This window comes from Schistocerca americana, chromosome 3, assembly GCF_021461395.2.
Source record: "Schistocerca americana isolate TAMUIC-IGC-003095 chromosome 3, iqSchAmer2.1, whole genome shotgun sequence".
NCBI lineage: Eukaryota > Metazoa > Arthropoda > Insecta > Orthoptera > Acrididae > Schistocerca > Schistocerca americana.
In genome coordinates this window covers 846500376-847077091 of record NC_060121.1, presented here as the reverse complement: position 1 = coordinate 847077091, position 576716 = coordinate 846500376, and the positions used below count along the sequence as shown (strand labels likewise).

General features: G+C 43.0%; 2 protein-coding genes, 1 non-coding gene and 1 pseudogene across 3 annotated transcripts; 3 read left to right on the top strand and 1 right to left on the bottom strand.

Moving 5' to 3' along the window:
* The first annotated feature begins 31143 nt into the window (after window positions 1-31143).
* On the top strand, window positions 31144-92692 carry LOC124606718 (probable cytosolic oligopeptidase A). Its single transcript, XM_047138748.1, has 14 exons — window positions 31144-31277; window positions 31363-31529; window positions 47052-47266; window positions 52480-52647; window positions 52731-52822; window positions 63022-63207; window positions 64912-65027; window positions 65114-65240; window positions 68789-68992; window positions 75758-75932; window positions 76022-76134; window positions 87889-88056; window positions 89182-89409; window positions 92358-92692. Exons 1-14 carry the CDS (start codon window positions 31195-31197, stop codon window positions 92503-92505), a joined length of 2190 nt encoding a protein of 729 aa, XP_046994704.1. The 5' UTR covers window positions 31144-31194; the 3' UTR covers window positions 92506-92692.
* Window positions 92693-101273: 8581 nt separating this feature from the next.
* LOC124607175 (netrin-3-like) lies at window positions 101274-548692 on the bottom strand. The gene is made up of 6 exons (XM_047139387.1): window positions 548509-548692; window positions 217303-217452; window positions 213174-213251; window positions 113917-113985; window positions 104501-104675; window positions 101274-103440 (listed from the first exon to the last, which is right to left on the bottom strand). The coding sequence occupies exons 1-6, from the start codon at window positions 548681-548683 to the stop codon at window positions 103299-103301; spliced, it is 789 nt and encodes a 262-aa protein (XP_046995343.1). The 5' UTR covers window positions 548684-548692; the 3' UTR covers window positions 101274-103298.
* On the top strand, window positions 179519-179636 carry LOC124608176 (annotated as a pseudogene).
* Trnat-ugu lies at window positions 315327-315401 on the top strand. The gene has a single exon. It is a non-coding gene; the product is annotated as a tRNA-Thr (tRNA).
* Window positions 548693-576716: the final 28024 nt, after the last annotated feature.

Here is a 576716-nt window from a genome sequence, read left to right as displayed (position 1 = left end):
TTCACCTAATATGTACTTCTCTCCCTTTTCCTACTCTCGAATTCCAGTCACCCATGACTATTAAATTTTCATCTCCCTTCACTACCTGAATAATTTCTTTTATCTCATCATACATTTCTTCATCATCTGCAGCAGAGAAATCTGTCTAAATGTGAGACACAAAGCCAGCAAAAGGATGTAGATAAAATGTGTTGATACCATCAACATTCTGCAGAGCTAGTTGGCATATAAACTTGTACTACTGTAGTAGGCGTGGGCTTCATGTCTATCTTCACCAATGCATTCACTATGCTGTTTGTAGTAGCTTACCCACACTCCTATTTTTTTATTCAGGCAGGTACTGCACCAAGAGAAGTGGGGAGACAGGACCCCATCGGAATACTGGCGACATTTATGCAGCCTGATAGATAGTTACTGTTACATGTTTGGCAACAACAGCTTTCAGCACAAGCAAGTACTGTGCTAGTCATATGCAAGGAAAGACCAGCTGAAAAACTATTACTTGCTGTGACAGAATCTACGAGAGACATGAGCCAACAACAACACTCGCCAGATTCTGTGTATGGTAACCACCATGGTCAGCAAGACGAAACTGGAACCACAATGATAAACTGTGCTGCAGTCACACCACAACATGCAACAAACATTTCAAATGCGATTACAGATTTAAAAGCAACAATAGAGGACCTGAGAACACAACTGTGCATGCAACTGTGATGACAAGTCAGCATTAATCAGAGGAGAAATCTGTCTAGATGTGAGACACAAAGCCAGCAAAAGGATGTAGATAAAATGTGTTGATACCATCAACATTCTGGGAGAGATGCTGCAAGATGCGCATCGCTGTGCTCCTACTCAATGAACCAAGGTACTTACAGTCACAGTACAGTGTTGTCATGTCAGCAACACCAGCTGCCAATACATACATCTAGTTCTGCTTTGAAGAGGTTGTATATATTAGACAGATATATGGGCACAATGCTTTTGGTGGATACCAGGTGAGACATCAGATTGTTACCTGTGAGCCAAGCACCATGCAACAAGGGAGATGTACAGTCATGTTTGAATGCAGTGATAACTGTGTGATTAACATGTATGAACATAAAATATGCAGGATTGATTAGGGTTTCTTCAAATGATTTACATGGTCTTTTGTGATAGCAGATGTATCAGAACCTATACTGGGCACTTGTCACCATTTTCTATCACATTTTGCACTGGTAGTCAACTTACAGGGAGAATGTTTAAATCTGACAAACAACAGTAAAATATGAGGTGCTGAAGGGCATGAAACTTGTGATAAGCTTCAGATCACTGTCAACTCTGTATCTGAGGAGCTAAGTAATAAAGAGGAAAACTAGAAACTTTTGGACGACCAGGCAATAGGAACAATGAACGAGTTGACTAAATAGGTTCACTGCAAAGAAATTAAACATAATATGATACACTTTATCTGTACCATGCAAAGACAACCAGTCTCACAATGAGCATGGAGAATTGTGCCAGAGAAGCTGAAAGAAACAAAGACAATTTTCAAAGAAATGTTACAGTTGGAAGTGATTCGCCAGTCAGATAGCCTTTGGTCTTAGCCCATAACTTGGATGTGAGAGGAGGACAGATAGTGGAGGCCATGTGGGGATTACTTGGCATTAAGCTTGAGGACCATCCCAGATAGAAGCTGTAGTGTGACGTTTCTCAAGGCAAGCCAAGACCATTCATTTCATAGAAGTTCTGAAAGATGGCATTCACTAGTGGTCAGAGCCTTTCACACCCAGAAGCTAACACTACAATCATGTTGCCAACAGACAGCTTGATGTGTCCTGCACACCTTTGGGTACGTTCCTCTATTCCTTGCGTGCACAGTAATGTGGGCTGACATGTACATACTTATACTGGAAATTTTCAAGGTACCTCTGTTAGATTCACATACGTTCATGTGGACGCAGTCAGACCTCTTCCACAGTCGGAGGGTAATAGGTATTTATTTAAGGTCATAGAGAGGTGTACAAGGTGGGCAGAAGAAATTGCAATAGCCAATATGTAAGCCAAAACTACAGCGAAGATATTTCTGTATACATCAGTCACATGTTTTGTATGCCCCTCCATATTGTGACTGATCAAGAATGTCAGTTTGAAACTACACTGTTCTTAGAGAAGGGCAAAATGAGCAGTTTCCAATGCCACCACATGACTAGCTGTCATCCCATCAGTAATGCTATGGTGGAATGGTGGCACAGGACTCTGAAAACCACACTGATGTGTCATCAAGTGAGATGGATGGAAGTGTTGTTAGTGTTATTAGATCTGCGAACAACTCACAAACCCAACATTGGTGCATCACTGACTGTAATGGTTTACGGTGAACCACTATGGAGATCAGCAGACTATTTAGTACCAACTTCACTGTCAAACTCAGAGGACCTCATGCAGTGGGTGCAGCAGCTAAAACATGACTGCATGAATACTGTTGCCCACCAGTTTCCTGTCATGACACTCGTAAGGTGTTGGTACACAAAGACTTACATCCAGAATGAGATTTACACTCTGCAGCGGAGTGTGTGCTGATATGAAACTTCCTGGGCGATTAAAACTGTGTGCCGGACCAAGACTCAAATTCGGGACCTGGTCTGCAGGAGAGCTTCTGTGAAGTTTGGAAGGTAGGTGACGAGGTACTGGCAGAAGTAAAAGTTGTGAGGACAGGGTGTGAGTCGTGCTTGGGTAGCTCAGTTGGTAGAGCACTTGCCCGTGAAAGGCAAAGGTCCTGAGTTCGAGTCTCAGTGCAGCACACAGTTTTAATCTGCCAGGAAGTTTTATATCAGCACACACTCCGCTGCAGAGTGAAAATCTCATTCTGGAAACATTCCCCAGGCTGTGGCTAAGCCATGTCTCCGCAATATCCTTTCTCTCAGGAGTGCTAGGTCTGCAAGGTGTGCAGGAGAGCTTCTGTTAAGTTTGGAAGGTAGGAGATGAGGTACTGGCAGAAGTAAAAGTTGTGAGGATGGGCAGTGAGTTGTACTTGGGTAGCTCAGTTGGTAGAGCACTTGCCCGTGAAAGGCAAAGGTCCCGAGTTCGAGTCTCGGTCCGGCACACAGTTTTAATCTGCCAGGAAGTTTCAAAGACTTACATGATTGCTCTCACATAATGTTATGAACTGATTCAGCCACCCAAAGTCACCATGTATTGTCCCTTTCCGCGCATTGGGTAGAGATAAGCACACCATGGACATATTGTGCAGTGGTGTTTCAATGAAGGTATCATGTCAAGCCAGTATGGGTTTTACACATACCAACCTCAGACGCTACACCTGTGGATCAAGATGCAGAATGAAGTAAAAGGATTCATAGCATGTCATCTGAAACAGCACCACAACTGGTGGATTCTTCACCACCACAAAAAATAGCATCACTACTCCTGACACACCTGATGTGCACAAGAGCAAGCCACTGGATTAAATTCGAGTATCAAAACATCCCAGGGGCTCTGCACTTTAATGGGGAGGGGGCTGTATGGCAGTAATATTTTTTCAAGCTCTTGCACAACGTAATGTCAGTGTGTGCAAGGTGTTTCTTTGGTGGACATTATTTTTCTATCTTTGCTGTCATGTTAAGTGTTTGTTGATTCTAGTTGTCATTAAATAATTTTGACAAGATTCGAACTAACAAAGAGTTTAGTTCATCCATTATATGGTATGTGTATTCTATTTATGTGGTGTAGGTCAATGCCATACTGCATTATCCAATTTGTCAACGTCCCTTAGTCCATTCTAAGGATGTGTGTGAAGGACACGATTATTCTTTACCTGATGCTGCTGGTCCATGGTTCCCTGTATCTAGATATACAGTTCATCTTCTATACTGGCTGTCTCCTGTTCTTCGAGGTCACAATAACCTTCTGAGAATACTTCATTCCACAACTTCTAGCCTCTCACATAATCCTACTCTTACTTGCTTTGGAACCTCAGTTGCGTATAAGGCTTCAAGGTGTATACTGCCTGGTAAGGGGTCAGTTTAAATTGATCAAATGATTCTTCATCTTTTGGATGTACATAGTTATTTTGTATGTTAAATTCATTCTGTTTTTTCGTGCTCTCAGCACTTATTTTTCTGTCAGACGAGTTTCTGTTCATTCTTCTAAGGATTCTTCACCTTTGAGATTTTCCACTCTCTTATTGTCATCTATGTAGAAGTTATGTTGATGTTGGTTACATACTGTGTCTTCTCAACAGAGATCTGTAAGCATGCTTTAGCCATTAGTCACTGTACTTGTGTGGTTTGGTTAACGTCCTTTTCCAATGATTTTGACAAAATCATCTGTGAATGGCAGGCAATATAATCATATTCCTTTTTTCTTGCACCCCAGTCATATTCGACCTTCCCCATTCACTTCTTGTCACCACTCCCCGATCACCTTATCAAACTGCTAATTTAAGGAACAAAGGAGATAGTCTGTCCCCCTGATTAGATTATATTAGATTAGATTTACTTTCATTCCAATTGATCCGCAGTGAGGAGGTCCTCCAAGATGTGGAACATGTCAGAAAAACAACAATACATGACAAATATTTACAACTCAAACAAATAAGCTAATGTACCATTCCACAGGTTCCAAGTGGAATGATCATCATTTTTTAATGTACACTATATGAAAGAATCATTTTACAAATACTAATGCACTGAATTTAAAATAAAAGAAGTTTTTTTACTTATTTATAAGGTAATAAATGTGTAATACAACTACTACAATACTTATTTACAATGAACACATTACTGCACTGAAATGGTGCAGAAGTTAGAGTGTACTTACACACACATACACACACACACACACACACACACACACACACACACACACACACACACACACATTTATTTACACTGAACACATTACTGCACTAAAATTGTGCAGAAGTTATATTGTACTTATATATAGAAATCAGTTGGTTCTACTGAGAAATTCATCAATGGGGTAGAAAGAGTTAGCCAACTATAAATCCTTTAGGCTTCTCTTAAACTGAATTTCATTGGTTGTCAAGCTTTTTATGGCTGCTGGCAAGTTATTGAAAATGTGTGTTCCTGAATAATGCACACCTTTTTGTACAAGACTAAGTGACTTTAAATCCTTGTGAAGATTATTCTTATTTCTAGTATTGATTCCATGAACTGAGCTGTTGGTTTGAAAAAGTGATATATTTTTAATGACAAATTTCATTAAAGAATAAATATATTGGGAAGCAGTAGTTAGTATCCCTAGTTCCCTAAACATGCTTCTGCAGGATGTTCTTGAGTTCACACCACATATAACTCTTACTGCACTTTTTTGTGCCCGAAAAATTTTAGCTTGACTTGATGAATTACCCCAAAAAATAATCCCATATGACATTATGGAATGAAAGTAAGCATAGTATGCCAGCTTTTTCATTTTTATATCTCATATGTTTGTCTGGCCCTGAAGAGGGGCAGCAGCCTTTTCAGTAGTTGCAGGGGCAACAGTCTGGATGATTGACTGATCTGGCCTTGTAACATTAACCAAAATGGCCTTGCTGTGCTGGTACTGCGAACGGCTGAAAGCAAGGGGAAACTACAGCCGTAATTTTTCCCGAGGACATGCAGCTTTACTGTATGATTAAATGATGATGGCGTCCTCTTGGGTAAAATATTCCGGAGGTAAAATAGTCCCCCATTCGGATCTCCGGGCGGGGACTACTCAAGAGGACGTCGTTATCAGGAGAAAGAAAACTGGCATTCTACGGATCGGAGCGTGGAATGTCAGATCCCTTAATCGGGCAGGTAGGTTAGAAAATTTAAAAAGGGAAATGGATAGGTTAAAGTTAGATATAGTGGGAATTAGTGAAGTTCGATGGCAGGAGGAACAAGACTTTTTGTCAGGTGATGACAGGGTTATAAATACAAAATCAAATAGGGGTAATGCAGGAGTAGGTTTAATAATGAATAAAAAAATAGGAGTGCGGGTTAGCTACTACAAACAGCATAGTGAACGCATTATTGTGGCCAAGATAGACACAAGGCCCATGCCTACTACAATAGTACAAGTTTATATGCCAACTAGCTCTGCAGATGATGAAGAAATTGATGAAATGTATGACGAGATAAAAGAAATTATTCAGGTAGTGAAGGGAGACGAAAATTTAATAGTCATGGGTGACTGGAATTCGTCAGTAGGAAAAGGGAGAGAAGGAAATATAGTAGGTGAATATGGATTGGGGGGAAGAAATGAAAGAGGAAGCCGCCTTGTAGAATTTTGCACAGAGCATAACTTAATCATAGCTAACACTTGGTTCAAGAATCATGATAGAAGGTTGTATACCTGGAAGAATCCTGGAGATACTAAAAGGTATCAGATAGATTACATAATGGTAAGACAGAGATTTAGGAACCAGGTTTTAAATTGTAAGACATTTCCAGGGGCAGATGTGGATTCTGACCACAATCTAGTGGTTATGAAATGCAGATTGAAACTGAAGAAACTGCAAAAAAGCGGGAATTTAAGGAGATGGGACCTGGCTAAACTGAAAGAACCAGAGGTTGTAGAGAGTTTTAGGGAGAGCATAAGGGAACAATTGACAGGAATGGGGGAAAGAAATACAGTAGAAGAAGAATGGGTAGCTCTGAGGGATGAAGTAGTGAAGGCAGCAGAGGATCAAGTAGGTAAAAAGACGAGGGCTAATAGAAATCCTTGGGTAACAGAAGAAATATTGAATTTAATTGATGAAAGGAGAAAATATAAAAATGCAATAAATGAAGCAGTCAAAAAGGAATACAAACGTCTCAAAAATGAGATTGACAGGAAGTGCAAAATGGCTAAGCAGGGATGGCTAGAGTACAAATGTAAGGATGTAGAGGCTTGTCTCACTAGGGGTAAGATAGATACTGCCTACAGGAAAATTAGAGAGACCTTTGGAGAGAAGAGAACCACTTGTATGAATATCAAGAGCTCAGATGGCAACCCAGTTCTAAGCAAAGAAGGGAAGGCAGAAAGGTGGAAGGAGTATATAGAGGGTTTATACAAGGGCGATGTACTTGAGGACAATATTATGGAAATGGAAGAGGATGTAGATGAAGATGAAATGGGAGATAAGATACTGCATGAAGAGTTTGACAGAGCACTGAAAGACCTGAGTCGAAACAAGGCCCCGGGAGTAGACAACATTCCATTAGAACTACTGATGGCCTTGGGAGAGCCAGTCATGACAAAACTCTACCATCTGGTGCGCAAGATGAATGAGACAGGCGAAATACCCACAGACTTCAAGAAGAATATAATAATTCCAATCCCAAAGAAAGCAGGTGTTGACAGATGTGAAAATTACCGAACTATCAGTTTAATAAGTCACAGCTGCAAAATACTAACGCGAATTCTTTACAGATGAATGGAAAAACTGGTGGAAGCGGACCTCGGGGAGGATCAGTTTGGATTCCGTAGAAATGTTGGAACACGTGAGGCAATACTAACCTTACGACTTATCTTAGAAGAAAGATTAAGAAAAGGCAAACCTACGTTTCTAGCATTTGTAGACTTAGAGAAAGCTTTTGACAACGTTAACTGGAATACTCTCTTTCAAATTCTGAAGGTGGCAGGGGTAAAATACAGGGACCGAAAGGCTATTTACAATTTGTACAGAAACCAGATGGCAGTTATAAGAGTCGATGGGCATGAAAGGGAAGCAGTGGTTGGGAAAGGAGTGAGACAGGGTTGTAGCCTCTCCCCGATGTTATTCAATCTGTATATTGAGCAAGCAGTAAAGGAAACAAAAGAAAAATTCGGAGTAGGTATTAAAATTCATGGAGAAGAAGTAAAAACTTTGAGGTTTGCCGATGACATTGTAATTCTGTCAGAGACAGCAAAGGACTTGGAAGAGCAGTTGAACGGAATGGACAGTGTCTTGAAAGGAGGATATAAGATGAACATCAACAAAAGCAAAACGAGGATAATGGAATGTAGTCAAATTAAATCGGGTGATGCTGAGGGGATTAGATTAGGAAATGAGAGACTTAAAGTAGTAAAGGAGCTTTGCTATTTGGGGAGCAAAATAACTGATGATGGTCGAAGTAGAGAGGATATAAAATGTAGACTGGCAATGGCAAGGAAAGCGTTTCTGAAGAAGAGAAATTTGTTAACATCGAGTATAGATTTAAGCGTCAGGAAGTCATTTCTGAAAGTTTTTGTATGGAGTGTAGCCATGTATGGAAGTGAAACATGGGCGATAACCAGTTTGGACAAGAAGAGAATAGAAGCTTTCGAAATGTGGTGCTACAGAAGAATGCTGAAGATAAGGTGGGTAGATCACGTAACTAATGAGGAGGTATTGAATAGGATTGGGGAGAAGAGAAGTTTGTGGCACAACTTGACTAGAAGAAGGGATCGGTTGGTAGGACATGTTCTGAGGCATCAAGGGATCACAAATTTAGCATTGGAGGGCAGCGTGGAGGGTAAAAATCGTAGAGGGAGACCAAGAGATCAATACACTAAGCAGATTCAGAAGGATGTAGGTTGCAATAGGTACTGGGAGATGAAGAAGCTTGCACAGGATAGAGTAGCATGGAGAGCTGCATCAAACCAGTCTCAGGACTGAAGACCACAACAACAACAACATCTCATATGTCTGACACAATCCACATTGCAAATAGAGATTTGTTAAGACGCTTCAGCAGTTCTGTGGCGTGCTGTTCCCAGTTGAATTTATTATCGAGCTCTAATCCCAAGAATTTAACACTGTCCACTTCTTCTATCTGCTTGTCATCATATGTTAGGCATATACTCATGGGACACCCCTTACAAGTTATGAACTGCATGTAATGTGTTTTTTCAAAGATTAGTGACAAGGAATTGGTTAGGAACCACTGATTAATGTCCAAAAATATTTTATTAGCTGATCTTTCTAAGAATAAACTTGATTTGCTATTTATTGCAATGTTTGTATCATCAGCAAACAAAACTGAACCTGGCATCTGGTAATGTTACTGATGAAAGGTCATTGGTATACACAAGAAAAAGTAAGGGCCCCAAAATGGAACCTTATGGGACCCCACATGTTATTAGTTCCCAGTTGGATGATGCCTGATAGCTTGGTACATGTCTCTTTCCTAATAACACCCTTTGTTTCCTGCCAGAGATATAAGATTTGAACCATTTTGCAACATTTCCTGTTACACTGTAATATTATAATTTACTTAAAAGGATATTGTGATATATCAGTAAATTGGCTTACTATGCCTACTTTCATTCACTGCTTTCGTATGGCATCATATTCTGGGGTAATTCATCATTGAGTGGAAAAGTATTCATTGCTCAAAAACATGTAATCAGAATAATTGCTGGAGCCCACCCATGGTCATCGTGCAGAGATCTACTTAAGGATCTAGGGATCCTCACAGTAACCTCACAGTATATATATTCACTTATGAAGTTTGTTGTTAATAATCCAACCCAGTTCAAAAGTAATAGCAGTGTGCATAGCTATAACACCAGGAGAAAGGATGATCTTCACTATGCAGGGTTAAATCTGACTTTGACACAGAAAGGGGTAAATTATGCTGCCACAAAAGTCTTTGGTCACCTACCAAACAGCATCAAAAGCCTGACAGATAGCCAACTAACATTTAAAAGTAAATTGAAAGGATTTCTAGATGACAACTCCTTCTACTGATTGGCTGAATTTTTAGATATAAATTAAGGGGGGGGGGGGGGGCGGAAAACAACTTAAACATTAGTGTCATGCAACATTTTGTGTAATGTAATATCTTGTACAGACATCTTTTATTAACCTGACACGTTCCACATCATTACGAAGTGTCGTATTCATGATCAATGGAACAAGTATTAATCTAATCTAAACACAGTCAAATCCCTTTGACAAATCACAAAATATACCAGTTGCCTGCAATTTTTTGTCTAATGAACTAAGCACATTTTCACTGTAAGTGTAGATAGCCTTCTCAATATCAGAACCCTTTAGAAATCCGAACTGTAACTTTGACAGTATGTTATTTGAGATAAGATGGTTATAAAGCCGATTGTACATTACTTTTTCTAAAATTTTTGAGAATGCTGGCAAAAATGAAATTGTATGGAAATTTGATGCTATTTCTTTATCTCCCTTCTTAAACAGTGGCTTAACTTCAGCATATTTTAACCATTCAGGAAATATTCCACTGATAAACGACTGGTTACACAGATAGCTTAATATGTTACTTAACTCAAAATCACATTCTTTAATTAGCTTTGTTGATATTTCATCATACCCACTAGATGTTTTTGATTTTAAAGATTTTATGATGGGCATTATTTCTGCTGGGGTTGTGAGAGTCAAATTCATATTATGGAAGTTACTTGAAATGTCTGGTCTGAGGTATTCCACAGCAGCATCTACAGAACCTGACAACTCCATCTTTTCAGTAACAGTTATGAAATGTTTGTTAAAAAGTTCTGCAACACTATACACATCTGTCACCGATGTATCATTTACTCTTAATGCTATTTGTCCCTCTTCATGTCTGGTTCTACTGCGCTCCTCCTTCACTATATCCCATATTGTCTTTATTTTGTTATCTGATATGACTATCTTTTCCTTGTAATATATTTGCTTTGATTTCCGTATTATAGTCTTTAATATTTTGCAGTAATTATTGTAATGTGCTATAGCATCAACATTGGAACTTTTTCGGATTGACGGATACTGTTTTCTTTTTGTTTTACAAGATACCCTTATTCCTTGAGTAATCCATGGCTTCTTTGTAGACTTTGCTCTAACCTTGGTAAGTTTTGGGGGAAAACAGTGTTCAAACAAGGTAAGCACTTTATTAGCAAAAGTGTTATATTTTTCATTCATGCCATAAGCACTGTAAACATCAGTTCAGTGAATGTCTCTGAGGAGTGTCCTAAAATAATCAATTTTTGGCTTATTGATTACCCTCTTGAGCTCAGATTTAACAGATTTTATGTCCTGTTAAGTGTTAACATTTAACAGCAGGAACTGCAAGTCATGATCTGAGAGGCCATTGAGTATTGGTTTTGTAATATAATTTTGTTCATTGGATTTTTCTATAAAGATATTATCAATGGCTGTTTGAGAGCAATTGGCTACCCTAGTGGGGAACTTTATAGTGGGAATTAAGTTGAATGATAGTGTTACTAACTCAGATAAATTCTTATTGGGAGAGTATTTAAGGAAATCTACATTGAAATCACCAGCAACCACTATTTCTTTGTTTTTGGTTGTTAAATGGGCCAGTACCGCTTTAAGGTGGTTTACGAACAGATTAAAGTTACCTGCAGGTGCTCAATATACACTTAATATTATGAACGATTTTTTGTGAAATTCTCCTTCTGTTGCACATGCTTCCATATGCTGTTCTAGGCAAAATTTATGAATGTCTATGTTCTTAAATTTATGACTGACTCTTGTTTTGATCCTAGAGGTCTCTGAAAGCTTTCCTCTGAACTTGACCTTGTATGTTGTGTTGCTTAAGGTCTGTTTAATATAGTTAATAACTTGAATTTCACTGAGTTTCATTTCGGTATATTCACTGCGGCATACGGCATGCGCAGCTAACAATCGTACGGCACTGCAGAGAGACTTTTTGAACACCCCGTACAATGAATGTTTTAGCTGCCTTTTAGAGCAGATGAATTTGTCACGTTTTTCATTTCTTTGGGGAGTTTATTATATAATTTTATTCCCTGACAGAAAATACTGTCTTGGGCATTTTGTTTGTTTTTCTTTGGTAAATATCCTGGCTCTTGTTCTATGAGTATGTAGAGAACTGTTAGTGGAATAGTTAGCAAATTATCCCTGATATGCACCATAGATTGGTAGCATGTGCTCACTTATGCAGCATGTAACGTAATTTTCTGAATATATAGCTCTTTACAATGAACCTGATTATTACTTCTATTTATTATTCTTCTGGACTTTTTTGCAATTTAAAAATTGTGTTCCTATATCATGCCTTCGATTTCCAGGAAATAATCTCTTACCTAAGATTTGAGTGTAAGCAGGAATAGTTTGCATCACAAGGCACTGGCTGTGTAGGCTGATGATAAAACTCTAAGAGCATAACATGTGTGCTCATTCCACTTTAACTGATAATCAATATTAATCCATAATAACTTTGTATTTGTTACACAATCTGCAGATTTATTGTCCATGCCTATTGTGAGAGAGTTGTTTTTCCTCTTTATGCTTAAGCATACTGTTTGTTTTCTTTATGTTCAATGCCCAACTGTAAATATCCTGGAGGGTTTCATTTGTTTTGTCTAATAGGAGCTCTGGTGTTTTGTAAGTGACTATGATGTTGCTGTCATCAACAAAGAGAACTTTTTCTCTGTATCTTACACTATTTAGAAAGTCACTTAAGAATGGAACTGGATCCAATACAGCACCCCTAAGAACACCTATATTTGTGTGGTTCTCATGTGACAATTGTTTAGATGTGTGGGATATCTCAATCTTTTGCATCCTGTTTTTGAGGTAACACTAGAACCACTTGTTCACTATTCCTTTTGCACTTAGTACTTCTAGCTTGTTTAGCAATATTTTAAGGTCAGCAGTGTCAAAAGCCTTGGATTAGTCTTAGAATGTACCTGAAACAGTCACCCCTGTCAAGAGCTTCAAGTGTAACTTTTGTGAACTCAGTAATGACATCTACCACATTGGTAACCAAACAGTGCTTCATTACATGGATTCTATTTATAAATGTAACTCATTAGTCTGTCCTTCATAATAGATTCAGTTATTTTTGAGAAAGAAGACAGTAGTGAAACTGGCCTGTAATTTTCCATACTTTATGCATTACCTTTCTTCATAAGGGCACAACTTGTGCATGCTTTAGATCTTCTGGAAAATACCTGAACTGAAGGACTCATTTATTATGCTCATTAATGGGGCTTGTATGCTGTCTATGCACTCCTTCAGAGCAGAGACTGGAATCTCATCTAAAGCTGCTGACTCCTTATTTTTTAATTTATGTATTATTTTCCTTACTTTAAGCTCTGTTATGGGAAGCAATATAATTGTGATTGCTATTTAAGTCATTGTGAGTGTTATGTGTGTTTTAGGATGATTTTGCTGCAACTTCTCTGCAGTGCCAGAGAAATAGTCATTCACAAAATTTGCCTATACCTAAAGATTTTCTATTATCCTACCCCCGTCTCTGATTTGTGTGTTATTAAACTTGTGTCAGTCTTTTCCAGTTTCTTGTCTTCTGACATCCCACACTACTTTGTTTTTTTATTTTCTGCCATAAATATTATTCTATGGTTGAATGCTCTTTTTGCAGCAAGCAGTACCCTCTCATACATTTTTAATACCTGTGATAGTAATCTAGGAACTGGCTATTAGTGCAGTGCCTTTTCAAAGAATTGAGAAATTTACATGTTTGGGAGAAGTTTCTAATACCCACAGTTATCCATTTATCTTTCTTAGCTGCTGCTGCTGCAGAAGTGGCTACTTTTGGAAATGTCTCCTCAAAAATTAATTAAAACAATGCACACAATCTAGAGCACTTAGTATCTATATTGATTTCCACACACACTTCATACCAGCTTTGATTTGCCAATGTCCTACAAAAAGTATGTATTTTAACATTCTGAGAAGATCTTTTTGTAGATCTGCAGTTTTGTTTACCAAGGCTAACTTAAGCTTTATTATATGATACTAATGATCACAATGGCTACGATCTATTACCAATTCTTTATATTTTTCTCTGTCAATATCTGTCAAGTATATGGTTTTACACTGATGCTGAACTTTTTAATATCCTAGTGGCAGCGTTTACCATTTGTGCCATTCCGAAAGTGCTCAAAATGTATAGAAAATTATTACTAATTTCCCTCCCAACACATGCATTGATATTCATGTCTCCACATATTATTATGTTAGTTTTGCAGGCTGAGGCTCTTTCTAGGACTTGGGTTAACTTATTAAACAAAATGTCCACATTACTACTAGGCAAGTGATACATGCATACAGAATAATGAACTTCTGTACAAACCCTAATTTCTCTTATCTTCTCCTCATGGTCCTTAAATGAAATGTATGTTGGCAGCAGTCGAACTGTTTTGCAGTCTACTTCAAATCTTGGCTCTCTAAATTTTCTCAACAGTGTTCCTAGAAAAGAACATCGCCTTCCCTCCTGTGATTCCCATTTGAGTTCCTGAAGCATCTTTGTAATACTTGCATGTTGATTGAACATACTGATAACAAATCTAGTGGCCCATCTTTGAATATCTTCGATGTCTTCCTTCAGTCCAACATGGTGGGGAGCCCAAATGCTCAAGCAATATAAAAAATGGGTCACACTAGTGTTCTACATGCTGTCTCCTCCAAAAATGAAACACACTTTCTTAATGTTCTCCCAATAAACCAAAATCAACCATTCACCTCACCTGCTACAATCCTTACATACTCAATCCATTTCATATCTCTTTGCAACATTACACCTCAATATTTAATCAACTGTGTCAAGCAGCACACTGCTAATGCTGTATTAAAATATTATAGGATTGTTCTTACAATTTATGTGCATTACCTTACATTTTTCAACATTTAGAGCTAGCTGTCATTCATCACACAAACTGGAAATGTTGTCTAAGTCATCCTGTATTCTCCACTGTCACTCAACTTATAGGTATATAAATCAACAACTGCCGATTCAAAATGTTTATCCACACTAACTGAGATCAGATCATCCTAGCTTTAAAATATGTATTACTTCTGACATAAACAGATATTCTCCCTCCCTTTACATTAGCTCTAAAGTAACAACTAGTGCATTATATGGTGATAACGCTATATGATGCAGTTCATTATCTCTGCACCAGTGCTATGTAATGCATTCCACCACACCGTTCAAAGACTGTAATTCAACTTCAAATTGATGTACATATTTTTAATGGACTACAGATTTTGATGAATAACAGGTAATTCTGACAAAATTTTTGTGGTGTTTATGCACTCTGATGTAGAACAATCAATATATGGGCACAAGTAAAGACATCCCTACGTTGGTTGAGATATTTACAAGGGAGGGGAGCCTGTTGTCATGTTTTATCCTAAAAACAGGCCTAGTTTCTCATACCCATGGTCACAGGTGTTTGAAAATGTGCTGCCCCACAACCAACTCACTAATTAATACTCACTAATTAATTTGGTCAATCTCCCTGTCTCAGTCCTGGTGAGGTGCAGACTATGCCTAGTGTAGCCCCATCTCCCAACAGTCCCCATTGGGATCAGTGTAATGTGTGCCCAGTCAGCCAGTCTTCAGTGCTATCTGAAGCTCTGCACTGACTCACTGAACAACACTGACAAGACAGGTCTGATCATGTCAGCAGAACAACCCTATCATGCTCACGTTGGTGCCTCCACATCGAAAAGCGCTCTTACTCAGGTCACCTTGTATTTTGTACATCCTGTCGTTATCCAAGCTGTTCCTGCCCCTCCCACTACCACAACCTGATCCTCCTTTATAAAATTCCTACACAGAGACCCTAAACCACCAGTCATCTCATCCAGCCCAGCACTCGGCTCAAAAATGCTGGTGACCTGACACCCTTTCCCTAACTTCTGTAATTGTGGGCCTGAACCTCTGTCATAACTGCTACCTAGCAACAAAACTCTCTTCTTTCTAACATTTGTGTTCTTCCCATACTTCCAACTCACAGACAGTGTGGTGCATATTCCCTTCTCCTACACCATTTTGAGATTCGACAGCCCTCAACTCTGGCAAATGGAACCTGTTGCTGGTAAACACAAGCACAATGTCAGATTACACCCTCCTCCTGCTGGCCTTCCTATTGTGGGGTGGTGGGTTGAATTATTATAGTTAAAGATGGTATTTGTTAAATTTGCTGTCTTTCTCACACGAGCCTGGCAACTGATTTTGTGGTCAGCCAGTAAGCAAAGGAAAACGAACTGACCTTAGTTTCCAGTCTGCACGGCCACATTCTGGTCCAGACTACCTAAAGAAAAGTTTCTATTCTCCTTCTACTTAGCAGGATCAGGCCTATGATTTTAAATAAAAGTATAGAGTTCAAGTTAATACTTGTATTGAGTAAAGTTTCTCACATGAACAACACTTGGAAATACACAATGTTCAATTGAAAGTAAATATTTCTATTCTAACAGCATATTTAGCAGTTCAGAGGTGATCTCTACGGTACATTCCTACCAGATTGTCTATCACCCTGACTAATAATACTCAATTGAATGTTCAACATAAATGTTCAAAATTAATGCTCGCCATAGAAGTGGAAATAATAGTTGCCACTTGCGGTGCAGATTTATAATTCTCACAGACAGCACACAAACAGTCTTTGGTGAATCCTTAGCAATCCAGTAAGGTGTACAGTCCTTGTGAGTTCACTACCCATTTTTACTGCAAATACACGATCTGATACAGTCCAGCTCTGATGTCATCCAAGGCAGAGCATGATCTGACGTTTAACAGACGTGGATCTTACAGTGGTTGAGTGCGAAGTGAACCTTCTTTACTGCCTCTCAGGCTGTATTTATATAGGTGCCAGAGCGGACAGCCGAGGGAACATCTGTTGTCTACGGCTTTCTGCATACTGCAGCAGCCTCCGAACAACTGCTTACTCGGGCACATAATCTGTAATAACATAGTTGTAAATTAATTAAGAAACTTCTTAATTTTTACATGTATTCAGATAAGTTGTTTAAAAGTACAGAAAAAAGTTTCAGCTTGCATGAATGAAAACTTTGCCTTCTAGAATTTTTATACTGTAGATCATTACCTCTGAACTGTAACTTTACTAAAATTTGTATTGTATGTTATTAATACTACAGCTCTCAAATTTGGTGCAACTCTATTATTTGGTAGGTTTTATCATCTGTCTCAACCAAAATTCTCCTCTTAAAATTACAGGTACTTAATCTACTACAATTAGATATATTTTAGTTACAAAATTGATTTTTACTTAATTACTCAAAAACTGTAAGAGGTAGCTTAATGTGGCCTCTAAGTTATGATTTGTAGGGTGAACTGAAGCATAAAACAAATTTTTATGTTTCTAAGTCCAATATAGAGGGCTTTTGATTTTTCCTAAAAACGTGTATTCCGGTCGTAATGATTGCTTTTTGGTTTTGAAACTTGCACCACATATTTATGAGTTCTAAAGGCACATTGTGACCCAGATTCTGGCTTTCTAGCTTTATTATTTAGCACCACTTATTTTTTCTTAAAATGGCCTTTTTATGTAAACTATTAAGTCTAGGTACATAAAACTTGATATTTAGAACATTATTACACAGAGCTATATTTTAACAAAGTTTTAAACATAAATTTTGATCTTTAATTTTATACTTAATTTGGTGCAATACTTGTGCACTACATGCAGGTGCGTTAAGGTGACGTGGCGCTACTAGCAGTGAACTGGGGTAAGTCCCGGCACATTCGCTCGCCTCTGTATCTCACATGATATAGCGCTTGCTTTGCTTCACTATCAACTGTGAGTTCTCAGCCACCCCCTCACCATTACCTTCCTTCATCCTCACTCGCTCTCTCCTAACTTGACGAAAATGTGGCTGAAGTGTACAGATATTCCCTTCCCACTCCTCTGTCAGTCTGTTCCTGCTGCATATTTTGCATTTTCTAGCCAGACCTAAATAATGACTACCTGTATCAGAAAATCTCTGTACAGACTAACATTTAATATAATAACCACAAAAGGTTCTGCTAAAAGTATTAAAAATTAGAAACAGACAAAACTGAACAAGAATACAATCAAAGAATATGATCAAAATTGTGTTCTGATGAGCATTATAATCACACTTGTCATTCATCTGCCTTCTTGCTAAAGATAGGTTCCAAGATTTGTTTATTGATTATAAAACGTGTGCTGATGGGAGGTACATTCTTCATTACTCTCTTGCCTCACTTTCTGCTCAGAAACTGGAATCTTTCTGCTGCAGCACAGCACTTCAGTAATGTCCATACAGTGATGTTCACTTTAATAAAGTTCCTTAAGAACACTACAAAAATTGTGTTTACCATTGACACTTGCACTGAAACTTCCTGGAAGATTAAAACTGTGTGGCAGACCACGACTCGAACTCAGGACTTTTGTCTTTTGTGAGAAGTCCTCTCCTGACTGAGCTTCTCAGGCATAAGTCATGACCCATCCTCACAGCTTTACTTCCACCAGTGCATCATCTCCTACCTTCCTAATTTCACAGAAGCTTTCATGTGAACCTAGCAAGACTAACACTTCTGGAAGAATGGGTATTGTGGAGACATGGCTTAGCCACAGCTTGGAAGATGTTTCCAGAATGAAATTTTCACTCTATAACAGAGTGTGCACTTATGTGAAACTTCCTGAGCTTGAATCTTGGTCCAGCACAGTTTTAATCTGCCAGGAAGGTTCATAACAATGCACACTCTACTGCAGAGTGAGAATTTCATTCTGGAATCATCCCCCTGACTGTGGTTAAGCCATGTATTTGCAATATCCTTTCTTCCGGAGTACTAGTCTTGCTAGCCTGCATGAGAACTTCTGTGGAAGATAGGAGATGAGCTAAGCTGTGAGGAGGGGTCATGAGTTGTGCTTGGGAAGCTCAGTTAGTAGAGCAGTTGTCCATGAAAGGCAAAGGTCCCGAGTTCGAGTCTCGGGTGGTCACACAGTTTTAATCTGTCAGGACGTTTTGTATCAGCACACACTCCACTGAAAACTGAAAATTTCATTCTGGAGACACTTGCACTTTCTACTGTAATAAAGAAGTAGGTGTCAGCCTTTTTATAGCAGTCCGCTTCATCCCTGACATGGGTAGCTGATAATGCAATCAACAAGGACAGCCTTGAAATGTAGCTGAGAGGGTCAGGAACATCCTTACCTGCTGGAGTCAACAATCTTGCCAGTAATGACTCACCTAGTGGACAGGCCTCATTTAATTTAATATTAGTGAAGGGTTTTTGTGCTCACTGGGATGCACGCATCCCCCCACAGTGAGTGCCCAACAAGTTTAAAATACATACTTTGGTGTGCATGACATAGGCATGCCCCATTCTTCATCAGAAGCCAATGGCACCTCACTTTCATACCCACATGTCATTTCTGTAGTTTGGTTACCACATTCATCTACATGTCCTTCTGAGGCCAATATATCCCAATCAACCTTTATAAGTGCAGGAGCAAGAAGTGTAATAAGGGCCATTTTGAACAAAGTGAATATATAAACTAGTCTCTCAATAATTTGTGCTCTATGACGATGATGATGGTAACATACATAATTTTCAAATTCATGTGTCCATTCTTTATTTTCCTTTTTTGGGTTGAATGATCGTCAAAATTTTACATCCCAACAGGGAGACCTCACTACCCTTGAGGCCATTTTCTGGGATGGCTTCACTGTGCCTCTCTTAAAGGATTTTTTGTTCTATTAAAGTAGTAGAACTGTTATCACAATTGTTTGTACAGTGCCTTTCTAATGTCAAAATGTCCACAGCCATTAGGCACTAACATAACAAACTATCCATAGCTCTTCCTAAAAATCGTAGTAGCTCCTCGCAACTTGTTCATCTAAAACCAATATAACTGTTGAACAATTTATTTTTATGTATAGAAATCACCCTTTTACAGGGGTTTAACAATGTTATATTTCAATCTCTCTGGGAAATTGTGCAGAGTCAGTGATGCATTACATATTTTATAAAAGACAGTGTTTATTAAACAGGAACAAGTCTGTAGTACCGTTGGAAACACCATCAAATCCAGATGAGCTTTTATTTTTGAGTGAACATATGTTTTTTGTATTTTCAAAAGGAGAAGTTGGTGGAACATTCATATGATTAAATTTTATGTAAGTTGCTTTCTCAACAGGATGGAACTGTTCTTTCTTCCATCTCTTTTGTGTCTGCATTGCACCTCCTACAGCCAGGTTTCCTTTATCAAGTCAGGTTGCCAGTTCCTTAGCGTAGTTCCTTAGGGTGTAGCGGACAATATTGGAATCTGAGGTCTTCTCGGTAGTTTGTGAAACACTCTGTTGTCTGTTTGAGTGTCAGTAGTTTTTGACATATCTGTGGTAATACTTAGTGTGTTTTTGCTGACAACATTAATTTGAAGCAATATATCATACCATATCACCACTGAACAAAGGAACGTAAAATCATGGATGAAGTTCCAGAATTGCTAGCTGTAGCGAGTGTGTCTGTGTCGGCTCAGTGGAAATGGATGTTCAAGTCTGGTTGACACAGTTTGGCATCCGTTGATTGCAACAGCTCCGATCTGTAACTGTTAAAACAAACTCCTCACTGTGTTTGGTAAGTTTCAGATACTATCAATGTTTGTGACAGCCACAGATCACAATGACTAAGTCCCAGAATTGATTAAGTAACACACAAGTTACTTTCCCCTCACATTTAATATCTGTTCCATTGTCTGGCTAAACAGTAAATGTTCTATCACCTTTCTTCAGAACTTTAACTAATACGTCAAGATGATACTTGAAAAACTTTAAAATTCCAGATCAGTCTGAAACAATCTAATATCAGTCAATAAGCTTGCTTCTATCACAACGTCTGGAAGAGAGCGAATTAACATCTCTATTAAAGTTTTTCATTGTAGTCGCAGCAAACTTACAGCCTGATGCGGCTACAACTCTTTTCTTGGATAAATGTTATCTCTGATAACTTTATCTCGTCTGGGTTTTAACCTTCGTAAAGCATGTATTTTGAATTCTTTATTTAGAGTTTCATGCTTTGTAGATTAAGTGATCATCTGATAGTCTTTCATTTAGTTCTTTCCGTGGAATAGATATTGTTAGTTCCCTAGTATTTCTGTTGGTCAAACTTTCCATAATGTTAATATTTTGTTGCCAGTAGCTACCGTCAAGGTCAGGAGAACTAATTTTTATATCTTTTGCTGTCAAAATGGATGTCATTAGGGGCTCTATATTTGGGGTGTTACATAGCCTAATGTGCAACAGCTCTGTCTGTATTTTCATCTATGCTTATTTCATCCAGTGCATCAAAAACTTCTCCTGTGTTATACTTACGAGAGGTGTCTGCATCAACCCTGTGTTTCCATCTTGTTGTTCCCAATGGCTTCAATGCTAGGACAGATATATGACCACTCAAGACTTCTCGGTGTTGTGTAGGTGTAGAAGAGAAATTCTAAATTTTTCTCAGCAAATAAAAGAAAAAACTGCATATTCTAATGCCTTTGCAGTATTATTCTATTGGTTATAGCTTCAACACTGAGAAAAAAGGGAATGAGGGAAAACTTAAAAGAAGTTACGTACAAAGAAAATAAAATTAATTTAGAGAATATGGCAAGGAGAAGAGCTGTGTAAATGGTATCAATGGTAGATTAAAACGAGAGAGAATGGTGGGGAAAGAATGCCAGGCATCTTTCCATGTGCAAACGCCACTTAATCATAATGTGTGAATTCAAAACACTATGGAACGTGACACACATTGCATAATTTACTTATTCTTTAGTTATTTATTACAAAGTTAATGTACCTTCACTCATGACACACACGATTTCAGAGACTGTGTGTCCATACAGTTCGTAGGGCCACTTACAGAGGCCATCTGATTCAGCCCCCTGGCACACTCAGGTGAGCTACAAAGGAAACAGTATTATTTAAGTGATCACAAACAAATGCTTGGCCTATTCTGTAACATCCAGTCATTGTGTTCAGTGTTATGCCCAACCTTTACTTCATCGTAACTTGCATGTTTCCCTACAAAGTACTACATTCCATTAATTGAGTTTGTCTTTGCTATAGCAAACTTGGCGATGAGTAAGGGTTACGTTTCCTCCACATGTTAGTGTCAGTGTTAAGTCACCCGATGAATGTCTTGATAGAGGAAATACTCTAATGTCTCATTGTCCAGAAGTAAGCTTTTGTGGAACAACAGCAGGCTCTTACCCCTGCTCTAAATCAAGCAGCATCTGCTTGTTCACCGCAGGCTACTCTCCTGTCAGTGCAACCATTGTCCTTTTCAGCGTAAGATGAAGTGGCTGAATATGGGACTCCTACAACATATGGTTATGCCAACATTTCCAGGGTTTTTGTGTGGATAATGCAAACCTGTGTAGGGCTTCCTTTCTCTCCTGACTTCCGCTGTGCATTTGTCAGTTGTTTCCCCAACTTGCGCCTTTGCGAGAAATGGCCATCTTATCATTTGATGAAATGTGCAAACTTCTCTCAACTTATTACGGTGACAGAAACCCTGCCACTGCAATGTGTGTAGAATTTTGCCATTGTCAGAAATGCCCAAATCAAACTTACAAAGCCTGGGCTGCAGAACTACATGGGTCGATATGTCATTTGAAATTTGTCACTAGTGCCCACCACAAACCCTATGCTGATCACACTGTGCATTACATTACTATTTGTCTGGACTTGGATAGGAAAGTCTGCAAAAAAGCACTTCTGCATGAGAGTCCAATGCTTATGGATGTGCTCAATATAGGACAGTCCTTTGAAGTGTCATGGGCCGCAGGCGATCAGGGAGTGTTGCATGGGGTGGAGGTTCCAGAAGTTTCTCAATCAAACACTGTTAGGCATGTTGCAAGTGTTCAGGCATTCACTTTGCTTAAATTGAAGCTCCAATCTGTCCTGTGCCTGGCTACTTTTCAGCTGGGTCAGTACCTCATGTTGGCTACAGATGCCTCTCATCATGGTCTTGGTGTGGTGTTGGCTCACAGATGTGCAGCTGGGTCTGACAGGGAAGCCATTGTAGCAGTTGCAACCTTTGACTCAGCATCATATGGGGCAGTGTTGGTTACGGCCACAGCAGCAACAGGCTGTGCATCACAGAAGTGGTCGTGTGCCCCCTCCCATCTTGTTTTACTGCTTCACTCAACACTAGCGTGCTGCTTGCCCTAAGTGTTGGGTGGTTTGCAACAAGTGTCAAAAGAAAGGTCACATGGCATGGATACGTAACTCCTCTTCAAATGTGGTAGATACAGTAGCACCGACGGACATAAACTGTATCTCTATGTCTTTCCCCGAACAAATTGTTTATGGACCTGTGTATGTTTGATAAACTGCTGAAAATGCAAGTGGACACAGGCGCTGCAGTGACTTGAGTAAATGCACAAACGTATTTGGACTTGGGCTCCCCTCCCCTCACAAAGGTTTCATAGAAGTTGATTAGCGACAATAAACAGCAGATTCTGGTTCTAGGTCAGTTCTCCACTCCTATCTCATACAAATCTGTGATTCGCCCTCTCACCTTCCTTGTAGTGGATCATTCCCATACTGCAGACCTGTTTGGGTTAGCAGTGTTTAACGCTTTCAGTTTCTCCATTGCCAATGAGATAAATTTAGTGTTAGATCAAGTTTCACATCAGCAACTAGAGTTTCTCTGCTCTGAGTTTTTGTCTCAGTTTTCCCCTGGGCTTGGTTGTGCTACCAGTTTTCAGGCCAACATTACCTTGATAGTCTTCCCACCCTTGTTTTTTTTTTCTTTTTTTTTTCTTTTTCCCCAAGCAGCATGCGCCTGTCACATTGCGCGGCTCTGTCAAAGCTAAATTATATGTTGCTTGATGTCATTCAGCCTATTTCCATGACCACTGGTCATTGTTAAGAAGCCAACTGGTAAGCATCGCCTCTGTGGTGACTTCATTGTCACAATTAATGCACAGCCCATGATAGATACATACCCTTTGCCTCGCCCTGAAAAGTTGCTCACAAAATTGTCAGGCAGCCTCTACTTTTCCAAGATTGACTTATCAGAACCATACCTCCACCTTCCTTTGGATGAGGTCGCTAGGTGCCTTCTGGTTGTCAATACATCTTTCAGCATATGCTGATATCGACACTTACCTTTTGGTGTCGCTAGTGCGCCCGTAACTTATCAGCATTTTTTAGAACAGCTGACAGCCTCTGTACCTGGCTGCATCAATTACCTGGACAATCTCGTTGTTTCAGATTCTTCCACTGATGACCACCTTAGTAATCTTCAATTGTTTCCTGATTTGCAGTTTGTGGGTCTCAAATGCAATCTTGCCAAATCTCAATTTTTTCAGCTGTCAATTGAGCACCTAGGAGTTAAGCCATTGCATCACCATATTGACGCAATTGCAGCCTTGGCACGGCCAACTTCTGCTAAAGAATGCAGGTATTTCTAGGTAAAGTTGCATACTACCATAAGTTTTTACCAGATGCATCGACTGCTGCTCAGTCAGTGCACACACTTTTGCATAAAAATCTGCCTTTCCTTTGGTCCCCAGCTTGTGGTGGAGCATTCACTTTGCTTAAATTGAAGCTCCAATCTGTCCTGTGTCTGGCTACTTTTCAGCTGGGTCAGTACCTCATGTTGGCTACAGATGCCTCTCATCATGGTCTTGGTGTGGTGTTGGCTCACAGATGTGCAGCTGGGTCTGAATGACCCAGTGATAACATGTCTAAGACTTTAACTCCCACTCAGCTCGATATTCTCAGATTGAAAAGGTGGCTTTAATAAGTGTGTTCACCCTCGAGAAATTTTATGTCTTCTTGTATGGTTCTAAGTTCCATTTTACCATGGATCACAAGCCATTGGGTGCTCTTTTTAACCCTTCAGCTTCTGTGCCAGACAAGACAGCACACTGTTTGCAGCACTGGGCTCTCTTCCTCTCTTGTTATCATTATCAGATCAATTACTGACCAACAGCGCAACATGCCAAAACCGATGCCTTATCTCACCTTCCGATTGGGCCAGACCTGGTGTTTGATGAGGATGAGTTGCTTTGTTTCTATATAGATATTGAGAATCAGTATGTGATCAATGGTTTTCTCATCACTAGTGCATGACAGCACACTGCAGATCCTGCACTTAGTTGGGTCTTCTCTTTTGTGCAGCACAGTTGGCCAGAAAAACTCCTGGGCCATGCCTCAGATCCCTTGCGTAATTACTTCTCCCTCCAACACCAGCTTTCCATGTTTGCTGGGGTTCTTTTGTTAGCTAAGGAGGACACTGCTCCACGAGTTGTGATTCCCGCTTCCTTATGCTGTAACATACTGTGATTTATGCATGTCAGTCATTGAAGCATCTTTTGCACCAAAGCTTTGGCCCAATGGCATGTCTATTGCTGGTGCATAGATGGGGACATTACACAGCTTATTGTGCTTGCACTCACTCTGTTCAGCAACAGGCGCCCACATGGGCGTCTCTTTCCCCCTGGTCGATGCCGCAGTGCCTGTGGGAGCATCTACATGTTGATTTTGCAGGGCTCTTACTAAATCAGTATTGGCTCATTGTCGTGGATGCCTCTTCTGAGTTTTCCTGGATAGCACATTGTCCATCCACTTCCACGGCTGCCACTATTTTGGCCCTGTTCAAGATTTTTGCAATTGAGGGACTTCCATAAACTATGGTTACTGATAACGGCCCCCAGTTTGTTTCTCAAGAATTTGCATGTTTTTGTCAGGGCAGGGGTGTTCACCATCTCACAGCTCCCCTGTTTCATCCTCAATCTAATGGTGAGGCCATACGCATGGTTCAGACATTTAAAACTCAGATGTCGATCTATGTATCCAACAGGTCTGCTGAAGCTGCTTTAGACTTTTTTTTTGAGCTTGTACCATTTCACTCCAGTGGAGGACAAGAGCCCGGTGGAGCTGCTACATAGATGCCAACCATGGGCTCTCCTTCAACTACTGCATCCAACACCACAGCCATTCCAGCAAAATGTGTCTTTTGGGCTCGTAGTTTTGGCTGCTGGTCGAAATGGGTTCCTGACATCATTCAGCGTCACTAGAGCAGGTGCCTCTGCACTGTCCACACTCCAGACATGAGGACATCTCATTGCTTAGACCAGTTGCAGCGGCACATGGTGGTGTCTGTTCCAGAGGGACCACTGCCTCCCCCACTGCCGATGATTCCTGTGCCACAGACAGTCCAGTTCATGCTGCAACGGGGGTTGCTGCCTGACAGATCACTGTCTGAGATTCCTGCCTCTGCCCCTACCCTTCAACTGCTGTCGCCAGTGCAGCACCCACTGCCCCTGACGCCACAGCCACCTTTGTTGCTGGGTCTCGTCATCTCTGATGGCACCGCTGATGCCTCCAGCATTAACTGCTGATGATGACAAGTACATTACTATGGACATGCCGTCCCCAGTCCTGCCGTATAGCCTCTCATGAGAGGGTGAACAGTTCACCAAATCGTCCCTTCATCACTGCCATCTCTACTGGCTGGTGGCGACAGTAGCAACAGCGTGTTTGTGTCATTGAAAGTGTCTGATTCTATCCACCTGCATTGACCCGTGGCGGGAGTGCTGTGATCACTGTGGCTTGTTGCTTTTGAATTTGTCCATGTTTGTAGATAATAGGTTGTTAGATTTAGTGGCACACTCTGGGTTACATTTAATGGCACACTATGGTCATGGATGATGACACTTGAAGTTGTTCGTGTAATATGTGGTATTGGATTCATTTGTGTCTGAATAATGAGTGTGGTAACATAAATCTGAAAATGTGTGCTTTGTTTCCATTGAGTTATTATAATTTATTGACTGCTGTGGTTTATGTGTTTGGTATTTTTGCTAGGTGTTATTAGTTTCATGATTACCATTTGGAATGAAATTTAATTTTTTTAATGGTTATTCATTAGGGATCGATATGACCGATACATTTACAAGCTATCCTTTACATGCGGCTTTAGGCAAAGACATGTTGTTGACCGTTAAGTTTCTGCAGCCTTTTGGTTGATAGCACAATACGTTACGGAGCGCAGGAACAACAATTGTTTGAATGCTTTCTGTGCATGCTGTATTATTCAATCTTGTCCTCACGGAGTCCTAGGTGAGTGATAAGTAGGAGGTTGTAGTTATCATTTAAAGCTAGTTCTTGAAACTTTGTTGGTAGGTTTTCTCAGGATAGTTTACACCTACCTCCAGGAGTGTGCCAGTTCAGTTTCTTCAGCATCTCAGATACACTCTCCCATAGGTCAAACAAACAATGACCATTCATGCTGCCCTTCTCTGTATATGTTCAATATCCCCTGTTAGTCCTGTTTGATACAGTCCTACACACTTCAGCAATATTCTAGAGTGGATCACACATGTGATTTGTAACCAATCTTCTTTGTAGACTGACTGCACTTCCCCAGTATTCTAACCAATAAAACAGAGTCTGCCACCTATTTTACCCACGACTGCACTCATGTGATCATTCAATTTCATATTCCTCCAAAGTTTACATACAGGCATTTTACGAGTTGGCTGATTCAAATAGTGACTCATTGATATTATAATCATAGGGTATTAAGATTTTTCTTTCGTAAAGGCTTCGCTGCTACTGCTGTAGAGGCTGAGATGCCACTGTTGTTAAGGTAGGCTGAGTTTGTGAGTTCATGAAATGGCTTCTGGTGCAGTACACCGCTAACACAATTTCTCCCTGCCACTATTACACAGCTTTGACCCAGGGTCAGGTAACAGGATAGCAGAACAAAGGTTCTGCAACACTCCAATAAATTAGTAACAAAGTCACACAAATGAATTAAATGACTTACTTCTCTTTATGTCTTGACGAATAAGAAGTCTGCAACCCTACTTGTAGTATTTAACATAAAAAAAGGCCATCAACGGCTAATAGCAAATAATCGTAAAGATACTTCACAGTACATAGCAAATGCAATTTACAACAACTGTCTGTTCAATTCTAAGAGTTCACTAAACGATGTTCCCTCTCTAAGTCAGCCCTGGACGATGATCTATACCCAAGTGGGCGAGAGCAGCTCCTCTATCTTCTGAGTAGGCTTCTGTTGGTTGTCATCCGGTCATTGGCGGATCGTACTCAGCTGGCAAATGGCTGAAGCGAAGTCGATATCTTCATCCTCAGTGACGCCTGTGGTGATGTTCTGTTGCACTTTCACCAGCTCGCATCTTTGCACCCGTGGTGCTATTGCCCTGACTGTGTCTTGTTTGGATGACACAGCACTTTCGTTTTGTGAAGTGCACAGTTTTACATTTCTGAACATTTAAAGTAAGTTGCCAATTTTTGCACCACTGTGAATTCTTTTCAAGATTTGACAGCATATTTATGCATCTTCTTTTAGATACCTGCATCATCTGCAAAAAAGTCTGAAGTTACTACTAATATTGTCCGCAAGGCCATCAATATATGTATATTAACAGCAATGGTCCCAACACACGTCCCTAGAGCATAACTGAAGTTACCTCTACAGCTTACAATAACTCTCCGCCAAGAGTCCCGGCGTTCCAGACTATGGACCTATACATCTGGAGGTGGCCTTGCAATAACATCTGGTGATTGATTCAGTGTGGTACCTGGTCCTGGGCATGCAACATGTGTGGTGTGTGTGTGTGTGTGTGTGTGTGGTGTGTGTGAATGTGCGAGTGAGTGATAGAGAGAGAGAAAAATACAGAGCCAGCCAGACAGACAGAAAACTGTGTTAGATTGGTTTTCATTATGTAGGGAGAGTGTTCCAATTATGTTAAGCATAAGGGGAAGTTGGGTGTGCCGGGGACTGTAGCTGAAATTGATGAGTACCAGTTAAGTAAGAAGTATGGGAGGGGTGATCTGCAGATTGGTTTGTGGGTGGTTATATTTTTGGAGTGGGGGAGGAGGCGGTGGGTATGCTGATTGTGTTTTCAAGGGTTTGCGCACTCGTAGCAAGAGGGAACCTGTGGGGTTTATTGAGGGATATGTTACAGAGGGTAATACTGCAATGTCAGATGCATCTTTGTCCTATAGGATTCTGGAGAAGAGGGGTTATGAACATTTAGTGGGTAACCATAGCATTCAGTTGAAGTATTGCGACACTGGGGCTTGCACTAATACCACAGAGGGGCTTAGTGACAATTAATTCTGTTATAAGGAAGGATATGAACTGCTCTTCCAACTGGCAGAAGAGTGACCCTGCGAATTTTTGGGAGGGCAGTAGGGAGGACTTATAGGTTGAGGATGGTAAGCTGAGGGGGTCGGGTTGGAGTGGGGGAGGCTGTGAGCATGGCTTGTAAGGTTGATGGGACAAGTTATGGGTGGGAGAGGTGATTTTTGAGTTTGTTTTGTTTTGAGAGAACCAGTTTGGTTGGTTTTATTTTATTAAGGTTTGAATGATTTTGGTTTTTGTTTGTTCTTTTTTTGTTGTTTTTGTGTTTGGGATTGGATCTGGTGTGTTGGGGTCAATTTATTGGAAGGATGTTGTGGGGCCTGGGGTGTTCTTACAGGATTCGCTTTTGTGTGTGTGTGTGTGTGTGTGTGTGTGTGTGTGAGAGGAGTGGGGGGTCACAACCTAGTTCTTTTTATCGGAGGCTTTTGTTGCTAAGTAACTTTTTGCTGGTGTTATTTTAATGTAATTTTGGTGCTTCGTCTGTTTTAGTTTTATGGTATTTTGGTTGCACTTTAATTGTTATAGTGGGTTTCTGGGTTTTCCAGTTATGGTTAGGGTTCTGGTATCACTGGTTCCTTGTCAGCTACATAAGTTGTGTGAAGTTTGTGGTACTGGTATTTTTTATTTGTGTTTGGACTGTATGTATTGAGGGCTTTGTTTTAGCTATCTAGGTGAAGGGAATTTTGTGCTTCCACATTTCAGAGTAATGTGTGTTGGTTTTTTTGGTATTGACAGTTTGTTTTGAGTTAAACAGGTGAAGCGAATTGTGGGGTGCCATGTTTTGGAGTCGCATGTGTTGGTATTGGATGCTTCATTTAGCTAAGTAGGTGGAGGGAATTTTGTGATTCCTCGTTTTGGAGTTGCATATGTTGGTATCAGGACCTCTGTTTGAGCTAAATCATAAAAAGAAATGTATGTTTCCAATGGTTTTTGTGTTTGTGTCGTTATATCGTACGACAGGATATTTTATTGTGTTTGATTTTGTGGATATAGGCCTATTTGTTTTGGGACGAAGCTGTTTTTGTATTGATACATATCTAGCTTGTACCCACTGACAACCCTGTACTTCCTGAGATTGTCCCATTGGCTTCATTTTTTTGCTGGAGTGAAATATTCTCATGTTGTTTTCATGTTTGTTTACATATGGAATGATGTTATGGCAGCCATATTGAATAGGCTGAAAATAGGCTAGGCGTTTCCGCCATCCTGATGACGTCATTGGTCAAAGCACGTGGGTGCAGTTGGACGCTTCTTCTTTTTATTTGTGACCTCCTTTTGGTTAAGCTCTGGGGTCATTTGCCTTTCCTTCATTCCGATAGTTGACTTCACCGACAACAGCTTTCACAGATAAATCTGCTATAGACTCATTAGTTTCCCATCACTTCAATTTATTTTTCCGTTTTAGCTGGTGGAGGGGTGAGTATTCACCAAGTTACAAAGTGTTTGAAGAACAGTACATCCTTCATCACCTGCTTGCAGTGTATACAGTGGTCCGATATTGTTCTCAAACATATGGCTACTGCATTTTTTGGGTTCCAAAAACAGGTATAATTATCACAACTGGGACTACAATTGCAATGTTGCAGGAAAGCCCAATACATTTTTCTCAATTATTTTTATGTCAATATGAGGTCCACAAAGATTCCAACATAAACAATTCCTGACACACAAAAAGTACAAAAGTCAACTGAAACATATTATTCATCAGAATTTTCGTATGAAACTTCATTTACATGGATTAATGACATTTTTTATATGCAGTTGTGGATGTGTCCTCTTCACACTTAAACAAACGTTATAACTTTCACTGTGATCAACGGGTGATGAAGCAGAATCACTTACAAAATAAATGTTTGTAAATCAGTTTCCGCAGAATTTAACGCTTTTCGGTTAATGACGAACTTCTAGGCATCCTAGGAACTATAACTATGACACTCAGCAATATAAGTAGGCTAACAAGAATAAAAAAATTAACATACTCCTGGCGAGACGTCAACAACACTCAAGAACCAAAACGTAACAGATAAAAAACTGGACTTAAACACAGCTTGTTGCTATGACAATGCACCAACTGGAAGATCGCAGTTTCTTATACAAAAGAGTGAAATCCTTTGTTTTCGTAAATACGAAGCCTTGTACGCGAACACAGTTTGATGCCAAATTATTTTATAAGCTTAAAAATGGAAAATGTGATTTTCTTACCATTTTGATTTTTGAATCATTTCGACTCTACTTTTAGGTCATAATTTAAAATGTCGAATTATCGACCAGTAAATATGGTCGATGTGGACACAGTTATAATCGATAGTTTCGTCGAGTTATTTTGGTCGAATATAATGTTTGCTGTTAGTAAGTTGATTGTGTTGGTATGGCGGTATCGTTTGGCAGGAGAGTAGCAGTAGCTACAACAAATCAATTAGCCCTAAGTCGGAGATACGGATATTATGTATTGTAAGAAACTCCTCAGTACCGATTGATTTATAACTTGACGATTGGACGTTATTAACCTCCATGATGAATGATTGTAATGCAATAGGTTACCGGAGACTGGACACGGTGAAGATGTTTCAAATAATCCATTGCTGCAGAATGCTGCTACACCAAAATTCAGTGACATCACTGCAGAAAACTGCGTTTCCGCAATCGGTGTCCAGACTATGGACTACGAGACGAAGATAAAGCGTCTGGAGGAAACATTGGCATGTATGAATACCATACTGCATTCCATACAGTACCCGGAAGTCACGATTTGTTGCATTGTGCTGTCAGATATATTCCTAATGAAACATCGTGTGGCACACGTTACTCATTGTGTGACATGTGTAGAAATAACCGCACTGTTGATATTGTGTTAATTTGGGGAGAGAGAGGAAAGGGAATGAAAGCGCTTTCTTATAGTAATCAGTTTGCCCAACAGGTATACATATAATCATGTCATTGCTCTGACAACTTGTATGATATTTTCTGATGTGTCCAGAACATACATTATGTGTTACACTATAACAACATTCTCATAATATGTGAATTACAGCAAACATGGACATCAATGATAATTAGTGGAATATGCCATACATTACACGACTCACGCATGTAGCAATTTTGTGTTTGTAATGCTTGAATGGCCTGGTTTGAAACTTGCGTAATGACAGGGAATTCATACCCATACTAAAATATTAGCTCATTTTGAGTAAAAGGATTTTTTTTATTAGGCCACATCATTATGAAACACTAAAGCAGTTACATTGCTGACACTTCAGTAGTCTTTCCAGTTGCCCTCTTTAGGGCAGTTAACAGTTAGACACTGGTATCTCTTCCTGCCATATACACTTTCTACATCAGTTGCTGGGTGGCTACTGATGCCACATATCTGGAATGCCATTAGACAATTTGATGTGAGGCTGCTATGGAAGGGAACAACTGTACAGTAGCGTATTGCATGGTAGATGACTGGTAGGCAATAGCTTATCAGCAGCTTGTACCTAGGGTTAGTCTTTTCCCACAGTGAAGCACTGAAGTTGCACAGCAGTTCTCTTGTGGCTGCTGTTTATGCTTTTAAGCCTGTGTCAAATGGAGCTGCTGGCTGGTGAACACATGTGGTCCGCTGTAATTAAATTGCTAGCAGCCAGGCAATAGACAACTTATAGCCACCCTCCCTGTTCATTCTGATAGGGCATTTTATTATATCAAGCATCTCTACATGCTCCACGGCTTGAAACACCATCACCTTGACACCAGTCACAAGTATATTTCTTGCTTTATGCACATTATATAGTCAATTGTAAATTTAAATTGTCCATTCCAACATTATCTTGTGATCATGTAATTGACTCTTTTCTTCAACCAATTGTTTTGCACAACCAACTCACTCCTCATACAGAAGTGCAGTAGATATTCTCCTTCCGGGTTTATTTTACTGCAGCCATGCAGTCTCACTGCTTTTTTTAAACCAGTTTTGTTTGTCCCAAGCTGTGCATTCATTTCTGCAGTTATAATTCTCTCTCTGGGTCGACAGAAGCGTCCGATCCAACGCGTCGGCTTTGACCCATGACGTAAGGGTGTTGTCGTGTGTGACGTCATGACGGCGCGGAGTTTGGTTTGAGTGTGGCTGTCTCCAGTTCCGTTTTATCTTATTTTATTTACTTTTCTGATCTGTTCGTTCTATCTCGTGAGATTTTTTTAAAAATTTAAAAACACTTATTACTTATTTTAATTATCTGTTTCCTCGAATTTCTGTTTTAGTTTATTATATTTATCTTTCTGATCTGTTCGTTCTATCCCGTGGGGTTTTTTTTTTTTTTAGAAAGACAAAAAACACTAATCAGCTACTGAAGCATCTTTATCTTCTATGGGTTGCAGGGGTTACGACCCCTGGGGAGGTGGGTGGGTATTCATGCATGCTGTCTTCACTTACACGTTGTAGCTACGCAAGGCATCTAAATTTGTGTATATTTAGTTTGCCCCCCCACCCAAAACACCCCATTTCCCGCGCTTGTCCCGTTAGTGTCATTAGGCTTCTTGTGGAAAGTGTGTGTGTTTGTTTTTGTTTCCGCCATATTTGTGACGTCATGGGTCAAAGAAGACGGGTGGGATCGGACGCTTCTGTATTTCCCTCTCTCTTCAGAGATTATCCTGCCTCGGGCATGGGTGTGTGTGATGTCCTAAGGTTAGTTAGGTTTAAGTAGTTCTAAGTTATAGGGGACTGATGACTTCAGATGTTATGTCCCATAGGGGTCAGTTCAACCAGGGACTCCAGCTCATAGTCTCAGATTTGACTGAAATTCAGTACACTAATTCTAACATGTGTGGAACACTCGTGTACAAAGTATTAGTTTCCCCTGCCAATTAGTTCCAGAATTATGACTTGTGAAAGAAGGTGGTGTGACCCAGAAATTGCAACCCACATCTGGCAATCTATCTTCAGACCCAACTTCAGGTCTTAATAACTTTGGAACTATTCCACACAGTCCAGTGAAATTTTTACAACCCAGTAACATCCACTTAGAGAACACACTCTATGAATCAAAACACCAACAACATATTTCTGAGGGAAAATAAAAAATTCCAAAATGTGATTTAAAAAATGTAATACATTAAAAGGTACATATTGTATCTGCCCTCTATGCCCTCAGTCACAAAAACTGAGTTACATACACACAAAGATACAAAAATTTGAAGAATTACCTGAAAAACATGGATTTTCAAAGTGTGGTAGCACAAAAGGGACAAATGGTATCCAATCCAAATTTCACACACTGCATAAGTAGACCATAATGATATATATCTCAAAATTTCAGCATGTTATTGCAAGGCATTTGTGTACAATGGAAGTTGACAGATGTATTTGGTGATGTGGCCATTGTTCCACAACACAATTTTGTAAAAACATATCGTAAACTATTCTGCCTCTTCTTATCCTCTTCCACAACTGTTTATTCACTAAGCAACAACATATAGACAGATTAACACAACCTATCATTAATTTTTACTGCACCTTAACTGCTAAAATCCAGTCGATTGTTCTTCGAACAGAAGTTCTCCCACACTTTAGCTATTGTACTCTGTACATTGAGTGGGAAATTCTACTGTCTTCCTGACGCTGTGGTAGGAACTGGAACTGTCATAAGAATATGTTCAAAAGGAATCCAACACCTGTCTGCCAAACATGGCTAATGAAATGATCTGGCTGGTCCTGCTGGTGCCATGAAGTTCACAAATGCACCTTCTGCTTCACAGCACTCTGCAACACATCCTAAGAACCATTTGTCATCATAAACAGCAATAACATAGCAACCTGGTTGTATGTTGCTGCCTTTGCTTCTGAACCCTGAGTCAGACACACTGTGAAGACACATGTTGTGCATGAACCTATAGTTGTAACCAGACAGTCTGCTCATCTGCACATTGTCAGAGTCCGCTGGAGAGAAGTGATGTTGGCTCCTTGTGCCTGCAACAGTATTAACGTGTTCTAGTCTACTTTTTAGCAACTCTTCGACTGATTTCGCCTCATCTTTCGAAACATAGAATGATTGTATGCCAGAGATATTTTTCTGTACCAAGGTAAATAATTGAAGAGGTGTTAGAATGTGACCTTCTGTAGGGTGCTGCAGACTAGCTCGTGATGCCATGCCCTTAGTGGTAGCACCAATACCATCACATACATTTTTATCATGACTTGTTGTGAAAAAATTCCATTCTGCGTGAATCTGAAAATCATGGTAATGCATACATAAATTTTTGAGATTTTTACAGTTTTTGTACTGACTAGCTGCCCCATCACTGAAGTATTTCATAAAATGTATGTGAGGCAGCTTGTTTTTCACACATGCCATGACAGTGCGAATGTGGGCATGAACTGCAATGGCATCATGAATTAAACAGTCACTAAAAATGCACAGGTTAATGACAGACACATCACCTGATTCACCTCTATAGTAAAGACCTGAGCCAGGCGACTAGCGCAAGTTTTGGTGTTCTCGTACAGATAAGTTATTTTAGATTATAAAACATACAGTTTAGTACTGATTACGTGGTAAATAGGTGTATCAGTGTGCCTTTTAAGTGAACCATTAAAGGTTTCATTTTTCTTTACCTAACGTAGCAGAAAACGCGAAAAGATCGTACAGTCGTATTTTCTGTTTACGTTTTGCAGCAGCAAATCTATAGAATTTCGTTTAGTTGTTCTTTGCTCTCTCCAGCAATTTAACTTAGCGTACCTCTTCATTATTTAACTAGCATTTCCGGAAAGTAGCGTAAAGTTTAAGTTGTTGTTTCGGAAACTTTGCACTGTTGTTTTTGTTTACACAAAGTTGCGTATAGGCTAAATTTGTGGAACCATATTTTCGTGTTTATCTGTAATTTAACTGACTTATTCTTAATAAACTATTATGTTTATCATGAGTGGAAATTGCTTGACTTGCCGTAGGATTGTTAGGTCGGGGCTTTGGTGTGATGGGTGCTGTAGTTTTTTCCATGTGGGTGACTGTAGTGGCGTGGGAATATGGGAAGTAAATGAGACTCTTCAGTGGTTTTGTAGGATTTGTAGTAGAGATAGGAAGATACTAGAACAGGAGGGGAAATTGCCGCCCTTCAGGCTGAGTTAGACAAGGCCAGGGGAGACATTGACAGGTTAAGGAGGGAAAAGGGTAGAGAGAGGTGGGAAGTGGCAACAGGAGGAACAGGCCTAGAACTTTTTCTGACAGCTTTGTGGTGAATGTGGAAAATAGATTTGACCTGTTGCTTCAGTTAGAAGCTGGTGAACCTCAAGCAGTTGCAGTTGTAGACACGGCACAACAAACTTTCAGCAGCAAATTGAAAAGAAAGAATGTAAGGAAATCAGTAAAGAGAAAGAAAGTGTTGTTGTTAGGTAGTTCCCATGGAAGAGGTGTTGGCCAACTTTTGCAGGATGAACTAGGATCAGAATACTACGTCACCAATTTTTTTAAACCTAGTGTGGGTCTGGAGCAGGTGACAGAGGATTTAGGATCACTTTGCAAATATTTCACTAAGGAAGACACTGTGGTTATAGTGGGTGGGGCAGGTAACAGTATTGACAGAGATCCTGAGTACAGTATAGAGTGTGACCTGGCAAAGATTGCATCAGCATCAAAGCATACTAGTGTTGAGTTTGTATCTGTTCTTGAGCACCATGACTGACCTCATTTGAACTCTTCTGTCAAGAGAGTTAATTTGGAGCTGGAACGGCTGCTTATGTCGGGTGTAAGGTCACACATTGGTGTGGTTCCTGTTGGTTCTCTCAATAGATGGGATTATACTAGGCATGTCCTTCACCTCAACAGGAAGGGGAAGGGTAAATTGGCTGGGAAAATAGCAGGAAAGTTAAAGGGGGGAGGCACTGTCATGAGTGGTAAAATACCAGTGGTTATAGAGTTCAGAAAAGACTCGTTTTTAGGGTAGGGAGGACAGAAAGAAACCAAATTTTAAGAGAGGTTAAAACTGAGACAAACTTTCAGTTTGAGAAAACAGCTATTGGTTAAGAATTTTCAACAGTCAGCAGATATTTTAACTGTACCCAATTTTAACTCAGTCAATGTGAAATGTCTGCTATCTTTATTGCATCAAAATATTCGAGGACTGGGAAATAAAATTAATGAATTAACTATCTGCATAGATGAATTAGAGTCTTCAAACCCAGCTGACATAATCTGCCTCTCTGAACATCATGTGACCACTGGTATAGAACTTTTTAAGTGTTACAGTGTTTAGGTTAGCATCTAACTTTTGTAGATCAGAAATGGAGAAAGGAGTAGTTGACACACTCATCAGGAACTGTCATAAATTTAAGAACATAGACATTCATAAATTTTGCCTAGAACAGCATATGGAGGCATGTGCAACAAAAGTAGAATTTCACAAAAAATCCTTCATAATATTAAGTGTATATTGAGCACCTGCAGGTAACTTTAATCTGTTTGTAAACCACCTTGAAGCTGTGCCAGCCCATTTAACAACCAAAAACAAAGAAATAGTGGTTACTGGTGATTTCAATGTAGATTTCCTTAAAGACTCTCCCAGTAAGAACTTATTTGAGTTAGTAACACTATCATTCAACTTAATTCCCACTATAAAGTTCCCCACTGGGGTAGCCAATTGCACACAAACAGCCATTGATAATATCTTTATAGAAAAGTCCAATGAACAAAATTATATTACAAAACCAATAGTCAATGGCCTCTCAGACTATGACATGCAGTTCTATCTGTTAAATGTTAATACTGAACAGGATATAAAATCTGTTAAATCTGAGCTCAAGAGGGTAATCAATAAGCCAAAAATTGATTATTTTAGGACACTCCTCAGAGACATTCACTGGACTGATGTTTACAGTGCTCATGGCATGAATGAAAAATATAACACTTTTGCTAATAAAATGCTTACAGTCCGCAGCTTGTGGTCGAGCGTGGCATTCTCGCTTCCCACGCCCGGGTTCCCTGGTTCGATTCCCGGCGGGGTCAGAGATTTTCTCTGCCTCGTGATGACTGGGTGTTGTGTGATGTCCTTAGGTTAGTTAGGTTTAAGTAGTTCTAAGTGCTAGGGGACTGATAACCATAGATGCTAAGTCCCATAGTGCTCAGAGCCATTTGAACCAAAATGCTTACATTATTCGAATACTGTTTTCCCTCAAAACTTACCAGGGTTAGAGCAAAGTCTACAAAGAAGCCATGGAGTACTCAAGGAATAGGGGTATCTTGTAAAACAAAAAGAAAACTATGTGTCAATCCGAAACAGTTCCGATGTTGATGCTATAGCACATTACAAGAAATACTACAAAATATTAAAGACTGTAAAATATATTAAAAGAAAAAGATTGTCATATCAGATCACAAAATAAAGACAATATGGGATGTAGTGAAGGAGGAGACTGGTAGAACCAGACATGAAGAGGAACAAATAGCATTAAGAGTAAATGATACATCGGTGACAGATGTGTATAGTGTTGCAGAACTTTGTAACAGACATTTTATAACTGTTACTGAAAAGATGGAGTTGTTAGGTTCGGTAGATGCTGCTATGGAATACCTCGGACCAGACATTCCAAGTAACTTCCATGATATGAATTTGACCCTCTCTACCCCAGCAGAAATAATGTCCATCATAAAATCTTTAAAATCAAAAACATCTAGTGGGTATGATGAAATATCAACAAAGTTAATTAAAGAACCTGATTCTGAGCTAAGTAACATATTAAGCTTTCTGTGTAACCAGTCGTTTATCAGTGGAATATTTCCTGAATGGTTAAAATATGCTGAAGTTAAGCCACTGTTTAAGAAGGGAGACAAAGAAATAGCATCAAATTTCCATCCAATTTCACTGTTGCCAGCATTCTCAAAAATTTTAGAAAATGCAATGTACAATCGGTTTTATAACCATCTTATCTCAAATAACATACTGTCAAAGTCACAGTTTGGATTTCTAAAGGGTTCTTATATTGAGAAGGATATCTATACCTGCAGTGAAAATGTGCTTAATTCATTAGACAAAAAATTGCAGGCAACTGGTATATTTTGTGATTTGTCAAAGGCATTTGACTCTGTAAATCACCATATCCTTTTAAATAAATTAGAATATTATAGTGGAACATGAAATTCTGCAAAATGATTCAAATCTTATATCTCTGGCAGGAAACAAAGGGTGTTATTAGGAAAGAGACATGTATCAAGCTATCAGGCATCATCCAACTGGGAACTAATTACATGTGGGGTCCCACAAGGATCCATTTTGGGGTCCTTACTTTTTCTTGTGTATATCAATGACCTTTCATCAGTAACATTACCAGATGCCAAGTTCGTTTTGTTTGCCGATGATACAAACCTTGCAATAAATAACAAATCAAGTGTAGTCTTAGAAAGATCAGCTAATATAATATTTGTGGACATTAATCACTGGTTCCTAGCCAATTCTTTGTCACTAAACTTTGAAAAAACACACTACATGCAGTTCAGAACTTGTAAGGGGTGTCCCACGAGTATATGCCTAACATACGATGACAAACAGATAGCAGAAGTGGACAGTGTTAAATTCTTGGGATTACGGGTTGATGATAAATTGAGCTGGGAGGAGCACACCACAGAACTGCTGAAGTGACTTAACAAATCTCTATTTTCAATGCGAATTGTGTCAGACATAGGGGATATGAAAATGAAAAAGCTGGCATAGTATGCTTACTTTCATTCCATAATGTCATATGGGATTATTTTTTGGGGTAATTCATCAAGCCAAGCTAAAGTTTTATGGGCACAAAAATGTGCAGTAAGAGTTATATTTGGTGTGAACTCAAGAACATCCTGCAGAAGCCTGTTTAGGGAACTAGGGATACTAACTACTGCTTCCCAATATATTTATTCCTTAATGAAATTTATCATTAAAAATATATCACTTTTTCAAACCAACAGCTCAATTCGTGGAATCAATACTAGAAATAGAATAATCTTCACAAGGATTTAAAGTTACTTAGTCTTGTACAAAAAGGTGTGCATTATTCAGGAACACACATTTTCAATAACTTGTCAGCAGCCATAAAAAGATTAACAACCAATGAAATTCAGTTTAAGAGAAGCCTAAAGGATTTATTGCTGGCCAACTCCTTCTACTCCATTGATGAATTTCTCAGTAAAACCAACTGATTTGTGTATATATATAAGTACACTCTAACTTCTGCACCATTTCAGTGCAGTAATGTGTTCATTGTAAATAAGTATTATAGTAGTTGTATTACAAGTTTATTACCTTGTAAATAAATAAAAAACTTTTTTATTTTAAATTCAGTGCATTAGTATTTGTAAAATGACTCTTTCATATAGTGTTCATTAAAAAATGACGATCATTCCACTTGGGGCCTGTGGAATGGTACATTAGCTTATTTGTTTTAATTGTAAATATTTGTCATGTAGTGTTGTTTTTCTGACATGTTCTACATCCTGAAGGACCTCCTCACTACGGATCAATTGGAATTAAAGTAAATCTAATCTAATCTAAACCTGATTCACCTCCGTAGTAAATCGAAAATGGCTGGAGTGTTTCTTGACTGTTGTCCCAATGATATCCTTGGATGGCATCTTGAACTATAAATGCATAATTTTCAGAAAAGTCTAGTATTACTATAATTTCATCTTGTTTCAAATTATCCTTACAAAACTGGAGATAAGCCAATTGTGCTGTTGCTGTGAAGCTGTGTGTGGTCTGTTTGTCCATTTTTTGACCACGCATTTCAACAAAATATTCCACTGTACTTTGCTTTGTTTCAAGACTTGTGCAATACATGTGTGTCCATTGTTTATAAGAAACATGTTCATCGTCATCCATAAGGAGTTCAACATACAGATTGTTATTCATGTGTTCTGCGAGATTTGCCTTACCAGGAAACATTTCACACCTGTGTACCATGCACTGGTAGGAACTGATGTCCCACACTAGCAGCTTCATTGCCCCCTTTGTAATCCATACCATAATCCTTTATAGCAGCAAACATTAGCTTAGCATTTTGATGGGTCTCACACAAACATTGTGTGTGCCCCTTGCAGTTACAAGCACAACCCATTTTGGCCGAAGATTGAAAAAAGATAATGAACCTACTTTGGTACCTACTTTTCCTTGAATTCTACATATAGTTCTGATATGTTGCATAGCAACAGTCTTATTTGCATCTGTACACATACATTTCCCATTTTCACCGTTACACAGTCTTTTTTTTCCAAGCATTATTCGGCTGTAGTCATTATTTTCATAAAACTCCGACACTAGCACCTTTATTTCTGAACTCAATTGCTTACCCTGAGCCTGCTGAAGTTGTGGGAGCACTCCTTGGGTTGCTTTTATTTTCCTAGCTTGCTTTACCATATATGTAGAAACATTGAATTCGTTTGCAGTGTGGTCAATAGACCAGCTGGAAGGTGCAAGGGTAAGAATAGCTACTTTTTTCTGACGTGTGGATATGGCACATTTTTCTTTCAAATCATGCACAATTTTGTCCAAATCAGAGCATTTCTGGCATGATTTCTGTTCCTTTGGAGCAGATAGTCCTTCCTCTTCCACCATTAGTGTGTCAGCTATTTTTTGTTTTAATTCCATTTGAGCTTCTTGCAGTTTTCTTCTACCATAGCTGGGCCTGTCTCTTTTCCCCAACTTTGTGTGTCTTCATGAGAGACCAACCAAGAGCAGTCACTGAAGTATTTAATTGCTCATCCGCTGTGGTTGTAGGTGGCTGATACTCTTCATCACTGTCATGTAAATTATCAGAATATTCTTCATTTTTTAGCAATGTAACACACCTGGTACATAACTTTTGTCCGGTTTCATGTTAAGTCCCATGCACTGATTCACTTTCAATTCTGATTTTATATCAATTTCACTGAAGCTACACTTCACTGTCTTCTTATGAATCCAAAATGGATCAAAACAACTTCTTTGTAGGAAAGAATACTTATGCAGAAACACTTTCATATGATGATAACAAACACTAAAGTTTCCTGGAACTGTACTTCTTGTGCCCACAGGGTCTATCCCAGATCTCCATAGCAACAAACCTCGGTCTGATTCATCCAGATCAAACAGTACAAAGCAAATGCCACATTTTGTTCCATATGTTGTTTTATGACATTCAGATGCTTGTGCTCTACCAATACTGCAACTTGTTTAAACAAAAGCACCACTAGTACACTCTTCTGCCTCCATACTGACTTTCCACAACATTAATGACCAGTCTGAACTAGAATCTTAAAAACATGAGTAACCTGTAATTATTGCTTGTTTCCTTTGTTGTTCCTGCCTAACAATGACTCATTCTGTCCCTGAAAACTACCATTGTCTAACTTTCTGCTGCCTAATGGTTCCCAACAATTGCTGAAGCTTTATCTGAAACAAGCTGTCTGCATCATCACTATTACTTGCTAAATCGTGTTAAAAGAAACGTAACCAAATAAATCTCTGTCAACTTTTATTGTACACATATGTCTTGCAATAACAAGTTGAAATTTTGCCACATATTATATGATGGTCTACTTATGCAGTGTTTGAAATTTGGCTTGGATATCACTTGCCCCTTTTGTGCTACCACGTATCACTTGTCCCTTTTGTGCTACTACACTTAGAAAATCCATGTTTTTCAGGTAATTTTTCAAATTTTTGTATTTTCATGTGCATGTAACTGTTTGTGTGACTGATATGGGCAAGATGAGTTCTGTGTGTGTTTAGGCCACATTAAGCTTACCACAAAAAAATTTATACCATTTTTGAGGAAATTATATTTGGCATAGAGGGCACCTACAATATGTGCCTTTTAATGTATTACATTTTTTAAATCACATTTTGGAATTTTTTATTTTCCCTCAGAAATATGTTGTTGGTGTTTTGATTCATAGTGTGTGTCCTCTAAGTGGATGCTACTGGGTTGCAAAAATTTCAGTGGACTGTGCAGAATAGTTCCAAAGTTATTAAGACCTGAAATTGGGTCTGAAGATAGATTGCCAGATGCGGGTCACACCACCTTCTTTCACAAGCAGTTATTCTGGAGCTATTTGGCAGGGGAACTTATAATTTTGTGCATGAGTGTTCCACACTTGGTAGCATTGGTGTGCTACATTTCTGCCAAATCTGAGACTATCAGCTAGAACATTTTCTCAAATTGTTTGAATTGACATAGAATGACCCTCATGCAAAGTGTCAGAAATGGACAAAATAGGTATCAGCTTGACCAGGCAGTTTTGCATCAGGGTAATTAAGAACAACTTAATTGGTGATATGAGAGGAAATTGAAACTTTTCATGAACAGTAGCTGGTAGCAATATAATCATTAGATCTAAAAGAAAGAAATAAAAATCAAGATATGAGGTGTGATTTTAGTTTTAAGAACGGATCTGCTACTGTTTACTGGTTTGGCAGGCAGGTACACGGAGAGTGGGAAGTGAGTCATTGCCCTGTCCTTGAACGCCCTCTGACAGGAAACTGCATTTCCTTTATTCATTTTACTGTGGGAGCTGGTTGAGTGCGGGTCTGTTAGGGCTTGTTGCCGGATTCTGTCTGCATGAAAATGGACGTAAAAATAGAGCAACAAGTTTGTGTGAAATTTTGTTTTAAAACTGGGAAATCAGCTTCTGAGACTTACGAACTATTAAAAACAGCTTTTGGAGATAATTGTTTGAGCCAGTCAAATGTTTTTGTCTGCTTCAACAGATTTTAAAATGGCCGTGAATCATTTGAAGATGAACCATGGTCCTGACATCCTTCCACCTCAAAAATGAATGAAAATGGTGTGAAAGTTCCTGACTTTGTGTGCTCTGATCATAGACTTACAATTAGGGAGATGGCTGATGAACTTAATTTAAGTTTCTATGCAGTTCATTCAATTTTAACTGAAGATCTGAACATGCGTCAAGTGTCCGCAAAATTCATTCCAAAGTGTTATCAAGTGACCAGAGACAATGCCGACTTGGAGGAACTGATTAATCAGACTAAAAATGACCCAGATTTGTTTAATAGGGTAATTACAAGTGACAATTCATGAGTATATGGATATGATCTTGGAACCAAAGTGCAGTCTTCGCAGTGGAAGACTCCAGGTTCACCACGACCGAAAGAAGCATGGCAAAGTCGGTTGAAGGTGAAGACAATGTTGGTGATTTTTTTCGATTCTACCGGTATTGTGCAGCATGAATTTACCCCTGGAGGACAGACAGTTGACCAGGAATACCACAAATGTGTCCTTGAGCATTAGCATGAAAAGGTGCGGAAGAAAAGTCCTGCATTGTGGAAAGACAGGAGTTGGGTGCTGCACCATGACAATACTCCGTCTCATCGTGCCTTGTCCATTGTTGAATTTTTGACCGAAGTAAATGACAGTTCTTGTGCTTCCACAACTGCTATATTCCCCTGATTTGGCCCCTGCGGACTTCTACCATCTTCCTACACTGAAATTTTCACTGAAAGGGAAGTGATTTGACTCAATTGAAGACATCTAGACAAATATGGAGAGCGTCCTTAACACACTTCAGGAAAAAATTTCCAGGAATGTTTCCAAAAGTGGAAACACTGTTGGAGTCAGTGTGTTCAGTTAGAAGGGGACTATTTTGAAGGAGATGTATCACAGTAGCATGTAAGTACCACCAGTGTACAATTACAAGCCCATTCTTAAAACGTTCCAGTCAGGCTTCGTATTTCAGGATTTGTAAAACATGGACCTGTTATATACACCTGGAAAACAAATAAGCCAGATACCAAAAGAATGCACTTGGAATGTGTAATTGTAAAATAAACTGATTAAGGTGTATAAAACTTAATTTGGGGGAGGGGGTAAAAGGTACAAAACAAGGTTTCCATGGAATGAATGGTGGCAGATTATTAATAAGCCTGTCTGTACTAAGAGTAATTGTTCATCAAAAATGCAATTGGAAGAAAGATTTATAAATTTCACTAATAATCATGTGATTGTAAACTTTTGGGGAAAAAAAAAAAAAAAAAAAAAAAAAGGCTGTGGTTTAATTACTTAAAAGGCCGACGTACATTAAGGCCAGATTAGCAATAAATTTTTCCTTAAAAAAAATTAAGGCATATCAAAAGCAGGAATATCTGGGAGTTACAGATTCGCATAAACAAAAAATATGGCAGAGGACAATGCAGGCTAAACAAGCAGTCCTTTGGTCAGATAAAATTACAAAAAAGAAAAAAAAAGGTTATGTGAATTAGTAATACAAAGTGTTTGTTCGCACAGAGTCCCGGGAAAAGACAAAACAAGGTGGAAGCTATGTAAATGAATGGTTTGAGAAGTAAGGGTTTCAAGACAGTAGAAGATCCCAAATAAAGAAATCGGGAAATGAATGAAAACTCCTTCATACATCATTGAAGAGGTGGAAAAGCAGTGTTTAAAATTGTGCGGACATATGATGAGACTAAGTGATGAACAGTGACAGAGAAAAGTACCATGTTGGTAACCTCTATACAAGAAAAAAAGAAGATGATCCTGTGCAGCAGTGGAAAAATCATGTGCAGGAGGGAGGATATGCAATGAAGAAATTTGTGAGAAGGCTTATGCAAGGATTGAGAGGCTTGTAAGGTGGGAAACTGTGTAAAGAGTGGTAAACAACTAAAAAAATCTAATGAGTTAAAACATAGTGGCAGTAATGTAAAACATGCAAAAATTACTTTTAATGTGTAAAGTTTCCATTAATGCATATTTTACATGCCTTATTATGCTCTACATTCTGGAGATGCACTGTGAAAACTTATAGAAGACTTTACTTAACATCATGAGGTCATTTAATTAAAGGTAAATAATGATCTGAATATATTTTTAGACACTTAATTTTTTTCTGCCAGCATCATGTGTTTTCACAAAATAGTGCAAAATACGACTATAATGATGTATGCTGTTGCAGTGCAGCAGTCTAATGATGAACTGAAGTTTTTAATTTTTTGTGGGTGACTTGTCTAACTATTGTAAAAAATGTATGAAATATCCCGACAGTGGCTTGCTTTTGATATAGACGATTGCAGTTTAAGCAGTGCCTTTGAAATATTGTTGAGATTAAAAATTACCATATATTATCCTTCTTGGTAACAGTGAATGGGGATTATGACAGCTGTCCAGTGTAGCATACTGCTTATATTGCTCTCATATTAGCCTATGTGGTGCAGACTAAGACAGGGGCCTCGTAACAGGGAGGAAGGGTTTTAAAATCTCCGTATGCCCATTGTGATTTAGACTTCCCCTTTGGCTTTCCAGAAGCACATCATGTGAATGCGGAAAAGGATTTTGTAAAGAACAGCATGGCTGAAAGCTTGATCTTCAGTAACTGTGATGTTCGTGAAATGTTAAACTAAAATCAGTCTTGCTAATTCACAAACAAAAAACTTTGTTTCAGAGTTCAGACTGTTTGTTGATCCACAAAAAAGTTTATGGCTAAAATTTCTGTTGTTATAGAGTTACATAAAAAAACTACTTTGCTTTCCATTAGCAGGGATTATAATTATGCTGAACAATTCAGATAATTTCAGAGATTTCATAACCATATTTGCTCTCTCTGATAAATAACTGTAATGGAACTTGTGCAAATGGTAAAACAACAGGTGGTATCAAGAACAAGTTGTAGTTAGGAAAACATACAGGTGAAAGCATATGTATGTATAAAATTGTTATGTCAGAGAGATTACGATAGACAGAGAGAGCAAAAGCAATTATCAGAAATGTGAATTTGGTGGTAGCAGTGACAGTGTTTCTATGGTTCCATAATTTCTTTTGCCTTCATCTCAAAACACACTTTTTGTGGATATATCATTTTGACTCTAAGACCCCAAATTGTTCATTTGGAAAACAACAACATAATTTTTTTTGCATTTATTGTAGAATGTTAATTGAAATGAAAAAAAAAGTATTAATAATGCTGAAAGATGGGCATAAATCCAGTGGAGTGAGTGAGGCATAAGGCATCACAAAATACAGAAAGAAAAAGAGCATTAATTGTGGGGAAACAGTAAACATGACATTGAGGTAAGGACTTCCATGTCGTACACGAGACATAAATTGTGGAGAATATGTATGAACTTTTCATTATTACTGAACCTCCATGAAAATTTACCATACTATAATACAATAATATATCTGATTTGTTTTCGTATCTTGCACAAAACAGTTGTAAACACATCAGTATGGTTTTAAAACTGATTTGAAGTTAAAGTGAGATCATGTTTGTGGAACTGAAAATTGTTTTTATTTTGCAGCAACTGAAACTTCTACAACAGACATATTTGAAGATGTTCTGGCTCCTATAGAAAAAATTGGTGCACCTCTTGATGCAACTTGGGGCACTATTAAGACTCTTCACATAGCAAATACAAAAGTGGTACCTCGCAAAGCTTACATGGGTATTCATGAACGAGCCAAACATGTTCGTTCATTAAAGTATACCAGTGAACCTATCTATTCTACTTTCAAGGTAGAAGCAGAATTTAATAAGCATCATTTCTGCTTGTTTTACTTAATTTCTTAATTTTAATTCAAATATTATATGATATGTAAAATAAGGGTATCACTGCTGTCACATACAACAACAAATAGATATTATATTGTACATAGCAATATTATGAAAAGGAAACTTGCTACTCACCATATAGCGGAGATACTTACCCGCAAATAGGCACGATAAAGACTGTCACAAATATAGCTTTCGGCCGTAAGGCCTTCATCAAAATTAGATGGCAGAAACACACATACACACACACCAAATGCAACTCACACACACATGACTGCAGTCTCAAGCAACTGAGGCCAACTGTGAGAAGCAGCACCAGTGCATGATGGTAGTGGTGGCTGGATGGGAGTAAGGAGAAGGCTGGTGCGGGCGGGGGGAAGGATAGTAGGGTGGTGATGGTGGACAGTGGCATGCTGTCGGAGAGCGTGCAGGGACGAGGTGGAAAGAGGGTAGCGTAACTACGTGCAGTCGGGAGGTTAGACGGAGGGCTGCAGAGTGGTTGGGAGGAGGGTGGGAGGGGGCGATAGCGGCAAATGGGAGAAGTAAAAAGACTGGGTGCGATGGTGGAGTGAGGGCTGTGTAGTCCTGAAATGGGAACAGAGAAGGTTGAGGCCAGGAGGATTACAGAATGTAGGATATATTGCAGGGAAAGTTGCCACCTGCACAATTCAGAAAATCTGATGTTGGTGGGAAGGATCCATATGGCACAGGCTGTGAAGCAGTCATTGAAATGATGTCATGTTTGCAGCGTGCTCAGCAACCAGGTGGTCCACATGTTTCTTGGACACAGTTTGTTGGTGGCCATTCATGTGGATAGACTGGCAGATAATGTAATTCAGTTGCTCCAGTTCTGGGTGGTACTATTATGAGGGGAATGGTTCTCTGTTGCCGGACAGTGCACTTCGTGAGGTGTTGGGAGGGTGGAAAGATAGGCACGGGAGATTTGTTTTTGTACAAGGTTTGGAGGATAATTACGGTTTGTGAAGGCTTCAGTGACACCCTTGGTATATTCCGAGAGGGACTGGTCGTCACTGCAGATGCGATGACCATGGATGGCTAGGCTCTATGGAAGGGACTTCTTGGTATGGAACAGGTGACAGCTGTGAAAGTGGAGATATTGCTGGTGGTTAGTAGGTTTGAAATGGGCAGAGGTACTGATATTGCTATCTTTGTGGTGGAGGTCAACATCTAGGAAGGTGCCTTGTTGGGTTGAGTAGGACCAGGTGAAGCAAATGGGGGAGAAGTTGTGAGATTCTGGAGGAATGTGGACAGGGTGTCCTCACCCTCAATCCAGATAACAAAAATGTCATCAGTGAATCTGAACTAGGGTACTTTTATGGGCACCAGCATGGCACCATCATGTGCCAATCTATTCATGGGCCATCTAGAGGAATCCGTCCTAAAAACCCAGAATCCCAAACCCCTCACCTGTTTCAGATTCATTATTGACATCTTTGCAATCTGGATCGAGGGTGAGGACACCCTATCCACATTCCTCCAGGACTTCAACAACTTCCCCATTTGTTTCACCTGGTCCTCCTCAGTTGGCTGAGACTGCAGTCATGTGTGTGTGAGTTGCGTTTGCATGTGTGTGTGTATGTATGTCTCTGTCGTCTAATTTTGACGAAGGCTTACTGGCTGAAAGCTATATTTGTGACATTCTTTTTATCGTGGCTATCTGCGACTCAGCATCTCCGCTATATGGTGAGTAGGAAATTTCTTTTTCATAATATTGTTACATTCCATCCTCGATTTTCCATTGTTTTGTATGGTATGTAGCTTAGATTTAAAATGCACGCTATAGGGACTGTAAGTGACATCTATTTAATGTGTATTAATAATGTGATTCTTCAGTTGTCCATGAAGTATGAAACCTATATTTTCTCAAGGCAAAAGGTAACTGTTCAGGCACTGTATGTAAAAGCTTAGAAGACTTCCCGGTGAGCTCCTGTTGGAATTGGTGGGGGATGTCTTCTAGTGGTGTGGCATGTCAGACAACGTTTCTAGTCTGTCATCTTCTAAAACCATTTTGCAGTACACATTTGTAAGAAGTATTACTGGAGAAGCAAATAGAATTAGATTTCTCCAGTGCCCAGCTAACCTAGAAAAATAGACCGAATCTATGAAAGTATAGAGAATATTATGTGAATGGGCATTAATGTATCCTTTTAAAGCTTGCATTGTTTGTTAACCATCATAATTTGGAGATTAACCTATATTTCAATTTCTTTTTTTATCTTTTGATATTGTCTTGTGCTGTTTGCATATTTCTTGAAAATTCTTAATGTGATGTGGCTTAATGGCTCACGTGCCGAGTATTAGATTTTAATTTGATCACCTTTTAGTGCTGTTTTTTCTTTCTGCTGCTTGACATGACTTGCCTCTGGCCATGATTTGCAAATGCGACATTGGTCAAATGCACACTGCTTCGAATTCATTGTTAAATGATAAGTCTCATTAATGACTGGATGAAAAAGTCAGTTCTCAGCTCAAAGGAAGACAAGAATACAACTCTTGGAACAGGATCATTATAATAAAGCATTGTGCTGTCAAAACCAAACTTCAGATTGATGACTGACTAATCACTGACATCTTCTATTCTTGCCTTGCCCACAATTTCTTGTAACAGCAGATGATTGAACCACACTGCAACAGCTCTGTCACCACTACAGTGTTTTTCAGTATCAATATGAACAGCTACACCATCCATTATTGTCTGCTTGTTGTGGGGTACAAAAGCTACTATCTTACATGAGTGTGTTTGCTAGGAGGATTGAACTTACCAATGCTGCCTCTTAGTTTTGACCCCTGACATAATGGTGCTGTGTCATGTGGTACAAGTGAATATAAAACAGAACACTGACAATATTTATTTTAATTTTCATATAATCTTCTAGAGTGTATGTTGCGGTGATAGTGTGGTCTATAGCAAAGTGCAAGATGTAGGTTAAATTGAAAGGAGGCAGTTTGCTTGGGAGCTGATGTAGGTATGAACATGGTGTCATGAGAATAATAATTATTCTTATTAAGGTGTGAACTTTATGCATATTATATTGCACTGCACAAGCCACCTAATGGTGTGTGGCGGAGGGTACTTTCTGTACCACTATCTGATACCTCCAACCCTGTTCCACTCGCGGATAGTGCATGGGAAGAATGATTGTTGGTAAACCTCTGTATTGGCTTTAATTTCCTGAATTTTCTACTCGTGATCAATACATGAGATGTATGTGGGGGGGAAGTAATATGTTTGACTCCTCCTGAAAAGCGCTGTCCAGAAATTTCAGTAGCAAATCTCTCCGTGATGCACAATATTTCTTTTGTAACACCTGCCAGTGGAGTTTGTTTAGCATCTCCATAACACTCTCTCACCAGGTAAATGATCCCGTGACGAAACGTGCCGCTCTTTGTTGGATCTTCTCTATCAGTCCTACTTGATAGGAATCCCAGATAGATGAACAATATTCAAGAATCAGACGAACAAGTGCCTTATAAGCCAATGCTTTTATGGGTGATTTAAATTTCCTTAAGATTCTTCCAATGAATCTGAGTCTGGTGTCTGCTTTTCCCACTATCTGATTTATATGGTCATTTTACTTAAGGTTGCAGTGGATAGTTATGCATAGGTATTTTATGGCAGACGCTGTCTCCAGCTGTTTGTCATCAACAGTGTAGCAGTACAGTAGTGGATTTCTTTTCCTATGTTTGCACAATATGTTACATTTATTTACATTCAGGGTCAGCTGCCAGAGTCTGCACCATTCATCAATTCTCTGCAGGTCATTCTGCAAATTCTTACTATCTTCTGGCATTTTACTTTGGTATAAACAACTGCATCATCTGCAAATAGCCTTAAAGAGCATCCAATGCTTTCTACTAGATCATTTATATATATTGTGAACAGCAAGAGTCCTCTCACACTTCCCTGTGGTACTCAGGATATTACCTTTACATCTGTCGATTTAGTTCCGTTAAGAGCGATGTGTTGAGCTCTATCTGCAAGAAAGTCTTGAATCCAATGGCAGGTCTGCTCCGATACTCTGTAAGCTCGTATTTTTTTCATTAAATAGCAATGCGGTATGGTGTCAAATGCCTTTCTGAATTCAAGGAACACAGCATCAACCTGAGCGCCATTGTCCACTGCGCTGTGGATCTCATGGAGGAACAGAGCGAGCTGAGTTTTGCAGAATTTCTGTTTGCGGAATCCATGTTGATTTTTATAGACGAACTGTTTATTTTCCAAGATAATTCTTGAGCGTAAAACATGTTCCATAATTCTACAACAGATTGACGTCAACAATATAGGCCTGTCTTATGGCCTTTCTTAAAAATGGGCGTGACCTGCGCTTTTTTCCAGTCATTAGGTACTTTTTGTTGCTGAAGCGATCTATGATAAATTACTGCTAGAAGGGGAGCAAGTTCTTTCACATAATCTTTCCACTACTAAGTGATTGTAGCTGCTTTTCAATTTTGCGATTGGTTATCTCAGTATCTGCTATTTCGCCGTTTGCACAACGATTGAAAGGAGGGACAGTGTTACGATCTTCCGCGGTGAAACAACTTCGGAAGACTGAATTCAGTATTTCGGCCTTTTCTCTGTTATCTTCCATTTCGGTGCTGGTGTGGTTGCTGAGAGAATGAATAGATGATTTTGACCCACTTACTGATTTTACATACGATCAAAATTTCTTAGGGTTTTTACTCAGGTCGGTTAACAACGGCTTGCTTTCGAAATCATTGAGCATTTCTCTCATTGCTCTTCTGAAGCTCATTTACGCTTCTGTCAGCTTTTGTTTGTCAGCTAGGTTTTTACTTTTCTTGAATCTGAGATGAAGTGCTCTTTGTTTACGTAGCGCTTTTCTAACACGGCTATTAAACCATGGTGAATCTTTCCCATCCCTTAAAAACTTACTCAGAACATACTTGTCTTGGGCATATTGAATGATGCCTTTGAATTTTTTCCATTTGTTCTCCACATCTTCGTCCTCATCATCGAATATTTGTGACTGCTGAGTTATTGTGAAATTTGTATCCTGTCACCCTTGCTGAGCAAATATATCTTCCTACCTTCCTTAACATTGCTTGTAGGACTTGTCGTCATGGATGCTGTCACAGTTTATATTTGCATCTTTTATGTAATGAAGAATGCTTCAGTAAATGTTTCGTATCTTCCACAGAAATTAAGTGGTTGTGCGAAGACAGAGGAGCAAAAGCGGATAGTCCAAAAATTTTTACTTGAGGGTCGTTTAAATGGCTTAGATTTAGAAAGAAGCAAGAAGGCCAATCTTAACAATATTCTTTTTAAACTGGCAAAAGCGAAGACAGCATATAGAGATAAACTGGAGGTCAGTAATGAAGTTTATATTGAAGTTTTTCATGTTGCAATGTGCAAACCATTTTTAATTTGTTGCACTTATTTTGTCTACAGATTGCCACGAATCAATTTAAACATGTGATTAAAGGTTCATCTATTATGACTGACTTTCCTGAAGATGTTTTGAAGATGATGGCAGCTGACAGGTACATGTTTATTGTTCTCCTTGCAAATGGACAAAGAAAACCATTTATCAATTAATTATGTATGTATTCTGGCTTAATTTTTTGATGATTTTGTGCAGAAAGTTATTCTTTTACTGTATAGTATCTTGATACAGGGTCCAGCAGAATGAATATTAGGATATTAAAAAGACAGACCTTTGAAACAAATTACAAAATTGATTGAGATAGACACTAAAAACAAAGAAAAATATATGATATTGTGTATCATATATGTCCTCTGCTTGATTTTGAATGTGACACAATACAAATGGTTGCCATCACGTTCCGTGCATTCCTCCCAGCAGCAAACAGAAGCTTCCATCACCTGATTTGGCATGTTCAGTGGGATCTCCTCCACAGCTGTATGCAGCCTTTCCTTGATTTCAGCCGTGGTATGAGGATGTGTAGCATACGCTTGACCGTTCAAGTATGCCCACAAGACATTGGGTAGTTATATCAGGTGATTGTGCTGGCCAATGAACTCCAGGCCTGGAAACAAATCAACCTGGAAAATTATGGACTGTTGTAACCATATATCATTGAACCTTGGAAGGACAAAACCATTTTCCACTTGCACATAGTGATCGCTAGTAACTGTTATTGTGTGGCCAAATTCTCAAAAAAATATGGACTGATGGTGCCAAATGAAGCCATGCCACACTGTGCAGTCGCATGTTCACATTACAGGTATTTCTACCACAGATGAAGGGGATGACCTTGGTTATGTGGCACCCAGTTCTGTTTATTTGCATGACTGTTTAGATGCAAATTGGCTTTATCCAACATTGGTATGTTGTCTTGTGTGTGCAGGTCAGCTGCTGCAAGTTCCAGGAACTGCAAGGTGAAGCTTCATTGGTAACTTCATCTTGCTCATTTAATTTCTGTACATCTTGCAATTCATGTGGGTGGAAGTGCAGGTTATCACAGATGATACACTACAGGGACCAATCTGACATAGAACCAAGTCATGTCTGTCAGTAGAATGGTGAGAACTTGAGATAAGTGCCTGACATGACTCCTCCACTTGCTCTACAGTCTGCTGTGATCTTTGTCACCCTGGACTTCTTTGCACAAGATGCAATAGTCATGAATCGTTGCACCGTCCAGTCATCCAGGACTTTATCATATGCTTCAACTCGAAATGGCAACAAAAGAGTCACAGAAATATAATGGGAGACTCATTATTTTTCAGATACACCTTGACAGTGAATGCCCGTAGCTGTGAATTCTTAGTTACAAATGTCGGTCATTCCTCAATGCAGTGCACGCGTATTTATTATACACATGCACAATAGCTACAATGTATTATATGACTCAAATTCTACTATTTATCCTGCTTGAACATGTATAAGGACAAATGTGTTATTTTAGTGGACACTGTTTTTACACTACCTTATGAATCCTATGGACCATTACAAATCTGTACTGTGTATGGTGTACTTTCATTTCAAGTGATCTACACCTTCTTTTGGATCTTTAACTATAAATCAACTGTACCACAACTGTTTTTTTGTCTTTTGAAATTTGAATTTTTGAAGCATACATGTCAATAACTTTCCAATGAAATTAGATAATTTCTGCATCATTTCCTTTTGTATGGAGAACGTTAGTAATTGACTCAAACTAACTATGACATTGTGCTGCTTAAATAGTTGGACCTCTCCAGAGTCCAGCTGCTTCTCTCAGCTGTTGTAGTCTTAGATGTTGTGTAGACAGCTGTCAAAAGTTTGTATTTTTTTAAAGATATTATTTCCAGGTCATTTTCAATATGGAATTGAAGCATGTTGCTAATGACACTCATGACTCAGAAGTCTTTCTATCTGCAGAATACTACTAATCAAAGCAATAGAAAATCTTGAATTGAATGACAACAAAGTGGAAAAATTAGGTTGTAACTCAGGGCATAGAGGAGGCATTGAGTGACAAAAGGTATGATGAAAGATTGCTGGATATTATTCAGCTATTGGACTAAGTCCTTCATTAGATGTGGACAAGAAAAAACTCTGTCACATTTACTCAAGCAAAACTCACACACACTTATGACCACTGTCATCTGTGGGTGCCACTGTTTAATATATGTTGTTGTTGTTGTGGTCTTCAGTCCTGAGACTGGTTTGATGCAGCTCTCCATGCTACTCTATCCTGTGCAAGCTTCTTCATCTCCCAGTACCTACTGCAACCTACATCCTTCTGAATCTGCTTAGTGTATTCATCTCTTGGTCTCCCTCTACGATTTTTACCCTCCACGCTGCCCTCCAATGCTAAATTTGTGATCCCTTGATGCCTCAAAACGTGTCCTACCAACCGTCCCTTCTTCTAGCCAAGTTGTGCCACAAACTTCTCTTCTCCCCAATCCTATTCAATACCTCCTCATTAGTTACGTGATCTACCCACCTTATCTTCAGCATTCTTCTGTAGCACCACATTTCGAAAGCTTCTATTCTCTTCTTGTCCAAACTAGTTATCGTCCATGTTTCACTTCCATACATGGCTACACTCCATACAAATACTTTCAGAAACGACTTCCTGACACTTAAATCTATACTCGATGTTAACAAATTTCTCTTCTTCAGAAACGCTTACCTTGCCATTGCCAGTCTACATTTTATATACTCTCTACTTCAACCATCATCAGTTATTTTACTCCCTAAATAGCAAAACTCCTTTACTACTTTAAGTGTCTCATTTCCTAATCTAATCCCCTCAGCATCACCCGATGTAATTTGACTACATTCCATTATCCTCGTTTTGCTTTTGTTGATGTTCATCTTATATCCTTCTTTCAAGACACTGTCCATTCCGTTCAACTGCTCTTCCAAGTCCTTTGCTGTCTCTGACAGAATAACAATGTCATCGGCGAACCTCAAAGTTTTTACTTCTTCTCCATGAATTTTAATACCTACTCCGAATTTTTCTTTTGTTTCCTTTACTGCTTGCCCAATATACAGATTGAATAACATTGGGGAGAGGCTACAACCCTGTCTCACTCCTTTCCCAACCACTGCTTTCCTTTCATGCCCCTCGACTCTTATAACTGCCATCTGATTTCTGTACAAATTGTAAATAGCCTTTCGCTCCCTGTATTTTACCCCTGCGACCTTCAGAATTTGAAAGAGAGTATTCCAGTTAACATTGTCAAAAGCTTTCTCTAAGTCTACAAATGCTAGAAATGTAGGTTTGCCTTTTCTTAATCTTTCTTCTAAGATAAGTCGTAAGGTTAGTATTGCCTCACGTGTTCCAACATTTCTACGGAATCCAAACTGATCTTCCCCGAGGTCGGCTTCTACCAGTTTTTCCATTCGTCTGTAAAGAATTCGCGTTAGTATTTTGCATCTGTGACTTATTAAACTGATAGTTCGGTGATTTTCACATCTGTCAACACCTGCTTTCTTTGGGATTGGAATTATTATATTCTTCTTGAAGTCTGAGGGTATTTCGCCTGTCTCATACATCTTGCTCACCAGATGGTAGAGTTTTGTCATGACTGGCTCTCCCAAGGCCATCAGTAGTTCTAATGGAATGTTGTCTACTCCCAGGGCCTTGTTTCGACTCAGGTCTTCCAGTGCTCTGTCAAACTCTTCACGCAGTATCTTATCTTCCATTTCGTCTTCATCCACATCCTCTTCCATTTCCATAATATTGTCCTCAAGTACATCGCCGTTGTATAAACCCTCTATATACTCCTTCCACCTTTCTGCCTTCCCTTCTTTGCTTAGAACTGGGTTGCCATCTGAGCTCTTGATATTCATACAAGTGGTTCTCTTCTCTCCAAAGGTCTCTTTAATTTTCCTGTAGGCAGTATCTATCTTACCCCTAGTGAGACAAGCCTCTACATCCTTACATTTGTCCTCTAGCCATCCCTGTTTAGCCATTTTGCACTTCCTGTCGATCTCATTTTTGAGACATTTGTATTCCTTTTTGCCTGCTTCATTTACTGTGTTTTTATATTTTCTCCTTTCATCAATTAAATTCAATATTTCTTCTGTTACCCAAGAATTTCTACTAGCCCTCGTCTTTTTACCTACTTGATCGTCTGCTGCCTTCACTACTTCATCCCTCAGAGCTACCCATTCTTCTTCTACTGTATTTCTTTCCCCCATTCCTGTCAATTGTTCCCTTATGCTCTCCCTGAAACTCTCTACAACCTCTGGTTCTTTCAGTTTATCCAGGTCCCATCTCCTTAAATTCCCACCTTTTTGCAGCTTCTTCAGTTTCAATCTGCAGTTCATAACCAATAGATTGTGGTCAGAATCCACATCTGCCCTTGGAAATGTCTTACAATTTAAAACCTGGTTCCTAAATCTCTGTCTTACCATTATATAATCTATCTGATACCTTTTAGTATCTCCAGGATTCTTCCAGGTATACAACCTTCTTTTATGATTCTTGAACCAAGTGTTAGGTATGATTAAGTTATGCTCTGTGCTAAATTCTACCAGACGGCTTCGTCTTTCATTTCTTTCCCCCAATCCATATTCACCTACTATGTTTCCTTTTCTCCCTTTTCCTACTGACGAATTCCAGTCACCCATGACTATTAAATTTTCGTCTCCCTTCACTACCTGAATAATTTCTTTTATCTTATCATACATTTCATCTATTTCTTCATCATCTGCAGAGCTAGTTGGCATATAAACTTTTACTACTGTAGTAGGCATGGGCTTCGTGTCTATCTTGGCCACAATAATGCGTTCACTATGCTGTTTGTAGTAGCTAACCTGCACTCCTATTTTTTTAATTCTTTATTAAACCTACTCCTGCATTACCCCTATTTGATTTTGTATTTATAACCCTGTAATCACCTGACCAAAAGTCTTGTTCCTCCTGCCACCGAACTTCACTAATTCCCACTATATCTAACTTTAAGCTATCCATTTCCCTTTTTAAATTTTCTAACCTACCTGCCCGATTAAGTGATCTGACATTCCACGCTCCGATCCGTAGAACGCCAGTTTTCTTTCTCCTGATAACGACGTCCTCTTGAGTAGTCCCCACCCGGAGATCCGAATGGGGGACTATTTTACGTCCGGAATATTTTACCCAAGAGGACGCCATCATAATTTAATCAAACAGTAAAGCTGCATGTCCTCAGGAAAAGTTATGGCTGTAGTTTCCCCTTGCTTTCAGCCGTTCGCAGTAGCAGCACAGCAAGGCCGTTTTGGTTAATGTTACAAGGCCAGATCAGTCGATCATCCAGACTGTTGCCCCTGCAACTACTGAAAAGGCTGCTGCCCCTCTTCAGGAACAACATGTTTGTCTGTCATCTCAACAGATACCCCTCTGTTGTGGTTACACCTATGGTACGGCCATCTGTATCGCTGAGGCACGCAAGCCTCCCCACCAACGGCAAGGTCCATGGTTCATGGGGGGATGTATATATATATAAATGTCTGCTTGTGTCTGTGTATGTGCGGATGGGTATGTGTGTGCGTGCGAGTGTATACCTGTCCTTTTTTCCCCCTAAGGTAAGTCTTTCCGCTCCCGGGATTGGAATGACTCCTTACCCTCTCCCTTAAAACCCACATCCTTTCGTCTTTTCTTCTCCTTCCTTCTTTCCTGACGAAGCAACCATTGGTTGCGAAAGCTAGAATTTTGTGTGTATATACACTCCTGGAAATGGAAAAAAGAACACATTGTCACCAGTGTGTCAGACCCACCATACTTGCTCCGGACACTGCGAGAGGGCTGTACAAGCAATGATCACACGCACGGCACAGCGGACACACCAGGAACCGCGGTGTTGGCCGTCGAATGGCGCTAGCTGCGCAGCATTTGTGCACCGCCGCCGTCAGTGTCAGCCAGTTTGCCGTGGCATACGGAGCTCCATCGCAGTCTTTAACACTGGTAGCATGCCGCGACAGCGTGGACGTGAACCGTATGTGCAGTTGACGGACTTTGAGCGAGGGCGTATAGTGGGCATGCGGGAGGCCGGGTGGACGTACCGCCGAATTGCTCAACACGTGGGGCGTGAGGTCTCCACAGTACATCGATGTTGTCGCCAGTGGTCGGCGGAAGGTGCACGCGCCCGTCGACCTGGGACCGGACCGCAGCGACGCACGGATGCACGCCAAGACCGTAGGATCCTACGCAGTGCCTTAGGGGACCGCACCGCCACTTCCCAGCAAATTAGGGACACTGTTGCTCCTGGGGTATCGGCGAGGACCATTCGCAACCGTCTCCATGAAGCTGGGCTACGGTCCCGCACACCGTTAGGCCGTCTTCCGCTCACGCCCCAACATCGTGCAGCCCGCCTCCATTGGTGTCACGACAGGCGTGAATGGAGGGACGAATGGAGACGTGTCGTCTTCAGCGATGAGAGTTGCTTCTGCCTTGGTGCCAATGATGGTCGTATGCGTGTTTGGCGCCGTGCAGGTGAGCGCCACAATCAGGACTGCATACGACCGAGGCACACAGGGCCAATACCCGGCATCATGGTGTGGGGAGCGATCTCCTACACTGGCCGTACACCACTGGTGATCGTCGAAGGGACACTGAATAGTGCACGGTACATCCAAACCGTCATCGAACCCATTGTTCTACCATTCCTAGACCGGCAAGGGAACTTGCTGTTCCAACAGGACAATGCACGTCCGCATGTATCCCGTGCCACCCAACGTGCTCTAGAAGGTGTACGTCAACTACCCTGGCCAGCAAGATCTCCGGATCTGTCCCCCATTGAGCATGTTTGGGACTGGATGAAGCGTCGTCTCACGCGGTCTGTACGTCCAGCACGAACGCTGGTCCAACTGAGGCGCCAGGTGGAAATGGCATGGCAAGCCATTCCACAGGACTACATCCAGCATCTCTATGATCGTCTCCATGGGAGAATAGCAGCCTGCATTGCTGCGAAAGGTGGATATACACTGTACTAGTGCCGACATTGTGCATGCTCTGTTGCCTGTGTCTATGTGCCTGTGGTTCTGTCAGTGTGATCATGTGATGTATCTGACCCTAGGAATGTGTCAATAAAGTTTCCCCTTCCTGGGACAATGAATTCACGGTGTTCTTATTTCAATTTCCAGGAGTGTATGTGTTTCTTTGTGTTTCTATCGACCTGCCAGCGCTTTCGTATGGTAAGTCACATCATCTTTGTTTTTAGATATATTTTTCCTATGTGGAATGTTTCCCTCTATTATAACTATATATATATATATATATATATATATATATATATATATATATATATATATATATATATATATATATATATATATATATATATATATATATATATATATATATCAGTATAGTTTTAGGCAGTTCTTATATCAAAATGGGCAGCTTGCTATTGTCTGTGAAATCAGTTGAAAAGGGAATTGTTTCACATTGCTCTCAACTTCAAAAGGCATAAAGTAGAGCTGAAATGAACAATGAAAATATGTCCTTTATTTGATCTATTATTGTGTTGCCTACTTCTTTTGCTACAGCAAATTGGAAAATCTTTGTTGTTGCAGTTCCGAATTTCGGTGCACCCCAGACATTATACACACTAGTACAATTTTTGAATACAACAATTGCTAAGATATATTGTACGTTTCAACTCCAAAAAAAAACATGAAAGTGCCAAAGACATGTACACTATTAATACAACACCTATCACTTTAACATGACCCACAAACTGCACAGAGGCAGCACAGCCGATGTGTGTGCCTGGGGGCTTGCTACTACAAGGTTCCCCCACCACTGTTCCATGCCAGTTCATAAGCTCTCCTGACTGCACAAGTTGAGCTAGGTGCTAGGCAAGATCGTAGCTGATTTTTAACTGTTTTGTAGAATAGAATACTTGTCAGTTGCAAACCATGTTAGTTTGTGATGATATAGTAATTTTTTAAGAATTATATTACACATACACTCCTGGAAATTGAAATAAGAACACCGTGAATTCATTGTCCCAGGAAGGGGAAACTTTATTGACACATTCCTGGGGTCAGATACATCACATGATCACACTGACAGAACCACAGGCACATAGACACAGGCAACAGAGCATGCACAATGTCGGCACTAGTACAGTGTATATCCACCTTTCGCAGCAATGCAGGTTGCTATTCTCCCATGGAAACGATCGTAGAGATGCTGGATGTAGTCCTGTGGAACGGCTTGCCATGCCATTTCCACCTGGCGCCTCAGTTGGACCAGCGTTCGTGCTGGACGTGCAGACCGCGTGAGACAACGCTTCATCCAGTCCCAAACATGCTCAATGGGGGACAGATCCGGAGATCTTGCTGGCCAGGGTAGTTGACGTACACCTTCTAGAGCACGTTGGGTGGCACGGGATACATGCGTACGTGCATTGTCCTGTTGGAACAGCAAGTTCCCTTGCCGGTCTAGGAATGGTAGAGCGATGGGTTCGATGACGGTTTGGATGTACTGTGCACTATTCAGTGTCCCCTCGACGATCACCAGTGGTGTACGGCCAGTGTAGGAGATCGCTCCCCACACCATGATGCCGGGTGTTGGCCCTGTGTGCCTCGGTCGTATGCAGTCCTGATTGTGGCGCTCACCTGCACGGCGCCAAACACGCATACGACCATCATTGGCACCAAGGCAGAAGCGACTCTCATCGCTGAAGACGACACGTCTCCTTTCGTCCCTCCATTCACGCCTGTCGCGACACCACTGGAGGCGGGCTGCACGATGTTGGGGCGTGAGCGGAAGACGGCCTAACGGTGTGCGGGACCGTAGCCCAGCTTCATGGAGACGGTTGCAAATGGTCCTCGCCGATACCCCAGGAGCAACAGTGTCCCTAATTTGCTGGGAAGTGGCGGTGCGGTCCCCTACGACACTGCGTAGGATCCTACGGTCTTGGCGTGCATCCGTGCGTCGCTGCGGTCCGGTCCCAGGTCGACGGGCACGTGCACCTTCCGCCGATCACTGGCGACAACATCGATGTACTGTGGAGACCTCACGCCCCACGTGTTGAGCAATTCGGCGGTACGTCCACCCGGCCTCCCGCATGCCCACTATACGCCCTCGCTCAAAGTCCGTCAACTGCACATACGGTTCACGTCCACGCTGTCGCGGCATGCTACCAGTGTTAAAGACTGCGATGGAGCTCCGTATGCCACGGCAAACTGGCTGACACTGACGGCGGCGGTGCACAAATGCTGCGCAGCTAGCTCCATTCGACGGCCAACACAGCGGTTCCTGGTGTGTCCGCTGTGCCGTGCGTGTGATCATTGCTTGTACAGCCCTCTCGCAGTGTCCAGAGCAAGTATGGTGGGTCTGACACACCGGTGTCAATCTGTTCTTTTTTCCATTTCCAGGAGTGTATATTGAGGGGTGACTTTGTGGGGGATCATATGTGAATGTGCTCCAAAGAGAAAACTGTTGTTTCTTAGAGGACGTCTTGTGTAATTGTTATCCATTTGGAGGATAATTTTTAATATTTGAATGTATTTACTTTTTGTCATCCATTACATAAATGTGAAGTAAGTTGCTGTAGAACATTGCTCTTAATCCTATAATCACCTATTTTGTGGATTAACAAGACACAGTTTGCTGAGTAGAGGTTCTGCAGCTTTGTTGTTCTTGGTACATTTAAATTTACTTCATGATCTGTACTACATCTTTTCTCTTGGACTTACACAAGGTTTCACTGGTGTTAGTTTTACACTTATTATCACATCCATAAATATACCATCAGCATAGGTAATTACACCTTCCAAATTTGGATTTCCACACAGTGTTTGTATGAGTCTCTTTATGGACACATTCTAGTACCAGAAGGTGACAAGCTAACAGTACAGATGCTAAAATAAAATAATCCATCAATACAGGGAGTATGGAAATGTAGGCTCTGTCTGTAAAGAATGAACCTCACCAAATATTACTGAAAGCATCTGCCATACCATAGTTACCATTACACTAACATATTTTTGTCTCCACTGTGCTTGAGAATGTCTTGTGCACAGAGAATTCAGAAATTGTGAAGGATATTGTCATACTAGTTTTCTTTCTTTTTCAACTCCATGAAGTACATTTCACATTGTGGATTCCCAACTTCAGGTTCTGTGACATTTGCCTAATAATCTTGTGTCAGTGAAAAACCAAGTATAGAACTTGTTTGCACTACTTCAGCACAGGTGCAATGCATGCTCTTCGTAAAATACGTAGCATCATTGGTTAAGAAGTTAGGATAGGTAAATCTAAATCATATATGCAAAATTACTTTGCTACAGAAGCCAACCAGGTCGTGGTCCTTGGACAGTCACATTGCAGCCTGCAGTGGCCACTGGATTTCTAGAGCATTGTGCAGATAGAGATCAGCGCTGGAATGTGTGGCAGGCGAGTGTACGCCGCTGTTCGACACACAATGAGAAATCGTTGGAGAACAGCACAACTGTCCAGGAGATCCGTATACAGAGGTGAGTTAATACCTTAATAATCCACTGCAAATACCTCAAGTTTTACAGAAACAGGGAGTATACGCTGCGGGACAACTGGGAAAAACCTGGGAATTTTTTCATCTGGGCGAAAACTGGGAAAAACCCGGAATTTTTAAGAATTCCAGGAATTTTTCGTTGTTTTAGTTTTCAGCTAAACTTGCTTACTTGTGACTGGTAAGAACTGGTACTCTAACAAGCAATTTTACTTTAGCCTGTTACTGCAATATAATACTGCAGCAGTAAAATGTAAACGAGGAAAAAAATTAATAAATAAAACTTAAGTTGTAAAGGAAATGCGCAATTTACAGAAACAAAACACAGCACACACACAAGCGCCTGCCAACAGCAAAATGTGTCGAAGGCTTTAGGACGAAGACTGCAATTATTCATAACAACAAACTGCTGGGCGTGATGTCACAGCAGTTAACATTAGGTTCGTTTGAGAAGTCGCCAGCGGGCTTATGATTGGCTTACAAAAGCGCATGGCGATCTCGACTTCAATGCTTCGGAAACTAACGTTCTGTGTTTGGTGAAAATCGACTATATAATTTCGTAATATGAAAATATACTGCGTACATATTGCTGCAAATCAAAGATCTTTCCAAAACACATTTCTTTCTGGGGTTTGTTTCCTAAAGTGGCAGGAGGTTGTACACCGGTGTATAAAACCTTAACGTTGAGTTAACCATTCAAAGGATTGATAAGTTTTACAACCCCGAGGGAAAGTATACTGTCACTTACCACAGGAAAAGTGTATTTTCACCCTGGAGAAAGTTTATTTTTTAACCAGGAAAAAGCCGGGAATTTTTTTTTCTTGTTCGCGTATACATCCTGAGAAAGCATTTGAGATATTTATTCCTGCATCTTTTTTCACTTCAGTTCATCCTTTCTATTACACTTTGGACGTCAGCACAACTACATTTTTGAATATGAAGTTTCATTTAAAACTGCCCTTGCAAGTACTGAAAAATTCTGCTATTTTGTGTGTTTTTTAAATTCTATTTTTTATTAAAGTCAATAAATTTTCATGTACTTAATTAATTTTTTTACAGTTACATATATAGTTAAAAATTTCGTTAAGACATCTTGTTACATGAGTGCCTGCACTGAAAGCAAAACATGCTACAGCCCATTATAAATCAATTATCTTCCATATTCATATGTAACTTCTGATTTGATAATAGCTAAGAAATGGAAAGCTGGATTGATATACATTGAACAAGCACATCAACATCCTTTTGTAATATTTCTCTCTATCACAAACCTCTATTGTGGACCATTTAGCGCTCAGCTGGTTGCATTTTATCATGATGTGGTGCTAGTATAATACACACTCTGTTACTGCATGCTGCCACAAGTTGTTTCCAAATGAGAACTCCTAGAGAAATTAATAAGAGTAGTAAATAACCATAGATAAAATATTAAGAACTCTTTTTCGCTGATTTAAATTACTGCATCTGCAGTCATCAATTAAATAACTGTTAATATGTAAATATTTATGATGATGATGATGATGATGACAAACAAGTACATATGATTAATCAACACTACTATGTCGTTATAACCATTCTCTGTTAATAATACTCCACCTATAAAGTTTACACATCATCTTTATTTCTGTATACTTGACTTACTAAATGAATTATGAGATGGAAATGGATCAGACTTCTTTATTTTCTACAGGAGGAATTTAGCAAAGCTCTTGGGATACGACAAGTATGCTGATTTGTCAATGGAAACAAAGATGGCAGGAAGTGTGGAAAATGTTCAAAAGATGTTAAGTCACCTTTTAGACAAAGGTAAACATTCCAGTTTTTTATTTATACAAGTATTATTAGGTACTGAATTAGTAAAATGAAAATAAAATTGTAAAAAATTATTTCAGCACTCCCTGTTCAAGAGGAAGAACTTCTACAACTGGAAACATTTGCAGCAGAACAGGGATTTGAAGGTCCCATGCAAATATGGGATGTACCTTATTGGAAGACAAGGCAGCAGAAACTGGAATTTGGGTATTTCTTTAAGACGAATCATCACTTGGATCAGTATTGGGCTTTAATGCTGTAGTGATGAGTAAATTATTTATTTGATTGCCGTTTGAAGTGAGCATGGAAAACATGATTTTTGCTAGTGTAGTAAAAAAGAGTAAGGCACATTTCCTTATAAAAGAGGGCAGGCAATATGTTAGGAATTTCAAATAATTAGAGCTTGTTTTGAAGAGGAGGGAAAGGGAGAGGGGGTGTTAGTGCTTTGTTTTGTTGAGGGTGTCACGAAGTAAGTTGGGATGTTTTTTTACTTCCCCTCTTGTTTTGCTATCTGCCTCCTTAAATTCATTTTTTCATTTATCATTAACATATGTGAGTGTAATCTGCATTTTCATAAAAGAGAAAGGTTGGCCTGCAGTTTTAAAGAATATAACATAATATCTCATTTTGTGCGTAGTTTTGTGTATGTAATTGATTTTATAATTTATTTTGACTATTCCTAGTTAATATCTTCCATTATAGGGTGAAATCAGTAATTGTTTTGTAACTTAAATTGTATTGTTGACTTACAAACAACTATTAATTGTGTACTAATTATAAACATATGGAGGAACAATTACTAGTATTCTTAAAGGATCTATTTGGCTCTATTCAAAAATATGTTAGCAAAGCCAGCCCTTCATTAATCACAAAGTAATTACCAGTTTTGTCAAAAGTATTGTTTGTGTGACTATACAGTGTGATCCATTGATCATGACCGGGCCAAATATCTCACGAAATAAGCATCAAACGAAAAAACTACAAAGAACGAAACTTGTCTAGCTTGAAGGGGGAAACCAGATGGCGCTATGGTTGGCCCGCTAGATGGCGCTGCCATATGTCAAACGGATATCAACTGCGTTTTTTTTTTTTTTTTTTTAAATAGGAACCCCCATTTTTTTATTACATATTCGTGTAGTACGTAAATAAATATGAATGTTTTAGTTGGATCACTTTTTTGGCTTTGTGATAGATGATAGGTGATATTTCAATGTGTTCAGTTAATTTAATGAGTCAAGTTTTAATTGTAATTTCTATAAATTACACCTCAAACAAAGTGTAGTTTCAGTGCCTATTATTGTGATGATATATAAGGACCCAATTTTTGGTCCCGAGACAGTCAGTCCACGGCCAAGTTTCAGACAAGAAACCTGTGTTAGTTAGAACAACAACAATGCATCAACTTAAACGTGAAATAAGTGTTACACAAATAGGCCATGTGGTAAAGCAATGACAGTGTCTGTTCAGTTTATTTGAAAGACTGTGAAATCTGTGGTGAGGTTTTCACTGCTCATAGATAGTCAACATTAAACTATTGTAGCAGTATGTTAATGTTTACCTGCAAACTATTAATGAGATTTATCGAAAGTTAAACAATAGTGCACTGACGATATAACTTTGTATTATTGGGGGAGGGGGGGTGGGGTTGTGAACAGTGAAAGTAAAGAACTGTGAAACGCAAATGTGCACCAGTCGGCTACATCGTTTAAAGTAGTCAATGTTGAACTTCCACCTCCCATTTTTCAGCCAGTATAGCAACACAGTACATCAACACTGAGGACCATCAACAAAGAAATAAAGCAGGCTAACATCACAAGAGTACAAGCACTTTTGGCATTTTTCAGAAATTAAATATCTTTTCTTATGTTTCATGCTATTTTATTCACAAGATACATTCATATTCTCTGGCTCCATGTCATTTTATTTCCTTGCCCTCTCCTGATGTAAAATGTATTTACTCAAACTGCGTGACTAAAGTAGTTACTGTGCAGGATGTTAATGTTAATAAGAACCATCTCAGTTCTTGATGCATTTATTATGATGTGACCAGTTTCATTTAATGAACTTTATCAGATGACTTTGCAGCTGACCAAAACAACAATGAGCTAAAAACTACTGTATCCTACACATAATAAATGATATGCAACTCACACTGCCACAGTCTTCATAAAAATTCCCACAGAAATATGTGCTGAGATAGTGACTCAAGTCTGGTCGTCTTACATAAAGTTGAAGGCACATCCTGGAACATGTAGATGATTATGTCAAGTCTGGTATAGATTATTCAGGGATTTTGTTTGGTAATGTTGTGGCTTGTCCAGCTTGCAGTTACCAACACCAAAGGTGCAGAAACTGGTTTGAGGTGATGGAAATCAGAGTTGGAGTACCATTAACATCACCTTTAAATGTCTTCTCATTTTGACTCAGAACTATATATTGTGGCTACAGAGGCGTATCCATTGTGTGTTATGCCAAACAAATACCTGGTTACATATCCAAAGGTTTGGCAGGGCGATGATAAGCTGCTTACTCAGCTCGACTGGCCATAGTTGGTGAATGTCCAGACACAACTTTTGAACAAAGTCTGATACCTCAATAAGGTCATTAGGCATATTGCTGAAGAATTCACTGGGCAATCAAACTGATTGGCCATAGACCTGTTCTGATGCTGTGGCATTTCCCAGTAGCACAGTTGGAAGAGTTTCTGTCCAGTGTTGTGATTCATTGCATCTTAGAGCCACTTTTATGTTATGGTGCAACTATTCAACTAAGCCTTCCACTGCTGGATGATAAGCTGTGGTTCGAATATGCTTCATGCCTAATAAAACAGCAAGTCATTTAAATAGACTTGAATCATATTGCCTGCCTTAGTCAGTAGTGATACGTAGGGGCACTCCAAAATAAGCGATCCATCCCTGAAAAAAAAGGTGGTTGCAATGGTTTTAGTGGTGGCATCAGCGATAAGAAAAACTGCAGACCAACTGGCGAAGCGGCCGATGGCAGTTAGACAAGTGTGTCCTTCAGATGGTGTTAAAGGTTCAAGAACAGCTTATATGTGGGGCCAACTTATGGCCCAACTGACAAAAGCTGCCTCTTGGGTTGCCAAGATGAGTGGGGCACCATAAGCGCCAAAACTTAAAATTTCTATGCAGGATGTATCACAAGTAGTAGCAGCCAGTTGTGGTGTGCCAAGCTCCAAAAAAGGGGGGGGGGGGGGGGCAGGAATGCCCAACTGCAAGATTTGTATACAGTGTGTATCACAATTAGTAATGAAAACTGACATGGTTGAAAGTGTATGAGGGAAAGGAGGAGGGAGGAGGGGTGCCAAATAGTAAGTTGCTTGTGAGGATAAATGTTCTCAAACTGGCCGTACATATGTGAAGATATTCAGATTATTGGTTGCATGGAACAAAAATATCAGGAGGTGCACTGATATGGTGGATGATGATATGATGTTGACAGGCCACTTATAATTGTATCTCTATTTGCCAGACTTTCTCACTGAACCTTCAGGATCAGGCAGCAGACTGGGATCAACAGCAGACATGTTGTTAATCATGTGTAGTATCTTGTATAAGATTATTATAAATCTTTTGCTGTTAAGATATGTAGTTATCAACCAAAGACCTAATTTATAAAGTGCATGACATTCAGTGTATATGAAACATAGTTGCTAATTTAGTTCCATATTATAATCTTGATTGTGTTTAGTTTGTACTTCATATATTTAATGGTGTAATCATTTTTCTGTGTAGGTTGGATGAAGATTCCATTCGGGAGTATTTTCCATTACCGAAGGTGCTCTCTGGATTGTTTATGCTTTGTGAATCTCTGATGGGTTTGCAGTTTGTTGAAGAATCTGGAGTAGACAAATGGAATCCTGATGTCCAGTTCTACAACATATTTGAGGTTGGAAGCACAGAACCTGTTGGCAGTTTCTTTATTGATCCTTACATCAGGTAGCTACTTAGCAGGAAAAAATGGTATTAGTAAGAGTAAACAAATTTCAGACATTGGCTGTTACTGATACAGGAGCAGAAAGGAATAATAAAATAAGTTGGGAGTATCTACCAAGTATTTTATAAATTTGCAAAAGTAACAGATTTGATCTTACAAAATATAATTAAAGATGTGCACTGTATCTGTAAATGTCAGCTATGGTGGGAATGTTGTAGAATGGGAAGGGGAAGAGCAACATACCAATCATTTATTGTTGTCCCTTGGAACCATGCATTTGTCCATTGACAGAGACCATTTTTCTTGTATGTTTTGTGCCAAAATACCAAATTCACTAGAAACAAGTACAAACTAGAACTGCATAATTCTGTTATGTATTTTGGTCACAAATGCAGAAATCATAAAGAAAATTTTGATCAAATACGGGAAAGTCATAGGTGGAATACTAATAATGGAAGGAATGAAGGTAACAATTCAACATATAGTTGCGGCCTGGCATGATTGACTTGAAAAAGTTTCTGAGTTATCAGCCAGTGTGTTTCACAGCTAACCAATACAAAATACGAATGCTTTAGATTAAAGGAGACCACTCACCAAAAAGCAGAAGCATTGAGTCATCAGTACACACACACACAAGAGAGAAAACTTGGTATATTTTGGAGTTATCCTTTTGTGAGCAAAACACACACTCAATCACTCAGTCACTCACCCACTCATATGCCTACACACACACACACACACAACACACACACACACACACACACACACACACACACACACACACACTGAATTGAATAAGTCGTCGTCTTGGATACAGCAGATTGGATGAAGAAAGGGGTGAGGGGCGGAATATTGGAGACCGCAGAGAAAATTGTGCAGATGATAATTCTTAAACATATAAACCTAATTGTAGCTGTGTGGAGCAGGAGTCAGAGTCAGATATAGATCAGTGACTTTTGAAGATTGAGGCTAAGTGAATCAGGAAAAAGATGCAATATGCTACTAAATGATAAAATTGGTATTGACCACAGTTTTTCAGTGGCTCATCTGTGATCAGGTCTGCATAAAAACATGCAGTAGTTGCTGCAGAGTATACATGTCACAAGACTATTTACACATGTACTCCTACTTTTGATGTGAGAGATTATATGAGTAATAGGCGATGTGCTGCTAATGGATGGGTAGAAAAAGTCCTACAACTGGGATTTTCACTCAGATATGCTATGTAGGACTGGGATCAAGAATGGGGTAAGGCTAGGAAAATATGCTTTGTAGGTTTAGTGGTTGACAGAATGCTACTTGTGGGAGAAGAGAATGCTTTTGGGGAGGCTGTTTCTCTGCCCAGATGGTAGTCAAAGCTGTGGTAGAGGATGTAGTTTAGCAGTTTGTTTTGGGTGGTCATACATAATGAGAAAGTTTGGTCCTTTGCGAACGGTTTGCAGTTGCAGCTGGGGTATTATGGTCAAGGAAAGTGAGATCTATTTGTGGACCAGATTTGGGGAAAAGAGTAGTGCATGCCTGTTACGGACTCAAGAAGGCTTTCAGCATCCTGGAAAGGGGCTGCTCTCTACTCAAGATGTTCTGTTTTTGGGTAGCATGCATGTACAGAAGAGACTCTGATGTCAAAGAGATGGTAGCCATAAAAATATGTTTACAAGGGCTGTTCAAAAAGTAAGCTGACTTCACAAATTGCACAGGTAACATACATTGGATAATCAATCTATTTTTTTGTTTTGTTGGCACACATGTCTCGAACATATGTTCACAGTTCCAAGTGTACAGCACACTTAATTTGTTTTTACAGATAGAAAGGTTAGATGTTTTTTAGTGTGCTCGGTGATTTTCGATTTTTATAAAAATAGAGCAAAGAATCTGCGTCAAATTTTGTGTGAAAAATGGAATCAAGTGCTCTAAAACACTTGAAATGTTGACAGTGGCATATGGTGAGTCTGCTCTAATTTAAAAAAAAAAAAAAAAAAAAAAATGGTTTAAAGTGGTTCAAGCTCTTCCAAGATGGCCAACGACGAACCTCCCTCTGGACACCCCAGCACATCAACAACAGAAGATAATGTCGAAGCTGTGGAGAAAATTGTTTTGGAAAATCGTCGAATTACTATAAGAGAAGTTGCTGAGAATGTTGGTATATTTGTCAGCTCATGTCATGCAATTTTTAGATGTTTGGGGCACGAGACTTGTGTCAGCGAAGTTTGTTCCAGAACTTCTCAATTTTGATCAGAAGAACTGTCGCATGAGCATCGCTCAGGAGCTCTTAAATGACATCAATGATGATCCTGATTTGCCCAGAAGGGTCATAACTGATGACAAGATATGGATTTACAGTTATGATTTTGAAATCAAAGCCCAATCATCCCAATGGAAGCATCCTAGTGAGCCACGACCGAAAAAAGCACTCCAAGTTCGATCAAATGTCAAAGTTTTGGTCACTGTTTTTATTTTAATTACCATGGCATAGTGCATCATGAATTTTTGCCTCAAGGTCATACAGTCAACAATGAATATGACCTTGATGTTATGTGCTGTTTGCGAGAAGCAGTACACAAAAACATCCGGAATTGTGGAAAACAATTCATGGCTTTTGCATCACGACAATGCACCTGCTCATTCATTGTTGCTTGTGAGAGATTTTTTGGCCAAAAACAACATGACCATCATGCCTCAGCCATCATATTCACTGGATTTGGCTCTCTGTGACTTTTTCCTCTTCCAAAAACTGAAGAGCCCTGTGAAGGACGAAGATTTTCAATGATTGAGGAAATGAAAACTGTATTGCTGGAAGTACTCAAGGCTGTACCAAAAAGTGCTTATGAGAAGTGCTTCAAGGATTGGAAGAAGCATTGGCACAAGTGTATTGTATCTGAGTGGGGATTACTTTGAAGGAGACAATATGAATATTGATGAATAAATAAATATTTTTTCATAAAAATATAAAGTCACCTTACTTTTTGAAGACATCTCATATTGTTGACCATTTTTGGGCTTATATTGCATGAAATGTCTGTGGAGCCATCAGAGAATAGGAAGTCAACTTCCAGAAAGGTGGCTAATTGAGCTGAAGAGGATCAAGTGAAACATGTATTTATAACAAACTTATAACAAACCTATCATGTGTCTCTGTGCCTCCAATTCTGAATGTCATATTGCTCATGTATTATGTTCTTTTCTGTATTATTTTCTTATTAGCTCTTAAAGGTAATAACCATTGCTTATTAAAGTAGCTGTTATACTTTTACAAGCAGTAACAGTTTTGTGTGAATGCTGTTTTTATCTTTCTACTGCGATCAGCAATCTCTTTTCTTTTTGTGATCATAAAATCACTGGAACTCATTTTTTATTTAAAGTATTTGTATGGAGTGCAGCCATGTATGGAAGTGCAACATGGATGATAAATAGTTTGGACAAGAAGAGAATAGAAGCTTTCGAAATGTGGTGCTACAGAAGAACTCTGAAGTTTAAATGGGTTGATCACATAACTAATGAGGAGGTATTGAATAGAATTGTGGACAAGAGAAATTTGTGGCACAACTTGACTAGAAGAAGGGATTGCTTGGTAGGTCATATTCTGAGGCATCAAGGGATCACCAATTTAGTATTGGAGGGCAGCGTGGAGGGTAAAAATTGTAGCGGGAGTCAAAGAGATGAATACACTAAACAGTTTCAGAAGGATGTAGGTTGCAGTAGGTACTGGGAGATGAAGCAGCTTGCACAGGATAGAGTACAATGGAGAGCTGCATCAAACCAGTCTCAGGACTGAAGACCACAACAACAACAAAACCACTGGAATGGGTGGTCTAAAAGTTCTTAGCATATCCAGATTTAGATTTTCTGTAATTTGCATAAATCTTAGCAAACAATTTCCGGGATGGTTCCTCCAGTGAAATCATATCTCGTCCCATCCCTTGTCTTTCAAACGAGTTATCTGCTTTTAGTGGCCTTACTATTGTTGAAACATCAAACTCCAACCTTCTTTCTTTCCTGTCGTTCTGTGAGATAATGTTTGTATGATGTAGTAGTAAAATAGTGTTAGAATCAAAACTTAAGAGTTTCGGAAGACTTAAAATCAAACAAGGCAGAAGATACAGGTAACATTCCATCAGAATTTCTAAAATCATTTGGGAAGTGGCAACAAAACAACTATTCATGTTGGTGTGTAGAAGTATGAGTCTGGTGATATATCATCTGACTTTCAGAAAAATATCATCCACACAATTCCACAGATTGCAACAAGGGTGAGAATTGTCACAGAATCAGCTTAACGCTCATGAATTCAAGTGGCTGACAAGAATAATATGCATCAGAATGGAAAAGCAAATTGAGGATGTGTTAGATGACAATCAGTTTTGCTTTAGGAAAGGTAAAGGCCCAGGTAGGCAGTTCTGACATTGCAGTTGATAATGGAAGCAAGGCTAAAGAAAAATAAGACATATTCATAGGATTTATTGACCAGGAAGAGGCATTGGACAATGTAAAATGTTGCAAGGTGTTTGAAATTCTGAAGTAAGAGTAAGCTATAGGGAGAGATGGCTAATGTACAAGAGCCAAGAGGGAATAATAAGAGTGAAAGACCAAGAACGAAGTGCTCAGATTAAAAAGGGTGTAAGATACGGATGTAGTCTTTCACCACATACTAATCAATTTATACAATGAAAAACAATGATGGAAATAAAAGAAAGGTTCAGGAGTGGAATTAAAATTCAAGGTGGAAGGATATCAATAACAACATTCGCTGATTATATTGCTATCCTCAGTGAAAGTGAAAAAGAATTACAGGTTCTGCTGAATCGAGTGAACAATTGGTTGAGTACAGAATACGAATTTAGAGTAAATCAAAGAAAGGTGAAAGTAATGAGAAGTAGTTGAAATGAGAATAGTAAGAAACTTAACATCGGGATTGGTGGTCACAAAGTAGGTGAAATTAAGGCAGTCTGTTACCTAGGTAGCAAAATAACAGATGGAAGCATTGGATATGTGGTGCTACAGGTGAATATTGAAAATTAGGTGTACTGGTAAGGCAAGGAATGAGGAAGTTCTGCACAGAATCGGAGAGTAAAAGGGATATATGGAAAACACTGTCAAGAAGGAGGGACAGGCTGGTAAGTCATGATACTAGAGGGAGCTGCAGTAGGTAAAAACTGTAGAGGAAGATAGAGATTGTAATACATCCATTACATAATTGAGGACCTAGGTTGCAAGTGCAGTTCCGAGAGTAAGAGGTTGGTACAGGAGAGGCATTCGGTGTGGGTGTATCAAACCAGTCAGAAGACTAATGATTAAAAAATGCTTGATATAAAAAAGAGAATTCAGACAGGCATTTGCAAATATTTAATGGTAAATATGCAGTTAATTTCCTTTGATATCAAAGCTTTTTATCATTACGGGCAAGGAGATGAAAGGAAAAAATAAAAAATAAAATATTTGATATTATTGTTGCAAGTAGATCAATGAAAGGGAGGATGTTGTCATTTGAACTACATGACAGTTCTCTGCAAACTGCAACTCTCTAGCCAGTATAACTTTGACTTCTGCAAGCAAAACAGGAACCTCAATTATAATTGTAACCCACTGCTGAAACTATAATTCAGAGTACTATGTGGATATTAATTTGTGGATTTATGAAACTGTAACTTGGTGAGTAAGTGCTGACTACAGATCTAAAGGTCTGAGGCTCAATTTTCAGTCATATGTAAGATATTTTTCCGTGATTATTACTTCTTTGACCTATTGGCAGTGATGTGGTAATGTGAAAAATGCCAATTTGTGTTGTGGTTTGGAATCGATGTTGGACTGTAGACACACAAATAACTTATTAAAAGACATTTTATCAGAGGCTGTCCTCATATAACTGCATGGGTAATCCATTTCAGAAATTGGAAGAAACATAGCACCTCCAGTAGGACCATGCCTAGTAAAGCACTGTAATACTCAAACCACCCTTCAGTCTCTGACAAAGTTGCTTTTATTTTTGTACTTAATTTATATTTTACTTTCTCTCATGGTGGTCTTCTCTTTTCACTAGTTCAGTATGGCACTGCAAATGATATAGAAAGTGTGGTGTCACCGCCAGACACCACACTTGCTAGGTGGTAGCCTTTAAATCGGCTGCGGTCTGTTAGTATACGTCGGACCCACGTGTCGCCACTATCAGTGATTGCAGACCGAGCGCCGCCACACGGCAGGTCTAGAGAGACTTCCTAGCACTCGCCCCAGTTGTACAGCCGACTTTGCTAGCGATGGTTCACTGACAAAATACGCTCTCATTTGCCAAGACGATAGTTAGCATAGCCTTCAGCTACGGCATTTGCTACAACCTAGCAAGGCGCCACATTCAGTTGCTATTGATATTGTAAATACTGTACAGACAAGAGCTACGTTCAACATTAATGGATTAAAGTTAAGTATTCTACCAGTTACCTCCTTTTTTCTAAGTTCTAATTACCTTATCCTGTTCCAGACCTCACGCCAGCCTACGTGAGCTTAAACGCGTGCCTTTCGGCTTCCTCCAAACTCCGTGGGTTGGCTCCTGCCAATCCACAACAGAAAGCCCTGAATCAGAGAACTTAAAAACCAAAAGATGTCAGTAATAACATTTTCCATTTATCATCACAGTAAACTGGGTATTTTGAATTCTTTGTAATATGAAAAATAAAAAATAGCTCCAAATGTGCTGTGTGTTTCCACATGCCTTAAAATAGCTTTGAAGCAGCATAATGAAATGATTTTATATTGTATAAATTCTAATTTTGTTTTAGGGAAGATGAAAAGTTGCAAATGGATGGAGCCTCTGGTTGGATGATTCCTATGGCAAATAAATGCACAATAATTGGAAGAAAGCCTTTAGCAGCTCTTGTGTTCAATTTTCGGCCGCCTCTTTACGGGAAGCCATCTTTGTTGTCCTTCACTGAGGTGAACCGCCTTTTCAAGACGGTAATGAAATTTCTTATGTTTGAATGAAGTGGTAAATTACACTTTGCACATAAGGAAGCTGCTAATTGTTCAAAATTTTGTTTTTACAGTTTGGTCATGGATTGCAACATCTCCTTTCCAAGGCCTCCTACAGTGAAGTTAGTGGCCTTTCAAATTTGGAATGGGATGCTGCTGAAATAAGCAGCAATGTCTTAGATAACTGGTGAGTTCTGTTCCGTATGTTTGTGAAGATATAATGGTACATAAATAACTTCTTCTTACAAGTGTATCATTACAGTATGAACACCATAGTCTGTGAAAATGTCAGTTAGACAACATGGGTTGTTACATTCAGCGAATAAAGAGAATAATGTTGTAGATGGCAGGGTATCGTATAAGTAACTTGGGAGTAGCTGGAAACATAATTATGGTCCATACAGACTGGAGCACTCAGAAACTAGACTGTGATAGAACAGTGCCTAGTATTAAGATGTTCAGGTAATTAGTGAAGTGTTACCTAACACATCTGCAAAGTATGTGTGAAGTTAGTATGAATAGTAGGGCAGAAGAGTAAGAGATCCTCAGACAGACACCCCTAACTGTGCAATTTAGGATGAGCCACACATACATGTGCACAAGAACGTCCTTGTGAATGCAGTCTGTCAGCACACATGTGCGCAGACTGGCCTCAGCAGCCAGAGACAGTGGTTGTGTGTGTGTTTGTGTGTGTGTGTGTTTTGTTTATTCCCGATGAAGGTCTTTTTGCCAAAATCTTATTTTCCACTTTCTGACAGTCTTTTTTGTTGTGCCTATCTGTGACTCAGCATTCGCACCATATGGTGAGTAGCAACTGTTCTTTTCGTTCTATTGTTGGATTTTCCATTATCTTTTATTCATTAGACAAAAGTGTGCAACTGTATTAAAATACTTCATGGACCACAGCATCAACCTGGAGGAAAATTATCTAAGGCCTTCTGGAGCTCATGAAAATACAGAGTGAGGCGAGTTTTACATAATCACTGTTTGCAGAATCCATATTGATTCCTACAGATGTGGTTTTCAGCCTCCAGGCAGGTCATAATATGTAAGTGTAAAAAATGTGTTCCTTAATTCTGCAACATATTGTGTAAGTAATATAGGTGTATATTTAAGCTCGTAAGTTTAATGACCCTGACTGAAAATTGGAATGACCTAGATCTTTTTGCAGTATCTTTGAATGGATCTTTGCTAAAGTGACCTGTGATAAACTGCTGCTAGAAGAAGCAAATTCCTTCACATAATGTATATAGAATATTGTGAAGTTCTCTTCAGTTCCATTTGCCTTTCTGTGAATGCGTTTAGTTGGTGTACTGTGCTTTTTGATCACTAACCACAATGTAATCATGATGGTAGAATGTTCTGGCACAATATAAATAATTTAGAAGTAAAGAGAGCAACTTACCAAATAATAGAGATGGTGAGTCACCAACAGGCATATAAACGAGACTGAAAACTTGCTAGCTTTGGAATGCATCCATTTTTGAGCTAGAGCGCGCCCCTGTGCCCCCCCCCCCTCCCCCCTCCACACACACACACTCTGCTCATTGATTGGGCTGAGGAATTGTGCCAGGTGTAGTGGGAGGGGGAGAAGGGAGGTGGGAAGTGGAAGGTAGGTTGGGGAAGGGTGGCTGATGGCTAAGAGAGAGGCAGCTGGTGTACAGGATTGGAATCCATGAGCAAGAGGTAGTAGGTGTATGCAATAGGATTGGAGCGGATGATGATGTGCTGGAGTGGATATCGAAGAGTTGACAGAACGAGGAAGGAAGGGGAGACTGTGGAGAAGAGGGTTTGGTTGTAGGTTGAGTGAAGTTGGGTTGCTGGGGCAGAGTGGGGGTTGGCGTGGGATGGGGCTAGTGGAGATTGAGGTCAGGAGGATTTCGGGACTAAAGGATGTGTTGTGAGGACAGTTCCCATCTATGTAATTCCAGTTGTTTGCGGGGAGAGGATTTGGATGGCATGGGTTGTTAAGCTGCCATTGAGAGCTTGTTGTGCTCAGCAATGTGTTCTGCCACATGGTGGTCAACTCTGCTCTTGGCCATCATGTAGTCAGCTCTGCTTGTGTCCACATTTTGGTGGCTATCGTTCATTGTGGTGGACAGTTGGTTGGTTGTCATGCCCACATAGAATGCAGTGTAGAAATTATAGCTAAACTGTTATGACATGGGTGCTTTCACTGATGGCCCAGCTGCTGATGGAATATGGCTTATGCAGTGGTCTGCTTGATAGACTTGAAAGAGAATAGACACATACTTTTTAGTGGTTTATTTATTGTGAGTTTTCTGAATTATTCATCTGCTTATCCATGGAGAGAAACATCATCAATCTAATGTATAAGAGGTGTTCAGTAAGTAATGCAGTACTTTGTTTTCATGTAAGCAGGATGGCGGGAAGTGGGAGGTAGGTTGGGGAAGAGGGCTGATGGCTGGGGGAGAGGCACCATATTATTCTGCACACTTTTGGCCACAAAATCCTATTTTTCAACATAATGTCCATTCTGTCTTTTGCCACCTTACTGGGAGAGCCTGTATACCAATATTTTACCACTCTGCCACTTGACCTTCCCATCTTCCATGTACTGCTTCTTGAGGAATGCATCCTTTATTGGTCCAAACAGATGGAAATTTGAATGTGCAAGATCCGGACTGTAGGGTGGGCAAAGAAGTTCTGTGGGCTCTTCTCAGGTGCACAGACTTGCGTATGGCCATAGTGCAGGGTTATTACAAATGATTGAAGCGATTTCACAGCTCTACAATAACTTTATTATTTGAGATATTTTCACAATGCTTTGCATACACATACAAAAACTCAAAAAGTTTTTTTAGGCATTCACAAATGTTCGACATGTGCCCCTTTAGTGATTCGGCAGACATCAAGCCGATAATCAAGTTCCTCCCACACTCGGCGCAGCATGTCCCCATCAATGAGTTTGAAAGCATCGTTGATGCGAGCTCGCAGTTCTGGCACGTTTCTTGGTAGAGGAGGTTTAAACACTGACTCTTTCACATAACCCCACAGAAAGAAATCGCATGGGGTTAAGTCGGGAGAGCGTAGAGGCCATGACATGAATTGTTGATCATAATCTCCACCACGACCGATCCGTCGGTTTTCCAATCTCCTGTTTAAGAAATGCTTCTGCTTTAGCCTTTTCCGTAAGATTTTCCAAACCGTTGGCTGTGGTACGTTTAGCTCCCTGCTTGCTTTATTCGTCGACTTCCGTGGCTACGCGTGAAACTTGCCTGCAAGCGTTCAACCGTTTCTTCGCTCACTGCAGGCCGACCCGTTGATTTCCTCTTACAGAGGCATCCAGAAGCTTTAAACTGCGCATACCATCGCCGAATGGAGTTAGCAGTTGGTGGATCTTTGTTGAACTTCGTCTGAAGTGTCGTTGCACTGTTATGACTGACTGATGTGAGTGCATTTCAAGCCCGACATACGCTTTCTCGGCTCCTGTCGCCATTTTGTCTCACTGCGCTCTCGAGCGCTCTGGCGGCAGAAACCTGAAGTGTGGCTTCAGCCGAACAAAACTTTATGAGTTTTTCTACGTATCTTTAGTGTGTCGCGACCATATGTCAATGAATGGAGCTACAGTGAATTTATGAAATCGCTTCAATCATTTGTAATAGCCCTGTATGTCACAGAGAAAGAGAAGTTCATTTGCATTTTTGTGGTGATGAATGTGCTGAAATTGTTTCTTCTGTTTTGGGAGGGTAGCACAATACACTTCAGAATTGATTGTTGCACCATAATGGAGGACATCACACAGAGTAATCTCTTCAGTGTCCCAGAAGACCGCTGCCATAACTTTACTTGCTGTGGTTGTGGCTTTCAACTTTTTCTTTCAATTTTAACTCATTGGGTCAACACTTTGCTGAGATTTCGAGCTCTTCAAATTACCCGCCAGCCTTTCTCCCGAAGAAATGTGCAGCAGAAGTGTGAGCTCTTGCTTTCTCCTCAAAATAGCGAAAGCTGTAATACTGTTTTCTCCATGCGGGAACTCCAACACGCACTCTCTTCTTCTTGCTCTTCCGCCCCAGGATCGGATGGTGTCCATGTCCAAATGTTGCTGCATTTATCATACCATAGTCTGCATTACCTCCTTTGCCTTTATAATTGAACTTGGACCAACAGTACTTTTCCCAGAAGATGGTGGGAAGCTATCGTCATTCCTGTTCCGAAACCTGGAAAGGACAAACATCTCCCCTCTAGCTATCGCCCCATTTCTCTCACGAGTAGTGTATGTAAGGTTTTGGAGTGTAGCCTGGTGGCTGGAGTTCTGAAGCCTTTTAACACCTGCCCAATGCGGTTTCCGAAAGCATCGTTCTGCAGTTGACCATCTTGTTGCTCTCTCCACTTATATCATGAACAATTTTCTAAGGAAATGCAAACAGTAGCAATATTTTTTGGTCTGGAGAGAGCATACGATACCTGTTTTGAGGACAGGCATCCTCCGCACACTGTTCTCTTGGGGCTTTCGAGGTAAGCTACCCCTTTTTATTCATGAATTTATGACAGAGCGCACATTTAAAGTGCGAGTGAACACTACTCTCTCCCGTACTTTCTCCCAAAACAACGAGGTGCCCCAGGGCTCCGTGCTAAGTGTTGTACTGTTTGCCATCGCCATAAATCCAATAATGGATTGTCTCCTCCCTGATGTCTCGGGCTCCCTCCTTGTGGAAGATTTTGCGATCTTCTACAGCTCTCAATGGATCAGCCTTCTTGAATGACGTCTTCAAGGATATCTCGATCGCCTCCACTCTTGGAGCATCGAAACCGGCTTCCGCTTTTCTCCCAGTAAGACCATTCGTGTCAATTTTTGGCTTCGTACAGAGTTTCTTCCCACTTCCCTACATCTAGGCCCTGTCAACCTTCCTTTCGCGGACATCGCTAAATTCTTGGGACTTATGTTTGACAGAAAACTGTGCTTGTCTTCCCACGTTTCCTATCTTTCGGCTCACTGTCTGCAATCCGTCAACACCCCCTGTGCTCTGAATGGTACTTCCTGGGGAGTGGACTGAATGGTCCTTCTCTGCCTATATTGCGCGTTAGTGCACTCGATATTGGACTATGGAAGCATAGTTTACTCCTGTGCTCGGCTGTCTATTCTTCAGCGTCTCGACTCTGTCCACACCGTGGATTGTGTTTAGCGTTTGGAGCTTATTACACCAGCCCTGCGGAAAGCCTTTATGCTGAGACTGCTGAACCCCCGCTGTCCAGTCGGCGAGCTGTCCTTCTCAGTCATTATGCTAGCCATCTGTCTTCCATGTCTGCTAATCCGGCACATGACCTTTTTTTTTTCGATATCTCCTTGGATTTAGGGTATGCAGGCTGCCCTTCCTCTCTACCACCACCGGGAGTCTGCTTCCATCAACTACTATGTTGTCTTTCCTTCCACTTTCCTAAAACTTTCTTGACAACTGGGGGTACAGCACCGCCTTGGCTCCGGCCCCGGACCTGCCTGCTCCGTGACCTTTTTCAGCTTCCCAAGGATGGTGCCCCTTCTCTCGTTTATCGTCGGGCATTTGCAAATGGAGGATGCCACATTTATTTGCACTGACGGCTCAAAAATATCATTTGGTGTTGGGAGTGCCTATATTGTCGGCGACACCCCAAATAGATTTCGGCTTCCCAACCAGTGTTCATTTTTTACTGCAGAGCTTTGCGATGTTCTCCAGGCTGTTCAGTACATCTGTCGCCATCAGCGGATACGGTATATTATATGCTCAGATTCACTCAGCCCTCTCCTCAGTCTCCAAGCTCTTTACCCTGTCCACCCTCTGGTCCATTGGATTCAGGACTGCCTCCACTTGCTCCACTTGGGGGGCGTCTCTGTGGCATTCCTCTGGATCCCAGGACACGTTGGTATCCATGGAAACGAGGCGGCCGATATAGCGGCCAATGCTGCAGTCTCTCTTCCTGAGCCTGCTGTTCACTTGATTCCCTTCGCCGATCTGCAGAGTGTTTTCTGTCGTTGTGTTGCTGTTCCCTGGCATGCACATTGGTCTACACGTCCCAAAAATAAATTGTGAGATGTGAAAGCTCTTCCCTGTGCTTAGACCTCCTCCTCCTACTCCTCCTCCCGAACTTGTTGTTGGGAGGAGGTAATTTTAACTAGACTCCGAATAGGGCACTGTCTTTTTAACCAACTACATCTTTTAAGTGGTGATCCTGCCCGCTTTGTCACCACTGCTCTCAACTGTGGATGGTGAGACACCTTTTACTTCAGTGCCCCTATTTTACTCTGCTACGTGCCCGTTTACAGCTGCCGACTGATATATCTTCCATTTTAGTTGATGACACGTTCTCAACCGATCGTGTCCTCGAGTTTATCAGTGTTAGTAAGATGACATCAGTAATTTGAAGCTCTTTTTGGGGAAAACAATCCTCCCTTCTATAGTGGTTTTCTAAGCTTTCCTGTTTTTTTAGTTTCCCCACTTTTTGAGTTTCACTCCCATTGCTGCTTATGTACTTTTTACCCTTCCCTAAGCCACACAATGAGCACTAATGACCATAGCAGTTTTGTGCCCTAAAACCATATAAAAAATAATTTAAAAAATTTTTTTCTTTGGAGGAGAGGCCGTGTGGTGCCATTCCATGGATTGCCATTTTGTTTCCAGTTCAAAGTGATGTTTCATCACCTACGACTATATTCGACAACAAATTGTCATGATCAGCCTCGTAACATGCAAGCAATTCTGCACAGATGGTCCTTCATTGCTCTTTATGCTTTTCTGTTAGGTGAGGACCGCAGCAGGCACACACTTTTGAGTATTCCAACTGGTGGACAAGTTGTCAGCACTACCAACAGAGACATCCAGTTGAGCAACAAGGTGTTTGATTGCAATATGTAAGTCACCTTGAATGAGAGTGTACACACATTCCAACAGTGCAGGAGTCACAGCTGTGTGCAGCCGGCCAGCATGCGGGAAACTTGACAGATTTGCACGACCCTGTTGTGATGATGATGATGCTTCACCTAACGACTTGTCTGTCGGGGCCGGCCGAAGTGGCCGTGCGGTTAAAGGCGCTGCAGTCTGGAACCACAGGACCGCTACGGTCGCAGGTTCGAATCCTGCCTCGGGCATGGATGTTTGTGATGTCCTTAGGTTTAACTAGTTCTAAGTTCTAGGGGACTAATGACCTCAGAAGTTGAGTCCCATAGTGCTCAGAGCCATTTGAACCATTTGTCTGTCGGGTCTCTGTAGACACTTTGCAAGCACCCATGAAGATCTGTGATGCTCTTGTTTTCTGCCTAAAGAAACTCAATGCCAACTCTCTGCTTGGAAGGCTTCTGATTTGCAGATACCATTTTGAAGGCTATATGCAGCACTGCCAAATGTCGGAACTTCATGAAACTATAGGGACTGAAGTAAGACTATTCCACAATGCCCCACAACAAATTCCACAGTTTTTCAACCGGAATTGGCCGAGAAAAAGAAGCGTTCCATTACTTATCTAATGCGCCTTGTAGTTTGAATGTTTTGGTATGTCGTATGGAAAATATGTACAGTTGCTTGGGAATTGAAGAGTGAACAAAGTGCTATAGCGGTTGAAACATTGGGCTTGTATTCAAGAGGAGCTGTTTGTATAACTGGCCAGTGATCTTTAGTTAGTTCTTCCATTGTTTTCATATTGGACTTAACTGTCAACAAGATCATAGTCCATCATCCCCCCCCCCCTCCCCCCACAGCCCTCATTTGTTTAATGATTTCTATGTCAGATATTATTCTAGTAGTCAAACCTTTCTTGAGGGTAGACCATGTTCAAATGTCTTTCAGTACTGGATAAATTTTTAGTTCTGTCTCTTCATCTTGAACAGGGTGGTGCAATGGCTGGTACAGTTGGCTGTCATTCAGGATAGGGGTTCATACAAATGTCTGGCCACCCAAGCATAGAATATTTTGTGATTTCCCCTTTGGGGAGCAAAATAACTGATGATGGTAGAAGTAGAGAGGATATAAAATGTAGGCTGGCAATGGCAAGGAAAGCGTTTCTGAAGAAGAGAAATTTGTTAACATCCAGTATTGATTTAAGTGTCAGGAAGTCATTTCTGAATGTATTCGTATGGAGTGTAGCCATGTATAGAAGTGAAACATGGACGATAAATAGTTTGGACAAGAAGAGAATAGAAGCTTTCGAAATGTGGTGCTACAGAAGAATGCTGAAGATTAGATGGGTAGATCACATAACTAATGAGGAAGTATTGAATAGGATTGGGGAGAAGAGAAGTTTGTGGCACAACTTGACCAGAAGAAGGGATCGGTTGGTAGGACATGTTCTGAGGCATCAAGGGATCACCAATTTAGTATTGGAGGGCAGCGTGGAGGGTAAAAAATCGTAGGGGGAGACCAAGAGATGAATACACTAAGCAGATTCAGAAGGATGTAGGTTGCAGTAGGTACTGGGAGATGAAAAAGCTTGCACAGGATAGAGTAGCATGGAGAGCTGCATCAAACCAGTCTCAGGACTGAAGACCACAACAACAACAACCTAAACCACTTCAGGTGAATGCCAGAATGGTTACTTTGAAAAGGCCATGGCCAGTTTCCTGCTCTATCTTTGTCCTATTTATCTTCATTCTGAATGTTAAGCCCTACTCTTCTCTCCTTATAAATTCTCAGTAGTAGCTGTTTCATATCTGTAGCAATGACTATTTCTGTGAGCCACTTAGCATCCTTTCACCATGTAATTTTCCCTCTACATGTATACCTTCACTTTCTTGAGTGGAACAAACTGTAATAATTGAAATGAAGGTATTTACCTGTTTCTTGTATTGTGAATATTTGTAAGATTTTTTTTTTGGCTTTACTGAAGCACACAGTAAACATATAAAGGTTTGTTTTTATGTCCCTCTTCCACAGTGGCTGTATTAATTTTTTTTCTCAAGTAATTTAAATGTATTTTACACTGCAATGTTTTGTATTTATTTAAAAAACACCATCAGTGGTTGTTCCTGAAATTTTACGCAAAATTCGTAAAGAAAAACTATTTTTAATGTATACAGGAAAAATTAGAAATGTGAAGAGTTTATATTTACAAAAAGTGCGTGATGGATTGTATAGAGTGGAATATCATTCACCTCAGTGGGGTTCATGTCAGGTTGAGCATATTGCTGCAACTTGTGGTGTATGCAGTATGGCATAGTGCTTAGCATTGCTGGCCGATACACTGCAGGTCACCACTTCAAACGCGACTACCAGCAGTTTCTTGGTTATTTAGAATTTATCATTACTGGGAGATACATGGTGACACAGAATACCTGGAATGTTTGAAATGAGCAGTGGCAGCCATGGGCAGGTGGCAGCACTGCGGGTTCTTGACAGTTAGTGAGTAAACAGTCTGCCATTTGAGTAATCATGATCAGTGAAACTGGCAACAGTGTGCATTAGCCATAAAAATGTTTTATAAAAACAATGATTGATTGATTGATTGATAGCGGCACAGAGGTAGTTTAGACATTTTTATAATTTGGGACACCATGATGCTGTTCCGGCGAAACACACGATATAATGTTGGATTAATAACTTTGAAGAGACTGGATCTGCCTTCAAGAAGAAACCATCAGGATGACCAAAAAGTGTGCATTCTCCAGCAAACATTGATGTTGTACACGAGTCTGTCTTAGGGAGCCCATGGAGTTCAATTCATAAGCAAGCAGCAGTGGTTGGAATGTCCCGGGAGAGTGTTCGCAGAATTCATCTTGATTTAAAATTTTATCCATACAAACTACAGATGGTGCAACAATTGAAGGACCATGATTACCGGTTACGATTAAGATTCTATCAACAAATGGTAACAAAAATAAACAATGATGATGAATTACTAAACAAGTTGTGGATGTCAGATGAGGCACATTTTTGCCTCAAAAGTTATGTGAATAAACAGGACTGCCATTACTGGGAAAACACAATTCCTAATGACCTTTACACACTAGTAAAGTGACAGTATGGTGTGGGGTTACATTACATGGGATTATCGGACCGTATTTTTTTTGCAAATGAACAGAGAAACACAATAACTGTCAATACCGATTGTTACACAGAGATGTTATGAACTTTCGTTACATTTGCTTTGAACTTCTTTCCAAACATTCAAGAAGCCTGGTTTCAGCAGGGCGGAGTTATGTCACACACTGCACGGCAATCAATGGCATATGTACGAGAATTGTATGGCAACTGTGTGATCTCCCAATTCAATAACATTCCCTGGCCCCCTAGATTGCTAGATTTATCCATTTGTGATTTTTTTCTTGTGGTGCTACCTCAAGAGCAAAGTCTACATAACTCGACCAAGAACCCTAGATGACTTAAAACAGAGAATTCAGATGCAGTTCACAATATCCCAGCTGAGATGTTGGAGTGGTCAGTGTGGAGTCTCAACAGCAGATTTCACGAATGTATTTGCACAGGACGACGCCATCTAAAGGACGTAATAAAAAAAGATAAATGCTATCAATGTTTTGTAAGTGGAAAGTTGTAAGTTTCAATTACTATGAATGAAATTTCTTTCCTTCATCACTTCTAGTTATATTGGATTGTGGAAATGTTCCCATTTTCTGTGTTACCCTTTACTTGAAATGTCATATGCCTGTATGTTCTAGAATATTTGATGTTTGTATAAATAGCTCCACTCTCCATTGAGGAGGTCGGTTCCGTTCTGGCTATGTGATGATTATCTTAAGAAATGTGATTTCAGTGCTAAATGTTGTAGTTCAATCACAGCTGTGCTTTCGGATTTTGGCCTCAAGTGTGGCTACAACATGCCAGTATTACTGTCAATGTGTTGCTGTCCTGTAGTAGTCATATCTTTTCATTATTCAACCCTCTTTCTGTGTATGCCTTACAGTTCATTGCCCTTTTCTCGGATTTACTCAGTTGTTGTTTGTTCTGTCATTTATCTTCTTTCTCCTCCCTCCTTGCTCTCTTATTCTTCAGTTTTGGAGTTTTTGACTTTTTGAACCTGTTGTAAATTTCTCCCTCCAGTTTTTTTGAAGAGTTTTAGTATATTCTTGCAAGTATGTGGTGGTTGTAGATGATTATGGCAGCTGTCTTCAATGCATGGCCTAAGGAAATCATAGCTCCACCAAATACATTATTTAACATAATCCAGTTCTTTCTCTCATTTCGCAAACTGTTATGCTTTTAGTGTTTCTCTGGTTGTACCATAAGTCTGTCTGAGGATCTAGTCTGGTGATTCATTGTAAGAAATTGAGGTTATGGTGGAGCTGTGTGTTCTCATATTTGAAAATTAAGGTACTTATCAAGGATTTTAGGAAGGGAAAATTATGCACAGTAAGGATGGAAACCATCAGAAAATAAGTATTTTTGATTATTATTGGGGTTTATGGGTAACTAGTGAAGGAAAGTGGATTGACATGAAGATAAATATTCAATTGGTTGTTTCACACACCTCATGCCACATTCATTGACCACCACCTCACCCAATGTCCAGTTTTTTCTCTTTACTATTTCTTATTTCTTATGTTATCTCTCCCAAATATATTTGTCTTTAGTTATCCACTTGCCCTTTCTTGGTATGATACCCAATTATTTAGGTTTTCAAATCTTATTTATCTTGTCTGTTGATGAAATTTCTTTCTTAACTTTCAAGCACCATGACATTTAAGGTTAGGTGAATGAAATGATTTATATGACATTTCCAATGCAAATGTATTATGAAAAATACAAACATGAGGCCACAAGTTAATTTTGTTGTATTGGTCAGTAAGAATTCCTCTCAGAATGTTTGAGAATATGATCAGAGAGATGATTTCATTGTTAAATGTAAATTAACATTTCAAGAACTGTAGCTGAAATATAAAAAGTATTTTAAAATCTTGGTAAAATATGATACAGACACCGTCTATACACTCATAATAGCTTTCAATGTAATGTGAATTTGTTATTGTGAACACTGTCACAGAATTTTTTTCTTTTATTAGGTTGTATCAAAGGAGCTTTCTGGAATCCTTAAGTGGACACTATGAAACTGGAGAACCACTGCCAACTCCAATTGTAGAGCAACTGGTTCAGCTGCGAAACCACATGGCTGGATATGATCTCTGCAGAGAACTCTACCTCTCTGCTCTTGACATTGAATTACACTCTTCGTTAGTATGACAGTCATTCTCATAGATAGAAAAACATAGCTATAAATAAAAGTTATATTAACATTTTTCTGGATTGGACACTGTCTTATGCTGAACAGGTTGTTTTTAACGAAAGTCAGTATCATGAAACATATTTAAACTAATTTCATTCTGTGTGTTTTTACCTGTACATCATTCTTTATAAGTTCTTAAATTCAGGCAGCATTTTTCTTTGAACTGTTGTATATGGAAGTAATGACAAAGTACAAAATCTCCGATCGAAATTACTTCCGAAAATGCGATGAGGTGGACTAGTTGTGAGAGCTGGACATACCACATTGCTGTTGAAAATGTATACTTAAGGCAAACTGTGAAAGTTCTGTCTATTCACCTTGTGTCTTGCATAGTTGTGTCCTCCTCCCAGAAGGTCTCTCTCGGCCATAGCTCTGCTGATCACAACTGCCATGACTGTAATGAGTATCTATGATTATCTGAACTTGGTGAGTGATTTTGTATTTTTCATGGATACCACAGTAATTTTATTGCCATGGTGCAATGTGTACTGCTACACTTTGTGACACTCGGAATGTAATGCGTGCACATAATCCAATTTGAATGAAAGTGCACTGTCACACTATGTATGTGACTGCCCCAGTGCACACACTTAGCTAGTCAAAAGCAAGGAAAGGCAACACTTCTTTATAAGGGTATACTGTTGATAGCTAATAGGAGACTAAATAATGTCATTAACATGATCACAATGCAGCAGTTGTTGCCCAACTGGGTTTAAGCCATATTGTACCACACTGCATTTTCTGTGAGGGCCAATCAGCCACAAATATTACAAAGGCTTAATTAGTTGAAACAACTTTATTGTCTGTTATACAAATACAATGTAAGAATCCTTATCTGAAATAATCTGTAAAGAGACAATCTGTTTGTTGTGGTCTTCATTTAAAGACTAGTTTGATTCAAACCTCCTGCTGGGATCTACTTAATCAACAGTAATTATGTAGAATTTGACTTGAAAGTACCTGATACAAAAATAGTAGCTATGTTTTCTATTGTAATGTGTCCCCCCCCCCCTCCCCCCTCTCCAAGAGAACATAAACAGATGTATCCTGTATTATTCTAATATTGTTACAGAACAGAATTTTGGGTGGATGTGATTGAACGAATGTGGCCACAATATAATGTTCTCCCATTGGACAAAAAGGATTCTCATCCCTGCTCATTTTCAGCCATATTCTCAGATGAATGGGCAGCAGCATATTACAGTCATATTTGGGCTCGTTTAGTGGCTGCAGATGTGTTCAGTGCTTTTCTAGAAGCAGGACTTGAGAACAAAGAGGAATGCCAGGTTGTTGGTAAAAGGTTAGTTGATCATTAATTTTTTATGCTATAAGTTATGATTAGAGGTGCTTCTCAAAGGAGTGGCTGTTGTGCGTTAGTTATGAGTACTTTTACAAATAATTGGAATCTTTGGGATCTTTTATATCGGTGCATTATCATTTTTGTAAAATTTTTTGATCTAATCGCATTCTTCTTGCTAGGACTTTCATCCAGGAACTGGCTGCTCATTGGTTCTTGAGCTGCCATGTCTGTAGTACAGTTAGCAGGAGAAGATCCTTGACAGCTGTCATTGCTACTGCCGTCTTTCAACTGCAGAGAACAAGTGGCTGCGGGTGAAAAACATGCCAACTATACATCTGCAGCATCACTGAGATGTTTACAAAATCGCGTTATGTGATTGGTTGAAACACCTTCAACAAGCCCAATGCAGCTGTCAATGGTCTTCTTTTGCCATCTCTTCTATAACTATCAAAACGGAGGTACTGTTGATGATAAATGTGCTTGCTATGAACAGACATTTTTATGGGGTCATCAGAGAGTTGGAGATCAATGTTCAGGAAGGTGACATGCTGGGCCGAGGAGGAGTAGGTGAGGCAGATGAGAGAGATCATGAGGTTGTGGAGTAATGATGATAGTGTTTCTTGGACTGATAGAATTCATTGTATGTCTTATTGATGATAGTTGCCACGTCATTTTGAAGAGCATTTGCTGCATTATTCAAGAGGTGACAGTTACATGTTGCCATGAGCAAGCTGGGATTTTCTATGTGGAGCTTGATGCACTTTAGGTCGGTACAAAATTTACAGCAACAATATTAGAACAAAAACTGAGGTTATTCTTGAGGAGTAAAGATGCCTTGCTAAGCTCACTTTTGATTCCTGGCAGTCGGATGTTTCACTATCACTGCTGTAAAATGAGAAAAGCTTTGTTCAGAGACCTGACAGCTTTTTCACAAGAAAAATAATATGCTATGAGAGGAAAAGTTTTGAGGTGCCCTTTTTGCTGAGTGCACCAAAGAAAGACAATAATAATGAGTTGCTTAATTGCTTATGGACCTAGCACTGACAAAATAATATTTGTTGCCTTTGTACATGCAAATAAATATTTTTCCAGAGGTTTTTTGAATCGGGAGATAGATCTGAGTATAAATTTGTACAGCAGCCCACAATCAATCTGTCGGACACCATGAAGTGGCTTGTGATGTGTACGTGTAGAACAATGACTGTTTGAGTGAGTGAAACACAAATGCTACTTCTGCAGCTCACACATTTTGCAGGCCTCTACTTTCCTGAGAAAGACCAAAAGAACCTTCATTTGAATTTATAAGGCTGACAGATGAATGGAGTTCGGTATACCGCAGTGTTTTCATGTATTTTATCATCATTTTTGCTTCTTTGAGGCCCACTAAAATGAGTTGGATTACACAGTATAGTGAGCATTATAACTATCTCATCTTTGTTAAACCATGAGTAAATATCACACTATTCATTATCAAACTTGGCTTTCAATTTCAGCTTACATGCTGCCTTTTTGGTGTTATCACTTGTAATCATTAGTTTTGCTCTCTGGCAACGGTGGCGAATATACTTCATGATATGTCAAATTCAAAGTGACAACAAAAAACTGTCTGATAAACTGCTGACTTGCTACTGGTTGTGAGTATGTTTGATGTAACAACTGGTGAGATTTACCAACTTGGCTCTCATCAAACAACAGCCTGAAGTTTTAATTTCAATTTATACCCAGCCACACTTACATTATCAAATGTGTCACCACAATTATAATGGATATGTGGTGGGGAAGGATAAAGAATTTGTAAATTACAGCTGTATTTTCAGCTGCTTACCTGAAGACTGTCAAATATAACTGTTCCAAAATGATCGAATAACATGTTAGCTGTGCTATTTCTCTTTGACGTATAGTGGGGTGCTTGCTTAATCATGTGGGAAGAAGTAGTGGAATGCTGAACTAATGAAACAGTGAGGTAAGTTCCAACCATTGTGGAGGAAGGGAGGTGCTTGTAAAAGTTTTTGAAATGTTGGTTCACAATTATGAAGCAGGATCTCACTTTATTTTTTTACTCACTCCATTATTATTCGCGAACTTTTGGATTCCTTTTCTTGAAATTAAGAGAAGTCAAATGATGCAGAAAGGTGGACCTGATAATTCAGTCTTGGTTAATGAATGAGATGCATAAAATATTGAGATTGAAGGCAGACGAGCAATATCTGAAGAGAAATGATAGCATCAGAAAATGGGAGGGGGAACTGGAAACCTGAAGGGGAATGTCAAAATTGAGAACCTACGGTTAAGCTTCAGGAAATGGCAATGACAGCTGCTGTAAATAGAGCAGTGTAGTTAGTAACATTTACAATAGTATTTTAATACTACCAGGTTATTCGCCAAGGTTTGAACAGGGATGAGGATATGTGACTCAACAACTTCTGTTTTGGTCTTCCTGCCATCTTTATGTAGATTATTGCACATTTTGTCCTTTGTGAATACAATTAAGCTTCAGTAGTAAAAGACTGAAATTTGCATTTTATTATTCTATGTCTCTCTTTATTTTCTGTATTTACTACTTAATGTGGTAAGTTTCCCATTGTATTTTTCACCGATTTTTGCTTCCATTGTTGATACTATTACAGCTCCAACCTCCCCCCGTCAGTGGCAGCTACAGCTGTTATTCGGTTTCGAGTAGATTGCTTGTAATTATTGGAGTGTAAAATGAATGGGCAACTTGCTTGTGTTGCGTAATATGTAGTCAAAATTAGGTTAAACATTTTACAAAGTTAAAGCAACATTAGTTGTTTGAAATCTAAAGATAAATTTAAAAAAGTGTTACTTTAAATGTAATTACATTGACCTAGCAGAAGTTCATGAGTGAGTGCAAGAATAAAAATTACTTGTTGTATTGCTTTGTTACTTCTCTGTGTATTGCAAACTGTAAGTTATGATTGTTTGCACAGGTTTCGTTCCACTTACCTGGCACTTGGTGGAGCTTGTCATCCGGGTGAAGTCTTCAGAAGATTTAGAGGTAGAGATCCTTCTGCCAAAGCACTATTACGATCACTTGGGATTAAACAGCCAAAACTGATGCAGGCTGTCAGTGGATAAAAAGTTTAAATCTCTGTTACTTTCAGTTAAGTCTGTCTGCTGTGGAATTGTGGTGCTGTGGTGAATATCATGCAAAGACTGAAGTTACTTGTTTTGTTTTTGGCTCAGTCACATTGTAATTACTGTGGAATTTACTAGTGGTAGAGCAGTTTATGAATAAAAAGAGATGTAAGTTTTTGTAAAAATCGAACTGACCAGTACTTCTTCCTCCTTCATTATCCTTAACTACATTTATTTGCCAGAACATTATGACTGCTTAACTACTGTCAGTATAAACTCATCCAGGTAATAGCAACATCACCTGGCAAGGAATGACTACTAGTCAGTCACAAGCACGTTGCATGTAGCATCAGTGAGTGAGTGTGCTGTCCGTGTGTAGAATGGGGACAGTGCATGACCTGTCTGAGTTTGACTGAGGGCAGATTATGATGGCCCAGAGGCTCCGGCACGAGCATTTCAGAAACTGCATGACTCTTAGGGTGTTTGAGCAGTGATTTTTCAACAGGTGGCTAAACCAAGGTGAAGCTGTGTCCAGACGTCATGGGGTCGGGTGGCTACCCCTCAAAAGAAATTTCAGATGTTATGGGCTGGGCAGACTGATAAAACAGGACAGGCCACAAACTGTGGTGGAATTAACATCAAACTTTAATGGTAGGCAGGGTACAAGTGTGACTGAATGTACAGTGCACCAAATCCTCTGAATGATGGGCTTCTACAGCCAATGTCCGATGCATGTGTCTTTGATAACACCACGGCATTGACAACTACAGCTGAAATTGGGCAGGTGACTGTTGGCACTGGATGTTGGCACAGTTGCAGAGCATTCCATGCTCTGATGAATCCTGATATCTTCATCATGCTGATGGGAGGGCACGAATCCGTTGTCTTACAGGGGAACAGCCCCTTGACGCCTATGCTGTGGGATGGAGACAAGCTGGTGACAGCTCCTTTATGATCTGGGGGAACATTCACATCGACATCCATAGGTCCAGTGGAGCTTGTGCAGAGCACCATGACAGCCAAGGAGTATCATACAGTGGTTGCAGAGTATGTACACCGCTTCATGACGAACATGTTTCGCAACAGCAGTGACGTTTTTCAGCAAGATACTGTGCCATGTCAGAACATGAGGGGGTGTGATGCAGTGATTTGAGGAACACGGTGGCTAGTCCCAGTTGATGTGCTGGCCCTCCAACTCGCCAGATCTGAATCCCATCAAACACATCAGGGATGTGATTGAACACAATTTCGGAGCTTGTCGCCCCCTCCTCCCCTGAATTTATAGGAATTAGGTGATTTGTGTGCAGATGCAGTGCCAACTCCCTCCAGTGACCTACTGTGGCCTCATTGCATGCCATGATGTGTCGCTGCTGTTATTCATGCCAAAGGTGAACATACCAGCTATAAGGTTGGTGGTCACAACGTTCTGGTTCATGAGTGTATATTCACTTTAGGGAATGAACAGTTGAAAGTTACAAATCCAAACGTTGTATGATAACTCTGTCAAGGGAATACAAGAAAGTTTATTACATTGTACAAACAACAATTGACACAAAGTTGCTAAGATTGTATGGTGCACAAGTGTGACCAACAAGTATGTGTACATCATGGTGGCGTGGAGACTCGAAATTCCTCTAAAGTACACTGACATGGTCAGCCCTGATGTAAAGGTCTGTAATACAGCATTTTATGTTCACAAGTTGAAGAATATGCAGGCTCTTTTTTGCCCCAGGGCATGCTCATACAGTCATCTCAACAGTGAGAAGATGATATGACAGTATGCTTTGACAATACAAACCATCGTTAGGAGCAAACCATATCTTAATATGAATTTACATAGTTTAGACGTGTCATTCGACACAGGTGATTTTCGGGTCAGTTATGACACTATGAAGGTATGGACTACACAATACCCAGCCCCTCAGCAGAGAAATACTCCGACCTGGCCGGGAATCAAACCCTGCTGCAATGACCCCACAGCTACCAAGGCGGACATAATGCTGTTGGTCAACTGTAGCAAAACAGTGGTGTACTCAGTTACAGAATTAGCAGACATGACTTGGGTTTGAACAAGCAAGTTAATTATCCATCTTTGGACCAATGACTACAACATCTGTGGCTTGCATAAGATATTGTTGATGAAATAGAAAAAAAGGTGGACTGTATATGAGTGGTTGTCAGAGAGATGAAAAAGAACTTTTGGGATGGGGGGAGAGATAGTGGCCAAGAATGCAGACTAGTAGAGGTTTATATCATGGGGACTACAGGAACAGAAAGCATGTTGGAAGGACAGCTTCCAACAATGACGTTCAGGGGAAGTGGGAAAGTTATTGTTGTATGCAGCACATTTGGCAACCAGGTAGTTGAGTAGAGTTTGTAGTTATGCAGTGGTTTTCGCATAGCTAAACAGCTAGTCATACATACATTAAATGCTACACAATAGTTTCACATTATTGGTAGATGATGATGTGACTGCTTTCACACATGGCCCTACCTCTTATTGGACTGAAAACACTTGCAACTGGATTGCTATAGGTGGTGGTAGTTGGCACATGGGAAGGTCTCTCATAGGCATTGCCAATAGTTTATTGACATGTGTGGTGCATGATAGGGACCACAGATGGATTAGAGAATGTTGTTCTAGCTCGTGTGTCCGTAATGAGGGGTGCGCAAACAGCTCACGCATGGGCAGTAAGCCAACTGAACAGTAGCCTACATAATCATACTGATGTGGTGAACTGCCTGTGGCCAGGGATGACAAAGTGGCTCGCACACACACAGAATGTGGTGGAACAGGGCTACCTGGATGTAGCCTATATGACATGTACCTGAGTGCTGGCAATTTGATGGGTGCTCACATGTCCCTATGCCTAATGGGATAGAGTTAAAAACTGCCTAGACAAGGATATTGTTTGTTTGGTTGGTTGTTTGAAGAATACTGTTTTTGGGGCCCAGAATAGGATTGTAATATGACATTTATAAAGTCAAAGCGTACCAAGAAGTTGTCAAAGCCCTGATTAAGGATGTAATAGAATTTTGAAGGCCTGAATGATAATGGACATTATGAGCAGTACTGGTCACTGGTTGGTAAACAGTAAAGATGTGTTACCTGGATTACAAAAAGAAAATACTGGACATTGCGGGGGTGGGGGCAGGAGAGCTGAATGTTTGTGTATGGGCTAATTGAGCAGTGTATAGTCTGACTGTAAAAACTGTCAGTGACATAAGCTTATTTCCCACTGCAGGTGTGACATGCATGGCTCAGTAGAAAAGAATTTTTTCAATGCTGCGCTGGTTGTAGTGACCATAGGATTGACAAGGAATGTCCAGATGAAGTTGATTTGAGAATAAGTGCCGAGATTCTGGAGGTGGGTGAGACGGTGACAGCCATGGATGAAGATATGTCGGTGATTATGAGAACAAAATATTGTTTCCCACATTGGGCAGACTATAGGAATGTAGGCCGTACACTTTCTACAGTGATTGTCGAATATGAAGTATTGTACATTATGAATTGATTACACATCTGTCATTTTCCTTTAATTGAATACAGTCTGTTTTCTACTGGTATGAGATGTTTGAGGTGCCTTACAAGAACTCTCCATATTTTAGAAAGATAATGAAATGGTCATTTGAAGCAGAAAAGTTAATCTAGATATGTATCGTATTATGAAAATTCCTGAATTAAAGATATTGGCATTTCATATTTTCATGGTAAAAATTTTACCTGTTAATAAAGAAAACAAACCATAAGTTCATACACCGAGCCCTTGCATTTTTAGAATGGAATGTTGCTATTTTTGCTTTAATGCATGGCCATATAACTACTTTTCCTTCACACTTGTGTCCCCATACAAGAATTCCAACAATGATTCAACAGCATTCTGGAGATCGTAGTTTTCAGCCGAGGACAAAGATGAAAGCAGGGTATCAGAGGCAGTAGGTGAGATATATGGGGTTGACAGAAACAGTCTGAAAAGCAGCACCACAACATCCTGTGCAACACCTTTACAAGATTTTTTTAGACTGTTTTCGACCACTTTGTATGTTATATAATGAAAAAGGAGGGGAGGGGTGGGGTGTTAACAGAGATGAAGTCTAGTAGTAGTATGTTGGGATACAAGGACATGTTGGAGGATATGCTTCCATCTTTGGAGCTCAGGGAAACTGTTACTAGGTGGAAGAAACCAAATAGATCATTTGGTGTAGCAATTACTCAGGCCCCTTCTGTAATTCTGTGGAGCATGCTCAGTGATTGGGTACAGAGCATCACCAAAGCAGACAGTTATCCCATGCCTCTTCATGCACTTAATTTAGTGATGGTCATATCTGTATAAAACACTGTGCAATTGACACAAAGTTAGTTGATGAACATGTTGTTTTGTAAGTTGCTCGACTTACGGTACCGTAGGATTTGCCAGTGGTGGAGCTGGTAGTTGATGGCTGCATGGGGCATGTATTACATGGAGATGACTGCATGAATAGGAACGTTGAGGTACAAATAATGTTTTGGAAATGTCCTAAGGTTTGAGTAGGGTGTTGTGGAGGTTAGAAGGGTGACTGAAAGTGACAATGGTTGGCGTGTAAATGTTACCAGGGAGAGAGGATCTCATTTCAGAGCTCAGCTTGAGAAACTCATAGCCTTTGTGGAGTAAAATTTTTAGGCATTCAAGACATGAGTGGTACTGGGTAATGAGGGTATCACTTCAGAATATTTTGGAAGTGAGAACTGTATTAGTCAGAGGGTGAGAGGAGGACACTTGACTGGCTAACTTGTTTGCGAATAAGATCTGTAGGGTAGTTGTGGGAGATGTGAGTCCTTGTGAGGGGCCTAGTGTTTTAGGGATCTATTGGAGGTTAGCCTGGATGGAAGGAATGGTATCATTGGAACAGTTTTACGTGTTGAGGTTCCCAAGAGCTGATGATGCCCCTCTGCCACATAATTCTCAGGGTCAAGTACTACAGTGGTCGAGTTCTTGTCCGCTGGGAGGATTATTAATGACAGTTGGAATTCTGGGAAACTGTTACTAGGTGGGAGAAACCAAATAGATCATTTGGTGTAGCAATTACTCAGGCTCCTTCTGTAATTCTGTGGAGCAGAATAGCTAGACTCAGTTTGACTCAGATTTAGGGGTTTCACTGGTATTTTTCGGGAAGGACTGAGAGGCAGTGATTGGAGTGAGGAACTCATGAAATATGTTTACAGGATAGTTTGAGAGAAGAGGAGGAGGGACCTATTGGGACTTGGGTCGGAACTGTTCTAGAGAGGGCCTGCTGTTTCAGAGTGAGGATATTAAATAGCTATTTGAGTTGAATGATCGTATTGCATTTCGAGATCTTATATATCTGCATTGACAATGTTTCAGTAGAATCTTTAGAATCCAAGAAGTCAGTCATATGCATTGGAATTACATGGAATGGATTCCTAGCTGACTCAACAATCTTATGTAAATCTTGCAGAACAATGGCTATGCTTAACTTTCTTATTTCTCTATAATTGCAAAATCTCTGTCGCATCTCAAAAACCTGTGCCCACACACCAAAAACTTGTGTGTTGTCTCTTCAAACCACCCCAGGCTAAGTCAAGGAGATGTTGACAAATGGTATTTGGAACCCCAAAGGGAAGCACTGCTCAGAACAACGACCATGCACCATCTAATAATGATTATTTGTTGCATGTCCATAGACTCATTCCAATTGTCAGATCACAGAGAAAATGTTTCAGAGTACTGATAACACAACAGCACTGTAAATACATCTTTGACAAAAATGGCACAGAGAATGCTTCCCATTTCCACTCTTCATGTGATATGAGTACAATGAGGTACATAGTTTTCTTGTCCTGTCTTCCCTTTTCTTCATAACATGTTTTGTTAATAAAGAATCATACCATTTAAATTTTATATTTTACTTAAATACATTTTGTACATAAATTTAGGGGTTTTGAGGGAGATAAATAAACAATTTACAAGAAGAATCCTCTGCACTAAATCAGTATATGGTACAAAGTTACAGAAATCATGCATAAATTTACAGCATTCACTTTATTTTGTATTCACCTACTTTACTACAAACATTTTGGAGGTATTTAAATTACTCCACGTAAACAGGTTTTTAAATTGATAACATTTATATTGTTAGCAACATGCACTTTGTATATGCATAATATACATATTTATATTCTATATACTGCTACAACATGTACCAGTTAGAAGCACAAAATTGAAGTACAAATATCCTCTTATATTAAGCATACCATATTGTTTTTTTGTATCCTCTTACAGAGTGCTATTCAACAGTAATTAGTGCCAAATAACAGAACTTAATCAGCCTTCAGTTTAAATTCATTTGCTCCAGCAGAGTTGAGCTCATAAATTAGAATTTATTAAAAAGTATTATTACCACTATTAAGAATCTTCTAGTGATACAACTTTCATGTGTACATTCTATTACTGTCAATTATAAGCACCTGTGGTCTAAGTACATGGTATCCAAATTGATAACTACATTCAGATGTTGGTGATGATGAGAGAGATGTCATGGGGCTATGTCGGTTGGAAGAAAGGTGCAAAACACACACACACATGCAGGTACACACACACACACACACACACACACACACACACACACATGCACACACCTGAGAGAGGCAGAAAAAATTTATTGAAAAAATTATTCTGTTACCGTAGTTCTCATAACATTGCACAGCGTATGGCACAAGCATAAAATAAGCAACTGTAATGGGATTCATTGCTGTTGCACAGTGAAATAAAACCAACAAATGCAATATCAACAGTAATTAATTGTATACAGCAGTTACTGGACACACTGCTCAATCTTACCAGTACTGAAGTTTGAAACTTAACATAAAGCATGTAGTCATTAATGGGTTAATCTCATTTCATGTTGTGATGAAATGAACCAAAAGTTTATTAAGCCAGTGAACTGGCAAAAAACTTGCCATTTGTTGTTATGTGTAACTTAACTGTGTGTGATTATAGTAATGTGTATCAGTTGCTTGCCACAGTGGAATAAGTTAGCCTAAGCTTCAAAAATGTGTATGTTACAGAATGTTTTACTATTGTCACACTGAACATAATCACTGCAGCTGAAAATAACATACTAGAATTATCAAGGGGACATTACATATTAATAACCTGAAATGAATGCAAGATTTGCATGATTCGCTGTAGTAATGATTTTTCAACAATGAATGTACTTTATTGCAGTTGTGATCCAACAATAATTGGTTTGATTGTAGAGAAGGAAGCCCTTCAAAATTAAACAAAATCTTGTAAATTTCTGTCATTTTGGTTGATTTCTAACAAATCAGGTGACAGATTAGAGACAAACATGTTTCAGGTGCTTCCAATAATGAAATAGACTTTACTGCATAATATTTGATGAGCACCCTCCTAGTCACACTGCCCTTATTTTTCATTCATTACATGTGTGCAGCTCAATATGCAGAGAACAAAAAAGTGCCCCATATAAATTCTTTTTCAATACGATACTCATACAATTAATACTAAATGAGTGTGACGTGCTGCACTTGTGTGTAATACCTCATACATTATTACTTATTCCAGTGTTCCATGTTGTTTAATTGCCTTAACAGAAGTCACACTTCCTGGAAGGTAAGAAATGAGATCAAATATGACATTGAAATATGAAATACACTGTTGGTAAAGATTAGTGTCTTTGTGATTGCAATTATTTGTTGATACAGATTAATAATCACATAAGTAGTGTCCTATTTCTTACAAGGAAAGGTCACAAGCGGTCAACTTCTTGAAACTCTCTCTTAGGTGATGTCAGTTAAGATCCCAGGTATCACATACTGTAGCTATTCAACTTAGTGGGCCCTCGCTTGCGATTAATTGACAAGAAAGAAATTCAGGATTTTATGTTAATCTCAACAGCATTAAAAAAGTTGCATTACATACTGTTGTGTGGTGTGATGATTTTTTTTTTTTTTTTTTTTTGGCCAATTACTTGCAAACGAGGGCGTACGATTGTGAATGACTGCAGTAGGCAATACCTGGGATCTTAACCTAGAACACCGTATAAATAGTTTCAAAAGTCAATCGCATCACTGGGTACCTCTCTTTGTCAGTAACATTGCAAATGAACATAAGAACTATTGGACAATGTGACAAACATTTTTTAAAGTAGCTCATATTAAGTATCTTGTCCACAAAACCATGTGTGTGCAATGTCAACATGTCCCATAATTTTGTAAGACCTGCATCTTCATGCGACATTCTAAGAGATGCAAAATGAACAAATGCAGCACTTTTGTTCATTTATGCCTTTCCATAAGAAACAGTGCAATGTTATAGTGAATGCTGGCTTTCAGTTATTAATTTATTAATTCATTGTGTTCCAACAATGATGCATTTAAGTACTTGAGATAATATTTTAAACAATGGAATGAGTTAAGGGAACCAGTCACTCACTGTCTCAAAGAAGTGTGTGTGCGCGTGCGCACACACACACACACACACACACACACACACACACACACACACACACACACACACACACTCACTTGTATTCACTCATTCCATTGCTTGTGTTCTACTCAGGATTCATTTTAAATTTATTTAATTGTGCAGTTATTGACCAATCAGACTGTGAATGCGAGTGAGAGATATGGTGACAGACAATACTGTGTGATGCCCCTGGTCTGTGAACCAGATTAATGGAATTTAAATGTTTGAAACAGTTTGATATACATGTTCTGCCGATTTTTGACCCGCATTCATGTGAAACTTTCTTGATACCAGAACACAAAAAATTCTGCAATTCAGATTTTAAGATGAAGTGCACAAAAGTACTTAGTTATAGCAACACAATTTTAGGAACTTGCTGACACATACCTACAACACTGTGTTATGGCACATGATAGCTTTACATTAATACTGTACAAGTTGTGCTAGCACATAAAAAAGTTTGTGTAAAATTACAAATATGATATAAATATTTTTATTTAAATAATAGTCAAAAATCATTGGTCTGTGAACTAAGTGCATTGGCAGACTTCACTTTATCAAACCTGTGCAAAACTGACAACTGGGTTTCAGTTAGTGAAGTTCATTTCAAGTAGCTTTTGCTCCATAGTTCTTGTCAGATATATGAACATTGAACACAAGCTAGACAAATGTAAATCTAATGTGGCTGTTCAGTCAGATTGCTTAAAGGCAAAAGAAATTGCAATAAACAAGTTGAATGAACCTATATTTTCCCAAAAGTAAATTTTCTAATTTAATTGCAAAAGAAAGGGTGATCAAATTACAATGTAGCTAAAAGCTCTCTCAAATGTGTTTGCCTTAATTACAAGTTCTTTCTTAAACCACAAAGATCAAGTGGACTTTCTAATAAAGTCATAAAACTTAAACAGTATACTAGAAAATGAAAACCTTGTCTAAAGACTGGAATTTGTCCACAAACTCTGATACATTAAGTAATGATTATTTTTAAAATTTTGTTAAATTGGACACTGAGACTATACAAACAAATTCTGATACAGTTGATTATAGTACTGATTTAGCAGTTCGTAGGACAAGGGCAACTGCCCTTTACACACAGTCCTGAGCACATACCAAATCCATTGCAACAACAGTCAAGGAGATAATCACAAAAATAATGCAGATGATCAAATAGAATTCTAGAAATTAATGTAGTACTCATAACTATCAGCTTGTTTGTTTCTTTTATGGTTTTTGGATGGCATTCTGTTTAAGACTCAACAAGTCACTCATGTAGAAAGCAGTTTTTTTTTTCCTTACTTTGCCGTTTATGACTTCCCTGTATGTATTTCAGAGTGAACCGTAACAGGTTTTCTCTTCCCACAATAAAGCAACTATTCTCACTGTTCTTTGTTTATTTCAAAAAGAATTAAACATGAATTTCTGAAACATCTGCAGATTTGCAGCTACAAGCAGTAAATCACTTCTCACTTTGTCTAAACACTAATTGCATCTTATACAGACCTTGCTCATTATATTATGGGCTTTAACAAAGGAAATTCATTTAATAATAAATTAATAAAAATTATCTAATATGAAAAGTTCTAATATTGTAAATTTGTTCTTAATATACAGTTACTAATGCAAAAGACATTCAATTAAATAATGCCACCATTATCGTGGTTTGGCTAATACTTTTCTGTACAATCATGAACTTGCCACACTCCCCACTTTCTTTTCTGCTTTATTCCTGCAGTCTACAATTCTCACAAGATTCTGGTAACTTTCTTCTTCCACTAACACTTGTTGCACTTGCAGGATTTCACTCGCAGATCTGAGATATGTCATTAGCTTATTAGATTTGGACTTAAGAATCCGGTGAATGATACATCTTGAACTACTAGCTTAACATATATTTTCACTGGTGTTACCAGAGGAAACCTGTTTTACTATGAATAGCCTGATTTTTGAGAATATGTTATTAGTTTTGCTTCTGATGCTGACTTACCATTCAGTTTGATATGTTACAGTTTATATATATATGACAGTCTAATACTGACTTCTTGTACCTCTGTTACATAAAAACGTAATTATGAGAATTCTGGGATTCAGCAGTTGGTAACCAAAAATAGGTAGCACCTTACTCACGATACCTTTCTTAAAATCTTGTAATGTAAAAAGCAATATGGCCATGAGTGAGCAGAAAAACACACAGCAGCTGCTAAGAATATGCTGTAGTGTTATTTCTCTCACATGTTATTATTGCAGAATCTGTAAGTGAATGATCCTTTGTCACAAGATGTGGAGTTGCCTCTACAGGTTTCAGTCACATTTGCGTGCTCGATGCTGGAAGCGTCTCATTCGCCTGTGCCATTCATCTTTCCATTCTATGACAATAGAGCGCCGTCCTATGGTCAGACCAGGTTGGTCACCTTCACGTTCTTTACCAAGAATCAAGTAGGACCTGTAAAGGAACAAAATCCTAAATTTATCCAATATTTGTAATGGGTTATCAAGTTTCTGACTTAGTTTCATACATATTAATCTCCTGAGACTAGAAAGATTGACTGTGTAAGACAGACAGTACAACATCATGATAGCAGTAATGAAAATACCAATTAAGAAAGTCTTCCTCCACATTAGCTCACAGAAAATGATAAAAAAGTCAAAAAGGTTAAAGACAAATGCCCCTTTTTTTCAGAAAACAGGTAATGGTGTGTAAAACTATTCACTGTGTGTGATGGAGTTACGGAGTGTGATTCTGCTGATGGTGATCCACCAGTGACAGAGGAAAGATGTTTAGATCTGCACTTCCCTTGGTGTTGTTTGAGTACGACACGACACGGGATATCATCACCAATGCCACCACTGGCACAAGCCACTGACATAATTACTACTGCTGCTGCTGCTCCTATTATTATTATTATTATTATTAATAGCAGTATAAATATGACCCTACCCCTATGCCCACACATACTAATCACCTTCTATAAACAGTTGTACACAAGATTGTATTGTATGTTAACCAGGGACGTAGAAACGATGGAGAGGCTCTGACCCCAGTGCAGCCACAGTGGTCCACAACCCCACGACGACTACCGCAACCCACTTCACCCTTCCGTCGCCCCACACTGAACCCAGGATTATTATGCAGTTTGGCTCCCGGGGCTGAACCACACAATAACCCTGGGTTCAGTGTGGGGTGATGGTGGGGTGAGTGGATTGCTGTAGCCTGTTGTGGACCACTGAGGGCTACAGCGGGGACAAAGCCTCTCTGTTGTTTCTAGGTCCCCAGTTCCATACAATACAATACAATAGAAGTCATACTTTGCATGTTAAACTTGTTTGGTAATTGTGCTTCATACCTATTTGAGGGACAAAGCAACACTGCTACTTAAATATACATTACTTATTAAAATCCAATGATTCAATGGTCTTAAATTACCTTAATTTATATTACTCTGCTCGCGATGCTCTCAATGCAAGCACATATACATGACAAAATTAAGTTTAAAGAAACCTACTTGTTGGTTTTGACTTTGGGACATTTGCATGCCAGGTCTTTCATGTGAACCCAGAGATAGGTATTGCCTCTACGCAGACGTGACTCCCTTGCACGTTTGTACACAGACTGGATGCTCAGAGAGAACTTCACCCAATCTTCCACTGTCTCACGCTCCAGCACTTTCCCTAGAATAGCTGGAACCAAAGAAAGCAATTACTACCATTGAATTAGTCCAAATGAAATGAATAAAATATTTTATATTACAGTAACTATGCATTTTCTAGGTCAATAGGTGAACAATATGCTATACCTTGATGGCATTTCATTCACAGAGACAGTTTATCTTGGCCATCTTAACAGCAATAGCAACTATATGATTAACTGTTAATATTTACCAGACTAAACTATTTTGGAAAAATCTGTTATATCTACACCTCTGTAGCAAACTACTAAGATAGTGGTTTCAAGCACTTCATGACAATGGACAGATTTTCATCCAATCATTCAAGTGCCTAGTTATTTACACTGAAGAGCCAAAGGAAATGCCTGCCTGATTCATGAGGTCTTCATACACATACATGTCCATTTGCTCAATATAATTTGAAACAAGACTCGTCTGAGCAGGAAACGTTTCCAGTCATCAACAGTCCAATGTTGGTGTTGATGGGCCCAGGCAAGGTATAAAGCTTTGTGTTCTGCAGTCATCAAGGGTACCCGAGTAGGCCTTCAGCTCCAAAAGGCCATATTGATGATGTTTCATTGAATAGTTCACACGCTGACACTTCTAGATGGCCCAGCATTGAAATCTGCAGCAGTTTGTGGAAGGATTGCACTTCTGACATGTTGAATGATTCTCTTCAGTCATCGTCGGTGCCATTCTTGCAGAATTTTTTTCCAGCCGCAGGGATGTCAGAGATTTGATGTTTTACCAGATTCCTGATATTCATGGTATACTGATGAAATGGTCATATGATGAAATGGTCATATGGGGAAAATCCACACTTCATCGCTACCTTGGAGGTGCTGTATCCCATCGCTCATGCGCCGATTTTAACACCATGTTCAAATTCACTTAAATCTTGTTAACCTGCCATTGTAGCAGCAGTAACCAATCTAACAACTGCACCAGTCACTTGTTGTCCTATATAGGCATTGCTGATCGCATTGCTGTATTCTGCCTGTTTCGTATCCCTATATTTGAATACGCATGACTATACCAGTTTCTTTCTGTGCTTCAGTGTATTATTTTTGGCACCTATTGTGCAATACGGTTACATCCTCAGCTGTTATCTTTGTAAACTTTATGATTCTACATATCTCCTTCCCAAGAGAGGCAACCACTATACGAGGGCTGTTCAATAAGCAATGCCCCACATTTTTTTTCTCAGAACTTATTTATTGTTATGAGTCAGAATTTGGTGACAATATACATCATCATGTCTTGTCCATGTCCTAGTTTTCCAAGTAGTTTCCATCAAATTCTATGGCCGTATGCCAATGCTGTGGAAAAGCATGTATTCCCTGCTGGTAAAAGTTCTTATCCTGCAGGCGTAGCCATGTTTCCACTGGATAACTAACACTCTCATCATCTTCAAAGTGTGTTCCCTGTACAGAATCTTTAAGCAAGAAGAATGGCATCCGCACAATTCAGCAGGTCGACAGCAGTGTCTGTGACAGGGCGTCCTGAGTATGGCTGATCATGGTGCTCTTTTTTCTGCATTTCCTGAGACTGTAACTTTCATAACCCATGACCTAACCATACTCCTAGGAATTGCAGCATCACCATATCACCACACACTGCACACAATAATTCAGTAACAGCACACTGCTTGTAACATGAGTCATATGTAGACGCCATTTTGACACTTACTACAGCTGTGCCATCTGCCAGAATGGTTCGAAACTTCACCGGCACACAGAAAAAAAATGGCTCTGAGCACTACGGGACTCAACTGCTGAGGTCATTAGTCCCCTAGAACTTAGAACTAGGTAAACCTAACTAACCTAAGGACATCACAAACATCCATGCCCGAGGCAGGATTCGAACATGCGACCGTAGCGGTCTTGCGGTTCCAGACTGCAGCGCCTTTAACCGCACGGCCACTTCGGCCGGCGGCACACAGAACAAACATCAAATGTGAAGCACCAACGAGGAAATTTGTCTGTGTATTTTAATGGCTTTTTTTTTTTTAAAAAAAATGTGGGACGTAACTTATTGAACGACCCGTAGTTCCAGAGAGAGGAAAATAATGTCTGTTGTTCAATATAAGAACACTTTATTAGCTTTTATCATATACTGCATAGGAAACATGATTACTTTCAGAGGAGATACTAGCAAAAATTAAATTTCATTGATTATTCAGCAATTATCTTTAATCACATTGCTTTAGTGAAGCTCAAAAATTACCTTTTTATGTAACCAGATTCAACAAAGACTTTAAGCAGTGTTTCATAAAATGGGAGTGGCTGAAGAACATTTTTTATGTTAAAACCATGAATTTTCATTTCATAGTTCATGTAAAACAAATGGAGAGCTGTAGAACTGGACTACCTGAAAACATCATGTAGGATATCTTGTCAAGAACATCTAAGAAGTATAACAATAAGAAAAATAAACCAGACTCAAGAAAGCATATCAGACAGAATAGAAGAACAGCAGCTCGCCTTGTATGGACATACAATGCAAACAATGGAAACGACAGATGACCTAAGAAGATCTTGATATACCATCCTCAGGCAAAAAGGAGAAGAGGAAGACCAAAAGTTGCCTGGTTAGGTGGGGGTATAGGAAAGCATGGGGAAATGAGAAATAGAAGAATCTGAGGAAGCCTGTAGAAATCGGTGGTGACAAATATGTGGGATGTGGTGAAACCTGTAGGAATGCCACGAGAGAGAGAAGAGAGAGGAGAGAGAGAGAGAGAGAGAGAGAGAGAGAGAGAGATCACATGCATGTTTGTTATTTGTTATTTGAGTAGTGAATTTTTTGTGTTTGATAAATGCCTCAATTTACATGTCCCATGATGAATCAGTGATTACAATCAGAATGCTACCCCCAGTGAGGAAAGAAAAACAAATAGTTCCTTTGTTGAAATATCTTCCTCAGGATGTGTCTTAAGCAGATTTTTTAAAAATTAAAAAAAAAAAAAAAACAGAAAAAACACACAGCAACAACTAGCTGAAGCTGATACTTCATGAATGCAAGTCTGATACCTTACATTTGCATAATATTGATTAATATTTGGGCTCTTTGAGAGCAAAATGATTCACCAGACTGATGTTACAGCTAGATTTAGAATCAGACCCTCACTATGTCCCTATGAGCATTTTGTTAGTGCACTGCTCATCGTACATTCAGAAAGATATGAACATCAGGGAATATATATGGATTGTGATGCACATGATTTACTTCCAGGTGGATGGGTGAGCATTACTAACACCTCTGTGTTGTTGAAAACAAGTAAATCATAACATTTTTTAAGGTAAAGATGATTCCCTGAGACGACTTCCAGTTAACTTCTGATGTGAAATAGGATTGGCCAATCACTCTTAAAAATGATAACTTTATTTGTTAACAAACACGTGAGCTCACTATACTGTCGACACTCATCATCCCTAGCAGGCCTAGCTTTGTCATATGTATGAACTGAACAACTGCCAGCATTCCAAAGTTCATCTCAACAAACTGGGTTTTCTGACTGCATTCTTTGAGGTTTTGACTCCTAGGCAAAGGAATTTTAAAACATTCAACCATGCCAACATCAGACATGTGGGTTCCTGTTTGAAAATGCTCTGGATCAACAATGTCCTAAAGCAGTTGATATGAATGTACTGGCTCACTGCATTACAGTAGTACATTTCCCATTTTTCCCAAACTAAGAAGAATGCAACTTTTAAAGAAGAATTATATGAAGAAGAAGACCAAGATATAATAACATATGTGAGAACAGACAGTATTCTGACTGTTCGATCTACCTACCATGCTGTGCATTTTTCTTCAGCTAAAAAATCTAAAATGTGTACTGTTGAGCTGCTGTTTTTTATGCTATTTTATTTACACTGTGATTTGCAATCTAGATTAGATATGAATGATTCTTTATGATCAAATAATAATAATAATAATAATAATAATAATAATAATGTCTGAGAAAAGAAAGAATAATAATAATAATAATAATAATCCTTTTGACTTCAACTGCCAAATAAAACTCTCCTGTACATTTTCTGTACATTATGTTCTTTAGCTTTATGCAACCATGTTGTTCTTGCATGCCATCTAGATACCTTCTGTAAAGACATTGTCTCGGTCTTCGCACTGTGATTTCATTTTCACTGCAGTCGTAAATATCTCTTCCACTTCAGTATATTCTTTGGTCCCTTTTTTGTTTCATTTTCTGTCTCTCATTGTAGCTCCCAATATCCATCTCTCCATTCCTCACTGAGTAGTCCACTATAGTTTTAACATTTACAGTCCAGCATCCTCAGTTATTTATTTTATCGCAAAGCTCTGAGCTCATAATTCAACAATAATTTTCAGTAGTCTATTAAAGTTCAATAAAAACTTTTGATGATATTGATTGGATTACTGGCACTCTCTTTGAAATTATGATACTAGCAGGCATAAAATGCAGAGTGTGGGTGGTTGTCTATAACATGTACTGCAACTATACTGCCGTAATAAGAGTCTTAGGATGTAGAGGGGAGGAATTAGTTGAGCAGGGAGTGAAACAGGGTTGTAGCTTATCCCCAGTCTCAAGGAAGTTACTGTATTTGAACTGAGAATGTGTTTAAAGATTCTGCAACAAAGCAAAGTTAGCGATATTGGTTTTTAATTTTGTGGGACCATTCGTTTACCATTCTTACTCACCATCGTCACTTGCACTTTTTACCAGTCACTGGAGACTTTTTGCTGGATTAGAGATTCACGACAAATGTAGGCTAGGTAAGGGACCAATGCTCTAGAGTACTCCTTTTAAGAGCAAGAAGTAAAGGGAACTAAAGACGAATCTGGAAAATAGATTAAAGCTCAAAGAGAAGAGAGTAATGGCATTGTAATTCTGTCAGACATGACAAGGGTTTGGAGGAACAGTGAAACATAGAAGTTTTCTGGGTATGGTACTGCACCATAATGTATAAAACTACTGCTGCTGGAGAAAAACCAACGTTTCGGCCAGAGTTGCAGCGGCCTTCTTCTGGGTCTACTGGTGCATTATAGCTATGCAGTGTTCCCTATATTTCGTTTTTATTGTTCACTGCGCATGCCATTAGGTCATAATTTCAAAAGATACTTTGTTTCATTGGTCACTTAAAGAAGAAGGAGAGGGAACTTTATTTTAATTGGTTATCGCAGAGGAGGGAGAATGTAACCTCCGTTGTCTATTGGCTCTTGTGGTATGTGCCACAATTGGTGGTCACCGTCGAATGAGAAGTCGGTTGCTGTTTACCAAATGCTGGATGTCGGCTGCACGGCAGCAGTTACTCACCGGTAGTGCTCGTGCCTCGTGTTGACAGTGCGGTCTGCTGAGCTCTGATTGCTGGCAGCCAAGATGGGGCAAGCCTGAGTCCATCCTGTCTATTCATGTGATTAGGATGTTTAAGTATTTCGATGGCCTCTCTGATTTTGCACTTTGTCATAACCGCCTGCTTGACCTACACACAGGCTTCGCTGAATTTTATTTCTTTTCTGCAGTCTTGCTGATGTTCTGCCACAGCAAATTTGTTGTGTTGCCCTAGACGAATATAACACTCATGTTCCCGAATGCGGATTGCTATTGGCCTGCCAGTCTCGCCGATGTATGCCTCTCCGCATTCGCATTGTGCCTTGTACATGCCTGCTGTGTGTAAAGCATCCACCTTGTCCTTAGTGGAGCCTAGCACGTCCTGGATCCTGCGACTACTGTAGAAGACAGGCTGCACCCCAACCTGGTGAAGGTAACATTTTTCATGTAAGGTAAGTGCACTGTTGGCTGCAGTTTATCTATTTCTTGCTTATCTCGCTTTCTTGTGTTCGTTGACAAGGCTATGTGGATCGACTTATGGCTGTAACCATTGGCTAGAAACATCATGCGTAGCCTTTTAAGCTCAGGTGTTTTCTTTTGAGCATCACTTAGGCGCTGGGCATGGATTGCCAAAGAATGGATGACAGAGTTCTTGTGCGCTGGGTGGTGGTAGGATTGGAGTGCAGATACCTGTCTGTATGTGTAGGCTTGCGATATACTCTGTACCTCAGTGTGCCCTCCATTGTCCTCACAAATACAGCAAGGGACAATGACTGTCTACAAGCCTACGTATGAGCCCTAATTTCTTGTATCTTATATTTTGTGGCCCTTATGCACAATACATGTTGGTGACAGTAGAATCGTTTGGCAGTTAGCTTCAATTACTGGTTCTCTAAATTTTCTCAATAGCGTTTCTTAAAAAGAATGTCACCTTCCCTCCAGGGATTCCCAGTTGAGTTCCCAAAGCATCTCTAATACTTACATGTTATTTGAACCTAATGGTAACAAATCTAGCAACCTGCCTCTGCATTGCTTCAGTGTCTTCCTTTAATCGAACCAGTACAGATCCCGCACAATTAAGCAGTACTCAAGAATATGTTGCATCAGTGACCTGTATCTGCTCTCCTTTACAGGTGAACCACTCTTTCCTAAAATTATCCCAATAAACTGAAGCATACAATTCGCCTTCCCTACCACAGTTCACACATGTTTGTTCCATTTTGTATCGCTTTGCAACATCATGACCAGATATTCAAACGGCTTGTCTCTGTCAACCATGAAACTAGTAATACTGTATCCTAACATTACAGATTTGTTCTTCCAACTCATCTGCATTAACTTACATTTTTCCACATTTAGAGCTAGCTACCATTCATCACACCAACTAGAAAATTTGTCTAAATCATTTTATCTTCCTACAGTCACTCAATTTCGACACCTTACTGTATACCACAGTGTCATCAGCAAACAACTGTGGATTGCTGCCCACCCTGTCTACCAAATTATTTATGTATATAGAGAACAACAAGGGTCCTATCACACTATCCTGGGGCACTCCTGACGATACTCGTGTCTGATGAATGCTTGCCCTTGAGGACAACTTACGGGGTTCCGTTTCTTAAGAAGTCTTCAAGCCACTCACATGTCTGTGAACTAATACAGTAGTACCTTAATTAACAGCATGCTATGGGGCACAGCGTCAAACATCTTCTCCAAATCTAGAAATATAACATCCGCCTGTCGCTCTTCATCCATAGTTCACAGTATATCATGTGAGAAAAGGGCAAGCTGAGTTTTGCAAAAACAGTGCTTTCTAAAACCAAGTTGATTCGTGGACATGTCTTCAAAGATTCTGCAACAAACCGAAGTTAGGGATATTGGTTTGTAATTTTGCAGGACTGTTCTTTTACCATTCTTATACACCGGAGTCAACTGCACTTTTTGCCAGTCACTTGGGACTTTTTGCTGGATGAGAGGTTCATGATAAATGCAGGCTAGGTAAAGGGCTAATGCCATAGGATACCCTTTGTAAAATCAAATTGGGATTCCACCCAGACCTGGTGAATTATTTGCTTTCAAAACTTTCATTGTTTCTCTACACCAGGGATACTTATTACTACGTTGTCCATACATGATTCTGCCTGATGGTCCAGTGATTGTATGTTTGTACAAGTCTCCTCTGTAAACAATTTCTTGAATGTGAAATTTAAAACTTTGGCTACTGTTTTGCTATCTTCAACTGCCACTCCAAAGCTGATCAACAAGAAACTGAATGGAAGCCTTAGACCCGCTTAGCAATCTTACATAGGACCAGAGTTTTCTCAGTTCTCTGCCAGATATTTTGCTAAGGTGCAACAGTGGTAGGTGTTGTATGCTTTGCACATACAACAGACACACAAATCTCTACTAACCCCAGCTTGTTGTCATTTGTGCATTCTCTTTTGAACGAGAGTGCAACAGTCTCTGTTTCTGCAGCACCTTCCAAATTTCATCATTGAACCATGGTTCTCTTCATTCTTTTATCAACTTACTAAGCACGTAACTCTCCAGACTGCAATTTACAATCTGCTTAAACTTTGTCCATTATTCCTCTACATCTATCTTAGTGTATCTCAGCATAGCACTTGCACCCTGCACCCTCAATTATTTGTTGGATGTATTTCAGTCCTACCTTCCCCCTGCAGTTTTTACCCTCTAGAGTGTGCTCTAGTACCAGGGAGACTAATCCCCAGTGTCTTGAAACTTGTCTTGCCATCCAGCGCCTTCTTCTTGTCAGTGTTTTCTATATGTTCCTTTCTCCATCGATTCTATTGATAACCACTTCATTCCTTATCCTATCAGGTCACCTAATTTTAAACATTCTTCTGTAGCACCACATCTATTATGTTTTTCCACTGTCCACACAATGGTGCGCTCCAACCGCACATTCTCAGAAGTTTCCTCCTCAAATTAAGGCCTATGTTTGATAGCAGCAGGCTTCTGTTCGCCTATGCTAGCCTGCTTTTTACTTCCTCCTTGCTTCATTTCTGCTACTCCTCATTACTTTATTTTTCTTTTTTTTTTCAGTTTACTCTCAGTCTATAAAGTGTGTTCATTAGACTGTTCATTCTATTCACCAGACAATGCTTACGACAATTGCAGAGAATGACAGTTGACAGAAGATAATTGAAGGAAGGAAATCCCCACTTAGGCCCAGAAGACCACATGATAGTTGACCGGCCACTGTGTCATCCTTGTCATTCATCATTGGATGTGATATGAAGGGGAATGCGGTCAGCACAACACACTGATTGACATTTTGACCTTTGAGCCACTACATCTCAATCATGTAGCTCTTGCCACTAGCTTCATGAGGCTGTGTGCACCCCAGTCCAGTCATCCCACCAAGGAAAAGGCCCTGGCAGTACCGTGACTCAAACCTGGATCCCTCGTGTGAGGGTTTGTCACGTTGACCGTTTGGCTACTGAGGTGGATGGCAGAAGATAATGAGGAAAACGTTATATTCTAGCTGACCTAACGAACAACCAAGGTTAAGGTGGATGGAAGATCTAATGGATGATAAAGCAAAATTGAAATCTGTGGAAGCAAGGAGGGACAGTGGGCAACAATGTCCTCTAACAGCTGTAGGGCTGAAGAAGTGATGGCAGAAAGTGCATCAAATGCTCTTGTTCATCCCATGACAGTCATGTAACTATAACTTACTAACTACTACATTTAGATGCTCAAATTGCATCATCGACCATTGTATGATGATGTACATAATTGAATTTATACATCACATTGTCCACTAATTGTATGATGTGTGTAGCTAAATTCGCACATTTTCACTGTGGCTAACTGTAAGCAAAGAAAATGGCAAGTAAGAGGAAGTTATTCCTACTGCAGTGAATATTCCTTGTAAGACAAGCTACAGGCTTAGTGAACTTTTTTTGGTACTTACCATAGTCCCTGCGGCAGTACTTGTTCAGATTGAGCCTCCGTGTCCCTGCACGGCATTTTCCACACTGGTCTGAAACACACAATTGACAGTCCTCACACGTCTATGGTACAGGAAGAGTAACATATAAGTGGGAGTCATTGCTCACATGGGAATAATGTTTTCAGAATTTACAGTACAATGTAAACAATATCCAGTATCTAGACAGGAGGCCTATATCAGTTACAAAAATGAGGAAGTAGGGAATTTGGTCATGCTTTGCCAGAACAACTTGAAATGAGTAATTATTTGAAGAAAATTACATATTTAATATAATGTGCTTTTAAATTGGATTAAACACTATAAAATGATTTCTTGTAGCTGCATACAAATTCTTAACCCCATACATATCATTTTTAAAATATCTGCTTGTGAATTTTTAATAGGTGTGACAATGCTTGTCAGATTTAGAACAAAAAACACAGGATGTATGCAACACATAGTTGATGCATGAATAGTTCACCTCCTAACTATTATCTGTTGCATGTTCTCCATGTTTTTCATCACAAATCTTACAAGTACTGTCATAGCTATTAAAAATTCTCAAGCACAAATTTTCAGGACTGTCAGTATGATATCAGGACTCTGCATGGGATTAGGAGAAATTATTTTATAGTTTTTAGTCTGATATAAAAATGTTTTATATTAAACATTTATTTTTATTTAAATAATTGTTTTCTGCTTTTTAGTATTGTGTGTATGAAATTCCACAATGTATTTTAACATGTTGATGGTATGACATTTGTTCTTAATTAATTATTTACACACACACACACACACACACACACACACACACACACACACACACACACACACACACACTAGCTTTTTGTTGCCGCTTTAGTGATGTACACATCCATGGACATATGCCTGGAATGCGTCCTGATAGTACCCGCACAATATGCTGGTCTGGCAGGAGAGCCAAGATACCAAGTGTTATCAGCCTTCTTCAGATCCTCCCCAGCTCTAGCCAACAGACCGAGAAGTTAGGGTGTTAATATTGCATTATCATCCACGTACAAGCTGTGTTTAAAATATCAGGACTTAAGCTTATCAGGAAGCTGCAAACTTTGTACTGAATGGAGAGACAGACAAGAAAGAGACCTAATAAAAACATGTTAAAAAGACACAGAACTGCTCTCGAAAAACATCTAATTTCGGGAAATTTTTTTAAACTTTTGTTTTCAGTAACAAAGAAATTCAGGGCTAACCTTTTTATTCACTGCTGCTTTAATATAACGATATGGTTAAGCTTCCTCTAAAACAACAGATATTCGAAACACCAAAAAAGTATAATTAAATCAAAGCGCAAAGAACAAAGGAATGTTGGAGGTTTTTATAGCTCGTCGACGACGGTATGATTAAGCTACGCGAATTGCGGCGCGCGAGACGAATTATTGGCGTGATTTCAGGACTGCGACGTCCGACCACTGGGACGGATGACATACACTGATAACAGTTGCCTCTGATCAACTTCCGACGATAGTCTCTACAAACCAAATCAAATCAGGAATACAGTTCAAAGTCAACTGGTCAAAAGAAAAGTCTTGTACATTTTATGTCTGGCGATGTAATATTATAATGTGATAACAGTGAGAGCGGTTCTAGGCGCTTCAGTCTGGAGCCGCGCGACCGCTACGGTCGCAGGTTCGAATCCTGCCTCGGGCATGGATGTGTGTGATGTCCTTAGGTTAGTTAGGTTTAAGTAGTTCTTAGTTCTAGGGGACTGATGGCCTCAGATGTTAAGTCCCATAGTGCTCAGAGGCATTTGAACCATTTTTTGATAACAGCGACGATTTCACTGATTTTATTATCTGGCGCCATTGATTTTATATCGTCCAGTATGATGTTATAAATGCTTCTATGATCCTGATGATCGTTCACAGATTGAAACTGGTTCTTCAATAGAGAAATTTTATCCCCAGCTCTTGGCGGTAAATCATAGCATTCTCCAAATCACACAGGTTTCCAAGGAAACAAACGGAACTTGTTTGTTTCAGTTAAACTTCGCCTGGTCCGTCACTTTTATTGAATACTGCTTCCAGTTAGCTAACGTCACCTCAATTAGACACAGGTCTCTTCCTGACAAGCACGTGTATACCCCCTTAAACAGCATTGTCGTTCACAAAACCGACAAAAGTGCAAGTGCACTGCACAGTCGCTCACTGGAAACGCGCTTGTGTTGCACGCAGTGAAAGAAAAACTTCATGGGTCACGGTACATCGCTAAATCTCCGAACCATAAATCGGTAACACCTTCAAATAAGCACTCCTCTACACTACTCGGTCCGCAGCTCGTGGTCGTGCGGTAGCGTTCTCGTTTCCAGCGCCCGGGTTCCCGGGTTCGATTCCCGGCGGGGTCAGGGATTTTCTCTGCCTCGTGATGACTGGGTGTTGTGTGATGTCCTTAGGTTAGTTAGGTTTAAGTAGTTCTAAGTTCTAGGGGACTGATGACCATAGCTGTTAAGTCCCATAGTGCTCAGAGCCATTTTTTACACTACTCGGCACAGGTAGAACACAGTTTACGACGACTCGCACTGGTGGTGTTGCAGAGACCGGTGGAACAATCAGGCGGTTCCTGTGGTCGGTGATGGTGGAGTTCAAGAAGTGAACAGGTAGCCAGAAGCATGCGGAAAAAAAAATTCCTCGGAGCTATCCGAATCCAAAACAGCGTAAATACAGGCAAGGTACAGTTGAGTGCAAACTAATTGGGACAAGCGCATATATTATAAGAAGTTGAAGTAGGTTAGGAATAATCAGTTTTATCCGCTCAACTGTTGGACCCTTGGCGCACTACTGTTGCCTTGACTATGGACAACCATTGTAGGTACTCTCTAGTTCTCTTGAGTGCTTTTATGTGTGCAGCAGTATGTGTTATTTCCGTGTTCTCAACAGGAAAACTTTATGTTAAAATGGTCATTTCACCTAATAAGCGCGCAAAAATAGTTGCCTTCCACGAACACACATCTGTGGCCATATCTACATCTACATCTACATCTATACTCCGCGAGCCACCTTACGGTGTGTGGCGGAGGGTACTTATTGTACCACTATCTGATCCCCCCTTCCCTGTTCCATTCACGAATTGTGCGTGGAAAGAACGACTGCTTGTAAGTCTCCGTATTTGCTCTAATTTCTCGGATCTTTTCGTTGTGATCATTACGCGAGATATATGTGGGCGGTAGTAATATGTTGCCCATCTCTTCCCGGAATGTGCTCTCTCGTAATTTCGATAATAAACCTCTCCGTATTGCGTAACGCCTTTCTTGAAGTGTCCGCCACTGGAGCTTGTTCAGCATCTCCGTAACGCTCTCGCGCTGACTAAATGTCCCTATGACGAATCGCGCTGCTTTTCGCTGGATCATGTCTATCTCTTCTATTAATCCAACCTGGTAAGGGTCCCATACTGATGAGCAATACTCAAGAATCGGACGAACAAGCGTTTTGTAAGCTACTTCTTTCGTCGATGAGTCACATTTTCTTAGAATTCTTCCTATGAATCTCAACCTGGCGCCTGCTTTTCCCACTATTTGTTTTATGTGATCATTCCACTTCAGATCGCTCCGGATAGTAACTCCTAAGTATTTTACGGTCGTTACCGCTTCCAATGATTTACCACCTATGGCATAATCGTACTGGAATGGATTTCTGCCCCTATGTATGCGCATTATATTACATTTATCTACGTTTAGGGAAAGCTGCCAGCTGTCGCACCATGCATTAATCCTCTGCAGGTCCTCCTGGAGTACGTACGAGTCTTCTGATGTTGCTACTTTCTTGTAGACAACCGTGTCATCTGCAAATAGCCTCACGGAGCTACCGATGTTGTCAACTAAGTCATTTATGTATATTGTAAACAATAAAGGTCCTATCACGCTTCCCTGCGGTACTCCCGAAATTACCTCTACATCTGCAGATTTTGAACCGTTAAGAATGACATGTTGTGTTCTTTCTTCTAGGAAATCCTGAATCCAGTCACAAACCTGGTCCGATATTCCGTAAGCTCGTATTTTTTTCACTAAACGTAAGTGCGGAACCGTATCAAATGCCTTCCTGAAGTCCAGGAATACGGCATCAATCTGCTCGCCAGTGTCTACGGCACTGTGAATTTCTTGGGCAAATAGGGCGAGCTGAGTTTCACATGATCTCTGTTTGCGGAATCCATGTTGGTTATGATGAAGGAGATTTGTATTATCTAAGAACGTCATAATACGAGAACACAAAACATGTTCCATTATTCTACAACAGATTGACGTAAGCGAAATAGGCCTATAATTATTCGCATCTGATTTATGACCTTTCTTGAAAATGGGAACGACCTGCGCTTTCTTCCAGTCGCTAGGTACTTTACGTTCTTCCAGCGATCTACGATAAATTGCTGATAGAAAGGGGGCAAGTTCTTTAGCATAATCACTGTAGAATCTTAAGGGTATCTCGTCTGGTCCGGATGCTTTTCCGCTACTAAGTGATAGCAGTTGTTTTTCAATTCCGATATCGTTTATTTCAATATTTTCCATTTTGGCGTCCGTGCGACGGCTGAAGTCAGGGACCGTGTTACGATTTTCCGCAGTGAAACAGTTTCGGAACACTGAATTCAGTATTTCTGCCTTTCTTCGGTCGTCCTCTGTTTCGGTGCCATCGTGGTCAACGAGTGACTGAATAGGGGATTTAGATCCGCTTACCGATTTTACATATGACCAAAACTTTTTAGGGTTCTTGTTTAGATTGTTTGCCAATGTTTTATGTTCGAATTCGTTGAATGCTTCTCTCATTGCTCTCTTTACGCTCTTTTTCGCTTCGTTCAGCTTTTCCTTATCAGCTATGATTCGACTACTCTTAAACCTATGATGAAGCTTTCTTTGTTTCCGTAGTACCTTTCGTACATGATTGTTATACCACGGTGGATCTTTCCCCTCGCTTTGGACCTTAGTCGGTACGAACTTATCTAAGGCGTACTGGACGATGTTTCTGAATTTTTTCCATTTATGTTCCACATCCTCTTCCTCAGAAATGAACGTTTGATGGTGGTCACTCAGATATTCTGCGATTTGTGCCCTATCACTCTTGTTAAGCAAATATATTTTCCTTCCTTTCTTGGCATTTCTTATTACACTTGTAGTCATTGATGCAACCACTGACTTATGATCACTGATACCCTCTTCTACATTCACGGAGTCGAAAAGTTCCGGTCTATTTGTTGCTATGAGGTCTAAAACGTTAGCTTCACGAGTTGGTTCTCTAACTATCTGCTCGAAGTAATTCTCGGACAAGGCAGTCAGGATAATGTCACAAGAGTCTCTGTCCCTGGCTCCAGTTCTGATTGTGTGACTATCCCATTCTATACCTGGTAGATTGAAGTCTCCCCCTATTACAATAGTATGATCACGAAACTTCTTCACGACGTTCTGCAGGTTCTCTCTGAGGCGCTCAACTACTACGGTTGCTGATGCAGGTGGTCTATAGAAGCATCCGACTATCATATCTGACCCACCTTTGATACTTAACTTAACCCAGATTATTTCACATTCGCATTCGCTAATAACTTCACTGGATATTATTGAATTCTTTACTGCTATAAATACTCCTCCACCATTGGCGTTTATCCTATCCTTGCGGTATATATTCCATTCTGTGTCTAGGATTTCGTTACTGTTCACTTCCGGTTTTAACCAACTTTCCGTTCCTAATACTATATGCGCACTATTTCCTTCAATAAGAGATACTAATTCAGGAACCTTGCCCTGGATACTCCTGCATTTTACCAATATTACGTTAACTTTTCCTGTTTTTGGTCTCCGAGGACGGACATTCTTTATAAACGATGATAATGTCCTCTCTGGTAAGCCGTCAGGTATTTTATCGTTTCGCCCAAGGGGGGGTCCCTCTAACCTAAAAAACCCCCGTGTGCACGCCACACGTACTCTGCTACCCTAGTAGCTGCTTCCGGTGTGTAGTGCACGCCTGACCTGTCTAGGGGGGCCCTACAGTTCTCCACCCAATAACGGAGGTCGATGAATTTGCAACCATTATAGTCGCAGAGTCGTCTGAGCCTCTGGTTTAGACCCTCCACACGGCTCCAAACCAGAGGACCGCGATCGACTCTGGGCACTATGCTGCAGATATTAAGCTCAGCTTGCACTCCGCGTGCGATGCTGGTTGTCTTCACCAAATCAGCCAGCCGCCGGAAGGAACCAAGGATGGCCTCAGAACCCAAGCGGCAGGCGTCATTCGTTCCGACATGTGCTACTATCTGCAGCCGGTCACACCCAGTGCGTTCAATAGCTGCCGGAAGGGCCTCCTCCACATTACGGACGAGACCCCCCGGCAAGCACACCGAGTGCACACTGGCATTCTTCCCCGACCTACCCGCTATTTTCCTGAGGGGCTCCATAACCCGCCTAACGTTGGAGCTCCCTATAACTAATAGGCCCGCCCTCTGTGACTGTCGGGACCTTGCCGGAGAATCGGCCACTGGCCCAACAGGCGAGGCACCCTGTGGTGGCTCGGAAACGATGTCATCACCACTAGGAAGCACCCCGTACCTGTTGGAAAGGGGTAAGGCAGCTGCCACGCGGCCAGATCCCACCTTCGCCTTTCGGCCAGGCACGCGCGAGCCCACCACTGTCCGCCATTCACCCTGGAGTGATGGCTGACCGGTAAGATGCTCACTGCCGGAAGACGCAGCGACATCAGGGGTTCCATGTGATTCCAAGGCCACCGAAGTAGGCATAGGTCTCACCACAGTTGCCCCAACGCCACTACGAGCCGACGCCTGCGCCTCGAGCTCGATGAGCCTAACAGACAAAGCCTCCACCTGCCCCCGAAGAGTGGCCAATTCTCCTTGCGTCCGCTCACAACAACCACAGTCCCTACACATGACTATGTTTACCCTACTCTATACGGTGACAAATTCCCAAGATAATCTTCTGATGAGCTACTCTGATAATCAAGAAACACTCACTGAAATACGAGACGCGAAAACTACGCTAGGTTTTCCCAGAAAAACTATTTAAAAGCTAAGCGCAGCAAATAAGTACAAAAACGCTTTGTACAAACAGTACTCGCTGCTGCTGGTGCTCTCGCTCTGGCTGTCACAAGACAACTGCTGATTCAAGTGACTAGTGTCTAACGGCCGCGAAACAAACAAAAGACGGTTTTAGGGCGCTTTCTGTTCTAAACGATCAAGAAAACACTAAGAAATCTAACACGAAAACTACGTAAAGTTTTATCAAGAACTGTTAGTTACTATGCAGAGCAGATAAACACAAATGGAATCCCTTCCTTAGTGGATGGTCGTAAACAAAATGCAAAATAAACGCTTTATACAAACAGTACTCGCTGCTGCTGGTGCTCTCGCTCTGGCTGTCACAAGACTGATTCAAGTGACTAGTGGCTAACGGCCGCGAAACAAACAAAAGACGGTTTTAGGGCGCTTTCTGTTCTAAACGATCAAGAAAACACTAAGAAATCTAACACGAAAACTACGTAAAGTTTTATCAAGAACTGTTAGTTACTATGCAGAGCAGATAAACACAAATAGAATCCCTTCCTTAGTGGAAGGTCGTAAACAAAATGCAAAATAAACGCTTTATACAAACAGTACTCGCTGCTGCTGGTGCTGTCGCTCTGGCTGTCACAAGACATTGCCTCTGTTGATGGTGTGAGAAAATCTAGTATACCAACACTTACTTGGACATACATTGAAGCGCCAAAGAAACTGGTATAGGCATGTGTATTCAAATACAGATATACGTGGACAGGAGAATACGGCGCTTCGGTCGGTAACGCCTATATAAGACAGGTGCCTGGCGCAGTTGTTAGATCGGTTACTATTGACACAATGGCAGGTTATCAAGATTTAAGTGAGTTTGAACATGGTGTTATAGCCTGCGCGCGAGCGGTGGGACACATCATCTTCGAGGTAGCGATTAAGTGGGGGTTTCACGTACGACCATTTCACTAGTGTACCGTGAATATCAGGAATGCGGTAAAACATCAGTCAGCAGCTCGTGGTCTACTGGCGCCGGCACAGTAGTTCAGCGTGTTCGCTCAGAGAGCTGGCTGGTCTCTGTAACAAAAAAACTGGGCGAAGGGATCAACAACGAACTTCAACGGATATCATGTGACGACTGCTACGGTAAAAAAAAAAAAAAAAAAAAAAAAAAAAAAAAAAAAAAAAAAAAAGTGACTACCGTCGCTGCCTCTGCATCACTGGGTCCTGGGTTTGATTCGGGGCCAGGTTGGGAATTTTCTCTGACCGGGGACTGGGTGTTTGTGTTGTCATCATATCACTTCATCATCGTCATCGTCACCATCATCATCATCATCATTCCTGACAGTGGCTAGATTGGACTGTTCAAAAATTGGACTGTGTAAAATTTGGGACTTCGTACAGGCACTGATGACCGCGCATTTGAGCTCCCCACAAACCAATCATCATCATCATCATCATCATCATCATCATCATCATCATCAACATCATCATCATCATCGCCCGGCAAAACATTAAATCTCCAACATCGCTGCGGCAGGAAGAAGATCCTGCAGGAACGGGACCAACAACGACTGAAGAGAATCTTTCAAGGTGACAGAAGTGCAACCCTTCCGCAAATTGCTGCAGATTTCAATGCTGGGCCATCATTGTGTGTCACCGTACGAACCATTCAACGAAACATCATCGATATGGGCTTTCGTGTACCCTTGATGACTGCAGGACACAAAGCTTTACGTCTCGCCTGGGTGTATCAGCACTGATGTTGGACTGATAATGACTGGGAACTTGTTGCCTGGTCGTACGAGTCACGTTTCAGATGGTATCGAGCGGATGGACCTGTGCAGGTATGGAGACAACCTCACGAATCCATGGACCCTGCATGTCAGAAGGGGACTGTTGAAGATGGTGGAGGCTCTGTAATGGTGTGGGGCGTGTGCAGTTGGAGTGATGTGGGACTCCAGGTACGTCTAGATACGACTCTGACACGTACGTAAGCATCCAGCCTTATCACCTGCATTCATTCATGTCCATTGTGGATTCCAATGGACTTGGGCAATTCCAGCAGGACAATACGATACCCCACACGTCCAAAATTGTTACAGAGTGGCTCCAGGAACACTCTTCCGAGTTTAAACATTTCCGCTGCACACCGAACTCCAGAGACACCGACATCATTGAGCATATCAGGGATGCCTTGCAACGTGCTGTTCAGAAGAGATAGCCACTCACCTCGTACTCTTACGGATTTATGGACAGCCCTGCACGATTCACGGTCGTAGTTCCCTCCAGCACTACTTCAGACATTAGTCGAGTCCACGCCACGTTGTGTTGCGGCATTTCTGCGCGCTCGCGGTGACCCTACACGATATTAGGCGGGTGTACAAGTTTCTTTGGTCTTCAGTGTATAATGATACTGCCTCATTGTCTTCAAAGAGAAAAGGCAGATGTGGGTGGAAACAGAAAGTCATCCCTAGCACTGACAAAAGTCTGCTTAGTAGAATTCATCCTTGCAAGACAAATAAGGACCTTCAGAGAGAGCTATTGGCTTCTAGGGTTGAAACTGTTTGACTCTTCAACATTACAGCGTAGGCTCTTTGATTGTGGGCAGAAGGCCCAAAAGCCAATAAACAAGCAATTGTTAACATCTGCCATGAAGAAAAAAACCGGTTGATGTGAACCAAAATATATAAATCTTGAACATCCAGTGGCTGGAAATGAGTAATTTTCACTGATGAGTCACATTTTATTGTTCATGATTATGATTATAGAGCAAGGGTTGTCAGGCAAAGTAACCATGAGGCAGCGAGAACTGAGCGCCTTGGACGGACTATAAAATAGCCTCCCGAAAAAATGTTCTGGGTTTCTTCATTGCCAGTGGCTCTGGGGCAATAGTTCTAGTTGATGGCACGATAAATTCAACCAAATACATGACAATCCTTAGGCGCAGGGTTGTGTTATTCCTACAGACCTTTGCAGACTGCAGGGGAAAGTTTCAGTGTGAACTGGCCCTGTGTCATACTTCTAAAGCAGTCAAGACGTTCATAGAAGAAAACAACGTTAATCGGCTTCAGTGGCCTGGCAGTCCACCAGATTTAAATCGATTTGAAAATTTTCGGTAGAAAGGCGGCTCGTTAAAATGGGCTGTTCAACAAAAGAATGCATGCTAGTAAATGTGGTAAAAGTGTGGTTTCATGACGACGAACTACGAAAGATTTTCTCTAACCTGATCGAATCTGTGCGATAACGTATTCAAAAACTCATTAACGCAAAAGGAGGGTACATTTGTTGTTAATATTCAGTACGTGCACAGTTAAGTTTGATCGTCTTGTCCCAATTAATTTGCACACTGCTGTATGCTCTACTATCAGTGGCAACTATTGAAGGCTTGAGAGAACAGCAGGACTGCCAGAGGAGTGTGGCGCTGGGGTGCGTGTGGACACTTTCGCGTCAGCAGAAGGGTCCATGTGACCTGCTTGAGTATGTATGGACACTGTCAGTCAGTGGACAGACCCACATGACATGCTGAGGTATGTATCAGTAGATGGGCGCAAGTGACCTGCCTGGGTGTGAATGGACACTGTCACGTCAGTGGATGGGCCCACGTGAAATGCTTGCAATGGCGGCAGTACCCTCCATGGGCGTAAGCTGTGGCTGTAGTATGAAGGCCGAGTATCACTGTCTATTAATCTATCTCGATACTGTGGCTGGTCAGCAAACCTGACTAACTGTCCGCTACTAACAGACCCTCTGCCCCAGAGGGGTGACGACTCCGAAACCCAAGTGAGGCTACCGATTGACAGCTTTGATTGTGCGAGCTCCAATGAACTCCCTGAAAAATGTTTCAATATCCAAACGTTCTTGCGAAGCAGACTAGTAGCCACATGCAAACAATTTCATTGGTCATTTACCACATGTGCTAACAACATGGCACTGGAAAATGGTGCTTCCTGCGAGGGCTTATCAAAAGTTCATTTGATGTTCTGTCAAAACGTGAACATGTAAGGATCGACTGCTGCAGAAGATACTGTGCTCTGGAACGTGCCTGCGCCTGCAATGTACTCTGTCGTCACATCTACCACAAATCGCCGTTTGTGCTGCTTTAGGCAGCGGGCAAGTTTCCACCTTCTATGATGAGGTGTGGATGTCCAACACCTTTTCACCTAGTCGTAGTTTCTCCTTCCTCCAACCACTTTTCATAGATACATGAGACAGTAGGACGCGAACAGCAAATACGTGAGAACTGTGTCCAATGAAATACGAACCCATACAAAAATATGTGAAATTCGTGCCCGTTATTCCTGGAGTTTGGTTTAGTTTTGAAAGCAGGACGTATTTTCTCAGCTGCTGACTTGCTAGATCTAACACAGGCGAGGATTTTCTTCCAGGGTTTTCTCCCCTAGCCTTTGAAGATCCCTCTTCTCCACAAGGCAATGGTGTCGTCTTCTAATTATCCCCAGGGAGGATGGGTTACATCATCCGCCATCTCCACCACTCCGACGGTCTCCTTCTCGTTTCAGCCACCTAGGAAGCATGATCTCGAAAGACAACACCATTAAGCAGAAAATGCTCAGCAGGACATAGAAAGCATCCAGTTTTTACAGTCAAATCAGAAATCTTGTCTGTGTCGATGAAATGCCACGAAAAGCAAAAGCGACCATTTACTACACCTATTTCGTACCAGTCCTAACATATGGCTTAGAAACAAGTACCATACTAAACAAAGACTTCAGCTGAATTCAGGTAACAGAAATGGGATCACTAGAAACGTGAACCAAACAACTAGAAACGACAAAATCAGGAATGAGGTGAACAGAAAAGTAGCTGGTATTGAGGTTCCTGTTACCAGAAACGCAGGTTCAGTGGTATGGACGCATAATGAGAATGAACATCGAAAGACCTGCCAAGAGGTAGTTCAGCCTGAACCCCGTAGGAAGAATGTCACGGGGAAGACCAAGAAAAAGCTGGATAGAGACTGTAAGATGAGATGTAGATGAGAAAGGACGCAAATGGGAAACTGTCCTGGACCAGAAGGTGTAGTGTATGAAGACAGAAGGAGATGGCGAGCGCTTGTACAACACAACCGGGATATTGGAGTTGGTTCAAATGGCTCCAAGCACTATGGGACTTAAGATCTGAGGTCATCAGTCCCCTAGGCTTAGAACTACTTAAACATAACTAACCTAAGGACATCACACACATCCATGCCCGAGGCAGGATTCGAACCTGCGACCGTAGCAGCCGCGTGGTTCCGGACTGAAGCGCCTAGAACCGCTCGACCACAGCGGCCAGCACTGGAGCTGGAAAACGATGATGGTGATTCCTGGAGCCTACATGCTCAATAAATCACGACCTACCTGCATCTTGAAAGACGTCGTCTACCGGAAGGGCTCTGTATGTCCCCACTGAGGCGCTGTGGGCGCCCTGTCAGAGCGGCGTCGATGCCGCCATACAAATGAGCAGCACCTGTCGCGCTACACTAATTTGGGACCGCTCTATCGAATGGACATGTAAAAGTCCCCTTTAAAAATAATTTTGTTCGTAACGAGAAACAAACCTACGCTTTTCTTCAACACTAGGCGTGGCATGAAAGACGTGAAGAGTGGTATTTGTTGGGTCTGAGCCTGTCTACAAATCGCAGGAACAAAATTGTAAATATCTGACGACATCAGAGGAGATGCACATGACGGCTTATGATGAAACAAGCGCTGTATCACTGTGAGAGATACAAAGGTGACCGAGTGTGCGGGGACTTGCTACCAACGCCACGTCGTCACAACGCGCCCGTGCTTAGCATACGAAGTACTGCGCCATAATGTAAGGATGAAATTAGAAATGAAAAATTGAAATAACTTTTCCAAACCTTTTCTGTGTATGCTTCAACATATTAATCTTAGCACTGAGGAGTCTCAGAATAATCTAATGGATATATTTCACTAAATACAGTATTTTAAGAAAAAATAAGTTACGCTACATAAAAAAGCTGAAAATTGTTCAGAGTGTTCAAATATATGTCACAATCAAAAGTTATAATCTCAACTTGATCGGAGCAATATTTTAATCAAAATCGGCGCTTCTTCGAAAAATTTAAGGCTCTAATTAGACTCAGAAAGATGAAAATTTGTATGTAGCCTCAGTTTGATATAAAACCACGAAATATGTAACACCAGTAAGCTACCTCTATTAACTTTCAAATCATTTACTAAAAATAAATTTGGAACGAAAACATCCCTATTCATAACAGTTTAAGTATCGTTTGTATTTGTTACATAAAGTTCTAATTGCAGCCCTCGATTACATTTATGAAACAATACAGCTGTACCAAGTATCAAGACTTTATGATAGGTAACGATTACTACAAGGAATGCTTCGCTACCTGTCGGACATTTTATGTTATTGGACAAATGATCAAAAATTGACTTCTGAGTATTTCTTCAGGGTGCTCAATCTTTTTTTTTGGTCTGGCAGTGTAATTTGGACGTAAAACCTATCAAGTAAAAGGATCATGCAATCTTTTATACAGCTGATTGTAAGGTGATATACACTCCTGGAAATGGAAAAAAGAACACATTGACACCGGTGTGTCAGACCCACCATACTTGCTCCGGACACTGCGAGAGGGTTGTACAAGCAATGATCACACGCACGGCACAGCGGACACACCAGGAACCGCGGTGTTGGCCGTCGAATGGCGCTAGCTGCGCAGCATTTGTGCACCGCCGCCGTCAGTGTCAGCCAGTTTGCCGTGGCATACGGAGCTCCATCGCAGTCTTTAACACTGGTAGCATGCCGCGACAGCGTGGACGTGAACCGTATGTGCAGTTGACGGACTTTGAGCGAGGGCGTATAGTGGGCATGCGGGAGGCCGGGTGGACGTACCGCCGAATTGCTCAACACGAGGGGCGTGAGGTCTCCACAGTACATCGATGTTGTCGCCAGTGGTCGGCGGAAGGTGCACGTGCCCGTCGACCTGGGACCGGACCGCAGCGACGCACGGATGCACGCCAAGACCGTAGGATCCTACGCAGTGCCGTAGGGGACCGCACCGCCACTTCCCAGCAAATTAGGGACACTGTTGCTCCTGGGGTATCGGCGAGGACCATTCGCAACCGTCTCCATGAAGCTGGGCTACGGTCCCGCACACCGTTAGGCCGTCTTCCGCTCACGCCCCAACATCGTGCAGCCCGCCTCCAGTGGTGTCGCGACAGGCGTGAATGGAGGGACGAATGGAGACGTGTCGTCTTCAGCGATGAGAGTCGCTTCTGCCTTGGTGCCAATGATGGTCGTATGCGTGTTTGGCGCCGTGCAGGTGAGCGCCACAATCAGGACTGCATACGACCGAGGCACACAGGGCCAACACCCAGCATCATGGTGTGCGGAGCGATCTCCTACACTGGCCGTACACCACTGGTGATCGTCGAGGGGACACTGAATAGTGCACGGTACATCCAAACTGTCATCGAACCCATCGTTCTACCATTCCTAGACCGGCAAGGGAACTTGCTGTTCCAACAGGACAATGCACGTCCGCATGTATCCCGTGCCACCCAACGTGCTCTAGAAGGTGGCCAGCAAGATCTCCGGATCTGTCCGCCATTGAGCATGTTTGGGACTGGATGAAGCGTCGTCTCACGCGGTCTGCACGTCCAGCACGAACGCTGGTCCAACTGAGCGCCAGGTGGAAATGGCATGGCAAGCCGTTCCACAGGACTACATCCAGCATCTCTACGATCGTCTCCATGGGAGAATATCAGCCTGCATTGCTGCGAAAGGTGGATATACACTGTACTAGTGCCGACATTGTGCATGCTCTGTTGCCTGTGTCTATGTGCCTGTGGTTCTGTCAGTGTGATCATGTGATGTATCTGACCCCAGGAATGTGTCAATAAAGTTTCCCCTTCCTGGGACAATGAATTCACGGTGTTCTTATTTCAATTTCCAGGAGTGTAGTTTAAGAATGCATAAATAAGTGAGGTAAATATAGCGAGATGATAAGATACCGAATTTGATGAGGATGATAAACTTCGTTGACCCCTGTTGGTTTTCGAGAGGAACAGGGGTTGTGTGAGGCTGAAAGTTTTAGTTTCTCTTTCTGTTCATTCCATACTCACCGGTAACAACACACACATCTTCACACTGCAAAACTAATAGTTTCAGTATCCACGCATGCCGTTAAAGCTTTAAAGCGAACATGTTAATTTTAATTTCCTTAGGTATACATAGGTATATTTTCCTATTATATTTCATAGTTCCTCTACTTTTGCTTACCAGGTGACAGGGAAATAAGATTGAAGCTTCTGAAATGAGATTCCTAAGAGTTACGAAAGGATTTACAAAACTAGATAAACAAGTTCGATGCTACAAAGGAGTTAATAGTTAAACAAATGAACGATGTTTTGGGTGAATACAGAGTCTAGTGAAAATACAATGTGAAAAGAACGTCAGAGGGACGATTATCACTACCAGCAATAACATTTGTGCCAAATAGAGAAAGAAGTACTGGAAGCCCCAAGATGTGATGGCGTGAATAAGGCTGACCCACGAAGACGAAACAGGCGTGACGTTCAACCCTTAAAAGTGGAGAAGAGGGAGAAGAGGAAGAAGAAGGTGAAGAAGAAGACGATTATGACTATGATGAAGACGGATCGGGGATTCTTGTTTCTTCATATCACTCTGAATATCAACACGCTGGCGGAATCCGCTCTGTGACATGACAAGCGCTGAGCACAGCAATTAGAGGCAATACATCAAGCGGACGTACATGAAGATAAAAAGAAGCAACCCAATGCCAAAGATGGGGCTCGCTCCAGCGACACATAGATCACCACCGCTACTCATCTTGGAGGTCTTGCCTAACCGGACCTGCACTTCCATTCGGAGTAAAGCAACTTGGCGACATCATACGATTTGACGAAGAGAGGGACAGGGGGAGGGAGGGAAGGAGGGAATGCATCCGGTAATGGGCTTCAAGGCACGCCCAAGTCAAAATAAATGCGGTAACCTGTCTTTGTAACCAATCTCGTTCACAGGCGATGATTGCAACACCAGAACACTGCAACGAGACGCAACAAGAGCTGCAGACGACAAACAATTGGTACAGGGACTGGGAGTTGACTCTGATTAAATAAATGTAGAGGATATAACTAGGCGAAAAGATACGTTGCTGATCGATTGACACTGCAATCAGTAACAAACGTGACACATTGAGGAGTAACCATCAGCGGCTAAAGTGGAATGACCACCTAAAATTAACTATAGAAAAAGCAGGTGCCAGGCTGAGATTAAAAGGAATATTCTTAAGGAAATGTAGCTCCTCCACGAAAAAAGTGGCCTACAAAACACTTTTGAGATCGATTCTTTAGCATCGTTCATCAGTCTGGGACACTTGCCAGGTTGGATTAACAGGAGAGAGAGAGAGAGAGAGAGAGAGAGAGAGAGAGAGAGAGAGAGAGAGAGAGAGATAGAGAGATAGAGAGATAGAGAGATAGAGAGGAGGAGGAAGGGAGGAAGAAAGCGAGAGAGAGAGAGAGAGAGAGAGAGAGAGAGAGAGAGAGAGAGAGAGAAGATCCAACGAAGAGCGGCATGTTTCATCACGGACCATGTAGAAACTGCAAGGGTGTTACAGAGATGGTCAACGAATTCCAATGGCAGACGCTAAAAATAGGCATGCGTTGTGAAACGCGGGGAGTTTTATTACTGGGATTCCGAGAACGTACATTCCAAAAAGGATCGAGCAACACATTACTGCTCCCTATCTACGTCTCACTAAATGACCAAGACTAGGAAATCAGAGAAATTACAGCTTATTAGCAGGTTTACCGAAGGTCGTGTTTCTCAAGCACCATTGGCGAACTGAACGTGGATTATAATGGCACCAAATGCATCCGCCGCTTGCGGAGTACAAATGTAGTAGACACAACATTCACAGAACTTAGGAGAGTTGATGGTGAAAAGTTCCTTATCTTTTATGCGAACAGACATGGTTTCGTCGTCAACCTATGATCACTGCTCATTCTAAAGTATTATTTATTCACCGCTAGAATCACAAAGATAAGTTTTTGAAAATGAACGGTTTCAGTTTTTTTTGCAAAACTTCGTCAGCTATAGGTGGAAATATGAAAATAAAATAGCATTACAATATACGTTAAAACTCAGACACAGAGTAAAAGTATTAGAAGTTTTCGAACAGACTGCTCTTATTTTGGATATCGTTTAGTTTCTGTTTCTCAGATTTATTTATTTTTTGAAACGTTTGTTCATCTCATCGAGACGCCGCGCGATCATGCTACGTATTTCTCCGAAGACTAGCTACAACATGTCTTTCGTGAACCCGGACCAATTTTCTGTATTACTGTGCTATTAAAAACCAACCATAGGAAAGGTCTCCAGCCTGGCTCTGACCGGCAGGACAAGGTAAAATTTTATATGTAAATCGAAGGTAGAGACGGGAAGAAAGGAAAGGAAAGGAAAGGGAGGGGATCACAGCTGTCAGGTGCATCGGGACATTACAAGGAATCAGCGGCGACGAGCGAAAATATGTACCGGACTGGGATTCTAACCCGGGACCTCCTGCTTACTAGGCAGGTGCGGTAACCACTTGCACGGACTATCTCGGCACGCTTCACGGCCTATCCCTTCTTCCATCGAGGGCCACCCATCTGCAGTCCCCGTCCATTTCCTCCAAGTTCGCTACTCCGAGATTCCCACAGGAAGTCGGACGTATTTGTATATCAGCACTGAAGAAGGTGGATCCATTGACCAGCTAGGCGTATCAATTATATGAATGCGTCGTGTCTGTTCTTTCGGACATGTAAGCTTAGGGACCGATGACCTCAGCAGTTTGGTCCCATAAGATCTTGCCACAAATTCCCCATTCCACTGCGATTTATCTAACTACTGACTACATGCAGGGATTACTCCAGCCGGTTCCTAGCAACTTCCGTCGATTATTTCCAATAATATACAAATAAGAATAATAAACTGCCTGAGAAAAAAAGTAAAGCACCAGGAAGATATGGTTGAACGTCACCATAATTTCGTAAACGTACACACAATCGGCACTTAGTGCATTAGTGTTGTTCGTGTTTGGTGTTGTTACCAGGCTTGTTGCGGTATATAAGGAACGTGAACAGCTTCAGATATTGAGTTATCACTGTGAGGGACACGGGGACGCAGCGTACTCGTGTAAGACAGCGTTATCAGTAACCATCAGATTTTGCAAAGGGCCTCAACGTGTTTCCGCATCTGGAAGGCTGGTCGAACCGGGCGTTATACAGATTTGTGGGGGCATTAAGATGTGACAGTGGCCCGATTTTAGACTGCATATTCAACGTCAGTGTTCTAGTCGACCACATCTGACCACGACACAGGAAGAACGCCGTATCGTGCGCTTCCCATCTGCGTCTGCCGTCCGAGAACAAGTAATGGACTCCCTGTAACATTCCGTGTGTCCCACGAGACTAGCAGCGGTCGGACTATGGAATTAGGGTCCGTTGCGTAGGCTGCCGTTAACACAGCACAAAAGATTTTGTTTGGGGTTCTGCCATGACAAATAAGTATGGATCAATCGCCTTTCTTCACTACCCAGCATGACCATCGTTGGTGAGTATGGAGAGAGAGAGAGAGAGAGAGAGAGAGAGAGAGAGAGAGAGAGGAACTCTGTCAGCATAACGCTACGTCACAGACCATCCTGAATACTCTTGTTTTTCCGCACAGGGTACCTCGCAGTCCAGTGCGCTTTGCCACGGTTCGCGTGGCTGCCCCCGTCGGAGGTTCGAGTCCTCCCTTGGGCGTGTGTGTGTGTGTGTGTGTGTGTGTGTGTGTGTGTGTGTGTGTGTTGTCGTTAGATTAAGTAGTGTGTAAGCCTAGGGACCGTTAACCTCAGCAGTTTGGTCCCACAGAACTTACCACATATTGTTTCCTCTTGTATTACCTCTCATGCAAAGTGTCATGGCGCCATTTTCAGCAGGGAAACCCTTGTTCATACACGACACGTATCTCTATCAAGTGTCTGCATGACGCCGAGATACTCCCTTGGCCAGCAAGATCCCCAGAAGAGTCCCCAATAGAACTTGTCTGGCTCCAACTAGGACGAGAACTCTGTCCTAGTGCCAGTACCCAAGATGTCAAGGGCCAGTTACAATATTTTTGGGCCAGCCTGCTCACGCGAGAAGAGAACGGCTTTATGAGAACCTTCCCGTCGAGTCAGTGCATGCAACCACGCCAGAGGAGATGTAATGTCATACTGGTAAGTGGGCTCATCCTACCAGGTTATACGTAAATTTGACAGGCTCTTGTAATCACTGAACTAACATAAAATAAACTCTTCCTCCTCCACTTCTGGGTACTTGACATTTTTTTCTGTCAGGTAATATAGTTCAAAGTCAACCAGTCACAAGGCACACAAAAGCACATCACTTGAAATCTGCATGAGAGGAGAAGTAATTTATTGATTTCAATTAGACTTCGAAAAGGGCCCATGACACGATATGTAATTTCTGCCTACCGAGAACGTGCACAAAAATCTCCTACACTCGCCTAGAGAAGCAGAAATAACTCAAATAAGATAACACCCCCATGACAAATTTTTTAGGCTCTTTGTATTGGAAAAATAAGATTATCAATGAGAAATAATATCGACCGACTTCGTAAATACATTACTGGCCATTAAAATTGCTACACGAAGAAGAAATGCAGATGATAAACGGGTATTCATTGGACAAATATATTATACTAGAACTGACATGTGGTTATATTTTCACCCAATTTAGGTGCATAGATCCTGAGAAATCAGTACACAGAACAACCACCTCTGGCCGCAATAATGGCCTTGATACGCCTGGGCATTGAGTCAAATAGAGCTTGGATGGCGTGTACAGGTACAGCTGCACATGCAGCCTCAACACGATACCACAGTTCATCAAGAGTAGTGACTGGTGGCGTATTGTGACGAGCCAGTTGCTCGGCCACCATTGACCAGACGTTTTCAGTTGGTGAGAGCTCTGGAGAATGTGCTGGCCAGGGCAGCAGTCGAACATTTTCTGTATCCAGAAAGGCCCGTATAGGACCTGCAACACGCGGTCGTGCATTATCCTGCTGAAATGTAGGGTTTCGCAGGGATCGAATGAAGGATAGAGCCACGGGTCGTAACACATATGAAATGTAACGTCCACTGTTCAAAGTGCCGTCAATGCGAACAAGTGGTGACCGAGACGTGTAACCAATGGCACCCCATACCATCACGCCGGGTGATACGCCAGTATGGCGATGACGAATACACGCTTCCAATGCGCGTTCACCGCGATGTCACCAAACACGGATGCGACCATCATGATGCTGTAAACAGAACCTGGATTAATCCGAAAAAATGACGTTTTGCCATTCGTGCACCCAAGGTTCGTCGTTGAGTACGCCATCGCAAGTGCTCCTGTCTGTGATGCAGCGTCAAGGGTAACCGCAGCCACGGTCTCCGAGCTGATAGTCCATGCTGCTGCAAACGTCGTCGAACTGTTCGTGCACATGGTTGTTGTCTTACAAACGTCCATCTGCTGACTCAGGGATCGAGACGTGGCTGCACGATCCGTTACAGCCATGCGGATAAGATGGCAGTCATCTCGACTGCTAGTGCTACGAGGCAGATGGGATCCAGCACGGTATTCCGTATTACCCTCCTGAACCCACCGATTCCATATTCTGCTAACAGTCATTTGATCTCGACCAACGAGAGCAGCAATGTCGCGATACGATAAACTGCAATCGCGATAGGCTGCAATCCGACCTTCATCAAAGTCGGAAACGTGATGGTACGCATTTGTCCTCCTTACACGAGGCATCACAACAACGTTTCACCAGGCAACGCCGGTCAACTGCTGTTTGTGTATGAGAAATCGGTTGGAAACTTTCCTCATGTCAGCACGTTGTAGGTGTCGCCACCGGCGCCAACCTCGTGTGAATGCTCTGAAAAGCTAATCATTTGCATAGCACAGCATCTTCTTCCTGTCGGTTAAATTTCGCGTCTGTAGCACGTCATCTTCGTGGTGTAGCAATTTTAATGGCCAGTAGTGTAGCTGGGTACAATATTCGAGCATTTCTCACGTATACAAGCCGACTTCCGGTATTTACCTTGTGCCGGAAGAAAATCAAGTGTGTTAGATAAACTTGCTTCGAAAACTAGACACTAAAACCATGCAACAAGTTTGACTCAAGATGGGGGATGCAGATATTAGTATCTGTGACAGAAAAAGCTGAAATGGCCAAAACTGAAGCAGGTTCCGGTACTTGACAGAATCTCTATCGAATTCTACAAGGGGCAGACAAATGAATACCGAACACCCACCACAGCGGGACCATGGAGTGGTTCCTTCCAAAAGTAATCACCACACACGGCAAGACATTTATCCCGCTGGGGGCAGAGATGATTAATTCCTGTTTCGTAGAACGCGGTCAGCTGCTGACAGATCCACAACCTCACCCACTCTTTCATTTCCTCATCCGACTGAACTCGTGTCCACACATGTTTTTCCTCAGATCTCCAGAGGTGTGAAGATCACATAGTGACAGATACGGTTTCTACAGAGGACGTTGCAGTGTTTACCAACCAAACCGCTGACGCGTAAGTTTCGTCCGACTGGCAGTGTGAGGGCGGGCGTTATGGAGCAACTGGATGATTCCGTTTGGCAGCATTCCAAGAACCCGAGGGCTAACGGCAAAGTCAACAGTGGAAACATCCCACATCTCTCCAGCCACAGAAGTCCAAGGCTATTTACACAAGTGACCCTCTGCTCGAGTTCCTCGAGCGTGGAACCACAATCAGTGCATAGCGCTACGAAGACACTGCAGAAACTGCGACGCGTCACGAAGTCAAAGCGCCTTGAAATGCTGTGGGACGGAATTGTTCTGTTGTACGGTAGCACCCGCCCTCACACTGCCAATCGCAAGAAGGCTGTGCTCCAGTGATCTGGTTGAGAAACACTGCAACATACGTCGTACAACCCGGATCTTTCACCTCGTGATTTTCACATCTTTGGCGATCTGAAGGAATACATAAGTGGGCGTCGGTTTCAAACGGACGTGGAAATGCAACAGCGGGTGCGGTTGTGGATTCGCCAGCGGCCGACCGCGTTCTACGAAGCGGAAATTGATCGTCCCGTACGCTAGGGGGACAAGTGCCTTATCGCGTGTGGTGATTACTTTTGAATGGAACCATTCCATGGTGCTGTTGTGGCTGGTGTTTCGTTTTCATTTGACTGCCCCTCTTATAGCGAATTTACGCCCGAGTTAGCCCCTCTTTTAAGGGTATTATGCTGTTGAGTCACCGAATAACCCAGTAACTAAGTAAACATCGTGGTTATCGTATTTCAGCATGTACCTTTCAGCGTCTCACTGGGTGAGACATGGTTTTAAATTATGACACCGGCACATTTCTGCCGCTTTGTGACTATTATTTACAAAGACTTTTGGTGAATATTCGCAGTCAGAGGTACGTGTCACATATTACGTGCATGTTTTAGTAACTTTTATCGTAATCTGTTTCTTGCTGAAATGCAAGTCATCTCAGGCAGTTCGTATAGAGAGGAACCGGTCGTGAGTTAATAAACAATCCGAAAATATCAGCTATGGTGGTTTCGTTAACATCCACAGGGGACTCTATTTTGTCAAGGTTCCGTAAATTTTCACATTCGCCTTGATTTCGTCACAGCGCCTATACCACATCCCCGCCAACGAAAAGGCAAAGCTTCTCGTAAACAGGCTGACAACAAAAAAATCCAGGTTGTACAGTGATAGCTAAAGCCACACTATTTCCCGCCGCACTCGGTAATGCTACGGTGGTCATACTGAAACTAAAGAGCAACAGTTTTCAATATTTAAATCCTTATATCTTTTTAGACAATCCGAGTACATCATTTTAATCTCCATACTGTCACTTTTCAACATGTCTCCAGTTCTTTGGACTCATTTTCCCATTATTCTGCAAGTTTGAAAACACCCTTCTCCAAGACACTGACGCACTGCATGCTGGACATCCTCCACTGCTCGCAGCGCTGGTCTCGCATCTGTTCCTATCAGGAACGTAAAGTTGGTAGTCGGGGCAGTAGAGAGGACGCAGGAGAGTTTCCCACCCAGATGGCCTTATCTTCTCCACAGTGACACGTGCAATATGAGGACGTACGTTGTCCTATTGCAGGATGGTGATCTTTCCGGGGCGTTTATCGCGCAAAGCCCGGAGGAGCTTTAAAACTAACTACAGCGGACGGCATTTGTGGTTTGTCCAGGTCTAAGAACATCAACAAGAACTCAACCCTGTGCATCCCAGAAGACAGCACCCGTAACTTTCCCAGCACATTAAACTCTTTTCGCTGTTTTCTTTGATGGTGGATCCAAGCGATACCGTTCCACGCTGTGGCGTTTTGTTTCAGGTTCGTAACGGTGGAACCTGCTTTCATCGCCTGTCACAAAACATTCACTGATAAATTTAGGTGGCTGCAGGTACTCCTCAGGCACACAAATTATCAGCTTGCTTTTTATAATAACGATCTATCTGATAAACTTCTGATAACGTTTATTGACTTCTGATTAACCACAAGGAACTGTACCACTTGACAATCAGCTATCAACAACAGAACGAAAGGTTATAGCACAGAGTTGCCATCAAAAAGGAAAAGGGACATATTGAAAAAAAATTAATTTGAAAGATTTGAACTGCTGCTCTCAACACTCATCAACAATCATAAATTTCATTTTGAAATCTGTGAACAATGTTTTGGTGATGGATCGTCTCCGAAGTTTGTGGTCTTGGGACCCGATGGGCAGCAAGTTTTCAATAACTTAAACTTTGAATCATATCTTGCACAGAACTGTGTCTTGCTGCAAGTTTTTCAGCGATTTGTTTCACTGTACCACCGGTGCCTTCTCCAATGAACTCATCAACTCTTTCCTTGTTCATTTCCACGCAGCCAGCTCGCGGGAGACTGCTTCAAGTCTCATCTTCGATGCTCACGTTACCACCTTTGAAATGTTCTACCCATCTTCTGACACTGCTCATTCCTATGCAGACGTCTCTACAATCCACCTGAAGTCCAAGGTGAATTTCACCGGCACATTTCCCTCCTTAATAAGAAAAAAATGGTTCAAATGGCTCTGAGCACTATGGGACTTAACATCTGAGGTCATCAGTCCCCTATAACTTAGAACTACTTAAACCTAATCAACACATCCATGCCCAAGGCAGGATTCGAACCTGCGACCGCAGCGGTCGCGCGGTTCCAGACTGAAGCGCCTAGAACCGCTCGGTCACACCGGCCCTTAATAAGAAATTCAATGGCAGCACGCGTTGGAACGAAACAGCGATGTCGGCCATTTTGTGAGTACTGCCCTATGGTCAAGTGATATTGGTTTCTCATTACTTTCACTATGGCTCTCGGATTTCTATGGTTATTACGATCGCAGAAATCACGTCTAGAAATGTGTGAGGATTCTGTTGTTGTTGTTGTTGTTGTTGTTGTTGACTTCTGTCGGAAGAATGGATTGACGCAGCTCTCCATGCTACTCTATCCTGTGCAAGCATCTTCGTCTCTACTACTGCTTACTGTATTCATCTCTTGGTCTCCCTCTACGATTTTACCCCCCCCCCCCCACCCCCCCCCCCCACACACACACTTCCCTCCAATCCTATATTGATGATCCCTTGATGTCTCAGAATGTGTCCTACCAACCGATCCCTTCTTCGAGTCAGATTGCACCACCAATTCCTTTTATCCCCAATTCTGTTTAGTACCTCCTCATTAGTTACGTGATCTACCCGTCTAATCTTCAGCATTCTTCTGTAGCACCACATTTTAAAAGCCTCTATTGGCTTCTTGTCTAAGCCGTTTATCGTCCATCTTTCCTTTCCATGTCTGGATACGCTCCATACAAATAAATTCGGTAAAGCCCTCCTAACCCTTACACCTATATTTGATTTTAATAAATTTCTTTCCTTCAGAAACGGTTTTCTTGCCATTGACAACCTACATTTTGTATCCTTTCTACTTAAGCCATTATCAGTTATTTTGATGCCCAAACAACAAAACTCAGTGTCTCGTTCCCTAATCTGATTCTTTCAGCATCATCAGATTCAATTCGACTACATTTCATTACCTCTGTTTTGCTTTTGTTAACGTTCATCTTATACCCTCCTTTCAAGACACACTCCATTCCGTTCAGCTGCTCTTCCAGGACCTTTGTTGTCTCTGACAGAATTACAATGTCATCGCCAAACCTCAAAATTTTTATTTCTTCTCTCTGAACTTTAATTCCTTCTCCAAATTTTTCCCTGGTTTTCTTTACTGTTTGCTCAATATACAGATTGAATAACACTCTCTTCCCAACCACTGCTTCCTTTTCATGTCCCTCGACTCTTATAACTGCCATCTGGTTTCTGTACAAATTGTAAATAGTCTTTCGCCCCCATTATTTCACCCCTGCCACCTTCAGAATTTGAAAGAGAGTATTCCAGTCAACGTTGTGAAAAGCTTTCTTTCTGTCTGCAAGTACTATAAATGTAGGTTTGCCTGTCCTTAACCTACCTTCTAAGATAAGTCGTAGGGTCAGTATGGCCTCGCATGTTCCCATAGTTCTCCAGAATCCAAACTGATCTTCCCTGAGGTCGGGTTCAACCAGTTTTTCCATGACTCTGTAAAGAATTCGTGTTAGTATTTTGCAACCATAACTTATTAAACTGATACTTCGGCAGTCTTCTCATTTGTCAGCACCTACTTTCTTTGGAACTGAAATTCTTGAAGTCTGAGAGCATTTCGCCTGTCTTATCCATCTTGTACACCAAATGGAAGAATTCTGTCATGGCTGGCTCTCCAGGGGTTATAACTAGTTCTGACGGAATATGGTTAACTTCTGGGGACTTGTTTCTAATTAGGTCTTTCACTGCTCTATCGAATTCTCGTATCTTCCATCTCATCTTCATCCAAGTACTCTTTCAATCCTATAACATTGCCTTCAATTTCATCTCCCTTGTACAGATCCTCTACATACTCCTTCAACTTATCAGATTTCCCTGCTTTGCTTAGGAGGGGTTTCCCGTCTGAGCTCTTGATAGTCATACAGATGCTTCTCTTTCATCCGAAGGCCTCCTTAATGGTCCTGTAGGTGGTATCTATCTTTCGCCAAGTGATCAGTGCTTTTAAATCCTTACATTTGTCTTCTAGCCATCCCTACTTAGCCATTTTGCATTTCTTATCAGACTCATTTTTTACATGTATGTATTCCCTTTCGCCTGTTTGATTTGCTGCAGTTTTATACACTGAAGCGCCAAATAAACTGGTATAGGCGTGCGTATTGATATACAGAGATATGTAAACAGGCAGAAAACGGCGCTGCGGTCGGAAAAGCCTATATAAGACAACATGCGTCTGGCGCAGTTGTTAGATCGGTTACTGCTAGTACAATGGCAGGTTATCAAGACTTAAATAAGTTTGAACGTGGTGTTGTAGTCGGCGCACGAGCGATGGGACACAGTACCTCTGCGGTAGCGATGAAATGGGGATTTTCCCGTACGACCATTTCATGAGTGTACAGTATCAGGAATCCGGTAAAACATCAAATCTCCGACATCGCTGCGGCCGGAAAAAGATTCTACAAGAATAAGAGCAACGACGACTGAAGGCAATCGTTCAACGTGAGAGAAGTGCAAATGTTCCGCAAATTGCTGCAGATTTCAGTGCTGGGCCACCAACAAGTGTCAGCGTGTAAACCACTCAATGGACCATCATCGATATAGCCTTTCGGAGCTGAAGGCCTACTTGTGTACCCTTGATGACTGCACAACACAAAGCTTTCCGCCTCGCCTGGGACCATCAACAACGACATTGGACTGTTGATGACTGGAAACACATTTCCTGGTCGGATGAGTCTCGTTTCAAATTGTATCGAGCGGATGGACCTGTACGGGTATAGAGACAACCTCATGAATCTATGGACCCTGCATGCCAGCAGGGGAGTGTTCAAGCTGGTGGAGGCTCTGTAGTGACATGGGAAGTGTGCAGTTGTAGTGATATGGGACCCCTGATACGTCTAGATACGACTCTAACAGTTGACACATACGTAAGCATCCTGCCTCATCACCTGCATCCATTCATGTCCATTGTGGATTCTGACGGACGTGGGCAATTCCAGTAGGACATTACGACACCCCATATGTACAGAATTTGTACAGAGTGGTTGCAGGAACACTCTTCTAAGTTTAAAAATGGTTCAAATGGCTCTGAGCACTATGGGACTCAACTTCTGAGGTCATCAGTCCCCTAGAACTTAGAACTACTTAAACCTAACTAACCGAAGGACATCACACACATCCATGCCCGAGGCAGGATTCGAACCTGCGACCGTAGCGGTCTCGCGGTTAGAGACTGCTGCGCCTAGAACCGCGCGGCCACTTCGGCTGGCTTCTAAGTTTAAACACTTCCGCTGGCCACCAGACTTCTCAGACATGAACATTATTGAGCATATCTGGGATGTCTTGCAACGCGCTGTGCAAAAAAGTTATCCACCCACCTCGTACTCTAACGGATTTATGGACAGGCCTGCAGGATCCATGGAGTCTATTCCCTCCAGCACTACTTCAGACATTAGTCGAGTCCATGCCACGTCGTGTTGCGGCACTTCTGTGTGCTCGCGGGGATCCTACACGATATTAGGGAGGTGTACCAATTTGTTTGACTCTTCAGTGTGTATCTTCTGTGTCATCCAAGGGTTTCGTCTAGCCCTTGTCTTTTTACCTATTTGATCATCTGCTGCCGTCAATATTTCATCTCTCAAAGCTACCTATGCTCCTTCTACTGTATTTATCTCCCCTGTTCTAGTCACCCCAATTCTGCAACGAATAAGGAGTCTGTACCTCAGATTCCAGGAAGGTATAGGTGTCCCCGCTTGATCCGCCTCCGTCATCGGTGCTGGGGCAACACAGCGGCAGGGTTCGGCTTCGGGCGGCAGATGACCCTAAGAGCTGGGCGCGGTGGCTCAGAACACGTGTTCTATCGGGCCGATTACAGCCGGCCCACCTTCCTCCTTTCGGCGCATTATGCACAGTAGGGTGGTCGGGGCGGTCCGACAGGCGTATTAAGTCATTATTCCACCACGGTAGGCCGGGCTGCCAGCCACCCACCGCTCCTCTCTCGCTCCCTTAAGCATGGCGCCGTCGCAAGACCGACCGCCAGTTTCTCTTCATTCATAACCAAACCACCGCCCAGGCGTAGTTACCGCTCGAGGGACGGGATTTCGATATTTCACAGTCTCTCCCTTCCTTTTTTATTCTGAGTACTTCCGTATGTTCTTCTTCCCCGCTGGCATTTATATGCGTCCGTCAGTAATAATAGCAGCCAGCCGGGTGGCCGAGAGGTCTTAGGCGCTTCAGTCTGGAACCGCGCGACCGCTATGGTCGCAGGTTCGAATCTTGCCTCGGGCATGGGTGTGTGTGATGTCCTTAGGTTAGTTAGGTTTAAGTAGTTCTAAGTTCTAGGGCAGGGTTCTCCAAACTTTTTAGTCCGCGGATCACATTGACTCCTCCACGAAGTCATAAGGGCCAAGATCTACCTAGTGGGATTAAAGCACCCTAGCACTCCATGATCACCGTTAATGTAAGGCTAAAGCAACGATGAAATCACAAAAATCTAAGGTTGTGAGAATAGCTAGCACTGAAACGAACTACGATTTTTATTTAATTACATAATTTTGATTGGTGGAAGTACCTGACCGAAATTCTGGCGTATTTTGTTCTGGCGAATTTCACCGACAAAAAAGGATGTCACTGCACATTCTGTATGTATTTTACAACGTAATAAAAAGAAAGTGAAACCTCGCTTAAGAAGCATCTTCCATAATGATTGATTACTAAGGCTAGTCGCAGAAGTGGCGACCATTTGAAAGACTTGCACCAGACTCCTGAGTAGAATAAAATGCAAAGAATTTTTTTACTTAAAATGTTTTCGCCAAACTAGTCTATTAACCGTTTTTTTTTTCACTATCGCACAGAGTATGGTCGTCTGTTTATTGTGGATAGCCACAAGTTTAACCATGACCTTCCGCTTTGTAAAGATAGAGCTCCGACAATGTCGCGATGTATTGGTCGCGTTAGACCTCGAAACTCAATTGTTGGCAGTATAGGTACCACCTCAAAATTTGGCGGGCCTGATACCGGGGATGACCGGCCAGCTAACGCGGGCCGGCTTGCCAGCCCGCGTTCTAGGGGACTGATGACCTCAGATGTTACGTCCCATAGTGCTTAGAGCCATTTGAACCGTTTTTTTGTAATAATAGCGCTATATTTACCATCATGCCACACCGGTAAAGAGAGCGGATTCACCACACGAACCTCGGCAGTGGCGAACGAGAGGGGCGCTGAGGTGAAGAATTTGGGCTCGGAATTAGTTAAAACACGAGTGTGGCCTTCCTGATTCAGGTTATCCATGCTTTCCCTAAACAATGATTGGTGTGCTGACACCAAAGTTTTCAGATAGTCTGCGTAACCAGTTATGTTGGCCACTGATGCGGTATGTATAGGAATCGTTTCAACCCCTTCAGCGTCAACTACAGCCTGAAGATGGCGCATTGAAGCGCCGAAACTGGTAGCTACGAAATAAATAAAATCATAAGAGCGGCTGTAGCCGTTTCATTTTCTCACAATAGTGAACGGCCGTCGTCCCCAAGACCTCCTGTCAAAACTATGGACGTACAATTACTTTTATACTATTTGTGCGTTTAGCGAAAGCCTTTAGTATTGTTGTCTGGAATACAGTCTCCGAATTTCTGAAGGTAGCAGGCGTAGAATACAGGGAGTGAAAAGTTGTCTACATTTTGTACGGAAACCAAATGCCGTTATACACGGTCTAGTCGCATTTCCCTAAGTTACACAAGATTAATGTCAGAAGGACTCGCCAACAACGGCCATGTTAGAACACTACCCTGTACAAATTAGCCGACTGCAGCGATAACGTTCGCGTACGGGGAAAATGGGTTAGCGCTCTGTCTCTAATGACCTCGACGGTACGTTGTTAAAATATCCGAATGACAAAGTTTTACGTCTTACGGTTTTTTTTGTGTTCCCTTGTTGAGAAATGACACTTCAAATCACATCTTTCTTTTTCGAGAAAACGTTTACGCCTTTTGAGGTTCAATGAACAAGTGGTTAACTTCTTATTCCGGGACCACTCCAGCCCTTGCTATACAGAGTGGTTTAAAAAAGTAAAAAAGGTATCCCATAAGGTAAGTGGTGGTCGTCTGGAGCAAAACAAGAAAAAATACCCAGAAAAAAATGTATTCTAAATCGCTTACCTTAAGAGCTATGAGCATTTATTCAGTAGAAGAGATGTGTTTCACAGTATCGAAGATTAACAAATGTTCATGGCTTCAAAATATCCATTTTGGAGCCCACATTTACAGGTCATTTATGTCTTCTTTTGGTCCATACAACATCCTCTCAAGATATGAAATACATTTTTTAATACCTTGTAGATAAATGATCTTCCCCTCTTACTCTGATAAAGCAGAAATAATGCTCTTTTCTAATAATGCAAGCAACATAACCAAGCCGAAGAGAGTTGCAACAACAGCAGGAGCAATAAATGAAGTATTGAGAAGTATTATTGACTGGCTCTCGGTAAACAGTCTATCGCTTAATTAAGAGAAAAATAAAGTCCAAACTCCATAGTAATAATAATAATAATAATAATAATAATATGTATTACAAGTTGGAAAGGCTGGAGATACTAGAAAGAAGTATGTTCCGGAAAATCATAGGTCCAATCCAGGCTGAAACTGACTGTAAACTTCGGAGCAACAGTGAAATCTACAAAAAGAATAAAGTTTCCAACCGATTTCTCATACACAAACAGCAGTTGACCGGCGTTGCCTGGTGAAACGTTGTTGTGATGCCTCGTGTAAGGAGGAGAAATGCCTACCATCACGTTTCCGACATTGATAATGGTCGGATTGTAGCCTATCGCGATTGCAGTTTATCGTATCGCGACATTGCTGCTCTCGTTGGTCGAGATCAAATGACTGTTAGCAGAAGATGGAATCGGTGGGTTCAGGAGGGTAATACGCAACGCCGTGCTGGATCCCAACGGCCTCGTATCACTAGCAGTCAAGATGACAGGCATCTTATCCGCATGGCTGTAACGGATCGTGCAGCCACGTCTCGATCCCTGAGTCAACAGATGGGGACGTTTGCAAGACAACAACCATCTGCACGAACAGTTCGACGACGTTTGCAGCAGCATGGACTATCAGTTCGGAGACCACGGCTGTGGTTACCCTTGACGCTGCATCACAGACAGGAGCGCCTGCGATGGTGTACTCAATGACGAATCTGGGTGCACCAGTGGCAAAACGTAATTTTTTCGGATGGTTGGTTGGTTGGTTGGTTTGGGGAAGGAGACCAGACAGCGTGGTCATCGGTCTCATCGGATTAGGGAAGGATGGGGAAGGAAGTCGGCCGTGCCCTTTCAGAGGAACCATCCCGGCATTTGCCTGGAGTGATTTAGGAAAATCACGGAAAACCTAAATCAGGATGGCCGGACCCGGGATTGAACCGTCGTCCTTCCGAATGCGAGTCCAGTGTCTAACCACTGCGCCACCTCGCTCGGTTTTTTTCGGATGAATCCAGGTTCTGTTTACAGCATCATGATGGTGGCATCCGTGTTTGGGGACATCGCGGTGAACGCACATTGGAAGCGTGTATTCGTCATCGCCATACTGGCGTATCACCCGGTGTGATGGTATGGGGTGCCATTGGTTACACGTCTGGGTCACCTCTTGTTCGCATTGACGGCGCTTTGAACAGTGGACGTTACATTTCAGATGTGTTACGACCCGTGGCTCTACCCTTCATTCGATCCCTGCGGAACCCTACATTTCTGTAGGATATTGCACGACCGCATGTTGCAGGTCCTGTACGGTCGTTTTTGGGTAGAGAAAATGTTCGACTGTTGCCCTGGCCAGCACATTCTCCAGATCTCTCACCGATTGAAAACGTCTGGTCAATGGTGGCCGAGCAACTGGCTCGTCGCAATACGCCAGTCACTACTCTTGATGAACTGTGGTATCGTGTTGAAGCTGCATGGGCAGCTGTACCTGTACACGCCACCCAAGCTCTGTTTGACTCAACGCCCAGGCGTATCAAGGTCGTTATTACGGCCAGAGGTGTTTGTTCTGGGGACTGACGTCACAGGATCTATGCACCCAAATTACGTGAAAATGTAATCACATGTCAGTTTCAATATATTATATTTGTCCAATGAATACCCGTTTATCATCTGAATTTTTTCTTGGTGTAGCAATTTTAATGGCCAGTAGTGTATATCGAATGACCTGACGGGGTTTGACTATCACCCCTCACGCATACTGCCACTGCGACACACTGTACGCCTTCACGCCCGAGGCATGCAATGACAGAATCTGGGATTCCGGCAACGTACGCCACCATCCTGTTTGTTACCCGCGAAGCCAAACTGTCAGGAGATGTTGCCAGACGTCAACAAAAAAATTCTGATAAGCAAACGAGCGCTTATACGCGGATGTTACCGCAGGAATCGGCTGATTTGTGCGGGCAGGCTTGAAGCGTTTGGCTAATAAGCTAACATCATCAGGATCATTTTTTACAGCAGTTGTTAACAATGCCTCTAACGACGTCGCCTGTACACTTAATTATCGTTCATTGCGATTTGTAGCGCATGTTTATTTAGTGTTTGCGATGTATACAGAAAAAAATGTTCCACGGTATGCAATTAAGACTTCTGACGTCAAGTAGCTTATGAATTATGTAACTCGTCAGTGCGTACCTATTACGATCGAGGCCGGCCTTCTGTCTGCATAACTTTCCCTGTAGTTAAACGATTCACTTCAGTATATTATTTGCATTTAAAAGTAAAAGAGAACGACTTACAAGCTCACTGTGAAGTAAATTAATGCACTTCATTAAATATACTTAGTTGTCGCTATGACTTTCCAGCGTCAGTGGATGTACCGATATTACGGATGGACAAGAAGGTGTATTTATTTCTTTATTTGTTCTTCGCACTGCAGCCTGTTATCTAGAAAGCTAACATAGGTCATACAGCCACATTTTTGTGGATAATAATAAATTTATTTCTGGTACTTACAAGTATGTTAGGACACACGTCAAAAAAAAGTCTTGTATCACCTCGGTTCCTAGAGTTCCGGAACCTGTACAGAAAATTGGAATAGAGATCAACATAAACATTATTTCCGCCATTTTGACTGCTCATGAAAACCACACATTGCATGTTGTACCACCATACAGCGAGACCTTCAGAGGTGGTGGTCCAGATTGCTATACACACCGGTATCTCTAATACCAGTAGCACGTCCTCTTGCATTGATGCATGCCTGTATTCGTCGTGACATACTATCCACAAGTTCATCAAGGTACTGTTGGTCTAGATTGTCCCACTCCTCAACGACGACTTGTGGCAGATCCCTCAGAGTGGTTGGTGGGTCACATCGTCCATAAACAGCCCTTTTCAATCTATCCGAGGCATGGTCGATAGGGTTCATGTCTGGAGAACATGCTGGCCACTCTAGTCGAGCGATGTCGTTATCGTGAAGGAAGTTATTCAGAAGATGTGCACGATGGGGGCTCGAATTGTCGTCCATGAAGACGAATGCCTCGCCAATATGCTACCGATATGCTTGCACTGTCGGTCGGAGAATGGCATTCACGTATCGTAGAGCCGTTAAGGCGCCTTCCATGGCAAACCAGCGGCGTACGTCGGCCCCACATAATGCCACCCCAAAACACCAGGAATCCTCCACCTTGCTGCATTCGCTGGACAGTGTGTCTAAGGTCTTCAACCTAACCGGGTTGCCTGCCAACATGTCTCCGACGATTGCCTGGTTGAAGGTATATGCGACACTCATCGGTGAAGAGAACGTGATGCCAGTCCTGAGCGGTCCATTCGGCATGTTGTTGGGCCCATCTGTACCGCGCTGCATGGTGTCGCCGTTGCAAAGATGGACCTCGCCATGGACGTCGGGAGTGAAGCTGCGCATTATGCAGCCTACTGCGCAGAGCTTGAATCGTAACACCACGTCCTATGGGTGCACGAAAAGCATTATTCAAATTGTGGCGTTGCTGTCAGGGCTCCTCCGAGACATAATCCGTAGGTAGCAGTCGTCCACTGCAGTAGTAGCCCTTGGGCGGGCTAAGCGAGTCATGTGATGGACAGTTCCTGTCTCTCTGTATCTCCTCCACGTCCGAACAACATCGCTTTGGTTCACTCCGTCGCTTCCCTTGTTGGGAGCCCTTCCTGGCACAAAGTAACAATGCGGACGCGATCGAACCGCTGGTATTGACCGTCTAGGCATGGTTGAACTACAGGCAACACGAGCCGTGGTACCTCCTTCCCGGTTTAGTGACTGGAACTGATCGGCTGTCGGACGCCCTCCGTCTAATAGGCGCTGCTCATACATGATTTTTACATCTTTGGGCGGGTTTAGTGACATCTCTGAACAGTCAGAGGGACTGTGTCCATGATACAACACCCACAGTCAACGTCTATCTTCAGGAGTTGCGGGAACTGGGGTGATGAAAAACTTTTTTTGATGTATGTATCTAATCAATGTATCAATGTATCAAATGGGAATCATTGGAGGTAAGGCAACATTCTTTTCGAGAAACACTGTTAAGAAAATTTAGAGAGCCGGCATTTGAAGCTGACTGCCACACGATTCTACTGCCCCCAGCATACATTGCGGGTAAGGACCACGAAGATACGAGAAATTAGAGCTCATACAGAGGCATATAGACAGTCGTTTTTTCCACGCTCTATTTGCAAGTGGAACAGGAAAGGAACTAACTAGTAGTGGTAAGGGTATCTCCGCGACACACCCTACAATGGCTTGTGGAGTATCCCTGTGGATGTAGAATATTGTGCCCCTGCTTGGGGAAACAGCGTACATACACCTAAGATACAGATACATCTGAATGAGGCTATGAGAGCCATTACTGTATCACTGTCTAACCACTGTACCATTCGTCAGTTGCCTGTTCTATCCAATATCGCCTCCCACCCTCCGCCACAACCCTCATCCCGTCCCAGGATCGTAGAAGAAAACCTTCCAAGGTGCAAATTTTTAAAGACACAGACGTATATGAACTCATATTTAAGCAGCGCTCCCCAGAATCCACTAGCTGTACGGCCGAAGTCACGAAAGTCATATTGGTACGATCTTTGAGTCACGCAGACGCTTTCGAGGTCACAGACATGTGAAAAGAACGCTGGGCAAACATCCACCTCAGAACGCCAACCTAGTATGAACCCCTTCGTCGATGGTCCAAAGTTTGACCCTCCTCATCGCGGATGGGCGAATATCAACCGTATGGGAACAGGACAACGGAAATGCGGCCACATCTTTTTGAGAAATGAGCTTATTGTGACAGTGCTGTGTGTGACTATGTTGCGTAAGAAGAGACAACATGACATATTGTTTGTGAACTATCCGTTCCACGCTTTTAAATGTGGGTTGGATGAAGTGATGCCGTGCGCTTCAGGGGAGGCGGATGGCATGTGGGCTTCATAAATTCGATTTTTAGATTTTAGCATATTTGAAATGTCTGGTCTTTCCTGCGTGAAACAGTTTTTGGTTTATACAAATACAACAGTTTTTTCGTAAGATGCGATCGTTTTCCTGACGCTCTGTGCAATCTGGGGATGGTGACAGCAAGGCTTATGGCCGGGTATGTGCAGAACAACCCTATAGTCCTAATTTCACAATTTCTAAATTAAAGTGCATTGGGCATGTCCAGAAGAGAATGGGGTCCAGGTTGAGAAGATTATTGAAAGAAAAGTCAAAAATAGTATTGGAAGATGGTAAAAAGATAGGTGGTAAAGGTCGAATGACAAATGTTGAAATAGATAGATTACAGAATTATTATGGCTTGGCCATAAAAAGAAATGTAGGGAATTTAGAAAACATGAAAAAGTTGCATGGGCTATCTTTTTCCATAAGCTTTCCAGAAATGAAAATCCAGTGCACGGTCTTTGCCCGAACGATCCTGACACTTGGTGCAAGTACAGGAGAAGAGCCAGATATGACCACAAACATTATTTACCTGCATCAGTAATGAATGAAATTAAACCCATATTTAGAGACCTTTGCAAAGATACCTTGTTGCGAAAACCCAAAATTTAAATTAATGTGTGAATTCTGTAATTTGGAACCGATTACCGAAAACTGTATTTGTTCATCTTACAAGCCTCAAATTTGGTGTTTATGATGCTATTTTATGCTTCAGTGATGGTGTAATTAGAAAACTGGATGTTTTGGAATTATTGGGCATAAAATATAGTGGAGATACTGCAAAATCCTTGGTGCAAATAGATAAAGAGAGAATCCGCAAAGCAAATACTGATAATTTAAAATGCACAAAAGAAGCCAGACGGAAAAGAAGAGGGACCAAGAGAAGAAAAGAAGATCGGTATGATTCAGATGATGCTCAGTATGGTGCAGGAAAATATTAGTGTTAAGTAATTCTCATCAATAACTATACGAGAACTGCAATATTAAACTTTAAATGGATTTTTATCAAAACTACATTTTTTTTTACTTTCAGGAATCAGTATTTGATAAACTAATGGGGTTAGGAACACGAAATTTGGTCAATTTGTACTGAAGATGGTAATAAGTTATTACAAGTAAATTGAGAACCACCAAACAATCAGAAACTGTTTTATAATAATTAATGTAAAAAAGTTAAATTTTTCTAGTGAAAGAATAAAATTTTTTTCTTTAAAACCATAAGAGGTATTATGTTCATTTTACTTGTAAATTGAGGTGTATATATATATATATATATATATATATATATATATATATATATATATATATATATATATATATATATGTGTGTGTGTGTGTGTGTGTGTGTACTTCTTTTGAAAAGTGTACCTATTCAAAGGGTAAAATAGCATTGGCAGAATAGGGATAAAAATTGCCTTCCATCTCCCCTTCAGTCTAGTTGTCAAATTTAAACATTAACTTGTAAATGCCTTATACACGATAGTAATAATAATATCCTAATCTCCTGGTTGATACAGGCCCAACTTTTCGATTCATAAATTTTTGATGAGTAACTGCCAATAATCTAAGTCGAATAGACAAGCATTTAACAGATTTTTAGTAATACATAAAATGTATTTGCAGTTGCGAATATGGACAGCCATCAACTATATAATGGATTGATGACAATGAAAATTTGTGTCTGACTGGGACTCGAACCCGGATTTACCGCTTATCGCGAGCGGTCGCCTTGCCATTCTTTATTTTATTTTCTTTCTCGATCTCATTTTGTTCGTGACTGTTCGTTCTATTTGTTCGGGGTGGACGTCCCATGGCGCTTGTCCGAGTTCATAGCGTTCCATTAATTCAGTTTTTTTTTTAAATTACAGACGGCGGTTAACCCTCTGACGGAACACGCTAAGCTACCGTGCCGGCTGCCATTAGGCTATCCCTGCAAGACTCACGACCAGACCCGAACTTCCATGTGTTGTAAACCACGCGTCGACAATCCGTACTCGTGCATCCATTATGAATATTCCCGTAGAGGGGAGACATTTTGCTCGAAAGTCGCTTGCCCGGTGTCGGCGAATAAATACGATATTGCAGTGCCTCTGTTGTTACGAATTACGACGAAATGTACCTTCGAACATGGATGCATGCAGACACTGCAGTATCGTATATATCCGCCGACATCGGGGAAGCAACTGTGAAGTAAACTGTCTCCTCTGTACGGGAACATACATACTGGATGTAAAGGTTGTTGACATATGGTTGACGACGAATGGATGTTTGGACCTGGCTGTGAGACCTGTTTGGGTAGAGAAATGGTAAGGTGACCATAGAATGAAGGCTTTCGCGGCAGGTGTTGTGATCACTTAACACTTCCGAGCTGAGATGCCGTGGTCTATACACAGGAATCTCCCCTGACGTTCCGCCTTCGACTGCGGAAGGCATCCTCCGAGGAGAACCGGCGAACTGCGACGAGAGCGGGAGTGAGCGCCGTATATATAAGACATCCAGATGGCGCCGCTGTCAATCACGTGACGTCGGCTGTGCTATGATCTCTGATACTGCCCATCCATATCTTCGCTATGAAGGTCGTCTCACTAAACTTTGTTTCATGATCACCTTCCTGAAACACATGTTCCGCTACAGCCGATTTATCAATATGTCCGAGGCGGCAGTTACTTTTATGTTCACCCAGACGGGTGTTGACGCTTCTTTTTACTGTGCCTATATAGACCTTTCCACAACTGCACGGAATTTGATAGACGCCTGGTGTAACTAGAGGATGTTGTTTATCTTTAGCGGATCTTAAACATTCTTTTATCTTCGTGGTGGATCTGAAGACAGTTTCCACATCGTACTTGCTTAAAATTTTTTCAGTGCGGTCAGTGACCTTACTAAGGAAAGTAAAAACACTTTCCCCTTGGGTTGGTGTCGATCCTCGTCCGTCCTGGTTGTCAGTCTAGGGCGTAGTGCACGATCTGTCTCTCTGTTTGAATACCCATTCTCCTTGAAGGTCGCTCTAAGGTGTTCAATCTCAACATCTAAGTGAACTGGTTCACATATTTTGTGCGCCCTGTCTATTATTGTTTTAATCACCCCTCTTTTATGTCTTGGGTGGTGGTTGGAGTCTTTCTGTAGATAACGATCAGTGTATGTGTCTTTTCTGAAAACCTTATAACCCAATGATCCGTCCTCTCGTTTAATTACGGTCACATCTAAGAAGTTCAGGCGACCATCGATTTCCTTTTCTATAGTGAATTGAATTCGTGGATTAATACTATTCAGATGTAACAGGAAGGCATTCAGTTCCTCTTCCCCATCAATCCATATAACAAATGTGTCGTCTACATAACGATACCATCTGGCTGGTCTTTTTCTAGCTGTCTGCAGCGCCCGTTGTTCAAAGTTCTCCATGAACAAGTTAGCCACAACCGGACTAAGAGGACTTCCCATAGCCACCCCATCAATCTGTTCATAAAAGCATTATTATATTGAAAATAACTTGTTGTAAGGCAATGTCCGAATAATGCCAAAATATCACTAGGAACAATGTCCGCTATACATGTGATCGCTTCATTCACCGGAATCATGGTAAACAACGACACCACATCAAAACTGACCACGATATCATTAGGGCAAACACTAATTTCCTTAATAATATCGATGAAGTGATATGAATTTTTAACATGACTGTCAATTCCACCAACATGAGGTTTCAGCAGTGAGGCAAGATGTCCTCGGAGGATGCCTTCCGCCGTCGAAGGCGAAACGTCAGGGGAGAGTCTTATGCATGGACGACGGCATCTCAGCCCGGAAGTGTTAACTGATGGTAAGGCGACCGTTCGCAATAAGCAGGAAATCCGGGTTCGATCCACACTCCGGTACAAATTTTCATTGTCCTCATTCCATTATACAGCCGATGACTGTCCACATTCACAACTGCGAATGCATCTCATGTATTTCATAATGGCTATAGTCGCCGCAGTGCCTGTTTCTTCGGACACGTATGCATCTCTGAAGGTACATTGCATCGTAATTCTTAACAACACAGGCACTGCAAATTCGATTTTTTGTAATGTTGATGTTTCTTAGGTAACGAGATCATCCCAGTTGATATGCACATATAAAATGCAATGAGATGAAGTGTTCTCCAGGACCAGTCGACTATTTGAAGCCAGAGAAATAGCTTCAGCAGATCTCTGAGATGATTCACTACACGCCCTGTGGATGGCGAACTGCAACTGTAATTTAAACGGGCGATTTACTTGGGTACGATCCGCAGCCAGTCTTTTTTTTTAAATTTTTTGTTACGATTTATTTTCTGTACCATTAACTGGTTTTCAAGCCACTGCAGGCTCGTCTTCAGATGGAGGTGTTATAGAAACGTTAGGTCGTAAATAAAGTGTAGTTAGGCACTGTGTTCGTGGTGCTGGCAAAAATAACGGAAATTTAGTACCGGTAACGAAAAGGTTATGAAACGAAAAGGTTGTTACGTTGTAGGATACAATGCCTCGTGGTAACCACGGCAAATTTATTGTGATAATGTACATTTTGCAGGTAGTACATCCACGCATACACAGTATTGAGCTTCACTTGGTTTCGTACTCAATCACAGCAAGTAAGCATTGAAAGGTAGTACAAAGAATATGAATATGCTAGATATATTACACTTAGCCACATCACGATCGTTGACTTGAGATGCATTGCATTACAGAATAAATGTGTGCAAGCGCGGGTAATGAATACAAGTGAAGATTGCAAGTTGCAGGTGTGTTCAAACAGTGACAATATACATGTAACACGAATCAAAATTTGTACAAAAGATAAACAACTATGATAAAATATTTACTACATAAGTAAAGAGTGAATGAGCTACTAGCATATGTGACAGGTTTGCTTTTATTCGATCTGTTCATCACTTTCACTAGTTTGTCCATATAGCATACAAACCTGTGCCATTACTCACTTGTACAACACTTCTGTTTTATACACTCACATAGTTGTAATATCTGAATATACTACATTATAATATTTATCTGTTGAGAGTCTCTTTAGGTATAACACCATGCTTGTGTTTTGTATCGATATAGTCATAAAATGTCGCATACCTTTCTACAGCTACGAATTCTCGCTGAACTTGCGTGGACTATCTGTTTAGCATTAAGTTATCTGTTATCCGACAATAGCCTAAGAAGCCGACATTCCGGTTCATAACGAACAAATAAATATTATAGGGGAACATTAATACTTCGTATTGAAGTTATTAATATGTCCATGTTCCTCCAAGAACCGACGGAATATTCCGTAAATATTCTCCTTATTTGTCCAATATAAACTGAAGAGTCTAAGAAATTGGTACACCTGCCTAACACCGGGTAGGTCCTTCGCGGGCACGCAGAAGTGTCGCAACAAGACTTGGCATGGACTCGACTAATATCTGAAGTAGTGCTGGAGTGAACTGACACCATGAACCCTGCAGCGCTGCCCATTAATCTGTAAGAGTACACCGGGGCGGAGATCTCTTCTGAGCAGCACGTTGCAAGGTATCCCAGAGATGCTCAATAATGTTCATGTCTGGGGAGTTTGGTGGCCAGCGGAAGTGTTTAAACACAAAAGGGTGTTCCTGGAGCCACCTGCTGTAATTGCCCAAGTCCGTCGGAATGCACAATGGACATAAATGGAATCAGGTGATCAGACAGGATGCTTACGTACGTGTCACCTGTCAGAATCGTATCTAGACGTACCTGGAGTCCCACATCATTCCTACTGCACACGCCCCACACCATTACAGAGCCTCCACCAGCTTGAACAGTACCGTGCTGGCATGCAGGGTCCATGGATTCAAGACGTTGTCTCCATAGCCGTACAGGTCCATCCACTCGATACTATTTGAAACGAGACTCGTCCGACCAGGCAACAACTTTCCAGTCATCAACATTACAATGGTTGAAATGGCTCTGAGCACTATGGGACTCAAATTCTGAGGTCATTAGTCCCCTAGAACTTAGAACTAGTAAAACCTAACTAACCTAAGGACATCACACACATCCATGCCCCAGGCAAGATTCGAACCTGCGACCGTAGCGGTCGCGCGGTTCCACGTGAGATGGTTTCTTCAATAAAGCCACTTTTCCCTGACATTCTCGGTTGACGAGTGCTGTACATTTAGTGATGTTCACGCCTAGAAGGTATTAAACACTAATCTTGCCCTTCTAGTTCCACCCTTGGCCTGGGAAGATACTATGCTCTACCGTAACACGCCGAGAGTAACGGTCTACCGGAAGGCGCGGGACGTGCGTTTGGTGGTGATAGAGCTGGAGGCCAGCTTCCGCCAGCCCACAGCGGCTTAACCCCGGTGACTGGGGCGTGGGTGGCCAATGGCGACGCTTTGGCGGCGGCAGCGGCAGGGGATGACAGCGGCGATCTGGCGCTGATGTACGGCCCGTAATTCGCTTCGTTATCATAATAGAAGCGCTAAGCCGCTCATTTATGGGAGGCGCGCGCACGCCGGAGGTCGACCTGCAGGGCTGTCGATTACGATCGAGAGTCCGCGTGTACCGCTGTCGATTACGATCGCGGAGGCCGAGTAAGAGGCTGTAACGGGCCGGCTGCGGGCGACGTCTGCTGCCGACTGCGGAAGCGCCTCAGAACTACCGCATGCTGCCTCCGATGCTTCGCTCGAACTAGGTTGTAGTACGCACAAGAGGGCTCCCGTCTGCACGGTACCACTGTTTATGGAGCGGAAAACGTGTGACCACACAAAAAAGTGCCCACAGTGTGTCATTAGAAATCGGAAGTGATGACCAACCCAAAGCACTGTGATGACCATGACGTACTGCATTTTTCCCTACGGCAAACGCTTCTGCTTCCATGATCTTCCCCTTTTATGACTAATAATGTAAAATGCCTGGGAATTTACAACTTGGGGCAACTGCCCTCGGTAAATGCACAAAATTCATAAATGCCCAGGCATTTATGCATTTTGAAGATTAATTGATAAGCAGCACCTATAAAAAAATTTTACACTGATATTTTGTACTGGAAAAGGTGTTATACAACACTGCTCCTATAGTGGTAGGGTAACCATGTTGAAAAAGCTGCGCCGGCCGGTGTGGCCGTGCGGTTCTAAGCGCTTCAGTTTGGAACCGCGTGACCGCTACGGTCGCAGGTTCGAATCCTGCCTCGGGCATGGATGTGTGTGATGTCCTTAGGTTAGTTAGGTTTAAGTAGTTCTAAGTTCTAGGGGACTGATGACCTCAGAAGTTGAGTCCCATAGTGCTCAGAGCCATTTGAACCATTCTGAAAAAGCTGCTTGAGATTTAGGGAAGAGTCATTATGGGAAATAAATTGGACTGTAAATGTAACTAGAGATTGTTAATGAGCTCAATTCTTGGAGTAGTGGATAACAAAAATAGGAAACTCAAGTTTAAAAGTAAATCTTGAGTAAAGTATAGTTGATATTAAGTAGGTAGCCTGCAGGTACTATTTTTGCTTATGCTATATTACTGCAAAAATATTAGAGTAAAAAAAGATTATCCACAATAATTTTAATTAGAAATGAGTCCGATTCCACTACTCCAAGAATCAGCGATTCTCTAGGAATGGAATACTCTCGCAATCAAACGATTCCACTGTCTTCGGCATCGATTTTTTGTTATTAAAAATTTTGTATGTTTGTGTTCTCATTTTATCTTCGCAGCAGTAGATAGAGAAATGAGCACAACAGAAAATTAGACTGTCTCATATGTCACTACATCTGACAATAAAGCTCCCCCCCCCCCCCTGAAAGCAATTTAACATTTAAGAATACATTTATTTTCAAGAAACAAATAACAGCTGACGGCCGGTGTGGCCGAGCCATTCTAGGCGCTCCAGTCCGGAACCGCGCGACCGCTACGGTCGCAGATTCGAATCCTGCCTCGGGTATGGATGTGTGTGATGTCCTTAGGTTAGTTAGGTTTAAGTAGTTCTAAGTTCTAGGGGACAGATGACCTCTGATGTTAAGTCCCATAGTGCTCAGAGCCATTTGAACCATTTTTGAACGTACCAGCTGTTTAATACATTCAGTAATAATTTTGCTATCAATAATCATTCCTCAGTAACATTCAGAGACTTGACAGGATTTGTAATGTGTGTTACATTATAAAGCGATGACCTAAGGATAATGTTTCACGCCCGTGCATGAGAGGAAGAAAGATAGGGAAAGGAATAGGGAGAGAAAGGGGGAGGGATGGGGGGAGGGAGGGAGAGTGAGGGGGGGGAGAGAGGGGGAGGGGGAGGGGGAGGGGGAGGGGGAGGGGGAGAGGGATAGGGGCGAGAGGGAGGAGGGAGAGGGATAGGGGCGGGAGGGAGGGAGGGAGGGAGGGAGGGAGGGGGAGGGGGAGGGGGAGGGGGAGGGGGAGGGGGAGGGGGAGGGGGAGGGGGGAGGGGGAGGGGGAGAGAGAGAGAGAGAGAGAGAGAGAGAGAGAGAGAGAGAGAGAGAAGAGAGATTCGTCTCAGAACACAGTGCGTAGCCCTTTCTGTCTCCAGTAATAACGAAACGTTCCTTAAACGTATTTCGGAAACAACACACACTGTTGACGATCCACAGCTGCAAGAAATAATTCGAAATTAATTTGTTGAATGCGAATTCCTTGATATCAGCCATATGGGTGCAGATCTGGGAAGCGTGCAAGGATAGCCGAAGTGGTTAAGATGATCACTCGCGGTACATGGGACAACAGGATCCCTACTCCCGGGCCAGCACAAATTTTCAAGTGTCACTATCGAGTAGTAGACCAATATCTAATACAGCAGACGTCAAGGAATTTGCATTTAGAGAATAAATTTCGAAGTATTTTGTACATCTGTGGACCGTCAGCAACGTCTCTTCTTACATACATACGTGTATTACAAGCCTAGGCGGGAACACGACATAAAAACATTGGCCTCGATTCCTCGTTGTCTCATTCTTCCTGTTGTGGGAATCCAAGTAATGCTACAAACATTAGGAGATGAATTCACCAGACTGCGATGTAAAGACGTAGACAGTGTAACATATGGACTGTTTGGTCGGTCCAGGGAGCGTGTACAGACAGCCGAAATGGTTAAGACGACCGATTTCGCATAGTGGGAAATTGGGTCTTGACTCCCGGTCCGGCAAAAACTTTCATATCTCACCATTGGATAGTAGACGTATACCTGCCGCGCGGGGTAGGCTCGCGGTCTAAGGCGCCTTGTCACGGTCCGCGCGGCTTCCCCACCCCCTCCCTCCCCCATCCCGTTGGAGGTTCGAGTCCTCCCTCGGGAATGGGTGTGTACGTTGTTCTTAGTGTAAGTTAGTTTAAATTAAATTAAGTAGTGCATAAGATTAGGGACCGATGACCTCAGCACTTTGGTCCTATAAGGAAAAAAAAGAAAAAACTTATACCTGCTATAGCTGATGCCAAGAGATTCGCATTAAGTGAATGAGTTTCGAGTGAAACAGTCCACTGACTCTTCCATCAAACGCCACAGCCAACTAGCCACAAGCTCCGAGAGCTAATACGAGGCCTATGCCTTTCGAACACGTGCACAGTCACTAAGCTGCAACTCTCGTCTACGGAAACTGGAAAATCTATTTCGAATTCTAATCCCGCGGATGAGAAACCACTTGTCATTTCTTGTGTTCGGTGGAGTGAAGGTACTAATAGTCATTCAGCATCCTCCCAATGTTTACCATGGCCAGACTCGAGTGTTTGTACACACATTTTCGTCGGAAAGACCCTCACAAATTTACCAATCAGCCTGAATTAACACTATCTTCAGTACGTCCGCATTTCCCATTTCGCGTCCACAAAAGTGGTTGTCTTTCCGTTTCTTTGTACTGAACAAACGATGCTCGCCTTACATATACATATGCGACGAACAACATTCCCGTTTCTATGACAGCAAATATCGCATTATAGTGTTACCTCTTAGATCTACAAGTGCTATGCTTTGAGTTGATGATCGAACTTCGTGCAAGGCAACACTACCACTCCATTGTACTCTGCTGGATAATCGCTTACGTCTGGCTCTATGGCATGAAACGTTTTTACTCTTTACAGGAATAGCCGCTATTTTGAACATTTGTTGCAAGCCAAACATTTTTGCCCAGTTATCTGGCTATCCTGTGCACCCTCTGCCTGATTGTATCAAGAACACAGTAAAAAAGCGCCTCAGACCGAAAATTTCAACTCGCAGCTGGTTCCACACCATATATTCCAAACTCCAATTAACATGATGAAGAAGTGTAAATCATTTCGTGTACCTTCCTGACAAGTGTGCTGGAAAATGAAAGACCTATTTCAACTGCAGTAAACAAAAAAATGGCTCTGAGCACTATGGGACTCAACTGCTGTGGTCATAAGTCCCCTAGAACTTAGAACTACTTAAACCTAACTAACCTAAGGACATCACACACATCCATGCCCGAGGCAGGATTCGAACCTGCGACCGTAGTGGTCGCTCGGTTCCAGACTGTAGCGCCTAGAACCGCAGGGCCACTCCGACCAGCTAATCATAAGAATAAACCTGCTGTAAACATTGCACTATGTATTCTTCCGCGTTTACCGGAACTTAATTGGATTTCCGTTTCACGAGACACTGCAGCCAAGCTGTCTCGAGTACTGTCAAGTACGATAATAAGGGTACGTTTTGTGCTGTGCGTTACGCGCACGTCGACTTAGCGATAATAAGGGACAACAGCTTTATGGGCATAATAAGGGACAACAGCTTTATGGACACATTCAACTTGGACAGCACTGGCCGGTCAGCTGGTACAGCTTAGCCCGCAGAGACGTGGCGAACTGTAGTTCATACGTAAAAAGGGACGAGCGGAGAAACAAAAATGGTTAAAATAACTCTGAGCACTATGGGACTTAACTTCTAAGGTCATCAGTCCCCTAGAACTTAAAAATGGTTCAAATGGCTCTGAGCACTACGGGACTTAACTTCTGAGGTCATCAGTCCCCTAGAACTTAGAACTACTTAAACCTAACTAACCTAAGGACAGCACACACATCCATGCCCTAGGCAAGATTCGAACCTGCGACCGTAATGGTCGCCCGGTTCCACACTGTAGCGCGCGGAGGAACAATACAGCTTCGAATGTCATTTAACTTTTAAGCAGAATCTCCCACAATATGCTCCTTAGACTACTATACGAAAACCTCGTCAAGTTATAGTTTGTAGCTAGCGTACTATTGCAATTAAAAAGAACTATGATGAAAATTCCTGACTTAACCACAGGGTAATTCTTCTACATAAGCTGTGTGTAACGTAAGAGAGAACTGAAGGATTTCACCGTATAGTTAAATATTTAAGCCATTGACGGTATTACTTACAGTCTGTCGTCTGGTAATCTTTTAGCTCCTTCCTTGTCCGAATCAGAGAAATACATTTCAGTTCTGGAAGTGTCACCTGCTACATTGGTGACAAGCCTATCAACAACTGAATCCACGAAGCAACCAGGCGCAGCTTTTCCTCTTCTTCTTTTATGACACGCCGTTCTATATCCCGCCAGCATTCGGCAGTGACGTGTGAAAAAGCTGTATGCGTTAGTTCCAGTACGTCTGGCAGTTTAACAGTCTTGTTACTTCTCGGGCCAAATCCCGCAGCTTGGCTCCAGATCAGTTCTGTTGGGTTCATATTGTAATGATACGATAGCAAATGTAAAAATGCTGCATTTGTATTATGTTCTCGATGCTGTGAAAATGATTGTGTTTCATGTTTCTACGATACTTATCCACGTCTGTGTTATAAAACGATGAACGCAGTCCAAATGAAGAGGATTTGGTTTTCCAGTTTTGCCTTAAAAATTAAATTGTTATGTTTTTTTAATTTAAACAACTTTTATGAACAGTCTTTCATAAAACATCGATAATTAAGAATTTGTATTTGAAATGGAAACAGGAATGTCGCATCCAATATGTAATTAGAAACAAGAAGACGTGCATTATTTATTAAAAAAAAGACCATGAGTTTTATAATTAAGATATTTAGGTATCTCAAATGGAATGAGAAGAGAATGATACTAAGGAGATATGAACCTACGCACGAATAACCAAATTTGGTTCACATTTCATTACGCTACCGACTGCGCGACACGTTTAACCACTGCGTTATATACAAGGGTGGAAAAACTTCAACGCCGATTATCTCCGTAAATTTATGAAAAACATTAAGAATAGCCTATTTTCCCGGCACTTTTTAACCCTGTTTCACTACGAAACGGAAAGCAGCCTCAGCCATTTTTATGCTGAGCATTAACAGCCCGACGTCCGCCCCCGGTAGCACGGTAGCTCAGAGAGCTGGTCGGCCTCTGTAATAAAAGACTGAGTGAAAGGATCAACAACGAACTTGAACGGATGTCATGTTACGTCCGCAACGACCAAACACAACGATCGCCGGCACTGTAGCACAGCGTGCTTGGTCAGAGGGTTAGCTACCCTCTGTAATAAAAAACTAAGGGAACAGACCAACGAAGAACCTGAACGGGTGTCATCGGACGTCCGCCCCGAACAAATTCAACGACCAATATAGAACAAAATGAGATTAAAAAAAAAGTGGTCAGCGCGACAGAATGTCAATCCTAAGGGCCCGGGTTCGATTCTCGGCTGGGTCGGAGATTTTCTCCGCTCAGGGACTGGGTGTTGTGTTGTCCTAATTATCATCATTTCATCCCCATCGACTCGCAAGTCGCCGAAGTGGCGTCAAATCGAAAGACTTGCACCCGGCGGACGGTCTACCCGACGGGAGGCCCTAGTCACAACGACATATACATTTAACAGCGCGACAATCAGATCACAACGCTGCAGAGGCTGTCACTGTACACGACTTTCGAAATAACAACTACGTAGCTAAAGCGTGATTAAGAGAAACGTTGATGGCTGTTACTACATTTGAATATCTTAAAGGTTTCATTTAACGTAATTTATTAATAATATATTTAATACGTAAGTAGGACTTACATTCAAGAGCGTAACAACACCAGTGTACGTGTGCTACAGTTTCTGACCAATCATCGCGTTTGTGTCTGTTTACATAAGGTTTTTTCTTATGCTGAAAGGTTTATAGACGCATGGGACATTCCAGTTCGGAAGCGGTAAGTGACGAAAATACCAATTTTCAGACATTACCTCTCACCACGGACAGCGCAGTGGCCGACGGCCTTCAGTTAACGACCGAGATAAGTGGCATTTGCGTAGATTTATCAGTGCCGACAACCAAGTAATACTGCGTGAAGGCCGGCCAGTGTGGCCGAGCGGTTCTAGGAGCTTCAGTCCGAAACCGCGCGACCGCTACGGCCGCAGGTTCGAATCCTGCCTCGGACATTGATGTGTGTGATGTCCTTAGGCTACTTAGGTTTACGTTGTTCTAAGTTCTAGGGGAGTGATGACCTCAGATGTTAAGTCCCATAGTGCTCAGAGCCATTTGAACCTTTTTTTTTTTTTTACTGCTTGAAATAACCGCACAAACCAATGTGGTATTTACGATGAACATATCCGTTAGGCGAAATTAGCGTTAGTGGGCTGTGGCAATAGGCGACTGATACGAGTGCGTCTGCTAATACCACGACATTGCCTGCAGCGCCTTCCTTGGGTTCATGGCCATATCGGTTGGCCCCTAGACGACTGGGAAACCGTGACCTGGTCGGATGAGTCCCGGTTTCAGTTGGTAGGAGCTGATGGTAGGGTTCGACTGTGGCGCAACATCACGAAGACGGACTCAAGTTGACAACAAGGCACTGTGCAAGTTGGTGGTGGCTCCACAATGACGTGGGCTGTGTTTACAACTGAACCGATCATCCACTGGAAATGCTTACGTTCGGCTACCTGGAGACCATTTGCAGCCATTCGTGGACTTAATTATCCCAAACAACGACGAAATTTTTATGAATGATAATGTGCCGTATCACTGGGCCACAATTTTTCGCGATTACTTTGAAGAACATTCTGGACATTCTAGCGAAAGATCTGCCCACCCAGATCTCCCAGCACGAATGCCATAGAATATTCATGGGACATAATCGATAGGCCAGTTCGTGCACAAAATCCTGCACCGGAAGGCAGCGTGGCTCAGTATTTCTGCAGGGGACTTCCAACGACTTGTTGAGTCCACGCCACGTCGAATTGCTGCACTGCGCCGGGCAAAAGGAGTTCCGACACATTGGGAAGTGTCCCATGACTCTTGCCACCTCAGTGTACCACTACAAAAGCACAAGGAATGGTGAAGAATGTTCTTCAAAGTGTTGTTGAGTGGTTTTTTGCAAATGGTCACGCTGTCAATTTCAGAAAGACACAACATAGTCAGTTCTGCGCATCTAGACTACTACGCTAATGATAACTATAATACAGGGTGATTCAAAAAGAATACCACAACTTTAAAAATGTGTATTTAATGAAAGAAACATAATATAACCTTCTGTTATACATCATTACAAAGAGTATTTAAAAAGGTTTTTTTTCACTCAAAAACAAGTTCAGAGATGTTCAATATGGCCCCTCCAGACACTCGAGCAATATCAACCCGATACTCCAACTCGTTCCACACTCTCTGGAGATGTTAGAGAATTGGCTGTTCCCTCAGCTCGAACAAGAAGCACAACAATTCATATTTCAGCAGGATGGAGCGCCACCACATTGGCACTTATCTGTCCGTAACTACCTGAACGTCAACTACCCGAGGCGATGGATCGGCCGCCAGGCAGCCCGTGACAGAGCACTTCATCACTGGCCTCCAAGAAGCCCTGATCTTACCCGCTGCGATTTTTTCTTATGGGGGTATGTTAAGGATATGGTGTTTCGGCCACCTCTCCCAGCCACCATTGATGATTTGAAACGAGAAATAACAGCAGCTATCCAAACTGTTACGCCTGATATGCTACAGAGAGTGTGGAACGAGTTGGAGTATCGGGTTGATATTGCTCGAGTGTCTGGAGGGGGCCATTTTGAACATCTCTGAACGTGTTTTTGAGTGAAAAAAAACCTTTTTTAATACTCTTTGTAATTATGTATAACAGAAGGTTATATTATGTTTCTTTCATTAAATACACATTTTTAAAGTTGTGGTATTCTTTTTGAATCACCCTGTACGTTGATGGGGAAATAATAACTATGGTCGTATCTTGAAAAAATTTAGGTTCCATACTGATAATAATTTAAACCGGAAAAACATTTTTTAACTCCTAAAACATAATTCAGCCACATTTGCATTTGGAATCACTGAAAATCTTTGGGAGAGTATTTTGCATAATTCGCGTATTTTCATTCAGTAATGTTCAAACGGTTCAAATGGCTCTGAGCACTATACGACTTAACTTCTGAGGTCATCAGTCGCCTAGAACTTACAACTAATTAAACCTAACTAACCTAAGGATATCACACACATCCATGCCCGAGGCAGGATTCGAACCTGCGACCGTAGCGGTCGCTCGGTTCCAGACTGTAGCGCCTAGAGCCGCACGGCCACTCCGGCCGGCGTCATTCAGTAATGTCAAATGGAATTATGTTCTGAGGTAACTCATCTTTACAAAGAATATTCTCCATTGCTCATAAACGTACAGGAAGAATAACACGTTGTATACACCCGCGATCGCCGGCCGGAGTGGCCGAGCGGTTCTAGGCGCTGCAGTCTGGAACCGCGCGACCGCTACGGTCGCAGGTTCGAATCCTGCCTCGGGCTTGGATGTGTGTGATGTCCTTAGGTTAGTTAGGTTTAAGTAGTTCTAAGTTCTAGGGGACTAATGACCTCAGAAGTTGAGTCCCATAGTGCTCAGAGCCATTTGAACCATACACTCGCGATCATCTTGCTAACATCTTTCAAGGGATTACCCATCTGACTATTGCTTCACAGTATATTCTCTCACGAAGTCTGTTGTAAATATTCCAATGCGATTCAAAACGAACAGTGATGTTTATAATTACAATAACAGAAGGAAAAACAACACGGACTTCTCCACAGTAATGTTGTCTTTAGCACAAAAGTGTGTGCACAATGCTACCACCAAAATTTTTGATCAAATGGTTCAAATGGCTCTGAGCACTATGGGACTTAACATCTGAGGTCATCAGTCCCCCAGAAATTAGAACTAATTAAACCTAACTAACCTAAGGACATCACACACGTCCATGCCCAAGGCAGGATTCGAACCTGCGACCGTAGCGGTCACGTGGTTCCAGACTGAAGCGCCTAGAACCGCTCGGCCACACCGGCCGGCATTTTTGATCAAAGGCCCAGTGATATGAAATTTGTGACAGATAGCAAAGTTAAGTTTGAAAACAAACTGAAAAAGTTTCTTGTTCATTATGCATTGTCCCGTGGAAGAATATTTTTGTAACGTGTAAAAGATGGTGGGTAGAAGTTACAAACTCACTTCTGTGTATAAAAGAAAACCTTGTAAATGGCCAGCTTGTAGATGTATTTACGTGTGAATTTGTAATGTGTGTACTGCGAATGTAAATTGATTCCTTCCACAGTGGTACAATTAACTCTAAAACTGATTCATGGAACATGAAACTAACTAACAGCAAACTGTCAACCAGGAAATGATAACAGTAATCTATAGACATTCTGTTCAAATCTCTCTCAGCATCTAAATTTACATTACTTGACACAGCTGAAGCAGGTCTGCAATAAACTGACACGAAACAGTGCTCGTAAGTCTTAAATTGTACTTATTCAACTGCATGTGAGACATACCGTCAATTTTTTTTATGGTAACTGCTTCTTGTGGCTTAGGTCGCGGCCCAGAGCAGGTCTTTCTGTTTTTCGTGTCACCTTCCGTTGCTCGATGCGTCTTGAAAGGCTACGGAGATATCTGATTGATTCTCTGTCGAAACATGCTTCCACACTGAACTCGCTGATCCGTCGGAAACAGCTGAACCGTGTATCGTAACCGCGCAACGGCCATACTAGCGTGACGTCATCCGAACAATACCGAAGGTCAGCCCGTGGACACCCGTGTTAAATCCTGCCTGCCTTTCGGAGGCCGTCCTTGCACAAATTTCGATGCACACGCGCAAACAAGCTGTAGTGCAGTTGATGTTTGCCTGGGAAGCAAGTGCGTTCAGCGGCTCGTCCATTGCACTCAACTATTCCCTGCATTATGTGTGTGTCTGCGAGCTCACCAGTCATATGCCGTTCCATTCTCCTCGCATGGTGGCTAGCGTTCGGATGAGGAAATTCTCACGTCCCCCTCCAGCACTCCACCCAACGACGTGTGACGTTTGCAGCCATGGATTGCTGTGCAATTCTCCATTCTGATGATGGGCCCCAATGAAACATCACATGGGCAGAACCACGTTAACCTTATGTAAATATAACGTCGCACAAACCACTAAAAAGCACAAAAATGTGCACTTATCTATTAAATAACTTCAAATCTAAATAACTTATGTCAGTTTTGTGAAGTGTAATTATTATTCCCCCCCCCTCCCCCCCTTGAACCATGGACCCTGCCGTTGGTGGGGAGGCTTGCGTGCCTCAGCGATACAGATAGCCGTGCCGTAGGTGCAACCACAACGGAGGGGTATCTGTTGAGAGGCCAGAGAAACGTGTGGTTCGTGAAGAGGGGCAGCAGAGTTTTCAGGAACAAGACTTTTGGTCAGATGAATACGGGGTTATAAATACAAAATCAAATAGGGGTAAGACAGGAGTAGGTTTAATAATGAATAAAAAAAATAGGAGTACGGGTAAGCTACTACAAACAGCATAGTGAACGCATTATTGTGGCCAAGATAGACACGAAGCCCACGTCTACTACGGTAGTACAAGTTTATATGCCAACTAGCTCCGCAGATGACGAAAATTGATGAAATGAATGAGGAGATAAAAGAAATTATTCAGGTAGTGAAGGAAGACAAGAATTTAATAGTCATGGGTGACTGGAATTCGAGAGTAGGAAAAGGGAGAGAAGGAAACATAGTAGGTGAATATGGATTGGGGCCAAGAAATGAAAGAGGAAGCCGCCTAGTAGAATTTTGCGCAGAGCATAACTTAATCATAGCTAACACTTGGTTCAAGAATCATGAAAGAAGGTTGTATACATGGAAGAACCCTGGAGATACTAGAAGGTATCAGATAGATTATATAATGGTAAGACAGAGATTTAGGAACCAGGTTTTAAATTGTAAGACATTTCCAGGGGCAGATGAGGACTCTGACCACAATCTATTGGTTATGAACTGTCGAGTAAAACTGAAGAAACTGCAAAAAGGTGGGAATTTAAGGAGATGGGACCCGGATAAACTGAAAAACCAGAGATCGTACAGAGTTTCAGGGAGAGCATAAGGGGACAATTGACAAGAATGGGGGAAAGAAATACAGTAGAAGAAGAATGGGTAACTTTGAGGGATGAAATAGTGAGGGCAGCAGAGGATCAAATAGGTAAAAAGACGAGGGCTAGTAGAAACCCTTGGGTAACAGAAGAAATATTGAATTTAATTGATGAAAGGAGAAAATATAAAAATGCAGTAAATGAAGCAGGCAAAAAGGAATACAAACGTCTCAAAAATGAGATCGACAGGAAGTGCAAAATGGCTAAGCAGGGGTGACTAGAGGACAAATGTAAGGATGTAGAGGCTTATCTCACTAGGGGTAAGATAGGTAACGCCTACAGGAAAATTAGGGAGACCTTTGGAGAAAGGAGAACCACTTGTATGAATATCAAGAGCTCAGATGTAAACCCAGTTCTAAGCAAAGAAGGGAATGCAGAAAGGTGGAAGGAGTATATAGAGGGTCTGTAAAAGGGCAATGTACTTGAGGGCAATATTATGGAAATGGAAGAGGAAGTAGATGAAGATGAAATGGGAGATATGATACTGCGTGAAGAGTTTGACAGAGCAATGAAAGACCTGAGTCGAAACAAGGCCCCCTGAGTAGACAACATTCCATTAGAACTACTTACAGCCTTGGGAGAGCCAGTCCTGACAAAACTCTACCATCTGGTGAGTAAGATGTATGAGACAGGTGAAATACCCTCAGACTTCAAGAAGAATATAATAATTCCAATCCCAAAGAAAGCAGGTGTTGACAGATGTGAAAATTACCGAACTATCAGTTTAATAAGTCACAGATGCAAAATACTAACGCGAATTCTTTACAGACGACTGGAAAAACTGGTAGAAGCGGACCTCGGGGAAGATCAGTTTGGATTCCGTAGAAACACTGGAACACGTGAGGCAATACTGATCCTGCGACTTATCTTAGAAGAAAGACTGAGGAAAGGCAAACTTACTTTTCTAGCATTTGTAAACTTAGAGAAAGCTTTTGACAATGTTGATTGGAATACCCTCTTTCAAATTATAAAGGAGGCAGGGGTAAAATACAGGGAGCGAAAGGCTATTTACAATTTGTAAAGAAAGCAGATGGCAGTTATAAGAATCGAGGGACATGAAAGGGAAGCAGTGGTTGGGAAGGGGGTAAGACAGGGTTGTAGCCTCTCCCCGATGTTATTGAATCTGTATATTGAGCAAGTAATGAAGGAAACAAAAGAAAAGTTATGAGTAGGTATTAAAATCCATGGAGAACAAATAAAAACCTTGAGGTTCGCCGATGACATTGTAAATCTGTCAGAGACAGCAAAGGACTTGGAAGAGCAGTTGAACGGAATGGACAGTGTCTTGAAAGGAGGGTATAAGGTGAACATCAACAAAAGCAAAGTGAGGATAATGGAATGTAGTCGAATTAAGTCGGGTGATGCTGAGGGAATTAGATTAGGAAATGAGGCACTTAAAGTAGTAAAGGAGTTTTGCTGTTTGGGGAGCAAAATAACTGATGGTGGTCGAAGTAGAGAGGATATAAAATGTATAATGGCAATGGCAAGGAAAGCGTTTCTGAAGAAGAAAAATTTGTTAACATGGAGTATAGATTTAAGTGTCAGGAAGCCGTTTCTAAAAGTATTTGTATGGAGTGTAGCCATGTATGGAAGTGAAACGTGGACGATAAATAGTTTAGACAAGAAGAGAGTAGAAGCTTTCAAAATGTGGTGCTACAGAAGAATGCTGAAGATTAGATGGGTAGATCACATAACTAATGAGGAGGTAATGAATAGAATTGGGGAGAAGGGGAACTTGTGGCACAACTTGACTGGAAGAAGGGATCGGTTGGTAGGACATGTTCTGAGACATCGGGGGATCACCAATTTAGTATTGGAGGGTAGCGTGGAGGGTAAAAATCGTAGAGGGAGACCAAGAGATGAATACACTAAGCAGATTCAGAAGGATGTAGGCTGCAGTAGGTACTGGGAGATGATGAAGCTTCCACAGGATGGAGTAGCATGGAGAGCTGCTTCAAACCAGTCTCAGGATTGAAGACCACAACAACAACAACAACAACAATTATTATTTCATAAATAATATTTCAAAGATATAACGGTAGTCAGCTTATGGCTGGATGCGATCGACTGTAATACGCTTTTTTGTTTTGGAAAGCAAGTGACGCCGGCCGGGGTGGCCGAGCGCTTCTAGGCGCTACAGTCTGGAACCGCGCGACCGCTACGGACGCAGGTTCGAATCCTGCCTCGGACATGGATGTGTGTGATGTCCTTAGGTTAGTTAGGTTTAAGTAGTTCTAAGTTCTAGGGGACTGATGACCTCAGAAGTTAAATCCCATAGTGTTTAGAGCCATTTGAGACAAAGCAAGTGACGAGCTTCCCTGCTCGGATATCACACTCTCTCTTGTCTGTTAGCTTTTGTTCTGATAGGACGCACTATAGCTGCGTTCATTGCGTATCAGTAACTTATCATTCTTTTTTGTAGACAAACCAGATGTAAGTGTCATGTATAACTTTAAGACCATTTGCAATTTAATTGATGTAAATCAGTTAAGTCTCATGAGCTCGCATTTTAACAGTTCCCCTGATAGTTATAAGAGGCATGAATATTTTAATGTTTTATTGTTACAGTCAAGGACCAATACGAGCTGAACGGATCGTGGCGTGGAGACGCAATGGCCGAATACAATTAGTATTCTGCCATTTATTCGTTTGTAACTAGCTGCAGGGTCCCTCAGAATAATTGCCAATCATCACGAAGCGTTTTGCAAACGTGAATGCAAGCGCGGAACCTTAAATGATCTGGCCACAGTCTCCAAGCTGTGATTCAATTTCGCCCGTAAATAACAGAAACCGGCCCCGCAGAAGTAATGGTGGTATTAAAACATGTAAACTTCTCTAAATTTTACTAAAATTTAACTAAAAAAAATGCCTCCACCATCAACAATGCCGTCTGCTCCAGTTAATTTCAAGTTTTCTTTCCAGTGAATAATTTCAGTTTCTGCTTAAAACCGAATTTTAGCAATCTTGGGTGAGCAGACGCGTCACCACCCCCTATAGAAGTTCGTCGCAACATTTCCGGGACACCCTGTACGTTCCGTACAAAGCTTAGGTACCCGTAACGATTCACAATCGAGTTGCAGTGTCAAAAAGTTATGAACAAGTGTAATCGGCAAATATTGATTATTACCAATAACATTTCTGTGCAGGCATCCACTGACAACTTTAAGATACTTGGGAGAAACTTCACGATATGCATACGCAGCTGTACTTGCTTTTTTCCCCCCTTTTTTCCATGAGTAGGTGCAGAATAATGGATCAGCCTTCACTGATGTTGACAGATGAACAATCCTTGACAGTGCCTACCACTCATGTTGGTGAAACGACAGAAAAATCATGGAGCAAATGCCGTCCCAAGTGAAAAGCCAACAGGCAATGCGCCAACAAGTAACCACGACAGACTCGACCATTTTGTGAGACGATAACAGAATATCTGCAGCTAACAAAACGCTTGCTTACTTCTGTCGGGCTTAGTCTTAGAACAAAATCTGATCAAAAATATCCGGACACCCCTACGCTATGCAGAATTCACCATTAGACGTCACTAGAGGTGGACCCTCCAGGGTAAGAGGCGGGGCGGGGAGTACTGGTTGTCAGTAATGAAGTAAAAGGTGGGTCAGGAGAGCTTAGTGACTTCGAATGTGGGCTAGTTTACATCTACATCTACATGGATACTCTGCAAATTACACTTATGTGCCTGGTAGAGGGTTCATCGAACCACCTTCACAATAATTCTCTATTATTACACTCTCGAACAGCGCGCGATACGCCTTTGTTTTAATGATGTTCATCCCAAATCCTGTATCACGTCAGTGACAATCTGTTCCCTATTTCTCGATATTACAAAACGTGCCGGTCTTCTTTTAATTTTCTCGATGTACTCTATTAATCCTATCTCGCAAGGACCCGCCACCGCGCAGCAGTACTCCAAAAGAGGACGGACAAGCGTGGTGTAGGTAGCCTCTTAAGTAGATCTATTGCATCTGCTATGTGTTCTGCCTATAAAACCTATTCTTTGATTCGCCTTCCCTACAGCATTTTACCAAGTGGACACCTTGCAAGGAGCCTGGCGGACAATGAGAAGCATGCTGAAAACTGATGGGCACCTGCAGCTACTGGGACGGAGCACAGACACAAAAAACATCAAGAATGCACATGTGGATGCGTGTGAATCTTGTGGATGGCAGGAGCCGTTATTACCTGCCTTAAAAAGCGAGAAAGTGTCGAGAATTCAGGTACCTCACAGGCATTGGGGCAGGGCATAGACAGAATCTGCCAAGCATTGGCACAGGAAGGTGTGCGAGACTGAAGAGCCTGCTTAATTTTTTTTTTTCTGGACAGTAAGGACGTTGCTTGTAAATCACGAACCCAGCCCGCCCGGTTGGCCGTGCCGCCTAACTCACGGCTTTCCGAGCGGGAAGGGGCACCTGGTCCCCGGCACGGATCCGCCCGGCGGATTTGTGTCGTGGTCCGGTGAACCGGCCAGTCTGTGGATGGTTTTTAGGCGGTTTTCCACCTGCCTCGGCGAATGCGGGCTGGTTCCCCTTATTCCGCCTCAGTTACACTATGTCGGCGATTGCTGCGCAAACAAGTTCTCCACGTACGCGTACACCACCATTACGCTATCACGCAAACATAGGGGTTACACTCGTCTGGTATGAGACGTTCCCTGCGGGGGGGTGGGGGTGGGGGGGAGGGGGGGGAGGTCCACCGGAGGCCGAACCGCACAGTAACCCTGGGTTCGGTGTGGGGCGGCGGAGGGGTGAAGTGGACTGCCGTAGTCGTTGTGGGGCTGTGGACCACTGCGGCTGCGGCGGGGACGGAGCCTCTCCGTCGTTTCTAGGCCCCCGGTTAACATACAATACAATACAATACAAATCACGAACCCGGCAGATTATTTGGCGAAGCTCATACATGAGACTGTCTGGGTCTGACGTAGAGATAGCCTTTACAAAGAAGTTTTGTGTGGCTGTTCCCACAGTAACTAAGGAAAGCAGAAAAACTTCAGAACAATACGAGACGAATGTTGGGAGTAGCGTTGACAGTTAAAACGTGAGACAGATTACAATTCTCGAGTCACACACCAGTGCAAAAAGGAAGTAAATTGCCACTGTGCGCTGGGAGGCACGGTCAATGGGCGGCATTGCAAATTTACTCCTCCAATGAAAACGCCGAGCGGAGGAACACTTCGAGGAGTCGCTGAGCTTAGCAAGGTGATGAGAAGGGAAGAAGATCCGTGCTTGCTAAGAAAATTGGATAAGGAATCCCGCCTTACGCAAGACACCTTTGGAGTTTCGTTTTACCCAGACATACCGTCGGCCTGTGAAAACCGCCGTTGAACGCTGTGGGCTATCGAAAAACCATATACCTTCTGTTCTGCGGAAAGTTTAGCGTGTGAAAGGAAGGAATTTCATGGTTACGAATACTGCAGACCCCGCCCGAGTCGGGCACGAACTGAAGGCGAGGAACGAAAACATAGCGAATAACGAAATGTATGACTTGCTCCGCCAAGAATAAGAAACTGGAGGAATACAAAAACTAGAAATCCGGCGTGAACGTAAAGGTAAGAACACAGGCGAGTAACGAAACGGTTCCGTTACTCGGAGCCTGCTGAGGTTAGCGAAATGAAGGATACGGAAAATACGGAATTGGGCACCAACTGCATGCGGGCAAGAACAATTGTCGGTAACGAAACGTTACAGGCGCTAACAAAACGCTACTTCGAGTCTCGAGGAATAGTCATTACTCAGTAACGAATACTTCCGATGTACAACTGTCCTAGAGATTGAGTTATACTAGAGGCAAACATTCCCTCATTGAATGTCTCGGCAGCGCATTATCCGACTGCGGCAAACGAGGTGTCTACGGATACATCTCGTAGAACTGTATCGGACTGTGACATCTGATTCACCGAAATTATTCACATATTTAAATGAGAGGCCGCAAATGGATTTCGCGTAATTGAAACACCCTTTCTTACCACAGAAATGTCCGAGGCTCGTAGTCTTGCGGTAGCGTTCTCGCTACCCGCGCACGGGGTCCCGGGTTCGATTCCCGGCGGGGTCAGGGATTTTCTCTTCCCCGAGATGACTGGGTGGTTATGTGTCTTTCATCATCATTTCATCCTCATTCACTCGCAAGTCGTCGTAGTGGCGTTAGAGAACTTGTGGAGCGGCGGCCGAAACGCCCCGCGAGGCGTCTCCCGGCCACCAATGCCATACGCTCAATAAAGAAACATTAAAAGTAGAGGCAGTATCGTAAACTTTAGATGTATAGCAAATTATTTAATGCATAATTTAAAGTGTTTGTTATTATTTCCACTTATAAATCCGAAAACGGAGGAAAACCATAGAAATTATTGTTTATAAATAAACTATGCCAAATAAAGCAAAACTGATAACAGGACAATATTTCTCGGAAAATTTACATGTGGTTTGATGCATCATAAGCGTGTTAAAGGTTAAAATTAGGAATTTCCGGAATTTTCAAGTTCAGTAGTTTAACTGGGTTCAGTGGTGCTTGACCGAGGTTTCCTGGGTGAAGCATTTGGTATAAACTTCATCAAAACTGAATCCAATGTGTTTTCGAAACTTTTAACTCCCAGACAAAACATTCAAACTCATTGCAAAAAATGGTTCACATGGCTCTGAGCACTGTGATCATCATTCCCCTAGACGTAGAACTACTTAAACCTAACTAACCTAAGAGCATCACACACATCCATGCCCGAGGCAGGATTCGAATCTGCGACCGTAGCGGTCGCGCGGTTCCAGACTGTAGCGCCTAGAACCGGCCGGCTAAACAAATTGTAACATTTCATAATTTAGTTCTCTGCTTGCATTTTTTTACTGCGCTGTCCACTTCTAAATTAGTTTTTTCTTTTGCTTAATGAAAGAAAACGAATTTTTCTATGGAGAAGGTGATAATTTTGTTGAATATTTTATATAGCGTTAATTGGAGGTTGATGGTCCTTGAATTTTTTTGCCTCCTCTCTTTCGTTTGTTGTGAATTAAAACCATTAGACAATTATCTTTGCGACACTGTCTTCAATGGTATATAAACAAATTCCCAATCTGAAATGAAAGATATTGATGTAAATACATAAAACTGCGCTCAGTCACGTATTTTGAAACAGTTATTTATTCATTCCATTCACCGACTTCTGAACCTTTTCAGACTCATCTTCAGATGGCGTACGGGATGTTACACAGTTGTTTCACGCCTAATGTTGGGTTCTGGCTTGCGACAGTATGGGCGAGTTTTGTTTTTAATATCCGTCTATCTGCTTCCTTGCGATGGCCGGATGGTACCGCTGGATGCTGGCAATGTTTCGTTATCAAAGTGTATATGCATACATATCCTGTACAAATGAGGAGTCTTGTGCTACCAAATGGAAGCAGACAGACGGATATTAACAACACAAGCCGCCCATACTGTCGCAAGCCAACATCCAGAATTATGCTTAAAATACTTACGTAACTTTCTGCACACCCTTGACGATGAGCCTGAAAAGGTTCGAAAACAAGTTCATGGACTGAATAAATAACTATTTCAAAAAAGTGTCTGGTTGCAGTTTTATGTATTTACATTGAATAAACAGTCACAGGTTCTTGTTGTTGTTGTTGTTGTGGTCTTCAGTCCTGAGACTGGTTTAATGCAACTCTCCATGCTACTCTATTCTGTGAAAGCTTCTTCATATCCCAGTACCTACTGCAACCTACATCCTTCTGAATCTGCTTAGTGTATTCGTCTCTTGGTCTCCCTCTACGATTTTTACCCTCCACACTGCCCTCCAATGCTAAACTGGTGATCCCTTGATGCCTCAGAACATGTCCTACCAACCGATCCCTTCTTCTACCCTTCTTCTAGTCAAGTTGTGCCACAAACTTCTCCTCTCCCCAATCCTATTCAACACTTCCTCATTAGTTATGTGATCTACCCATCTAATCTTCAGCATTCTTCTACAGCACCACATTTCGAAAGCTTCTATTCTCTTCTTGTCCAAAATATTTATCGTCCATGTTTCACTTCCATACATGGCTACACTCCATACAAATACTTTCAGAAAAGACTTTCTGACACTTAAATCTATACTCGATGTTAACAAATTTCTCTTCTTCAGAAATGCTTTCCTTGCCATTGCCAGTCTACATTTATATCCTCTCCACTTCGACCATCATCAGTTATTTTGCTCCTCAAATAGCAAAACTCCTTTACTGCTTTAAGTGTCTCATTTCCTAATCTAATTCCCTCAGCATCACCTGACTTAATTCGACTACATTCCATTATCCTCGTTTTGCTTTTGTTGATGTTCATCTTATGTCCTCCTTTCAAGACACTATCCATTCCGTTCAACTGCTCTTCCAAGTCCTTTGCTGTCTGACAGAATTACAATGTCATCGGCGAACCTCAAAGTTTTTATTTGTTCTCCATGGATTTTAATACCTACTCCGAGTTTTTTCTTTTGTTTCCTTCACAGCTCGCTCAATATAGAGATTGAATAACATCGGGGAGAGGCTAAAACCCTGTCTCACTCCCTTCCCAACCATTGCCTCCCTTTCATGCCCCTCGACTCTTATAACTGCCATCTGCTTTCTGTACAAATTGTAAATAGCTTTTCGCTCCCTGTGTTTTACCCCTGCCACCTTCAGAATTTGAAAGAGTGTACTCCAGTCAACATTGTCAAAAGGTTTCTCTAAGTCTACAAATGCTAGAAACGTAGGTTTGCCTTCCCTTAATCTAGCTTCTAAGATAAGTCGTAGGGTCAGTATTGCCTCACGCGTTCCGATATTTCTACGGAATCCAAACTGATCTTATTCCAGTTTTTTCATTCGTCTGTAAAGAATTCGCGTTAGTATTTTGCAGCTGTGACTTATTAAACTGATAGTTCGGTAATTTTCACATCTGTCAACACCTGCTTTCTTTGGGATTGGAATTATTATATTCTTCTTGAAGTCTGAGGGTATTTCGCCTGTCTCATACATCTTGCTCACCAGATGGTAGAGTTTTGTCAGGACTGGCTCTCCCAAGGCCGTCAGTAGTTCCAATGGAATGTTGTCTACTCCTGGGGCTTTGTATCGACTCAGGTCTTTCAGTGCTCTGTCGAACTCTTCCCACAGTATCATATCTCCCATTTCATCTTCATCTACATCCTCTTCCATTTCCAAAATATTCTCCTCAAGGACATCGTCCTTGTATAGACCCTCTATATACTCCTTCCACCTTTCTGCTTTCCCTTCTTTGCTTAGAACTGGTTTTCCAAGTGAGCTCTTGATATTCATACAAGTGGTCCTCTTTTCTCCAAAGGTCTCTTTAATTTTCGTGGAGGCAGTATCTATCTGACCCCTAGTGAGGTACGAAAGGAGAAGGGGGAAAAATGGTTCGAATGGCTCTGAACACTATGGGACTTAGCTTCAGAGGTCATTAGTCCCCTAGAACTTAGAACTACTTAAACCTAACTAACCTAAGTACATCACACACATCCATGTCCGAGGCAGGCTTCGAACCTGCGACCGTAGCGGTCGCGCGGTTCCAGATGTAGCGCCTAGAACCGCTCGGCCACCCCGGCCGGTGGAGAAGTGAAAATTGTATTGTTAGTAGACAAACAGTAACAGCCGAATGAGTCGCTCGGGAGAGCTCGTTGGTGTCATTGGAGGTCGTCCGAGTAACAAATCCATCAGGGACATTTCAAGTCCCCCAAATCTGCATAGGTCAATTGTTGGTGACGTGACCAGGCAATGGAAAAAGGGAAGGAAGAGCCACAGGTAAACAAAGACCTGGCAAAGCTTGTGTACTGGCGGACACGGACCCCGTCGAGCACTGAGGAGGGTGGCTGTACAAAATAGCATGAAATCTGCGGAAGGAATTACTGGTGAGTTCCATAGTGCCACTAGCAATCCAAATAGCACAATGACTGTAGGTAGAGAGTTTAATGGAACAGGCTACAATGCCGAGCAGCTCCCCATAAGCCAAAAATTTCTGTAGTTACTGCAAAGATGATGTAAAGAGAGACGCCACTGAACAGTGGATGACTGTAAATGGTACCTGCCATCATATCTTGTGCCAACATAGAAGTAAGGAGGAGGTGGTGTTACGGGGGTGTTTTACGTGTTTAGTACGTGATACCCTTATTGCCCTTGAGAAAATCCTAAATGCGGAAGGATTCCAGCACATTTCACATCATCGTGTACCATGTGAAGTAGAGGGAAAGTTCACAGACGAAGACTGCAGAAGCACGAAAATGCACAGTACTACAATGCAGCACCTGCGATGTAATAGTCTGCGGACATAACATTCCTGAAATGGGCTGGCTATCAAGAAGTTCGACCTGGACTCAATGAAACGTCTTTGGAATGAGTTAAACCGCCGGCCGTAGGGGCCGAGCGCTTCTAGGAGCTACAGTCTGGAACCACGCGACCGCAACGGTCGCAGGTTCGAATCCTGCCTCGGGCATGGACGTGCGTGATCTCCTTAGGTTAGTTAGGTTTAAGTAGCTCTAAGGTCTAGGGGACTGATGACCTCCTCAGTTAAGTCCCATAGTGCTCAGAGCAATTTCAACAATTTTTTGAGTTAAACCGTCGGCTTCACACCAGACCCCAAGTGTCCAACATCACTAACTTCTCTTTTTTCCGTTTCAGCCCTTGAGGAAGAATGGGCTCCCGTTTCTCCACGGACATTCTGACACCAAGAGGATAGTGTTCTCAGCATATTTCAACACATCACAAAAGCGAATGATGGACACAACCCAATTTAATGTCCACTAATAGGTGTCAAGATACAATTGATCAGTTAGTGTATTTCTAAGGAATAAAATAACCATTAATAAAAGCAAACGTGTTGACTGGCTTAACTGAATTACCAGCCCGTCAGACTCGAATGTGGCGAAAGCAATTTGAACCGTCGTAACGAGGTGGAACGAGCATGTGAAAACTGTGGTAGGGAAAGCAAATGGTCGACTTCGACTTGGCAGAATTTTAGGAAACAGCGGTTCACCTGTAAAAGAGAGCCGGCCGGGGTGGCCGAGCGTTTATAGGCGCTACAGTCTGGAAACAGGTTCGAATCCTGCCTCGAGCATGGATGTGTGTTATGTCCTTAGGTTAGCTAGGTTTAAGTAGTTCTAAGTTCTAGGGGACTGATGACCTCAGAAGTTAAGTCCCATGGTGCTTAGAGCCATTTGAACTTTTTTTTTTTTTTTTGTAAAATAGTCAGTACGGTGCGACCTATTCTTGAGTACTGCTCGAGTGTTTGGGGTCCGTACCAGGTCGGATTGAAGGAAGACATCGAAGCAGTTCAGAGCGGGCTGCTAGATTTGTTACTGGTAGTTTCGAACAACACGTTAAGTGTTGCGGAGATGCTTCGTGAACCCAAAAGGGAATCCCTGGAGGGAAGGCGGCGTTCTTTTCAAGAAACACTGTTGAGAAAGTATAAAGAATCGGCATTTGCTGACTGCTGAACAATTCTACTGCCGCCAACATACATCGCGCGTAAGGACCACGAAGATAAGATACGAGAAATCAGGGCTCATACGGAGGTGTACAGACAGTAGACAGGAGGGGAAACGACAGTTAGTGGTACAGGATACCCTCCGCCACACACCTTACTGTGGCTTGCGGAGTATAGATGTAGACGTAGATATTTCTAAAATAAAAAAAGCATGAATTACACTATGGCAACGACCTTGCCGCAGTGGATACACCGGTTCCCGTGAGATCACCGAAGTTAAGCGCTGTCGGGCGTGGTCGGCACTTGGATGGGTGACCATCCAAGCCGCCATGCGCTGTTGCCATTTTTGGGAGTGCACTCAGCCTCGTAATGCCAATTGAGGAGCTACTCGACCGAATAGTAGCAGCTTCGGTCAAGAATACCATCTTACGACCGGGAGAGGGGTGTGCTGACCCCACGTCTCTCCTATCCGCATCCTCCACCGAGGATGACACGGCGGCCGGATGGTCCCGGTAGGCCACTCGTGACCTGAAGACGGAGTGCTTTTTAATGAATTACACTATCAAAAACTTGCCTCATCAAAAGTTATCACTTGCTGAATATGCGATAGTTAATTCCTTGAATAGTATATTTAATGGGTGTGTCTACGCCATGCGGGATATTCTGTATTCCTGGTTAAAGTGTTGATGATGTCAGTGATCGTATGCTGGCACGGCTTCGTCAATGAACTCATTAACGTGGAATCCACCCCGTTAACCCAGTAACGGGAACAGGTGCTAAAGGAGTATTAAAACGCTGTAAGTCATTTGCGGAATGCTGTTAAATACACAGCAGTGTGACGGCTCGTTAGCGCGAGCTTAGCCGAAGAGATCACAGCGGCTTTCGGCCCTCCTTGCAGGAGGCGAGCTGTTGCGTCCAGTGTGGGCCGTGCGTGGTAAACGCCGGCCCAAACTCTTCCTGCTATCTGCGTCGCCGTGTGACAAACTGCTTCACTGGTCCTCGTAAAACAGCTGTGTCCCGGATGAGTAATGCGGCTCATTACCGATTCACTTGGCATCCTAATGGAAAGCTCGCGTTTAATGACCCGGGCCACGCTCCGGCGACTGGTATAATCGTCACACGACTGTTATATACGCGTGTAATTATTTCCATAACTGCAGGAATATATCCCGGCGGCGCGAGAGTAAATCCTGCGGCTCGCATGCTCTCCCTGGAGCGATTCTCGGCAATTGGAATCTCCAGAGTAAGGCAGTTTATGTTCTATTTATGGCGTCACTCCAGACGTTCATTATCCCGCCCAGCCGCAGAGCACTCTTCTTCCTCCTACAGAGCGATACAATTTACTCCGCTATATCTTACTCTCGGTAGCGCAACATTCAGCGACAGAGCAGTAGCGAGGTTACACCGAGACACTGGCAGAAACAACGCCAAAGTTGTCCCCCCCCCCCCTCCCCCCCCCCCCACTCCCCCTATAAAACTACCTCTCTGTAAATATGCTTAGACCTGTAGTTAAGCTCTCTAGGTCACATGAAAAGTCATACAAGAGGTGATGAATGAGTTTATTAACCACAAAGTATGCATGACACGCCGGCCAGGGTAGTCGAGAGCGCTAACGCGCTGCTTCCTGGACTCGGGTAGGCGCACCGGCCCCGGTGCGAATCCGCCCGACGGATTGACGACGACGGCCGGTGTGCCGGTCAGCCTGGATGTGGTTTTTAGGCGGTTTTCCACATCCTCCTAGATGAATACCGGGCTGGTACCCACGCCCCGCCTCAGTTACACGACTCGCAGACATTTGAAACCTTCACACTATTTCACGATTTACACTAGACGCTGACAGCTGGGGTACACTAATTACGTCCCGGGGGTATGAGGTGGCGGCAGGAAGGGCATCCAGCCACCCCTTAAAATTAACCATGCAAACTCCGTTCTTAACCCTGCGCACAATGCGGGATAAAGGCAGTAGCAAAAGAAAGATAGAAGAAAGTATGCATCACACGTTATGGAGTTATTTCCATCTACAGAAATCCAAGTGTGAAGGTGGCAGAAGGACAATAGCATTACCAAATGTGTACATAACATGAGGTGACAAACTATGCATATTACGTATACAACTGGTAACACTCTTCTTCTTGTGCTACTTTTGTACTTGGATTTCTGAATATGGAAATAACTCTGATACGCGTTATGCTTACTTTGTGATCAATAAAGTCATTGTCATTCTTCACAAGCGACCTAGCCAGGTTAATTAACACATTGGTGGTCGCTTTTCCCGCGCGCTATTCGAGAGTGGAATAAGAGAGAATTATTGTGAAGTTGGTTCGATGAACCCTCTGCCAGGCACTTAAGTGCGATTTGTAAAGCGTCCATGCAGATGTAGATGTAGAACACCTTTCTACAATTTTTTCTAGACGGATTTAGCAAATTTTATAATTTTGTGCATGCCATCAAAACTCAGAAACGAGTCCCGGTACGATCAAAGGTGTTACATGGTGCGGGAGTCCACTATCCAGTCTTTACCTGAAGCGCGTACTTTTGAAGATCTAAGGGCTGAGAAGTTTCGCCCTCTAGAAATTTCTAGAACATTCCAGAACATTCGAGAGTATTCGAGGGCATTCTAGAGCATTTCACAACATTCCAGAATGTTCCGGAATATTCCACAACGATCCACGACGTTCTGGAATGTTTGGTAATAGTCTACAACATTCGGGAAGATTCCAGGATCTTCGGTAACATTCAGGAACATTCCAGATAGTTGTGGAATATTCCAGAACATTCTCGAATGTTTTGGAATGCTGTGGAACATCGTGGACTATTCGAAGCCTTTTTGGTATGTTTTAGAATTCGAAGAACAGTTCTCGGTACGTAAAATCTCAAGAGCATATCGACGGGGTGAATTTCTAAAGCAAGCTAAAATTATCTTCTGGGACATATGCACTGTGAGGAAACTCTGCAGTGATGGGCGGAGTTCTACTCGCACTCTCACGATATTCTCGACAAACACTTCCAGTTATCGCCTAGCCAACACCAGCAGATGAGATCAATGCATGCTTAGAAACATCACATCTCTGGCCTCACATACAAACACTATGGCTAACAAAAACATGGGAGTTGAACTATAGAAAGACGAAACAACAGCGCAAAACAACAGTACATTTTGCTCAGGAACTTTTACGAATAGGCAAAGACACATATCCTACTGACCAGACGACAGGCCTCATTAAACTCAACAGTGATTTCTGCAACATAGCCACTGCTGAAAACGAACTCATCGACCAAATTTATTCAAACATTGTTCACAACTACATGAATCCGGACTGGCTATTTTAAACGGCAATTTTGCCAACTAAAAATAATATTGTCGACGATACCAACTTTAATATTCACAAGAAAATTCCCCGGAATGAGATTTTCACTCTGCAGCGGAGTATGCGCTGATATGAAACTTCCTGGCAGATTAAAACTGTGTGCCGGACCGAGACTCGAACTCGGCAGAAGTGAAGCTGTGGGGACGGGGCGTGAGTCGTGCTTGGGTAGCTCAGTTGGTAGAGTACTTGCCCGCGAAAGGCAAAGGTCCCTAAGTTCGAGTCTCGGTCCGGCACACAGTTTTAATCTGCCAGGAAGTTTCAAGAAAATTCCCGTTGAAGAAAGTGTGAGCTTTCCCAGAGAATTTCTAAACTCTTTGCAAATACCCTGTCTTCGACTTAAAACTGAATCTCCGATCATACTACGCAGAAACCTCAACTCACCAAAATTATGCAATGGAACAAGGATGATCGTCAAACAGCTGTCGTATAACATAATCGAAGTCGGACTTATGACTGGAAAGTGCAAAGGACACTCAGTATTTGTCCCCAGAATACTACTGATTTAAAGGACTGCAATTTCCAATCATACTAACCAACAGTTTTATAATTAACAAAGCGCATGGACAAACTTTAAAATATTGCAGCATCAGCCTCAAAGACTCCTGTTTATTTCACAAGTGGGAAATTCGAAAAATTTGTACATATATTTCCCCGGCTAACAAAATTAAAAATGTTGTTTATAAACAAGTATTGTAAATAGGTATAATATGTTTTCAATAAAAATTTTTATCTCTTATACTTTAAAGTTTATCCTTTTATTCCGACTGCCACACAATCTCATATCAACTCCATTAGTAGAGCCGGGTACCCCAGCTAGTGTTAATAAAAAGAAACCATTCTTGAGAATTATTGCTTGAAGGAACTATTGGAGGAAAAATACTGCACACAACAAATTTAAATGTATCATTGTAGTAAATAAATTACAAATTGTGCATCTGCATGTTTTCATGGCGCAGTGACCGATACGTTAAATGGCTAAAAAAATTGCAGGACTTTTTTTTAAACATCTAAATTCCATCCACAGAAAAATTCCGCTTGCAATGGAAATCGAAGAGAAGGGGCGTCTTTCATTTTTGGATGTTTTAATTCGTCGCAAAGGTGGGAGCCCCTTGGCAGACGCATTTTATCGGAAGCCGATTCATACGGACATATTTACGTGCAAAAATCTACCACCATCCTTCCCAGACAATGAGGGTTCTCACAGTTCAATGAGCACATCACAGTACTCAGAATGTAGACGTAATAGCATTGACACAGCAGGAGTAAAGTGCCACTGTGCAGTGGTAACCTGATTGCCTCACTCCCAAGTCATAACTGCGTTGTGGTTTACTGGACAGATACCGAAGCATTAGCAGAATGAACTTCTGCATTTAACTTGAGTTTTTCAAGAAAGTGCGTATTGTACGCAACGGATACGGAAGGCGCTACGGATAAAACCGAATGTGGATATGAGGAACGAAGAGAGAGACGCACAGAGATTTAAATTCATGGCTCTCCTGCCGTATATGGGAAACATGTCGTCCAAAATAAGCTCGGATTCTCACCATGCCCAAAGTTATTTACGTGATCTACCCTTCTTAGCATTCTTTTCTAGCACCACATTTCAAAAGCTTATATTCTCTTCTTGTCTAAACTGTTTACCATCCATGTTTCACTTCCATATCTGGCTACACTCCAAAGAAATACTTTCAGAAATGACTTCCTGACACTTAAATTTATACTCGATATTAACAAATTTCTCTTCTTCATAAACGCTTTTCTTGCTATTGGCAGTCTACATTTGATATCTTCTGTACTTCGACTAGCATCAGTTATTTTGCTGTGCAAATAGCAAAACTCATCTACTACTTTAAGTGTCTCATTTTCTAATTTAATTCCCTCATTATCACCCGATTTAATTGGACTACATTCCATTACCCTCATTTTGCTTTTGTTGGTGTTCTGACGTTCATCATATATCCTCTTTTCAAGACACTGTCCATTCCATTCAACTGCTCTTCCAAGCCCTTTGCTGTCTCTGACAGAATGTCATCAGCAAACCTCAAAGTTTTTTCACAAGCTACGACACTGTCGCGAAGAAATCAGTGACCCTTATATAGCATACATTTCCTTTACTTTATGTCTATGGTCACAAAATCTTATGTCAATAGATTACCGGTTTCGGTCTATAATGAGCATCTTCAGATCTGCAGACAATCTGCTGATGTATTTATTTTCCCATATTTTGCTGCAGAGCTGAAGATGGTAATTATAGACCAAAACCGGTAATCTGTTTACAAAAATTTTTGTGACCACAGACATAAAGTAAAGGAAATTTACTCAAAGTTTTTATTTATTCTCCGTGGGCTTTAATTCCTACTCCAAAATTTTCTTTTGTTTCCTTTACTTCTTGCTCAACATACAGGTTGAATAACATTGGGGACAGGCTACAACCCTGTCTCACTCCCTTCTCAACCACTGCTACCCTTTCGTGCCAATCGAATCTTATAACTGCCATCTGGTTCCTGTACAGATCGCAAATATCCTTTCGCTCCCTGTATTTTACTATCCCAGTCTCCTTCAGAATTTGAAAGAGAGCATTCCAGTCAACAGTGTCAAAAACTTCCTCTTAAGTCTGCAAATTCTATAAATGGAGGTTTGCTTTTCCTTAACCTGTTTTCTAAGATGAGTCGCAGAGTCAGTACTGTCTCGTGTGTTCGTGCATTTCTACAGAATCCAAACTGATCTTTCCCGACGTCGGCTTCGACCAGCTTTTCTATTCGTCTGTAAAGAATTCGTGTTAGTATTTTTCTACCATGACTTATAAAACTGACAGTTCTGTAATTTTCACACTTGTCAGCACCTGCTTTCTTTAGAATTGGAATCATCATTCTTGAAGTCTGAGGGTATCTCACTTGTCTCATACTTGTTACACAGTAGATGGAAGAGTTTTGTCATGGCTGGCTCTCCTAAGGCCTTCAGTGGTTCTAATGGAATGTTGCCTAGTCCCAGGGCCTTGTTTCGACTTAGGTCTGTAAGTGCTCTGTCAAATTCTTCACGCGGCATCGTATATCCCACCTCATCTTCATCTACGTCTTCTTCCATTTCCATAATATTGTTCTCAAGTACATCACTCTTCCATAGACCCTCTATATACACCTTCCACCTTTCTGCTTTCTTCTCTTAGCTTAGTACTGGTTTTCCATCTGAGCTCTTTATACAGTAGAGTGTCGATAGTTCGAGTCTCGATATTTCGCGTCTTGATACTTCGAGTCTTGATACTTCGAGTCTCGATACTTCGAGTCTCGATACTTCGAGTCTCGATACTTCGAGTCTCGATACTTCGAGTCTCGATACTTCGAGTCTCGTTACTTCGAGTCTCGTTACTTCGAGTCTCGATACTTCGAGTCTCGATACTTCGAGTCTCGATACTTCGAGTCTCGATACTTCGAGTCTCGATACTTCGAGTCTCGATACTTCGAGTCTCGATACTTCGAGTCTCGATACTTCGAGTCTCGATACTTCGAGTCAGGATACTTCGAGTCTCGATACTTCGAGTCTCGGTACTGCGCGTCTCGGTACTGCGCGTCTCGATACTGCGCGTCTCGATACTGCGAGTCTCGATACTGCGAGAATCGATACTTAAAGTGCCGATATTTCGAGTGTCGATATTTCGAGTGTCGATATTTCGAGCGTCGATACCTCGAGCGTGTATGTTTCGAGCGTCGATATCTTGAGTGTCGATGTTTATAGTGTCGATATTTAGAAGCACGTATTTCGAGTTACGATATTTCGGGTCTCGATATTTCGGGTCTCGATATTTCGGGTCTCGATATTTCGGGTCTCGATATTTCGGGTCTCGATATTTCGGGTCTCGATATTTCGGGTCTCGATATTTCGGGTCTCGATATTTCGGGTCTCGATATTTCGGGTCTCGATATTTCGGGTCTCGATATTTTTCGGGTCTCGATATTTTTCGGGTCTCGATATTTTTCGGGTCTCGATATTTTTCGGGTCTCGATATTTTTCGGGTCTCGATATTTTTCGGGTCTCGATATTTTTCGGGTCTCGATATTTTTCGGGTCTCGATATTTTTCGGGTCTCGATATTTTTCGGGTCTCGATATTTTTCGGGTCTCGATATTTTTCGGGTCTCGATATTTTTCGGGTCTCGATATTTCGGGTCTCGATATTTCGGGTCTCGATATTTCGGGTCTCGATATTTCGGGTCTCGATATTTCGGGTCTCGATATTTCGGGTCTCGATAGTTCGGGTCCCGATAGTTCGGGTCCCGATAGTTCGGGTCCCGATAGTTCGGGTCCCGATAGTTCGGGTCCCGATAGTTCGGGTCCCGATAGTTCGGGTCCCGATAGTTCGGGTCCCGATAGTTCGGGTCTCGATAGTTCGGGTCTCGATAGTTCGGGTCTCGATAGTTCGGGTCTCGATAGTTCCGGTCTCGATAGTTCCGGTCTCGATAGATCCGGTCTCGATAGTTCGGGTCTCGGTAGTTGGGGTCTCGATAGTTCGGGTCTCGATAGTTCGGGTCTTGATAGGTCGGGTCTCGATAGTTCTTGTCTCGATAGTTCGGTTCTCGATAGTTCGGGTCTCGATAGTTCGGGTCTCGATAGTTCGGGTCTCGATAGTTCGGGTCTCGATAGTTCGAGTCTCTATAGTTCGGGATCGATAGTTCGTGACTCGATGATTCGTGTCTCGAAAGTTCGGGTCTCGATATTTCGCGTCTCGATAGTTCGCGTCTCGATAGTTCGGTTCTCGATAGTTCGGGTCTCGATAGTTCGGGTCCCGATAGTTCGGGTCCCGATAGTTCGGGTCCCGATAGTTCGGGTCCCGATAGTTCGGGTCCCGATAGTTCGGGTCCCGATAGTTCGGGTCCCGATAGTTCGGGTCTCGTTAGTTCGGGTCTCGATAGTGCAAGTTTCGATAGTGCAAGTCCCGATAGTGCGAGTCCCAACAGTTCGGGACTCGACAATTAGGGACTCGACAGTTCAAGTTTCCAGTAATCCGAGCCTCCTTAAATGATAAATAATGAAGAAAAATGGTTCAAATGGCTCTGAGCACTATGGGACTTAACTGCTACGGTCATCAGTCCCCTAGAACTTAGAACTACTTAAACCTAACTAGCCTAAGGACAGCACACAACACCCAGCCATCACGAGGCAGAGAAAATCCCTGACCCCGCCGGGAATCGAACCCGGGAACCCGGGCGTGGGAAGCGAGAACGCTACCGCACGACCACGAGATGCGGGCAAAAATAATGAAGACATCATTGCAAAAGATAGATAGGGAGAGTACAGCTCAGTGACAAAGCAGACAACAATGCAATCAACACCGAAGATTAGCTCGCTGCCCTGTTGCACGAACATCTGTTGTCAGTATGGCACGAAATACCCCGACTGCTGCCGGCTGCTACCGATCAAAACTGGGGAGTTCATACGCTGCTGTAGTTCCCAGTACCTGTACTGTACAGTGTAGTGTGTCGTTTTGTTTGTTGACTGTGTGTTCCGTTATACACCTTACAAAGATGAGTGCTGTAACAAAAAAGAGGAAATTCGTGCGTTTGCATCTAAAATTAGAAGCACTAAGACGACTTCACAAAGGATAAACAATAAAAAAACTTGCTCTCGAATGTGGTGTCGGTGAAGTTACTGTTGGTGACTGGCGAAGAAACCGACTTAAATTGGAACAGTTTTCTTCACAGAAATTCTCTCACGAATCTCTCAGTCGAATAAGTATAAAGAGGTTAGACTTCGAAAAAACAAGTGAAGCACTGTTCATGTTGTTTACCCAACAGTGACAGAAGGGTGCGCCGATTTCTGGCCCAATCTTGCAAGAAAAAGTTTTGTTTTTCAGAATCCAGCTGCAGGAAGGAGATGACAATTTCGCCGCTAGAGTGGGGTGGCTCGACAATTGGAAGAAGAGGTATGGAGCGCGTCAACTAGACGTATGTGGAGAAAAACTCCCTGGTGACGCTCAGGCCGTTTCAAAATTTATCGTCGAGTTTAAAAAAATCATAACTGACGAAAATTTGTCTAATGAAGGAATATATAACTGTGACGAAACTGGGCTAAATTTTAAAATGTTACCAGCGAGAACACTTGTTTCTTGTGAAGAAAAAAGTGCTCCTCGGCACAAAAATAAACAAAGAGCGGCTCACAGTTATGGCAGCTTCAAATGCAACTGGCAACCACAAACTAAAACTAGTTGTGATTGGGAAGTCTGCCAAGCCAATAGCATTCAAGAATGTATCCATCTCAGCTCTTCCGGTTGTCTATACACATCAGAATAATACCTGGATGAATCAGGAAATCTTCAAGAACTGGTTTTTTAACTCATTTGTACCTGACTGCAAGAATTTTTTAAAAGAAAGGGGACCCATGCAAAGCAATTTTGCTCATGGATAATGCGTCCTCACATCCAAGCGCAGGAGAACTGCAGTGCGACGGTATCCACGCCTTGTTTTTCCCACCAAACGTTACCTGTTTCATTCAGCCCATGGATCAGGGCGTTCTGGAATGTCTAAAAAAAAAAAAAAAAGTATCGACGGCGATTTCTACAGTCAATCCTGCATTCCGAAGACAACGAAAGCATTGTAGGAGCTTTGAAGAAAGTGACTTTGAAGGACGTCGTGTACTGGATTAGCGAATCTTGGAGCGAAATAAAGTCAGACACAATTTCTAAGTCATTCTACAGGAAAGTATGCCAGACACAGAAACTGAAGATTTAGCAGATGAGGACGATCAACCTTTGTGTAATTTAATCAGAAGATTGCCAGGGTGTGAAGAGGCAGAAGAGGTGGGAGTAGGCGAGTGGTTAAATTCGGACGAACAGTTGGAAGTGACAGACTCTTCTATAATTGACATGGTTAACATTCCATCGCAGTGTGGGAGTGACGAGGATGACGAGGCAGAGGCTGCACCGATGATGAGTCACACCGATGGCTACGCTGCTCTCGAGGCCGCCATATGCTACGTGGAACAACAGCCTGAGGCGACACCAACTGACCTACTGCTCCTGAGACGGTAGCGTGACATTGCCGCGAGCAAACGTTGCAGCTTCGCCAAACAAAAGACACTTCACTATTACTTGTCTAAATAAATAATTATTGTTAGTCAGCCAATGCAAATGCATGTGTAAATACTTTTATTTTAATAAAGTTCATATTTTGACCTGTATTACTTACAATATCATAATACAGGGCTATTACAAATGATTGAAGCGATTCCATAAATTCACTGTAGCTCCATTCATTGACATACGGTCAAGTGACACACTACAGATACGTAGAAAAACCCAAAGTTTTGCTCGGCTGAAGCCGCACTTCAGGTTTCTGCCGCCAGAGCGCTCGAGAGCGCAGTGAGACAAAATGGCGACAGGAGCCGAGAAAGCGTATGTCGTGTTTGAAATGCACTCACATCAGTCAGTCATAACAGTGCAACGACACTTCAGGACCAAGTTGAACAAAGATCCACCAACTGCTAACTCCATTCGGCGATGGTATGCGCAGTTTAAAGCTTCTGGATGCCTCTGTAAGGGGAAATCAACGGGTCGGCCTGCAGTGAGCGAAGAAACGGTTGAACGCGTGCGGGCAAGTTTCACGCGTAGCCGCGGAAGTCGACGAATGAAGCAAGCAGGGAGCTAAACGTACCACAGCCGACGGTTTGGAAAATCTTACGGAAAAGGCTAAAGCAGAAGCAATTCTTAAACAGGAGATTGGAAAACCGATGGTCGTGGTGGAGATCACGATCAGCAATTCATGTCATGGCCTCCACGCTCTCCCGACTTAACCCCATGCGATTTCTTTCTGTGGAGTTATGTGAAAGATTCAATGTTTAAACCTCCTCTACCAAGAAACGTGCTAGAACTGCGAGCTCGCATCAACGATGCTTTCGAACTCATTGATGGGGACATGCTGCGCCGAGTGTGGGAGGAACTTGATTATCGGCTTGATGTCTGCCGAATCACTAAAGGGGCACATATCGAACATTTGTGAATGCCTAAAAAACTTTTTGAGTTTTTGTATGTGTGTGCTAAGCATTGTGAAAATATCTCAAATAATAAAGTTATTGTAGAGCTGTGAAATCGCTTCAATCATTTGTAATAACCCTGTATTTCTTTTTTCTATTTAAATTTCCGAGTTTTCGATAGTTCGAGGTGGTTCCTATATTTAGTTGCAATGGGTGGTGCAAATACACCTTCCACAACTTCCAAAGGATTAACAACTAGTGATATGTTGTCGACACAAAACATTTCATAAATTAGATCTCTGGGTCGTACAGAAAGCATTTCATTTACACACAGCTCACAAATATTTATTCTCCATCTTGAATTCTTCAAGTATGAATTATTAATCTTAATACAATAATACTGCACACTTATTTTGAAAACACCGTTAAAGAAATTGAAAGGCTCCATATCACTCATTGCTAATACACATAATTCATTCCAAGGTTTCCTTTCTGAATTACGAAACTTTCTTCCAAACATAGAAGCTTCTATTACAATTTCTCGCAACATAGGTACATTTTCTGAGTTGTGAAAAATATAATCTGGTGATAAACGATAACGTGAAACAATATAACGGATTTTTTTCATTTCTAAAATGTAAAATAATATCCTCTTTCAACAGATCCGGAATATTTAAGTCAATTGAATGGAGAGCATTGTCCAGGTGTCCTATTATTACAAATCTGCTCAACTTGTACAAAGCAGAAACCATTTCGTAGTGTACTTACGAAAAATTCACTAAGTGCAGCTACGGCGAGGTCAGAGGTAGACGCAGTGTTCAGTAAGTTGTCAGAAGACATGGTTACTGAGACCCTAACATACCTCTTTATACAGGGTGTTACAAAAAGGTACGGCCAAACTTTCAGGAAACATTCCTCACACACAAATAAAGAAAAGATGTTATGTGGGCATGTGTCCGGAAACGCTTAATTTCCATGTTAGAGCTCATTTTAGTTTCGTCGTCCACCTACGCTCAATGGAGCACGTTATCATGATTTCATACGGGATACTCTACCTGTGCTGCTAGAACATGTGCCTTTGCAAGTACGACACAACATGTGGTTCATGCACGATGGAGCTCCTGCACATTTCAGTCGAAGTGTTCGTACGCTTCTCAACAACAGATTCGGTGACCGGTGGATTGATAGAGGCGGACCAATTCCATGGCCTCCACCCTCTCCTGACCTCGACCCTCTTGACTTTCATTTATGGGGGCATTTGAAAGCTCTTGTCTACGCAACCCACGTACCAAATGTAGAGACTCTTCATGCTCGTATTGTGGACGGCTGTGATACAATATGCTATTCTCCAGCGCTGCATCAGCGCATCAGGGATTCCATGCGAAGGAGGGTGGATGCATGTATCCTCGCTAACGAAGGGCGTTTTGAACATTTCCTGTAACAAAGTGTTTGAAGTCACGCTGATACGTTCTGTTGCTGTGTGTTTCCATTCCATGATTAATGTGATTTGAAGAGAAGTAATAAAATGAGCTCTAACATGGAAAGTAAGCGTTTCCGGACACATGTCCACATAACATATTTTCTTTCTTTGTGTGTGAGGAATGTTTCCTGAAAGTTTGGCCGTACCTTTTTGTAACACCCTGTATAGTGCATGGCGCAAATGGGCGTGACCGATTAAGCGCGATTTCTTTCTGTCGCCAACCTTTTGCTGGCGTGGGTGCTTGCCCAGATAGCCGGTTTGAAAAGCCAACTATCTCAGCACCACAGCCACAGGCGCCATGGCGACCTTGGGACCAGGGGACCAAGGTGGTGGGGCGGGGGATCGAGTGAATGGTCAACGAATCGACGCACATGTGCGGCCGCACGCGCGTCATCATTCACCTCGAACTGTCGAGACTCTACTGTATTCATAAACGTATTTAAGTGTTACGTTGTAACGTTAATTTATTGACACCTTTCTTTCGATGTAGAAATGTCTGGGTGGATGTGCGGGAGCAGCTGATGACCTAATCTTGACGGGATATACAGGGTGAAAAGTATTTAAACCGACAAACTCTGGGAGGTTGGAGAGGTTGTAGGGGACTTAAACAAAAAAAAAAAAAAAAAAAAAAAACTTTTCCCTAATGTCAATTTTTCCTATGAGGATTATTTAAACCGATGGAGGCCGTATTACGCTCTTCCGTTGTTAGAGGCCGTATTACGATCTTCAGTTGTAGGCAACTGCTGTCCACCAGTGTAGTTGTGCATTGTCACTTGTTTACTAATGGAGCGATACGCCTGGAGTGAGTACAATGATATGGTTGGTGCGTACTACGTAGCGCACCACAACGGACGAGCTGCATAGCGGGTTTATCAACAACAATATCCGAATCGCCGTATCCCGCATCATACGACCTTTGCTGTTGTGTAGCAACGACTGCGTGAGACCGGGTCATTTAGCAGATTACCTGGGCACGGACGCCGTTTCACGGTAAGAACGTTGCAATTTGAGGAAGCTGTCTTGCAGCATGTGGAGCGGGATCCTTCAATCAGCACTCGTGCAATTGCGCGTAACATGGGGACGAATCAGACGAACGTAAGAACAGTCCTTCGACTATAATTGTTACGTCCATTTCACTTACAGCATGTCCACAACCTGGAACCAGTTGATTATCCACCCAGAGCACAGTTTTCGCAGTGGTATCTGGAACAGCGTGGAATGCATCCTACATTTCAATCCTCTCTGTTGTTTATCGATGAAGCAACGTTCGTGCGTGATGGAGTCTTCAATATGCACAATTCGCATGTTTGGAGTGAGGATAACCCATATGCCGCAGTTACTAGCGCTCATCAAGTGCAGTTCTTCGTTAATGTGTGGGTCAGTGTTGTTGGGGACTGTTTAATTGGGCCGTATCTGCTACCTAGGCCATTAAATGGCAGGCACTATTACAATTTTCTCGCCAGAGTATTGCCAGAATTGCTGGAAGACGTCCCGCTCCCTACAAGACAACGCATGTGGTTCCAACGTGACAGGGCGCCGGCGCATTTCAGTCGTCGTGTGCGTCGATTCGTGGACCGACGGTTCCCAGAAACGTGGATTGGCAGAGGTGGTCCTGTACCATGGTCTGCTCGGTCCCCAGATATGTCCCCTCTGGACTTTTGTGTGTGGGGAGAGATGCGCAACCCTGTTTACGCAACTCCTATTGCATCAGAAGAGGATCTGGTTGCCTGGATAGTAGCAGCAGCAGGAACAATTCAAGATACTCCTGGGATTTTTGCCCGTGTCAGACAGAACACGATCCGACAATGTAAACTTTGTTTACGTGTCAATGGAGGAATTTCTGAAAATCTACTGTAATTGAAATTGGGATATGTCAACGTGTTGTCGCTTAGTCATAAAAAAATGGAAAAGTATTTGCTGGTTTAATTAATTTGCCGCCAAAGAAATCTTCCTCTACCGGTTTAAATACTCCACATAGGAAAAAATGACACAAGGGAAAAATATTTGTTTTGATGCCCGCTACAACCTCCCAGAGTTTGTCGGTTTAAATGCTTTTCACCCTGTATAAATAAATAAATAAAATAAAATAAATACCATTGTGTGTGGGAAGGTCGTAGTTCAAACTTTCCCTGACAAAGGAGCAAGACAGTGCTGGCACACCGGAGGCTACTGACCCACCAGTTTTAGGACGCTGCGGCAACGGCCCAGAGGCCGGCTGGTGGAATCTCGCCCAGAGGAGCCGTCAGCGGGAGGACCGGCCGGTGGTGGCCACGCGGGAACGATAAACCGATCGCGGGGCGGGGCCGTGCGCAGCCGGTGATCCCACCGCCTCGGGCAGCTCTAGGCTGACAGGCGCGGTGAGACGCGCTTTCCTTTGTTCTTCCCTCCCATCTCGCCCGTCACGGGGGATCTGGCCCCTGATGCTTCTGCTTCCCGCGGACCTTTTTGTGATAGACTTGTGAGACCGAGGAGGCAGTCGCGCGCTCCTCGTCCCGGGTTAAGACCGCGCGCAGATTAACTCGATCGCCCACCCCGAGTGCCACTGCCGCCGCCGCCGCCGCCGCCGCCGCCGCTGCTGCTCCTCCTACTCCTCCTCCTCATTCCCGGGGGCTTTAGCGGGGCTCCCGGCAGGCAATACGCTCTTTCTCTAATGCATTCCACAAACGTCGTGCCCTCGCCAACGCTTTATTTGTTGGCCCGCCGTTTTTATTTGATTATTCGCTCGCCTTGGCAAGCACTCTTGTTGCAGCCCCTGCTCGGGGTGAGGGGAGGACGAGGACAAAGGGATGAGGGATGAAGTGCGCCTCTGCCCTTGTCTTCGGTAGTCCAATCGGTTTGATGGTGTCCTCCTGCTCGGGCTTCCTTCCAAATCTCGACCTTCGGGACGTTTCGCCCGCAGATTGGTTGGTTGTTAGGAGTTTTAGGAGGTTATACGAGAGCTGTTCAATAAAGAACGATAATAATTTTTTTTCTATCATAATAAGTCGAACTATAATTTTATATTATGATATTCTGATACGGCGGAGTGGCCGAGCGGTTCTAGGCGTTACAGTCTGGAACCGCGCGACCGCTACGGTGGACAACAAAACACCCAGTCTACGACCCGAGAAACTCTCTAACCCGGCCGGAAATCGAACCCGGGCCCGCTGCATGAGAGGCAAGCATGTTACCACTCTCTTTTTTTTCATTTTGTTCGGTATTGTTCGTTGCTTTTGGTCTGGGCGGACGTCACAAGACATCCGTTCAAGTTGATCGTTCCGCTACGGTCGCAGGTTCGAATCCTGCCTCGGGCATGGATGTGTGTGATGTCCTTAGGTTAGTTAGGATAGACTAGTTCTAAGTCTAGGGGACTGATGACCTCAGAAGTTAAGTCCCATAGTGCTCAGAGCCATTTGAAACATTTTTTGATAGAGACTCGTGAAATCTAGGACTGGTTCCAGAATCACGAGATTTCGCTTACTGTTTTTTTGTGTGTATTCTAAGGCAAACGGCTCTGGAAATCACACCATTGTTTTTCGAGAAAACGTTTATACCTTTTGAGGTACAATGAGTAAGAGGTTTACTTCATATTTAACTGATATGAAACAAAGGGTCGTGCTTGATGGCTCATGTAGCTCTCTTGACGAATCTGCTTTTGAGAGGTGACAAATTGCTACTGACCATTCCTGGGGTTTTGCTGTGGAGGCACTCCTGCTTTTGCTATACAGGATGTGAAAAAATAACTATTCCATATTTTGAGAGGTGATTATATGGACCAAAATAAGACAAAAGCGTCCATTAAACATGGGCTCTAAAATGCACACCTTAAGAGATATGAGCAGTCATCCATTTTTGCTACTATGAAACACGTCTTCTACTGCAAGCTCTTTGCTATTACGAGTAGTCTACAGACCGCAGTACACGAATGAGGGCACATTTCTCTGTTAATGTCCGTGGATACAGTATGTAGTAAACATCTGTCAGTTTTGTTATTGTAACCTGTATTCACAGCTCTCGCTAAGTGCAGGGCATACATTAGTTATGATTGAACCAGTTTGTATTTTCGTAACTTTACAAAATTCTTGTAGAGTCTAATTTTACCTTCGCACTCGCCAGTGTAATGGAAGCCTATTATTCCACACAGGAAATGGCAGACATGCTCATCTGTTGTAATAAGAGAAGATGATATCCACCATTTCCCATGTGGAATAACTGGCTTTGTGTATGTATGTAAGTGCAATGATAAATCTACAACGAAAAAGCATTTCACAAACTTATCACACCACAAACTGGTTCTAATACAAGTAATGCATGTGTTCCAGTTACCCAGAACTGCGAATACAGGTTATAGAAACAACACTAGCTGTAGGCCATCCGTAATAACAAAGATTTTGCAGTAGAAGACGTGTGTTCCATAGTAGCAAAGACGGATAACTGCTCATAGCTCTGAAGGTATGGATTTTAAGCCCATATTTGCAAGATTTTTTGTCTTGTTTTGGTCCACACTATCGTCCCTCAAAATACGGAGGTAGCTCATGCAGTCGTATAGTACTTTTATGTTTCTGAAATCCTGTTAAATATAGGTAAACAACAGAGCTAAACGTACTGGATGAGAATCATATACCAGTTCAATCAGTTCTTTCGAAAATGGTGAACTGTGAAGAATGTTTTATTTACCAGTATTTACTTTGCACATAGGTACAGGGGTTAGACAAAAATATAGAAACACGACACGAACTGCATATGTGGGCATAAGCACAGATACTAGCCAAACATGCATGTGGCATTGTTGCATCTGATGACGAACTGCATCTGTCGGAATGCCCACAATAAGTTGCAATTGTCAGTTGTGGTCAGAACAGTGTGTAAGGTGGCAGACTGAATGAATGTCAATTTCGAACCTTATATGAGAGATTTTATATGTCGTAATAAGGAGATGAATATATAAGCAGACATACTTCGGCGATAGTGAGAAGATTTACTTATCAAAATGTACAGTATGTAAAGCAAAGGAATGACACTAAATTCGACGGTATTAGCACACCGAACCTAAATCATGAGTCTCAATGAGCAAGAGGTGAAAAAAAGCTGCTGGAGGAAACATTTTAGTTTGGGGGCAGATGCGAGTGCACCGTCACAGCCCGAGTACAATGGAACACCTCTAAAAAGTGGTTGGTGACCTGCAGCACGAGGGACAACGAACGCACCGGGCGCTACAGCGAGGGGAGCAGGTAGCAGCGCAGAGCTGCTTGCTACGGAAAAATAATTTAGAAAAAAACATTGGGGAATTTCCAGATGGATACAAACAGACCAGCGACGCAGTTGATCATGTGAAAGACCCGTAGTACACTCGTGATGTATGCGTGTAACTTTTAGGCGTCAGGAGCAGGCACAACATGTCCGATTGGCTGAAATAAATTTAGAAGGAGAAAAAGGGGCGATGTTGCGATGCAGTTTAAAGTTAGGCCCTTTGCGATTGGCAGAGGTAGTTTCTGCAAGATGAAGGGAATGCTCCCATTGGTCTGAAAAAGCCGTGACGTGAAGCACGAAAGGACACAGATGGAGGATAGTTTGCTACGAAAGACACAAGACCGAAAATTTCGGGGAGTCTCCTCTGAACCAGTGTCAAGTGTAGAACAAGGCGCATCATGCTCTGTATGACGTCCAAAGAAGAATTTTTGTGTGAACACTGTATTCACTTTGGCTTACATTCAGCTAGAAATTAGCTGAAGAGTCGTCGAGCTCCGATAGCAGAGAAACGAAACAGCCACGTAGTTAATTATTCTTGCGAGAACTGAGAGGGCATTGAAGTATACACGCTGCACCATCTATGCACGCGTATATCGTCATATTTTCCAGACTAGGGATGAGTGCATGTTTTCTCGTGTATCGAGAAATATAGGACAGTTTCTGTTCACAAAATCAGTAAAGATTTTGATTAGCTTTTTGTAGGATTTTCAGAGGGCGAGGGCAGCCATGCAGCCAACAGCTCATTGCAGCTAAGGTAAATGCCGCTAGCAGAGGTGGTTCACCAGCTTGCGTCCACTGTGGACTCAAGCAACCTTGAGTAATCATTTGCTCATCTTGTCACAAAAACTAACCATCCTCTGTATTCTTGATTGTCATCCTAAATAGTACCAAACTTAGAACCGGAATCGGATGAATTGTCGTAATATTGGCCAACTTCACTGTATAGAAGTAAGAATAATTTTGTAGAGAACCTTCTATTTAAATTTGATATTCTTGTGTTCAGAGTTTTTCTACTAAACAGGACATAACGCGTTCTATTGACAAGTATCCCGTAAGTGTCGTGTCACAATCTATGTAAATTTGTGTACTTCTTTGACAATAATTCTGAAATTAAACCAATTTTACAGCTAAACACGAATGTGCTCTGTGCTAGAATAAGGGTCCACTCCTAACCCCAGTCACTGATTATAGCGACACTAACGCACTCACAGGGTGATTTTGCTAATATCTGACGAACGTGAAAAGGAGTAGAGTATCAGAAGTGTTCTGTGTAGTTTGGGTTCCTACACCAAACTAGACATGGTAATGTGTTGTGTTTTCTGGTGTTTCTATATTTTTGGCGAACCCCTGTTGAAAACGCCAGAGCCAAGTGACGTCGAGTGCAGGCAGACTGTTCGTGCTCAAATGTTGTATGCTTCTGAATCAAGACAGCCGAAGTGTTTGGTGTTTCAAGACTCATCGTATCAATGATTCATACTGCATGCAGGGATAGGGAAACAACTGGCCAAGTTTATGTCGCGAGACTGAAACATGGTGGGGGTTCAGTAATGATTTAGACAGCCATATCGTGGTATTCCATAGGCCCCTTGGTTACCCTGCATGGTCGCATCACTGCCAGGAATTATGCAACCATTTTGGTTGATCAGGTCTATCCCATGGAAGAATTTCTCTTCCCCAGCGGTGATGCTGTGCCCCCTGTTCATCGTCCAGAACTGGCTTCGTCAGCACGACAAAGAATTGTTGCATCACCACTGGTCAACACAGACACCAGATTTCAGTGTTATTGAGCCTCTGTGGTCTACTTTGGAGAAAAGATTGCGTGATCGCCATCCACCTCCATCAACGTCACCTGAACTTCCTGCCAGTTTGGTTTCCTACACCATATTAGGCATGGTAATATTTTTTGGCGAACCCCTGTAGAAAACGTCAGAGCGCAAGTGAACTTCGCGACCAGAGACCTGGAATCAACTACAGCCTTCGAAGTTCACAAGTTCGTATTTTGGAGTACTGATACTATACTGCAAGGGGACCTATTTAATCTGCACAAGTAAATTCACAATGTCATACTACTCGATTACAAAAGCTGTAGCAGCACTCGCCATTACGGACAGCCCTTGTCGCTTCGGCCATCCTCGGATGACGCGCCACCTCGGCTAGAAGGCTGCGGCCGCGCGATCTGAATTTCAGATGCTATGCAGACTCGCCCGCTCCGCTTTGAATAGTTGTAAGTGCGCCGTGTAGCCTACCTATCGTTCCAGAGAGGGCGCTCCGGCGTTCTGGGAGGCCGGGCCTGTTCGAGCAGAGGCGCGCTGTTGCTCTGTTTGCTCTTCCCCCCCCTCCCCCCCCCCCGACCTGCCACGCCCTTATAACCTTCCGCCCCTCGTCGCTCCATCCTCATCAATATAAACATTACCCGACCTCCGGCGAGTACTATGGCTGCTGTTGACTTGCTATCACCCTCGTCTGATTTACACTGCAGCAAACATCCTACTTTGTCCCTCTCTCTCTCTCTCTCTCTCTCTACACACACACACACACACACACACACACACACACACACACACACATTGAAAAAAGAGCACAGGTAGTCCCAGTCTTCAAGAAGGGTCGTCGAGCAGATGCGCAAAACTATAGACCTATATCTCTGACGTCGATCTGTTGTAGAATTTTAGAACATGTTTTTTGCTCGCGTATCATGTCGTTTCTGGAAATCCAGAATCTACTTTGTAGGAATCAACATGGATTCCGGAAACAGCGATCGTGTGAGACCCAACCCGCTTTATTTGTCCGTGAGACCCAGAAAATATTAGATACAGGCTCCCAGGTAGATGCCATTTTCCTTGACTTCCAGAAGGCGTTCGATACAGTTCCGCACTGTCGCCTGATAAACGAAGTAAGAGCCTACGGAATATCAGACCATCTGTGTGGCTGGATTGAAGAGTTTTTAGCAAACCGAACACAGCATGTTTTTCTCAATGGAGAGACGTCTACAGACGTTAAAGTAACCTCTGGCGTGCCACAGGGGAGTGTTATGGGACCACTGCTTTTCACAATATATATAAATGACCTAGTAGATTGTGTCGGTAGTTCCATGCGGCTTTTCGCGGATGATGCTGTAGTATGCAGAGAAGTTGCAGCATTAGAAAATTGCAGCGAAATGCAGGAAGGATAGGCACTTGGTGCAGGAAGCGGCAACTGGTCCTTAACATAGACAAATGTAATGTATTGCGAATACATAGAAAGAAGGGTCCTTTATTGTATGATTATATGATAGCGGAACAAACACTGGTAGCAGTTACTTCTGTGAAATATCTGGGAGTATGCGTGCGGAACTATTTGAATTGGAATGATCATATAAAATTAATTGTTGGTAAGGCGGGTACCAGGTTGAGAGTCATTGGGAGAATCCTTAGAAAATGTAGTCCATCAACAAAACACTCGTTCGATCTATACTTGAATATTACTCATCAGTGTGGGATCCGTACCAGGTCGTGTTGACGGAGGAGATAGAGAAGATCCAAAGACGAGCGGCGCGTTTCGTCACAGGGTTGTTTGGTAAGCGTGATAGCGTTTCTGATATGTTTAGTAAACTCAAGTGGCAGACTCTGTAAGAAAGGCGCTCTGCATCGCGGTGTAGCTTGCTGTCCAGGTTTCGAGAGGGTGCGTTTCTGGATGAGGTATGGAATATATTGCTTCCCCCTACTTATACCTCCCGAGGAGATCACGAATGTAAAATTAGAGAGATTCGAGCGCACACGGAGGCTTTCCGGCAGTCGTTCTTCCCGCGAACCATACGCGACTGGAACAGGAAACGGAGCTAAAGACAGTGGCACGTGAAGTGCGCTCCGCCACACACCGTTGGGTGGCTTCCGGAGTATAAATGTAGATGTAGATGTAGACACACACACACACACACACACACACACACACACACACACACACAGAGGGAGAGGGAGGAAGAGAGAGAGAGAGAGAGATCCCGGACATCGTAAAAAGGCTATCTTATTGGTAATGAAAACGAACTTTGATTGGTTCCTTTGCAGCTGTCTTTTATCTAGTAACATAAATTCTTGATAAGACACAGCCAAAGGACTCAAAAAATAAATACTGACTCAGAAAAAAACTCCCTGAAGGATTATGTTCTGTGCCGCCTGGGTAAAATATATGCATACTGAGTGATTGTAGTGTTAGTGATTTATTTGGCACGGTCATCAGCGATCAGATGCCACTCAGGAGGCCTGTCTGTTCAGTCGTTTTTGACTTAGGTTAAGACCCCAGGTATCACACATTGCAGCCATTCACAATAGTGAGCCCTTGTTTGCGAGTAAATGAAGAAAAAAAATAGGATTTTTGTGTGACAATAGCATTAAAAACGTTGGTATATACCGTACAATCTAGTTGCGTGATGTAATGGGTAGGATAAAAGCTTCAAATGCAGGAGGTTGTGGGCTCTAATCTTGTCAGGTACATATTTTTTTATTTTTAAATTTTTATTGAAATTACTTCGATCAATATTTTTATTCAGTTAATTGGTTCAAATGTAATTTTTTATTTCTATTCCTTTGTCACATCGTTTTAATCACTGTATAAACTTCATTTGTTTCATTTTTCTTTATATCATTTTTTCCAATCGGAATTTTTGTGAATATGAATTTGATTACATTCGTCTATCATAACATGAATTTATCTGAAAATTCCGGTGTATCAGTTAAAAACAAAAGACGAAATAATCTATTTATGTTTGTGCAATGGTGTGAAAAATGTCTTTTTGTTACCAGATTTGTAATTTTTTTTGCATGGTAATCGACATATAAACGTTTAAAATATAACCTAAATACCTACTGCACTATGGACAATATAATTCAGATGAAAATTTAAATGAAAGACCGGCCTATAAGCAAAACTAAATTCAAACAAAATGAGAAATAGATGTAATGGACGCAATAATGTTGACGAAAAAACAGAGTGATAAAACAAAAGAAATAAAATCGAAATTGATATATAAAATTAATTAAAACACACGAACAAAGATTTCAAGAACGAGGGAAAATAAAGATGTTGATGTTAAGATTAAAATTATGTGAAAAATGAATAGAATTAACAAATTACATTTAAATCAATCAACTGAAGAGAAATAATGATCAAAGTCATTTCGATATAGATTTAAAAATTAAAAAAAAATTCTGTGCCTGGCAAGCTTTGAACCCATAACCTCCAGCATGTGAATCTGTTATTCTATTTATTACACTGCAGAACCAGTCTGTGCAGTGTAATATTTTTAACTGTATTAATTGTCTCACAAAATTCCGAAATTTCTTTTCGTCAATTACTTGCAAACGATGGACCACCAGGGTGAATGGCAGCAGTAAGTGACACATGGGATTGTACCTTACATCACCGTATAGATAGTTTCAAAAAGTTGATTGCACCGCCGTGGACTTCTCCTTGTTAGAGGTGGACAATGTCTGCAGTATTCATTACAAGATACACCATCCCCCACAGAGGCGCACGTAGTCCTGTTGAACAGCTTGGGCCGTTTGAATGGGGTCTGTAGGCAAGAAGCTGGTCGAAAATATCGACGGATTGCTATATATGTTGGGCACTACATATAGCTGGCGTGTCGCTTCTTTCGACAGAGATCTGTGGAACATTCCCACACCCGTAGACTAGGTTCTCTAAGTCCACATAGAACAAGCGCATGTTCAGATTGATGCATTCTACCAGCAGAGGTGGCCGATCGAATGTCATCCAAAGGAGAGATCTGGACACATACTGTGTCACCTGGGACCAATGGGGGACCATCTGCTCGCAGGACGAAGATCATTAGTGCTTCTGTTCAGGCTACCAGTAAAGCCATTACGTCACCAAGCACAGCTGCTCTGATGTCGTGAAAAATTCGACTGAAGAGTGGATGGAGCTCTGTTGTCGTCAGTGATGAGAGTAGGTTCTGTCTGTGCGCGAGTGATGGACGTTCGTGTGTATGGCGTAGTCCTGGTGAGCTGCCTATTCTTACAAGGGAACCTTCCCATCGCACCCCCCTCAGATTTAGTTTTAAGTTGGCACAGTGGATAGGCCTTGAAAAACTGAACACAGATCAATCGAGAAAACAGGAAGAAGTTGTGTGGAACTATGAAAAAAATAAGCAAAATATACAACCTGAGTAGTCTATGCGCAAGATAGGCAACATAAAGGATAGTGTGAGCTCAGGAACGCCGTCATCCCGTGGTTAGCGTGAGCAGCTGCGGCATGAAAGGTCCTTGATTCAAGTCTTCCGTCGAATGAGAAGTTTACTTTCTTTATTTTCGCAAAGTTATGATCTGTCCGTTCGTTTATTGACGTCTCTGTTCACTGTAATAAGTTTAGTGTCTGTGTTTTGCGACCGCACGGCAAAACCGTGCGATTAGCAGACGAAAGGACGTGCCTCTCCAATGGGAACCGAAAACATTTGATCGCACGGTCATAGGTCAACCGATTCCTCCACAGGAAAACACGTCTGATATGTTCTATACGACACTGGTGACGGCATGTGAGTCACATGACAGGAATATGTTGTCGACCCACATAACTTGTACACTTGGCGAATGGGTAAAAAGATTCTTCTACCTTTCCCGATTTAGGTTTTCTTGTGGATGTGATAATCACTCCCAAAAAAGCGATTAAAACATAAGAGTTTGTCACATAAACTGCAACAAATGAATGCAACAGTTTCACAGCCGCACAGTTTTCCCTGTGCTCTGTCAAAACATGTTTTTAACGTTTTCAAATTTTTCCGTGTGTAGACCGCCAAATCCTGCTTATGTCCAAGCAAATCTGAACATGTCCTGGAATTTCGGAGAGCGAAGTTGATTATGTGTGAGTACCTGAACTTTGATAATTGTCTGAAAAATAGAAAATTAAACTTTTCACTCGAGGGAAGACTTGAACCAGCTGCTCACGCTAACCACGAGACCACGGCGCTCCTGGGCTCACAATATCCTTGTTGTTGCCTGTCTTGGGCATGGACTACTCAGTTTGTATATTTTGCTTATTTTTTCATAGTTCCACACAACTTCTTCCTGTTTTCTCTATTGATCTGTGTTCAGTTTTTCAAGGCCTGTCCACTGTGCCAACTTACAACTAAATCTGAGGGGGGTGCGATGGGGAGGTTCCCTTGTTAGTGCATTCTCCCACGATGCACAGGTCCCGTGACTCATGGTATGGGTTACAACTGCCAGTCACATTCGCTGCTTCTGCATAATAAAGTAACCAGCGCCCGCCACATCTCTCAGACTTGTTATTACCGTGCGCCGGCCGGGGTGGCCGAGCGGTTCTAGGCGCTACAGTCTAGAACCGCGCGACCCCTACGGTCGCAGGTTTGAATCCTGCCTCAGGCATGGATGTGTGTGATGTGCTTAGGTTAGTTAGGTTTAAGTAGTTCTAAGTTCTAGGGGACTGATGACCTCAGAAGTTAAGTCCCATAGTGCTCAGAGCCATTTGAACCATTTTATTACCGTGCTACTGTCATTTCTTCGACAGGAAGGTGATGTGCTTGTTCAGCAGGACAATGCACGTCCACATGCTTCTGCTACTACGCAACGTGCTCTTCTTGGTGCACTACAGTTGCTCTCACCAGTAAAATCACCAGATCTCTCGCTAACTGGACACGTATGGAAAATGATGAAGTGGGAACTTACTCGCTCCTCAGGGCCCGCAATAACGACTGCTTAACTGCAACAAACGGTGAAATATGTGTGGAACAATCGATCGCATGATACCATTCGGCATCGTTACGATCGGTTGCATGCGAGGCCGCCCGAGAGGGTTACAGTGTGTGCTGACGCGACTGTTTGGACACGCTTTACTGTGACATGTGTGTTTCATTTGATCTGAATTTTCCTATGTTCCTGCAACGATCAACTATCAGTCACTTACTTGTCACTAAAAAGAGCATGTAGTTGAGTGTGCTGCATTTTTTTCGCCAGTGTATTTACATAGATGAGCAGTATTGTTAATATTTGCAGGTTTTCTTCCTGAGTAGCTGCTTCAGTAATGTTTATTAAGTAGACAAGATTAAATATTTTCCGTCTTTTGCCGCTGAATGTTTATTTTTTCTCAACCCCACTTGTTTAACTTATTCGTATTAGGCGTCAGCAGTGGTTTTAATGTTTGCTATTCTATTTCGTGTGTCCATTTATCTGTATACATGCATTAGATAAACATAATATAAACTGAGGGTTGAATAACACATCGGCGGTTTTTTTTCCTCCTGATTTTTATTTGTATGAACTAGTTTTCGGCTTATTAGGCCATCTTCAGATAACTACTGGCTATTATTTACAAGCAACCTGTGTTCTTACGAACCAAACTTCTGGACTAAGATACAACGTACTTACATACGATATTTAGTTGTGGTATTGTCTTTGGAATTATCAAACGGGTCTTTTGTCTTTTTGTTCTGTAAAACTGTTCTTTAACATAATAAATCACATTTTATGGTTTGTCAGTACCATGTATGACATCAATTAGAATTATTTAGAATACACATTACAAAATTACAAATTTTTTGTATTTGTTGTGAACAGTTGCACTGGACACAAATTGTTGGTTGTACAACAGCTATGTTTTCTTTGGGGGTTACATTTTGTTATTATAAAAATTGTGCATTAATATATACCAAATATTAAATTGTTACAGTTGAGTTACAGTTAGGAATATAAACACATAAGGGATATTACATTATATTTGGGTGTGAATTTGTTTACTATTGGAAGACTTTGTGGTTAGTAGTAGGTTTACTTTATTGTGTAAAGTTTAAGAGTGGTGATGTGTTCAGTTGTAATTGGTAATTTAGAACCAGCTGGGGATTTAGGTCTAAGTGTTTGTTAATTTCAAGTGCTTCTAGAAGGCTGAGTTTTCTGCCTGTGTTGGCTATACATAGCCCTTCTGTGTGTGTTAGATATTTCTGTCCTTCTTTGAGCACATGTTCAGCAAAGATTAAATAAATCAGACTCCACTTTTGCTGAACATAAAGCTCGCCCTCCGAGATGCGTCTTTTCAGTTGACGCCACAATGGGCGACTTGCATGCCGATGATGATGATATGTTGATTAGGAGAACAGAACACCCAATCCCCGAGCGGAGCAAATCTCCGACCCGCCCGAGTTTCGAACTCTGGCCCGCTGGATGGCAGCAAGACTTGCTGACCATTCAGCAAAGGAGGCGGACATTACCGAGACTATGCAGGTATTACATATTATTCGGATTAATGTGAGTACGATCTCATATGGTAAAACAATTTTCCTCCTCCTTTTCCTCTTCATCTGGCAAAGGAATATCACACCTTTTTAGTTGCTGTTAACTGAAGATTTCCGAGTGTCGGTCGTGATTCTCGGGGAGTGTAGAGGTTTTGGAGTTCCGTTGCACGCAGAGAGTGGAGGCGACTTTTCGGTGATTCAGATGACGAGAGATGGGATTCTGAATCTGGAGAGTGTATGTGTGGAGCTTATGGGCGCTTTACGGCGAGGTTACCAGCGCTCTTATACTCATTAAAACAAACTAATGTGGATAAAATCTCATGGACTAGAATTGACCACACAATCACTCTATCGCGCATGCTCTAAAACAACGTAAAATAGTACAAGTGGCTATATATGAGATTAAAACACAAGTAAAAAGAGAAAGTAGCTAAAAGAAAGGCACAAGAAAATGTGACTGGCTGACCACTTACAAAACGTCTTTGGATGAGGCAGTCACCCCGTTAACATGTTAAAACCATCTCGCTAAAAGCTTGGGAGAAACTTTGGATAATTCACAAAATTTTAAAAGTCTAACCACTTTCATTTGAACGTTACTTAAATTAGAGGGGAGATCCGTCGGCCAATGCGACGCGGCCCGTTGGTCGGAAAATAAAACAGTCCACTAAAATATGGCCCACAGTAATTTGTACGTCACAAGCACCACACATTGGAGGTCACTCTCGCAGGAGCTAGAAGCCATGCATGATGGGGCTGTGACCTACGCAGAGGCGAATAAGGAGGACCTCGTCCCGTCGACGTGGCTGGAAGGAGGTACGACGCCACGGCCGCTTTGTGGCCTTCATTAGACGAATTTGCCGTCTGTCATTTCCAGCTACTCATCCTCTCACCGATGAAAGAGTCGCCATCTCAACAGCGAGACTATAGCAACCAGGGGGATGGCACAATGAAATAACTGAGTATTACGATGTGCCTCCTTGGCTGCTAGGTCCGCTCTTTCGTTCCCTGCATTGCCCATGTCCCCTGGCACCCAGCAGTAAGACACCTCCTTTCCCAGCGGTTGTAGTCGGAAGAGGACAGCCTGGATATTCTTGAACTACTCTGTCTACTGGGTACACAAATTGTGTACAGTTAAGGGCACTCAGAGAATAGGAACTGAAAAGAAATTGAGCACAGGAAGAACGTCTCATCTGCCCCAGTTCCCGCAAGATCGTGCGTAATACTGCGTCAAAGACATGAAAGTCTTCAGGCAGTCGGACCTCGGGAACACGATCTGGGGAAACAACAGAGCGACCACCTTAGGCCCGCTGTTTGGGCCCATCCGTAAAGACAGCTACATAGTTGTGGTGCTCAGACAATATGTGAGAAAATATCACATTAAAAACAGAAGCAGGAGTGCCATCTCTCCTGTACTGCATCAAATAAAAAATATTCTGGGCCTCTGCAGTAACCATAGCGGCAGACGGTTAAAATCCTGAATTTGAGGCTGTACTTGCTTCACACCGAGTGAGTGCAGCACACGCTTCACGCAGATCTCAAACTGCTTTGAGGCTCGTAGACGGTTGGAGAAAAGGCTTTCCAGAAGCGGACACCCAACAGTATGGTATGCGGGCGGAGTCGGAGCTGCAAGGAACTTGCGTGCCCGACGCACCATAAGGAGTTGCCGCTGGATGGTGAATGTTAGTTTCTAGGCCTGAACCCTACAGACTGGATGTGGGACTGGTCCTATAAGCATCCGTGGCCAGCCGAATCCCCTCATGGCGGACAGCGTCAGTGATCTGCAGATCAGAAAGCTTTGCCGATCCATTGCAGTACAGGAGAGATTACACTCCTGCTTCTGTTTTTAATGTGCTGTTTTCTCACTTTTTGTCTGAGCACCACAACTATTTAACTGTCTTTACGGATGGGTCTAAACAGGGGGCCTGAGTGGTTGCTGATCCATTGGGTATGGGACTGGACCTATAAGCACCGGTGGCCAGCCGAATCCCCTCATGGCGAACGGCATCAATGATCTGCAGATCAGAATGCCTTGCCGATCCATACACCGTGCACCCGTAATTGAACCGAGAACGCACGAAAGCTCTATAAAACTAGGGCAGACAAGCCCTGTTGTGGCTAAGGCACTTTACGATGTTCAGTGCCTTGGGGGTCTGGCTTTTTGCATCTGGATTTCGGCATGTAATCTGATACCAAAAGTCCTCAAATATGTGGTGCTGGAATGTTAAATACACTATTGGCCATTAAAATTGCTACACCAAGAAGAAATGCGGATGATAAACGGGTATTCATTGGACAAATATATTATACTAGAACTGACATGTGATTACATTTTCACGCAATTTGGGTGCATAGATCCTGAGAAATCAGTACCCAGAATAACCACCGCTGGCCGTAATAACGGCCTTGATACGCCTGGGCATTGAGTCAAACAGAGCTTGGATGGCGTGTACAGGTACAGCTGCCCATGCAGCTTCAACACGATACCACACTTCATCAAGAGTAGTGACTGGCCTATTGTGACGAGCCAGTTGCTCGGCCACCATTGACTTGACGTTTTCAATTGGTGAGAGATCTGGAGAATGTGCTGGCCAGGGCAGCAGTTGAGCATTTTCTGTATCCAGAAAGGCCCGTACAGGATCTGCAACATGCGGTCGTGCATTATCCTGCTGAAATGTAGGGTTTCGCAGGAATCGAATGAAGTGTAGAGCCACGGGTCGTAACATATCTGAAATGTAACGTCCACTGTTCAAAGTGCCGTCAATGCGAACAAGAGGTGACCGAGACGTGTAACCAATGGCACCCCATACCATCACGACGGGTGATACGCCAGTATAGCGATAACGAATACACGCTACCAATGTGCGTTCACCGCGATGTCGCCAAACACTGATGCGACCATCATGATGATGCAAACAGAACCTGGATTCATCCGAAATAATGACGTTTTGCCATTCGTGCACCCAGTTTCGTCGTTGAGTACACCATCGCAGGCGCTCCTGTATGTGATGCAGCGTCAAGGGTAACTGCAACCATGGTCTCCGAGCTGATAATCCATGCTGCTGCAAACGTCGTCTAACTGTTCGTGCAGATGGTTGTTGTGATGCAAACGTCCCCATCTGTTGACTCAGGGATCGAGACTTGGCTGCACGATCCGTTACAGCCATGCGAATAAGATGCCTGTCATCTCGACTGCTAGTGATACGAGGCCGTTGGAATCCAGCACGGCGTTCCGTATTACCCTCCTGAACCCACCGATTCCATATTCTGCTAACAGTCATTGGATCTCGACCAACGCGAGCAGCAATGTCGCGATATGATAAACCGCAATCGCGATAGGCTACAATCTGACCTTTATCAAAGTCGGAAACGAGATGGTACGCATTTGTCCTCCTTACAGGAGGCATCACAAGAACGTTTCACCAGGCAACGCCGGTCAACTGTTGTTAATGTGTATGAGAAATCGGTTGGAAACTTTCTTCTTGTCAGCACGTTGTAGGTGTCGCCACCGGCGCCAATCTTGTGTGAATGCTCTGAAAAGCTGATAACTTTCATATCACAGCATCTTTTTCATGTCTGTTAAATTTAGCGTCTACAGCACGTCATCTTCGTGGTGTAGCAACTTTAATGGCCAGTAGTGTAGTTAATATTGTCTGCATGTTAAGGCTAGACTGGTGCAACTTGGTTACACTTCTTTATAGGCGAAAAAATGTAGGAAGTTTATCTGGGCGAAGTAGCGCGTGTTTCCCATCACCTAGAAAACGCAAAATGCTCTTGCGGAATTTCTTACGATCATCGCGAAAGGAAGAAGAGGCAATACTACAACCCTACCTAGTCAGAGCGTTTAAAACTGCGACCATTTTCTGCTTTTTTTGTTTTGGATTTCTTCTGTCCATTCTCAGAGTAAATAATCACTGTGCACATCTAGAGACCAGTTGTGGCTACGGCAGGTCGACGGTTTAGGTGAAATGGAATTACCACTTCCTGAGAAAACAATTTGTATCCCCCCTTCCCAGCCGCGGCGCCTGAGTAAGGGAGCGGTGAGCAAACAGGGTGCCTGCCCCTCCATCCTCCATAATCCTCGACAATCCCCGATAGACGACCGAGGAAACGGGAATTGCGGGGCCATTTCGGCGCAGCGCCCAGGAGGCAGCAAATTTCCGGCGCAGGAAGCAATTCTAAACACTCATCTCGCGGTGCGCCGGCATTCGGAACCCGGCGTCTCCGCCCCTACCGCCATCGCCCCCGCTTCTTCCGAAATAAACAGGTTATTTGCGCGCTCTTAGCAAACCGCGTTAAACAGCAGCTATAGTGCTGGAGAAGTGCATTCGGGACAAACGATGCGTGCTGGAATTTTATGTCGGACGTCTACAGGATTTAAATAATAAGAAGAGTATTTATCCTTCACTTCATTTCTGCAAAGTAATCGAACATCAGCTGTTTGTTGCGGGGCGATTATTCAATTAATGGCTACCCTTAAGTCACGAACACATATTGGATACGTCCCCGTGTTAGTGAGTGTATTGAATACTTCATTACTTCCCGTACATCTATATCACTGATATTCAAGCCCATTTACCGTATGTGGCGGAGGGTTTTCCTTCAACTATCATTTCCCCCTCTCCTGTTCAGTTCGAAATCATTGCGTGGGGAAACTACTATCTGTAAACCTCCGTATGAAGTCTGATTTCTCTAATTTTCCCCATTATGGCCATTTCGTCAGATGAACGGGGAGCAAGTAATATGGTCGGTGGGGCCGAGCGGTTCTAGGCGCTTCAGTCCGGAACAGCGCGACTGCTACGGTCGCCGGTTCGAATCCTGCCTCGTGCATGGATGTGTGTGATGTCCTTAGGTTAGTTAGCTTTAAGTAATTCTAAGTTATAGGGGACTGATGACCTCAGATGTTAAGTCCCATAGTGCTCAGAGCCATTTGAACCATTTGAACCAGTAATATGGTTGCTGTCTCTTCTAGGAATGTACACTTGTAGTCTCCTTCGTATACCATTTCTTAAAAAGAGACATAACAGCTTGTAATATTAACTACAGTTTTTTTGGAGACTGTGGGAAGCTGTCATTTCACCGTATCCATACAAATGGAACTCTGCAAGGATGGCTACCCTAACTCCAGGCATACACATGAACACACTAGGTCGCATTCACCTGGATTGGTCGAAGTGGCTACGAACTCAATGACACCGAGACCTGCAAATCGCACCTGCGTAACTTTAAGTGCCAGGGTGTCCTCTAGCGTTACGAGAATGAAGCTGACCACTTTCTCCCTTCAGTTGTGACAGGAGACGAAGCATCGGTCTGTGGAATATCGACGCAAAGACTCGCCCCAGAAAAAGAAATTCAAGACGCAGCCCTCAGCTGGAAAAATTCTGGCCACAGTGTTCTGGGGCGCAGATGGTGTTCAAAATGTTCAAATGTGTTTGAAATCTTATGGGACTTAACTGCTAAGGTCATCAGTCCCTAAGCTTACACACTACTTAACCTAAATCATCCTAAGGACAAACACACACACACCTATGCCCGAGGGAGGACTCGAACCTTCGCCGGCACCAGCCGCACAGTCCATGACTGCAGCGCCTGAGACCGCTCGGCTAATCCCGCGGGGCGCAGATGGTGTTATCTATGTTGATTTCCTTGATAGTGGAGCAACAATGAATTCAGAGTGTTACATCACAACGCTACGAACTCTAAAACGACGGCTAACAAGGGGCCGAAGGGAAAAGGGAAAATGTTTTCCTGCAGCATGACAATGCTAATCCCGCGGGGTGCAGATGGTGTTATCTATGTTGATTTCCTTGATAGTGGAGCAACAATGAATTCAGAGTGTTACATCACAACGCTACGAACTCTAAAACGACGGCTAACAAGGGGCCGAAGGGAAAAGGGAAAATGTTTTCCTGCAGCATGACAATGCCAAACCACACACTTCACGTGCCACCACAGCAGAACTTCAGAGATTGAATCTCACCACCGTACGGCATCCTCCATACAGACCAGATTTAGCACCGTCTGACTTGAATCTGTTCGCGATAATGAAAGACGATCTGCGGGCATCATTATGCTTCTGATGAAGACGTTGAGAGAACTGTGAGACTGTGGTTGCGGAGTGTCGACTTCTTCCGTGACTGCTTCACTAAACTTGTTCATTGTTGGCAGAAATTTATCCAATTGGCTGGTGATTATGTGGAAAAGTGAATATTTGGTAATTAAAGATCACATTCTAAGGATTATTTCTACGTTTGATTTATTAAAATATTCCCGTCATAACCCAATTAACGAAGGTGAAGGCATTACTTTTCATTCAACCCTCGTATGTTTGTTTGTTTGTATGTATGTATGTATATACTGTCCGTCCCTGGTAGCTGCGTGGTCAGCGCGACGGAATGTCATATCTAACGGCCCGGGTTCGATTCCCGGCTGGGTCGGAGATTTCCTCCGCTCAGGGACTGGATGTTGTGTTGTCCTTATCATCATCATCATTTCATTCTCATCGATACGTAAGTCATCGAAGTGGCGTCAACTCGAAAGACTTGCACGAGGAGAACGGTCCACCCGACGGGAGGCCCTAGCCACGTGGCATTTCCATTTATATATGTACTCACCTCTTCCGCTGGTGGAGGCACCACCACCACTTTCTTCACTGCCAGTAGAGATCTGCGTGGCGGCCACTCGCGGTATTTCTGAAAAGAAGGACACAGTATTCAAAATCGCCTCTCTCTTTCGCCAAGACAATAAATCATGACGTGCATCTGGAAATTTTATTGCTATATGTCAATATATTAAGAATAAGCCCTTCCTAATTCATTACTTTTTCAAAGATCTGTTCTAGACACAGCCAAAACAGGCAACGTATGATAACTGCAACATTACAAAGGAAACATAAGAAAATTAAGCTCAGGCTACGAAAGAACATAATAAAATTAGGAAAGAGGTAGTATGACTTTGCAGGGGAGCAAGATCCACCGAATAGATACAATTTTTCTTTGAACTTCATTCACAGACAGGTTTTGGATGTATAGTGGACTAAAACAACTTAATATGCCTATTAATTCTACTAAAATAACTTATTCTGGCCCAACATACAGCACTTATAATGAAAATATTAATTTCCGATAGCGGTCTGCGAATGAAGTTGATCTTTGTTGAATCTTCTTCCGTTACAAAATTGGTTTTACAGTTGCGGACTCAGCCTAAGCATCCAGCACACGGAAATACATCAAGATATTTCTACTGTAGAATAACCTCAAGTTTATGCTGCTTGTTCGAAGATACCGCTATTTATCTACTACAGATTGCTCGGTACTTGTCTAACCACACTGACAAATGACAAACAATATCGGTTACATGCATGCTGTGAGAAGAGAAGCGTAATTACGAGGAATACTGCACCATCTGACGACGCTATTAACAGGTGTTTTCATTTCGTTCAGACTAGGCAATGAAAAATTTGGAAATTTGTGCGAAGGTTCTATGGGACCAAACTGCTGAGGTCATCGCCCCCTAGGCTTACACACTAATTAAACTAACTTACGCTAAGAACAACAGACACACCCATGCCCGAGGGAGGACTCGAACCTCCGACGGGGGGAGCCGCGCGGACCGTGACAAGGCGCTTCAGATCGCGCGGCTACCCCGCTCGGCAGACTAAGTAATGATACAGTATATACAAATAGTGAGTAACACATATCTTTAAATGCTTGTCGAATTTGCAGGAACTCACCATTTCTTGCTTTACTTTTCAGAATACAAACTGTAGTCTGGGCAATTGAAATATGCTCTTACAAAGGAATGATGAACATCAGATGCATAGATTGAGGAAAAAAAATAAGAAAATACTGAATCGAATCGAGAAGAAGAGAGTTATGTGAAACAACTTGACTAAAAGAAGGGACAGCTTGACATAACACATCGTGATGCAACAAGGACTCGTCAGTTTTTTAATGGAGGGGAGATTGAGCGGTAAAAATTATAGAGGGGGATCAGGTCTTGACTACAGCAGATAGATTGAAGAGGCTATAGAATTCAGCATTGTTACATAGATGAAGAAATTAGCGTGGAGTGCCACTGCACTGCCAGAAACAACAAATCTGGGAATAAATGGCTTTGAAATTATGTCTGTTTCGTGTATTGATGTTGCGTACAGTGTAACTCCTCTTAAATCGACTTCGTTTGCAAATAATAGAGGCAAGGACTAAATGTGATGGGATGTATTTGGCCTTACCATCACGAAATGGTGGATGCTGAATGCGGACGAGCAGTTGTGTGTTACATTATAACACGAACATAAATTCCACTGACTGCCCATTAGAATTCCATTGTTATTTACATAAAGCTACTAATTCAATATTCACATGTGCCTGTACCTAAGAAACCCTTTATAAATAAGAGCAATATAGATTTTGTAATGAAGAACATAAACTGCAACAATAAAACCGATAAAACAATTGCTAAAATTTTAGTATATTCCACTGGATTAGCAGTGATGATATTGCTGGAGTAATTTATCAAAATATCACCTACGGGTAATTATTACTAAAGGATAACACCATCCGCACCAAAATTGTCCTATGGAACATAGAAATAAAGACCGGTGCCCACTCCACCAGTCGCAAAACAATAGGAAAGGAAGGGAATTGGAAAACTCACAAACCGCAGGTTATAGTGCGCGAACACGTTCAGAAAATCACCAGCACAGTACGGCACATGTTTGGACCAAACCCCTCTCCCCCCAATGTTTCAAGAGCTATTCTAGTGTGTGAGCTACTTTACGAAAGGAATTTCACCATGTAATGTATCGTATGTAACTTAAATTAAAATCTAAAGTGCACCCAATGGATTTTGTTTTCATTTTGTAATGAGGAAAAGAAAAAACGAACAACTGCTACAAGCTTACATCGGCGAAGATCAGTTTGTGTTTCACAGAAATATAGGAGCACGCAAGGCGACACTGTTCACACGACTGTACCTTAGACGACAGATTAAAGAAATGCGGGGTTACAATGTTGATCAGAATACTATCTTTGAAATTATGAAGGTATCAGGGATAAAATATATGGTCCGAGTGGTTATTTGGCACTCTGCACAGGAAACAGACTCGAAATGTAAGGAAAGTAGTTGTTGAGAAAGATGTGACACAAGGTTGTAGCCTACACCCGATGCTATTCAGTCTGTGCATTTAGGAAGCCGTGAGTAAAACCACAGAAAAACTTTGGAGAAGGAATTCAAGTTCAGTGAGAAGGAATAAAACCTTTGAGGTTTACCGATGACATCGTAATTCCGTCAGAGGCAGCGAAGGACTTGGAGGAGCAGTTGAACGGAATGGTCAGTGTCTTGAAAGGAGAATACAAGGTGAACACGAACAAAAGATCACAAGCATAATGGAATGTAGACGAACTACATCAATAGATGCTGAAAAAAATGGTTCAGGAAAAGAGACACTAAAAGTAGTAGACGGGTTTCGTTATTTGAGCAGTAAAATAACTGATTGCCTAAGTAGACAGGATACAAAATGAAGACTGGAAATGGCAAGAAATCGATTCTGAAGAAGAGACGTTTATTGACACGGAGCCGGCCAGCGTGGCCGAGCGGTTCTAGGCGCTTCAGTCTGGAACCACGCGACCGCTACGGTCGCAGGTTCGAATCCTGCCTCGGGCATGGATGTGTGTGATGTCCTTAGGTTAGTTAGGTTTAAGTAGTTCTAAGTTCTAGGGGACTGATGCCCTCAGATGTTAAGTCCCATAGTGCTCAGAGGCATTTTTTTGTTGACACGGAATATAAATTTGCATGTTGAGAAGTATTTTCTGAAGGCGTTTTTCTAGAGCGTAGCCTTGTGCGGAAGTGAAACGTGGACGATTAGCAATTGAGACAAGAAGAGAATAGAAGCTTTGGAAATGTGGCACCACAGAAAAATGCTGAAGGTTAGATGGGTAGACAGCGCAACTAATGGTGAGTTTCACAAGCTGCGACATCGTCGCGAAAAAAAACAGTGACCCGTGTATGTAATAAGTTTCCTTTAATTTAGGTCTATGGTCACAAACATTTTGTTAACAGATTACCGGTTTCGGTCATTAATTACCATCATCAGATCTGTTTCATTAGGACTTTGTTTTTATGAAACAGATCTGATGATGGTAATTAATGACCGAAACCGGTAATCTGTTAACAAAATGTTTGTGACCATAGACCTAAATTAAAGGAAACTTATTAATGATGAGTTACTGAGCAAAATTGGCGAGAAAAATAAGTGGCCCAACGGGGCTAAAACAAAGGATCGGTTAATAAATTCAGTATTGGAAGGAAGTGTGGGGAGAAGAATTTTATAGGAATAGCAAGGGATGAATAAAGTATACCGGTTCAGTAGGAACCACCACCACCACCACCACCACCACCACCACCACCACCAACAACAACAACAACAATGGAATTTTTATGGAATAGAGCAGTTTCTGATCCGTAGGTCAAAATCTTTGCGATGAATTCTCATTACTTTGGTCTACGGCACCATGTAAACAAAATAGGAATGATGAAAAGTATGTGTCTTGGTGGCGGTGCTAGAAGAAGTGAGGACTGTGCTTCTCAAACTAGAAACCAAGATTTAGCAAGAGACATTGCACCAACGGGACACACAATTTCAATGGGAGGCAGGATCGAAGCATGATTTGCTGCTGTGACACACTCGCATGCATTATTGGACGAACATGTAGCAGCAGGATCTGCGAGCAGAGTACTCACTGATGCAGGGCGCGATGTGCGACCGGCTCTGTTGGTAGCCCTTGGCGCAGCGGTTGCAGGTGACGCCGGTCACGCCGTCCTTGCAGGGGCACTGTCCCGTCGTCTGGTTGCACGTCTTGCCCGACGCCCCGATCGGGTGGCAGTCGCACGCTGTGGACAGGAAAAGCACCAGTCAGCCAGCCGTTGGAACACACTCTCCATACACTCTAACTGTTTCTCATGGCTACACCTACAGCTGCACTTCATAAGTCAGTGTACGTTGTACAGTATTATTTTCCGCTCCTTCTTCCAGCCAAAGACGACTCGATACCGAAATTATCTAATTTCGCCGTCGGGCCTATTGAAGTGTAACTGCCTCTTTCTTTCTTTCGCTTACGCCATAGTCCCGCAGTCGGCATGGTTACAACGGATTAGGCAATGTAAGCGTTAGGTATGGCCGGATGCCCTTCCTGCCGCCACCCCGTACCCCCCAGGACGGAATCAGTGTACCCCAACTGTCTGCTTCTAGGGTAAATCGTGAAATAGTGCGGACGTGTTTCAAATATCTGCGACGCGTGTAACTGAGGCGGAACGTTGGGACCAGCCCGGTATTCACCTAGCGGGATGGGGAAAACCGCCAAAAAACCACATCCAGGCTGGCCGGCATACCGGCCCTCGTCGTTAATCCGCCGGGCGGATTCGATCCGTGCCGGCGCGCCTACCCGAGTCCAGGAAGCAGCGGGTTAGCGCGCTCGGCTATCCTGGCGGATTGAAAAGTAACTGCTTCTATTGTATTATAATATAGAGATCGATACCATGAATTAGTACAGCATCCGAAACATGTTCATTTTCCGATTTATGGAGTGTCTCTTCGGGTTTTTGCCATTTTCATATGGTTTTGAGTAGGTAATTAACATTCCTGAATACTATAACGTTTTAGATCATCTGTTGGATACTAAAACACTGAAGTAGGCTGTGTATTGGATACTACAGTACAGTTGTAGGTTATGTATCAGATACTACAATACTGAAGCGGACTGTGGTATGAGTACTTCAGTCAGTTTTGTATACACAAATGTCGGCAGATAAAACTTGAAAATCTAAAAATACATATCACAATACTGTCTTTGGTAATTACACTTACATAAATTAATTATGTTCAATTTCTGGTCTCGCGGACTGACAAAGGCAAGAAAGTTTTCAGACGTACGGTAATCACAACCATCTCTTTGACATCTATATATCTGAAGCTAATATCTTAAGAAGGAATTCAGTTGTGGCTAAAATTTGATTCATTTCGACAACGACCACGTCTTGTGTGGAAATCCAAAAAGTCAACGAACTATTAAAAAATACAAATCGATACATACTCTGATGAAACACCTGACTTCAAAAGTAACATATATATGTTTAGTTATTACATTTCAATAATTTATATCTCATTGAAAAGCTTGGAGGACAGAGTAAACACACTGATTTTTAGATTATGTCAAAGCTGCTGAACTGGGATGAAATTCAAGTATTACATACGTAAAATGAGCCTAAAATGGAAATTCTAACACACACTTAATTCGCACAAACACTGATACGAATGGATGTGTGTGATGTCCTTAGGTTAGTTAGGTTTAAGTAGTTCTAAGTTCTAGGGGACTGATGACTACAGATGTTAAGTCCCATAGCGCTCAGAGCCATTTGAACCATTTTTTTGACCACTCGTTCTTCAACAGCCTTCTTTAGAACGCAGTCCGATACGATGAGGTCTGTCTCTGTAATCCCACTTCTTCATATTTATTGAGTCTGTTGGTTGCTCGAATTCACCTGCGTTCTTGGCACCTTCATTGACTGTCCCCAAAGTCTGGCCGATGTATGCCTTAGCGCATTAGAACAGAATACGGCGGACAGCCCGTTTACGGAGCCTCAAATCATCTTTCATCGTACCTAATAATGCACTCGTTTCCTGGGGTGAAAGGATAACGCATTTACTATTAAGTCGAGCAAAAAAAAAAAAAAAAAAAAAAAAAAAAAAAAAAAAAAAAAAAAAAAAAAAAAAGGCTCTGAGCACTATGCGACTTAACTTCTGAGGTCATCAGTCGCCTAGAACTTAGAACTAATTAAACCTAACTAACCTAAGGACATCACACACATCCCTGCCCGAGGGTATTTCGTCGGCGTTCTATTTGCTGGGCCTATACCTTCTGCCTGGAAGAATTTCGGATTTCTCTCCCACTGTGTCCGTATCCGTTCTTTTGCAATACGTACCGCTTAAACATCTATGCAAAGTGAAAGTTTTTTCTGCAAATAATTTTAAAAAGCAATTGGGTCCTAGCCTGTCATACTAAGTCTCCAAAGGGCGATAGTCCAGCAATGCACACTCACGAGTTCGACTAATAGGGAGACAGTTACTGACTACAGAATGAAAAAAAACTCCTTGCTGATAAATCAGCACCACTATTTGGCCCTCAACAACCTGACAGCATTATCAAACCTCACTGGGAGCGCAGAACGTGGCGTGGAGGTGAGTGTGTTTAAGAGAATTAATCACCAGTCGTAAGATGCGGCGTATAGATGACAGTCCACTTTGCTATGTTTTCCACTGTTATCTGAACTCACCGGACGCCAATACTGGTGTGGTTATTTAAACACGATAACGGTCGATATCTTTTCCCACCGTTAACGCGTTCGAGATCCCATTTCATATCTATTGACGCCACCCTCGATGTGGCGTAAAATATCCAGCTTATTCCGTTGCGATTGAATGGGACGTAACATTGTATCTCTCTCGCTTCATCCTTTCTGGTATACAGCTAAGGTTTGAGTGGGGGGAGAGGGGTAGGCACGTTTTACGATACTAAGAAATATTCGCAGTCCGCAATTCGGCTAATCTCGAATATTTCCTGTAAGGCCCGTGACACTATCTTTATAATCAGCATCCCGGAGGAAGTTCCGAACCCAAAGACAAGAGTTGCGTGTTTTGTGTTTTCTGTCAATACGAAACGCAATTAGAATATTATGCAGAAAACAGGCAAACAGTTTTGCATGTAAAAAAATGGCTCTGAGCACTATGGGACTTAACTTCTGTGGTCATCAGTCCCCTAGAACTTAGAACTACTTAAACCTAACTAGCCTAAGGACATCACACACATCCATACCCGAGGCAGGATTCGAACCTGCGAGCGTAGCGGTGGCGCGGTTCCAAAATGTAGCGCCTAGAACCGCTCGGCCACCTCGGTCGGCAGTTTTGCACGTAGCTCGGGCACTGGTATACTCTGTAATACAGGTCCGCCGTCCCGCGCTTTAGGGGGACCAAAATGTATACGAAGTTAATGTCCGTCTAGCGGCTTAAAATTATCGTCTACGCTTTAATGGCTCACGTGGTGGGTAATATATTGCCCCATGTGTCTCACCTCAACAAGTAACTGCCAGGGAAAGGAGGAATATTTATAGTACACCTTTGTTGGACTGTATCCTACACAAAGAAAATAATGGGCAATCTACCAAATGCTCGATTTAGGAACAGAGGACTGTAGTGACAAGATAAGGTCGTTGTACCTATAGTGTCGCATGGATACGAATAGGCTTGGATAACAGTCAGTTTTTGAAAGAAGGCGAAATAAAGGACAGTGTTTAACGTACCGCCGACGTCTACGTCATTACAGTCGGAGAACTAACTCACGACAACACAGGTAGGAACGGAAACTGTCGTAGCTTCATTGCAGGAACTGTTACAGAATTCGCTTGGAGTGGTTTAGCTGAAATAAGACAAAAACAATCAGGATGCTCGGACAGTGGTATAAACGCCGCTAGTCACAAATGTGAATCCAGTGGCTTATACAATTTATGACTACGCTCGGATTCGAAAAACTCTCTTGTTGTCAGCAATGTGAACTCAACTAGGAACGAAGCTGGCAGCCAAGGTGCAGCCGGTTCAGTAACGAAATTGCAAATTGCACCCTGTGTGTCATTACAAATAAACTATAAGTTGGTACATTAACACACAGCGAGTGCTCCTCCACGGCCGATTTCCCTACTTGTCGGCTGTGACAGAGGACGCGCAGTATGAGAGCGATCACGTAACAAAATTCGCCGACACGCAGGTTCTCGCTGTGGAGAAGAGCTGCTATGCCTGCTTGTTCACAACACAACGTTTAGACTGACTTAACTCTTGATAACCTGCCATTGTAGCAACAGTAACCGATCCAGCAACTGCGCCAGACACCTGTTGTCTCATATAGGCGTTGCCGACCGCAGCGCCGTATTGTGCCTGTTTACATAACTCTGTATCTGAATACGCATTCCTATACTAGTTTCTTTGGCGCTTCAGTGTAACTTTCCTTGATAACTGTGCCAAATTTAGTTACATTGCCTTGAAAACTTCGGACTCTTATAAGGTTTTTTCGAAAGCATTGTAACGCATACGGCCCCCCTTAACAATACCGACCACTCGTGCTGGCGAAACGTCAGGAAAATCGTTTAACAAACGTGTGCCTAGGATCCTGAGTCTTTAGGCAACAGACAATTCGTGACCATGGCACGTGACGGTCTGCAGACGTCCTTGGCGCTTTGTGAGGTGCGAGGCGAGGCGAGGCGAGGCGCAGGCCGCCGACCGCCCGCCGGCAGACACGCGTTCTCTCGCACCACCGCCTGTGCCAGCACGGGCCCTCCGGGAGATTAATCGACGCACCGGAGGCGCCAACCCGAGGCCCGCGTGATGTATGGCCCGGCCGGCCGTTTTAACGAGCGACTCGGCGCCCGCCGATCTCCGGCGATACCTTTCCGCGTCGCTCCACCGAGCGGTAAGCGCTGACGCGAGCCCCTCTGCGTCGCCAGCGGTGCGTTTCTGCGGGTGGATTAGGTAGACATTCCGACTGTGTACGTTCCTAGAACAGTCAGCCGATATATTGCTTCCTTCTACTTACATCTCGCGAGAAGACCACGAAGGTGAGAGCAGGGTGTTTCTGGCTCGTACAGACAATTGTTCTTCCCGTGGGTGGAACAGGTGAATAGGAAACTGACAGTGTGCTAGTTAGGGGTGGGGAAAACCGACCGGTTAAAACCGATTCCAGTATTTCAGTTCCGATCAAGCGGCATTTTTTCGGTATTTATTTGGTCTCGGCTATTATACGTGTATTCTTTTATTTTTTACTAGTAAGCGAGTAAAAAAAACGAAATATCCATTAACCATGGCAGGAGTGCTAAAACTTTCCGTTTTTAAACAAACCATCTTAAAGAAGTAGTTGGGCATGTCATTTCGATTTTTGTAAGATATCGATGTGGATGTCAGGGAGGGAGGGACGGAGGAAGGAAGGGAGAGAGAGAGAGAGAGAGAGAGAGAGAGAGAGAGAGAGAGAGAGAGAGAGAGAGAGAGAGAGAGAGCGAGTTATGTCAGCATTAAACTATCTTTGGTCTTCTTGTGGGACAGTCGTTGTCTCTGCGCAGTCTGATACATTTTTAGTTGAAGTGTAGTGGGTGATGGATGTATTCAGTAATGCTGTGTTGACTTGTGATTGTTTCTGTTAGATGAAGAAAGGTTTATTGTAAAGGACAACAAGGTTGAATATGATTGTGTTGAAAGCCGAAAAGAATGTAAATATTGAATAACGTAATTTTTTTTTTGAACAAAGTAGTATAAGATAATACTGCAGCACTGCGCAGCTGGTTTGTCGGAATGATTATTGTCAGCTAGTTAACTTTGTTCACTTGCTGAGAGCTGTGAAGAAGGACCAGCTCTCTTCCCTGAGCAGCACATTAACATATAAAGTGATCACAGTGTTTGGTTTTTACAGAAATTCACTGTTAACATCGTACCCATTTTAAATCATTGTTCACTTTGTTAAGCATGGTATTGTTAAGACCTATGTTGTATGTGAAGATCACACGAAGTTTACTCTATATTTTTGAATATATACTTCGTTCTAAAATCGTTGTCTTGGAATATCTTTTCATAGGAACAGTTACTCTCCCCACCCTATTGTTTATCATTACGCATTACCACATGCGGTGTGCAACAGTTGGAAATTTTATTTAGAAATAGAAATCTAGCTTAGCCACTGCTGCTTGCTGTATGTTGTTGTACTTTCGAGAAATGTGCAATAATGTTGACAAGACGCGAGGCAAGCGGAAATTTTGATTAGGGCCAGATAACTGTCATATTTCAGCAGCGCATTTAATGTAAAAACAAGTTATATTCAGACCGGTTGCCGTTCAATTCAGGTTAGGTTCTGTGTAGTCAAAGGTTAGCGTACCATTTTAACTTGGGTAACAGTTTTGGGGTACATAGCTTTGGTAATACAAATATTTTCTATAAAGTGGGAGGAAAATTGGGGGTAAATTTCATACAGAATGGTTATAAAATTTCCATTGATTTGAAGTATATCTCATTCTGTAGAAAATGGGGAAAACGATCAGTACTATTCTAATAACAACTCCGGCAGAAAAGGACAACAAACACATTGCATAAGAACTGGTACAGCATTGCTGAGATGATAATCTCTCTGCTGCCGAGTGTCGTGTCTTAAGGTACCGCGTATGTGCAGTGTAAAAGACTTGCTTCCACCTGGTCTATACGGCAGTTTCTCGCTGTCGCCGCCGGACATTCGTTGTACTGCAGAATGGCAACAACCCTAGTTTGGAAATATTTTTACAAAGTGACGTATCAGTGAAGTACAATGCTTCATTTGCTTTAAAAGATTGAAGATTTGTCTGCCATATCTAGGAAATAATAAAATAGAAAGGAATTTATTGGTAACAGTAATATGTCAAAAACTTCACCATAATTCATTCACAGTAAACAATATAAATAAAAATTGTTGATCTGCTGCCTGTGTCTACATAATATGCCATTATCCGATTGTAGCTCTTGGAAACGGAAAAATAACACGGAAAACAGAGTTCTTCAACCTCAGTTTTCACCCTTTAGCACAGACTATCCGCAATGCCAAAAAGTGGTATGATCTCCGATTACAAAGTGAATTTTAAGAAGAGTTTCAAAAAATTAGGATCAATAAGGGAATACCGGTGATATTTTGTAGTATTTAACCACTTACCATTTTTCAAGAAAAGCAGCGAACGGTGGATGGACTAAGTTTTCTTTTATTTACCTATTTCAGTATTTTTATTCTATTATCGTGAAACGGAGGGAGACAAAATATTTCAATCTTTGTTCTATTCCTATGTTTATTACAGGAAATAATAGGCATAAGAAACGTAAAATCAGTTATTTCAGAAACCGCTTATTCTGAGCGGTTTTAAAAGCCAGGTTCAACTGGTGTGGAAAAAACATGATATAACTGAAAACCGATTGTTTCATCTCTAGTGCTACTTACCGTTTAGGTAAACATATAGTGCAACAACACAGTGCTAATAATTTTTCAGTTAATTCTGTAATTTCAAAGTAACATCTTGTGTACGCACGAACTTTATTAATTTTGCCAGTATTCGGAATTTAAAAACTGTAATATACTTATTACGAAAACTAATACTGAAAAATGTGCTAATAACTTTGTAGAAATTCGGGTAATGTCAGGAAAGATCGTGTTCTATAGAAGCCAAAGAATCGCTGGGCGCGAACGCGTGCAGTCAGTACAGGTGAGAAGGGGGGATGGGGTGGGGTGGGGGGAAGGGAGGGGAGGGGAAGGGAAGGGGGCGAGAGAGAGAGACAGAGAGAGAGAGAGAGAGAGAGAGAGAGAGAGAGAGAGAGAGAGAGTTGCTAGTCTTCTGTGGTGAAAGAAGGACGCAAAGTGGCGGTGTTCAAGGGCGTAAAGGAGGGTGGACTCGAAATGGTGTTTAAGCATGGCAAGGGGTTGCGAATGGATGAGGAAGCACATTATGCGGCCACAGTACAATGCACGTAAGAAGTATTGGTATCTGAGGAAGAGTACTCTGTGGCCAAAATGATTAAAAGTTGTTCGTTGTTAAAGAAGAGCCTGTTACCAATAATGGTCGTTACAAAATTCATTACGTCGCACCAGCTGCAACATGCCACAAAGTAAGATGAAGCCATTTATGTTTGTAGCTACGTACGCGACTTGCCAGCGTCGTAGTTTCAGTACCTTGATCATTGTAGTGCTTTTTAGTTGGACTACAAACATTTTGAGTGCTACTGGTTATCCCAATTCATTAACCGTCAGGAGGATCCTATCCCTTCATCATTACTATCGAGAGAATCATTAGTGAAAGAGATAAAGATACCTGAGTGAAGAGAAAAGAATTACGTTTGCAATTAACTTAAATCAAGTAGTTAACGAAACTATATGCAATAGTAATTAAAATTCATTTTGTATTGCAGTGCTTCCATTGCATCCAATTAGTAACTAACAAGGGGAGGCCGCCAATTGTGAAATTCAGATCCGATTCATACTGCGCATAATAAAAGCTCATGGCCAGAGGTGTAATGTGGCAAAGCACCAAGATGCACTTCTCAGCCGTTGTCGAGAAAATCGACAGTTAAAAGAAACCGTTGCGGTGAAATACTCTCTACGATTAATAATTTTCTCCAGCGTCGTGGCGCAGTGGTAAGCGCTCGGGTTCGTAATGCGAAGGTGGCCGGATCGAATCTCGGGCCATGCAATTTTTTTTTTTTAGTATTTGTTTTTTGTAATTCAAATGTGCACACACACACACACACACACACACACACACACACACACACACACACATATATATATATATATATATATATATATATTAAATTCCCGGCAATCAGTTGCAACAACTATGCATATAATAAGTTGTTGAAAGTCGTTTATCTTGGAAAAACTGGCGACTTCAAACATCATTATGTTTTCCGCAAACAAAGTTGCATTTCACAAATGTTATTAATTGTCTTCATAATGTTAGCCACGTATAGTTAACGGAAGACGTAGAAACGATATTCCGAAACGAATAGGTATAGCGTAAGTCAAACGTTCGAATTAGAATAGAGACCCCACGAACACAAATTTGCTGTGGCAGGTATGAAACATAAACTCCGTTACTCGCTCGTTACACTTGAAGGACAGATGCTGAATGGGCCGAAACGAGCCGCCTTATAACAGCGTAGTTGCCTGCTAACTTCGAAAGAAGGTAGATGCGGCCCCTAGCGCAACTTATAACATCGTCGAAAATCAGTGTGGACGTGAGAGCTTTGGTACACCCTGTTAAACAAACGGAAAAATGGAGGCCGTACAATTGGAGAGCGATCCGCCTTCACCAACATGCATAAGCAATTCATTAATAGTATATATATATTTGAATTACAAAAAAATTATAATAAAAAAATTGCATGGCGCGAGATTCGATCCGGCAACCTTCGGATTACGAACCCCAGCGCTTACCGCTGCGCCACGATGCTGTAGAATGTATTTGATCGTAGAGAGTATTTCATCGCAACGGTTTCTTTTAACTGTCGATTTTCTTGACAACGGCTGAGAAGTGCATCTTGGTGTTTTGCCACATTACATCTCTCGCCATGAGTTTTTATTATGCGCGGTATGAATCGAATCTGAATTTCACAATTGGCGGCCTCCCCTTGTAAGTAAAGACGCAGCAAAGTAAAAGTAATGGAAATAACTGACAAAGTGAAGTCCCTATGCTAATTCGACTAAAGTGACAATTATAATATTTATTGTTTATCTGGATATATTGTTTGTTGTTAGTTAATGAAGTCATTAGAACTTTTCTGAGCTAACGTTTATTAAGAAACAGTGATTAGTCGTGGGTATTTGCTCCACAAAACCTGACAACAGATAGCATTGCAGGACTGACGTCATTCAGAACATCTCGCGTGGTATATTGTTAATAAGTAGCCATTATTGCGTTTTGGTAATTGCAGGTAATTTCAATGCATCTCTAAATCTTAACATCATTTTGTCACACGTGGATTTTGCATTCAAAATCGCGTTTGTGCATGTTTGACCCTCTACTACCTTCATTTACAATATTAATTATGAATTAAATTTCAATTCAGTCCTCAAGAAACAGTAACTTTTGCTCTCTTATAATATGGCAACCGTAATTAATTACTCTGAGGCCCAAATTTCATACCGTTTCAGTTACCTATTCCAAATTAAAGTTAACTACAGAGTATTATTAACTTCCATACAACATTTCCTTTTAGATCTTTGTCGGACACTGTAGACAGCTCTGTGACAACGTTCGGTTATAAACACGACTGTATTATTCCGGTTAGTTTTAGTCTTCTGAATTGACGTCTTTCCTATCAAATAAGAAACTTTATGTGATACGGGTCATAAAAAATCATTAATATACCAGAAAGTCCTAGCAGGTTATGAAAGTGTCTTGGGAGAGATCAGATTTACCTCAACTGATTTTTGCGCGTCTGTTACAGTCCAGTAACCGATCGAACTCTGCTACAAAACAATTCCTATTTAAAAAGCTTATACAGGTTGTCAACTACTGAACTATATGAAATAAAATCGTCATAACTTCTGGACTGTTTGCGTTAGGACGTTCAAACTGCACAGTTGGCTGCGGGGCATTTATGGGAATTATTATGTGCATGCGCACGCACCTTGTTGTCGTCGGCCATTTCATTTGGATGGGCTCGTCAATAAGCAAAACTGGCGCATTTGGGGGATTTAGAATCCGCATTTCGCGATCGAGAAATCTCTTCATCTTCAATGGGTGACTGTGTGTTGTGCAGTGTCCAGTCACGGAATAATCGGTGCGATATTCCCTGATGGCTCAGTGACTACCGAACGGTACGTGAAGATTTTGGAAGATGATTTCATCCCCATTATCCAAAGCGACCCCGATTTCAAGAAGATGTGATTCATGCAAGACGGAGCTCGACCCTATCGAAGCAGGAGAGTGTTTGATGTGCTGGATGAGCACTTTGGGGATCGCATTCTAGCTCTGGGGTACCAGGAGGCCACTGGAACGACCCTCGAATGGCCCCCATATTCTCCGGATCCGGACACATGCGACCCCTTTTTGTGGGGCTACATTAAAGACGAGAAGTGCAGAAACAACTCCAAACCATTGATGTACTGAAAACAGCCATTCAGGAGGTCATCGACAGCATCAATGTTCAGACACGTCAACGGGTCATGCAGAATTTCGCTATTCGTCTGCGCCACATCATCGCCAATGATGGCAGGCGTATCGAACATGTCATAACCTAAATCCGAATACCTATAGTGACGTTTACAGATTGAATGAAGTGTGTACACGCAAGTGGGATGCGACCGCAATGACACAGTTCTCAGAATCGTCATATTCGCGAAACTACACCAGGAACGTATGAAGCTCATATAGCACCGTCGTAACAGCGGCGCCTTGATTTCTAAGGTGAGCAACCCTCAATACTAGACTCGCACTCTCTCCATTTATGATCTCTACTGGTTGTGTTGTTGTTGTGGTCTTCAGTCCTGAGACTGGTTTGATGCAGCTCTCCATGCTACTCTATCCTGTGCAAGCTTTTTCATCTCCCAGTACCTACTGCAACCTACATCCTTCTGAATCTGTTTAGTGTATTCATCTCTTGGTCTCCCTCTACGATTTTTACCCTCCACGCTGCCCTCCAATACTAAATTGGTGATCCCCTGATGCCTCAGAACATGTCCTACCAACCGATCCCTTCTTCTGGTCAAGTTGTGCCACAAACTCCTCTTCTCCCCAATCCTATTCAGTACCTCCTCATTAGTTATGTGATCTACCCATATAATCTTCAGCATTCTTCTGTAGCACCACATTTCGAAAGCTTCTATTCTCTTCTTGTCCAAACTATTTATCGTCCATGTTTCACTTCCATACATGGCTACACTCCATACTGGTTACGAGTGATAAAACTGCCTCCCTGGATTTTGAACTTCTGTGGAGTGCACATCTTCGATGGCTGTACTTGGCGGTTTCATTGCACGTTTTTAAGACTCAGGAAAGGACCAGCGCGGCAGCTGTAAGGCAGTCCCCAGTGGTTGGGGGTTCGGATTTGGGAGTTTATTTACGGGCTACACGACCGGCCGGATTGGGCGCTATTGCCGCGGCATTACGTATTCGAAGCGGCGCTTGTAGCTCATTTCTCGCATCGGCCGCGGCACAATGCACAGTGGTGAGCAGTGCATCTCGGCCGGCTAGCTGTGCTCGGTCGGCCCGTGCGGTCACGGCTATCGGGCTGAGTGGCGCGGTCGGCCGACGCCCACGCGGTGCTGGGAGCAAGTTCTGATGAATGGCTGCCCACGCCTCGCAGTACATGAGCTGCCGGCACGGCTCACAGGTCCAGACGGCTACAGGCTACACAGGGACCCCCCCCCCCCCCCACCCCTCACCATCGCAGGTGTGTGCGCGGGCGCGTTTGTGTGTGTGTGTGTGAGAGAGAGAGAGAGAGAAAGGAGGGTGGGCAGGAGGGAGGGAGGGAGGGAGGGAGGGAGGGAGAGAGAGAGAGAGAGAGAGAGAGAGAGAGAGAGAGAGAGAGAGAGAGATATTACACTGCCTGACAAAAAAATGTGAAGCACCCACAAGAGGAGGATGAAACGAAATGAAACTGCACAGGTTGAGAGAGAGTATGTGACGTTAGTTCAGTGATTACAAAATCCAGCCGACTTTCGGAAGAACTTGGTAGTATGAGCACTCTTACCAATATGACGTCGCACACTCTCCATGCACTGCTCCGACTGTGAAGTATATCATAAAGCCGTCATGTACTCTCCACAGGCCAGCTGGCTCACAACTGTTGTCAACTGGTCCTTGATATTCCAGATACTGGCAGTAGGGCGGAGTTGATGTCCGAACTGGTCCACACATGTTCTATTGGGGAAAGATGTGGAGATCTTGCTGGCCATAGGAGTATCTCAACATCACACTGAAATTTTGGACACACATGTACCATGCGTGGACGAGTACTGTCCTGTCGAAAAATGGCACCTTTATACCGTCACATGAGAGGTAGTACAAGAGGACGCAGGCCCGTGACGTATCACTGTGTTATCAGTTGTTACCTCAATCACTACAAGTTGTGACCAGAAGGCTCCCCACACAATGACGCCATGGGTAACATAGTTGCGCCTTTCCAAACCAGTGTAAGAAAGAGACCTCTCCCCAGGTCGTCGCCATACTCCCCAACAATGGTTATCCAGAATGGTGTGGAATTCAGATTCATTGCTAAACATATTGTGACGCAGTCCACACCGCGCAGTCACAGCACCACTTCAAACACTACTGTTTCTGTTACGGTGTTAAGTCAACACATGGGCGGTAACACCGCAATAGGGCTGCTGATGGCCTCTGATCAATGGTGTGGGATGACACAATGTTGCAGGGAGTCCACTAAATATTCTCAGATGGTCGTGCAGATTTAAAGACATTACGACGTGCTTGGTGCGCAGTATGGCAAACCTCCCTTGTGCTAGTCAGACGGGGTCAACTGGAAGCTTGAATTCGAATATGCCTCATCTCACGTTCCCATGCACTCCAGCGTCGATCCACTGTCACAAACGAGTGCCCCACAGATCTGGATATTGCACGATTCGGATATCCGTCCAAATTCAGACGCACAATTGGACTCCTTTCACATTTTCAGGAGCTGATAACGCTGTCTAACAATAGCACGCGGCATCTCTGTATCCTCGACAGTGAGCACGCAACATCCAACGCTGTTGACGCCTTTTATATATGGTGTAACAAAAATGTATGGCACAAACTGCAGGACATGTTCCTCACAAGTAGACGAAGAAATTATCTTATATGAACATTGGTCTGCAAAAATTTTGTTTCCACGTTCCAACCCATTTTCTGCAACTCACAAATCATCAGAAACACACAAGAATAGAACGTTAGAATCATGGGGAACACGCACTCTTGGTGACGTCTGGTTACGTTGTGCATCGCCAGTGTTTTGTTTTACATGTCCCTGTTGCCATGCAACGTACAGCATCGTTTGTTTACAGGTAACATCAACTGTTCCAACGATCAGTACGACCGTTACAAGCACATGGGTTACTTCTCTGAGTTAATCGCAGGCTTCGCTCGTGCAATGACAGTGTACACAAATACAGAGGTGGCAGATGCCCTTTTGATTTATGGATTGGATCACGGCAATGGTGCTCGCGCTCAACGTTTGTACCTGGAGAGATTTCTAGGATGAAGGTGCCCGACAGGAAAACTTTTGAATCCATCGATCACTGTCTTAGGGAACATGGGGAATTTAAGGCTGATCCTTGAGACCGGGAGAAGTCTACAAGGACGAAGACACCGCAACAGCAGGCGGCAACTCTTCATGCAGTTGATGATAACCCTAGTGTCAGTACAAGACATGTATCTGCAACACTGTATGTTGACCACATGACTGTCTGGCAAGCGTTACACGAGGAGCAGCTGTATCCATATCATTTACAGCGTGTGCAGGCACTATCAGTAGCTGGTTTTCCAACATGGGTTCTCTTCTATGACTGGTTTATTCAACAAAGTGTCCATCCTAACTTTAATTCAGTGGTGCTGTTCACAGATGAGGCGTCGTTTCGGAGAGACTAGATTGTAAATTTTCACAATTGACATGTATGAGCAGACGTCAATCCCCACGCAAGTGTTGAAGCATGTCATCAACAAAGATTTTCTACCAATGTTTGGGCTGGCATTGTCGGTGACCGGTAGGGCCTCACTTTCTGCCACTCAGGTTCAACGGACAAATTTATATTTTCGTAGAGAATATTCTATCTGATCGGTTAGCAGATGTGTCTTTAGCTGTGCGACAAAACATGTACTCCATGCATGATGGAGCGCCTCCTCATTTTAGTGGTAGTGTCCGTCGGTTTCTAACTAACAGATTCAGCGACATATGGGTGCGAAGAGATGGACCAATAGCCTGGCCTCCACGCTCTCCAGACATAAACCCACTGGACTTTTATTTTTGGGAGCATTTGAAAGTTCCTTGTGTATGGAACCCCAGAACCCCAGTAGAAGATGTTCAAAGTGTCCATGCCCGTATTATGGAAGGCTGTGAAACTATACGCAATACACCGGCAATACATCAGCGCATCTGAGATTCACTACGGCGGTGGGTTGATGCATGTATCAATGCCCACGGAATACATATTGAACATCTCCTGTAAGAAAGAGTTACATTTGGTATGCTGTTGATCGTGGGTGTTCCCCATGATTAATGAGATGGAGAAAATTAGTTGCAACATGGAAACGAAGCGTTACTAGACCCATGTTCATACAACATAATTTCTTCATGTATGTGTGAAGAATGTGTCCTGCAATTTGTGCTGTACGTTTTTGTTACACCCTGTATACTGCTACCAGGGGAACAATAAAGCACGTTGGTGGCCGCTCTACGTCTCGTCCGCAGCTCGTGGTCGCGCGGTAGCGTTCTCGCTTCCCGCGCCCGGGTTCCCGGGTTCAGTTCCCGGCGGGGTCAGGGATTTTCTCTGCCTCGTGCTGACTGGGTGTTGTGTGTTGTCCTTAGGTTAGTTAGGTTTAAGTAGTTCTAAGTTCTAGGGGACTGATGACCATAGATGTTAAGTCCCATAGTACTCAGAGCCATTCATTTGCTCTACTTCTCCAAGAGAATTACAACTCTAAACATTTACATACCTCCTATGGTGCATACGTGAATGAAGGTAAATTGACTTCTGACTATGTCTTAAGTGTGCCCCGCTTGTTTTGACAGGCAGTCAATTTGCAAGAACGAAGGAAGGAAGAGTAACCTTGAAAACAGTTATTTGTATAATTTTTATTAACGCTCGCATCCAGCCATCATGGAAGCCAGATTCAGTTATGACGACTTTCTACCTGTAAGTTTTCGGCAACACTTCACTGGCACACTGTTCATTGGGACGAGGTTCTCACTGTGGCTGAATTATCTCTGCAGGTCGATTATTCCATATGCTCTAAACAGAAAGTGTGGTGTCAGAAGGAGTTCGACTCCACAATGGAGTGTACAGTGATCTGAAAATTCCTAGCAGATTAATACTGTGTGCTTGACTTGGATTCGAACTTAGGGCCTCTCCTTTCTTTGAGGAGTGCTAGCCCCATTGGGTATATAGAAATATAGGATGTCCACATGAAACCTCGTGATTTCCAAATACAATATAAAAAAAAACCTGTGAAACATAGATATTTGCGGTTTGCAGCATCATGTAAAGCAACTCACCAAGTTTTGTGCAGATTTTTTCTAAACGATTCCTTTCGTTGTTTCACGTGCTAAATAATTACCTGAAATGACTACACCTCAAGACATGGTGTGGTACGCAGCGACGAAATCACCAACTGCTGTAATAAGAAATTTCCGACATGGATTTCAAAGGGAACCACCACTTGTTAAGAAGATTAAGTTTTCTTATGACAAGGTCCTAGCCAACTGGGAATGTGAACAGTCAGTCAGGTTCTGGCAGAAAATGCATATCTAATGAAATCGTAGAAGAGATCAGAGACCTTCTAAACGAGCCCATCAAGGCCAGTGCGACGTTTACAAAATTCAAATCGTGCAAGCACCGGAGCGAACGACTTGTTGCTTCGCCTCGACTTCGTTATCAAGATGTTGGACTGGATCAGGCAAAACCCCAACTATCTGGGAAACGTAGGTTTCTCTGACGAACCAACCTTCCAACCTGTGGGAAGCACAACATTCTCATCTGGGTTTCGTAAAAAGCCCACATTTTTCGTAAACATGCCAGAGACAGTGAAAAGGGGAATGTGTGGTGTGCGATGATGAAAGGCAGCATAGATGGACAATTTTCTTCGTCGAGCAGACAGTAACAGGAGCCTCCTCAGCTTCTTTACGTTCAGCCTAATATAATTATGATGTTGCAGCAGAATGTGTACTGGAGTTTACATGTTCGTGATTTCATGAACTGAACATTTCCCCAGCCATGGATAGGACGTGAAGGACGAACCAAGTGGCCACCGCGATCTCCAGATATAGCCCCTCCGGATTTCTTCCTGATGGGTTATGTGAAAGACATTGTGTATAACTCGCCTGTACATGAACTTGGTGACTTCCGCAGAAGAATTGTTAATGCAGTGGTCTTCATCATGCCAGACATGTTTGTATGCACTTGCGTTGACATAAAGTATCGTGTAGACACTTTACGAGTTACGAAAGGGGCTAAAATTTTTTGTACAAAACTTTGAGTTACTTTACATGATAAAGCAAACAGAAACTATCTATGCCGACAGTTTTTTTAAAATTATTATTTGATTTATTTTGGAAATCAGGGTAGTTTTTTATAGACACCCTGTCCTGTGATGTTCAAAAGGTAGGAGAAATGGTTCAAATGGCTCTGAGCACTATGGGACTTAACATATGAGGTCATCAGTCCCCTAGAACTTAGAACTACTTAAACTTAACTAACCTAAGGACATCACACACATCCATGCCCGAGGCAGCATTCAAACCTGCGACTGTAGCGGTCGCTCGGTTTAAAATATGTTAAACAACGAAGCATTACATACATATGTTAAGTTGGTAATGATTAGGATGAGAGAGAGAAACAGTAGGAAAATAACTCATATTCATCTACGCTTCCATGGCTTAAGAATTCCCCTATTCAAGTTACATGATTCATGCGTAAGGGATATAGGTACTTCATGCTGTACCAAGGCAGTTTATGCTGCAGCTGTCATATAACCTAATTTTACAATGTAATATGATGATCGCAGTAGTCAGTATAGTCAGTTCTTTAATGCTGCATGAAAACTGCAGACAGTATTCACAATTGCCAATGACTGCCCTGTTGATTATTCCTTCTCCTTTCCTTTTCATAAGATGATGGAGACCTGTTATTTCTGCAGCCTTGAGGGCTTTCTTCAACTGCCTCACGACAGGGAAGTTAACTTAGGACAGGAGTGTTATAAAAATATTTGGTGCTGAAAACTGTCCCATCTCTGTGCAGGTACAGAGCAAGGAAATGGCAGACTCCTGTGTCCGTGCAGCAGAAGTATAGCAGAGAGTGGAGTACATTCCATAAAAATTCCATTTTGCGAAATGCTAAAAGGAATCCTTTCTGCCGGCCGCGGTGGTCTCGCGGTTCTAGGCGCTCAGTCCGGAACCGCGCGACTGCTACGGTCGCAGGTTCGAATCCTGCCTCGGGCATGGATGTGTGTCATGTCCATAGGTTAGTTAGGTTTAAGTAGTTCTAAGTTCTAGGGGACTGATGACCACAGATGTTAAGTCCCATAGTGCTCAGAGTCATTTGAACCATTTTTGAATCCTTTCTGCTAGATAAGATCTGAAGACCTGCTGAAAACACAAAGCTCCAGACCATGGAACCAGCCATTGGACACTACCATGCCATGCAGGAACGTTCATTAAAATCCGAATAAGAGGTTCTCTGACTTCTTCACAGTCATTATTTTGGTAGAAGATGCGTTTTCCCATGCATGCCTACATGCAAGGCTTTTGGTTGGCCATGGCTTGAAATATTTCGTATTGTGGGAGAGATTTTCGGCTTACTTTCCTGCGCCACACCATTATTTCTTAAGCGCAACAAAATCCGTGACAATAGGAAATTGTGAAACTTTTTTATAAAAGTTTTATTGGTCGGAACTCACAAGGTCTGTTGCAGTTAGCTGGTGAGATTCCAACATTGCAGAACCAGATAAGTATCGTAGATTAAAGTCAGAAAACACTTGCTGCTGGGACATCGAAGACTATACTTGCTCTTGGTCATGGCAAAAAACTACAGAGGGAGATGTGTCCGACTTAGAGCAAAGTGCAGGGGCTGAGCTGGACTCAGAATTTCCAGTTGCTACAGCAGTGGTCTTCTACATACACACATCCATTAAAGAGTGGTGAGAATGAGCCTTCAATGCAGCCAACAAGGTGAACCTAATTAATTTTCATCAGAGTTTCCCTCTGAAGAGCTGAAATTCACGGCAAGCTAGCTGCACCTAACACATTCTTCGGCAAAAGTATTGGTGTCGAGGGATCTTTCTTCAAATCACTACCATTTTCGGACTCACTGGCCGTAACTGCGATATACAGGGGGACAATTATTGAACTATATTTAAAAAACGTAAATTAGTTACAAACTACGGCGTGTACGCGCCTTATTCAAATGTAAACGTCACTACAGATATTCAGACTTAAGTTATGGCGTGTTCAATATGGCTGCCATCATTGGCGATGATGTGGCGCAGACGAATAGCGAAATTCTGCATGACATGCTGAAGTGTTGGAACATTGATACTGTCGATGACCTCTTGAATAACTGTTTTCAGCTCAGCAAAGGTTTTGGGGTTATTGCTGTACACCTTGTCTTTAATATAGCCCCAAAAATGAGTTCAAATGGTTCAAATGGCTCTGAGCACTATGGGACTTAACATCTGTGGTCATCAGTCCCCTAGAACTCAGAACTAATTAAACCTAACTAACCTAAGGACATCACACACATCCACGCCCGAGGCAGGATTCGAACCTGCGACCGTAGCAGTCGCGCCAAAAATGAGTCTCATGTTTTCAGATACAGAGAATATGGCGGCCAATCGAGGCCCATGCCAGCGGCCTCTGGGTACCCCAGAGCCAGAATGCATCCCCAATGTGCTCCTCTAGCACATCAAGCACTCTCCTGTTTCGATGTGGTAGAGCTCCATCTTGCACGAACAACATCTTGTCGAAATTAGGGCGACTTTGGATAATGGGGATGAAATCATCTTCCAAAACCATCACGTGCCCTTCGGTAGTTACTGTGCCATCAAGGAATATCGCGTCGGTTATTCCGTGACTGGGCACTGCACACCACTCAGTCACCCGTTGCGAGTAAAGAGACTTCTCGATCGTGAAATGCGGATTCTCCGTCCCCCAGATGCACCAATTTTGCTTATTGACGAACCCATCTAAATGAAAGCGGGCTTCGTTGCTAAAGCAAATCATGTGTCTGTGCATACTAATTCCCATCATTCTCCGCGGCCAACCGTGCAGTTTGAGCGTCCTAACACAAATCGTTAAGAAGTTATGACGATTTTATTTCATATGTCTGGATGATTGACTGATCTGGCCTTGTAACACTAACCAAAACGGCCTTGCTGTGCTGGTACTGCGAACGGCTGAAAGCAAGGGGAAACTACGGCCGTAATTTTTCCCGGGGGCATGCAGCTTTACTGTATGATTAGATAGAGTAGCATGGAGAGCTGCATCAAACCAGTCTCAAGACTGAAGACCACCACCACAACAACAACAACAACAAGTAGTAGTTATCCACTGCATAACATTGTTTCCCTTAAATCCACATGACCTTATGGGGAACTTACCTTTCCTGCGAGCTGCCAGGGGTCATATCTGAAGCAGCTTGGCGGTACGTTAGAAGGTATGCCAGCATCTACTTCGCAATATTTATAGCTCATATATCTGCGTTTCTAATACTCCAATGGAGATCTGTGTTAGATCAAAATTTTCGTGGCTTTATTTTCTTGCCTGTCGCCAAGTCCGTCTTATCTTTAACTTGAATAAAATATTTTGCACTTCTAGAGTAATTACCAAGTCTGATTTGCAACCACTTAATATGCTTCACACACACGATCCAATAAAACTGTCCGGACACCCCTATGTAATCCGGAATTGACCACTACATGTTGAGAGAGGCAAACCCATCACTATAAAAGGAGGAGGGAAGCATTACGTTGTCAGCAGATAAGCAGTAGCAGCAGGAGAACTCTGTGGCTTCGATCATGGACTAGTCACTGGATATCATCTCAACAACAGATCCATCGGGGACATTTCCATTCATCTAGAGTTGCTCATGTCTACAGTTGTGATGTGATTTGTGAAGTGGAAACGCGAGGGAACAATCACACCTAATCTAGTACCACACAAGATTGCATGTAGTGACGGACACGGATCGTCGAGCGATGTTGTACAAAAAATCGCATGAAATTTGCTGAAGGTACCATTCATGAGTTCCAAAGTCCTATTAGCAGTCCATCTAGCACAATGCCTGTGCATAGGGAGTTAAAAAGAATGAGATGCAATTATGAAGCAGCTCTTCGTAAGCTACACACTTCTGTATTCAATTCTAAGCGACTATTGAGATGGTGTTAACAGCGACTGCACTGGTAAGTGCCTGGAAATGAGTGATATGGAGTGATCAATCACGTTATACCCTGCCGCAATCGGATGGAGAACGTTACCTGCCATAATGTGTAGTGCCAACAGTGAAGTACAGAAGAGGTGGTGATGTGGTATTGGGGTGTTTTTCGTGATTGTGGTGTGCCCCCTGACTATGCTTAAGAACACTGTAAATGCGGAAGGATATGAACAATTTTTACAGTACTGTGTACTGCATACAGTAGAGGAGCAGTTCGGAGACGAAGATTAATTTTACCAACACGACAATGCATGCTCTCATAAAGAAGGATCAACGGGGCAATCGTTTGTAGAGAACAAGAATCCTGAAATTGACTGGCCTACCCATCTTCCTAACCTGAACCCAATGAAACACCTCTGGGATGAGTTATATCGTCGACTTCGCTCCACAACCTAGCGTCCAAGATCGTTACCTTCTCTGGTTTCGACTCCTGAGGAGGAATGGGCTGTCATTACTCAACAGGCATTCAGACATCTCACTGAAAGTGTCCCCAGCAAAGTTCAAGCCGTCATAAAGGCGAAGTGTGGACATATCCCATCCTAACGTCCACTAACACGTTCCAGATACTTCTGATAATGGTGTGTACAGTGTAGTTCATAGTTTAAACATCTTTTCCAGGTTGAATCAAAGGGCAGGCAGATGTTTTGAGGAGCTCACCGAGGTAAGTGAATAAGTTGAGAATGTATCTATTTCGTATAAGTTGAAAATAAATAACTGCCACTATTGAAGTTCCACCTACCATATATATTATTTGTCGTAATGTCCACTGATATGATGGCAACTATATCTGAACCAATTATTCTTTCCATAACGCGTCCTGAAATCTCGGCAAAATAACATAAATGTAATTTTTTTAGGAAATTTAGAACAACTGTGAAATGTCGTGTGTCTCGTCGTAAGGGATTTTTTGTGCAGACTCGAGCTTTACATTTCTCTAGCCTGCAACATTTCCAAAGTTATCGAGTATTTAAAACAATGATTAGTATTTTCTTAATATTAATCAACTGAAGAATATGGGTTAAAACTGAATTTGTAAAACGTGATGTTTTGTTCTGTAACATCAGTTGAGTGAATGTTACTTTTCAAAAATTGTATTTCAGTATTACACCATAACATCTTTCGTTAATAGTCACACGATTGTATAATTATCCAAGTGAGTATCTCCCGAATGAGATCCATTATTCTGTTATGATCTTTGTTTCTGGTAGATCCTCAGTTAATAGTAGCAAAATACGAGGTGACGAATGTAACTGGTTCCAACAATCGAAATATGGATTCTTACAGGCATCCTAAAATACAAAGGCGCGCTGAAAAGTAATGCCTCCGAATTTTACTATGAACACTTAAAGCTATTTAAATAAAACAAATGTCATTAACATTCTGCTTCCTCATTCTTCATGTCTTAATATTTATTTGTCATTATAGACACCCTGGCGACGAACACATTTCTTCCAACAAGGGACCAGTTTGTTTAATTAGTTACTTAGTTGGTTATTTAGTTAGTTACACGTGCACTAGATAATTTGAACGAGGCTTTTATCGAAACGATATGGAACGAGTCAGTTTACGGGAGATATATATATATGATCAAAAGTATCCGGACACATGGCTGAAAATGACTTACAAGTTCGTGGCGCCGTCCGTTGGTAATGCTGGAATTCAACATGGTGTTGACTCACCCTTAGCCTTGATGACAGCTTCCACTCTCGCAGGCATACGTTCAATCAGGTGCTGGAAGGTTTCTTGGGGAATGGCAGCCCATTCATCACGGAGTGCTGCACTGAGGAGAGGTAATGATGTCGGTCGGTGAGGCCTGGCACCAAGTCTGCGTTCCAAAACATCCCAGATGTGTTCTATAGGATTCAGGTCAGGACTCTGTACAGGTCAGTCCTTTACAGGGATGTTATTGACGTGTAACCACACCACCACAAGCGGTGCGTTATAAACAGGTGCTCGATCGGGTTGAAAGATGCAATCGCCATCCCCGAATTGCTCTTCAACAGTGGGAAGCAAGAAGATGCTTAAAACATGAATGTAGGCCTGTGCTGTGATAGTGCCACGCAAAACAAAAGGGGTGCAAGTCCCCTCCATGAGAAACACCACCACACCATAACACCACCGCCACCGAATTTTGCAGTTGGCACTATACACGCTGGCAGATGACGTTCACCGAGCATTCGCTATACCGACACCCTGAAATCGGATCGCCACATTGTGTACCGTGATTAGTCACTGGAGCCGGTCGGGGTGGCCGACCGGTTCTAGGCGCTACAGTCTGGAACCGCGCGACCGCTACGGTCGCAGGTTCAAATCCTGCCTCGGGCATGGATGTGCGTGATGTCCTTAGGTTAGTTAGGTTTAAGTAGTTCTAAGTTCTAGGGGACTGATGATCTCAGAAGTTAAGTCCCACAGTGCTCAGAGCCATTTGAACCATTTTTGATTAGTCACTCCACACAATGTTTTTCCACTGTTCAATTGTCCAATGTTTACGCTCCTTAAACCAATCGAGGCGTCGTTTGGCATTTACCGGCGTGATGTGTGGCTTATGAGCAGCGGCTCGACCACGAAGTCCAAGGTTTCTCACCTCCCGCCTAACTGTCATAGGCATCCTGATGCAGTTTGGAATTCCTTTGTGAGGGTTTGGATGGATGTCTGCCTATTACACATTACGACCCTCTTCAACTGTCGGCGGTCTCTGTCAATCAAAAGACGAGGTCGGTCTGTACCCTTTTGTGCTGTACGTGTCCCTTTACGTTCCCACTCCACTATCGCATCGGAAACAGTGGTGCGAGGGATGTTTAGGAGTGTGGAAATCTCGCGTACAGACGTATGACACAAGGAGTGACCCGAGGAGTAGTTACAGGTATATAATATATATACGAGACAGCTTATTCGTGGAAATAAGTCGATTCCATTCTACACAAATAAACATACGCCTTGTTTTCCACTCTTCGGCACCTACTTAGTATAAGAGCGTCACAAATGTTCTGCGAGTCAGTGACCCGACCACGTTAGAAGTGTGTGAGTGATCTGGCAGTTCGTGGCAGCACAATGCACCTAATATGAAAAACGTATGTTTTTGGTGGTGTCCGGATACTTTTGATCACATAATATAAATTAGTGTTAACTTTGATCAACACATTGTTTTAAGTTCTACTCATGCATGTACTCTAAATTTTTATTTTATTCTGTTTTATTTTACTCTCACTTTAGGATGTTTCATTTCGTTAACAGAGCCACAACCTCACCTCTGCTTGCACCGCTTCTTCACTATCAAAGTGAAGTCAGCGAAGGCGTTCTTTAAGTTTTGGATACAGGTGAAAATCGGATGGGGCCACGTCGAGACTGTACCGAGAATGATCGATGACAGTGAACACCAAGGCGTCGGATTGTTTCAGATGTCGCTGCATTTGGTCTGGAATTGTCATGCTGAGGCAGAAGGTGCTCCATGTGTAGACGAACTCTTCGAATTCGAAACTCGATTACAGCACGCTGCTTCTCTCGCAGGCACGTAGTTACCTTACACACAGCAATGTTACATGCTACAATTCGGAGCGCTGAAGCGGCAGACGTTTGCGAATATGTAGACATGAAGATTAAAGAAGTAGAATGATAATCACGTTTGGTTTATTTAAAATGGTTCAAATGACTCTGAGCACTATGGGACTTAACATCTGAGATCATTAGTCCCCTAGAACTTAGAACTACTTAAACCTAACCAACCTAAGAACATCACACACATCTATACCCGAGGCAGGATTCGAACCTGCGACCGTAGCGGTCGCGCGGTTCCAGACTGAAGCGCCTAGAACCGCTCGGCCACATCGGCCGGCTTTTATTTAAAAAGCTATAACAGTTTCCACATAAAAAGTTCGGAGGCACTACTTTTCTGCACGCCTTTGTACAGTTTCACAGGGATTGTATTATATCTATGGATTCAGAAAGCAACCAGCAATCTTGTGTTGTTGTTTTAAACCTGTCTTATGTACAAAAAAATTACGTACTATAAATTTAGGTTGGGGTTAAGGAATATGTTGCTAGGAATCCCCATCGACTTTGATTCATTAAACGATAATCGATTACGAAATTATATTGCAAGCTTTTCCCTAATCGAAATGCCCACGGCAAGTCGTGGCTGTGAAAAGGTCAGAGCCACGTTTTAAGGAGCAGAATGCGAAGATCCCGTGACACGTTTGTCCCTTGCGCAGCTTTCACTCTGACAGATGCTTGCGCCACACGGTCTGTCTACAAAACGGTCGCTGTGGAGAACTGTAAGCTATTCCACTTCATGGGCAACAGGAAGGCCGTCTCTTTAATAAGACTCACGTCTGTAACTCAGGAGCTCGTCAGCGTAAATTGCCACGTATGTAGAGGGAAACTCTTAGTTTAGACCACAGCTACACCCACGCTAGTGATTATCGTTGACAAAATGAAAGTTATCGACTGACTTGCTGAATAAGTGTCATTAAAATTAACGCCCTGGAGCTGCAGTACCGGCACTAGATTGCCATCGGTGCGAGCGTAACAGTCACCGGCAACCTTGAGCTCTCGCAGTGAATTACTCGAGAGCGGCAAAGCTGCGTCTACCGTGGCTCTAGTCCAAACACGAGCAAGTTTTTTCTGGCTGTAGTGGCCTCGTGCAACGCATTCCTGATAGCCGAGTCGTAACGTCTGATATCCCGTTGGCAGCCTGGGCTGTTTACATTCTGTTGTTAACTGTATGTGAGACACTGCTGACATTTCCACAGCCGAGGACAAAGACTAACAAACAATCTGATCAGTCCTGCAGCACATTTCCTTCGTCGGCGCCGAGCTAGCTAGTGCAGTGGCTTAAGACTGGGGAGTCCTTGCTTCCATGTAAATACTGCACGACTGCATGGCAGGACGCGTTATGGAAAGAATTAAACTAGCTGCAGTACACTCTAGGAGTTTGATCCCAGGGTTTACTCGAGCTAGGCACCGTGTTACATGTACCAAGCAATAAGTCAAAACGTGTCTCTAGCGACCGTAGCGGTCGCGCGGTTCCAGACTGAAGCGCCTAGAACTGCTCGGCCACTCCGGCCGGCGGACATTACGACAAATAATATATGACAGGTGGAGCTTCAATAGTGGCAACTATTTATTTACAACTTATACGAAATAGATAAATTTCTCGAAGTTTTACTGTCCTGTGGAAGTCATAGATTACTCTTAGCAGTGCCAGTTGTGTTGGTAGTCCGAATGGAGTGGCCTATTGCCCGACGAATCTCTGTAACAGTTCTGTAGAAAATGCCACGAAGTGCTTCTTTCAAGTTATGGGTCAAGTTGAAATCACAAAGGCTGAAGTCCAGGAGTGTGGTGAATGATTCATCACGTCCCAGCCCCACTGGTCGAACAAACCCATCACAACTTGCGCCATATTTGCCCGAGCATTGTCCTGCAAAATGATGGGCGTGTCCTGTAAAAAGTGTCGCCGCTTCTTTCCCGAAGCTGATCGCAGCTTGTGTTCGAAAAATGAACAACTTAGAGAAAGAAGTGGTGGCACTTTCTGCAGGATCTGACGATCATTTTGCAGGACAATACTTGGAAACATATGAGCAAATTGTGACTGGTTTGTTCAACCGATGGGGCTAGGAACTGCTGTACCACTTACCACATTCCCAGGACTTAATCCCTTGTGACTTCAGCTTGATTCCTAAGGTGAAGGAAACACTTCATGGAATTCGCTTCAGAACTGTTACAGTGATTCATCGGGCAATAGACCGCCCCAATCAACACAGGTTGGGTATCTTACGACTTCTGCATTGTTGACAACAGATTTTGAACAATGCTAGTGTCTACTCTGAAGGACAGTAAGACTTTGAAACATGTATTTATTTTGTATAATTTGTAAATAGACAGTTTCCACTATAAGGTTTCAGCCATAAAGGAAAAACTATTTGCGTAAAAACTAATATAAATTAAAATAGTGCTAGCCATTACGCAACTTAATTCTGCTTTGAAGTGCATACTTATACTTCGTTTTTGGGAGCTCAAATTTCGGAAATTGGTGGGTGCCGGCATTTTTACATATATAGAGACTTCTGTCAGAAGCCCCAGAAGGCAGTTCGGAGTGAGGTAGGTCGTTAGACTTACAATACTTTATTTTTGCGAATGCTTTCCAAAATTAGCTCGGCAGCCATGTAAAGTCAAGACAGATGTTTGCTGATATTGTCAAGTACGATTGTGAACCTTATTTTCATAATAAATGCGATCCTATAGGGACATGTTTTGACCTATTGCTTGGTACATGTAACACGGTGCCTAGCTCGAGTAAAACCTGGGATCAAATTCCTGGAGTGGACTGCAGCGAGTTTAATTAATTTGTCACTGTCAGTCGGTGAAATTCAAAAGTTGGCTTTGTGTCTTTGAATGGGGGCTCAGAAGTTAATTGTTTGTTGACCTCGGATTTACAAAACGCCACAAACTTCCATCACAAAGGACGACTGTCGTGCTCAACGAAGTGTAACTGGCATCAGTTGCCGTCGGTAATTCGCAATTGTAACGGCCGATACACACTCCACCATGCAGCAAGAGGGCTAATCGCAATGTTTTAATTATGGCTTCCAAAAAATCAAGCTGTGACAGTGAAAAAATGGTTCAAATGGCTCTGAGCACTATGGGACTTAACATCTGTGGTCATCAGTCCCCTAGAACTTAGAACTACTTAAACCTAACTAACCTAAGGACATCACACACATCCATGCCCAAGGCAGGATTCGAACCTGCGACCGTAGCAGTCGCGTGGTTCCGGACTGAGCGCCTAGAACCGCTACACCACCGCGGCCGGCTGTGACAGTGAAACTTGGTGCTGGTGTTAGTTCATCTACACGTATCCATTCCTCATTGAGGCACATTTTTCTCAGACTTTGGATGGCTATGCAGAGACCCGGCTTTACAAGTCTGCTTTCTGTTTGTTCTGGAATGGCCCCACCTCTAAAATCACCTCGTTATCGCTATGAGAACAGTTTCTTCTTCTGAGGAAAGTCACTGGGTGCCAAGTTACGGGAATACGTACTTTCAGGCGAAATTTGATAGCCCGAAGAAGCAGCATATGCGACCGTACCGTGCGCATAATGGCTGGGACTTTGTCGCGGTGCTAACACACTCACTTGGGCAGCTCTCGTCATCTTGACAGCCTCCCGTAGCCTACAGCGTATCAAGGAATCACGTTGCGTCTGATAATGGGATCACTGGTGTTAATCACCTTTTAATGGATGCACGCGCCATCTCCTATAGCGTAAATGACGCATTACTCATGTGGAGTGCATATGGATATGTCAGACCCAACCATGTTTGAATTACAGTACGTACGTAGCTGAGTGACGCTAGCGTCCGCCCGAAAGAGACACCAGTATTGCGTACTAATCACAGAGTATAAATATCGATTGAGTGAGCATTCGGATGCGCAGAACGGGAATTCTGTCCGCAACGTCTCCTACGGCTCAAGTCACGTGATTTTGGGACGGCGTATTTTAGCTCGTATAGCAATTAGCGTATTTTGAATATTGTTACTTCGTTGCTACAGACACATCACTTTCAGAAGTACCATGAAACTTTCCATACACATTTTACAGACATCTTAACAATTTGATACTAGGAACTGAAACTGGCTGAGAGATGCAAAGAGCAATGAAACTGTGCTTTTTCGCCATAGTATCATAGCTCAGATTTGACCTTATTCAAGTTTCTTGGATTGCCAGATAAGAAGTAAAGCCGACATTTTTCTACGTTTTATGTTGCACTTTTTCACATTGTCTTGTCGAAGAGTCACAAAAAAAAGAAAAAACAACGCATTTGGAGCTATGAAACTGTTACAGGAAATACGGTAAGTGATTTTCGCCACGTGCTTGTTCGTTATTATTTTCTGTTTTTCTTTATTTACCCGCTTCCAAGGTACATTATGTTTGTTGGACTGCCTGTCCCAAGGCGCATGAAGTACGAGGGCATTTTCAAGCTCAGACAGGTCTTGAAATGGAAACCACAGCGCAATTAAAAAATGTTTCATTCGAAACATTTAGCTACACCTACCGGCAACTTCTCTATACTCTTATAGTCGCCGCTCCGACCTAGACATTTGGCGTAGCGTTCTACCAACTTTCCGATATCATTGTTGTAGAAGGCAGCTACATTTACGAGTACTTTCCACCAGTTCTCTACGCTGATCTGCTGCACATTGCTCGTAACTTAATGCTTTTCTCATGCAAAGTGATTCAAGTGAGCAAAACGAAGAAAATCAGAGGAAGCTAAGACCGAACTGTATGGCAGGTGATCCAGCACTTCCCATTGAAAACGCTGCAGGAGCGTCTTTGTCGCAAATGCAGTGTGCTGCTGAGCATTTTCATGAAGGACACTACTTGATGACAATATTCCTCTTCAGCTGTTCTTAATTGCCTTCGTAGACGATTTTCTCGAACCGCCTGATCTACTCGTTGAACAAGATCGTAAGTTAACACTCGCTTCCTACCCTGACAGCCTACATCATGAACGTCCGTATGTCTTGATTCAAAGTTCCTGCACAATTACCACACTTTGCTGTCACGCACGGCAGTTTCGTTACATCGTCTGTATGAAATCAGGAGGAACACCTCGTTGAGAAGAAATCTGCATATACGTACATCTATATCTGCATAGATACTTCGCAAGTCACCGTACGGTGCGTGGCAGAGGATACCCTATACCACTACAAGTCATTTCTTTTCCTGTTCCACTCGCTAATAGACCGAAGAAAAAACGACTGTCTATATGCCTCCGTATGAGCCCGCATTTCTCACATGTCATCTTCGCGGTCATTACGTACAGTGTATGTTGGTGGCAGTAGAATCATTCAATAGTCAGCTTCACATGCCGATCCTCTAAATGTTTGTCAATAGTGTTCTTCGAAAAGAACATCGCGTTCCTTCCAGCGATTTCCATTTGAGTTCCTGTAGCATCACCGTAACACCTGCGTGTTGATCGCACCTACCTGTAACGAATTTAGCAGCCCTCCTCTGAACTGCTTCGATATCTTCCTTCAATCAGATCTAGTACAGATCCCAAACACTCGAGAAGTATTCAAGAATGGGTCGCACCAGCGTTCTATATGCGGTCTCCTATACAAGTGAATCACTCTCTTCCAAAATTCTCCCAATAAACCGAAGTCGACCATTCACGTTCCCTACCACAGCTTTCATATGCTCGTTCCACCTCATATTGCTTTGCAACGTTACGCCCAGATATTTAAATGACCTGACTGTGCCAAGTAGGACATTGTAGGACACTACTAATATTGCATCCGAACATTACAGGTTTGTTATTCCTATTCACTCGCATTAACTTACACTTTTCCATATATAAGGCTAGCTGCCATTTCTCACACCAACTGGAAATTTTGTCTACGTAGTATTGTATCTTCCTACAGTCAATCAACATCTACATCCTACCGTGTACCACGGCATCATCAGCAAACAACAGCAGATTGTTACGCACCCTGTCCGCCAAATCATTTATGTATGCAGGGAACAACAGCGGTCCTATCACACTTCCCTGGGCCACTCCTAACGAAAGCCTTGTCTCTGATGAACACTCGCCGTCGGGGACAAGATATTGGGTTCTATTATTTAAGATGTCTTGGAGTCGCTCACATATCTGTGATATTATTCCATATTCTGCTATGGCGCACCGTGTCAAACGCTTTCCCGAAACCTAGAAATATGGAATCTGCCTGTTGCCCTTCATCCATAGTCCGCAGTATCTCATGAGAGAAAAGGGCAAGCTAAGTTTCGCACGAGCGATACTTTCTGAATCCATGCTGACTTGTGGACATAAGCTTCGTAGTCTCAAGAAAATTAGCGATATTCGAACTGAGAATATGTTCAAGGATTCTGCAGAAATCCGAAGTTAGCAATATTGGTCTGTAATTTCGCGGGTCCGTTCTTTTACCCTTCTTCTGTACAGGGGTCACCTGCGATTTTCTCCAGGCGCTTGGGACTTTGTGCTTGTTGAGAGAGTCGCGATAAATGCAAGCTTGATAAGGGGCCAATGTCTTAGAGTACTCTTTGTAAAACTAAAATGGGGCCCCATCCAGAACTGGTGACTTACTTTCTTTAAAATATTTCAGTTGATTCTCTATGTCAGGGACACAGGGATTAATCTAACGACAGCGCGCACTTCATACTTGGCGAGAGACGATTGTTCTAGACACCTTCACGAGCTAACTGTACACTCAGAACACTGCTGAAATGCGATAAGACGCGATCAACGGGAGCATTAGGGACACTGCTCAACACATCTCCGCAAAGCTTCATCGGATTTTCACTGTGGTTTTAACTTCGTGACCGATCGAACTTTGAAAAATATATATATATATATATATCCCTCGTATTTTTCGGGTCAGTTTATAATGCCCAACCTGTATAACTACCGATTGGACACGACGACGAGTGGAAGTTATCTTTTCCTTTTTCCAAATGTCGTTCACTGGACGGGTAAGTTGTTTTCCTCTCTTTTCCGATAATCCCTAATTGCTCGAAAAGAAAACCGACGACCAAGTAATTAGATACGACGCAGAAACTCGCATTAACGTGGAGAAGCAAGTCTACAGTGTTCTTTTCAAAGCTAACCTTGCGGACCTTGTGCTTTAGCAATTTAGGGGAAACGCGGAAACCCAAATTTTTATGGTCACATGAAGATATGAACCGTCATTCCTCGAATGCAATCCCAAACTACAGCATACAACGTGACATCTTAATCGAAATGGTTCAAATGGCTCTGAGCACTATGCGACTTAACTTCTAAGGTCATCAGTCCCCTAGAACTTAGAACTACTGAAACCTAACTAATCTAAGGACATCACACACATCCATGCCCGAGGCAGGATCTGAACGTGCGACCGTAGCGGTCGCGCGGTTCCAGACTGAAGCGCCTAGAACCACTCGGCCACCACGGCCGGCATCTTAATCGAATCAGCATGCTAGGCGTCTCTTTGTTTTGCGTTTACCGCGCTAGAGAAAAAGTCACGCGATACCTTAGAATCCAACTGGACGAAAAGCGTAACTGCACACAACACATGCTGACAATCGTAAACTAAGCAAACAACATTATGCATCAAATTGTCCGTGCCTCAACAGCGAGCTACAAGCTACAGATACAGGGAATGACAGCTTGTTATTATGCCATTTTCAGGTCCATCACGGGCTGCGCAACAAGTGTTTGGGCGCACAGACTTCAGTGCGCGCCGAACAGGCAAATCCTGCCAAGTGCACAGAGGGGTATGCTGCTCACACTAACAGCGGCCTTTGGGATTAAGCCAAATGATGCGTTACACGTGGTCTTCGGAATCAACCCAGCAGACATTCAAAAAGTCTTAGACCAAATGGTAAAAACCAAGGTTCAACTCCCGGTCTGGGAAGAGGGTTCGTGGCAGAGTGAATGGTGCAACAGTGAAACAGGTCGAAGAGTCTACCAACTGTTTCCGTGCATTCGAGAACGCCTGGTGCTTGGCCATGTAAACCCCAATGCTGCCATCACGGTACATTATCTAACGGAACACGACCCAGATCCGGTTTACCTGTATAATTTTAACAGTAAAGACAAAAAGGTCTGTCATTGTGGTCCGTACCAGGCCCGACTGAAGGAAAACAACGAAGCGACTCAGAGGCAGGCAGCTGGATTTGCTACCGGTAGGTTTCAACGACATGTAATGTTACGGAGAAGCTTCGGGAACTCAAGTAGAAATCCCTGGAGGGAAGGCGAAGTTATTCTCGATTCTACTGCCGAACGATTCTACTGCCGCCAACTTACATTGTGCGTAAGGGCCATGAAGATAAGATACGAGAAATTGGGACTCATACGGAGGCATATAGACAGTCGTTTTTCCCTCGCTCTGTTTGCGAGTGGAACAGGAAAGGAAATGACTAGTAATGGTACAGCGTACTCTCCACCATGCACCTTACCGGTGGCTTGCAGAGTATCGATGTAGATGTAGACCTTAACTGTGACGCTTACAACGGAATCATGGAACCAATAGAGCCTAACCAACTATTATACAAACATATGAAAAAATGAAATGATCGTATCGCATTGTTGGCCGGGAGACTACAATGGGGAAAGTTCGGCCGCCGAGTGCAAGTCTTATTGCAGTCGAGGCCACATTGGGCGATTTGCGTGCCGGTGATGACGATGAAAAGACGATGAGGACAACAAAACACCCAGTCTACGAGCCGAGAAACTCTCTAACCCGGCCGGAAATCGAACCCGGGCCCGCTGCATGAGAGGCAAGCATGTTACCACTCTCTTTTTTTCATTTTGTTCGGTATTGTTCGTTGCGTTTGGTCTGGGCGGACGTCACAAGACATCCGTTCAAGTTGATCGTTCCGCTACGGTCGCAGGTTCGAATCCTGCCTCAGGCGTGGATGTGTGTGATGTCAATAGGTTAGTTAGGTTTAAGTAGTTCTAAGTTCTAAGGGACTGATGACCTCAAAAGTTAAGTCCCATTGTATTCAGAGACATTTGAACCAAGTTGATCGTTGATGCCTTTACTCCGTTATACGGACATATAAGGAGTAACGAATGGTTAACAATATCAGACAACGTTGTAACAGTGTTTCCCTTGATGAAAGCGCCAAGTTTGTTACATAGAAGCACTAATATTGGTACTGGTGCATACGTTGGTGAAATTTATATATATATATATATATATATATATATATATAATGCTTCCTTCAGAACTTCTCTCTCTCTCTCTCTCTCTCTCTCTCTCTCTCTCTCTCTCTCTCTCTTTTACATATATACTACTGGACATTAAGATTGCTACACCACGAAGATGATGTGCTACAGACGCGAAATTTAACCGACAGGAAGAACATGCTGTGATATGCAAATGATTAGCTTTTCAGAGCATTCACACAAGGTTGGCGCCGGTGGCGACACCTACAACGTGCTGGCATGAGGAAAGTTTCCAACCGATTTCTCATACACAAACAGCAGTTGACCGGCGTTGCCTGATAAAACGTCGTTGTGATGCCTCGTGTAAGGAGGATAAATGCGTACCATCACGTTTCCGACGTTGATAAAGGTCGGATTGTAGCCTATCGCGATTGCGGTTTATCGTATCGCGACATTGCTGATCGCGTTGGTCGAGATTCAATTACTGTTAGCAGAATATGGAGTCGGTGGGTTCAGGAGGGTAATTCGGAAAGCCGTGCTGGATCCCAACGTTCTCGTATCACTAGCAGTCAAGATGACAGGCATCTTATACGCGTAGCTGTAACGGATCGTGTAGCCACGTGTCGATTCCTGAGCCAACAGATGGGGACGTTTGCAAGACAACAACTATCTGCACGAAAAGTTCGGCGACGTTTGCAGCAGCGTGGACCATCAGCATGGAGACCATGGTTGTGGTTACCCTTGACGCTGCATCACAGACAGGAGCGCCTGCGATAGTGTACTCAACGACGAACCTGGGTGCACGAATGGCAAAAGGTAATTTTTTCGGATGAATCCAGGTCCTGTTTACAGCATAATGATGGTCGCATCCGTGTTTGGCGACATCGCGGTGAACGCACATTGGAAGTGTGCATTCGTCATCGCCATACTGGCCTATCACCCGGCGTGATGGTATGGGGTGCCATTGGTTACACGTCTCGGTCACCTCTTGTTCGCATTGACGGCACTTTGAACAGTGTGTTACGACCCGTGGCTCTACCCTTCATTCGATCCCTGCGAAACCCTAGATTTCAGCAGGACAATGCACGACCGCATGTTGCAGGTCCTGTACGGATACAGAAAATGTTCGACTGCTGCCCTGGCCAGCACATTCTCCAGTCAATGGTGGCCGAGCAACTGCCTCGTCACAATACGCCAGTCACTACTCTTGATGAACTGTGGTATCGTGTTGAAGCTGCATGGGCAGCTGTACCTGTACACGCCATCCAAGCTCTGCTTGACTCAATGCCCATGCGTATCAACGCCGTTATTGCGGCTAGAGGTGGTTATTCTGGGTACTGATTTCTCTGGATCTATGCACCCGAATTGCGTGAAAATGTAATCACATGTCAGTTGTAGTATAGTATATTTGTCCAATGAATACCCATTTATCATCTGCATTTCTTCTTGGTGTTGCAGTTTTAATGGCCAGTAGTGTATATAATGGAAGGACTTCTCTCTCTCTCTCTCTCTCTCTCTCTGTCTCCCTCTATATATATATATATATATATATATATATATATATATATATATATAGAGAGAGAGAGAGAGAGAGAGAGAGAGAGAGGTCTCTAGGAAGCAATAAGCAATAAATAAATGAACAAAATCCTGTTCCCTTACACTACAACGCAGCTGTCTCTCAAGCATACACGTTCCTCTAGCGGGAGAGTTAGTTTTAAATGAAGCCGTCAACCGCGCGCTGTGATACGGGCGTAGCGCACCGCTAGGCGTGTCTCGCCACCGCGTGTTATTAGATGTGAGCATGCCGCCGCTGCTAGCGCTGCCATCCGTCTCTGCAGCTGATAGACCAGACGTTATCCGGCCTCCGCTCCGCGGTGAAAAATGAGTCCGCAGATGCAACAGCGGGCTGCGCCACTCATGCGTGTAATATGGCGCGCCTGCAGTTGGTCAATGCACTCTTTTACACGTTTCAAACTCCTGTGTTTCCCAGTAGAGGTAACAATGAAAGTGACAGAAGGTGATTTCTTGGAAAAGTGTATAGGCATGCGAACCGTGAGGTGACCCGCGGGTAAGATTGATATATATGCATAATCTCGCGGGCCTCTTCGTCACGTGACGCGACAGCAGCGCTCCTAGCGAATGAATTAGAAACTATAACCTCCGTGATGTTAAAATTTACTCAGTAACGCACTGATATGAATAGTACAGCTTTCGCGACACGCCACACCAATAAATTATGCTTCAAAACACGAGTTTCAGCAGCTCTGTAGGACTCAACATGGATTCCGGAAACAGCGATCGTGTGAGACCCAACCCGCTTTATTTGTTCATGAGACCCAGAAAATATCAGATACAGGCTCTCGGGTAGATGCCATTTTCCTTGACTTCCGGAAGGCGTTCGATACAGTTCCGCACTGTCGCCTGATAAACGAAGTAAGAGCTTACGGAATATCAGACCAGCTGTGTGGCTGGACTGAAGAGTTTTTGGCAAACAGAACACAGCATGTTGTTCTCAATGGAGAGACGTCTGCAGACGTTAAAGCAACCTCTGGCGTGCCACAGGGGAGTGTTATGGGACCACTGCTTTTCACAATATATATAAACGACCTAGTAGATAGTGTCGGAAGTTCCATGCGGCTTTTCGTGGATGATGCTGTAGTACACAGAGAAGTTGCAGCATTAGAAAAATGTAGCGAAATGCAGGAAGATCTGCAGCGGATAGGCAGGGAGTGGCAACTGACCCTTAACATAGACAAATGTAATGTATTGCGAATACATAGAAAGAAGGGTCCTTTATTGTATGATTATATGATAGCGGAACAAACACTGGTAGCAGTTACTTCTGTGAAATATCTGGGAGTATGCGTGCGGAACGATTTGAAGTGGAATGATCATATAAAATTAATTGTTGGTAAGGCGGGTACCAGGTTGAGATTCATTGGGAGAGTCCTTAGAAAATGTAGTCCATCAACAAAGGAGGTGGCTTACAAAACACTCGTTCGATCTATACTTGAGTATTGCTCATCAGTGTGGAATCCGTACCAGGTCGGGTTGACAGAGGAGATAGAGAAGGTCCATAGAAGAGCGGCGCATTTCGTCACACGGTTATTTGGTAATCGTGATAGCGTTACGGAGATGTTTAGCTAACTCAAGTGGCGGACTCTGCAAGAGAGGCGCTCTGCATCGCGGTGTAGCTTGCTGTCCAGGTTTCGAGAGGGTGCGTTTCTTGATGAGGTATCGAATATATTGCTTCCCCCTTCTTATACCTCCCAAGGAGATCACGAATGTAAAATTAGAGAGATTCGAGCGCACACGGAGGCTTTCCGGCAGTCGTTCTTCCCGCGAATCATACGCGACTGGAACAGGAAAGGGAGGTAATGACATTGGTACGTAAAGTGCCCTCCGCCACACACCGTTGGGTGGCTTGCGGAGTATAAATGTAGATGTAGATGTACGTTCATTTTATATTCACACTAGCTTCAGATATTTACATTAATTTATGCTATCAAGGTGGGTATGGGGAGAAAGGAAAGGAAAGGAAGGGGGATCACTTTGTCAGCTGCATCGGGACACTGCGCGGAATCAGCGGCTGCGAGTGTAAATCTGTAGTGGACTGGGATTCGAACCTGGGATTTCCTGCTTACTAGGCAGGTATGCTAGCCACAGCGCCATCCGGGACAGTGTTATCGCAACTGAGCGGACTATCTCAGTACGTAACACGGCCGATCCACATTCCCATCTAGCGCCACCTATTCTCAGTCCTTGTCCATTTCCTCCAAGTTCGCTGCTCTGACACTAAAATGGCTCTGAGCACTATGGGACTTAACATCTGAGGTCATCAGTCCCCTAGAACTTAGAACTACTTAAACCTAACTAGCCTAAGGACATCACACACATCCATGCCCGAGGCAGGATTCGAGCGTGCGACCCTAGCAGCTGCGCGGTTCCGGACTGCAGCGCCTAGAACCGCTCGGCCACAGCGGCCGGCTACTCTGAGACACCCACAGGAAGTCGGATGTATTTGTGCATCCGAACAGAAGGAAGACCCGTTGCCCAGCTCTGCTTAATTCATTATAAGAATGAGTGGCGGCCGTTCCCTTGTACATGTCCTAAAGAGCAGACACCACGCAGAATTCGTAGCTGTGATACATTATACTGGGTGTTCAAAAAGTCTCTCCGCAGTGCCGTATGATTGTTAGCCGCGCGTGCCGCATGCCGCAGTGAATATAACGAAATGAAACTCAGTGAAATACTTGTTATTAATTTATTGAATATTCATTTTTACTGAGATAAACGAAACAGTGGAATGTTGGGAGAGTTTTGAAGGGAAGTAACCCAGGCAGGCGAACAATCATACGGCACGCGCGGCTAACAATCATACGGCACTGCGGAGAGACTTTTTGAACACCTCGTATGTAAACTGAAGGTCGATAGTTGGAGAAATGGCATCTGAAGATTCGATGTCAGGCATCATGAAATGTCATCATGGAAAAATAAACGCCTATAAAAGCATCAGGTTGCAGCTAATTCACAGAAAATTAGCTTCAGTTTCAATAGGAGCAGTATTCTAATACTTCCACATCGGACAAGAATTATTCAATAATGTTAACCGAGAAAGAATACAGAACCGAAAAACGGCAATAAAATAGTCAGTCCCTGGTGACAAGCAAGTTCTACATGAAAGTTGGAAAAGAGGGTTTATGAATGCATTGAAAGACATACAAATTTACACGCGTGCTAAAAGGGAACGGGAAAATGTGCTAAATGAACAAACAGAACTGCATAACAAAAGGTTCTTGCGAAATTTCAACCGTGTGTTTGATGATGTAGAACGGTTGTATATAATGCACATGCAGTCTGTAATTACTGTTATTTTATAGTTCGTCAATTTTCTACCTTGTTAAGCGTGATAATTTTTAAAATTCAGTGCTTGATAATAAAGTCTGATTGCGTGATATGATGAGTGACTATAGAACAGGACCTAAGCTTGAATGTATTTTTACGGTATACTGATAATTTTTACTTTATGGACCGCATGACAGCAACTGAATGAAACACAATTTTAGTGAAACGAACACTGAAAAACATTGAACACGCACTCACAGACAAACAGAAATACTATATAACACAGAAAAACCCACAAGCACCAACACTCCGCCGTCAACCAAAAGTACATAAAGACGGAATAATGCCAGTGAGAGCTGTTATCAACTTCAAGAAAGCCCCAACTTACCACATAGCCAAACACCTCCAAAAGTTAGTTACAAAACACTATAAAGTAAAAAAAAAAAAAACAGAACAGTGATAAACACAGGAAATCTAATGGAACACATACAGAACATACAGGTACCACACACAGCATCACTGATTCCATTCGACAAAGAAAATTTGTATACCTCCATCCCTATCACAGAAACAACAGAAATCATAGAACAAAATCTCTCATCCCACAGCAGCCTCACCACAGAAGCAATAAAAGAAGTAACAAATATGCTCAGACTGACAACTGAACAAAACTACTTTCAGTTTGAGAATGAATATTATCTACAAAGTGATGGACTGCCCATGGGATGCAAAATATCAGGAACATTAGCAAACATTTTCATCAGTCATCTAGAAAATCAGATATTTGAAAAGATAACCACTAATGAAAGTTTCAAAATCACATATTGGTATAAATATGTGGATGACATTATTTGTCTGGTAGATGAGCCAAGTGAAAAAATAAATAAACTCCATTCGGGAATCAACAAAGCTCATCAGAACATAAAATTCACACTTTAAAAAGAAAATCAAATAAATTTTCTTGACATTACAATAAGAAAAGAAAACGGCAGACATACATTTAACATCTTAAGAAAACCAACAGCCACGGACACAATAATACATTCCACGTCTAACCATCCCCACAACCAGAAATTTGCAGCAGTGAGACATATGTTACATAGATTAAACAGTATCCCACTCAACATGAGAAACTATGAAAAAGAAATTAGTACAATCATACAAATAGCTAGGAACAATGACTATGACACACATGTAGTACACAGGCTCAATCAAAAAATAAAAACACAAATACAAAACGAACACGACATTTCCAGAATACAAGAGAACTCACAAGCTAAAAACTTACAAACACACTCAACAAACACACACAGTGACAACACCACACAGAAAAGACCCAGATGGTACAGCATGACCTACACAAACAAACTAACACACAGACCTGCAAACATCCTAAAGAGACGGCTTCCGAATAGCATATAAGTCTGGGCAAACCCTCCAATCACACCTAAGCCAACCAGCTACCAAGAGGGACAAGATCCAACAATCAGGAAAATATAAACTTGAATGTCAAAGTTGTGATGCAGTATATATAGGCATGATATGCAGAAATTTTAAAACAAGATACAAACAACATATCAGGTGTTGGAAGTACGAAACAGACCATTCCACATTTGTACAACATTTAAAAGACCATAACCACCATCCTACAAACATGGAACAAGAAATGAAAATAATGGGAATAAGCAGCCATGACAAACATCTTATACAAATGCAAGAAAACTTCCACATTCAGAAAGCCATCGCTGAAAACAAACATGTGATAAATGAACAAACACTCATCAGCACAGGCTCCCTACTACACTTAATAAAAGAAATGATAAGATAAAAAAAATCGTCCCTCTCACACAACCAGAATAAAAACACTCTTCACGCTCGAAAGTTCGGCAATAACATTCGATCTTTGGCAATAATATCTGACAGTCGGGTACACAAACCAAAACAGTGCATCGAAACAAGTGTCAAGTTCATAATGCTGTGAAATGTTGGGAAAAAACCGCAAATTGGCATTTAGAAGAAGAACAACAACAACAACACCAAAAATGCATCAGGAGCGAAATATGTAGGAAGTCGTCCACGCAACCTGTAAGTACAGTTCAAAACATTACTACTTAATAGGAAATACCAACCACCAGAACTGTTTATAACCGATAGATACAGTGACCGAAATGTAAATTAAATAGCAAACATATGTACATATTCCAGGCCACTGAAGATGCCTTGCAGAAAATAAAGGCAAAACGCGTAAGGCACTACAATTGTTTTTCATTTAGTTGCTGTCAGACGGTCCATAAAGTAAAACCTATCAATATACCGTAATATTACACGCAACTGAGGAAGACAGGACTACAAAAGTTGAAGATGTTGAACGTATTTGTATATACGAGGTGGAATACATGCGTACAATAATTTTAAGCACATCGACAAAGGATGTGATAGTGAGGCACCGTATCCCCAGACATAATGATAGGTATGATCAGCTGGGAATTAGTGACTGTCTGCCAGTATACCTTTGGACAGCCGTTTACCGGCAAATGGCCAGTGTCGAATTAACCTGGGGAGGACGATGTTACGTGTGATTAGCGAGGCGTGAGATTTATTTTCTTGTATGTATGACACTGCGGCAGTAATTATTTAAAAGTTTTGACAAGTATAGAACTTTGTTCTCGCCCGTGTCTTTAATAATATGGCTCTGAGCACTATGGGACTCAACTGCTGAGGTCATTAGTCCCCTAGAACTTAGAACTAGTTAAACCTAACTAACCTAAGGACATCACAAACATCCATGCCCGAGGCAGGATTCGAACCTGCGACCGTAGCGGTCTTGCGGTTCCAGACTGCAGCGCCTTTCACCGCACGGCCACTTCGGCCGGCTTTAATAATATTATTCACTTTTAAATAGGAAACGGCTGTAATCAGCTGATAGTGATGTAAGGGCAGCCAAGGTGGAAACTGAAATTACCCTTCAGAGTCTTGAGTTTTCTTCAGGTTTGTCATCTGAAACGTTATGTAAACAACGCTAACGCTAGCAGAATCATAGAACTGAAACAAGGTCAGAAGCATTATAACTAATGCTTGTCATTTCGCTGGGTCTCTGTTGCAAGTAATCGACAGCATTACGCATTTATATAGCAGAGTCTTCTGAGGTCATCGGTATAAATGTTGTCAATGTTAACAACACAAACGGTTCAGAGATTCTTACGAGCATTAGCGATACATTAACAAGCCATTCGAGCACCGTCTGGTCGCGCTATCGCATTGGAAAACATTGTGCTTGAATAGCAACGGATTTCTTAGAACTTAACGATCTGAGACTTGATGATTAGCGGCTTGTATTACTCTCTCGCCGTGACGGAGAGCACAATGTCTCTTCAATGACCTTTCATCCACTTCTTTATCCTCCTCGCTTTGCATTTAAGAACTGAATGGGATACTACTACAAGGCTGCGATGCAGTCGAATCGCCGCTCAATACGGTATTAATATTTATGAAACGACCTATTTCATGCCGTTCACCTATTACAGGTGACAGTAATTCGTGCGGGAGCTTTATCGACTATGCATACACAGTGAGGAGCGGCAGTTAATTTATCCACGCGCATGACTAAAAACGTCTTTCCCATTAATCGGTCGACCAACGACCGAGAAAGCCAGACGGTTCGTAATTTGGCAGCAAGCTCACAAACGCCTTTGTGCGCGGGATTTATAGGCGACTGTAATGAAATGCAGAGCTCAGAAGACGACCCGTAACACAACAGAGCATGCTCTCGTCTCCGAACAATGGTCGCATGTTATCGGCAGCTAGCCTCACGGGAACCGCCCATACGGAGATCTTATGCGCGGTAGTGATGAAACCGTGGATTCCAGAACACGATGGACGTTGCTGAGTGGAAAGCAAGAGTATTGTTTGTAGCTGTAAGCCCGTACATGAACACGAAACGTTATCTTTGGTTATATCACCACTGCTGTCGCCCATGAGATACGAGGTGTGGTCAGGAGGTTTTAAATTCACAGCAGGGAAAACAATGCAACCGCCTCAAAACTACAACCAGTGTCACCAGGATATAATACGGACATACTAAGGGACTGTAGTATTGGTGATTCAGTTTGTCACGGTCATTGGCGATCAGACGGCGCTAGGAGGCCTGACTGATGATCCACTGTTCTGGCTCTGCAGCCAGAAACTGTGCTCAGTTTACAGGTGGACAGTGTTTGCAATATTCATTCTAGAATACAACCATGCCCCGCCGATGAACACGCACTCTTGTTCAAGAGGTGTGGCCGTTTGAACAGGGTCGCATTGTTAGCCTGCGGGAAGCTAGATGGACGTATCGACAAATTGCTGCACATGTTAGGCACAGTGTATCGGTGATGTGTTGATGCTTTCAACATTCTACATCTACATCTTCATAGATACTCCGGAAGCCAATGTACGGTGCGTGGCAGAGGGTACCCTCTAACACTGCTAGTCATTTCTTTTCTTGTTCCACTCGCAAACAGTGAGAGGAAAAAAACGACTGTCTGTGTGCCTTCGTATGAACCGTAATTAGTCGTGTTTACCTTTGTGGTCCTTACTCTCAGTGCATGTTAGCGGCAGTAGAATCATTCGGAATCAGCTTCAAATGCCCATTCTCTGATTTCTCTCAATAGTGTTCTTCGAAAAAAACAGTCACCTTCCCTCCAGGGATTCCCATTTGAGTTCCCGACGTATCTCCGTAACACTTAAGTGTTGTCTGAACCTATCAGTAACAAATCTAGCAGCCCCCCTCTGAATTTCTCCAACATCTTCCTTCAATCCGACCTGGTACGGGTCCCAAACATTAGAGCAGTACTCGAGAATAGGTCGTACCAGCGTCCTATATGCGGTCTCCTTTACAGGTGAAACACACTTTCCTAAAATTCTCCCAATTAACCGAAGTCCCTAACCTAACTTAACCTAACCTAACCATACTATTCGCCTTCCCCGCCACAATCCTCACATGCCCGTTCTATTTCATCTCGCTTTGCAACGTGTAATGGTTCTTTATTTACGTGACCATTACGACACTCCAACCCCAGTTCTCGATACCAGTAATAGCGTACTACTTTTCTACGAAGTAACAGACATATTTTTGTGACAATATTCACATTTGGTTTTATTAATGTATAGGTACTCCGATGTATCCATATATTACAGTGATATGGTACTTGTGTGTATTCATTTCTGTGAGACTGTCATAATTTTTGACTGTCTTGTAACCGTTTTGGCGCGAATACGCACAGAGCAGTCTTTGTTTCACTTTGCAGAAATTAAGTTGTTATTTCGCTTTGTAGAAGAACAGTCAAGTCCTGTGTTAGGTTAAATTGGAAATTAAATATATGGAAATTGATACAAGACTGTTTTCTTGATGATGTGACAATTAAGAAGAAGTATATCTGAATTTACAAGAAATTTAATAAAAATGTGGATCGTGAACACCAAGTCAAAAATTATTTCTACCATACCATTGTTCTGATCTGGGATTGTTTGATCATTACGAATTTCCTGAAAAACGCATTTGTTAGGTCTTGAAATATTGTTAAAATACAGTCAAAGTGGAATCACCCTAGAATCAACAAGATGAACCATAACAACTTCGACGTAATGTACGTGGGGATCCACTCAAGATAAGTGCCAAAATTAATGACTTTTTTACAGTGACTTCATTATTTCCATTCTGACGATACCATCCACAGTCAATAACTTTGTTGTTGCCCGATAAAGCGAACATATGCTGCGTGAGCAACATTATTAATCTGATTTCTAACCTACTTTGCAAGTGGTAGTATTGTTAGAAACGCTACACCCAGATATTTAAACATCAAAATGGTTCAAATGGCTCTGAGCACTATGGCACTTAAGAACTGAGGTCATCAGTCTGCCAGAACTTAGAACTACTTAAACCTAACTAACCTAAGGACATCACACACATCCATGCCCGAGGCAGGATTCATACCTGCGAACCTGCGACCGTAGTGGTCGCGCGGTTCCAGACTGTAGCGCCTAGAACCGCTCAGCCATTTAAACATCACTGTGTCAAGCAGTAGTGATATTGTATCCGAACACTACGTGTTTGTTTTTCCCACTCATCAGCATTAACTTACATTTTTCCACATTTGGAGCTAGCTGCCATTCATCACACCTACTAGAAACTATGTCTAAGTCGTCTTATATCTTCCTACAGTCACTCAACTTAGACACCTTACTGTACACCACAGCATTATCAGCAAATAACCGCAAATTGCTGCCCACCCTGTCCACGGAGAACAACAGTGGTCGGATCACGTTTCCCTGGGGGCAGTCCTGACGATATCTTTGTCTCAGATGAACACTCATCGTCGAGGGCAACATACTGGGTTCTATTACTTAAGACGTCTTCGAGCCATTCACGTATCTGTGAATTACTCCATATTGGTGTGTGAACATTCTCACACGTATAGAAGATGTGCTGGACGTCCGTGTTTTGTATAGACGCAAGTCAAGATCAACTCATTACCGTGCAACAGAGGCCGACCGAGCACCAGGACACATGCTGTGTGATCATAGACTACTGGGAACCGTCTGCTTGCATCAGGACTAAGATCACTTGTGCCTCTGGCTAGGGTATCACTGACACTGCGGCAGCACCAAGTGTGGCTATTCTGGTGTCGTGAAAGAGTTGAGTGGACAGTGGAACGGCGCTCTGTTGTCTTCACTGATGAAAGCTGGTTCTGTCTTTATCTGAATCTTAGACTGCACGTGTATGGTGTATATCTGTTCAGCTGCCTAATCCAGAGTGCATTCGACCACGACACACATTCCCCTCCAAGGTTTCATGGTGTTTTTGAGGTATCAGTTCTAACTCGTGGTCACAGTTGGTCTTTCCGCAGGATAAAGCAACCAGTGTCCATTACACTTGAACGCCTGTTATACCCATGCTTCTGCCATTTTTCAGACAGGAGGATGATGTGCTTTTTCAGCAGGACAACGCTCGTCCACACTGTAACACCAGTATCGATCGTAAGTAGTTTATACAATGTAATTATGTGTACGTAACTGTGAAGTGGTTGTTCTTTACTGATTAAGTTCATTGAGTTGTGAAAGGAAAGTTGATATGTCTAATATAAAAACTTAAAAGATGTTTAAAAATAATGAAATTATGTAAATTATGCCTGTTTACAAAAGAGAATTTGTAATTCGAATACTGGTTCATACTTAGAGAAATTTTATGATGTAACTTAAAAGACGTAGGGAACCCCTTCTGCTACGGAAGGGGCTTGGCGCGTGGGAAGAGGTGGATCTGGCGGTCAATCTGAGCGGCATGACAGAGAGCACATCACGAAGTCAGTGGCTAGACATTGTACTGTTAACAACGCTGGTGCCAAGTGAGGCATTTGGAAGCCAGTTGATATTGAAATTACCTCGGATGTGGTTTTTACTGTCGTATGGTGCTCTTGCTTTCATGGAGTGGCTATGAAATGAAGGAAATACGTCGCCAAGAAGAATTTATAAAGAGTATTCAGCTTCAAGAGCATGGGACCACTTAGCCTCCACGTGCTTGCCACCACTATTGCGCCACTGACCCACCAATTGCAGGAGTTCAGATTTGTATCACAGTATGGACAAGTATATTGATGAGAGTGGTTTTCAACAATAATTTCAATGATAAAAAACTCGTGTTCGAACCTTGAAACTGTACTGCACATGAAACCAAGCAGGGTACCATCCCAAACTTGCTAAAGACCGAGTATCCTAACTACTTGTTTCTATTTGAATGTGCCTAAGGTTCAGTGCTAAAGCATATAAATGTTGCTAGTTAAATTACTTATTCACAGGTAAAGAGAGAGGCACAAAATTTGGCAATTATAAAAAAAATTATTTTGCTTTGAATTGTTTCTACTTTGAATCTGCCAAAGTTTTAGTGCTGAAGGGCATAAATGTTCTTAGTTAAAGTCACTTGCTTCACGAGTAATGAAAGAGGCACACAATTTTGGACTTACTTGTTACTTAACTTTACCTTGAACTTATTTCTGTAGTTAATTAAGAATACTGTTAATGTTAATTGATATAAAGCATTGAAAGATAAATAATTTCAAGTGGGATTAGAAATCAGTATTAGTGTGATATAAACTGTTTATGAAATGTGTGCATAGTTAGCTTATAGAAAGATGTGACTGTTTATGGGTCCCCACTATACTCTTTTCTATTATGAGAAAGTTAAACTAAAGATTGTTTTGCTAAAGAAATCTGAAGTATTTCCATAAATGAGAGAGGGTAAAAAAAAGTGTTTGTATAGTGTTATTTATCTGCATTTGTGGTGTGTGTGTTAGTTAAACCAGGACTCTTGTCATACAGAGTTTAGTCTCGTGAGGTCTTTGATAACCTTTTGCTGCCGAATTGGTTAGTGGTTGAGGCTGTGATTATTATCAATAGGAGTAGAGCGCTAATTATCTTTCTGTGATTGCCAATTTATGCAAATGATTACTACTGCTTACAACTGGTCAGTTCGTCTGGTATTTGTGTGTGATCATTGCAGCTTACCAAGAGGTAAAGAATGAAACCCCCGTTTGCTAAATTATAGTTAAATTCTTTGAGATTAATGTTCCAAATTATTAGGCTGGCGACCGTTTATTATTTCATTCACGAAAAACGTTTACTACTTTCTTTACTTACAAAATTAAAGTCTTTCAGTTTTCTACTAATTGCCATAGTAACGAAATTCATGTTTCATACCCTCTATCCATTAGGTTAACTCAGGGTCAAACTTCAAAATTTCTCTCAGAGGGTAACACCTATTGTACGTTAACGTCATGTTTTGCGCAACGTACTGAGCCGTAGCGCCATATAACGATCCTGACTTGGGGGCGGTTAAGTAGGAGATGTGTCTCAGAGCTGGATAGTGACAGATGGTGATGCGAGGCTGGACGCGCACGTAGTTTATGTATCAGCCGGTAGAGGACAGTATTGGATAGGGGGACTGTGATTTTAGTTTCGATTGTGCCCACTAGAGTGCACTAAAGTAATTGAATGTTTTTCATAAACTGTTCTAGTATTTTCATAAAGTGTTATATGTCTTTTTATGTATGTAAAATGTTGTAAATGTGTTTTAGCAGAATGAATGATGCGTGAGTGTGGTTTAAGTTTAATATGGAGATAATTGTTTAACGAGTTATGTAGTAGGATATAGTGTGAGAACATTTCGAAGAAGTATGGATATGGACAAAGTGGATTTTTGTAGAATAGATTTGTAAAGTAAGTTTATGGTAAAGGGAAAGTTAATTCAGGTATAAATAACAACAGTAAATAACTTTATGCATAAGCAAAACTTCAGCACATTAGATAATTACGTCGATAAAAAGTGCAGTCATTAGGTTTACTATTTTGCGATTGGTTGTGGATGAAAAGCGCGGACTGACGCGGGAGAGTGTTGTTTTGCTATTGGCTGTTGAGTAAACTGACCAATAGTAAAGCAATATTCTTCGCGCGCCTTTCTCTGCAGGTAGAGAAGACTTACAGTGTTCTAGAGAAGAGTCGAAGCCTATCCATGAAAGAGATCGGACGTGTGCAGTAGTAGTTCCGATGGAAACGATAACTTGCCCGATCTAGCAGTGTTTCATACATCAAAAGTGTTGGAAAGTGACGGCATAATTATTCCGATGTGTGTGTAGAAATTTCGGAATTTTTTAATGAATTTTGTGACGAGAAAAGACATATATTCCGCGTGGCGTATTGAGTAGGTCGGTGGCTAAAAACTGTGACTTCTGAGCGGTGGCCATTTTCTTCACATGTGTCGGCACGTTGCTGGCTGAAGAGTAGCCGAGCCTGAGGGTATCATCGTAGGGTCCACGCTTTTGTACTAACAGAGGAAGCGCACTGATTTCCATTACAGTCTGATTCTTCCTTGTTTACGTTGTGTACTGAGTGTTTAAGATGCCTCCGAGTCCCGCTGGCTGTGAAGTACGAGCTGTTATAAGATTTCTTAGTGCTAAAGGCCTAAAAGCGATCGGTATTCATCATGAGATCTGTGCAGTTTACGGAGAAAACATTATAAGTGATGGAATGGTAAGAAAGTGGGTGAGAGCATTTAAAGAAGGCCGCACAAATGTGCATGATGAACAACGGAGTGGGCGTCCTTCAGTCTTTAGCGAAAGTTTGGTGCAGGAAGTGAACAATAAGGTGAGAAAAAACAGACGCTTTACGATTTCCTCCTTGCGGGATGACTTTCCTAATGTTTCTCGTAGTGTTTCGTATGGAATTGTGACCAAGCACTTGAATTACTGAAAATTGTGCGCACGTTGGGTACCGAAAATGTTGACGGATGGCCGGCCGGGGTGGCCGAGCGGTTCTAGGCGCTACAGCCTGGAACCGCGTGACCGCTACGGTGGCAGGTCCGAATCCTGCCTCAGGTATGGATGTGTGTGATGTCCTTAGTTAGGTTTAAGTAGTTATAAGTTCTAGGGGAGTGATAACCTCAGAATACAAGTCCCATAGTGCTCAGAGCCATTTGAACCATTTTTGTTGACAGAAGTGCACAAAACCAAACGTTTCAACAGTGCATTGACTTTCCTTGAGCGGAACCACAACGACCGTGATGATTTCTTAAGCCAAATTGTTACGGGCGATGAAAAATGGGTGGCCTACGTCACACCAGAATCAAAGCAACGGTCCATGGAATGGTGGCATTCAGAGTCACCCAGAAAAGTGAAATTTAAGCAAACAATTTCTGCCCGGAAAATCATGCGCACAGTTTTTTGGGACAGAAAAGGAGTAGTGCTTGTGGAATTTCTGCTTCGTAATGAGACAATCAATGCAGCAGCTTACTGTAAGGCATTGTACAATCTGTGTCGTTCAATTCAGAACAAAAGACGTGGCAAGCTGAGCGAGGGCATAGTTTTGTTGCAAGACAATGCCCGTCCACATGTGGCGAATCAGACCAAAGATCTCACCACTTATTTTCGATGGGAAACTCTAAATCATCCTCCGTACAGCCCCGATCTTGCGCCCACTGACTACCATCTGTTCCTGCACTTGAAGAAACACCTGGGCGGTCAGCATCTTCAAGACGATGACGAAGTCAAACAGTAATGATGCAGTGGTTTAACAAGTCAGGCGGCAGACTTCTATGAGCAGGGTATTCAAAAACTGGTACAACGTTATGACAAGTGCCTCAATATTGACGGAAATTAAGTAGAAAGGTAGATTAAGGTACAGGCTTTCAAGTAAAAATAAAATTATTGAGATACCTTAGCACGTCCTTTTTTAATTTCAAAACGGTACTTACTTAAAAAACACGCCTCGTATATTACTTTGCGAAAGGAGAGCAACTGTACTAGTTGGTAATACTTGATGCCATCTGATTAACTGTTGTATGAGATCAAACCCCTGGTGTGCATACAGCTGACATTCTGAAAAAAATGTGATTGATGTCTCCTACTGTTACTGCATCACATTCGCAATAAGGATAATATCGGAAGTGTATTCGGTGAAGATGTCTGGAAGATTATGCGTTATTAAATCTCATGCAAATTATGGAACTTACGAACTGTTTATTGGGCTTATCTGTGCGGAACCAAGGCTTCGAGGCATTGTTTGGCTGTATTTGTCCGTAATATCTCTCTTTATTGCATACTGATGATTGATGCTCATTTCCCCTTGTCACCTTGTTTTTCTGTACAGGCTTTTCCAGGAGGAATGGTAAACATTAAGGCTTATGATAGGAACGCTCATTTCAAGGAAAAGTCTCCATATGGACATACACGCTATTCCGAATGGCTTCCGAGATAGAACGCATTTCAGAATGAGATTTTCACTCTGCAGCGGAGTGTGCGCTGATATGAAACTTCCTGGCAGATTAAAACTGTGTGCCCGACCGAGACTCGAACTCGGGACCTTTGCCTTTCGCGGTCGGGCACACAGTTTTAATCTGCCAGGAAGTTTCATATCAGCGCACACTCCGCTGCAGAGTGAAAATCTCATTCTGGAAACATCCCCCAGGCTGTGGCTAAGCCATGTCTCCGCAATATCCTTTCTTTCAGGAGTGCTAGTTCTGCAAGGTTCGCAGGAGAGCTTCTGTAAAGTTTGGAAGGTAGGAGACGAGGTACTGGCAGAAGTAAAGCTGTGAGTACCGGGCGTGAGTCGTGCTTCGGTAGCTCAGTTGGTAGAGCACTTGCCCGCGAAAGGCAAAGGTCCCGAGTTCGAGTCTCGGTCGGGCACACAGTTTTAATCTGCCAGGAAGTTTCATAGAAGGCATTTAATGCACATCTGGTTTTAGGGTAGTGGCGTTCACGTGTCTCTTACCCACCCAATCTCTTCGACGTTTTATTCCAGCTCAACCTAACTCGTTGCTCTCAATCTCTTTGCTCGGGATGTCTTTCTGTTAGTAAACTAGCCCGTTGAACGCGCAGTTCTCCGTGGTGTGCTGTGAATGAAGTAGTGCGAGGTATTAAGAGTGTATCAGGGATAGGCATAGGTTGGGGAAGAGACCAAACAGCGAGGTCATCGGTCTCATCAGATTAGGGAAGGATGGAGAAGGAAGTCAGCCGTGCCCTTTCAAAGGAACCATCTTGGCATTTACCTGGAGGGATTTAGAGAAATCACGGAAAACCTAAATCGGGATGGCCGGACAGCGGGATTGAACCGGGATGCAGGATTGAACCGTCGTCCTCCCGAATGCGAAGGCATAGGTTATCTGTGTTTGTACACAGATCAGGAATATGCAATTATGGTGTTTGTTTACGGCTCCTGCTATGGTACTGTTGCTGCTGCTGTCGAAGAATACCACTGTGGAGTGTTTATCAGAATTTTCAGCACATTACGTGAAACAGATATTCCTCCAATGTGCAAAATCTCTTCCGAACGTGCTCAACCACCTGTGTAGGAACAGCGACACATTGTTGAAACTGTGCATCGTAGTCAAACTATCAACACACGGCGACTTGCTGCACGTATGTGTCCCGCGAACATGCGTATGGATAGCATTATATGCAGAAATATTGTTCAAATTTCACATACAACGTATTCACAATCTTCACGTTGGCGACAATGCCCTACGATGTCAAGTGTGTCCCTGGTTAAATGACAATCGTCATTTGATTCCATTAATACTACTATGCTAAATGGAGCCAGCAACACAGGTAATAACCATTGAGGGTCGCAGGAAAATCCACACGCTACAGAGGGAACCCATTTACAAGATCGTTTCAGACCAGTGTTTGGTGCAGCACGATCTGTAACATGATGATAGGTCCAATCATTTTACAAGAGTGAATGACGGGACAGAATCACTTGCATTTTGTGGGAAATTCGTTTGCAGAACACACTGAGGATGTTTCTATGGCCACGCGGCCTGCAATATACTTCCAACATGACAGAGTGTGAGGGAACATATCAACCACACAACCCTAACCTCTGGTCGTGGTAGTACAGATGCTATGCCACTAGATTTGTGTTTATGTGATTGGATGATGTCTGAGATGTACAATGGAAATGTAAAAACATGAAGTAAACTGCTTGATCGCGTCAAGGTCGCTGTTGCGCCCATTAGGGAACGTGCAGAGGCATTCAGAAAAGCAACACACCATGTTGCCCCAAGGGTGCACCGGTGCAGTGAAGTGAATGGTGGCATATTGTAACGTTTATGATGAACTTCACAACATGCACATGGTAAAGCTCAGAGGTGAATCTGTTAGAAATACATATTTTTAATTGATATTTTGTAAAATGCTTGTTGTAATGTTTAATAACTGTTGTCCATACGTACAGACGTAAATCTGACAATTTATTAAACAATACAAAAAACAAATTACAATGTACATTAAATGTCTTCTGTCTCGGAAACTATTGAGAATATGGTGTATGTCCATAAGATGCTTCTTGCTTCAGATAATCATTCCCGTCCCATGTCTTACTATTGATCTTTCCTTCTGGGGCAACCAGTGTAGTCTTCACGTGTGACGATGGTAATAACGTTTTCAAATGTGGCTTTTTAAATGGCAATCTTCGGTATGTCGTCAACAGTTTCATTATATTTAATGTTAGCATGTTCCTTGATACACGTAAATTTTTCTTTCTTCCAGAGATTTTCGTTTTCCTATTTGGCTTTCAAACTATCCCTCACCGATGGATTAGTTTTCTTGAGAAGGGCTGATGTCTGCATGTGTTGGAGTAAGTTTCTACAGTCCGTTAAAATCAAAATGTTTCCTACTGAGATGTTCTGCAAGTAATGTAAAGTATCAAGTATAGCTGTGGCTTCTGCAGAAAAACTAGAAATCAATTATTTGCAACCAGTCCTTGGACACAGGAATGCGCAACCCGCCCGGTTATTACCTGTGGTTTTCGAGTCGTCCAAACATAATCCAAAATACTCTGGGAAATTACCAGCAATGTATGATTTTACCAATTGCTCTGCTCCAGCTACTGTTATTTTTTTGGAAAGTAGAAACTGCCGGAAGTTGAAGTTATTTCGTTACCCTGATATTCGGACTTAGGGCCGGCCGTTGTGGCCGTGCGGTTCTAGGCGCTTCAGTTAGGAACCGCGCTGCTGCTACGGTCGCAGGTTCGATTCCTGCAACGGGCGTGGGTGTGTGTGATGTCCTTAGGTTAGTTAGGCTTAAGTAGTTCTAAGTGTAGGGGACTGATGACCTCAGATGTTAAGTCCCATAGTGCTCAGAGCTATTTGAACCATTTTTTTCGGAGTTAGGGCATGTTGGCGTTTCTCGGAGTTTAAGTGAAATTTCCTTTAAACGTATGAGGCTTGTACAGTAAAATGGGATGAATACAAACGAAACTTCCAAAAAAACTTCTATGCTATCATGTCGCAAGACAAATGGGAAGACCATTCAAATATTTGTTTGTGTAAATTGGTATAGTCTGATTTAACAGAAGAATTATGAATTTCCAAATTGGCGACACAATCACTTGATGTTTTGTTCACTCTATGACAAACACTGGATGTAGTGCTGAATTTGCTCGCTTCAAATTTTATTTGAAAGTACCAGTCTAAATTAAGTTCTTTTAATTTAAGTAGGTGATAAAAAATTTGCAATCTAGTTCCTTAACCGAAAGTTCAATTTTATAGTAAACTTCAATCTGACTTGTTTTTTGGCTAAATTAAAATATAGGGGTGTGTTTTCAGAATTCGTGGGGTGAACAAAAACGGTAATCGTTAGTGTTTCTTCAGAAGAAGACAAAAAATTTGATGGAAATGGAGAACTACCTGGCACTTTGCTCAATGTAGGAGATTATGCCGTTTTTGAAGTATTTGGAAAAAATTAATTGGGATTGTATGCAAGTAAAATTTGTCATTGAGAAGACAAAGTTTATTAAATACGTTTGTTGTGACAGATGAGAAGTCAATTTATAGTCAAAAAATGTGTTGTTCAAAAGCTCTTTGTTACTTCTGGTGATAGAGCTTGCAGATTCAAAGACATAATCTTTAAACATGATTTCAGTGAATTCATGTATTAACAAAATAAGTTCATGAATTTAACGCTAAAATAATGTAATTAGAGGTAATACGTTTTTATTTGAAGAAATGTATAAAAAACCACAGTTCATCCAGTAATTTTAGTTTTTGAATTGAATGAAACTACTGTATATTGATCCAGATAAATTTTGTTCCTTATTCTCCTAGATACAAAACAGGTTCTGATATGTTCTTATTCACCCTAAATGCCAACAAATAGAAAAAAAATAATAAGTTTAACACCCCTCACTGTGATTTAACCCTGGAATCGGTTCCAACCAAATTTGGCACAGCAACAGCGAGTCTCCTGAGTACTAGCACTGTTGGGTTTATAACCTCCTAGCTCCAGTAAGAGCGAAGATTAAGGCAAAAACGCGTTTGTTCCAACCCCTGGCCTATAGGCTGGCACACACAACGCGATATTGTGTGGGAATAGCATCAGAATGCCAAATCGACCCACTTTACAGGGCAACCTATATGTCAGGCACAAGAAAGCGTTTTCTTGGATCTGCCCTGCAAGACAGGTGTGCTGTGTTGGAGTATTATTGGTCTGCTTTATCGACCTGTTTTTCATTGGAGTCTGTATTTAAGGGAAAATAAATAATTTCCAAGCCGGTGATGTGTAGCCTCCTCTGCAAGACAGGCATATTGTGGGAGTAGTATCAGCCTGCTATGTTAGAATATCTTGTAGGGGCTACATATGCCGGTGAACATTACTGGGGACAGGCTGAGATGGATAGAGGAGTGGATGGATAGAGCAAGAGGGAGGAGAAAATGGACAGAGAGAGGGGAGATAGGGGGTGATGCATGAGACAGGTGAAATGTGTAGAGGGGTTTTGTGGGTGGGTGGAAAAGGAAGATGGAGTCAGATGTACTTTAGTACATGGTTACAGGGAGGAGTGGAAAGATATGGTCACAGAGGGGGTGGAGGAAATAGACAAAGTGAGGCAGAGGAGGAAATGAAGAGACAGAGGGAGTGCAGAGGTCCAGATACGTAGGTAGAGGTTTATTCTCTGCCCATTAATTTGTTTTTGAGACAATCTGTCGAGTTTCTGTACAAGTGGGTGGCCAATTGCAGGAAGCCTTTCCAGAAGGAATATGGCTCTCATTAATTATCATCGTAATGCGTTGGGCATTTCTACAACTGCCGCTAACAATAATGCAGGCTTGTACAACCAAGCCATTCATCTTTCGGAAAGATATGTCACACTTGAGAGTGGTTATGTAGGGAAGGACTAACACTATCACTAATTTTCAAGGTTGCAGCTTGATTCTTTTCTTCGAGGTGATAAATAAAGCTGTATGGCTACCCCTCCGCATTTGTTTGCAGATAGCTCTGAACCTCGAAATGAGCGAGGATTGACGAGGGATCACGGAGCGGGAACCCGCGCCGAAGCACGCGCGGCAGTTGCGTCCCGACGCCGCGGAAGCACAATAAACACGGAACGGGGCGAGGAGGTATCAATACGCGTCCGGCGCGCGCCGACGAGCGGACGAGCGCCGCTGGAGGGTAAACAAACCGCCAATGATGGACGACCTGCTGCGTCTATCGGGCGCGGCCGCGCCGCGGCGCCCGGTCAAGCAAACATTTTTGTTATGTCTTGGAGAAACAATCATTCACAGCACATCTGAACCAGCAAACACATTTACATGCGAGAGAGCTTTTCCGGGGTGACGAATGGCGTGCTACTCTTCCCGTCCCTGAGCTTGGTCCGTTTCGCAGTTAATAAGATCCGAACGTAAGTAAGTGCGTCCTTTATCAGCAATGCTGGCCGTTAAAATTTCAGGAAGGATGGAAAATCACGGAACTTCACTTATTGCGCTGATACAAGTCAAGGCATAGCTCTAGGGAGCCTATATAAATAATTTTTGACGTGAAAACATCTACTATTCACTTGTCGATCGAAGTCTCTAGGGTGACAAATTACCGACAGATCTGTATCGCTGGTAACTAAAAAACTAATAAAGCGTGAAGAGTGGTAGAGCCCGCATCGGATATCGCACCTTGGTGGGAACAGTGACAACTAAAAAATTCAATTCCTGAGAAAACTCGACTTAAAGAATTCTATAAAACTTATATAGAAATAGCATAAGCTTCCTTTAAATGTCAAATAACTATTGTTGGCAGAGAACTCCACTACATTTTTCTTACGTACATTATTTAACAGCCTGTAAGGGGGCACCGTGTCAAATGCTTTCCGAAAATCTACAAATATGGTTCAAATGGCTCTGAGCACTATGGGACATAACATCTGGGGTCATCAGTTCCCTAGAACTTAGAACTACTTAAACCTAACTAACCCAAGGACATCACACACATCCATTCCCGAGACAGGATTCGTACCTGCGACCGTATCAGCAGCTTGGTTCCGGACTGAAGCACCTGGGACCGCTCTGCCACAACGGCCGGCTAGAAATATGGAACAGCCTGTTGACTTCATTCGTAGTTCGCGGTATAGCATGAGAGAAAACGGCAAGCTGAATTTCGAACGAGCTATGCTACCTAAAACCATGCTGATCCGTGAACATAGCTTTACAGTCTCAAAAAAGTTTATTGTGTTCGAACTGAGAATATTGTCAATGGTTCTGAAGCGAACAGAAGTTATGATATTGGCCTGTAATTTTGCGTGTCCGTTCTTTTACCCTTCTTATATACTGGAGTCACATGTCTTTTCTCCAGTCGCTTGGGGCTATAAGAATAGAACGAGAGCTCACAGTTCGTAGCAACTGATAGAAAGTCATCGAGTAAATCAAAAGTGATATCTGGCGTTCCCCGAGGAAGTGTTACAGGCCCTCTGCCGTTCCTAATCTATTTAACGATTTAGGAGGCAATCTGAGCATCCATCTCAGATCCTTTGCAGATGATGCTGTCGTTTACCGTATCGTAAAGTCGTCAGATGATCAACACCAACTACAGTATAATTCAGATTAGATATTATGATTGCATGCTGCGAAAAGTGGCAGTTGATCCTAAATAACGAAAAGTGTGAAGTCATCCACATGAGTACCAAAAGGAATCCGTTAAATATCGGTTACACGACAAATTATACAAATCTAAAGGCTACAAATTGAACTAAATATTTAAAAAAATGGTTGAAATGGCTCTGAGCACTATGGGACTTAAATTCTAAGGTCAGCGGCGCGGGATTAGCCGAACGGTTTAAGGCGTTGCAGTCATGGACTGTGTGGCTGATACCGGCGGAGGTTCGAGTCCTCCCTCGGGCATGGGTGTGCGTGTTTGTCCTTAGGATAATTTAGGTTAAGTAGTGTGTAAGCTTAGGGACTGATGACCGTAGCAGTTATGTCCCAGAAGATTTCACACACATTTGAACATTTTTTCTAAGGTCATCAGTCCCCTAAACTTAGAACTACTTAAACCTAACTAACCTAAGGGCAGCACACAGATCCATGCCCGAGTCAGGATTCGAACCTGCGACCGTAGCAGCCGCATGGTTCCGGACTGAAACGCCTAGAACCGCTCGGCCACCGCGGCCGGCAACTAAATATTCAGGAAATAAAATTAAGAATAACTGAAACTTTATTGACAGCATAATTGTGTTGTGGGGAATTGCGATTTATTGGCACAACACTTAGAAAATCAAACAGGTCTCCTAAAGAGACTGCCTGCACTACTCTTTGGAGTATTAGTGTGCTGTGTGGTATCCGCATCAGGTAGGATTGACCGAGTACAGCGAATGTGTTCAGATAAGGACAGCACGTTTTGAATTATCGCAAAATACTGATACGATAAGCGAATTGGGGCGACAATAATGAAAAGAAAGGCTTTTTTTGCTGTGGCAGGATCTTCTCATGAAATTTCAATAATCACCTTTCTTCTCAGAGTGTGAAAATATTTTGCTGGCAGCTACCTACACAGAAAGAAATGATCATGATAATAGAATAATGATCATTGTAATAAAATAAGATAAATAAAAGCTCGCACGGAAAGATTTAAGTGTTTGGCTTCCTTGCGCGCTGTTCGAGAGTGGAACATTAGAGAAATAGCTTGAAGGTGGTTCGATAAATTGCAGAGTAATTCATACAGATGTAGGTAAGTACAATTTTGTAATCTTAATACACAGCCCTTTAATTCCTTTAGATGACTGGCTTGGTACTGTAAATAAATGATGAAAAAATCATGTCCGTGAACATCTTTGTCTTACTGCAAAGAAACGGGTTTTCTAGTTCAAGGCACATTAAGTGGTTGTACTATGCTGCATGACTGAGCAAAAAAATCTGTGAGTCCTTTCGGATTCTAGTCGCGTGGGGCCCGTAAGATTCTGCATGGCTTTCGCCACGGCCCTCCTAAAACCATCTGTTCTTTATTTGCATGCCAGTCATCGTATTAAAAAATTGGTTTAAATGGCTCTGAGCACTATGGGACTTAACATCTGAGGTCATCAGTCCCCTAGAACTTAGAACTACTTAAACCTAACCTACCTAAGGACATCACACACATCCATGCCCGAGGCAGGATTCTAACCTGCGACCGTAGCAGTTGCGCGGTTCCGGTCTGAAGCGCCTAGAACCGCATGGCCACCGCGGCCGACCATCGTATTCCTGCCAATGAGGTCACTAATATCACGGAACGATGAGCCATTGCCTCGATCATTTCGCTGTCTATTCCGACACGTGCTGGTAGCATTTTTCTTTCTTACTCGTGGCATAACACGACCTTCTTAGAAACAACACCGAAAAGCAGTTCCTGAACGAGAAATCTGTTCATTAATCTTCCCTCGTATACATAATATATATTCTAACTGCTTTGTGTGGCTGCGCTGAAATGCTAATCATCTGCATACCCAAGAAACTCACCAGATCTGAACCCGATCGAACACACCTGTGATGTGACTGAACATGGCGTCGGAGCCCATCGCCCACCTCCCTGGAATTTATGGGAATTAGACACAAATGTGGTGTCACTCCTTCCAGCGACCTACCAAGGCCTCATTGCTTCCATGTCGCGAAGCGTCGCTGCTGTTCTCCGTGCCTAAGGTGGACGTACCGGCTATTGGGTAGGTGTTCATAATACTCTGACTTATCAGTCTAATTATCCAGACAATTTTCATCAGCATGCAAGTTAGAACAGAACGCACTTGTCATTGGCAGTGCACTTAACATCCAAAGATACTGATTCAGATGTTTATTTTGTAGTTCACATAAATTCATTACCAAAGTGCGTTAAATGTTAGCCGGCGCCACAGTCTGCAACCGCGCGACCGCTACGGTCGCGGGTTCGAATCCTGTCTCTGGCATGGATGTGTGTGATGTCCTTAGGTTAGTTAGGTTTAGGTAGTACTAAGTTTTGGAGGACTGATGACCTCAGGAGTTAAGTCCCATATAGTTCAGAGCCATTTGAACCATTTTTCGTTAATTGTTGAACTAAATTTCTAGAGAAAGGACTCTATTGCAGCACTAAAGATTTATTAGAATATTGTTGAAATTTTCGATCAAACTTTGATTTCCAGGTTGGTCTGTTTCTTCAAAACAATGTGAGGAAATTTTTATCAGTAAACACTTCCGGGCTAAGTTGCCGTGGTCGATCTGTAGAAATTCTTCTCCCTGACGTTTCGTTCTCAACTACGGAGAACATCTTCCGAGCTGAGTCGACTCACCTCGGAAGATGTTCTCCGTAGTTGAGAACGAAACGTCAGGGAGAAGAATTTCTACAGATCGACCACGGCAACTTAGCCCGGAAGTGTTTACTGATAAAGACGCCGGCCGTGAAAGCCTACATGGGATGAATGTGAGGAAATTTAGTTAAATATGTGAAAATTTCTGTTTCCTCCAGAATATTTAGCAGGCTACGTTTCTAGCAGTGTGGTGTTGACAGGCATTGTATTACATCACTGGCTGTGTGATTTTCTCCTTTCAGGTGGGGGCTAAGTGTAGACAGACGAATAGCAGTGAGATTCAGATGCTCTCTAAATCTTATTTCGAAATTCCAACCTTTCTATCCTATGTATATTTTCTCACAGCTACCGCATTTTAGCGTACAAGCATTTGAACGCCTAGATTTGGAGGGTTGTTCTAAGGACTGGTAACAGCGAGAAAACGTGCATAAGACAGGCAAGAAAGAATCTCAAAATAAGATTCAAAGAACATCTGAATCCAACTGGCATATACGTATCTCCATTTATACTATACCTCAAAGAACAAAACACACATCCAACAATGTAACACAATGCCTGTACACACGGCCAAATAAGGGAGGCTGCAAAAAATTACGAAAAATAAAATCTTTTCGCATATGACGAGTATTCGGAAAGTAGCGTCCAATTAGGCGCGAAATGGAAACCACTGTGAAAATCCGATGGAACTTCGTGCAGGTGTGTTGGGAAGTGGGCAGTGTCTTTAGTTTGCCTGTCGATCGATTCACGTCGCTCTTTTCAGTTCAGAGCGCACAGTAATCACATAGAAATGCCTAAAACAACAGTGTCTCCAGCCTAGTACGTAGATCTGGTGACAGATTTCGGCTGAAGCTATGCAGCCCACATAACATAAATGTCATGTATTTCTTTCTTCAAGCCAATTTCCAGCCGCATTCTGCAGAGGCAATGAAGTCGCTCCTGCAGCTTTTTCGATGGGAAATCTTTGATCACCCACCATACAGCCCTTAATTGGCTCCCTCCGGCGTTCATCTCTACTAACATGAAGCGCTAGCTATGAAGACAAAATTTTGGCGCAAACAACGAAAGGCAGACTAGTGTAGAGAATTGGCGGAAACCACAGGCGGCTGCTTTCTGTGAAGGGGCTACTGGAAGGTTTGTACAGCGCAACGATAAATATCTAAGTCGAAGCGGTGACTATTGAGAGAGGTAGCTGGAAGATATGACTAACTGTTACGAATAAAAAATTTTTAATTTTTACTGTAGTTTCCATTTCGCAACCAATCGGACCTTACTTTCCGAACAGCCCTTGTATTTGACTAAAAATCCCGACATTAGTTTGAACGAAGAGACCGACATCTTAAATTAACATTCTGATTAAAGGCCATATAATTTCTAATTACTTGAGTGTAACTGGCAAACGTCTTTGGCATGTGCTAAGAAACCAGTATGTAAGGCATGTTAAATTATATGAAAAAGTAGCAGTCACGTTATGTAACACAGAACGTTATACACTACACTACAGATAAATGCGTTTCGAAAGTTATTTTGTGTTCTGTAGTGCAATGTCCCTGATGATGGGCATATGCCTGATAGGCCTATTAGTTCGGCAATAAAAATAAATAAATAAATAAAAGTAATCTCTGTTGGGCAACATACGTCAACATACACTCCTGAAAATTGAAATAAGAACACCGTGAATTCATTGTCCCAGGAAGGGGAAACTTTATTGACACATTCCTGGGGTCAGATACATCACATGATCACACTGACAGAACCACAGGCACATAGACACAGGCAACAGAGCATGCACAATGTCGGCACTAGTACAGTGTATATCCACCTTTCGCAGCAATGCAGGCTGCTATTTTCCCATGGAGACGATCGTAGAGATGCTGGATGTAGTCCTGTGGAACGGCTTGCCATGCCATTTCCACCTGGCGCCTCAGTTGGACCAGCGTTCGTGCTGGACGTGCAGACCGCGCGAGACGACGCTTCATCCAGTCCCAAACATGCTCAATGGGGGACAGATCCGGAGATCTTTCTGGCCAGGGTAGTTGACTTACACCTTCTAGAGCACGTTGGGTGGCACGGGATACATGCGGACGTGCATTGTCCTGTTGGAACAGCAAGTTCCCTTGCCGGTCTAGGAATGGTAGAACGATGGGTTCGATGATGGTTTGGATGTACCGTGCACTATTCAGTGTCCCCTCGACGATCACCAGTGGTGTAAGGCCAGTGTAGGAGATCGCTCCCCACACCATGATGCCGGGTGTTGGCCCTGTGTGCCTCGGTCGTATGCAGTCCTGATTGTGGCGCTCACCTGCACGGTACCAAACACGCATACGACCATCATTGGCACCAAGGCAGAAGCGACTCCCATCGCTGAAGACGACACGTCTCCATTCGTCCCTCCATTCACGCCTGTCGCGACACCACTGGAGGCGGGCTGCACGATGTTGGGGCGTGAGCGGAAGACGGCCTAACGGTGTGCGGGACCGTAGCCCAGCTTCATGGAGACGGTTGCGAATGGTCCTCGCCGATACCCCAGGAGCAACAGTGTCCCTAATTTGCTGGGAAGTGGCGGTGCGGTCCCCTACGGCACTGCGTAGGATCCTACGGTCTTGGCGTGCATCCGTGCGTCGCTGCGGTCCGTTCCCAGGTCGACGGGCACGTGCACCTTCCGCCGACCACTGGCGACAACATCGATGTACTGTGGAGACCTCACGCCCCACGTGTTGAGCAATTCGGCGGTACGTCCACGCAGCCTCCCGCATGCCCACTATACGCCCTCGCTCAAAGTCCGTCAACTGCACATACGGTTCATGTCCACGCTGTCGCGGCATGCTACCAGTGTTAAAGACTGCGATGGAGCTCCGTATGCCACGGCAAACTGGCAGACACTGACGGCGGCGGTGCACAAATGCTGCGCAGCTAGCGCCATTCGACGGCCAACATCGCGGTTCCTGGTGTGTCCGCTGTGCCGTGCGTGTGATCATTGCTTGTACAGCCCTCTCGCAGTGTCCGGAGCAAGTATGGTGGGTCTGACACACCGGTGTCAATGTGTTCTTTTTTCCATTTCCAGGAGTGTACATACAAAAATGAGGCGTTTCCAATATCTGCAAGCTGCAGAGTACCACTTTGTCACGATATTCGTTCGCTGAATATGTTTCATGTCATGACAATAGATTCTAAGCAATTTTTAATATCTTTTGTTTGTAATTTTTGATTTCATCCAAACAACTGTCGCTGTGTTACTCGATGACGGACTAGTACGCCGAAAACCGGTTAGTAACACTCAATTAATAGTGGCAGATAACGCAATTCGCTTGCTTTTTACCTTTAAGTCCGCACCGAAAATGTGGAAAAAATATGAATTTATAGGTGGAGGTGTGACAACTGTCGTGAATAGGTTGTGGACCCCTATTGAACAGGGAACGGAGGTGCGTTCCAAATGCTGCTGTGGGAATTTCAGTTTTTTTTCCCTCTCCTGTGCAGGCTGCGACGACAGGGTGTTTGCATGGCGCGTTAATCCAGCAGCTACCGCCCGATCCACCCCCGGCCTCCAGTGCTGGCGTATGGCTAAGCGCAGCGCCCAGCCCATTCTAATTCACTTTCTCCTAATTACGTGCTCAGCTAAATGCCCGGGCTTATGGACCGGCGCAAATGCCTTTAGAGAGCCGGGAGGCCCAGGGCGTCGCGTGTTGGCAACAATGCCGGCGTGTAGCCAGGCCACCACTCCCCGCCCGCCGGGAGCCTACTAATTACCGTTTTATACACAAATAAATCAGGCCTGCCAACACCCTCCCCGGGCAGGCAGTTGGCCACGAGCGGTCGCTTTTGTTCGCCGCCGTAACCCCAAACTTTTCAGAAATAATTACAGATTTTTTCCTCGTCCCGTTTCTTTAATTTACTCTGCAAACTAAATAATGAGCTTCAAGTCCTATTGGGCTAAGAGCTACCGCTGAAATAACGTTTTATCCTTAAGGGGGGAGGGGGTGGGGGTGGGGGTGGGGGAAGAAGGGTGACTGTATCGAAAGCAGAATTTCTTCAACATGCTTTGGAGCCTTTAACGTCAGGAAGATGTTATTCTCTGTATTTGTTAAAGAATTTGTTTTGAGAAGTATTAACAGTGGAATAAATTTAAAAAACTACCATCTTCGATGCTACACAATTATTTCTTTCAGCTTTTTAATGAGACCATACAAAGAACAACATTATAAAAAATTCTAACGTATATTTTATGCATGGTATAAATGCAGAATAATTATATATAACGTCTATGTCCAACATCTTTAGACAGAAAATCTTTACCGAAATGGCACCTTCTAAAATTCAAATGAAGTTTCCCCTCGAACAGGAACGAAGATGAGTGCAAGAAGATAAACGATGCATCCTGTACGGCCATGTAAAAGTTGATGATCGACTGAAAACCAGAGCGTTTCAGTAGATCCACGCACCCTCTAACCAAAACCGCTGATGATTATGGTTTCTGGGGTGCTTGCACAGGATAGAGTAGCATGGAGAGCAGCATCAAACCAGTCTTCGGACTTAACACGACAACAACGACAACAACAACGATGTCCGAGCTCATAGTTGCAAGGACCATCTATTTAAATGGGCCTACTGCAACGGAAATAACCTCCGATGTTTCTGTGGTGCTGACAAAATAACCTTTGGTTGCTGCAATGCTACGATTGCACCTTCCTCCGTCACATGCGAAGAACTGCCTTCTGGGTATTCAAATGGAATACAGGTGGGCAAACGTCCCAGACTTATGTGGAATGTTGTTATCGACTCAATAAAGAAAGTTGTATAAATCTATGAAATATTCCTTGCCACACAAACTACAACAATTACTTCTCGACTTGGTAATCGATGATCATTTGTAATTTTTTCTCGCAAGGTACTAACTTACAGATGGCCGGTGTGGCCGATCGGTTCTAGGCGCTTCAGTCTGGAACCGCGCGACCGCTACGGTCGCAGGTTCGAATCCTGCCTCGGGCATGGATGTGTGTCATATCCTTAGGTTAGTTAGGTTTAAGTAGTTCTTAGTTCTAGGGGACTGATGACCTCAGAAGTTGAGTCCCATAGTGCTCAGAGCCATTTGAACCATTTTGAACTAACTTACAGACAAAAATGGAGGATTATCGGCTACATGCTACTTTACCATCACGTGAGAAGTACAGAGTTTAAGACGTAGGATTATTCATAATGTTTATTATTCAGCCATGTAGGAAACAACAGAAACGGGGAACACATTCTCAGACAGAGGTCTCTCACGTCATGGGACTCTATTCTAGTCTATTCTAATTTGTAGGAAATGAAGCACGAGCGTTACATGTGCAGGAACAGTTACAATAACAGGACAAAAATATGATTTTTACGATTCATCATAATATGTACAATATTTGAAAGAAGTATATGTATAATGTCGAGTGATTAACAAATTTTAGTTACCTGTCAGCTGCCCATTATTCTTTTTAAATCACATTAGAAATTGTTTAGAAATATATTCCATTTTCACATGGCAAGTAAAAATAGTTATTTATTTTATGTAGGCATAGGCATCTTGAAACTGAATGCCTAAGAATATATGCAATGGCAATGTCCAGTATTGATAATTTGATGTATTAATGCCGGTCGCATTGGCCGAGCGGTTCTAGGCGCTTCAGTCCGGAACCGCGCTGCTGCTGCGGTCGCATGTTCGAATCCTGCCTCGGGCATGGATGTGTGTGATGTCCTTAGGTTAGTTAGGTTTAAGTAGTTCTAAGTGTAGGAGACTAATGACCTCAGATGTTAAGTCCCATAGTGCTTAGAGCCATGTGAACCAGTTGATGTATTAATGTGACTGCACAATTTCTCAACCCTTGAGCACGTTCTTAGCTCTTGAACTGAGCAAGACTTCATCGACTTATCAGGAGCTGTCGTGCAGAGTAAGCTAAGAGCATGTGAGAACTGTGGTAGGGGAGGCGAATGGTCGACTTCGGTTTATTGAGAGAATTTTAGGAAAGAGTGGTTCACCTGTAAAGGAGGTGGCATATAAGACGCTGGTGCGACCTGTTCTTGAGTACTGCTCGAGTGTTTGGGATCCGTGTCAAGTCGTGCTGAAGGAAGACATAGAAGCAGTACAGAGGTGGACAGATAGATTTGTTACTGGTAGGTTCGAACAACACGTAACTGTTACGGAGATACTTCGGGATTTCAAATGGGAAACCCTGGATGGATAACGACATTCTTTTCGAGAAACACTATTGAGAAAATTTAGAGAACCGGCATTTGAAGCTGACAGCCAAACGATTCTACTGCCGCCAACACAAACTGCGCTTACGGACCACGAAGATAACATAAGAGAAATTAGGATTCATACGGAGGCATATAGACAATCGTTTTTTCCTCACTCTGTTTGCGAGTGGAACAGAAAAGGAAATGACTACCAGTGGTACAGAGTATCCTCGGCCACGCATCACACGGTGTTTTGCAGAGTATCTAAGTAGATGGAGATGCACCAGTCATCAAGATCAGAGTGCAGATGCATCCTATACCTTCTCAAATTTACCACACACGTAAGGTGGTTGGGACCGTGAGATACAAGGATCATGCACGACTGGACGACTAGCAGAGTGTAAAGACTGTTAATAGTAAGGCATCGAACAGAGTGACCTGTGGTTAGAGAAAACGCGATTATGAAAATCGTAACTGTTAATGACTGTGGACGTTAGTTATACCAGTCTAGAGAGACTATCAAACTCATATCCTCAGAGATAAAGAAGAATTTAGTAACTGTAATTCCAAAGCAGGCAACTGCTGACATGTGTGAGCACTACTGAACTATCAGTTTAACAAGTCAAGGATACAAAATACTGGCACGAATTATCTACAGAAGTACAAAATTCTTGAGGTTTTTGTGGTCACTTATTGACATATTGCCTGTTGGCTTCTGTCGCGGGCACTTCGGCCGACATTTGTTTAACGACTTATCTGAGGTTCAGCCATCAGGAGTGTCTGGCATAGTCAAAGGTTTGCCGCGGACTAGAGTCGAACCCGCGGACAGGGAGTCTATGTAATTCTCGATCCAACATCTGAAGCCTTTTCCCTGGTCAATACCGCTGTGGTTCTCTCCTTGTTATCTGCAGCGGTCGTTCGCTGCAGCACTAGAATCTAGGTTCTGTTTACCATGATGTTTTCTTCTTTCTTATTGAAACTACTGTCATGTGAATTTCTATGGCTTCCCTAAAAAATTGGGGTTTGCGGAAGAACACAAAAACTAGTAGAAGTCGGTCCATGGGAAGTTAAGTATGGGTTCGGGGCGAATGTAGGAAATCCGAGGCAATACTAACCCTATGACTTATTTAGAAGATAGGTTAAAGAAATGCATACCTTCCTTTATAGCAAACTGCAGACTGCGAGAAAACTTTTGACAATACTGATTCAAATTACTCTTCGAAATTCTGAAGATAGTAGGCACAAAATACAGGGTTTGCAAGGTTATTTACAACTTGTGTAGATACCAGACTGCAGTTATGAGTCGGAGGACGTTAAAGGTAAACAGTGACTGAGAACGGGGTGAGGCAGGGTGGTTTCCTGTCTCCAGTGTCTTTCAAATGTTCAAATTTATTTATTTATTGATTTATTTAATCTGGCAAGATTAGGGCCATCAGGCCCTCTCTTACATCTAACCAGGCATTTTACTTATTTTACATTCATATGTTTTAGTAGGCATGTTAAACTACATCTAGTACAAAAAGTGAAATAAACAATTACAAAGGCACACCTGGAAAAATACATACATGTAGAGTTTATATTCGTAGATCATAAGTACTGTTATAATTAGGCATTATTGAAGAGACAGATTTTAGATAGGAGTACTAACAGCAGGGAGTATGAGGGAGACTGATGTTGAAGGGAGGAGAAGAAAAGAGAGACATGATCAAACATAATTAAGGAAATATAAAGGAAAAGAAGATTGCGTGGCTAATAGAGATAGATGAAGAGGAAAGCATCTCAGGAGCAAGATAGTTTCAAAAAATGGTTCAAATGGCTCTGATCACTATGGGACTTAACTTCTAAGGTCATCAGTCCCCTAGAACTTAGAACTACTTAAACCTAATTAACCTAAGGACATCACACACATCCATGCCCGAGGCAGGATTCGAACGTGCGACCGTAGCGGTCGCGCTATTCCAGACTGTAGCGCCTAGAACCGCTCGGCCACCCCGGCGGCCCAGTATTTTTCAGATTGTGCCCTTAACAATCAGTTAAAAAATTACAGAGAACTCTAGAAAGAGAACTTTAGGGAGAGAAGTAAAAAAGACGTTTGTGACGGAAAACAACTTGCAAGAGTATCTGAAAGGAATTGGTAGAGCCTTGGGAAGAAGTTATAAGTTGAACATCAAGGAATGTAAAACGAAAGTAACTGAGTGTAATTAAATCAGGCGGTAATGGGGAAATTAAATTACGAAATGAGACACTAGCAGTAGTAGATGAGTTTTGTTCTTTGGGCAGCAAAATAAATGATGACGGTCGAAATAAAGAGGATATAAAATGCAGACTGGCAACAGCAAGATAAACATTCTGGAAAAAGAGGAATTTTTTAACATCTAATATAAACTTAAGTGTTAGAAAGTCTTCTCTGACAGTATTTGTCTGGAGCGCAGTATTGTACGGAAATGAAATGTGGACGATAAGCAGTTCATATAAGAAAAGACGAGGTGCTTTTGAGATACGGTGCTCCAGAAAAATGCTGAAGATTAGATGGATACACAGAATAATTAACTAGGAGGTACTGAACAGAACTGGGGAAGAAAGAAATTTATGGCACAAGTTGACTAAAAAACGAGAGTGGTTGATAGGAAACATTCTACATTAAAGGACTGGCAATTTCGTAATGGAAGAAAGTGTGTGTGTGTGTGGGGGGGGGGGGGGGCGGAGAGGGGGGGGGTTAAAATTGTGGAGTGATACCAAAGGATGAACACAGTAAACAAGTTCACATGTATGTGGGTTGCAGCAGTTATGCAGAGATGAAGAGGCTTGCACAGGATTATCTAGAAGGGAGAGTGAACCAAACCAGTTTGCGAACTGAAGACAACAACAAATCATCGCGACTATCTACTCTTTGGAGGTTGCTGCTGCTGCTGCTGCTGCAATAGTTTCTCTAGATAACTCCCCGACAATGTGCTCATACTCTGCTGGTGAACGTGCCTCTTATAGCCTCGTAAAACTTTGGTTATTTGTCTTAACCCCCGGCCACCTCTGGGCCATCCGTGTGTTGTCTGCATACTATCCTTGACCATTGTTTGGATTGGCAAACCAGCCTCCTGACACTGTTGTACGGTGTCGGAGACTCCTGGCATAGTCACTCCATATCCCGTCAGTGATTTATCTTGGAAACGACGAGCAAGCCTTCTAGTACTGATGTATCTTTTTGGTCAAGTATCTTGGAAAGTGAAAAACATCTAAAGAGCAATGTCTGGACTTACAGGTAGTCTCTGTTCTTTCTGGGAGGCTATTGTGTGTCGTAAGTGAGGACGCGCTTGAACTTCGTCGTTCAATGTTATGACATCAGAGATACAGTATTACGTGGCACATGGGAGTAGGCATCTCTAGTGGCAAGACAGTTGGTCTAATTCGCTAAAGAAGAGCAGGAAAGAGTCACAGAGATGTTCATCCAACTCAAGTAGCAGACACTGCAAAAGAGGCGGTGTGTGTTAAACTGTACTGTTGAACTGCGAGAGCGTACGTGTCTAGGAGACACGACCAAAATATTGATTCTACCTGCATACACTAACAACAAAAATGGGGGGGGGGGGGGGGGGAAGGGAAGAGAAATAAACCTTTACCGGTTGAGGAGGTGTATAATGTTATTTCAGTGATTATAATATCGAGTCACTTTTACAAACCATTTGGCATCTGAGACCACGTTGCAGTACGACGTTGCAACCTCTCTGGTCTAGATCCATGCACTGATTCTGTTGGGAATGGTGTCATAAATCCGTTGTATACTCTTCCGAAGGAATCTACCCCTCAGATGTTGTTGACATCCTGGATACTGGTACAAGGACGAAGCTGGCCTCCAATGTAGCCCTACCTTGTTGTATCAGGGACAGATCTGAGTACCTGACAGGCCACTGGAGTTGCTCAACATCACGCAGACGGTTCACAGACAAAGGCTCCGTGTGTGGACGAGCATTGTGCAGTTGAAAAGTAGCACCACGATGCTGTAGCATGAAGATGCAGGATGCTGGTGACATGTTGTTGTGACGTCATTATTCCCTCAATCATTAGTAGCCTCGAACTGAGGTCATACCCGATGGCTCCCTACACCATGATGCCGGGAGTAACATCGTTGTAGATCTAAAAACGCTGGAAGAATGGGATCTTTCCCCCACCTCGATCCTCGCTGAAAATGGTCATTCGGGGTAGTGCAGAATCGTGATTCATCGCTGAACACAATACGACGCCATTCATCAGTCCATGCTTCCCGTTGACGACACCACTCCCAACACAGCTCTCTGTGTCGTGGTAATGGCAGTTTACACATGGGACGCTAATTCGTTAATCCAGCTGCTGCTGGTACCCTACCAATGGTGCGAGATTGCAGAGAATGTTGCAGGGAGTGCATAACCTGTTTTCTGATGGCAGATAAAAATGTGAATTGGATGGCAGGCACAGATGTGAATGGGTTAAAATATGCTTGCCGGCCGCGGTGGTCTCGCGGTTCTAGGCGCGCAGTCCGGAACCGCGCGACTGCTACGGTCGCAGGTTCGAATCCTGCCTCGGGCATGGATGTGTGTGAGGTCCTTAGGTTAGTTAGGTTTAAGTAGTTCTAAGTTCTAGGGGACTGATGACCACAGATGTTAAGTCCCACAGTGCTCAGAGCCATTTGAACCATTTTTTTTTTTTTAAATATGCTTGGTGGTACTGTCCTGCGGTGGTCAGATGTGGTCGACCGGAACCTCGACAACGAGTATGCCTGCCTTCACGTTCCCACGCAGTCCAACATCGCGACACTGACACATCCGAATGCCCCACAAATCTGGATATTGCACGATTCGACCACCCGGCCAAAAACAGACCCACGATGAGGCCCCCTTTCAAACTCTGTCAGGTGCTGATAACGCGGTCTCACGCGTTTACGTGACATCTCCCTGTCATCCACAGTAATCACTCAACATCTGACTCTCTTTAGACCCATTACACTACTGGCCATTAAAATTGCTACACCAAGAAGAAATGCAGATGATAAACGGGTATTCATTGGACAAATGTGTTATACTAGAACTGACATGTGATTATATTTTCATGCAATTTGGGTGCATAGATGGTGAGAAATCAGTACCCAGAACAACCACCTCTGGTCGTAATAACGGCCTTGATACGCCTTGGCATTGAGTCAAACAGAGCTTGGATGGCGTGTACAGGTACAGCTGCCCATGCAGCTTCAACACGATACCACAGTTCATCAAGAGTAGTGACTGGCGCATTGTGACGAGCCAGTTGCTCGGCCACCATTGACTTGACGTTTTCAATTGGTGAGAGATCTGGAGAATGTGCTGGCCAGGGCAGCAGTTGAGCATTTTCTGTATCCAGAAAGGCCAGTACAGGATCTGCAACATGCGGTCGTGCATTATCCTGCTGAAATGTAGGGTTTCGCAGGGGTCGAATGAAGGGTAGAGCTACGGGTCGTAACAAATCTGGAATGTAACGTCCACTGTTCAAAGTGCCGCCAATGCGAACAAGAGGTGACCGAGACGTGTAACCAATTGCACCCCAGACCATCACGCCCGGTGATACGCCAGTACGGCGATAACGAATACACGCTTCCAATGTGCATTCACCGCGATGTCGCCAAACACGGATGCGACCATCATGATGCTGTAAACAGAACCTGGATTCATCCGAAAAAATGACGTTTTGCCATTTGGCGCACCCAGGTTCGTCGTTGAGTACACCATCGCAGGCGCTCCTGTCTCCGATGCAGCGTCAGGGGTAACCGCAGCCATGGTCTCCGAGCTAATGGTCCATGCTGCTGCAAACGTCGTCGAACTGTTCGTGCAGATGGTTGTTGGCTTGCAAACGTTCCCATTTGTTGACTCAGGGATCGAGACGTGGCTGCGCGATCCGTTACAGCCATGCGGATAAGATGCCTGTCATCACGACTGCCAGTGATACGAGGCCGTTGGGATCCAGCACGGCGTTCCGTATTACCCTCCTGAACCCACCGATTCAATATTCTGCTAACAGTCACTGGATCTCGACTAACGCTGGCAGCAACGTCGCGATACGATAAACCGCAATCGCGATAGGCTGCAATCCGACCTTTATCCAAGTCGGAAACGTGATGGTATGCATTTCTCCTCCTTACACGAGGCATCACAACAACGTTTCACCAGGCAACGCCGGTCAACTGCTGTTTGTGTATGAGAAATCGGTTGGAAACTTTCCTCATCTAAGCACGTTGTAGGTATCACCACCGGCGCCAACCTTGTGTGAATGTTCTGAAAAGCTAATCATTTGCATATCACAGCATCTTCTTCCTGTCGGTTAAATTTCGCGTCTCTAGCACGTCATCTTCGTGGTGTAGCAATTTTAAAGGCCAGTAGTGTATATATCGTAGCAGCCCTGGTAGCAACACTAGACAAGAACAACACTAATGCCCTCTGGCGGGCCTTCTAACTGTCACAGATAATTGCAAATTTAATGATTTACTTACTCGTCGTTGGTGTGTATGTGTGCGAAGTTACTTTGACATCCGGCCACGCCTTCTGTATGCTTCACTTTTTCTGGCAGGCAGTGAATATTTGTGAAAGGACGAGGCAGGTAACTTTTGGGAGGTTGGAGCCCACACCAAGACTAAGCAACAGTTGTTCTTCCCATCTATCTTTCACAACTGGAACGGGAAGCGGAGGAAGTGATCGTGGTACACGAAGTATCATCAGCCAAACTCTTGCGGAGTGTAGATGTAGATGTGATAAGTTACCAAATGTGTGAGCGGAATGTAGCTCTTCTCAAGGTGAAGAGTACCGAGCGCGATCACCAGCGGCGGGCTCCAGCTGTGGTGCCAGCTGATGCTGACGCCCCTCGAGATAAGGGAGGAAGGTCTGGGGGCCTGGGGCTGGGTGGGGGCTGGTCCCACGCGTCGCACCTGGCTGCGCCACCTCCGCCTCCGCCTGCCCGCTAATCTCCGCCTCCCCGGCGGCCGCACGCAGCTCCTCGTGACGTCGCACCGGCCTCAAGGCTGAGCGTCGGTCCAGTAATCCTCTCGTCTCGTTAAGCGCCAACTCTCCCCACCGATACCGCCTCCCGCATCGCACAGTGGCTCCTCCTCCACTCAGCAGCCGGAACACTCTTTCTGCCTCTCACACTCCGTACTCAGTCTCTCTTCCCTCAAAAGACTACAACAGTACCACTTTGGCTACATCTCCTTTGAACATGGGTGGTGGGAGGAAACTCGCCGTGTATTGGCGTAAGAGAGGAGACCAAAAGAAAACGGCTCAAGAGAGATGAACACATGTTAATTCCAACTAACGAACTACCTAACCAGAAACAACATGCTAGACGAATATCACTCAGGCTTCCGTGAAATGGAAGCACAACTGCCGGCCGGAGTGGCCGAGCGGTTCTAGGCGCTACAGTCTAGAGTCGAGCGACCGCTACGGTAGCAGGTTCGAATCCTGCCTCGGGCATTTATGTGTGTTGTATCCTTAGGTTGGTTAGGTTTAATTAGTTCTAAGTTCTAGGCGACTGATGACCTCAGAAGTTAAGTCCCATAGTGCTCAGAGCCATTTGAACCATTTTTTTGAAGCACAACTTCTGTCTGAATAAAGATAACAGATACACTGTCGACTTCGACATTTTATTTGCGAAACTTCGCAGCCTAAATTTCTCGCCAAGTGCAGTGAAATCGTTTCGCTCATACCTGACGTATCGCCAAATAATGCGTCATGTCCGGCACCATAATGTCACATTGGAGGCAGGTAGTATCAGGCGTCCCCCAGGGTTCGGTATTAGGTCCTGTACTCTGTTCATTATATGACAATAATGTGCCATTGGTTCTGTCCTACTGCAAATACCGCATGTACGCTGGCTCCAGTAGTATCTAAGTGCAAAACCAATAAACCTGGTGACAGCTATCGAGAATGTCAGCACCTACATGTGTCCACTATCAAAATCGGTGGAGTATATGGGGTTAAAGCTCAACCCATCTGAATCCAAGCGCTGCTGGTTGGTCATTCTAGGCCCATTACCCAGAATTATCGGGGATCCCTATCATCTTTAACACTAAATGGGATAAATACCAACTTCTCTCCCTCAGCAAAGAGTCTAGGAGTAATAATACATGAAAATTAAAAATAGACTGTGCACATAACTTCAATATGTGGGAAGCCTCAGCATCCCTCCACTGAAAAAAAAAAACACACATAAAAAGCTCCTCTCTATTGACCTGAAAAAGACACTTGTGCAAACACGTCTTATACTTCCAATTATTAAGTACAGGCCTTTCTTAGAACACCTCACGGCGCCTGAAACTTCCCGAATACATGTGTCCATTAAATCTGTGATGTTCGAATCTTTGATCATATTTCACTATAGTATGCATAGCTATTCCGTCTACGAGCAGACGAGCACTGCGATTTCCATACCTTCCCTTTCCTTTACTGTCTTATCAATGTACTCTGTCCCCCACAACTCATCTCGACCTTAACACTCTTAGCTCAACAACACGGGAGAAACACCCGTTCGCATCCGAACAAAATTCTTTCTGTACCTCTCCATCGTTCAGCGACTTTCTCAAAGTGCTTCATCTTATATTTCATTCACTTGGAAAAGTCAACAGGCACAATGTCCACATATGAGGATCCCAGAAACACCGCATAATTTTTGAGATTTATCGTGTCAGCTTCTAAAACAAAATAAAAAATGTAAAAAATTTATGTCGTTTCCAAACGAAGTATCTGCACTCTCTCTCTTCACGGGGAGGAGCATCACAGCTGTATCTAGTCCAGGTGAAGATTAGATAATACTGCATTTTACAATGAAGGAGAAATTGCAATTGATTTTCGAACAAGTCAAAGTTAAAGTTGATTTTGCAACAAGATAGGACACCGTAGAATTGGTATGTGAGAGTTTGCGGGAACATCAATCGACTTCATCCACGTTAATGGACTTATTTAATTCATAAATTATTTTTAGGTGTTACAAATGCGAAAGTACTTGCCAAATCACTGAAATGGGAGAATGAAGATGTTACAGACATTACTGAGGTATGTCAGACCTAAAACGATAAATTATTGCGTATTTCTTATAAACCTTTTAGATGACATTTATTACCCATTTCTTACGGAAAGCTAATTATGGAAACGAAATGAGACGGCTCCTGAAGACTAACAAAAGAGAAACTGAAGCAGCAATTAGGTGTCTATATTGTAGGGACTTATGTTATTGTGAACAGATACCAAGTAGGATACTGAATATATGTAACCCTGCTTTAGCAATGTACTAAGTTATTTGTGTAACATTTTTTCAAACAGATATTGTCTCATTTCGTATCACCTCTTAGTACTACTTCTAAATATTTAAATTACGTGACGGTTTCCCGAAGCTGACCACTAATCTTGAAATGATGTGAATTTCTTTAGGGGAGGGAGGGATCATCACTCTTCTGACTGGTTTGATGCGGCTCGCCACAAATTCCCATCCTGTGCCTATATCCTAATCTCGTAGTAACACTTGCACCGTACGTCCTCAATTATTTGCTGGGTATATTCCAATCTCTGTCTCCCCCTACAGTTGTTACCCGCTGCACCTCCATCAGCTACCATGTAAGTCATTACTCGACGTCTTAACGTAGTCCTATCATTCTGTCCCTTCTTCTTATCAGTATTTTACACATTTTCCTCTCCTCGCCGACTCTGTGAAGAACCTCCACATTTCTTATCTTATCAGTCCACCTCATTTTAATATCCTCCTATAGTACCACATCTCAAATGCTTCGGTTCTCTACTCCTCCGGTTTTACCACTGTCCGTGATCCACTTCCATATAATGCTGTACACCAAACGCAAATCCTCAGAAATTTCTTCCTCAAATTGAAGTATGATGTCGGATATTGATAGAATTCTTTTAGTTACGAATGCCTTCTACACCTTTACTGGTCTCATTTTTACGTCATGTTTCATTCATCCGTCATTTGTTACTTCTCTTCCAAGGTAGAACATTTCTCTCACGTCGTCAATTTCATTCACCAAATTTTGATGGTAAGTTTCTCAATATTCTCATTTAGGCTAACCTTCGTTACTTTCGTGTTTCTTCGATTTTCTCTCAATCCATATTCTGTGCTCAGCAGACTGTTCATTCCATCTGGTCCGTCATGTAATTCTTCCTCGGTTACAATGAGGATAGCAATGTCATCGGCGAATCTTATCATTCACATCGTTTTACCCTAAATTCGCAGTCTTGAACCTTTCTTCTATTTGTGACATTGTTTCTCTTCGACGTACTGATTGAACAGTATGGCACAAAAGACTGAATTTGTCTTAGACTGTTTAAAATCCGAACACCTCGATTTCGGTCTTCCACTTGGTGCTTACACAGACTGTTCGTTTCCCGCTTTTCCCTAAGGCATAAGCGAATTTTTCTGAACATTTAGAACATTTTGCACCATTTTTATAGGTCGACAAATCGTTTTTTGGTGCCTTGATTTCTCTTATGTCTTGCTTCCATTACCAAGAAAAATGTTAAAACGTCCTTTTTGTTGGCTGTACCTTTCCGGAAGCTAAACTGATCCTCATCGAACAGATATCCATCTTTCCTTCCCATTCTTCTGCATATTTTTCTTGTCAGCAACAAGAAAACGTGAGCTGTTAAGCTGGTCATGAGATAGTTGTCGCACTTATCGGCCCTTGCCGTCCTCGGGATGTTGTGGATGATATTTTTCCGAACCTTTGATGATATGTCTCCGTACTCACAGATTCTACAAATCAGGCTGAACAGTAGTTTGGCTGTCACATTCTCAAATGGTTTTAGAAAGTTCGAAGGAATGTACCTATCCCTCTGCTTTATTTTATAGCAAGACTTCCAAATCTCTGTCAATCTCTGACTCTTGTTTTGGATCACCTTTGTCTTCCATATCGACACCCGTATCTTTTTCTATCACGTCATGAGGTAGCTCCTCGCGTTCGTAAATGGCGTCAATGTATTCTTTCCACTTATCCATTGTCTCCTCTGCTATCAACTGTGAAATTACTCTTGCACTCTTGATGTTGACACCTTTGCTTTTTAATTCCGTCGGAAGTTGTTTTGACTTTCCTGTATACTGATTCACTTCTTCCAGCGACCATTTCTTTTTCGATTTCATTGCAGTTTTCCTGCAGCCATTTTGCCTTGGCTTCCCTGGAGTTTCTGTTTATTTCATTTTTAACTGACTTATATTGTTGTACTCCTGTACTTCCCTCAACAATTATGTAATCCCTACTTTAATCGATCAATTGAAATGTTTCTTCTGTTAGCCAAGGTTTCTTCGCAGTTATTATCCTCGTACCTACATTTGTCCGTCCAGCTACTATGATCGTCCCTTTTTAGAGGTGACAATTTCTCTCAACTGCATCCCCTATTGTAGCATTCATTATCGCAATATCTACAACACTAGATAACTTCAAACGCACGGCATTCTTGTTCAACACTAACGTATCCCACTTGTTTCCATATTGATTCTTCCGGACGATATTCTTAAACTTCAGTGTATTCTTCTTCATTACTAAATTGTTAGTCTCTGTCTGCTCTTGAGCACGTCCTAAAATCTAATATCTGATTTCGGAATCCCTGTCTGATCATGATACAATCCAACTAGGAGTTTCTAGTGTCTCCGATACAGCAGCTCCTCTTGCGATTTTTGAACAATGTTCACCTTATTACTCGCTGAAATCTACTGCAGAACTCAATTGGCTTTTGCCCTCTCTCATTCCTATAACCAAGCCTGTATTTTCCCATACTCTTTCTTCTCTTGCTTCCCCTACTATGGAGTTCTAATGATCCACGATTACTAGATTATGATCTCCCTTTACATACTGAATTACACTTTCAATATTGGTTGAAATGGCTCTGAGCACTATGGGACTTAACATCTGAGGTCATCAGTCCCCTAGAACTTAGAACTACTTAAACCTAACTAATCTAAGGACATCAAACACAGCCATGCCCGAAGCAGGATTCGAACCTGCGACTGTAGCAGTCTTGCGGTTCCAGACTGTAGAGCCTAGAACCACTCGGACACGTACAATATTGTCGTATAATTTTTTCTGTATCTCCAACTTCCGCTTGTGACATAGGCATGTACACCTGACCTACTTGTAGCCGGCAGCTGTGGCCGAGCGATTCTAGGCGCTTCAGTCCGGAACCGCGCTGATGCTACGGTCGCAGATTCGAATCCTGCCTCGAGCATGGATGTGTGTGATGTCCTTAGGTTAGTTAGGATGAAGTAGTTCTAAGTCTAGGGGACTGATGACCTCAGATGTTAAATCCCATAGTGTTTAGAGCCATTTGAACCATTTAACGTATTTGTGTCTATTACGTCTTGAAAAGAGACAGTGAAGTGGTCAAAAATAAAAACAACGCGCTATGAACAGCGATGAGTAAATAAACAGACGTGAAGGAAGATGGCCATGTACTTTCAAAGGAACCATCCTAGCATTCGTCCAAATCGATTTAGGAAAGATACAGTAAACGTTGACGGGATATACAGACGGAAATTCGAGAACTTTGCAAGCGCAGTAGCCAACGCGCTCTCTCTCTCTCTCTCTCTCTCTCTCTCTCTCTCTCTCTCTCTCTCTCTCTCTGCCAGCACCGTGCGTGACAGTGATAAGAAACAGAGTTTCATCAAGTGATACTTGTGAACAAGGCGTCGAGAAGTCATGGGACGCAGTGAAAACACGTTTGTGAGCTGAAAGTAACTGGCTGAAGTTCTGAGACCTTCCCCGTCTGAAACTCGTTGGCACGAAGACAATGGGGACGCGCGGACGTGTCCCCCTCGTGAGCAGTCGCTGCATGATTTAACGCCGTAATCGCCGCGCTGGGTGCAGTCGCTCCTTAAGCCAGGAGGTTAGGCGGAAAGGGCGAGGGGGGGGGGGGGGGGGGTGGGAAGGGGGTTGGGTGCACGGGACGGCGTGCAAACACTGGCCCGCCGCATACTCGTCGATATTTAGAGTAGCGGACGGGTCCCCCGCATCGGTAGTACCAATTAGGGAGGCGGAGGTGGAGACGGGCGCCGCCCCCACGGCAAACAGCGGGGGCGCCGGCACAAAGGCGGCCGTGTGCCGGTGCGCCGCGCCAGACCGGGGGCTCCTTAAAACAAACAGCTGTAAATAGTTTTGACTGCGGGGGCGGGCGCGGGGGAGAGGGCGCGGCCTGTCAGGCAAATATTGACGGCGGGTGTCACTGAGGCGAGTCCGGCGCGCGGCTACTTGCCGGCCGGGACCACCTGCCAGCAGGTGGCGTGCTGCGAGGTACTCGGCGGCGGCGAGCAAGGGAGAGCAAGGAAGAAAACCGTGAGGCGACAAGTTCACTTAGAGACGGCGCACAGGCTCGGACATGCAGCTCGTTTGGCTCCCATTTCATCTACACCTACATACGTAACCCGCAAGCTACAGTGTGGTGCATGGCGGAGGGTACCTTGTACCATTACTAGTGATTCCCGCAATTTGCATGAAAATTGCTGTGAGACGACTATTTTTCAACAACCTACGCGTTTCGACCTTACATTTACACTTGTCTCGTTATCGAGAATGTTGACATGATGCAACGATTCTACGAAAAATTTTATGTAACTGACATGACACTGCCCTTGAATGTGACGTAAAGCCGAACCGCGTCATGTTGCTGAAAAATAAAAGTGTGGTCAAGACATAAGAAGAGCTATCAAGAAACCAGTCATTCCCTCTGCTGTTCCACTCGCTGATGAAGCGATACAAAACTGACTGTCTATATGCCTCCGTACAAACCCTAATTTCTCTCCCCTTATCTTCATGGTCCTTGGGCGAAATTACGTACGGTGGCAGCAGTAGAATCGTTCTACAGTCACCTGAAAATCTGGCTGTTTAAATTTAATTACTCATGGTGATCTCCCCTTCGGCAGTCGCCTCCCGAATGGGCAACTTTTTCCAATGGCGAGCTATCATGAATTACAGGCCACAAGTCTTGTCGATACACATCGTGTTTCTTTGGATAGAATTGCTCTAAGAACTATGGGACTTAACATCTGAGGTTATCAGTCCCATAGACTGAGAACTACTTAAACCTAACTAACCTAAGGACATCACACACATCCACGCACGAGGCAGGATTCGAACCTGCGACCGTAGCAGCAGCGCGGATCAGGACTGAAGCGCCTAGAACCTCTCGGCGACAACGGATGGGCCGTGTCTCTTTGATGAAGTGATTTGAATTCCCTTCCGTAACCTCATGGCGCTGATTAGTTGTTGTTTCTTCCGAGTTTTAGGGGCAGTTTCCCATTCCAGAGGCAAGAGAGTGTCCCAAAACTTCTGTACGCTCTTTCGCCCTCTTTGACGAGGCCGTCTGGCGAACGAGGGTGACTCTTTATGCCGGAAGTTTTCGGCCGCCTTCATTGACGATTTTTATTCAAAATTTAAGCAGTTAAGATTTAGAAAGCTGCAATTCGTTATACGAACTGCGAATTCTGCTTGGTTCTTTTTGAATCTCCATTCGATGGTCCGTCGAAGTTATTTTCTTGTAGCTAAATGATACGAGGGTGAGTCAAATGAAAACCTTAAATATTTTTTTAAATATTATTTATTGTGCGGAAGTGGTACAAGGCTGCATCACTTTTCAACATAATCTCCCCCACACTCAATGCAAGTCCTCCAGAGGTTACAAAGTGCATAAATTCCTTTAGAAAAAAAATTCTTTTGGTAGTCCGCGCAAACACTCTTGCACCGTGTGGCGTACCTCTTCATCAGAACGAAACTTCTTTCCTCCCATTGCGTCTTTGGGTGGTCCAAACATAAGGAAATCACTTGGGGCAAGGTCTGGTGAGTATGGTGGATGAGGAAGACACTCAATTTGCAGGTCTGTGATTGTTGCAACTGTTGTACGGGCAGTGTGGGACTTTGCATTGTCATGTTGCAAAAGGACACCTGCTGACAGCAATCCACATCGCTTTGATTTCATTGCAGGCCGTAGATCATGTTTTAGGAGATCTGTGTATGATTCACTGGTGACAGTGGTCCCTCTAGGCATGTAATGCTCCAAAATGACGCCTTTTTCGTCCCAAAAGAGAGTCAGCATAACCTTCCCTGCTGATGGTTCTGTTCGAAACTTCTTTGGTTTTGGTGATGAGGAATGGCGCCATTCCTTGTTCGCTCTCTTCGTTTCCGGTTGGTGGAAGTGAACCCAGGTTTCGTCCCCAGTAACGATTCTTGCAAGGAAGCTATCACCTTCTCGTTCAAAGCACCGAAGAAGTTCTTCACAAGCACCAACACGTCGTTCTCTCATTTCAGGAGTCAGCTGCCGTGGCACCCATCTTGCAGACACTTTGTGAAACTGGAGCACATAATGCACAATGAGGTGTGCTGACCCATGACTAATCTGTAAACATGTCATTCAGCGTCACTCGGCGGTTTTCCTTCACTATGGCTTCAACTGCTGCGATGTTCTGTGGAGTCACAACTCGTTGTGCCTGACCTGGACGAGGAGCCTCTTCCACTGAAGTCACACCATTTGCGAACCTCCTACTCCATTCGTAAACATGCTGCTGTGACAAACATGCATCACCGTACTGAACCTTCATTCGTCGATGAATTTCAATAGGTTTCACACCTTCACTACGCAAAAACCGAATAACAGAACGCTGTTCTTCCCTGGTGCAAGTCGCAAGTGGGGCGGCCATCTTTATACTGATACTGCGACGGTATGTGTGCATCTGCATTATGCTGCCACCTACAGGCCATTCTGCACGCTGTTTGTAGCACGCTTACCAACTTACAGGATAACAGAGCGAAATTTCGATTTGTTATTACAAATTTAACGTTGTCATTTGACTCACCCTCTTAGCTTCGCCAGAGAAAATGTGACGATGGTCCTGACAAAAAGAACGTCATCTTCCCTCTAAGGATTCCAATTAGAGTTCGAGAAGCAGTGTCCTAATTCTCGTGAGTTGATCGAACTTAAAGGTAACAATCATAGCAGCACATTTCCCGATTGCTTTGACGTCTTCCTTTAATCCGACTTGGTGGAGATCCGAAACAGTCTAGCAGTAGCCACGAATGAGTCATACCTGTGGTATCCTCCAAAGATCGCACTGCCGCACCACAGTCGCCAATGCGCGTCGATACCACAGACATACCACGCAAGGGTGCCCGGGTTCGATTCCCGGCAGGGGACTAAGTGTTGTGTGTCCTTCATCATCATTTTCATCATCATTTTCATCATCATTAACACGATAGTCGCCGAAGTGGCTAAAAAGACTTGCAATACAGCTGCCGAACCCCGAAGGGGATATCCCGGCCAATAAATGCCACACGATCACTTTATTTCACCACAGACATTAGCAATATCTCGCTGCAATACGCGACGGCGAATGGCAGAGGCTGAAGAAGACACGCCATCTCTCTCAGCACAGTAGTGCCCTCACACGTAACTCAATACAGAGGCGTGCTTGGGAGCGCTCTGCCCCGGTTCGTGACCTCGGCTGAAGCAGTCAGCATCATCGAGTAGGACTAAAGAGTTATTCAAGTATTAGACAGAAATGAACACAGCACTTCAGAAGGAGAGTTTGTGATTGTATGCATGATGCGATGCTTTAATAGTCAATGACAGCTCTAAATTTTCAAGGTGTGTGTGTGTGTGTGTGTGTGTGTGTGTGTGTGTGTGTGTGTGTGTTGTTGTTGTTGTTGTTCTTGTTCTTGTTCGAAAATGGCTCCGAGTAGTATGCGACTTAACATCTGAGGTCATCAGTCCCCTAGAACTTAGAACTACTTAAACCTAACTGACCTAAGGACATCACACACATCCATGCCCGAGGCAGGATTCGAACCTGCAACCGTAGCGGTCGCGCGGCTCCAGACTGAAGCGCCTAGAACCGCTCGGCCACTCCAGTCGGCTGTTGTTGTTGTTCTTAGCGTAAGTTAGTTTAAGTAGAATGTAAGTTTAGGGACCGATGACCTCAGCAGTTTGGTCCCTTAGGAATTCACACACATTTTTTTAAATATTTCATGTGTTGCAGTTTCGATGATCCATCTCCCAGAACAATCAAAAATTGCTTCAGTCCGACCTGGTACGGATCCCAAACATTTGGAGCAGTGCTCTAGAATAAGTCGCACCAGCGTCCTATATGCGGTCTTCTTTGTAAGTGAAACACTCTTTCCCCCAATAAACCGAAGTCGATCATTTGCCTTTCCTACCACAGTTTTCACATGCTCGTTCCACCTTATATCGCTTTGCAACGTTGCGCCCAGATATTTAAACGACTTTACTGTGTGAAGCAGGACACTAGTAATACTGTATCTGAACATTACAGGTTTGACAGTCCTCCTCACCCGCATTAACTTACATTTTTCCACGTTCAGGGCTAGCTGCCATTCATCACACCAACTGGAAATTTTGTCTGAGTCGTCTTGTATCTTCCTACAGTCTCTCAACTTCGACACCTTACCGTATACCACGGCATCATCAGCAAATAACCGCAGACTGCTGCCCACACTGTGCGCCAAACCGCTTGCATATATGGAGAACTACAGCGGTGCTATCACACTTCCCTGGAGCACTCCGGACGATAGCCTTGTCTCTGATGACTCTATAAAACGGACAGCGTATAGAACACTTGTGTGGCCGATTGTTGAGTACTGCCGGACTGTTTCTGAATCCCACCAGGTCGGATTTCAGAGGCGTGCTGATAGATTTGTTATCGGTAGTTTCGATCAACAAGCAGTATTGTGGAAATGCTCCGTAGACTGAAATGGGAATACCTGGAGAGAAGATGATATTCTTTTCTGAAACACTGTTGAGAAAATTTAGAGTACCGACATTCGCGGCTGACAGCAGAACAGTTGCATTACTGACAACGTACATCTGGCATTAAGGACTGCGAAAACAAGATAAGAGAAATTAGAGTTCGTATGGAGGCATATAGACAGCTGTTTAACCCTCGCTCCATTTGTAAGTGAAACAGGAAATAGAATGACTAATAGTGGCAAAAGGTACTCTCCGCCATGCACCGTGTGGTAGTTTACGAAGTGTATATGAAGATTTAGAAAGAACTGTGTCAGGTGGTTCAGAGTCAAGCACAGATCACATGCACGTCTGCAAGGAGGATAGCAGAAGCGATCCATAAACCTATCCTTTAACATTACTGCTGTCCATGTGTTGTAAAATCCTACAACATATTCTGAGTTCAGACAACATAAGCGATCAGGAGCAGAATGATCTCTTACATGCCAACCATAATGGCTTCCGGAAATACTGATCACGTGAAATTCAGCTCGCTTTTTGCTCAGCCATGGATCACGGACATCAGGTGGATGCAGCATTTCGTGACTTCAGAAAAGCATTTGAAAAAAAAAAAAAATGTTCAAATGTGTGTGAAATCTTATGGGACTTAACTGCTAAGGTCATCAGTCCCTAAGCTTACACTCTACTTAACCTAAATCATCCTAAGGACAAACACACACACCCATGCCCGAGGGAGGACTCGAACCTCCGCCGGGACAAAAGCATTTGACTCGGTATCAACCTATGTTTACTAACAAAAAAGCGCCCAAATGGGGTATCAAACAAAATTTGTGACTGGGTTGGGAGTTTCATAGTAGGATGAACTCAGCATGTTATCTTGAACTGACAGTCATCGATAGACGAAGAAGTATCTTCAGGCGTACTTCAGCATAATGTTTGGGGGTCCCTTGCTGTCCACACTATAAACGAATGAAGTGTCAGGTTATACTAATTGTGATCTCAGATTCTTTCAGATGATCCACTTATCTGTGCAGAAGTATAGCCTGAAAAATCTGCTCAAATATTGAGTCAGGTCTTGATAAGATTTCAAAGTGGTACAAAAACTGACAACTAGTTCTAAATGTTCAGAAATGTAAAATTGCATATTTCTCAAAGAGAAGTATCCTACGCCTACAGTATCAGTAAGTCACACATAGATAGAAGCAAGGAAGGGAGACTGGGTTTAACATCCTCTCGCTTGGAATCAGTCAACTCGTTCATATACATGAGTGTAACAGTTTGTATGGATATAAATGGAGAGATCGACGCGGCTTCCGTTCCTTGGAAAGATACTTAGAAAATGCTGACATTCTACAAAGAAGACTACTTACAAAACACATCTTCTCAGAATATCCCTTAAGTGTGTGGGAGTCATATCAGATAGGCTCAAATGGCTCTGAGCACTATGGGACTCAACTGCTGAGGTCATTAGTCCCCTAGAACTTATAACTAGTTAAACCTAACTAACCTAAGGACATCACAAACATCCATGCCCGAGGCAGGATTCGAACCTGCGACCGTAGAGGTCGTGCGGTTCCAGACTGCAGCGCCTTTAACCGCACGGCCACTTCGACCGGCATATCAGATAGGACTAACAGGGATAATGAACGTATTCAAATAAGGGAAGAACGAATAGTCAGCCGTTTGTTTGAATCTCAGGGGGATGTTGCTGAGATGCTAACGAACTTGAACTGGCAGACGCTTGAAGATATACTCAAATTCTCCCACGAGAGTCTATACGAAGTGTCAATAACCAGTATTATGTGAAGCATCTAGACATAATCTTCAGCTACGTAACGCGAAGACGACTAATTACAGCGTGTACAGAAGTATTTAAGCAGTCATTTTTACCGTGACACGTAAATGATTGTACCGGGAAGAAACGTTACTACGTGTATGTGGGAAATACCATCTGCGATGCACTTTACAGTGGTTCGCAGAATACAGTAGATAAAGAAAGGAAATAGACTATGTTCTTTCAAGGGAACATCTCAGCATTCGCCTTAAGGGAAATCACGTAAAACCTAAATCTGAATCTGAATTTCTTTTAATAATTCACATAATGACAAAAGATAAGTGTGCATCCCTGTCAATCTTTGTATAATAATTACTTATTACGTTAAGGTCGCCCTTGTAATTACAATGATAACATTACCGGTTTCGGCAATTTACTGCCATCTTCAGATGTGACTCATTCACTAACAGCTTCGCCATGCTATATGTATTACAGCTAAGCACTCTGACCTTAATGAAGTAGTATAAAATATTGACATATTTCTTCAGCCACCTTCAGTCTTTGAATCAGGTGGTAAGTTCCTATAGGAGCAAACTGCTGAGGTCATCGGTCCCTAGGCTTACACACTACGTAATCTACCTTAAACTAACTTACGCTAAGGACAACACACACACACACACACACACACACACACACACACACACACACACACACACACACGCCCGAGGAATGACTCGAACCTCCGACGGGGGGAGTCGCGCGAACCGTGGAGAGGAACCTGAGACCGCGTGGCTAGCCCGCGCGGCGAGGATTTTGTTATTTGCAGCACAATGTCTCATGTGAGCCATAGTTTCCAGATCTTCGTTTTGTATCTCTGGCGCCAGCCAAGTATCGCGGCCCTTAATCCAGGTCTTTAGTTCTTGTACATCTTTATTCCTCTCAATGTGGAACGTCACGAGCTCTCAGAGCGTTTCCCGTTCGACCTAGAAACCTGAGTGAAACGATAATTACTGGTAAAGTGGTTATAGCTACCACCTGATCTGTCAGCAGATGGTATTGTATTACTCACTATGTGGACAGACCTAATGTAGGCTTAGTAGAGATCACTCTCACTCATATCTTCGTAATGAAGGCAAAGATAAGACACAAACCATTCCCAGTTACAAGATCTTCCTTTCCTTCGAGGAAACTTTGGACAGGATAGAATGTAGTAGGAATTATAAGCCTTTTAACATTCTTTGAGAGACAGTAGCTTCAAGAATACGACAGTTTGATTCAGTTTTAAGCAAGAATTGCAGTCTACCAAAATGCTATCAGCTTATTTGCTGACATGACGCATAATTTTTGTTACTGATTCCGTGTGTGTGTGTGTGTGTGTGTGTGTGTGTGTGTGTGTGTGTGTGTGTGTGTGTGTGTGTGTGTGAGAGAGAGAGAGAGAGAGAGAGAGAGAGAGAGAGAGAGAGCGCTTGCGCGTGTGTGTAATGCGGCGTGGATATTATCAAAACCGACGAAGCACAATAATCGCTAAAGTAGTCGTCGAAACGAGTTTTGAGCGCTAATCATCGCTTCGGAAACGAAAATTCAATTCTGTAGCCGTCAAAGGCAAAGTTAGCGGACTGAATCAATTTTCAAACTGCCATTGTCGCCCGGAGCAACTGGATAGGGAAAAAGCAATTGCAAAGCTGTTTGTCGAGTCATAATAAAACGTAAAATTCACTTTATTAATTGAAAAATCTGTCAAGTATTTAACTGTCGTAACTTGGAAATTGGAAATCACAAAACAAACTTGACGCCCAATTGAACTTGTATAGCGTCAATTTGGCGTTTCCGAGTATGAGAGAAATATCGCAACAAAAACTGTACTCCGTACTGTAAGCGTGAAAACGTGCGCAGTTGTTATTCCAAAGTCTACAGTCATACTAAGGATGGTAAAATTCGAAGATACACGATCGTGTGTTTCTGATACTTACAGACCGATAGGTATCGTGTGAAGTGCAAAACAGACAGTAATTAATACTGAGTAAACAGTGAACTTTTCTCTGCTTTTATGCGTGGATGAAATGAGGCAGTTGTCGCACGTGTAATAGACGCAAATCGCTGGGTCATTGGTGAAACAAAGAGTGTGAACGGTATCAGAGCCAAACATTTCGAGAACTGTGCTTTGATGTGAAAAAAAACTTAAACTGTGTCGTATCAACCATAGAACTGAAACTGTTACTATGAGGCAACGGAGTAGGATATTGTTTAGACGAATATACAGGGTTCCTCAAAAAGACTACGACAACGCTTAGTATCCAGAATGAAACAGTGAACTTGGAAGGTAGGAGACGAGGTACTGGCAGAATTAAAACTGTGAGGACTGGCCGTGAGTCGTGGTTGGGTAGCTCAGTTAGTAGAGCACTTGCCCGCGAAAGGCAAAGGTCCAGAGTTCGAGTCAAGGTGCGGCACACAGTTTTAGTCTGCCAGGAAGTTTCAACGCTTAGTACGTTGTTCGGGAAGGGGAACTGATCGGTTCTGAACGAGGAACTCACATCCGCAACGCAAGGCTCACTGGAGAGCTTCAAAGTCTCAGAAGGAACGGTTGTGACGGTTTGTTTTGATTCGTCTTGGTGTCTGAATACGGAACGTATGCTACCCTTTAGCCATCTGTGTACTGCGGATGGACGACCTGAGCCTAATAACATTCCTGTGCAAGCGCTGCAGTCATCCACACAATCCATGTGCACATCCTACTACGGTCCTTTTGTGGTATGCCAGTGCAGTAAATTTGTTGACAGCAGTGCGACATATACCAGTACACAGCTACCGAGATGGCACCTGCATACGTCAAAGATTGCAATGGCAGACCTGTTGCAAGATTGCATGCAGAACGTTTTTCAAACAGACGTACCTCGTCCCATTTCACGTTCGTGGCCATCGAGAGATAGGCCTCAGAGAAGCCGATAAGTTGCATGTAGATACTTTCAGCACGAGCTGTGCCCATTGTAGAGTAAAGTAGTAGCACTTTGTGCCTAGTACTTGCGAATACTAGGTAGGTGCCGAAATGTGATGCGGGTGGTACACGCTCGGCTCGAACACTACAGCTGGAGGAGTACGTGCTAACATTATTAGTGGAGACCCCAACCACCATAACTCGGCAGGTGGCACAGGCACCGCACACGGGAACAGTACCGTGTGGCGTGTTGTCCATGAATGCTGGTTCCATCCATACCATCTACCATCTGCAGGAAGTCTAAGCTCCACGCGGGAGGGGGGGGGGGGGGGGGGACCACTCAAGACGGGTGCGGTTTGCCCAGTGGAATTTACAACATCACTTACTGTGTGGGTGTGGAACGCGCACCCATCTCATACTTCGACGTTCTCCAGTGCCCAAGCCGTGCATTTCCGAATGGGGGTTCCCGCAAATATGTCAGTGCGGCGTGGTTCAAATGGCTCTGAGCACTGTGGGACTCAACTTCTGAGGTCATCAGTCTCCTAGAACTCAGAACTACTTAAACCTAACTAACCTAAGGACATCACACACATCCATGCCCGAGGCAGGATTCGAACCTGCGACCGTAGCGGTCTCGCGGTTCCAGACTGTTGCGCCTAGAACCGCACGGCCACTCCGGCCGGCTGTATGACAACAGCGCAACAGGATGTCAGCTGTGTGGCAAGAGGTGATCAACCGAGAAACCTAGCGCAGCTGGCCACAGCACTGGGGTATCCATGACTCCACATCCCTGTCGATACCTTCCAGAACCTCACTGACTCCCTTCCTGCGGTCCGCGCTGCGAAACGTGGTTATCCAGCCTTCTGACAGGTGGTCATGTTAACGTGACTAGATAGTGTAATATCAATATTTAGTGATATTCTGGAACCACTAGTTTATTGCATGTGGGTACAATTGGATTTTAAAAACACGCAAAAAGAGAAAACTGTACTCACGCAACTTAGTCATATGTCCAAACTAATTAAAAGCTAAATGGCGGTACGTCAATGAATCAAAATCATCTGGACTATAATGATCCCATGAGCGACTAGTTTAAAGAACATGCATCGAAGTGGGGCAATAGTCCAAAAAAATCTGGACAATGTGTGTCAAGCAAATAGTTTATTAACGGGTAAGGAGATATAAATGAAGTTATCACATATCACAGTTTCATTCTATGCGCATTCCCGGAACACGGGACGCTACAGCGTGCTTTGAAATTCTGACATCACATAAATAAACAGCCGGACAGCAGATGATGCGCCGTCGCAACCGAAGAATTTTGGGGAATTCGTGAATAATCAAATAAGAACAAGGAATGTCCACATACAGTATCCTAAAACTTGCATGGAAAATATGATAGTGAATCTGTATGAAACTGTATCACTAATTACGTCAATACGGTGATGGCAGCCTGCGAGGAACAAAAAGAAGTAAAGACATTTAATGACAAGCAACGAGCACCAGACACTTACACTACGGCAAGGGGAATAGATCCTGCAGGAACTAATAGCAGGAGATTACAGTTTAATGTCCAATCGACAACGAGGTCATTAGAGACGGACCAAAAACTCGGATTGGGGAAGGATGGAGAAGGAACCATTCCAGCATTTGGCTTAGGAAATGTAGGGAAATCACAGAAAACCTAAATTAGGATGGCCGAACTGTCGTCCATCCAAATGAGAATCCATTGTACTAACTTGGAAGTAATAATAGTATCCACTATACAAACAGCAAAAACCTAAAATATAAATTATAAAATATATTTGCAAAAATTACGCTTTTCGCAGTTCAGAAGGATCCTAAAATCTCAAAAATACATATCTTTTTAAAATGTCTGTTTTTCTCAACATGCTATTTTATCGTTGATATGTAGCTTTTCTGTTACGTGTTTATGGCCTTCTCTGTAACTTTTTCTGGCGAATACACCTGCTGTACGGTCAATCCCCGATATTGCACTGCTCAGGGGACAGGCGACCAGCACGTAAGATTTCTTTTATCTGTTGACAGGGAAGCAAAGAAGGGAAAGCAGAAAGGTGGAAGGAGCATATAGAGGGTCTATACAAGGGCGATGTACTTGAGGACAATATTAAGGAAATGGAAGAGGATGTAGATGAAGATGAAATGGGAGATATGATACTGCGTGAAGAGTTTGACAGAGCACTGAAAGATCTGAGTCGACACAAGGCCCCGGGAGTAGACAACATTCCATTAGAGCTACTGACGCCATTGGGAGAGCCAGTCCTGACAAAACTCTACCATCTGGTGAGCAAGATGTATGAGACAGGCGAAATACCCTCAGACTTCAAGAAGAATATAATAATTCCAATCACAAAGAAAGCAGGTGTTGACAGATGTGAAAATTACCGAATTATCAGTTTAATAAGTCACAACTGCAAAATACTAACGCGAATTCTTTACAGACGAATGGAAAAACTGGTAGAAGTCGACCTCGGGGAAGATCAGTTTGGATTACGTAGAAATGATGGAACACGTGAGGCAATACTGACCTTACGCCTCATCTTAGAAGAAAGATTAAGGAAAGGCAAATCTACGTTTCTAGCATTTGTAGACTTAGAGAAAGCTTTTGACAATGTTGACTGGAATACTCTCTTTCAAATTGTGAAGGTGGCATGGGTAAAATACAGGGAGCGAAAGGCTATTTACAATTTGTACAGAAACCAGATGGTAGTTATAAGAGTCGAGGGACATGAAAGGGAAACAGTGGTTGGGAAGGGAGTGAGACAGGGTTGTAGCCTATCCCCGACGTTATTCAATCTGTATATTGAGCAAGCAGTAAAGGAAACAAAAGAAAAATTCGGAGTAGGTATTAAAATCCATGGAGAAGAAATAAAAACTTTGAGGTTCGCCGATGACATTGTAATTCTGTCAGAGACAGCAAAGGATTTGGAAGGGCAGCTGAACGGAATGGACAGGGTCTTGAAAGGAGGATATAAGATGAACATCAACAAAAGCAAAACGAGGATCATGGAATGTAGTCGAATTAAGTCGGGTGATGCTGAGGGAATTAGATTAGGAAATGAGACACTTAAAGTAGTAAAGGAGTTTTGCTATTTGGGGAGCAAAATAACTGATGATGGTCGAAGTAGAGAGGATATAAAATGTAGACTGGCAATGGCAAGGAAAGCGTTTCTGAAGAAGAGGAATTTGTTAACATCGAGTATAGATTTAAGCGTCAGGAAGCCGTTTCTGAAAGTATTTGTATGGAGTGTAGCCATGTATGGAAGTGAAACATGGACGATAAATACACTCCTGGAAATTGAAATAAGAACACCGTGAATTCATTGTCCCAAGAAGGGGAAACTTTATTGACACATTCCTGGGGTCAGATACATCACATGATCACACTGACAGAACCACAGGCACATAGACACAGGCAACAGAGCATGCTCAATGTCGGCACTAGTACAGTGTATATCCACCTTTCGCAGCAATGCAGGCTGCTATTCCCCCATGGAGACGATCGTAGAGATGCTGGATGTAGTCCTGTGGAACGGCTTGCCATGCCATTTCCACCTGGCGCCTCAGTTGGACCAGCGTTCGTGCTGGACGTGCAGACCGCGTGAGACGACGCTTCATCCAGTCCCAAACATGCTCAATGGTGGACAGATCTGGAGATCTTGCTGGCCAGGGTAGTTGACTTACACCTTCTAGAGCACCTTGGGTGGCACGGGATACATGCTAGTTCCCTTGCCGGTCTAGGAATGCCAGAACGATGGGTTCGATGACGGTTTGGATGTACCGTGCACTATTCAGTGTCCCCTCGACGATCACCAGTGGTGTACGGCCAGTGTAGGAGATCGCTCCCCACACCATGATGCCGGGTGTTGGCCCTGTGTGCCTCGGTCGTATGCAGTCCTGATTGTGGCGCTCACCTGCACGGCGCCAAACACGCATACGACCATCATTGGCACCAAGGCAGAAGCGACTCTCATCGCTGAAGACGACACGTCTCCATTCGTCCCTCCAAACACGCCTGTCGCGACACCACTGGAGGCGGGCTGCACGATGTTGGGGCGTGAGCGGAAGACGGCCTAACGGTGTGCGGGACCGTAGCCCAGCTTCATGGAGACGGTTGCGAATGGTCCTCGCCGATACCCCAGGAGCAACAGTGTCCCTAATTTGCTGGGAAGTGGCGGTGCGGTCCCCTACGGCACTGCGTAGGATCCTACGGTCTTGGCGTGCATCTGTGCGTCGCTGCGGTCCGGTCCCAGGTCGACGGGCACGTGCACCTTCCGCCGACCACTGGCGACAACATCGATGTACTGTGGAGACCTCACGCCCCACGTGTTGAGCAATTTGGCGGTACGTCCACCCGACCTCCCGCATGCCCACTATACGCCCTCGCTCAAAGTCCGTCAACTGCACATACGGTTCACGTCCACGCTGTCGCGGCATGCTACCAGTGTTAAAGACTGCGATGGAGCTCCGTATGCCACGGCAAACTGGCTGACACTGACGGCGGCGGTGCACAAATGCTGCGCAGCTAGCGCCATTCGACGGCCAACACCGCGGTTCCTGGTGTGTCCGCTGTGCCGTGCGTGTGATCATTGCTTGTACAGCCCTCTCGCAGTGTCCGGAGCAAGTATGGTGGGTCTGACACACCGGTGTCAATGCGTTTTTTTTTGCATTTCGAGGAGTGTAGTTTGGACAAGAAGAGAATAGAAGCTTTCGAAATGTTGTGCTACAGAAGAATGCTGAAAATTAGATGGGTAGATCACGTAACTAATGAGGAGGTATTGAATAAGATAGGGGAGAAGAGGAGTTTGTGGCACAACTTGATAAGAAGAAGGGACCGGTTGGTAGGGCATGTTCTGAGGCATCAAGGGATCACAAATTTAGCATTGGAGGGCAGCGTGTAGGGTAAAAATCATAGAGGGAGACCAAGAGATGAATACACTAAGCAGATTTAGAAGGATGTAGACTGTAGTAGGTACTGGGAGACGAAGAAGCTTGCACAGGATAGAGTAGCATGGAGAGCTGCATCTCAGGACTGAAGACCACAACAGCAACAACAGGGAAGCGATAGCAGACAGGACAGCTAACTCAGTTTTACTCTGCTCCACTTAGACTTCCTCGAATAATAAATTCCGTCCACGCTACAGTCTGGCATCGGAAGGTCCAACCAACCCTGTCTGAGGTGACATCCCGAGCGTCAGACGACCGGGGTCGCCTTCCTCTTAAAAACGCTTCGAGTTTCTGGAGGGCAGAGCAGGAGGCAGGGGGAAGGAGCGTGCAGGAGGGTGCAGGGGAGGATATTGATAAAAATTGTCAGCTGCCACGGATGGAGGGCGCCGGGGTTATTAAAATGGTGCGTTCCGGCCCGGCCGCGGGGCGGCTGGAAATGAAACTGTTAATGGCAGCAGAATTACACCGCGTGACGGATGCCTCACCGCAGACGCTGGAATTTCATTAGGGTCGGGCAGGGGCCGCCTCTTGCAGCGCCTGATGACCTCATGCGGGAGTCGTCCGAGCGCAGTTCCCGTACCGCAGAACACTTTCGCTCCCTTACACAAGGCTGGCCGGGCGTCTCCAGAGAACACTGCTACGCGACATTCTCACTAAAAGGGTCATCTTCTGTTAAGCACCTGTTATCTTCCGATCCAGTGACAATGAAATGCGGATCCACATTCGAGAGTCTCGTGCTATTAATGAGAGGCTTCTCAAAAGTAAACTGCTATTTATGTGCGCTTGCATGGCCATCTTCCGCAGAAGCTGTTACAATAAATTGTTCTTTGTTTTTCCCGTATTAAACTTAGCGCAGTGGCTAGCACACTGGACTCGCATTCGGGAGGACGACGGTTGAATCCCGCGTTCGGCCATCCTGATTTAGGTTTTCCGTGATTTCCCTAAATCGCTCCAGGCAAATTCCGGGATGGTTCCTTTGATAGGGGACGGCCGACTTCCTTCCCCTTCCTTCCCTAATCCGATGAGACCGATGACCTCGTTGTCTGGTGTCCTCTCCCAAAACAACCCAACAACAACAACAATTAATGTGTATTTTTACACCATACATGTTTCGCTTTTGCTTTCAAAGCATCTTCTGTGGTCATTCCGATGGTTGGTTGGTTGGTTTGGGGAAGGAGACCAGACAGCGTGGTCATCGGTCTCATCGGATTAGGGAAGGATGGGGAAGGAAGTCGGCCGTGCCCTTTCAGAGAAACCATCCGGGCATTTGCCTGGAGTGGTTTAGGGAAATCACGGAAAACCTAAATCAGGATGGCCGTACGCGGGATTGAACCGTCGTGCTCCCGAATGCGAGTCCAGTGTCTAACCACTGCGCCACCTCTCTCGGTTGGTCATTCCGAAAATATGGGTACATAATACGTTAGTCCATTTTGGTCTTTATAAATTAAAAGCAGTGTTTCCTTATAAATTTCTCTTTTGTAGACATATTCTCAAATCAGTGCTTTATCATTCCTTGTCAGCGGAGATTGAAGTCGAAAGAAACTTGGTTTCACGGCAATTTTTCGGCTTTTTTCTCGAAGGCTGTTTTTCTTAAGCTGCGTTGGTGTTACTTTCACTTCACCTCGCTTTGTAAAACTGCAAAACAGAGTTAAAACTGAGGTTTCATCAGTTCAGCACACAACACAACGTTTATATCTGTCCTTTTTTTTCGGTGTAGGTTTTGAACGTTGCCAACCTTTGAACGGAATATTTCTTTTAGTTTTCATATTTGATGTGTGTGTGTGTGTGTGTGTGTGTGTGTGTGTGTGTGTGTGTGTGTGTGTGTGTGTGTGTGTGCGTGTAAGGGGGAGAGGAGGAGAGAGAGAAATCGTAAGACTAAACAGAAAAGGAACTTTATCACCCTGCAAGAAAACTACCACATTCAGAAATCCATGACAGGAAAGAAGAAATTCATGAATGATGAGACCAGCCTGGGAAACGACACACTTTTTAAATTAATGGACCACTTAATATAACCTATATTAATAATAAGTCTTTAGAAGTGTCGTGTCTGTCTGTCTGAATACGCTTTTCCAAGGCTACTCGACGTATTTTCATAGGGTTTCAGCATGTAACTTGAATGTAACGTGGGGCACCATATAGGCTTAGGTTACCAGAACTGGGTCGCGGAAAAATTATCGTGATTTAATGTTTTACTAAACCCGTCGTATCTGTCTGTCTGTCTGAACACCCTAATGTCTTTCATGGGGTTCCACAGACAGCTTCAGCATACCTTGGAGCAACGTGCAGAGTTTTTTCCATCAAAATCTGATCATGGAGAAAAAAGATATGGTAACTGAAATTTTTATCCTCATTAACACTAAAAACACGAAAGCAACTCTGTCTGTTACGTTATCACGACTAACCTTTCTGAACCGATTACCATGAAATCTGGTGCGGAGATAGTTCAAACCCTCAGGAAAAACATAGGCTGCTTTAGAAAATGTATAGTCCAAATACGAACTGATATGAAGAATATTATACGAATTACGGAAAATATATGATTTTTGGAAAAGTAATTTATTCTTTGACTTTCGATTTATATCATATTTGTAAAAATGCTTTTATTGTCTCATAGGTGCTATATGGTACGATTAAAAATGATGAATACAGAGCTTATACAATCGTCGGTATGTTTAATCTGCACTTCCACACTATTGGTTGTGCAATGTACACATTGTATAATGTATAGCTATTCCAATAGCACTTCGTACAGATTGACACTCCTGCCTCTGTCCCTCTGTTCGCATTGCTCTGCAACGAAACTGAGCATACCGACACGACGTATCGTGCGTTAGGAAGAGTTGGGTGGGGGAGGATGGGACGTACATCACGAGCTGTGCTTACCTTAACAGGCAGACAAGTGAGGGCAGCTGACAATATTATGCTCACAAATGGTTTTTTGAACCATTTTGATGTGAACACAAGCTTTTTTTTCTACTTCAACCTGCGCTAACAACGAAGACGAAGGCAGTAGTTTGCAGAGTATGTAAACAATAGGGAAATTTATAAGGAAACACTGTTTTTGCTCTAGAAAGACCAAAATATACAAACGTATTGTGTGTATATACTTCCAGAATCACCATAGAAGATGTTTTCTAAATAAAGTCACAACGCATGTGGTGTAAACATACTCTTTAACTGCAGTAGTCTCAAGACGGAAAATCTAATAACTGAGAGTTCTATTTATTTGAAAATGAGACTGGCATAAAATCGAGCTCCATTTCATTAGTCTGTCAAATCCACAACACCCACGTTGACAAGCCTTACATCAGAATTACAAGGTGACTTTTGAATCAAATTGAATTTGTACAGTTTCAAATGACTCTAAAGACGTCCATTTTCACCACCGTTCTCTGGATCAATATAGAATTTCGTGACCCATGGAGATTTCCTGTTTTGTTCTCATGGAAATGTCTGTTTCGTTGCATCAGAACCAATGCGAAAATTTAGACTATAATGAACGAAGAGCTTACCATGTGATGCAATAGATAAGATATAAAACTAGTGCGTGCAACTGATCTTGATTCACAAAAAGCGCGGAAAGCTCAACAGAATTATATGACAACTGTATAGAGTGATGCAATTGCGCTGTGGAGACGAAGTGGTAGCGTCAACATGAAAAGATCATGCAACACGGAGAAACTTCTTTCTTCAGTTTAATCATAAATGAGCTGGTACCTAGCGTCCAATGACCTACATATCGACAGGGCAATAACTTAAAAAAGAGGTGTGAGGGGGGGGGGGGGGGGGGAGCAAGCCTATTATCAGCTTGATGTTGGTGCTAACAAGCAACGTCCTAACTTTCCGTCAGTTACAGTGATTGATAGCGCATTAAAACACCTCAGGTACATTAAAGAAAAAATTTTGTTTTAGTGCCTGCAGCATTTTCGACGACTCAGATACACGGCCCAGTCGACTTAATGTGATGTGATGTGTTCGACATCAACGTGCAATGACGACACACAGACGGCAGATGGCAGCACTAGCAGGGTATATATAGTGTGTCGCAGGGGAGGGGGGAGGATTCGGGAAAAAACGCTGACGTTGTTGTGATGCGGAAACGGAGCGATTTACCTGATGTCCAAGAGGGCATGATCATTGACTTTCGAGCCAAGGGGACATTCATTTCCGAAACGAATAAGTTTGTAAACTGTTCAGGAGCTGCCGTGGCTAGAGTATATCAAGCGTGGCAAAATGGATATGAAGATGGTATTTGTTTTCGAAAGAACAGATACCACTGAGGACCGTGCACTTTCTCTAGAATGAAATGATAATTAAATCGAAACCCTTAGCTGCCGACAGGTGTTGTTGACATACATCAATGGGGACAGGCGAAAATGTGTGCCCCGACTGGGACTCGAATCGGGGATTTCCTGCTTACAAGGCAGACGCTCTATCCATCTTTTTTTTTATCTCATTTTGTTCTATACTGTTGGTTGAATTTGTTCGTGGCGGACGTCCGATGACACCAGTTCAGGTTGTTCGTTGATACGTAAACTCAGTTTTTTTTTTTACTGCACAGGGTAGCTAAACATCCATCTGAGCCACCGAGGGCACAGAGGATAGTGCGACTTCCCGGTCATTGACCTCCTCCTGTGCGAATGCGCACGCTTTGCCCGAACTCTTACGGGACTCGTCAGCTTCGTCTGGCGCGAGTAGTGAATGAATGGGCAAATATATATTAGGAACACTACGAATTTAGGTTGTGGACAGTTGGGAATGTGGGTCTCACGGGAAGCGTGCAAGGGATAAGTCCCTGCAGTCGCACTATCCTCTGTGCCCTCGGTGGCTCAGATGGATAGAGCGTCTGCCATGTAAGCAGGAGATCTCGGGTTCGAGTCCCGGTCGGGGCACACATTTTCACCTGTCCCCATTGATGTATATCAACGACACCTGTCGGCAGCTAAGGGTTTCGATTTAATCATCAAAATGGATATGGATGCAAAACCGGGCCCGAGGCAATTGTTGTTCGCCAGGGCCCATGGATGAGAGGTGTGTACGACGACTGCGGCGATGTGTACGGTCGAGTACAAGTACAACTGTTGAGCAACAGACTGCCCAGATGAACGGCCGTCCAGCTAACGCTGCTACGTATGGGCCTCCACAGCAGGTGCTTGGTTCATGTAGCCATGTTCACAGTTGTTCATCGGCGACGGAGGCCGGAATTTGCACGCCCTACCGCAAGTGGAAGTCCACCGAGTGGCGACAGGTAACCATTTCAGAGGAATCACGTTTTATGCTCCAACGGACAGAAGGTCGTTGGCATGTACCGCTTGAAACGTCTGAAAGCAAACAAGGAGGGAGCGTTACGGTCTAGGGAATGTTTTTGTGGCATTCCCTTGGTGACCTCCCTACGCTGGAAGCACAATGGATCAACATAAGAACATACTACCCTTGTGGACCGGGTCCAACACCCACACGCAGTTTGATTTTCCTCGCTACAATGGCACCTACCAGCAGGACAATGGAACATGTCACACAACTCGCAGTGTACGTGTGTGGTTGGAAGAGCACCATGTTGAGTTTGCAGTACTGCCCTGGCCACCAAACACCCCGGATTTAAATCCAATCGAGAATTTGTGGGACCACATCTATCAGGCTGTTCGCGCCATGCATCGTCAACCGACAAACCTAGCGCATCTTCAGGACATCACTGACGCTCTTCCTGCATGTCTCGCAGCGGTCCGCATTCCGAAAGGTGATTATTCAGGCTTTTGACAGGTGGTAGCATTAATAGGACTGGATAGTGTGTTATATTATTCAAGTTAAATGAAAAATTTCCAGAAACAGAAGTAATTCTTGAGTCAATGGACGGGTATCTGCCTATTTTGGACCAAACGAGGGATAGATAGGTTGTAAGCATGTTGTCATATCGCTGGCTTAGTTGTGGAGTATCTTTGCGGGCAGTCGCGTCTGTCGAGTCGAGCATGGGACGCGGAACTTTTTTTTAAAATGGTTCAAATGGCTCTGAGCACTATGGGACTTAACATCTGTGGTCATCAGTCCCCTAGAACTTAGAACTACTTACACCTAATTAACCTAAAGACATCACACACATCCATGCCCGAGACAGGATTCGAACCTGCGACCTTAGCGGTCGCGCGGTTCCAGGCTGTAGCGCCTAGAACCGCTCGGCCATAAAGGCCGGCGACACGGAACTGTTAGGTTGTGTAGTGTGTAGCTCTGCATGTGAGAGGCATTGTTAGTATAGAAGTTGAAGTGTTGCTCCAAGTGATATTATAGTAAAGTGATGGAATATGGAAGTGATTCAGAGGAAAGTGCGTAATGATATAATTAAAAGTGAGCAGTGCTGCCGATGACGTATTTGTGTATCCTCTCGTTGCGCGTCACACCGTTCATCAATCATCCGCACCGTGTTCAGTCTCCAAGAATGAACTAATGTGAATCGGTTACACTATTTACCACGAAAGAAAGCATTTAAGTGCCAGTGTCTTGTAGCGAGCGTGAGAACGTGCGTTCGATCATTGCGTTCCGCATCATCAACAATCTACCACGTCGCGACGGTTACGCGCACGTTCGTACAACTGAGAACTGCGAACTGTAACTTTAACTTTGTGAACAGTGTTAAAATTTATTGCTAGTGTCAAGGAGGACTGGTACCAGATATCTGTGTATGCGTGACGAGCGTAAGGACTTTCATACGATCATTCGGCTTCCGCATCATCAACGATCACCCGCGTCGTGTCGGTTACGCGTACGCTCGTCTGAGTCATATTGTGGACTGGTAATCATACATTAATTGGTATAAACACTTATGAATTAGAATGTAAACAGTGCAACCTGCGATTTTCTTTAATCGTCTCAGAATATAGTTGTTCATACCAGACGTCGAACAGTATTGTTTTTTAACGTTGAGTGGCTCCCCTAAACCAGCTTGCATATTTCGATAGATAATTTCAGGCAAGCCAACAGCAGTGCGAAGCAGGACAATACTAACGCCGCGGGATTATCAGGTACGTGGTGTGGACTGTTAAAGAAAAGCAGAAGCGACAAAAGTTACAGTTTAAAGTACCCCCACCCAATTGTACTCCCGGGCGTGTTACAAGGTGATGGTTCAAAAGGCTCCAAGAACTATGGGACTTAACATCTGAGGTCATGGGTTCCCTAGACTTAGAACTACTTAAACCTAACTGACCTAAGGACATCACACACATCCATGCCCGAGGCAGGATTCGAACCTGCGACCGTAGCAGCAGCGCGGTTCCAGACTGAAGCGCCTAGAACCGCTCGGACACAGTGGCAGGATAGGTGATCTCGTCCGTTTCACGGAAAGCAAAAATCTATAATACTGCAGTCTTAGAGCACCGGTACAACGTAAATCGCTTTTCAGTGTTAACACATCACGGCAACTCTGCTACGCGAATTAGCGGTATAAGTGCATGGTGGAAGAGTTTTGTACTTAGGCCTCTTCTAAAGCTCCAAGCTATGCAACTCGGCATTTCGTAATGCAAAAGTTCCCGCCGTTACTCCCAAACTTTTGCACGCCCTTGAGGCTTGTCCGTGGGACATTTACAGCTGGCAGCAAACGGACGATTTGCTAAAACGACGCTCAGGGGAAGTGTGTTGCGGTGTCTTCCGAGAGAAGCACTATTACTTACCGTGTGTCCCACCTCCTAAAGCAGAATTTTGTGCAATGGTTACACTAAGCTCTATTGTCATGATGGCAGAGAGTGTGTAATGTCTCTTGCAGCGGTCTCTCCGCGATATTTTCATAAATTTTATAAATTATATAACTCAGTACATATCTCGAAATATCTCTCCTTATCTTATCGATTCCTAAACTTTAATATACGATGATTATCAATGCAAAGTAGTTTCAAGCCCTATTATTCCTTGGAGCGTCCATTTACTCCATGGAATAGCTTCTCTGCTATCTGTTTTCTCTTCTGAAAAGAATGAGGCAATGCTTGCCGATTAGCCGTGAAAGAAGGAGGATGTATATGTATGTATTGTTGAGCTAGTCGCCATCTTGATGAGATTCTGAATGAGAAGGAATTTAATACATGAACTAAACTAAAGTGTGTTCGCGTATTATTTAACTGATTATTATTGACAGTGTCTGCTTACTACGCTGTGTTGCACGGGATCAGTGGGGAACGTCTGATTTACACTGGACGAACCTGCCGTTTTGTATGCTCAAGATATCCAGCTACTTCAAATAAATAGGCTGACACGGTCTTACCAGCAGATCTCCGGTCTTCCCCATGTGATCACCGAAAGTTAATAATTATTACAAATGTTTTCAGGAGATCGACTGACAATTTTCGTCACTCCGAGACTTCGAAATTGATTCACTGCCTTATTGAATTTAAGTTAAGCTCAGTTTAATCAGGATAGAACAGTATTGAACTGTTTGAATGTGATAAGCCTGCTTTGTGAATGAAAATTCCCTTAACACACGCATGTTTTTACTATCCTGATCAGTGAAGCTAAATCAGGCCGGTGTGAGAGATGTTTTTAAATTTTTTGAATACCACAAAAAAAAATATTAAAAGTGCAAACATACATGGTGTCTATTTGCTCGTTTGAAGAACTTTCCAAATCTAAGCACATAGACAGAATTACTGCCTCAAATATTCAGTGTTTTTGGAAGACTGTCAAAGTGTTTTCAGTCATGTACTGTTTCCAAATTTCCATGTACTCACTTCTCGTGTTTGCTGTTGCTTTCACTTGATCGAATGGTTTTATGACTAGCTAGAACAGGCAGCGTCAAGATCCAGAAGCTTCTGAGATAACTGGTAAACAAAGTCCAGGTTCTGGATGAATAACAAATGTTATGACGACATGTGTGACATAACGAATCTACATTCAGTACAATCGAAACATGTTTCGCAACCGTTGGATATGTACAAAGTTGGAGCAGACTCAGCTTCACCTATCTGCTTAATATTTTGCTTAAGTCACCTGAAGTGTATTACGGGACGTCGCCGTCATGAACATCACGACCAAATTTCTCTTCCATTTGCTCAATGAGCGAGAGTTTCGCCCTAATCACATCCCTAATCACCGATCTTGTATTTATCTACTCTGAGACTAAAGGAAACTGTTTGGAGAGCCAACCGTTTTCCTATGCCGTGTTAGGCTCGTGAGGCGTTCCGTTTTCCGTTTTTCCATGTTTTTGTCGACTCTTGTAAGATATTTGCAAAACTTGTTTTCGTTATTATCAAATGCAGCATTTACTAAAATTGTAGAAAGACAGTTCCCCATTGTATCTTTGTTTTTCACGTAAAATTCTTTACTCAAGCCAAAATAATTATATTAAAGGGCAAGTATTTCGAGTCTTACCATTGCTCCATTTTTAATTGGGTTTACTTTAATATTCTTTACCGTCTCATGCTTTGATCTCTCTGTAGAACAGTTGGAAAAAGACAGTTGGAATGAGGTAATTGATACCAATATCTTGGTGTAATGCAATCAGTCTGCAACGCACATTACTACACTAGTGTGACAAGCAGCACGCAGAATAGTACTTAATATATAGATATATGGGCGCAATATTAAGTAGGGAATACTGAAGGTACAGAAAGAAGAGTAGCACGAATGTTCACGGGTTTGTTTGTTTCACAAAGAGCGTCACGATGATGCTAAGAAACCTGAATTGGTAGACTCTTGAAGACGTCAACTCTGACGCGAATGGCTACTAAAAAAATTTAAGACCCATTGTGGTGTCACCGCCAGACACCACACTTGCTAGGTGGTAGCTTTAAATCGGCCGCGGTCCATTAGTACATGTCGGACCCGCGTGTCACCACTGTCAGGGATCGCAGACCGAGCGCCACCACAAGGCAGGTCTCGAGATACGGACTAGCACTCGCCCCAGCTGTACGGACAACATTGCTAGCGACTACACTGACGAAGCATCGCTCATTAGCCGAGCAGATAGTTAGAATAGCCTTCAGCTAAGTCAATGGCTACGACCTAGCAAGGCGCCATTAGTAACATTGCATGTATCTAAAGAGTCGCACTTGTATCGCCACAATCTCCAGATGTACCAAAAGGATGGATTAAAGTTAAGTATTCCAGAAGCATTCATAACGTATCCTGTTTCAGACCTCACGCCATCCAACTTTAACTTAGCGCGTGCCTTTCGGCTTCCTCTCATTGTGTCTAGGCTGTCTTGTCTAGACACAACACCCATTATAACGTACGAAATTCCACAAGCACTCTATGTGTCATTGCCGTAAGAATTGTTAAGATAATACACTGTGTGGTCACAAGTATCCGGACACCTGGCTGAAAATGACTTACAAGTTCGTTGGCGCCCTCCATCGATAATGCTGCAATTCAGTATGGTGTTAGCCAATCCTTAGCCTTGATGACAGCTTCCACTCTCGCAGGCATACATTCAATCCGGTGCTAGGAGGTTTCTTGGGGAATGACAGCCCATTCATCACGGAGTGCTGCACTGAGAAGAGGTATCGACGTCGGTCGGTGAGGCCTGGCACGAAGTCGGCGTTCCAAAACATCCCAGATGTGTTCTATAGGATTCAGTTCAGGACTCTGTGCGGGCCAGTTCATTAAAGGTATGTTATTACCGTGTAACCTCTGCGCCACAGGCCGTGAATTACGAATACGCGCTCGATCGTGGTGAAAGATGCAGTCGCCATCCCCGTATTGCTCTTCAACAGTGGGAAGCAAGAAGGTGCTCAAAACATCAATGTAGGCCTTTGCTGTGATAGTGCCACACAAAACAACAAGGGGTGCAAGCCCCCTCCGTGGAAACCACGACCACACCATAACACCACCACCTCCGAATTTCACTGTTGGCACTACACACACTGGTATATGACGTTCACCGGGCATTTGCCGAACACACACCCTGCCATCGGATCGCCACTTTGTGTACCGTGATTTGTCGCTCCAAATTGTCCAATGTTTACGCTCCTTACACCAAGCGAGGCGTCGTTTAGCATTTACCGGCGTGATGAGTGGCTTATGAGCAGCCGCTCAACCATAAAATCCAACATTTCTCACTTCCCGCCTAACTGTCATACTACTTTCAGTGGATCCTGATGCAGTTTGGAATTCCTGTGTGATGGGCTGGATACATGTCTGCTTATTACACATGTCTGCCTTCTTCTACTGTCGGCGGTCTCTGTCAGTCAACAGTCGAGGTCGGCCGTGCTGTACGTGCCCCTTCACGTTTCCACTTCACTATCACATCGGAAACAGTGGACCTAGGGATGTTTAGGAGTGTGGAAATCTCGTGTACAGGCGTATGACAAAAGTGATACCCAATCATTTGACCACGTTCGAAGCCCGTGAGTTCCGCGGAGCGCCCCATTCTGCTCTCTCGTGCTGTCCAATGACTACTGACGTCGCAGACGAGGAGTACCTGGCAGTAGGTGGCAGCACAATGCACCTAATATGAAAAACGTATGTTTTTGGAGGTGCCCGGATACTTCTGATCACATAATGTATTAGACTAATTATGTCACGCACAGAGGTATTTCAGTATTTATTCTTTGTGCTATCCACACGCAAATGCAACGAGAAGAAATCGTAATTTGCGGCACAGTGGCAAGTACCATCTGCTATGCGTTGCACGGTAGTATGTACAAACATACATGCATTAATCCTTGTTCCATAGATCATGAATACGACATTTCGTAATGATGTGGAACGTGTCACTTTAACATAAGTGTTCTTTCAACAAAATAATTAATTATTATTTTTTTACAAGTACTACTTCATATCTAAGAATTCATCTATTGAGTAGGAGGAGTTGTCATTCAGAAATTCTTTTAACATGGATGCTGCTTTGCGACTGGCTGTGATGTTTCTCTGCCAATTAGAAATTAGCATACTTGCGAGTGCTTTTTGGGGACTAGAAACTTCTTTTGAGTAGGAGGAGGAGTAGAGTCGGGCTTGGATCTCGTAGTGATCAGACATATTGATACGTGCTCCTCTGAAAATTGTTACTATTGTGATCTTACGGTACTAAAATGTTTGAGAAGTGCCGTTAAGTGTAGAAGAAAATTCGAGTCAACACACGCTGGGTGTGAAATTGGGAACATTTGGTGACATCTGAATCATTAATTATCGCGTGGCGTGTTGCTTACTCACGAACTTGAAAATTTTGCCCCGTGAGACTAATACTAGCAACGTTTGAGCGAGCAATTCTGTGGGAAACACTCCGTTCGTAAACTTTCGGTGAAGAATTACCATAAACTGGCTACGGTCATGAATGACGTGTGCTTGTGAACTTTTCAGAGTATGTGCAGTTTAGAGTAAGGCTTGGTAGTGACTGGTGTATGCAGGCTTATGGTAATAGAGTGAAATATTACGCACACAAATCCTTTCACTTAACGGTTTCCTTCCACTGCCAAAGTAACTTTAGAACGACTTGAGAATATGGCATGTACAGCTGTTCTTTCTGTAGTTTTTTTCCGTTAAGAAATGCTTGCCAGTATCTATATCGAGGCGTGGGTGTGTAAGAAGAAATCCACCGCCAGGTGAGTGGAACTTAGCAAACACGCTGCGCCGCCGCAAGTCCTCATGGACCGGTTAAGAACAGTCTTTTCTTAGAAATTTATTTGCAGACGCAAATTTTCCTTCACCTTTCCATTTTTTGTCTTTTTTGAAAATGTTAATAAATAGAATATATTGAGCTTCATTTCGGTTATTTACAGTGGAAGCGAGGTAAAAACGGAAAAAAAGTTTCCGCACAAGGAGTCGACACGACGAACCTCGAATTACCATTCTGTGCTGTTTTCGCTGCGCCAACCGCTGCCTCGAAACTACGTTAACATAAATGGCTCATGTCTCTCCAGATTCGCTCCATAATTTTTCTAAATGCTTGGCCATCTTGAGCTCCCATTTCCGCCACTTTCCTGCATACACCACACACTTGGACGAAGTCAGTAATGGCGAGCAGGTGCGGTCCTCTTCTTAGGCAGAGCCTTGCTGTTTGTTCCCAGAATGAACCTTGGCGATGTTTTCTCGGGTTACCAGCAGAATTATGGCTTCCTGTTGTTGCAACGTTTCGACGAGTTTTCGACATGCCATCTCCAGGCGATAACCCGAGAAGATTTCATCGATGAAATTCACCGAGAAAGCCTGCATTCTCATATAGAATGAAACTTGCACATTGCAATGGAGTGGGTGCTGTTTTGAAACTTCCTGACTCAGTAAAACTGTGTGCTGGACTGGAAATCGAATGCGAAAAAAGCCAAATTCAACGACCGAGCTCAAAATGGTTCAAATGGCTCTAAGCGCTATTGGACTTAACATCTGAGGTCATCAGTCCCCTAGACTTAGAACTACTTAAACCTAACTAACCTAAGGACATCACACATATCCATGCCCGAGGCAGGATTCGAACCTGCGACCGTAGCAGCCGCGTGGTTTCAGACTGAAGCGCCTAGAACCACTCGGCCACAGCGGCCGGCTGAGCCTTAGGCTGCAAGGAGTTTTCATCGATCAGGAAGTTTCAAAATGCGCACGTTCCGTTGCTGTGTGAAAGATGATTTATATAGCGATGCGTATTTAACAGCTTATTTGCGCTTTGAACAACAGTCTGATGAAGTGAGTGGCCGAAGACCCCCAGCGAGGAGCTGAACGCCTTTGACGGTTAATACTCGTATTAACCACGCTGCTTGCACTGTACGAGGCGGCGCTCTACTGGGCTTTGCCGTTGTGTGGCGTGGTGTGGTGTGGTGCAGTCCGGGACGCGTCCGCCGGCGTATATCGCTCGTCGCGGCGCGGAAGCACGCCCCCCACTGTTTACTGTAGCGGCCGCCGGGATGGAACTGCGCCGATGACAGACGCCCGCGCAACCCACAGGGCTGGCCGCTTCACTATCTGTCCGGTCTAGACCGCAGCGCGCACCCTTCTGCCTCTGTGGTCACGTCCCATCCAGTTTCGTCCTTGGGCGACCTACACTGTCCTTCTTTCTTTCTTTCTTTCTTTCGCTTGTGCCTTTTTCCCACAGGTACGCAGGGTCGGCATAGTTAATCGGATTTGGCAATGTTAGATTCAGGGGTGGCAGGATGCCCTTCCTGCCGCCACCCCGTACCCGCCGGGACGGAATTAGTGTACCCCAACTGTCTGCGACTAGTGTAATCCATGGAATAATGCGAAAGTGTTCAGATGTCTGCGAGCCCTGTAACTGAGGCGGGGCGCAGGGACCAGCCCGGTAATCACCTAGGGGGATGTGGAAAACCGCCTAAAAACCACATCCAGGCTGGCCGGCACACCGACCGTCATCGTTAATTCGCCGGGCGGATTCGATCCGGAGCCGGTGCGCCTACTCGAGTCCACGAAGCAGCGCATTAGCGCTTTCGGCTAACGTGGCGGGTTTTCGGCGCCCTACACTGACGAGCCAAAACATTACTACCACCTGCTCAGTAACCCAGCTTCGTTCTTGAGCGACCTACACTGATGAGCTGAAACGTTACGATTCTGCTTAGTAGTGTGTTGGTCCACCTTTGGGACGTAGACAAACCCTTAGTAGGTTTTCTGAGGCTGTGGTACCAAAAGCCGTCGCACAGGCCACGCAATTCCTATAAATTACCGCCCGGTGGTTAGTGGGAGCGGAGTGTTCCAGTTGTGTTCCATCGGGATCAAATCAGGCGTATTTGGTGGCCAAGACGTCAACGTGAATTCGCTGTCATGCTCCTCAGAACCATTTAACAAAATTCTGGCCGTGTGACACGGACAATTATCCTGGTCTACCGCCGTTGGTGGGAGGCAATAAGTATGAAGGGACGTTGATGGCCTTCGCGTGGTCCTCAGCTGTCATAGTGCCTTCAGCTACTACCACTGGCCCCTTGGAGTCCCAGATGAATGTCCCCCTTAGCGTAATACTGTCCCCACCGGTCAACGTCCGTAGCCGTGTGGATCAAGTGTTCCCACTTTTCTCCATATGAAATTAAGTCCAGCGTTGTCGAACAGGATCGTTTTGTCGGTCCACTGTTGTGGCATGGGGAGAGGTAATACTGCGTGGCAGTACTAATCTCCAGATCTTTGAATACGGAACACTTACTGGTCAACGTTATTGTAACTCTTTTCTCCTTCCCTAATTGGTCTTCCCAGCGCTGCATTTGTCACTCACCTAATTTTTATGGATATTGCGCAACTTCACAGACAGCGCAGAATGGAGCAGCTCTTGGAACGAGAGGATATTCGGCGAATGGAATGGCCTGCCCGTTCCCCTACCTTAAATCCCATCGACCACGTGTGGGATGCGTTGTAAAGAGACTAACACATGCACCAACGACCATCCGGCATCTGCGAGCCGCGCTGGTGGAAGAATGGAACATCCTACGTAAGAACTCCCTGCTAACCTTGTGGCCAGCATGGAATCACATTGCAGGGCATGCAGTGCCGTCCATAGTGGTCACACACCCTATTAAGAACCATGTCCCGCCTTTTTTAATGTCCAGTGGATCATCATAAATCGCAGTGACTTCAATGTAATTATTGTCTTTGAATGAAAGTGTCATTGCCCTTCGGAGTGGCAGCGTGGTTTGAGGCGCCATGTCACGGATTGTGCTGCCACTCCCGCCGGAGGTTCGAGTCCTCCCTCGGGCATCAGTGTGTGTGTTGTTCTTAGCGTAAGTTAGTTTAAGTAGTGTGTAAGTCTAAGGACCCATGATCTCAGCAGTTTGGTTCCTTAGGAATTCAAACAAATCTGAACATTTTTTGAAAGTGTCATTTCTGTTCGTCTAATTGCGTAAGCCTTTCAGGTACCTTCTGTACCATACTGTACCACTTCTTTCTATGTACATCATGCGAAAGTTACTTTCATCCTTAACTTTTGCGCACCGGTGCATAAAGTCAATTGTTACAATGAAGCCTGTTATCAGCTGCCATCAAAAGTTAAACTCGAGAACGAGAAAAAAAATAATATTATGGTAGTATTGAACTCACGAACTTCAGTGTATTATCCTCCGACCTTACACGCTACACCCTCGCGGTATTTGGCAGACTACTATCACTTAAATGAATCATAAATAAATTTATTTCTTCCGTCACATTTCACTGAAAGACCACTGGGATGAACGTTTTTACTGTAAAATGTCGGGCACCTTAAAGGACATCACCGTCCAGTCCGTTATCTGATCCCCATTCTCCAGTTCACGCCTTCAACCTTGTTCCACTTCTGTACGACATAGGGGAGAGTTGCCTAAATTTTACTTCGTTGAAGATTTTACTTATTATAGCGTAAATAGTAAGCTACAAATTTATTTAAACTATACTACCCTCCACTTCAGGACGCTGTTCTTGAAATCCGATTTAAAGAATGGAAATACTTCAAAAAATATTCTACTTGATTTACTAAAAAACTGAAATGGTACAAATTAGGAACCTGGTTTCGTAATTTGGCCCAGTGAGTGCTTAAAGTGTACCACTTTTATAAACTACATCCGCGACCTTAAAAATTTGTACTAGTTTAAGACTAAGGAAATTTTCCGTATTTTAGTTCTTACATCACTATCTGCAGGGCTTGCTGTATATCTTTTTCACTCACTTCCTAACAACTGCACCTTTGTATGGATTCACATTTTGCATTTAATGCATCTAATCATTTCTTCCATTCAATCTTTCTCGCACACCTCGGAGTGACATTCCTCTCTTTTACGAATGAGTCCCTGGAGAGACCCCCAAGGAGCGACTCTAAAGCCTCCCTTGTCACAGACAGACTCTAGTCCTAGATTTCTTCTCCTTTGCTTATTCAGGTCTTTTTGTGTGGATTGCCCGTCTCGGAAATTTTATACGAAGCTTTCATAACCGCGCCACATCTACGGTCGCAAGTTCGAATACTGCCTCGGGCATGGCTGTGTGTGATGTCCTTGGGTTAATTAGGTTTAAGTAGTTATAAGTCCAGGGGATTGATGACCTCAGATGTTAAGTCCCACAGTGCTTAGAGTCATACGAACCATTTGAAGCTTTCATCATTTCCCTAGAATTCGGCGATATTTCTTGTATGGGCACCTTAAGCCCAATTTTTGCTTGTCATGGCTTCTACTACATTCAAATCACGGACCAATCCGTTTCGTTTTCTTACGTCCGACATGAGTGAACCGTACATCTTATATTCAAATGTAATAATATGCTCTTAAATTTGTTTTCGAGGCATTGCAAAGCACTTTACTGCGGCCAAATGATTTTATACCCCGTTTGCATTTTCATTTTTATTTTCAGCATGCCTCTTAAATGTTAGGTTAGGCACACTGTATATCCATCCACAATCACTTAATCCATGATCCTCATTAAGATACGCTATTACAGCTATATGCAATTCATCTGAGCTCCACTTTCAATGACGCCCTTCTGTTGCCGTACTGTACACAAAATATTTATTTAATTAATAAATTACGATAAAGAAGTGATTCAAAAGTCACCACATCATTTCTAACCATTATGTTGCACTAATAATGATAAACACATCTTTTAAAGCTCAGTACAGGAGCAAGTTTCTCAAATTGCACCGAAGCAACAGCGGGAACGCACAGGAAATTATATGATATGTTACAGACAACGTCGCTATTTTCTCGTTGTCAATTTCCTCCAGACGAACCACGAGTACAAAATTCTGCACTGTCACCCGTAATAAGACGTTATGTTGTCACTTACATTATAACAGCAGTTATCCATATACGCAAAAAGTTAGATGACAATTGCAACAAAATCCACCGGTGTCTGCAGACGACCGGTTCCTCGACACACACAGCTCATAGCTGGCAATATGGTTCGAACAAGCACTTAGATTACTCTGATCACTGTAAATGTCGGGTAGTAGAAGAGGTACGAATTTGATATTAATGGTACAGATTAGTAACTGGTACAATAAAGGCAACTCTCCCAAATTTCCTTGTACTGTTTACAATATTGCGGAAATGATTGCCGTATAACATAATTATCCACGTCGTCGAGTCTTATACATTGTGCGCACTTTGCTGTTTTATCTTTTCGGTAAATGTTTCAATTCCACCCATTTCAGCATCGTCTGTCACATGACGTAACTTTCTCACCATCGACTCACTCTGCTTTAACATCTTGTTCATATGCTCCGTCACTTTTTCCATGCGCGGTGTCACTGCTTTCTTCTTCTCATCGCCAAAAAACTTTAATATTGTTAACAGCAAGCTTCCACTGGCAGGTAAGAACGTGCACTAGTTTAGTTGGAGCGTAGCTGTATAGCTTGTCTGTGAACTGTTGAACGGGAGAGCGGCTCCCCACTTTGCGCACTGCGCTACCAGGTGCTTCTGCAAACTGTTTCACAAAGCTACACCGGCCCCGCCGCGGCGCGCTCTTTTAATCTCTGGCGATGCAGTGTGCAGATACATTCGGGCAGCGTTCATTTTCAGACAAATGCGTTACAATCATACGGAATACAAAAGATGATTACTCGTCCCGAAACGCAACATTACAGAGTAAATTATATTATCGAAGGAACGGAAGTCATGATTCATATATCTACCCCATATTTCTTCCATGGGACTTTTTGTTCCCAAAAATAAAGAAAAACTTTAAAGGGGAAGTCTTTTACAACCATAGACGAGATTAAAAGCTTGTCGGTGGGAGGACTAAAAGCTATCCCGAAGAAAGCGTTCCAGAAGTGTTTAAGGTTTTCGAAAAAGCACTGGGTTAACGGTATTATATATGAAACGGAGAATATTTTGAGAGTAATAATATTGATGTAGCCTAATAGATAAACGTATCAATAGATACAATATTCACAACAATAATGCTGTTGCTTTCACTAACAAAGCCAGGACTCAGATAACATTTTCTGAAAGTAATGTTGTCTACCCAAGTTTTCATTGATAAAAAACATAACAGTTGGTCACATAAGCTGCAACAAACGAACCCATCAGTTTCACAATCACACAATTTCTCTGTGGCCTGTCAAAATGTTTTTGGAGTTGCGTTCCGTTTTCGAAGTTTTGACTCTTGTAATTCCTTTGTTGTAACACAGTTCACACCCACTTGTTTGTTGTTTTCATTTCTGTGAGACGTCTATATGGTATCTGCCCGCACTGACTATTCATTACATTTACTTGCGAAGGTAAGGTATTCCTACCACATGACTCATGCTCTATAGCCGCGTGTGGTAGTCGTGCGGTCTTGGGAGTCTTGCCACGGTTCGTGCGGCTGCCCCCGTCGGAGGTTCGAGCCCTCCTTTGTGCATGAGCGTGTGTGTTGTCCTTAGCGTAAGTCAGTTTATGTTATATTAAGTAATGTTTAAACCTATGGACCGATGACCTCAGCAGTTTTGTCCCATAGAACTTACCACAAATTTCCAATTTCATGTTATATAACCAATATATAGTGTGACAACTGCCAGGACGACAGAAAGGGAAGAAATATATCAACGATCAGACGGACAGTTCATAATTTTGTAGAAAAAAAAGGACACCGAGGCTCTTCTACTTCGCTCGATGTTGCACGTGAAGATTTTGGACCGTTGGCTGTTTCTCTTTTCCGTTTTCTTCACAGTGCAGTACACCTTCTTCCTGTTTTCATGTTTTCATATTTTACAAAATTGTTAAGGATTTCGTGCCCACTTGTTGACAAACTGCCTATTGGCTTCTGTCTCGGGTTCTTCGGCCGACGTTCATCTAATGATTTTTCTGACGTTTCGCCAGCACGAGTGGCTGGCATTGTCAAAGCTTCATCCTCCATTGCCGGTGGTGAACTGGAGCCGAGCTCGCGGCCGCAGACTATATGTACCTGTCGCGCCAACGTCCGAGGGCTTCTCCGCGGTCATTTCCGGTGCGGTTCTCCTCTTGCTACCTGAAACGGTCGTTCGCTGCAGTACGGGAAGCCAGGATCCGTTCACCTTAAGGCTTTCCTCTTTCTTGTTCAAACTGTTCGCGTGTTTTTGTATTTCTACAGCTTCTCTGAACAAGCGCGTGTGATAGTGCTTCTCTGCAGCCAGAACTTCCGTGTCGGCGAATTTTATTACGTGGTCGGTCTCATTCAGTGCGTGCTCTGCCACGGCCGATTTCTCCACCTGCCCCAACCTGCAATGTCGCTTATGCTCTTTGATCCTGGTGTTAATGGATCGTCTAGTCATTCCGACGTAAACTTTTCCTCATGTGCATGGTATACGGCATATTCCCGACATTGCAAGTGGGTCTCTTTTCTCCTTCGCCGATCTAAGACACTCTTTGATCTTCCTTGTCGGTTTGAAAATCATCTTTACGCCATGTTTGCGCAATATACGGCCGATTCTATCCGTCACTCTGGGAATGTATGGCAGAAAGGCCGTGCCCGACATTTCTTTTTCTGGTTCCTTACTTCGCCGAGTGTGTGGCTCTGTTACACTTCTAATATAATTTGTGGAGTACCCATTGCTCCTCAGGACAGTTTCCAGGTGTTGCATTTCTCGTTTGAGGTGTTGCGGCTCACATATTCGTCCTGCTCTCGTTACGAGCGTACTAATCATGCCTCTTTTCTGGCTCGGGTGGTGGTTTGACAGTTTTTGCAGGTATCGGTCCGTGTGTGTCGGTTTTCGATACACGCAGTATCGCAGGTTTTCGCCGTCCCTTGTGACCAGCACATCTAGAAATGGCAGTTTCTTGTCCTTTTCTACTTCCATGGTAAATGTTGACCAGCACATCTAGAAATGGCAGTTTCTTGTCCTTTTCTACTTCCATGGTAAATGTTATGTTGGCATGGAGGCTGTTCAAGTGTCTTAGGAAGTCACCGAGCTGTTCTTCACCATGGCTCCACACCACGAAAGTATCATCGAAGTACCTGTACCACACCTTAGGTTTGCAACTCGCCGAGACCAGTGCCTGTGATTCGAATTGTTCCATGAAGAAGTTGGCCACCACTGGACTGAGAGGACTACCCATGGCGACGCCTTCCAGCTGTTCGTAGAAATCGCCATTCCACGTGAAATAGCTCGTGGTGAGACATGCATGGAAGAGCTTTCTGATGTCTTGCGGGAAAATGGAACCGATGTGCTCCAGAGCGTCACTGAGTGGCACTTTCGTAAATAACGAAACAACATCAAAGCTGACCAGGATGTCGTTTGGTGCAAGTTTCAGTTTCTTCAGCTTCTCTGTAGAGAAGCACTATCACACGCGCTTGTTCAGAGAAGCTGTAGAAATACAAAAATACTTGAACAGTTCGAACAAGAAAGAGGAAAGCCTTAAGGTAAACGGATCCTGGCTTCCCGTACTGCAGCGAACGACCGTCGCAGGTAGCAAGAGGAGAATCGCACCGGAAATGACCGCGGAGAAGCCCTCGGACGTTGGCGCGACAGGTACATATAGTCTGCGGCCGCGAGCTCGGCTCCAGTTCACCACCGGCAAAGGAGGGTGAAGCTTTGACAATGCCAGCCACTCGTGCTGGCGAAACGTCAGAAAAATCATTAGATGAACGTCGGCCGAAGAACCCGAGACAGAAGCCAATAGGCAGTTTGTTTTCATATTTTATCTGTGTTCAGTTTTTGATGGGCTATCAAATGGCCCAGCTTACCACTAAATCTGAGGGTGGTGCGATGGGGAGTTTCCCTTGTTAGTGACGTGACCACGTTATTTACCGCTACTGGCAGGTATAGCGTTCGCTTTGCCGAGTAACGGGTAGAAGGAAGCAGTGGCAAGTGAACGCCGCTCGGAAGGTTCCGCCGCGCGGAGCACTGCATCGCGGGCTGCATAGCTGTCAGGCGCCACGCCGAGTCTTGGCTTGGCTTGGCTGGCTGTCCGGCGTAATTAATACGGGCGCGGAGCGGGCGGCACGTCTCGGCGATCAGATAGCGCCGGCCGACCAGCTGCGAGCGCGAGCCGCTATCTCGGGCCCGCGCCCATATTCGGCGCCGCGGAAATTCATAAACACCTACGGCGCAGCTACCATCGCCTTATACGGCGCCCGGTCGCTGGGAGGCGCCGTTTCTCTCTAAGGCGCCGGCGAGTTCTCGCGCTAAAGGGGAGAAAGTGCGCCTAACCACCCGTCACATCTGTCCCTGCGCGCCGTCCGCGAGAACCTGGCTAACGGCTGCTGCTTACTGACGCCTGGCGACTGGATCTAATCTCCCGTGATGTACTGCAGCGCTGAGCTGCACCTTCGACCTCTACAGGTCGCGTAAGGAACGAATGGAAGGTTACAGCTTCTAGCACTGTAAGATAACTGTTTGCATTATATTGTTTGTTTCATTCTGGTGCCGGAGGCCAAGTATGAATTAACTGCACTACTAGTGAATACTTAGTCCATAGTGTACAGTGATCAGCCAGAACGTTATGACCACGTACCTAATATCAGGTATGTCTACCTTTGACATGGCTAACAGCGGCGACGCGCAGTGGCTTGGAAGCAATGAGGCCCTGGTACGTCGCTGGAGGGAGTTGGCACCATATCTGCATAGACAAGTCAGCTAATTCCTGTAAATGTCAGATCCCAGATGTGTTCGATCGGGCGGAGTGGCCGAGCGGTTCTCGGCGCTGCAGTCTGGAACCGCGCGACCGCTGCGGTCGCATGTTCGAATCCTGCCTCGGGCATGGATGTGTGTGATGTCCTTAGGTTAGTTAGGTTTAGGTAGTTCTAAGTTCTAGGGGACTGATGACCTCAGAAGTTAAGTCTCATAGTGCTCAGAGCCATTTGTTCGATCGGGTTCAGATCTGGCGAGTTGGAGGGGCAGTACGGCAATTTCCAGTCGCCACTGCGTTTCTTGAATCACTGCATCATACTCCTGGCCTTGTGACATAGCACATTATCTTCCTGAAAAATGCCACTGTACATGATCGTCATGAAGGGGTTCACATGGTCTGCAACCTATGTAGGATACTCCTTGGCCGTTATGATGCCTTGTACGAGCTCCACTGTACCCATGGATGCTCACGTGACTGTTCCCCAGAGCATAATGGAACCACCGCTAGCCCCTCTCCGCCGCGTCGTACAGGTGTCAAGGAGCTATTCCCCTGGAAGACGACGATTTCACGTCCTCCCATCGGCATGACGAATGTATCGGGATTCATCAGAACATGCAAAGCTCTGCCACTGCACCAACGTCCAGTGCAAATATGGTCACGTGCGAAAAAAGTGGTCCAACTAAAACATTCATATTTCTTTACGTACTACACGAATATGTAATAAAAAATGGGGGTTCCTATTTTAAAAAAAACGCAGTTGATGTCCGTTTGACCTATGGCAGCGCCATCTAGCGGGCCAACCATAGCTCCATCTGGTTTCCCCCTTCAAGCTAGACAAGTTTCGTCTTTGTAGTTTTTTCGTATGACGCTTATTTCGTGAGATATTTGGCCCGGTCACTATCAATGGACCACCCTGTATATAACGGCGTTATGACACACTTCCCAACCGAATCAGTCCATGCGTCCAGGCCAGAGGGAGTGCAACGTGGTGCTAGTAAATAGGCTCGTACTGCCTTTTTTTTGTACATTTCGCTCTGTTTTGTTATCACTGAAATATCATCATGTAACCTCTCAATCTGTGAAATTCCATTTCGTTTTCTGCTCTGCTTCTGGGTGCTTCACTATTTTTGTCAGGCAGTGTAGTTGTGGGATACGTAATGTTAATTATTGCTGTATTGATTGATTGATGAACATTAAATGGGGATGCCTGAATTAAAATGAACGGTGGGGAATTTTAAAAATTCTCTTTCCGAATCTTAATTGCGGTTTACGCTGGCGACAGCGCACCATGCGGCATAGAGGTTACGAGAGTGTCGATAGAGGCCAACGACAAGACTCGCTGGAAACGTGCCGCCAACGCCCTCTTAGCCGCCAGTATTTAGGATCGCCGCCGCGGACCGGAGGCTCAGTTTAGCCAGTTAGTTTAGTCAGTTAGTTCGAGCTTGTTGCGCCAGTTAGTTCGAGTCTGTACGCCGTGAGGCATCCAGCGTGTCACTGCGACGGAGCCGCAGACTTAGCGTCTAGCAGAGAGGCAGGCAACACGTACCAGCCTTATAGTGAACATAGCAATGAGGCTACTTGCACTATACAGGAGAGTTATACCTCAGCATATGGAGTTAAGAAGATCTTTGTTTATGAACAAAGAACCCAGTTATTAATTGCGTGCAGTTTGTGGTGTAGAACGAGGATACCGGCCACCAACCATTATTCTCTGCTCGTCTCCGGTGGTGCAGCTCTGCAGAGACAACGAGACGACATAAAAGCGGCCGAAGAGATTACAACGGTAGCAACTGCGCCAGTTCGCTCGGGTCCAGAGAGAAAAGTTTACGCTTATTTTCAGAGTTAATTGGTCCTTGTCTGGTATACCACTTCACGGAGATAACGATGGAACGTGATTACTGGAGCTTATGTTCGGCCGCATTTCATTCACCACTGACCGCTTTTCCGGCCGCGGTGTCCACGTGCGGAGGGCGATCACAGAGAGCGACTGCCCTGGCCGTATACCTGCGCCGTGATTTACTCGCGTATACACCTCGCCTCGACCCGCCGGGCCGCCGGGCCGCCTGCTGCCTGCCTTTCGTCCGCCAGCAAACACTGACCAGATTGGAAAAGTTGCGCCCGCCCTGGTGTTTGCGTTGCCCACCCAGGACACAGACGCTCGCCGTTAAGACTCGTCTACCCGCCCGGGCCACGCCAACACACACACCACTGTCGCGCCCCTTACGGCTTCGAGCATGCTCCAGTACAAAGTGTCAACGCGGGCATTCACCGTAATTTTTATCTGTCGACTTAGCGATATGGCCGTAGCTGGAACTATCTCAGTCGCAGACTGAGTATACAGTCACGCTGCAGTTTACAGTGAGGCACGGTGTTAACCTCGCTGTCCAAGCACGGAAAGCGATTGCGAAAGGTGTCTTCGCGGGCTGCTGCGACGGCTTGTTGTCGACGTCATTAAATTTATTGATGAATAGGAGAAGTAAGTGATACTGATGACGGAATAGGTGACGGAAAGTGCGAGCCAACCACTAAGGTTGAGTGAGACGACAATGTCCAAATTACGCCAGGAGTGGAATTAAGCACAATGGAATTCTACATCTACATCTACGTGATTACTCTGCTATTCACAATAAAGTGCCTGGCAGAGGGTTCAATGAACCACCTTCATGCTGTCTCTCTACCGTTTCACTCTCGAACGGCACGCGGGAAAAAAGAGCACTTAAATTTTTCCGTACGAGCCCTGATTTCTCTTATTTTATCGTGATGATCATTTCTCCCTATGTAGGTGGGTGCCAACAGAATGTTTTCGCAATCGGAGGAGAAAACACTATCTCATCTAATGTATCCGGACACCTATTATAGGGCATTAATTTGAGGTATGTGTACGCTTGACCTTTGTGATGTAACGTCACAATTTAATGTGAACAATTTTATTAGTGAAATGACTGTTTGACGCTGTGCGATAAACCTTGCAGAGAGATATGAACAATATTATCATGTCCGCAGCTCGTGGTCTTGCGGTAGCGTTCTCGTTTCCCGCGCACGTGGTCCCGGGTTCGATTCCCGGCGGGCTCAGGGATTTTCTCTGCCTCGTGATGACTGAGTGTTGTGTGTTCTTCATCATCATTGTCGCCAAAGTGGCGTCAACTAAAAAGGACTTGCAATACGGCGGCCGAACTCCCCGCATGGGGCCTCCTGGCTAACAATGCCATATGATCATTTCATTTTTCAATATTATCATCTTGATTCATATATAATTTTTGTTTTCATCTGGAATTTTTCATTATTACGACTATTGTTCTTCGAACTGTTGTTCTCGTTAAGATTGCCTTGAAACTACTACAGCTGTATAGATATATTGTATCGTTTCAGGAGAAAAAATGAGCTCATCTCAACTAATTAATTGGTGAGACGCGAAGTTAATTATTCTTCTACAATTACATTCTCATAAATATCTAAAGAGTTTCAGACATGGAGAGACGCTGGAGACGTGGCGAACGAACATTCAGTCACACGGAGATGCTTTACAGAGTCGAGAACTCGCAATTAAATTGCGTTAACAGCGCTTTACCAAGATTTCGTCACTCAATATAATACGCAGAAGATGAGTTTAGTTAACAGTACATCACTTGGAAGCCAACAGTACAAACCAAACTCTCGTCTAAATAATTTTCTAACACAACATAATACACAGCAAGAAAGATACAGTGACGAACTGAATTTTGCTGAGGTCACTTTCAAATACAAGGAGCGTTCAATAAGAAACGCAACACCTTTTTTTCTGAAAGCTGGTTGGTTTTATTCACCAGTCAAATAGACCATCCCCATTGTTCTGGATACAAAATCCTATTTTTCAAGATAATATCCTTTCAATGCGACGTCATTACGCCACCTTAGAGCGAGGGTCTGATTGTTCACACGATACTATTCTACAGGTCGATGTCGGACCATATGTCTTGCTGAACGAATAACCTGCCCCGTCATCCACGTACAACTTCCCGTTGAGTACATCCTTCATTGCGCCAAATGGGTGTTAGTTGGACGGTGCGAGATCCGGGCTGTAGGGTGGATGAGGATGAACAGTTAAATTGAGTTTTGTGAGCTCCTCTCGAGTGGGCAGACTTGTGTCTCGTTGATTGTAATCCGTCGATCACCTGCGTTTCAACAATGCAGGAGTCAACAGCTGTGTGCAGCCAGCCGCCACGCTTGGGCGACCTTGTTGCGATGATCACAGACGCCTCGCCCAAAGACTCATCGTGCTTTTGTTCACTGCCAAGTCTCAGCGGATCTTCTGCGCTCGTCTATGAATATCTGCGATGCTCTGGTTCTCCACCAAAAGAAATTGAATGACAGCTCTCTGCTTGGAACGCACCTCCGTTACAGACGACATTTTGAAGTCTGTGTATTGCGTCGTGAGAATTCCGAACTTCATTGAAGTGTAGAAGCTGAAACGGAAATGTTCCAGGATCACCTACAGTCAAATTCCACGTTTCCTCAACCGAAACTGGCCGAGAAAAAAGAGTTGCATTACTTATTGGACGCCTCTCGTAGGTATTCGGATATCTGTGGAGGGGTGGCAGCAGGCTCTTCCTCAGAGCCGAAGCTGGGGTATGGAGCGAAGCGTACGTTCTAAACCGTCCTAGCGGTGTTAATTGTTGGCACTACACATGATGGCAGGTAACGTTCACCATACCCTAACCCTTTCCGCCGATTGCCACAGAACATAGCATGATTCATCAACCAAAATTACTCGTTTCCAGTCATCCACTCTGCAGTTGCCTCGTTCTTCGCACCAACTCAAGCGTCGCTTAGGGTTGACTACAGAAATACATGGGATAAGGGGAGCTACTCGACAGATGTACCCCATTGTACACTACTGGCCTTTAAAATTGCTACACCAAGAAGAAAAGCACATGATAAACTGGTATTCATTGGACAAATGTATTATACTAGAACTGACGTCTGATTACATTTTCATGCAATTAGGGTGCATAGATCCTGAGAAATCAGTACCCAGAACAACCACCTATGGCCGTAATAACGGCCTTAATACGCCCGGACATTGAGTCAAACAGAGCTTGTATGGCGTTTACAGGCACAGCTGCCCACGCAGCTTCAACACGATACCACAGTTCATCAAGAGTAGTGACTGGCGTATTGTGACGAGCCAGTGCTTGGCCACCATTGACCAGACGTTTTCAATTGGAGAGATCTGGAGAATGTGATGGGCAGGGCAGCAGTCGAACATTTTCTGTATCCAGAAAGGCCCGTCCAGGACCTGCAACATGCGGTCGTGCATTATCCTGCTGAAATGTAGGGTTTCGCAGGGATCGAATGAAGGGTAGAGCCACGGATCGTAACACATCTGAAATGTAACATGCACTTTTCAAAGTGCCGTCAATGCGAACAAGAGGTGACAGAGTCGTGTAACCAATGGCACACCATACCATCACGCCGGGTGATACGCCAGTATGACGATGACGAATACATGCTTACAATGTGCGTTCACCGCGATGTCGCCAAACACGGATGCGACCATCATGATGCTGTAAACAGAACCTGGATTCATCCAAAAAAATGACGTTTTGCCATTCGTTCCCCCAGGTTCGTCGTCGAGTACACCATCGCAGGCGCTCCTGTCTGTGATGCAGCGTCAAGGGTAACCGCAGCCATGGTCTCCGAGCTGATGGTCCATGCTGCTGCAAATGTCGTCGAACTCTTCGTGCAGATGGTTGTTGTCTGTCATCTCGACTGCTGTTAACAGTCATTGGATCTTGACCAACACGAGCAGCAACAACGTTTCACCAGGCAACGCCGGTCAACTGCTGTTTGTGTACGAGAAATCGGTTGGAAACTTTCCTCAAGTCAGCTCGTTGTAGGTGTCTCCACCGGCGCCAACCTTTTGAGAGTGCTCTGAAAAGCTAATCATTTGCATATCACAGCATCTTCTTACTGTCGGTTAAATTTCGCGTCTGTAGCACGTCATCTTCGTGGTGTAGCAATTTTAATGGCGAGTCGTGTATTTAACTGCCTGCGCACAGTCACTGTGCTACCTGGACTGCTAGTAGCACTTTGGAGCTCGCGCCTGATTCCTCTCGCTGATTTGATAACACTATTTACAATGACTCTCCACAATGCTCGACTGTTCCTGTCTACCAGTACGTGAAGTCCGCCTGCTCTGGGCTTAGCTATGGTTGTTCCTTTGCGTATGCAGTTCACAATCACATGACCAACACTTGACTTGGGTAGCCTTGGAAGGGCTGAAATCTCATTCGATTTGTTAATTAGCTGACAGCCAATGACTAGTCCACGTTCGTAGTCAATGAGTTCTCTTCACCGATTCATTATGCTAGAAGTGCTTCTCCACGGACAGCTCAGTAACCCCCACCTCATTTTATACTGGCTGTCAACCTCTCATGATTCTAATGGCAATTCCGCATTACGGAGGGATGACCGGATACTTATTATCAGATACTGTATGTTTTGAAATGAGACAACGGCGAGAAAGAAAAGATAAATCAAAGCTCTTACGAAAGTTTATCGGCGGTCGTTCTTTCTTTTTGCACCATTCACGAATGGTGCACGGAAGGATGAAAAAATAACACTGGTACCCAAAGCTGCCCTCCGCTATACCTACTTCATACCACGCAAGCCCCTCAAAGTGTGTGCCAGAGGGTACTACATACCGCAAGGTGATTTGTGGAGCATAGATACAGATGTACGGTGCCCGAAATAAGTAAACAGACATCGTTATTCTTCTGCGTAGTTTTAGCAACGTCATACATTCGTCATCGACGTCGTCGTCATTATCATCTATCTGACATTCAATGCCGGATTAAGGATATCTCTAGAGTTTTCCATGTTGTTAAGATCTTGGGCTACACGCATCCACGTCGCTCTTCCGTGTCCTAAGAAGTTAGCTAGCTCACCTTCCAATAAATCTTCGTCTCGGTCTTATACACTAAGTGATCAAAAGTATCCGGACACCTGGCTGAAAACGACTTACAAGTCCGTGGCGCCCTCCATCGGTAATGCTGGAATTCAGTATGGTGCTGGCCCAACCTTAGCCTTGATGACAGCTTCCACTCTCGCAGGCATACGTCCAATCAGGTGCTGAAAGGTCTCTTGGGAAATGGAAGCCCATTCTGCACGGAGTGCTGCACTGAGGAGAGGTATCGATGTAGGTCGGTGAGGCCTGACACGAAATCGGCGTTCCAAAACAACCCAAAGTTGTTCTATAGGATTCAGGTCAGGACTCTGTGCAGGCCAGTGCATTACAGGGATCATACTGTCGTGTAACCACTCCACCACAGGCCGTGCATTATGAACAGGTGCACGATCGTGTTGAAAAATGCAATCGCCATCCCCGAATTGCTCTTTAACAGTGGGAAGTAAGATTCTGGTTTCCATCCGTAGCGCCGCAACAATGTGCCCTTTGTCAAAACCGCTTATATCACTGGCTTTCCGCATTTGCAGGCCGTTATCTTCGCTGTAATGGCTTCCTGTTCGTCTCTCTTCCACTTAAATTCTTTCCTTACTGTGTCACGTGCCCGCACCACCACCAGGAAGCATTCAGCTTGCGGTGGGCAGTGATCGTAATGTTTTGGCTCATCAGAATATATGTAAATGCTACTCGCTTTTTAAAACAAAAGTAAGGAAGCGTGATCTTTTTCCTCCGGTCTTCATTTCTTCTTGTGTTTCCTTGGGTAATAAAGGTTCGTGTAATTTCTTTGTGTAACTGGTACTTATTATTGAATAATAACAGTTAACTTCATACTTAAAAATCATTTGTAGAATCCTTTATTGGTCACATTAATTTGTTGGGTCAGTTTCTTTATGCTTCAGAGAATACTTTTGCACTCAATCGTTTAAGAGCAAAACGACAGAATGCCATAACGCATCGTGTCGTTTAAATATCCTCTACATAAAAAGTCGAACTTGCACATCTTTTCTTGAAGTCCTAACTGATACTTGTCATCATATTTCTTATGTTCAAAAGCTGTCAAACAATGGAGGAATACAATGGCCGCTGTGGTACGATACATTACAAGATGGCAACAGTATGATAAAAAGTAATTCAGCTATATTAAATAAAATAATTCGCCTTTCAAATTATGTCTGTTGCATTGCATCGTGCCATCGCACTTTTAACGCATTCTCCCGAGGGAAACCATTCTTAAATTCATTCCTTGCGTTTTTATCACGTCCAGATATGTTTTGTGAATTCTATTCTGCCAGTAAGGAAAAGTTACATTACATCCGTCAATAACTCGCTGAGCAACCCTCAGTTACTGAATGGTTTTTGCAATAGAAACCTGTTCCTCACTGCCAAGTCAAAAGAGATAATACGCACTGAATACAAAATTTCCTTTTCAGGCATACTCTCAAAGGCGTGCTTCTTTTAATCTTTTTGTCTATCAACGTAATTCTTGTGCTTTAATTACTTAACAGATAAAATTTGTGTAACGTTTGTAATAGAGAAAAATTTATAAGGGACGTAAAGAATAACAGTTTACAACGTGCCACAATGGTGTAGATGGTGTAGAGGAAATTGAGATGTACAATTTGAATACTCTCTCGCCATCTTACGTCATCGACTTAGTTAGCCCAATTTTTGAAATTTTTCAGTTCTTTAACTGCCACGTGAGGGTTATGAAACAAAAATAAGCTTTTATAAACGTTATTCAAAAACTAATTACCTTTTGAATTCGATCTCGTACTAAGACTGTCAGAGAAACACAACGATTTAATTGGTAATTTTAAGCTTTTAAAATTCACGAATTTTTGAGGTAAACTTTAACGAAAGTCAGTTTTACAATTTTTAAGTGTAAGAAGAATATGTATTTAATAATTAAGAACGATTTTAGTGAGAAAAAGAAATGAGCTGCAGACGGTTAAGACTGACTATGCCGGAGCAGAAGAGAGCGGAAGGATATTCAAAACCTCGCGCTACGCTCATGTGCTGTAGCTTAGGAGGTTTTTGTAGCCTAGTTTGAGGTTACTTCCCTGCTTGACAAACCGCAAATACCTTACATCAGTTTGTTCGACACGGTTTCCCCTACACCATCGTGGCACGCTGCAAACAGTTACGGTTTACACTTTGCAGAAATATTTACGAAGTTTTCTTTGGCCAAGTCAAACGCGACAACGTTATGACTACGTTCTTACTTGTGCATCCAACTTTCTCGATCATGACTGTACTGAGACAGGACCCGAAAGTATAAACCTTGCGCTAACACATATAATTGGCATTAGTTGCCAGATGTCAAAGGATGAAAAGCATGTCTGCCATATTTTCAGGTTTTAAAACTTCCTTAGTGGCGAATTGGAGTTTTACTGGAATGTAGAACCTTCAAAGAGATATTCGCAAAAGAATGACTCCATTATGGAAAGATCAGACTTGTAAAATATTTTTGAAAATTGATCTTCCATAGCTGCAATATGTGTAATGAAAGACGTATTTATATGAAACAATAATACGAGTAGCTTGGACAGGGCTTGCAAGAAGTGTATACACAGCCTTTTCATCGAGAGAACAGGTGTGTCCAGTTACCATAAGTGTGCTGTATTACTGTATTAGTTACATGTAATATAAAAACTGATGTTTTCATATTGAAGCCACTATTAAGGCAACTATGGATTATATATCAAAAATCAGTATGCTGAAACGGCTTTTCTCCAGTGCCAGAAGATGGTCCACATGAACCGAAACAGTAGCACATTTCAATAAAGTTTATACAGCAGCTGACCGTGAATGTAAACAAGATAAAAACATTGTATGTATAAACGATCAGAATATTCTGTGATTTACGGAACACTTTTCGCTGAGACTTTGTTCGAAACACACGCAGTGATTCAACACGCGCATTATTAGCTTTCAAATAATTCTGTTCATTTGAGAGACGGTGTTAGTAACCTTGAGTAGCTATCCGCTATTTTCCTACGTCACGAGGCCAACGAACGGCCGTTGTTTGTATAGTCGCAGATATTCGAATTCCTTACCGCCGAAATTCCGGAGCCAGCTTGTTTATGGCTGAATTACGAGATCCTGAAAGAAATCTGCTGACGCCAGCAGCACTTTGTTTCTCTGAAATGTTCAGCGCCAAATACTTTTTCCTTTCTAAAATTAGATCCTGTAAACCTTGAAAGTCTTTTCCTCCAATCGTTTTGCTCTTTGTTGAGACTTAGTGAGACTGCTGTGCGTCCAAAATAGATAAAAACGTAAACAAAGGTCGAGCATTGCAAGAATCGCCCTATTGCAGTTGACAGCCCCAGATATACGCCTGCTTCTGTTGGCAACTAACGCTGTCCCAGCAAAATTAAGCTGACCACGAATGCAGCGGCAAACATGAAATAAGACAGTAGCGGATCGACCGAAAATAGTGAAGCAGTGCGACCGTTGGCAGAACGACCCAAAGCGTCCAGTTTATTGCACTAAAAATTTAGGTAATACGTCTTTCTGTAAAAGTAATATATTTGGTATCAGAAACCTATAAAATTTTAAATAAGTTAAAATTGGAGTGATATGAAGAGGACTGGATGCTGTGTATGAAGTGTAAAGGCTGGGAACATGCTGGATGTGCGGGTCAGGAGAATATTTTGTATTTTATTTACGATCTATGACGTAAACATTGGTGAACTGATGTGAAATAGTAACAATAATTTCCCACGCATATTTGTTCTGTAGTATCAGTGCAGTGTAACAAAAAAATGATTCAAATGGCTCTGAGTACTATGGGACTTAACATCTATGGTCATCAGTCCCCTAGAACTTAGAACTACTTAAACCTAACTAACCTAAGGACAGCACACAACACCCAGTCAGTAGTGTAACATTAAGAACTGTTAGAAAAGAGAATGGCTGATACTGTAAGACACTTCCTACAAACCTTGTAATTGTAGCTCTTTTACTTTAGATGTAATTAAATACTATAATTATAAAATCACTACACTGTGCTGTTCATAGAACATGTCTCAAGGTAGGAGAATATTATATTAATATTCCGATTACCTACCACAGTTACACCCGACCGATACTGCCAAGGGCCAGACCAAAGAAATTAATTGAACAAATCTGGTGTCATCCAGATGTCTCATTTCAATCTCCACGGGTGACAATCCAAGGATCATTTAACTGTAGTAACAGCTCCTATAACACTCCCTATAGTATGAAAGCTGGGTGTGAACACACAAAACTATCACTAGAGAGCAAAGCTGTGAAACTGCATTTCGAAGGACATCTTAAGGATTTACATGGAAAGAGTGTTTAGAAACGAAAAAATAATATGACAGGGAAAAGAAGAAGCAGTTGGCATCAGAATGCAGGAATACCGATGAGAACAGGGCATAGAGAGGATGAGGAGATACCGGATTTTCAAAGGCAGCTCCGCAGTTTGTGCCTAGAAGGACGAGTTGTGGGAAGAGCAGGTAGAAGATGAAAGAAACCGCTGTGAAAGCGGAACAGGCAGTAATCTAAACCTTTGAGTGAAGAACAGTAATAAGAGAAGAAGGAGAAAAAGAATCTGGATGTTACCATTAGAATGAAAGGAACACAGTCTTCGAAATAATGAACCTTTGGGATTGGATACTCCATGGTCCGTAAGGTTATAGCTACCCTTTTGCCTTCATTGGCTTCTCCTGCGTGACTCTGAAAAGTAGGTGGCCACTTTCTTTCCCCACAATAATGTAAATGTGTTCTGCTCCGTTGGTATCGAATTGGAGATGAGATTGTGCTCTTTTGACAGATGATGGCCGAGTGTCTTTTCCGTTTTCCTGGTAGTTTTCGAAACGTTTGACTGCGATCACAGGCGTGTTTTGTGTTTTGTTTCACTATACTAATGTCTCAATGTGGTCACTTTTGTTACACACACCTCATTATGATTGAGCTAAGAATACGATTTTGTATGGTTGTGTTGTAGATCACATTTGTTACCCTTCTTGTAGACGGACGTGACCCGTGGTTCTTCCAACTGCTGAGCAGACATGCTGTGTCTCCCACAAGATATGGGAGGCACCCTACAAAGAGGAGCGCAGGGTTGCCTACAGCTCAGGCGCAACTTAGTTTAGATTAGACTCCAAAGAGGGCGCACTAGACAAGGACTATTTTACAAATCCGTTTGAGTTACACAAGTAGTTCCCAGATGGACATCTATCTGCCGGACGCGAATGTATGCATGCAGCTCCACTCAGCAGTTAGTCAGCAACTCAAGGTAGTACCTCTGGACAGTTCGCGGCGAGTGTCTTAGGACTGATTTACAGTCGCCGCCAAGGACAGCTTAACTGCACCTTTTCATTGACGCCATTGTGCCACTACCTGAGGCCTTTTCGTGTCTGCTCTGAGCGGCAACTTGTCTGAAATGTTTTCCTCGGCCACTCATAAGAAAATAATGTGATTTCAACGTTGGATGATCTCCATCGGACAAGCATCAAAAGAAGGTGTGAAATTCACGTGACAGGGGCTGCGACGACCTTCTCACCGTGTGACACGTCCGCGGTGGCGTTGGGCAGAATTGTTGTGAAATAAGTGCCAATGTGACATCATGAACCCACTTCGGAGCAGTGGCCTGTTCATCACTTGTGCCGACGCCTTGCTGCTTGACGTGTCGCCGAGCCCGGGGATGACGTCACAGGGCGCCATGCTGCTGCACGGTTACAGAGGAGACTGTAGGCAAACCGCAGCCAAATTTCACACTTACGCGTCGCAATGGAAGGTTGTTACAGGGTTCCGAAAAGTGATTCTTTAATTCTGTTGCGCCGTGTACGTTGTCACACGCACTCTTCAAATCCAGTTACGTACTGCAAAACTACGTTTCTAGCATTTGTAGACTTAGAGAAAACTTTTGACAATGTTGACTGGAATACTCTCTTTCAAATTCTGAAGGTGGCAGGGGTAAAATACAGGGAGCGAAAGGCTATTTACGAATTGTACAGAAACCAGATGGCAGTTATAAAAGTCCAGGGGCATGTAAGAGAAGCACTGGTTGGGAAGGGAGTGAGTCAGGGTTGTAGTCTATCCCCGATGTTATTCAATCTGTATATTGAGCAAGCAGTAAAAGGAACAAAAGAAAAATTTGGAGTAGGTATTAAAATCCATGGAGAAGAAATAAAAACTTTGGAGTTCGCCGATGACATTGTAATTCTATCAGAGACAGCAAAGGACGTGGAAGAGCAGTTGAACGGAATGGACAGTGTCTTGAAAGGAGGATATAAGATGAACATCAACAAAAGCAAAATGAGGATAATGGAATGTAGTCAAATTAAATCGGGTGATGCTGAGGGGATTAGATTAGGAAATGAGACACTTAAAGTAGTAAAGGAGTTTTGCTATTTGGGAAGCAAAATAACTGATGATGGTCGAAGTAGAGAGGTTATAAAATGTAGACTGGCAATGGCAAGGAAAGCGTTTCTGAAGAAGAGAAATTTGTTAACATCGAGTATAGATTCAAGTGTCAGAAAGTCGTTTCTGAAAGTATTTGTATGGAGTGTTCCCATGCATGGAAGTGAAACATGGACGATAAATAATTTGGACAAGACGAGAATAGAAGCTTTCGAAACGTGGTGCTACAGAAGAATGCTGTAGATTAGATGGGTAGATCACATAACTAATGAGGAGGTATTGAATAGGATTGGGGAGAAGAGGGGTTTGTGGTACAACTTGATTAGAGAAAGGGATCGGTTGGTAGGACATGTTCTGAGGCATCAATGGATCACCAATTTAGTATTGGCGGGCAGTGTGGAGGGTAAAAATCGTCGAGGGAGACCAAGAGATGAATACACTAAGCAGATTCAGAAAAATGTAGATTGCAGTAGGTACTGGGAGATGAAGCTTGCACAGGATAGGGTAGCATGGAGAGCTGCATCAAACCAGTCTCAGGACTGAAGACCACAACAATATCAACAACAACAAGTGCTCGACTAAGACGATGGCGTAATAAGGCCAGTCAATGAAGACCAAAAAGTTCGAATGACGTTGTGCTGGATTTGAGAGAACTGAGGTCGGACAGCGAAGTGAGGAAACGCGCCGTACAGCAACCAGAAGAGAACGAGAGGGAGGCTGGTACTGCATTGGTGGCATGATGGTGAAGATTCTTTCACTGCAGGATACAAGATTGGTGAGAAGCTGTAACTTTTCGCGCGATGGATATTTGTGATTGTGCTATGTGTGACTGACGGGTGCAGGTATTTCAGACATTTCTGCAGGGAGCATCGCGTCTGTGCTCAGTAAATCAGCCGAGTGGGTCCGGACCGGAAGCCAGGGCTAGCAGGCACCAGGCACCAGACCACGATCCCGGCGCTGGCTCTGCCTAATTGGCCGTCACGCTCCGCTCGCAGCGCGGCCAGGACCGCGGCGGCCCACAAAAAACCCCGCGTCGTGCAGCGTCACCGGCCACGTGACCACCCATTAGCATATGAAGGGCCGGCGGCACCTGGCCGGCGAGGGCCGCGGACCTGGGGTCCTGTGCACACCAAGGCGTCCCGTGTCAGCCGCCTCGGGAACGCAGCCACACTCGTTATTAACCTAACTGTTGCTCTTACTTCAAAGACCAGCCTTGTTTCTGTCTCTAAAGTAGGTCACCTGACACACACATAGTTGTAAAACTACCGTGGGCTACAGTAGAATATCTAAGTGTAGAGTATGGTAGTTTTCATAGTAGCCTCCGTCAGTTAACATCGTAACCGCGTTACATCTACGTTAGGCGTGCTGCATACCTTTCGGGCGATCTCTTTGTTGCATAAGCGGTCAGCGTCTAATTAGATTTCCCTAGAAACCGGAAACAGTGAACTGTCTACAAACTGAGTGGGAATATACAAAGGGTCACATGACCTACGGTACTTATCTGGTTGAAATGGCTCTGGGCACTATGGGACTTAACATCTGAGGTCATCAGTCCCCTAGAACTTAGAACTACTTAAACCTAACTAACCTAAGAACATCAGACACATCCATGCCCGAGGCAGTATTCGAACCTGCGACCGTAGCAGTCGCGCGGTTCCGGACTGAAGTGCCTAAAACCGCTCGGCCATCGCAGCCGGCGAACGTTTTTGTTCTGCATAGTTATCCTCCTGTCTGTTACTTAACAATAACCAATATTTATAGCGAAATTGAAATCGTCAATTTTTAATTAGAATTTTATTCGAGAATTGTTGATTTTTAACGTGAAACTTAGGAATGCTGAAGTAGAAACAACAAAACAATACTGATTTGTCATACGGCGCTAGAAAACGGAATTTCCTCGTAAGAAGGATAAAATAAAAAGAACGCAAAGTAAACATATCCAACATCGCTTCAGTATTTAGTCGAGCTTAAATGAAACATCTGACAACAAAATACCAACAATAATTGTATAGATTTTTTTATGTTTGCGCATGTACATTGTACTTGCTTCAAAAGTAATTGCATTGGTTACATAAAAGTGCAGAAGTTACACGATAAACTAATTTCAATTACTAATGATGTTGAAGTCCCATACTCTGTAATAGAGCGTAGGGGACGATGCGGGAGACCCGCACCGCCGTACTAGGCAAGGTCCTAGTGGAGGTGGTTTGCTATTGCTTTCCTCCTACGGTAATGGGGATAAATGATGATGATGATGATGATGATGATGATGAAGCAGACACAACAACACCCAGTCATCTCGAGGCAGGTGAAATTCCCTGAACCCACCGGGAATCGATCCCGGGACCCCGTGATCGGGAAGAGACAACGCTACCGCGAGACCACGAGCTGCGGACAATTTTAATTACTATAAAATGCAATTTATGTTTTGTAAGGATGGAAAACATACAAAGGGCTAACACTGAGCGAGATGTGCTTCTAATTATGTGCAAAACAAGCCGCGCGGAGTGGCCGCGCGGTCAAGGCGCTAAGTCATGGATTGGCCGGCCCCTCCGCCGGAGTTCGAGTCTTCCCTCGGGCGTGTGTGTGTGTGTGTGTGTGTGTGTGTGTGTGTGTGTGTGGGTGTGTGGGTGTGTGCGCGCGCGCGCTCTTAGCATAAGTTAGTTTAAGTAGGGTGTAAGCCCAGGTCCCTTGGTCCCTTAGGAATTCGCACACATTTGAACATTTTTATGTGCAAAACAAACAAAAAGAAAACAAGTCGTCGGCTTCCAGTTTTTGGTCTCACACGTTCATTTAAGTTTCTTTCCCTACCAGTGCTACCAATGCTACTGGGAATCCTATCATTTACTACTGAACAGTAGTCCTGGTAGAACACAGGTTTTATAGACGGCACTACAATACACCAACTTTGTCGTTTATTCAGTACACGGCTTTAATTCACCATGGAAATCTTCTGGTCAGTTTGGCGATCATTCTAATAGAGTGGTGTGCAAGTCCGACGTTATATAAGTATGTTTACACGTCCACATTCCGCAGCAAATTAACAGAAATCTTAGTATGATATTAAGTACAGACATGCGACCGTATCTCTATGTATGTCGCTCAATCTCTACCAAGATCCTTCGCCGCACACTTTCCACGCCATTATCATCTCCGCCCAGTCTTCCCCTCCCCCGTAAACGTGAATCACACTCACCCTTCCCCCCTCCACCAGATGTCTGCTGAACATCTAATACATGTTCATTAATTTACACATTCTCTCTCTCTCTCTCTCTCTCTCTCTCTCTCTCTCTCTCTCTCTCTCTCACACACACACACACACACACACACACACACACACACACACACACACACACACACACACACAAACTTTATACATACGGATAGAAACAGTTCCATTCACAGGTTGACAACATTCGCAGCCTTCACAGAAAACAAATAATTAATAACATAAAGACTATGGTCAGTGCGCAACATGTGAAACTAAAGTACTACTTCTCCTGTGAAGTTTTACGAAAGCGAGGTGAAGTGGAAAAAGCACCAACGCTGCGCAGGGTAGCCGAGCGGTCTGGGGCGCCTTGTCACGGTTCGCGCGGCTCCCCCTGTCGGAGGTTCGAGTCCTCCCTCGGGTGGGTGTGTGTGTGTGTGTGTGTGTGTGTGTGTGTGTGTGTGTGTGTGTGTGTGTGTGTGTGTGTGTGTGCGTGTGTGTGTGTGTTTGTTTTGTTCTTAGCGTAAGTTAATTTACGTTAGATTAAGTAGTGTGTAAGCTTAGGGACCGATGAACTCCGCAGTTTGGTCCCATAAGACCTTACCACAAATTTCCAAAATTTTCAAAAAGCACCAAACCAGTGTAAGAAAAAGTGCGTTAAAAGAAAGCGAATGCCCAAAGTGAACGTGCAACCAAGTTCAGCTAACAACGAAGGGAAAAGCAGGGCTTTGCAGAACGTGTAAAAAAGAGGCAGAAATACCGTAAATAAACTATACGCAATTTTACGAGGAAATACTGTTTTTAATCTATGAATGCCGAAGTGTAGAAACGTAATTACTACGTGCCCATGTTTTCTGAATTATCAGAGATGATTTATAAATGAAAGTGAAACGTTGCAGGTGTTTTCAGTAACCTTAAGAAGGAAAAACCAATAATCGATGGCATCAAATTCTCGTACAGAATTTCCATTTGTTACCAAGAACTGTAGATTTCTCTCAGTGTAGTAAGTACATTAGTGAAGATGCGTAGAAAGACCTAGCCTTTAATGTTCCAATAGTACTAGTGATCTGCTCCTTTGACACAGTCACATCGATTAATATCCAGGCATAACGTTAGAACACGGCAAAAAATGTAAACAGCACGTAACGTCAGTCGTGGGGAAGACGAATGGTCAGCTTCCTTGGGAAAACACTTTCCTATTGTAATTCATCTACCCCGAACACAACACTGGTGCGACCCACCGAATATGACTTGAGTGTTTGGGATCCACATCAGGTAGGATGAAAAGAAGATAAGGGAGCAATTCAGCGGCGTGCTGTTAGATCTTTTACAGATAGGTTCGATTAGCGTGTATTACAGAAGTGCTCCGTGAACTCAATGAGAATCCCTGAAGGGAAGAAGATATTCTTTTCGCGCAACACTATTGGGAAAGTTCAAAAGAAGCGACATTTCCGATAGACTGAAGAATGATTTTGTTGCCACCAACGCACATCTCGTGTAAGGACCGCGAAGACACAGTAAGAGAAATTAGGGCTCGTGTGGAAGTATAGCGGCAGTCGTTTTTTCCCTCGCTCCATTTGCCAGAGAATGACTAGCAGTGGCCCATCCTCCATACTACTCGTTCCATGACTTAATATTTACTATTTACTGATTTCCACTCCATGTTTTCATTGCATATCATTTCGGTCTTGCTCAATTAAGTTACTCCATTTGATGATGAAATGTGTAAGCACTAAGGCAATAATAATGCCAAAAAAAGAAGCTGATTCTAGTATGTTCCATTAACAGGTGTTCATTCTTCTCCTCTCAGCTTTGAGATCGGAAAATTTCTTCTGTGGGTGCTGAGGATAGCTTCGGTGATATGGAACCTTATTGGTTCAAATGGCTCTGAGCACTATGGGACTTAACTTCTGAGGTCATCAGTCCCCTAGAACTTAGAACTACTTAAACCTAACTAACCTACGGACAACACACACATCCATGCCCGAGGCAGGATTCGAACCTGCGACCGTAGCGGTCGCGCGGTTCCAGACTGTAGCGCCTAGAACCGCTTGGCCACCCTGGCCGGCTGGAACCTTATTGCCTGATTCCTTTATCAGTTTAGTAATTTCCCAATACCTTGATGCAGTCCAATGAAAGCTGCTAGATTGGTGTGTATACCATTCCGTATAATAACATTCACTCATGAGCCAAAACATTATGGCCACTGTCCACCGTGACGTTGAATGCCGCCTGGTGGAGTTGAGAATAGGTGACGCGGTAACAACAGTATGTGAGTAGAGCATACAAGGACGGGGGATCACCCTCGTGAAGATATGGGCTGTACATGGAGAAATCCACTGAGATAAAGCGACTTTGACAAAGGGCAGTGTGGTGTGCGTACTGTAAGACCTTCGGTACACACACTATCAGATTATTTGACTTGTCGCTCTAGCGAAGTAGGCGAGTGTCAGCAATATGTCTCGTGGTCTTATCGTGGCGTGTTCATCTTCTGCCGTTAGGTCAGACGATAGAAATGCCACTTGCACGGTTAGAGTAGCAGATTGACGGTGACCAACTTTAAACAGAACTTCATTAAGTTTTTCACATACATTTATTAAAATAATAACAATCATAAACCTTACTTAACTTGATTCTGGATGCTATTTACAATTGACAATCTGAAGTTCCTTTGGTCTTCGTACGTTAATCGTATTCTCACATATCTCTGATACTTGACAAAGTGTCTATACATTTCTCTTCATGGCTATGCGCAGGAATATGATAATCTTATTAGGCGCAGACTGAAACTTGACTATAGACTGGTACAGACAAATGCAGACTGGCTAATCAGAGGTCTGTACACACGTTATAATACCTCGAGCGTTCAGGTATCACTGCGCGAGTGTTAGCGAGGAGAAAAGGTTCTACGTTAGCAGCAATCTCATCGGCTGCGTTACATATTAATACGCGGATCGGCGGAAGCAGAATTTGGTCCGTCTCTAAGACAGCGCCATCTCGTAGTGCGGAGACGGACGAGCGCTGCGCCTGCGCTGTTGTGCTTAGCGGGGCGCGCTCTAGTGGGAAAGTTGTGTACGCGCTGACTACGCGGAACTATGTACACTACAGGCAGATTATTATTACGCGGAGCCCGTGAACGAGTATCTCGAAAACGGCGAAACTATTCGAATGTTCACGTGCTACTGTCGTGAGAACCTACGGAAAGAGCTAGAAGGACAGTGAAACTACCACCAAGCGCTAAATGATTGGACGTCCACGACTCTTCACAGAACGTGTGATTCAGAGGCTTGTCTGCTCTGTAAAGAAAGGATAGATGGCGACCTGTGGCATCTCTGCTGAAAGATCACAATGCTGGTACATGCACAAGTGTTTCGCAGAACACCGTTCATCTTACATTGTTAAATATGGAACTCCGCAGCAGATCACCCCTACGTGTTCACATGTTGACCCAACGACATAGTCAATTACAGTTGCAGTGGGTGCGGGACCGGCCGGCCGAAGTGGCCATGCGGTTCTAGGCGCTGCAGTCAGGAACCACGAGACCGTTACGGTCGCAGGTTCGAATCCTGCCTCAGGCATGGATGTGTGTGATGTCCTTAGGTTAGTTAGGCTTAACTAGTTCTAAGTTCTAGGGGACTAATGACCTCAGAAGTTGAGTCCCATAGTGCTCAGCGCCATTTGGGTGCGGGACCATCGGGATTCGACTGTCAAGCAATGGAAACGGGCCGCATCTTTGGGTAAATGACATTTTTGCAACATTAGGACGATGGTCGTCTCCAGGAACACCGTCACCGGGGTGAACGGCGGCTCGAAACGTGCAGTGCGCCACGGGCGCAGGCTTGTCGGTGCAGTATTATGCCGTGGAAGACATTCTCTTGCGCTTGCGTGGAACCTGTGGCAGTAATCAGAGACAGGCCGACAGCTGTGAACCATCAATATCCCTTCACGCTTGATGTTTTCCCCAACGGCGATGTCATCTTTCAGCAGTATAATTGTCAGTGTCACGGAGCCAGATTTGTGCTACAGTTGCTAGAGGAGCATTATTGTGAACTCACACTGATGTCTCGTCGATCAGATTCGTCTGATGTAAATCCTATCAAACCCATCTGTGTCGCTGTAGGGCGTCATTGCCGCGTACGCAAATCAGCGGTCCGTTATTTATGCGAATTACATGACCTATGCGCAGACATCGACTGACACTTACCTCCATAAAACTACAGACAAACTGTTCGATCCCTGGTACACAGAAGCAGTGATGTATTTCGTTCCAGAGACGGACAAACAAGCTATTAAGCAGGTGGTCATAATGGTTTGGTTCATCAGTGTATAATGAATCAACCTCAATCGAGGACTGTTAGAACCCCTCACATAAATTCAGTCAAAACTGAACAATATACTGAATAAAGGCCTGCCCCTTTTCTCCCCTCGCTCCCCCCATCCTGCCGCGCCAGGCACTAGAAATCAAATGGGTGATGCTTTTGGTAGAAGTATCTCCAGCAGAAAGACAGAGCGTAACGTAATAAGAAGAGATGGTCAGGCGAGCTGACGATGCGCTGTATAATGGCTGAAAGAGTGCTTGTAGGGCAGTTAACTAGGGAAGAAGGAATACTGGGCGAGAGAGAAAACTAAGTTTAACTCAAAAAGCAATCGGGTTTAACTTGTTTCCAACTGGGTGAAATCTCTACTCACAAGAGGCAATGTCGTGACTGACTAACTCATATATCGCCCAACACAAACCGCTAAGGATAGAAACTTGAAATTTTGAGAAGTTGAGGATCTTATACGATAAGCGTCACTTAGAAGAAATTTTTCAAAATTTCAATCCTTAGGAGATGAACAGGGATGAAGGTTTTTTTTTTTTTTTTTTTTTTTTTTTTTTTTTTTTTTTTAATGTCGCTATTGAGCCAATTCTGAAGCTAGATCTACGAAAATTGGTGTTTGGTTTCTCGGTCAGAAATAAAGAAACATGTGTTTCAGCATTTTTGAAAATTTAGCCCTATGGGGGTGAAATAGTGGGTGAGTGGTTTTTTTGAAAACGTATTATTAAAGAACTACTAAAGTATTTTTAAAGCTACGTCTATGGACAATGGTATTTCACTTCTCGGTCACAAATAAAAAAAGTTCGTGTTTCAGTGTTTTTGGAAATTGAATCCCTAAGGCGCTGAAAAAAAAGGATGAGATTTTTTACGAAAATATTTTATTTTGAAAGCATTTTTAGTGCTAAATCTATGCAAATTTAAATTCGGCTTCACTGTTAGAAATAAAAAATTGGGATGTCACTGTGTTTTTGAAAATTGAACCTCTATGGGGGTAAAACGGAGGATGAAAATTTTTATGGAAATATTTCATTGTGCGAGCATTTTTGAAGCAAAATCTATGAAAATTTGTATCTGGCTTCTCTCTTAGAAATAGAAAATACGCATGTCACTGTTTTTGGAAATTCAATCCCTAAAGTGGTGAAATAGAGGGTGAAACGTTTTATGAGAATATTTCATTGTGAAAGCATTTATAAGGCTAAATCTGAAAATTGGTATTTGGATTCTCTTCTAGAGATGAAAAAAACACGTGTTTGAGTGTTTCTGGAAATTCAACCCTCCATGAAGTGGAATAGACGACGAGAATTTTTAATAAAGTATTTCGTTCCATTAAAAAATTTTAAAGCTAAATTTATGAAAATTGGTATTTCACTTCTCGGTTACATGCAAAGAAATATTTGTTAGTGGATGAAAGTTGCTGTGGAAATATCTCCACAAGAACACAAAAGGCTTGATTAACAAAAACTTTGAACTCCAGCTACCGGAATCACTTTTTGGTCAGAAGTACATTCTGAGAAGACTATGCATATACGGTCTTGATTAGCATGAAAAGCTTAGAAGGTGTTGCAACCTGTGAACAACATAAAAATTCCATTAAATAAAAAGAAAACAAAACAAAAAATCTCTGCAGGCCATACAGTTTACCCGAGCAAAGGAGTGGGTGCTAAGCTAGCGACTTTATATTTTTAAATCAAACGAAGTAAAACCAATATAAGAGCTAGGGTACACCGCCACTAGAAGAGGAAAATGTTCTTTCGCATTCTCTACGTAGAACTGCACAGCTATCCGATCAGGTCCAGTGACCTTTCCCCTGTTTCAGTTGGTTTTCTATCCCGTAGTCAGTTATTTGGATATCGGGAAGTATTCAGCACCTGAGGCACAACCTCCTAGTCTCGCAGTAGCAGTGAAAGGGTTAATTCCTTGTAAGCGTCAGCCTACTGGATACAACTGCCCGGCATAGGTGACATCTAGCTCTGTCAGCCTGCTGGCACCATAAGTAGAGGTTTCCTTCGCTGTTCCGCACTAAGGCTCTGCCTACCCGCCTTTCGGTCTCCCATCCCCGTGACTGTGGCGGGTATTGCGTAGCGTTGCGTTGCCACTGGGGCCCATTGTCTCTAAATATACTCTCGCAGTAAGCGCACTTTTTGTAGCGGGAATGCCGCAGACCGGCTGTCTCGAGTTATAAATACGGGGGCAGCTTTTGTGAGGGGCGGCCGCGCACGGCACACACTTTTCCCTTCCTTCCCCTTTCCCTTTGCTTTCGTTTCCGCCGCTTATCTGCGCCCGTCCTCAACTTTTAGGGGCTGATTTACTGTACTCTGCTGTACAGCGAGGAGTTCTCTGTTCTCTTCCTCAGCAGTGAGTTAATGGGACAGAGATAAGACGTGCGTATACATCTAGGCAAGACGTTGAATCTTATCTCGCACCGGTCACCTCTAGCTTTACTTACCATTATGAGTAAACGCGCCCATAGCCTTGCTCAGTTACGTACTGTCTCGCCGTGACGCTTGACGAACAAGTTGCTGGTTGGAGCCCCACTGCCAGAAAGGCTACGAATATATTCTACATTTCTTTTTGTAAGATACCAGAAAGCAGAACAAACTTACACTACTAAGAGACCGGTAGGATTTTTATTTGTACCATTTGATTCAATTTCGGACTTCTTGTTCGCGATACATGTTTACAGCTGAATTGCTCCATACATTTGGGTCATTTCAGAAACATCATCACCTTTAATTCGAGAGGAATCTTTTCAGTTTATGATTGTTCAGTAAAGGTAAGCATAGCCAGCCCGGTTGGCCATGCGTCTAACGCACGGCTTTCCGAGCGGGAAGGAGCACCGGTCCCCGGCACGAATCCGCCCGGCGGATTTCTGTCGAGGTCCGGTGAGCCGGCCAGTCTGTGGATGGTTTTTAGGCGGTTTTCCATCCGCCTCGGCAAATGCGGGCTGGTTCCTCTTATTTCGCCACAGCTACACTATGTCGGCGATTCCTGCGCAAACAAGTTCTCCACGTACGCGTACACCACCATTACTGTACCACGCACACATTGGGGTTACACTCGTCTGGTGTGAGACGTTCCCTGGGGGAGGGGGTCCACCGGGGGCCGAACCGCACAATAACCCTGGGTTCGGTGTGGGGCGGCGGAGGGATGAAGTGGACTGCGGTAGCCGTGCGGGATTAGCCGAGCGGTCAGGGGCGCTACAGTCATGGACTGTGCGGCTGGTCCTGGCGGAGGTTCGAGTCCTCCGTCGGGCATGGGTGTGTGTGTTTGTCCTTAGGATAATTTAGGTTAAGTAGTGTGTAAGCTTAGGGACTGATAACCTTAGCAGTTAAGTCCCATAAGATTTCACACACATTTGAACATTTGGACTGCGGTAGTCGTCGTGGAGTTGCGGACCACTGCGGTGGAGATGGAGTCTCTGTCGTTTCTAGGTCCCCGGTTAACATAACGTAGTTAAACATAATATTTTGTAAATAAAGCTAATCATCTGTTATTTTATTTGGAGTAAATAAACAACAAATTTTTCTATTTTCTATTAGGTGCACAGTTAAAAGTTCTAAATTACTCAAAACAAGGAACCTATTATTTCAGAGATTCCAAAGAATAATTTGTCGTTCATCAGATAGCGTTCACCTCGCTGACTGAAATCACATAATAATAATAATGTGAATACGGTAATAATTTCACGAACTTTCGGTGTTGAATGAAAATTTAATTTTAGAAATTAAAACTGTATTCTGCTATATATATATATATATATATATATATATATATATATATATATATATATATATGCTAAATGGTCTGAAATTCCACTAGAAGATTGTTTTTCTGGAACGTTCTCATGCCAAAACTGAAGATATTTAACGAGAAATGGCGTACCAGTTATATCTCAGTTTCTCCGAAGTTCCCAAATGCGCAAAATTTACGTCATTTGTTCCCGATATGAAAACTGTGCGTAGCCTTTAGGGGCTAGTGTCTTACCGCTACTCCGTTGCAGAGCAAAAATTTATTCGGGAATTATAAAATTACTCCAAGGTGACAGCCGGTCCCGGTTTGCACAGCACGGGCAGGAGAGCGTTGTAAAACCGCTACTATCGTCGAGTGGTGCCATTGTTGCGGAGTAGGTGTCCTCAGCCAGAGCGCAGTGCAGGTGTTTTAGCGGGCCGAAGCAGCTGGCAGCAGTCAACGAGGAGTGATTTGCGGCGCAGTGGCTACCGACAGGCTCCGTCCAGCGAGAGACGGAGACACGAGCTGCTGTGACAGGCTTAACTACTGTGGGCGGGCCGTACTTAGGCGGCACGGCAGCGCGATAAAGGCCCCGGGCAGGTAGGTAGGCGGCGTCAGTATCTCGGCTCGTAAAGCTGAGTGTTCCATTACGCGGCGGGCGCATGCGGCCAGTCGATAGCATCGCAGGCCTGCCACGGCGGTCGTGCCTTTTACACGGCCTGCAACCGTGTGTACACACACACACACACACACACACACACACACACACACACACACAGAGAGAGAGAGAGAGAGAGAGAGAGAGAGAGCAGGGGGCGATGCACGCCGCCGTACATCAACCAGCGCTGCAGAAGCCACCGAGAGACGCTCTAATTAACGAAATCCTTCGGGCCCATTCTCAGCCTTCTGCGCGTCTCCGTTAATAGCAGCGCCGACTCCCAGCGTCCCAGTAATTTCTGTTCCCTCTGCCTGCCGGCTACGAAGGAGTCGACGCAAATGAAGACACTCGGCATCTGCAACCGACTTTCGCTTTCCGCCAGCTATTGAAAAAGTGCGCGGCAATTTACGGTCGCCGGTTTTAGGCAAGACAGCATCGCAGTTGCGTCTCGGGGTCAAAATGAGGACGTGGACCTGCTCGCTAAGCATGCATCGCGCAATGAGCACTTTTTTTTCCAATCTCGATTTCAATGCATCGTGTAAGTAAAGCGAGGGAACACAGCGCATGGAACGATGAGTGGGGGAAATTGAAAGTGCTTCTATTGATAGTAATATGACGTAGTAAATCGTAATCATTTGGCATCGCTGGTTCTCTGGAATTTTCGCCCCTTTTTTCCAGCAGGGACACTGTCGTGCTATTTCGTTAAACAACGCCCAAACCTTACCAATCATGCGCCAGTATGAGAGTAGAAATGGTTCAAATGGCTCTGAGCACTATGGGACTTAGCTTCTGAGGTCATCGGTCCGCTAGAACTTAGAACTACTTAAACCTAACTAACCTCAGGACATCACACACAGTCATGCCCGAGGCAGGATTCGAACCTGCGACCGTAGCGGTCGCGCGATTCCAGACTGTAGCGCCTAGAACCGCTCGGCCACTCCGGCCGGCATGAGAGTAGAGAACCGTTGTTTCGTTTCCACGCAGAACGATCGTGCGTAGATAGATAGCATCAAAATTATTGGATTAGTTTGTTTAAGTGCTGATCTATGAGTTTGAAAGTATGAGGTTGATAGGCAGGGTAACAGTGACCTATGATAGTGTTAATGCGCGGAAGTTGCGCTTAATTACACGTGAAATCGGTGGATGAAACAGCATCGTCATTGTTAGTAGCTCCCGTTAGCACAACTACCTGAAAAGTTGTAAAAAGGCTACCGTGGACTGTTACAACCTGAAGATTAATTCGGAAAAGCAATACGCCACTGGCAAACTTCAGTGTGAGAGAGGAAAACATTTCACCTTTAAGACGAGTGTGGTCTGCTGTAGGCATTGTTAGGAAGTGTGTTACTTGCAAAAAGTCTACAGACTAAGTGAAATGTTCTGCACTGTTATCCTTTCAAGGCAACATGTTTCCACCTAAATTTGTTGAACTTTAATATTCATAAATTACATTAAAAACGCACTTTTTCATATTAGGTTATAAGGACAACTCCTTTTAGAAATGACTCGTCTTCCCTGTCTCAACCACACCATACACCATGTCTGATCGCCGGAGAGTTAAAGGAGGTTACAAAATACGACAGAGGCGCCGCCAGTACCGTAATGTGCAACCTGCTTACACCAAAGTGAGTGTGGTTCACTGATTACACATGGGTTAAATAATACTTAATGTTTCTCACGACGATGTGATTTCATTACTGCAATTTCTCTACACTAGTACAGGACAGGCGGCGAAGACTTTGCAGCTGATTCGTATGTTTTAAGATAAGAAGCTGATTTACGTCAAATTTTCTTTTCGTATGGGAATTGTAATAGTAACCACATCGTCAGCACTGTAACCAAGAAGGTACATCAAAGACAATCACTTATCAACGAACGAACTGAATTGCAAAGCAGAAGGCAGTGTGACAATTTTACTGGTCTTCTGCTTGCAGCTAATCACAACCGAAATAGTAGTTCCATCCATAGTTCTCACACTAGGAGATAGGTTTAATCATTCGCAGTTTCCTCACTAACACGTAAGATTATTCGTACTGTCCGTATACTACGTGAAGTTTTAAATTCTCAAAATACGTTTGGGACGCCTTTTTATTTTATTAACTGTTTGTTCTGTGAGTGTACACACACACACACACACACACACACACACACACACACACACGAAATCTGCAAGTTTTTGAAGACTCTCCATTCTGTTCTTGGTTTGCACATTTTCCACCTTGTGTGTACAAACTAAATGTCAAAACAACAACAACAGTGAAATTTGTGTAAGCTGAAACGAATAGAAACACAATATCTGAAGACACTGTCATTTCTATACATATGGAAACGCTTCTACATACCTATCTTTTCGCTAACTTACTTTCCCACCATTCCGTTTTCCATTTTGTAGTGGTAGTATGATATGCTGTTCTATACAGACAATCAGTGGCGAATAGCTTGAAATGACGAAATCCGTTGTGAAACGAAAGAAGACTTTAAATAAGTAACAGCCTCAGTGGGAAAAAAATGCCGCATTCATTCTCTAAGTATCTAAGTGAGAAGAAACTCGTATTTCCTGATAGCATCACTATCATCCTCATATCAGAAAATGCGAAAACTTATAAAATAAATATGGACTTCTTAGAAGATATGATAATTAAATCGAGTCCATAAGCTGTCGACAGGCGTTGATATACATCAACGGGGACGGTTGAAAATGTGTGCCCCGACCGGGACTCAAACCCGGGATCTCCTGCTTACATGGCAGACGATCTATCCATCTTTTTTTCCATTTTGTTCGATATAGTTCGTTGCGTTTTGTCTGGGTGGACGTCACAAGACAAGTTGATCGTTGATTCCTTTACTCAGTTTTTTATTACAGAGTGCAAGCAGCCCTCTGACCGAACACGCTGAGCTACCGTGCCGGCTCCATCTGAGCCACCGAGGGCACAGAGGATAGTGCGACTGCAGGGATTTATCCCTTGCACGCTCCCCGTGAGATCCACATTTCCAACTTAATGTCCACACACTACATTCGTAGTGCCCCTGCCCATTACATTCATTACTCGCGGCAGACAATCTTACCGAGTCCCGTAAGAGTTCGGGCAATGCGTGTGCATCCAGCACAGAAGGAGGAGGTCAATGGCCGGTTAGCCTTAACTATATGAAGATGGTATCTGTTCTTTCGGACATGTCCGAAAGAACAGATACCATCTTCATATATTCTTAGAAGAGTGTGACCTGCACGTGTAGCTGTTTATTCTCACGAAGAGCTTCTGTACCCTACCATAAACTGTCCGTCAGGCGATTGAGTTAAATCAATGTATTTTTTGTGTTTACACAATACAATCAAAACGTAGTGTTACAGTATTACTTCAGAACAAATCAGTGCAACTATAGCGTTTTTTAATAGTTTCCCTATAAAAAACTGACAGCAGCGGTGTGCTCCTGGGTGTTCAGTTGAATTTTTGTTTCGGTCTATCGCACGAAATTCCGGCGATCAATGCAGTTGTCTTCTTCAGGTGCTGTTGTTGTGTGTACTCGCTGCCTGGAATCCAACCGGAGAATCTCAACAACTCGGACAAACACTCGGAAGCACACCATTAGTCAGTCAGCCCGAGGAAACATAAATCAAACGTATTATATATACTTTATTAGTATCGCAGGGTGTTTCAAAATCTCACTTCCGCTTTCTTTTTCACTAATTGTGTCTAACATTACTAACATTCATTCGTCTTGTTCACAACGAGATAACAGAGTTCGTGAGAGACAGTTTCCATCAGCTAATCCTATCAGGGCTGATATCAGAGCACTGCTGCGGTTACTTTTTGATAATTTTTAGAAAGAACCGTTCGAAACAATTGAACTATCTCAGTCGTAGCAGGAAGTCCAAGAGCATCAACTCAGTCCCATAGTTTCACATAAAATATGATGCTTCGATCAATATTAATTAATTAATCAATATGACTACATCTTTCAATATACACTTCCTGGAAAAAATCCTATTCCAAATTCGTATTCCCAAAATCAAGACCTGTAGCTTGATACATATAATAACAAAATTGTATTAAGTTTGTGTTTTGGGAATTTCATAGCAAGTTTTGCTTTTGTGAGGTATTTTTTTGGGTCTTCTATTCTGATTACAGCCCGGCGCAATCGAAATATCACGAACGTGATTTCCATGCCTACAGAATCGGGACACTGTGAGGTATACTCATGCCTATAGTGATGCACTTAGCCACATAATAAAGCTATTTTTGGATTAGTTTAACATCGTGTAGCACGAAGTTTGGCTCGGTTGTCAAAAACGTGGAAATCCACTGTTTCAAAAGAACAGTGTCTGGTGGACAGTGTTAAGGAGAGTTCCACGCACACCGTCACTGGATCTCGATCAGTAATTCCGTTTGAAATAACTTCGCCGGCCGAAGTGGCCGTGCGGTTAAAGGCGCTGCAGTCTGGAACCGCAAGACCGCTACGGTCGCAGGTTCGAATCCTGCCTCGGGCATGGATGTTTGTGATGTCCTTAGGTTAGTTAGGTTTAACTAGTTCTAAGTTCTAGGGGACTAATGACCTCAGCAGTTGAGTCCCATAGTGCTCAGAGCCATTTGAACCATTTTTTGAAATAACTTCATGGGAGCAGACTGATTTGAGCCATCTTAGAATTCGAGCCAGACTGTGTGTTTCATCCATATGCAGTCAGTGAATAAAACCATGTCGTTATTTTCGTCATTAATGGTAGCACAGGGTATCCGGAAAGTCCCGTTACAAACTTCTAGGACTTGTAGAGCGCAGTGAGAAAATAATATTTTGAATTGGAACCTTTGTCCGCAAACGCGCCTTATCCGTGCTACAGTCACTTGAAAACATGTTGGTAACGCGACCACTTTCACAAGTAATTGATTAGGTGGCTCTGAGCACTATGGGACTTAACATCTATGGTCATCCGTCCCCTAGAACTTAGAACTACTTAAACCTAACTAACCTAAGGACATCACACAACACCCAGCCATCACGAGGCAGAGAAAATCCCTGACCCCGCCGGGAATCGAACCCGGGAACCCGGGCGTGGGAAGCGAGAACGCTACCGCACGACCACGAGATGCGGGCGAGTAATTGATTAGGTGTGACCCGGTATATTAGTTGTTTTGAAATTCCACTCATTAATGGCCACAGAAATTGCTCGTGTACACGTTAACGGGTTCTGTTCAACGTGATGCAGTACGATCTCTTCCAGTTTGGAAGTGCGGCGTCTCTTTGAAGCACCAGAGTTACCACTGCTGCCAGTGAAGGCACCCTTTCCAGAAGCCGTTGCGTAATTGTGGCGAAAAGGGTATGCGATGGAGTCGGAGGTTGTGGAGAACGATCTTTATAAAGGCTACGAGCAACTCTTCCACTACTGTGAGTTTTGCCATTCAGAAGGCTAATGTCGGTGCATTCTGCAAACGTGTACTGAACCACGCTGCTCTAACAGTCACAGACATGAGGTTCGAAACAAGTCATAGAGGTAGGATAGACGTCAGACAAGATCAACTGATCAGATGCAACTAACCCCGGTCCCTCCAAGGCCCCTACCACGAATACCCTGTTGCATACCTACCTAGCAAACATGTTTTCAAACGGCTGTAACACGGAAACGGTACGCTTCCGGACACGGTTTACGATTCAAAACATTACGTATTCACTCTCCTCGACACATCTATCGGGAATTTCCGAACGCCCTATATGAGGCCAGACATGGACCTGCACCTCTGGACAAAACCGACGACATCAAAAAAGGTAAGTAGATCCATCGTAATTGTGGATTTAGGAATCTAGACAGTTATTTTCATGGGAGCGCGTATACGTGCTAAAAATAAACGTTAGGTACACTGCAATTTAAGTTTATAGAATAATGATATCTAAGAATAATCGCGAATAAATAATGAAAAGCTACTGAATCGTACTGGGGGGAAAAAAGGAGTTTACGGTACAACCTGATTGAAAGAAGGGGAATGGTTGACAGGCAACGGCCTGAGGGACCAAGTAAGCTTCAATTTTGTAACTTAAGGGGGGTAGGACGTGAAACGGGCGGCCTTGGAGCAGGAGAGGCACCGCAGGACATTTTAATTTGCACTGTGTATAATTTTACAAATACATTAATAAAACTTTGTCAGCATGACCAGGAAGGATTCAGGATTTACATTCATAGCAGTGGAAGTTCAAAAACATAACAAAACAATTTTTTTTTGCATGTGAAATTTCATCGTTTTTTCACTTAGTATTGTCTGCATTTGTTACTGTAGGTACACTTTTCTTCATAAGTAAGAGAGATTCTTCGATGAATTTTGCACAGATACAAACCATATTTGCAGGTGTATGAAACTCTAGAATTTCGCAAATGTTAAAAACTATGGTAAAAATTGAGATAACTAGCTATAAAACTCGAGTTTTCTCTAAACATGAAGTTTAAAATGTAACAGTTCATTCATTTTTCCATAGATTAAATAAATTCTAGAGTTTCACACATTTGCAAGTATGATTTGTAAGCTGTGCAAAATTCATCGAAGAATCTCTCTTATTTATGAGGAAAAGTGTACCTATACCAACAAATGCAGCCAACAGTAAGTGAAAAAAATCATGAAATTTCACATGTAAAAAAAATATTTTGTCATGTTTTTGAACTTCAACTGCTATGAGTGTAAATCCTGAATCCTTCTTGGTCATGCGGACAAAGTTTTATTAATTTATTTGTAAAAGTATAGACAGTGAAAATTAAAATGTCCTGTGGTGCCTCTTCTTCTCGAAGCCGGCCCGTTTCACGTCCTACCCCCCTTATGGAAGTTGGAGGGAGGGAGGGATGGAGGGGAGGGGTGGGGGGGGGCCAAGCCTGATTACAGTTAGCAGGTTCAAATGGATATAGCTTGCAGAGATGAAGAGGCTTGCATAGGACAGACTGGCGTGGAGAGCTGCGTCGTGTCAGTCTTAGGACTGGAGACAACAACAACAACAACAACAATAATCTGCGATCAGTATGTTAATTAATTGTTACTGACGCTCGCGGCTTGCAAGATCATCGGTGCCCAAGATAGCTTTCACTCTCTTGTGTACTCTCCTAGAACTTTCTTCTCAACACACGGAAACTTTCTGAACCTGCCTCTTCGCTGCCGACTTGGACAACTCCCTCAGGTTGTCACGTCGAATACTGGAGCTGCAATACTCAGGCGTAACGTAATCCTACAGTTTCAAAAGATCTCTAAGGTCTGCTAAATGGAGACACGAGATGAAACGTAAAATCTCAGCAGTATTCTGGCAAAGCAATTGCAAGGTTCAAAATGGCTCTGAGCACTATGGGACTCAACTGCTGAGGTCATTAGTCCCCGAGAACTTAGAACTAGTTAAACCTAACTAACCTAAGGACATCACAAACATCCATGCCCGAGGCAGGATTCGAACCTGCGACCGTAGCGGTCTTGCGGTTCCAGACTGCAGCGCCTTTCACCGCACGGCCACTTCGGCCGGCGCAATTGCAAGGAGTCGTTTGAAAACTGTAGCCTACTAAGACTGTAAAATCTGCCGTGTGAGATTTTGTTCAACATATCGCAGATAAAAGCCCTTAACAAACTAAATGCACCCGTGAATATACATCTAAGGACGACGATGTTGTTGCGCGGAAAAACAAAGATTCAGGCTTTAGTGAGACGCAGAGAATGTAAATGAGTGAGTGGAGGGAGAAGGAGAGGGATAGAGAGAGAGAGAGAGAGAGAGGGGGGGGGGAGAGAGAGAGGGGGGGGGGAGAGAGAGAGGGAGGGAGAGGGGGGGAGAGAGAGAGAGAGGGGGAGAGAGAGAGAGAGAGAGAGAGAGAGAGAGAGAGAGAGAGAGAGAGAGAGCGGAGAGGGTAGGGGGGGGAGGGGGGGGGACGACTGGTGGGGGGCGAAGAGCGGACGTACTCGTCTTGTTGGAAATCCTGGGGTCGATGTCAGGGCTCCGTAGCGCTGTAGTCACTCGGAGGCGAGGTCCTAATTAACGGAAGTCCCTGAGTTCACGGTTACCAGCTGATAACTCCATCCGACTCTTCCCTTCCTCTCATCTGCTTTCTCCTGGAGGTAAGAGAGCACTTCCAGAACGAAAGCAAGCCTTCTTACTCGCGTTCCAGGAGATGGGCTATTCAGACCACGAAATAGTAAAGCAACCATAAGTTCGTCGGTTGGTTGATCACCACAATGGTCCACTAGACATCGCCTTATTGGGTGCGGCATGTTAGGCGCTGTCTTTCATATAAGATCCAGCTTATCTAATCAGCCACAGGAATACTTGCAGTGTATCGGAATTGGAAATTGTTATGAATAGCACTCAGACTTATTAGGAAACGGAGCCACTTATGAAACACAGGGAAAATTAGACTGAAATATGAGAAACCATGGAAATGCAACCACTTATGAACCACAGGGAAAATTAGACTGAAATATTAGAAACCATGGAATATTTATGGAACTCCGTGCGCGTCATCATGGTACTGTAAGTTAATGTGGCGTAGTGTCTAGCACACGGCAGAAGCTCCTATATCAGTGGCCCCAACCTTTCTTAGAGCATTACCCCTGAGTACAATCAGACATTAGCTAGCACCCCTGCCCTCTCCCTCACCTGCCGGCTGTTGCCTCCCGCCGCCCCCCCCCCCCCCCCCCCCCCCACCCCATTCCCCACGTTATCACCAACATTAGCATCTAACTAAACTGTGGAGTAAATGCCTTTCTTCGAACTTTTATAAATGATATATAGTTTGTGTCTATGTGTGTGTGTGTGTGTGTGTGTGTGTGTGTGTGTGTGTGTGTAAGGGGGGGGGCGGTGGTAGTTAGAATGAATGTCGAAGAACTTCGTGGTACATCCCAAGTACTACCCACAACTCCTTCTCAGATAAGAAAGGTAACTATCCGCAGTTACGGTAGACAGTTGTTACAAAACATATTTCCTCTGCATTACTCTTCTCCATTGCGGGACTTGCTTGACTTGCACGTTGCAACCTCACTTAAAATCAACCAAGTTAAAATGTGTGCACTATAAAATGGTTCAAATGGCTCTGAGCACTATGGGACTTAACATCTGAGGTCATCAGTTCCCTAGAACTTAGAACTACTTAAACCTAACTAACCTAAGGACATCACACACATCCATGCCCGGGGCAGGATTCGAACCTGCGACCGTAACAGTCGCGCGGTTCCGGACTGAAGCGCCTAGAACCGCTCGGCCACACCGGCCGGCTGTGCACTATACTTAATGTTCGTAAATCACTTTGTTGCTGGACTCCTTAGTTCTGAACTGGCACAAATTGGACCACTTCTGGCTGCTAATGCTTTGTGTCTAACCACAGCTACCAATAATAACAATAATAATAATAATAATACTTTAATAATAATAAATCTAAGTACAGTACTATAGTAGCCTTTATGTAGTTACTACCGTGTCGCACTGTTAATTAATTCATTTATGTTTTGAAGCGAGTAATGAAGCAATTTGTGGACTACTGCAGGTACTATCTAAAACTTGGAGAAGACATTGTATTGAGATATTTAGCTTTAGTTATGCATGTCTCACTTTTATCATCAGCGATGTACGGGACAAAGCATAACATGTGTGCAGTGGGTGGACCATGTCAGGAACTTATAACCTCCACCTCATTAACGCTACTAATTGAGAAAAAGTAGTAACTGATAACGTATATAATCAATATTAGAGTCTTATAAAATTGTTATCATACTAATGATCTTTTGAAAAGAATTTCGGCTGGTCCCGGCGGAGGTTCGACTCCTCCCTCGGGCATGGGTATGTGTATTTGTCCTTAGGATAATTTAGGTTAAGTAGTGTGTAAGCTTAGGGACTGATGACCTTAGCAATTAAATTCCATAAGATTTCGCACACATTTGAACATTTTTTTGAAAGTAATTTAGTTTCGTGACTGAGACAGAATCGAATCGCTTAATTTTTATCCCTCAGAAAATTTCATTTCACCCCGCAGGGGGTAATTACCAACAGATTGGGTACCACTGTACTATATGATATGTTCATTCGAGCAGTCTCGGTAGTCATCCAAAACTCTTTGACATCAATAGTGCGTTTGGACGCATATAGATCGTAACTATTTGTTTAAACACTTCCGGCGTCAGCAGGTGACTTTTGGTTCAGAGAGATGCCGTACTATAATTTTGGAAGGTACCCCAGTACGTAGTGTAAACATGGAATCCATCTAGGAAATGGACGTGGTCTGCTGGCAGTTCTACTTACTAGTTTTTAGTTTAACAGTCAGTTCATATTCATCGCCGGCCGCGTTGGTCTAGCGGTTCTAGGCGCTCAGTCCGGAACCGCATCACTGCTACGGTCGCAGGTTCGAATCCTGCCTCGGGCATGGATGTGTGTGATGTCCTTAGGTTAGTTAGGTTTAAGTAGTTCTAAGTTCTAGGGGACTGATGACCACAGATGTTAAGTCCCACAGTGCTCAGAGCCATTTCATATTCATCAAATGATAGCTAGAAAAACGCAAATCACTTATCTGGGATCAGCATACAGCGTTTCTCGTACAGACTACATGATCAAAAGTATCCGGACTCCTGTTCTTCCTTATTTCTTTGTGCCTTTGTCCCGAATCGGCGCAGGGTCAGCATGTTAGTAACGGATGACGCATGGTTAGGTTTAAGCGGTGGCCATATGCCCTTCCAGTCACCACACCGCCCCCCCCCCCCCAACCCCTCATCCACCATCCTAGAACGGAATACGTACAACTCAGTAGTCTACCTGTAGCATTATTTGTGTGGAAACGAGCGAAAGTTGTCTAAATGTCTGAGGATCGAGTAACTGAGGTGGCACGGGGGTACCAGCCCAGCAGCCACATAGAAGGGCGTGGGAAACAGCTTAAAAACCACATCCAGACTGTCCGTCACATCGACCCTCGTCGTTAATACGCCGGGCAAATTCGATACGGAGTGGGGCGTCTTTCCATCCAGGAAGCGGCGCTTTAACAATCATAGCTATTCTGGAGGGTTATTCGGACAACTATTAGTGGGCAGCGCTTATCCTTCGTCTTTAAGAGGGCTTGAACTGTGCTGGGGACGCTTTCAATGACGCGTCACAATGTCTGTGGAGGAATGGTAGCCCATTCTTCCCCAAGAGCCGCATCAAAGAAAATAGTAATGTACGCTACTAATGGAGTATTCAAACATTACAGGATTCTTTTTCCTATTCATCTGCATTAATTTACATTTATCTATATTTAGAGTTAGCTGCCATTCTTTACACCAATCACAAATCCTGTCCAAGTCATCTTGTATCCTCCTACAGTCAATCAACGACGACACCTTCCCGTACACCACAGCATCATCAGCAAACAGCCGCACATTGCTATCCACCCTATCCAAAAGATCATTTATGTAGATAGAAAACAACAGCGGACTTACCACACTTCCCTGGGGCACTCCAGATGATACCCTCACCTCCGATGAACACTCACCATCGAGGACAACGTACTCGCTTCTATTGCTTAAGCAGTCTTCGAGCCACTCACATATTTGGGAACCAGTCCCATATGCTCGTACCTTAGTTAGGAGTCTGCAGTGGGGCACCGAGTCAAACGCTTTCCGGAAGTCAAGGAATATGGCATCCGTCTGATACCCTTCATCCATGGTTCGCAAGATATCATGTGAAAAAAGGGCGAGTAGCGTTTCGCAAGAGCGATGTTTTCTGAAGCCGTGCTGATGCATGGACAGCAACTTCTGTGTCTCAAGGGAATTAATTATATTCGACAGCACCAATGCGCGGCTAGTTTGTCGGAATGATAATTGTCAGCTAGATAACTTTTGTTCACTTGCTGAGAGCTGAAAGAAAGACCACCCCACTTCCCTGAGTCATGAATTAACATACCAACTGATCAAGCTGTTCGGTTTTTATAGAAATTCTCTGTTAACATCGTGCCCTTTTTAAGTCATTGTTCACGTTGTTAAGCATAGTATTGCTCCGAACAATGGTATGTGTGAAGATCACGCGGAGTTTTACTCTGTCTTTTTGAATACATACTTTATTCTAAAATCGTTGTCTTGGAGAATCATTTCATAAGAATATTACTCTCCCCATCCCACTGTTTAAAGGTTCATCATTACGCATTACCACATTGCACCATGTGGTATGCAACAGTTTGAATACCATTTGTAAACGTTATTTAAAAGTAGATATATAGCTTAGCCACTGCCTGGTTGCTGTTTGCTGTTGTGCTTTTGAGAAATCTGCAACAATGTTATCAAGACACAAGATAAGCAGAAATTTTGATTTGGACCAGATAATTGCTTTTCTTCATTGCGCATACAACGTAAAGAGAAGTTGTATTCGAACCACTTACAGCTCAATTCAAATGAGGTTCTGTTTTGTCAAAGGCTAGCATACGAGTTTAAGTTGAATAACAGTTTGTCAGTACACAGTCTGGGTAATACGTAGACTTTTTAAAAAGTGGGAGGTAAATTTGGACTAAATTTCATACAGAAACACGTAGTGGGGAACTTACAATTTTATACTTTTTACTATTCTGCCAAAAGCATTCTGCAATCAGTGTGATAATACATTATACATATTTCGACATACAGGCAATGTACCTGATCTGTACATCGGAACTGCAATCTGATGATGAAATAAAGCCTCTGAAAAGTGTCGTAAATAAGAAACTAAACATTTAATCAACAGTTACTTCTTTTTTTAAACGCAGAGTCAACAGAACATGCTACCAACCAGTCGAACGTTTAAACATGCTTTGACTGACTCAGTTTTAATTTAAATGTCATCTTGCGTGGGAATGTATATGTCTGAAAACTGACTGCGACTTCTTTTTTCTTTTGAGGGGGCGTGGGAGCTGCTTCATAGTTGTTCCTAAAACGAAATAGAGGAATGTCTCGTATTGTAGATTTGGTGGAATTGGGTCATTGAAAACAGTCCCTCACAAAAAAAAAAATTAGAACACTGCGAATAAAGTGTGCTTTTGATTATCAATAAATGTTAACGAAGTTACGCATAAACTCTTAAAAGGAAACCAAAAATGAAAGCTTTTAATCATATATTACTACCTGACTGAGGATATGTATGTGAAAATGTTTAACATTTTTAATATTAAAATTATTCAGACAAAATTCAAATTACTTTATGCTGTACTGGCAGTCGAAAGCGCATCCGGACCAACTTTTAATGTGTCAAAATATAGGTTACAGGACCTGAAGCATACTATCAGCTATCGATGGAGATCTTTGCTACGAACCTTCGAAAACATGGAAATTATATCACAATCGTAAGATTTCATTTGTGAGCCAATGCTCCTTGTTGCTCAACTGAATCTGCAGAGTTGCAGAGCTCTGGTGATTTTTTGTAGATATTAAAAGTGAAGACTCTCGACGCCAACACTTGCATGACGACCATTCAGAAAGATCTGTCATCTCTGCTTTGGTTAGTATCTAAAAAGAATTCCGCTGAAAATGCAGCGATTTATTTCGCTTGGCTTGTTAACCATTTGTAACTATCAGAGAAGCTGGGAAGAGCATCTGTGACGAGGAGGGAATGCTGAAGCAGTTCCCGTAGATTGCTCTCGCATGGCTGGGACGTGGATTCTGACGGTGCGTCTCTCCCTTAGGAGTCCCAGAGCAATACCTCTTCTTCTTTTCACGATGACGGCCCGGAAACAATATTAGGTGGCCTGTCCGCAGAGCACCCGGGGCACTGCCACGCTTCGCCAGAGACTACATAAGTTGCGGAGAAGTCTTTTATCAAAAGCGACAGCATCTTAAGACGTGCCTCGCGAGGCCGGGAGGGCTTGGCTCCGCCAAATATTTTGTATAAAGCTGCATCAAGCGAAGCCAGTGTCAGACTGCGTTTGTCAGCTAAGAGCGCTGGGAAGAAACAGTCGACCCAGGAAGCAAGGCGCCTTAAGATGGTGCGTAAGAGTGTGACTCGTTTTTACGGGTATACCATGCCCAGGTGAAGCCTCTCATGGACGATTAAATCAGACTGCGGGAATGAGGTTGCTGCAATTCGCCCGTATCTTGGCCCGTAGATGTACAGTCAACACAGCACGTGTGGGGAGAGCGCTAGTGGTGGGTGTTGTTGGGAGGCGCTGTAGGGGAAGTGCCGTTCTAAACCGAAGTTCACATTTTTTTTGTAGAAATTGAAAGTGAAGTCTCTTGCAAGGCGACCATTCAAAAAGATGTCACCTCTACTTTGAATAGTATCTAAAAAGAAATCCGCTGAAAATACAGCGATTTATTTCGCTTGGCTTGTTAACCATTTGTAACTTTCAGGTAAGCATCACGAGAGGTGAATTTTGAGCAAAAACATATACATTTCTCTTGTCACCCTGTTAAAATTTGCTTCTTTCGCCAAAACACAGCGGACTTCACAAAATGTCACCTAACTAATAAGGTGTGCAAACACAATTGCAAGAGAATTCTGAAGCAGTGGTTTTGAAAGAGGACAAGTTACTCTCACACCTATTTTCTGTGTGTGGAAAATTATTGAAGATTTTATTACAACCAGACACACCTTGAGCGAGACTCTAGAAAGTTAATGAGCAGACGCTGATGGAGTCTGGTATGGCGCTAAAAGCATGAGGCATTTTTATGGTTCTCAGCTCGTAGAAACGGCATGTTGGGAGTTGAAAGCAATTGGCAGCGTGCCCATCCCTCAGTAAATCTTGCCGGACAGGCCCACAGCCATACAGGGCAGACAGAGCAGCCCCTTGTCGACACGGGTCTCTAGCAGAACAATGCTGCGATACCTGCTGTATGGCACAAGCCGATGCCTGGTCTGGGGACGACGGACTGAAGGAATGTGTCTACACAGTGGAGTCATAAATTGGGCATGGTGTGAAGAGCCATGTGTAATACAAATTCACAAGTTTTCGTGTTCGCCGATACTGCAAATAGCCCTGTGAACCACTTCCATCGGCCGGCTTGGCTGTATAAGAAACTCCAGCGACTGAGAAACGTTTAGAGATAGAATCTTTATTGCACCTCATAGTCGGGACTAACAAGTTCCAAAGCACAGGCAATTTACATAAAGATCTCTAAGACTGTATCTGTTCACTTGTTGGCCTGGGAAGTGACATGCCTTTGGAGAAAATCATCTTTCCCCTCCACAAAAACTTTAAAAAGCCAGTAATTGGCAGTTCCTTTTTTTTTCCAGAAACGCATGTTTCTTAACTCTTGTCCAGTTCGTCAGGAGTTTGTGCTATCATGTGGGAGGTGAGATTTAGAGCCTCTAGAGCCCTGTGTTTAGTTCAAGATGGCGTTAAGGCAATGTCGTTCGTACACTTTGTGGGAAAACGGGTTTTTTGTCTGGGGAGGTGCGAGGCACTCGGGTGCTGGACCTGGGTCTGGTAGGAGACATCTGATCGACGCTCTGGCATGTGTGGTTGGTGCTTGGGACCTGTCCTGAGATTGAATTCACTTGCGAGTAGTTTAGGCTGGGGAGCCTGTGGTGAAGTTCTTACTGTACCGACAGTGTGATTGCAGCCATCTCGGACTGCTCGTTTGCCGAGGGCACACTTATTCGTTATTGGTTTACCAGTCTTGACGTTTGGCATCCATGTGCGCTCTGTCGTATAAGTAAGCCAAATTGGTCCTTGGTACGACCAGTGAACGGGTGTATCACACAATGAAATCTACTGTGATTTCAGGGCTCTGGCAGAGAGTAAATTGCGATCCGTCTGCCTGATCGCTAGACCGTGAGATTTTTGCATTTCTTTGGTGGCCTAGATCGATTCACAGATGCCGTCTCAGGTATCGCTTCGCCAGTTGCAAGTTACATCGCCGCACGAAGCAAACGGACGGGGTACCGTACTGCCGCTCCGGCCTTGTCAGGGCATACAGATCCCAATCGCCACTTGCTCTCAGCTGCACCTATATAGAGAAACTTCTGTAGATTTGAACAATCAAAGTCTACTCAGCGTCAGATCAATGCAGATTGCGTTATCCACATTTTTAGGGCCAGAGTACTTGACTCACTTTGCCACCCAAGATCCCTGTCTATTGTGTCTTAAACCACCTGATAGTCGTTTATTCAATCAATAACTTGTTTAAAATAATTTATGCCTTTTTTTCTTTTGAAAAATAAGTGTTATTAGAACTCTAGTAAATTTTTATTCATTTCCAATCATTTATACAGTCCACAAACAGGGTTCACTTTCAGTTTGTTAGGCTTACTAAGTCAGGAACTGAGGAAAAGTGAGGTCACTAGTTCATGAAAAAGCACATCCTCGATACAAAATGAATGTGTGATGTTTTCAATTATGTTGTTCCGAAACCCATAGCATTGCCGGCTGCGGTGGCCGAGCTGTTCTAGGCGTTTCAGTCCGGAACCGCAGTGCTGCTACGGTCGCAGGTTCGAATCCTGCCTCGGGAATGGATGTGTGTGATGTCCTTAGGTTAGTTAGGTTTAAGTAGTTCTAAGTCTAGGGCACTGATGACCTCCGATGTTAAGTCCCATAGTGCTTAGAGCCGTTTGAACCCATAGCATTTCTCGTTTCACGAGCTATCGATGGCCCTTTAAAATTACATTCTTTCATCAAATAAGTCTGTAGTTAGCAGAATAACACAGTAGATAATGAAATTTTACATAATAATCGTATCAAAAAATACTCTCCTCTTTGTGTGCTATGTTTGCCTAAATCACTTTACGATATCTCAAATCGTTTATGAAATATGAGGAATATTGTGGATATTTCAGTCTGGTTTTATCGTTGCCGCGGCGCGATCGCAAATGAGTATGCAGAATAAGATCAATTATCTCGATGCTGGTAACAGATAGAGGCCTCCATCCAAATCTAAAGAAAAATTCGATATGTTAGCTAAATCTCACATGCAGCAACATATTATGTAATAAGCACCAAACGTAAAAGCTTAACGACTCGTATATTTCATTGCAAACTTTTTCGAATTTCTCGTAATGTCTTTCATCTATGCAAATATCACAATAACTGCGACCATTAAGAAAACGATGGTCACACCAACATCAACCTGACATATGAAGCTACAATTAATGCAAAAATGTATTTTTTTACCGGACAGTTTCCATAAAATCGGTTGAGAAAAATTTCAGGGCGTACACCTTGATTCTATCTTCGCCGACCGGCCGAAAGGTGGCAAACACGGTCGGCCTCGCCTTTTGAACAAACGAATGAAGTCGCCCAGAGCTTTGGACGAAAATTGGACACTATGCATCGGCCACCGTATCCAGTGCGGCCTCTACAAAGGGTGCGAGGCATTTTTTACTTGACTGAGGTTGTGTTATTTGGGGGACCAGTGCAGGATCGCTGAGCGTTCGTCAAACCTGCAGTGTATGCGTGCAGCCCTGTGAAAACAACTGTCATGACTGTGGGGAATGGGAGCATCCACAGAATACTCGTCAACAAGATGTAGCAGAAATGGTAGCCCATGATAACCAAGAACGTTGAAGTAAACAAGCTGGTTAATGTTCACGGTTTACACAAAGCGTATAACTCCACAATAATTTTGATAATTAAAATAAATTAGATCGAAAAGCAATTTACAAAAGAAAAACCTCGAACTGGTTACTATCGACTTACTATTAACCTGATGGGTCAAACAATTATATAAGCATGTGGTACTGGTCTCACAAAGTACAGCCCACGTGGGTTGAACGTAAAGAAAAGTTGCTATATTGAAAAATATTGTCAAGACGAGACGTTATAATCTCACGCACATTCACATTTAAGATTAATGATCTTAGTTAGAGTTACTGATTAACACGTGGTTCCACTTTACTCACAAAGTAGTGACAAAGCAACTACTGGAAGATATTCTGAACTTCACACTCGAAATACACTGCATTGCAATTTAAGATAACATTAGATATTTTAGAGCTAAACCTGAAATAAAGGTGATTAAATTTTCAGTTAGGCTGATCTTAAGAAATCCATTCTCCTATGGACTTAGCAGACACACGCTTAGCCGGAGATCTTACCACTTCAGACGCTCGCTGCGGACAGACTGCCCTGCTGGGCTCCTACCGAGCGTGCTTCACAAATACAAATGGAAGTGACCAGAGAGACAGCTCCCTATACCAACATGACAAGGGACGGGAATAGAAACCTCTTTGCTTCTAGAAAGCGTAGCTACTTGTTCCGACGTTGGTCCTACTGTTCTCTAGCAGACAGTCTTGTCTGCTACCATCCAGCATGCAACTAGAAATACATTTGCTCATTCATCCTCTCACACAGAAGGGAAGGGGGATGACAGTATCTTACCATATACAGTATATAAAAGAAAGCGGATGTAGGTTCCGTATGAGACTCTGTGACACGAATTACATATAAACTGTGTTTTAAAGTGTAGTAGTGTGACAGATCGTTCTTTTTTATGTGTAAAAGTAACACGTTCCACTGCTCAGTCTCCTCCCAAATAGTCAGAAACACCACAGTAAATTTAGAAGAGGAATTTATGCCGTAAATGACAACACATTTAAGAAATTAACATGAAAGGAATCCAACAGAGACCTTTCAACCAATAACCTCGTCATAGAAGGCAGCCGCCTGTGCTTTCCGCCACTTCTCTACGCCAGTCTGCAGTTCTTTATCTGTGCCAAAATGTTATCTTCATCGTCAGCGATTCATGTGAGCAGAGATGAACATCAGAGCGAGCCAAACCCGGGTTGTATGGTGAGTGATCAGACAGTTCTCATCGAAAACGCTGTAGGGGCGTCCTAACTGCCCAGCCGGTTTGCGGCTAAGAATTTTCATGGAGAAGGAAACGCATGACAGGTACGTTGTGTGGGGCTGCATGAAATCTGGCGAAGCGTTGCAGCTGCCACCTGTACTTGGTGGAAAACAACTGTTCTAGGCATCTTTGTGTGTTCACTGTGTGCTCAGAACTGAAAGCGACGTGACGCGTTCGACAGACACACTACAGACTCTTTCCATCACACCTGTGCAAATTTTCACTGGATTTTTACTGTCGTTTCTATTTCACGACCTAACGGACCATACTTTCCAGGCAGCCCTCGTATAATAGATGGAGTACATGAATGGGAAGCAGTAACTGAAAACCAGGTGACCACAGTTCTAAATTGTTACCCATGTTTTTCAAACTGTAAATTTAGCAAGGAGTAGAAATTACATCGCATCCCCTACAAGCGATATACGACGTACCTATTTTTATGAGTTTTTGGTCTGTGATCAAATTAATTTATTTTCCGACTCGGCCAAACCTTTGATTAGTTGTATGGTTAGAGTCGGTGGCGACCCTAATCTTCTCACGTTAATTTCACAGTCAATAAGCATTTCCATTCCCACTCTTAACGTAATAACCCGTAGAAACAGGTTAGTTACAATGTTTGGTGGCATACCTAGACCGCGTGTACTGCGACCTTCTCGACCTTGACACGCCCTGATAACCAAGTTGGGTCCCAAAAGGCGAGGCACGAAGACTGAAACTTGTAGCAGCCGGGCTGAAGTGTGAGCAGCGGGCCGCTGATTGCTCTCTTGGAGTCGGGACGTGATCCGTGGGTCGCAGCCCTTGAAACAGTTTTTATTTCGCCGACACGGAAATAATATTAGGGGCGGCGAGGGCGGGACCGCCCCCCCCCCCCCCCCCACAGGTCGGCACGTGCCCCGAATCCCACCTCCGGCTTCCGTCTTCATTATCTGCGCTTCCGCCCTGTTTTCAAAACCTCGCGCGGTCGCCCTGGGGGAGAAAAACTCTGCGCCACCGCCGGCGGAAGAAAAGAAGGGGAAGGCGAAGGGGAGAGCAGAAGAGGGGAGGGGAGGGGAGGGGAGGGAGGGGAGGAGAGAAGGAAGGCGCAAGAGGGCGGTACGAGTGCAGAGAATCGTGTACTTACAGATGTGCATCGTGATAAGCACGTGGCCTTTATGTTTCTTTGCGTTAGAAAGGTTTTTTATTCAGTACAGCAGTGACAACTACCCAATACAAGAAACTCATATGGGATATCTAGCCAGACTTACCATGGGACGGCGACATTCTTGACAGGCAGACCGTAGCTAATTTCCGTGGACAGTAAGCCTAATACGACAGGACTTCAAAAAGTAAATTACGCATTATGGCAGGTGAAGTGATTTCTTACTGAATGCAGCAATTGTATTGTCGCCAGGAAATCGGAAAAGTGCTGAAGAAATATCTTCTTGCGTGTTTAAAGACACGAAGCGACAAAAGCACGAAATCTAATAAACTACGATAATATTCGAATCTGCGATGCAACAAAATCATCATCGTCATCAGTGTTCTGCCAAAAGGCAGGTTTTCACATTGTAGTTCTCCAGGCTGTTCGGTCTTCTGCCATCCTCTTCAGGTCTGCATAATTTCCTCTTCCCTTTATGTCGTATATCATCTTGTACCTCCCTCTTTCTCTCAGTCTTCTCCCACAAACCAATCCTTCCAAAGCATCTGCTAGCAAGCACTCCCTTCTCAATGAATGTCCCAACCAGTTCTTTTTCCTTTCTCTTACAACCTTCAGCAGACATCTTCTCTCACCAACCCTTTCCAGTACTCTTTCATTATTCACTGTTTCCATCCAGCTTATTCTCTCCATTTTCCTCCACATCCACATTTCAAATGCGTCTAACCTTTTTGCATCCTCTCGTCTCAGCGTCCATGTTTCTGCCCCATATAGTGCCACACCCCAGACAAAATATTTGCCAAGCCTTTTCCTTAGTCCTTTATCTAATTTGCCACATAAGAGTCTCCTCTTTCAGTTAAATGCCTCTTTCGCTATGGCAATTCGAGTTTTCACTTCCTGGTTACATCTCAAGTCTTCAGTTACTGTGCTTCCAAGATATTTAAATGCACTTACTTCGCTAATGGTAGATTGTCCTATTTTAATATTGGACAGTCTGTGTCTTGTAGTGATGACCATACTCTGTTTTTGCTGTGTTTATTTGCATCCCATATTCCATACAAGCTTCATTCAGATCTTTCAGCATATTATTCACTGTCCGCTCACTTCCTGCCACTAATACCATGTCATCAGCAAATCTTATATATTTTATTCTCTTTTCACCAATATATATTCCTCTTTTCCCATCTAAGCTTTTCGCAATAATCTCTTCAAGGTATGCGTTAAACAACAGCGGGGAAAGGCAACAACCTTGTCTAACACCTCGTCCAATGCTGCTTCCTTCCGACATTTCATTTCGAATCCTTATCCTTACTTTCTGGTGTAAATATAGATTCTGTATCAGTCGTCTCTCTTTCCAATCTACTCCTTTCCTCCTCAAAATATCCATCAGCTTGTTCCGCTGAACTCTGTCAAAAGCCTTTTCTAAATCTATAAAAACAGCAAAGATTTCTCTACTTTTTTCCATATATCTTTCCTCTAAAGTTCTTAAAAGGCCAATAGCATCTCTTGTTCCTTTTCCTCTTCTAAATCCGAACTGCTTCTCTGCAATCCCTCTATCCAGCTTGCCATATAGCCTTATATTTAACACAAAATCAAGGAAAATAAAATATTCATTGTTAAGACTAATTGTGTAAAGGCTGTGATACTATTAACAGTTACTTCTGTTCGAGTCCTTGGAAGAATAAGACGCAAACTTGTACGCTAACATTTTATTACGTGGATGGAAAAGTCTGTGCTGTAATAATTTCTATTTGCTATTTCAGAATATAATTATTGTTCGTTAACATAAAATAACTGTTTTTATTTCATGTTCATATGTGCGAAAAACCTTTCCTCCGAGTTAGCATCATTTTTTGTGAAGCACATGTACATTAATTATTGGCCATCACTGCTGCAACATTCTCTAAATTCATCTGAAGCTGGTCTCGGCGCCCACATATTCGCTAAATCTGGCTTCATTAATCGGGAGAAGTAATATGTGCAAGCAATAAAAGCACATTTGGTCAGAGTTTTAAATTATTTCAGGTACACCAGGACGCAGCCAGCAGCGTAATTTAAACAACAACGCAGCTCTTTTCTTTTACTACTGTCAGCTACTTATAAATGTTTACTAGGTCATCAGCAGCTGTACTTGAAGAAACCACTTTTACCCTGAAAATAAGATAGCTCATATTCTCCTATTTAATCTGCTGTTTAAGATATGCAGAATGAGATTTTCACTCTGCAGCGGAGTGTGCGCTGATCTGAAACTTCCTGGCAAATTAAAACTGTGTGCCAGACCAAGACGCGAACTCGGGACCTTTCCCTTTCGCAGGCAAGTGCTCTACTATCTGAGCTACCCAAGCACGACTCACGACCCGTCCTCACAACTTCAATTCTGCCAGTACCTCGTCTCCTACCTTCCAAACTTCACAGAGGCTCTTCTGCGAACCTTGCAGAACCAGCACTCCTGGAAGAAAGGATATTGCGGAGACATGGCTTAGCCACAGCTTGGGTGATGTTTCCGGAATGAGATTTTCACTCTGCAGCGGAGTGTGCGCTGATATGAAACTTCCTGGGAAATTAAAACTGTGTGCCGGACCGAGACTCGAACTCGGGACCTATGCCTTTCGCGGGCAAGTGCTGTACCATCTGAGCTACCCAAGCACGACTCAGCTTCAATTCTGCCAGTACCTCGTCTTCTACCTGCAGAGTGAAAATCTCGTTCTGGAAACATCTCCCAGGCTGTGGCTAAGCCATGTCTCCGCAATATCCTTTCTTCCATGAGTGCTAGTTCTGCAAGGTTCGCAGGAGAGCTTCTGTAAAGTTTGGAAGGTAGGAGACGAGGTACTGGCAGAACTGCACTTCTGAGGGCGGGTCGTGAGTCGTGCTTGGGTAGCTAAGATGGTAGAGCACTTGCCTGCGGAAGGGAAAGGTCCCGAGTTCGAGTCTCGGGCTGGTACACAGTTTTAATTTTTCAGGAAGTTTCAAATGTATGCAGCTCGTGGTCTAGTTGCTAGCGTTGCTGCCTCTGGATCACGAGGTCCCGGGTTCTATTCCCGGCCGCGTTGGAGATTTTCTCTGCCAGGGGACTGGGTGTGTGTGTGTTGTCCTCATCATTCTTGACAGTGGCAGGATTGGATTGTGTAAAAATTGGACCGTGTAACAACTGGGACTTTGTACGGGAGCTGATGACCGCGCATTTGAGCGCCCCACAAACGAAACATCATCATCTTTAAGCAAGTAGTAATTATTGTGAGACGGTCGACTTTAATACGTGTAGTATTACGTGAAATGAACATCATTCTTTAACAGCGTCCTATTATCCAACTTATATGCAGTTCGTATGAAACTTGAAGAACGTTCAAAGCAAAGATTTATAGAATAACCATAAACATTCTCCTTTCTTATTATTCATCAAGTATAGGAAAATTAGATTGCAACATTGTTTCCCTTTTGATACTCACATAGATTTATTACACGCTACACTTCCAAGTGTCACCATGTCCCTGTAAACAACAATCGTAACGATAGAAAGTCGCTCCTTGGTCAAGAGCGATTCGAAAACGGCTGTGTGAACGTCCTCATAGCTGGAAAATCTCCAAATTCTGCGAGCCAGTTCGTAGATTGCCTGCACATTGCCGTCTGTGGTCGACGTCGATGGTTTTCCTTCTGTTCTACATTTACATATATACTCCGCTAGCCACCAAGCGGTGTGTGGCGGAGGGCACATTTCGCGCCAAAATCTCCCCCCCCCCCCCCCACCCTCTGTTCCACTAGCGGATCGCGCGAGGGAAAAACGACTGTCTGAACGCCTCAGTACGAGCTCTAATTTCCCTTATCTTTGAGTGGTGATCATTGCGCGATTTGAAAGTTGGTAGTAATAATATATGCTGTACATCCTCAGCGAAGATCGGATCTCGGAATTTAGTGTGCAGCCCCTTCCGTTTAGCGCGTCGTCTATCTGCAAGTGTGTTCCACTTCAAACTTTCTATGAGGGTACGGCATACAGTAGTTAAGGGGCTTAAATTAGAAAAATTTTAATAAAACTCATTCAAATTGCCACACGCAAATTCAAGTCGTCCCAGAGGCAGAGGCGGAGGTGGAAGCAGGAACCGAGCCAGTAGGCAGCAAGTGGGTCAGATCGACAACACATTCCGACACCGCTTACCAAGTAAGGATACGCGCTCTGCATAAAGCAGACTGCGGCAGAAAACCAAAGGAAGCGAGACAAGCGCATGCGTTAGCTCGCGAGGCATGTTGCAAGAGACTATCGCCGTCATGACGGCACATAATGAAGGACCGACACGGTAGTTAACAGCCTGTTAAGTGAATATAGCAGAATAACGAGGACAAATTCGGTAATTACGAGCCGAGCTTTGCATCGTAGCTTCACGCCAACTACCTTAAAAATTCCAGCTCTCGTCATGAACTGATCATTGGGATCGATGACATTCATAGTAACAGCACTTGTTTCCGTGATTACGACACTGTAGTGATTCTACAGGGTCACAATTATCGACCTACACTGTGTGATCAAAAGTGTCCCGACGCCCCAAAAGCATAATTTTTTTTATAGTAGGTGCATTGTCCTGGCACCTATGCCAGGTACTCCCTATCAGCGACGTCAGTAGTCTTTAGACATCGTGAAAGAGCAGAATGGGGCGCTCCGCGGAACTCACGGACTTCGAACGTGGTCAGGCGACTGGGCGTCACTTGTTGCGTCATACGTCTGTACGAATGATTTCCACATTCCTAAACATCCCTAGGTCCACTGTTTCCAATGTGATAGTGAAGTGGAAACGTTAAGGGACACGTACAGCAGAAAAGGGTACACGTCGACCCCGTCTGTTGACTGATAGAGACCGCCGACAGTGTAAGAGGGTCGTAAAGTGTAATAGGCAGGCCGCGCTGAGTGGCGTTTGAGGTGTCGTGTACGGACTGAGTGGCCCCTCCCGCCGGAGGTTCAAGTCCTCCCTCGGGCAGGGGTGTGTGTGTTGTTCTTAGCTTAAGTTAGTTTAAGTAGTGTGTAAGTCTAGGGACCGATGACCTAAGCAGTTAGGTCCCTTAGGAATTCACAAACATTTGAACATTTTTGTAATAGGCAGACATCTATCCAGACCGTCACACAGGAATTCCAAACTGCATCAGGCTCCACTGCAAGTACTATGACAGTTAGAGGGGATGTGAGAAAAACTTAAATTTCATGGTCAAGCGGCTGCTCATAAGCCAAACATCACGCCGGCAAATGCCAAACGACGCCTCGCTTGGTGTAAGGAGCGTAAACATTGGACGATTGAACAGTGGAAAAACCTTGTGTGGAGTGACGAATCACGGTACACAATGTGGCGATCCGATGTCAGGGTGTGGGGAATGCCCGGTGAACGTCATCTGCCAACGTGTGTAGTGCCAACGGTATTCGGAGGCGGTGGTGCTATGGCGTGGCCGTGTTTTTTATAGAGGGGACTTGCACCACTTGTTGTTTTGCTTGGCACTATCACAGCATAGGCCTACATTGACGTTTTAGGCACCATCTTGCTTCCCACTATTGAAGGTCAATTCGAGGATGGCGATTGCATCTTTCAACATGATCGAGTACCTGTTCATAATGCACAACCTGTGGCGGAGTGTTTACACGACAATAACATCGCTGTAATGGACTGGGCTGCACAGACTCCTGACCTGAATCCTACAGAACACCTTTGGGATGTTTTGGAACGCCGACGTCGTGCCAGGCCTCAACGACCGACATCGATACCTCTCCTCAGTGCAGCACTCCGTGAAGAATGGGCTGCCATTCCCCAAGAAACTTCCCAGCACCTGATTGAACGTATGCCTGCGAGAGTGGAATCTGTCATAAAGGCTAAGGATGGGCCAACACCATATTGAATTCCAGAATTACCGATGGAGAGATGGAGGGCGCCACGAACTTGTAAGTCATTTTCAGCCAGGTGTCCGGATACTTTTGATCATATGGCGTATATGAAATAAATTCGTCATAACTTCTGAACAGTTTGCGTCAGGAGGTTCAGCTGCACGGTTGGTCGCGGGGCATGGTGGGAATTAGTGTGCGCATGCGCACGCACGTTGTTGTTGTATGCAATTTACACGTGAAAATGTTGTGGTAGAGCGTGCCTGAGTATATAGCGCTTGTGAAGGCCTACTATGCGAGCAGTAACAGCCCAACTGCGGCTGATCGGAAGTTTGCGACCGAGTTCAAGCTTAGGACAACCGGTCCAAGTGTGCTAAGGATCAAGAATTTGATTCGCAAGTTTGAGAGAACTGGTAGTGTTCATGTTGACAGTTTTGGCAATAGCGCTCGTCCAAAAAGGGTGAAAACGCCTGAAAACATCGAAAAGACACGCGCCGTGTTTCAAACCAGCCCCAGGAAGTCGATCAGACGAGCTGCAAGACAGATGGGAATCAACCGGGAGACACTGCGACAAATTACTGTTGGAGACCTGCATCTCCTCCCACACAAAATTCAAACTCATCAGCCATTAAGTCCCAGGGCAATGAAACAGTGGTTTGGTTTCGCCAACACTATTGTCCGCAGAATTGACGAACAGAACTTTGATGTGTACATGGTTTAGTTTAGCGACGAAGCCAACTTTCATTTGGATGGGTTCGTCAATAAGTGGGTATGGTGTGCGATGTCCAGTCACAGAATAATCAGTGCGATATACCTTGATGTCTCGGTGACTACCGAACGGTACGTGAAGGGTTTGGAAGATGATTTCATCCCCATGATCCAAAGTGACCCTGATTTCGACAAGATGTGGTTCATGCAAGACGCAGCTCGGCGCCATCGAAGCGGGAGAATGTTTGCTGTCCTGCAGCAGCACTTTGTGGACTGCATTCTGGCTCTGGGGTACCCAGAGGCCCCTGGCATGTGTCCCGATTGGCCGCCGTATTCTCCAGATCTGATCACACTGGACTCCTTTTTGTGGGGCTATATTGAAGACAAGGTGTACGACAATAATCCCAACACCATTAATGAGCTGAAAACAGCCATTCAGGGGTCATCGACAGCAGCGATGTTCCGACACTTCAGCGGGTTATAGAGAATTTCGTTATTCGTCTGCATATCATCGCGAATGGTGGCACACACATCGAACGTGTCATAACCCAAATCAGACTATCTGTAGTGATGTTTATATGTTGAATACAGCGTGTGCACGCCGTAGTTTGTAACTTATTTAAGCATTTTTCATTTAGTTCAATAATTGTCACCCTGCATGTCCTAGAAGCTCCAGCTCTATGCACTAGCTGAAGATGTACTCAAGATAATGAATGGCCTTCACCTGATGAACTATATGCTCCTCGCCGCCTACCATCTTCTGTTGGAGAAACTGTTTTCCGGCAACGCTACATCGTAGATTGCTATCAGTACTCGACTTCAACACGGAAACTAGCAACAGGGCCTCTTGGGGCCCACGTTCCTGTTCAACACACTACCGCCTTCGGGTACTGAAATCTACCAAGGGCAGGGAGGACATCAACCGACACATGACTACCGACGCCTGGTACATCGCGGATAGGTCATCAAGGATCATCGTAGAGTTCAGAGTGGGACTGAGTATACTCCAGCAGCCAGCACTATAAACACGTCTTGTTGGGCAATGGCCGAGCCTGCTCGCCAGCAGTCCGCCGAGACGCCAGGGTCGTCGACGCCATCATCTGGGCGTGTCAACGATGAGCTGACTCGACGGACGTCAGCCAGAATCCAAGACGCAGCTGAACGAGCAACAGCCGAGGCTGGTGGGCGAAAGAGAGACGACTCTTAAATACTGTGAATAAACAACTGAACGCTCGTTCTGTTCTGATAGCATGGTTGACTCTTCACAGGTCCCAGCAACTATTCTGACTTGATGCAATGGTGTCTCCGTCGGCTCTCTGTAACTCGCCATCAGCGTTACCCACATCTGTTGGGCTTGGTCAAACTGATGACAGCATTTCACTGCGGATGGACGAGACACTGCATTTGGTGGCACAGACAACCTGATTTTTACGGTGAATCTGTGTGGAATTGAGACTTTTCGCTCATATGAATCGTACTGTCCCTCGTACTTCAACTTTGGAATACGTTTCCAGTTTCCACACCATTTCTCTCGCACACTATGATGCACCGAATCTGTCTGCAGTAGACCCAGAATATGTAGTCCCTTCTGAAAATGCGCCACTATTAAAGCGCAATGGTCTTAGCGTGGGACGAAGTATGTCACGTACGTTCTGAAGTCTTTTCATATCACACCATTCCAGTGCTATGGAGAAAGATCTACATCTACATCTACATACTCCGCAAGCCACCGTACGGTACTGGTTGGTTTGTTGATTTGAGGTGAGGGAGAGGGCGGGAGGGGAACAAACAGCGAGGTACCGATCCCATCGGATAAGGGAAGGATGGGGAAGGAATTTGGCCGTGACCTTTCAAAGGAACCATCCCGGCATTCGCCTGAAGCGATTTAGGGAAATGACGGAAAACCTAAATGAGGATGGCCAGACGCGGGTTTCAACAGTTGTCCTCCAGAATGCGAGTCCAGTGTGCTAACCTCTGCTTCACCTCGCTCGGTCGGTGGCGGAGGGTACGCTGTACCACAACTAGTAGTTTCCTTTACTGTTCCACTCGCAGGTGTATCGAGGGGAAACGACTGTCTATTGCCTCCCTATGAGCCCTAATTTCCCGTATCTTACCTTATTGATCCCTACATGAAATGTATGTTGGCGGCAGTAGGATCGTTCTGCAGTCAGCTTCAAACACCGCTTGTCTAAACTTTCTCAGTAGTGTTCTTCGAAATGAATGTCTTCTTCCTTCCAGGGATTCCCACTTGAACTCTCGAGCGTATCCATAACATCTGCATGCTGATCGAACCCACTGCTAATAAATCGCGCCTCTGAATTGCTCCAATGTCTTCTTTCAGTCCGACCTGGTGCGGATCCCAAACACTCGAGCAGTACTCAAGAATACGTCGCACTAGCGTCCTATATGTGGTCTCTTGTACAGATGAACTACACTGTTCTAAAATTCTTCCCTCCCACAATCCTCACATGCTCGTTCCAATTTCGTATGTCTTCGCAGTGTTACGCCCAGCTATTTAAACGACCTGACTGTGTCAAGCACGACACTACTAACGCTGTATACAAACATTACGGGTTCGTTTCTCTTACTCATCCACAGTACCTCACATTTTCCTACATTAAGAGCCAGCTGTCATTCAACACACCAACTAGAAATTTTCTCTAGGTCATCTATTATCAACCTACAGTCACTTATCTCCGACACCTTCCTGTACACCACAGTATCATCAGCGATCAACCGCAAACTGCTGCCCACCCAGTCTGCCAGATCACTTATGTATAAGATTCTGGGAGTGTTGCCGATAGTACAAGGTGTTTCAAAAAGATTTATTTTATCTCACAAGAGGGTATATCTTCTACATGAATGAAGGTAAAAACATATCAAGAATTTACGCTTAAGAGAGCACTGTTTTTATTTTCTAAAGAGCCAGCCGATTTTAGAAGGATGTATCTTTCATTCGCATGGAATACAATTTTGGGCGTACCTAGTACGATTACGTTCAGGATCAATGGCGGATCATGAATCGTACTTGGGTAGCTCAGTAGGTAGAGCTCTTGTTCGTGAAAGGCAAAGGTCCCAAGTTCGATACAACATACAGTTTTGATCTGCAAGGAAGTTTCACATCAACACACACTCCTCTGTCCAGTGAAAAACTCATTCTCGAGGTTATAACATGAACGTCAAGAAAAGTAAAACAAGAGTAATGGAATGGAATCGAAGATTAGCAATCAAACAGAGAAAATGTCCGACAACTTTTGCTATTTGGGTAGCAAATTAACTGACTATGGAAGAAGTAAAAAGGATATAAAACGAGATATTTACAGCATAAATTTAATACTTGGAAAATATTTTTAAAGTTTTTGTTTGAAGTATGGTCTTATATGGAAATGGAGCGTGGACTACAAGCATCAGATACAGGAAAAATCTATAGCTATTAAAAATTAGTCTTACAAAACGATGCTAATGATTATGTAATTAGATCACCTTGCGGTTGAAGCTCGTCCTTGTGTCCATTTATACTTACAATTGAATTTATTTTTGGATGGGATCCGTCTTAAGCAAACACAACATTTTTTCTTCTTTTTACCCAGACATGCTTCGCTGGAATTACAGCATCGTCAGTGGTTTTTTTATATTATTTCTGTTACGTAACAGAAAAATTGATCTTTACTATCTGCACATCTAGAAATTCGGGTTGTTAAGAAGGTATTCACAAACGTGGAAACAGTCAAGACTTTTTATAACCACCTTGTTACCACAGGCTATGGTTTTGTGGTTTTCTGTGTTTCCCTCACAGTTTTTTCTTCTTTCACAGTTTGTCATCTGCAACCATAGAGAAATTTGGGTGAAAAGTTATGTAAATCCAAAACCTACAACTGTGAAAAATATGGTTAAGATTATTTTTTTGTGGTAGATAATGTGTGTGTGTGTGTGTGTCAGCACAAGACACACACACACACACACACACACACACACACACACACACACACACACACACGAGAGAGAGAGACTTTCATGTAGAAAAACGTTGTTAACCATAGCATTTCCGAGCAAATGTAGTGCAAAGTATAGAAATCACAAAGAGCACAGCTAGTGGTGAAAATGCATTTGTAAAAAGTCTTGCCTGTCTACAAATATCTGAATACTTTCTTAAAAATTCAGATTTCTACATGTATAAACAGCAAAGATCAGTTTTCCTGTTAGTTAATAGAAAGAAAATACAAACGCCCACTGGTGATGCTGTAACTTAAGCGAAACATGTCTCGGGAAAAAGAAGAAAAAAATAATTGCCCTTCCTCAAAGCAGACAGCATCCAAAACAAATTTATAGGCAGATCAGGTAATTTAGGGCCCAACTTGACTAGAAGAAGCGATCTGATGACAGAGCGCATTGTGAGGCACCGAAAAATCGTCAGTTTGGTTATGAAGAGAAGTTTGGGGGATGAAAGTCGTAGAGGGAGACAAAGACTTCATTACAGCAGACAGGTTTAATTCGATGTACGTTGCAGCAGTAATTCAGAGATGAAGACTCTTGTAGAGGAGAGCTGTATCAGTCCAGTGCTGGGACTGTAGAGCACAACAACTTATGATCCCAGAGTCTGACTGCTTCACACTTTCAGTGAAGAGAACTCCCTTCTCACAGATTCTCGTGAGCGGTGACTCACTGGAGAGCCCTGGAGCTGGTGTTGGCGAACACACGACCCTACTACGCCAGACTGCAGCGTGTCTGGCCGGCAGTGAGCACAAATATACAGCGCCGACGCCCGGTACCGCTGTTTGCGCAGCAATATTTAACTCGCGCAACTTCCTCGAAAAACGCTCCGTTTTAGCTCTGTGCGTTTCCAGCCTCAGCGCAAAGAAACTCGCGAATTGCCCGACTGACGCACGCTCTTTTCATTTATTCGACAGCCACATATACAAGCAGGCCGGCGTTTGGCTGCCGTTTGGTGTTCTCCGGAGAATTGCGCTGTCGGCACTTCGAACTGTAAATCACAGCGATCGAGCTAATAAAGGAGTTGCGAGTAGGATCATACCATGCGCCGTATTTCCGCATTCGCGCTGCTTTGCTTCGCTCTTCGTGTTGCGTAATAATCTGATGAAGGCGTTTCACAAACACACTGCAAAAATATGACGAAACGTTGACGAAATTTAGGAACTGAAAACGACGTGAAAAACTATGAAACTTCCTGGCAGATTAAAGCTGCGTGCCGGACCGAGACTCGAACACGGGACCTTTGCCTTTCGCGGTCTGGCACACAGTTTTAATCTGCCAGGAAGTTTCATATCAGCGCACACTCCGCTGCAGAGTGAAAATCTCATTCTGGAACATCCCCCAGGCTGTGGCTAAGCCATGTCTCCGCAATATCCTTTCTTTCAGGAGTGCTAGTTGTGCAAGGTTCGCAGGAGAGCTTCTGTAAAGTTTGGAAGGTAGGAGACGAAGTACTGGCCGAAGTAAAGCTGTGAGGACGGGGCGTGAGTCGTGCTTGGGTAGCTCAGATGGTAGAGCACTTGCCCGCGAAAGGCAAAAGTCCCGAATTCGAGTCTCGGTCTGGCACACAGATTTAATTTGCCAGGAAGTTTCATATCAGCGCACCCACTGCAGAGTAAAAATCTCATTTTGTAAAGAAAGAAAAAAAATTTGTTTTCCAGGTATTTATTGGCTTTCGCAATCTGCGTCGTGAAATATTCGATTACTGAGAATTGAACGTATAAATACAGAAAATCCGTTCACACCGTCTCTATATAGAATAGGAACTGTCGTGACTGATTAACTGACTGATCATCGCCCAGCCCAAACCACTAAGGCTAGAAACTTGAAATTTGGAGAGGGTGTTGATCTTATACTGTAGGCATCGTTTAAGAAGGGATTTTTTTTTTTTCGAAATTTCATCCCCATTTTTCGAAAGAATGTCGCTGTTAAGGCAACTTTGTACCTAGAAAAACGATAATCCGAATGTGATTTCTCGTTTAAGAAATTAAAAAAGTGTTTCAGCATTTTCCTGAATTCAACCACTGTGGCCGTGAAATTGTGGGCGAAAGTTCTTCTGAAAACAAATCATCATCAAAGAACTGCTAAAGCATTTTAAAGCTATATCTACAAAAATTGTTATTTGACTTCTCGGTTAGAAATACAGGAATACTTGTTTCACTGGTTTCAAAAATTCAACTCCTAAGGTGGTGAAGTAGGCGATGAAAAGTTTTATGAGAAGCAGAATAGGTTTTTTGATCAGAATTCATTCGGAAGTCACCATGCTTCGACGCTCTTTATTAGCGTATAAAGTTTAAAAGGTGTTTGAAATTTGTGAACTAAATCAAAGAAAGCTATTTAAGAGTCACCATGACAAATCGGCTTAGTCAGAATTATATAGGAAAAGAAACAGATCTTCAACACATAATGTTTTCATTAGCCCTATTACACGCTCATAAAATTATTTTTGTTGTAATTAGTACGAAAAGTAACTATTGTTCACGGCAAAACAGATGTCGCATTTAAATGCGATTCCATGTACAGGAATATCCGTTTGAGATAACGGAATTCAGTAGTAGATGTAAGTTTGGCGCTAGTATCTATAGAACTAGTTATCCGATTTGTCTTTTTTTTTTAACGTGCTTTACGAAACTAAATTAAGACTGTTGAAACACTTTTAATTGTGCAGAGACTCGCAACCACGTAAATGTTCACTAACTCTTTTGTCGTGTAGCAACATACAAATTCGATTAAAGAAAAACAAAACAAAAATCGATGCAGACAATATGGTCTATGAAAACGAGGCGGCAGGCACTAAGGTAGTAAGTTATACAGGGTGTAACAAAAAGTTACAGCTAAGACACATTTCTGACTCGCAGAAGGAGAAGAAAACATAACATAAGACCATGGGTGAAGAAATGCTTTATTTCCATATTAGAACTTCTATGGAATTACTGGTAAGTATCTCCATAGTTTCAGAAGACAATTGTGCGAAAACTGAAAAACATACAGAAAATAGGCACACATAAGTTTTTAACTCATATTACAACTGTTCAAGGTGGTTATCAAATATGACGTGGCAGACGTCAGTATGCACGTGCAGTGCTGACACATATTGCCAGGGAAGGCGTAACAGCAGACCACTCTGTAAAGCGCTTTGGGTTGCCTGCTTGCAATCGTAACCCACAGTGCATATTAAAAATCGTAATTTGTGAATGGTATTCTAGGGATTGATGACAGTCATTTTTTCTATACGTCCCGTAGTTTTCACGCTATCGACTTCTAGAATCCTTGAGGTACTTAAGAACAGCCCCCGTATATATCCTCTTAATACATTGATCATGGGAAACACACAGGAACAGAAAGCATCAATATACCACACGCAACTCTTCCACACGGGGGTCAGTTTACAAAAACCTCGTTTGGACAATTCCAGAGTCATATCGTTTAGTACAGGACTCTCACCAAGTCACAGTATATTTAGTAGGCGCAAGTCCATCACAGGGATGCTCAAATTTGGAAATTTGTCGTAAGGTGTTGTGGGAACAAACTGCTGAGGTCATCGGTCCCTAAACTTATGCCCTACTTAATCTAATTTAAACTAACTTACACTAAGGACAACACAGACATCCATACCCGAAAGAGAACTCGAACCTCCGACGGGGGGAGCAGCGCGGACCGTGACGAGGCGCCTTAGTCCGCTCGGCTACCCCGCGCGGCAGGTATGCTCAGCCAGTTCCAGTGGCAGATGGTACAAGACAGGCACCTAACGCACCCGTTCACTGTCAAAATTCCACACGTTCCCCGAACGGTCAAGTGATACACTTCCTTGCACATACAGGGTGATTTTCCTAAATGGGGACGAACTGCAGGAGACTATTCCTTGGAGTATAAGGAACGAAGTTATATCAACATAGGGCTGGAAGTGCTTTCCAATGGAGGTACACGCACCTGAAGATGGCTATAAAAAGATTTTTGACATTGTAGGTTTCAGTGATTGAAAGCACACATGAGAAGACACAAGGCAAGTTGGAATGTTGTACCTGGACGGGTGTTTTAGCGCCACATTCAGGAGGGCAGTGAACTGGAGCACCATCCTGTAGTAGCCGCATCACCCTTCGTCCTAAAGCTGTTGTTAAAATATCGATGTATCGATACTTTTTCCAAAAACATCTAGATATATCGGCGATATGTATTTTTACCGATATATCGATATCTAAATGGCAATATCGAGTGTTATTGTTTTTATTTTGTATTATATTTTTTTCGTTATTTTCAATAAATATTTGAAGTTGTTCTTTTAAAATCGTAGTACATCATAATCTTACTTTCACCAATTGAAGAAGTCTTACTACTTTCTGAGCATTCATCACGTCCAGTCTTTCTCTTTGACTGTGTGAAGCAAGTATGGATGGCACAAAGAAGAAGTCAGATTGCACTGGTGGATGGAGGAGTGAATGAAATAACAAGGTGTCCGATGTGAAGAAATAGGACGCCAAATTTCATCGCTCTTTCCTAACGGTTGTCAACGGCCTTGCCGCAGTGGATACACCGGTTCCCGTCAGATCACCCAAGTTAAGTGCTGTCGGGCGAGGTCGGCGCTTGGATGGGTGACCATCCACGCCGCCATGCGCTGTTGCCATTTTTCGGGGGCACTCAGCCTCGCGATGCCAATTGAGGAGCTACTCTACCGAATAGTAGCGGCTTCGGTCAAGACCTGGAGAGCGGTGTGCTGACCCCACGCCCCTCCTATCCGCATCCTCCTCTGAGGATGACACGGTGGTCGGATGGTCCCGGTAGGCCACTCGTGGCCTGAAGGCAGAGTGCTTTTTTTTTCCTAACGGTTGTGTTTGTCCTACGTCCCACATTGATTTCTGGTGTTATTTCACACAGTGTAGCTCGTCTGTTAGCACTGACAACTCCACACAAACCCCGCTGCTCTTGGTCCCGTTTCTACTCCAGGAATAACAGCAACCAAGCAATGCCAATCTAACGTTGCCACAATAACTGACAGCAGATGACAGACGCGCGTGCCTTTGCTAACAGCAGGACATCGCTTACAGCGCCTCTCCTGGGCTCGTGACCATATCGATTGGACCCTAGACGACTGGAAAACCGTGGCATGGTCGGATGAGTCCAGGTTTCAGTTGGTAAGAGCTGTTGGTAGGGTTCGATTGTGATGCAGACCCCACGAAGCGACGGCCCCAGATTGTCAACAAGGCACTGTGCTAGCTGGTGTTGGCTTCATAATGGTGTTGACTATGTTTACATGGAATGGACTGGGCCTTCTAGTCCAACTGAACCCATCATTGATTGTAAACGGTCACATTCGGCTACTTGCAGACCTTTGCAGCCATTCATGGACTTCGTGTTCCCAAACAGGGCTGGAATTTTGAGGGATATTACCAGTCCACAACTGTTCGCGATTGGTTTGAAGGACATTCTGGAGAATTCGAGCGAATTAATTAGCCACATAAATCCCATTGGCCATTTACTGGGCAGAAGCGAGAGATCAGTTAGTGAACAAAATTTTGCATCGGTCACACTTTCGCAGTTATGTAAGGTTGTAGAAGCAGTATGGCTCAACATCCAACGACTTGTGTCCATGCCACATGGAGATGCTGCACAACACTGGACAAAAGGAGACCCCATAAGATATTAGGAGGTATCCCATAACTTTTGTGACCCCGGTGTATATCATGCGGATAGACTTCACACATTTTGTTCTTATGCTACATGAAAGTGACATTCATGAATTGCTTTTTGTGTCAGGTGGTTTAGAGGTTCTTCATATTCTCAGGCAGCAATTACAGAATTGAAAAGCCATCCTCATTGCAGTGCTGAACGCTATAAGCAGAATGCTAACGCTGTTCCATTTAATTTACTGTCCTTTAAAAATTAATGCACATTATTCGATATTTAAGCATAATCCTTGCATGTCATATTTATTTCCCGTTGTGATGAAATATGGAAGTATGTGTGTGTTTTCCTGGGACAGAGGAAAAGTAGATTCTCCACAGCTTGAAGATGGCAGGACCTGATTAACACTACTTTTGTGGACTATTTTGGCTTTTTGTCACACATACATCTTTCAACGAACCTCTGCCTTTCGCCCGCAAGTGCTCCTCTACTACACGTTGACATATCCGAGCAAAACTCATAACTCGTCCTCAGAGCTTTAAATCTGTTAGTATATGTCATCTAGTGCTTCCTGTGAGGGCGGACCGTGAGTCGAGCTTATATAGCTCAGTCGGTAGAGCGCTTTCCCGAGAAAAGGAGAGGTCCCAGATTCGATTCCTAGTCTGCCAGTAAGTTTCAAAACAGCGTACAATTCACCGCAGAGTTGAAATTCATACTTGATGACGTAGACATAATTTGTTCCCCAGATACATCTGAAGATGGACTGTGTATAACAGAATTTGACTTTGCTGTTGAAATTAAATGAACTACCCTCTGAGCCGGCCGTGGTGGCCGAGCGTTTCTAGGCGCAACAGTCTGGAACCGTGCGACCCCTACGGTCGCAGGTTCGAATCCTGCCTCGAGCATGGATGTGTGTGATGTCCTTAGGTTAGTTAGGTTCAAATGGCACTGAGCACTTAACATCTATGGTCATCAGTCCCCTAGAACTAAGAACTACTTAAACCTAACTAACTTAATGACATCACACAACACCCAGTCATCACGAGGCAGAGAAAATCCCTGACCCCGCCGGGAATCGAACCCGGGAACCCGGGCGTGGGAAGCGAGAAGGCCACCGCACGACCACGAGCAGCGGACGGTTAGTTAGGTTTAAGTAGTTCTAAGTTCTAGGGGACTGATGACCTTAGCAGTTAAGTCCCATAGTACTCAGAGCCATTTGAACCGTTTATCCTTCCTCTCATAATGCCGCACCATACATTAACCCACCAAGGTCGCTGTTGTTCCACTTGTCGCAGCCATCGTGGATTTTCCGTTGCCCAGTAGTGCATATTATGCCAGTTTACGTTACCGCTGTTGGTGAATGACGCTTCGTCGCTGAATAGAACGCGTGAAAAAAATCTGTCATCGTCCCGTAATTTCTCTTGTTCCCAGTGGCAGAACTGTACACGGCGTTCAAAGTCGTCGCCATGCAATTCCTGGTGCATATAAATATGGGACGGATGCAATCGATGTTGATGTAGCATTGTCAACACAGACATTTTTGAGATTCCCGATTCTCGCGCAATTTGTCTGCTACTGATGAGCGGATTAGCCGTAACAGCAGCTAAAACACCTACTTGGGCATCATCATTTGTTGCAGGTCGTGGTTGACGTTTGACATGTGGCTGAACACTTCCTGTTTCCTTAAATAACGCAACTATCTGGCGAACGGTCCGGACACTTGGATGATGTCGTCCAGGATATCGAGCAGCATACATAGCACACGTCCGTTGGGCATTTTGATCACATTAGCCATACATCAACACGATATCGACCTTTTCCGGAATTGGTGAACGGTCCATTTTAACACGGGTAATGTATCACGAAGCAAATACCGTCCGTTACGTACTTATACGTTTGTGACTATTGCAGCATCATCTATCTCAAAGCGAAAAAAGTTGTTCAAATGGCTCTGAGCACTATGGGACTTAACAGCTGAGGTCAGCAGTCCCCTAGAACTTAGAACTAGTTAAACCTAACTAACCTAAGAACATCATACACATCCATGCCCGAGGCAGGCATGGCGCCTACCGTAGCGGTCGCAGGTTCGAACCGCCTAGAACCGCCGAAAAAAGTGGTCCAACTAAAACATTCATATTTGTTTACGTACTAGACGAATATGTAATATAAAATGGGGGTTGCTATTTAAAAAAACGCAGATGATATACGTTTGACCTATGGCAGCGCCATATAGCGTGCCAACCATAGCGCCATCTGGTTTCCCCCTTCAAGCTAGACGAGTTTCGTTCTTTGTAGTTCTTTCGTTTGATGCTTATTTCGTGATGTATTTGGCCCCGTCACTATCAATGGTTTAAATGGCTCTGAGCACTATGCGACTTAATTTCTGAGGTCATCAGTCGCCTGCAACTTAGAACTACTTAAACCTAACTAACCTAAGGATATCACACACATCCATGCCCGAGGCAGGATTCGAACCTGCGACCGTAGCACTATCAATGGACCACCCTGTATATGAAATCGATGATGCATGTTTCATGGCACGAGTAGTCAAAATTAGCAAAGTGCTCACTGAGGAAGTCTGTAACCTTTCAGATAATAAAAAACTTAGGTACACGTCGGAAACGAAAATAGTATGTGTAGCCTGCTGCGTCGTGTGTTTTGGGTCCGTCAGTACAGCCGGGACATTTGCGTGAGGTTGACAGGTTCGTGGAACAAAGTGTGTAGCAAGCGCGCCTGCCTCCTCGGCCGGCCGAGCTCCGCGCATCGCCTCCAGATGCCGGCTTATTGCAGAGCCGGGCAGGGGCCACGAGGCCAGGGCAGGCCGGCCCGGGCGGTGCTGTGTCAACAGGCGCCGAAATGAGGGCCGCGGTCGCCGCCGTATCGGCGTCTCCAATATCGCCGCCGGCAGCCGCAGCGGTCCGCAAATACGGACAGAAACAAAGCCCGGAAATGGAGCCGCCCCACATCAAAGAAGTCGCGGCGGCCGCCGGCCTGCCTAAATACCATCGGCAGTCCCGCAGGCCAGGGCTTCGCCCGCACAAAGTCCCGCTGCCTGCTGCTTGCAGTACTCCCTGACGAGAGGCTTGCCGTCCGGAAGCTAGCCCACACTTTTACTAGGCACTTCCTTCAGTAGAGCTGGCTAAGTGTTGGAGCAAGGGGAAAATTGCTACAGGAGTCGGATTGATGTTGAGGGCAGCATTTTGTACAGGCACAGGGCATATTCAGGACAATGCGCCGTAGGAACAGCAGGTACCAAGAGCGACCGGGACTGAGGTGGGTGATCTTCTGAAATGAGCAATGAACTTCACAAGCCACGATACTATCAACTGTACTGGACTGACCTCAAATTAAGAAGGAAAGTTATCGCGCATAGTTGAGCGGTCAACGAATATGACTGCGTTACGGAAGACTCGAGTTGAGTTGGCAGTGCTAGAATCCACGCAGAATACTGTGGCCGGCGTGGGGAGAGCAGTTGTGGTGGGGGTTACAGGCAGGCGCTGTAGGGGAAATTCTGAGCACTGGAGGGGTAGTCTAAACTGAAGCCTACACTCACATTTTTTGTAAATACTAAGTGTAGTACCTCCATGCCCACACTTGCATGGTGACCATTCAAAAAGATCTGTCACCTCTGCTTTGATTAGTATCTACAAAGAATTCACCTGGCTTGTTAAACATTTCTAACTCACAGAAGCGTTATGAGTGGCCAACTTTGAGGGAAAACTACACATCTCTCTTGTTTCCATGTTAAAATTTCGTTGTGTTTCCAAAACTCAGCGGAGGTTCAGAGTCTTAAGTCACTAACATGATGTACAGACACAACTGCGACAGAATTCTGAAAGAGTGGTCTATTAAATTTATTAAGTGAGGAATCCCAAAGAAAGCAGGTGTTGACAGATGTGAAAATTACCGAACTATCAGCTTAATAAGTCACAGCTGCAAAATACTAACACGAATTCTTTACAGACGAATGGAAAAACTAGTAGAAGCCAACCTCGGGGAAGATCAGTTTGGATTCCGTAGAAACACTGGAACACGTGAGGCAATACTGACCTTACGACTTATCTTAGAAGAAAGATTAAGGAAAGGCAAACCTACGTTTCTAGCATTTGTAGACTTAGAGAAAGCTTTTGACAATGTTGACTGGAATACTCTCTTTCAAATTCTAAAGGTGGCAGGGGTAAAATACAGGGAGCGAAAGGCTATTTACAATTAGTACAGTAACCAGATGGCAGTTATAAGAGTCGAGGGACATGAAAGGGAAGCAGTGGTTGGGAAGGGAGTAAGACAGGGTTGTAGCCTCTCCACGATGTTGTTCAATCTGTATATTGAGCAAGCAGTAAAGGAAACAAAAGAAAAATTCGGAGTAGGTATTAAAATTCATGGAGAAGAAATAAAAACTTTGAGGTTCGCCGATGACATTGTAATTCTGTCAGAGACAGCAAAGGACTTGGAAGAGCAGTTGAATGGAATGGACAGTGTCTTGAAAGGAGGATATAAGATGAACATCAACAAAAGCAAAACAAGGATAATGGAATGTAGTCTAATTAAGTCGGGTGATGCTGAGGGAATTAGATTAGGAAATGAGGCACTTAAAGTAGTAAAGGAGTTTTGCTATTTGGGGAGCAAGATAACTGATGATGGTCGAAGTAGAGAGGATATAAAATGTAGGCTGGCAATGGCAAGGAAAGCGTTTCTGAAGAAGAGAAATTTGTTAACATCCAGTATTGATTTAAGTGTCAGGAAGTCATTTCTGAAAGTATTCGTATGGAGTGTAGCCATGTATGGAAGTGAAACATGGACGATAAATAGTTTGGACAAGAAGAGAATAGAAGCTTTCGAAATGTGGTGCTACAGAAGAATGCTGAAGATTAAATGGGTAGATCACATAACTAATGAGGAAGTATTGAATAGGATTGGGGAGAAGAGAAGTTTGTGGCACAACTTGACCAGAAGAAGGGATCGGTTGGTAGGACATGTTCTGAGGCATCAAGGGATCACCAATTTAGTATTGGAGGGCAGCGTGGAGGGTAAAAATCGTAGAGGGAGACCAAGAGATGAATACACTAAGCAGATTCAGAAGGATGTAGGTTGCAGTAGGTACGGGGAGATGAAAAAGCTTGCACAGGATAGAGTAGCATGGAGAGCTGCATCAAACCAGTCTCAGGACTGAAGACTACAACAACAACAACAAGTGAGGAACTGAGGAAAAGTAAGGTCAGTAGCTTATTAAAACAGCACATCCTAGGTACAAAATAAATGTATAATGTCTTCACTTATATTTTTCCAAAAACCCATAGCCTTTCTCGTTTCACCTGGTGTCAAAGGGCGTAGGACCATCCACAAATCGCTTCAGGCATATGCCGGGATGGTTGCTTTGAAAGGGCACGGCCTTCCCCATCCTTCCCTAATCCGATGGGACGGATGACCTCGCTGTTTGGTCCCCTCCCCCACATCAACCAACCTGTAATGTAATTGCATTTTATAGTAATAAAATTAGTTTACCGCGTAACTTCTACGCTTTTAAGTAAACAAAGCAATTATTTTTGATGAAAGTGCTGTTTACCATGATCAAATACAAGAGTTTCCTGTTATTATTGATAAATGTGACAGTTCCTTATGAGTAACTGAAACGTGTTTTATATTAAGTTCGACGAAGTAGTGAAGAGATGTTTGATACCTTTTTGTTTTGCGTTTTTTTGCGTTTTTGGTGGGGTAATTGCATTTTCTAGTACTAATGATAAATCTGCATCGTTTTCTTTATTTTGATACAACGTCCCTCTGTTTCACACATCAACAATTTTCGAAAAAATCTGAATTAATCAGTGACAGCTTCAGTTTTGCTATAAATACTGTTAATTTTAAGTAACGAACAGGAGAATAACTACGTAGAACAAAAATATTCTGTAAATTTCCCGGCGCTTTGTATACTACTGGCCATTAAAATTGCTACACCACGAAGAAGACGTGCTACAGACGCGAAATTTAACCTACAGGAAGAAGATGCTGTGATATGAAAATGATTAGCTTTTCAGAGCATTCACACAAGGTTGGCGCCGGTGGCGACACCTACAACGTGCTGACATGAGGAAAGTTTCCAACCGATCTCTCATACACATTAACAGCAGTTGGCCGGCGTTGCCTGCTGTAACGTTGTTGTGATGCCTCGTGTAAGGAGGAGAAATGTGTACCATCACGTTTCGGACTTTGATAAAGGTAGAATTGTAGCCTATCGCGATTGCGGTTTATCGTATCGCGACATTGCTGCTCGCATTGGTCGATATCCAATGACTGTTAGCAGAATATGGAATCGGTCGGATCAGGAGGGTATTACGGGACGCCGTGCTGGATCCCAACGGCCTCGTATCACTAGGAGTGGAGATGACAGGCATCTTATCCGCATGGCTGTAACGGATCGTGAAGCCACGTCTCGATCCCTGAGTCAACAGATGGGGACGTTTGCAAGACAACAACCATCTGCACGAACAGTTCGACGACGTTTGCAGCAGCATGGACTATCAACTCGGAGACTATGCCTGCGTTTACCCTTGACGCTGCATCACAGACAGGAGTGCCTGCGATGGTCTACTCAACGACGAACCTGGGTGCACGAATGGCAAAACGTCATGATGGTCGCATCGGTGTTTGGCGACATCGCGGTGAACGCACATTGCAAGCGTGTATTCGTTATCGCCATACTAGCGTATCACCGGCGTGACGGCATGGAGTGCTATTGGTTACACGTCTCGGTCACCTCTTGTTCGCATTGACGGCACTTTGAACAGTGGACGGTTACATTTCAGATATGTTACGTCCAGTGGCTCTACCCTTAATTCGAACCCTGCGAAACCTTACATTTCAGCAGGATAATGCACGACCGCATGTTGCAGGTCCTGTACGACCTTTCTGGATACAGAAACTGTTCGACTGCTGCCCTGGCCAGCACATTCTCCAGATCCCTCACCAATTGAAAACATCTGGTCAATGGTGGCCGAACAACTGGCTCGTCACAATACGCCAGTCACTACTCTTGATGAACTGTGGTATCGTGTTGAACTTGCATGGGCAGCTGTAACTGTACACGCCATCCAAGCTCTGTTTGAATCAATGCCCAGGCGTATCAAGGCTGTTATTACGGCCAGAGGTGGTTGTTGTGGGTACTGATTTCTCAGGATCTATACACCCAATTTGCGTGAAAATGTAATCACATGTCGGTTCTAATATAATATATTTGTCCAATGAATACCCGTTTATCATCTGCATTTATTCTTGGTGTAACAATTTTAATGGTCAATAGGGTATATGCTCATTCAATTTCTAGATGCTTCCGCTTCCGGTTTTTTGGAGGAGTCTTGTGAAATAACGATCGCATACAGAAAGAAAGCGATCGTTATGAGGTATCGCCAAATAGGTATGCAAGGCGCCTAATGTACAGGTAATGTGGGTACGACCTTACTGGCCAAAGCAAGTGGGAAAATTACCGTAGTCTACGGTATTTTTACAACTCTAGTGTTACTGCAGACTATGTACTATACATTAATCTAATCTACCACTTTTGAAGGAACTATCAAATCTATAGAGTTCTCTTTGGACTTCTCTCTATGACATTTATTAAGCTGGGTCTTTTAATATGAATTTCACTACACCTAAGGCGCTTAACTGATGTCTCGGTTATAGCGGCTGGCTATAATGGACGCAAATGATGATCGGCGTCAGTTGGAATTGTATACTAGAACTGTAGATCTGCAGTTGGACGAATTTATGAGGTGCGTCCCCATTTATCTGTGATCTACTTGCAGAAAGGGAAAGTAGCTTCAGTTACCAGCGTTCTCTGCGGTGGCTGACATCACTAGCGACGGGTCGATCTGACGCTTTGAAGGACCTGTGGAGGAAGCATATATTACTTCGATTTAGAGTTGCGCAACTACTGTAGGCTGCTGTAGACTATCAAAAGTACGAGAAGACTACTGTACTTTTCCTGGTGGTTTTGGTCAGTTACGGTTGTACCAGAATTACCTGTAAGTTTGCTGTGCTGAATACTTATCGTAGATGTGTTGCATAGCTCGTAAGGACCGCCTCCTTTACGTATGCGATCAGTATCTTACTAGATTCTCCTCAAAACCGGAAGTGGTTAACTGTCTAGAGAGTGAGTGAGGGTGTATAAAGGAACAGGTAACCTACACATCATTTCAGTCCTACATAGTTATCCTCTTGTCTGTTACTAATAAACAAACATTATTTATGACAAAACTGAAACTGTCAATGTTTAATTCAGATTTTATTCGAAATTTGTTTATTTGTAACGCGAAACAGAGGGATGTTGCAGCATAAATAAGGAAAAAATGCAGATTTATAACATAGCGGCAAAATCTCAATTTCTTCAACAACAACGTACAATAAAATAAACTACAAAACAGAAATACGTCAAATATGGCTTCGATATTTCGTCGAACTTATATAAAACATGTAACTATTATTCATAACCAACTTTCACATTATCTATAATTACAGGCAATTCTTGTCTTCGATCCTGGTGCTGAACGTCCTACTGAATACAAAATAACAAAAATAATTATAAATATTTCTAATTTTGCGCGTATAAGCTGTACTTGCATCAAAAGTAATTGTTTTGATTAGATAAGCACAGAAGTTACGTGTAAACTAATTTTTATTACATACAAAATACAATTTATATTCAGTAAGGATGTAAAATACACAATGGACTAACTCTGAATGACCTGTGGTTCTAATTAAGTACAAAACACGCAGTCAACCTACGAAGCAAACAAACAAAACAACAAAGAGAATTCGTCGGTTCCTTGTTTCTCTCTCACACATTCATTTATGTTGCTTTCCCTACCAATGCTACCAATACACCCGGTAGTGTACCGAAACTACCCAACCGTAGGTTTGGTACAGAACAACGCTACTTCCATCCGAGAGGCGACAGGTCGGAACTATGTCTGACATAGAGCGTGTCTGCTCGGTGACACCCACTGGCAATTACGCTGTCGTCGTTGTTGTGGTCTTCCGTCCAGATACTGGTTAGATGCGGCACTCCATGTTACTCTATCCTGCGCAAGCTGCTTCATATCCAAGTAACTACTGCAACCTACATCCTTCTGAATCTGCTTAGTGTATTCATCTCTTGGTCTCCCTCTGCCCTCCAGTACTAAATTGGTGATCCCTTGATGACTCAGAACATGTCCTACCAAATGATTCCTTCTTCTAGTCGATTTTATTCAGTATCTCCTCATTAGTTACGTGATATAGGCCTAACTATCTAATCTTCAGCATTCTTATGTAGCACCACATTCCGAAAGCTTATATTATCTTCTTTCTAAACTACTTATCGTCCACGTTTCACTTCCATTCATAGCTACACTCCATACAAATACTTTCAGAAACTTCCTGACACTTAAATCTATATTCGATGTTAACAAATTTCTCTTCTTCAGAAACGCTTTCCTTGCCATTGCCAGTCCACATATTATATCCTCTCTACTTCGACCATCAGTTATTTTGCTCGCCAAATAGCAAAACTCCTTTACTGCTTTAAGTGTCTCATTTCCTAATCTAATTCCATCAGCGTCAACTGATTTAATTCGACTAATTCCATTATCCTCGTTTTGCTTTTGTTGATGTTCATCTTATATCCTCCTTTCAAGACACTATCCATTTCGTTCAACTGCTCTTCCAAGTCCTTTGCCGTCTCTGACAGAATTACAATGTAATCGGGAAACCGCAAAGCTTTTATTTCTTCTCCATGGATTTCAATTCCTACCCCAAATTTTTCTTTTGTTTCCTTTACTGCTTGCTCAATATACAGACTGAATAACATCGGGGATAGGCTACAACCTTGTCTCACACCCTTCCCAATCACTGCTTCCCTTTCATGTCCCTCGACTCTTATAACTGCCATCTGGTTTCTGAACAAATTCTAAATAGCCTTTCGCTCCCTGTATTTGACCCCTGCCACCTTCAGAATTTGAAAGAGAGTATTCCAGTCAACATTGTCAAAAGCCTTCTCTAAATCTAGAAATGTAGGTTTGCCTTTGCTTAATCTATCTTCTAAGATAAGTCGTAGGGTCAGTATTGCCTCCCATAGGTCGGCTTCTACCAGTTTTTCCATTCGTCTGTAAACAATTCGCGTTATTATTACGCTATGTAGCTATAAAGCTACGTGGACAGCAGCTCGGACACAAATAGAGCCTTGTGGAAATTCTTTCATGAACTCTTTACTGGGTCAACTCAGTTTCGCTCTACCCCCACACCTTAGCAAATTGTGAAGGACTGTTGGATGTCTACTGTAATGAGTAAGCATAAAATACATGTAGCTGTTCTTTGTAGTATTAAAGCAACCAATACTTGCCGAGTGCTTTAAAGCGAAATGAGGCGCGAAGAAGCTCAGTACTGTCTATTGGTGACTGAGTGAATGAACATTGGGAGGCAGTGACGTGACGGTGAACGTGCTCCAGGACACACCAAGGCCAGGAGGTGGCAAGGATCAGCGAGAATAGAGAACAGGCGGGCGGAAGAGGGAGCGGGGGAGTGGGGGGAGGGGTCTGTGGTGGTCGTGCGACACGACCGCTCCACGGCGTGACGCCATATTTCACAGGCCGGCGCAGCGCGGCGAGAGGCCTTTTCATACGTTACTAGCTGGGGTGTCGCCTGCGGGCGACCCGAATCACGCCATTACGAGACGGCAGTGAACGAGTCAAGTAACTGCAGCGTCTCAAACTTTTCGGCTCACTATGTTACTGGAAGAGCTGAGGGACGTAAAGTGAAATTGAGTTATTAACTAATGTCTTTAATTATTGGATATACGTCGAGCTTTTATGGAAAAGGCCGGCCGATGTGGCCGAGCGGTTCTAGGCGCTACAGTCTGGAACCGCGCGACCGCTACGGTCGCAGGTTCGAATCCTGCCTCGGGCATGGATGTGTGTGATGTCCTTCGGTTAGTTAGGTTTAAGTAGTTCTAAGTTCTAGGGGACTGATGACCACAGCAGTTAAGTCTCATAGTGCTCAGAGCCATTTGAACCAATTTTTTATGGAAGAAACTGTTTTCTCTTGTTACCAAAACATGTTTCTGCACCTCTGTGCCATCATCAGTGGGTTTTGTTTATTGAACAACTATAAAACGTGAACATCTTTTAGGTTGCAACCTATCTAACAAAATGAGGCCTAAGACAGTTTTTGTTCGTTTTTGTTCTTAACTTAATTTTACATCATATGGCTTTGCAGGACCATCAGTATGGCATGCCGCATTTGTACCTTATCACCTGCAAAACAAATTATGCAAATGCGAATTCTATCAGCATGTTAACCCATCCCCCGATTTTTAAAAACGTGATTTTGGTGCGATAAAATGTTTTGCGTAGGTATTTTGTTATTAATCGCTTTTTATTGTAACCACCTCCTTTCGCGCTCTGAGGAAGCCGCACACACATATGTTAAATGTACTTTATGTCTTTTCGGTTTTACAAACGTCTTTTCGCTTCATAAAACACGGTGTACGCGATGTTGTTGTGTCCTAACCCCGTCGGCGTTCTGTGTAAGCTCCTTTAGCTGTCTGTGGTGCCTTTTCTGTTAGTTCCTTTAAACTGTCAAATAACGTGCCTTTACGGAAGGTATTTTCATTTAAAACTTGTTTCCTTCTGCTGTTGCCTTCTGTATGTGGAAGTTCACTCCTAATGTAAGTTTGTGGCTGGATTTCCTTCTATTTTTTTATTTTTTAGATCTGTTACTATTGTGGTTGGATGTGGTTATGGGCAACTAGGTGTTCAGTAAATGTGGTGTAAGTGCTACTACTTTTTAGGGCTCTGTGCTGTTCTGAGTATCTTGTCAAAAGTTCCTGGTTGTTTGTTCTACGTAATCTGAATGGCAAGTGTAGGACGAGAGTTCATACGTTCCTGATCCGCTGAATTTATCTGTGGGTGTCTCCTGTGTTCTGAGTTTTTTCTGTGTTGTGCTGTCTGACCTATATCCTATTTGAAGTCCCTGTTGCGCACACACACACACACACACACACACACACACACACACACACACACACACACACACACACACAAATACAGTGGGAGGGAGGGAGGGAGGGAGGGAGGGAGGGAGGGAGATAGGTAAAAGTAAGCGGAAATTCAAATTACGCCCCAAACTCGTTCGGAAACAAATGAATGCCGACGGGGTTAAGACACACAAGAACATCGTGTACACCGCGTTTTGTGAAACCAGAAGGCGTTTGTAAAACCGAAAAGACACAAAGCACATTTAATATGTATGTGCAGTGCCTCCAGAACGCGTAAGAAGAAAGGTCACAACAAAACGTGAGTAATAACAAAATGTATCCGCAAATACGCAAAACATTTTGTCGCACCAAAATCACGTTTTTAAAAATCATGGGATGGACTGAGTCGCTGGTAAAATTTACATTTACATCATTTGATCTGCAGACGAGAAGATATCAGTACGGGATACCATACAGATTGTCCTGCAAAACCGTTTAATGTAAAATCAAGGTAATGACGGAAAAGAACAAAAACTGTGTTTAGGCCTCATTTTGTTAGATCAGGTACAACCTAAAATAAGTTACCATTTTACAGTTGTTCAATAAACAAAACCCGCTCATGGTAGCACGGAGATGCCGAAACGTGTTTGGGTAACAGGAAAAAACAGTATTTTGCATAAGAGGTGGAACGTATATCCAACAACTTTAACAGCAAACAAGAAAAAATACAAGAGCTACAAATACAAAAAATGAATGTGTTTAATGTATTAGGGTTAAAGTAGTATACGAAACTACGTAATTGTGTTTATTTCGGTAAAATTTTCTCGGGTGCTCTGCCGAATGATTGCATCATCTTGTCGCAACGTTTCCATGGGTTTCGTATCAATCATTCTCACCTGACGATGATGGGCACGAAACTCGTGGAAACGTTGCAACAAGGCAACACCACCACTCTGCGGATTCCCCGAGAGCATGCAGTCACATACATGTGTTTACTATGTTTTCTGCATGTTACCCAGAAAGGGCAGAGCACATCAGCGCCGATACTTCCTTTGCAATAGGTCTGATTGTGCCGGTCGCGGAAAACCTACCAGCCGAAGGATAGCGCAGAACGAGAAGCGTCTCGACTCGCCTGCGTGATTGGTATTTAATTAGTGATCATTGTAAAAGAAAAAAAAAACAAATGTATCGATATTGTATGCGGCAGATGAAACGTTTGACATATCGTAGATTAGTCAGTGTGCTTCTTCTGCCCAAATATAAAGTCTATCTTTATCTGCCAAACTATTAACTGTATTGAAAGTCATACATTCATTACGGCAGGAAGTTGTTGCTTATTGTATATGATTGCTTGTGACGAATGTGATAAAGCTGATTCACAAGGATACGATGAGTGATAGAAGCGTTTGGAGGTTTCAATATTTATTAGAAGAAAGAATTTGAAGACTAACATTAAACACCTTTGGCTTTACGTAAATTTACAAGATTGGGGAAATAATTTTGCAGAAATTAAAGCAATTTTAATCAAGAATAGGAAGTGAACAATCCTAGATATACACTGGTTACTATTTACTTTTACAAATATAGAGGGTGTTTCGGCCAGAGCGAGCAAAAATTTAACAGGCCATAGAGGATGCTTTACTGAATAATTTGAGGTAGGTAATCGGGGGTCGGAGAAGCCATTTTAAGAACATAACAGGAATAAAATCACGTTACTGTGTACTTTTTGTTACATTAGTTACAGTTAACTGCAAATACCATCGTTGACACAATGACTGTACCATTTGTATTGTATATTACAAAATGTGCTGAAACTGACGCCCTCAACCTCAATGCAAGAATAACACCCGCGAACAACATTCTGACGCACCCTGAGAAATATCCCTGGTGCCTTTCAATCACATCACAGGCAAGTACAATTCTGGCAACTAATTCCATCTCTGTATCCATTGGGTTTTCATACACAAGTGACTGCAGATTTCCCCATAGGAAATAATCAAGGGGCTTCAGGAATAGGACCTCCCATTCCAGCGACTAGAAAATACTGTACCGGTACTGCTCCATCGTATTGTACTGTACGTCTCTGAATAGCACTGAGGAATGAAGGGGTCTGTCGTCGATTGACATCACGTTCTGTAATTGGACAATGTAGATACAATACAACAGAGTCACCTTGTGGACAGGTAAAGTAAACGAAACCTGCAACATGGCTTCCTGGAAATTCGGGTCGTCTTCCTCGTTTCTTTGGAGGAAATAAAGAATGTACATGTAAATAAACAGCACAGTACGTGTAAACTTGTACGCATGTTAGTTGTAAATAAGCTGGAAAACAGTAGTGCTAGACAAAGCAGTAGACGAGTTTACTTCCACATCTCCTTAAGCTGGCTTCTCCGACCACAGGTTTCCTTATTCAGCTTGTTCAGTGGCGTATTCTCTTTGTCCTGTTACGTTGTTGCACACTCTTACTGAAACACCCTGTATAGATAAAGCCTATAATTAACAGCAAAAATTATATAAACCAGAATTCAGCAATAAAACTTCGACTGCAATGTATGATATAATCAATGGAAAATCTTTGAAACAGCACAAACAAGAGGATCAATGTACGTTTTGTAATGACAGTAAATTCAAGACATTAACACACAACTTAAATCTTGTTTCTTTTCGTTCTCATTTTAATAGAAAATTTACTTTGAAGTATATCAGCCTTTGTATCATCTGTAGAAAATTATAATTTCTTTTGTTACTGTTCGTTTATACTTTTTCGAGTATTTTATCAGTGATCTACATAATACGAAAATAGTGGGTAGTGTAAATACAATATTCATTTATAGACACTGTGTTAACATTTGACAACGACAGAGGCAGAAAGAGAGAGACCAAAGATACTGTGTTGTTTTTTGAGAAGGGGACGAACAGGGAGTGAGTCATTCTGAGCCTGCGGCCGGCATTGTCCGTGTACGTCACAGTTTGTGATCTGTGGTGGACCGTTACAAATATTGTTTCTACGTAGGAAACCACTTCATACTATAGAGTGCCAGCACCTATGAAATCACTGAAAATTCTGAGAGAGAGTTCCTATCAGTGTTCTAGCAGCATAATTCTCGTTTCGGGCGTCGGCAATGCACTGAACTACTCCCCAGCTAAGTAATATTTTGCAAAGTCAGTCTCGGAATTTCGGTTTGCCTACAAATCAATAAATTATTAAACTGTACTTGTGTTAATGACTGTTGTTTATATTTTAGCATATGACTTCTATTCCCATCTATAATTTTTCACTGAAAGAGTGAATTGCGATATATATTTTCACAGAGTGAATTATAGTGAATGGCTTCGTTATAGACAGTAAGAAAACAATATTATTGTATTCAAATAATGATCTCCGACGAAAGGTCGCTGAAAATGACCCTAATATTGAGTTAAAGCAGTTCAAGTGGCATTAATCACAAGAAATGTGGTTAAACTGTGAAACTTTAAAGATTAAAAATTGAGAATAGATATAATATAAATTTTGCATGTAAATAAGAATTTAGAGTAAAAACTGAGCGTTCATTACTAAATCGCGACTATTGTCTCAAAATTAATTTTAAAGATTAAGTTTCTATTTCACGTAACACATATGAGACCAATTTGCGTGTGAATGTCACTACAGTCGTTTCTGAGCACTACATTGACTACAGAAATATCTTCATTAGCATATTGTTTATGAATTTTCAATTTTTATATTTTTTGTCTGTGTTTGAATGTGATTCCATAATACTGCCATGTTTTTGTTATATGATGTAGTATGCAAAGGAAGTGTTGTTAAGACTCATTTGAAGTCGTTGGTCTCACCTCCGTCAATCTCGAGTAAATCATTTTTTATAACTTGAAAATTTATTTTAAAACACATGTTAGAGTCAAGTGCTCTTACTGCATGTGATTGCAATTACGTTGATTGTAACAGGACGTTGGGTATCTGACCGGCCTCAACTACACATTCCTTAGCAGGAAAGATAATTCGCATTATAAATCCCGACGGCCGCGTTACAGTTTCCACAGCTGCAAAATATCAACCACGGAAATTTTTAAAGACATACCCACGGCCAGGAAAAAATTAGTACACCTGCATAGACGACATAGGTTTTGATCCTATGACGCCATATGTCACTTGTGGGATGGCAGATGTACTGATAATGGCTTCAGCGTCGTTCGCCTAACAGTAGCACAGTGGCATAGCTACCACAGCGACGTATGTATCTGCCTTTTAATAGGTAGGTAATACCAGCTCAACAAATTCACTCCTGATAACGCACTTACATTTACAAAAAATGGTTCAAATGGCTCTGAGCACTATGGGACTTAACTGCTGTGGTCATCAGTCCCCTAGAACTTAGAACTACTTAAACCTAACTAACCTAAAGACATCACACACATCCATGCCCGAGGCAGGATTCGAACCTGCGACCATAGCGGTCGCGCGGTTCCAGACTGTAGCGCCTAGAACGGCTCGGCCACTCCGGCCGGCTTACATTTACATAACATTGAATATTACGGAACATACTTCTATAATTAACAACAGAGTCCCACAACCTTTTAGGAAACGAGAAGGTAAAAAAATAGAATATTTTGGATTTTGCGATACACGAACCAGCTACACACGGCACTGTACGCACCGCTTTGGAATTCTACATCTCTGTTCCTCAAACCACAGCGATCTTCTGCAACACACGATAATGTCTTGTATGCTAACACCTCTTAATCGCTTTAATCGCCAATCTGTTATTAACTGACATTTATTTATAACAAATAGAGCCAAGAATAACGCCTTTTTGATGTTTATAGAATAAAAATCCGCTTCAGTTACTACTAATTTCATAGATTTATTTCACAACAGGTTTTGAAGCTTGAAGCTTCATCTTCAGGTGCCACCAAATAATTATTAGCATATAAATGGCTGCGGTCGGGCCAGTCAATCATTGGGGATCACACCCACGTCAAAACAAAAACGCATGCGAGTTCCGTGTCGTGCTGTCAAGGAGGGCCCTGTGGTTGCTGGTATTAAGCTCCCACGTATTTTTTTGACGTGGTTGTGATCGCCAAAGGCTAGCTGGCCCGACCGCAACACAGTTATGTTTTCATAATTATTTGATGGCACCTGAGGATGAAGCTTTAGGCTTCGAGCTCGTTCGGAATAAATTTATAAAATCACTAGCGTATGAAGCTGATTTCTATTCTATAACTATGTGCCGTAGTTGCGGATGTTCAATTGATCTAATATGTTGTGCCTTTTTCATGGTTATTTAAAGAGTCGATACCTTGAAATGGCATACTTTCCTACCACGCAAATTATAATGTGAAAATTTCTGATCACCAATATGAAGTTTCCCGTCATTTTACTACAACAAATCGTATCAATAACGACGCGTTTTCGAGAGATCCTCAATCTCCTTGAGTTTTCAAACGGCTCGTATTCAAACGACGTACGTTATAATATAAAATCCACCTAATATGGGCTTCGATTGAAATGCAAATTGGCGTCTCCCATTTCTGTACTGAAGAGAGAGGTGGTTGCATGTGACGTAGGAGGCGTCCTTCCATCTCATTGGTCTACGTTGAAACGCGCGTACACAATATTGGATGTGACTCATACTGCTGTGCTCTTTCAGAAAGACTCCACGGGATTCGTTTTTCACTCTATGACGTCAGAAACTCGTCACGCTCAGCGTTGACACTCGAATGCACGGTCCGCAGGTGCCGGAGTGACACGGTATACGCGTCCAGCGCAGAGGCAGCAGCGTCCTGAAGATGTGCTGGCGTGCAGAAACGGCTGGCCAGCTGCGAGCTCCGTGCTCGGGCACAAAACAGCGCGGCTACACGACGCGCTGCAGCCTAACGCGCCGTGAAGTCCGCTCTCCTCCTTTCCTTTTCTATTTTCCGGTCTCTCGGCAGCCGTGGAGGCGAAAAAAAGGAACGGTAATAAATAAGAATGAAGCGAAGAGGAGAACCGTAAAACCTGTCGGCCGTTATTCCCGCAGATTCCGCAGGAGTGCCGCTCAGCGATTGTGATGCCTGTGCATAGGCATCCCTGCCACGCGTCCTTCAGCGCCCGCCAGATGTCAAGACGGCTTTCCTTCTTCACGGATCATGAGCAACGCACAGGGTTTAGGAGTACAGTAACTGTAGTAAAGTTATTTCTTTGCTAACCAGAATGGTCTATTGTGTGTTGATCTCCACAGCTTCCGACCTTCACGTATGATAAGCTAATTATGATGCCCATGGACTTGGTCCAGTTTAGACACCCTGTCCCCACGCACATTCTAATGTTTTAAGCTTACAACCATTGTGTCACACACACACACACAAAATCACCCACTCTTTTTGAACAACAGTCTGTCCATTTCAAAAACTGTAAAAAAAGCAGAGAGAGAGAGAGAGAGAGAGAGAGAGAGAGAGAGAAAGAGGGAGGGAGGGAGGGAGGGAAAACATCCATTCATCGTCCAAAAAGTCTTGAAGGTCAACCGGCTGCCATGTCATCCTCAGTCCTTAGGTGCTACCAGCTGCGGATACGGAGGGGCATATGGTCAGCACATAGCTCTCCCGGCCGTTGTCACTTTTCGTGACCGGTGGCGCTACATCTCAGTCAAGTAGCTCCTCAACTGGCTTCACAAGGGCCGAGTGCACCCCGCTTGCCAACAGCACTCGGCAGACCCGGATGGTGACTCATCCAAGTGCTAGCCAAGCTCGACAGCGCTTAACTTCGATGATCTGATGGGAACTGACGTTATCATTGCAGCAAGCCCGTTGGCGAGGACATCTATTAGCGGACATTTGTATGGCGTGTGTCCACCCTTCTCCTTCATGATGACTTGAACTCTGAAACTTCCTGGCAGCTTAAAACTGTGTGCCGGACCGAGACTCGAAGTCGGGGCCTTTGCCTTTCGCGGGCAAGTGCTCTGTCAACTGACATACCCAAGCACGACTCACGCTTCGTCCTCACAGCTTTACTTCTGCCAGTACCTCGTCTTCTACCTTCCATACTTTACAGAAGCTCTCCTGCGAACCTTGCAGAACTAGCACTCCTGAAAGACCCGAGTTCGGGTCTGGGTCGAGCGCACAGGTTTAGCCTGCCAGGAAGTTTCATATCAGCGCACACTCCGCTGCAGAGTGAAAATCTCATTCTGGACTTGAACTCTGCTGAAGACATACAATTAGGTGTCAGAATGTCTGGAAAATCGGCCCATTCTTCCTCAAAAGCCGAAACCAGAGAAGATAGTGATGATGGCCGCTTCGGTCTGGAGACAGTTCGAAGTTCTGACCCATCCTGAAGGTGTTGGATTCAGGTCGGGATTGTAAGCAGGCCAGTCCGTTTCTGAAATGTTATTGTCCACAAACCATTGTCTCACACACACTATTTTATGGCAGGGTGCGCTGTCATGCCGATACAAACAATGATCCTCTCTGAACTGATCCTCTATTCGACGAAGTGCACAATGCTGTAAAATCCTTCCACATTTAGCGTTTTCTTAAGCGAAATAAGGGGACCACACTTGAGCCGTGGTAAAATTTGCTGTTTTGAAGAGCGCGACGCAGCGCGTAGTGTGAAGCAGTCGCCCTCCGTTTCTGGCGGTGGCGCCGCTGTGGCAATCGCAGCCTTTGTGTCTCCCTCTGGTGGGAAACGGGAAAAGTTGCCTGTTCACGTGCATTTAAGGGGCGCTATGAGCTCGGCAGGGGTCAGTCTGTCAGTCTAGGCGAGTGTAATCAGGTGGTCAGTCCGAGTGAGACTGGGTCAGTCTCGCGTCACCAGTTGCTGGTCTGTCTCTCGTTGTCTGTCGTCGGAGTGCTAGTATGGCTGTCGTTTGGATCAAAGTTTAAAGCCAGAAAATGAGAGTCTTGCCACTCCGCCAGTAACAGAACTCAGCTAGTGGTCGCCCGGTCGGGGGCTGAGTTCCTGCATCTGAGTCTGCGCTTTAGGCCGCCAGTCTGCTCGAGTTGCTTGGGCAACGGTTATTGGCGGTTGGATCGATCGGTTGGTCGGTCGCACACTGAGACACAAGATGACTGGTCCGCCTTGAGCGTCGGCGCATGTGAGGTCGCCACGTGAGTCCAGTGGGCCCCGCCGTATAGAAAGGGGTAGTGGCTTCGCGGCCGACACGAGAGCAACAGGAGCGAAACCACGGTATCGGGCGGGCCGGGGCGAGCTGCGACGCCGTGAGACGGGAGATCGGCGCGCCTTCCTGCGTCCATTGAAGCGGCTGGCAGCGGACGGTTCGGGAGAGCGTTGGGGGTGCTGCGCCAGGTCTTCGCCAGAAATTGCAGTTTATTAGAAGTTAAGTGATTGGAGATATGTTGTTTCATTTACTTGTTAAATTCTGCTTGTTTTCTTGGTGAGGTCACCAGCCGCATTGTTTTGGGGCCGTCCCACCATTCTTCTCCGTTTTCGCACCCGCGGGAAGGTGGTTATTGTGAACTGGGTGGTCCGTTCTCCCTTGTGGAGTTGGGGCAGGTTAGAGCAATCTGCGGTTCGGGTTGGTCAGTAATCCCCCTGTCAATCTGCCATACATTAATAACTGCCTCTGTCATGTTTGTCGGATTCGGTGTTAACGTATATATTGCTTAAGGTGTAAAGGCCGAATTCCTGAAATATGTTTTTATCTTGCCTATCATCTTGCGAGGTGGTATATGTGTAATGTAGAGCATGTTTGTACATTTTATGTAAAACTGCGTTTCATGGATTTTTATTTAAGTGGTCATTTTAGTATATAAAGTTGCCACCCTTCCACCGTAAGAGTTCTTTTAAAAACAAGTTGCACTTTCGGTGGCAAATAATTTTTAATGTGAGTGTTTTGTACCATTTCCATGCCTCTTATGAGATGCATAGTTTATGTGTTTGTATGAGTTGTTAAAATTTTTAGTTTAAAGTAGTCTGGTGTGTTGCAGATTTGCACCAGTGTAGTCTTTGAGAGGTTGTTGTGAACGGTAGTGACTACAGCCGTGTTAAAAGGGAGCGGGAAGCTGCTCAGCGCGAAAGCTCATATCATAAAAAAAATTGTTATTTCTGCCTCTGAATAAATTGTAACTTGATATTTGCAGGGTGCTTTCTAATTAAAATTTTAAATCTGTTTAAAAAAAAGGGCTTTTAAGAATAAAATTTCCATTTATTAAAAAAAATTTTATTTATATCATCAGTTACCAATTGGCAACTACTTCCACGCTCACATAGTGTGATTAAATGTGTTAATGCTCTTGATGAAACGCTAGTAAATAAAGTAAATTCTTAATAAAAGGTTTTGAAAGTAAAGCCACGGTTCAAGACTGTAACCACGAAACGCACCCTCATACCTTAATATCACATCTTCCGTACTTCAATATTCGGACTATACATGATGGCAGCTAAAGTTTTTCAGACATTCGTTCAAGCCAAACCATCCCATTGGATTGCAACACTCGTTCCAGTCATCCACTGCCTAGTGGCATCGCTGCTTACACCACCTCAAACTTAGCTTATCATTGGCTGCGGAAAGTGTGGCTTACTAGGAGCTGCACTTGTATCAAGTTATTTTTAACTCGCTACGCACAGTCATTGTCCTAGCTGGAGTGCTGGTAGCGGTTTGGAACTGACGAGTGATACCTTCGCCGCATTTCATGCGATACTCTACAACCACCTTCCCGAAATCCACGATTGCCCTGTCCATCATTACATGTGGTCGGCCTGATCTCGGTTTAGCAGCGGTGTCTACTCCGCAGCCACTTCACCAACTGTCGATTTGGCCAGGTTTAGAATGGCTGAAATCTCGCTGATAGAGACGTTACTCAGATGACATCCAATGACTCGTCCACGATCCAAGTCCCCTAAGTGACCCATTGCACTGCTACTGCTTCTTCAATCATAACACAATACTGCCCGCCTCTTTTTATACTGGCGGGTTCACTTCTCTTGCCATCTAGTGAACAGTTCCACATTACATAGGACACTTCTGATCAGAAAGCGCCTTTTTGCCTGGCACTTATTATCCCAGTAAGAAATAGCTCCAATCCACCGATACCGGTTAACATTTTCTACAGGTTGCCTTCGTTCTGAGGCAGGTGTTGGAACTGTACATGGTCTCGCAAATATTCCCAACTGGGAACGTCTCTGCCCCACTACCATATCGACTGCTACTCGGTTGAAAAGAACTAGCCTTCTCAAAAGGGTAGGTCACACAGTTCGCCTAACAGTTCGGGCTACAGAATATAACTTATTAAAAAAATTGGAGCAACTGCTAACAGCTCTTCTCTAAACAACAATATCAACGATACATAACCCTTCTGAAATACGTGTGTTAATTGCGTCAGGCCGTTGAACGTATCACGCTGCTGGTTTAGGCGAGCATACGTTTCATGAGAAATCCGATCCATTGTGCAACTCTGCAACATCGCGTAACCCCGCATTAGAGCTCCATTGTGTCTAGAAGAAAAGGATGAAGGCTGGAGTGCGTCTTGCCGATGTCGAGACGAAGCACTAAGTAGCTAAGTGGAGGACAACACAGAAACGCAAACATCATATTGAAGGCGTCTATATGACTTTCACCAGAAGTGTTGTAGGGAGACTGCAGAAGACTTAAGATAGTGGGCCAGAGGTCTGAAACCGGCTTCTACAGAATACGTTCCTGTCTCTTCTCTGCACCATTTCTCTCAGTTCGTGTCTTAATAGTCCCACAATCCATTAAAGACCATTTGAAAAAAAAAGTATTTTTAACCATCAGCTGTTTGTCTTAAAAACCTATATGTCTACCGGTTTCCGTCATGGACCATTTGCAAAGGAAGTAAAGTGAAAAAGCATATTTTATATTCCTTTTAGGATTATAAAACCTCAAAGCTGTCATAGTAAGAATCCAAAATCAGTAGTCAAATACACCACTTACAATACTAATGAACAAGTTTCACGGTGATTAATGTCAAAAGGACAAGTCTTGGAGCATGGCTGAAAGTCCATATAACTAAAACTAACAAGATATAAATATCAGCAGGCCCGCATTGTGGATCGTCACTATGATAGCTTCTGATATGTTTTCACTTTACACCCTGTGAAGTATATAGGAAGATTTTGCTACGGGAAGTTAACGAGTAGGTAATATCACAAAGCAGACTCATGTAACAATGCGCCAGGTGGTCACATAGCGTGAGAATGGCCGGGCTAGCAACTGCTGTATTCTACTGAAGCATAGAGAAACAGAAGGGATTCACTTAAAACGCTGGAGGCCAAGAAGCGAGTGTATTACTATTTATATTTACTGATCAAACATTAATGCACAGCTACAACCGTGCTGATGACGTTACTTCCACTGAGAACTTGTTAATAATAATTTTATGTCACTCAGTTCAGAGAAATTCTAACTACAAATTTTAATGACTGTCAGTGCTTATTGATGGAAAGGATGGACGCCTGCGACCAGAGAAGAAGAAACCAACTGGGACAACAGGTACATCTTTACAAGACGAGAGCTAAGCAAGTTGCCTCCAATTATGCTAAGGATAGGTAACGCGGACGCTAATTACTCAAATCCTCCGTGTTCGTTAATCCTGGCTATTATTATTATTATTGTTGTTGTTTTTGGGAAGTGTTATATTCAGGGACCCACTGTGTTCTATTTGAGGGTAACAATTTGCATCTTATGGGAAATATAGTTCACGTGTCCTTGCTGTTGTCTTCAGTCCATAGACTGGTTTAACGCAGCTCTCCATGCTAATCTATCCTGTGCAAGCCTCTTCACCTCCGAGTAACTACTGCAACCTACATCCTTCTGCATCCGCTTACTGTATTCATCTCTTGGTCTCCTTCTTCGATTTTTATTCCCCCGGCCTCCCCCTCCCCCAAAGCTTCCCTCAAGTGCTAAATTGATGATCCCATGATGCCTCAGAATGTGTTCTACGCGTAAACCTATACTCGATGTACCCTTGTGAATGCTTTACAGTCTAAACCGGTAAACATATAGGTTTTCAAAATAAATAGCTGATGGTTGAAAATGAATTCATGTACTTTACTAATTGGTTGTCAATGAACTAAAACATTGAAGACAAGTTGGGAGACAGTTACTAATTAATGGAGCCGTTTTTGCAGCTCAAAGTCTCTGCACTCTTCCTGCGACAGTCTGTTTTTGTTCCTCTGTTCATCCCGCTAAGGCATTTCCCACCTCTCTGAACGATTTGTCGAAAACTTGGGGTCTGCTACCAAACATATTAAAAATCTGTTTTGCCTGCCTCTACTCACAGATCTCAACCAGAGGTCCGCAATGTTTCAGTCTTCTTTTCCTAATTGGCGTTATTAATCTTTCGTTTTGCAGGTACGGTTCTTCCCTTCCTTTTAATCCGTACTTTCCACCCACGATCGTTGGACCCGTTATTTTGCGGAGGAACTTTGTCTCGAATTTTTCGGTACCCTTAGTTCTGGCATTCTTTTCATTTGGTGGAAAATCTCTAAATTAAATAAGAGTTAGAACATGACGACACTCTTCGAAGAAGAGAAGATGTTCTCCACCACCCTGCACCAGGTCAGGAAACACATTCGTGTCTTCGGAGTTTTTTGCGCCTCTGTGGTTGAATAACATCCAAGGTGGCGGCGACCTTTCCCGCTCCGTGACGTCACGTGCGTAACCTAATCTGCCCCGCACGACTTGCCTTCCTGTTCTTGAGGAAATGCAAACCCCTTCCCTCCCTCCCCCACTTCACTGCTTCGCGTATGTTAACAAGAAGACCTCGCTGTTCCCGGCAGCCGGTAGCTCTCACTCGTCAAGGTGATGGCAAAGACAGCTGTCGAAAGCTAGATAATTGTGACAATCGACGCGTCATTGGTGATTTTACTTTTTCCTCATGGTCTAAGGCATGTATCTGTGCTAGCGTTTCGTCCCCTAATGATGGAGACTTCCTCAGAAGCTATAAAACTTTTTCACAAGATTTCCGAAATCCAACGAGCTAGAGTTCTAAAATCAACGAACAATGTCGTTATAGCCACTCATAATGTCTCCAGCGTTAGGAGACGAAAGAAACATGTCTCTGAGTTTGGCATCAAATCCATATAACTAAAATCACCAAGGATATATATATATATATATATATAGCTAGCTTAGGAGGACCAGCTATCTTCACAGAAATGGCGAGCTTTGAGACAAACTGAAAGATGGCTTCTCACAGCTCTTTGAGTGTCTATAACAATTTACAGTGAAATATTAATTCAAATCTGAGGACATAGGCGATCCCTCAAAATAAGGCGCATCCAATGACACAACAATATCTCAATATCTTTAAGACTACAGACGTTAATATTTCACAATGTATAAATATTTACACAATGAACCTCTGAATTAACAACTTTTAATCGCTTCGCGCGGTTTCAACAAACGATATCTCGGATGATAGCAGTGCACTATAGCTATCATCCCTATAAAGCTACGTATATGTACCTGTTCTAATATTGCCTTATGACGTCTTTTACAATTTTTTTGCTACGCAAATGTTTGTCAGAACATTGTATTTTCCACATTTACACGGCTAATGTGTAGAGCATTAGTGCATAATATTTTGTCATACTCGTGTATTTATTTAAAGAACAGTTCACTTTTTTTGACAGTAACTTTATTTAAATGTTGATTGCTATTAGAAACCTGAGATAATTTAAAAGTCGTCAGTCGAATGTTAGCGGACACCACAGTTGAAAATAGAACCGAAAAACGCTGGTGTCAAGAAGGAATAATTAGCTGTTTATACAATACTTAAGAGCCGGCCCGAGTGACCGAGCGGTCCCAGGCGCTACAGTCTGGAACCGCGCGACCACTACGGTCGCAGGTTCGAATCCTGCCTCGGGCATGGATGTATGTGATGTCCTTAGGTTAGTTGGGTTTAAGTAGTTCTAAGTTGTAGGTGACTGATGACCTCAGAAGTTAAGTCCCATAGCGCTCAGAGCCATTTGAACCAATACTTAAGAACAGTCTGTTGTCATTTATCTTGAGCACACTTGCGCAAGAATGCTGACTTGCTTATTTATGAACCAACTATTACTTATATTTATTGTAAATGATCTGGGTATAACCGAATATACGTTTGTCGTGCGGATGACCTTCACCAATGGAAAAGCAGATAGTAGAAAAACACTACGGGAGTCAAGTGTAGACTGGGACTTCTCGAGTGAAGAGCTCAAGGGAGCAATTCCAGACACTTGTGACAAATGGTGGAAGGCAGACCTGCCTATGGTACGTACGTGATTCAGTAATGTACGTGATTGACTCTGGGCGGTGAATGGCCACTACTATACTCTAACTTTTGAGGGGACTTTACATTTCGACAGGTTGGAAAGTGCTTCAGCGAAGGACTCTTACTTATTCCGCTTGTGTTAAGGAAAGAGGATCGACAGAGTGTGAGTTACTGTTCCTTGTATCACTGTTCCTTGTATGATGTGAACCATCATTTGAACTCTGAACTGTTTTGGGCTGATAGATATTTCATGTATTGTGACCACGAAATAGACTTAGTTTTCGCCTATCTTTGATGACTATTTAGTTTGGGGATTTTTCTACTACTCTCATAACGAAGTCAACGTAACTTTACTGCATTTGATAAGGGTATTTTCTGTCTGTATTTTAAATGAATATCGTAAGACCACTTTTGGTTTATTTGAGATGGCCTTTCTTGAATAAATATTTTCAACATAATTTTCCATCGTCTAAATCAATTACAGGCTTTAGAATGGAACCCTTGCTATTAAATTAATCATTTATCTTTCATTCTATATTTCTGTGTGATTTTATTAATTTGCTATTTATGCCAATGCATAGACAATTTGACTGCAGGATCACAGTTACAGGTTACATTTCGCAGCGAATTGGCTGCGGGGCAAGAAGGCAGACGTGCCCGGCTCGACAATATGACTACGTCAAGCTATTCTTTTAAACAGAGCCGTCCATAGCCCAGGTGTCTAAAGAATCAGTAACTGCAGGTCCTGAGCAGCTTGACAATATCACTACATAGAGCTATTCTCTTTAAAAAGAACCGTGCATAGCTCCGGAATCTAAGGTACGAGTAACTGCAGGTAAAGACGCAACTAGTTTGCTCATATGGACTGCTGTTTGGGAAGAGTAACTATTCAGAAGTAACCGTTAGGTAACATCCCAAAACACACACACACACACACACACACACACACACACACACACACATATATATATATATATATATATATATATATATACTATAGGATCTGTCGTTCAGTACATAAGGTGTGGCTGGTCCTGGGTTAACTGTGGTTGTTCCTTTGCGTTTCCATTTCACAGTCGCATCACCTATTGTCAACATGGGAAGCTTTAGACGGTTTGAAACATCCCTGATGTATTTGTTACCCAGGTGATATCCAACGACCAGTCCCCGTGCCAAGATGGTTCAAATGGCTCTGAACACAATGGGACTTAACAGCTATGGTCATCAGCCCCTAGACTTAGAACTACTTAAACCTAACTAACCGAAGGACATCACACACATCCATGCCCGAGGCAGGATTCGAACCTGCGACCGTAGCAGCCTAGCAGCCGCGCGGTTCCGGATTGAAGCGCCTAGAACCGCTCGGCCACAGCCGCCGGCCCCGTTCCAAGAAAGTGAGCTCTGCTGACTGACCCACTCCGCAGTTATGCTTCTTTACTGCTAACACAATACTCGTCACCTCCTTTTACGCTGCCAGGTGCACCTTTTGGGCATCTAGTGTTTTTTAAATTATTAAATGACTTTTGGGCATCACACATACAGCCCCAGAACAAAAAAAAAACTGTTACTTCCACTTAAACTGAACTTTAGTCAGTGTTATAAGCAAATTAACATCAATTCCACTGTACATAGGATTGCTCTGATACTTCACATAAAAAGTGTACGGACCATGAAGGATTGTTTTGCCGAGGTGAGACGCTGTTGTAGGTTCGCCCGCGGCCTGAGGGTGCCATCATAGCGAAAATTCGTAGTCTGAATACGAGGGTTGTCCGGAAAGTAAGTTCCGATCGCTCGCGAAATGGAAACCACAGAGAAAACCAGAAACGTTTTATTTGTAACAGTTAGGTACACCTTCCACCTACTTCTTTACATGTTCCCCGATCCAACTTCGAGTTTTGTAGTAGTGTTGTATCAAATTTCCAATATCCTTGTCATAGAAAGCAGCCGCCTGTGCTATCGGCCAGTTATCTGCACTGGTCTCACTGGTCTGTAGCTCGTTGTCAGTGGTAAAATTTTGTCTTCACAGTCAGCGGTTCTTGTGAGCAGAGATGAGACTCAGGGGGAGCCAATTACGGACTGTATTGTGGTTGATCAAACACTTCTCATCGGAAACGCTGCAGGAGCGTCTTCATTGCCCCTGCAGTGTGCGGCCGACAATTGGCATCAAGAAGGTACTGCTCACAGCTGCGTCATGTGGGCTGCATGACATAGGCGAAATCTCTAACCAGGCTCTCATACACTACTGGCCATTAAAATTGCTACACCACGAAGATGACGACCTACAGACGCGAAATTTAACCGACAAGAAGAAGATGCTGTGATATGCAAATGATGAGCTTTTCAGAGCATTCACACAAAGTCGGCACCGGCGGCGACACCTACAACGTGCTGACATGAGGAAAGTTTCCAATCGATTTCTCATACACAAACAGCAATTGGCCGGCGTTGCCTGGTGAAACGTTGTTGTGATGCCTCGTGTCTGGAGGAGAAATGCGTACCATCACGTTTCGAACTTTGATGAAGGTCGGATGGTAGCCTATCGCGATTACGGTTTATTGCATAGCGACACTGCTGCTAGCCCGCATCTCGTGGTCGTGCGGTAGCGTTCTCGCTTCCCACGCTCGGGTTCCCGGGTTCGATTCCCGGCGGGGTCAGGGATTTTCTCTGCCTCGTGATGCCTGGGTGTTATGTGCTGTCCTTAGGTTAGTTAGGTGTAAGTAGTTCTAAGTTCTAGGGGACTGATGACCATAGCTGTTAAGTCCCATAGTGCTCAGAGCCATTTGAACCATTTTTTGACACTGCTGCTCGCGTTGGTCGAGATCCATTGACTGTTAGCAGAATATGGAATCGGTGGGCTCAGGAGGGTAATACGGAACGCCGTGCTGGATCCCGACGGCCTCGTATTACTAGCAGTCGAGTTGACAGGCATCTTATCCGCATCGCTGTAACGGATCGTGCAGCCAAGTCTCGATCCCTGAGTCAACACATGGGGACGTTTGCAAGACAGCAACCCTCTGCACGAACAGTTCGACGACGTTTGCAGCAGCATGGACTATCAGCTCGGAGACCATGATTGCGGTTACCCTTGCCGCTGCATCACAGACAGGAGCGCCTGCGATGGTGTACTCAACGACGAACCTGGGTGCACGAATGCCAAAACGTCATGTTTTCGGATGAATCTGTTTACAACATCATGATGGTGGCATCCCTGTTTTGCGACATCGCGGTGAGCGCACATTGGAAGCTTGTATTCGTTATCGCCATACTGGCGTATCACCCGGCGTGATGGTATGGGGTGCCATTGGTTACACGTCTCGGTCACCTGTTGTTCGCATTGACTGAACATTGAACAGTGGACGTTACATTTCAGAAGTGTTACGACCCGTGGCTCTACCCCTCATTCGATCTCTGCGAAACCCTACATTTCAGCAGGATAATGCACGACCGCATGTTGCAGGTCCTGTACGGGCCTTTCTAGATACAGAAAATGTTCGACTGCTGCCCTGGCCAGCACATTCTCGAGATCTCTCACCAACTGCAAACGTCTGGTCAATGGTGGCCGAGAAACTGGCTCGTCACAATACGCCAGTCACTACTCTTGATGAACTGTTGTATCATGTTGAAGCTGCATGGGCAACTGTACCTGTACACGACATCCAAGCTCTGTTTGACTCAATATCCAGGCGTATCAAGGCCGTTATTACGGCCAGCGGTGGTTGTTCTGGGTACTAATTTCTCAGGATCTATGCACCCAAATTGCGTGAAAATGTAATCACATGTCAGTTGTAGTATAATATATTTGTTCAATGAATACCTGTTTATCATCTGCATTTCTTATTGATGTAGCAATTTTAATGGTCAGGAGGGTACTTGGCGGGAGACGCTATTACCTATGCATCTTTACGTGCTCACTTTTCAACTGAAAAGAGCGCCGCGACACGATCGACGGGCATACTAGAGACACTGCCCGACACATCTGTGCAACGCTCTACCGGATTTTCCCAGCGGTTTCCATTTCGCGACCGATTGGAACTTACTTTTTGGACAACCCTCGTATTACTAAAAATAAAGGAAGATAAACAACCAGATGTAAATCGCAGTTTGTTTTTATTTTAAATTACCAGTTTTTAGCAATGTCGCCTACCTTCAAATCATATGTCATAGTCGCAGAGTAATCTGTCGTAGTGGAACTGTCAGTTCACTGTAACATTCGCTTGTGACGGATATTTCCAGTTTTCATCGAATAATATTTGAAGGCCACCGCATACGTAAAATTCATGCTAATGAAGATACAGAAAAGGCAATGACACCACATCAAAGAGAAAATGAGGCAGAGTTATAGCACTTTAGATATTGACGACGGATGGTTTGAATGTATCTGTTAAAATCTTCTGGAGGCTTTAAGTAAACGAAGAAGGTGCCGACTGATTGCGCATGAAGAGCATTATCAGAAAACATATTCTGGTTTTCTATTAAAGCAGTAAAATTTGAGTTACGAGACGGAATGTTGACTGAGTGTTAAAAAAACTCATTTTAGTACAAAATAAATGGCAAAAAGAATAAGTGTAGCGGCCGTATTAGATAATTCAAGTATCTGCGGAGCTTAACTCTCCTTACTTTTAAGACAGGTAACAGGAAATTATAGTGATGTTCACCATTTCACTGAGTAAGATGCAAATAAACAAAAAACACAGCATCCCAGAAAAAAACTAATATCACTGCGGAAAATCCTGTGAAATTTTAGTCGTAGTTCGTGAGCAAATACTTACAGTAGCGGTAAGTTCAACGTGATTTTTGTTTGAGGAAACAGGATATTTTTTACTTCAACCCTCTCACTTGCATTAATATACAACTTTTACTGGAGTTATTACTGGGCTGGGGCTGACACACCCGTTCTTAAACCACACGCCTTGCTATTAACCGTAACTAGCCATACAATGTTGTGCCATAACGCACGAATAGCACTTGTACAGTAAGTCCACCTGTGGAGAACAAGTGATCTCATTAATATTACCCTGTGTATCTACTGTTGCAAACGTAGGATAATATTAATGAGAGTACTTCTTCCCCGCAGGTGGACACTCTGTACAGGTGCAGGGTATCCATAAATGTTTACCCTTATTTCAAGATCAAATATTAATTATATTTGTGACCGTGATGTTTGATTTTTGTTACAGGCCTACTAGAGAACCCATGAAGTTTCTGTACAGCTCTGTCTGATTCAAAACTTTCGCCACAGGAAGCGCTGTGTAGCTATATCGTAAAAATGGCCTACGCCAGGAGAGAGCTCAATGTATTGTGAAACTAGCAGAAACTAAATCACCGATTACCGTGCAGCGAAAGTTCGTGCCCCTTTATGGAAAGAGAGTAACTGATGTCAAGCTAATCAGAACATAGGTGGGAACTTATTTAGCAACGGTGTCGGTTCAGAAACGAACAAGCAACGGCAGACCATCTATTTCGGAGAAGACTGTGCAGATCGTTCAAACCGCATTCATGAGGTCGCCACAGAAATCGATTAAATCGATTAGACGTGCTTCGAGCGAGCTTCAAGTGCCAAAGAGTATAGTGCTTAAAAAGGCTCTCAAACGTCTTAAATTGTATGCGTACAAGGTCCAATTTGTTTAAGTATTACGACCAGATGATAGCCCAAAACATGAGCAATTTGCAGCAGACACGCTGAATGTTTTAGATGAGGACAATGATTTTTTGAAGCGTGTGTGGCTTTCCGATGAGGCTATATTTTTTGTTTGTAACCCAGATAGCCGCCATAATGTACGGATCTGGGGCTCAGAAAATCCTCATGTCATACGAGAATACATTCGGGACAGTCCAAAGGTTAATGTGTCATGTGGGTTAATGTGTCATCGAGCGATTGGTCCATTTTTCTCCCTTAAAAGCAATGTAAGTGCATATGTTTACCTGATACGTTAATGAATTATTCCGTTACAAAGCTGCAGGATATGCAAGACACTATCATCTTTTAGCAAGATGGCACACCCATCTTTGGGCTCTGGAAGTCCGCAGTTTTCTTAATGCGACCCTCCCCAACAAGTGGATTGGCAGCAGAAGCCCAATTCCATGGCCCCCGAGATCACCTCACATTACCCCCTCAGATTTCTTTCTTTGTGGGTATGTGAAAGATATTGTGTACAAAACAGCTGTTCCTGATATTGCGACATTGCAACAACGCTTTGGAGATGCCATTGGAACAATCACACCAGATGTGTTTGCAGACTGTGTGCCAAGAGATTGAATACCAGCCGGCCGGGGTGGCCGAGCGGTTCTAGGCGCTACAGTCTGGAACCGCGCGACCGCTGCGGTGGCAGGTTCGAATCCTGCCTCGGGCATGGATGTGTGTGATGTCCTTAGGTTAGTTAGGTTTAAGTAGTTCTAAGTTCTAGGGGACTGATGACCTCAGAAGTTAAGTCCCATAGTGCTCAGAGCCAACTGAATACGAGCTTGACATATTGCATGCTACCAGAGGTTCACATGTTGAAGTTATTTAAATGTTTAAGTGTATTACTTGCTTTAAATGTTAATGTAAGGTCTGAAAGTTACTGAGTAGAGGCATGTATGGTATAACGCATGTTTCATTTACTATGCACAAAAAAGAGGTAAAATGTTTTGTTATCAGGGTAAACATTTATTGCACCACGTATCACTTTGAAAGGGTCCTGTAGCCACCTTTCATTGCCAACTCTCGTAGTGGTCAAGTCGGCAAAGAGGTTTCCGCTACTTGTGAGAAATCCACCTGCGTTAGTTGGTGGCGGAAATGGCATCCTGGGGTTTTCCGGTCCACGCGGAGCGTGGAAGAGGCTGGAGAAGCGGGACGGGGGTCTGCCGCCGGTACGGGAAGCGTACACAGCTGCGCTCCAGTCGAAGAAGGGTGAGTTGGACTGACCGCGTGGCGCGTTGTCACATAGAGAGGGGAGCTTATAGCTTTTGGTCTCGAATTTCGTCTTATAAAGATGTACTTGCTGGGTTGCAGCAGGGAATGCAAGGCTTTTGTAGACTTTCAGTTTGACTCCCAATGCAGTCTTGACTTTGATCCGTGAGAGGAACGCGGCACAAAGAAGCTGCATATGTTGAAGTGCCCTCGGTTCAGTGTGAATGTTTATGTGCCTACAACTGTGTGTGTATGCTTCTAATCTTTTATGGATCTTGGTAATTTTTGTGTATTTGTGAATTTTCTTTGTCTCATGTGATTAAAATTTGGCCACGGTCCATAGAAATTGTCTTCGCGGACCGAGTGGGCACGCGAGTCTGTTATGAAACGTATAGTATTTCACAAGCAATTGTACATAATTAGCATGCAACAGCAGTCTATAGATGCACTACATCAATGTTTTAAGGAATAAATAATTTTGCCTTCAATCTTATCTTGTGTACCGATGTTACGTCGCCGTTACCTTCGCCATTTACCTTGTAGTTTTCCTTGTTGGCCCACCTATAGCGTTTCCATGTGCACAGGTGTAGTGATCAGTGTCCCTTTTTTTATCTGAAACAAATGCTCTGGAATAGATCGTGTTTTCACGAATCTTGCTGCAGGCTGCACTTACGCATGGTGTTCACGACCTATTTACTTTACTCAATATTTGATTCACGGGAAGAATGCCTGGATCATATTAATAACTACATCCCATTCTTTATTAATGACTTTACAATGAATGTTCCTGTGTGAGTTTTTCTTATTAATAAATTAAGTAATTTTCCGACTCAGTGCTACCTCTTCTTTGTCGTGTGGCTAGAGTTGGTGGCGACCCTATCTTTTATATTGATTTCAGTGTCAAATAGCATTTTCTTATTCAAAGTGCGCGTGGCTCTTTTAACTATCAGGATACATTCAAAGGGCGCTTCATGCTTCTTGCACATAGCGTCCTTTTATTCACGCCACTTACAACTTACTATAGAGTGACCCACCAGGTTAGCCGAGAGCACTAATGCACTGCTTCCTGGACTCGGGCAGGCAAGCCGGCCCCGGATCGAATTCGCCCGGAGGATTACCGACGTTGGCTGATGTGCCGGCCAGCCACGATGTGGTTTTTAGGCAGTTTTCCTCATCCCACTAGGTGAATACCGGTCTGGTTCTCACGTTCCACCTCAGTTACACGACTCTCAGGCATCTGAAAACGTTCGCACTATTCCATGGATTACTCTAGATGCAGGCAGCAGTGGTACACTAATTCCATCCTGGGAAGGGGGGGGGGGGTGGGGGGTATGGGGTGGCGGTAGGTAGGGCATCCGGCCACCCCTTAAAATTAACTTTGCAAGCCCGTTCCTAACAATGCTGATCCAGCAAACCCGCGGGACAAGGCACCAGCAACATAATAATTAGTAACACGTACTATAGAGCGGTTGGGTGCAATGCCTCGAGCGATGTGGACAGCACACAGCACGAATCAGCAATCGGGCAGAAATCACGGTGTGGTGTCACGTCATTATTTTATTTTATTTCTCTTTTTTGAGGGGGGAGGCGGGAGACGTACAGAAACAAAAAGGCGAGATAATGGGAAGCGGCGACATGAGCAGCTTGGCCTGGCCCCCGGGGACGGCCACTGTGCGGTCCGAGGCTTCCCAGGGGGGCCGTAGCCGCCGCCTCCGCCGCATCCACCGCTCCCGCAGCCGGCGGCTATCGGGGCGGCCATCGCCGCACAAAGGAAGGTCCGTCCGGCCGCACACAATGGCGCACTTGCCGTTGCTCCTATCGCTCGTGCAGATAGAGCCCGCGACTGCATTAACGCTTCCTCACCCGCGCCCAAGGCGAACACTCACTTTGCGTGCTCGGCCCGAAAAATTGTTTGCCGCCGGGTCGGGAAGCTACAGTGGCCACCTGGCGTGAGTCTGCACGCCCTTTGTTAGCTCGCCCAGTTCCCCCCTGGAGGAGCGCAATATTTCGCTGTGCTTGAACGCCCTCTCTCGTCCCGTCTGGTAAAAAGGCCGTTTCCTCATATTCCCACTCGTGTCATAAAAGGATGGCCGGGAGCGTGTCGACAGGCACGCGGAGCAGCCCCTGTGCTCTGGAACACAACTGCCGTGTAGAAGGGCCTCGTTGTGCACGCTTGTAAAATTTCCAGACTCACAGCTAATTGAGAAAGTTGGAATTCAACGTCTACATTTACAAAATGCATTTACACTTCACTAGCTACCAACCGGTGTGTGACGGGCGTACGTGATCTACCACTAATATCTGCCCCCCTCCCCCATACTATTCGCGGGTAGTATGCGGAAAGAATTAAGTGTCCGTAGCCCTCTACATGGCGTCATACTCTCAGCGAGGTGTGTGCTGGTGGACATTATTTATTCATTTAGTACATTGTAGCTTCTTACTTATAACTGAAACACAGGCTGTACACACGGGCAGAAAAAATTATAACACCTGAAAAGACGAGGGGGGAGGGGGGGGGGAGGAGGAGGAGGTTAGTGTTTAATGTCCCGTCGACTACGAGGTCATTAGAAACGGAGCGCAAGCTCGGGTTAGGGAAGGATGGGGAAGGAAATCGGCCGTGCCCTTTCAAAGGAACCATCCCGGTATTTGCGTAAAACGATTTAGGGAAATCACGGAAAACCTAAATCAGGATGGCTGGAGACGGGATTGAGCCGTCGTCCTCCCGAATGCGATGGAAAGACGACGTCTTGTCTACCATTTAATAAAGATTGCTCACAGCCAGAAGGGTCAGTGTGGTGCAAACGTATAAAGCAAGCAGGCAACCATGCCACAGAGACGCACTCGTTTTTCCTACAGCTAAATGAGCGAGTTAGACAGGGACGAAATTGTGGACTTCCGAGTGGCAGGATTGTCCTTTCGGAGAATTGGCGTTTTAATTGGACGTGATGCGTCAGTTGTGCAACGACGCTGCTATCAGTGGTCACGTGAATATTCTCACAACCACAGACGAGATTCAGGACGTCCACGCAGCACAGCCGAGATTCAGGATCGTCGTATTGAAAGGCCAGCAGTGGCAGATCGCGCGGGTACCACAGCACAGATAAGAGGGCATATGACACCAAACATGTCGTGCGGCTGGTCCTGGCAGAGGTTCGAGTCCTCCCTCGGACATGGGTGTGTGTGTGTGTGTTTGTCCTTAGGATAATTTAGGTTAAGTAGTGTGTAAGCTTAGGGACTGATGACCTTAGCAGTTAAGTCCCATAAGATTTCACACACATTTGAACATTTTTTTTAACCAAACGTGTCAACACGAGCTGTTGCGAACCGGTTATTAGCAGCGGGAGTACGGGCACGCACACCTCTAACTCATCTTCCAATCACGCCACAGCATCGACGTGTAGGGCTCGATTGGGCCCCTCAGAGGATCGCTTGGAAGACGGAATGGCGCGCCGTGATCTTCAGCGATGAAACCAGATTCTCACTGCATGCAAGTGGTGGTCGTTTGTGTGTGCGACGCAGATTTGGGGTTGGGGTTGGGTTGTTTGGGGTAGACCAGACAGCGAGGTCATTGGTCTCATCAGATTAGCGAGGGACGGGGAAGGAAGTCGGCCGTGCCCTTTCAAAGGAACCATCCTGGCATTTGCCTGGAGCCATTTAGGGAAATCACGGAAAACCTAAATCAGGATGGCCGGACGCGAGATTGAACCATCGTCCTCCCGAATGCGAGTCCAGTGTGCTAGCCACTGCGCCACCTCGCTCGGTAAACGCAGATTTGCTGAGGGCTGTTTCGTAGAGTGTAGTCGTCCAAGACTCACTGACCTCACCCCAGGCCTTTTGTTCTGGAGTGCAGTAAGCTACAATTCTCGTTCACTTTTGGTGTTTTCGGAGAGGACGCTAACCAGCGCTCGGTCCGTGCAGAACATTTCTAGACCTCTCTTCTGCCGTCTTTGCAATAGGAAGGTGATAAGTTGTTCCAACAGGAGAATGCTCGCCTACACACTGCCTGTGAAAGTCAATGCCATCTGCAAAATGCGCAGCAACTTCCCTGGCCAGCACGATCTCCGGACTTGTCTCCAATCGAGCCCGTGTGGGATTTAATGGGGCTAGAAGTGAGTCGTGCGACTCGTCAACGAACGACTCTTATAGAACTACGTGCACAGGTCGAGCAATCGTGGCATAAAGTATCCCAGGACAGTATTCGTCAACTTACGTTCGATTAGATGCCAGAGTCAGCGCCTGCATTGTCACCCTTTGAGGCTACACCGTATACTAATCTATCTATCTATCTACATAAATGATCTTTTGGATAGGATGGATAGCAGTGTGCGGCTGTTTGCTGATGATGCTGTGGTGTACGGGAACGTGTCGTCGTTGAATGACTGTTGGAGGATACAAGATGACTTGGACAGGATTTGTGATTGATGTAAAGAATAGCAGCTAACTCTAAATATAGATAAATGTAAATTAATGCAGATGAATAGGAAAAAGAATCCTGTAATGTTTGAATACTCCATTAGTAGCGTAGCGCCTGACACAGTCACGTCGGTTAAATATTTGGGCGCAACATAGCAGAGCGATATGATGTGGGATAAGCATGTAATGGCAGTTCTGGGGAAGGCGGATAGTCGTCTTCGGTTCATTGGTAGAATTTTGGGAAGATGTGGTTCATCTGTAAAGGAGACCGCTTATAAAACACTAATACGACCTATTCTTGAGTACTGCTCGAGCGTTTGGGATCCCTATCAGGTCGGATTGAGGGAGGACATAGAAGCAATTCAGAGGCGGGCTGCTAGATTTGTTACTGGTAGGTTTGATCATCACGCGAGTGTTACGGAAATGCTTCAGGAACTCGGGTGGGAGTCTCTAGAGGAAACAAGGCGTTCTTTTCGTGAATCGCTACTGAGGAAATTTAAAGAACCAGCATTTGAGGCTGACTGCAGTACAATTTTACTGCCGCCAACTTACATTTCGCGGAAAGACCACAAAGATAAGATAAGAGAGATTAGGGCTCGTACAGAGGCATATAGGCAGTCATATTCCCTCGCTCTGTTTGGGAGTGAACCAGGGAGAGAAGATACTAGTTGTGGCACGAGGTACCCTCCGCTACCCACCGTGTGGTGGATTGCCGAGTATGTATGTAGATGCAGATGTAGGTGTTCCAGTATGGGTCGATACCTGGTACCTCTGAACCACTTGTGCTATTGATCTGTAAATGTAATTATATCATGTACCTCATATGAACAGTTGCAACAAAAAAATCTTGAGTGAACTGGAAACATGTAGAAGCGTATAGTAATTTTTTTCAGCAGTACGTATTCTTACACAAATTATTACTAACAACAACAATTTTTCCCTATACATCGGTAATAATGATATGACATTCGAGGCAATAGTACTTCCCATCACCGTGACTATTTGTAGTATTAATAAAAACTACCCCTACTACCGCACCTCACTATGAAAACTATTGTATCTCTACAAACTGTTTTGCTCCACATCTTTTTGCTATACACTACAAGTAACTGTAACAGAATGAACAGTAGTAACGCCAACTTTTGTCTGCCGCATTTCACAACACACTCCATCGTTCCACGGCCTGTAGGCACACACTATCCGATCCTTGGGCATTGTGAACAGCGTTGTGGTTGTATCTGCCCCTTCCGTTGTGTCTCAGCTCCGTAGTTGTAGGATTAGACCTCCCTGTTTCGAGGGAGCATCTTTGTTGTCGTCGGAGAGTAGAGCCATACGCCAGCCCACGTCACCCCAGTTCTAGTTCTTTACGTGGCGAGACACCGCCCACGGCTGCGTGTCCACTCTAGTGTTGTTATTACGATCGCGATGCATGTGGAGCTCTCTGTTTGACTGCTAAAACTGTTGACCTCAACAGTCTCCGCTGCGTTGCTTCTATCTTCTGTCGCAACCTCGCCGTAGTGCAGTAGTCGACAGTCCCGATCTCTCCCCATGTGATTTCTAAATTTTGGAGCCCTGAAGAAAGACATTCGCGGCCGTCGATTAACTTCAGACGAAGAGTTTACTCCTGGCTACAATTATGGTTCCATAGGCAGCCGCAAACATTTTTCTGTGAAGGCACTGACTGTCTTGCCTCACAGAGGTATAAATGTATTAACAGTTATGGCGATTACTTCTGCAATAATAAACAGTTTATTTATTCATCAGGTTACCTTTCATTTATTTATTTTCTTTCTATCTGTCTGGTTTTCATTTGACTGCTCCTTTTATGTATGTACTTTGTTTTCTATGTGCCGCTATAGAACTCTGTCAAAGGCCTTTCCCAAGCCAAGAGACGCAGCATCAAGGTGAGTTGAAGTGTCTAGTCCTAACACGTTACGCAAGTGGCACCTAAGTAGTACATACGTGTCAGTGGGTGATACAAGACGATCAGTTAGGCCTTTCTAGAATATGTGGTCATTCACCTACTGACTTACTAATATTTTTCCTCATATTCGATCCTACATCTACTATTTAAATTTACAAAAATTAGCATATACTGTCTTACACACTTTTCTCAAAAGTATATACTTTTTTTGATAGGAATTCTGCGTAAATCAGTCCTTACCATTTAGTGAAGTGATGAGGAGTGAAATAGTACTGTTTTAGAACCTTTTGTCGGTGTGGTACAACCGAATAAATTGTAGGTATGTGCAACGCCACTACACATTTCTCACATTCATACTGTGTATCACTTTTCTTCTTCCTTAAGTGGCACACTACACAATTTCTGGAGGGTGTTTTCTTGGTGGGACTGGGGAGGATAAACCTAACAAGTCCTGAATACGATTGCTTGTAACTCGCAAAATATCTGAAAACGTCGAGTGTGTTATGCACTACTAAATAGATCAGTTTCTCAACTTTCCAATGGTTATAATATGTCATGTCCTCTATTGACAGAAAAGAAGAAACACCAAGAAGCAACTACAGCTGCTAGACCCGTCTCACAGCCGGCAATGTAATAACGTTTTGAAATCTGCGACTGGTCGTGGGCCGGCCGTATCAGCTAATGGGTCAACAGAATACCCCATTAAAACCGCGTTCTATATCTGTAACAGAGTAGGGTTTGGGTGATGAGGGCGCATAACCAAGGCAAATGGATACACTAAGCTGGAAATACATCTATTATCCCTCTGGAAATAATAATCAGACACAGAAATCTGATGTCTTAGGAATATTTACGTACACTCTTTCTCGTGACACCTCATAAACTAGGTGAAAACGAGAAAACATTTTTGTGTATGGGAATCAGTCAAGAACTTGGGTAACAATGCGCCTTTCTCTTATGCTACACGGGTTGCAATTGCTTTCAGTGAGGCAGGCAACGGCGGCACATAGTGTGGGAAACGTTAGTGAGCACCTAAAGTTGTTCAACAGCTTCAGTTCACTTCAAATTGTTAACTATAAAGTAGTACAACTGTTTTGTAAAATATCAAAATGAGTTTTTTTATTCTTAGATGTCTGTGTATTGTGCCGCCCCGTTAGGTTATTTAGTTAGCGTCTTTTATCTACTATTATTATTTTTTGTTTTGTCGTACTGTGTGCTTTCAAGTACAGTATTCGAACACTTCTAGCCAGCGCTGAGCGGTTCGTTTCATATGCACATACTATTTGTTGGTATCACTGAAAGAAATTAAAATATCAAAGAAAAGTTGTGTGGTTCAATGGTTTATCAAATCTTGCAACTTTGTGCCTATTTGGTGCAACGAGTGTCTGCGTGGTGGCTTATTATTTATTAAAAGTAGCTTCTCAGTTGGCTCCACGCGGATCTGTCTGTTCGTTTTACATATCTTCTCATCTCAGTAAAATCTCCAAGGAAGTCCCCTGGAAATCGAACCTGTGTCAATAACTAAATACGCTGACCATTACCTGACGGAGGTGGTGTAACTACGAAAAGGTCGTTTCTGAGATAACCCAGTGAAACGAACTCTGTCCTTTCACCATGCTATGTATAAAAGTTGTTGTCAGCATGGTGATGAGACGAGCGAATATGAGGGTTGTTCAAGCGTGCTTGAAGAATCGAATTTCAAATTAAGTGATCCAGTGCACTCATAATATTTGAGTCTACTTTAATGAAAGATGGATTATATTGGTGATTTTGAATGTATGGTAACAGAGCTTTTGTGACAACAGACATATGTGTTGTGGCACCATACCTGACTACAGGTGTACACATCTGTAGACAAAAGTACCTCTCTTCGTACATTCATCTTCAGACCAGAGGATGCCAGCTGATGATATGTATTTTTGGAGTATGAATGAATCCTTCAACCGTATTTGAAAGCCTAATTTTATTTGCTATCGATTTAGGCGCCACAATGAACCATCTATAGACTTCTTTATGGTAATACTGCGCCGTCCCGCGGATAACCGGACAACCGCCATAATATCTCTCAGTCCACGGCACAATCAAATCGTTGTCCGATCAATTCCTTGCTTCCTGCTTAAAGGATTGTCAACGCCAGCACTCAGACAGACTTTTAAACCATATTTGGTTCAATTCTTGCTGGAAGACTTAACAGTTCCATTCCCTGCCCTAAATTCTCTTTAGTATTTTGACGTAATGCAATTGTGCGGAGAAAAGAAAGGATTCTGAGTGAGTTTCGACTGGTTGGTTGGTTCAGTATTAAGAGACCAGACAGCGTGTTCATCAGTTCCTCGTTGAAGAGGTAATCAATCTGGAGTTAGTGACGTCCGCCAGAAAGTTTGACGAATTATGAAAGTATGTAAGAGTAGTAAAATCGAGGCCTTGAGAGCAACATTGATGCCAGAGTTGAGAAATAACTTAAATAGAAGTAAAAGCATATGGATGGGGAATGTGCGTAGAATCAGAGCAACCGAGAAATGTCCTAGGGATCAACAGTGACGCCAGAAGTCCCATCCGCAAATAACCGCTACTAATCCGATTAGCGGCGAAGGTAGTTAAGAGAGCAAAGACTACCTTCTAGCCAGGAGATGCGTAATAGTAAAAGTGAGAAGGTTAAAAACATAATTGGTATCAGTTAGAGAGACAGTAATAAAAGAATGTGTGAGAAGTAGTCCATCAGCAAGTGGTTGGCCAAGGCGAGTGTCCGTCTGGGCTCTTACAGCTGTCGCAATACGTTTTGTAAGGTAAGCAGGTGGATCCGCAGAACGGCGGACTGCAACCCGCTGCAGAATTTGCGTCCGATCCTGAACTTAACCTCAGGCTCCAACAGGACAGCCAGGTGAGCAAATAGGTGAACTTCAATATTCAAGAAACTTCCTGGGTCATTCATCCTATGTGCTGGACAGAGATTCGATCTCGGGACCTTCCCCCTCCGTGGGCAAGTGCTCTACCAACTAAGCTACCCATATACGACACCCGACCCGTACTCGCAGCTTTACCTCCGACCTTACTTCATCTCCTACCTTCCCTCATCTCCTACCTTCCCTCATCTCCTACCTTCCAAACTTCACAAAGCTCTCCTGCGAAACTTGCAGGACTAGCACCCCTGAACGAAAGGATACTGCGGAGACAGCCATAGCCTGAGGGATATTTCGAGACTGAGATGTTCACTCTGCAGTGGAGTGCACACAGTTTTAAACTGCCAGGAACTTTCACACCATCGTAGCCTCCACGGCAGACCGAAACTCGCTTTCTTCAATATTCATCCTCACAATAAAGCTCTGAGATAAGATCCTGGCTTGTAGCGGCTACAGACGGTAGAAGAGCACGATGATGGCATCGGAGGCCTTCCGATTCCCACAAATTCACAGCATCTTCACTGAAAGGAACATATGGGAAATTATTACGATTGCCATGTGTGAATCGTCCACCATGTACCTGTCCAGGGTCTTACCGAGGGGGTGGAGAGGCATGCCCTCACGAAGGATGCAGACACTCATAAAACAAGGAAGAAAGACGGTTTAAGGTGCGTGGGTTCTCCTATCCCTCTCATTCCTGTCTTCTGCATACGCATTTCCATCGGCGCACGACAGCTGACTCACGCTGTTGTCATAGTACCATTTCTGAAGCGTCTTTTCGTTCCTGTAGCATCATCAACTAACGACTGTTAACTAACTGAAGTCTATTCCTAATATGGTCTATGTGCCAATAGGACACATGGGTCACGCAGCTGCCGCCTACACAGCTCACTAATGTTCAACAATGAAGTTCTTGCTGCTCTTTCGGTACTGTATTGTTGTCGGGACTCAAACATCGGCGAGCGAGTGCTGAAGTAAACACGCCATTTGACCTGTCGCATCTCATTTTTGCCGATTTCTGCCGATTGAGGACTGAGGACTTGAACGAGACGCGACTGTGGAGTAAGCAAGCACAACCGATATAGAAGATACGCAGTTTGTTTGTGCTTTCGGTCAATACTTTCGCTGCTCGCGGGTTTCAGTTGGTACGACCTGCTGTGAAAATAAAAAATAATCGAAGAATAAACCTTCCATGGCTGGTTAATAGCATAAAGGGTTATCAAAATGCTTCCGTTCGAAAAGGGGGGAAATTAATGTTCTTGCTGCTGTTGCAGTTGATCCACAAGTTAGCTCCAGCGAAATCGCACGAGGAGGCGGAATGAGTCAAGCAAGCGTTCTACGCATTCTCCATCGACATGGATCCCATCCTATCACATCTTTTTCCATCACGAGCTGCACGGAAATGATTATAAGAATCATGCTAATTTCTGCACATGGACATTGAGACAGGATACTCCAGACGTAACAAGTATCTTGTTTAGTGATGATGCCTCACTTACAAATCATGGCCAGGTAAATCACCGAACATGCACTATTGGCCTGTTGACAGTCTCCGTTTGCTTAGTGAGGTGCAACGTCAGCGTCCATGGAGCGTAAACGTGTGGTGTGGGATAGTGAACAATCAGATTATGGGCCTGTTTTTCATAGATGGGGTACTAAACGCGCACAAACATTGCAGTCTCCTAACAGGCTGATAGAAGACGTTGCTCTGCAGACTAGGAGGAACCTGTGGTACCAACATGATGGTGGTACAATCCATAGTGCACGAAGTGCCACAGCACATCTTTACAATAGTTTCCAAATTTTTGGATTGAACGCAGAGGACCTGTACCTTGGCCAGCCCGTTCCCTGGATTTGACGCCTGTAGACCTTTCTCATTAGGGACAGATGAAGGAAGCTGTCTGCAAGGACATACTGAACTACGCCCGATGGCCCACGACGACGTATTACTGCAGCCTGCTTGCACATCTCCTCTGAAATGCTAGCACTTGTGCAGCAGTTGTTCCATACCAGAATGGAAGCGTGTACTGCCGCTGCCGGTGGTCATCTGAACACAACCTGTGACGGTCAAATGGTTCGAATGGCTCTGAGCACTATAGGACTTAACATCTTAGGTCATCAGTCCCCTAGAACTTAGAACTACTTAAACCTAACTAACCTAAGAACATCACACACATCCATGCCCGAGGCAGGATTCGAACCTGCGACGTAGCAGTCACGCGGTTCCGAATTGATGCGCCTAGAACCGCTCGGCCACCACGGCCGGCTGTGAAGGTCAGTTTGTCTCGTTAGTGGTCAGAATACACATAACTAGCGTATGCACTTGTGTTGCTCTTTATCGAGTGCTACTGCAGGTATTGTAGAAGTGTCAATTGGGAACTTCTCAAAACACCTCGTAAAAGACTCGACTTAGAATCCTGCAACAAACACCACTGACATTCTAATTTACCCTACTTTAATTTTGTTAATGTGAATAGGCATTTTTCTGTTTTAAAAAATGCACTTTTGCACAAAAGTACAATTTGTAAGCATTATTATTGTAGCATCCTCGTCGCCACTGTAGAATCTTGTACTGCAGGGAAGCAAGGGAAAGAATGTTGTTATGGGTGGCCGGTATCCTCTTTCTACAAGACAAATGCACACGTGGATTATTACGGTTCTTTATTTACATGAACATTTACTCAACTTGAATAGAGTATATGTCCCGATCCTGACATATGCAACAGAAAGCTGGGTTATGAAAGGAAGAGAGAAAAGCAAAGTACAAGCAAGTGAGACGAAATTCTTGAGAAACAGTATTGGAGTGACAAAGATAGACAGGTTAAGAAATGAGAGGATCAGAGAGTTAATGAAGGTGGAACCATTACAGGAGGAGATAGAGAAATCAAAGTTGAGAGAGAGAAAGTTAAGAGAATGAAGGAGAAGAGGATACCCAGGAGGATACACGAGATGAAACTAGAAGGAAAAAGACTAAAGAGGAAGACCGAGAGACAGATGGCTGAAAGGAGTAGAGGAATGCAACCGGAAGAAAGAAGAAGACTGGACAAAGGTGAAGACGGAGAAATGGTGGGAAGACAGAAGACGATGGAGAAACTTACGTTCCATACAGACCCAGCCAGAGACTGGAAACTGTCCAAGATGATGATGATGAAGATGATGATGATGATGATGATGATGATACAGTGAATGTCTTATGATACAAGCTCATCCATAATAGTTCTCTTGCAGTTAATATCGGTAATCTTGCAATTAAAATCTTTAGTCTCACTGCTGGTCTCACTATGGTCACTAATCTAGTTGCTATGTACTGTCGTAGCCTGTAACTCGCTCTTCGAATGTACTGACAGACGCCAACTGAATGAGTGAATCACGCCCTTCGGACAGCAGCGGCGGCCTAAATGCATGCTGTCAAGAGGACGTTGGCGGTATGTTGCTTGCAGGTGTGTCTCTGGCCTCTCTCGTGATACACGTGCTTGATCCTGTGCCTAGTTATCTATCTTCGCGCTTCATCTTTGCCGACGGCTGTGCTGGCGACAGCTTCAGAATTACAATGCGTTTATTGGCTAACAATACGAGCCACTGACTACTGATCCATTCTGTGAAAATCGCTCATCAATAGCACTTTCCATTCCCGCAATATATGCAGTATAAGTTTTTGGTGATACACACTGTGTATACGCACCGGAGTAGCGGTACGTTGCATGTGAGCTGCAGCAACGCCCTCAGACGATAACTTTTTGATTGCCTCTTCTTATACTACGGAAATTGTCAGTTGTCGTGCCTACAGTCAGCTACACTCTGTTCTCCTTCGCGCAAACAAATGTACTCCATTGGCCATTGAAATTGCTACACCACGAAGATGACGTGCTACGGACGCGAAATTTAACCAACAGGAAGACGTTGCTGTGATATGCAAAAGATTAGCTTTTCAGAGCATTCACACAAGGTTGGCGCCGGTGGCGACACCTAAAACGTGCTGACATGAGGAAAGTTTCCAACCGATTTCTCATACACAAACAGCAGTTGACCGGCGTTGCCTGGTGAAACGTTGCTGTGATGCCTCGTGTAGGGAGGAGAAATGCGTACCATCACTTTTCCGACTTTGATAAAGGTCGGATTGTAGCCTATGGCGATTGCGGTTTATCGTATCGCGACACTGCTGCTCGCGTTGGTCGAGATCGAATGACTGTTAGCAGAATATGGAATCGGTGGGTTCAGGAGGGTAATACGAAACGCCGTGCTGGATCCCAACGGCGTCGTGTCACTAGCAGTCGAGATGACAGGCATCTTATCCGCATGGCTGTAACGGATCGTGTAGCCACGTCTCGATCCCTGAGTCAACAGATGGGGACGTTTGCAAGACAACAACCATGTGCACGAACAGTTCTACGACGTTTGCAGCAACATGGACTATCAGGTCGGAGACTGTGGCTGCGGTTACCCTTGACGCTGCATCAAAGACAGGAGCGCCTGCGATGGTGCACTCAACGACGAACCTGTGTGCACGAATGCCAAAACGTCATTTTTTCAGATGAATCCAGGTTCTGTTGCCAGCATCATAATGGTCGCATCCGTGTTTGGCGACATCGCGGTGAACACACATTGGAAGCGTGTATTCGTCATCGCCATACTTGCGTATCACACGGCGTGACGGTATGGAGTGCCATTGGTTACACGACTCGGTCATCTCTTGTTCGCATTGACGGCACTTAGGGAACAGTGGACGTTACATTTCAGATGTGTTATGACCCGTAGCTCTACCCTTCATTCGACCCCTGCGAAACCCTACATTTCAGCAGGATTATGCACGACCGCATGTTGCAGGTCCTGTTACGGGCCTTTCTGGATACAGAAAATGTTCGACTGCTGCCCTGGCCAGCACATTCTCCAGATCTCTCACCAACTGAAAACGTCTGGTCAATGGTGGCCGAACAACTGACTCGTCAGAATACGCCAGTCACTACTCTTGGCGAACTGTGGTATCGTGTTGAAGCTGCATGGGCAGCTGAACCTGTACGCGCCATCCTAGCTCTGTTTGACTCAATGCCCAGGCGTATGAAGGCCGTTATTACGGCCAGAGGTGGTTGTTCTGGGTACTAATTTCTCAGGATCAATGCACCCAAATTGCGTGAAAATGTAATCACATGTCAGTTGTAGTATAATATATCTGTCCAATGAATACCCGTTATTATCTGCATTTCTTCTTGGTGTAGCAATTTTAATGGCCAGTAGTGCATGTTCTGCCGTTGGTCATTGGCTGCACTGCTCAAGCATGTGGTGATGTTAAACCAGTGCATATAGATCTTGCTGTTATTCTACCACGAATGAAACATTGACTAGCGGGAAAGCGTCGGAAATCATAAGTTTCTTTACTTAACACTCTGGTCAACGGTTAATCGATTTAGTTCTTCTTGTATCAGATCTTCAGTTCTATTGTCCTACTTACGAAATTACAAAATTTGCTAAGTCTGGTTGGTTGGTTGGCTGGTTGATTTGTGGGAGGGGACAAACAGTATGGTCATCGGTGCCATCGGATTAGGGATTGATGGGGTAGGAAGTCGCCGCGCCCTTTGAAAGGAGCCATCCCGGCATTTGCTTGAAGTGATTTAGCGACAGCACGGAAAAAGTTCAAGGCAATCGTAAAATGCGTTTTAGACAGGTACGTGCCGAGTAAAACTGTGAGGGACGGGAAAAACCCACAGTAGTTCAACAACAACGTTAGGAAACTACTTCGAAAGCAAAGGGAGCTTCACTGCAAGTTTAAACGCAGCTTAAACCTCTCAGACAAACAGAAGCTAAACGATGACAAAGTTAGCGTAAGGAGGGCTATGCGTGAAGCGTTCAGTGGATTCGAAAGTAAAATTCTATGTACCGATTTGACAGAAAATCCTAGGAAGTTCTTGTCTTACGTTAAACCAGTAAGTGGCTCGAAACAGCGTATCCAAATACTCCGGGATGATGATGGCACTGAAACAAGGGATGACACGCGTAAAGCTGAAATACTAAACACGTTTTTCCAAAGCTGTTTCACAGAGGAAGACCGCACTGCAGTTCCTTCTCTAAATCCTCGCACAAACGAAAAAATGGCTGACATCGAAATAAGTGTCCAAGGAATAGAAAAGCAAATGGAATCACTCAACAGAGGAAAGTCCACTGGACCTGACGGGATACCAATTCGATTCTACACAGAGTACGCGAAAGAACTTGCCCCCCTTCTAACAGCCGTGTACCGCAAGTCTCTAGAGGAACGGAAGGTTCCAAATGATTGGAAAAGAGCACAGGTAGTCCCAGTCTTCAAGAAGGATCGTCGAGCAGATGCGAAAAACTATAGACCTATATCTCTGACGTCGATCTGTTGTAGAATTTTAGAACACGTTTTATGCTCGCGTATCATGTCATTTCTGGAAACCCAGAATCTACTCTGTAGGAATCAACATGGATTCCGGAAACAGCGATCGTGTGAGACCCAACTCGCTTTATTTGTTCATGAGACCCAGAAAATATTAGATACATGCTCCCAGGTAGATGCCATTTTCCTTGACTTCCGGAAGGCGTTCGATACAGTTCCGCACTGTCGCCTGATAAACAAAGTAAGAGCCTACGGAATATCATAGCAGCTGTGTGGCTGCATTGAAGAGTTTTTAGCAAACAGAACACAGCATGTTGTTCTCAATGGACAGACGTATACAGACGTTAAAGTAACCTCTGGCGTGCCACAGGGGAGTGTTATGGGACCATTGTTTTCACAATATATATAAATGACCTAGTAGATAGTGTCGGAAGTTCCATGCGGCTTTTCGCGGATGATGCTGTAGTATACAGAGAAGCTGCAGCGTTAGAAAATTGTAGCGAAATGCAGGAAGATCTGCAGCGGATAGCCACTTGGTGTAGGGAGTGGCAACTGACCCTTAACGTAGACAAATGTAATGTATTGCGAATACATAGAAAGAAGGATCCTTTATTGTGTGATTATATGATAGCGGAACAAACACTAGTAGCAGTTATTTCTGTAAAATTTCTGGGTAGTATGCGTGCGAAACGATTTGAAGTGGAATGACTATATAAAATTAATTGTTGGTAAGGCGGGTGCCAGGTTGAGATTCATTGGGAGAGTCCTTGGAAAATGTAGCCCATCAACAAAGGAGGTGGCTTACGAAACACTCGTTCGACCTATACTTGAGTATTGCTCATCAATGTGGGATCCGTACCAGATCGGGTTGACGGAGAGATAGAGAAGATCCAAAGAAGAGTGGCGTGTTTCGTCACAGGGTTATTTGGCAACTGTGATAGCTTTACGGAGATGTTTAGCAAACTCAAGTGGCAGACTCTGCAAGAGAGGCGCTCTGCATCGCGGTGTAGCTTGCTGTCCAGGTTTCGAGAGGGTGCGTTTCTGGATGAGGTATCGAATATATTATATTGCTTCCCCCTACTTATACCTCCCGAGGAGATCACGAATGTAAAATTAGAGAGATTCGAGAGCGCACGGAGGCTTTCCGGCAGTCGTTCTTCCCGCGAACCATACGCGACTGGAACAGATGTAGAAAACCTAAATCAGGATGGCGGGACGGGGATTTGAGTCGTCGTCCTCCCGAATGCGAGTCCAGTGTGCTAACCACTGCGCCACCTCACTCGATGTCTGCGTGGAGTGTTTGTTTCATGGGGTAGGGGCAGCTTTGACAGCCCTGTAAGGAGCGCAGGATTATCTCGGTACGGCCCGGCACGTCTGCCGAAGTAGGAATCATGGCAGACAGCACGGTTCTAGGTATTCGCAGGCACCTGTTAACGCCCAAGTCCCTCTTCGAGCTCGAAGCGCCGCTATGCTTGCGCGCGGTGATCTGGATCCCAGCAGGTGGTCATAACAAAGGAAATTGGCTCTATAGTCCGCCGGGAACGCGGTCACATCTGAACGGTTCTGAGACGGCGCGTCCATTGTCGTCGGGTTTCTCGGAAACGTCTGTCCAGAGGCAGTCAGACTCGGGGCGCAGATATACCACAAGGCGGGGCGGAGCGGCGCCTCTGGTCCGGTGGCGGAGAAATTCATCGCGCCAGCCGGCGGCCGGAGGGAATGCGGCTTCCGGCGCGCGCCGATGCCAGACAGCGGGCCTTAATTAAGGAGCAGCACAATGTTATCTGAGGCCGGCGCAGGCTGCTGGCCACTGGCTGCGTCCGCCAGCCACTCGAGCTGTACTGTGTCTGCGCCCTCTCCAGCCGTCGGACCGTGCGCGCCCTGATGCGAATCTGCCCCAATAACTGGAAATCTCATTACGCCTCGCGCGCAGGCAACCCGCAACCCGCCGCCCGCCGCCTCTGTGATCGTCCCGGTGAACCCGTCTCGCTGCGGCTGGCCAGAGCGAAGCGACAGTGGCCGCGCCGGTTTTATCTCGCGCGCGCTCAGCTATACGCGTCGTAGCGACTGCGACAACTGGAACTCACTTCCCCTTCGTCTCCCATCAATCAGACACATCTGTTTTTCGAGTACCAGGGAGTGGCATTGCGGTCTACAGCCATACTGGCGTCCAAAATTAAAACAACAAAGCAGAATTTCCCCGTTCTGTATCTAAGTCACGATATAATCATACAAACTGTGAACAGATGTCCGTACGATCGTGTTCTGCTCCGAAGGTGGCATTCCTATCAACGGACAACCACGTCAACGATGACGTCAGGACACCCATCAAACGCAGTAGTGTCTGCCGGGTATTCCCTCAGCCACAGTTGCTGTACACACAGTCACAGACGGTGCAGTATGGCACAGAGAAGATGTCTAACACACTCTCTGCGTTAGAGGACCGAAGGAAGAATGCAAGTAGGACAGTCGCAAAGTTTTGTGGCCCATTGGCTTAATGTGAATCGTTCTGTTGTTTCTCAGATGTGACGACAGTTTATACAGACCGAAACTGCATCCCGAAGACCAGGGCAGGTCCAACAGTTTGAGACATCAGGAAGAGATAACCTTTGTTTGGCTGTAAGGGCACGACGGTACCGCCTTAGTACTGCACGGAAACTGGCATCAGACAGTGTTGTATCGAGGCAAATGGGGTACAGAAGGCTTCGTCAGAGTGGCCTTTATTGCCGAAGAACAATTGTATGTGTACCTATGACGCGTCTTCACAGAAGGGAACGTTTAGAGCGCAGTCGTCAACATGTCACCTGGACAGTCGTACAGTGAGTCAATGTTCTTTTGACACATGAATCCCGATTTGGTCTGGAGAGTGATTCTCCACGGATTCGCTTCTGGAGGGAACGTGGAAAACGATTTCGGGAACCAAACACTGTGAAAAAGAGACCGATATCGAGGAGGATCTCTAATGGTGTGGACAGGGGTTGTGTTAACGACACGAACACCTCTTCACGAACTTTTACGGGTGAATCGGCAAGGTTTAACTGCCGTCAGGTATCGTGACAAGATCTTGGGATCTCATGTGCGGTTGTTGCGAGGTGCTGCGGGTCCAGACTTCGTACTGATGGACGAGAATGGTCGACCTCGTAAAGCACGGATGGTTGATGTTTTCTTGGAAACGGAAGATATTGTACCCATGGCGTGGTCTGCTCGATCTTCCGATTCGAATCCCATGGAGCATGTCTGGGATGCGAGTTGCATTACGACAGCATCCACCAACAACTGTCCAAGACTTTTGAATAGCTCTGCAGGCGGATCGGGCGTTATTGCCTCGATGACGTCATTCACAGCAAACCCTGTCGTTGTCATGCCTGTAATGCTGCCAGAAGTGGTCATACCCTATACTGAGTCCATTAACCAGTTGTCAGAATGTGTGTGTGTGTGTGTGTGTGTGTGTGTGTGTGTGTGTGTGTGTGTGTGTGTGCGCGCGCGCAAATCAAATCTGTTAAGGGGAGTTGGACGTCAACGGGCCGACCTGGAGCAGGAAAGGCACCACAGGACATTTTATTTTCTACTGTCTATACTTTTACAAATAAATTCATAAAACTTTGTCAGCATGACCAGGAAGGATTCAGGATTCACACTCATAACAGTGGAAGTGCAAAAACATAACAAAATAATTTTTTTTTAGATATGAAATTTCATCATTTTTTCACTTACTGTTGGCTGCATTTGTTGCTATAGGTACATTTTTCTTCACAAGTAAGAGAGAGTCTTTGATGAATTTTGCACAGCATACAAAACATACTTACAGGTGTATGAAACTCTAGAATTTTCCAAATATATTAAAAATTGTGATAAAAATTGAGATAATTAACTACAAAATTCGATTTTTTTTCGAAACATCAAGTTTAAAACGTAACAGCTCATTCATTTTTTCATAAATTAAATAGATTCTAGAGTTTCAGACACCTGTAAGTATGGTTTGTATGCTGTGCAAAATTCATCGAACAGTCTCTCTTACTTATGAAGAAAAGTGTACCTATAGCAACAAATGCAGCCAATAGTAAGTGAAAAAATGATGAAATTTCACATGTAAAAAAATTATTTTGTTATGTTTTTGAACTTCCGCTGCTACGAGTGTGAATCCTGAATCCTTCCTGGTCATGCTGATAAAGTTTTATGAATTTACTTGTAAAAGTATAGACAGTGGAAATTAAAATGTCCTGTGGTGCCTCTCCTGCTCCAAGTCGGCCCGTTTGACGTCCTACCCCCCTTAAGTAGGAAAAAAAATGAACATTTTTGTCTACCGTTATGCATGCTTTGGTTGTTTACGTCGTGTATTCTTTACATTGTTTCTAGTTCATTATCACCTGTGTATACTGTTTTGTGGCAAGATGAACGCAACCTTGCAAAATTTCCGTTTGTTGCTTTAATTTTGGGCACCAGTCTACGTTCTTGCTTCCGGAAGGATACTGGACCTATTTTTTACGATATTACACTGCCTGTGTTGTTAAGAAGAACGATACAGTGTTCCTTCGGACACGCATGCATTTATCTATTGATATTGGGCAGTGACACTCTATTAAAATGTCCTCCCCTGCGCGGGAATTACATAATGTGAGTACGAGAACAGGTCGTGATGCAGTATCGACGACATGTGGGAGTTTGGGTCTGAGAGTGAATCGTGTACGGATAGCGAAAGCAGTTAAAGCGACCGCTCGCGTTAAGCGAGAAATCCAGGTTCGATTTCAGGGCTGTCACAAACTTTCATTGTCTTCACTCCCTTATACAGCTGTTGGTTGTTCGTATACGCAACTGCGAATACATTTCATGTAATTTGTTTTTAGATAGGTTCCGCCTTGAGCAAACGCAACTTTTTTCATTTTTTTACTTTAGACATGTTTCGCTGATGTTACAGCATTTTCAGGTGTTTTTATTTCTTTCTATCAAAGAACAGGAAAAATTGATTTTTACTGTTGGTGCATGTAGAATTTAAGTTTTAAGTAAAGCGTACACATATGGAGACTGCCTCAGAAGCCCAATGGTTGGCGTCGCTGCCTTCGATGCGGGACCCGAGTCCGTTCCCCAGTACCTCCGTAGATTTTTTTCTGAGGTAGGGAGGTCTGGGACGGGATCTATTCAGCCTCCTGAGGCTCAATGCGGAGCTGCTGGGGTAAAGAAAGAACGGCACGATCAGGATTCATCTATTGGCACTAACGCCTGGAGATGATGACGAGCTGATTGCGATATAGCGTATCCTAGTAATCACAAACCAAAATACGTGACAATTATTTTTCTTTGCTTACCTGGTATTTAAAAAGCAAAGACTCTTATTTACCAATCTATGAATACCAGTGTACCGGGTGATCAAAAAGTCAGTATAAATTTGAAAACTTAATGAACCACGGAATGATGTAGATAGAGAGGTAAAAATTGACACATACGCTTGGAATGACATAGGGTTTTATTAGAACAAAAAAGAAAAGCTCACAAAATGTCCGACAGATGGCGCTGGACAGCAAAACGTCAGTGACTGCGCATGAGAATCGTGTATAAAAGGAGCTGTAATGAGAGAGAGAATCAGATGCGCCAGCAGTCGCAGCATGTTGACGTTACCTGAAAAGGCGCTTTTAGTGAAGCTGTATTATCAGAATGCGGAATTTGCTACTTCAGCGTTACGATCCCATCGCCATAGGAAGGGGATTCGAACGGGTAAAGGTCCGTTGACAAATGCAGCTGCAGCGAGAATGATTTTGAAGTCCGAAGCCACGGTTGTTTAGACGATAGATCCCGTAGTGGCCAACCGAGCACAAGGCGTAATGCTGCTGAGACAGTTCAGGAAGAAATGGAGACTGTAGCGGGTTCGTCTACGCACGGGGATATCAGCGCTCGTGCAGTCGCACGTCGCACCGGCATTCCACACACTACTGTTTGGTTGGCACTTAGGCGTACCCCCCGATGCTATCCGTACAAAATCCATCGGCATCATGAACTGTTACCTGGCGAATTAGTGAAGCGGAGGGCATTTGCGGTGTGGGCGTTTCAAAAGATGGCGGAAGATGACGATTGGTTGAGTAACGTGCTGTGGAACGACGAAGTTCATTTCACGCTCCGAGTGTCTGTCAACGCCCACAACTGCAGAATTTGGGCCTTTTTTCCTCGAGGAAATGCGTGTTTCTGGTTTTGTAACTGCTACCGTGACGGGTGAGAGGTACGCCGATATGTTAGAGAATCGCATCATCCCCAGCCTGGCTGATAAACACCTGCTGGAACGTACGATGTTTATGCAGGGTGGCGCTCCACCCCATATTGCTAGACGCGTGGAAGGTCTCTGGCGCGCGTCGTTTGGTGATGATCGTGTGCTCAGCCGCCACTTTCGTCATGCTTGGCCTCCCAGGTCCCCAGACCTCAGTCCGTGCGATTATTGGCTTTGGGGTTACCTGAAGTCACATGTGTATCGTGATCGACCGACATCTCTAGGGATGCTGAAAGACAACATCCGACGCCAATGCCTCACCGTAAATCCGGACATGCTTTACAGTGCTGTTCACAACATTATTCCTCGACTACAGCTATTCTTGAGGAATGATGGTGGACATATTGAGCATTTCCTGTAAAGAACATCATCTTTGCTTTTCTTACTTTGTTATGCTAATTATTGCTATTCTTATCAGATGAAGCGCCATATGTCGGACATTTTTTGAACTTTTGTATCTTTTTGGTTCTAATAAAACCCCATGTCATTCCAAGCATGTGTGTCAATTTGTACCTCTCTATCTACATTATTCCGTGATTTAATCAGTTTTCAAGTTTATACTGACTTTTTGATCACCTAGTATATTACTAATCTCAAGAGCCTGAGAGGCTAACTATTTGTTACATTATTTTGTTTTAACAAGCCAATGTTTTACATTATTCTATTACTTCCGTACTTACTTTCCTTTGGCTGTCTTCTCATTGTGGAACCAACATGTAAGTTAAGTGTACACCTTGCTGCTTAAGGAATAATAAGTTAACATTTATTGTCTAACTGTGCTTAATTTCGTAGTATTAAGTGACATATCTTACTTCCATTATCGCCGGCCGCTGTGGCCGAGTGGTTTTAGGCGCTTCAGTCCGGAACCGCGCTGCTGCTACGGTCGCAGGTTCGAATAATGCCTCGGGCATGGATGTGTGTGATGTCCTCCTCAGATGTTACGTCACATGGTGCTTAGAGCCATTTGAACTTCCATTATCCGAATAACATTTACCGGATTACACACGTTATTTGTGACCTTCAGAGGCTATTTTCAAAGGGCTGGAGCCGGATTCTTCAGTTTCAGTTTTGCTCTTTCGTTAATGAATCAGTTAATAGAGAAAGAACGTATCTTCGGCGATATCGAAGTCCGATTACATCAATTTCTTCATATTTTTCAGTGTAAGAGTTTATTAAACTTTCACGGTCGAGAGTCTCTGAAGAATGACGACAGACAACCAAACGCACTGGCCTGAAACATCCTTTTTATGGCGATGAGAATAATTATTACAGATTTTTTTTATCATTTCAGGTCATTAAAGATTTCTTGTAAAAGGCATCTATGCAGTCTGTAAGAATAAAAGGCAATCCATTGTCATTGGATTGTGCCATCGTGACGCGTCACACAACTTTTAAATCATTCGCATTTTACAAAGTCGCTTAGCTGGAGGACTTTCCCCTTTGAAGAAGTTTGTCCATCGAGAGGGCACTTTTGAATGTGTGTCCTGATCATAGATCGTTCCTGTTACTACCTTATAGGCAGCAGTCGGCCAGTCGGAACAGATATAAAACATAATCACAATGAAATGAACACCCATAGCTGCTTACAGGCGTTGACATACGTCAACGGAGACAGATGAAAATGTGTGTCCCGACCGGGACTGGAACCCGGGATCTCCTGCTTAGTATAAAACATAATCTTAAGTCGTGGTGTTATCATTATTCACAAACTGAAAAAAAAAAAGGAATCAACACATTCTGTGGCTAGTCAACTTAAGAGAAAAAAATTATTCATGTCGAAAACTACATCTGGAATACTAAACTGTTGTGGTTTACATTATTTACTCTATGTGTGTGTGTGTGTGTGTGTGTGTGTGTGTGTGTGTGTGTGATAGAGAGAGAGAGAGAGAGAGAGAGAGAGAGAGAGAGAGAGAGAGAGAGATTTAACATTCCAGGCATAATTTTCGGTGTAAGTAAGTTTTTCTCTATTAAGTCCTCTATGGTTGCAGATGGAAAACTATACAGCATGTTGGAACATGATATATATTTTGCTTGTTTCCAGTTTATGAGTACTTTGCTCAAAAACTGAAATTCTGTATGTACAGAAAGTAAACAGGAATTTATTTGATATAAAAAAATAAAAAAGACTCACTGAAGGTTCTGTAACTGCACCGAAACATGTCCGGGCAAATAAGAAGGGGAATTACGTTTCCTCAAGGTGGAACCTTGACGAACACAAATTTAGTCGTATAGTAAACACATCCACAAATGTGAGCGCCAACCTCAAGATGGATATCTGAGTAATTTCTGCCACATTCCCATAGTTTTCATACAAAAACAGAATGACGTGGGGACGTCGTTTAACAGCTATTCATTACCTGTTCACAGATCAGGATTTGGAGTCGTTCTTTAGTGAAATATGTCTATTTTAGCTGCAGTAGTGTCCACAGACAAAACAAATTTTACGAATGTCGATAACCTGCCGAATTGCCTCTCGTTACTGGAACTGACATAGCCTCTTATTTTCTGTTCTGCATTGCAGTACAGTTTCTTCTGTGTACTCATTTTTAAGTGTATAGTACAGCCAGTCAGAAGTACATATTTATGTCACCTTATTAAAATGCAGTGGACTGTCTATATTTTAAAATAATCAACATCACAATATTTAAACCGAAATTTATCCATGTTATGTGGAATTAGCTAAGGTCAACGACTGTGTTATAAATTTATGAGATGATTCTAACCACTTCAGTCACTTTTTACTGAAAATTTAAGAACACAATGCGTTTCCGCAGCATGTCGCCATTATCAGGTGTATTACCATTACATATACATTGATCTGAAATGTGATAAGGACTATTTGTAGGGTTTGCCAGTGAGGTGCCATCATCAATGCGTTAATCTCTTTGTCACACCCAGAAAAAATACTAATTACACTATATATTAATGCACACTTAACTGTAAAGCACCTGATGATAGCAGCATGCTGCAAAAACGCGTCGTACTAATAAACATCAATAAAAAGTGAGTGAAGCAGTAAAATTACTTCATAAATCACAAAAAAATGTTTCCTTAATAATTGTGACGTGAGGTACCATCTCCAAGTATAAGAGAGTACCTGCTGCACATCTTGAAATGGCCGAAGAACACAGAAACTGGACAACAGCTAAATGGTAAATGTAGCGTGGCTCAACGATTCATGATTTCATCTTTTCAAATGATATAACGCGTCAAGTGCGCTGACGGCTCGATCGTAAACCCACTGGAGGAAGTAGTTCAGACAGGCGATGGTTCTGTGATGTCTGGTAGATGTTGTTCGTATCATGACTTGAGCTCACCCATTCAGGATACCGTGAATGCGAACCAGCATGTTTATGTCAACATTGTCTGTGACCAGATTTGCCTTTACTTCTACACCTTCGTGGCACGAATTCCCTTCCAAGACGACGACAGCATTATGCACATAGCTGAATGCAACTTTCCTTGTTCGACGAACTCGCAGGCACCCTATTGCTGCTGACTGGTTAGCTAAATCATCCGCTCTTAATCTCGCAGAAAAATGTAGCACTATTTGCAGCAGTGGGTGAACTGGGCATGGGACAGCTGAAGAAACTTGTTATATCTTTTTGCGCCGAAATGAGGCCATCATTAAACATAGAGGCAGTATTTGCGTGATGTCAACAGAAGTCGACAAATTTATTTGTGTTACATGGTTATATTTCCAATCATTTCCATACACAACGCTGTTTCTTTTCGGATAACACGGACTACATCCCGGCTACAGCCTCTACCACGGCGCTATACAGCACATCGGTAAGAGTATCTTGAAGCACCTACGTAATGTGGAATTGACTACTAAACGTTGCGAGAGGCGGATCCGCCAGTATAAAAGGATGTAGTGAAGACTGTTTTGTCAATAGAGATGCAGTAATTGCGGAATGGGCAGCAGAAATGAGTGACTTCGAACGTGCACTATTCACCGGATGGCCCCTCAGTGACAAATGCATCAGGGACATTTCAACCCCTCTGAATCTGCCCAAGCTGACTTCGAACGTGGATTAGTTACTGGATGGTACCTTGTATTGTATTGTATTGAACTGGGGACCTAGAAACGACAGAGAGGCTTCGTCCCCGCTGTAGCCTTCAGTGGTTCACAGCCCAAGAACAGGCTACAGCAGTCCACTCACCCCACCGCCGCCCCACACCGAACCCAGGGTTACTGTGCTGTTCGGCCCCCAGTGAAACCCCCCTGGAACGTCTCGCACCAGACGAGTGTAACCCTAAATGTTTGCGTGGTAGAGTAATTATGGTTTGTGTGTACGTGGAGACAGTGTTTGCGCAGCAATCGCCGACATAGTGTAACTGAGGCGGAAGAAGGGCAACCAGCCCGCATTCGCCGATGCAGATGGAAAACCGTCTTAAAAACCAACCACAGACTGGCCGGCACACCGGACCTCGACACTAATCCGTTGGGCGTATTCGTGCCGGGGAGCGGCACGCCTTCCCGCCCGGAAAGCAGTGCGTTAGACCACACGGCTAACCGAGCGGGCGGATGGCACCTTACTTAGTAACAAATGCATCAGGTACATTTCAGTCGTTCTAAATCTGCCCAAGCTGAGGGCCAGTGAAGTGACTGTGAAGTACAAGTATGAATCACACTTACATCAAAACAAGACAAATCTCATGTACTGACAGACAGGGATCGTCAACCATTATGGAGGGTGGTTATACAAAATCACAAGAATTCACCGGAAGGAATCACCTGCGAGTTCCGGTGTGCTACCAGCAGTATAGTTAGCATGATGACTGTGCCTAGGGAGTTAGAAATAATGGAGTAAAATGGTCGAGTAGCCTGTTTTTTTTTATTAGTTTTTTTCTTATGGGACCAAACTGCTTAGGTCATCGGTCCCTAAGTTTACACACTGCTCAGTCTAACTTATACTAACTTACGCTAAGGACAATACACACATCCATGCCCAAGGGAGGACTCGAACCTCGACGGGGGGAGCCGCGCCAACCGAGAAAGGCGCCCTAGACCGCGCAAGACGCCCCAGACCGCACGACTACCCAGCGCGGCGAGTAGCCTGTCACAAGACACACATACTGAAGTCAATGCTAAGCAAACGCTCGAGGTGCTCTAAAGAGCAACGCCACTGGATAGTGGATGACCAGAAAAGTGTGATTTGGAGCGATAAATCACGTTGTACCCGGTGGTAATCCTATGGAACTATATAAATTTGGTGAATGACTGGAAGACGTTACCTAGCATTTGTAGTGCTAACAGTAAAATGTGGAGGAAGTGCTTCTATGGTATTGAGGTGTTTTTCGTGGTTCGGGTGTGGTCTCCTTATTGTGCTGAAGGAAATGGTAAAAATGAAAGGTTATGAACAGGTAATAATTCCAATCCCAAAGAAAGCAGGCGTTGACAGATGTGAACATTACCGAACTGTCAGTTTAATAAGTCACGGGTGCAAAATACTAACGCGAATTCTGTGCAGACGAATGGAAAAACTGGTAGAAGCCGACCTCGGGGAAGATCAGTTTGGATTCCGTAGAAATATGGGAACACGTGAGGCAATACTGACCCTACGACTTATTTTAGAAGCTAGATTAAGAAAAGGCAAACCTACGTTTCTAGCATTTGTAGACTTGGAGAAAGCTTTTGACAATGTTGACTGGAATAATCTCTTTCAAATTCTGAAGGTGGCAGGGGTAAAATACAGGGAGCGAAAGGCTATTTACAATTTGTACAGAAACCAGATGGCAGTTATAAAGGACGAGGGACATGAAAGGGAAGCAGTGGTTGGGAAGGGAGTGAGACAGGGTTGTAGCCTATCCCCGATGTTATTCAATCTGTATATTGAGCAAGCAGTAAAGGAAACAAAAGAAAAATTCGGAGTAGGTATTAAAATCCATGGAGAAGAAATAAAAACGTTGAGGTTCGCCGATGACATTGTAATTCTGTCAGAGACAGCAAAGGACTTGGAAGAGCAGTTGAACGGAATGGACAGTGTCTGGAAAGGAGGATACAAGATGAACATCAACAAAAGCAAAACAAGGATAATGGAATGTAGTCGTATTAAGTCGGGTGATGCTGAGGGAATTAGATTAGAAAATGAGACACTTGATGTAGTAAATGAGTTTTGCTATTTGGGGAGCAAAGTAACTGATGATGGTCGAAGTAGAGAGGGTATAAAATGTAGACTGGCAATGGCAAGGAAAGCGTTTCTAAAGAAGAGAAATTTGTTAACATCGAGTATAGATTTAAATGTCAGGAAGTCGTTTCTGAAAGTATTTGTATGGAGTGTAGCCATGTATGGAAGTGAAACGTGGACGATAAATAGTTTGGACAAGAAGACAATAGAAGCCTTTGAAATGTGGTGCTACAGAAGAATGCTGAAGATTAGATGGGTAGATCACGTAACTAATGAGGACGTATTGAATAGGACTGGGGGGAAGAGGAGTTTGTGGCACAACTTGACTAGAAGAAGGGATCGGTTGGTAGGGCATGTTCTGAGGCATCAAAGGATCACCAATTTAGTATTGGAGGGCAGCGTGGAGGGTTAAAATCGTAGAGGGAGACCAAGAGATGAATACACTAAACAGATTCAGAAGGACGTAGGCTGCAGTACGTATTGGGAGATGAAGAAGCTTGCACAGGATAGAGTAGCATGGAGAGCGGCCTCAAACCAGTCTCAGGACTGAAGACCACAACAAAACAAAACAAACATGGTCACATTGTACAGAATTGTATATTGTGTAACCTCGAGGAACAGTTCGGAGAAGATGACAGGTTGTATCCACATGAAAGATACGCACTGCCATAGTAGCACCTGTGAGGCAATGATTTGTGGACGGTAACATTCTTGAAATGGACAGCCCGTGAAGAGTTCCCACTTGAACCCTATGGAACGCCGCTGGGATAGAACGCCGTCTTCTCTAGTTTCACCTGATGAGCAGAATGCTCTGCCATTCCTCGACAGACATTCAGACACTTCAGTGAAAGTTCCGCAGCAGAGTTAAAGCTGTCATAAACGTGAAGGATGATTGTACCCTATATTAATCTCCTCTAATAGGGGTCCGCATGCTTTTGATCAGGTAGTGTATATGAGTGTATACGGCTTTCACGCACTGCAAACAATGTCACACTGATGGAGATTGACGCCTTGCCTGAGTATAAAATTCACACAGCGTCCGCTACTATCTCGATGACGCGGCCAAGTTAGCTGGCAGGTGGCCTATCGGAGGCATCTTCCCGGAACAAGAGATGGGAACTCCAGCAGGCGCCTGAGCGTTGGAACAGCCTGATGCGATTGGTTTAAAGTACGTGCGGCGGCTCTCTTCCTATAATTTAACTAAATAGCAACAGCTCTAGCAGGGAAACCAAGACAGGCAGTTCGAAAGCCATAGAGAGACGCGACGTGGAAACTAACGGTATGAAAAGTTTCTTCGACTCTTCCTCCGAGATTCTGTGGCTTAGTTTGAAGGCTCACTGGAGCCTGCAGTCGGAAACCGCGTGCTATCATGAATATACGAGGTGCGGGACCAATTACGTAACGTATTGCACAGCTAACTAGAAGACTTGTACAACAGTCTTACTAAACTTTGGCAACCTCGCTTTTTTATCTGTTAAACAGGGTTAAAAGAGTCATTATTCTAACAACGATGATAAATGCTCTGTAGCAGTCCAACTACCCGTACCTTCACAAAAATTCCTACATCCGACCACTGGACTGTACGGATTTCACCAGTAACTATCAGTATGCTATAGCTAACCGATTCCTCGAAACTTATACAGAAATAGATGAAGATGGTATCCGTTCTTTCGGACTGTCCGAAATAACAGATACCATCGGTGACCATGCAGCTCTCTAGAATGAAATGATAATTAAATCAAGGCCCTCAGCTATCGACAGGCGTTAATATTCATCAACGGGGACAGTTGAAAATGTGTGCCCCGACTGGGACTCGAACCCGGTAACTCCTGCTTACATGGCAGACGTTCTGTCCATCTGAGCCACCGAGGGCACAGAGGATAGTGCGACTGCAGGGATTTATCACTTGCACGCTCCCCGGGAGACCTACATTCCCAACGAATGTAGTGTGTGGATATTATTCCCAACCCTTTTGACTACAGAACCCTATTTTTCAACATAAACTTCGTTCAATGCAACGGCCTTGCGCTACCTTACTGGGAGACCCTGTTTGCTCGCATGGTACCACTCTATTAGTCGATGTCGGAGCCAAAATCTTGTTGCAACAATAATCTCCCCTTCATCCAGGTAGGCCTACTGCTTTGCTCGCAGTGCATCCTTCATTGGGCCAAACAGATGGAAATCGGTGGTGCGAGACCCGGACTGTAGGGCGACGGGGAACACAGCGTCCACACACTTTCGAGTACCGCAACTGGTGGACGAGTGTGTCAGCACTATCTGTAGAGATGGCAAGCTGTACAGCGAGGTGTTTGTTTGCAATCCGGCGATCACCTCGAACGAGAGTGTTCGCACGTTCCAACACTGCGGGAGTCACAGCTCTATACTGATTGGAGGCGGTCAGGTTCGGGCGACCTTGTTGCGATGATGACAGATGCCTCGGTCAACGACTCAGCGTCCTTTTGTGCACCGTCAGGTCTGCGCAGGCATTCTGCAAGCACCTGTGAATATCTGCGATGGTCTGGTTTTCCGCCAAAAGAAACTCAGCGACAGCTTTCTGCTTGGATCGCACCTCTCTTACGGACACCGTTTCGGAGGATACGGTCATGAAACTATGTGGATGAAGCGGGTATATTCCACTGTGTCCCATAACAAATTCCGCATTTTTCCAACCGAAATTGGCCGAGAAAAGAAATGTGTTGCATTACTTATTGAACGCCATCGTATATATTAGCCATGAAAATAAACTAAACTCCGTTGGAACAGGCCATAACGGCCCACCTGTACCGACCGGCCGCCGTGTCATCCTCAGCCCACAGGGTCACTGGATGAGGCATGTGGTCAGCACACCGCTCTCCCAGCCGTATGTCAGTTTACGAGACCGGAGCCGCTACTTCTCTATCAAGTAGCTCCTCAGTTTGCCTCACAAGGGCTGAGTGCACCCCGCTTGCCACAAAGCGCTCGGAAAAGCATAAGCTAAATGAATACCATCGAAAGCATGCAACTACTATAATACTACGTGAATTTCCATTCTGTGTTATTTGTGGAATACTTGACGTTATTAAAAGCAAATTAGAGTTTTGAGATCAAAGATTCTTGCTACCAGGCCAAGCTCCTAGAAGTGAAAAGAATATTTGTTAAAAACATATGGAATATTGTACTTCAGTTTTTGTCGCCGTAATTAACAGGCTTTCCACGTCCTACTCATGCTACATAAACGTCTATGTTCGTATATAACGTCGTTTTGGCTTAAATAGAGCACACTAATTACTGCGTCTACGGAATTCATTTCGTAATACTTGACGTGGTTAATTCCCCCAGGAAATGCTATGTTACACAGTTTTTCGAGATGTTACAGCGGTTCTAGATGCAATGGCAGGAGACGCGATGCCTTGCTCCGAGTGCCTCCGATCAGATCCGCAGCCACGCTGGAGTGCCTGACCCCGAATCCTAACGGGCGAATATGGAGCCTCAGCCGGAATAAGGGGGCAGTGAGAGCCGCCGGGGTTGTGCTGCGGCTGACGGAGAAGCTGCCGCCGGCGCTAATTATAAAGACAGGCCGCCACCCCTCTCCCTCCCACCCTCACTCAACTGCGCCATCACTTGCAGCCGCCTCGTCTGCCGACCTCTGCCCTGGTGTGTGACAAGACTACTCGGATACCTCAAGTCCGATCTTCGCACGCATCATCCAGCTGCCATCAACGATGCTGATCCTTGGTATCCTCCATTATATCTGTGGTCATCAGTCCCCTAGAACTTAGAACTACTTAAACCTAACTAACCTAAGGACATCACACACATCCATGCCCGAGGCAGGATTCGAACCTGCGACCGTAGCAGTCGCGCGGTTCCGGACTGAGCGCCTAGAGCCGCTAGACCACCGCGGCCGGCGAAAGTGTTTCACAAAAGCACAATACTCGACCTCACAAATTTATAAAAATAAAATATTTATAATTCTAGTAGAGCCATTTATGATATGTTATTTTAAAGAGGAAACGTGGAGGAATGTAATAGACCAATAAAACGAAAATCGATTTTTTTCACCCAAAGTCTGATTCCGTACTTCCTCAATGGCTTCACAGCAACTTTCTCATTTCCAGATAGTTATTTCCGCAGTTCGTTGCACTACGGATTCCTCCAGATCAGGACAAAGAGCGATTACCCAATGTCTTCATGCAGAAGGGGCTCAGTTTCACAAATTTATCGCAAGATGAAAAAGGTATTCGAAGAGCAATGTGCTGCACGGTTCACAATATTTCAATGGTGTCGGCGTTATGAGGAGGATGCATTGCCAAGAAAAGCCTCGAGCTTCTTCAAAAATTTCGATGGGAACATCCTCCCTACAGCCCAGTTATCTCCACACCTAACTCGGCCCCTTAAAACAATCTCTGAAACGTCAGAGGTTCACCTGCGACATGGAACTGTAGGACACCGTGGAAAACTGGAACCCTAAGCAGCTCAGGAGTTTCTGCACTGAAGCCATCCACTCCATTCCTACGTCCTGAGATCGTTGTATCAGTATCAACGGCAGTTATGTATATTTGTGCTGCTACACATGAACTATATTTATAATATTGTTATTATAATTTCCTTACATATGATTGTAGTCCCCTTTTCATTTGGGCACATTTTATAGAAACTCTACTTCACGTCTCAGTGTCAAATCAGTGCCGGGATATTGTTATTATTCTTTGTCAGGGCTTGTCAAACCATTCCGTGTATTACTACTGTGCTCACAAATCCAAATTTCCTCAAACGCGTTAGTGACTGCCCAAAATGAGTACATTGTACGAGATGAGAAAAGTGTCACACCACATTACTCTTTTGAATGTAAACAACTGAGTATGTGACGTGATGGTAACGCGTTTATTACTGCGCTGTGAGCGAGACACGTAAATTTTCAGGAAAAATGGTTAAATTTCGGTATATAACCTCACTGGCACAGTCAGTAATTAATCGTCACCATACTTCAGATTAATGTACATGTAACCACAATGCACCTGGTGATGACAGCGTGTTGACGAAACACGTACTAATAAATATTAGTAAAAAGTGATTGAACATTAAAAAAACTTTTAATGCAAGGACCGTTGTCAATTCGAGGAAAAAAAGAAGAATCAACAGATGAACCAAAGGATGATAATTTTGTGCAAGTGTTACGTGATTTTACGCAGATGTATTAGCTTCAAAGACTGAAAAATTTACAACGCATTCAGTTTTCTACTGTCAAAACGAGGTCTCGTCCCATTAAGGTAGTTTACAACGAGGAAAAAAAATCTAGAAGTTCTACGTTCGTGGGTGTACGTAGCGATAAAGTCAACTGGAAAATCGCACAGAAGATCTGTCACAGAATTTAGCATCAGACACGTTTGCCTTAAGAATAACTGTTAGCTATGGGGACTTAGAAAACAGCAGCTTAACAGATTTTGGATACTTTCTACCATTAATGTACCACGGGCAATTACTTACATACTGGGGTAACTTCTCATGATGGCTCTAAGTATTCACTTCACAAAATAAAGAACGCTACACAGAATTATGTGGAATGATTCACACAAACGTACACATGACAGAAATTTGATTAAACAATCGAGAGTGTAAACAGAAGATTCACAATATGTCAATTCACCGAAGGAAGTTGTTACAAAAAGGGCTCTGAGCACTATGCGACTTAACTTCTGAGGTCATCAGTCGCCTAGAACTTAGAACTAATTAAACCTAACTAACCTAAGGACATCACACACATCCATGCCCGAGGCAGGATTCGAACCTGCGACCGCAGCGGTCAAGCGGTTTCAGACTGAAGCGCCTTTAACCACACGGCCACACCGGCCGGCGAAGTTGTTCAGATAAACACGTTCAGTTAGAGGGTAACATAAACTGCACACTACGTATACATCATCAACAACTACACCTTCCTCCCGAAGGAGGGGTCAGTTGAATGTTCTGCGGTATTTTAGTATATGAACGAGAATGAGCGTGTCTGTGGCCACTTGAAACTTACCATACGTCGTCGCAGGAACCATCCTCAAACACCGTATGACGTCATCAGGGTAGCCATCGAAGAGGGGAAAGGTTTGGGCATAACGATGCGTCCTTCTCACTGACAAATGCCAAGGAGCAGCCATCCATGTTATAACGTACGAGGCAGAGCAACAGAATACTAAATCTTAGCCAATAACAGGGTATGATTCCACAGATGGGCAAAGAAGTACACTTATGGACAGACAGCCTATATTTTCGTAATTGTTTTGGCTGTGTCCACCGTTACACAGTTATTTTTTCATTCTGACGCAACGAAATACCTTATACTATGAATTGGATTAAAAAAAGGAAAAATACCCCTAGAGAAATGACAAACGTTTGGTTCCTGAAGAGGGACAGCAGCCTTTTCCATAGTTGCAGGGTAACACTCTGGATGATTAACTGATCTGGCCATGTAAGATCAACCAAAATTCCCTTGCTGTGCTGGTACTAGGAACGGCTGAAAGCAAGGGGAAACTACAGCCATAATTTTTCCCGAGGGCATGCAGGTTTACTGTGTGGTTAAATGACGATGACGTCCTCTTGGGTAAAATATTCCGGAGATAAAAATAGGCCCCCATTAGGACCTTCGGGCGAGTACTACTCAGGAGAACGTCGTCATCAGAAGAAACAAAACTGGTGTTCTACGGATCAGAGTATGGAATGTCAGATACCTTACCCGGACAGGTAGGTTGGAATATTTGGAAGGGTAAATGGATAGGTAAAAGTAAGATACAGTGGGAATTAATGAAGCTCGGTGGCAGGAGGAACAAGACTTCTGGTCAGATGAATACAGGGTTATAAATACAAAATCAAATAACGGTAACGCAGGAGTAGGTTTAATAATTAATATAAAATAGGAACTCAGGTAAGGTACTAAGAAAAGCATAGTGAACGTGTTATTGTAGCCAAGATAGACACGAAGCCCACGTCTACCACAGTAGTACAAGTTCATATGCTAATTAGCTACGCAGACGATGATAAGATTGAAGAAATGTACGATGCGATGAAATAAATTATTCACGTAGTGAAGGGAGACAAAAATTTAATAGCCATGGGGGACTGGAATTCGATCGTAGGAAAAAGAGGAGAAGGAAAAGTAGTAGGTGAATATAGAATGGGGTTAAGGAATGAAAGAGGAAGCCGCCTGGTAGAATATTGCACAAAGGGTAACTTAATCATACTTAACACTCGGTTTAAGAATCATGAAAGGTTTTATACATGGAAGAGGTCAGGAGACACTAGAAAGTTTCAGATAGATTGTATAACTGTAAGAGAGATATTTAGGAGCTAGGTCTTAAACTGTAAGACAATTCCAGAGACAGATGTGGTCTCTGACCACAATTTATTGGCTATGAACTGTAAATTAAAACTGAAGAAACTGCAAAAGGGTAGGAATTCAAGGAGATGGGATCTGGATAAACTGAAAGAACCAAAGGCTGTAAAGAGTTTCAGAGACAGCATTATGAAACGATTGACAAGATCAGGGGAAAAAGATACAGCTGAAGAAGAACAGGTAGCTTTGAGAGACGAAATAGTGAGGGCAGCAGAGGATCAAGTAGATAAAACGACGAGGGCTAGTAGAAATCTTTGGGTAATAGAAGAGATATTGAATTTAATTGATGGAACGAGGAAATATAAAACTGCAGTAAATGAAGCTGGCGAAAAGGAATACAAACGACTCAAAAATGAGATCGATAGGAAGTGCAAATTAGCTATGCAGAGACGGCTAGAGGACAAATGTAAGAAGGTAGAAGGCATGTATCACTCGGTATAAGATAGATACTGCCTACAGGAAAATTAGAAAGACGTTTGGAGAAAAGAGAACCATCTCTATGAATATCAAGAGCTCATATGGAAAATCAGTCCTCTTCAAAAATGGTTCAAATGGCTCTGAGCACTATGGGACTTAACATCTATGGTCATCAGTCCCCTAGAACTTAGAACTACTTAAACCTAACTAACCTAAGGACATCACACAACACCCAGCCATCACGAGGCAGAGAAAATCCCTGACCCCGCCGGGAATCGAACCCGGGAACCCGGTCAGTTCTCTTCAAAGAAGGCAAAGCAGAAAGGTGGAAGGACTATATAGAAGGTCTGTACAAGAGCAATGTTCTTGAGGACAATATTATGGAAATGGAAGAGGACGTAGAAGAAGATGAAATGGGAGATATGATACTGCGTGAAGAATTTGACAGAGCACTGAAAGACCTGAGTCGAAACAAGGCCCCGGGAGTGGACAACATACTACTGATAGCCTTGGGAGAGGTTTCCATCTGGCGAGCAAGATGTATGAGACAGGCGAAATGCCTTCAGACTTCAAGACGAATGTAATAATTCCAATCCCAAAGAAAGCAGGTGTTTGCAAAGTACTAACAGGAGTTCTTTACAGTCGAATGGGAAAACTGGAAGAAGCCGGCCTCGGGGAAGACCAGTTTGGATTCCGTAGAAATGCTGGAACACGCGAGGCAATACTGACCCTACGACTTATCTTAGAACATTAGTTAAGGAAAGGCAAACCTACGTTTCTAGCACTTGTAGACTTAGAAAAAGCTTTTGACAATGCTGACTGGAATACTCTCTACCAAATTCTGAAGGTGGCACCTGTAAAATTCAGGGAGGGAAAGGCTATTTACAATTTGTACAGAAACCAGATGGCAGTTATAAGAGTCGAGGGACACGAAAGGGAAGCAGTGACTGAGAAGGAAGTGAGACAGGGTTGTAGCCTACCCCCGATGTCATTCGGTCTGTATATTGAGCAAACAGTAAAGGAAACAAAAGAAAAATTTGGCATTGGAATAAAAATCCATGGAGAAAAAATAAAAATTTTGAGGTTTGCCGATGACATTGTAATTCTGTCAGAGACAGCAAAGGATCTGGAAATACAGCTGAACTTAATGGACAGTGTCTTGAAATGAGGATATGAGATGAACATCAACAAAAGCAAAACGAGGATAATGGAATGTAGTCGAATTAAATCAGGTGATGCTGAAAGAATCAGATTAGGAAATGAGTCGCTTAAAGTAGTAAATGAGTTTTGGTATTTGGGAAGCAAAATAACTGATGATGGTCGAAGCAAAGGGGATGAAAAATGTAGACTGGCTATCGGAAGGAACGCGCTTCTGAAGAAGAGAAATTTGTTAAAATCGAGTATAGAAAGTGTTTCTGCAAGTATCAGTACGGGGCTTATGGAAGTGAAACATGGACGATAAACAGTGTAGACAAGTAGGGAATAGAAGCTTTCGGAACATGGTGCAACAGAGGACTGCTGAAGAATTAGATGGATATATCACGTAACTAATGAGGAGGAACTGAATAGGATTTGGGAGAAGAGGAATTTGTACCAAACTTTACTAGAAGTTGCCGCGCGGGATTAGCCGAGCGGTCTGAGGCGCTGCAGTTATGGACTGTGCGGCTGGTCCCGGCGGAGGTTCGAGTCCTCCCTCGGCATGGGTGGGTGTGTTTGTCCTTAGGATAATTTAGGGCCGGCCGAAGTGGCCGTGCGGTTAAAGGCGCTGCAATCTGGAACCGCAAGACCGCTATGGTCGCAGGTTCGAATCCTGCCTCGGGCATGGATGTTTGTGATGTCCTTAGGTTAGTTAGGTTTAACTAGTTCTAAATTCTAGGGGACTAATGACCTCAGCAGTTGAGTCCCAAAGTGCTCAGAGCCATTTGAACCATTTTTTTTTTGCTAATTTAGGTTAAGTAGTGTATAAGCTTAGGGAATGATGACCTTAGCAGTTAAGTTCCATAAGATTTCACGCACATTTGAACATTTTTGACCAGAAGTTGGTAGGACACGTTCTGAGGCATCAAGGGATCACCAGTCTAGTATTGGAGAGAAGCGTGGAGGGTAGAAATTGGAGAGGGAGACCACGAGATGAATACACTAAGCAGATTCAGAAGGATGCAGGCTGGAAAGGTACTTGGAGATGAAGAAGTTGCACAGGATAGAGTACGATGGAGAGCTGCATCAAACCAGGCTCTGGAATGAAGACCACAACCACAGCAACATGTGAAGTATCAAAACTGGTAATACAGTAAACTGCGGAAAAGCGCACTTGTCTGCAAATTAGGGATACGTCACATGGGGATTCGCTTCGTGCTACCTTCATGTTTCTTTTTTTCTACTTGCATTTGACAGATTTCTGTTGCTTTCAGTTTGGTGACTTTCCGCAGCGTCGGTAATCATGTTCTCAGCCATGGGTGTATGAAAAACGAAATGCAAACTAGTCTAAATCACTTACGCAAAACTGCTATACAGGACAAGCGTCGCATAAATTTGAGTATTACTTATATAAATCTCGACACCTGCTTACGTTATGGGACGTCTGAAAATCCGGTAGCTGTTCATTATTCATAATATGGCAGTCGCCGGTATACGCACACAGGGTTTTGAAAGTATGAAAAAAAAGATGACGGTTCAAAACCACTGCGAATGGCTCTGCTAGATTGAGTCAAATGTATACCTACACATGTGTCATAAACTTTAGGAATTTATTCTTGACAGCAAAACACTACAAAACTTGGTATAAGCACGGGTCAGAAAAATCCTTTCGTTATGGAAGAGGTACGAAAGGAATTCCATGTAGTTCCTGGTTGTGTAGTTTACCTCAAATGTGCATTTTTACCCACTTTCTTGTTTTCAATTACTCACGGCATTTGTTTCGTTTTGTTTCATTGCTGTTTGTTCTACTTTAGAGTAACTTTTATCACAGCACATCACAACTTTATGTTCAGTGTCAGTGGTGACAGGTACGCACCTCATGTACGGCCTAGCAGATGGGAAAGTGGATTCAGCACGTCAGCTTTATGCTGAACGTTACCCTGTGAGGTGATTACCTCGCGCAAGAACGTTTTTACGACTCCACCAACGCTTGAGAGAGAGAGGCTCATTTGAGCTTAAACCACGCTTTCTGCATACTGTTGATGAAACTCCATAAACTAGTACAAGGAGAAAAGCGGAGAAGGGGAGAAGTTAACCGCGTGACTATCTAGAACGTTAGGCATGAAAATCTTCTACACCCTTTCACCTTCAACGAGTGCAAAAATTAAACGAGGCAAACTATCAGCCAAGAATAACTTTTTGTCAACGCATTTTATGGCAGTGTGCTGCGTTTCTGCAGATCTTAGAATGTATCCTGTCCACTGTTGAGGTTGGCTTTTAACGTGAAGTAATCTTAAATTATCATAACAATCACGTCTCGGCTTATGAAAATCCTCATGAATTGCGACGAGTCAGACATCGACAGAGGTTCAGTCTCAACGTGTGGTCATTAAACATCGAGGTCATTAAATGGTTCAAATGGCTCTGAGCACTATGGGACTTAACATCTTAGGTCACCAGTCCCCTAGAACTTAGAACTACTTAAACCTACCTAACCTAAGGAAATCACACACATCCATGCCCGAGGCAGGATTCGAACCTGCGACCGTAGCAGTCCCACGGTTCCGGACTGCAGCGTCTAGAAGCGCACGGCCACCGCGGCCGGCGAGGTCATTAGAGACGGAGCCAAAGGTCGGATTGTTTCAAGGATGGGGAAGGAAATTGGCCGCGCCCTGCTAAAGGGACCACCTCGGCATTTGCCTAGAGCGATTTAGGGAAATCACGTAAAACCCAAATCAGGACGCGGGTTTGAACCGTCTCCCTCCCGAATTCAAGTCGGGTTGGAAGCACTCAAACATCTCACTGGCCCGCTACTTCTTTCCGCTACGTCGTACTGGACAAACGTGTCTGATGCTTCTGATATAAGAGTTGCTCCATTTACTTGATGATATAACTCTAGACGTCATCCAACTAATGTTGTTTATGGACGATGGTGATGTGCACCTCACTTTACACGGACAGTTCGCCAACATCTCGCTGACCAATCTTGGAACAGATGACTTGACAGGCGAGGGAGATCCATTGCATGGCTTATCCGATCGCTAGATTTGAATCCAATGGATTTTTTTTCTACTTTGGAGGCACTTAAAATCCTTGGTACACTCGACTCCGGTACCCAAAGTCGATGTTCTGAGGGAGCGTAGGCAAAGTGAATTGTTATAGGCTGTCACTGTTCTAACAAAGTTCACTTTGCTTCTTACCGTGATTTTCCAGTATATGGTTTTGAAGGACCATCTGTATGGTGTCATGCACTGATAGTTTGTCATCTGCAAGCCAAACGGTATTTAGGCGACGCTTTGTTAGACTAGGTACATCCTGATATATGGTAATTGTTTACAGTTTTCAATAAACAAAACCCACTGATTATAGCACAGAGACGCCGAAACATGTTTGATTAAAACTAAAAAAAACAGTGTTTTTGCATAAAGGCGGAACCTATATCCAATAATTTAACTGCAAATACGGAAAGAATGACAAGAACTGCGGATACAAAAGCTGAAAATGGATTATTTTGACCAAATATGGAACACACCAGGAGTTTTCCAGAACGCACAGCAAAGCAGAACGCAAGCTCTGGGGACGCATGGAAACAGCTGCTCACTTCGAGCAAGCTTGTAAATTTAAATGTGTTAGGTGAATGCATCATTTTTGTGCCATGAACAATAAACCATTTCATAAGGTAAACGGGTTTGGTAAACGTATCATTTCTATGAAGTGGATAATAAATCCTTTATACCTCCGCAATGATGGATTTTCGACCATGTTCATCTGAACTTCCTCTGATGTCAAAGATTTGCTTAGGAGACGCTCCCCCACAACATCGACAATGGGTACAGGAGTTGATACACAAAAGATTTCGAATTTCCCCAAATGAAAAACGAAGCTTCAATTCTGAAGTCCTTTCTATACGTTAGAAAATGTTGAGATTAATCAACAGGAGCGTTTAACGACATACCAGGTTGCCATTCGAGTTGAAATAAGGCAGCTGAGAACACCGATTCGCCGGCCGGAGTGGCCGAGCGGTTCTAGGCTCTACAGTCTGGAACCGCGCGACCGCTACGGTCACAGGTTCGAATCCTGCCTTGGGCATGGATGTGTGTGATGTTCAAAAATGGTTCAAATGGCTCTGAGCACTATGGGACTTAACTTCTGAGGTCATCAGTCCCCTAGAACTTAGAACTACTTAAACCCAACTAACCTAAGGACATCACACACAACCATGCCCGAGGCAGGATTCGAACCTGCGACCGTAGCGGTCGCGCAGTTCCAGACTGTAGCGCCTAGAACCGCTCGGCCACCCCGGCCGGCTGTGTGTGATGTCCTTAGGTTAGTTAGGTTTAAGTAGTTCTAAGTTCTAGGCGACTGATGACCTCAGAAGTTAAGTCCCAAAGTGCTTTGAGCCATTTGAACCATTTTTGAACACCGATTCCACCAGGAAGCAATCAAATTCTGAAGAATCCAGACGTTTGCAGCGCCTGGATATGACCTGCCTTCACCTGTGCACACGCGGCGAGCTTAGAAGCGACAGAGCAACGCCGCGTGGTTTCGCAACAGGAGCCCGACCCGTCTTTCCAGACCATAACTCAGACGCTAACGACACAAAAGGAGACCAGCAAAAGATTAGAGGGCAACCGCGCTTCCTAAATGCGCGTTTCACGCGCCGCCTGTCATGAATATTAATACCATCTTCGCGCAGGCATGCTCCTAATGCTGAAAAATGTTGCTCTCCTTAGCCAAAACCACTTCCCGCTGGCTAAGCCTCAGATTAGATGGTACTGAACTTCGCGGAGGAAATATTTAGTCTCTCGCGCTGAGACACGTTGCGAGAATATAACGAATTAAGTTCCTCGCGTGACGACTTCAAGCGAAACGACTCAGTGAAGGACTGTAAAGCTGTTAACGTGGCTAGTGCCCAAGGCTGTAGTCTCGGATCTGAAGCGTGAATTGATACCAGAGCGTATATAATCTACCTTTACTCCACCCTGAATACTTCCATCGCTCTGCAGATACTGAATTTGCATCTCGTATCAGACAACAAATCGCGTAAAAAAGAAATACTTGGAAAACTAACTCACTAAAATATTGGCTGATGGATTTTCTTTGTATTATACAGCTTTTCATGATTCATTTTCTGGTCTCAAGGTTTGTAAACCTGGAAATACTCTACGTGCAGGATTAACACGAAGTCTCTCCCCGATTACAAAAATTTATTTATAGTGGACTGTGCTAGATACGTTAGTCGACACCTTAGTGGAAACAAGGACCCCAGAGTAGTCGACATTCCCTCAGAAGTACTGGTATCATTGGAGGAGCCAGTCGTAACAGCTGTCTTTTACCTGGTATGCAAGATATATGAAACTGGCAAAATACCGGCAGACATAAAGAAGAACGCAATAATTCCAATTCAAAAGAAAGCACTGCCGACAGGCGTGAAAATTACCAAACAATCATTTCCGTAAGTCATAGGTGCAAAATGGTAACATGAATTCTTAGCAGAATAATGAAAGAAAGAAAAAAAAACTGGTAGAAGCCAACCTCGCGGAAGATCAGTTTGGGTTTCAGAGAAACTCAGGAACAAGCGAGGCAATACCGATCCTACGACTTATTCTGGAGCACAGATTACGGAAAGGCAAACCTACGTTTATAGCATTTGTAGACTTAGAGAAAGCTTTTGACAATGTTGACTGAAATACTCTCACTGAAATTCTGAAGGTATCGGGGGGAAAATTCAAGGAGCGAAAGGCTATTTACAGCTTGTACAGAAATCAGACGGCATGAGTCGAGGAGCAGGAAAGGGAAACAGTGGTTGAAAAGAGAATGAGACGGGATTATGGCTTCTCCCTGATGTTCTTAAATCTTAACACTGAGTGCGCAGTAAAGGAAACCAAAGGAAAATTTGGAATAGAAATTAAAGTTCAGGGAGAAGAAATAAAAACATTGGGGTTTGCTACTGAATCTGTAATTCTGTAAAAGACAGCAAAGGACTTGTAAGAGCAGATGAACGGAAGGGACATTTTCTTGAAATTGGGAAGTAAGATGAACATCAACAAAAGCAAAACAAGGGTAATGGAATGTAGTAGAATTAAGGAATTAGATTAGGAAAAGACACACTTGAAGCAGTAGACGAGTTCTGCTATTTGGACAGTAAAATAACCCATTATGGCCGAAGTAGAGAGGCAATGGCAAGGAAAGCGCCACTGAAAAAGAGAAAATTGTTGACATCGAATATGGACTTAAGTGTTAGAATTCTTTTCTGAAGGTATTTGGAGTGTATGGAAGTGAAGTAGACAGTCTGGACTAGAATAAATTATAGGCTTTTGAAATGTGATGCTACAGAAGAATGATGAAGATTAGATGGGTAGAACACGTAGCTAGTGAGAAGGTCTGAATGGAATTGGGAGATAAAAAATTTTTTGTACAACTTGACCAAAATAAGGGATCGGTTGACAGGATACATTCCGAGACATCACCTGTTTAGTATCGGAGGGAAGTGTGGGAGGTAAATATCGTAGAGGCAGACCAAGGAATGGATAAAGTAAGCAGATTCAGAAAGAAGTGGACTGAAGTAGTTATTTGAAGCTGGAGAGGCTTGCCCAGGATAGAGTAGGATGAAGTGCTGTATCAAACCAGTCTTTGGACTGAAGACAGCAATGCGATTTGTTGCACGTGGTAGCTTAGTTGAAGTTTTTATGGCTACACTCCTATGTGTGCTCTGACAGCATCTGATTTCTTTCCAGTATCTCTTGTTACTGGTAGCGTGATTTAGGAGCCCTGGTGTCACACTTGCTTCTATGTCGGAGAAAGGGCAATGCGTTCTGTGGACTAGTGAAACACTGTCGCCTATTATCGTTTAGCGAGAGCTCTGAAAATTCCTATAGTCGAGGTGTGCCAGACGTGAAGAGCATCGAAGCGTCATATGGAAAGTTTATACAGGCTGCCTGTGTTGGTGACAAGAACCGGCAGACCTGAAGTGGTGACGACGCTGTTAATCCCGTGTGTACAGCATTTCGATGCAGTCCGCGGAAATCGACTCGTCATGTTTCCAGAGAAACAGGCATACCTCAGAGCACTGTGGTGAAGATTTTGCTCAAACAGATGCGTTTCCATGTATAAAAAGTACACCTTCAGCAAGCTTTGCAGCCAGATGATAGACCCAGACGTGCTAGAACATGCTGGAACGAATCGACGCAGACCTTGACTATCTTAATGAAGGTTGTTTTTCCGATAAAGCGACTTTTCACGCATCCGGGAAAGTAGATAGGCTTCATGTCCGGATCTGGGGGTCGGACAGCCTATATATCCTGGTACAGCAGGTAAGGGACAGCCCGAAAATGAATGCGTGATGTGGCTTAGTACACAACACAATTGTTGGACCGTTCTTTTCCACTGGGGCTACCACAATGGCAACAGTTTACCAACACATGTTAAGACATTACATTGTACCTCAGGGACCGGTGTTTCAAGAAGACGATGCACCCCCACGCTAAGAGTAATTTTTTTCACCAGTTTTTGGATCTGACCCTTCCAGACAGATGGATCAGTGACAGGGTCCAACATTGTGGCCACCATGTATACTTGACCCCTCTTGAAATTTTTTGTGGTATTACGTTAAGGGTACAGTGTTCAGTTCATCAGTTCCTGATGTACCAACTCTTACAAGACAAATACGAGACGCTTTAGACGAAGTGAACGATGAGCTGTTGTCCAAAACATGGAGAGAAATTAAGTGTCACCAACACATTCTACGGACAGCAAACAGAGAACATGTGGAAGAATATACATAAAAAATCCTGTGAGTTAATCTATCATTTGCAGGAGTGTGTGTCGAGTGTAGTTCCTCGGAAAGAAATTTTTGTAATCAGGGAGATACTTTATGCTCATCCCGTACATCGGCTCAGGCACCATAGAAATGGTTCAAAAGGATTCGAAACTGCGACCGTAGCAGTCGCGCGGTTCCAGACTGAAGCGCCTAGAACCGCTCGGCCACACTGACTGGCCGGCTGGCACCATACAGATTTCGAAGAGGCTTCGCGCTTAACTGTTGGCCTTTAGTGTTCCATAGTTGGACCTACACGCTGTTTGCTGTGTGACCAATGTTCTGGTAGCTCAGTCTGGCTGTCTAAGAATAAAGACGCCCGAGAAGTTCTCGTGTTCTGGCAAGATAAAGGCATTAAGGACGTTACACCTTGCTTCCAAAGGGGATGCCAGCTACCTGAATCGCTGTAAAGCTGAGGGTTGTTATACCCTCTCAGGCACGCCCCCTTGTTTACTCTGAGAGGGCAATCTCGCTGCCGGTACTAAAAAAAGCGTCGGAAATTCAAATTTCAACCCTTCCGCGAGGACACAGGCCCGGGGATTTGTTAATGGGCCGCTTCCTCAAAAGCGTTCGGGCTTTCCCGGTGAATAAAGCGAGTGCCGCGCGGACGTTCCGTGCTGAGGGCCGAAGGCGATATTTCAGGAAAATAACCCTCTCGGCAGTCAAGGGGCGAGATACCATTCCGGAATCCAATTATAATTTCCATAATCGATAAGCAGCGTATTTTCCGATACGTTTAAGGACCCTGGCCGATGGCATAAAGTGTGCGACACTTTTTCGGAATAGCTTAAACATTCTATCGGAGAGTCCGTTATTTACAGTAGTCGTTCATACGAGGGCCGGTTAAGGGAGCGTGCATGGATCTGAGTGCTGAGCTGTAAATTTTCCGGGTTCGTTTTTTTTTTTTTTTAAATAGTCCTTTCAACATCGCGTGTTAGAACCACTGAAGAGCCACTGGTAGCGTTGGGCACGAAAGAATTCTGCGGCTTTAGGTATACTCAGAGGTATTCGATTGGCTAAGAAACGTCTCAAAGATGCAAATCAAAATGTCTTTGGTAGAGCCACAACAAACACTTGTTTCTAACTTTTCTTCAGAGCCGCCGCTCATCTCCAACCAATCTTGGTACCGTGTGGGAAGCCTTCTTAAAACCCTCTACATCCGTGGTCGTCAAATAGATGCCCGCGGTTCTCGGTCTCTTTTATAATACTATGTATGTACCAACGTACAGCCGAATCCAAAAAAGTCATCTAACGTGAAGAGCTTCTTAAGAGCGTAGTTTTCTTGCTCACAAGGGAAATCGCCCAGAGCAACCCCGTCAGATGCAGTGGAAAGACGTCCCAGTGGATAGCTCGACAAATACTGAACACAGATCAAGCATGAAAACAGGAAGAAGGTGTACTGAACTGTGAAAACAGAAGCAAAAACGAAACTCTGAACAGTCCAAACCCGAGATATGCAACATTGAGCGAATTTCAAAAACGACGGCGTCGTGGTTATGTGGTCACGGTGTTGGACTACGAAGGGGAAGATCCGTGTTCAAATCTGCCTCGTGCTCCCTTCTTTTCACAAAATTATGAACTGTCCTCCCAGTCACTGGCGTGAGCGTTCGCTGTATTCACATTTTTGTCTATGACTTAGTGTAACGTCCGTCTGCAACAGCGAGTTGTAAGAAAGGGACCACAAGACGTACTTACCTCCTATTTGTTCCACACGAGTACCACATGTTATGACTCTTGCGCTCCGCATTGGAAGTCTTGACTCTTCAATTCCTTTTTTGTAATACAGGATGTCCCAAAAAGAATGACCCGATTTTAACTTGTAATAATATTGAGACAAATGTCACTAGGTAAATGAAACAGCGCTAGATGTCTAGAGTTTCACAAAAAAATCCGCTAGATGCCGCTACGAGCGCTGACTGGAGCGTGCAGCCAGTCTCGCGCAATATGGCGCCCGCGCAACAGAAGGCGTATTGTGTTATTGAATTTAGTCGTACTCAATCAGTGATCGCAGTTAAGCGGGCGTTTCATAATCGATTTCGTCCTAAACCACCATCACCAGAGAACATTCGAAGGTGGTATAAACAGTTTGAAGAAACTGGGCGCCTCTGTAAAGGCAAAAGTGCTGGCCGGCGACGCGCTCCTGAACAAACAGTGGAACAAGTCGGACGAGCATTTGAGCGGAGCCCCCGCAAGTATACGCGTTGTGCTTGCCGAGAATTTGCGTTACCGCGCATGACAGTGTGGCGTGTGTTACGGCGTCGTTTAGCCCTCAAACCATACCGATTACAACTGGTACATGCTCTTCGAGATACTGACAAAGTGAAGCGAGTGGACTTCAGCAATTCTATTCTAGAGGACATGGAAGATGACATTTTTATGTCACGGTTGATATTCAGCGATGAGGCAACTTTCCATATTAGCAGTAAGGCTCACTGTCATAATGTGCGCATATTGGGACTCGAAAATCCTCATGGAACAATTGAACACAAACCAAAAGTGAATGTTTTTTGTGGTTTCACTAAGCAAGGTTTGTGGACACTACTTTTTTTAAGAAGAAACCGTAACAGGACAATCATGTCTTGAAATGCTATGGAACTGGTTATTCCCACAACTTGACTCTGACAATTTCATCTACCAGCAAGATGGAGCACCACCGCTCTGGCACAACAACGTGCGCAGTTTCCTCAATGCCTCAACGTTGGATAGAGCGTACAGGACTGCGAGACCAGGCTTTACACTCGTGCCCTCCTAGGTCCCCTGACTTAACACCATGTGATTTCCTATTGTGGGGATAAGTTAAAGCCGGTCGGAGTGGCAGAGCGGTTCTAGACGCTTCAGACTGCAACCGAGCGACCACTACGATCGCAGGTTCGATTCCTGCCTCGGGCATGGATGTGTGTGATGTCCTTAGGTTAGTTAGTTTTAAGTAGTTTTAAGTTCTAGGGGGACTGATGACCTCAGCTGTTAAGTCCCATAGTGCTCAGAGCCATTTGAACCATTTGATATGATAATGTATTTACGTTCCTCGCTTACCTCGTGACATTGATGAACTAAAAACCAGAATATCAGCTGCTGTTGCTTCAGTGACAGAAGATACCTTACGCTCAGTTTGGGATGAATTCGGCTATCGCCTATATGTCGTCCGCGCAGTCAATGGAGGACATATTGAAAATTTATGATGGATTTTTATAAACTTCTATCTTTTCTGAGTAGTTTAGTGTGAAATTTGTTGGTGTTAACCCTTCTTCCTAATAAATAATTCTATTTAAAATCGGGTCATTCTTTATGGGACACACTGTATAGTTCAGAGCCGTTTATTTGTTGTTTTCATTTCTGTGACAGGTCTATGTGGCACCTCGTCTGCTCTCATTATTCATCATATTTATTTGCGACGGTAAAATGTTCTTACCACATGACTCACATTCTATAACCAATGTATAATGACAGTTGGTAAGACAACAGGAGAACAGATACGTCAATGACCGGTCGGGAAGTTCATAATTTTGTGAAAAAGAACTTGGACACGAGCGAGATTTGAACATGGATCTCCCGCTTTGCTAACACCATAACCACACAACCACGACACTGTTATTCTTACAATTCGCTCGACGTTGCACAACTTGAGTTTGGACCGTTCACTGTTCCTATTTTGCTTCTTTTTTCACAGTTCAGCACAACTTCCTCCTGTTTCCATGCTCGATCTGTGTTCAGTTTCTGACGGGCTATCCACTGGGCTATTTTACCATTAAATCTGAGGGGGGTGCGATTGGGAATTTCCCTTGTCAGTAACAAAAAAACGATATTTACAGAGACACTGCTTAATTTTAATTCAGCTGTGAGATAAAGAAGAATTTGCCACTTACCTCAGGCACAGAGGGGTAACTAGCGTGATCACTACGGGGTCAGAGGGAAGTGCGAGATGGCCGTGCGGTTCTAGGCGCTTCGGTCTGGAACCGCGTGACCGCTATGGTCGCAGGTTCGAAGCCTGCCTCGGGCATGGATGTTCAAATGGCTCTGAGCCCTATGGGACTTAACTTCTGAGGTCATCAGTCCCTAGAACTTAGAACAACTTAGAACTACTTAAACCTAACTAACCTATGGACATCATACGCATCCATGCCCGAGGCAGGATTCGAACCTGCGATCGTAGCGGTCGCGCAGCTCACGACTGTAGTGCCTAGAACAGCTCGGCCACACTGGCCGGCGGGCATGGATGTGTGTGATGTCCTTAGGTTAGTTAGGTTTAAGTAGTTCTAAGTTCTAGGGGACTGATGACCTCAGATGTTAAGTTCCATAGTGCTCAGAGCCATTTTTGAAGTGCGAGAGGCGGTGTGTTGTTGTTTGGCTTCCAGAGCTGATAAACTAAAGGACGTGTGCGCCTAGTATCGAACAGCTGCTATAGTATAAATTTAAAACGGGTGTAAGAAGGATTAGCGTATACCATTGTAGGAATGGTCATCTACAGATGCGATACAAGTTTGCAGCAAGGAATATGACTGTTGTAATTCAACGCAATGCGTAGAAGAAATACGACAATGAAAACATTTAGTAAACATTTGGGGCCGTGTCTCAAATGACATAACGCATTTAAATATAATTACAATTACCGTTATTAATCAAAATTATTCGCGCATACGCAAGAACACTTCGTCGGGCAATTATTATGTCACAAATTTACGGTCGCTGAGAGTGGCAGCAGTCTGAAACAGACGACGGTCGACAGGAAGAGTTCCGAATAGTGCCGACTTTTAACAATCAGTATTTGGGGGCCAGCGGCCAACATACCGTGCCCTTACTATAGCAATGCGCTGGAGGTTCAATATCATATTCATTTACGTAGATTACCAAGTAATAATAAGAACGAGCTACCGCGTTACACTGTCAGTATTGGCTCTTATCCAAGAACTTGTCGACCACTGCCTTACAATTCCATCGTTTGGGATTGCAATCAGTTTGATACTGAAGTATTCACAATCTTATGGTCTACGAACTGTTGTGGGTGTTTGAAAAGTTTCCCCTCTGAAGATCCGAATTTGTAGCAGAATTATCATAAAAGGAGACAACTGTTAATTTCATCTTTCTGGGTGGCAAATGTAAGTTTAGAACGTACCAGTACATACCACTCTCCCCTCTACTCTTCAAACGATTGAACTGCCTTATATAAAACGCTTCTCACTGTTTATGACGTCATATCTCATAAAGAACGTGTCGTACAACGATATAATTTTGCAAGCACTTTCAATGCTGTATGTGGGTACTGTTTGCAGAATGTATTGCGAATAGAGTCAGTGGTAAAGAAGCTATAACTTAATACGTCATTCCTTATGCTCAAGTTTTGCAGCATGAACAGAAATTTGTAGTAAGCAATAAACTTTTTTTCCTTTCATTATTTTTTTTCTGGGATGGCGGAGAGGAAATGTTTCGAGGAGGTTTGAAATTATTTTGGATGTCGATAAGTGATCTTATCTCATGGACTGGATGAATATATTCGGGACAACTCGCCCGTAGCGGCTACATTGCCTGAAGACTTGTACACAGTTTCAAAGTGTAATACTTGACTTATTTTGTTAATTCTTTAACGTAAGATTATAGTTCTTAGTGAGTAGATCATGACAGGTATTTTAAAATTTTACATACGGTCCGTAACTGAAGAATGGAAATGGAAAACGTTGTAAGGGCCACTTACGGTACTTTTCTTTTTGTGACTTGTCGTGCTCCTTACGCCGTCCATGCAGTGAGCGACACGTTCCGTTGCCGGCCGTTAGACGGCCTGTCTGTTGCCTGCTACCAAGGTAGAGGGTCTCCTGCCTGCTATAAGAACCCCAGTCTCGGTGTAACATCGTTCGGCCGTTGCAAGTGCGGAATTGAAAATCACGCTTAACCAATCGGTGATCACATTCCTCTGACTGATACACCTAATTTAGTTGCCGCTGATCAGACATGAAAATCATGGTGTTATCTACGCCAGCGTACGTTCAAAGTCCGAGAAGGTGAGTACCAGTGCACCACGCTTCCCGATTAGAGCAGTGGTTACTAACCTGCGGGTAAAATTTAATTTTCTTGTGGCTCATGAAACTAAATTTTCCAAAGGTAATAATTATTATCACTATTCCGTAAGACTGAAATACAGACCCCTAATTATTAATCTTTTTCTTCAATGTGAGATATAATGTGGTGGAAATTACAGTTCGTGAAACGAATGTGTGAACATCTTTCACTTGCAGTCCACTAGACACATACTTGGCACTTCGCACCATTCATCTAGGACAATAAAATGGTTCAAATGGCTCTGAGCACTATAGGACTTAACATCTGTGGTCATCAGTCCCCTAGAACTTAGAACTACTTAAACCTAACTAACCTAAGGACATCACACACATCCATGCCTGAGGCAGGATTCGAACCTGCGACCGTATCGGGCACGCGGTTCCAAACTGAAGCGCCTAGAACCGCACGGCCACACCGGCCAGCTAGGACAGTAAAAGTGAGAATCATACAATGACATATCTTTAAACATCTCTTGAATATGCCTTCTCCGAGTTGTAGGTGGTTTCACTCACATTGCAACAACAAACTAATTGACACCACAACACAGCAGTAACTACGTGATGGCTACCTCACTGCTGTAGGGTCTCCGCATTAATATTAATATTGTTATTATAATTATTAAGGGCAATAGTAATTTCTTTCAGTTCATAAGTAAGGAGTCCATTAGTAAAGTGATTTGTGCCCAGGAGACGTAAGTATAGTACACATATTTTAATTTGGTTAATTTTTAAATGGTATGGTTGAAACAAGTGCCGCTACGGGAGGCGTGATGCAGAACAAGCTTGTTTTGTAACAAGCGTCTACTCTCAATTTGGATAGTTAGCTTTCCTTTCTGAGAAGGAGCTGTAGGCGTCACTTGCGATGCTCTGATAATTGTTTCATCATTCTGTAAACGCCGGCCGCGGTGGAAGAGTGGTTCTAGGCGCTTCACTCCGGAACCGCGCGACTGCTACGGTCGCAGGTTCGAATCCTGCCTCGGACATGGATGTGTCTGGTGTCCTTAGGTTTACGTAGTTCTAAGTTCTAGGGGACTGATGACGTCAGATGTGCTCAGAGCCATTTCTATAAAGATAGGTTGCTAGAAATAAACAGTACCAATTGTCTCTTTCTTGACTCATTCGTTCGAGGTTTAACAAAACGTCTAAAAACCGAAACATCATGTATCTTTAGTGAAATATCATTTAATTTTATATATTTTGAAAATGAAAGCGTTCAAAGAAAATTCTTTTTCATTCTAAATTTAGTTTCGGGCTAATATAGATGAAGACGGGAGTCGCGAGATGCAGAGCGGAGAGAGAGGGGGAGGGGCTAATAGCTAATACCTGATTACGCTCAGGGGTAATGCTCTAAGAAAGGTTGGTAACCGCTCGATTAGAGATTACAGTGGAAGTTGTCAAAAGAGGACCTAACAGCCGCGTGATTCTCACTCCAAAGAACGTAGGACAGCGGCAAACCAATGAAAAGGCTGCCACTAACTTAGAGAGGCAGAAAGTCATCGCACTTCTTTTAACGCATTGATGGCAACATGTGAGCGATGCTGAAAGCAGGGAAGGTAAAATTACAAGGCTGGGTAAATGATCTTTACGTTAGAACTGGTTCGAGGTTTCCATATCCGTCACAGAGCTCTATATGGTATCTAGCGTTGCTCGAACAACCATGTGATATTCAACTACCGTGGTGAGAGTGCAAGCGATGTAACAGAAACTACGAACTAACACCAAGAAGCTATAGTTCTGCTTGAAAGATGGCATTATCGTGAAACAGGAGGAAATGACATTAAATTATACCAATTATTTTGTAATTCTATTTGTTTGCAATATGAGTTCACATGCAGTTTGTTTGAATTTATAAATATTCATGTTAATGTTTAAATGAAGCTAACAGTAAAACAACAAAATGTTGCGCTTGAAAAAATTACTTAACTCTGAACACAACACAAAAGGAAAAAAATATTTACTTCGGGTATTAGAGGCTGAAATGATGTAACAAATGCACTGCTAATGAGCATTTCAATCCCTGTTCTCAAAGTAGAAAAAAGGGATAAAAGTTATGAGCTCTTAATGAAATTGAAAACCAGACAGTAACGTTCAAATGAAACGAGGATGAAATTTAATTATTAATTACATGGCTTATGATAGAAATACGGGGTGACAGTTATGGGGGTATATAAAAAGCACGTAAATTAGTTACAAACTACACTGTGCACAAACTTTACTCATCATCCAAACGTCACTACGATATTCAGATTTGGGTTACGTCTTGTTCGATATGCCTGCCGTCATTGGCAATGATGTGGCGCAGCAGAATAGCGAAATTCTGCATGACCCGCTGAAGTGTCGGAACATCGATGTTGTCAATGACCTCCTGAATAGCTGTTTTCAGCTCAGCGCTGGTTTTGGGGTTATTGCTGTGCACCTTGCGTTTATTGTAGCCCCACAAAAAGGAGTCACATGTGTTTAGATCCGGAGAACATGGCGGCCAATCTAGGTCGACGCCAGTGGCCTCTGGGTACACCTGAGCCAGAATTCGGCCCCAAAAGTGCTCTTCCAGGACACCAAACACTTTCCTGCTTCGATGGGGTCGAACTCCGTCTTCCATGAACCGTATCTTGTCGAAATCAGTGTCACTTTGGATGATGGGGATGAAATCATCTTCCAAAACCTTCACGTACCGTTCGGTAGTCACCGTGCCATCAAGGAATACAGCACCGATTATTCCCTGACGATATTCATCACACGGTCACCTGTTGAGGGCGAAGAGACTTTTCGATCGCGAAATGCGGATTCTCAGTCCCCCAAATGCTGTAAGTAGGCTGTTTATGTTTTCTTATTGGCAACGTTACGTAGCGGTCTGTGTGAGAATCACTGGCTGTGCTGTGTGCAGTCTGTGGCTGCTTTGCATTGTTGTAATACTCGCCATTGTAGTGTTAGGCAGCTGGATGTGAACAGCGCGTAGTGTTGCGCAGTTGGAGGTGAGCCGCCAGCAGTGGTGGATGTGGGGAGAGAGATGGCGGAGTTTTGTAATTTGTCATGAACTGCTATATATATTATGACTATTAAGGTAAATACATTGTTTGTTCTCTATTAATATCTTTCATTTGCTAACTATCCCTATCAGTAGTTAGTGCCTTCCGTAGTTTGAATCTTTTATTTAGCTGGCAGTAGTGGCGCTCGCTGTATTGCAGTAGTTCGAGTAACGAAGATTTTTGTGAGGTAAGTGATTTCTGAAAGGTATAGTTTAATGTTACTCAGGGCCATTCTTTTGCAGGGATCTTTGATAGTCAGACTACGTTGCGCTAAAAAAATATTGTATGTCAGTTTAAGCACAGTCTTGTATAAATTGTTCAAAGGGGACGTTTCATATGTCGACCCTTAGCCTAGGATACCTCACTGGAATATTCTGATTTTTTTCTTGTAGTTTGTGTAATTAGTGTAGCTTTTGTTTATTGCTAGCGTGTAATTGTAGAGAAAATCTCCTTTGTTGTTGCAGTCTTTCATTGTTGTACAGTAAAACAGTTGTGACATGAATGTAGATTTGCACCAAGTATTTAAGTAGACATTATTTCCATTTCTATGTTAATGTGTTATCTTATTTTGCTCTTCAAATTGTGCTTTTCTGTGTTATCGTGTGTCCCGGCGGGGTCAGGGATTTTCTCTGCCTCGTGATGGCTGGGTGCTGTGTGCTGTCCTTAGGTTAGTTAGGTTTAAGTAGTTCAAAGTTCTAGGGGACTTATGACCACAGCAGTTGAGTCCCATAGTGCTCAGAGCCATTTGAACCATTTTGTTATCGTGTGAAATATTGTGACAATAATGGCGTGTGAAAAACGTAACACTAGGCTCCAAAGTAAACTGAGAAATAATAGTGACGACGAGTGTAGCTTACCAGCACCGCTGTGTAATGAATTAACTATTGTTCAACATAGTAATTTGGTAACTGTGCATAGGGAAATGGAGTGGGCGTCAAATAATGGTGTAGACAGTGAAACAGGTAGTGAACAGGGAAGCATTATCGATCGATCGGTCGGCAACAGCTCGCCTCAGGAATCGGGAATGACAGAACACAATATTGCAAATACTGTAGACTCAGGTTTTGGGTTCTCACCGTTTTCTCAAATGAGTCAAGAAACATTTTCTGCTTGTCAAAATGTGAATGTTGCCGGTGCAACTTCACTGCCGAAAAGCACTGAGGAACATGTTTCAGACACCAGTGCATTGTTATTACAGTTAATGCAACAAATGGGACAAAAGCTACAAAAATTAGACACAATGGATCACAAGCTTCAAAAGTTAGACACAATGGAACAAAATCTTCAAAAGTTAGACACGATGGAACAAAATCTTAAAAAATTAGACGCACTGGAACAAAATCTTCACACCACGCTTGAACAAACACGTGAGCATTTGACTACTGAGTTACATAAAATCGAATCGAAATGTCAAAAAGTCTGTAACGACGTAAAAACACAAATTTGTGAGCATTTTCAACCTATTTTTTCGCGGCATGAAAATGCATTACAGAATCACGAAGCAGCCATAAAAGAACTGCAAATTATTGTTCATGAAAATCATGAGACCTTGCAAGCTAAAATTGACTCAGTTGCATCTACCGATTCGGTTACGCAACTTGCAAAAACTCAGGAAAACTTAAGGGACACAGTAGAAAGACACATGGAGGAAATTAGTACTTTATCAGAGAAAGTAGTTGAACTTTCGGATCAGGTCACTAACTTATCTACAAAGGTAGATGATGATCTGAATGACACAAGACCTGTAGCCTTCACTGACACAGTAGAGTATGAACAAATTAGGAAATTCAAACAAAATCAAAATCAAATCAATACACAGTACAAAAGAGAAATCCGGGAAGTACAAGATCAGCTGACACAGGTAATACAAGAATTACGTATTTCAGAGGACACTCGCGCCCCAATACGGGAAGAGGGACATAGAAATACGGAACAGCCACAAAATAATAACACAGCGCATTTCGGAAATTATGAAAGAAATTGGCAAGGTGCACCGAATTTTGAAATGGAACCGCCGAAACGACGTAACAATGACCGATATGCGACTCGCCGACATGATGACTTTGACTATAAGCTGTTCATTATTACACGTAAATTCAAAACATTTAAGAATTCTGGCAACGACATTCATCCACAAGCGTGGCTCCATCAATTCTCTCATTGTTTTCCTCCCAACTGGTCATTAGAGCACAGATTAGAATTTATGTGTGGCTACTTAGAGAATGAACCAGCTGTAAGAATGCGATCGGTCATTCACGATTGCCACAGTGAAGGAGAGTTTTACCATGCCTTCCTCTCAGCATATTGGTCTCAAGCCACACAAGACCAAGTAAAACATGGCATCATAATGATGAAACATTTCGAACAATCTGAATTTTCCAGTCTTGTGAAATATTTTGAAGACATGTTGCACAAGAATCAGTACCTGTCAAACCCATACAGCCCCTCAGAACTCATCCGCATTTGCTTAATCAAATTACCTGAACATTTACGGCATATTATTTTAGCAGGACGTTGCAAAGAAGACATTGAGGCTTTTCAGGGACTGTTACAAGAACTGGAAATTGACACTGACAATCGGGGAACGCGGAAACAGGAGCACAACAATTACAGGTCACATCTGTCACAATTCCGCGATGAAAGAAATAATAACTGGACACGACAAGGCTATTCTCACAACACATATCGTGACCAAAACAGACACCACCCGTATGACAACCGTTGGCAGAGTAGTAATAATTACAGGGAAAGATCACCTCTCTGCGGTAGTGACTATCACAGAGACAATCAGAGAAACAGACAATTTGGGAACCAAAATAATTATTATCAAGGGAGACAGAATAACTTTAGACGCAACGGTCCAGCGCGCAGTTACGATTCAGGGAGAAATTCTCCACCACTTAACCGACAAGAAAGAAACTACAGGAACTACCGACATGACGACAGACGATGTGATCGTAACGACAGGCCTGAATTTCATCAGAACTGGCGGGATTCAAACAGAGCAGGGCACTTTCGACAGCGTGAACTTGAAATTTGGTGTATCATGAGGTAAGTACATTGGTTGGTTGGTTGGGTTAAAGATTAAAGGGACCAAACTACAAAGGTCATCGGTCCCTTGTTTCATAAAAACACAGAGCACAGGGGAACTATCCACCAGTCAAGCGAAGCACTAAAAGAAAAACTCCAGGGGAAGAAAAGCCCCATGGTCCATTGTAAGACAACATGGAAAACAGAGCACAGCAACAAAAACAACATAGAAAACAAAGGCAGAAGGAATTAAAACTACACAGCAGAGAACTGTGGCTGGCTGATCACGAAAATAATAGGATGAGCCAGCCACACTGCAACACGTTAAAACCTCCAGCCTAACAGTGGAGGGTGGAGTCGAATTACAACACAAAACTAATTAAAAGAGACAGCTCAAAAGAGGGTGATGTTACAAAAGTTAAATGGACCTATAAAAGCCACTTGCGCGAATAAAACTTAAAACCCATTCCGCCATAGAGACATTGTCACCTAAGAGAGATGATAAAGCACCCTGGAGATTAAAAGTTCGCCTGAGGGCGGTTAAAAGAGGACAGTCCAACAATATATGGGCCACCGTCATAAGCGCACCACAGCGACAATGAGGGGGGTCCTCTCGACGCAGCAGATGACCATGCGTCAGCCAAGAGTGACCAATGCGGAGCCTACAGAGAACCACAGAGTCCCTCCGAGAGGCCCGCATGGAGGAACCCCACACAGTCGTGGCCTCCTTTACACGCCGCAGCTTGTTGGGTACAGACAGGGTGCGCCATTCGTCGGCCCACATCCCAAAGACCCGACGGCGTAACACCGATCAGAGATCAGTTGCCGGGAGGCCGATCTCCAACGGCAGTTTGCGGGTGGCTTCTTTAGCTAACTTGTCGGCGTGTTCGTTGCCCGCTATCCCAACGTGTCCCGGGGTCCATATGAACACCACTGAACGGCCACGTTGTGCAAGAGCATGAACGGACTCCTGGATGGCAACAACAATGGGATGGCGTGGGTAGCACTGGTCAAGAGCCTGGAGACTACTGAGAGAGTCACTGCAAGCTTCTGCAGAACTTAGCTTTCGGAGTACGATAACTACGACACTTCCACAGAGATTATCTTACAGCAAGACGCACATTTAGCGCTACAGGACATGTATTTGAGTGATTAATTTTGTACTTAAAACATTTATTTTTAAAGATATTTGAAGTACAATAATACAAAGGTTTTCCGTAATACATTTCATTCCATTGTTGTAATCTGTGACACCTGAGGGTATAATTACATTAATCCTCAGGGGGGTACACGCTTACTTTGTGTACCATGTGTTTGGCAAGCACAAGGAGCCCTGGCTAATATGGTATTTGCACATCGGTACCATATTTCTCTAACACATAAATTACACAGCTATCTGATTATTTAACAGAGAAACAAACATTTTTTTTATTACATCAGTGACAGATGTTTACGCAATTACACAGTTGGATAACTTCACACTTATGAAACTGTATTTTGCCTGTACTTTGTAAACTGTTCAAATTGTTTTGGAACCATTGTGATACTATGAGAGCTTTGAATGATGTATTTGGTATGGGATCATGATTTTTGAAGTGCGTTGGCGGCAGATGACACTTTTGACATGAACATTGAATTTTTTTAGGTTTTGAAATTATTGGAGGAAGCTACGAAGATTTTAAGAGTTGACTGAGGTGTTATGATGTTATTATTACGATGATGATGTGTATTATGCAGTTGTGGTATGTTTATGATCAATAAGCTGATGCCATATGAGTTATTTGAGTATGCTACGTATTTCTTATGATGAAATATTGAAGAAGTGTCGACGAATAAGGTAAGGAATAATGAGTAGTGGTTAGGGACTCTGGTTTGTGAAAAAGGTTGTTGGAAACTAAGAATCGTACTTTAAGAGTTATGAAATGTGTGTAAATGCGTGAATGTATCACAATGCCGATGAAAACTTTTTGAACACTGTTATATTCATAGGCTTTTGTTTCTACACATTTGAACGCAAATTCTTGACCTGTGAAATATTTTTATATGAGACTGTCACTGTGACGGAAACTGCCGTCGTAAATATTTCAGCAAGAAAGGTAAGTGACCTTGGCGTAATGCTTTTTGGGCACCCAGCTGAGAGGTAGACGTCTGACAAAAGAAAGCCATTATGTGCAAAAAAAAAAGAAAAAAGGGGAGGCCATTATCCTCGTTATTGACATTCCTTTGTAGAAAGCATCGCAAATACGACACTTGAAAACGTATGATTACACTGTGGAGCTCTTAATTTATGATATTTACTAAAATGCCTAATGAAATGATGAGAAACATTTTACATCCATTGTCTTTCTAGTTGAGAGATTGCTCATTTTGTTTAATATCTAGTTTCTAGCGGCACTGCAGCATTGGTTAAAATAAAATTTTATAGATGTACTAATATAAATATTTTCTGTCTACAGATCGAGTAAATAATAAATTTTTCAAAAAAATGAGGGAGCACAAAAAGACATTTACCTTCACAGGAACTGCATTCATAATTTTCTTTTCAAGTACTTGGTAACTTTTTTGGTAGAATAACTTCTTGTGGTGCACCACTTTAATTACTTAGACATTAAGATGTGATTATACATTTCCCTTATCTGCATTGTTGTCTTTAATGTAATATTTTTTCTGCTTGAGCTTTGCCATGTTTAGGTATTAGTTATAGCATTTGCAGCTGCTGTTTGCCATGCATAGTGCTACTGAATGTCACTTCGTATTACTCTGTTAAGCCAGTTTTGCTACTGATTTATTTTTCTTGTTGCTCCACATTGGCTCATATTAGTTGTAATGTTGCATTTGCTCTGCTAATTTAGATTTGCTGCTGCTTGCTTTGACAATTTCCATGTTTTTTCATTGCTGTTTCTATTAATTGTTTTGTGCTGCTGCATTGCCTCGTCCCTTAGTTTAGCATCTGAGCTCAGTAGATTTAAGTTAGCTTAAGAGGGGGTAGACTATATAACAGAATGAGTTGTGATGAATTGGAAGAAATTCTTTGAGAAGCTATAAGAAAATGGTTTGGCCAAAAAAGTAGTGTACAGTGGGGAAAAACTATTTTTGAAAGAGGATATGAACAAAAAAGTAGGGATTAGTGACAACAAGTTTAGGTAGGATTTTCTTGGAAATAAATGATGTAAGATAATGGAAAATAAATAATGAGGTAAGAAATATGTGAACATATAAATACAGAAAGCATGCTTGGATAGGATGTTTTGGTGGAAACAAATGTTGAAATAAGACGAAAGATCTATGGAATGAAGTTTTGGGTTGGACTGCAGTACCAAATGTTACACTGAAAACAAACCCTGTCCTTTCCTTGTGTTATACTGCTATGTGTTTGTGTACGCTTGTGTATTTGTGTTTTTCCTGTCTTATGTGTTTAGCTGATGAGAGTTATGTTGTAGAATTTTTCTAATACTATGTTATTTACTTTGTAAAGATGTTTAGACATTATTTATCTGCTCTGTTTTGTTGCTCATATGTCAAGTTGATGTTTCAATAATTATTCTGATCTTTTATGTATGTACTCATGTCATAATTCCTGTAACACTGATGTATATGTTATTTCGATTCTTTTGTAAAGCCCATATTACTACAAATGTTATCTGTACTATTATGTTCTTTAATGATGTATTTTGTACCTTTGTAATTGTATTTTCGTGTTGTAAATTTATAATTGTACAGACACCAGTTCTTCAAATTAAGTTACATTTCACTGCACACGTTTCTGTTGGTCATAGTATATGGACAATATGTGAGAAGTAGGGACTGATAGTGTTTGCACGTGTGTTAAAAATTCAGCAAGGGACTGGATAACAGCATTGCTCGTTCTAAGGACAATTCCAGAAACTTTGTGAGTGCACAAGTGGTGGTTTATGGACTTGCTATATTGTCCACAAGACTCTTCGATGGTGATTGTGCACCTGCACATTTGCAACAGATGGCTGCTGGCCGTCTCTACAAGGACTACAGTTGGTCTGCAGCTTTGATGACCCACCAATACCATTATTTCTACAAGGACTGCAGTGGGTCTGCACCTCTGGTGGCCCACCAATACCATTATTTCTACTAGGACTGCAGTGGGTCTGCACCTCTGATGGCCCACCAATACCATAATCCCTACCAGGACTACAGTGGGTCTACTCTGTGATGACCTACCTACCAATATTCTTCAAAACTTCGACTGACTCTGCTGTGGGTTTGCTCTGTTGTGGCCCATTACCTGTCTGCATGTCAACAGTCAGCACTGTCTTTTCGTTGGAAGGACAACACTACTTCTTCAAGACTGCATGGAAATCCACTACATCTGTGTGCATTTTCTTTTACTGCTCAGACTTTGAGAAAAACACTGCTATTTTACTGTGATGACAGATGAGGACTGTCTTTATGAACTGTGAGAAAATTTTAGCTTTTGACCAACATTGTATCAATAAGTGTGTGCATTTGATTTCTTTCTTATTGTAATTATAAAATTTTATCAAATCATTATTGGCCACTGCCCAAAATAATTTGTAAAATTTTTTGTGGGGAGCATGGGGGCTATGTAAGTAGGCTGTTTATGTTTTCTTATTGGCAACGTTACGTAGCGGTCTGTGTGAGAATCACTGGCTGTGCTGTGTGCAGTCTGTGGCTGCTTTGCATTGTTGTAATACTCGCCATTGTAGTGTTAGGCAGCTGGATGCGAACAGCGCGTAGTGTTGAGCAGTTGGAGGTGAGCCGCCAGCAGTGGTGGATGTGGGGAGAGAGATGGCGGAGTTTTGTAATTTGTCATGAACTGCTATATATACACTCCTGGAAATTGAAATAAGAACACCGTGAATTCATTGTCCTAGGAAGGGGAAACTTTATTGACACATTCTTGGGGTCAGATACATCACATGATCACACTGACAGAACCACAGGCGCATAGACACAGGCAACAGAGCATGCACAATGTCGGCACTAGTACAGTGTATATCCACCTTTCGCAGCAATGCAGGCTGCTATTCTCCCATGGAGACGATCGTAGAGATGATGGATGTAGTCCTGTGGAACGGTTTGCCATGCCATTTCCACCTGGCGCCTCAGTTGGACCAGCGTTCGTGCTGGACGTGCAGACCGCGTGAGACGACGCTTCATCCAGTCCCAAACATGCTCAATGGGGGACAGATCCGGAGATCTTGCTGGCCAGGGTAGTTGACTTACACCTTCTAGAGCATGTTGGGTGGCACGGGATACATGCGGACGTGCATTGTCCTGTTGGAACAGCAAGTTCCCTTGCCGGTCTAGGAATGGTAGAACGATGGGTTCGATGACGGTTTGGATGTACCGTGCACTATTCAGTGTCCCCTCGACGATCACCAGTGGTGTACGGCCAGTGTAGGAGATCGCTCCCCACACCATGATGCCGGGTGTTGGCCCTGTGTGCCTCGGTCGTATGCAGTCCTGGCGCTCACTTGCACGGCGTCAAACACGCATACGACCATCATTGGCACCAAGGCAGAAGCGACTCTCATGGCTGAAGACGACACGTCTCCACTCGTCCCTCCATTCACGCCTGTCGCGACACCGCTGGAGGCGGGCTGCACGATGTTGGGGCGTGAGCGGAAGACGGCCTAACGGTGTGCGGGACCGTAGCCCAGCTTCATGGAGACGGTTGCGAATGGTCCTCGCCGATACCCCAGGAGCAACAGTGTCCCTAATTTGCTGGGAAGTGGCGGTGCGGTCCCCTACGGCACTGCGTAGGATCCTACGGTCTTGGCGTGCATCCGTGCGTCGCTGCGGTCCGGTCCCAGGTCGACGGGCACGTGCACCTTCCGCCGACCACTGGCGACAACATCGATGTACTGTGGAGACCTCACGCCCCACGTGTTGAGCAATTCGGCGGTACGTCCACCCGGCCTCCCGCATGCCCACTATACGCCCTCGCTCAAAGTCCGTCAACTGCACATACGGTTCACGTCCACGCTGTCGTGGCATGCTACCAGTGTTAAAGACTGCGATGGAGCTCCGTATGCCACGGCAAACTGGCTGACACCGACGGCGGCGGTGCACAAATGCTGCGCAGCTAGCGCCATTCGACGGCCAACACCGCGGTTCCTGGTGTGTCCGCTGTGACGTGCGTGTGATCATTGCTTGTACAGCCCTCTCGCAGTGTCCGGAGCAAGTATGGTGGGTCTGACACACCGGTGTCAATGTGTTCTTTTTTCCATTTCCAGGAGTGTATTATGACTATTAAGGAAAATACATTGTTTGTTCTGTATTAATATCTTTCATTTGCTAACTATCCCTATCAGTAGTTAGTGCCTTCCGTAGTTTGAATCTTTTATTTAGCTGGCAGTAGTGGTGCTCGCTGTATTGCAGTAGTTCGAGTAATGAAGATTTTTGTGAGGTAAGTGATTTCTGAAAGGTATAGTTTAATGTTACTCAGGGCCATTCTTTTGCAGGGATCTTTGACAGTCAGATTGCGTTGCGCTAAAAAAAATATTGTATGTCAGTTTAAGCACAGTCTTGTATAAATTGTTCAAAGGGGACGTTTCAATGCACCAATTATGTTTATTGACGAACCCATCCAAATGAAAGTGGCCGACAACAACTTTGCGCGTGCGCATGCGCATTCTAATTCCCATAATGTCCCGCGACCAACCGTGCAGTTTGGATGTCCTAGCGCAAACAAAAGTAGCGTCTTAGATCTAACGTTATTATAGCCATAACAATAGACAACACTAGGCTACATGCAAATTTGTAGCTAGATGTAAACAGTGTCGGCACCTTAAACTTGTAAATAGTGTAATTAGTTTAGGAATAGCTCTAGTAATTAGCTTAGTAGTAGCTCTAGTATAGCATAGATACTCTTGATTTAAGGGTTAAATCTAAAGGTATTGGAGCCTGAGGATCAATGGGGTGATGATTAATTCCGAGGCTTTCATCCTCAGTACCCCACGGTGGCGGGACTACAATCTACTTCCTTTCCTATCTTGCTTCCTCTTCTTCACTTTCAACTATTTGTATTTCTTTTTCAAAATTTCAAACACCTGTAAAACTTTTTGTTAAATGGTTTTTGGGATAAGATGCCGAAAAGAAAGAAAACACAGAAAAAATAACAAAGCAAACAAGAGAAAACAAAATGAAAAGGAAATTAAAATAACGGAAGACAAAAACAAAATAAGAACAAGTAAGACCCGCCTGCAAGTGGCGGTACACTGGCAACGGCCCTACCGGTTGCGGGATTCTGGTGTGGACGATCAAGCCACATCAGGCCCCGTAGCGGCTAAGTAGCGGCTAAGTAGTCAATGAAGACCCACCGTAAGCAGTTAGGTGGTGGGTCGTAAAATAAGGGCGGCAAGTGGAAAAAAAAAACTGTTCAGAAGTTACGACGATTTATTTCATATTAAACTAACTATAAGAAAATAAATTACAGCATCAAATATGTGGTAGAGATATTACCCACAGACGTCATGAGATCACGGGACAAGCGAATACTCTAGAATTAGACTGATCGTGATTGAGATCTGTAATTTATTTGTTATTTGCTGTTTTTAATTATGACCTGTACCCTATCAGAAAACTGCAGTCTCTCTTCCACATTTATTTTTATTACTTGAATGTATAGTGTATTAATAAAACCGTTTCCTTAATTTATAAATTATTTACTGTACCACGCCTAACCAATTGCGATCGCGAAAATATGCGAGGTTGAATCTGAAAGTAATGCCTCCTGTGTCATAAAAAATTTGATAATGAGCATATAACAAAGGAATTAGTGCAGATTCTAGCCTGAACGGTTCTCTGCCCAACACTGCCATGCAACACAGTCACCGTGCATTTTTACACATTTGTGACATGGTTGGCGCCAAGCATCAAATCCGATCTGAAAAAATTCAGAGTCTTGCCTTCTGACCTTTGCTTTCTCGCTGTTGACTGGGAACTCTAAAGCGTCTCTCCCCTCGGAATCACTTCATCAGCGCGTCGACGACTGGTATCTGAAATATCCGTTTCTCCGTTCCCAGACTTCTTCACCCAACACATTTCTGTTGTCTATTACAGCTTCCCCATACAGTTTCCTCTTGGATTAGGTTAGTAGAGCTTCAGACTGATGAGTCAAGAATCAAAACCCCGAATTTTTCCAAAGCGGTTTTGGTGCCTGTTCAACGTTACGCAAATCTGTACAAAAGCATTGTGACTGCGTTGAACGGCAGTGATGTGGAGAGGATATTTCAGGCTACGATCTATATTAAGTCCGTTGTTATATATTTATTATTAAATTTCTTATAACACTGAAGGCATCACTTTTTGATCCACCCTCGCATTACAGAACTAACACCCATACCTCCAGATGCCAGACACTCAGATCGGTACCAAACGTTGTGCGTCGGTAGAATATCAACCAAAACACCGATTTAGTTCGTGCTATGCGCTGTCGTCCAGTAGAAAATGCGTAAACGGTAATTAAAAGTAAGTCCAGAACTACGTAATTTACGAAAAGCGTATCTGAGAGCTGCGACTGCGCTGATGTATTTTAGGAGAGTTGGTAGAGCGCCAGATCGTCATACGAAAGGTTCCCAGTTCGAATGTTGTTTCTGCAGTCTGCTTTCACTTCGTTAGTTGAAAGTAGCAAACCTGTACATATATACGTATAGGTAACACCACGACTATCTATAAATATGTACTCTGTACGTTTGCTAATTTCAACTAATGAAGCGAAAGCAGACTGACAAAAGAACATTACTACAAACTCCGAAACGTCCTTTAATGTGTCAGAAAAATGTTCTTCCTCTGGCTTGGATGTGTGTGATGTCCTTAGGTTAGTTAGGTTTAAGTAGTTCTAAGTTCTAGGGGACTGATGACCTCAGTAGTTGAGTCCCATAGTGCTCAGAGCCACTTGAACAATTTTTTTACTTTTAATTACCGTTTACGCATCTTCTACTGGACGACAGCACACAGCACGAACTAAATCGGTGTTTTGGTTGATACTCTATCGACATACAACGCTTGGTAGCGATATGAGGTCTGGCATCTGGAGGTTTGGGTGTAAGACACGTCATGGAGAGAGTATCATTAAAAGATTCTAGATAGCGGCGTGGCTGAAAATTCTGTCACAGCTAGAGTGTTTCCCAAGCTGTAACGTTAACTACTCGAGCCGTCCGAGGCGCGATCAAGCACAGCACTGCAATGCAATACAGATTCCTTTCAGCCACCAACAAATGGAATAGGAAAGGGGTACTGCTACTGCTGAACTGCACGTACTGCGCTGTCCACTGTACGGTGGCTTGCGGAAAACAGGTGTTTTAGTCTTGTCACCTGATACCTTACGCGAGAGCACGTGGAGTACGGACACTGGACCACACCTCCAGCCAGTCACGCTGGAAGAGTCTCACCTGCGTATGAAGCCGTCACGTCGCGCGGGCCCGCTGCTCGCCTAACGATAGGTGAGATACTCGTCAGGTAATTGTGGCAGAGGGGCCGGTTCTTACCTTCCGGTGTGGAGCGGACAGCACTGAGTTATCTGCGCCGGACGGGCGTTCGGCCGCGGCTCCAATTACCCCGAACCTGGTCGAGATCTCAGCGGACGGGTATTTATAGCGGATGTATACATCTTAATCACGTGATGGACGACCCATAGTTAGGGTTCCGTTCCGAGACTAATGCCACCTCTAATGTGGCGCGTGGGGGGCCTGGCGCGCGAGAATGGGGCAATAAAGCACTTTTATATTTATCGCACTCGTGTTAATACGGACACGGCGCGGCGCGGCACGAGGCATGGTGAGTTGAGGTGAGGTGCTGGTCCCACCACGCTCCGTGGCGCCGTCTGCCACGCCCTCTGGCAGCGCGGGACCCGCCGTAGTGAGTGAGAGCACGGCACGAGGCGTGCGAGGACACACACGTCACGCCTACACACTCTCGGCTCAGCGTCATTACCTGCTGGGCTTTCCCGTTGGCACAGCTGTGTCGTCTTTCTGATCTACCAGGTACCTACCAGTTGATGAACTTATACCACTGGCCATTAAAATTGCTACACCAAGAAGAAATGCAGATGATAAACGGGTATTCATTGGACAAATATATTATACTAGAACTGACATGTGATTACATTTTCAAGCAATTTGGGTGCATAGATCCTGAGAAATCAGTACCCAGAACAACCACCTCTGGCCGTAATAACGGCCTTCATACACCTGGGCATTGAGTCAAACAGAGCTTGGATGGCGTGTACAGGTACAGCTGCCCATGCAGCTTCAACATGATACCACAGTTCATCAAGAGTAGTGGATGGCGTATTGTGACGAGCCAGTTGCTCGGCCACCATTGACCAGACGTTTTCAATTGGTGAGAGATCTGGAGAATGTGCTGGCCAAGGCAGCAGTCGAACATTTTCTGTATCCAGAAAGGCCCGTACAGGACCTGCAACATGCGGTCGTGCATTATCCTGCTGAAATGTATGGTTTCGCAGGGATCGAATGAAGGGTAGAGCCACGGGTCGTAACACATCCGAAATGTATCGTTCACTGTTCAAAGTGCCGTCAAGGCGAACAAGAGGTGACCGAAACGTGTAACCAATGGCACCCCATACTATCAAGCCGGGTGATACGCCAGTATGGCGATGACGAATACATGCTTCCAATGTGCGTTCACCACGATGTCAGCAAACACGGATGCTGTAAACAGAACCTGGATCCATCCGAAAAAATGACGTTTTGCCATTCGTGCACCCAAGTTCATCGTCGAGTACACCGTCGCAGGCGCTCCTGTCTGTGATGCAGTGTCAAGGTTAACGGCAGGCATGGTCTCCAAGCAGATAGTCCATGCTGCTGCAAACGTCGTCGAACTGTTCGTGCAGAGGGTTGTTGTCTTGCAAACGTCCCCATCTGTTGACTCAGGGATCGAGACGTGGCTGCACGATCCGTTACAGCCATGCGGATAAGATGCCTGTCATCTCGACTGCTAGTGATACGAGGCCGTTGGGATCCAGCACGGCGTTCCGTGTTACCATCCTGAACCCACCGATTCCATCTTCTGCTAACAGTCATTGGATCTCGACCAACGCGAGCAGCAACGTCGCGATACGATAAACCGCAATCGCGATAGGCTACAATCCGACCTTCATCAAAGTCGGAAACGTGATGGTACGCATTTCTCCTCCTTACACGAGGTATCACAACAACGTTTCACCGGGCAACGCCGGTCAACTGCTGTTAATGTGTATGAGAAATCGGTTGGAAGCTTTCCTCACGTCAGCACGTTTTAGGTGTCGCCCCCGGCGCCAACCTTGTGTGAACGCTCTGAAAAGCTAATCATTTGCATATCACAGCATCTCCTTCCTGTCGCTTAAATTTCGCGTCTGTAGCACGTCATCTTCGTGGTGTAGCAATTTTAATGGCCAGTAGTGTACTATGTCGTCTTGTGATGAAATCATGTCATCCCTTACTTACGGTTACTCAGCGTACCACAAATTAAAAAAGTAATAAACCCTTTACTGCGGAATTAACCCAACAGTTATAAAACGGGAAAACCTGACTTACTACTGGGTTCACTGTACAGGTTGAACTCGAACTCCACTGGTAAAATTTCAGAGATTGTCCAGAGATGTCGACGGTATCCACTTTGTGTCTAGTTTTGAAATAGCGAGAAACGATACTGTATAAGGGGCGATAAAAAAAGTTTCCGTTTGTGGGCGTTACTGCAGCCTATATGCAACGAAGCCCGACTCCGATGCGGGCATTTAAGCACTGACATGTTGGCAAAGGATCAGTGTAGCATTCCCATCCTTCCGTCGTGTGTGCGGTAAATGTGGAAACGTGGACTATGCTGACGTTATTAACAAGTGCGTCCACAGAGGACCAACGTGCTGTTATTCTCTTCTTCGCTGCCGAAGAACTAACAGCGGCAGACATTCATCGGAGAATGCGGAATGTGTATGAGGCAGCACGTCTGTCGAAAACCGCCGTTGGGGAATAGTGCGCCAAGTTCCGTGCTGGGTACTGCTGCTTCCTGATCACATAGCATCCTAGATCGCAAATATCGTAACGCGTTAAGTTATGCCAAATCAAGTCAGACTCACTGAAGCGGCCACCCACAGTCCTGATCACTCCCCACGGATCTCTCCCCATGCTATCACCAGCCGCGCGAACCGTGGCAAGGCGCCCTTGACCGCGCGGCTACTCCGCGCGGCAGTAGTGCGTTAACAGCAACAGACAACAGTAAGGATAGTTTCAACGCTGAACGTCGCTGTACTGCCTTTCCATTGCATTCAGTGAACTCATACACGACGTACATCTCAGACAACTCTGCCTGCGAATCACGTAGCTGAGATGCCATTTCTGCCAATTTTTATATACTAAAAACGATACCTGAAATCTTAAAGACGTCGCGTAAAAAAGATTTTCTTACACCAGACCAATAAATACCCACAGCGAAATGGAGGACCAGCTGCACAGGATCGACGCTTGGGGTAAGGGCTTGCACAGTACTGTGGCGCGGATCCTCCACGGAGCCATAAAGTTTAGCGCGCTTCCAATATCGGAATTCACGCTCTCTTTGCGATGTGCTTGAGCTACATTATGTGACGTGTTACAATGCTCATTAGTCAATGAAACGCCCGGTGGTGTACTTGGGTTGATTATTGACGCTGCTGTATTTGTAAACGAGTGGTGATACGGGGCGCCAGCTTCTCATTGACCCGGTATATGAACTTGAAATACCTACCACTTGCATGCCAACGATGTAAGCCATGTAGCCAAGTAATGCCGCATACAAAGGTTCCAAAGTGACATCAGTGGATCGGAAAACGTACGCCGCTAAAAAAATGGTTCAAATGGCTCTGAGCACTATGGGACTTAACTGCTGAGGTCATCAGTCCCCTTGAACTTAGAGCTACTTGAACCTAACTAACCCAAGGACACCACATACATGCATACCCGAGACAGGATTCGAACCTGCGACCGTAGCGGTCGCGCGGTTATAGACTATAGCGCCTAGAACCGCCTGACCACCCTGGCTGGTTACGCCGCTAACAAGCAATACAAGACCTCTTAACTCGTTCTTAGCAATGTGTCGTACAAATAGCCTCAAAGGCCAAACAAGTTAAATGTTTCAAGCTATTTACATGAATCGAGAAAATTAAATGTATTTACACGGGAGTGAAAGCGGAATATTCTCTGTAATTAATTTGCACCAAGTCCATCTACTTCATCAACACCTCTGCCCGCTAGCTAATAGCTACTCCAATAGGCGATGTCCACTGACCTACGACGTGCCCACACACATGTCCGCATTACCTGCCTTTGAAAACGTATGAGGTCTCTACGCCCATACATGGAATCACACTCACGAAATACAGTTAGCATTCTGTACTGGAAAAATGGATCACTAGCTTCTGAAACCAGAAACACGTGATACTTTCGAAACAATTCCGGTTTTGCTCCATTGCTTCTACCCGATTTTACCCCAACGGTACCTTATCTGTAAATTTTCTTCTGGATAAGAAAGAAGGTAAAGGATCGTTTAAAAGTGGATATGTTCATAAAGCCTGTTAAAACTATTATTCATTATGTAACTAGTTAGTCTGCTGAACAACAACACGTCTGACACTACCTAGTCTTGTGGCGGTACTGATGTTGCCAGCTGTCTTCTTGGACTAATGGCCAAAACTCTGTTACCAACTAGTAAAGAGAAATATGAGAGTTCCCGCTTTCAGCCCTGTACCTGGTTATACCACAAGTTTCCCCAACAGTATTATAAAGTAAAGAAAATTCATGTTTCCAGGTCTGACTGTAGTAATAAGTGAAGAAATGTACTTTCATTAAACCATTAGTTCTGTATTCTCTTCAAGGGCTCGCCAGGTGAGATTTTTCGGCATTTACATGACACTCTGCCGTGAGTCAAACAAACCTGTGACCACTCGCGCTTCCCCTTATTGCTTTCTTCCAATATCCCCCGTTAATCCCACTGGGTATGGGTCAAAATTGGCAGCGGGGTAGGGGTTAATCGTCTATGAACCACGTGGTGCACGGCTTGGCCTAAGGTACGTACATATTCCGCAAGCGATCTTAGGTTGTGTGGCCCAACGTAGTTGGTGTGCCACTGGACTGGAAATAGGGTAGGGACGGGCAAATGATTCGTAAGCAGTCTCCTTTGTATACTGACAGCATTTTCCTAGTCTTCTACTAATGAACCGGCATCTGCCACATCTCTCACATACGACTGATCGTATGTGATGGTTCAATTTCATTTCCTTACAAATTATTGCAATCGTTTATTTGTATACTTTGACTGATTTGAGTTTTTACTCATTCATATGGCGGTCATAGGACACTACATTTTTGTATTTTGTGAAGGACACAGTTTTATATTTCTTGACGTTTAAAAGAAGTTGGTAATTTTCGTACCACTTTTGGAATTTTGTGAAGATCTGGCTGGATATTTGTGCAGTTTCTTTCAGATAAAACTTCAGTATAGTAACTGCATGACCATCAAAAAGTTGCTATCAGTAATGTCTGCAGGTCATTAATATACAACAACGTGAGCAACATGAGTTCCATAGCAGTTCACTGGGGCGGTTCCGAAGTTATTGCAAATGGTTGAAATGGCTCTAAGCACTATGCTACTCAACATCTGAGGTCATCAGTCCCCTAGACTTAGGCTGCGTTCACACTGACGGCCGGGCCGTGCCGGGATGACGCGTACTGTCTCGGCTCGTGCCTAGCCAGCTCAGGCCGACGTGTAGTGCATTCACATTGCGCGCCGCGCCGAGCCGCGACGGCGAAATGGGGAAAATCCACTTCTCCGATTTTCGTGTTTTAAAAATTCTTAGAGGTATATAAGACTTCGCCACATCGTTTTATGAACTTATTTTTTCCTTAAAAGCGTTACTTACGTCGTGAAAAAAGAAAAAGTCTACTTTTCGTTTCGCGTGATTTCTTAGTTTCGTAACGCTTTCCAACCGATTTTGAAGAAAGTATGCGGCTAAAAAATCTGATTTTTGTACACATGGTAGTGTAACATCTTAGCTTCGTACTGAATCATTTATCTTTCCATATTTCTTAATAGTCATTGTGAAATGATGCTATTTGTCAACGTTGGGCACTTGATTTACAAATCTTGTAGTGAAAAAGTTATGTAGCGGGTACCTTACTGTTAGATCCGTTTTACACCATACATTGTTGCGAATTAAATGTAGCTAAAAGTACCAAAAAGTTTTTGAAATGATAATGATACTGATATGTCTCTGATCACAAGTAATGGGAGTTATTCAATGGCGTCAGTGCCGCGTCCGCAAGCCACGGAGTTCGCGCGGTTACAGCTTGGTTTAGTACATGTACAGGTAGAAGTGTCAATGACATAGGTCTGATAAAATTTTGTGTAAAACTAATCACAAAAACAGACTCGAGATTTGTGATACGTTTACTGCAGAAACTGAAGCGCAATTCTGTAGTCTCGCTGTGTACTTTGACAGAAAAAATAATGGAGAGTTAATGAAACTACTGTAGGTCGACACAGATGTGCGTTCCATTGTTCTTCATTGTTTTTTTTTTTTTCCTTCCTTGGCGGGCTGCACTGCACTGTCAAGGTAATCCCCACTCTTTGGCTAAATGGCTGTTAGTTGCCGAAGGCCAAATAAATAAATTTAAAAAAATCCCCACCCTTCGACAGCTGAGAAGCAAGTCAGTAGAAAACGCAGCTGCAGTCAACAGTTGCTCGCCTTTAGCTAGTCTGTGCTGTCGTGTAGAACAATGTCTTCACTCTTTTATTGGTATTGTTTTGACTCTGCAGTAACTTGTCGAGTTTTGAAGTACAGAAGAACTAATAGGTTATGGATTCAACCCATAAATAGTGACAGACATTTAGGAGATATTTTTTCTTTATATGAAGAACTTAAAAACTATCCTGAAAAATTTTATTCATATTACAGAATGAATCATAATACATTTCAGTATGTGCTGCAGAACATTCAAGACAAAATTTCGAAACAGAACACAAATTTTCGCAGAAGTATAACAGCAGAAGAAAAATTGTGTATAACGGTAAGGTAAGATTCGTTAGTACACACTTTTTGGTTTGCAGTAGAACTTTGTGTAGCATTCACTACCTCCAATTAATTGTAGTCATGCTTTTGTATTTTAAATTTCACAAACGCTTACCTCTGAGGGGAAGAGAGTTTATGGGACTCCTGAGAATCATTAGTAAGTAATTAGCTTCGTCATTTTGGGTAATGTCTTGCTGTGCCTTCAACGAAGAATCGCAGAAACACTCCTTCAGAATTTTCCAACTATTTTCTTCTTTTTTCTTCATGATGCAGCGCTTTGCAGTGGTGATGGTTCATCATGTGGAGCCACTGATGACCTCACAGAATTCTTTTCATTACCTTGTAAGATAGACAGATTGATAGGCGAAGAGTTTTCAGATAATTCCCTTTGACTCAGTGGTTCTATTTCCACTGATAAGGAACTGTGCATAGCTCTTGGAACTTAGTAAAATCATATTACACAACAAAGCCCGAGTGGAATTGCATGTGGAATTGCATTTTAATATACTATTCCCTGGATCACATGACTTTATTTTGCTAAGTTATACAAGTTATTCTCTGTAACTGTCTCTCAGGTCTTTACATTTCGATTTCATTATTTTAATTGAAAGAATATAGAAGGGTGCAAGAAAATGTCTCTTTAATTATTTATTGTTGTATAACTATGGAATGACGGACTGAGTAAATATCTACTGTGCAAACAAAACAGTAAAAAATTCGCCCAACACCACACTTGAGTAACACATTTTACGATTTTTTTCTCAGGTATCTGTCCAGTGGCATCTCCTTTCATGCACTAGCATCGTCATTCTGATTAGGAGTGTCCACCGTATCAGTGGTGGTGAAAGACGTTTGTATGGCCATATGGGAGTCACTTGCTCCCATTCATTTACCAACGCCAACTGTTTCTCGATTTAAAGAAATTGCCAGTGAAATGCATACGAGATGGGGATTTCCAAACTGTGTTGGATGTATAGACGGGAAGCACATACGTGTCCAGTGTTCTAAACTTTCTGGCAGCATGTTTTACAATTACAAACAGTATTATTAGATTGTACTCCAAGCAGTTGCTGATGCAAATTACAAATTTATAGTTGTAGATGTTTGTGCCTACGGTGGGTTGGTTGGTTTTTGGGGGAGGAGACCAGACAGCGCGGTCATCGGTCTCATCGGATTAAGGGCGGATGGGGAAGGAAGTCGGCCGTGCCCTTTGAAAGGAACCATTCCGGCATTTGCCTGGAGCGATTTAGGGAAATCACGGAAAACCTAAATCAGGATGGCCGGACGCGGGATTGAACCGTCGTCCTCCCGAATGAGAGTCCAGTGTGCTAACCACTGCGCCACCTCGCTCGGTGGTGCCTACGGTAAACAGTCCGATGCAGGCGTGTTTAAAGAAAGTACGTTATATAAGAAACTTACGAATGGGGAGCTGTTATTGCCGCCACCAACAAGACTTGAAGGAATGTGTCAGGAACTACCGTACGTCATTTTGGGAGATGAAGCTTACCCCTTATTAGAGAATTTGATGAGACCTTTTCCTCGCAGAAATTTGGACAACGAGAAGATTCTATTCAATGATATGCATTCCAGAGCAAGAAAAGTTGTTGAATGTGCATTTGGTATAATGACCAATAAATGGAGACTACTGAGGAAGGAAATTGAAACATCCATTGACGTAGCTGATCACATAGTCAAGTGCATTTGTCTACTTCATAATATTGTCATTGACAGAGAAGGATGCAATGCTGAAGCTGAAAAGTTTTGCAACAATGCTGATATGCAGACAGCTGGTGCCACATTCAACAGAAATTCCACAGTACGTTCGAAAACTGTCAGGAACACTTTTCTTGAATATTTCGTTAAATATGCAACTTAAAATAATTAAAAAACCTTTCAAAAATAAATTTTGGAATTGAAAGTACTTAGCTATTTACTGTATTTTTGTGTATCTCATTTCACTGTAAATAAAACAAATAAAATTATAAAGGAAAATAATTTATATTTGTGCGTACTATCTGAAACACACTCCTTGGTTACTTCGTTCCATAATTCCGAAACTGCATCATTACTGTCATACTAGCCGAATTTCTGATACCAAATTGATGGTCACAAGTTAATGTCATGTATATGTTATTCTGCATTCATTAAAGTAAGAACATCGCAAAAAGATGTCACAGACAACAGCTTATAGTAAGGTGCCACAGCATGACTTTACAATGCATTGTCATCTGGTCGGGACACATTTCCGTCCCTCAGTGACTCATATCTGTCTCCGTTTACAAGTAAATGCGAACTATTCAGTGATCGCTAGCAAACTATTGTTATAAATACATGTAAATACGGCAGATTAAATAAATGAAATAAAAGTAATTTAGCATGTATCATTATAATAAACGTAATTTTTCCTCACTGATTGTGAAATGTGAGGTAACATGTTAAAATAAAAGACGTGTGCAGTCACACTTGTTAAACACTCGGGATGTCGCCGGCTCGGCTCCGGGAGGCTCACGCCGTGTCGGCGCGGCCCGGCCGCCAGTGTGAACACCGCAATTCAAAACCACGTGTTTGATATCAAAGCGGGCGGCGGCCCGGCCAGGCTCGGCTCGGCTCAGCCGGCAGTGTGAACACAGCCTTAGAACTACTTAAACATTACTAACCTAAGGACATCACACACATCCATGCCCGAGGCAGGATTCGAGCCTGCGACCGTAGCAGCAGCGCGGTTCCGAACTGAAGCGCCTAGACCCGCTCGCCCACAGCGGCCAGCCCTAAACAAAACATGGAAAGATAGCATCATGTAAACCTAAAAGTGGGTGCAAATCAAAACTAAATGACAGAGATCGACGTACGCTAACACGAATTGTGGAAAAACAACACAAAACTGGCTAAAGTGACTGCAGAGATCGATAGCCATCTTCGAGAGCCCGTATCAATCGACACTGTCCGCCGGGAACTCCATAAAGCGAACATTCATGGACGAGCTGCTATACCGAAACCATTAGTGACGAGAACCAACACAAAGAAGCGCAAACATGGTGCCAGGAACATAAATCCTGGACGGCTGATCAATTGAAACACGTCATATGGTCCGAAGAGGTTCTGATCGAAGAGTGGCATAACATTCTACTGGAGACTATAGAATCATTGTATGTCAGTATACGAAGAAGAACCGCAACTGTGTTACGGGCAAATCTGGGTTCAACCCCTTATTAAAAAACGATTCCCAAGTACAGGTGTTCACATTATTTTACCCATCCCCTGTATGTCGCATCATCATATGCCAGAATCATCTGGTCGAAACTTCGTACTTTACAACTGACATGCATCTGTGGCGGCAAATAAAATAATATTAAACTTCAACACCGAATACTAGCCTAGCTTCAATTCGGTTGTACCTTCACAGAGGAAGACTGCACTGCAGTTCCTTCTCTAAATCCTCGCACAAACGAAAAAATGGCTGACATCGAAATAAGTGTCCAAGGAATAGAAAAGCAACTGAAATCACACAACAGAGGAAACTCCACTGGACCTGACGGGATACCAATTCGATTCTACACAGAGTACGCGAAAGAACTTGCCCCCCTTCTAACAGCCGTGTACCGCAAGTCTCTAGAGGAACGGAAGGTTCCAAATGATTGGAAAAGAGCACAGGTAGTCCCAGTCTTCAAGAAGGATCGTCGAGCAGATGCGCAAAACTATAGACCTATATCTCTGACGTCGATCTGTTGTAGAATTTTAGAACACGTTTTATGCTCGCGTATCATGTCATTTCTGGAAACCCAGAATCTACTCTGTAGGAATCAACATGGATTCCGGAAACAGCGATCGTGTGAGACCCAACTCGCTTTATTTGTTCATGAGACCCAGAAAATATTAGATACAGGCTCCCAGGTAGATGCCATTTTCCTTGACTTCCGGAAGGCGTTCGATACAGATCCGCACTGTCGCCTGATAAACAAAGTAAGAGCCTACGGAAATCATACCAGCTGTGTGGCTGGATTGAAGAGTTTTTAGCAATCAGAATACAGCATGTTGTTCTCAATGGAGAGACGTCTGCAGACGTTAATGTAACCTCTGGCGTGCCACAGGGGAGTGTTATGGGACCATTGCTTTTCACAATATATATAAATGACCTAGTAGATAGTGTCGGAAGTTCCATGCGGCTTTTCGCGGATGATGGTGTAGTATACAGAGAAGCTGAAGCACTAGAAAATTGCAGCGAAATGGAGGAAGATCTGCAGCGGATAAGCACTTGGTGCAGGGAGTGCCAACTGACCCTTAACATAGACAAATGTAATGTGCTGCGAATACATAGAAAGAAGGATCCTTTATTGTATGATAGTATGATAGCGGAACAAACACTGGTAGCAGTTACTTCTGTAAAATATCTGGGAGTATGTGTTCGGAACGATTTGAAGGGGAGTGATCATATATAATTAATTGTTGGTATGGCGGGTGCCAGGTTGAGATTCATTGGGAGAGTCCTTAGAAAATGTAGCCCATCAACAAAGGAGGTGGCTTACAAAACACTCGTTCGACCTATACTTGAGTATTGCACATTAGTGTGGGATCCGTACCAGGTCGGGTTGACGGGGGAGATAGAGAAGATCCAAAGAAGAGCGGCGCGTTTCGTCACAGGGTTATTTGGTAAGCGTGATAGCGTTACGGAGATGTTTAGCAAACTCAAGTGGCAGACTCTGCAAGAGAGGCGCTCTGCATCGCGGTGTAGCTTGCAGTCCAGGTTTCGAGAGAGTGCTTTTCTGGATGAGGTATCGAATATATTGCTTCCCCCTACTTACACCTCCCGAGGAGATCACGAATGTGAAATTAGAGAGATTCGCGCGCGCACGGAGGCTTTCCGGCAGTCGTTCTTTCCCCGAACCATACGCGACTGGAAGAGGAAAGGGGGGTAATGACAGTTGCACGTAAAGTGCCCTCCGCCACACACCGTTGGGTGGCTTGCGGAGTATAAATGTAGACCTGACGGTGTGTGGCGGAGGGTGCCTTGAGTACCTCTGTCGGTTCTCCCTTCTATTCTAGTCTCGTATTGTTCGTGGAAAGAAGGATTGTCGGTATGCCTCTGTGTGGGCTCTAATCTCTCTGATTTTATCCTCATGGTCTCTTCGCGAGATATACGTACGAGGGAGCAATATACTGCTTGACTCCTCGGTGAAGGTATGTTCTCGAAACTTCAACAAAATACCGTACTGAGCTACTGAGCGTCTCTCCTGCAGAGTCTTCCACTGGAGTTTATCTATCATCTCCGTAACGCTTTCGCGATTACTAAATGATCCTGTAACGAAGCGCGCTGCTCTCCGTTGGATCTTCTCTATCTCTTCTATCGACCCTATCTGGTACGGATTCCACACTGCTGAGCAGTATTCAAGCAGTGGGCGAACAAGCGTACTGTAACCTACTTCCTTTGTTTTCGGATTGCATTTCCTTAGGATTCTTCCAACGAATCTCAGTCTGGCATCTGTTTTACCGACGATCAACTTTATATGATCATTCCATTTTAAATCACTCCTAATGCGTACTCACAGACAATTTATGGAATTAACTGCTTCCAGTTGCTGACCTGCTATATTGTAGCTAAATGATAAGGGATCTTTCTATGTATTCGCAGTACATTACACTTGCCTACGTTGAGATTCAATTGCCATTCCCTGCAACATGCGTAAATTCGCTGCAGATGCTCCTGCATTTCAGTACAATTTTCCATTGTTACAACGTCTCGATATGCTACAGCATCATCCGCAAAAAGCCTCAGTAAACTTCCGATGTCATTCACAAGGTCGTTTATGTATATTGTAAATAGCAACGGTCCTACGACACTCCCCTGCGGCACACCTGAAATCACTCTTACTTCGGAAGACTTCTCTCCATTGAGAATGACATACTGCGTTCTATTATCTAGGAACTCTTCAAACCAATCACACAATTGGTCTGATAGTCCATATACTATTACTTGCGGAAGTCAAGAAACACGGCATCTACCTGGGAACCCGTGTCTATGGCCCTCTGAGTCTCGTGAACGAATAGCGCGAGCTGGGTTTCACCCGATCGTCTTTTTCGGAACCCATGCTGATTCCTACAGAGTAGATTTCTAGCCTCCAGAAAAGTCATTATACTCGAACATAATACGTGTTCCAAAAATTCTACAACTGATCGACATTAGAGATTTAGGTTTATAGTTCTGCACATCTGTTCGACGTCCCTTCTTGAAAACGTGGATGACCTGTGCCCTTTTCCAATCCTTTGGAACGCTACGCTCTTCTAGAGATCTACGGTACAACGCTGCAAGAAGGGGGGCAAGTTCCTTCGCGTACTCTGTGTAAAATCGAACTGGTATCCCATCAGGTCCAGCGGCCTTTCCTCTTCTGAGCGATTTTAATTGTTTCTCTATCCGTCTGTCGTCTGTTTCGATATCTACCATTTTGTCATCTGTGCGACAATCTAGAGAAGGAACTACAGTGCAGTCTTCCTCTGTGATGTAAAATGGTTCAAATGGCTCTGAGCACTATGGGACTCAACTGCTGTGGTCATAAGTCCCCTAGAACTTAGAACTACTTAAACCTAACTAACCTAAGGACAGCACACACATGCATGCCCGAGGCAGGATTCGAACCTGCGACCGTAGCGGTCGTGCGGTTCCAGACTGTAGCGCCTTTAACCGCTCGGCCACTCCGGCCGGCTCCTCTGTGATGTAGATGTAGAACTTTACTTGGAGGCTTACAAGAGTGATGGGATGTGTACGTACACGGCCACGCCCCCGCGACTGCAGGCGCCCACTGTGTTTAGCGATCCAGGCGTGTTGAAACAAGGCCGCCCGACCGCCAGCCGCTGCCGAACACAGCCGCAACAATCGGCTCCCCGCAAGCCGGCGGAAGCCATCCCCCGGGCATCGGCCGCCGGGTGTCACGCCGGCTCGTCGCTACATGGCGGCGGCATTAGCCGAACAGGACAGGACAGGGCAGGGCAGAACGGGAGCGCTTCGCCGCAACCTGATACGCAGGGCCGTAAATCGCGTCGGGAATCGCGTGCCGCAGCGCCGAGAACAATGCCGACAGACCGGCCTACCCGCTACGCTAACCGGCCCCGACGGGGCACACCGAGCGGCGGTTCACGCACAGACAGGCTGCACCAGCTAGCGTTCCCCACGCTGCCTGGCGTGTCCGCCAGCCTCCACACTGGCTTCCAGAATTGTTTTTCACGTCGATAGCATCTCTGCAACGCTACATGTGGGCCTCTGTCTCACTTTAGGGCATCTCATCCCCGAGAACGAATGGTGCTTGCTTGACGGCAGTTTTCACTAGAGTGCATCTGACTGAGCGCATCCATTACTTTATTAATATACCAGCGATTCCGTCAGTGCTTCGCGACTGCTGAAGGTGGATTCACACTTGCCGGAACATCACCGTCACGGTATTGAACGTCGACGGTCAGAAAAATTCCTGAGCGTTCACACAACACGGCACGTCAACGGCGAAAGAACGTCTTGGCGTTACAGCTGGTTCATAAAATACTCACCTGAGGCACTATTTCGTAGTTCGCAGTAGAACGCCAGAAAATTCCGAAATTTTGTTTACAGTAGTTTGCAACGATTGCTATTGCACTTGATGGTGAGAAACAGAGAGCAAACAGAGTCTGTGTTTGAAAAACGTTAAAACATCGAGGCTGTGAAGGAGAATGCCACACTCTTTACAAGCAGCTGTAAGAAGAGGTTCAAAATGGCTCTGAGCACTTTGGGACTTAACAACTGAGGTCTACCCAAACCTAACTAACCTAAGGACATCCCACACATCCATGCCCGAGGCAGGATTCGAACCTGCGACCGTAGCAGTCGCGCGGTTCCAGACTGAAGCGCCTAGAACCGCTCGGCCACTCCGGCCGGCTGATGGTCAACAACACTGGTAAGGTGCGTGTCACCTAGAACTTAGAACTACTTAAACCTAACTAACCTAAGGACATCACAAACATCCATGCCCGAGGCAGGATTCGAACCTGCGACCGTAGCGGTCGTGGGGTTCCAAACTGAAGCGCCTAGAACCGCTCGGCCACACCGGACGGCTGTAAGAGGAGGAGTCATTGCTCTATTAATATTTCAAAATGTCTAAACAAGAGATTTTTTACCTATTAAGCGAGACAAAAAAAAAATTACGAAGAGAATTCAAGATTTAGGTCTCCAATATCGCTTCGACAGAAGCCGATGGTTTGCTTACGGTATGTCGAGACGGTCTATGTTTTCGTATATTTCTGCTGCCCGCTTTTCGTCGTTACTTTATTACGAACCCTGTTTTAAACTTCTGCATGCCGCATCGGCTTTACTCCCGGTTTTTGTTTACGCTATTCCACTGGAAAAATCTTGAGTAAAGCACACTGAAGAAGATGTGAATGGTTTATTTTGCAATGTTTTCCTTAAGTGTAACAAAATGCTTTAACTTGGTATTGTCTTCCAGTACATGTCAAGGCAGTTTTGCAATACCAGTCACTGGGAAATACTTTTGTATTAGTTCAGACTGTGTATTCAGTGTAACAGTTGCTTGGCAAGTAGGTGACACTATGGCCCGTCGAAACATTCTTACCGAGAAACGTTGACGCGACGTGAGACCATTTGAACTACAGAGGAGAATCTTTTGACGTGACGGTGACGTTCGGTCAGATGTGCGTGGGAATTGAATGTACGTCCTAATCTAGGTCTGCCCCCCCTCTGCCCATCTCCTTCCTTCTCTCGATGCTCATTTCCTCCTCTCTCTGGCCCACTTCCTCTCCTCCCCCCCTCCCCCGACACTGATGATTGCTATTGGAAAGGAAATCTTGACTGGAAATTGAAACTGTTTAAAATGAATGGGTGGATCGGTTAGGATCATTGGTATGCTGAGTATGACAGAGACCTGTCCAACTGCTGGATCTGTGAGGGCAGTAAATTCAACGCCAGTATTTCGCACTGTTTTAATCTTTGGACGGGTAGGATTACAAAGCTTTCAACGAGTCAGATTCCGTTGCAGAATTCCAATGATAAGACGCAAGGCCATAAATACAACTTCCTCGTTTTCTATCAAAACCGAATTCGACCAAACAACGGAAACTCCAGGTAGGAATATCAACAATGTAGACCGATTGCTACTTACTTTAAAGAAGAGACGTCAAGTTGCAGACGGGCACAGCAAAAAGACACTTCCATACGGATTTTGGCCATAATGTTCATCATGAAGAGAATGACACGCAGACAAAGAGCCACGACACTTTGTAGAGCATGTTGGTTTAAAAAATCGCTATGTGGGCGAGCCTCATCCAGTTGCTAAAACCACTATGGAATGCTGTTCATGAATGACAGCATACAACAGGTTGAATCACCAGACTGATGTACGAATTTGCAGTCAGGGTGCGTGAGATAACAATAATAGTGCTCCTGTTGTAATATGTAATCGCACCCCAGACCATAACTGCATATGTAGGTACAGAGTGCCTAGCATGCACACAGGCTGGCCGCAGGGATTCAGAAAATATCTTTCTTTTGAAACACAATTAGCTTTTTATTCTAACGAAGTAATGAGTGATATCGACAGGGGATCTGAAATTAGTTCCATATCTCGACATTTACGGAATCTTTTTGAAACAGTTTCCCACAAGCAACATCTAATCGCACTGTGTGCCTACGGATTATCGTTCGAATTGTGCGACTGGATTTGTGATTTCCTGTCAGAAAGATCACAATTCGTAGTAACTGACGGAAAGTCATCGAATAAAACAGAAGTGATATCTGGCGTCACCGAGGGAAGTGTTATAGGAACTCCGCTGCTGTTCTTAATCTGTGTAAACGACTTGGGAGATTGTTTGCTGTCATTTACCGTCTAATAACGTCATCAGAAGATGAAAACTAACTGCAAAATGATTTAAGCAAGACATCTGTGTGGTGCGAAAATTTGCAACTGACCATAAATAAAGAAAAGTGCGAAATCATCCACATGAATAATAAAAGGATAGCTTTAAATTTCTACACAATAAATCACAGAAAACTAAAGACTGCCATTTCAACTAAATACCTAGCAATTACAGTTACGAGCAACTGAAATTGGCACTTTTCGAATAAAAAGGCAGTCACTGTCTTTTTATTTGAAAACTGGATTGCTGTTGCTGAAGCACGCTGAAAATGGAGTGGAAAAACTTAAATCGAAACGAACACATAGATAATTTTGGGGGGAGGGGGGGGGGGGAGGGCAAAGATTGGGTTTAATTGGCAGGAGACATAATAAATGCAACAGGTCTAATAAAGAGATGGCCCACACTATGCTGGTTCGTCCTCTGCTAGAGTATTGTTGTGCTGTATGGGATCCTGACTGGACAGGATTGACAGATGATATCAGAAAAGTTCAAAGAAGGACAGTGTTATCGCGAAATAAGGGAGAGCGTGTCACGGATATGATACGCGCGTTGGGATGACAGTCATTAAAAGAAATGCGTTTTTCGTTGAAGCGAGATGTTTTCACGAAATTTCAGTCACCAACGTTCTCCTCCGAATGCGAAAACATTTTATTGACACCCACCTACACAGGGAGGAGGAATCGCTGTAATAAAATAATAGAAATCAGAGCTCGAACGGCCAAATATAACCGTTCGTTTCCACGCGCTGTTAGAAGGTGGAACGCTAGAGAAATAGTGCGAAAGTGGTTTGATGAATCCTCTGCCAGGCACGTAAGTGTGAATTGCAGAGTAGTCTTGTAGATGTAGTAATGCTGTGGTAACTGCCAAAAGGGCAACCAAATGCAAGAAGTTGAATCACTCAATTAAAACTGGTAAAGTAAATACAAGGAGAAAGGTTCGTATGAAAGATAGATGATTTCAAGTAATTTTAAGTAGGCCTAGTTGACAAAAGTATTTTCATTTTACATGACAACTAACTTTTACTACGCGATTATTTACATTAGAATGAACGAAGGGCGTTCCTTTCCAAGCAGACTATTAGATATAGTCTGAGTGTATGCAACCAAAAAGATAAGAACGAAAAAAGAACTAAGAATTCAGTATAATTAATTTTTTCTATAAAAATGTAATTTTGTTCAGGTATAATTCATTACGGACTACATGCATAGGGAGCAGTTTGTTTTTTGGGCGTATGTTCTGTCTATTCAACTAACTGAAGGCAGTTTGTTTATTGCCATAGGCGTTTCGGTTCTTTTACTTGTGAAGCATCTTCAGTGGTCTGTAATACATGTTTCTTTTTATACATATAGTAACCGTGTTATGTTACATTTTGTAATGTTTTTCTCTTGCTTTTTAAGTTAGAATCAACTTTTGTAGAACAAATTTCGTGATGTGAACTATCTTTTGATATTATTTACAGCGCTGTTAGCCCAAGTGTGTGGCCCTGGAGAGGAGTTAATTAGTCTCCATGTTCTAGCTGGCCAATTTCTGGCATTCATTCACCCACATTTGATTCAACATATAGCATACAACACTTGCACTTTATATTTTGTGTTCAACATGTGTGTGTTTTCGGTGCGTATTGTTGCCTACTGTCGCTCTGTGATTATGTATAGTGTTTTGTGTGTGTGTGTGTGTGTGTGTGTGTGTGTGTGTGTGTGTGTGTGTGTGTGAGAGAGAGAGAGAGAGAGAGAGAGAGAGAGAGAGAGAGAGAGAGAGAGAAAGTTTAGGTTGATACTGTAACGACATACAAGGAGGAAGATTAATTAATTATGTATTCTAGTTATGTTTCGGATCTCTATTATTGTTTTAGTGGCTAATATGATCAGAGAGCTATTGTTTACATGGCTTTCATCACTGAGTACCTTCGTTTTTCACTGCAATGGTTTTTTGTATGTGAAAGTTTTCTTGCAATATAAGGAGCTTTTTATCGTAATTGTTCACTCTAATATCTGTCATGTCCTGTTCCATGCTCCATGTTTTATTAGGTGTTTGGCGAAAGTATAATTGCTATTTTCACGTTTCCAACTTCTTATATGTTCTTTATATCTAGTTTTAAAGTTCCTACCTGTATCCCAAAATATACTGATTTACATTCTAGGCACGCTGACTGGTATACAGCTTCTCCTTGGTATGTAAATGTGACTGGAGCGTATTTCTCGTACTGTAAGAAATTTTTAATCCCTGTGTCTTTAATAAATTTGCTATCTTGTGCGTTGCTTTGTGCTTGTATGTTAAAACGTACATTTTTCTTCTGTTAGTCATGTCACGAGTGTCACTGCTTTGTGTTTCCGTGTGTGCTGTAGTGACTGTTGGGTTCTTTGGTGTTTGTATTTTCCGGTTGTTTTAATTTTTCTTTAGCTATGTTTTAATTTTTTGGTTGAGTTTTTGTTCTATATGGGCGTTGTGACCATTGTTTGTGGCTGAGTTGTACTGTTCATAATTCTTCATCATAGTTTTCTTTGATGAGTGTGATGTCATTTAGTCTGTGTAACATTAGTCGTAGGGCTGCTAATTTTTGAAGCACATATAATTGTGTCTGTGGCTGTTAGCTTTCTGAAGATGTAAAATGTGTGTTTATTGTTGTCTCTCTTTAATGTTATATGCAAGAAATGTATTTGCATTTCTGTTTCTTTTTCCATGTGAACTGCATATTTTTATGTATGTTTTGTCTATATGAAGTTTATCATTTTTCTATGCTGGTTCATCTACCATACAGATTATGTCATCCACATACCTGTATCAGTAAACAATTTTGTATCCTTTCTTTGCGATGACTGTATCAAAGATTGTGTTTTCTATGTAGTTTATGAATATGGTTGCCTATGTTACTGATATTGGGGTTCCCACTGGAAGCCCATCTCGTTGTAAGTGAAATTCCTTTCCAAACTGGAAGTAATTTTGTGATTTGACTGCTTTGTTTGTTCCCCCTAACTAGTAGTAGTAGTAGTAGTAGTAGTAGTAGTAGTAGTAGTAGTAGTAGCAGCAGCAGCTTTGTTCATCTGTAGATCTCTTTTTACAGGGATATAGGACATGTCAAACTATTTACAAGTTTAGACCAATTTAAAATAAGCTAATTTGTATACACATACATTTACAGACTTCTACTTAGAGACAATCATTAGAGTTACTCCAGGTATACAATACTTTTTTTTTACAAATAACTTATTAGGTAATGTAATGCCACACTTCATATCTCACTATGAGTCACTGTACACACTATACACACACTGTTTCATAACACTTCACTCACTACACACACACACACACACACACACACACACACACACTCTGGTGATCTCTGGGCCATTTTCTGTACAGCAACTTCCCGTTTGCTATTCTGAAAAAACTTAGTCAGCATCCCTCTATAATGAGTGAGATGTTGAGATTAGAAAGAGGAAGAGGTGTTAGTATTGTGCTATGTTTAGCTTGGGGGTAACTATTTCTAGAAAAACATAGGAAAAACATAGGAAAAAAACATAGTGTGAAAGTGTTATGTGGAATGTTGGATGTTTTATAATGATTATTATAATTTATTTGTGTAACTTTTTTTACCAATCCCATACTCTGTTTTATCTAAGTAACCCTTCAATGTATAAAATGTATTGCATAACAGGCACGTTTTAGCTCCCTTTCTAAATAAGTGTATTTTTATAATCTCGTTTGGTAATTTATTGTACAGTTTTGTTCCTTGGTAGAATATGCTGTTTTGAGTTTAATGTTTATTTTTTCTTGGTAAATGCAATTTGAGTCTATCTCTTGTTACATGGTCACGGAGAGACCTGTTTGTGCAGTAATTACAATTGTTATTTTTGATGTATTCACATGGAGCAATTAAAATTCCCAGTTTTTTTAACAGATCTTAACAATGAGCTCTACTACTATTTTTAGTTATTATTCTTATGTTTCTTTTCTTGAGTTTGAAAATTGTGTTCATATTTTGTGCATTTGTTCCCCAAAAAAGAATGCCACAGCTAAAATTGAGTGTACATATGAATAGTATGTAACTAAAAGACACTGCACGTTACACACTGATGATAGGATTCTATGGACATAACACACTGATGACATTCTGTTTGCGAGTACCTTTGGGTGTTTACACTGCTTCAACTAAGAATCAATATTCATTCCTCAAAATTTTGCATTTGTTACACAGTCTGTAGAGGTGCCATCTACATTTCATTTAACATTGCTATTTTTCCTCTTCAAACTGAAATTCATGGCATTAGTTTTCTTTATGTTCAATGTCACTTTATAGCTTATTGACCAATCATAAACTTCCTTGAGAGTTTCATTTGCTTTCTCTGCAAGGAGTTCTCTTGTTTTCTCAGTGACTATAAAATTGCTGTCATCAGCGAAGCGAATTTTTTCACCATGAGTAACTCTACTGGGAAAGTCATTGATGTATATCAGGAATAGTATTAGTACTAGTATGCTACCTTGCAGGAGCCCTATATTAACGCATTTTGGTTATGATAAGTGTCTTACTAAATGCTTAGATCTATCTCAAGTGTGTGTTATCTCTACGCTTTATACCCTATCTGTTAGGTATGATTAAAATCAGTCATTAGCTACCCCTCGTATCCCTAATGCTTCAAATTTATTCAATAGAATCTTGTCGACTGTATCAAAGGCCTTAGAGAGATCCAAAAATATGCCTGTGACACACTTACCTTTATCAACAGCATGAAGGACAACTTCTGTGACTTGCTTAAAAGATTGTATTTATTCCTGTAATATATGAATCTGTCTTTCATAATTGCTTCTATTATTTTCGAGAATGGTGACAGCAGGGAAATGGGCTGGTAATTTTCTATGTCTTCTGCATTACCTTTCTTAAGCAAAGGTACAACTTCTGCCTGTTTTAACTACTCTGGAAACGTCCCTGATGTGAAGGATTCATTTATTATATTTGTTAAGGGACCTTGTATAATCCCTATGCATTGTTTCAGTAGACACACTGGTACTTCATCTAAACCTACTGAGTTTTTATTTTTTAGTTTTTGAACAGTTTTATTGACTTCATTCTCTGTGATTGGAAGTACCATCATTGTATTTAGTTCAACATTATTTACATGTCTTACATTTGTTTGGGGATTTTTTTTGTAATTTCTCTGCAATACTTGAAAAATGCTCATTTAGATTGTTTGCTAAATGTTGTGGATCATTTATTACTTTATTCCTCTCCCTCAGCAGTATGTTATTCTGGGTTTGTTTGCCTCTCTTCGTTTGTCAGATGTTGATACCGACATACATACTTTTGGAAATGCCTTTTCAAAGTCCAGTTTAAATAATGTGGAGAATTTAGAGTGTTCATATTGACATTGGTTTCCAGATACACTTCATCCCAGCTTTGTTTTGCTAGTTCTTTGGAAAAATCTTTTATTTTGATTTCTGATAGATGTCGTTTGTAGGCTTGTAGTTTGGGGAAACGTTCGATGCCTGATTTTACTGTTGTGCTGCTAATAAATCTTACCCGTATAAACCCCACGTACAACAGACAGCGAACTTAGGAGCGAATCATTTACCAGCTACTGGCTGCTGATGAGCAATTCCGGCAAAAGTTGCTGTCATGTTCCAACACCCAGTTAGTCCCTGATGATGGTCAAATGACACTGAAAATTTGCCGACAGTCTTTGTAGGTAACAGTCACAGAACTGCGCTGATGTCATGACTCAAGAAGTCTAATCGTCTTAGGTAACATTAAAGGCATATCCTGGAACATGGCGAGTACACAAATACTCCGCCGAACGCCCGGCACAAGCACATCTAACAATAGATGCAGGGAACACAACATGCTCTGCACGCTGGACTACTTTTTTCTCTGAAGTATCGCTTCTTTTACTTCTGCGAATGGTTTTTTTAATGTGATCAGAGGCAAAGTAAGACAATGGACATAGGTCCAAATTAAATCGTAGACCTCCCAACAAATGGCTAGTGTGAGAGAAATTTATATCACCTCTAATACGGATCTGATGTTTGGTTGATGTCATATATTACGAGGCCTGACGAAGAAAAGATACAAGGCCCGTTGAATAATGGCAAGTCTCTAAGACGTTCCCATATAGGCTATACACTGCAGTTTGGAAGAAAGTTTCCGTTGGCGAATAATTAACTTAGCTTAACCCTATAAGGAAGACACACATGCACATCTCTTCACTTTCTCCACCCTCATCGTAAAGTTCCATCACACTACTACGCTTCCACTGTGCTGAGAAAGGGTCTGCTCCGCTAATGTAACGACTGCTAGCCACAGAGTGTGTGCACGATGTGGGATGGTAATCTAAGTCGTCGCGCATTACTGCATAAACGCATTAATCAGACACGCCGCCAAGTCATAATTTGCCTGTAACGAGCGACCATGTCGAAATACGCATCGGTCGTATCTTACGGGCACCGACAAATACCGTTGGAACAGGTTCCGAAACACCTTTGCGTGACCATACTCGACTTGTTCGCTAGGATTCTGCTGCAAAAGCTACAGCAGTGGCGCGTCAGCTTAATGTCAAGCGGGGACCGCATTTCTAGAAGAGAGGCTGTTGCAGAAGTAAGACTTGCAGAATTCAACGAACACTTGCGCCTTAGATCGGTAAGACGTCGATTGAAAATCTTATGCGTATTATAAGTAGCGCGTATACTGCCCTCCATAAGTTTAGAAACACCAAGTGATTATCGACAATGGAAAGGAAATACTCGTACATTATAAAATGGCATTTTATTGTTTTCTACATGTTTCTTGAGCTCAAGAAATACATTAGATGGATCCAACTGTTGAATTTTAAATTCTTCAGAATAGCTACGCTTTGCTTTAATCACTGATTTGCAACCCTCTGCATGCGTGAGTCACTTTTACCATGCTTTCAGTTGGAGTTAGTCTCCATTCTTGCTTCAGGACAAGTTCTCCCACTCACAGATCCCCATTTTCAGATCCTCCTGTCCATCTCACACCATGGTAGCTCGGCTGGGTTACAGTCAGAGGACTGGGGAGGCCATTCCATGTTTTTCGAAATTTTCTGGACCTCCAGAGACTTCACATAGTTCTGACACATGCGGAGTGTATGTTTCCGGTCATTGTCTTGCTACAAGACAACCCCTTTCCCAATCAAACGCAAAACAGATGTCTTGTCATGTCGCTAGAGAATGGCATAATAATTCTGTTGGTTCATTTTTCCATCTAGTTTCGCCAAATCTCCGACTTTATTCCCTACAAAAAATCCCCACGTCACCACAGAACGCCTCTACGGTGCACAGTTGAGATTATGCATTGAGGATTCAAGTGTTTATGGGGTAAACGGCGTACGAACTACGAACGTACGGCGTTTACTTCCAGATATTTCGAACTTGGATACATCAGTGAATAAGACTCTTTCCTAATCCCCTGCTGTCAAATGTCGGTGTCTCGTAGCCCACTGAAGTCTTTTCTTCTTGTTAACAGGGCGCAACAATGGTTTCCTTGCTGCTACATAACCCTAGATGTTGTTTCCTGCCAGGCACCGCCTTACTGTAGACTGACTCACTGGTGTATCCCTAGTTGCGTTTAGTTGCGTTTAGTTCGGCGGTCAGTTCACGGACGGTTTTGAAGGTATTACATCTACTGGTCACTACCAAATACACTACTGGCCATTAAAACTGCTACACGAAGAAGAAATGCAGATGATAAACGGGTATTCATTGAAGAAATATATGATATTAGAACTGACATGTGATTACATTTTTATGCAATTTGGCTGCATAGATGCTGAGAAATCAGTACACAGAACAAACACCTCTGGCCGTAATAACGGCCTTCATACGCCTGGGCATTGAGTCAAACAGAGCTTGGATGGCGTGTACAGGTACAGCTGCCCACGCAGCTTCAACACGATACCACAGTTCATCAAGAGTAGTGGATGGCGTATTGTGACGAGCCAGTTACTCGGCCACCATTGACCAGACGTTTTCAATTGGTGAGATAGCTGGAGAATGTGCTGGCCAGGGCAGCAGTCGAACATTTTGTGAACCCAGAAAGGTCCGTACAGGAGCTGCAACGTGCGGTCGTGCATTATCCTGATGAAATGTAGGGTTTCGCAGGGATCTAATAAAGTGTAGAGCCACGGGTCGTACACATCTGAAATGTAACGTCCACTGTTCAAAGTGCCGTCAATGCGAACAAGAGGTGACCGAGACGTGTAACTAATGGCACCCCATACCATCACGCCGGGTGATACGCCAGTATGGCGATGACGAATACACGCTTCCAATGTGCGTTCACCGCGATGTCACCAAACACGGATGCTGTAAACAGAACCTGGATCCATCCGAAAAAGTGACGTTTTGCCATTCGTGCACCCAGGTTCGTCGTTGAGTACACCATCGCAGGCGCTTCTGTCTGTGATGCAGCAAGGGTAACCGCAACCGTGGTCTCCGAGCTGATAGTCCATGCTGCTGCAAACGTCGTCAAACTGTTCGTGCAGATGGTTGTTGTCTTGCAAAGGTCCCAATCTGTTGACTCAGGAGTCGAGACGCGGCAGCACGATTCGTTATAGCCATGTGGATAAGATGCCTGTCATGTCGACTGGTAGTGATACGAGGGCGTTGGGATCCAGCAGGGCGTTCCGTATTACCCTCCTGAACCCACCGATTCCATATTCTGCTAACAGTCATTGGATCTCGACTAACGCAAGCAGTAATGTCGTGATACGATAAACCGCAATCGCGATAAGCTACAATCCGACCTTTATCAAAGTCGGAAACGTGATGATACGCATTTCTCCTCCTTACACGAGGCATCACAACAACGTTTCACAGGGCAACGCCGGTCAACTGCTCTTTGTGTATGAGAAATCGGTTGGAAACTTCCTCATGTCAGCAAGTTGTAGGTGTCGCCACCGGCGCCAACCTTGTGTGACTGCTCTGAGAAGCTAATCATTTGCATATCACAGCATCCTCTTGCTGTCGGTTAAATTTCGCGTCTGTAGCACGTCATCTTCGTGGTGTAGCAATTTTAATGGCCAGTAGTGTACTTTTCCTGGCTTCCTGATATTTCCCTGGATGTTCCTGAGTGAGGACGATCGTCATAAGAGCCTGTATCTCGATGCCGGTGTATGATCTTGACGAGCATTCTAACACCCAGTCACGCGACTACTGTAACTACATTCACTTAATACAGTCCGTCAGCCTATCACAAAATTGCAGACACTACCTGCAGCTAATTAATGACGAATACAGTGGCGGTGCAAGTTAAACCACCCCCCAGACTACTTCAACAGAGGCGGCCCTTGCAGTTCTTGCCACCCTCTGCGCTTCGGCACGCCCGGGCGAGATGAGCGCGACAGAACAGCGACGCGACAAAACCTGTGCCAGGCGGCGCCCGACCACCCGCCCGGCCGGCCGCCCACGCACGTAACAGCCGCGCGAGGACGTGCCCGGCATCCGAGCGCATTCTGCAGATTACATTCCGCGGCGGGGCGCTGCTGCTGCTGCTGCTCTGTTCCAAACTGGAGAATGCAACGCGCATTCCCTGCACCCGGCGGGGCTCTTGGCAGACGGCTTAATGAACACCGGCGCATCAAGACAGCGAACAATCCGCCACCCTCCACCCACAAACCCCATTCATGGTTCCAATTCTGCTCTTCAGCGTCGGAGAAGTGCTGAAGGCAACAAGAAATCTGGGAGCCCGCTGGAAACAACTATTGCAGAAAATAGTAGGTCTGCCGCTATTTACAAGTAGAGATCCTGTGACCCATCCCGATCTTGAAGAGCTTCAGCATACCACGTCTACATTTGAACACTGTAAAAGCACTGTGCAGAGAATGGCAGAGGATACTGGCTGCTGTACCATTTTCTGGAGCTGCTTTCTGTTCCATTTACGTATGGGGTTCGGGAAAAATGACTGTTCAAACGTCTCTGTGCGCGATGTAATTAGCCTTACCTGGCCTTCGTAGTCAATCTTGGGGCGATACGTCGGAGGTTATACACTGAAGAGTCAAAGAAACTGGTACACCTGCCTAATATCGTGTAGGGCCCCCACGAGCACGCAGATGTGCCGCAACACGACGTGGCATGGACTCGACTAATGTCTGGATGGAACTGACACCATGAATCCTGCAGGGGTCTCCATAAATCCGTAAGATTCTGAACATCACGTTGCAAGGCATCCCAGATATGCTCAATAATATTAATGTATGTGGAGTTTGGTGGCCAGCGGAAGTCTTTAAACTCAGAAGAGTGTCTCTGGAGTAACTCTGTAGCAATTCTGGACGTCGCGTTGTCCTGCTGGAAATGCCAAAGTCTGTCGGAATGCACAATGGACATGAATGGATGCAGGTGATCAGACAGGATGCTTGCGTATATGTAATCTCTCAGAGTCGTATCTAGACGTATCAGGTGTCCCATATCACTCCAGCTGCGCACGCCCCATAACATTACAGAACCTCCACCAGCTTGAACAGTCCCCTGCTGACATGCAGGATCGATGGATTCATGAGATTGTCTCCATACCCCTACACGTCCATCCGCTCGATACGATTTGAAACGAGACTCGTGCGACCAGGCAACATGTTTCCAGTCGTCAACAGTCCACTGTCGGTGTTGATTGGCACACACCAGGTGTAAAGTTTTGTATCTTGTAGTCATCAATGGTACCTGAGTGGGCCTTCAGCTAAGAATGATCGTATCGATGATGTTTCGTTGAATGGTTCGCACACTGACACTTGTTGAGGGCCCAGCACTGAAACCTGCAGCAATTTGCGGAAGGGTTACACTTCTGTCACGTAGAACGATTCTCTTCAGTCGTCGTTGGTCCCGTTCTTGCAGGATCTTTTTCCACCCGCAGCGAAGTCGGAGATTTGGTGTTCTACCGGTCTCCTGATATTCACGGTACACTCGTGAAATGGTCGTACGGAGAAATCCCCACTTCATCGCTTCCTCGGTGATACTGTGTCCCATTGTTCGTGCGGCGGCTATAACACCATGTTCAAACTCGCTTAAATCTTGATAACCTGCTATTGTAGCAGCAGTAACCGATCTAACAACTGCGCCAGACACTCTTGTTGTCTTATATAGTTGTTGCCGACCGAAGCGCTGTATTCTGCCTGTTTACATATCGCTGAATTAAAATACGCATGTCTATGCCAGGTTCCTAGATTCCTCCTTGAAGTTGGTTCTTGAAACATTATTAGAACTGTATCCGATCAAAAAATTCTAACTCCTATTAGTGGTCATTCATATTAGGAGTGTCCTCCCCTTTGCTTTATGATGGGCTGAACTTAAGTCGAAGTTCTAACTCATCTCAAAGATTATATCCGTGGTATCTGTTCTTTTGAACATGTCCGAAACAACAGACTCCAATTTGATCCTGCAGTCACTATGAACCAAGACACAAATGAATTAAAGACAGTAGTCGCCTGTGGGCAATGATTTAAATCAATGGGGAAAGTTGAAAAAGATCGCAAGTAAATGGACGTCCATAACACGCCTTCTGTCAGACCCAAAGTCTAAGCTTGCCCACACACTACTGATTTAGTGCCACTTGCCCATTATCCTCATTACCCGCAACAATCCGCTAATTCCCATAAGCACATTAAATGTATTCGCAATTGCGAATAAGGACAACCATTAGCTGTAGACTGGAATGACGACAATGAAAATTTGTGGCGGACCGGGACACGAACGTGGTCGCCTTACCATTTGGCTATCCGTGCACGAGTCAACACCAGACCCAAACTTCCATATGTCATCAACCATGCGTCTACGACCCGTAACGCACACCCATTATGTATATTCCTGTACACGCAGACGTTGTACTTAAGAGTCGTTTGCCCGGTGTCTGCAGATAAATACGATATTCCAGTGCCTGTGTTATTCTGCTTATGATGCAATATAGTAATTCCCGTAAGAGTTCGAGCTTGGTGGGCACCTCCATTGATAGAACCACTGGCCATCATTTTGATCCCGCAGGTCGCTACAAATCAAGGCACAACGGAATTAAAGACAGAAGCTGCCACTAGGTACTGATTTAAACCGATGAGGAAAACTGAAAATTTGTGCCGGAATGGGTAGTCCATGCAGTCACGATAACCACTCTGTCCAGATGGCCTAGTGTTCAGTGCATCTGCCTAGTTAACACGAGACCAGTGTTCAAATCCATATCTGGCACAAATTGTCAACTTTCCTCATTGACTTAAATCACTACCTACTGGCAGCTACTGTCTTTAAGGGGGGACGTTGATGAAATTGACCAAAAATGTCAATTTTCGATTTATTTTTTATTTGTTAGTACAACTCATGGACAATAAGTTTCAATGTTGAAGTCGTACCGAAAGTGCCTGAAAATTCATTAAAAGTGTGACACGGCCCCCCTGCCACGCCCACGTTTTGAAGCAGCACTTCAATACCAGCTCAGTGAACAACGATTCTGTGTATTACTTTCAACCAAACGTGTGTGGGATACATCTAGAAGGCTGTGATAGATACTCTTTGGTTTTATAGATCATCTTTGACCGATCCTGCACTTTTCAACAAGTCCGTTCATGGCAAAATCCAAAATCCAAATGAGTCTCTAAATTCACTCATATGGAAACGATGCCCTAAAAACACATTTGCATCTGCTACAGTTGTCAGAATTGACAACTTACGATGCAGTTATTGTATTTAATGATGGGAAAGCCAGGAGGATGAAGGTATTAGAAAGAATGGGCTTCAAGATAGGAAATTTTACTCAAGACATCCCGAGAAAAATAGATTTACAGCGCGTCTCTGTAGCTGAAAAGTCTGTTGAAAACATGGTAAAGGAAAGAAGACAGACAACGAGAAACCAGAAGAGAAGCCTTGAAGGGAAAGACGACCCAGAGTACAAATGTGGTACCTTCTGAGGAAGTGACATAAGGGAAAAAAAGTTACGACGAACTTTAAATTGCGTTTCCTGAAAAATTTGTTTTTTAAAGTTTATGTAACTTTTCCTCAGATTCTATGAATGCTATAATTATGAAATTTTGTACACATATTTCTGTAAACCTAATAAGCGTTGTCTCAAGAGCAAATTTTGAAATTCTGATTGCACGCTGAGATGTGGGGCAAAGTGCTTAAAATATTGCATGAATTCAAAATTGTACTTGTGGAATAATAATTAAAAAATTATGAAAATTCTCCTATTTGTACTATTCCAAAAATCTCATGAGAGAAGCTTACAACGTATAAAGAGATGAAACAGAGAAATGTTTGTAGTAATCCCATGAATACTTTCTGAGAAAAAGAAATATACATTATTTTTTGAAAATAAAACTACAAATTTCATTCAAAGGAAAAGTTGAATACATATAATCAAAGGATTTTATACGTAAATGTGTTACTTTCGCGTAAAGCGTGGTACAAAAGTTTATTGCCGTATCTCCAAAACAGTGGATTTGGTGCATTTTTGAAATAGTGTGTGTTTTTCATCAACGTCCCCCCTTAATTCCTTTTGCGTCCTCAACCCACAGGTCCTCCGTTGGCTTCAGGTCGGGACTCAGGATAGGCCAGTCCTTTGCAAGACTATTGTCATCCCCCAAACCACTGCCTCAGAGGCGCTGCTTTATGACACGCTGAAACAATCGTCGTCTTTAAAGTGCTCCTCAGATTTGCGCAGTATATAATGTTGTAAATTGCGTTAAAATCCTTCCGCATTTAGCGTTTACTTAAGGCCAAGGAGGGCACCACACCCCAACAACTCCATACTGCAACAGCGTCTTCCCTGTACTTCACACTTGGTATTATACCCAATGGCACGTAATTTTCTCCCGTAATTAGTCAAATCCAAACCCTCTCATTGCAGTGCCGCAGAGTATAGCGCAGTTATCAATCCAAATCACTCGTGTACAGCCATTTACTGTCAAATGCCATCGATCTTTCAAAATGGTTCAAATGGCTCTGAGCACTATGGGACTTAACATCTGAGGTCATGAGTCCCCTAGAACTTAGAACTACTTAAACCTAACTAACCTAAGGACATCACACACATCCATGCCCGAGGCAGGATTCGAGCCTGCGACCGTAGCGGTCGCGCGGTTCCAGACTGAAGCGCCTTTAACCGCGTGGCCACACTGGCCGGCCATCGATCTTTACACCAGCTCAAGCGCTGCTTACCACCGAGTACAGAAATGTGTGGCTTATCGGACTGTATACCACTCTTTTAAATTCTCGACACACAGTCACTGTGCCAGATGGATTGCGCGTAGCACACAGGAACTCACAAATGATTCCTTCCGCTAATTTCATACCAATTTTTACAACCACCCTGTGCAATGCTCGATGGTTCCTATTCGTCAGTGCATGGTGTCTGCCTGGTCTTGGTTTAGGTGTGGTTATTCCTTCTCGTTTGCAGTTGACAAACACCTCACGATAAGTCAACCTGGGCAGCTTTAGATGCACTGAAGTGTCTGTGATGTATTTGTTACTGCTCTAACTGTGAATGACTAGTCCACGTTCGAAGTCACTGAGCTCTCCTGAACGATCCAGTATGCAGTTTGCGGGCTTTCAAATAAAAAAGTGAAATGTGGTGTGGTGATGGCCCTCAACTACGTACCCTCTGACTCAGAGTTGAAATATTAAAAGTTTTGGCTGGTTTCGTTGCCTAGGGGCTAGGTTACGTAGTTGCCGCATTACAAGCCAAATACTGCTGAGTCTACAGTATACAATATGAATATACACATGAAACGAATGGTCGAAGGTTCCTATCACTCGGCAATTGCGAATTTTGAAAGGTATATAGAAATTTATAAATGAAAGACTGTAATTAAATAAATCCTGCAGGTACTATTTTAAAGACTTCAAATGATGGTTATTATTGCAGAAGTACCTTTAAGAATGCTCTTTCTTACTGTAAAATACTTATTGGGTCGATGATCCAGCAATTAAATAAAATATAAGTTGAATAACAGGGAAACAATAGATTCCTACTTTAGATAATTAGTTAGGAACAACAACATACCTCGCGAGATATTCACTTCTAAACGCGCACTACGTCTTCACTGCAGAAGCCACGGAAATCTCACATGTGCACAAGTCGGCACTACGAAATATTTCTGTCTCCCGCGACCATGCAAAAACTGCTCCACTCCCCAAGTCTTTCCCGTGGCCATGCGTCCGTCACGCCATATTGTCCAGGACCCTCCCATGCCTTCTCCCGTACTGTATTCTCGCGCCGCACACCCACACAGTCTCTCCACGTGTCCTTTTTGGAACGATCGCTGTGATTGGCTAGAGCGCTTCTGCCACGTCTCCAAGTCAATGCACGCTGACAAACATAATGAAACACATTCGAAATACTCTATTTATATTTAAATAACTTGGAATTAAATAAATATTTCTATTGCTGGACCATAAACACACTCTAACATACATTATTAAATACACAAACAAATTAAATAAACATATATCAGAGGAACAGAACAGAAGTAACCCAGTAGCCTAATGTCTCTGTACTTTCTAAAACACAGTAAATAATTGACCAATTTCTTAATGAATTGTATATATCGGATATAAACAAAGACAGATGAATAAATATATTTATAAGCATTCTGCTACCGTTTTTTCGTGTAGCTGTGGAGTACGTATGGCCTGACGCGATCGATAGTAATCGGCCATTTTCACCTCCAATAACTCATGTACTATTACAGTTACATGCCTGTAATTTATACTAATTTAGGTTTACACTAATAGCTTTCTAAAGACACGTCGATGGACAAATTCGACGTTTAGATTTTGGAAATTCGTTGCTCGGTGTTACTTGTATAATTTACAGTCAGATACTAAACTTTAAAACAATAAAGATACTGAAAATCTGTTTACACCATCAGAATCGCCTTGCAAATAATGGTAACGTACATGTTTCTTTTTGAGGTATCACAATTCATTTGGCTACTATTAATTTCTATACGAACTGTGAAATGGCTGCCATTATGGTTTCACCAAGTCCGCCATTTTTACCGAGCGGGGTGGCGCAGTGGTTAGCACACTGGACTCGCATTCGGGAGGACGACGGTTCAATCCCGTCTCCGGCCATCCTGATTTAGGTTTTCCGTGATTTCCCTAAATCGCTTCAGGCAAATGCCGGGATAGTTCCTTTGAAAGGGCACGGCCGATTTCCTTCCCCATCCTTACCTCACCCGAGCTTGCGCTCCGTTTCTACGGACCTCGTTGTCGACGGGACATTAAACACTAATTTCCTCCTCCTCCTCCGCCATTTTTGGCACTCCCAGCATGTCTCCTTCATTGACACAGCCCCCGCCATGGAATTCCTAGCCACGTGGTCCCTGGACCCCGGCTAAAGCCGTCGGCACACGGACCGTGCTGTCGAAGTTAACGTTGAGCGTGCCAAGTTCAACGTGCTGCAGAACGCTCAGAAACGATGCGACTTGTGCATACGGTACGTGCGCCCCAACACGGTATACGCGATCGCAACGCACTCCAGCGGCAGTGGAGGAATATTTCTAGTTCGTAAATCATACTGTTTACTCAACGGGCGCGCGTAAAATTCCCACGTTAGCTCTATTAAAACGCACATTTTCACAATCGTCCACGATAAGGAAAGTACCATGTCCAATCAATAATGACACAGGCTTATAAAAGTTCCATTACAAACAGTGCGGTACAAATTTGGAATATTTCTCCGCGTAAGATAAACATTATTTCATCATTCCCACATTTTAGTAAAACCGCAAGGTCAGTCTTGCTTGATCACTGTTTCTACCCAGTAGCAGAATCTTTGCAACACGTGAATTACGAAGCGTAAAAGAAAAAGGAGCAAAATATCTTTATATTAACTAGCACAAGCTGTCCTGTAAGCCAATCGAACAAAGTCACCCCTCAAAAAAAGTTGAACTTATATTTACATAACATCAAATATTATAGTATATATTTATATTGAACTAATAATAAAGTATCAGAAGCTAATAAAAATGAGAAAGTTAGGAAAAAAAATTGGAAGTTTCAAGACATGAACCACCGTCCAACAACTAATGCAATACTGGGCAGTGACGCTACTCATTTCACTAAGTCAACACATCTTTTGTGTATAATCGTATTGTTGTTGTTGTGGTCTTCAGTCCTGAGACTGGTTTGATGCAGCTCTCCATGCTACTCTATCCTGTGCAAGCTTTTTCATCTCCCAGTACTTACTGCAACCTACATCCTTCTGAATCTGCTTAGTGTATTCATCTCTTGGTCTCCCTCTACGATTTTTACCCTCCACGCTGTCCTCCAGTACTAAATTTGTGATCCCTTGATGCCTCAGAACATGTCCTACCAACCGATCCCTTCTTCTGGTCAAGTTGTGCCACAAACTTCTCTTCTCCCCAATCCTATTCAATACTTCCTCATTAGTTATGTGATCTACCCATCTAATCTTCAGCATTCTTCTGTAGCACCACATTTCGAAAGCTTCTATTCTCTTCTTGTCCAAACTATTTATCGTCCATGTTTCACTTCCATACATGGCTACACTCCATACGAATACTTTCAGAAATGACTTCCTGACACTTAAATCAATACTGGATGTTAACAAATTTCTCTTCTTCAGAAACGCTTTCCTTGCCATTGCCAGCCTACATTTTATATCCTCTCTACTTCGATCATCATCAGTTATTTTGCTCCCCAAATAGCAAAACTCCTTTACTACTTTAAGTGCCTCATTTCCTAATCTGATTCCCTCAGCATCACCCGACTTAATTAGACTACATTCCATTATCCTTGTTTTGCTTTTTTTGATGTTCATCTTATATCCTCCTTTCAAGACACTGTCCATTCCATTCAACTGCTCTTCCAAGTCCTTTGCTGTCTCTGACAGAATTACAATGTCATCGGCGAACCTCAAAGTTTTTATTTCTACTCCATGAATTTTAATACCTACTCCGAATTTTCTTTTGTTTCCTTTACTGCTTGCTCAATATACAGATTGAACAACATCGGGGAGAGGCTACAACCCTGTCTTACTCCCTTCCCAACCACTGCTTCCCTTTCATGTCCCTCGACTCTTATAACTGCCATCTGGTTTCTGTACAAATGGTAAATAGCCTTTCGCTCCCTGTATTTTACCCCTGCCACCTTTAGAATTTGAAAGAGAGTATTCCAGTCAACATTGTCAAAAGCTTTCTCTAAGTCTACAAATGCTAGAAACGTAGGTTTGCCTTTCCTTAATCTTTCTTCTAAGATAAGTCTTAAGGTCAGTATTGCCTCACGTGTTCCAGTGTTTCTACGGAATCCAAACTGATCTTCCCCGAGGTTGGCTTCTACTAGTTTTTCCATTCGTCTGTAAAGAATTCGTGTTAGTATTTTGTAGCTGTGACTTATTAAGCTGATAGTTCGGTAATTTTCACATCTGTCAAGACCTGCTTTCTTTGGGATTGGAATTATTATATTCTTCTTGAAGTCTGTGGGTATTTCGCCTGTTTCATACATCTTGCTCACCAGATGGTAGAGTTTTGTCAGGACTGGCTCTCCCACGGCCGTCAGTAGTTCCAATGGAATATTGTCTACTCCGGGGGCCTTGTTTCGACTCAGGTCTTTCAGTGCTCTGTCAAACTCTTCACGCAGTATCATATCTCCCATTTCATCTTCATCTACATCCTCTTCCATTTCCATAATATTGTCCTCAAGTACATCGCCCGTGTATAGACCCTCTATATACTCCTTCCACCTTTCTGCTTTCCCTTCTTTGCTTACAACTGGATTTCCATCTGAGCTCTTGATATTCATACAAGTCGTTCTCTGATCTCCAAAGGTCTCTCTAATTTTCCTGTAGGCGGTATCTATCTTACCCCTAGTGAGATAGGCCTCTACATCCTTATTATCGTATTATGTTACCCATAATCGTAGGTATGTTACTAATTGAAATTTAATTATAACAAATTGTACCAAGAACAATACGTTTTGGGTGGATCTTCAGTGTGTCGCTGTCTTCAAATAGCCTACTCTCATAATACCCAAGTTACAATAATTCTTTTGCCACGAATATGATGTTTCTCATTATTTTGGTGAACGAATCACACAGTTGACAACGGGTTTTCCAGTGGTTCTCAATTTGCTGGTGCTCAGAAACGGCATATATACATATAGCCTTGAAATGAATGCCAATATGGCGCCTCACAACTCCGCACTGAAGGGAGACGGCGTGCTTGTGACGTAGGTGGCGGTGTGCCATCTCATTGGTGAACGCTCAGACGCACGCTCATAATATCTGGTATACCAGATATTGGTCTGCACGTTCGGAAAAACTCCCGAGCGTGCTATTCCACGCTATGACGTCAGAAACTCGGCACGCTCAACGTTCGGATGCACGGTTCGTGTGCCGACGGCATAACGTTCGGCACCACGCGGCCGCCGACGAGCCGAGGCCCGCCTAGAGGCCCCAGCTTGGCCACGCCAACTCTGAACTTAGAATATTTTCAGGGCGCCACAACTCGCCCCTTACCTCACGTTACTTCTTCTCTACTGACAGCACAATACTCCCAGCTCCTTTTATTCTCGCAAGTCCACCTTTCGCTACATCGAATGGTCAATTCCGCATTACATAGGAATGTTAGGTTGGCTCTGATCAGGTAGTGCGTAGTACGCTATTGCAGAACTTTAAGCGTCTTTTTTTGAAGAGCCTATCCGTTCAGGTTTTTCACTATCTCCTTGACACTCTCGCATGGGTGAAACGAATCTGTGACCATTCGTGTTGCCATTCTTTTTAAATGCTCATTATCGCCTGTCGGTGCTTTGTGGTACGGATCCCACAACCTGGACCATCATTCCAAGAGACAGCGCACGGGTATTTTGTAAGCAATCTCTTTTGCAGACAAATTTTCCAAGTACCTACCAATGAACCGAAGTTTACCCTCAGCTTTACCGACGACTGAAATCTGGTTCCGTCCACAATCTGAAACCCGCCGAACTTAACACCCATATTTCTTGCTGGAATATTGTGACGAACGAATAATATTAGATGCCTTCCCTTCATGAGAAATGCGGAAAAGTTTGGAAATATTCCAGGACAAGGGGGCACCAACGGATAACCACAAACGGAACGGTTTGCTACCGCTTCCAGCACCTATACTGCCAGAATTCTGACTCTGAGAGTGTGTTCCACCACCAGGATTCGAACAACTTATGTTCCTAGAGCTTGAAAGGTGGCTACACTGAGCCACTGCGCCAGAGATTGCGCCAAAGAGTACTATTAAGCCGCCTCCACAGTGCTTGTTGAGAGCTCGTAGAGTCAGTGCCTGTTAAGAAGTCGTAGTAGTCAGTGAGTGGGCAGAGCTCGTAGAAGACAGTTCGTGTTGAGATGTGCTAGTGGGCAAGGCTTGTCGAGAGGTTGTAGTAAGGAGTGTTTGTTCCATGTTTTATCCAGTTATTTGATCGGAGAGATAGCAGATGTTATTGTAATGATCAGAGTGCATTTCGTCAATATGTATGAAGGTAAAAACCACTATGTTCTTTTATTATTTGTGTGTCTCAAATAATGCGTCATTACAGGTTCAGTCAACAAAGCATCTGGCGTGTGTTCTTGTATTAGAGTGTAATTCTACTTTCCTTGAGCAATTATCGTATTTCTAATTTTCTTTTATCACGTCAGTATAATTGGTATTTAAAATTCTTGTCTTGTTGAAGAAGAACCGTGCCAGATGTGCGTTGAGTCTTACTACCACATACAGAACAGCTACACTTGTGCTTGTTGGCTTCGTAGATTTTATAGTTGCTGGGGACTTAATTAATTAATTGTGTTAACGAAAAATTTCATTTCATTCTTGTTGTTGTTCTTTGCAGTCAGATAGCGTAATAATACTAGTCAGGGCCAACCGTTTACGAGACACAGCGTAATCGGACATACAGCTACAAAAACTAAAAAGTATTTTCAATCATATTTAAATAAGCCCCCATGCACGTGGCGACCGCTGCTTCGGATCGTCCCTTGGAATTCTTCTGATTGTAAAAATAGTAGACGGTAGTATTGTTGTAGTAATTTGAGTTTAGTAATTGTAGTCTGTATTGCATGTGTAGATTTGGTAATTGTCATGCTTCTAATGGTATTTTTCAAAATTTAAATTGTTGTCTTGTATACGCGTTTGACAATCTAGTGCAATTATTTCAACTGTTCGATTGATCGTGTTTGAGCGAGACATTGCATGTAAATGGTATTGTTGGAGATAAAGAGTCATTGTGTGTAATTTTCGTACAGTGACGAATTTTTTTTATGTTTTGTAAATGATTACGCGATCGATGAAAAAGGCAAAAACGATGAATAGTGAGGATGACGAAATTGTTCACATGGCGAACTCGCCAACACAGGACAACAGTATGATGAATAATGGAGTTGAAAATAATTTAATAAGTCGGGAAGACAGTCCGGAACCATTTCAAAATTTTTCTCAATCAGAAAATTCACAGAATACGAGATTAACGATAGAAGATTCTGAAATAGTATCCAACACAGATAGCTTTACAGCTATGACGAAGGAAACTGGTTTTGCGGGAAATGTTCGGGGCGAAAAGAATTTCGAACCGGCTGATATGGAGCAGTTGATGAGTGCAATATTAAATTTGGGATCACAGTTACGATCTGAATTAAAAACAGATAGGGGAACAATGGAAAAACGGTTAGACTCACTGGGATCACAAATGGGAACAATGGGATCACAAATAGGAACAATTAAAACAGAGATAGAAACAATTAAAACCGAGATGGGAACTTTGGGATCTGAATTAAAAACTGATATGGGAACAATGGAAACACAGTTTCGATCTGAATTGAAAACACAGATGGAAACAATGGAAACACGGTTAGACTCACGAATAGGGACATGTTTCAAAAATATGAAAGATGAGTTAAAGAAAGAAATCAGAGAAGAAGTACAACCGATTTTGAATTCTCACAGTAATAGATTAATTGCAGTAGAAATTAGACAAAGGGAACAGGATAGAGAACAGGAAGAAAGAGATCGCGTGATAGTACAAAAATTTTCAGAGTTAAATTTACAACGTGCAAACGATAAGAAAGAAATATTTGAAAGAATCGAGGAATCCGTACCAAATGACAGAATAAATAATCTAACACAACGATATGAACAGTTAACTACCAAATGTGTCAATACTGAAACCTGAGTCGCGACACTTACGGAAGACGTAAACAAACAGAAAGAAAAAATGGGTGATTTAGCGGAAAGAGTTGAGGAGATATCAGATAAACTGACAAATCTTAGTTTACATGGGGACAGAGATTCGGATGATACAGCTCCATTACCATTCGCAGAAACCGAAGAGTACCAGAACATAAATAAACATGTTGAAAATCAGGGAAAATTTAATGAACGCGTGAAAAGGGAAGTTGAGGCATTACGAAAGGAAGTCAAACAGATCGAAGGCGAAATTGTAGGAAAAGACAGTAAAAGAAATTTGGAATCACAGATATCAGAGGGGTTTGAAGAAAATAATTTGTTTCATTTACGGGATGCGACAAGAGAGCGCCAGGCGCGCGAACTTGACAATAATCGTCATTGGGACTGGGACAGACGCGGTAGGTCTTTGTCGCCACGAGGCGAAAGTTTTGACTATAAACACTTTTTGACTGTTCGGAAATTTAAGATCTTCCGCAACTCTAAGAATGACATACATCCATGTGCATGGTTAGATCAATTTATGTACGCACTTCCACCAAATTGGCCACTAAGTCACAAACTGGAATTTATGTGTGGATATTTAGAAAACGAACCGGCGACGCGGATGCGCGCACTCATTAGAGATTGTAATAATCTGAATGATTTTTATCATGCATTTCTATCGGCATATTGGTCCGAAAACACGCAGGACAGAGTTAAACACAGTCTTATTATGCAGCGTAATTTCAAACAGTCTGAGTTCCGCACGCCAGCAGAATATTTTGAAGACGTGATTCCAAAGAATCAGTTCCTTTCCAACCCTTACAGCCCGACTGAATTAATTCGCATTTGTTTAATTAAGCTGCCACAATCCATAAGACAAATTGCTTTAGCCGGAAGATGTAAAGACGACATTGAGACTTTTAAGACTTTGCTACAAGAACTCGAGTATGACAACGACGATGGGACTTCCTGTAATTTTTTCAGTAACAGTAATTACAATAGATTTTCAGAGAAAAGGGATAGTGATCGGATCGGGCGTTATATGGGTAATGTTGAGAATGACAGACGAAACAGACAGGACAATAGATACCAGCCCTATGACAATAACAGACGTTCTAACAGAAATTACACAGACAATTACAATAGCGGTAATTCATACCGGAATGATCAATCTTACGGAAACAGTAATCGGTATCATCAGGACAGAAATTATTCATACAGTAATAGAAATTCTTACTACAGAAATAACCAGGGTAGTAGATACAACAATAATTTCAGAAGTGACAGTAGAAATTACACAAGAAGTAGTTATGCAGACAGACAAGAAAACAGAAATTTTAATAACAGCCACAACCAAGAATTTGCATCTAACAGACAGGAGGGACCTAATTGGCATCCTCCACGTGACAGAACTTCTGAGAGACAAGTGCAAATCGTTGAAATTGATCCGCGAAATGACGCGAATAATCAAAGACGTGACGCAAACAATCGACAATGACTTGTAGCTTCGGCTTCTGGCAGCAATATAGACGGTTCAGAAAGTAATGACACTACGACTTTACACTACGTACGCCTGGAAGACATGAGAGACATTTTGCTAGACGAAAAGGAAAATAATGTAGACACATTTTTACACCCTGTTATTGAAGTGTGTGTGGGTAAGAATAAGTTCACTGCAGTTTTAGATTCTGGGAGCCCATTGAATGTCATTAGTGAATCAGTTTTTCGTATATGTGAAAGAACTATTGCCTGTCCTGTATTACCTATTTCTAAAACTACAATTCGAGGTGCTATTTCTGGAAAAAGTGTGGAAGTCAAACAACAGACCAACTTAAATTTTATTTGTCAAGGATACGAATTTTCTGCTAATTTTATTATTGTTCCATTACTCAGTACCCAAATTATATTAGGTATGGAGTTTCTTAACGCACATAAAGCAATTTTGAACTTTAAAGAAGGAAGTGTAAATTTGACTGTTGCCGGAATGCCGAAATGTTTGAAATTTTTCGAGTGTTTAACAAGATCTGAACCAGATACAAAATGTTTAAGGTTTCTTACTTCTGATGTTTTCGTTGAGCATTATGACGACAGTGTGTTTATTCATGACAATGACAATAGATACAGAGACGCGATGGATGATATAATTAATAGCGAAGAATTAATTAATGAGAAGGTTAAGAAAGCTGAAGTGCCAGATGACGTTGCAAGAGAAGAGCTGCACCACATTTTGACTTCACACGCTACAGTATTTAGTCATCACACAGGAACTATACAAGGCTTACAATATTTATTTAAAGTAAAAGAACACACACCATTTCGCGGGAAAACGTACGCTATTCCTTTGGCTTACAGAGACAAGGTTAAAAATGAACTTCAGTACATGTTAGATCAGGGCATTATTGAGCCTGCAGTCAGTCCTTATACTAGCCCATTACACGTTGTTCTTAAAAAGGATGGATCAATTCGTTTGGTCCTGGATTCCAGACAGATAAATAACATCATCATTCCTGAAACTGACCGCCCACAAAATTTAGATGAACTTCTTCAACATTTTCATGGAATTAAAGTTTTATCCACGATTGATATGCGCGCAAGTTTTTGGCAAATAGAACTCCACCCTGATTGTAGAAACTACACGGCCTTTTTAGCCTTTGGTAACTGTTACCAGTTTCGGAAGTTACCGTTTGGACTTACTGTATCTTCAGCAGCATTCATTCGTAGCTTAAATGAAATTTTACCCGTTTATCTTCGTGACAATATTACTTCATATGTTGACGATATTCTTATTGCTAAACATTCTTGGAGTGAGCACAACAAAATTTTGGATTCATTGTTATGTATCTTTGCAAGAGTTGGCATTACAGTGAACTTAGAAAAATCTGAATTTGGTCGTTCTCAGGTGAAATTTCTCGGTCATATTATTTCTACAGAAGGTATTCTTCCTGATCCAGAAAAATTAGACGCTATTCGTAATTATGCTGTTCCTACCACAAAACGTGATGTTCGTAGTTTCCTTGGTGTCTGTAATTTTCTTAGACGCTTTGTTAAATTGGACGATTTGGCCACACCTCGTTTATGTGAACTATCTGGAAAGAAATCTAATTGGTGTTGGGATGGGGAAGCTCAGTCAGAATTTGAACAGCTTCGTGATGCTTTAGTTGCTGCTCCACTTCTTTCACATCCGGATTTATCTAAAGATTTTTGTTTGGCGACGGACTCATCATACAAGGGCCTAGGGGCACACTTATTTCAAGAGATAGAAGAAGACGGCGTTGTAGTACAAAGGACTATTGCATTTGGAAGTCGTGTTCTTTCTAAATCAGAAAAGAATTATTCGATTACGGAACTTGAAGCCTTGGCTGTTGTTTGGGCTTTCACAAAATTTCGCACATTTTTGTTTGGCAGACATACTAAGGTTTACACCGATCATCGAGCTCTGGAATTTCTTATGTCAACAAAATTAACTCATGGCAGATTGTCACGATGGGCGTTGTACCTACAGGAATTTGACTTTAGTATTGTTTACATACAGGGTTCTTCAAATATTGTTGCCGATGCTTTATCACGTGCACCTGTGGGTTTGAAACAAAGTGCTGAAGAGGACTGCATAGAAAACAATTATTGTTTGATGTATATTCAAGGTGTTGCGTTTGAGAACTTTATTTCGTCTTCGCTCCAGGACATCGCTAAGGAGCAAAATAAGGATCCAATCTGGAAGGACATTAAGGAGAAGTGGAGGAGAAAGGAAAGCGTGGCGATTAGACAGCATTATTTAGTTCGCAATGACATTCTTTTTAAACGAAAATCGGTCGACAATTCTGTTTGGTTAGTTTGTATTCCTGATGAGTGGGTTAATAAGCTGATTTGGTATACGCATTTCAGTTATGCACACTTTGGTCCCAGAAAATGCTTTCATAAATTACGAGAAAATTGTTATTTCAGTAATATGGAAAAACGTATTCGATCTGTTCTGGCCAAATGCAAATTATGTCAAAAGGCTAAGCCGCCAACAGTTTCTCACAGAGCACCGTTGTTTCCTATCATTCCAGCGAAATTAAAGGAGATGGCTGCAGTCGATTTGTTCGGTCCAGTGGTTCGTTCTACTAATGGTTTTGCGTACATTTTCGTAGCAGTGGAGTTGACGTCAAAATATGTATGTTTTACACCTTTACGCAAAGCAACAGCTCGTTCAGTATCTAACGCTTTCGTCAAACATTTTCTTAAAGAAGTTGGTCATGTTGATAAGGTTATATCAGATAATGGATCGCAGTTTCGTTCTAAAATTTGGCTTCGTACTCTACAGCGTCGTAAAATTAAACCAATCTTCATTTCACTTTTTCACCCCCAATCTAACGCTTCAGAGAGATGGATGAAGGAAATCAATAAATTGTGCCGTCTTTATTGTCGTCAGAATCACAGAACTTGGGATCAGTATCTTCATATTTTTCCAAAACATTCTGAATGAACTCTCTAATGATTCAACTTCTTTACCGCCCATACTGGTATTAAAAAATAAAGCACCGACAAATCGCATATCTGAAATCGTTCCTTTTCCGCCTTCACGGAAACTGCGGCATTCTGAAGTTGTCAACCTGGCTCTGCAAAATATTGCATCTGCGGCTGCTAGAAGAGAGATATCAGCTAAGCGTCCTGGTCGTTCAAAAATCTTGTCAGTTGGTCAAAAAGTGTTAATTAAGTCTCATCGTTTGTCTCACAAAGGCAAAGGCTTGTGTCGCAAATTTTTTCTGCTTTATAACGGTCCATATAGAATTCGTAAAATTATACATGATAACACTGTTGAAGTAGAAACTCTTAAATCTCGACACTCTAAAGGAATACATCATATATCTAACGTAAAAATTTTTGTGGAATGACATACTTTTGAGAAACCAACAGCTAGATGTAAACATGCGGAGAGTACAAGGATACCGCGCTGTGTTTTGGCGGCGGCACATACTCAAAGCAACAGTCAAGTCTGCGCGCCGCACAAGGCAGTCGTTGACGTGAACAATTGCTTCCTACGTCACGCGCCTACAGCTGATCGAGCGCTCAGTGCGAATGCACTGACAGCCGTAAACAAATACACAGTTTAATTTCTCCGATTAAATTCAGTATAAAGCTATAGTGACTTGATGAATTATGTTATTAACATTCAGTATTTTCCAGGATACGGTTGTATAAAATATTAAAGAACTTCAGGTAAATTCTGTGTGTCTCCGACGTTAAGAGGACTTGCTATCGAGAAATTTTCAGGAAGAATGTAATTTCGAAGAAGAAACTAATAAACTAAAAAGGGTAACTGTTAATTGAGTTTATTTTTCAGGTAACATATTTCCACTTAGGTACGTACTTTAGACGTAATTTGCTGCTCGCGATTACGTGATTCATACTTTGTGCTAATTTCATGTTCTATGAAATTACTTGTGAAGCGACGTGCTTGCGTACGTTAACTGATTTTGACAATGATTATTAATGAACTGGGTTGTAACTTGTGTATATTATGCATCGCTTGGCTGCACTGCTTTTTCACTGATGTCATATTTTTTTAATTATGTGCATGCTGTGCTTATTTATTTAAATTATAATTGTAACCTGATTTATTGTGCTGATGTGTTTAGGTATGTAAGTTATACTTTGTGATTTATCTGCTTGCGCCTTCATGTTTACTTAGTAAGATGACATATGAACATTTATTTGCTTATGCTGATATGATGCTAATGACATGTTTACTGCTTTGCGTATGGATTGCATATTTATACATATCTGTTGTTGTCATAACTACTCTTTAATTTGGTATATAGAAATGATGATGTACAGTGTACGAATATAGAGTTTAGGTTACAGTATGGTGGTAATTATAGATTGTTCGCTTGGCAGAGCCTCGTTGTAAGGATTGTGCTGCATCCACTTGTTGACATTCTGTTCTCTACTGGTATATTTACTCGCTATTGCTTGTTTTGCTTACGCTCAGTGCCTTATATTTTTAAGATAAGAAAATGAACTGCTATAATTCGACGAACGACATTAGTACAAAAAGCTTCATAGAAGTCACATGAGCTGGAGGTTTTATGGAAGCTGTATAACTTTATGCTAATAGGAAGGAAGCTAACGACATGACATACCATTACTAGGTTTAGACCATTAACAATTATTACACTGCATTTTTCGTGAGCAATTGAAATAGGAAGTGACACTTGACACAAGAAATACTCCATATGTTTGCTTCTGTTTGCCATAATACTTGAAGTGGTGTACACACTGTGAAATATTATGATCATTCACACTCCGTAATCGTACTTAATTACTGAGAGTTATTCGAACTAAGTCTGTTAGAGGTCATGTATGCATTTCTTTTGTTTATAATTCATAATGAGTAGAAGATTTGGGTCACATGGATTACACAGAGGTTGTGTGTTGACAATGTGTCTTCGGATTGTATGGGATGATGAGGTTTGCATTAGGATTTTATCTGTACTTGTTCGAGGAGACTGACTAGAGGAAAGAGTTGTTATGGAAGTGAAATGATATTGGTAATAAGAGATATTATTGAGGTATTATTGAGATTGTGTGAAGTTGATGATTATTGGAGTTTTGGTGGATAAGAGGTAAAGTAAGTGAGATGCATATTTTTTTTCTTGGTCTTATGGAACAAGGAGGATGAAGATAGCAGACTAGAACACTAAAGTAGAAGAAAGATAGGCTATACACACACTTTGTTAAATCACTAAGCAGTATATACTTTTTTTTTAAAGAGAGGAAGTATTTGCATATCTTGGCTCACTGACAGTTGTTCAACAACAGTACATTTGATCTGGCTTCGCAAACATTGGTCTTGACATGATGACTATGACGTTGACTTAACTATTATTGACTGTGATACATTGCTGCCATTACTACTTGATACACATGATGCAAATCAGATTTTGACAGAATTGCATTTACACAGTTAACACTATTCAATTACACAGCAGTACTTAATGTGGATGAAAGATGAGTGAGTGTGTTTTGTGTGTTTTCCTTTCCTAATCCTACCCACCTATCTCGTAAATATTATTTTATTTGGTTGTAGTGGCTTGCACTGACACCCATAAATATTATAGGTTTACTGATATTTGAGTATTTGTAATAGTTAATATGACAATTATCTGATATCATTGTGTGTTTATTAGAATTTGTATGTTTAGTGTAAGAGCATTGTAAAAGCATTTGTATGTGTATTCAAACTATTGTTCATGCCTGAACTGTCTGATTAGTGATGGTGAATATTATAAACTATTACCTGCACTTTTTCAACGTAATGTATGACACTAGGACATGTTTAATTTTTGCTGATGTATGTGTATTCAAACTATTGTTCATGCCTGAACTGTCTGATTAGTGATGGTGAATATTATGAACTGTTACCTGCACTTTTTCAACGTAATGTATGACACTAGGACATGTTTAATTTTTGCTGATGAACAGTGTGATTAGTATGTGTATTGAAACTATTGTTCATGCTTGAACTGTGTGATCAGTGATAGTGAATATCATGGACTGCTGTCTGCACCTGCTCAACATTGCTGGGTGCAACTGATGGACTGCTTCTACTGAAATGATGTCACTTGTTGGTGTCTGCACCTGCTCAACATTGCTGGGTGCAACTGATGGACTGCTTCTACTGAAATGAAGTCACTTGTTGGTGTCTGCACCTGCTCAACATTGCTGGGTGCAACTGATGGACTGCTTCTACTGAAATGATGTCACTTGTTGGTGTCTGCACCTGCTCAACATTGCTGGGTGCAACTGATGGACTGCTTCTACTGAAATGATGTCACTTGCTGGTGTCTGCACCTGCTCAACATTGCTGGGTGCAACTGATGGACTGCTTCTACTGAAATGATGTCACTTGTTGCTGTCTGCACCTGCTCAACATTGCTGGGTGCAACTGATGGACTGTTTCTACTGAAATGATGTCACTTGTCGGTGTCTGCACCTGCTCTCAACATTGCTGGGTGCAACTGATGAACTGTTTCTACTGAAATGATGTCACTTGTCGGTGTCTGCAACTGCTCTCAACATTGCTGGGTGCAACTGATGAACTGTTTCTACTGAAATGAAGTCACTTGTTGCTGTCTGCACCTACTCAACATTGCTGGGTGCCTCTGATGGATTGCTTCTACTGAACTAATGTGACTTGTTGCTGGGTGTACCTGCTAAACTTTACTGGGTGCCACTGATGGACTGCTTCTACTGAAATGATGTCACATGTTGGTGTCTTTTTTTGTATAAACTAATCATTGAAAGCATTTTATGTGAACATTTGTATAAACTGATTTTTAGTGTATAGTGTAAACTATTATGTAAAGCCACATGTATGAAAAATTTGTATTGCTTACTGTATTTCATATATTAGGTTATTGAAAGGTCAGTGCAAAGCCAAAATTTTAACTAATTATGTGATATTTAGGTATTAATATTATCTTTTATTTTTGTCTGTATTTTTGTGAACGAATTTGGTGGTATTTTCACCACCAATGCTGGCAAAAATACCATCAAATTCTGGCCTGTGGAGGAGGGGCATATGAAAGGTGGCTACACTGAGCCACTGCGCCAGAGATTGCGCCAAAGAGTACTATTAAGCCGCCTCCACAGTGCTTGTTGAGAGCTCGTAGAGTCAGTGCCTGTTAAGAACTCGTAGTAGTCAGTGAGTGGGCAGAGCTCGTAGAAGACAGTTCGTGTTGAGATGTGCCAGTGGGCAAGGCTTGTCGAGAGGTTGTAGTAAGGAGTGTTTGTTCCATGTTTTATCCAGTTATTTGATCGGAGAGATAGCAGATGTTATTGTAATGATCAGAGTGCATTTCGTCAATATATATGAAGGTAAAAACCACTATGTTCTTTTATTATTTGTGTGTCTCAAATAACGCGTCATTACAGGTTCAGTCAACAAAGCATCTGGCGTGTGTTCTTGTATTAGAGTGTAATTCTACTTTCCTTGAGCAATTATCGTATTTCTAATTTTCTTTTATCACGTCAGTATAATTGGTATTTAAAATTCTTGTCTTGTTGAAGAAGAACCGTGCCAGATGTGCGTTGAGTCTTACTACCACATACAGAACAGCTACACTTGTGCTTGTTGGCTTCGTAGATTTTATAGTTGCTGGGGACTTAATTAATTAATTGTGTTAACGAAAAATTTCATTTCATTCTTGTTGTTGTTCTTTGCAGTCAGATAGCGTAATAATACTAGTCAGGGCCAACCGTTTACGAGACACAGCGTAATCGGACATACAGCTACAAAAACTAAAAAGTATTTTCAATCATATTTAATTAAGCCCCCATGCAAGCTCCACCGTGCTAGCGCTTTCGGCAGCTCTGATGAGCTAAAGAAGCGCTAAAAAGTAGTTCCTGTGAATGATAAAGTATAAATCTCAGCCAAATCATTCATTCATCTACGATGAACTCAAATAAGTACTTCTTCCAACACCCGAGGCCAATATAAAACGAGCCGATCTAGTGTAAAAACAACGTTAATGAGCCTGCTGATAAGTTTGAGACCATACGTTTGCGAGTGAAACCGGTTTACTCATGAACGCGACAGTTAATAAAGAGTGCAGTCCTGTGGGATGTAATTTCGTACAGTTCGCCATATTATCACACAAGAAGCTGAGAAACAACAAATCCAGAAGCACATGAACAAGTATAGCTTTAATCATTTAAAAAAAATTAATACTGAATGTATGAACAGTTATAGAACAAATAAGCTAAAACCTACTGATAATAGTGGAAAAATAAAAGAGTCAGACAGCACAAGCGTAACAGTCACGGTTATATGTGGAAACAATTTGTTGGGAGTTCGTTATTTGCGATTCTGGAATCTGTACATACTATGAAAGTCTCAAACGCTAGGCGACAATTTTGAATTGCTTATTATTTGCGGGCAGTCTTTGGAGAGAGTAGCTGTGTCGCTGGAAGACGTGGTTTGTTTTGTCATCTTGGCGGCGAGGAGCGCGCATGTTCGATAGTGAGAGTAGTTGTGAGAAAGACGCCGAGCAGAGAATTCGTGGCAACGTAGACGTAAAGTTAAGTACATCTGTGTTTAAGTAAAATGATTTGTGGTTTAATATAGTGAAACAGGGGAGTAATGTTTGATGAGTGATTTATAATGAAAAGCGTATGAAAAGGAATGAAGGTAATATATTTTTACTGGCACTGCAGTCGCGAGTAGTTAGAATCATTGTTGTATGAGACATACATATCAGGGACGTTTAAATTTTTCATTAAAGATTGAGTAATTTTCATTGTAAGGTATTTTTCATGTATATTGATGATTTGTCTAACATTTGTGAGAATAAGAGTATGGTATCAATGTTGCCCTTCGTCAATGTTAACGAGTGTCGTAACGTGAATTTCTTACAAGTAATACTACATCAGATAATTTAAAAACAGTTTGTTAAAGAAATATTTCATCTAATAACACTGTCCATATCCTCGATCCAAGTCAATTTCATTTAAAGCGTGTCTCATTCAGTGACGTTTATAAAATAGTTTATTTGTTGTCTGGAGCATTGCACTAAGCTCTCAGCAACTGTGGTTAGAAATCTGCAGCTGGCGCAATGGAGAGCACCAAGCAACGTGTTTCCAAGCAATTACATTACCAGGTAAGATATTTTTATTTCAGTGTCTGTCTGGTATGAAAATTATCAACGCACAGGGACCTCTTCATGAACAGCATTATTAGGCAGATCATTACGCACACTGACCACTTTGTTTAATTGAAGAGATTAATAGTAAAGTTCAGGTTTTAATCAGTTTGCATATCTTAGAAAGATTATAAAACAAGGCCAAATTCATGTTGTATTCTCGCAGGCAGATATATTTGGTTTCTCTCGCAGTTGGAAATGTACACAGTCAGCAGAACCTAAACAGCAGCACAGTTCCAACCAACTGAAGCTGTACAAAATCATAAATCCAGTGAAAAGAGTTATATTAAAGGAAACTTTCAACGTCACTACGCATAGTCATTACCCGTGGCATGTATCAAGTAACAGTTGCTCACTAAGTCCACAGTGAACGAACCAGGCAATACTGAATTTCAATAACTCGTTAACAAAGATACGGATTGTATACAAAATCTTTTCCAATGCTTTCACTCGCTTCCAAAAAATGCCACGCTCCTCGTCGTTCAATTCGTGGACAATGAATGGAGCGAAAATAGGACTAACCGCCAAACATGGAAAAAGGTGGCATAGTGTTTAAGGCATTGGACGCGTATTCAGCGAGAGTAGTGTTGAAATACCCGTAGTTTCAGTAGTTTCACTAAAACTAATCAAGGCAATAGTGGAAAGGTTCCTTAGTGTAGGGCAGAGCATATTTCATTATGTATTCTTCCCCAACAGGTCCTCATGCTTCGTGTTTAATAACTTCGCCGTCGACGTGACATTAAAGAATAATTCCCTTAGTTTCACCTAGAATGTACTTTTAAAGTAGTAATATCTATGTTATTTAATCTACTTTATGGTGTTGTACAAAGTTAGTCCTAATCTATCCCTCAGAACTAATAACAATCGAAGGTCTCTCGTTAATTTCAGCCAAGAGTGCAATCTCTCCGTTAATCGATTGTATTGTTCAGATAATCATGTTGTTTTGTCTGTGGTTTGAAAAGTATAAGAAAAAGTTTCCGTCAAGAATTTTCAAATCTGAGCTACAGAGTCCCTTAAATAAATTAGTAGTGAAAATCGTTTTGTTACTCTGACATAACAAAGTTTATTATTAAAGGAAACTATTTTTTGTAACTGGTACCTAAGTTTTGAAAATGTTACTTTCTTGCTTCAATTTCCTAGGTGAATCAAAATGAATAATGGTAAATATTCAGAGATTGCTGTAACTGATACTATGCCAATATTCTATCGGAAGAGTATACCTGTGAATATGATAAACGACTTACGTGGGGCAACTACATCACAATATTAAGAGCTGAATTTTCTCTTCTTTAAACTATTAACTTCAGTACCAAATGCGACAATTAACTGTTTACACTGTTACATGATCAAAGAGGTAGCGGTAGTGGGAAAAATATTAAATCAAATGTGTGTCTATTACCTACCTTTATGGAGACGTACAGAATGCGGAAAGTTAAAAGTTGCTGGTACGCCGGCTGCATCCGAGTTCCGTGTAACAGGAATCATGAAGCTGATGTTTGCCGAACTACGACGCTACTTGGAAAGCAACGTCGCCGTATAGCAGTAATGGCGGTAGATAACTCAAATAGGGCACGTTGCTTAGAAACGTAAAACTGCAGAATCAACAAACGGAACAGCGGGCTGCTGTGGCGACACTGATGCATGGTTACGGAAATGTAAACAGAATCTCAGGAAGACGAATAGCGTTTCTGGAACATAAAAATCCTAGAAACGTTATAGCTGTTTTTATGTATACGCAAGTATTACGAGACGCTAAATATTTCTGAGCTTCTCCTTGTATTTGGGTTTTGTAGGAACTGCTTGATTCTGTAGAAGTTGTTCCTTAAGGAATTCCACATATTCTTTGCGGGTGTGTTACGCATATGAGCACACGAATAGAAAGAAACGAACGGGGTAAAGCGTTATGAGTACTGCCATTCACGGTACTGAATGCGCCTGGTAGCGTTCTGGTAATGCGAAGCGAAAAAAGTTTGTAAGCGGAGCATTTAGGCTATAAGGCAAGAGAAGGTAATGATGAGAAGGCTCGCCTTAGATGTTGGCGTGCAGTGTAGCTGGAAATGGATCGAGAACGACCGTTCAGCTGACTTTTCAACGAGACGCTGGAGGCCTTATACACGGTCCACTCACATTAATGTGATACGGCCCATTTTTCGATGTCAACATGCAATTACCACTCACTGACGTCAGGCGGTAGCGATAACAGTGGAGCGTATACAAAGCGTCTGAAGTCCAAACGGACATGATCGTTGGCTTTCAGGCCAATGGTGCACCATTTCCGAAACGGCAGAGTCTGTAAACGGCTCGCGTGCTACCGTGTTTAAACTATACAGTGTGTGGCAAAACAGTGTTTGGTGGCCGCGGTGCCCGAGCGGTTCTAGGTGCTTCAGTCCGGAACCGCGCAACCGCTACGGTCGCATCTTCGAATCCTGCCTCGGACATGGATATGTGTGTGATGTCCTTAGGTTAGTTAGGTTTGAGCAGTTCTAAGTTCTAGGGGACTGATGACCTATGATGTTAAGTCCCTTAGTGCTCAGAGCCATTTGAACCATTTGAAAACAGTGTTATCCAAAATCGGAGCCGACGCAACTGTGGTGCACCACGGACCATAGATGATAGGGATGAATGAAGGCTGCGGAGATTTGTACGGGCGAATAAACGTACAAGCGTTGAGCAATTGACCACCCAGGCTAGACAAGGGGCTACTAACGGTGTCTCCTCAACGACAGTTCAGCGAACGTTACAGCGTCCGCAGCAGCTTCCTGGTTCGTGCACCCATGCTGACTGCTTCTCATCAGCAACCAAGACTGGAATCTTCACGCTGGTACCATTCGGGAGGACGACGGTTCAAACCTGCGTTCGGCCATCCAGATTTAGGATTTCCGTGATTTCCCTAAATTACTCCAGGCAAATGCCGGGAAGGTTCCTTTCAAAGCGCACAGGCCACTTCCTTCCCCGTCCTTAACACAATCCGAGCTTGTGCTCTGTCTCTAATGATCTCGATGTCGACGGCACGTTCAACCAGGTTTCCTTGCTTCCTTTCACGCCAATACCGGTCCACTGAGTGACAACTGGTGGCCGTTTAAGATTACCATGTTTTAGGCTCCATCTGGCGGATGGCGTGTACAGTACTGCAACAATCGCCAGAAGGATCGAGGCCAGAGGAAGGAGACTCAGGGTCTGGGGAATATTTTCGTAGCATTCCCTAGACGATCTAGTCATTCTTGAGGGCAAATGGATCAAGACAAGTATGCGTATAACCTTGTGGACCCTGTCCTCTCTGACATGCAGTTTGTTTTTCTCGGCACGATATTACCCACCAGCAGGACAATGCAACCCCTCAACAGCACGCAGTGTACGTACATGGTTTGAAGATGAGCGGGATGAGCTCACCGAACTCCCCTGGCCACCAAGCTCTCCGGATTTGAACCCAATCGCGCCTCTTCCTGCACGCCCGCGCTGCAAAAGGAGGTTATTCATGCTTTTGACAGGTGATCACACTAATGTGACTGAACCGTGTAGCTTCGCCGTTTACATTTGTCTCTTGAACGTCTCTCCCACCACCTGTCTCAAGATACAAACTCAAACGAGGCTGTCCTGAAGGAACAAACCCTGACCGCCGTCTTGCACACGCCCGGGGGAAGCATCACCTACAGTTTGTAGGGAAGACGCGACCACATAGTGTCCACAGCATGGAAAGCGCATTGTGAACTGTGCCCTTGGCGCCACACTATCGGGAATCATGGTGTCCCGTCTAGCGTCCAAAATTGGCGCCATTTTCACTGCACCAAAACTTTCGAAGCAGATTCTTTGCACTAATTTGCAACTGTGATATGCAAATTATTAGCTTTTCAGAGCATTCACACAAGGTTGGCGCCGGTGGCGACACCTACAACGTGCTGACATGGGGAAAGTTTCCAACCGATTTCTCAAAAATGGTTCAAATGGCTCTGAGCACTATGGGACTTAACATCTGTGGTCATCAATCCCCTAGAACGTAGAACTACTTAAACCTAACTAACCTAAGGACATCACACACATCCATGCCCGAGGCAGGATTCGAACCTGCAACCGTAGCGGTCGCGCTGTTCCAGATTGTAGCGCCTAGAACCACTCGGCCACTCCGGCCGGCTACTTATCTGTGGATCATTGTTATTTCTTTATAAGATTAACTGAGATGGCCAAGCTTATTGAATACCATGCTGTTTTCTGAACTGAAGCGCCTAGAACGGCTCAGCCACCGTGGCCGGCACCAATTTCTCGTACACAAACAGTAGTTGACCGGTGTTGCCTGGTGAAACGTTGTTGTGATGCCTCGTGTAAGGAGGAGAAATGCGTACTATCACGTTTCCGACTTTGATAAAGGTCGGATTGTAGCATACCGCGATTGCGGTTTATCGTAACGCGACATTGCTGCTCGCGTTGGTCGAGATCCAATGACTGTTAGCAGAACATGAAATCGGTGGGTTCAGGAGGGTAATACGGAACGCCGTGCTGGATCCCAACGGCCTCGTATCAGTAGCACTCGAGATGACAGGCATCTTATCCGCATGGCTGTAACGGATCGTGCAGCCACGTCTCGATTCCTGAGTCGACAAATTGCGACGTTTGCAAGAAAACACCACCCGCACGAACAGTTCGACGACGTTTGCAGCAGCATGGACTATCAGCTCGGAGACCGTGGCTGCGGTTACTCCTGACGCTGCATCACAGACAGGAGCGCCTGCGCTTGGGTGCACGAATGGAAAAACGTCATTTTTTCGGATGAATCCAGGTTCTGTTTATAGCATCACGGTGGTCGCATCCGTGTTTGGCGACATCGCGGTGAACGCACATCGGAAGCGTGTATTCGTCATCGCCATACTGGCGTATCACCGATCGTGATGGTATGGGGTGCCACTGGTTACACGTCTCGGTCACCTCTTGTTCGCATTGGCAGCACCTTGAACAGGGGACGTTACATTTCAGATGTGTTACGACCCGTGGATCTAACCTTGATTCGATCCCTGCGAAACCCTACATTTCAGCATGACAATGCACGACCGCATGTTGCAGATCCTCTACGGGCATTTCTGGATACAGAAAATGTTCGACTGCTGCCATGGCCAGCACATTCTCCAGATCTCTCACCAACTAAAAACGTCTGGTCAATGGTGGACGATCAACTGGCTCGTCACAGTACGCCAGTCACTACTCTTGATGAACTGTGGTATCGTGTTGAAGCAGCATGGGCAGCTGTACCTGTACACGCCATCGAAGTTCTGTTTGACTCATACGGCGAGAGGTCGTTGTTCTGGATACTGATTTCTCATGGTCTATGCACCCAAACTGCATGAAAATGTAATCACATGTCAGTTCTAGTATAATATATTTGTCCAATGAATGTCCGCTTGTCATCTGCATTTCTTCTTGGTGTAGCAATTTTAATGGTCGGTAGTGTATCAGACAACCCAGTACAGCTACCCCCAAGACATTCCGTGAGAGGACGTAATCGACATAACTTGGCGATATCATTACACAACCTTTTAGAGACTCCAGTGACAAAGAATTGCAAGGTGAGATATGCCATGGTGAGATATTGGGCCGGTAGGTTATGTAATCCAATAGCGGTGGGTCTGCGAGATGCCTCACGGAGGACTCACCTTTGCGGTGTCACGGTTAGATCTCAACTTGGCGGTACGTGTTGCAGGACCAGGGGGCCGACCAGACACCTGTTGGGAGTGATGTGCGGCGTGGCTTACCTTTGCAGGCCTTGCGGTGCGAGATGGGCTTGGTGGGGTCCCGGTAGTAGCCCTCGCGGCAGTAGTGGCAGTGCCGGCCCGCCGTGAAGTGCCGACACTTGAGGCACACGCCGCCACTGACGCGCCCCGATAACTTGTACAGCTCCATGTTGAAGCGGCAGCGGCGCGCGTGCATGTTGCACTGGCACGCTGCAACAACCAGGACAACAGGCCTGCGTCAGTCACAGTGTCTACCAATACGTGATACAGAGCATGGCACCTACAAGTGAACCTCACAAACGCTCTCTTGGTCATTCCCAACTACAAGTTGCTCTCTTTCAGCACAGATGTGAAGATTACTTCAATAGAATGTAGAGGTAGTGTTATTGGATCATTACTGTTTATAATACACGCTGATGTCCTAAGGGCGAAGGAACTTTCGAATGATGTGACACTGCCAAGAAACATGGCTCGATGACACTTTGATCATACATAGAAAGAACTGCTGCAGTGAAGTACAGAAGGCAAGTAAAACAAACACGCACTGAGGCAAACAGAAATAATACTTTTATTCAAAGACAATAATTACACTGAAGTCCCGTAGACATTTCAAAAGACGAAACATGGTTCTTAACAGGGTTGGTTGGTCAGGGGAGGGGACAAAATAGCGAGGTCATCAGTTCCAGCACATTAGGGAAGGATGGGGAAGAACCGTCGTCCTCTCGAATGCGAGTCCAAGGCGCTAACCTCTGTGCCACCTCGCTCGGTCTTAATAGGGTGTGTGATCACTACTGATGGGAAGGCATGGTCCACAACGTGCTCCCATGGTGCCCAGAACGTTGGTAAGAAGTTCTTTTCGTACGACATTCCGTTCCTCCACCAGCGTGGTTGTCAACTGCTGGAGGCTCGTTGGTGCATGTGAGCATGCTGCAAAATACGTCTTCTCAATGCATCCCATATGTGGTCGATGGTATTTAAGTACGAGAAACTAGCAGACCAGCCATTTTGCCGAATATCCTCTCGTTCAGTGAGTTCTTCCACCTGCGCTGTTTGATGCGGTCGCGTATTGCCATCCAGAGAAATGAACTCAGGGCTCAAAGTGCAACTGAAAATATGTATACAGGGAAGGAGTACAGTGGTACAATAACGTTCACCGATTAGTCTACCGTGTTCAAAGATTTAGAAGTCAGGAATCCCATGCAACATTATGCCTCCCCACATCATACAACCTGGACCACCAAAACGAACATTTCGGCAACGATACTGGGGCATTATATGTTCCCATCTTTCACCATATGGATGCACGTCCACAATTGTCGAACATGATCGTTTTGGCGCTCCAGATGTTATCGTTTGGAGAGGCATAATGTTGCATGGGACTTGGCACACTCACTGGTCAGCCTTTTTGTGACACTGTACCCCTTCCCCCGTCTTTCTAGGGTGCAGTTGGCTACGACTTCTTTACTGTTGATCATAATCGACCCACATCTAACAGCGGAGGTGGAGCAGCTCCTAGAACGAGACGATATTCAGCGAAATGACTAGCCTGCCAGTTATCCACACTCAAATCCTGTAGAGCATGGCTGGGCTATGTTCAAGAGACGGGGGCAGAGGTACTGTAATACATGCACATGCAGCAGCGATCACTCAGCATTTGTCAATCGTGCTGGCGCAGGGATGGATACCACAAGAACTCCTTATCAACCTTGTGACCAACATTGGGAGCAGGTTGCAGAGCAAGCACTGCTGTTCACGGTGGTCACTCACCCTATTAAGAACCATTTCCCGCCATTTTTAATGTCGAGTGGTACTATTTGTTGCGGTGGCTTTAGTATAGCTATTGTCTTTGAATAGAAGTGTCCTTTTTGTTCGCGTCATTGCGTGTTTCTCGACTATAGTGTAACAGTTCTATTCACGCTCCTAGTTTCATTGAGCTATGTTATTTGGCAGCGACACTTCGTGTGAAAGTTACTTTCGTCCTTAAGTATTGCACAGCAGTGTATATACTCAAAAACGACCTAGGTGTTTCACTACCTTTTTTCGGAGTGAAAAACACCGATGTATGGCCATTTTCATTAATTTAGCAGTCAGAGCTAACAATGTCAGAATAACATTTCCCGCCATTTCGTTTTCCAACCCAAGGAGGGGTGGAAAATATAGGGTTATTCGTAAGTACCTCCGGAGCGTCAGCAGACTACTGTGCATGGCTACAAGACATACAGAAGATGGACTCGTATCAGTGGATAGAGCATCTCCGCAAGTTTGTAACTCACATTATGTGTAAAACTTCCTGGCAGATTAAAACTGTGTGCCCGACCGAGACTCGAACTCGGGACCTTTGCCTTTCGCGGGCAAGTGCTCTACCAACTGAACTACCGAAGCACGACTCACGCCCGGTACTCACAGCTTTACTTCTGCCAGTACCTCGTCTCCTACCTTCCAAACTTTACAGAAGCTCTCCTGCGAACCTTGCAGAACTAGCACTCCTGAAAGAAAGGATATTGCGGAGACATGGCTCAGCCACAGCCTGGGGGATGTTTCCAGAATGAGATTTACACTCTGCAGCGGAGTGTGCGCTGATATGAAACTTCCTGGCAGATTAAAACTGTGTGCCCGACCGAGACTCGAACTCGGGACCTTTGCCTTTCTTTCAGGACTGCTAGTTCTGCAAGGTTCGCAGGAGAGCTTCTGTAAAGTTTGGAAGGTAGGAGACGAGGTACTGGCAGAAGTAAAGCTGCGAGTACCGGGCGTGAGTCGTGCTTCGGTAGCTCAGTTGGTAGAGCACTTGCCCGCGAAAGGCAAAGGTCCCGAGTTCGAGTGTCGGTCGGGCACACAGTTTTAATCTGCTAGGAAGTTTCATATCAGCGCACACTCCGCTGCAGAGTGAAAATCTTATTCTGGGCACATTATGTGTATTTTGTATTGAACTGGGGACCTAGAAATTACAGGGAGGCTTCGTAGTGCCATAGCCCTAAGTGGTTCAGAACCCCCACATCAGGCCACAGCAGTCCACCTACCCCACCACCGCCCAACACTGAACCCAGAGTGGTTGTGTGGTTCGGCCCCCAGTGGACGCTTCCCCCTCTCCCGGGAACGTCTCATACCAGATGATTGCGTGGTGGAGTTATTATGGTGTACACGTACGTGGGGACAGTGTTTGCACAGCAATCAGAAATATAGTGTAACTGAGGCAGAATAAGGGGAACCAGCCCGCATCCACTGAGGCAGGTGGAAAACCGCCTTAAAAACCATCCACAGGCTGGCCGACATATCGCCAGGCGGCTTAGTGCCATCGAGCTGCACTGCTTCCTGCTCGGGAAGCAGCGCGTTAAACCGCGCTGCTAGCCGGGTGGGCTAACTCACATTACATGAGCTCAATAAAGGCACTGTTTGTGATGCAGCAAACGTCAATACGTAGGTGGAGCTGGCTGACAAGAATTGCCATGGAAGGCGTGAGAGCAGTCCACTTTGCATATCTATTCACCGGCTTGTCTATCTGCAGGCGCTAAGTAATTCGATGCGACGATAGAAAGAGGATGATTTGACCACATATTCTGGTGCGCCTACCCCATACTGCTAATATGTGTTGGCGCGTATTAAGAACCGAAACTTGGATGGTCTGCTCAGTCGACTGATATGCACCATTATTTGTATGTTTTACAGCTTTTCATAGCCGTCTTACGAAATCCTGGAGTTATTTATGATTGACCCTGTCTACGTCCAACCAGTATTTTGACGTGTTACCGATGCGTCTGTACTGTATGAAATTGAGGTGGCGTATTTTGTGGTGTTTTCATCTCTGCTAACGTCTACGTAAAAATCCAGAGGCACTATGCGCGTGACAACTGTGGACATCTGTGTCGCTTTTCAAGTCTACTCGCTGGTATAAAGACATAATGAAAGTGATCAACAGCTAATTTCGACCCCATTTTGTCTCTCTTCTTCGCCTTGTCTGTTAACTATAGGAAGGTACTGCTGTTGTATTCTGATCAAGTCAATAAATGAGATGCTTAATAGAAAAATTTGACTGTGTTCATAAATTAAATTAAGACTTCGGTCGTAATATTCAATTGAAATATTTAAGGAATATTTTTAATTATTCATTAAGAGATTTCAGAAAGAACATAATACTATAATATATGATGCACTTAAGTCTGTCAGGTCTGGTAACTGAGACGATATACGCTCACTTATCGTACAGCACAAATTCGAACCTGCTACTCTGTGGTAAATTTCAGAGATTAAATTCAACTTTCGCTTTTAAGAAAGTTAAATTGCTTTACGCCGCATACCACCAGACAACAAGCAAATAAAGTACCATTTATCCCGCTTGCCGAATGCATTATACATTAGGCGTCCCAGTGGTAATGACATGAATGACCTTCCTGTATTTTAATTTATGATATATTTTTCTAGAATAGCACTTCTGTCGTATTTACTATTACAAATATTTGGCATTTTCGTAGATTATTCCAAATGACAAACTGTCTGTAAAGTCTCATGTGACAGTCCTACTTGTCATATGGTGTTCCACAAGGTAGTTTGACACATTGTACACAATGTTTTTGTTCTAGTTTCCTTCTTGCTCTTAGCATATTCTTCGCTCCTTCCTTTTGTTTCACCTTCACTTTGTAGACGGTCCCCAACACTTATCATAGATTTGTAGGCAACACTAGGGCCTACAGCATATATCTTTCTTTTGACAATTTCATCTTTCTTTCCTAATGCCATCATCTGCTCTGGAAGGAAAGTAAGAAAATCAATCAATGGCATTTTTAATGGCGAGATGTCTGGCGAACAGAAGGTTAAAAATGAAACTCAGACCGCACAATCTACAGATGTGATCCGTAATTATAACAATTCTATAAACCATTAGCTGGCTTTCTTTCATCCATGGGACACTGATACATAGCAATAACTTGCAGAAAGTTCCCACTTGTTCTCTGATAACACGTCGCGATGGTAGTGAAAGGGCTAGCCGGAAACACCACGAGGCTGTTTGTAGACGATGTTATTGCCCATAGAGATGTTGCGACGGCCAGAAGACGGTAGTGAAATGCAGAAAGACCTGCGGAGAATCGATGATTGGTACAGCAACTGGAAGCCGACCGCAAACGTAAATAAATGTAATATATTGCTAATAAACAGGTTAATAGATATGTTACTGTTCCATTACGCTATTATAAGCACCTGAACCAATAATGACCACTAAGATACCCACGAGTAATTGTCTATAGCGACCTGAGACGGAATGACCACTTAATACAAAATGTAGGAAAGGTAGATGCCAGACTGAGATTCGTTGGAAGATTTGTAAGAAAATATAATACATCCGCGAAAAAAGCCTCTTACATTCTACTTCTAAGACCTGCTATTGAGTATTGTTCATCAGTGCGAAAACCTTGCCAAGTAGGCTTGGTAGCTGACGTAGAGAAGATCCAACGGCCCGTTTCGTCACAAGGGGCTTTACGGAGATGATCAACAAACTGCAGCTGCAGACACTACAAGAGAGGCGCTGTGTATTATGGAGTGCTTTTACCGCTGAAATTCCGAGAGCTTACGATCCAACAAGTGGCGGGCATCATAAAGCGTATCGTCCACTCTTTCTTGCCACGTAGCACCCGCCAGTTGAACAGGGTAGACCATGCGCAATGACCAATATTTTCGTCCAAAGCGTTGGGCGAATTTATTTGTATGTTCGGAAGGGGAGGCCAACACTGCTACCTTTCGGCGGAGGATACTAAGTTCACCGGACTTGGATACGATGTGACGTCATTATGACGTATACACGCTACATCGAAAACGATAGAAACCGTATATCGACTATTCGACTTTTGTGAACTTTCGAGAGGTTGTGACAGGGTAGCGCTGTGCTCTGCACCATTCGTTGACATGTGTTTTTCGTTCCTTGCGTTTAAATCGTGTATTGTACTGTGTTTATGTCCTGTGCGTTGTTTTTCGTTTGCTAGTCTCTAATTATGTGTTCAGCATTCGAGAGACTAACGAGAGAAAATCTGAAAGAGTTCAGCATCGATGACGACAGGCAATTGCGTGGTTATTGTGAATCTCAAGCAGAAATTGATGTACTTCTGACCCAGCTGAAGTGCGTCGGTTATTTGTACTCGGAGAGAAGAAGCACTCAGCAGCCAAAATCTTTAGATGCGTCTAGACACTAACCTTTCGTTAAGATTACATTGAGAAATCCACTTCCCCTCGTATTTCATCTCTGGTCGACGATTTTTCTTCAACAATGCCTCACATTTTTCTTTTTAAGTTCGAAATTCAATCATTCTACACACCAGTCATTACTGGACACTAAGATACCTGTCTCTGCGGTCCGAGTGTAAAATTACTTGGAATTATGGTTGATAAAAGACTATCTTGGAATGGACATAAAAAGTACTTAGCTAACAAACTTGCACGAGTTCTCTTTCAGCTATATAAATTAAGAAAAAAAAGTCAGCAAGAGTATGCTGCTACAATCTAATATGTACTGACAAGACCAATTGTATGAAACCATACTAAAATATTGATAATAAATAAATATTATTTTCGGCGTAAGCGTTCAATACAACAATCACACAATCTAATCTGGTCAGGACACAAGAAGACTTCACTTTTTGACGAAACGTGTTGTCCGTGGTGTTTTCAAGGCCACGGTCAGGAATATTTCTATTAATATCCAGCTCTTTTACTTTTATTTTTGCGAAATACATATATGCTGCCACACTGAGCTGTTATCAGAATCGCACGTGTCAAAACAAACCACTAGCTGACGACAGTTTAGAATCTCGAACGTTCGTAAAAGTCGATAGGTGTGTTATTCGACTAAAGCGTGTTACGTCATAATGACGTCACATCATATCCAGGTTGGGTGAACTTAGCATCCTCCCCTTTCGGCCGGTCGGCCATGACGGAAAGGAGGCGCACGCCCGACAATCTTTCTCAAACGATTTTACAAACACTATTAGTTTTTTTTAACGAATAGTTTCTGTACAATCGTTTGAGAAAGATTGACGGGCGTGCGCCTCTATTCCGTCATCGCCGACCGGCCGAAAAGTGGCAATGTCGGCCTCTCCTTCCGAACAAACAAACATGCCCAACGTTTTGGTCGAAAATATTGGTCATTGCGCATCGGCTACCTTATACAGTGCGTACCTACTATAAACAAAGAGCGACTTGACGCATCTCGGACATAGCGCTGACACGAAAAGGATAAGTGGATTGTTGCAATCCATCCTACACAGTTACTATTTTATGCTATCTAAATCCACATCTGTATTCCGCAAGCCGCCTTTCATTTTCCCCCATCCTCTGTTCCACTGACGAGTGCTACGTGGGAAGAGAATGGACGATACGCGTTATGTTGCCCGCCACGTGCTGGATCGTAAGCTCTCGGATTTTCAACTGTAATTTTTGTTCTACTCGTAGCTTTATATGTCACGTTTATTATGATGCGCCCATCATTTCGTTAATGCTCATACTTTCTGTGATATTTAAGTGGAAGTAAGACACTGTGAGAAATTCGAAAAAGCTTGCAACGAAAAGTAGGGGTCGCTACGATTTTGGGTTGGGTACCTATTAGATAATATGTTGCTGCCTAAGAAATTTAGCTAACATGTTGAATTTTTCTTTAGGCTTGGGTGAAGGTCTCTATCTTGTCACCAATATCTAGAAAACTGATCTGGCATTTCACACTCAATTGAGATCGCGCCGCGCCAGCCGTAAAGTCAGAGTGAAATATCAACAACATTACTCATATTTCATAAACGGTTTGGGATATCGGAATCAGATTTTGGAAAATGATAGGACACAAAGAGGGGAGCACATATCCGTATGGCTATTATGCAAAACTTCATTGCCTACCGTGTTAGTTCAGTAACTACAGACTTCTTCGAGGAAAGAATGTGATTTTTAAGGACCATCGATAGCTGGTGCAATGAGAAACGCTATGGGTTTTGGAACAACATAAATAAAGACATTACACGTTTATTTTGCACCGAGGATGTGCTTTTATGTAAAACACTGTCCTTACTTTTCCTCAGTTCCTCACTTAATAAACTTAACAAACCACTGCTTCAGAATTCTCTCGCAACTGCGTCTGCAGAACATGATAGTGAAGTGAGACAGTTTAAACTCTGCTGTGTGGCAACAAGAGAAAAGCGTAGATATTACTCAAAATTCGTCACCTGTGATACTACTCCGAAAGTTACAATTGGTTAACAAGCCAGGCGAAAAAGGTTACTGCATTTTCAGAGACATTCTTTTTAGATACTAATCAAAGCAGAGGGCATGAAGGGACCACAATTAATATTTACAATAAATGTGAGCGTAAACTTCAGTTTGGAACGGCACTTCCCCTCCAACACTCGGCATTTCCCCTACAGCGCTCTGATCGATCTCCCACCACTATTGTTGTCTCCACACGTCTGCCGTCTGCATATCTACCAGCCAAGATATTCTGCGCGGACTGTACGCGACGTAATTTCGTCGCTGTCGGCACAGGAACTGTAAATCGACCATCCCGGATCAACTCTGTGCACTGTTGTTTCTGATAATGGCCGCCAACCTTTTTCTGAACTCCATTACACGACCAGTAGACTGGAAACATATGGCACTAATAGTCTCTGTTTACCCCCTCACTGACTCCTTAGAAAATCCCCCGCAATAACGGAAAATAAAGTTTCAGACCAGCAGTTGAATGATGTGAAACTCAAACCAAGTTAACGAGCTCCAGTTTTCACAGAAACAATAAAGCTTTTTCCCCACTTTAATGAGGCTTGCAATGTTCAGCTCCTTAGCCAGCACATCCTTCCCTTAACATTGAACTTCCCGATATGACACTGCCGCCGAACGCCACCATCATCTTCACTCTAATCCCTTTATATCCGACTTTGAAAGTCACCAATGCCAGCAAGGTACCACTGCAGCAAAGCTGCAATCGTAAAACCATGAGCACTTGCGTCAAAATGATAAAATTCTGAACTGTCGTTAACACTACATATCTAGGTCCTGCTAGACCTGTTTTCTTCTTGTGGTGTCACCGCCAGACACCACACTTGCTAGGTGGTAGCTTAAATCGGCCGCGGTCCATTTAGTACATGTCGGACCCGCGTGTCGCCACTGTGTGATCGCAGACCGAGCGCCACCTCAAGGCAGGTCTCGAGATACGGGATAGCACTCGCCCCAGTTGTACGACGACTTTGCTAGCGACTACACTGACGAAGCCTTTCTCTCATTTGCCGAGAGACAGTTAGAATAGCCTTCAGCTAAGTCCATGGCTACGACCTAGCAAGGCGCCATTAGCCTTACATAGTTTGATAGTTATCGTATGAAATGTCTCAACAAGAAGAACGATGTATACAACAAGGATAAATAAAAGTTAAGTATTCGAGGAGCTGCATACTTTTCTTATTAGCTTTCACTACTTATCCTGTTCCAGAATTCACGCCCGTCTGCGTTAGATAGCGTGCATTTCGGCCTCCTCTATCTACAAGGTGTTGGCACATTTGCCAACACATCACTTCTCTCCCTGGGTGTTCCCGGCTTTCGAAACTTGTTAAACTCTTAGGTCCATTTCTTAGTGAGTGTTGTGGCTACAGAATGACTGGCATGTTTATCCCCTTTAGTCTAACCTACAGCTCTAATCAGTTCTGCTGCCCGACAGAAACAACTTACTTAACTTTCTCATCCGATGGGCGGGTCAACATATTCTAACTTCATGTCATAAAATTTAAGTGTACGTTTTTCCTGCTCGCTATTCGAAAGTGGAACGGTAGAGGAGAAGCTTAAAGGTGGTTCGATGAACCCGCTGGCAGGCACTTAATTGTGAATCGCAGAGTAATCATGTAAAGGTAGATGTAGATATTCACTATCGCAAAACTCCCATCGTGTACTTAAGTTTTAAAATAAAATTTTAAATGAAATTCGTGGGTGAGGGAAAAGTAAACACTCAACATGGTTTATATAAAACATGCTCCTGGACTAACTAACAAACGACCTCTCATCACACCCTAAATAATATAGGCCACTTCCTCTTACTGTTAAAAACTACACAGGCCACCTCAGTGAAGCCACATTCGCCCAAGTAGCCTATGATTCTAGGACTTGCTTAGTATTAACTTAAATCACACCATACTGTTGTTCTGTTTGTACCTGCAAGAAAGCTGTGCCCTGGAAGTGACTCCCACAACATGAATCCTATTTGGTCAATACCAACAGTACATAATCTGCTGACAAGATCGTCGGACTGTGGATATTCCCCACTAGCATGTCATATATCAATCCATCGCTACATACATATTCCATATGCCACTGTACCTTACATGGTGGAATGTACTTCGTAACGGTTTTATCGATTTCCAGTCCCATTCGCATACTAAGTGAGGTTAATACCATTGTCTGTATGCCTATTTATGCACACTTATCTTTCCTGCCCTATTCTTGTCATAAGTTCACGAGATTTACAATGGTGGCACAATAACGATCAGCACAGTTTTCTTCGAATACAGGATATTATACCATAGGTATCGTTTACGAAGCAATTGTCCGAAATTCCACTGCTAAGGGGGTTAAATAGGGGATGAAGGGCTTTTTGAAAGTATGTCCCTATTACGGAAATTTTGAAGTTAGAACTACGAGAACTAGTACTTGGTTTCTCGGTCAGAAAATAAAAAATACATGTTTCAGTATTTTTGGAACTTTCAACCACTAAGGTGGTAAAATAGTGGGTGAAAGTTTTTTGAAAACAAATAATTCCTGAAGAACTACAAAATGATTTGTACGGTTACACCTTTGATAATTGGAATTTGACTTCTCGGTTAGAAATTTAAAAAAGAAATACATGTTTCATTGTTTATGGACATTCAAACCCCAAGGGCGTGCAACAGGGGAAGAAAATTTTTAAGAAAATATTTGACTACATTAAAAAAAATGTTAAAGATAAATTTATGAAAACTAGCATTTCACTTCTCGATTAGACATAAAGAAGGACTTGTTGGGGGATGAAAGTAGCGATGGAAATATCTCTGCAAGAACGTAAAAGGCATGATTAACAAAAACTTTGGATTACAGCTACCAGTACGGTTGGGAAAGACCACGCTTATATGGTCTTAATTAGCGTGAAAAGCTTAGGAGGTGTTGCAGTTTGTCGACAACAAAAAATTCGATTAAATAAAAACAAAAAAAATCACTGCAGACCATACAGTCCACGCGAGAGAAGCAGCGGGCACTAAGCTAGTCTGTCTACACTTTTATTACTAATCCTGTGACTGAATACACTCAGATTCTTTTTCATTGTTTTAAGCATTATCTTAGATTCGTTCACATTTAACGAGAGCTGCCACACACGACACAAAGTGAAATTTTTTTCAAATCTTTCTGTATTTCGTTACGATAGTTCACCTACGATACTTACCTGCGCACAAAAGCATCGTCAGCGAACGATATTCTAGTGCTGCCGATCCTATCTGATAAATCTTCTGTGTGTGTTGAGAACATCTGAGGTATTACTACGCTCTCTTGCGGCGTACCCCGTGTTACTGTCGTTACCGTGCAACATTCGCTCTCCAGTACAATGTACTAGTTTCTGTTACCTAAATGTCCCTCCAGCCGCTCACTTGTGAAGATATTTCATGTGATCATATTGTAGCGTATCGACCGTATTCGGTCAAAAAATGCGCTGGAGCGGAAGTGAGTTGCAACAGAGCCAGCCGCAGGCGGGCGAGAGTGTTATGCTCTGCAAAGCAAAACGGGGCCGACTGGCGCTGCGGTGTAGCAACAGCCGATGCTGCAATACGCCAGCGGAAGGACAGAAGCCTTCCCTCACAGCCCACCACGGAAGTGTTTAGAGTACACACCTTAAGCCCTAAACGAACATGGTCTGGAGCGTACAACTACTCAGCCATTGGTGTTCTAAATGATTCTCAGTATCATAGCCTACACCTCGAGCCTGTGACACCTGGAGCGACATCCTGTAATGCAGTACAGAGTCTGCTGTTCGACCACAAGACAGGGCAGCCTGCTCTAGCTCGCGATGGAGCCGCCTACTCACTGGAGGAGGTTCACAACCACCTGTCAGTTGCGCTGCCACGTTGCCATGACAGTCCCAGCTGGATAATGAAGATGATGATGATGATGATGATTGGTTTGTGGGGCGCTCAACTGCTCAGTTATCAGCGCCCGTACAAATTCCCAACCTTTGCTCAGTCCAAACTCGCCACTTTCATGAATGATGAGGAAACAATGAAGACAACACAAACACCCAGTCATCTCGAGGCAGGTGAAAATCCCTGACCCACCGGGAATCGAACCCGGGATCCAGTGGACTCCCAGCCGGAGAAGTCGCTGACAGCTGCATCCGAGTGACGCCACGCTCGGATCCGCTCTTTGCGTTGTCAGCGATGCTGGACGTCTGTTGCTTCGCATGAGAGGCAACTGGATGCCTCCATCAAGCTGTTACTTACATACTACAGCTGTGGTCCAGAATAAGAAAAAATTAACTTAACAATTCTACTGTCGGTCTGATGTCTCATTTCACTCTCCACGGGTGAAAAACCACGGGTCATTCAGCAGTATCTTTGTTGACAGCCAGCGCTGTAGTACAGACCTGAAGATGATCTATTTAGCACATCGAAACCCATAATTGTGAATAAGAGAACATATGGACGTGGCGATGTTTTTTCATTTATTAATAAAACTGAAATCACGGACCCTATGTCATGGCGTAAATCATGAAATTGTTGCAGTACAGCGTCGGCACCTTTTGTAAACATGTGGAGATGGAATCGACATGTTCACCTGCATCTGCTGTTTGCGAGATATTGTATACGAAAAAAAAAAAATGCCTCACAGGCAAAAACTGAATGAAGCCAAAATTAAAATAAGGAGAGTCATGCACGAAGCCTTGAATAAATTCGAAGTACAATTCTATCTACCAGCTTAATAGGAAATCCTAAGTTTTGGACTTATGTTAAATCAGTAAGTTAATCGAAGTCACCCGTCCAGCGCCCCTGAGACCATAATAGCACTGAAAATACCGAAATAATGAATGTGTTTTTCCAAAAAGGTTTCACTTAAAACGTTTACACTGTGGTTTCTACCTTATATTGTGGTTTGGAGCGATCTAAAGCGGAATCACCACATAAAACTAATCGAACATGAGGCACATGGAAAATGCCACATTGAGTGAGATTCATTAGAAGAATTCTCAGAAAATGTAATCCACCCATAAAGGAGGTAGCTTATGAAACTCACTTTCGTCCGATGCCTATATATTGCTCGTTAATCTGGGATCCCTGCGACGTGGGGTTGATAGAGCAAATAGTAAGCGCGGAAGTGTCACGGGGATGCTCACCCACCTCCAGTGGCAGACGGCGCTCGAGAGGCGTTCTGCATCACAGTTTGCTTTACTGTTACAGTTCCAGTAGCCCACGTTCCTAGAAGTCCACCCCGGTAGCTGAGTGGTCAGTGCGACAGAATGCTAATCCTAATGGCCCGGGTTCGATTCCTGGCTGGGTCGGAGATTTTCTCCACTCAGGGACTTTGTGTTGTGTTGTCTTAATCATCATCATTTCATCCCCATCGACGCGCAAGTCGCCGAAGTAGCGTAAAATCGAAAGACTTGCACCCAGCGACTAGTCACACGACATTTACGTTCCTAGAAGAGTCAACCAGTAAATTGGCTCCTCCTGAGCATAATCCGCGAAATGCCCACAAAGATAAAATTAAGAGAGGTTCTATCCCACGCGGAGGCTTACCGGCAATCGTTCTTCCCGCGAAATTTCGCGACTGGTGCGGGAAATGGGGGAAGTGACAAAGGTACACGAAGTACCCTCCGCCATACACCTGACGTGGCATAGAGATACAGATGTAGATGTGGAAAGCAAGGTGTGTTTAACAAGTGTATACCTTTTCTTTCTCTCCAAATCCGTGCTGATACTTTGAGACAAGTTTGTTTTCCTCCAGAAACGTCATAAGTTTTGAGCTTAGAATACGTTCTGCGATCCTGTAACAAACTTAGGTCGGTGATGTTGGTCTATATATCTGTGCATTCTATCTTCAGCCTTTTTGTAAACAGAACTGACATGCTCTTTTCCAGTCAGCGGTTCTATTCGCTACTTAAGAGATACTCGGCAAATTTAAGTTAGATAAGGAGCTAATACCAGGCGATACTGACCCTACAACTTCTGATAGAAGAGAGGTTAAGAAAAGGCAAACCTAAGTTATAGAAGTTGTAGACTTAGAGAAAGCTTTTGACAATGTGCACTTGTATATTCTCTTTCAGATTCTAAAGGTGGCAAGGATAAAATCCAGGGAGGAAAAGGCTATTTACAATTTGTACAGACACCAGAGGACAGTTATACGATTCGAGGGATATTAAAAGGAAGCAATGGTTGAGAGGGGACTGAGACAGAGTTGTAGCCTGTCCCCGAAGTTCTTCAATCTGAATATTGAGCAGGCATGAGAGTAAACGAACGAAAATTTGGAAGCAGGAATTAGAGACCAGGAAGAAGAAATAAAAAGTTCGAGGTTTGCCGGTGACATTGCAATTTTGGCAGAGACAACAAAGGACTTGGAAAAGCAGTTGAACGGAATGGACAGGAGGATATAAGAGAAACATAAACAAAAGCAAAACGAGGATAATGGAATGAAGTCGAATTAAATCAGGTAATGCTGAGGGAATTATATCACGAAATTAGACACGTAAATTAGTGAGTTTTGCTTTTTGGGAAGCAAAATAACTGATGATAGTCGAAATAGGAAGAATATAAACAGCAGTCTGGCCATGGCAAAAAAAGTGTTTCTGAAGAAGATAGATTAGTCACGTCGAGTATAGATTTAAGCGTCAGGAACTCCTTTCTGAAAAATGGTTCAAATGGCTCTGAGCACTATGGGACTCAACATCTTAGGTCATAAATCCCCTAGAACTTAGAACTACTTAAACCTAACTAACCTAAGGACATCACACACACCCATACCCGAGGCAGGATTCGAACCTGCGACCGTAGCAGCCCCGCGGTTCCGGACTGCAGCGCAAGAACCGCACGGTCACCGCGGCCGGCTGAACTCCTTTCTGAAAGTATTTGTATGGACTGCAGCCAGGTATGGAAGGGAAACATGGACGATAAACAGTTTAGACAAGAAGATAATAGAAGCTTCTGAAGAATGCTGCAGATTAGATGGGTAGGGCACATTCCGAGACATGAAGGGATCACCAATTTATTACTGGAGGGAAGCATGTGGGGTAAAAATGGAAGAGGGAGACCAAGAAATGAATACAGTAAGCAGATTCAGAAGGATGTAGGTAGCAGTAGTTACGCGGAGATGAAGAGGCTTGCACAGAATAGAGTAGCATGGATAGCTGCATTAAACCAGTCTTCGGACTGAAGACCAAAACAACAACAACAATAACAACAACAACAACAACAACGAGCTAATTTCGCAGCGTTTTCAACGTAAAATCTAACTGGAATTACGTTACAGATGATTATTTCTAACACCAGAGTTAGCAGCCTTGCAATATTCTGTGAAACTTTGCAGACTTCTTGCGCTACTGTTCGTGAAGCAGTGTTACGAGCATTCGGTCAAGGTGCGACTTCTTAAATACAGACTAGTGGGGGGGGGGGGGGGGGGGGGAGACGCTCCTGAACCCGAGATACACGCCGTAAATCATGCAAGGGGAAGCCCAATAGTCAATGCCGCCTTGAGTGAGTTATGAGTCCTACGGAGCTTGACAAACGGCCTTTGCAAAGCTCAAACGCTCTAGAGCTAGTTTCAGATGGCGGTAGTGGGGATACAGAGTGCAGATCGACAACTCAGATTCGCAGAAGTGGGCAGTATATCAGATGGGCTTAATGCTTCGACCAAGTGAGTTATGTACACTGTACTTAGGTAACTGGTCCTCGCGCACACAGCTGGTTTCCACAGCAGCCGTCGCCGGTGCGTTACCTGGCACTCCGCCAGCAGTTTGCTTCCTCCAGCCGGTTGACCGGATTACTGTTCCGCGAGGAATTATAATCGCTGTGCAGCTAACCACTCTTCACATACGTGAAGACGAACGGATTGAGAGATTCAATTCATTATTATTTTAAAATATCACACTCCTCTGTTATTCCACTGCTTCTCTTCCCACATCTTTACCTTTAACTACGCATAACGCGCAGAAACTGAATATTTGGTTTTATTTGATAAAACAGTCTTGATATGTGTATTAACTGTATGTACAGTGATTACGTTACATCACACTCGTGGAGCACCAGGATCTATCAGACCCGTATCAAATGCCTAAATCGTATTGTTCAAACTAAATTGGATAACTTCGTAACCAGCATACGCACGTAACTCACAAGGGGAGGCGACGGCGACGGCGTTTGGAACGCGGATTTACTGCAAACTTCGTACACTCGTAGTACTCCATTAGGAGAACAAAATGTGTAAACAGTAGCGTGTACTTCTCAAGCGTTATTGAGAAAATCGCAAGATAATTTCGACCGTAAAATGTCGTCAAATATATACAACTGTGCGTGGCCGTTTTTACCAGGAAGCGCCGGCAGCCGAGTGGTTAGCGTTCAAACCCCGTAGTCGCTGTATCGAGACCCGCTCGTCACTTTTTTTTTATTTCTAACACAGTCATTTTCTTTGCTATTTATATTACAGTTGTTGTAATGGGAAAAATACGTGTAATCGGATGAGCTTTTATTAAATTTACAATGTTATTTGGCAGTCTACAAATTTTCATCATCACAAATAATGTAATATTCATAACTAACGACTAGTAAACGACCAAATGCATAAAGTGATATTGAAAATGTATTCTTGTCCGTGTCTTCAAATTTGTTCGTATTTAATCGAAAAAGAACGAGAAAGTGCTTCTCGTGAAGACGCTATTAAAATACACTGATACTGCATGACCAATGATTAGCGCCGATATTTAAGGAAATGCTGCGTTATGCATGGTTTGCTTCCAAATTATCGGCTGAAAGAGACATTTTTGAATATGTTAATGAGATTTGTTTTTCCACGGTAAACCTCAAAACACCTTGCGTGTGCGGAAACGTAGCATTTATTCAATGCAGCTGGTGCGGTTTAACTTTGTTTTTCATGTTTTTACGAAAAATACCATCCCGCAACTTGTAATCGTAATGTCGAAGGCGATGATTAATTGTACATCTTTCGAAAGCCGTCGGTGCCGGTCAAAATTTGTAGGTAACAAGTCGTTTCGGGCTCCTTCCAGGTATAAGGGATTTCTCAAATCATGGACAAGCATACATTTTCAGTATCACGTTATGCGTTTGGCCGTTTACTAGTCGGTAGTTATGAATATTATATTATTTGTGATAATAAACATTTGTAGACTGCCAAATAACATTGTAAATTTAATAAAAGCTCATCCGATTACACGTATTTTTCCCCATTACAACAACTGTAACATAAACATCAAAGAAGATGACTGCGTTAGAAATAGAAAAAACTGACGACCGGGACTCGATCCAGCGACCCAGCGACTACGGGGTTTGAACGCTAACCACTCGGCTGCCGGCGCTTCCTGGTAAAAACGGCCACGCACAGGTGTATATATTTGACGACATTTTACGGTCGAAGTTATCTTGCGATTTTCTCAATAACGCTTGAGTACGCGCTATTGCTTACACATTTTGTTGTCCTCATGGAGTACTACGAGTGTACGAAGTTTGCAGTAAATCCGCGCTCCAAACGTCGTGGCCTCCCCTTGTCAGATGTAAATCGTTACACAGGTGGAGGTATTTTCAAGGCTAGCCCAAAAATTCATTTGTTGTGATCACATTCGCATATGTCGTTATTCTACCATGTGCACAACGTGGCTTCGGTCACATACTGGACAAAATGAAATTAGTATCATAAGACAGACACGAAACCAACAAGCACCACAGTAGTATAAGTTTATATGCCAACTAGCTTTGCAGACTGGAAGAATGTATGATGAGACAAGAGAAATTATGCAGATAGTCAATGGAGAGAACAATTTGATTGTGATGAAGGACTGAAATTCATTAGTAGGAAAACGATGTAAAGGAAAAATAGTAGAAAAAAATGGACTAAGAGAAAGCAATGAAAGAGGAATCCGCCTGGTCGAATATTGCAGAGAGCATAATTTAATCATCTGCGACACTTTGTTTAAGAACCATGAAAGAATGTTGTAGACATGGAAAAGACCGGGAGACAATTGAAGGTTTCATATTGATCATATAATAGTAAAACAGAGATTTTGGAACCAGATTTCAAATTATAATTCATTTCAAGCTGCACATGGCGACTCTGATCACAAATTACTGACAATTAACTGTAGATTCAAAGTGAAGAAACGGGGAAAAGGTAGGAAATTTAAGAGATGGGACCTGCACAAGAGCCGGCCCCTGTGACCGAGCGGTTCTAGGCTCCTCAGTCTGGAACCGCGCGACCACTAAGGTCGCAGGTTCGAATCCTGCCTCGAGCATGGATGTGTGTTATGTCCTTAGGTTAGTTAGGTTTAAGTAGTTCTAAGTTATAGGGGACTGATGTCCTCAGATGTAAAGTCCCATAGTGCTTAGAGCCATTTGAACCATGTATAAGACGAAAGTATCAGAAGTTGTTGAGAGTTTCAGAAGAAGCATTAGAGCACTAATGATGGAAACGGGGAAAAGAAATACAATAAAAGACGAGTAGATAGGTCTGAGAGATGAAGTAGTGAAGGCAGCAGAAGAGCAATGACGTAGAGAGACGATGCTAATTCAAGTCCCTGGATATCAGAGGAGATAATGATTTAAATAACGAAATTTGCAAAAACCCCCGTCCGGCCAGTCTGATTTAGGTACTCCGTGATTTCCCTAAATCGCTTCCGGCAAATGCTGGGATGGTTCCATTGAAGGGGCATGGCCGACTATCTTCCCCATGCGTCCCTAATCCAATGTGACCGACGACCTCGATGTTTGGCCACCTTCCTCAAAACCAACCAACCAGTCAGACGGAAAGCCAATATTAAGCAAAGAATGGAAAGCTTAAGGGGGGACGGTGATGAAATTGACCAAAAATGTCAATTTTCGATGTATTTTTTATTTGTTAGTACAACTAATGGACAATAAGTTCCCAAACTTTCAATGTTGAAATCGCATCCGAAGTGCCCGAAAATTAATTAAAAGTGTGACGCGGCCTCCCTGCCACGCCCACGTTTTGAAGCAGCACTTCAATACCAGCTCAGTGAACAACGATTCTGTGTCTTACTTTCAACCAGACGTGTGTGGGATACATCTAGAAGGCCGTGATAGATACTCTTCGGTTTTATAGATCATCTTTGGCCGATCCTGCACTTCTCAAAAAGTGTGTTCATGGAAAAACCCAAAATCCAAATGAATCTCTAAATTCACTCACATGGAAACGATGCCCTAAAAACACATTTGCATCTGCTACAGTTGTCAGAATTGCAACTTATGATGCAGTTATTGCATTTAATGAGGGGAACGTAGGGAGGATGGAGGTATTAGAAAGAATGGGCTTCAAAATAGGAAATTTTATTGAAGACATCCTGAGAAAAATAGATTTACAACGCGTCTCTGCAGCTGAAAAGTCGGTTGAAGACCTGGTAAAGGGAAGAAGTCAGACAAAAAGAAACCAGAAGAGAAGCCTTGAAGGGAAAGACAACCCAGAGTACAGATGTGGTGCCTTCCGAAGTAGTGACATAAGGAAAAAGTTAGGTTGAATTTTAGATTGCGTTTACTGAAAATTTTGTTTTTTAAAGTTTATGTAGATGTTCCTCAGATTCTATGAATGTTAGAATTATGAAATTTTGTACACATATTTCTGTAAACTCAATAAACGTTGTCTCAAGAGCAAATTTTGTAATTCTGATTTGCAAGCTGAGATATGGGGCAAAGGGCTTGGAATTTTTCATGAATTTAAAATTGTACTTGTGGAATTGTAATTAAAAATTATGAAAATTCTCCTCTTTGTCCTATTCCAAAAACCTCAAGAGAGAAGCTTACAACGTATAAAGTGGTTAAACAGAGAAATTTTTGTAGAAATCTCTTGAATACTTTACCAGAAAAAGGAACATACATTATTTTTTTAAAATAAAACTTCAAATTTCATTCAAAAAAAGATGAATATATATATAATCAAAGGATTTTATATGTAAATGTGTTACTTTCATGTAAAGCGTGGTACAAAATTTCATTGCCATATCTCCAAAACTGTGGATTTGGTGCATTTTTGAAATAGTGTGTGTTTTTCATCAACGTTCCCCATTAAACGCACAGTAGAAGGGATATACAGGGAGTCCCAGAAATGTTACGAAAAACTTAGAAGGGGTGTAGAGGGTTTATTGAGAAACAAATCGAGGATAGAAACCAATGCCCAGGAACGTCATCCAATGACGCTACAGAGCGTCGAAGTTACCTGCGCTTAAGCGCCGCCGTCAGCCACTATATCACATATTCGGCAGCAAACGTGACTTTGAACGCTGACGAACCGTCGGCGGAACATCTCGCAAAGTTGTTTGTTGTTCAGTGACCGCGACTGAGTCCCACGATCGCCAGTGGAGAAGATAGAGATAGCTGTTGCGCAGAAATGCACTATCTCCTATGAATGCCATGCTCTGTTGTGTCGGTTGACGACGGTTTTGGACACGGATTTCCATCCGTAGTTTATTTTTCTCCAGAAACCCTCTAAAATCTCCATTGGATATTGGCATACAGTAGTAAAATAAACTGCAGATGAAAACCTGTGTGCGAAATCGTGAACTACTTAGGCATCACCACATTGCATTAATAGGAGACAAGGCGGCAGCTAGCTCCATCTTCTCCACTGGCGATCGTGGAAATTAATCGCGCTCGCTGAATAACAAACAACATTGTGCGTCATTCAGCGAACGGTCCGTCAGCGCACAAAGTCACGTTTGCTGCCGAAGGGGTAGCCTAACGGCAGGCACTGGCGCCTATACTTTCGACGTTCTGTAGCCTCGTTGAGTGACTTTTTCAGATAAGGGTTCTTATCTTCGATTTGTTCCTCAAGCGACCCTCTTCGACCCCTCGAAGTTGTCGCAACATTCCTTGGACATCATGTATAGAGGGACGGTACTAGGAAAATGAGCTTGAAGTCAACATAACAGAAAGGAAAGAGGAAGTAGCTGAGAATGAGACAGGGAATACTATACTGCGGGATGAATTTGACAGGGAGCTGAACGACTTACGCCGAAACAAGTCCCTAGCGTAGATGGCATCACTTGAGAACTGCTGATACCCTTAGGAGAGCCAGCCATTTTCAAATAATTGGTTCAAGTGGCTCTGAGCACTATGGGACTCAACTTCTGAGGTCATTAGTCCCCTAGAACTTAGAACTAGTTAAACCTAACTAACCTAAGGACATCACACACATCCATGCCCGAGGCAGGATTCGAACCTGCGACCGTAGCGGCCTCGCGATTCCAGACTGCAGCGCCTATAACCGTACGGCCACTTCGGCCGGCTTTCAAATAATTCTATCTGGTGTGCAACATATATCAGACAGGAGAAATATCCTCAGACTTCAAGAAGAATGTAATATTCCAAAGAAAGCAACGCTGACTGGTGTATTACCGATCCATAAATTTAATAAGTCAAGGTTGAAAATAGTGGCACGAATTATTTACAGAAGAATGGAAAAACCCATAGAATACCATCTCGGGAAAGATCATTTTGTGTTCCGGAGAAATGTAGATACACGTGAAGCAGTACTGAAACTACGACTTATTTCATAAGACAGATTAAGGCAAGTGAAACCTATGTTTATAGCACTTATAGACTCCAGAGACAATGTAGACTGGAGTACGCTGTTTGAAATTCTGAAGGTAGCAGGAGTAAAATACAGGGAGCGAAAGACTGTTTTCAACTTGTACAGAAACGAAACGGCTCTTAACAAAAATCACTACGAATCATTGGCAACAGACTACCGAAACGTGCGTTGACGCCAGCCGAGCAGTTCTAGGCGCTACAGTCTAGAACCGCGCGACCGCTACGGTCGCAGGTTCGAATCCTGCCTCGGGCATGGATGTGAGTGATGTCCTTAGGTTATTTAGGTTGAAGTAGTTCTAAGTTCTAGGGGACTGATGATCTCAGATGTTAAGTCCTATAGTGCTCAGAGCCATTTCAACCATTTTCGTGTGTTGAGGAATTTATTTCCTGTCTGTCGTTTACCGCTGACACTACGTGACAGACAACGGAGACTTCCATGGTGTAGAGCCAGAATCAATCGGTCAGAACGCCACCGAAGTGTTCGTAGACGACCTACTGGAAGGTAGGAGAATCAGCGAGTCTTGAGGCGCATACCTATCCAATTCCTGTAATCATGGAGCGACCAGCTATAGAATATGGCAAGAGTACTGGTTTGGTTATTGTGGAAGAAATGCTGAATGCTCTCCAATATGTGGCTATAATGGTAATTCCAGAGTACCAACTGGCATATACCAGCAGGTTCAAATGGCTCTGAGCACTATGGGACTTAACTTCTGAGGTCATCAGTCCCCTAGAACTTAGAACGACTTAAACCTAACTAACCTAAGGACATCACACACATCCATGCCCGAGGCAGGATTCGAACCTGCGGCTGTAGCGGTCACGCGGTTCCAGACTGAAGCACATAGAACCGCACGGCCACACCGGCCGGCATACCAGCAGGATAATGCAACACGCCACACTACTGTTCACACTACAAACGTCGAATGTACGGATCATATGAGATGCCTCCCAGAGGCAATCGTCATGAAGTGACACAGCATGTGCTTCAATAATGGCAAGAAATTCCTCAAAGTGACATACGGAGGTTGTTTGCTTCCACTCCACATTGGTTAAAAGTATATATTCGTGTCTGTGGGGTTCACACCTGATATTGATGTTGACGATGAACATCAGTTCTGAACAGAACGAAAGTTGAATCATTTAATACCTGTTATGTGACGAGGATTTCTACAAAATTTGATGAACACCGGGCAGGTTCTTCATGGTGTAACATTCTCCATTAGCCTCGGTGTACTAATGTTAACACTTGTACGAGTGTTTACTGAAGATGTATCTGCGTCAATGGTCACCGCAGCAGAGATCTGTGGTTATGCGAAATAGAAAACGTCTGGCAATACGAAGACTGAAAGGAGTTGCGGTACAGTGGCGGTAAGGTGGAGGTAGCGAACGCCAACGCCAGTCAACGGCTTGCAAATGCACATGCCAGTCTCGCTTGTTTGTTTACGTCCGCTGAAAACGGGCTAGATTGCTTATGCGAAGACCGCGTGAAATTACGCATTCTGAACGCATCGGGGTAGTGGATGCCAGAAAGATGAAACTCTTAACAATCGTCGATTCGCGGCCTCGCAGACGTACCAGGAATAGTTCAATGAAGGGCAATGCCATTTTCCGTGCGAACGTTGAGGTAACCACGACACTTTTTAAAAAAAAGGGCATCTTACCTGTATTTACAAAAAGGATAACAGAAATACATAGTTATCTGCCGATATCACTAAAGTCTGTCTGTGGCAGGAACCTACAAGAATTCTCAGCGCAACTGTGACGTCGTTACAATAGAGAGAAACTAACATCCTCTAAAATCAGTGCTGATTTAATAAAGTATCACTTTCGCGACACACAGGATTTTGGAACATATATTATGTTCGAACATTATGAATTACCTCGAAGAGAACGGCTTACTGACACACAGTCAACACGGATTTAGGAAACATCGTTTTTGTGAAACACAACTTCTCAGTTATTTGACTATATTCGTGATTTCCAGTCAGAGAAGTAGTAGTAATTGACGGAAAGTCATCGAGAAAAGCAGCAGTTATTACGGGCGCCCTCCGAGGTAGTGTTATAGGGCCTCTGCTTTTCCTTAGCTATATAAGCGATTTGGGAGAGAATGTGAGCAGCGATCTTAGGTGTTTGCAGATGACGCTGTCGTTTATCGTCTACTAAAGTCATCAGAAGATCAAAACAAATTCCAGACGATTTAGAAAAAAAATATCGTGTGGTGAAAAAATCTGCAATTGACCCTAAATAATGGAAAGTGAGAGATCATGTACATGAGTGCTGAAAGGAATCCGTTAAACTTCAAAATTCAGCTAACTGCCTAGGAATTACAATTACGAACAACTTAAATTAGAAAGAACACATAGAAAATCTTGTGGGGAAGGCGAACCAAAGACTGATTTCTATTGGCAGAATACTTAGAAGACCCAACAGATTTACTAAACAGTCTGCCTACACTACTCTTGTCTGTCATCTTTTGGAATACTGCTGCGCAGTCTAGGATCCTTGCCGGATAGGATTAACGGACTATATCGAGAAAGTTCAAAGAGTAGCAGCACGTTTTGTACTATCGAGAAATAGGGAAGAGAGTGTCACTGACATGATACAGGGTTTGGGGTAAACATCATTAAAACAAAGTCTTTTTTGTTGCGGCGGAAGCTCTCGCAATATTTCAGTCACTCACTTTCTCCTCCGAATGAGAAATAATTTGTTAACGCCGATCTACGTAGGGAGAAACGATCATCATAATAAAAAAAGGGAAATCAGTGCATCGAGCCATTTTTTAAAGATATAGGTGTTCGTTTTTTTCCGCGAGCTATTTGAAATTGGAATAAGAGAGAATTATCGTGAAGGTGGTTCGACGAACCGCCTGCCAGGCACTTCAGTGTGATTTGCAGAATATCCATGTAGATGCAGAATTCGCACTTCCTACACACGTTATATCGTAAATAACGTACTCAACAAGAAAGATTATGGTTCAGCGTCCCATTGACGTCTATATCATTAGAGACGAAGCACAAGCTCAGTTGGGAGATAGGTTGGGAATGAAACCGACAGCAAACTTCTCACTGGAACTGCCCCTGTGCTAAAAGATTTAGGGAAACGGGGAAAAAACTGACACAGGATGGCCAGACAAGGTAATGAACCCGAATCCTCGCGAATACGGATTCATCGTGCTAAACACCGCGTGTAATATCCCTAACCCAAATCTCCGAAACTTGCAATATTGATAATCTCTGCCGCAGCGACAGTAATAATCCAAAGACGCTTTGCGTGCAGGTTTTGAATCTCTGTCAGCCTTCTTTTCTTCCCCTCGCTCCGTTATGAAATACATGAACCTAAATTACCTGTTTAGGGAGGATCAGGAGGAAAAGTATATGCTTTGAGGGGTGATAGTGCTAACGATTCTGAACAAAAATCGTCGTATGATCATACGCCCTGTTCTTAACAGTTTCCGCGAAAACTAATGACAACAATGCAGTGACAGAAAATGGAACGTTGTGATCTAATCTTTTGTCTAATCGGGTCATTTCCTCACAAAAGATCCTCAAAATGTCAGCTATCAACTGCAATGGATTTTGTAGCTCTTGTAGACAGCTCCACAAACAGGAATCTCATGGAGTAAGATAGGGTGAACTCGCTGGTCAAGAAATGACTCCACAGCGATCAATCAAACGCTCAAGATACGTTTCAGTGTGGTGTTGTGTCACAGGCTGAGCGGAATGTGCACGACCTTCGTCGTGCCGAAAGAACATACGACGTCGCGTTCCCAAAGAAATATCTTGCAAGTATTCTGGTGTCACATTTTGGAGGAAATGAAGATACCTTACTTAATTAAGACACTATCACACATGAAAGCATGTACGGTACCTTTCATCCTGACTCACCCTTCAGAGAAACCTCGATTTCGTCTTCGAGAGTAAACGAACTCGGGTGCATATACGGCTGGTGCCATATTGTAATCAGCATTGCACCAGTAAATTCTTCATCTTCTCAGGTGAGTTAAACAATTAATCAACGTTCTTCTTATTTCACTGATCCGATTCAAAAGGCAAAGCAGAACTTTCAGGTACTAGTGTAGTGCAACAGTTGTGTGTGTATATCACGATAAAACCAATCGAAACGGATGCTCATTTTTCGATTATTCATGTACTTTAACTTACGAATCTAGATCAATGTGAGCAGTTTAGTGTCACTTGATAAATGGCACTAAATACCGAAATATTCTTGTGCAGTGTGGAGTACGTGACATGCTGTTGATTAAAACGTCTGTGTAACGTAAAATATTAGCCATCTGAAGGTGGGTGTCGCAGCTTGAAACTTGTTACGGCGCTAAAATAAAACATTAGAACGTATTTTTGGCTGGTTCACCAACTATCATTAACAGTCACAAAGTTCACAAGATCCAACAAGGATAAAATAACACAATCATTACTATCACGCAGTGACTGTGCCTTGCCGCCGCCATACTTCACGTGCAACATGAGCTACTTCGGATTTTCTGTCAAACTTTGAGGGAGAATCTCTCTGTGGAAATTATTAAAAGCCCACCCTAGGATTCGAGGATCTCTAAACTACAGTCTGTCCTGGAGATTTTGCAGTCTTAAATCTGGTACGCTTATTTTGTTGCTTTTGCAACAGTGGCCTGATCTGTTTGATGTACCATGAAGGACCTGTTCCAGTTCTTATTAATTAAAACGCTCTACCGCCAACAATATTCCCTTGAATATGAGCAACATGTAGCCAACGCTTAGATACGAGGGCTGTCCAGAAAGTAAGTTCCGATTGATCGCGAAATGGAAGCCACAGTGAAAATCAGAAATGTTTTATTTGTAACACTTAGCTATTCCTTCCAGCTACTTCTCTATGTCATCGCCGTTCTGACTGAGACATATGTCGTAGCGTTGTACCAACTTTACAATACCCTCATCATAGAAGACAGCCGCCAGTGCTTTTCGCCAATTCTCTACGCTGGCCTACACCTCGTTGTCTGTGCCAATATGTTGTCTTCATAGCCAGCGTTTCATGTGAGCAGAGATGAAACTCAGAGGGAGACAATTGCGAGCTGTATTGTGGGTAATCAAACATTTCCAATTGAAAAGATGTAGGAGCATCTCCATTGCCCCTGCAGAACGCGGCTGAGAATCGTCTTGAAGAAGAAACCGCACGACAGTTATGTAATGTTGGCTTCAGGCGAAATTTCTCACCAGGCCCTCGTACTTCGCGGGAGACACTATTTTCTAGACATCTTTACGCGCTCTCTGTGAGCTCAGAAATGGGAAGAGCGACTTGATGCTATTTAGGGTCATACTGGAGACACTGCCCAATACATCTGTGCATCTGTGCAAAGCTTTAACGAATTTTAATAGTCGTTTCCATTTCGCAACCGATCGGAACTTACTTTCTGGACACCCCCCCCCCCCCCCGTAGTTAGTACTGAAGGAATGGAGGCTGTCTTTGAGGCAGACGTCAAGCGAATTTTTATCTGATTTTTACACGGACTAGCGACCAGCCACGGTTTTGCGCAGGTAGCACGATGTCAACGGACGGACGCCTTCATTTGTAATATGTAGCGGTTCAACAAACCTTCCGCGTGAATCAGTATGCGTAACAGTGAAAACCGTATCGATATCCCTACAGTAGTTCCTGAGATTAACATTCACATGCAGGCACAAAAACGTAGCGGGAGACTTTAACTTTCAATATGTACAGATTCTGGTCAAGCCTCGTTGCACTCTAGAGTTGCGACAGCTGTTACTTTACTGCTTTTTCCCGCCAGATACCGCCTCCTCTTCTAACACACACTTTTTACAAGGTTAGTCGTGGATTACGTGTCTGTCTTAAGTTCAATGACGTCCTTGGAATGTGTTCTTATCTTGTTGATCTCGACGACTTTTCTCCACCAATTCAATGTTAAGTGCTTCATTGCAGAAATCCTAAGAATCAATGTGAAAAGCCGATGAGATTAAATAATTTACACCAACACATAGTCTGCGTTTTGTGTAATGTTTATATTGTTCTGGAACATTCGTACAATGGAGAGCTCGGAGATCATATACTCGAATTAATTGAAAACAACTGCCACTCTGCCACCCTCGAGCTCTTAGGTTCACTACTTACATAGTTTCTTAACAATACACGTTCTTTGAAAGAACTTGTCAACAAGGTCACATTAATTGAGTTACAGCTAAAATCGGTTGTTTAATAAGATATTACAGTTACAATTTTGAAGATAATAAATGACTGGTTGTAACAAATGTGATTTCTAAAATTGCTTTTCAATTTAAGCATCGAAATTCTGCTTGAGGGATGTGACTAACAGGGCTTGATGCAAAATAATTATTATCTCGTTAATTACAACAGGAATTTCGATGCTAACATATTTTGGAGTACTTTACATAATGTGAAAATAGATTTTGAGGTTCAAATTTAACATAATGATTTGACCAA

Bases quoted from the DNA above. Each gene is read 5' to 3' on its own strand.
- LOC124606718 (XM_047138748.1), top strand. From the start codon at position 31,195: ATGGCGGTATCGTTTGGCAGGAGAGTAGCAGTAGCTACAACAAATCAA. The intron at 31,278-31,362 runs GTAAGAAACTCC...GTAATGCAATAG, and splicing joins AGATACGGATATTATGTATT to GTTACCGGAGACTGGACACG. The intron at 47,267-52,479 runs GTAGAAGCAGAA...TATCTTCCACAG, and splicing joins CTATCTATTCTACTTTCAAG to AAATTAAGTGGTTGTGCGAA.
- LOC124607175 (XM_047139387.1), bottom strand. From the start codon at position 548,683: ATGCACGCGCGCCGCTGCCGCTTCAACATGGAGCTGTACAAGTTATCG. The intron at 217,453-548,508 runs GTAAGCCACGCC...TCCTGTCCACAG, and splicing joins GCACCGCAAGGCCTGCAAAG to CGTGCGACTGCCACCCGATC. The intron at 104,676-113,916 runs GTAAGTACCAAA...CTTTGGTTCCAG, and splicing joins GTACTGCCGCAGGGACTATG to CTATTCTAGGGAAAGTGCTG.